This window comes from Schistocerca americana, chromosome 1, assembly GCF_021461395.2.
Source record: "Schistocerca americana isolate TAMUIC-IGC-003095 chromosome 1, iqSchAmer2.1, whole genome shotgun sequence".
Lineage (NCBI taxonomy): Eukaryota > Metazoa > Arthropoda > Insecta > Orthoptera > Acrididae > Schistocerca > Schistocerca americana.
Window position 1 is genome coordinate 680,471,123 of NC_060119.1, and position 576,716 is coordinate 681,047,838.

Consider the following 576,716-nt stretch of genomic DNA (forward strand, 5'->3'; position numbering starts at 1 on the left):
GAATTTTTAGATATAAATTAAGAAAAAAAGGAAAAAAAACAAAAAATATTAAGAAAATAAAAAAATAAAAAAATAAAAAACACAAAAAAATAAAAAAGTTGTTATATTAACTTAAGTGTGTTGTTAAATTAACTTAATTATGTCATGTACTGGAAAATTTGACTCGTTCCACATAATTATGAAATATCGTATTCATGATCCATGGAGCTGGTATTAATCTAATCTAATCTAATCTAATCTAATCTGGACAGTCACTTGGCATTACAAACAGGGAAGACAGTCATGTTTGACATGTGGCTCTGGTCCATCATAATGTATCTACAGCAACAATTTGACCAGTGGTTGGCACCACAGTGGCACAACGAACAATTACAAATTGGTTACTTCAAGGACATCTCCGAGCCAACTTCAGTGGTGTCAAGCAAGAGGGCAGAGTGGAGGTCCGCTGTGTTTTCTGATGAAAGCTGGTTCTGCCTCGGTGCCAGTGATGGTCATGTCTTGGTTAGGAGGAGATCAGTTGAGGCTCTGCAACCAACCTGCCTGCATGCTAGATGCGCTTGGACCTACACCTGGAGTTATGGTCTGGGATGCAATTTTGTATGACAGCAGGAGCACTCTCATGGTTATCCCACACATCCTGAGTGTAAATTTGTATGTCAGTCTGCCATTCTACATCTCTACATCCATGGTCCACAAGCCACCTGATAGTGTGGGGTGGAGGGTACATTGAGTATCTCTATCGGTTTTCCCTTATATTCCAGTCTCTTATTGTTCGTGGAAAGAAAAATTGTCAGTATGCCTCCGTGTGGGCTCTAATCTCTCTGATTTTATCCTCGTGGTCTCTTCACTAGATATGCATAGGTGGGAGCAATATACCGTTTGACTCCTCAGTGAAGGTATGTTCTCGAGACTTCAACAAAAGCCCGTACCAAGCTACTGAGTGTCTCTCTTGCAGAGTCTTCCACTGGAGTTTATCTATCATATCCATAACACTTTTGTGATTACTAAATGATCCTGTAATGAAGCGTGCTGCTCTTTGTTGGATCTTCTCTTACTCTTCTATCAACCTTATGTGGTACGGAACCCACACCGGTGAGCAGCATTCAAGCAGTGGGCAAACAGGTGTACTGTAACCTACTTCCTTTGTTTTCAGACTGTATTTCCTTACGATTCTTCCAATGAATCTTAGTCTGGCATCTGCTTTACCGACAATTAATTGTATATGGTCATTCCATTTAAATCACTCCTAATGCCTACTCCCAGATAATTTATGGAATTAACTGCTTCCAGTTTCTGACCTGCTGTATTGTAGCTAAATGATAAAGGATCTTTCTTTCTGTGTATTCACAACACATTACATTTGCCAACATTGAGATTCAATTGCCATCCCTGTATCATGTGTCAATTTGTTGGAGATCCTCCTGCATTTCAGTACTATTTTCCATTGTTACAACCTCCCGATATACTACAGCATCATCTGCAAAAAGCCTCAGTGAACTTCCGATGTTATCCACAAGGTCAATTATATATACTGTGAATAGCAATGGTCCTATGACATTCCCCTGCTGCACACCTGAAATCATTCTTACTTCAGAAGACTTCTCTCCATTGAGAATGACATGCTGTGTTCTGTTATCTAGGAACTCTTCAGTCCAACCACACAATTGGCTGATAGTCCATATGCTCTTTCTTTGTTCATTAAACGACTGTGGGGAACTGTATCAAACACCTTGCAGAAGTCAAGAAACACCGCATCTACTTGCGAACCTGTCTCTACAGCCCTCTGAGTCTCGTGGACAAATAGCACGAGCTGGGTTTCACACGATCGTCCTTTTCGAAACCCATGCTAATTCCTACAGAGTAGATTTCTAGTCTTCAGAGAAGTCATTGTACTCAAACATAATCTGTGTTTCAATATTCTACAGCTGATCGACATTAGAGATGTAGAACATCATTCCAGGGAGCACCTTACGACAGGATAACATTCACCCACATACTGCCATTGTAGCCCAACATGCTCTACAGAGCATCAGCATGTTGCTTTGGCCTGCTCGATTACCAGACCTGTCTCCAGCTGAGATGACAATTCCAGCGTCATGTATGAACAGCGTTAACTGACCCTGTATCGACCAACAAAGTGCAACAGACATGGAACTTAATCCCACAAACTGACATCCAGCATCCGTACAACATAATGTATGCATGTTTGCAGGCTTGCATTCAACATTCTGGCAGTTCCACCGGTTATTAATATACTAGCATTTCACATTTGCAATGGCTTATCTCACACTTACATTAATATTTGATCTTGCAATGTTAATCACTAACATATGTTACCTTGACGATTGTATTTCTGAAATTTTGTTACTCTACAGTAATTATTTTTTGGTTGTGTGATTTTTTTTGATCAGTGTATATACGTAACTCAGTATGCTTCTACGCCACCATTATTGTGATATTTTGCAATGGGAACATGTTTATGCTTGACATTGTATTGTATTCTTGTGTTGTATTTGTGTACATTTTATGTCAGTTTGTACTGAACCATCATGTGAAGTTCTAGTGAGTTACCTGAGAAACATGTGGTACCACAAATAATCAAACATTAAGACAAAATATGTGGAATGCTTTCCTTTGTTTTCTTGTCTTGGTATTGTATAATCTGGTGGCATAACATGTGTACTTTTGTGTGTTACCTGTGTGTCTTTGATAATTTAATGAAGTGTGTAGTGTTAATATCACTTAAATTTAATCATGGATCATCGTTCCCACAAGTGGTGACTGCAACTACACATGGCGCGTGATAAACACATCAAAAGTGAGGTTTCTTCACTGTTTATTACCGATACTGCCTCTTCGGGACAGTTTTGCACATCTCAGTTCCACAGTTGGTGCTAAATTTTGGGAAGTGCCAGCTTCCTGCAATATACAGCCTGTGGACAATTGGCTAACAAGCTGCATCACATCTTCTGCACCATGCAGAAAGGTTGTCACCCTGCTGTACATGCCACAACAACTATATCTATGGCTCTGGCTTATAGAACTTTCTTTTAAAGCCTACAATATTACAGATGACAACCCGTAATTCATCCTAATCATCAATGTGTTAGACTCTCCATCACTGATATTATTGTCTGACATTGTGCACAACATGGTGAAAGTGAACAAATATGCACACCTTAATGGCAATGTGCTTCACTGGGTGCATAAATCAACAGACTTTTGCATACAACAGGTTTTACAAGGTGAAACTATTTGCAATAAGTCACCTTCTGTATTCTGGCATCACCTCCAGTCAATGGTTTCCAAACATGAAGTGTCCAAGGTCACTATGAAGCTAGTGTAGATTCATCAGTTGCCTTTTGAGGTTGAGAGTATTGTGATTGCAGGTAACACATAAAATCTAGGATCACAGTTACTCATTGCTGACCAAATATATGATTTGAAGTTATGCAGAGGCCCAGCATCCTGGACATGTCAACATGAGTGTAATTACAGAAGACGTCATTATATGGGAGCAAATTCCACTTCCAGAACTACGTACTTCACTACAGTGTGACTTGTCACCCTCAAATGACAGTACAGCAAGATCCTGCAAATTCCAGCAATCCCCTGTCTGCCAAGTAATACAGCACTCGCCATGACATCAGCCATCACCTCAGATGGTGTTGGTGTCTTTCCTGCTTTGGGCAACTGCTCAAAAATGCTCATCTCCATGCAGTTTCCCAAATAAGGACAGTGATTGGGGCTAAACATGACTGCCTGCTCCAAAGTAAAGTGCCTACACTTTACTGTGATAATTTCCTCATCATATGGCTTGATGTCTGCCGTGAACACTCAATTGCAAAATTTAAATTACAATGAAATCCAGACCATTAGCTGCTTACAGGCATTGATAAATATCAACAGAGACAGTTGAAAATGTGTGCCCGACCTGGGATCTCCTGCTTATATAGCAGATGCTCTATCCGATGGGGATTTTTTTTTTTTTTTTTTTTTTAAAAAGAACTGTGTGCCAGACTGAGACTCAAACTCGGGACTGTTGCCTTTTTTTTTTTTTTTCAATCTCATTTTGTTTGTTGATGTTCATTGCATTTGTCCAGAGCAGACCCCCTATGGAACTTGTTCGAGTTCATTGTTGATCCTTTCACTCAGTGTTTTATTACAGAGGGCAACCACCCCTCTGACTGAACGCACTGAGCTACCATGCCGGCATATGTATTTGGCAATATTTGAACCAACAACCTTCTGCATGGGAGGTCAGTACCTTCATCATTACTCTACACCACCCTACAACCATTGAGGACACAGAGGATAGTGTGACTGCAGGGACTTAACTCTGGCATGCTCCCTGTGAGACCCACATTTCCAACATACTGTCCCCACACTACATTTGTAATGCCCCTGCCTACTATATTCATTACTCGCAGCAGTCAATCTCCCAATTCCCATGAGTTTGAGCAATGTGAGTGCATCCACACTGAAGAAGATCATTGGCCAGTAAGCATTATCTATATGAATATGGTATCTATTCTTTAGGACTTTTCCAAGACAACTGAAATGCACAGTTTCCATTTAACTGAATCAGGATCAGATATTAGCGTCCTAAGGTGAAGTCGCAGATTTATTTTCTGTTGCATCCTGTCTCACATCTACAAAAAACTTCCAATACCTGCGTTTGTACAACACAGTGAGGTACTGGGTTAGGTTATCACAAAGAACTTCCAGTGGACCTCCCCAGTCACGGATATCACTGAGCCCATTCAGTATCATTACTAGAGTGACATGAACATACAACTGACTCAACTCTGAATGAACAGTGAGATTGATTATGGGAATACTGCATGTTCATGTGATGCTCACAAACATGGCAATGTTGCACACCACAGCACCCACACATACTTCTACAGACACAAAATTGTCTTTATTTAAAGAACTTCTTATCATAATTCAAATTCAATTCACTGATGAATTCCTAGACATCAGCTATATTTGGTATAGAACTAGCACAAAATAGTGACATATAAAGATTTGTACCAGACCAGGACTCAGGCTACAAATTTTCTTGTGTCACCGTTTCCTGCTAGACCTATACGTAATACAGCTGATGTGAAGGAATTGGCAGTCAGCCGATTAATTTTGAAATATTTAATGCAGTTGTGGATTTTCAACAGTGCCTGTTCTCGCACATACATGTAAGTTTGCAGCAAAAGGAACACTGTAATTGAACCCACTGGGAAAGTGACAACTGTGGAAGAAGAGGAAACATGCATTATTGCACACAACAATGTGTTCTGTGCTCACTTTACTGACCACACTGTTGCACTTGAAATGTTTCAGATTCAAATATGTAGCTACAGGGTGATACTGCTCCTAAAGCAACATCGGATAATATGAAACAGCGGTCTGCATCACTGTTTGTAACATGGCATAACCCTACCCATCACATGACTTCTATGTCGAGACATCTGGTTGCTTCTGAAGCTCATCAGTTGGTGCCTGCAAAGTATGCCACATCGAAGAAGAAAGACATTTCCTGGCATCCTTGTGGAGACTATCATGCCTTATACACATGAACTATGCCTGACTGTTACACTGTTCCACATATCTAGGGTTTTACAGATGCATTTGCAGGTAACCATCTGTTCAGCATTATCAGTTTTCAAAAGCATATCAGCAGATACCAGCAAATATGAAAAATATGGTAGTGATCATCACTTTTGGCCTCTTTGAATATGTTTTAATGACAGTCAGCCTAAAGAACAGGCTCAAATATGGCAGTGATACATCGATGAAGTCCTTCATGGCCTACCTTTCTGCTTAGCATATATTGGTGATGTTGCATTTCTCAACCTCTGATGTAGAACAAGACAAACATCTGCAGATTATTTTTGATAGACTTTCCCAAAAACAAACATGTGCTTTGAAAATAAGAAGTGGACTTTTTGGAATATCAGGTTGTCTCCTCAGGCATTCGGCCTTTACAGGCTAAGGTTGACTTGATTCAATCAACTTCCAACAGTGTTTAGGTTTTTTAAATGGCATACACGTATAAATAAATATTTACACCATATCTGTATGACAAGGATATAGTAGGGATGTATGATTACATCTACGCTGACAGAAAATTGAAGAACAAAATAACAATTATTTTATGTACCTCTTCTTTTTTTCTCTTTTTTTGTTTTTGTTTTTGTTTTTCACTGATCTTTGCTTCCTCAACTGGTACAAGAAAGACACACATAAATAAGTTGTCTCAGTAGTATGTTAAGTAATCTAATAAGCAGAAGTTGGATGTTTTCATTCTACCACTGAGCTACATCACAATCTCCTTCACCAATGCGATGAGGACTAGCATTTTAAAATTCAGCTCTTTGGAGAGGAAGTCAGCAGGAAGAGGGAATAGCTGCCGCTGCCATGATGGCATTGTTGCACATCATTTTGGAGAAAAGGTAAATTATTAAGCCACACGCTAAACTAAAACATATTTTAGAACTGCCACCACGTTCTTAACATGCGGCCTGCATCTCGTGGTCGTGCGGTAGCGTTCTCGCTTCCCACGCCCGGGTTCCCGGGTTCGATTCCCGGTGGGGTCAGGGATTTTCTCTGCCTTGTGATGGCTGGGTGTTGTGTGCTGTCCTTAGGTTAGTTAGGTTTAATTAGTTCTAAGTTCTAGGGGACTGATGACCATAGATGTTAAGTCCCATAGTGCTCAGAGCCATTTGAACCATTTGAACCATCTTAACATGCACACACCTATGTCTGCATACATTTCTGGGGAGAGAATTTTTGGTGTGGGTTTTTGGTAATTACTGCATATACACCTCTCTCCCCAACCAATATAACAGTTACACCTACAGGCACCATCTGACTCATGTCAGTGCCATACAGGGACCACTCACTGCCATGCTGTTTGCCCCAACTTCACAAGGACAAAGCTCTGTAATGTGGACCTCAGTAATGTTAAGAGACACAGTGCTCCTAGTACACCTTTCTCCTTCTGTATCCTTAGCTAATGTTGTTGATGCTAGCAAGACCATGGCAGAAGTGGAACTACAACAGCAAGTGAATGGTATGAGGCTGCTGCTCAGGTTCTTTTCCTGTAAATTGTTAGACGCACAAACAAAATGGACTGCCTATGACAGACAATTTTTGGCAGTCGACAAAGCCATTAAGCATTTTAGACTAAATGTAGAAGTACACCGTTTCACAGTCACGAGTCACAAACTAGTTTTCTTGGCTTTCAACACTCCCATCCGACTCTTTATTATCAAGACTTTTCTGTCATTTAGTATTTATTGGCAAGTTTACAACTCATTTGTGATTTGTGGGATGCTGATAATGCTATGGTCAATTATTTCTCTTGAATAAATGCAGTCTTTGTGGGGGTGGGATTCACATAACTGGCTGTGGCACAACATTTGTGTCATTGAAGATACTGGTACACCCTAAGACTGTTCTTTGATTATTCCCTGTCAAAAATATTTTAGTGTTTTTCTCTTTATCATGGGAGAAAATAATTAAATTAATTCTCAGTAACACAATCATTAATGTTCTTTTGATAACTACTTTAACTTTGTAAATAAGATATGTGTGTTATCTGAATACACATAAAAGCTTCACACAAAACTTCTGTCTACAATTATTTTGTCCACTGTGAACAAAAATAATTTATATGGCACATATAAAAGATAATACTACAGTCACTATTAGCAGCTGATCTGTATGCTTTAGGTAGGGGTAGCTGTCAGCTATTGATTATCTAATTTTATTGAGTGATGGTTGTGTATCTTGTGCAAAATTTAAACACTTGTATTTCTTTGGAACTCATATGTTATATTTTAACAACTTAGTTTACAGCTCAATATATATATTTTTTACAAAATTACATATCATTAATTACTTTTGTACAAAAGCATTACAAGTTAAAGAAATAGCAACAGACAACCACAGAGAATATGAATTAAAATCTTACAGAGAACATAGCCATTTTTCTGAACTAAACATGTAAGCCTACAGATGTTCATGCAGTATATACATGTAATTTGAACAATATACACTAATTTATACCTTCAAATCACTAACACCTTGTTAATCAGTTTTTCATAGCAAGCATTAATATGTCATACTGAGAAGTAAGTAAGAATTTACATCATCTGCATTATCAGTTTGTGATCATAATGAAGATAATGAAAAAGAAAATTCTGTGCTTTGGATAAGAGGTTCATTGAAGCAGGGTGGCAAAAGGTAACTCATATAGTTTAAAAACTAATCCATTGAATGCAGAACTCCTTGTTTTTATTTAAGACACTGGAAAATATAAAAGTTTAAGTTAATAGGATATTTCTTTGGTTACCAGCACAAGTTGGGGGCTTGTACCAACAATTCTCTGCAATTAAATAATTTTAATGTTTGCTATGACTTCCTGATGGCACAAACTACTTCCTTTTCTTACAAAAATACTAAGCAATTTTTTTATATATGTTTTTGGAAGCTCTATTTCCATCAGCTTTGTACAGAAATTTTCTCTTTTTTTCTTCAAAATATCTTCCAAGGTTGCTCAGTAACTATTACATGTTTATCAAAACAGAATGGAAAATTATCTAAATTGTAAAAGTATACACCCAAATACCTTGAGACTGCAAAAGGAATCTTTTACAAAACAATGTATATCAGGTTTCTATCTAATAGAGCACCAGCACATAGATTAGCTCTGAAAGGCATTGTCAGAATATATTGTTTGATGTAGACATATTGCTACAGAATGGCTTGCATGAGGAATAGTTTGCTCAAATGGGTAGATCTTTTCATCCTACGAAGGGATTCTATTGCAGAAAGCAGTTACTGGCCATCAATGCATGTTAGTCTTCTTAATACTGAAATTAATGCTTTTATTGTTGGTTACCTTATTGTCATACAATACCCATGAGAATAATTTGTCAATTTCATTAACTTGTTAAGTTTTTCAAGAGAAATTACATTTTATCTTTGTCTCTTCTTCTGAAATAAAATTTTCATTGCTATAAAGGAAGTAGCTGCAAAACTTGTCATTAATGTATTTGTTCATGCGGAGGTTATGTTTTTGGCATTATACTGAAAGATAAAGTTGGCAGGTATTGTCTCAAAAATTATGTTTTATTTCACACAATGAATTAATTAATTTCACTTTTTTAGGCAAGAAATTTCTATAGAAAATTAATTTGAAGCAGGGCATGCTATCAGTACTGCCTTCCATTCATACAGCTCTTGTTCCTGTAACACACTATTGTGTTCTAATGTGTAATGCACTTTACATTTGGAAAGGAGACAACATATTTTTGAGGATTTGTGCACTCCATTCATACGGTTCTTGTTCCTGTAACACATTATTATGTTCTAGTGTCTAACACAATGTTTTGAAAGGAAACGACATATTTGTGAGGATTTGTGCATAGTTTCTTAATATGCTATAAAAGGCAATAAGTTCCATTAAATCTGTAGTGTCTTGTTGTTACTAATGATTGAATCAGTCCTAACTAAATCATAATGTTTTGAACATCAATTCTCTCTTGAAGTAGAAGATTCATGAGTAAGGGTACACTATCATTGTGAGGTCTCCATTGTTATGATAAACACATATTAATGTTAATTTTGCAAAATCTTTAAATATTTTGCTGAAATGCTGAAATGATATTTTTTACATCCGCATTTAATCAAAAATTGTTAAATGATCACTGGTTCTTGGCTTTACACTTTGAAAATTTAATCTTTTTGTAAAATCTTCATTAAAACAATCATGTGAAATATTTATAATTCATGATTAGACTGTTTTAATGTTATTGTTAGGAGATTGTCATAAAAATATTAGGGTTGGAAATATTAACTTCATTACTGTAGATATACACTGTTTGCTGCAATGGGTAAAGACTGTAAATGAAAATAGGAGGTATCATTATTACAGTCTTTAAATCCAGTCTGCAGTTATTACAGCACAGAATACCATTTTTAAGACTGTTAAAGACACATAGTTAACCAAGAACATTCTGGATAGGCAGATATAATACTTCAGAGTGTCTTTAAAGCTTCTTGTATGATAAAGTTGATCTACTCAAAACACACCTATCACAAGACCAGAAATCAGTTCTAAGCCATAACAGTTTTAGAGCTGAGAAAGGAAAATTGTTACAGTGTTTGTGTAAGATCTATTTATTGAAATAATTAGCTTGACTTTCATGTAAATGTGTACTTCCACTTAATTATCATAAGACCAATGACTGAATTCACTGGTAGTGGTTACATTCAATGAATGTGATTTCAAAGTACATAATTTTGGTCAGGTATATTTCAGTTCTATTTCAGTGTTAATCGTGCATAAATACAAGCAGTGAATGGGAAATTTCATTTAAAAATAAAAAAAAAAAACTATAATTTACTTACTTGTTTTATGGTATTGCACACTTATGCTAAAAGTGTACCTACGCAGTTAATGAAATAAACCATTTATAACAAGATATTAAGACAAAGGCAATATGATCGTGCATTGTGTAAGAAAGTAACATAACAATAACTACTGCATGAAACTCCAGTGACATTTTAAAGTAATAAGAAATGACCAATATTTGTGTCATGCTTACATATTTTGGGGTTGCTAAGCTGAATGGTGATAATTCAAATGACATGTCACACTTAGAAGTTTGGTAGTGATTTGGGTGGGACGGAATTATTATTTTCTAAAGGACAGTTGCAGAGTTCAAAATGCAGTCAAATTAAACTGGATAATGACAGTGATCACAGTGTATTACCTAACTGAAATATGCCTTGACATAATAAAGTTACTGGTACAGCACCTAAAGAGTTTCTGTTTCCCAATTTCATCAAGTACATGAACTTTTTTACTGCATTTTGTATTTGGTGAATGATTTATCAACCAACAGAACAACATCAATTTTTTGCTACTGGTATCACCGATAATTGCTGTATTATCATCAGAGTACAAAGATACAGTGACATGAATGTCAGCACAGTTTCTGTGTAGCAGCAAGTATCTAGTCCAAGATATGCAGTTTTTTAGGCAACATCCTATCAAAACAGTTTATTGTTCCTTGGTTTCCTGGTCCTTAATATGAAACAGAACTGGACATATGTATCGACAATTGCAAACCTCTAAGATCAAACAGTATTGTAACACAGTAGCAGAAACATTGTATAGGTGGGCCTCTCTTTAATACCATAGCTTTACAAGGATTGATATTTAAATTGTACCAACATATACTATATGTATACCTGTATTTTTTCAGCGGTTCTAGCTCTGATCATATGAAACATTAAAGCATTCATCTACTTGTTGTGTCACTCTTACCCTTGCATGTGGTTTCCATGAAGCACTAAATGTAGGATACATATATCTTTGTGAGAGTGTAAGCTGAATAAGCTTAACTTTACACCCTCTTTTCTGATAGACTTTCTGTTACACCATTAGTGTAGAAATGTGTTTTTTCTTTTTGTTAACGTTTGCTAAAGGAAAAAAACTGTACACCATAATAATTGCACAATGAATTCTTGCCACTGTGAAGGTACCTCTACACATAACTTTTGTGTGTTACCAACTTATCTCATATATGATAACTGCAGTCATGCTTCTCTTTTCTGAAAATATGGAATAGAGATATGTTGAATAAATGATAATTTTTAATTTTGTCAAAAGCTTAATGATCGTGGAGTATGATAGTACTGAACAAGTATGATCATTTATAGGGGACATAAATTAATATATGAATAAATTAGCTATTTTTTGAGTTGTTTGCTAATGGTGAATGAATGTATATAGAAGTTAGTGTGTTAAGTGATTTTTTACAACCCAATAAAGCATACATAAATGAATGCAAAACAAATGACTATTTTAAAATAACTCATGGGAGGAACAGTGGCAAAGGGCTGAACACGATCAAAAACCAACACTGAAACTCACCACACATCCTAAAAATGAAATAAAAACATTAAACCAATAACTGGCTGCAGTAACTGTCATTTTATTTGAATATTAGTAGATTTTATGGAATGTACCTGAAGTCTGGATACCCATAAGAAATGGCAAATGTAACTTAAAGAGCATGATTGTGAGTCACAAGGAGATCCAGGAAAAGTGAATATTGCAATTGAAGGCAGTGACTGTATGGTAACATACTGTAACATGAGAATATAAGTAGACTATTGTTATAAAGAAGACAGTGGCACAGAAGGTATAAAAGGAAGAGAAGTGTACTTGAAAGCTGCTTTGCAAAGAAAGTAGCAAAAATCTCTAAGTTCATTCTGCAATAGTTTCTCTGAGGCTTTCTTATGAAAGTCTTTGGTTTCAGAGATGATCTGCTCAGTTGGCCAATTTTCAAACATTTACAAAGATATTCTTTCCCTCTAATACTTAAAACATCTCCATCATTTCAAAACATCTCTGAATTTTCCCAGTAGGAATGAATGATGCAGTCTGTCACAATGGTATTTCTCTGGAAAATTTCTGATGATTAAGTGTGTTGCTAGACCAATGAAGCGCTGCTGTGCCATTTTCCAGTGATAATAACTAGTCATTAACTAGATGTAAGAAAAATTCTCTGCCAGTGTGTATAATCAGAGGGTGCAAGGAGTGAAATGGGGTATGATGTTGGGGAGGACAGATGGGCAGGGTATGTAATGGATACACATTGGACTAACTGAGCTAGAGGAATGGAGTATAACAGAACATGTTTTCATCAAATTAATGTGTTAATAATTTGCTTGGGTGTGTTTGTTCTTTACAGATTCTTCTTTTAGAAATAAATCCTTTCAAGGATGATAGTGTATCACAAACCGATATTTGATTCCTTTCAGTCTTGTCATAACATACACTTGAAGATGACAGTTGTAATTTCATGTAACCTTTTTTCCAACATTTTCTCATGAAAGTTCACAATTAAAAAGCTTGTCCCACCAATGTCTTCTATTCTGTTGTGACCATATAATTTAATCTATACCATCACTTACTGCCATACTGTAACAAGTCAGTCCCTTTGCTGTTCTTATTGTAGAAAGAGGTGGGTTGAATTCAAAATCATGAATATGAAAGTGAAATGGAGTTAGAAAAAGAACAGAACATGCTTCATGTAGTTGTTTAGTATAACGCCACCCTGTTAACCTAAATGAAATTTCACTGTTCAACTCCTGTTGCGGATATGGAATACTCTAAAATAGTAATTCCATGTTTAAAATTCTGGAAGAATTATTTGCCTTTGCTGAAAGCAGCGAGTACTGCATTATTCTACTGTCCTTTTCTGTAGAAAGTTTGTAGGCACTGGTAACTCAGAAATGGTTACTGTAATGTTCTGGATATCCACAACCCCAATATTAATCTTAGGGAGTGTGATACCAATGATGCCAATTGCATTTACAGAGTTGGAAAATGCACTTGACCATGTGCCACATCATTATTCAGATACACAGACAGTGTTTATATTGTGGCTGAACAGTTCATCATCGGAGTCGGACTGATGGAATGCAATGGTTGGGAGAGAGAGAGAGAGAGAGAGAGAGAGAGAGAGAGAGAGAGAGTATGTGTGTTAGCATTTAACAATGATTTCTGAAAGTAAAGCAATTTATAATCCTTTTTCCTTCTTATGTGTGAGACTTGTAGCTGAAACTCATCTAATTAGTTAGTAGCAACGTTATAATATATTAAAACTTGACTCTGGGAATATGTCAGTTATTGCAGTGCACAAATGCAAATTCACATTAATGTCAAGATCTGAACAAGGTCTTTTGCCAGTGGACTTCAGAACACAAGGTTCTAAGCAGTTCTGTGAGAAATTAAAACATGATAATGATATGGAAATGATTATGCTCTATCAGACAAAGTTTTTCTTACTTATTACCAGGAAACATATCCCAAAGAGATTTGAAATGCTTTTTGTAACAGAAAAAAATGAGAGAAAACCAGTTTCATTAATATACACGTCTTCAAAGCAGAACATTTGACTATTTCCAGACAAACATATAATCTTAAAACCAATGGTTAGTGATGACATGGGTGAGATAAGTAGAGATAGAACATTCTGTTCAGAAGACCTTGAATTATTGTTCACATTAAATTTATTCATTTTATATGGATGCTGTTTGAGGTCTGTGACTGTGTACTGCTGCAAGGTGTGGTTTACTTGTTACTGTTCTCTGTGTGCCAGAAAATGAAACTGCCAACAGAAATGTTTATTTTTGGATTCTTAACCCCACCATCACACACAGCTAATGTACATAGCATATCAACTGATGTATAAGTAACTGTATAATGCACCTGATGATGGCAACACACTGTCAAAATGCATTCTGCTAATAAAATATTATTAAAAAGTGACTGCAGCAGTATAAATTATTCCACATAATATCATTGTTGACCTCAATACAAAAGATGCAGTAGGTTGAGTAAAGATGTTTTTTGAAGATTTGAACAGATGGACTCTGCTATTCATAAAGAATAATATTTTGGTGAATAAAAATAATCATAGGTACATAGTCTACTAAAATCTAGAGAACAAGTTTGTTGGAAAAAATAAATATAGAAATTATGAATTGTAAAAGTCAATAGACAACATGTGTTCAATAATATCTTAAAATAATCTTGTTTGTATACTAAATACTAAAATGGATAGTAAGTATATCAATGTTTTGACTGTGCCATTCTCATAATCTTTGAATTTTACCTTGATGTGAGGTACAGGTTATTTCTAAAAATGCCTCAGATTATCAGTTCTACAGCTCAGTTTGCAATGTAAGGTATCTCAATTGTTTATGTCCAAAAATTCCATTAACTCTGTCATACAAGAGTATAAACTTTTAAAGTAAATTTGGCATTCAGTGTAGGTGTTGTTCCAAATGCTCACATTTACTGAAGTATTTAGCTGAAAGTATTACTTTCAGAAAGTTATCGGTTTCCTGGGAGCTGGTATTTAGGTACATATTCATTTCCATTAAGAAAGGGAAGAGTTTGTAACGTAGAAATATAACATGTCTTGCAATCAGTGGAAGAATCACACAGTTATGAGTTCTAGATATTGTTAGGGACAATCACCCACTTGTCACTGTTGCCACCATACTACTATACACAAATATATCGAAGCAACACAAGTCTTCTCAGTCCACTATTAGTTGTTGCAATAAGCACATACCTACAAAATAAATGTAATTAACATAATAGTTGTAAGTGTATGCTTATCACAGAATTCCTTTATAGATTAACAGAATGAAGGAAATACACACTTTTTTCCTATTTGCTTTACTAGTTAGTTATTTATTGATGGGAGTTAGTTATTTATTGATGGGACCTGCATTTTGGGTTAAAAGCCTGAAAACTAGCCCACAAAAATAAACAGCCAAGTGACAAGTGTGTTTTTCCCCCATTATCATGTTTCACCAAGTAATCACAGTGAAGTCAACTGAGATCAACAAAATATTTCTAATATGCCATTAAGAACACCTATAATGATAAAAAATTGTCACATTCTTTTTAACACCATTAAAATGTCCTTTCCATTTGTCAGCAACATGTAATGTTTTACATTTCATAAAATCTTTATGGAGGAAAATCTCCACTATTCATTTAGTATCAGTTTAGCATTAAAGCTTATATTGAAAAGGAATATGTTACCAATGATTGTTACATGTTACAGTGCTGTCCAGCAACATCACTCCCTTTGAACATATCATATGTTTTAATGAATGTTGGGATGAGGTATTTCTGCTTATGATTCAATTAGCCACTTATTTTTCTAATATACAGATATATTGTACCAGTTGGTGTGCTACAGAGGAGTTGACTAAAAATACACAAAACACATCAATATAGCAATTAGTGTTGCCTCATACATACATACTAAAACCAGAATTTATGAAGAAATGTTTTTAAGCACATTTTTATCTCCTGAAATTAATGGGGAAAGAATTCATACTGACTGATGTTAAGAGCAAATTCACATCCTGATGAAAACTTTAGCAATGTTCATAGCACAATCACACTGTATTAACATAGTTATATTCAAGTGAGTCATATTTTGATATATTAACACATATTTTTCCCATTAAAAAAATATTGCATTTCTATACAACTATTTCTATGCTTATTTTGTCCATTTTGATTTCTACTTTTGTTATCACAATACACATTTAGCAAAAACATTGAAAATTCTATTTTGTAGAAAGAAATCTTTACAACATATAATTTTTTCACAAAAGTAATAATTTAATGAAGAGGGGCATAATAACATGGAGTACAAGATTACTTGGACAGCTGACTTAATGAGTGGAAGCACCACTTTTTGTGACACATTATGTAGTTCACAAAAGTAATAGTCACCATAAAAAAATGATAAGGACATTATTCAACAATAGATGTATTTATGTATATTTTTTGTTTTTTATATTAGCTTGTTACTAAATGCACATAAATACTTTCCACAAGACTTTTCAGATAAGTTCAGTTTTGTTTTTATTGTGAGAACACATTAACATATTTTACCACCAAACATTACACATTCGATATATGTATACACACAGGACATTCAGAAACAAAATCAAGTATGAAATCATCCTTTCATTTTTGGTGGTTTACCATATTATTTTGTGCCAGGAGCACACAAATATTGTCATACAGCTTTAAATATGATGTAGATTCTTGTATTGTGCGTAAAAAGAAACATATTTTAATGTATTGGAAGAACAGTTTGATAAATATAAGTATGCATGAAAATATATAGTCCATTTATGATATGAAAATTATCTACATGAGTGTTATTTTTGATAAATACAGGTTTCATTTAATTTCTATAAATATACATCTAATTTTTATTGTTTCCATTATATTGTCTTTTGGTTAAAATATATTAATAAAGTCAAACATGCAATATGTACATATATATATATGTTTGATGAAATGTTGGAGAATCACTGACTCATGTTTAAAGAAAGATGCAACAGGGATATAGAATGACAAATAATTTTGCTTTTAGACTGTCATGCACTATTTTTTGTTACTGGTAACTGAATATAATATTGAATATAATATAAGTAGTCATTATTTTACTGAAAAACTGAACATTTTTATTAAAAGTTATTATGGGGAATGTAGGTGAGGAAACTGAAATTACAAGTACAGCTATATTTCTCTTAAGGTGAATGCCCATTGGGAGGCATGGTCACTATCTGAAAATTAATACAATTGTCCATTGGAACCATTAAGAAATGAATACCAATATCAGTTTGTATACTTAGTTATTGTCTGTATGCAGCAGGCCAAGGACAAATTCCTCACCATCAGAACAATATCAAAATGACACACACATATTGTGTGCTTAATGTGGGACTCTTTCCTATAAAATGTTAAGTTTTCTATGTGGAAGGACACCAACACTGAAACAAATCTTTGCTATTTGCTAATAATAAGTATGAAGCAAGTTGTCTCCAGTAAAATATGTCCCAGTATATCTTTAAAATTATTTCCATTCTCATCTGTTGATGTTTGTACTTATGTCATTATTCATACATCTGTATTTATTTTTCTTTTCTTTATTTAGAATATTAAACATTATCACATACCTTTTTCTTCAAATGCCTAAAATAATGTGATCTATTCCAGCCTATAGACTGGTGACATACAGATGCTAACAAAATGTTCCTCCAAAATACTACACAGATTCTGTTACAAGATATTTGTGTTTTGCATGTACTGACTAAAATGCTCTTGCTTACTTACAGCACATAACTGCTTGATGTACAAACACAAACAGTACATGATGTTAAATGCACTGGAAGAAACAAAATAAAATAAAACCTTTTCTGAAGATATGATGCAAAATGCGCAAGGTTTGATTTATAAATGTACAGACAAGGAATCAGTAAAGGGAAACTATTGACAATAGGATGATACAGACAATAACAACCAGAGTGATTATATAGACATAAGAATTTGTAGTAACATCCAATATATTTGACAGCTGCGTAAATGCTGATTATCCATCACAATTAACTCATGGGTTAGAAGCATTATCTGTACCAACTAACCAACCATTGCAAATGTGATATTTCATAGAAATGTTATCTGGTTCCAGTTGTGTGACTAATGACTCCTATATATTCAAAGTTATTCTTATTAATTGTGCCAGGGATCAAAACCAGTTCTCCTGTCCTGTAACTGTTAATTTCTGCAAGTGTAGGACCTATCACCAGAGTTCACACTAAATAGGAAAACAGCAATTCTATTTTGAAAAGGCAGTGACAGAAAAATGACTGAAGAAGGAAGAAAGTCTTGTCTAAATGAATAAGACAGAGAGAAAGAATGAAAATAAAAGAAAGAAAGCTGGAGAGTAGTAAGAAAGACAATAATAATTACTTCAAGTCTGCAACCCTGTATAATGTTTGAGATGGGTACGCATTGGATATGGATGTAAATTTACGGTAGCAACACATCAGAACCTCATACACTAATATATCGAGCTACTCAAATCGCAAAGTTGTGGTTGTTCAGACCCACAGGCCCACATTGAAAACTAATTCATATAACTATGCATTATGAAGAAACGTATGGTCTGTTATCAAAAGTCAGTCAGTAACCGGGTTATCTTCTGTATGATGATATCTAAAACAATGAAGTCTCAGTCTGCAAAGTGTTAATGTTGAGAAAATATAAAATATTAATGTCCTTTGGGCAGATTTGACAATAATACAAAATTTCTGAAATGACAACATTTCTACTATTGACTGTAATTCTTTATTTTGCACTTTTGGCCAATTTCTGCTATTATGCTATTGTCAATGATAGTAGACATGGAAGAAGATATGCCACAAAATTGTCCAGCCAGCAGCATGTTATGGGCCAATGTGTAATATATGATAAATGAGTAAAACTGGTACAAAAACAATTTAGCCCATTTCATGGTTTCTGGTGCTATGATTATTTTATTATAACTGACTCACACTAGTCACTTCTCTTTTTCTGATACTGTCTTGAAACTGTTTTTATACCAGTTCTGTGCATGACAGCTTGTCACAAATTTTGTGTTGCCTCCCATATGCTAGTGGCGGGACAACCTGCCCCTACATCAACTACCAGCTAATAATAGCATAATAGCAGAAACTGGCCAACAGAAATAAATAAATAATCATTATGGCCAAAGGTGGAAATATAAGCATTTCATAAACAAAAATATCATTTCTACTTTTATTATAAGTCATTAATGTTATGGCTCTTCCTCTAACTTCCCTACCTGCTGAGATGTTAACAATTTTATAATTTATATGACATTAGGTCCTCATAACTACAACCATTATGGGTGTTCTTTTATTTTCATTGTTATTTTGATTTTGTACTTATAAGTGCTCTAGCTATCTTGTACTGTTACTAATCTACGGGTTTTGAATTTCATGTTTCGATTCTATTTTCTTTTTCTTCCAACAACATTAAGTTTAGATGGATTACCCACAATAATAGATTGCTGAGACTATTGTTTCTTGTTTCTCAGACGTAATACAGGGTATCTCAAAGAACTATACCCTCCTTGAAACTGGATCTCTAGCTAGTTAAAGCAGATAGAAATAATATTTCATGTGTAATAATTTAGAAGAAACTGAAAAACTTTGCAGTGCTTGTATTTATCATGGTGTTAGAAATAAACATGGTGTTATCATCTGAGGAATGGAAGTGGATGCTACTGTGTTACTCAAAAACAGAGAATGTGAATGAGATTTAACACAGTTGGAGAGTTGAATTTAGAACACCAGCACCCATATGGTGCACAGGTACAAGAATTGGAGACAACTTTGAAGTTTGTACATGATGTGAGGAAGAGATGTAGTGGGAGAAAGAGACATTCAAGAGAAAAAGTGTTGATGCAGTGATTCAGGTGGACACACTATCCCAAAAAAAGTATGCGAGGCACTGTTCTTGTGAGAATGGGATCAAAAAATCCGGTGTTAACAGAATTTGCAGACTCAGATTCTGAAACTTGTCTATTCTCTGAATGAGGATGGTCACAATAGGACAACTGAATTTTGTGAGTGCTCCATCAACACATTTAAAAAAAATGAATGTCTCCAAGGTTTAGTTCTTTTGTCATATGAACTAATCTTCAAACTGAACGGAACAACTGATCTCCATTACTGGATGTACAATGCTGATGAAAATCCATATGTAACTCAAGAAACACATGTTAATCTATTAGGAGTATTAGTTCTGTTGTACACAGAGTTAATTGGGACATACTGCTTTGAAGAGACTGCCACAGGTAACTCCTACCTGAAAATGTTGCACATTATACTCCACGTATTAATGATGTTCTAGACGAAAAAGATCATTGCTAATCAACAGGATTGTGCCACCTCACATTCATCTCAATGGGAGGGAATTCTGCAGTCTCACATTCCCTTTTGAGACAGACATCAAAAAGAGGAAATGCCATGAAGTATCTAGCTTGATCACTAGGTTTGACCTCTTTAGATTTATTTCTTTAGGGTACTGCCAACAATACAGTGTGTGCTGCAAAACAATGAACACTGCCTGATCTAAAGCAGAAATTGAGTACATCTATGACACTGTCCCAGTAGAAACAACAAAACGTTATGTCACTCTGCACTAAGTTGTTGTCAACAAAACTCTGTAGTGAAAATGGTCATTTTGAGCATAAAAAACCTCAAGCTACACTTCAATATATATATGGTGCTATAAATTTTTTGTTTTTATCTGTTTTTATCAAAGAGATATTAAGTTTTAAAGAGTATATACATTACTTTGGGACACCCTGTATTTTTAATTGTTCATTGCACATGTCTTCTTTGAACTGTTCCCAATATTCAGCTACTATTATATTGGGAGTGTCACCATCTTTTCTATGGCACAGTAGTTGAAGACTATACTTCTGGGTAAAGTACATGTGTAACTCTGAATAAAAAATTTCTCAAACAATTTGTGTGGCTTAAGCAATGCAGATTTGTTGAAGATTAGAGAAAACATAAAATTATTTACATTTTATGGTTTGCAAGGCTAAATATATCTGAATAATCATGGAAAGAATGAATCAGCTAGGGAAAGAGTATTGCAAAAAGAAAAAAAAATGTCTATCTAGTAAACTGATGTGTAATCACATTGAAACTATTAATTTACATACATATTTTCTGGTGGTTGTGTAAACTTCATGTTATGAGTCATCAGCCTCCCAAATGAAATCATTTGTTTTTGTATACAGGTAAACATTGTTTAACAACAATAAAGTTTAGAATATTTTTATTAATTGACAAGTGATAACCATCAACTATACGGAAGGTGTATCTGAGCACTTGTGATGAGGTCTCCTAACAACTGATTGTCAAAAGTAACTTCCTAATACCACACATTTTGCTTTACATATAACAGTCAATAATTCAGTGAGTTTTCTGTTGGCTACAGTTGCAGTTAACACTATCAGTTTTTGTTGGGAGAGCTTTATGCCAATAATGATTCACTATCTAAGCCTAGTGATGTGAAACAGAGAAGTTATGGTTTACTGAGTTGCTGAAAATTTGTTTGATAAATTTGTTCAGACAGTAAAGACCTATATTTCCAATGAAGTGTTATCAACAGAAATCTGAGGCTAAATACTGAACTAATACAAAATTTATGTTTATGAAATCATTTTGTGGCACTTCTCTTCAGGTATTGAAGGCATTAACAAGTATCTGAAGTTATTTTATAACATAAAATTCAGCTATGTTTAAGATTAATTTTGTACTGGAACATCTGCACTCAAAGTCATTGTTGACCAAGATTAATTTGTGGACTGGACATTCTTGTGAAGTATACCAATTTTTTTACCATATTACTGTAAACAGGCTCTCAGATCATGTACTGTTTGTGTTTGCATACTTCTTAACACAAATCTCTATTCCTGTTATACTGATATATCAAAGAGCAATGTTAACACAACTGTAACTAAAGCAAATCTGGGAACCTTTTGCACCAATCAGTGTGAACCATCTCTAATAATACAAAAGCCTAAAAATATAGATTAGACACTGATTATATACATTGTTCTGTCCTTATTATTAAAAACTCATTGCAAAAATCTGCCAAATCTTTGCAAATGTTACAGTTGTGTCAAAAGTCACAGTTTGCTCTATATTGTGCTTATGTTGTATCAGTAAATATTCAGTCAGAATATAAAGCCATCTGTTGTTTGATCCATGGAACATACCGTGGTACATATGCATATACTCCAGGAAGATGAGGATGAGCACATTTAATCCCCCAACTAACAATACCACCAACAAACCATCGATCAGGATTTTTTTCGTCTTGGCACAGTAGAGGCCCACCAGAATCTCCCTGAAATACAAATAGTCTAATGAGATATATTCCCCATAGCAGGTATTTAAAATTTAATGTTCAAATATCTGAGAATATATGAATAGTACACAGAAAGATAAAATCTTGTTACATATACAATCTGTTATGAGCAGAATAAAGTATGAATCTTACAGAAACTTTTAATTTAGTCTGTTTGATACCCCATCTCTTCCTGCCTCCAGATTTGTCATGCAACATCTTCAGTAATCTGATTTGTGTACACTATGTTATCTTTATTTACAGTGCCACATCATTTGCCACTCATAACTGTGTCATTACAGACTCTGTCGAGATTGTAATTTTAAACACTAAATTATTGTAATATGTGCTTCATAATATAGTGACAATAGGTGTTCTAATTGCTTGTGGCACTTCATGTAAAACATTCCTTTTTCTACAAAGAAAAAACTGAAATTATAAAATGGTCAATTTCGCAGAAAGAGATATACACTGTCTAGTAGGGAGACCTGATTATCTACAAGAGGCACAATGACCGATACAACTGATACAAACACGTAATGACAGATCATTCATCTTGGAGGAACTCACATTGCATTAGAAGACAGAGTTGAATAGGTGGTACATTATTAAGTACGATACCAGTTGCAATTCAGAAATTTTAGAAGGAAGAGATAGAGAAAGATGTAAAGACTGATTAGACAATGAAGAGGAAATTGAAAGTGGAAGGAAAAATACAAATAATATAGGGGTGAGTCAAAAATGAGGAAAAATGTTGCCTACATCACCAGATTGCAATGCCACTTAATCACATGAAATTGAGAAACATGAAGGAGACTTTTGTGTGTTCCCATGCCCTTGCATGAGTTAACATGTTGCCAAGGTTGTTTCAACCATCCTGCAAAAGTTTCACTCAGAATCTCTTAAATATCGCCCATGCATTCCTGATCTCTCCACATGTGATTGTCATATTTTTGGAGCCCAGCACAAAGACATTCATGATTGCTGATTTGCTTTAGATGAAGAGGTGCATGCTTGGGTACAATCACAACCACAAACATTTTTCAATGAAGGTATTGACCATCTTGTTTCACAGTGGGATAAATATATTAACAGTTATGTCAATTACTTTTGAAATAATAAACAGTTTACTTATATCCATCTGTCTCATTTTCATTTAACTGTCCCTCACAGTTTCTGCTTATTTTAAAGTGCAGGTGCAAAAATTTCCAGTATAGAATACAAATATTGTGTTACATATCAGTCAACCAAAACACATACAATGCAAGTGTAAAAACTGAAATGGACACAGTAACACAAGATCTTTTGCTGCATTTGTATTTCATAACCTTTATTTGAAACGGCATAGTCTCAGAGGCACGTTACGAGGGTTGTCCAGAAAGTAAGTTCCGATTGGTCACGAAATGGAGACCATAGTGAAAACGAGAAATGTTTTATTTGCAACAGTTAGGTACACATTCCACCTACTTCTCTACATAGTCACTGCTCCAACTTTGAGTTTTGTTGTAGTGTTGTATCAACTTTCCAATATCCTCATCATAGAAAGCAGCTGCCTGTGCTTTCGGCCAGTTGTCTGTAGAAAAACTTTGTCTTCATAGCCAGTTGTTCCTGTGAGCAGAGATGAGACTCAGGGGGAGCCAATTACAGACTGTATTGTGGGTGATCAGACACTTCTCATAGGAAATACTGCAGGAGCATCTTCATTGACTCTGCAATGTGTGGCCGAGAATTGGCATGAAGAAGGAACTGCTTGACAGTTGCGTTATGTGGGCTGCATGGCACAGGCAAAATCTCTAACCAGGCCTCATACTAGGTGGGAGACGCTATTCTCTATGCATCTTTACGTGCTCACTGTTTACTCACAACTGAAAAGAGTGATGCATACTGGGGACACTGCCCAATGCACCTGTACAAAGCTTTACCAGATTTTCCCAGAGGTTTCCACTTTGTGACTGATCAGAACTTACTTTCTGGACAACCCTCATATATTCTAAATTGCAGCGTGATGAATGTGATAAAATCTTACCTTCATAATTTACGGATTTCAGATGGCCTTGTAAAAAGAAATCAAGTGGCTGAAGGTCTGACAATCTAGCTGGCCATGCTGCAGGACCTCCGAGACCATTTTATTTTCAAGGAAAGCAACTGATCAAGTAATATGTTGTGGGATAGAAATGAGCTGCAGGCTCATCATCCATGATTTTTATATTATTATTGAATATGTGGCCTAAGGGTAGTGTCTTGGAGTAATAGTCAAAACATCCTCAGGTTTGAACCTAGCCACTGGTTAAATTTTGAATAAAAATCATCAGCAATGGCAACTGAAGACTTCTGGCATAAGTTGCCACCCTTGCTCTGCCAACAGCCTTGTCAAAGATGTGGAGGAGGGAACAGAGGTTCAGGGCATTCCCTTGCCCTTGGCTGGGAAACTGCCTCTAAAAGGAGGGAGAATCAGCTATCATCAACAGCATGAGTATACGGAAGGTAACAGACCACTGCATTAAAAATACAAAGCATATTGACAAAACATGTAGCCTGCTATTGAAAATAAATGGTGTGATCTCTCCATTGGCAAAATATTCAACATTAGGCATTTTTCAGATTCTCAGGAGGTGTCTACCAAGGGGAAGGTGATCATGAGAAAGAAAAGTTGTTCAACCAATGAAAGGTTAGGTTAACATTATATGAGTTGAGGTGTGGATTGTGAAAATTTTGAGCAAGGTAGGAGAACTTTAAAAAATATGAAGGGAAATGCTAAGGCTTAATCTAAGTGTAGTGGGACCAGTGAAGTGAAATGGAAGGAAGACAAGGATTTCTGGCCAGATGAAATAGGGTAATATCAACTGCAGCAGAAAATGGTATGAAAGGATAAGGATTAGTTATAAATGGAAAGGTAGGGCAGAAAGTCAGTTACTGTGAACAGTTCAGTAATAGGCTTGTTCATCAGAATCAACAATAAACCAGTGCCGACAATGATAGTTCATGTATATATGCCAATTCACAAGCAGAAGATGAAAAGAGAGAGACTGTATATGAGGATATTGAACTGGTAATTCAGTGTGCGAAGGGAGATGAAAATCTAACAGTCATGGGGGATCTGAATGCAGTTGTAGGAGCAGGAGGAGAAGAAAGTGTTATGAGATAATCTAAGATTGGCGGTAGGAAAGAGAGAGGAGAAAGAATAATTGAGTTCTGCAATAAATTTCGGATGGTAATTGCAGTTACTCTGTTCAAGAATCACAATAGGAGGAGGTTTATTTGGAAAAGACCAGGAAACATGAGAAGGTTCCACCTGGATTACATCATGATCAGACAGATTTCAGAATCAGATATTGTATTGTAGGTGTATGCATGTGCAGTTGTAGACTCAGACCACAATTTAGTAATAATGAAGAGTAGACTGAAGTTTAAAAGAATCATCCAAAAGAATCAATGTGGAGGGAAGTGGGATACTGAAGTACTGAGGAATGATACGATGCATTTGAAGTTTGCTACAGACATGGATACTGTTCTGGACACCACAATGGGCAGTCCAGTTGAAGAGGAGTGAACACCTCTAAAATGTGCAACCACAGAGGTTGGAAAGACAATGTGCAACCACAGATGTTGGAAAGACAAACATAGGTAGGCTACTACAAAACTAGCTGTAAAGAAACCTTGAGTACCAGAGGAAATACTTAACTAATCAATGAAAGAAGCAAGTATAAAACTATTTAAAAAAGGAATATACCAACATGATTCCCTTAAGAATGAAGCAAATGGGAAGTGCCGGGAAGCCAAGGAAAGATAACTGCCGGAAAAATGTGAGAAAATTGAAAATGAAATGAATGTAGGAAGGACTGACTCAGAAAATAGAAAAATCAAAACAGACTTTAGTGAAATTAAAAGCAGGTTGGCAATATTAAGAGCGCTACTATGGGAATTCCACTGTTAAATGCAGAGGAGACTGTGCATGGGGGGAGGGGGGAAGAGTACAGCAAAGGTCTCTATGAGGGGCAAGAATTGTCTAGTGATGAGGTAAAATAAGAAATTGGAGTTGATATTGAAGAGATAAGGGATGAGTATCACAGACATAATTTAAAAGAGCTCTGGAAGACTTGAGATAAAATAAGGTAGAAGGGATAGATAACATTCCATTGGAGTTTCTAAAACCATCGTGGGAAGTGGCAGCAAGGTGACTATTTAAATTGTGTGCACAAATCTCTGAGACTGGTAACATACCACCAGACTTTTGGAAAAAATATATATCACACAATTCCAGAGATAGCAAGGAGTGATAGGTGTGACAACTGTTGCATAATCAGCTCAACAACATATGCATCCAAGTCACTGACAAGAACAATATACAGAAAAATGGAAAATTGAGAATCTGTTAAATGCTGATCAGTTTGGCTTTAGTGCAGTTAAAGGCACCACAGGGGCAGCCTACATGTTGTGCTTATTAACAGAAGCAACACTGAAGAAAAATCGACACCTTCATGGTATTTGTCAACCTGGAAAAAGCATTTGAGAATGTCATATGGTGAATGCAATTTTAAAATCTGAGAAAAATACGAGTAACCTATAGGAAAAGACAGGACATATACAGTACAGGTAGATGCAAAAAACCAAGATGGAACAATAAGATTGGGGACCAAAAATGAAGAACTCAGATACAAAAACGATTTCCATTTTCATGACAGGTAAAACTGTTTTGACATTAACAAAACTTGGTTCATTTGCAAATATCACATATCCCATGGTAGAAGAGATTCTTTTCTTTCATGGTACAAGGTGGTGTACAAACTGTGAAGTAGAACTTAAGCACCATGACTAATTTGAAAAGTACGTGTAACAACAATGGAAATTTCTGGATGGATAATGTGTGTGGTGCATCGAAACATGAAACAAACAGTATTTAACAACTTTCCAGCTTTTGCTTTCTGTCAAAGAAGTAAACACATTCACACACATACAGCTACACAGATGCCCAAAGGCAAAGGTCTGTGCCCAAAGTGAGACTAACTGTTGATTATCGATAGCAGTTTCCTGGGCAGATGGGAGGGGGAGCAGGTGGAGAAGAGGTGCATGTGGTGAGGAGGAGGAGGTAGTGCAATGGTAGTGCAGGTCTTTCAACAGATGACTCAGTGCCTGCACAAGAAGATGAAGGGAGTTCAGAGGGTAGAGCATATAAGCAGTAGAGAGAGGGAGAGGTTCGAGGAAGGGAAGGCAGGAAAGAAGAGGGAGATGGAGATGAAGAGGGAGACAGAGAGAGAGGGAGAAAGGAGGCAGAGAGAGAGAGAGAGAGAGGGGGGGGAGAAGCCAGTACATGAACTATATGAGGAAGGGGTGGAGTGGACGATAAAGAGAGGGGCAAAGTTAATGTGAGGCAGTGGGGAAGAGGTTGGTGGAGTTTTAGGTCAGGGCAATTGTGAGGGCACAGGATATCAGGATATGTTGGTGGGACAGTTCCCACCTGGATGGTTCAGAGAAACTGTTACTGGAAGGGAGCATCCAAATTGCTTATGTAGTGAAGTAGTTGTTGAAGTTCTTTGTGTTGTGGAGCACTGCGTGTTCTGCAACTGGATGGACAAGTTTGCAGTTTGCCACAAGTGGGTGTGAGTAGACAACTGATCACTTACCATGCTCACACAAAATGCTATACAGTAATTACAGAATTTTTTGAGACATCTGACTGGTTTGATGCAGCCAGCCACAAATTCCTGTTATATGTTAAACTTTTCATCTCAGAGTAGCACTTGCAATCTACATCCTCAATTATTTGCTTGATGTATTCCAATCTCTGTCTTCCTCTACAGTTTTTACACTCTTCAGCTCCATCTAGTACCATGGTGTTATTCTCTGCTGTCTTACAGAGTATCCTATCATCATGTCCCTTGTTCTTATCAGTGTTCTCCATACATTCCTTCCCCTGTCGATTCTGCAGAAAACCTCCTCAATCCTTACTTTATCAGTCCACCTAATTTACAATATTCTTTTGTACCACCACATCTCAAATGCTTTGATTCTCTTCCATTCCAATTTTCCAAAAGTCCATATTTCACTACCATACAATGCTCTGCCCAAAACGTACATTCTCAGAATGTAAGTTTTTGGCCAGGAACACTCTTTTTGCCAGTGCTAGTCTGCTTCTCATATCTTCCTTGCTCCGTCCATCATGGGTTATTTTATTGTCTGGGTAGTAAAATTCCTTAACTTCACCTACTTTGAAATCATCAATTTTGATGTTAAGTTTCTCACTGTTCTCCTTTCTGCTACTTTTCATTACTTCCGTCTTTCTTTGCTGTACTCTCAAGCCATATTCTGTGCTCTTTAGACTGTTCATCCCATTCAACATATCATTTAATTCTTCTTCATTTTCAATTAGGATAGCAGTGTTATCAGTGAAACTTATAATTGATATCCTTCACCTTGAATTTTAATCCCACTCTTCAACCTTTCTTTTACTTTCATCATTGCTTCTTCAGTGTATTGACCAAAGAGTACGGGCGAAAGACCACATCCATGTCTTACAGCCTTTTTAATCCAAGCATTTGGTTCTTGGTCCTCCACTCTTATTGCTCCCACTTGGTTCTTATACATATACATCTCCTGTCTTTCTCTACAGCTTACCCCTATTTTTTCAGAATTTTGAACATCTTGCACAATTTTACATTTCTGACAGCTTTTTCCAGGTCAGCAAAGCCTATGAACATGTCTTGATTTTTCTTCAGTCTTGCTTACATTATCAGTCACAAGTCTGAAGGTATATCACCAGTCTCATACATTCTACACACGAACATGAATAGTCATTTTGTTGCCACTTCCCTCAATGACTAGAAATTCTGATGGAATGTTATCTGTCACTTCCACCTTATTTGATCTTAAATCTTCCAAAGCTCTTTTAAATTCTGATTCTAGCACTGGAGCCCCTATCACTTCCCTAATGACTACTTCTTCTTTCACGTCAACAGACAAGTCATCCCCATCATAGTATTTTCTCTCTACTGTGTATTTATCAGAGGAATTCACACTGCAGATTTGATGTTACCGCCCTTGCTTTTAATTTCACCAAAGGTTGTTTTGACTGTTCTGTATGCAGAGTTAGTCCTTCCAACTATCAACATAATTAAATATGTAATATGGCTGCTTTCAGACATGGCCTTGCTTTTTAGAGGCTTGGAAATACCTGTGACTGGATTGCACTAGGAGGGGGTGTGTGGATGTATGGACAGGGTCACAGGTGAACGACCCATGGAGTGCAGGATTCAGAGCAGGATTGGAATGGGTATGGAAAAAGATGTTCTGTTGGTTGGGTGGGTGGTGAAACACAAATTTGGATGATGGCAGATTTTGAGTAGGATACTCCTTATCTCAAAATTTCAAGAGAGGCAGTTGAAGCCTGGTGATTGAGCTTATCTTGACCAGGGTGATATTGGATGATCAGTGGAGTGCTGTTTGGTTCCTGGTTAGCAAGCATGGGAGATCATTTTATGGATGAGCTGGATAGGATACTCTTGGCCAACAAAGGCTCTGATCTGGCTATTGGTATATTTTGACAACTGATTTCCACTACAGATCTATCATGCATAGGTGGTGAGGCTGTAATAAAGAAACTTTCTGACACAGAGTAGGTGGCGGCTATAAAAACAGAGGCACTGTTGGTGGTTGGTGCACTTGATATTAATTATTTATGACCAATCTGAGGGGTCAAGATCAACATTTAGGAAGGTGGCTCATTGAAATGAGAAGAACCAAGTTAAATGGATTTGGGAGTAGGTGTCAAGGTTATGGAGGAAAGAGCAAAAGTTGTCCTGGCATGAGCCCAGATTATAAAAATGTCATCAGTGAATGTGAACCAGACAAGGGGACTTTAATGTTGACTGGATACAGAGAATTCCTCCAGATGGGCCATACAGGAATTAGCACAGGATAGTGCCATGTGAGTACCCATGGCGGTACCACAGAGTTTTGTTTACAGATTTCGCTTTGAAAGTGAAGCAATTGTGTGTCAGTATTAAGTTGGCTAGGAGGATAAGAAAAGACGTGGTGGCTTGGTATCAGAAGGACATTGGGAAAGGTAGTGGGGGATATTTGTGTATAAGGACATCACATACATAGTGACCAACAAGGAATTTGGTGATAATGTGAAATGAACTGTGGAAAGGCATTGAAGGAAGATAGTGGCATCTTCAATTAGGATGGCAGGCTACAAACAATAGTTTGGAATTGGTGGTCAGCAAAGACAAACATTCTTTCTGTGGGAGGCCAGCGACAATTGTATGACTGTTAGGGGATCTGTGGGTTTGGGTCTGGGCATTCAGGGAGTAGGTAAAAGGTAAGAGTGCAGGGAGTTGCTATTGTGTGGAGAGAGATGGATTCAGGCATCATGGACCTACACCTAGACAATTTGCTAGATTTTCTGTTGGACTTTTGGGAAGGGTTCATGGTTGTTAGGTGTGTATGTAGAGGTGCCAGAAAGTTGGCAGAAACCCTCAGCTACAGTCATTGTGATTCATGACCACTGTTGTGGAGCCTTGCTGTGGAAGACGGATGATAAGATCTGGACTGATTTTCAGGTATGGATAGCTGTGTGTTCTGTAGCAGCGGTGTTGGACTCACAGGGGACGTATTTAGGAAAGGAAGATGAAGCCAGGCTAGAAATAAGGAATTCCTTAAAGGTTAACATGGGATGACTGGGTGGAATGGGAGGATCACAGTTCAGGGGAAGCTGGAACTATTTTAAACAAGGTTCTTGGTCGGGCTTTTGGTTGGCTGCAATAAATAGCATGTGTGGCGAAAAAAATTTTTCACTGTAAAGAACAAATAAAGGAAAGAATGTGCTTCAGAAGTCCAGAATTATTGACCTTAAGCTTAGGGCTAAAGATGAGGCTTTAGAAAGTATTGAGGCTCCTGCAGGGGTCAGAATTTTTGCAGAAAGGTTAACAACAGTGTTACAGGATGGATGTTCAGGAGCAGTGTTTCTCATAGAGTATGGAGAAAGATTTTGTTGATGTGAAAGGCAGAATAAATCAGCAAGGCATGTTTTATTAGCAATGAGTGGGGGGGGGGGGGGGGGTGTTGACATGTTGTGGGATCAGACTGACACTATCTTTTTTTACTACAAGGAAACCCATGTCGGCATAGGACAGGAGTAACCAGTTTAGCTGCCTCAAATAGTGCTGGAAATGGTGTTCCAGCTGTTGAAGGGAAAGAATTTCTATTACAGAAATGTCATTTAGGAAGTTGTGATCACAGAGTAAAAGAACATTGCAAAAGGAGTAGAGGCTGTCAAGTACAGTTTGAACTTGGATTGCATGATTATGAAGGAACAGACTGAACTTGGCAATGTGAAGGTTCTTGTAGTAGGATGGGCGACAGCCTAAGATGCCAGTGTTAATGGTAAGCCCATTGGGTGGGATACTGTGTGCCAGACAAGCTTTCAGAAAGAGGATATGCTAGGTCAAAGGAGAGTTTTGGGATTGGTTGAGGTTGAATGAGCAGGGATTCATGGCTGCATGATTGAGATGTTGCTACTCTTATCCAACCCCATGTCAACACCACAAAGCACCCCAACCATACCTTACTGACTTATTTTGCTTTCCATATCATGAAACACTTCATCCACCCTCCATGAAACACACTGCATCTTAGCATCCATCCTGCAACACTGTTCTCAACCTCCATGCCAAAACTCTGATCCCTACAGAAGTCTCACTACTTTCTAAATGCGTCATCTTTAGCCCTAAACCTAAGTTCAACCATGCAAGATGTATAAAGGAATTTCTTTATTGAACTCATTCTATATAGTGGAAATATTTGTTCACTACACACACCACTGACAACAGCCAACCAAAAGCGTACATAGAACCCAGTATTTATATAGCAGAAAAATTGTCAGTAGGTTGGAAAGGAGGATATATTTGAGGTCTCTTTTCTGGGATTTCATTATAAAATACTGAAACATTACAGTACTGAGTATTTTTTAACACCGTAAACAAAAGTATACTTAAATTTTGGAGAGATGGTGAGACTGTGGCACTGAAGTTTGAGTGAAAAGTGAAACAACACATAAATTCCAGGAAGAACAGTGAATATCTGACAAAGTGAACTACTGACAAAAAAAGATACATCATTTTCAATCAAAATTTGTATGGTTTGTTTTGTTTGAATTCTTAGATGTCAGTCACATTTTTCAAAATGACCACTGCTGAGGGAAATGTTGAACAAGTGAACAGTAAACTAGAATGAGATATGGATATATGATTTGGATCAATCTCATAGTAGTTTAAGGTGAGAAGACAATACACAAGGTTTGGTAGAAATGGTGAGAATATTTTCAATTCAATTGCATCAAGAATTTTTGAAGTTCAAAGTAGGAAATAGTGAAGAGCTAAAATTAGAGTTGTAGGGAAACAGAAACAGTTAAAACCACTGTCACAAGCAAACAGTGAACAGTTGAAATCAGAACTGCTGGCAAACAGTGAATGATTAAAATCAGACTTACATTCAGAAACACAGCAATTAGTAAACCACTACAGTCAAAAACTGAAGAAAACAGGGTCTTTTAAAAATTGAACATAAGACAGAAATCAAGAATGAGCAGAGGAAGGTGGAATTTGAGTCAAGACTGGTTTAAGTGAGTTGGGGGCTTCAGAGTGGATGAAGCTGAAAATAGAGTGGATAGTTTACAAAATGAGTTAGTCAAGGACACATGTGGGGACAAAAAGAATTTTAGTGATTTCACAAATTCAATTAAAGATGAGATTGATAAGATTAATGTAGAACTTTGTAGTGCAAAAAGTAATCTGTAAAAAATTTCTGTTAGATACTAATAATACAATGAGGAAATTAACTGTATTAGACTCAAAGATGAATGAAGTTGACAAATGTCAGTGATGATGATCATTGATGATGATCATCTTCGGAAAACTGATGTGTCTGCATTAAAAGGTGGATTGGCCAATGTAGAAAAAATATTGGGAGATACTGAAGAAAGTCTCATAGTATAAATATTTGTTTAATAGCAGTGGTATCATGTGGGCAAACCTTCTAACAAAATTCAAACCAGAACATGATATTTATGGAGTATGAAAAAAGTTTTCTACAGAAATTTTCATCAGAACAAGAGCAAGCCAGGGTTAAAATTATACTTCTGAATGGGACAAATTGTAGGGAAGGAAATGAAATTATGAGAGAGGTTTGTAAAAAGCAGTTAAAAAGATTAGTGTTTTTGGACAAACCTTCTGAAGAATTGACTCAAACCGATACTTTAAATAGTAGATTACCTGAAAGGTTGGACTGAGGATTATTGTATGGTCCTGAACATCCAGCAGAACAGTTTTTGAAAGACACGGATACACTGATCAGGTCATTGGAAAGATGTGATAAGCAAAATTTTTATTTGGGAAATTACAAATCAGAAATTTTAATGGGAGAAATCATAAGAGCAGAGAATATGGAACCTATAGCAATTGTTACTGGTATTATGATTGTGGAACGAGAAGGAATTTTAGTGGAAATGGGAGAGGTAGAAACAGAGGTAGATGATCTGAAAACAGAAACAGGACATGGAAAGGGTGTAGTGGTATGCAAAACAATGAAACATAGCACAAGTGAAGTAGTTTGGAAAACTGATGATCACTCCACTGAGGTTCCATAAGTTAGGGGCAAGAAATATGTACAAAAATCAGACCAACAAATCTAACAAATGTTTCAGAGATGGAAGGAATCACAGGCTTCATGTTCAAACGATTGGAAGAATACACCAGGAGAACAGGTTGGTTTTTGATAAAAACATTTGGGAAAATTTTAGAGAAAGTGAACAACAGGAAAACGATTTTCATGAAAGCTTTGACCTGGATGCTGGGGTGCTTACAAATTTTTAGTCTGACTGGAAGTTTGGTGCAACAGGAAGATACAATGGGAAATGATGATTACAGTGAATCAGATATTGTTTAAGATAATGAAATAGTGGCAGAAGAAGGATGTGGCTCTTTGGATACTGAAAGGACTGATGTTATGGATTGGGGGTGAAAAGACTGTAGTTAATGTTGATGCAGATAGGGATAATGTAATTATTGATAGTTTATATGCTGAGTTAGAAGGACGAGCTGACAAACTTAGATAATGTGAAAAGGATTACTGATGATGAAGGTGAGAAGGATTTTGGTGTTGATGGGAAAGTACATGAAAGTCAAGTTTTATCTATTACTGCCAAAAAACCATTGGTCACTTGGGGTACGTAATGGGATACACAGTTATACTGATACATCACATTTAAACATTGGTTCATGGAGGAGGGAGGGGGTGGGGGCGGGGGGGCAGAGGAAAGGTTTCTCAGAACTGTTTGGGATTGGTATGATGATGAATAAAAAATGAGCAGTTCCAGACTGATATTGTACAGTTTTGTAAAAACTGGCATCCAGATTGATCAGAGAAGAAGAAATGTGTGCTAAGACGAACACAGATTACAACTGAAACATCAGTAACCATTCTTTATCAGACTCTTTAGTGTTATTTGCAAAGAGACTTGCTGTTGAGAGAGAGCTCCTCAAGATGGAAAGGTGAGGATAGAAAGAAATCGTAATGAGTAAAATAACCCATCAGCTGCTGTCTCCAAAAATTTGGTGGCGAAAATCTTGTTCAAACTATAAACATTTAAATAAATTTTTACATGAGGAAGCTCACCATCCTAAGAGAGTATTGAGTAGTTGTTACACAAATCTGAGTCTGAAATTTATGACCAGCTTGGACCACACATCATGTTTTCATACATGGTGATAAATGTTACCAATACTTTGTTGTATGATTTGGACCAAATATTTCTGTAACTGAATTCATTAGAGATTTAAAATTTGTTTGTGTCTGCAATTTACTCAGAAATTAACTATCTATGTTGATGACATTTTAATCACTGTTAAAATCTGGGAAGAATATTTTGACTTATTAAGGGAAGTTTTAAAAAATTGAGGGACAGTGGATGATAGTGAAATTAGTAAATGTAAGTTTGCTGTGAGAGACCTAAATGTTTTGTGACTTACCTTTTCTTGGTATGGCATTTTATCAGATAATGTAGATGTAAAGGGTATTACAAAACTCCCCTTTTCCAGAAATGAGAAAAAATTAAAATCTTTTTTTTTTTTTTTTTTTTTGGCTTACATGGGCTTAATAGGAAATTGGTTTGTAATGAGATTTTGAATGCATTTTGTTTGATTAATTTTTTAGCCCATAACTTACTGATTTTTTCAATTTATGTTCTAAAAAATAATATTTTCTATTAATGAAAAACATCCTATAATGAATAACATTACAGACAGACATATAAAGATGGCTTTTCAAGCTCAAAGCAACACGTTACAAAAGCCTGAAAATCACCAATAATAAAACCCCCAGTATACCTGTGCACTGGACTTTGACTAAAATATCCTGAAACTTGAAGTCTTTTTTAGTTTCTTTGTAGCTATGAAGTCTAACCATATATTTCACAATGGTGTCCTGTGAACACAAATCTTGGAGGAGTTGACTGAAGAACTGTGGCTGTATTTATCTCATACCAGTGGTGACCACTTGTTGCTCAACTGATGAACTGTTGTCACTTTCAGTCTCTAATGAAGTAACGTCGCATTCTACTTCACTTTTTGAGTCACTAAATTCAATGTCTATACAAGGGCGATGAACTTGAGGACAATATTATGGAAATGGAAGAGGATGTAGATGAAGATGAAACGGGAGATATGATACTGCGTGAAGAGTTTGACAGAGCACTGAAAGACCTGAGTCGAAACATGGCCCCCGGAGTAGACAACATTCCATTTGAACTAATGACGGCCTTGGGAGAGCCAGTCCTGACAAAACTCTACCATCTGGTGAGCAAGATGTATGAAACCGGCGAAATACCCTCAGACTTCAAGAAGAATATAATAATTCCAATCCCAAAGAAAGCAGGTGTTGACACATGTGAAAATTACCAAACTATCAGTTTAATAAGTCACAGCTGCAAAATACTAACACGAATTCTTTACAGACGAATGGAAAAACTAGTTGAAGCCAACCTTGGGGAAAATCAGTTTGGATTCCGTAGAAACACTGGAACACGTGACCCAATACTGACCTTACGACTTATCTTAGAAGAAAGATTAAGGAAAGGCAAACCTACATTTCTAGCATTTGTAGACTTAGAGAAAGCTTTTGACAATGTAGATTGGAATGCTCTCTTTCAAATTCTAAAGGTGGCAGGGGTAAAATACAGGGAGGGAAAGGCTATTTACAATTTATACAGAAACCAGATGGCAGTTATAAGAGTCGAGGGACATGAAAGGGAAGCAGTGGTTGGGAAGGGTGTAAGACAGGGCTGTAGCCTCTCCCCGACGTTGTTCAATCTGTATATTGAGCAAGCAGTAAAGGAAACAAAAGAAAAATTCAGAGTAGGTATTAAAATTCGTGGAGAAGAAATAAAAACTTTGAGGTTCGCCGATGACATTGTAATTCTGTCAGAGACAGCAAAGGACTTAGAAGAGCAGTTGAATGGAATGGACAGTGTCTTGAAAGGAGGATATAAGATGAACATCAACAAAAGCAAAACAAGGATAATGGAATGTAGTCTAATTAAGTTGGGTGATGCTGAGGGAATTAGATTAGGAAATGAGACACTTAAAGTAGTAAAGGAGTTTTGCTATTTGGGGAGCAAAATAACTGATGATGGTCGAAGTAGAGAGGATATAAAATGTAGACTGGCAACGGCAAGGAAAGCGTTTCTGAAGAAGAGAAATTTGTTAACATTGAGTATAGATTTAAGTGTCAGGAAGTCATTTCTGAAAGTATTTGTATGGAGTGTAGCCATGTATGGAAGTGAAACATGCACAATAAATAGTTTGGACAAGAAGAGAATAGAAGATTTTGAAATGTGGTGCTACAGAAGAATGCTGAAGATTAGATGGGTAGATCACATAACTAATGAGGAAGTGTTGAATAGGATTGGGGAGAAGAGAAGTTTGTGGCACAACTTGACCAGAAGAAGGGATTAGTTGGTAGGACATGTTCTGAGGCATCAAGGGATCACCAATTTAGTGGCTCTGAGCACTATGGGACTCAACTGCTGTGGTCATAAGTCCCCTAGAACTTAGAACTACTTAAACCTAACTAACCTAAGGACAGCACACAACACCCAGCCATCACGAGGAAGAGAAAATCCCTGACCCCGCCGGGAATCGAACCCGGGAACCCGGGCGTGGGAAGCGAGAACGCTACCGCACGACCACGAGATGCGGGCTCACCAATTTAGTATTGGAGGGCAGCGTGGAGGGTAAAAATCGTAGAGGGAGACCAAGAGATGAATACACTATGCAGATTCAGAAGGATGTAGGTTGCAGTAGGTACTGGGAGATGAAGAAGCTTGCACAGGATAGAGTAGCATGGAGAGCTGCATCAAACCAGTCTCAGGACTGAAGACCACAACAACAACAAATTCAATGTCAAATTCAGGATCACTATGGTAACCCCTTTTTGAAAGAAATACTTAAACAAAAATATAGGAGAGAGTCTGAAAGCACACATTTTGTTGTTGAGTATCCAAAGCTGCACACAGCAAAGATGACATAGTGGCAACTATCTCAATTGAAACATGACAGCCAGTCTACAAATATAGTTCAGATGCTCTCTAAAACATAACTATTTGAGCTGAAACTGAATAAGCAGAGCTATTTTTTTGAAGGTCTCTTCTTAAGTTGCCCGAGTATATGTGGGGTTTTAAGTTTCTGACAAAATAATAAAAATGAGATAATTTGTGCTTTTTTCTTGCAGGTCTAAAGAAAAATGCACTATGGGTTTAGGCACTTGATGAAATTAGCATCCAATTTTTTTTAGAGTAAGATGTTATGTGGACTAGGTTTATCAGTTTCTTTTTTTGGAGAGCACTGTTCTGGAAAAAGAGATAGAGGGGAAAACTGAATACAAGTCCATTGCTTTCGCTAGCAATGTGCTACAAAAACATGAAAAGATATATATTGTTTTGAAAAGGGACATTGGACTTTTAACATGTTTAAAAGTTACCTAGTTAAATACCAAGTATTTGTTTATTCTGACCATTACAAGAGTGTTTGTTTCGCTGTAGTACATTAAGCAGATGAGCTATATTTCTGCAACAATTTGATTATGAAATTAAGTGCATCAAAGGCAAAAAAACAAAATTGCAAACACAGTATCTGCATTGCCACTGGGTGTAATTGAAAAGAAGTAATGAGAGGTATAAAATGGAATTTAAAATTATGTATTTGAAAGGTATCACAGTAAAGGAGATCTTGAACATTTGTAAGGATATAAGGAAAAATCAAAATTATGGTGAAAAGTTAATTGAAATACAGGGGACATGAAAAAGTAGTGTTCATAAAGGAACACTAATTAGAATAACTGTCCAGGACACTCTTTAGAATAACTACCCTGGATACTGATGCATAGAAATCATGTAGGCCTCAACAGCACACTGACATTCTAGTCAAAATGTATGTGAAAGTTTTGGACATTGTGGTCCATCTAAATTATCCCAGTACAATCAGGAAAATATTTACTTTTACATCATGACCAGGGGAGCAATGAAGAAGCTTATAAGAGATGATAGATGACATGTGGTAAAAGTCATAGCCAGATCTGCAGGGGATAAATGCAAAATATATTTACTACCTGATAAGGAATTGTATCTATTGGCTGCAAACTTATTGGAACCATTACCTAGAGCACAAGACAGACTTTTCTACATTTTTGAAACAGCTGATTTGTTTTCTAAAATTATAAAAGTGTATTCCATTAAGAAAGCTAGAAGTAAGAATACGATTTCAAGGATTGTGAGAGATTGCATTTTAAGTATTAGTACTCAAAGTCGCTTCTGTCAGATGATGGACCACAATTTACATTTAAAACATAGAAGACCTTCATTGACATGGAAGATATTGAACACATCTTGATTTCAGTTTATTACCCTTCTAGCAGTCCAGTTGCTATTGCTTGAGGGAGACTTGGAGGCTGTGCAGGATATACTGCAGTGAGAAACATTTGAACTTGATTGAATTCATTAATGGCTTTGAAGACATCATGAATTGTCTACAGCATTCAGCTTCTGTATTTAACCTGTTTGACATTATGTATGATAGAAAACTCACCAATGCTGTTTCTGAAAAAGTAGAGTATCTCTGCCAAGAAAGAGAAACAATTATCAGAGAGATTACGGAAAGATTGGGAGATGCAAGTGAAAACGTGTCAAAGTGGGGGAGGGATGTGGTGCAGGGATAGGGTGGGGGGAGGGGGGGGGGGGGGAAGAAGGAGACGACATTCGACATTTAAAGATAAGTATGTTATTTCATTAATCCCACATGTCAAGTCATGTGTGCATACACACACGCACACACGCACACAAGTGCACTCTGCAAGGAACACCCGTGCTGGCCACAAGGTTGGTAAAGAGTTCTTATGGTAAGGCATTTCGTTTGTACACCAACACAGTTGGTAACTGCTAGATGGTCGTTGGTGCACAGGGACATGCTGCAATATGCGTCCTTAATTCACCTCACATGAGATTGATGGAATTTAAGCCATGAGAATGAGTGGTCTAATCCATTCCCTGAATATTGTCTCATACAAAGAGCTCCTCTAGCCATATTGTTTGATGCAGTCGCACATTATCATCCATAAAACTGGAGTCAGGACTGAATGCTCAGTCTCCAAGGATTTGGAGGTAAGCAAGTCCATGTTACATGAATGTTTATTATAAATGAGTCTTTCTTTCCATTCATACAGTTATATATGAGTATGTTACTAATAAGTTTTGTGAAGAAATTAAGCCACTCTGTAACTAATTTGCCCCTTGTGGTGTCACCGCCAGACACCACACTTGCTAGGTGGTAGCTTTAAATCAGCCGCGGTCCATTAGTACATGTCGGACCTGCGTGTCGCCACTGTGTGATCACAGACCGAGCGCCACCACAAGGCAGGTCTCGAGATACGGGATAGCACTCGCCCCAGTTGTACGGACGACGTAGCTAGCGACTACACTGACAAAGCCTCGCTCCTTTGCAGAGCAGATAGTTAGAATAGCCTTCACTTAAGTCAATGGCTACGACCTAGCAAGGCGCCATTAGTAACATTGCATGCATCTAAAGAGTCTCACTTGTATCGCCACAATCTCCAGATGTACCAAAAGGATGGATTAAAGTTAAGTATTCCAGAAGCTACGTACTTTTCTTTATAGCATTCATTACGTATCCTGTTTCAGACCTCACGCCATCCTGCTTTAACTTAGCACGTGCCTTTCGGATTCCTCTCATTGTGTCTAGGCTGTCTTGTCTAGACACAACACCCCTAATGGTTGGGAGACTTACTATAATTGTATTTGTTGGTTAAAGAACAAGTACTCAACACAAAAGGAAATATGAGCTGTATCGGACCTGACAAAAAGATCATATAGATGTAAGATTAGATTTCTGTTGCCACAAAGAACCAGTCAACAAGATGGTGAAGAAATGAAAACAAACCAAATAGAGTACAATAAATCAGAAATACAGAAGGATGCACAGCAAAAGATGTTTTTACTAACAATTGCAATTTGATGTAATTTGTGTTTCATGTTTATTAGTGTAAAAAATCAAAAGCTTGTAAAGCTTGTAGAAGCATGTGAATCGATCAGTGTACACAGACAGCAGTAATATGTTCCAGTGCATTTTATCTGTATGTTTATTCTTCTTTGTTCTACCTTTTTTTTTTTTTTTTTTTTTTTTTTTTTTTTTTGCAACAAATTGCCATGTTTGTAATTTGTGCTTTGGTGTAAACATATTAAGTTATCTTGCAAGTGTAGAGCTTATTATTTCTCACCATCAGTTCTATTCACTTACGGTAGATAACCAAAGTGGTGGCCCCACCAAAGAACTACAATAATATTAACATTAATGACAGTGCTACAATCAAGTTGGAGCCACAGCAGCAGCCTCAAAATGCAGCTACACAGGAAACCACAGATGAGGCACACTCTTCAAAGTAACATACAGTCTTTACAGTTCAAGGTAGGAATTTTGGAAATTTTAAACTTCCCACACTGTCGATGAAATAACTGCACCTATGGTTCAGGCAGATAGATCGGACTGGATTGATTTGGTGGAAGAGACCAAACAGTGATGTCATTGGCCTCATCGGATTAGGGAAGGATGGGGAAGGAAGTCGGCCATGACCTTCGAAAGGAACCATCCCAGCATGTGCCTGAAGTGATTTAGGGAAATCATGGAAAATCCAAATCAGGATGGCCAGACATGGGACTGAACCATCATCCTCCCAAATGCGAGTCCAGTGTGCTAACCACTGCGCCTCCTCGCTCTGTCAGGCAGGTAGAGAGCATACTTTTGCAGCAAAGCGTCCTAGCTTCACTTGAAAAGCTTAATTGCGTAGTGGCACATTTGAATGAGGCACAAATTATGCAAGAAGAGGCCTATGTTAAGTTCACAGAGTTATGAGATTCTAAATGCAGGTTTAATCAAAGAGTATTTCTTAACCTCAGAGAGCAGATTGCATAAACTGTTACAGAAGGCACTGCCTAGTGGCATGCTGCTGAAACAAATGTTGGCACAACTAAAATCACTAGCTGGCAATGATTTGTTACCTGAGGCTTCCCTTTGGTCATTATGGCTTAGGCAGCTACCGCCAGCAATCAGTACTGTCTCAACAGGATAAACAGAATTACTCTTGGCAATCTTGTCTGAAAAAGCTGTGATGATAACTGCATGTTCAGAGCATAAAGATTGAAACACTGTGAAACAGACCAGCATGGCTAAAGGCCCCAAACCAAGCATTACCAGTAAAGGTGGACAAAGCAGCCCCAACTCAAGTATAGTGCCAGCTACGCCCCTACACAAAGTAGAACAACTGAAAAAGTGTGTGAGGGAATTAAAATCCATGGTGGTGGCTCTGAAACATGAGCAAATAGCCACTCCAGAAACAAAAATAAACACAGCTAAACAAAAAACATAAGTTCAAGCTTCATAGTGTTTGTTGATAGACATTTCAGTGTAAATGCATGCCAGTGCATCACTCTGCGCAATTTCCTAAACTAGTTCAGTGACACCAGGAAGGTGTACATGTATGTTGGCAAAAATATCACCCCCTATTTCTTTTCCCATGTGTCTGCTGTATGAGAATTGCAGGAGTCAGTCACTACCATATGTATGTAATGCAGAATATACACAAGTATGTCACACTATCACACTAGAAGATTTCTGCAGGCTCATGTGAGGAGTATTGTCAGTTAACAGGTCAAATACCTCTGAGGTGTAACAGGATACACAGGATTGTTTTTACGCCACTGGAAGGCATAGACTATTGTGCAACCCAGAGGCCTATGAGAAGACAGCACACAGCATTTATGTAGGGACTCAAAAACTATAGTTTTAATGAGCAGCAGCTGTCAGGTAGGAGGCAACTGACGCAACAGACTTGCCTTGTGCATGCAACTGAGAAGCAGTCTTGCTGGTTATTTGTGAGGGACAACACTTCTGAAACAACATTTTAGTTAGACACAGGTTCTGATTGCAGTGTGTTGCCAGCTAGAAGTTTCACAGGTGATGGTACCAAGGTTCTGATAACTCTAATGGTGGCAAATAATTCCACAACTGAGATCACAGGAAGAAAATTTTGACACTCGATCTTGGCCTACATCATACATTCACATGGCCATTCCTCATGGCACATGTGATGGAACCAGTTTTGGAAGCTGATTTCTGCTGACTGGCTCCAGACTTTTCTTCTAACCAAGTCCTAGAAGTGGTGCAATTGGCACAAGTTTCTAGTAAATGTGGTACTGCAAGAATTTCTGGAGAGTACAGGTATCAGGAAACTGGAAATGGCGTACAACCATGGCACTCAGCATGACATTCAGATTGCACTTGGCCCTCCAGTGATGCCCCACCCATAGAGGCTTATGCCAGAAAAGTTTACTGCAGCTAAGAATGACATAGACAGGCAGATTACTGAACACATTTGTCTCCATCAGGTAGTCAAGGGCGTATGCACAGATCCGAGTTACAAAGGGCATTAGGAAGAAGGCCACTATCACTACTCTTGTCTGTTCCATTTCATCTTCATGTCCTTTGGTTGAAAGATGTCACACAATCATGGAAGAGGTATATTCACCAGGTTCTTTGAGGGATTCCATTTCTGGTTTGTTACATGGACAATGATCTTGTCTTATCCAACAATATGGAACAACATAAGGAGCACCTATGAACCCTTTTACAGAGTATTGAGGACTTTAATGTGACAATCAACAAAGACAAGAGCACTTTTTGGAAAGAGAGTGTACACTTTCTCAGGTTCATCATTTCCACAAAAGGTCTATCTCCAAATCCTAAAAGAGTACAACTCATCCATGACTTCCTGTTTCTGAGGACTTTCATGGAATTACAAAGATTCTTGGGAACAATTACTTTCTACTGATGCCATTTTCCACAAGCAGCTGCAGCAAAATAGGTTCCTTTGACTGCACTTCCAAAGGGAAAGATCACCTCAGGGAACAAGAGTGTACCATAGAATGAGAACCTACTGAAGGTCTTTGAGGATGTTCAGGATGTTACAGCAGAGGCTGTGCTAGTACAGCATCCTATTAAGAACCAAAGTTGATGCCAGCCAGGAGGCAGGCAGCGTGACATTACAACAGAGGATCAATGGTGACTGGCAACTCTTGTCATTTTTTACCTGCCTCTAGAAAGAAGCACAGCACAATTGGAACACTATAGATTGTGAATTACTAGCCATTCATGCAGTGGTTAAATTCTCCAAAGAATACCTGGAAGGCATGCACTTTAGAATTCATACAGATCATGCACTGCTTACAGCATTCTTTTACAAGATGACAGACAGTGTCACACAGTCAATGTCACATGTCAGACTCACAGAACAATACTCCGCAGACATTAGACACATACATAGCATGAGTAATGTGGCAGCTGATTATTTATCACAAAGCTGTGCCAGTATCAAGGCAGTCTGTTGGGAGAAAAAAATTGTTGATCAAAAGAAAGACTCTGAGTTGGCTTAGTTGTTGGTTAATCAATCACATTGTTCTGTGTTTTATAAAATGGAGATGAAAGAGCTGGGATATACCTTATGGTGTGATACATCACAGGGTAGATTACATGCTTACTTTTCATTGAGACACAGGAAAGAGATTTTCTGCACCTTTCATAATTTAGCATACCTGGTAGTCTGGGCTTCAACTAAACTGCTGGCAAAACATGTCATGTGGGACAGAATTAGAAAGAATTCCTGCCACTGGGCTCAATGTTGTTTACAGTTTCAGAAGAGTAAGGTGGGCAGGCATGTGCATGTGCCTATGGGGCATTTGCTGAATTTATAGCCTATTTTATGGACCTACATAGTGATTTGGTGGAACCTCTTCCATGTTCGGAAAATTACAGGCATGTGTTGGTGGTGGTGGATCATTTTATCCATTATCCAGAAGCACTCCCAGTTTCCAATATTTCAGCAGCCACTGTGGCTATGACACTGTTGGCAGGCTGGTTTGCTCACCATGGCATACTGCAAGTGATCATGTCTGACCATAGAAGGCAATTTGAGGCTTGTCTGTTTCAAGAGGTGCTACAGATCTGTGGCTGTAGTCACATTCAAACAACTCGTTACCACCCAGCAAGCAATGAGTAAGTTGAAAGATTTCACCGGTCTCTGAATACTGCAATAATGGTGCCTGGTTCTAAATGGACAGAAGCTTTGCCTCTGGTGTTAGGCCTTAGATCAGCAGTGGAGGATATAGTTTGTTTACCAGCAGAGTTTGTGTTTGGTGAGTAAGTATGCTTAGCTGCTGATCTACTGACCAATAAACCTACAGTTCTACCATCTGAAGAACACAGGTCCACTTTCAGCAGATGATTAGAATAGAGAATGTTGTGGGTCAATATGCATCCTCAGCAACATCATGGCAACAATGGCATTTTCATACTTAAGCATCTGGTCACATCAGTGCATGTCTGTCTATGGGATGACACTGCCTGACATTTGTTTACCAATTGACATGCCTACACTGTGAAGCCTTTTATGTGGGAATTACCAGCAACAAACTGTCCATTTGCATGAACGGACACAGGCAGACAGTGTTTGTTGGTAATTAGGAAGGTGGCTGTGGCTAAACATGCCTTGGTGCACAGCCAACACATCTTGGCACAGTGTTACACCATCTGGGTTATCTCGATACTTCCCACTGACACCAACCTATCAGAACTCCAGAGATGGGAACTTGCCCTTCAGTATATTCTCTCTTTTCGTTACCGACCAGGCCTCAACCTCCGCTAATTTCAAGTTGCTGCCCCTCGTACATCACCTGTATTCACCAACATCTTTGCCTCTGTACTTCTGCCTTGACTGACATCCCTGGCCAATCTCTTTGCATTTACATATGTCTGCCTGTGGTATATGTGTGGATGGATATGTGTGTGTGTGTGTGTGTGTGTGTGTGTGTGTGTGTGTGTGTGTGTGTGTGTGTGCGCGCGAGTCTTTCCGCTCCCAGGATTGGAATGACTCCTTACCCTCTCCCTTAAAACCCACATCCTTTTGTCTTTCCCTCTCCTTCCCTCTTTCCTGATGAAGAAACCTTGGGTTGTGAAAGCTTGAAATTTATGTGTGTGTTTGTGTGTTTTTTATTGTGTCTATCTACCAGTGCTTTCTTGTTTGGTAAGTCACAGCATATTTATTCATATTTAGAATAATTTTATTCTGGAATAATTGAACTTTAAATTGTAATCCTGTCAAAATTCCATTTTTGTAGTTAAGAGTTCAATTTTTCTGATTGCAAAAATATATAACTTGTTGATATGTGAAAAATCTAAATTAGAAAATGTAACTTACCATAAAATTCTTCTGGGCTTTTTTAGATCCAAATGTGCACCAAAAACATCTGCCTTATAAAACAGATCTACAGTATGTATTGATTTATGACATTCAGCGACTTGTTACTACCATAACATATGTGCCTAATCTGTATCTATATTCTATATTCTTTCTGATTTTTATATTATTATTGAAGATTTCACAATTCTATCATTTGAGTCCTATGGTAGCACACGGAGCAGCAGTCATTATGCAGCCTCTCTCCTACTACCCCCTCCCACCATGACACCAACAGGATATATGTATATATAGCAATATCTGTCTGTGTGTGTGTGTGTGTGTGTGTGTGTGTGTGTGTACAAGATGATTCTCAATAAATGTTTGAATATCCCAACACCAACTTAAATGCATTTGTGCAAGGGCACCCATTTGATAATCTGGTAGGGAGGAGGGCGGAGGGGGCTAGACCAGGAAGTATGGAGTGTTTTTAATATTCTGGAAGACAAATGGTGATTCATAACTAATCATAAAAGACTTTCAGTTCCGACCTTTTTAGAAACCTGCATAATACTGAATTTTAAATAATTTTCTTGGAAGAAAACACTGCCTAAAACATATTTTCTCCTTTCCCTGTGAGCTAATGCTAATGTGGGAGTGGTTGGTGCCCCCCACCCCCCTCCTTGCATTTGTGCATTCTTGGGAGAGTATGTTGTGTTGCTTCTCCAAGGGCCTGTGCATGGCTGCTAATAAGGGCAGCAGCATCCATGACATGAGCAAACAGTTCATCCTGCATATTCACTATTCATTTGTACACCTCAGACTTCATTCAACCTGGTAAACAAAAATCTAATGGCATGAGGTCTGGCAATCTTGGTGGCCAGTTTATAGTACTACTACAACCAATTCAGTGATTAGGGTACATGGTATTGAGAGGTCCCCTCACACATCTGGTAGATTGTGGAAGGGCTCTGTCATGCTGGAAGTGTATTGCAGATTGCATGGCCAAAGGAACCTCCTCAAGGTGTTCAACAAATGAATTTCCTAGAAAATGCAAGTAATTCTATCCCATCATTTGCTCTTCTAAAATGACTGGACTTATCAACATGTTACCAATCATGCCACACCAAAAATTGATTGAAAAATGAACATGGAAAATGATTTCCACTGTAGCATGCGGATTTTACCATGACAGTTGATGTTTATTACTTGTGTTGTTGGTCCAGTTCCGTGTAAATGTGGCTTCATCAGTGAATAGTGGTAATGGCAGTAAATGACAATTGTCATTTAGTTAGTGCCAAAATTCAAGCTGTATGGCACTGTTGCCAATGTGAAGATTCCATACCTGCTGTATGTGAAATGGGTATAAGTTTTCTGCATGTAATGTTAACCATACATGTGCGCATGGGACATTGATACATGCAGAAAGTCATCATCTGCTGGCGGCACCATTTCAGCAATGTGTTGCTGTCCCTGTATATTTTATTGAAACACGTATTCAGAAAAAAATGGGAATTGAAAGAAAATCTGTTTCTTGCAGTGTGCTAAAATCACTGGTAAGCACATTATGATCAGGAATCTCATGTGTCAGAAAGTGCTGACAGTTTTATTTGACAGCAGCAGGAGCACTACCATTGCAGAGGCTGTAAATATACACCATATCTGTAAATTCTTCATTAGTGTAGGTGCATGACATTTTAACCAGTGCAAGAGTAAACATAGTTAACCAATGCTCCTCTTGGATACACTCTCAATCCCTCACACTACTTCAGAAATACGTCTTGAGTGAAGGGGTTGAAGGCAATGAGATAGGTTAGGCTAGAATAAAATGTCAAAGAGTTAGGGTGGGTAAGATGTGTGTGTACCACTAGCCCAAAAACAAATATATGCTGAATGTGCTGTATTTAGGAAACCATTTGAAATAGGGCATATGCCCATATGAAGTTTTTTGCTTTAAATAGGTATTAATGCTATGTCTCTGAATATTGACCATAAGGGGAATGGAAAGTGTCGGATGTTGAGTGATCACTGTGATGGTCAGTGAGATATCATGTATGTATGTGATAATGCATTATCAGCACCTGAATGAGTTTGAAAGGGACCTCATTGTGGGTCTCCATTTGGCCAGCTGGTCAAACTGTGCAATATCCATATTTATGGGGCATTTGTATAATAGTGGTCCAGTGTTGGACTGCGTGGGAATATGAGGGTACACATACTCTTCATCAATGTGCTGGTCAAACACATCTGACCATCAAAAAAGAGATTGTGCACGAACCTCACTTGCCATCCAAGAACAAGTAATGGGCTCCCTGCAACATTCAGTTTAATTCTGTGCCATTGTTCAGAGACTAGCCACAAATGTACTAGGGAATTATTGTACCACACACAGACTGCCAATGACAGTACAACATGAATGGCTGTGTTCAGAGCTGTGCCATGACAGGGAAACATTGATTGCTGATGAATGGTGTCACATTGTTTTCCTAGTGATGAATCACAATTGTGCACTACCCCAGATGACCATCATCTGTGAGTATAGTGGCAGTATGGGGAGAGGTCTCATTCTTCCAATATTCTGGAGAGACACAGTGATGTTACTTCAGGCATCATTTTGTGGGGAGCTATTTGCTATGACTTGAGGTCATGGATAGTAGTGACTGAGGGAATTCTGACAGCATGACAAGTACATAATTGGCATCTTAGGTCTTCACGTGTTATGTCTCATTTGACAATATTGCAGCGCTGTTATTCAACAAACCTGTGCTCATCCACATATGGCATTTGTCTCTAGGAAATGTCTGCATGACACTGAGGTACTCTCATGGCCAGCAGGATCCCCAAATGAGTCCCTCATGCAACATATAGTGCCAGATTGGACATCAATTCCATCTCATTGCCTGTATCTAGGATATCAAGGACCTGTTATAACAGTTATGGAACACCTTGCCTCAGGAGAGGATGACAATAGTTTTATGATACCTTAGCTGACTGAATCAGTGCATGCTCTGAAGCCAGAGGTGGCACAATGTCTTACTGATAACTGGGCTAATACTGCCAATTTCTTTGTAAATTTGACTATCTTGTAGTCACTGAAATAACATCACATGCCCTCTCAATTCATGAAATTCATTTTTGTTTTCTACTCCCCTTCTAGGTGTTTCATTTTTTTTGTCTGATAGTATTAAAATTTTTTGTGTTCTACAATATCCCAATACATATAATATCAACATAAAAGAAGAGACTAAACTGTGCCATGAACCAGAAAAATAAAATGATTTAGGTCAATACGTTACCTGACATGCATCTTTCCCACCCTCCGCATAACCTGCACATATCATGCCTTCAGTCACATTCAGATCTTTGTGCACTAACCACATATTGCACAGATTTCGATTCAGGACAGGAACAACAACTTCATTCACAGCTGGTTCATATTCCGATGCTGGAACAAAATACGTATATACAATTGGATTTACAGAATACACGCCTGAAACTTAAAATTACTACATAATGTACATTCCTACAACTCTGTTTACTCATTTATAATTAACACTAATAGATACATTCATTTTGTTATAAATTCTGTACTGAGATTTTTTGTTGACAATCAAGATTTTAAAATATTATCAAATGAAGGTATAGTTGAATCACTTGGTCTGGTAGATATGCACTTCAAAATTTTACATCTCACTAGTCAAAAACTTTTCACTGTTAATCTCAATTATCTGTATGCACTATCAATGTACATTACACATTTTTTGACACATTTGAAAATGCCACTTTTGACTTTGTTATGTTGATTTGAAAATGGGTCTCGCCCGAGACTAATCATTAAATGAAAAATAAAATATCTCCAACTAGGACTTGCTTTTCATTCTATTGATTAAGAGAAGTTGCTGACCCAAGTTACTCTAGCTTGTTCAAAGTTAGTAAATAATAGTTATTGTATTATAATGGGTGACAGTTGAGAAAATAGTACAGAATCATATGATAAGAATTTCATTATAAAATAAAATAATTCTCTTAACAGCAGTTGGATTTTTGAAGGAACAGGACTTCAACAATCATGCATTTTTCTATTTCACTGACCATATACTTAAATCCTCCAGGCAAAATAAATTTTCACTATTCTAAATAAGCATCTTGATTTCCTTTTATTACTCCCTCCCTATTGCTTCAGCAGCTAGAATCATATATGGCCTTAGGGGTACAGCAGTCATTGGTTTAAAATCTTATCACAACAATCATAAGCAAACAATAGAAAAGCCAAACATGTAAGAGAGAGAGAGAGAGAGAGAGAGAGAGAGAGAGAGAGAGAGAGAGAGAGAGAGAGAGAGAGAGAGAGAGAGAGAAATACTACTCCTCTGCTGGCTCCACAACAAGACAGCTTGCATGGTTTCTAACAATCCAGAAAATGTCTTGCCTGCAGGGAACAATAAAAAATTCATGACAATGAAGTGGGTTAATAGTATGTAACACAACGAAGTGGAGCTATCCTATGTGTTCTTACACCACTCCTGAAGCAATGTTTTTTTTTCTTGTTTGATTTTGTTTTGTTAATAGTACACATACAACAGATACTGTTGTTAAGAAAATTCAATTTCTTACTCAAGCAGAGATTCAAAACTTCAGTACTCAATGAGCAGTTTTATAATTAATAATAACAGTAATATAATTAATTCATGTGGGAAAATTTTCTTTAGGGGAATATTAGCAATATTAATGTAAACTACATGAATGTGAAATTTTCAGTGAGCAAATAGTTGTTTATTTCTAGTTTGGAGTATCTTATGAGAAAGACCTTATTCCCCTTTCTTCAACAAATATTTCAATTTTCCAAAAAATTCATAGTTTAAAAAGTTACTGGAATTCAAAATGTTTGGTAAAGTTGCCATGTCTGGCAATATTGACTGATCCTGAGTTGTGTTGATATACATTAACTTGCTTAAGAAATCTAGATTTAATTTAATCTCACAGTCTGAGCTGCTGGAGATGGTGGACTTGTGTGTGTGTGTGTGTGTGTGTGTGTGTGTGTGTGTGTGTGTGTGTGTGTGTGTGTGTGTGTGTGTGTTTGGAGGGGGAGGGGTTAATGTGTGTATGTGTTTTTTTTTCTTTTCTGAAGAAGGCTTTTGTCATCTTTTTCCTAATATTACTGATATTTCAACCTGAAGTTTACATTGTTTAACAAAATGAATGAAGAGAATATCACAATGATCAGCCACCACTCCTGTTTTCAAGAAACATAATATTTCCTGCATTTACAGTCTAGAAACAGTCTCTTTTATTCTCTCTTTTTTTTTAAAAAAAAATAAGAAACTGATTTGTTTTCAGTAAGTGGAGGAATCCATTGCATGACTCACAGATCAATCCAGTAATTCATCTGGTAAGCCAAAGATTGAGCATGTCCAGATAGAGTGAAAAAATGGGCAGCTTGCTCTTCAACAAACTATGTCTGTGAATTGGATAATTTCAAGTTAGCAATATATGCAGATTTAGCAGAAAATGGTTCTGTAAATAGTGAGCATTTACTACCTATAAGGTGCAAAATCATATCAAGTGCTATTAGAATATGCTGATTGATGCGTAAGTGGTATCAGTTGCATTGCTTTGTGAAAGAAGATCAAGAAAACATATCATGTGCTTGAGGAACAAAGTGTAATGGTTGTTTAGTTGTGACCAAGAAGTGTCATGCTAATCATGAATCTCAGATACCAGAAACATTGCATAAAGAACTGAAAGCCACATGTTCTGATGCAGGGAAATCTGATTACAAGCTTATCTGAACTACGACACGAAAAATTCAGGCAATTTCTGACATAGAGTGAACAAAGAAATGTCCAAAATCTGAACTTGTCTTACATGCATATGAGGTTGCTTTAAGAAATCGGGTGAAAATAAAATGGATGAGTTTGTCAGTTCACACCAAGTGTATCAATTTGAATTGCCAGAAATAAAAAGAACAATGCAAAATACATCAGTGAAATCTGACTGTCATGACAACATAAACAAACTGTCACAAAAATATATTAGTACAGTCAAGCCTGCTGACAGCCACAGAACAGGTACTGTGGGAATTCTTCATTTCCAAGAAGATCTCAATATTACAAGTGTTGTGAAATCTGTGTGAGGCTTACAAGATAACAGTAATTGTGTGCCATGAAATCAATGTGTCATAATATTAAGCCACTTTAACGATATGTATAAAAAAAGAATTAAAAGTAGCAAACGGAGTCTTCAGAGATGCACTATGTACATTAAGAGTTCAAAAGCAACTGTGATAGGCATACAGGACAGGCATGACATTATTGAATTTTCTTGAGTAAGTAAAGAGATCCGAAACGCAAACATGTCTTAAAAGAAAGATCTCCAAGACCACTTCAAATGTTTTTTTTTTCCTCACTATTGATGATCTGGAAAGAAAGCAAGGCATCTAAATAAATCACTATTCAGCCAGAATCTCAAAGCGCTAGTGAAAAGTATTTTTTTCTAGAAGTCAGAAATGTGGCACAATTTCATTGCTAACTGTAAAAAGTTGCAAAGTACCTTCCTTAGCAATTATCTCAGCTGCAGTATAAATAGACCATAAAGAAACATTAAGTACAGAAGTAAATGTGGAGAGGGAAGTAGCTATGATAGCAGTGGCAGCAGGTGGAACAACACAACCAGGAAAAGAGAAAAAATAAATACCAAAAGTGGCAGCATATTCAGCTGCAGAAACAACTGCACCATCAGATGATGCAGTTGTCCCTCATGCCAAACATTTAAACTACCCACAACATGAACACAACCTGTTAGAGGAAGGTATCCATTAATAAGATGTAAGAATTTTTACTGACCACAGATAAAGATAGTGTCTCCATAGTGTAGCGCAAAACTGCTCCTCGGATTATAGTGAAAAGAATACAGACACAAAAAAAGATAAGTGATGGATGAAACATGCTAAGCAGAAGCCCGAAGTTTATAGCGGTCCATTAAAATATACAATCACTACAAAACAAAGTCAATGAGCTACAAATATTATTGTCATACCATCCGATTAATTAAAAGAAGTATCTTTTGTTCTTTAGTGAACATTGGCTAACTAATGAGAGGTCAGCAATTATAATTATACAGGGTGCTGTTATGGCATTTCATTTCTACAGAAGAATGTGTACTCATGAATGAACAAGTATGTTTGTGAAAGATGTATCAAGTATTGCCACTTAACATCTTTAGAAAATTTAGGAAAAGAATGCAGTTTTGAAATTTCTGTTGTAGAATTAACCTCAATAAAAAACAGTTACAGTATGTGGAGATTTTAACAATGACTTCAACCAAGTTTCAAAAGACAGGAGAGATCTTATGGCTTACTTTGCAACATACGACTTACTTCTATTTACAAATTCCCCCATCAGAGTCAGTATCCAGTATTGTTATTGATGTGGTATTGATAAAGAAAGTCATGAATACACAGCTAGAAACGTCAACACAGGTTTCAGTGACCACTGTGCACAGCTTCTTTAAATATCTTATATACTGAACATAAATATGTGAACAAAACCAATGAAAACAACAAGAACCTTCAGACACTGATGTGTATAAAGCATGTGTGCAAAAGCAAGGATGTTTGTAAAAGCAAGGATGAAAAATTCAGCATATTTATGGATGTCTTTTTGTATTGATTTAATACATCATTTCCAATTAAAAAACAGAAGATAAAATCTTTTAGTCTTAACAGAAAAAAACTGCTGGTTGACAACAAGTATATGTAAGTCATGTGCTGAAAAAAAAAAAGATTATATGAGATATTCCAGTCTTCCACAGTGTCAAGAATAAAGAATTAATGAATTCCATGCATATTTCAAAAAATATATAAAATGATACTTAAAAAAGTGATAAAAGAAGCCAAAATAATGGAAAATGACTGCTATATAAATAATTTGAATAACAAAACGAAAGCTGTATGGATAATAATGAAACAGCAAATTGATGATAATTTTCCCCAATATTATAGTATTTATCCGAAGTGTAAAAGTAAAGAAATTACTAATCCTGAGGAAATCGCAAATGTGTTCAGTACTTATTTTAACAATGTAAGTGAGCAGGTGGTTACTGAAATAAAACTATGCTTTAAAAACAGTCCAATATCATCTAAAAATACCAACATAAATCCTGCTCCACTTTATCTCTTCCTAATAACCCAAAAATAAGTCCTTTCAGTTATCAGAGCTTTAAAAATTAGCCACTCCACTGGAATAGATGGATCTTACAGCAGTGTTATTGAAAAATTAGGAGCATCATTGCTGAACCATTAGCTCACCTTTGTAACAGTTCCTTTAAAACTGGAACTTTCCCATTATTCCTAAAAAGTGTCGAGTTCAAATCACTATGCAGAAAAGATAAAAAGCTTGAAGTGGCTCCCTACAGGCCCATTGCTTTACTGTCTATATTCTCAAAATATGCAAGAAAAATTTTTCAAAGGAAAATGGTAGATTTCCTGGAAAAGCACAAAGTAGCATCTACAGCACAAGATAGTTTCAGCAAGGACTGATCGCCTGATACAACAATTTTTGAACTTTTAAGTGAAGTACTTAAAAAACTAGATAATGGTGAAAATTTCATTGGAATAAGTCTCGATCTATCCATGGCTTTTGATATCATACATTACACTGTACTACTGCCAAAGCATGCATTGCCATGGGCATCAGATGAACATACAACAACTGGATAAAATCATACTTCTGTAGATGAAAGCAAGTGGAGGGAGTACAACACCGAAGTTTCAACAAATTAACTCAACTTTATTCAAAATATGAAACCATTAAAAATAAAATGCCACAAGTTTCAGTGCTCAGTCCTCTTCTATTTTTACTATATTTGAATGACCTGAACAACTTCTGTGAGAACACCATTCAGTTTGCTGATGATACTGGTGTGCTAGTTAGTGGGAAAGAAATGGAAATGCTTCAGAAGTCTACAACAGAGATAATGAAGAATATTGGAAACTGGTTAAGCCACAATAAGTTATCACAATAAGTTAGTAATAAATCCAAGTAAGACAGTAGCACTAAATTTTTACAGTGTGAAAAAAGGTGAACAAATCGTTCAGATTCAGGTGTCTGATAAGAAGCAGCATAGTGTAAACAACCTAAAGTTCAGTTTATGGCACCAAAATCATTTTAAATGGGAGATGCACATTGAAGAAGTGTTAAGTACTGCGTGTTATTTAATGAAAACATTAGAAGTATGCTGCAACAAAGATTATCTAAGAACTGTATACATTGCCTATACAAATTCATAAGTGAAATGTGGAATTATTTTTTAGGGTGACTTGTTTCTCACCCAAAAGCCCAGACTGAAAAAAAGGACTAAGAATAATAGAAGGAGTAAAGTAAAACAAAACCCAAAGATCACTCTTTAAAAAGCTGGAAATCCTCCTACTTCCATGTATTTATGTGTATAAGATAGCTGTTTTGTGAAAAAAATATGCAATGGAAAATACCTACTCTCTTCCAAAAAATGAAAATATTCATTCTTGTGGCAATAAGGCAAAACAGGAACTTTCATACAGAGCCATCAATACCAGCTATGCATTACCCATTTGGGAAAGTTATTTACAACAAGGTTCCCCAGAAATTAAATCAATAAATGATGCAACAAAGTTCAAGTCAGCTGCTAAGACATTTTCAATTCATCACTGCTTCTGCAACCTGCACAGCTTCCTTCGGGAAGTTCACTAAGTATTTGTGTCTGCACTAAAGTGATGTATTATATAACTGTTACTAGTCCCAAGAATCTCAATGATCTACCATGATGATGTCAGTTGAATAGAAATATCAATTTACCTGTACAATACATGCTCTTCCTGGTTTTACAATATACTCTCTTTCCTCTTTGATGGTACATGCTCCCAACCTTATAATTTAATGCACACTGAATGTAAAAAGACTGCAAGCAATGTAAATTTATTTTCATGTCATCTTATTTGTTGTTATACACTGACTTATTCTGCATTAGAAAATAACATTAGCGTACTACATGATTGCCGGGACAAATAAAGAGTGTACCAATAGAGATAATTAGGAATAAAATCAATACCTTTCAAACCAATGTAAAGGAAGTAATAATGCAACATACTTGCTATTCTGTTGATGATTACCTGAATGCAAACTTGAATTAACTATATGACCTTAAGTTTTCCTCTGTATAATTGAAATCTTAACCGTCTCCTAAATGTAATGTGTATGCAGTGATCAACAGTGCATGAAATTTCTTTTTATTTTTGAATCTTGTTCTAGGCATAATATTCTACTTATTCTGTATTGTTCTAAGATGCAGAGATCATGTAAAGAAATAATATGTAGGCATTTTTATGACTCATAATATATGTATGTATTTGCACATAATGTTTATAGTTTTGAATACTGGTAGTAAAATAGACACTATGTTTTGCCATTTGTATATGTGATGGTTGCTTTCATTTCTGGTAGAATTTTGATTCCTATTTTCATTATTTAACTGTTTAAGGTAAATGTTTTTTAATCAATGTGAATACAATACATTTTTTGTTGTTATAAATGCCCTATCTTTTTGAACTTTTTTATTGTGTATTTAATATTTTGCTGTCATCAGCCACACATTTTTATGGAAACACAATGTAAGATTTCTGGGCTTCAGCAAATTAAATGTAACAATTATAGCATACCATCTTTATCCTCCTTTTTGCCCCATCCAATGACAGTGCAGCGTGTACCAGGGTGAAGCTCATGATTGGCAGGGGGTAAGCAGACGGGTAGCAAATGTTCATGGAATCGGACCCTTGTCTTCAACTGAAAAAAAGGGAATGTTAATACTATGCATAGATGGTACAGAATCAAAATTCAGAAACTGTGGCTAATCCGTTGGAATGAGAAACACTCTTTATTGACTATAACAAAATACTTCCTATGTCAATTTTCTACATAATCACCATTTAATTCAATATGATATATATGTCTTACATTATCAGTATCAAAATGATTTACTTAAAATTATGCACTCTAAGCTCTCACCTACTTATTAAATAATTCAGCTGCTCCTTAAATAAATAAGTTCAATGTACTGCTTTAGGTGGAGGAAAAGAGTGTATCTCGACGAGATCAGGACTGAAAGATGGTTGATCCAAAATTTAATTTTGAGACTGTACATTCAGAGGTTAGGCTTATCATAAGCATTTAAAATAAACTAGTCCATATCATAATGACAGGAGATGAAATAGAAAAGTTGTAGCTTTTCTTCAAATTTGTGTTGTCTAATGATTAAACTCATTTTTGTCCTTCGTAAGCAGACTCGTAACATTATGTTGCTATTATCATTTACTTCTTTTATCATCACTGTGTATTTGAATGTCCCATGCATTTGTTCAATTATTTTACGATCTGAGCTATCTTCATGCATAATACTGAAACCACATAGGCTTTGGTAATGTAATGCTTATGAGAAATGTCGTGCAGTGCCCTAGGAACTGTAAATTACACATTGTGGGGGTATTGTTTTAATAATGTGGATTATGCTCATTAGCAAATAATTAAGTGTGTGACTGTATATTACACATTTTGTATAATCACAGAATTAAAATTAATCATCTGCATATGTGATTAATAACCAAAATAAAATAAAATGCACTAGACTATATTTATATGAAATGTTTATTATGTAGCTTACTTGAAAAAGAGCAACATCATTGTCATGAGCAACACCCATGTTATACATAGGATGTGGAACAACACGCCGAACTTTCATTTTCTGACCATAAAATGAGTGAGAGTGGCGTCTTGTGATACCAAGCTGGATTGTCCAACCAGAAGGTTCAGAATGGCTGAAACTAGAAATAAGTCACTTAAATATAATGATAATGGAAATTCATAGATGGAAACAGATTGACATGTTCACATGACACGTGTAAAAAAATAGTAACTTTCAATAGCCTCAAAGATACTACTCTTTCCCAGAGTAAGAATGCTTAACTGAACATACATTTCTCTGTGGTAACATCTTATCAAATACAGCTGATATTGAGTTATTCAACATTCCTTAAATTTTGTAAGTTAACAAATACTATATTCTCATATTCAGGTTACCAAGATATTAATTCAGATATGAAACGGTAAGACATTTAGCACGTTCAAGTGATCTATAATGAACTAAATGGACCATGTTTCATTTATAGTGTCATTGATTTAAAATTCTGTTGGGAGCAATGTGTTTCCTTATTTAATATGCCACACATTATATTTCACAACTTTCAGCAAAATTCTACTAGGCAGAAATGGCATTCATACATGGATGATGCCAAGTGTTGAACCTTCGTTTTTTGAACTACTACTAAATTTTGAGGTAATGGTATGTACACTCCTGGAAATTGAAATAAGAACACCGTGAATTCATTGTCCCAGGAAGGGGAAACTTTATTGACACATTCCTGGGGTCAGATACATCACATGATCACACTGACAGAACCACAGGCACATAGACACAGGCAACAGAGCATGCACAATGTCGGCACTAGTACAGTGTATATCCACCTTTCGCAGCAATGCAGGCTGCTATTCTCCCATGGAGACGATCGTAGAGATGCTGGATGTAGTCCTGTGGAACGGCTTGCCATGCCATTTCCACCTGGCGCCTCAGTTGGACCAGCGTTCGTGCTGGACGTGCAGACCGCGTGAGACGACGCTTCATCCAGTCCCAAACATGCTCAATGGGGGACAGATCCGGAGATCTTGCTGGCCAGGGTAGTTGACTTACACCTTCTAGAGCACGTTGGGTGGCACGGGATACATGCAGACGTGCATTGTCCTGTTGGAACAGCAAGTTCCCTTGCCGGTCTAGGAATGGTAGAACGATGGGTTCGATGACGGTTTGGATGTACCGTGCACTATTCAGTGTCCCCTCGACGATCACCAGTGGTGTACGGCCAGTGTAGGAGATCGCTCCCCACACCATGATGCCGGGTGTTGGCCCTGTGTGCCTCGGTCATATGCAGTCCCGATTGTGGCGCTCACCTGCACGGCGCCAAACACGCATACGACCATCATTGGCACCAAGGCAGAAGCGACTCTCATCGCTGAAGACGACACGTCTCCATTCGTCCCTCCATTCACGCCTGTCGCGACACCACTGGAGGCGGGCTGCACGATGTTGGGGCGTGAGCGGAAGACGGCCTAACGGTGTGCGGGACCGTAGCCCAGCTTCATGGAGACGGTTGCGAATGGTCCTCGCCGATACCCCAGGAGCAACAGTGTCCCTAATTTGCTGGGAAGTGGCGGTGCGGTCCCCTACGGCATTGCGTAGGATCCTACGGTCTTGGCGTGCATCCGTGCGTCGCTGCGGTCCGGTCCCAGGTCGACGGGCACGTGCACCTTCCGCCGACCACTGGCGACAACATCGATGTACTGTGGAGACCTCACGCCCCACGTGTTAAGCAATTCGGTGGTACGTCCACCCGGCCTCCCGCATGCCCACTATACGCCCTCGCTCAAAGTCCGTCAACTGCACATACGGTTCACGTCCACGCTGTCGCGGCATGCTACCAGTGTTAAAGACTGCGATGGAGCTCCGTATGCCACGGCAAACTGGCTGACACTGACGGCGGCGGTGCACGAATGCTGCGCAGCTAGCGCCATTCGACGGCCAACACCGCGGTTCCTGGTGTGTCCGCTGTGCCGTGCGTGTGATTATTGCTTGTACAGCCCTCTCGCAGTGTCCGGAGCAAGTATGGTGGGTCTGACACACCGGTGTCAATGTGTTCTTTTTTCCATTTCCAGGAGTGTATTTTTCATGTTGTATGAAGTGAGGCCACTCTACTATAGAACCATCTCTAATGATATTGTTTTGAAGGGCTTTTAAACACTAATTTTCCTTCCTTTCTTTTAGTCTCCAATGAAAATGTCACCTTTCATTTATCACTTTTTAATGAGTTATGTTCATGTCATGTTTCCTATCGTATATTGTTTCGTGATGAGCCATTGACAACCTCAGTGATTTAATAAATGTGCAGCTGTACTACACTGAGGTGACAAAAAGTCATGAAATACAGATGGAATTGGTATTGCATACACAAGGTATAAAAGGGCAGTGCATTGGTGACTCTGTCATTTGTATGCAGATGATACACGTGAAAAGGCTTCCAAAGTGGTTATGGTCATATGACAGGAATTAACAGATTTGAATGCAGAATTACAGGCCCATATCATTAACATTGATATGCAGCAGGGTTTTTGAACATATATTGTGTTCGAACATTATGAATTATCTCGAAGAAAACAGTCTATTGACACACAGTCAACATGGGTTTAGAAAACATCATTCCTGTGAAACACAACTAGCTCTTTATTCACATGAAGTGTTGAGTGCTATTGACAAGGTATTTCAGATTGATTTCATATTTCTGGATTTCCAGAAGGCTTTTGACACTGTACCACATGAGCGGCTCATAGTGAAATTGCTTGCTTATGGAATATCATCTCAGTTATGTGACTGGATCTGTGATTTCCTGTCAGAGAGGTCACAATTGGTAGTAATTGATGGAAAGTCACTGAGTAAAACAGAAGTGATTTCTGGCGTTCCCCAAGGTAGTGCTATAGGCCCTTTGCTGTTCCTTATCTATACAAACAATTTTGGAGACAATCTGAGCCACCATCTGGGGTTGTTTGCAGATGATGCTGTCGTTTGTCGACTAATAAAGTCATCAGAAGATCAAAACAAACTGCAAAACGATTTAGAAAATATATCTGAATGGTGCGAAAAATGGCAGCTGACCCTAAATAACGAAAAATGTGAGGTCATCCACATGAGTGCTAAAAGGAACTCATTAAACTTCAGTTACATGATAAAGTAGTATAATCTAAAAGCCATAAATTCAACTAAATACCTAGGTACTACAATTACAAACAACTTAAATTGGAAACAACACATAGAAAATGTTGTGGGCAAGGCTAACCAAAGAATGCGTTTTATTGGCAGGACACTTAGAAAATGTAACAGACCTACTAAGGAGACTGCGTACATTACTCTTACCCATCCTCTTTTAGAATACTGCTACATGGTGTGGGATCCTTACCAGATGGGACTGACGGAGTACATCGAAAAAGTTCAAAGAAAGGCAGCACGTTTTGTATTATTGCAAAATATGGGAGAGAGTGTCACAGAAATGATACAGGATTTGGGCTGGACATTGTTAAAAGAAAGGCTTTTTTCATTGCAACAGAATCTTCTCATGAAGTTCCAACCACCAAATGTCTCCTCTGAAAGCGAAAATATTTTGTTGACACCAACCTACATAGTGAGGAACAATTACCACGATAAAATAAGGGAAATCAGAGCTCGTACAGAAAGATACAGGTGTTCATTCTTTCTGCATGCTATACCAGATTGGAATAATAAAGAATTGTGAAGGTGGTCTAATGAGCCTCTGCCAGGCACTTAAATGTGATTTGCAGAGTATCCATGTAGATGTACCGGTAAATGTAGATGAATGGTAATTGGACCTAGACACCTGGGATATTCCATTTTCGAAATCATGAGGGAAATCACTATTTTGAGAGACACAGTCAAAAGTGTACCAAGAATTTCAAGCATTACTTCTCACCATGGACAACGCAGTGGCCAACAGCCTTCACATAATGACCGAAAGCAGTGGCGTTTTCGTAGAGTTGTTCTTGCAACAGAGAAGAAACACTGTATGAAATAACCACATAAATTAATGTGGGACATATTATGAACATATCCACTAGGACAGTGTTGTGAAAATTTGGCATTAATGGGCTATGGCAGCAGACGACTGACTGACTTGGTTGGATCTTAGATGACTAAAAAACTGTGATGTGGTCAGATGAGCCCCAATTTCAGCTGGAGAGAGCTAAAGGTAGGGTTTGAGTGTTATGCAGACCCAAGCTTTGGAACCAAATTGTCAACAAGGCACTGTACAAGCTGGTGGTGGCTCCATAATGGTGTGAGCTGTGTTTACATGAAATGGACTGGGTCATCTACTCCAGCTGAACCAGTCATTCACTGGAAAGGGTTATTTTCTGCTAGTTGGATATCATTTGCAACCATTCATGGACTTCAATTTTTGTGGATGACAATGTACCTTGTCACTGGTGCACAATTGTTCTCAATTAGTTTGGAGAACATTCTGGACAGTCCAAGTGAATGATGTGGCCACCTAGGTCACTAAAAATGAATCACATCTAACTTTTCTGGGACATATTTGAGATGTCAGTTTGTGTACACAATCCTTCACCAGCACACTTTTGCAATTATGGATGGCTATAGAGACAGCATGGCTCAATATTTCTCCAGAAGAGTTCCAACAATTTGTTGAGTCCATGCCACATCAAGTTGCTACAGTATGCATAGCAAAAGAAAATCCAACATGATATTAGCAGGTACCCCTGACTTTTGTCACCTCAGTGTATAGTAGCTACTGTTTAATGCCATTGAATCCAAGGGAAAGGGGCAGGTGTCATTCAGGTCATTACTCACTTAGGAAAAAAAGAAAAAAACAAAAACAAAAGTGCTTAATATTTTTATGTACTACTATAGTGTTTACCCAATTCCACAATTAGCTTTCTGACAATAAACTTGCATGAAAATTGTCACAAAAATGGCAAGGGATTATAAAATTTCAAGGTATTTTTAACACAGTATACTTTCCAGTTGCTTGCATGTGCATTTACTCATCTGGATGAGCTTGTTGCCTCACCAGTAAGATTCCAGCAATGGAGTTGGGCCCATTCCAGATATACATATTTGTTGTTTACAAGAAATCTGACACTATTAGTGAATCCACAGGCAGAACCACCAAACCACAGGAAGTCAACTTATTTTTTGTTGTTATTTATTTATATATTCAGACACCCATTTGAAGTATTTCAGTTGATGCATGTTGTGTCATTCCATATACATCTTGGAACTTTGATTATAGGATGACATTTACGTAGTGTATTCTACAATTTAGTTTAGGCCCTAAATATAGAAAAGATGACAGCATAACAAATAGATGACATTTTACAGTGTACTGTGTCGTTCTTCACAGTTTTTACTAATTCTGTATGTTCAAAGTTTGCATAATTACATATAAATTATCAAAATTTCATGACAGTTACTTTTATTTTCTTACTGTTCCACGCATGATTCTTTTGTATGGCATATTTCTTTTGCACACTGGTGAACCATTAATTACATAGTCTAGATGCTTGTTTAGTTCATATGTCTTTTTCTTCAGTTTGCATATTCACAAAGCCTTCTGGCTGTTGCATATATTTCTCGGCAGTGGCAGCTTATTATCAAGTGTTAATGTGCAACAGCACACTGTTAAATACTGCACTAAAATTATGCCATTTCTCTTTGAATCTGCGCTGGAAATTCCACTAAAATTATACCATTTCACTCCAAATGCACGTGGATATTCAAATAGAATGGACAAAAATATATTTTGTAGTGCTCTTACACAATAACTAGAACCCAGTGTTGAGTGCTGAAATTATGGTCAGCCGCACTACGGTCAACTTGGGGAAGGTATGCAGCTATTTGTTTTCAACTATGCATGCTCTGACATCATGTCACCCCTTCTAACACTACAAGTGGTACATTGCTCACAGCACCAGGTCACTATTTTTCTTTGAAACTGCACTTAGCACATTGTGTAAGCATATAGTATGAGGGATCTTTGAGGAGCTATTGCTGTAACGGCACCTTGCTGAGTAGTCTAGTGTATGACTGGCAATTCATCAACTCGGATTTGATTCCTGCCAGTACCAACTTCCCGTTTTTAATTTTATTTTATTCCTCACAATGTTGAGCTGTCAATTATAAAATTTAAATGCATTTAAACAGTTCAATTTATATATATACATAAAATTAATATATTTAATTTTGTTATGATTACTACCCTTGTAAAGAAAAAAGCTACTGTACGACTTTGAGTCACTTTTGTGGAAGGGCAATTTATGAAATTTGCCCACAATGCAACTAGCAAGAATATGAGAAAATTTAGTATGAAAGTGTTTTCTGTAGGTGATCTGGTAAAGAAGCCCTTCTCAATAGATCTTTGGAGGAGAAAGTGATTGTTAAAGGGTTGAACTAAAATTAATCTTTGAGAAAGCCCAGAAAACAGAAAAACTCTCATGGAAGTGGTAGGTAGCCTTCATAGATCAAATACATAATAAAGCAATTAATGGGATGTTGACAACTACTGAGGGATTCATTGGCCACCTGTTGCATGTAACATATTTTTCAAGATTATATTAGAGTAGAAAAAACACTGGAGAGTAATTTAGGTGAATATAGAGGCGGTTTTAGGAAGGGGCATAAACTGAACAGTTTTCTCAGATTGACAGTCCTTGTATAATATGCCCGTGAAAACATCATGATGTATTTAACATATTATTTATGAAAAAACAAAACAGGATATTGTTTTAACTGTGTGTCATATCCAGTCAAAAACCTTTTTCATTTTTAAATCCTGTTTCTGTCATCTCTCCTTTGGGATGAGTGTGTAAACCATCTGTCGAAGTTTACTGAGTTTGGCCACAGCACAGTCTAGAACTGTCCACAATTTGTGAGGCAGTTTTCCATAAACACTGCTTGTGACTGTTATGTTGCCATGTCTATGGATTCAGCCCATAATTGTATCAGCAGATCCCTTGCATGAAACATTGTCCTTGTAGTCTCTATGAAAGTTCTGTTCTCATGTTCAGCTGCACCATTCTGTTGGGGACAGAAGGTTACTGATTTTTTCTGTATTATCCCATGATCTGCATTATTAATACCTCTTGACTAATGAATTCTAGACAATTATCAGGCCTTACCACTTATATTCCATGCTCAGTTTGCTTTTTACTGATTTTTAATGAAATATTTCATGTGTTTGGCGACTTCAGGCTTATTTTTTAAGAAATACACAGTTTGCCAATGAGAATAGTCATCTTTTAACAAAGTACTATGATCTGTCAACTGAATTAATTTGTGTAGGGCTACAGAAATCACTGTGAGCAAATCACCTGTCTTTGTTTACTTTGAGTCACTTTTGTGGAAGGGCAATTTATGAAATTTGCCCACAATGCAATGATCACATAAGCCTCTGTCTCTTTTTTTAAATTAATCTTTTTCACATGGGGAAAGTTTTGGTGTGCCACAAATGGTACATTCTAAGATCTACCTTAGTAGACATATTACCCTGCTGAATAATGTCATTTTTACTCAGTGAAACCTTAAACTTCATCCTAGGGTTGGTTGGTGTAATCTGGATATAAAGAAACAGTATTTTTAAGTTCAACAGTTTACAGCTTATTGACATGATACAATTTTCCTGTCATTTCTTCATAAGTTAGCAATGGGACCCTCTAGAATGATTCCATTTCGTTTTCAAGTATTATGACCCTTTCTTGTCATATAGTAATGCTGAATTGAACTATACTCAATTTACCCCATGAATGGAGGAATTTGTGGATAAAGAGTACTATTCAAGTAAAACATATTTTAATGTCCTTTCATGCTACAATTCCCTTGACCATAGGTGAAATAGGCCAATGAAACCCACGATAAGGTGTAAAGTTTCCAAAAAAATTAATGAGAAATCAGTAAGGTTAGTTACACGACAAGATAAATGTATAATTCTACTTTATGCCATTCAAACGAATTTGGAGTATCTCCCATTAAAATCAGGTACAGAAAAAACTTCAACTGTTTTTCCTAAATCCATTCTATGTTTCCAGAATGAGATTTTCACTCTGCAGTGGAGTGTGTGCCGATATGAAACTTCCTGGCACATTAAAACTGTGTGCTGGACCGAGACTCAAACTCGGGACCTTTGCCTTTCGCAAGCAAGTGCTCTACCAACTGAGCTACCCAAGCATGACTCACGCCCCATCCCCACAGCTTTACTTCTGCCAGTACCTCGTCTCCTACCTTCCAAACTTTACAGAAGCTCTCCTGTGAACCTTGCAGAACTAGCACTCCTGAAAGAAAGGATATTGCAGAGACATGGCTAAGCCACAGCCTGGGGGATGTTTCCAGAATGAGATTTTCACTCTGCAGCAGAGTGTGTGCTGATATGAAACTTCCTGGCAGATTAAAACTGTGTGCCAGACTGAGACTCAAACTCGGGACCTTTGCCTAGCCATGTCTCCACAATATCCTTTCTTTCAGGAGTGCTAGTTCTGCAAGGTTCACAGGAGAGCTTCTGTAAAGTTTGGAAGGTAGGAGACGAGGTACTGGCAGAAGTAAAGCTGTGGGGACAGGGCATGAGTCATGCTTGGGTAGCTCAGTTGGTAGAGCACTTGCTCGTGAAAGGCAAAGGTCCCGAGTTCAAGTCTCGATCCAGCACACAGTTTTAATCTGCCAGGAAGTTCCATTCTATGTTGTCTGTCTCTAGGAAAATGTAATGATGACCTTCCTCACAGCATTTGGATAAAAACTTTACTTAATATTGATTTCTCTTGTGTGGATCTTGTGCTGTTACCTGTCCCATATACTCATTCACTATCTTACTACTTTCACTTTGGTAATGTACTGAAAAACAGGATGCTATTATTATTTCTGAATTTGGATTAATTCTTGTGGTACAACCAAGGCTTTTTTCTTTGCCTTTAGTTCCATCACTTTTGCCACTAGGCCTAGAAAAGGCTGCCTTAGTGTTTTGTATGAAATGTTGAATTTTTCAGCAGCAGCATACACTGACACCTTTTTTGGCCTTCTCAGGATCAGTTAAGTCATATGTGGATGTTCTATTCTTAACATATGTATAGGACATGATCAGGATAGGAAAACTAAGTTCATTGACCACCCTAACCTACAGTTACTTCACATTCATAAACTGTAATTTACTAACAAACTGTTACAGATATATTACTAAGTTTATTATAATTATGATAAAAATGCATGTGATGTATACATATTTGAGTTTGGTTACTGTATCACAGCTGTTTCTCAACATCACTTCTTCAACTACAATTGTATATTTTCATTGTATTGTTAAGACAAAAACAAATATTTATTTCAAAATGGCACTATCACTATGGCCAACACAAATTATCAGCTCAACATTACAACCACATGTGAAATGTACAGGGTGGGTGAGAAGTCCACATACTCCTGTAACCCCTGTTTAGTATCAAATGTTATTATGCAGATTGGTAGCCCTGTTACTTCTTTTCTGTTGTTGGAATTCAAGTTCCCATGTGTTCAGAGTCACAGTCACAGTCGAGTTTTAACTTGTAGCCAAATCTAGTAATTCATGACAGTGGATTTCAGTTTACTGCAGCATGGGATTCCTCAGCTAAGAAAATATGTCAGGAACACTCTGTAATGAAAGCGGTGGTGTCCACAGATGGATTAGACAGCAACTGGGACTCGATACCCATGCCAGGGTTGCAGCACAATACCCCACTACTGGTTACCTCGTGTTCCCCCACTAATGACGCGGCATTCCTTTCCGGAGGCACGATTGGTCCACCATATAGGCAGATGGAACACACCATACCAACACTTTGCTTGAAGATGTTTGGTACAAAACTCATTAAAACATTGCGATAAGGCGATACCACCACTGGGCTGATCACCCGAGAAGATTTCATCGACACACCAATTCATTCAGGAGTATGACCCCCTTGTGATACCAATGGTGACTTCCTTGTAAACACACAGAGTCAGGGACAGTCATTACTGCCTTATGAAAACAACAATGAACATATAAAGAGATTTACAAGCATCTGGTATACAGGTCTATAAATGGAAATGGGTGCATTGCAGTGAGAGAGTATTGATGACTCTTTCCCAACTGACGGGTTCCACACCACCAAACATTTGGACATTTGCATTGCCTGCTATGTGAAGGAGGCACTTTCAGTGTAAGTATACATGTTCAAATGTTCAAATGTGTGTGAATTCCTAAGGGACCAAACTGCTGAGGTCATCGGTCCCTAGACTTACACACTACTTTAACTTATGCTAAGAACAACACACACACACCCATGCCTGAGGGAGGACACGAACCTCCAGTGGGAGGGGCCATGCAGAGTATACATGCTACAGACCAGAATCAAACAGTGTGAACTCCAGAAATGGATGACAAGATCCTGAAACACGTTGAAGACACTTCATCTACAGTTACACGATGTATTGCACACATCCTTGGTGTGAGAGACAGCCTTGTGTGGAATGTGTTATGTAACCAGAAGCTTCATTCTTTTCATCATTGAGACTGACAGGATTAGCACCTGATGATTTTCCTCAATGCCTGCAGTTCACACAGAGGATTTTACAACAGACTTTACTCATGAAAAATGTTTCAATATTCACAATTCATATTTTTGGGCCCATGCGAATTCAAAAAGTAAGAGACCTCATGCTCATCAACAGCAACTTGGTGTTGATGTGATAGGTTGAGTGAATTGTACATTCTTCCATTCTGCCTGAACAGATGGAGACATTGCATCTTTGTGCTGCCAGAAATGCTGGAGAATATACCTCTGATGGTTATACATAGGATATACTTCCAGCACGATGGGGCGCTAGCACATTTCAGCCCTGCTGTGATCTTTTGAATTGATGGTGGCCATGTAGTCTTGTCACCTGGGTCACCTGATCTCATGTGTCTGGATTTATTTCTCAGAGGGCATATGAAGCAGCTGATGCATGAAACTGTTGTGGAAACAGAAGAAGACCTCATTGCTAGAATTGCCATTACTGCTGGTACCATCACAGATGTCCCAGTAATCTTCAAGTGAACATAACATCTGATGATGTACTGCATGGATACAGGCCAGTGATCATGCATTCAAGCATTTCCTGTGAACTCCACTACCATAATTAGCATGCTTATATATATATATATATATATATATATATATATATATATTTTTTTTTTCTGCACGTCCAGGGCCTCGCTGCGATGGAGCACTTCCTTTCACGCCGATCACCTGCCACCATACCTAAAACGTCTTCCTCATTACCTTAGCCAGCTTCATCCTGACCCACAACTTCTTCACTTTTGAAGGCCAGACATACCAACAATTAAAGGGAACAGCCATGGGTACCAGGATGGCCCCCTCGTACGCCAACCTATTCATGGGTCGCCTAGAGGAAGCCTTCTTGGTTACCCAGGCCTGCCAACCCAAAATTTGGTACAGATTTATTGATGACATCTTCATGATCTGGACTCACAGTGAAGAAGAACTCCAGAATTTCCTCTCCAACCTCAACTCCTTTGGTTCCATCAGATTCACCTGGTCCTACTCCAGATCCCACGCCACTTTCCTTGACGTTGACCTCCATCTGTCCAATGGCCAGCTTCACACATCCGTCCATATCAAACCCACCAACAAGCAACAGTACCTGCATTATGACAGCTGCCACCCATTCCACATCAAACGGTCCCTTCCCTACAGCCTAGGTCTTCGTGGCAAACGAATCTGCTCCAGTCCGGAATCCCTGAACCATTACACCAACAACCTGACAACAGCTTTCGCATCCCGTAACTACCCTCCCGACCTGGTACAGAAGCAAATAACGAGAGCCACTTCCTCATCCCCTCAAACCCAGAACCTCCCACAGAAGAACCACAAAAGTGCCCCACTTGTGACAGGATACTTTCCGAGACTGGACCAGACTCTGAATGTGGCTCTCCAGCAGGGATACGACTTCCTCAAATCCTGCCCTGAAATGAGATCCATCCTTCATGAAATCCTCCCCACTCCACCAAGAGTGTCTTTCTGCCGTCCACCTAACCTTCGTAACCTGTTAGTTCATCCCTATTAAATCCCCAAACGACCTTCCCTACTCTCTGGCTCCTATCCTTGTAACCGCCCCCGGTGTAAAACCTGTCCCATGCACCCTCCCACCACCACCTACTCCAGTCCTGTAACCCGGGAGGTGTACACGATCAAAGGCAGAGCCATGCGTGAAAGCACCCACGTGATTTACCAACTGACCTGCCTACACTGTGATGCATTCTATGTGGGAATGACCAGCAACAAACTATCCATTCGCATGAATGGACACAGGCAGACAGTGTTTGTTGGTAATGAGGATCACCCTGTGGCTAAACATGCCTTGGTGCACGGCCAGCACATCTTGGCACAGCGTTACACCATCCGGGTTATCTGGATACTTCCCACCAACACCAACCTATCCGAACTCCGGAGATGGGAACTTGCTCTTCAATATATCCTCTCTTCCCGTTACCCACCAGGCCTCAATCTCCGCTAATTTCAAGTTACTGCCACTCATACCTGTCATTCAACAACATCTTTGCCTCTGCACTTCCGCCTCGACTGATATCTCTGCCCAAACTCTTTGTCTTTAAATGTGTCTGCTTGTGTCTGTATATGTGTGGATGGATATGTGTGTGCGAGTGTATACCTGTCCTTTTTTCTCCCTAAGGTAAGTCTTTCCGCTCCCGGGATTGGAATGACTCCTTACCCTCTCCCTTAAAACCCGCATCCTTACATCTTTCCCTCTTTTCCGATGAGGCAACAGTTTGTTGCGAAAGCTTGAATTTTGTGTGTATGTTTGTGTTTGTTTGTGTGTCTGTCGACCTGCCAGCACTTTCATTTGGTAAGTCACATCATCTTTGTATATATATATATATATATATATATAATGGAAGGAAACATTCCACGTGGGAAAAATTATATATAAAAACAAAGATGAGGTGACTTACCGAACAAAAGCGCTGGCAGGTCGATAGACACACAAACAAACACAAACATACACACAAAATTCAAGCTTTCGCAACAAACTGTTGCCTCATCAGGAAAGAGGGAAGGAGAGGGGAAGACGAAAGGAAGTGGGTTTTAAGGGAGAGGGTAAGGAGTCACTCCAATCCCGGGAGCGGAAAGACTTACCTTAGGGAGAAAAAAGGACAGGTATACACTCGCACACACGCACATATCCATCCACACATACAGACACAAGCAGACATATGAAAAATATGTCTGCTTGTGTCTGTATGTGTGGATGGATATGTGCGTGTGTGCGAGTGTATACCTGTCCTTTTCTCTCCCTAAGGTAAGTCTTTCCGCTCCCGGGATTGGAGTGACTCCTTACCCTCTCCCTTAAAACCCACTTCCTTTCGTCTTCCCCTCTCCTTCCCTCTTTCCTGATGAGGCAACAGTTTGTTGCGAAAGCTTGAATTTTGTGTGTATGTTTGTGTTTGTTTGTGTGTCTATCGACCTGCCAGCGCTTTTGTTCGGTAAGTCACCTCATCTTTGTTTTTATATATATATATATATATATATATATATATATATATATATATATACAGGGCGTTTCAAAAAGAAAGAGCAGATTTCAAACATTTATTTCTCAAAAACTACAAATGATAGAAACACAATTCAAACGTTTCTTGTCAGAGAAAGGTTCAAAGTTTTTCAATGGTCCGCGCAGAAGTTCCATGCAAATCCGCAGTGGCGCTGGCGTTTGTTTGTAGGAAAATGGCGACGACACCACAGGAACGATCATTTTGTGTGCTGCAATTTGCAAAGTTAGAGTCCATTGTTGGTGTGCAACGTGCATTCCGCCGTCAATTCAACAAACAGCCGCCTCGTCATAAGCAAATTTATGAGTGGCATCACAGATTCGTAGAAGATGGTTGCATCTGCAAGCGAAAAAGCACGGGTCGTCCACGCACATCGGATGAAAATGTCGAGCGTGTCCGTGCAGCTTACGAAAGGAGCCCTAGAAAATCCACGGCACGGGCAAGTCACGAACTAAACATGTCTAAAACAACGGTATGGCGCGTTCTGAGTAACCGTCTGCACATGAAGCCGTACAAACTGCAGTTATTGCAAGCATTGCGTCCTGACGACCACAACAAAAGGTTCGAATTTTCAACTGCAATTCTACAGGACATGGAAGAGGACAATTTTGCCGAACGATTAATTTTTTCAGATGAATCAACGTTTCACATTTCTGGTAAAGTTAATCGGCATAACGTACGAATTTGGGCGAGTGAAACTCCGAGGGACGTTATTCAATATGAAAGAGACTCACCAAAGGTTAACGTCTTTTGTGCAATTTCGGTAAACAAAGTTTATGGACCGTTCTTTTTCATGGAGAAAACTATCACAGGAACCATTTACCTGGACATGTTAGAAAACTGGCTATTTCCTCAACTTCAGGAAGATTCAAATCACTTCATCTTCATGCAAGATGGCGCCCCACCACACTTCTCTGAACCTGTACGACGGTACCTAAATAACACCATTCCAGGACGGTGGATTGGAAGAGCAGGAGCACAAGATCAATGTCATCGTCTGTGGCCTCCCAGGTCACCAGACCTTACTCCCTGCGATTTTTATTTGTGGGGGTACATAAAGGACTGTGTTTATGTCCCACCTATGCCCGCTACTCTTCAAGAGGTACGACATCGAATTGTTGCGGCCGTGAATTCGGTAACTAAAGACCAGTTGCGTCGTGTGTGGCAAGAAATGAGATACCGGTTTGATATTTGTCGTGTAACAAATGGTGCTCATATTGAGGTACAGTTTTGATATTTGTTGTGTAACATTTGGTACTCATATTGAGTGAAGGACCGTTGGAATTGTGTTTCTATCATTTGTAGTTTTTGAGAAATAAATGTTTGAAATCTGCTCTTTCTTTTTGAAACGCCCTGTATATATATATTTGTTCTGTTCTTCCTGTATTAATTTGAATGAATAGTTTTGGAACTCCCAGAACAGCTTCCTAGGCTTCCAGTTTTGTTCCACTGAGATTACATGTTCTTTGTGATCAGACAGGTAATTTCCAATTACCATTACTGTATAATCATCTGACTATATTTGAGTAACAATGTAACTTACAGCAGGAGCTCTGTTAGCTGTATTTCAAGTATAGTCATTGACTGTTATGCAATTGTTTGAGATCAGTGGTGAGAAAATATCCTCTTTCAGTTTGGATACCTTACTATAATCAGCATTAAAGTCACTACAGAATGTTATTTTCTTATTACTTCTGCAACTGCTAACCTTATCTAGCACACTATTTGTATCTTTTTCAAAAATGTTCTTCTGCAAGATGAATGGCTAATATTAATGGTGATATATTTTGTATCATTAAAAACAATTTCAACCAATGAACACTCAAAATATTTTTCAATACCAGTACTGGTAGTGAATTTTACTAGGTCAGCTCTATTCTTTACCACGTTTGTAAACCATCTTTGCATGTTTATGCAGCTGACACCATTTTCATAATTTCACCCAAAACAGTTTGATGCTATTGAAATGTTTTGTTTGTTACATGGAGGTATTTTCTATTCACAAAGCCAGTGTTCAGTAAAACACACCCTTGTTGGGCTGTCCCCAGTACTCAGTAGTGAGTCTACACTTAGAAGCTTACACCTTAAGGCCTGAATATTTTTGTGGGTGGCTGACAGTTCCTCTTTGGTGGTACTGACTTTAGCGTGTTTGCCCTTAAAAGATCATCAGTCTGGTTACTCACTTAAGGGAAGACAGAGTAGGAAAGACCCTCCATTACAAGAAAAGAACAATAGAATAACCGATCTCAAACGTAAGCAGAAACGCCTGTAAGAAACAGCGTTCACTCATTTACATGCTCGTGTAGTCATAGTTGAGGGACCAGTGTTCACAGTCGCACTGCTTGCTGAAATACTGGTGTACACTTTGATTTTATATTCTTCAAATTATGATGTTATCAAAGTAGTGAAAGTTTGTTGCCTATATTAGTACTTAAATTAATTGTGTGACACACTTAGTTCTCAAATTTTTGAACATGTGCTTTAAAAGACTATATTTTTCTGAATTACAGTTCTTGAATCTTATGCTAAAGCAATATACTATTCATTGATCCAAGCAAATTGGTGTTATCACATTAAGTATTTTATGATAATTAAACAATTTATCATTATGTTGTAAAATTACACACCATTTATTGTTATTATGATTACAATCATACACATCTGTGGCTCATTAAAACTGGGGTTGACCGAAAGTTGTATTCGGAGGTGGGGGGTGGGGGTAGGAAGGAGGAGACAGGGACAGTAACAAACTGTGAGACCCTGACCCCTTCTACTCGTCCCCCAGAATCGAACCATTGACCATGTCTGGAAGAGAACACTGAATTACCACTGCCCAATGATACAAATATATATATATGCCTAATATGAAAGAGGAGAGGGGTAGCAGCACTCAAAGAAAGGAAAAATGAGAGTGCAAGGCACACACCATTACTAGCGACAGACAATGAGATGACCTTATCTCCTTCACACGCTATAGTTATAAGTTCTTTTGGGGTCCCTTGTTTAGGTCATGTGTCATATCTTCCCGTCACAAATGTAAAGTCACAATGGCAGGGTAGACTACAGTGCCGCTATTTTATAGTCTGTAATATTTTAGTGGTATGGGCTCTTGTTCTTGGGGGTGTTTAAGATGTATTATTCTGCATTGTATTTGTCGCATTAGTATTATAAATCACCAGGTGAACTTCTGATCTGGGTAATACACACTTGTATCTTAATATATTTTCTGTCACGAGTGTAAAATCACAAGAGCATGGGAGACAGTAAATGCCAACAGTGTATGGCCATCCTAATCTACAATATTTTTGTGAATATGGGTTATCTGTTCTTGATCTTGTATTAGTATCTATGAGGATATGTATAGAGGCTGGACAAAAGTATGGAAACACCAAAACCACAAAACATTACCCGGCCCAATATGGTGTTGGAAAACTGTTGGCATTCAAAACAGCTTCCAGTCGTCTCAGAATAGATAAATACAAGTCCGGTACGGTTTTCAACAGAATCTTATGCCATTATTCCTGCAAAATTGTGACCAGTTGAGGTAACGATTTTGGAAGTGCACAGCACCTCTCTAAAGTAGACCACAAAGGCTGGGGAGTTATGACCATTCACCCTTGTGTTCACGAAATCAGTCCTGGAGGATGCGAGTTGTGTGAGCAGGGGCTCTGTTATCTTGGAACACAGCATGAGCATTGGAGAAGAAACGTTGTATCACGGAATGGACCCAATCAGTCAAAATGCTAACATGAGGAGTAGCCGTGAAGCCCATGGAATACCACAACATGGCTGCCAAAATCATCACCAAAATCCCGTTATGATTCCCTTGCGACTTATAGTCGTCAAGAAGCTGGAAACGGTGTGAAACAAGGCTCATCTGACCAGACGACGTTCTTCCATTGGTCCATAGTCCAAGTTTCATGGCTTCGGTACCATGTTTTCCTGTTGCGAGCATTTGCGTCACTGATGAATGGTCTTAGAATTCCATCTTGCCCTACAATTTACTTATGGAGCTCCTTTCGTGTTGTTTTGGTACTGACAGGGCCCACGAGTGCGACATTCAGTTCTGTAATGATTTTTGCAGCTGTCGCCCCCTTATTTTTCGTCACAATTCTCTTCAATGACCGTCTGTCACAATCACTCAACACACACTTTTGTGCCTTTAGCGGGCACTGTACACGGTATAAATATTCGCTATGGTGCTTCTTGAAACACCAAACACTTCGCACTGACCATAAAAGCACCAACAATTTGCCCACTTTCAAATGCACTGAGGTCCGACACAGTGCACTCACAACAACACGTAACCCTCTTCTGATCACGAATGAAAACATTACATAGGTGACTTTCATGGTCAAACACAAGAGCGCTACGTGCAGCATCTGCATATAAGTTCAAGCATGAATTTGCTGTGGCGTTTCCTTATTTTTATACACCTCCTGTACTAGTTAACTGCTGGGTTACTCATTTATGTATTACGTAAAAAATTGTAACTCCAAATCGGGCAAGTGTAACAAATTAATGCCAATGATTGTATGGCGACACCAAGTTAGACATGGTATTCCTGGCATTGAAACCACATAGTGGGGGAATATTAACGCTCCACTTGCGCGGTTTTATTGTTTTGTTTTGTGTATTAACAGCAGTCGAGATTTTTTTGTTTTGCTTTATATGTTAAAAGCAGTCAAGCTGCCAAGAAAAAAACACAACAAACTATGTCAGAAGCATAGCCTTTGGGCTAATACTCCACAACATTCAGGCATAGAGACTTACTTTCCGACGCAGTGTGACGCGGTCAGCACCCACTGGTCTGCGATGAGCACTCCAGCACAGTAAAACACTTCTTCCGGGCCTCCTAGTAGCGCTGCTAGAAACGGCCAGTCCCCAGGAGTTGATTCAAATCCTCCAACAATTCTCGTAGAGGCTCGCGGGTAATTTGGATGTCTCCTTTGACCACAAGCTTGCAAAACGAAAACCACCTCGTTAAAAAGGTTACACGTGAAGACATGCATTGCCAGTCTATATTGTAACCTACATCAAACGACAAATAGGAGGTTTAAAATTGCGTAAAAAGATGTTATATTGTAAATCTGTAACTATTTCAGTTGATTAGAACTCAGAATGTGCCTTTGTAGAAAAAACTCTATTCCGACTATCGGTGACCTTAGCTGCATTGGCTCTGTTACATAGAGTGACTTAAAAACCAGAGAATTGGGAAATAGAATATGTTTTTAGTAATAATGATTGAATGCGTTTTATGTTCACGACGGAAGTGGCTTACTGAGAAGTAATCAGTACGGATCGCACAACTGTGACTGCCTGTTACTGACGGTTTGGTGATGTAAACGTTGCAGTCAGTTTGTTTTCATGAAGTTATTAAAAACAGAGAAGACTTTTGCCTTAAAACGAGTTACACATGTGGCAAAAGTCCTGCTCCACTTGTACGAGAAGTTCGCGCCAATTTAACCTTAGCGTACTGCTGTTCATGTCTTCATAAAAAATTTTGAGCAACAAAAGTGTTATCGTTGAAGCCCGTCGAGGGCATCTGAGGAACGTGAACTTCTGCATCTGTCTCGCTGCCTCAGTCTCTTATTTATTCACAGTATTATTACTTGCAGGACATGCCAAGACTGTGTGTCGATCTACCCAAAGAATTTGGTACATTAGCAAAATAAACAAAATATAACGGTAATTGAACGTGTGTATTCCGCATGTGTTTTGTAGCGTTGTAGAGATTCAAACAGGCGGTTGCAAGTCTATGAGATAATGCTTGATTAGTACACGAATGAGCTCTGCTTATATAATAGAATGGTGTGATCAGTTGTATTCACATTCAAGCTATCGGTGCAGATAAACTAGCATAATTCCACCTCAATTTGAAAAATCGTCTTCTTTTGAATCAAATTCTGATAAAACAAAATATTAATGAATGAAAAGTGGTACCATAATTTTGGGTATTCGAAATGTCCTTTACTGACGTGAACGTCACAGGAGATGCGTACTAGAATGTACTTCACGAAGTGATTCTAGAAAATTTGACGAATTGCAATATCTACTGACAACATTTAACAACTCCACTAACATTATGATGGAGCTATTGGTCATTATGCAAGAGATTTCACGTTATTCAGGGTGTTATGCAGCAATGTTTTTAGAATTTGGGAAATTGTAGAGGCTGAAATATTTTAATATGAGAAACTTATACTGGTAATGTGAAATAAAGTTCCTACAGCCATCACTGGGCTGTGGAAATTCGTGTACTACCTGTACGAAAAGTTGCCTGATGAGAGTCTCAGTGAAAATCTGGTCTGGAATTCTCGGAGATCTCCTTATTGGACTACACATCTCACCGTCATTTGAATAGTGTATGGTATTTGAACTTTTTGAGCAATACCTTGCCTGAAGTTCTCACGGATGTTCCCTTGTAACTGCACACTAGTTCGGTGCTTCAGAGTGAAAGTGCTCTAGCGCAATTTGATCGACGGGTCGGAGCGTATGTCAGATATCAAGCAGAGAATAACTGGAAGGAGATGTCCAGTCCCTTGGCCTGCGTGGTTACTTATCTTACCCCTGTTTACTTCTTCCTCTTGGGTTATGTGAAGACCTTGGTGTACTCAGCACCGGTAGGAACAGTACCTGAGCTTCGTGAGCGCATCTTTACAACGTTGGATATCATCAAAGGAAAGAGAAGAATCTTATGGAGAACCAGATAGAACAAGGTCCATCGTTATACATTATGTAACGAAGCTGATGGTCATCACGTTGAAATTTACAGCACTCAGTAGTCAAGGCACAGATTCAGTTCACAGTATTTGATTGTACTCTAGTGTCAATAAACATTTCCCGAATACAGTATTCCGGTGTTCCATTTAACCGACCGAAAGTGTAGAAAGTGCGTGGTGCTGTAGAAACTTTACTTCACCTTTCCTGCTATAGGTTCCTTATGTCAAAACGTTCAGAATTTCACCCTGTACAAACTTTCAAAGTCAGTCTGTAACACTCTGTATATCTTGAAGCAAAGAGTAATTTGATTAATGTGAAGTGGCTGTTCTCATTATTTAGCATGGTGTCAAAAATAGTCATCTTTCAGTAGTCTCACTTGAAAACAAGCAGAAGAATAAAACTTTTGTAGTACTTGGTTTTCGTGTCGTTTTCATGAAGTAGCGCTTGAGTAGAAACGCGAAAGTGACATATATGCTTTTAAAACTGTCAGTACAACGAGTAATTGGGTACATAAGGTATGTGCTCATTTTTCTTCCACAATTATTAGATTCCACATTTGAAATGAAGTACTGGTGTCTTATAGCTGCCATGAAAGTTTTGGTAGCATAATAATACAAATGAAGCCGTTGAAAACCAGTTGAATAATATATAGTGTATCTGAGGATTCGCAACTTGAACCCATACTGCTCCATCGAGCGAAAGAGGTTGCGAGCAGGACAAGGTGGAGGCTCTTCGTAGAACTCGGTAGTAGAGAGAAAAATGAAGTTATGATTACGATAACCACATTGTAGCTTATCTCAAAACATAACAACTATTATCTAACTTGGGAAAAAACCCACACACAGCATACACACTACTCTAATACTATTCTCATATAAAATAGCATTTTTAAGATTGAAAAACAAGTTGCGTTTATGAACTTAAATATGAAATTTTTCTAATAATATGTTACAGAAGAATCTGTAAATAACCGAGCATTGCTATGTGCAACTGGGTGTTGGCACTGTGGTGTAGCTATGTGGCATCTGTCAGTACTGATTTTGATGGAGAACACATTTGGTGGTGTGAGGCACTTTACCTACGGTAAGCGAAGTAAATTCGTCTTACTGAAAATCGTTTGACTGATGCCGCCTTACAGCGTCTGCAGATAATGTTGTAACAGGATAATCATATTATTATCAGTGCTGTTGTTATTAAACATTTTACCAAATCCCAGGCCAAGTAGTTCTGAATTTTCTTGCTGACTCCTCCCGTATCTTTTACTGTTCTTTTTCACTACATGATACTGTTTTCATTTTCTGAAATCATCATATCCAGAAGTTTCTTACAAATGTCCCTGAGTCGTGTCATGTGCCGTACACTGTGGACCGGTGTAGATTGTGCTTCTTCTTTAGAGTTATTGTAGAGCTACAGATCATAAACACAATGTTCATAAAATAACTGTGTAAATGCGGGGTACTGTGCTGATAGCATACCAAAGTTGGAGCAGGTGAGCTTCACCGTAGCATAGTCCTTCCCCGTGCAGGAGCGCAGCTCCTTCAGCACGTTGCGTTGCTTGGTCGTCCTCCACATAGTGTCGCCAGTGTAGGCGCCGCTGCTGCTGTTTGAGCTGACTGTGCGTACTTTGCTGATACCGCTGAGCATCGTCAGTTCACTAGAATTGGCAACCCTGAAAATATGTATATGGCACTGGTGAGTATGTGACTCATTTATCTGTTATTTGGTATCATTAGAAATTAAAACTGTCTTTGATGTAACTGATATTTAGATGGAATTACATTTTGCTATGAGTCTCAACTTTATGTTCGATAGGGATAGAAGCAGAAGTAATGAATCAAAATTTGTACCACAGCTCGGATTTGAACACAGGTCTCCAATTTACTAGACGGCTGTGCCAAATACTGCATCACTGTAAAACTGTGGCTATCATACCTGCACGGACTACCCTAGCCTAATGCATCCCTAACACAAACTTCAGTTCAAAACTTAAGTCCATTTTCCCTTTCTTAAATCGTCAGTATTGCCAAGGCTCTCTGACACTGAAATAGCGCCTCACATTTGTACATAATGGGGAAATACTGCCTGTATCTCTATTGATCTGATGAAATTACATTTTCATGGAGACATATTAGTCTCAACTTTACCTTCAGTTAGGATAGTAGGGTAAAATGGGCTGAAGTTGTGAACTGACGTTGTGTTAGGGAGGGCAGTGGGCTACGGTAGTCTGTGCAGTTGTGATGTAGTAGTTAGCAAAAAAACTCTGAGCACTATGGGACTCAACTGCTGAGGTCATTAGTCCCCGAGAACTTAGAACCAGTTCAACCTAACTAACCTAAGGACATCACAAACATCCATGCCCGAGGCAGAATTCGAACCTGCGACCGTAGCGGTCTTGCGGTTCCAGACTGCAGCGCCTTTAACCGCACGGCCACTTCGGCCGGCAGTAGTTAGCACATTTGCCTAGTAAACAGGAGGGGTTAGGATGGGTTCAAGTCATGGCTGTGGCACAAGTTTTAATTCATTGCTTCTGCTTCTACCCCTATCGAAGAAAACTGCTATTTGCTCACAAGGAATGAGGAGCATAATTAATGACTAAGGTACACAACAAAGGGGAAAATATTTATGACATTGAGAAGAAACCAGCAGAGCAATAGAATTTGTATGAGAGATGATACACGTTGTCGTAGTAATGAACGCTGTTTCAGGTTGGTAAATTAAAGCTGCCAGAAACCACGAGGTTTGTCTCAATATCACGGTGCCTTATTTTGTAAGATCCAATTGGAAGCAGTTTTTCCTTGCCTTCCATAGATCTAAGAATCCTCCCACCCACTGAAATATTCCTTTTTATGGGAAGAATGTAATGTCATTAATGTTTGTAAAGAGCCAGTCTCCTGTGCATATGTTTTTTTTCTTCTGTAGCCTCTGTGAAAGGAAGAGGAGAAACCTTACACAGTGTCTGGTCGTTCAATGAAATGCAATCACAACTGTATTCTGCATCATCGTAGCAGAAATTTATCGATGGCCAACGATGTTGAAATGGCCTATCATTTTAGACGACAAAAATATAAAGAGTTTACACTTGTTTTGTGTGAGATCGCACATTCACACACTCTTGTTTTGTTTTTCTTTGGTAGTCTCTCGTAACGAACAGACATGCTACGTAAGTTGTGTTTAAAATTCATTGCTTTCTGGCTTAAAGTAATTAAATATGACACCTATTTAGAACTCTGAAACTGTTTTAAATCTACCTACCTCTAGTGCGTATAAATACATGACTTCTCCTAGTGTGTAAACTGTTTCAGACTGGAACCAGTGAAGTCGTCGGTCCTTTGTTATCCAGAGTGGATGTATCAATAAACTCCTACGGTTCTTAAGAAAAGAGAAAGTAAAAACTAGTGTCGAAATAATCCAAAAACAAATTATTGTTTTTCTATAGATCAAAGTTCGAATAAAGGGGACAAAGAAAAAATGATAAAATGTTTCTCGTATTTAGATACGATATACTTAGATCAAGTGTTAGTTTTATTAGAAAAAATCGCAGTCAGATATTAAACTTTAGTCTTCAAAGACAAAAAGACTTGCCGGCCGAAGTGGCCGTGCGGTTAAAGGCGCTGCAGTCTGGAACCGCAAGACCGCTACGGTCGCAGGTTCGAATCCTGCCTCGGGCATGGATGTTTGTGATGTCCTTAGGTTGGTTAGGTTTAACTAGTTCTAAGTTCTAGGGGACTAATGACCTCAGAAGTTGAGTCCCATAGTGCTCAGAGCCATTTGAACCATTTGAACAAAAAGACTTACGAAAAATAAGTAATATAATTTTAAGACATTTCAGCGCTATATCTATACCTGAAATTGACCATTCTCTGGTGAACAGTATCTCTGACTTACTATTCAATCTATCTTTGCTATTTCAATTCGTACGCTACAAAATATGAGTCGAATGAACATATATCGGAAACTTTGAGACAGAAGTTAATTCATAACCGAGGTCTGGTATAATGTTTTAGGAAGAAAAAGGGTAAGTGCATGTAAATGCTGTTTATGCATTAGTATGTTGAACAGAATAGAGATATTAGTTGTTTACGTTGTGTGTGAATTTCAATCCGCGATCTTTACGCGTCTAACAGTCATCTACATTTCTTTTTATTCAAAATACTGAAATAGAATAATTACGCTCAAGAGAGCTAGGTCAATTTCCATTCTTAATCGTATAGGCCTTCTGAACTACAGAGACGACAGAGTTACCGAGTGGTACATTACATTGCCGCTCATTTTGGTTTTCCTGTATGCAGGGAGTTTCAAAAATACTTCCACAAACTCCGGAGACAAGTTCCTTACACCAAAACAATAAAAAAATTTCAATAAATATCTGTCCGAAAATCGTTCGTTTTAAAGTTGTTGATGTACAACGGCTTTCCAATTGACACCCAACAGCTTCACTTATCTACACACCCGTTTGACTCATTGTATCCTAGATGGCGTTGTGTTGCCAGGGAGACTTGTTTACAGTCGTCGTTTGTCTGTCTGCGACGTGTCCATTGTGTACATGTACGACAGGTAGTTGCTTAACTGAAACCGTTCCGTTCAGACATAGCAGAATATTCATTTTGTGAGCAGGCAGACATAATTTTTATGTACAGCCAGGTGAATGGTAATGGACACGAGGCTGAACGGCTGTATCAGACGGCGTTTCCAGATCGAAGACTGCGATTCACCCAACCTTTGGCGTTAGGTATCGTCGCGTTGCCGAGATTCCCGTAGCACCACAGAATATCGACCGACGAAAGTCACTTGTTACTCGCACGCCTGACAAGGAAGAGCACGTTCTAAGGCATGTCGAAGAAGAGCCAGTTGTCAACGCGCGACGAGTAGCACTGGCATGTGGTACTTCTCCAAGTTCAGCGTGGAGGATACTTCACGAGCAACTCCTGTTTCCGTATCATCTTCAGCACGTGTAGTGCTTCACGCCTGCCCCCAGGAGAGAATCTTTGCGTATGGTTTGTTGCTCAAATTGCCAGTCTGTTGTTTGTCTCTTCAGTTTTGGTTACAGATGAGGCAACATTTGGAAGAGATGGAATAACAAATTTTTACATCCAACACATGTGAACCGAGCGCAATCCTTATGCTACACTACAGGTTAGGCATCAGCATCAGTTTATGATTAATGTATGGTATAGAATTGTCGGTGATTATCTGGTAGGAGCACACTTTCTCCCAGCACGTCTTACAGGTGCTGTCTACAGAAACTTCCCGCAGAACACCCTCCAAGATCTACTAGAAGATGTGCCCTTGCAAATAAGAAGAAACATGTGGCTTATACATGCTGGAGCTCCAGCACATTTCAGTCTCAGTGTTCGTGATGAAGTGGGTGTTATCTACCATGACAGATGGATGAGTAGACGAGGATCAGGTCTGTGACTTGCACTTTTCACCAGCCTCAGTCCTTTGGACTGGTATCTCTGCGGGCACTTTAACCAATTGGCCTACACAGCAGACCACCCGGATGCGGGAACCCTTTATCGATGGTTCATGGACGCTTGCGAAACTATTCGAAATGGTCAGGGAGTATTTGAAAGGGGGCGACAATCTGTGATTCAAGGAATGAATGCTTCTTTAGAAGCAAGAAGAGGACATTTAGAACATTATACTTATATGGATATGGTGTCTGTTCTTTAGCACACGTCCGAAAGAACAGACACCACATCCATATAAGAATACAGTTCTGGCAACACCGGCCATGACCTTCTTCTGTGCAGATGCACACATATTCCCCGAACTCTTATGGGACTTGGTAAGAATGTCTTCCACGAGTAATGCGTGTGTTGGGGTGGGACACTACGAATGTAGTGTGTGGGCATACAAAGTGAGAATGTGGGTCTCGTGGGAGGCGTGCGCGAGGTAGTCCCTGCAGTCGCGCTATGCTCTGTGCCCTCGGTGTCTCAGATGGATTGCCGGCACGGTAGCTCAGCGTGTTCGGTCAGAGAGCTGGTTGGCCTCTGTAATAAAAAACTGAGTGGAAGGATCAACAAAACGAATTGGAACAGATGTCATGCGACGTCCGCAACAACCAAACACAAGGATCAAAATAAATAAATAAATAAATGGATAGAGCGTCTGCCAAGTAAGGAGGAGATCCCGGGTTCGAGTCCCGGTCGGGGCACAAATTTTCACCTGCCCCCGTTGATACATATCAACGCCCGTTAGCGGCTGAAGGTATTAATATAATTCTAATTTAGATTTAGAACATTTGTTATGAGTTATGTTGATGAGGTCCAACGGCCTAAACTGCAAATTTCATTAATAACTCGAAACCGAAGAATTTTCGAACAAATATTTGTTGTTGTGGTCTTCAGTCCTGAGACCGGTTTGATGCAGCTCTCCATGCTACTCTATCCTGTGCAAGCTTTTTCATCTCCCAGTGCCTACTGCAACCTACATCCTTCTGAATCTGCTTAGTGTATTCATCTCTTGGTCTCCCTCTACGATTTTTACCCTCCACGCTGCCCTCCAATACTAAATTGGTGATCCCTTGATGCCTCAGAACATGTCCTACCAACCGATCCCTTCTTCTGGTCAAGTTGTGCCACAAACTTCTCTTCTCCCCAATCCTATTCCATACTTCCTCATTAGTTATGTGATCTACCCATATAATCTTCAGCATTCTTCTGTAGCACCACATTTCGAAAGCTTCTATTCTCTTCTTGTCCAAACTATTTATCGTCCATGTTTCACTTCCATACATGGCTACACTCCATACAAATGCTTTCAGAAAGGACTTCCTGACACTTAAATCTATACTCGATGTTAACAAATTTCTCTTCTTCAGAAACGCTTTCCTTGCCAATGCCAGTCTACATTTTATATCCTCTCTACTTCGACCATCATCAGTTATTTTGCTCCCCAAATAGCAAAACTCCTTTACTACTTTAACAAATATTTATATGAACATATTTCTTATTTTGGTCTAATGAACCTGTCCCCGAAACTTGTAAAATTATTTTGATACATCCTATGTAGAACATGTGCTGTTTCGTAGGTTACATTAGCAATTTGCGCCAGTGTAAATGGACGACACAGAATATGGTTCAGTTTTTCCTCGGATTTCCTCTATTGTGGCGACGGCTGCTGCTGTAGTGCTGTCGACCTCTGCTTTAGCGACACTCACGTGTATCCGAGCATGGCGCAGAGGTCCCGCGCCGAGGCGCCGGAGCCCCAGTGGCTGATGCAGGCGGGCCGCCACGCCTGCTGCTCCGGCTGGAACACCTCCAGCACGCCGCTGCCCTCGTCCCCCATGCGCTCGCTTAGCCGCACTGCAACACACATACAAACACTCCATCTGTGCAGCCTAGGGACACACACCACAAAGGGGCTGACAACATAACAAACACATTTGTTTTGACATCGTGCTGCGTGCGCTCTATGAGACATTGTTATTTTGTATGGACTTATTTTTCTGAAATTTTCAGTAAGCAGGCCAATGGTTAACGGAATTTTAGTAACTTGAAGCGAGTTCAGTTTCGCAGAAAAAGATTTCTGCTATATTTAATTTCATTTCATCATTCGTTATATTCCTTTCGTTATCTGGCATTGCGTAAGAGATATGTTTCCTTATAGCTACAATATGCCCTTTTTTAAAAAACTGAAATAGTGATTTTTACTGTTCATAGTGATGTTCATAAATCGTGTTGAACACCATTATGATTTAAATTCTTTCCAATTTCATTTCGTTACCTCATTAAGTCGTAAATTATATAATAAAATTTCATACAGTTAAATGACGATCCCTGAATGCTGCGATCATCGTCTTAGGGAATATGGAGCATTTATACCTGATACTTGCGACCCGGGGAAGGTCTAGAAGGACGAGGACACCTCAACGAGAGGCGGCAATTTTCATGCACAAGGTTTGTAGCTGCAACGCCGAATGTTTACCAGTGACTGTCTGGCGAGCAGGTTGACGCATGTATCAACGCCCACGGAGGGCGTATTGAACATCTCCTGTGAGAAAGAGTAGCATATGGTGTGCTAGTGCATGCTGTTCGTGTGTGTTTCCCATCATTAATTAGTTGGAGAAAATGAGTTGTAACAAGGAAACAAGGCGCTTGCAGACCCATGTTCATATAACAATTTCTTCGTCTACGTGTGAGGAATGTGTACTACAATTTGTACCGTACATTTTTGTTACACCCTGTATATACAGTTCACATGATATTGCTATTGTGCGATAGGAGCTTCATTCAATGAGAGGTTCATTATCAACAACGGTGTCCCCAACGATTGTATTCACATCAGTTAGACTCAGAGTTATTTTAGTTTTGTTTGGAAGACGCCCATTTATGGCCCTGGCATTACAATTAATGTGGTTTATATGTGTTTAAAAATTCCATTCATCGATGGACGTAAGGCTTTGTTGAACTGTACAGCCATCTGCAATATATAACTTGAAAAATAAATCAAGGAAATTAGCTGCACAAGATGTAAACAAATGAAACGCAAATCGTGATGTTTCATATTTTGTAGCATATGATCGTGAGCATTGTCTTAGTTGACGTGTTATACATGTGAGTTTTCATTTCGGGAGAAGTCAGACATTCTTGGGAGAGTGGAAAAGATGTACACCAAAAGCGCGCAAAGCACTCACTGACACAACTGAAGTTCAGCGCAGGTGAAAAAAGTGCACAGAAGTGGATGTCAGTGTTTAAATCCGTGCTCGTGCAGACCAGGACAGTAAAGCAGCGATTTATTATAAAGGAGCAAGACACGGTCTTCTGTTCAACTTGAAAGTAAGCTTGGCGAACCTTTATTTGTCCACTACAGCCTGATACTACAGGTAGCAGATGGAACAGTAAAATGTGATAAGAATCTTGACGTTTGTAGGAGTGTAACACAAACAGGGAGCAAAGCAGATTTGTGTCTTCTTGTCACTGACTCGACTCGTTTCCGCGGCCATTATTGTGGTTGTCTCCTATGCCTGTCGCCAGGGAAATCTCAGTGAAAAGATTTACTACGTGAAAGTGAGGACTTAAAATTAAGAACGAATAAGGCGATGAAGAGAGTGTTACGCAGTCCAAATTATAATGTTGGACATTACAGACATAAAGGGTTGTTGACGTAGACACGGAATAGGAATAGATAGGAAACAGTGTCAAACAGTGCCGTTGTAAAAAGAAAATTTTTTCCATCTGATCAGTTCTGTTTATCAATGGAGGCGATACGGTAGTTTCTTACTTTATCTCCAAGCAGTAATGTTGTGGAGCGGTATCTTCAGTACGAGTGAACAGATGTCATACAGTTCGCAGCACTGGTGAAGGAGTATTTTCATTCCTCTCTATTTATTATTTCACTAATTAAATTTTGTTTCATGCTGTCTGCGCGAAAATTTATAGCGATTTCTTTGTATGAAATGAACACTTGTAGCATAATGGCTACTAAAAGGTTTGTAACTTTATTTCTAAAGAGAAACACCAAATGACATCTGACTTTAAACTGTCCGCACGTGTCTAGCTGTTCGAAACTCGTAAGTGAGTGAAATCGAACACAGTGAAAGATATAATGGAACGTGAGTTTGACTTACGGCAGTTGCGTTCGTCTTGTCCCCAGGGGCAGTCGACGATCCCATCACACACATGGCTCTGCGACATGCATCGTTTCTCCCCACAGTGGATCAGGCCTGCAGCAGTCAACAATTCACACTCACAAGGAGTTCCTACAGAAAAGACAACATTATAAACATGCAATAACTGGGTAAAAAAGATGTAACGTTTCCACAAGCTGAAATACGCATTAAACGACACTCAGATGAACATACACCAGAGTAACAGCAACATATACAGACCTAGTCTATCACTCGCAAAGGTGTGAGCACTACCTTTGCGCTCCTAGCTGGGGTTGTAGTTAGGCAGACTAGCTAATTCAGTCTGAGTATTCAAAAATTTATTGGAATATTATATAACAATGCCCGAATTTTTATGGACCTGATGGTCATCTGTTTGATCGAAACTCATAGCCAATAAAATTTTTTGTTGAAACGGTAGCTTATCCTAATGATGAAGTTGTCGTGCCCCAGATTCTCAACAATCAGGTAGAATATCAGCAAACGAGAAGCACTGATAGAGCAGCTGCAATCAAGGAAGCGACTGGAACATCCTGGAAGAGCTGAGCACTCAAGTAAGCAAACATAGCAAACTGTCATGACAACAGCGGGAAAATGTAACTGCGCAAAGTGTTACGAGAAAGCTCCGATTCAATGCAAGAGTAACTATTCAGTTGCGGGCATAGCAGAAAAGAGCATCTGAAAGGCGAAGCTGTGACATCGTGACACGATGAAGAGCGCTGATGAGCTCAGGAAAGTAGTGCACAAAAAATAACGTCATCGTCATAGCCCAGCAAGTACTTGTACCCTGACTCTCATAGCTTAGCCCTCAGTTGTTCTCAGTTATATATCAGCTTTGAAACAACTAGCACTGAAGTGAAACCTGTGATGCTCCCTTCGATGCCTTCCAAGATGACTGCAGTCTACAGTGCCATCGCTGACTAGATCTGAAGAGCTCTGTTGCTGGGAGCTACCGCTGCCTCATCCTCACCATCACTGATAGGAAACTTCGGCGCCTTTCAACACCGATGGTGTCTGCAGGCCTCACTCATTGACCTTGGGCATCTGATCAACCACCATTGTACCAGGGAAGCGCAGTAATTGCTGCCCCCATGTGTGGGCTGATCCCAACGTCGCAGTCCAGTCTCTTTCGGAGAGGCCTTGTTACAATTCTTCCTGACTATGGCCGCCTTGTGCAGATCTGATACCAGCTTTTCCAGAGCGCAGTCTTCGACTCAATGAGAGTGCCCTATGAATCCAGTGAGAAGAACTGCAGGCTACTGAGCAGTGCTGCTTATGTTTTTGGTGGCACTGAATAGGCTTCTGTCCCTAACATAGTGGCTGCTACGTAAGCTGCTCAACTGCCATACTAACAGAGGGGTGCATCTGCACCAGCACATACCGGCTGTCAAGCACCTGGCTGCCAGTCATGTGGAAAAGGCAACACGGTACTTGTTATTAATAAATGTATAAACTGACAGTAATACTTTGTTAATGCTTTTCAGCATTCGACAGATCCTCACTACCGCATTCTGCATGACACTAACCTGACGACTGTGGAGGCCAAGGCCATGGCTGTGTAATTGGTGTCCGCAAGTGTCTGTCAGCATTAGAGGCATGTATGGCTGGTGCCACACCCACATGGCTACAGCGTCAGGAAGTGATGTCGGCTGTCTGGCTCTTTCACGAGTTTAACTGCTGCAGCTAGCAATTCGCCACAAAGTCGTAAGGTCAGTGACTGGATTTTGCTGGCCATTTTGTGTTTTTTTTTTTGTTTATAGCCATTGGAGCCTGCAGAACTGCCTCAGTTTTCCTTGAAATTGTATAGTAGTTTAGTTGTGGCCAGTGAGGTGCCGATATTGTAATTCGTTTGGAACTAAGTTTCTGTTTATTCGGGCAGTGTCAGCTCTACACCAAATCCTGTTCGGTTATGATGCAATGTAAGAATTAATGTAGTTCGTCTTTTGTTTGTGTATTTTGCATACAGGTTTCCTTACTGTTTTTTGTGGAACGGTAGATGGAGGTGACACAAATGCCAGAAACACGTGTGGCGACCACACAATGTGGTGGAAGGCTTTCAGGGGCAGATAGGCACGTTGTTGAGAAGTATAGCCGAACCGAAGACACGACAGTAGCAGCGTTGCAAGCCGTTTGTGGGCAACCACAGTCTGATTCGCGAGAGACGAAAGTCTTGTTAAATAAACCCGTTCTCTCCATTGATCCAGCAGCAGCTAATCTCACAGCTCCTTTTTCAGAGCAACTAATCATCGAGGATGTGCCTGTTTTTGTCAGTGATGTGAAGGCTAGAGCTAAACTGGGAAACTGGTCTGATGATACTTCTTTAAATATGGCTACGTTATTGTTAGTGACGACAGATGTGCCTTATGTACCATAATACAGTGGGTAAGGCACAAGTGAGCTAACAGACTAAACCAATACTATTGTAAACAAAACGGGCGTTTTAGGGAGAAATTCAGTGGGTTGTGGCAAAAACAATCGGTGGAGTCCTTCTCGGTCAGGATTAGATAAAGTAACGCACAAACTTGTGAACTGATGCAGAATACAGAGACTGATATGCACTCTGGCTGGCTCTGAGCACTATGGGACTCAACATCTGAGGTCATCAGTCCCCTCGAACGTAGAACTACTTAAACCTAACTAAGGACATCACACACATCCATGCCGAAGGTAGGATTCGAACCTGCGACCGTAGCGGTCGCGTGGTTCCAGACTAAGCGCCTAGAACCGCTCGGCCACTCCGGCCGGCGACATGCACTCTGCGTGAGTTGAAGAGTAGGGCTTTGGAAGTATTTGTGAGGAGAATTTCTGCTGAAATGTCAAGAAAACGCTTGATGGAGAATCCAAATGAACTGTCCGCTGCTATTAGGATTTCCAAACAGCTGTAAGGAATCGACATTATTGCTCGGAGGCACAGTGCTGTGGCGTTTTCTCCTTCAAGATAAAGTGTTATGGGTGTGGGCATACGAGTGACGCCAGAAAGCAGTTCCATTAACCCGAATGTTGTGAGTGTGGAGATGTAGGGAAGAAGTTGCGTGCCTGCTGGAGCAAAATGTGGGTTAGCACCGTCCATAGAAGCGTCCTTTAAATGGCAACGGGGATGCTTCATCCATCACACGGCATTCCCTATAGAAGAAAGGACTGCTAAAATAAATGCAGAGATGGATGCAGCTTGCTAGACGCAGTAAACGGTAGGGAACATAAATTTTTGGCGGACACAGGCGTTCACGTGTCGGTCGGCAGTCAGAATCAGGATCTCTTAGGTGGAAAGAGACTGACGTCTCCACGTGGGGTAGGTGACACTGACGTGGCGTCAATGGGGATAACACTGCTCAGGTTTAGCATAGGAACTGTGAGTTTTTGGAAGCATATGGAAGATGGTTCAAATGGCTCTGAGCACTATGGGACTTAACATCTATGGTCATCAGTCCCCTAGAACTTAGAACTACTTAAACCTAACTAACCTAAGGACATCACACAATACCCAGCCATCACGAGGCAGAGAAAATCCCCGACCCCGCCGGGAATCGTACCCGGGAACCCGGGCGTGGGAAGCGAGAACGCTACCGCACGACCACGAGATGCTGGCAACTCATATGGAAGAGTTGCCACATGTTTTTGAGGGCTGCTGCAATATCCTAGGACTCGACTTCTTTGATAAACATCACGCAAAAATTAACGTCTTGGAGTACAAAATTGAGCTCGGTGGGACATTGTTTCCTCTAGGGGCAGCAACGGCAATCTGACAATGTCAGAAGGTTCACTTGTCGTGAAGATGGCACCAAATACACTGTGGACACACGCACTAAAGATGAATTCGCCTGGTAGCATACCACAAAGTACAGGGAAGTTGATCTGGGTTAATGTAGGTATGGACTTTTCAAAGGAAATATTGTGCGTTATAGAGCTACTGGAAAGCAATGATGAGTTGATTAAGTCACATTATTTTGTAAACAGAAACATAATTCGCGTCGGTGAAATGGAAGGAGATTTTTATGGATCTGGTACGTCTTGATTATTGTAAAAGGATTTACTGACTGCTACTGTAAATGTCTCAGAGGAAGATGAAATAGAGAGGGCCTTTTCCCCAGACAAGCCATTGATGCATCTGTATTACATACGAAAGTAAAGCACTTACACAAAAACGATAGAAAAGCAGTAGAAGCCTTGTTATTGCAGTTTATAGTTTTATTTAATCCTAGAGGTCCTTTACCAGCGATTGCAGTTGCGCAGTGTGTTTACTAACAGGGAACAATGCTCCAGTACTCAGGAAATAATACGGAGCCCCGATGTGCGCAACCACTGATGGAAGGATTTGTTGGTCAACAACTGGCTGATTCCAGAATGAGATTTTCACTCTGCAGCGGAGTGTGCGCTGATATGAAACTTCCTGGCAGATTAAAACTGTGTGCCGGACCGAGAGTCGAACTCGGTACCTTTGCCTTTAAACTGGCTGACTGTCTGTATCGGCAGTTCGGAACTCCTTGCTACTAAAGACAGCTAAACAACTGCCACCATTTTTAAACCTTTGTTACTATTATAGAAAATTTGGAAAAAATTTTGCTGAGATTGACGAGGCTCTGAACCGGTTCTTGAAGAAAGTAACAGAATTCGAATGGTCTACTCACTGTCAAACAGTGATTGATACCTAGAAACAGGCTCTGACATCAAATCCAGCATTGGAATTACCAGCTTCAAAAAGGAATTAATTGTTTTCCTGTAAAGCGAGCAACGTGACGATGGGATGCTTTCTCAGCTCGTATATCATAGCAAAGAACATCTAGTAACATGTGCATCCAGACAACTGAACAAAGCAGAATGAAATTGTTTCACTACAGAGAAGGAAATGTTACCAGTTATCTACGTCATTTCATACTGCTATTGCTATTTGTATTGCCTAAAGTTTAAAGTGGTGATGGATCACGCTTCGTTAAAGTGATTCTCAATATTGAAGGACTCTTCAGGTAGATGAACAAGATAGACGCCAAGGCCAAGCGAGTTCGATTTCGAGGTGGTGCACAAACCAGGGAAAAAGCATACTAATGGCGATAGATTAAGCAGGAAACTTGCAATTCTGCAAGCAATGGCCAAGAACATTGCTGACTGGCAAAGAGTCAAAGACGCTGACCGACAGACATTCAGGTCACAACAGCCACATGCTGCGATGCCTGGTAGTTTGCTGTGCAGAATGACAAAATGTATTGGTCCCTGCAGTATTCTAGGACGAAGTTTTGAAACGAGCACATGACCATACATTGGCAGGTTGCGGTGGTCATAGAGAAACTGACTGATGGGTGGCAGAAAAACTTTGGTGGAAGACTAGGAAGCAGGGTGCCAAGCAAAAAGTTATTGGCCATAAAAGACCATTTCTTATGGTTTATAATGGCGATCGCAGTTTTTGAGCAGCAGGCAAGTACAGTAGCGCAAGCAGTGGTAAATAAATGGTTGGTCATATTTGACATTTTCGATACTTTAATCATAGATCAGAGTACTAATTTTATGTCCAGTCTGATGAAACAGTGAGCCAATTGCTTCTCACTTGCAAACTTAGAACAAGCCCTTACCTCCCTCAAGTCAATGGGAGAATGGAAAAAGTTCGTGACAAAATTTTTTAACATTTTAAGCTGTTATGTAAACAGTAATGAAAACAACAGGTATACTCGTATGTATCTTCGTACATAATTGCCATGTGCAACTCCAAAATGCACACAGCTACTGGCCTCTCGCCGTATGAGGTAATATATGGCAGGAAGGTGGCTCCGTGATTCGAAGTGGTAAAACCGAAGCTTGGAACCGACAGTGAATCAATAAAGAAATTTGTGAAAAGATTGTGAGACGTATGGCAAAAAGTGAAGCACGCAAACATGTCATCTGTGAGGAATGGATGGGCAATGTGTGGGGAAGTTGGCACAATACGGGTTTGGTCAATGGGTTTTGATAACAAATCCGTACACATCTAAGAGTAAAACGAAAAAGTTCCTAGTCTGATACCATGGACCGCACGAAGTGTTGGAAATGATATCACCTGTCAATATAAAGATACAGATGGCGACAAAAACTTCACGTGAGGTGTGTTAAGCGATTTAAAGGAGCTTTGCCACAAGTGCTTTGCCACAAGTACCGCCATCATCTGCAGTATGGAACGCTGAATCTAGAAAGGTAAAGAGCTGATCAACCGATATGATCAAAGAGAACTTACGATATATAGTGCACTGAGACCGCATTGATAACTAGGCTTATGACCGAACTTTTAGATTATTTATGATGTTGTACACCGATTGTCTTTCATTAATTTATTAAGGGGTGGTACAAGCTTATTTTTGTACTATGTATCGTATGTTTTAGGGATTTGTTTTCTTTGTTGATGAATTATGTCAGGAGGTAGAACGAGAGCTCTTTTTTGGCGTTCTGTCTTTTATTCCTTGTAGTCTCGCCTTTCGAAAGAGAAAGGGAGGGTGATAAAGGTTCCTTTCTCTCAGGTAGTGCACTAACATGGGCGTTTCGGATAAATGTTATAACCCTGCTGATCCTACAACTAGCCAGAAGGGAAGTGGCAACTGCTTTGCAGATCCAGTTCCTCGAGTGTGGGGTATTTTTCTCCAGACAAGAGGAAAAGCAAACATTTTATTCACCTACCACCAGTGGACATACAGACTGACCCTCAATGAATGGGAAGTGAGAAATAAGGTGCATAGATTGCAGGATGCAGTTTTGGAGGTCCATACGGAGGTGCAAAAAGAAGGGGTCTTGACGAAAGTGCAAGTGGAATACTACAGGTTATAACTCTTATACAAAAAAAATGGAGGGACAGCTTAAGTAACTGATGGATCTCCGATACGCAACAAGAAGAGGTGGAAAACTGTTGAGAATAGTATCTGGCAGGGCTGACAGTGAGGATATCCAGATCTTTGACAACACGGTAGGACAGAGACAAGCAGTAGCGGATAGTACTAGAACTACAGTAGAATGATGTACCATTCAGTTGTCCAACTTAGTGCACATGTGCTGAACAACACCCACATTTACGGGAATTAACCACCGAGTTACAGCAATATGCGCGAAACACTGTGCGAGCCATAAGCAACGACTTATAATGTGACTAGATAATTGCGAGCATTGACGGATAGTCTGAACGACGCGACGGTGGGAGTGACTACGGTACAAGAAGCAGTATATCATGCCGTTCATGGGTAACTAAGTTCTGCGTTGTTGCCACCACAGCAATTCGTAGAGGGATTTCTCAGAGCACAGAAAGAGTTCGCAACATAGTTTCAGTACAAAGTGGAAAAAAACCAGCGAAGCTTAGCAGTGCTCTACCATACCAAACGCTGAAATGAGTATTGATGAGCAAGGTTACGCGAGTTATTTCAATTCTTAGTAAAAGGCATGAATATCACTGTTTTGCGGTACTCCCCTACCCGGTGAAGTGAAAAACTGCACGATCAGCCCAAGCAGAGCAGTACAGACTGGTCCACAGGCATGCGAGGTCCAAATTGTTCTAGTGAAAAGGAAAAGTAACTGAATGTCACTTCTCAGGAACATATTGTTCCAAAAGATATGAAATAGTGATCATAAATTGTTACGAAAATTGGAAACGGAAGGGCATGACCAGAATGTAATTGTGGGACAGAGGAATATTAATAAACGGTACGACTTGTGACGAAGCAGGCACGACGTTCCGTCTTCCAGCTACGATCACCGGTATGATTAAACTCAGTGGACACAGGCCTTAGTGTATTGGTCGGAGAGGCCACTGGAGATGCTGCCAACCATAGACCTAAGCTTCCTGAACAATACCCTAGAACCTTATATCCTATACTCGCTGGATGAACTTGTAGCGATACAAAAACGAAGGAATCACAGCAAAGCAAATGTTCCATTCATATTAAGATGACGAGAAGGAAAGTTGACGAAACGTTGCACCAGAATGACTCAGGTGATAAGACTACATCATCAAGTAGTTATCATATTGTACATGGCTACGACCACAACGTAATGGAGTTGATCAGTTTGTTGTGTATCAATGTGCAATGTCCAACGTGTCTACAAGGAATGGTGTAGCAGTCGCAGCCATGTACGAGGGTCACTCCAAAAGAAAGGCACATTATTTTTGTAAAAATACAGTTTTCATTCTGCATATGTGAAAGTTTTACAGTGTATAGATACATCCTTCTAGCTTGTTTTCAAACTTAGTTCAACCTGTTCCCGTGACTGGCGCCGTCACAGCATGTCTTCAAGATGGCTGCTACACTTGACGTTCGTCAAAAGAAACGCGCTGTCATAGAATTCCTGTGCTGTGAAAACGAGACAGTGGGGAACATCCACAAGAGGTTGAAAAAGGTGTATGGAGATGCTGCTGTCGATCGCAGTACAGTTAGTCGGTAGGCAAGCAGGTTACGTGATGAAAGCGGACACGGCAATATTGAGGATTGTCTTCGCAGCGGCAGGCCTCGTATTGCACACACTCCAGACAATGTGCAGAGAGTTAACGAATTGGTGACTGCTGACAGACGCATATGTGACTGAAGAAACTTCAAGCTTGACTGAGTCGTGTTCGACTAAATCAGCAAAAGCAGGATGTTTTGCTGTTGCACGACAATACACGGCCACACGTCAGTCAAAAAACCATGGAAGTGATCACAAAACTCGGATGGACAACACTGAAACACCCGCCTTACAGTCCTTATCTGGCTCCATGTGACTATCATCTCTTTGGGAAACTTAAAGACTGTCTTCGTGGAACAAGGTTTGAAGATGATGACTCCCTTGTGCACGCTGCCAAACAGTGGCTCTAACAGTTTGGTTCAGAATTTTACCGTGCGGGTATACAGGCGCTGGTTCCAAGATGGCGTAAGGCAGTTGAGAGGGATGGAAACTATGTGGAGAAATGAAAATATTGTTCCTAAAGGATGTATCTACACACTGCAAAACTTTCAAACATGTAGAATAAAAGATGGATTTAAAAAAAAAGATAGTATGCATTTCTTTTGGAGTGGCCCATGTAATACGGCATAAGGACAATGATCGAAAGATGATCCTAATCCTCCGGGACAAGAGACAAGGGTCGAGCCTTGTCGATGACAACTTTTTTCAAACCTGACAGGAATTGTTGCTGTCAGTGAACGCATATCCATCTCAACCAATTTGCGAACGAATATTGCGAGGGGAACTGCAAGGAATAGAAATTTGGATTCACGCGCCTTCCAGACGGCCACTGGTCACAGCGACGCACAAAGCTGCTTGTCTTCGAGTACCATACATCACAGAAACTATAACATGTAATGTTGTCTGACGAGTCGCGACTGAGCATCTTTTCAAATCGTGCGAGGTGTCGAGTGCATTCGACGGCCCAATAAGGGTTTAACTTGCAGTGTGTGGAGAGTGTAGTTCGAGCGAGGTGGATCGGTTATGTTTTGGGGTTGTGTTTCATGAAAGTATTTGGCCCATTCATTCAGGTTTCTGTGAACATGAATCAGAATGTTTATTTCAGTATTCTCGGTGAAGAAGCTTTTCTCTTTCTACTACATCCCCTTGATGAGTCTGCTGTGAATATTCCTGTCTTCCAAGATGACAACAACAGTGTTCGCAGGGTTGCAGTCAGGCACCTTGTCGCACCTCAACTGTCTCGCTAAATCACTCGAACTTAATCCCACATAAAATATGTGGGACTATTTGGAACGCCTTTTGAAACGTAGCAGTCAACATCCTTGTGACCTATTAGCTCCAGCTGTATATGGCAGACATATGTATTAGCTTGGTGCATAAGTTTGTAGCGTTTTTGTTTCGTATTTTGGTGTGAGTTTATTTATCGATTGTCACTTTTATTTGTAATTCACTGTTACTGTCTGAGTTTATGTATTGTCATTTTGTCATTTGGAGACAGTGAGTGAAGGTGTGGACGCTAGATAATGGAATGCCAAGTGGCGAAATCTGAACATTGCCGGCACATTGTTCCGTTTCGGCTCAATAGGGGATCAAAGCAGCGGAGGCAGCCAGACACATTTTCGCCATGTTTGTGGATAATACTACTGGACAGATCATGGCAAGAAAGTGGTTACTTTCATTTTAAGGAGGATCGTTTGATGTTAGTGACTCTCAGCGTTAAGGAAGACCTTCGGGGTTTGATGGAGATAGTTCAAAGGCATTAATCCACAATGATCCACGTTACTTTACTCAAGAACTGAGAAAGGTGATAAACTGTGATCATTCCACCATCGCGTGACATTTGTATGAAAAGGGAAAGGTTGAAAAATCTAGTGTTCGTGTACCGCATGCTCTAAGCCAAAATAACAAAAATTATCGGGTTGCCATATGCGCATCTCTCTTTGCCCGTCATCAATCGGTTCGTGAACAACGCCGACCATCCCTATCCTGTATCACTACGGGTGACGAGAAATGGTGTCTGTATGCTAATATAGGGAAACGAAAGGAATGGTTGAGCCCAAACAAAGGAGCAACTCCCCTACAAATACCTGCGCGCATGCACAAAAGATAATGTTGTGCATCTGGTGCAACAGCGACGGTGTGGTGTAATGCGAATTGCTGCCCCGAGGTGTAACAATCACTGCTGACTTTTGTTGTCAACAACTGAGACGTCTTGCAGACTCAGTCCAAGAACAACGACCAGGAAGACTGCGTGATGTGATGGTACTCCACGATAACGCCAGTCCGCAGTTTACTAGACTGAAAAAAAAAAAAAAAAAGATAGTGGAGCTGTGTTGGGAAGGCATTTTTCACACACCTTATTTCCTTGACCTTGCGCCCACAGATTTTCACCGTTTCTGCTCTCTATCAAACAACCTTCAAGGAACTCCCTTTTGCGGATGAAAATGCGCTTCGAACATGACTCAAACATTTCTTCGCCTCAAAACCGTGTGATTTCTAGAGTCACGGAATCGAAATGTTGGTCTATTATTGGCACCCTGTTATAAATAATGAAGGATAATATGTTACTGATGACTAATGTCTCTGTTACATGTGTCTGCTGTATTTATTAAACGCATAAAAAAACGCTACTATATTGTACACCAACCCAACAACAATAGCTTGCCAAACTCAGGTGAATTTCAGAGCTGGAGTTGGTGTTACACGGTGTTACAGTGATGTCTCCTGAGGTAACATTTTTAGTCCGGTATGCTTACTATCAGCCTGTCACTTCAACAAAAACTCTATGATTCCTGCAACTTTCTCTTGTTACACAGTGTAGAACATTTTCTGTGAAGGCAACTTGATTACCTGTTTGCTCACCCTGCTTGGAGCAGGGTTTGTTGTTGGCATGGCACTGTGCACATGGGCACTCACCTTGCTTGGAGCACGTCTCGCAGTGCAGTTCGTCGGTGCGGTCCTGGCAGTCGACGTGGCCGTCACAGCGCCAGTCCTTGGGGATGCAACGTTTCACGTCGCACTGGAATCCCGCTGTGCACACTGCAAACAGAAAGATACTCTCTGCTGTCTTTCTCACTGTGACTTAGAGGTAACAAGTCTGTGTTTTAGTTTCGTATCGCACTTTTTGATATCCACTTTAACCAAGAGATAACTACCGTCATATGCCCATTTATAATCATCGTAAGAGAAGAAAAAGACGCCAGAGGATGTGGGGCCGTAATTACCAGAATAATTTTTCCCATGTGCACAAAGAAAATGTCCCTCAAACATGTACTTAGAGCATACAGTTTGTCGGGAAGCTGCAGTAACCATGCATTCAGGATATCTGAACTCTGCACCATGTAGTCAACAATGTGCTTATAGTTACTTCAGTATCACAACAGAGACGCTATGGGCGGAATCATGTCCTTAGAAAATGGACCATGAAATATCGATTGAGCTGACTCAGTTTACAAACGATTTAAGTTCCCTTTTTGTTGCATGAAGAACCAGACTGCTTCTTCATTATCGAACATAGTAGAATTGCATTAATTTGGTAGTGGTAGCCTGTGATGTGTGCAAAAAAAAAAAAAAAAAAAAAAATCCACAGAACGAAAGGAGCTGCAGGTCTTCGAAGGAAGGAGGCTAGGAAGGAAGACTGAGATTTAACGCTCGTCGACAACGAGGTCATTAGAGATGGGGCAAAAGCTCGGATTAGAGAAGGATGGGTAAGGGAATCAGCTGTGCCCTTTCAAAGAAGCCGTCATACGGTTTCCTGCAAGTGATGTGAGGAAATCATGGGAAACCTACGGCTGGACGGCCGGATGGGGATTTAAATCATCATCCTCCAGAGTGCGAGTCCAATGCGCTAACCATTGCACCATCTCCGCTACAACAGACGAGTACAAGTCCTGGGTACATCAGAAACATCCGTGGCTTATCAGAGGCGCTCTCCGTCGACGCTACGCCTTTAAGGTTACTAATTCTCGTGCACTTTGCAGCAGTCTGGTGGATGATTGCCCATCGGCAACATTTGGAGCGGCCAGAAAGGTTTTTACACAGAAATCAGTGACGTGTATAAAAAGAATTGTGGAGACTGAATACATCATGAGCCTAATCAATCACAATGTCTGTTTCTGCGCTGAACTTTATTATGAACGAGGAGACGATTGGATTTTCATGTTTCCTATTTATCGACATCGTTAAAGATGGAGTGCAGGCTTAGTTGGGGAGCGAATTCGCTCGTAGCACTATTAAACAGATGTTATGCGCATTTGTCTGAAGGGAATGAAGGAACCAAACACGAAGATCACTCTCGAAGACGGGAAGAGAATTTGACCATGCTTTTCTGGAATTTGATATCACTGTCTTAAGCGTGAGGAGTAGCATCATTTCGCGTTAGGACTACCCCGTGGACAGCTTTTTTTACTTTGCCTTTATCCTGAACTTACACGGGGTCGACATACCTGTTAACGTATTTAGCATTGTTAATGCTGGAGGATGCCAGGATGCCCTTTCTGTCGCCATCCCTTTACCGCCGGGATGGAATTTGTGTACCGCTAGATATCTGGGTCTAGTGCTATCCACGTGGGAGTGTGCGAGCTTTTTCTAAATGTTTGCCAATCGTATTGCTGAAGCGGGACGTAGGTACCAACCCAGTATTCACCTAGACAGATGTGGAAAACCGCCTAAAACCCAATCCAGGTTGTCCGGCACACCGGCCCTCGCCGTTAACCCTCTGGGAGGGTTCTATCTGGGGCCGGCACACCTGTCCGAATCCCAGAAGGGACTTACTATCACGCACGGCTATCAAAGCAGGTGCTGTCATGTCGTTTATTGATAAATACTATTTTTTTGAGGTCTTGGCACAAAAACTGATTGTTGATTTCGTGTGTATTACTCGTACGAACGTTAGATAATTTTTATATACTACTTGAAATGCATTGCACAATTTTGACATTTTGTTAATGAAATATGTTCTACGAGGTACCGCTTCATGAGCACAGTATTTTTTTAATTGTCGAATGATTTGATACTACAGCTCAAGAAACGAAACGTAAATTAAAATGACAAGGTATAGGGAAAGTAAAAACGTCATTGATGCTAAGATATTAGAAACATTATATTCATTTTAAGTGTCAGACTGACGTGATTGCTAAGAAAAGTGCTTGCCCTCAATTTGGTATCCGTCGATAGGTATGTCTGTGGTGACCATCAAAGGGAAGAATGAAATGCTTTAACAAAGACACTGAACGGGACTGGAAAAAAATAAAAAACAGCGAGACGAATCGATACCCCCTTGTAGAAGAGGCTTGTCGGGATTATCGGCAGAAACAGTAGTGAAATGTAATGCGAAGAAGCTCTTCAACGGAAAATTAAAACTTGTCAATCGTGCGTATTCAGGAAATTTAATTAAAAATCGCAGACGGCCGAGAAGATCGATTATCGCGTAGTTTTGCCAGTATCTCTGCTCCGACCGCCCCACCAGCGCCGACGCGCGACTTGGTCCGCTGTAATGGAGTAAACTCCGAATAACTTTGCCTAACTCGCGCCACGCCACACGAAAGAGAGTTATACTTGCGGCCGACGTCCCGTCTTTGTTGCGATGCCCGCGGTATCTGTGATTAAAGGGGCACGTCTCTACTGCCTGTCAGGCAGAGCGCATAAACCTCGCTAATGATGGATACTGGACTGCGGAAACGTAGCATCTGAGTGGCGGCTTTCGTAAAAGATTTATACAGATTTGACTTCTTCGTATTGAAATTATTAAAGTTTCTATTTTGCTACTTATTTACTTAAAAATTGCTCAGTGTGCTGAGAGTCTGAAGGTCTTCTCTTACAATGGGACAGAGTTTACGCAAAGCGATCTCTTTATCGTAAATTTTCTTAAATAATAATAACCAATTTTACATTTTAAATGAAAGTAAAAAGTGGTAACAGAAATGAAGAAAATTAGTATGTCAATGTACTACCTGTTGCATTTCTCACTCAACTAGCATCTGGGAGGGGTCATGCCGGTTGCTTACATGCAAAAATAATGGTGTCACAATCCAAAATGACAGCAAGACTCGTCCTCCTTATCAAATACTTGAGCAACACATGACAAGTAATACCTTCTCTTCCCCCCTCAGTCTCCCCTACTTTACACCACTTCCCAGGACTGTAGCTTTCATTTTAGTATGTCAAACCCATAGTGCTTGTAAGTTAGTAGCCCCTCATCTTGTTCGCAGTTGATGGCACCTGAAGACGATGCTTTAAGTTTCGAAACAGGCCGTGGAATAATTTAAGAAAATTACTGGCAACTGAAGCGGATTTTTATTATGTAAATACGTTCCTCTGTTGCGAATGTTCCCTTAATCAAATATTTTAATACGGAAGCACCCTACATCTACATTTACATCTTCATGGATACTCTGCCTGGCATCGAACCACCTTCACAATAATTCTCTATTATTCCAATCTCGAATAGCGCGTGGAAGAAACGAAAACCTATATCTTTCCTTGCGAGCTCTGATTTTCGTTACTTTATTATAATGATTGTTTCTCCCTATGTGGGTCGGCGTCAACAAAACATTTTCGCATTCGGAGGAGAAAGCTGCTGACTGATATTTCCTGAGATGATTCCGCCGCAACGAAAAACTCCTTTGTTTTGATGTCCACCCCAAATCACGTTTCATGGCCATGACACTCTCTCCACTATTTCACGATGATACAAAAATATGCTGCTTTTCTCTGAACTTTCTCGATGTACTCCGTTGATCCTATCTGGTAAGGATCCCAGACTGCGCAGCAGTACTCCATAAGTGGACGGAAAAAGGTAGTGTAGGCAGTCTCTTTAGTAGATCTGTTACATGTTCTAAGTGTTCTGCCAGTAAAACGCAGTCTTCGGTTTGCCTTCCCCACAATATTTTCTATGGGGTCTTTCCAATTTAAGCTATCCGTAATTGTAATTCCTAGGTATTTAGTTGATTTTACGGGCTTTAGATTTGACTGATTTACCGTGTGGCGAAAGTTTAACGGAATTATTTTAGCTCTCTTGTCGATGACCTCACACTTTTCATTATTTAGGGTCAACTGCCCATTTTAGCACCATTGAAATATATTTTCTAAATCGTTTTGCAATTTGTTTTAATTTTCTGATGACTTTACTAGACGACAAATGACAGTATCATTTGCAAGCAACCTAAGACGGCTGCTCAGATTGTCTCCTAAATCGTTTATATAGATAAGGAACAGCAGAGGGCATATAGCACTACCTTGGGGAACGCCAGAAATCACCTCTGTTTTACTCGGTGGCGGACTAAAATCGTATACTGAAATAGGACTGTATTACTATAGGTGTCTTCTACGGGAATAATTCTTGCAGTTGAGTCATCTAAGGACGTTGAATAAGAGAGTGTCGTCCTAAACCCGTCATTCGCTCTTTCTTGCAAACTCCATACGGAGCGAGGTGACGCAGTGATTAAGATGCTGGTCTGCATTCAGAAGGAAAGAGGTTCAAATCCTCTTCCGGCTACCACGGTATAGGTTTCTTGTGGTTCTTTGGAGGCGTTTAAGGCAAAAACCGGTCAATTTCCACTTCCAATTCCAAACGAAGCCCCAGAACTCGAGGAAGGCACTGCATAAGTTTTGGTACCTGCGCTGCAGAAGTGACAGAAGAGATTCTTTGGAATTATCGTTCAAAGTGTAACACAGTCAACGGCGGCCCCCATCTCCGAGAACTCAGTTCGCTATATAGACACGAATGACGGGACGATGATTGTGTAAATACCACTCTCCGTTCAGCTAATAATAGTAGCAAAAATTTTAAACAAAGTATTACAGCTTGTATTACAAGCCGGGAGAAAATACACGATACAGTTTGAGTTACTGATAGCGTTCTCGTAGTAAGAAATGGATACTGACTTCCAAGGGCCGGCCGCGGTGGTCTCGCGGTTCTAGGAGCGCAGTCCGGAACTGCGCCACTGCTACGGTCGCAGGTTCGAATCCTGCCTCGGGCATGGATGTGTGTGATGTCCTTAGGTTAGTTAGGTTTAAGTAGTTCTAAGTTCTAGGGGACTGATGACCACAGCTGTTAAGTCCCATAGTGCTCAGAGCCATTTCAACCATTGAACTTACAAGGAACTCTTTGAGTGCAAGTTCGCAAACGTCAATGATGTTTATGGCATTCGACGTCCCACATATTGTCTACGAGGCGACCACAATGTTGGCTTCTAATGGAAGCAATGGGTGGGACTGAAGGTATCCAGTGGTGAGCACAGCATGAGGCTACGGAGAGTAGTTGAAATATATAGTTGATGAGTGATCACAACAGTGCTTCAGTGCTCATAATGTTGTTTAGAGTGTTTCTGTGTTGTTGTCTTGCCGTTTTTACCACCTCAGTTCTTGCCTGCTTGCCTAGTGTTGTGTCCTGGTCGGTCGTATTGTCTGTTGTTCCCTACTTGTTCGTCTGTACTGTCTGTTCGTTGTTAGGGCTACCTCCAGTGGCTCCATGCCTGGCGACTTCGTGTCTCCATTCTCTGCCGTGCACCGCTTGCTAGTCGCTCGCTGCTATAGCACTCTTGAAAGGGTTTCGAGTTCTGTTGATATGGCTAAGGCAACTCACGTTAGTTTTCGAGATGACGACGTGAGCTGCACTCAGGTGAAACCTGAATTCATCCTTTGATGTGCTATAACAGACGTGCCTGGTTGTGATTTTCAGCCAGTATCCCACGTTGTTCGAGGCAAGTAATAGTCTGGTCCCCACCTCGCTGTGGGAGGCATTACAAAGACTTTCCAAATACGAAATTCCACAAAGCCAAAAAATTTTTCTCATTTTCTCTTACATAATCTTTCAGCCATCTTAAATAACAATGCATCAAAAGAAATCCAGTCTGCTCCCAGATAAAAGAACCATAATCCGTAATTTATTTTACCGTTGTAGGGCTAAAACAGTTACGAGTGACAAGAGGAAGAAGAAGAAAAGGAGTTTGTATTCTTTAGTAAATAATCTTGATCCATAACAGAGGTGGTGGTGTTATACGCGCCTTTATTAAGCTACGACATGTTTCACCCCATAAGAACATCCTCAGGTGACCAGCACTCAACAAGACCAAAAAATCGGGCTAAAAGCTACTAAAACATTACACAATGCAGTCATTATCAAAGTAAAAATGATGCAAAAATACAAAGTGACAGAAATGTACTGGTGCCATATTTAAAATACTTAATCAGCCAATAAGATTCTGAAAGGTGTATGTTGGAATGCGATTAGTACAATGTTTCACTTTGGTGGCTTTGCCTGGTGTAGGCACAGCCAGCAATATGTATTGGGTGCAGGGCAAAGTGCAGCACTACACTGGGTTGGTCAGGCTTGGCTACTCAGCAAAAGAAGTAAACATGTAAACATCGCGCTTGTCATCCATCAAGAGCAACATATCGACTGTAAGACGCCATAATTGTTTCAGACGGAAGTGATGACTGAGTGCCAGAGCGCAAACTAAGAATACATATACATACAAGCTGAGCTTAAAAACAGAATATAAAATTGCATAACATACTAAATGCGTAAAATAAAGTTTTAGATGAACGAATCACAGAGCTGAGAGTCAACTGTAAAAGACCTCCACAGTTGGTTTAACATTTTGCAAAAACTGCTTACAAACGAATGTAAAACAAAATGACTACGTACAATATAAGAGAAAAAGAGAATTCCGCTTTCACATTGTCAAGAAAAAACGATCTCCCAAAAAAGTCAGCGAAAAGAGCGTCAGTTAAGGCTTACAAGATACTGAAGTACTACTAGGGATGTCACTCTCTACGATTCCTCACAGTTCTCATCGCTGTGCATACTGCATCCTGCAGTGTATTGATAAGTGCATCTGAACCCACGTACAGGTCCAGTGCTGGAGATCATAGTGTGGAGGCCATAATCTACAACGTCCATACACCTCTGTGTATGTTAAGGCGCAGTTATAAAATAAGAAGCAGAGCGATAAAAGATACGTAAGAAGAAACAGTCTGAGTGTTCATTTGGAGGACATGTGAGATGTAGTACCAGAGTCAAAGTTTGACAGAGCTTTGGAACATTCGCAGTCAAACAGGGCAGAAGGAATATATAACGTTCTCTCGGGATTTGTAAAATCAGGCAGAAGGAATAGATAAAATATTTGGGAAAGCGACAATCTAACGATTAGGGAAAGACGGTTGGTGTACGGTACGAACTAGAACGAAGAGATAACATCAAGAATGGAAAAGAAAGAACCGAACGGATTAAAAAGAGCTCAAGACAATGATGCAGTCTGCCACCTCTACTGTTCAACGTCTAAATCAAAGAAGCACCGAAGGAAATAAGATGAAGTTTCACAATTGGCATTAAAATTGAGGGTGAAATGATACCAATGATAAGATTTACTAATGACATTGTTACCTCCTGTAAAAGTGGAGAAGAGTTACAGGATCTGCTGATCAGAACGAACACTGGCATTTGCATGCAATACAGATTAAAGCGTACCAAAGACAGAAGAAATTGCTGAGGAGCAGTAGAAATGGGATTGGCGGAAATCACCATTTCACCATAACAGTGAGTTGGGATTAGGTATTTCACTATCCAACCATGAACAGAACATCAAAGACTAACAGCAGGTTGACAAAGAGCCATTAGTACGTAAGTCCTGTTTACGCAAAAATGAAGTGAATCCAAGAGATAGTCTTCCTTTGATTGTGAATACAAAAATGTTACGAGTAACACGACGTAATTTAAAAAAGTCATGGTTTACGATTTTTAGTGTTGGTTTCGCACAACGCTATTTATAAGAAACCGAAACAATTTATCGTGGTTATGAATCAGTGCGGTATCAGTGATGTGTTTAGCCTTCAAATTCTTATGAACGGCGCACAGAAGGTATATACGGGGTGATACCTATCATCGTTTGAAAATCCCCGAAGCCACGTAGATGACGCCGAGACAAGTAAATTAATATAACACGAGACAAGTAAATTAATATAACACACATGCGGCGGCAAGTGTCGGGAACACTTCAAAAATGGATGAGTATTGTTGAATACATGACGTCACCAGGTGACGTCCTCGTCGTACGTGCAGCGGTTGGGCTTGGGCGTGAAGGGATGATTGAGCGATGCAAAGGGTACAAATTTCGAACACCTTATGTAAGTGTTACTGTAAGCATAGAAGTTACAAAATTATTGTTCTCACTGTATACAAGCAAAATCTATTCTTATTTTGTGTTTTTTCCCATTTTATCCCTTCTTTTTTGTGTGCAGTTATTATTTAGTAAAGAAAACGTAGGTCATTTACTGGCAACAACGCAAGTCATAAGTTTACAAGTATACTCATTTACCTCTGAACTAATACTGCAAGTTTTTATTATACTGTACCGTGCAATAAACCAGCGGAGACCGCGAAGCGTGTAAATAAAGTAATAAAAAATGGTTCAAATGGCTCTGAGCACTATGGGACTTAACATCTCAGGTCATCAGTCCCCTAGAAATTAGAACTACTTAAACCTAACTAACTTAAGGACATCTCACACATCCATGCCCGAGGCAGGATTCGAACCTGCGACTGTAGCGGTCACGCGGTTCCAGACTGTAGCACCTAGAACCGCTCGGCCACTCCGACCTGCTTAAAGTAATAAATCTTACCTTAATGTACAACCTAAGTGTGTAACGCAATGAGAAATATATTGCCGGCCAGGCTCAAAACTCGAACCTTGACGGACGTAGGCCCGGAGCCACATCGACGTAGCCGGCCGGAGTGGCCGAGCGGGTCTAGGAGCTACAGTTTGGAACCGCGCGACCGCTACGGTTGCAGGTTCGAATCCTGCCTCGGGCATGGATGTGTGTGATGTCCTTAGGTTAGTTAGGTTAAGTAGTTCTAAGTTCTAGGGGACCGATGACCTCAGCAGTTAAGTCCCATAGTGCTCAGAGCCATTTGAACCATTTTTTGAACATCGACCTAAATATTTGAATTTGGTTGGGATAATCGGGTGCGAAAGACCGATAGGCTCAACCGCTGCACTTGCGTCATCTGGTGACATCACATGTTCAACATTTTTTTTTTCCTCACTTTTGAGGTATTTCCCAACATTTGCTGCCCCGTGTGCGTTGTAAACTTGTTACAGACGTTGCTTCGGAGGTTTCTGAACGTTACTAAGAATCACCCTGTATAGTAAGAATTTCGAAAAATTTTTGTTCTTTTCTTTTATAACAGGTTTGTCTTTGCAAAAAATTAATTGTTAAGCTCCCATTACAATGAAGACATCCTGCAATAAGCAACTAGCCATAAGCGTTTTATCAGTTCCGAGTTCTAGATAGCTCGTTGGAGGTGAATAAACATCTCAAAAGGAGAAGAAAAATATCGGTGAGAAGTGCTGTCTCCCTTCCGTCCCACAGACGCGGTTACCCTTTGTCGAGCAGCGGTTGTTTACTGCACCAACCGGGAGATCGGCGCGCAGCGGCTTTCACTAGCCGGCGGCACGTGCGGCTCGCTAGTCGTACGGCGGGGCTTGTTGACAGCGGCAGAGGCGTCGGGGTGGCGAGCCGGCGCGGATCGAGTGGTGCTAAATGTCAAGGGCGCGCCCGCGGGCGCGGACACGGCGCGTGCGACCCGCAGCAATTTCTTAAAGAGCCCCGGCGCGGTTTGTCTGCGTAATGGGGCTTAGCAGGCGAGGGCGCACGCACGGCCGAGGCGCGCGCACAATGGCCGGCGCCGGCGCCTGGCCCGGCGGCCACCGCAGCGCGGCCGCCAAGTGGCGGTGTGGTGTTCCCTGCTCGTCTTGCGCCCGGCACGCGATACTCGTAGAAAGGTCGAGCAGGGCTAACTATCTAACCTATCGCTCCTCTATGCGATTCTCCTTTTGGCGGTAGGTGTATTTGTCCAATCGGCAGCTTCAAAGACGGCAAGTCCTCACTATTACTTTTATTAATGTTATGACGTTTAGTGAAATGGGTTAAGAGTGAGTGCATAATGAATGCCTCGGCACCTAGTTCCATTGGGTAACTAGAGGTGATGGGTTGTTAACTAAGAGTTTGTGAACTGTTTGTGCTACCGGTATGTAGGGATAGATACGGTGCTCTGAGTGTTGCCGCAGGGCCGCCTGGATGGGTTGGAATTCTGGGAAGGCGTAAGCAGAGTCGTGAGCGGGGGCTAGTGGCTGCTTCTAAGCTGTCCATTCACAGGCCAATGAGTCCTCCCCCCCCCCCCCCCCCTCCTCTCATTCTTCGCTGAGTGGGTCGTCAACCCGTCTGAGGCCGGTATTACACTATCAAATTTCTTTGTCAAATGTCTTTGTCAAAAATCTTTGTCAAAGATATTTGATGGTGTAACAGGGAACTTTGTCAAATGTCGTCTAATATTTGATCAAATCTAGGGCCTGGTTGTAGATTTGATCAAAGAAGCTGCTTGTCTTCTGCACACTGCAATGTGACATGTTACCACATGGAGCGTTCTGTCGTCTGTAGTGTTTTTATAAACATTGCCGGTAAATATAATTGGTGTGTGCCGACAACTACAAAATTAATAGATATGTGTGAAGCTGATGAGGAGCTTAACAACGTGAGGCACTCTGAATACAAAAATAGATTAAGGAGATTGGAGACCTGACCTGACCTAACCTAACCTAAACTGACCTAACCTAACCCTCTCCTGTAGCAAGGAATCGGAGTGTTACAGTGAGCCTGTCTTCTGCAGATGTAGCAGTTCTTAAATGAATATTGTGCTTTGTTATATGAGGATACACTTCACTGAGCACATACAGAAATGTATGCTCATCCATTCTTAAGTAATTGACGTACGACTTGACGTCCCCCACTATAAGCTCAAGTAACAAGTTTTGTTGAATGCTTTTATCGTGTGGTCGTAAAACCCACACCTTCACCCACGTATGTTTCCTTTCTTTCCCCCGCTTCTCATCCGCATGTGCATACAGTGCAATTGTGGTACATGCAACTGCTGCGGTTAGTAACAAGTTGTTGTTGTCTTCCATTTTGAAATTTGACGAAAAATATGATGACAGTGTAATACCCCCTCTAGCGCTACATCAAAGATCTTTGTCAAATATATTTGACGGAATATTTCATCACATCTTTGATCAAATCTTTGACAAAGAAATTTGATAATGTAATACCAGCCTGACGGTATGTGGGCACACTGTAACTGCATGACGGACCCTACCTGCTGCGCCCTGTTGCGTGATAGTTTTCACCATGCCAAGACAGAAGGAAAACAATGGAATGTGCAGTGGCAGGTACAGGCTGCTGCTAACACATAGCGGTGCGCCGGTGGAGCTGACCCACCCAAACCCTCGACCTAATCATTATAAAATAGTACACCACAAAGGCGAACGTGTCGATGCAGAGAAGCTCAGCAGGGGAGGTGGGAGAGAGGAGGGGGGGGAGGTTGGACGACTAGTCGACCTGTGAATGAGCAAATTTACTCACAGGGCGAGGCTTGCAAAAGGCCTGAGATGGCTAGCAGCCCCAGCGACCAGTTGTGTCCTGCTGTTGACACATGACGGCACAGTCGTCCTAATGCTAGCTGGAATACTTTCTATAGCTTTTAGGCCCTCTCGCATGATGGCCCCTCGAAATTTTGCCCTGTTGGAACAAATAACTTTTTCATAATCTGCAGTATTTTCAGGCTGGATGACCGAAGACCTTTTTCAATGATTCTTAATTGCTAGCTTTGTAAAATGTTTCTGCTCAGAGCTGCTGGTGCCCGACAGGTGCCACACATGATGAAAATAACTATTATGGTTGTTATGACTGGAAATTAGGTGATGACGTCAGAAAGGCACCTAGGCCATGAGCAGCTTTTGGTCGTAAGCTAGACCTTCGGGGGAAGGACTTCTGGCCATCTCCTGGAGGGAGACAGTGTGCGGAATTTTGATTACGTGACTGTCGTGGGTAAATCCTGTCATGTGCAATTGGTAGTTGCTGTTTTCTTTTATTTTTTAAGGTTCTCCATGTGAAGTGTTTTCGGGAGTTCATGTGGGAGGTACCGATCTACAGAAAATTCGCTCAGGTACGGTGTGGTGTAAGCGTTACAGAGTTCACCCGCTTTAGGTCATGGCAGAGTCCAAAGTTCGAGTCTGAGGGCTGGCGGCCTGGTTGCGAATTTGCAGATTTTTGTCGTTTAGTAATTCAGTCACTGTCACGCACGACAGAATCAGTCAGACGGCATTACTGTTCATACAAACAGATGGAGATGTTGCATAGATAATTCCAATCCTTCATGCCGACTTTGCCAAGCGACAATAATTGTTGACATAACTATAAATTATATGTGTTTTATTGGGGGTGTGTGTTTCTGGATCATTATTTTAGAACGCCATACTCTGCAAACTTTTCTTTTCCAATAAATAAATAGTTTCAAAGAATAATCTTCCTCATTCCAATAGAGAAGATTTCTTGTTCATTTAATAATGTTGGTTCTGTTTGTAGGATATTTTGTGTTGTTTATTATTTTACCACAAACTTCGGGTTCACTGTTAGGGCCACAAAGCGTTAATAAACGTTCAGATAGCCCATTGGGTACAGATTTAAGTCGTATCAGCATGGTGGTTTTGTCATTCCAGTACAGAAATTAACCACAGGTAATTCCCAATTTACCATACCACAGGGGCACCTTCTAAGCTCAAGGGTTGGTATTTCCCGAATACACTGAAAGTGCTTTTTAGGCAGAGCTTGATACAGTTCACATCAATGGAAAGCATTCTGCTCTCCCTCCACCAAATGCCGGCAGCCAATGAGATTTTCTGTTCCCCTGGGCGCTTTGCCCTCGAGTAACACTGAAGGATGATAACTGTTCTTCTCCAGACAGCAACAGATCATACTTTAAGGAAAGCCCATTTTCCTGCATTATTGTCTGCAGCAAAACCATTTAAGACACGGGGAATTGTAGGGAATTGGAAGGTGTCTGCTTCCATTACCAGCATGTGTAAGCGTACCTTATGCCCTCTTCCATTTCTTATCGCTGTCAGATGAAGAGAATCTGAAATAAACCTAAAATTTACCACATATCTCTGCTTTAATCTCATCAAAATGTTTCAAATTGATTGAAAAAAAAACTTTTTAACGTAATACTTTTTATACCAATCTAGAAAATATAAAATAATTTCTCCTGGGTCCATACAAATACCTAAACCCATACAGATAGTCCTGAAACCTTCTGATTGTGAATTCTCGATACTTATGAAAATAATACATAATTGCTACATGAATAGTTCACGTCGTGTTATCTATTGCATGCAGACCATGTCTTTCGTTACAAATCTTACAGTTATTTTCATAGCTATTAAAAACTGACAATCACAAATTTCGAGAGCTATGTGTATGGGGTTAGGAATCCTTACCGGGCTATGATAAATTACGAGGGCGGTTCAGAAAGTAACCTCCGATTGGTCACAGTGCGGGTTGTGGGGGGAGTAGCGACGCCATCTGTGCGTTCATGCACTCAACAGGTCAGTCGGCATCAAGCCGTGGTCGAGTGAACGTCGTACCTGAGCTAGTTTAGTTTTTGTCGCAGTTTAAAATGTGTGCTGCAATAGAAAACCCCGCCAAATGTGAAGTGCGTGCTGTCATAAGGTTTTTTACAGCCAAAGGATATTCTGCAGCAGCTATTCATCGTGAGCTTTGTGCCGTGTACGGACCAAGAGTTATGAGTGAAGGAGTTGTCCGTGAATGGGTACGTTTATTTAAAAGTGGAAGAGAAAACGTTCATGATGAAGAGAGGAGTGGTAGACCATCATTGGTGACTGACGAACTCGTTCAGACAGTTGATGCAAAAGTTCGTGAAAATCGACGTTTCTCAATATCGGAGTTGTCTACTGGTTTTCCACAGATTTCTAAGACTCTCTTGTACGAGATAGTGACAGCAAGATTGGGTTACCGTAAGTTCTGTGCACGATGGGTGCCCAAAATTCTTACCGACCACCACAAAACTCAAAGAATGGCCTCTGCATTAGACTTTCTGTCACGTTATGAGGACGAAGGAGAACCATTGTTAAACAGAATCGTGACCGGTGACGAAACCTGGATTAAGTACGTGAACCCTGAGACAAAAGAACAATCAAAGATGCGGGCACATTCAAATTCGCCTACCAAACCAAGAAAAGCCTCGCAAGATTTTTCTGCCAGAAAACTGATGGCAACGGTGTTTTGGGATGCCAAAGGGGTGTTGTTGGTTGAATTCATGGAACGTGGTGCGACCATTAATCAAGACGTGTACTGTGAAACAATAAAAAAGTTACGGCGGGCTATACAGAACAAACGCCGTGGTATGCTGACTTCCGGTATCGTTTTTTTGCACGATAACGCCCGTCCTCACTCTGCTCGCAGAACAACGGGCCTTCTTGAGTCCTTCAAGTGGGACGTTATCAACCATCCACCTTACAGCCCACACCTGGCGCCAAGTGATTATCACCTCTTCATGCATTTGAAGAAATGGCTCGGGTCACAGCGGTTTGATGACGACGAAGAGCTCAAAGATGCGGTCACAGGCTGGCTCCAGGCACAAGCGGGTGATTTTTATGCAGAAGGAATTTCAAAGCTTGTGAAGAGATACGATAAGTGCCTCAATCGCTATGGAGATTATGTAGAAAAATAGTGCAAAGATGTAGTTGTAAGATGTATATATTAAAATATTTTTATTTAACTTGGTGTATCTTTTTAAATCAACCAGAGGATACTTTCTGAACGGCCCTCGTATTTTCATCTTTATACTCTGATATAAAAACGAGTAATATTAAAACTTTATTTTTATTCCAATAATTATTTATTTAATGGATTCCTCGTATCACCATAGGCGCATACTACTGTCGAGTCGCAGCATAATGACCACATCCTAGAAATCATGTCTACCTCAAATAACTTGTGACGTAAGTCACACGGCGTGCAGTGCTACTGCAGCTGTGTAACTGGATTTCAACCGCTCCTGTGGGCGGAAGAACTCGTCTACCCGCGTTGCAAACGTTGTCGATCCTCAGCTCTCATTCCGAGCGGTAAGGGTGTTCCTGAAACCTCTGTCTGTTTGAACTTTCGATGTACCTCATTGACAAACGTGTGCCGCGAAAAGATTAATGGCGTTACTGTGAAGTACAGTAGTGGAAAATGCGAAAGGTGTTGAAGGGAAGCGTCAACTGCGATAGCGCGCGACGGCTAACAACTATGCTGTACCTCAACGACCTAATGTATAAACAAACAAGGGAGCAACAAGACTGCAATAGTTCAGCCAATCCTGCTGTTTGTGTTTCCGCAAGATACGTATTGTATCTGAACTCATGCCGACGTTGCTGTATCACAAGAACGTCTGATGCATCACAAATTAATAATTTGTTTCACAATATCAATCCGCGGCTCGTGGTCTTGCGGTAGCGTTCTCGCTTCCCGCGCACCGGGTACCGGGTTCGATTCCCGGCGGGGTCTGGGATTTTCTCTGGGTGTTGCGTGTCTTTCATCATCATTTCATCCTCATTCACTCACCGTAGTGGCGTTAAAGAACTTGTGGAGCGGCGGCCGAACCGCCCCGCGAGGGGTCTCCCGGCCACCAATGCCATACGCTCATTACAATGCCGATATGCTGCTGAATGGGCGACTGGTAGCCTTATATGGGTGACTGATATTCTTAGGTGGGGTCGATGAAGGCGTGTCCAGCAATAAAAATAAAAGGAAGCCACCCTGCGTCTACTGCTGGAACAATGTGATATCGTCTGACACAATTCATGGAGGTGGAAAGCATTCTTACTTGATTTTGCTACAAATACATTATCACAGAGAAGGTTCAGTCGCACGTAATCACTTTCTTATACTGGGATGGGGATTAAAATTTTTGTTGAAGCCTGTTGAGCCCCTTTCTCAGCCACTGACAGTTTTAATACTGAATAATAAAGGAACTTTTATCTGCTATTGACGTAGGCATAGATAACGCTGGTCTTCTCAATCTGTTGTGGATTATTTATGAAGAATTTCACTACCGGATATATTTGTTGTAAAGATGCAAATAAAATGCATAACTCCATCGAAAGATTCCTACAAGAGGACTGCAGGTGAACATCACAGCCGACCACTGTGGTCGAACGGTTCTAGGCGCTTCAGCCTGGAACCGCGCGACCGCTACGGTCGCAGGTTCGAATCCTGCCTCGGGCATGGATGCGTGTGATGTCCTTAGGTTAGTTAGGTTTAAGTAGTTCTAAGTTCTAGGGGACTGATCACCTCAGATGTTAAGTCCCATAGTTCTCAGAGCCATTTGAACCATTTGAACATCACATATTACTCTTATTGCCCTGCTTTTTGCACGCAATACTTCCTAGTTGAAGTTTTCATCAACACATGTACCCAATAAACTGAAATATTCTATCCTGTCTAATGACTGCTGTTCGCATGCTACATCAGCTGTTGATATGACACTGTCGCACGGAAATAAATGTAATGTGTTTTATCAGTATGAAGACAGTCGATTTTCAGAGAACGATTTCTAAATGTTTGGAAAATACGATCAAAGTAATTCCGTACGTCTTCTAGTACCTAAATGTCAGTTAAATTTATATTGGGCTACATCGTTCGTCGTATTGGCTGTAAGGCTCCAGATATCTGCGGCGACGTATCTACAGAAGGCCATGACTTCCAGCTAGACCAGCTGCTATACATACTAAATCTGGCGGTTCCTCTGGATGTTAACAGATGGTCGTAATTGCGCGAATAGACAAACTGATTGCAATCGGTAGGCATATGTTCCAAAACGCCGCGCATAAAAGTCGTATTTTAAGGGGCTCATACCTCGGGCTCTATTGGTGATAACGAGATGGGGTCAAATGTTTTGAATAGCATTTGGGCTAGGAACCATGTGTATACCAAACGGAAGGATCGCTTTGCTTTAACTATCCTACGGAACAGAGTCAAAATTTGGAATTACTCAATTCCTCCAGATTAGGTTCAAATGGTTCAAATGGCTCTGAGTACTATGGGACTTAACATCTGAGGTCATAAGTCCCCTAGAACTTAGAACTACTTAAACCTAACTAACCTAAGGACATCACACACATCCATGCCCGAGGCAGGATTCGAACCTGCGACCGTATCGGTCGCGCGGATCCAGACTGTAGCGCCTAGAACCGCTCGGCCACTCCGGCCGGCTCCAGCTTAGGCAAATGGAGTAAATCGGTTGGTTCTTTTTGCAGTGAAAGTGATCTTTGGTGCGCCTATGGGGTTTGTGAAGACACTGTTTAATCCATGGGCAGTTCCTGCGAAAACCCGAAACACGTGGCTTTTAGGATAGTAAAACCGAGCTTCGGATTCCAAGAGGGCTGTGCAAATAGGTAAAATTATTACAGTCTATTCCTAAGATCCCTATGGGGAACAATTTTGAAAATTATCTTGCTATATTTATCAATTTTCGATATACCGAGGTGGGAAAGAGACGGAAAAGTAATAAATATTGGAAGATAGTAGTCAGTGGTTGTAGTGTAGAAAGAGAGAGACAATGGCAGTACGAAAGCAGGAGAGGGACCCAGTGGAAGCTGCACGTAATTCGCAGTGACAGAACAGTGCTACCAGAACAGTGAGGGAGAGAGTGCCGGGGAGGATGGTGGTGGGGGTGGGAATAAAGAAAAAGTGGAAGTTTTGAGAGCCAGTGATAATGACAGACAGAGTATGTGACAATGACGATGAGGAAGAGAGTGTTAGTGACAGTGAGAGAGACACTTGCAGTAGGAATGAATGAGTGATTGAATATGATAGTAACAATAAGAGAGAGCAAGAGGGAGACAGAGTGAGGGAGATAGTAGTAGTAGGACAAAACGAAGGAGAGTGTGACTGTGAGACAGGAGACACAAGACTGTGAGACAGTAGAGAAACACAAAGAGTTAATGATGATGAACCGGGCTGAATAAATGAGAATGGGATGGATATGAGTGACATAGGCGATGGTCAAGAGGGTGTGTGCAAGTTACAGCAAGGGAAGCTTATGTGAGTGAGTTGTGAGATGCACGTTAAGAATATGGTTTCGTGCCAAAATATTTTTAAAGGTGCTGAGAAAGTTAGAATGAGATAGCTGATACCCAACTTTTCAGTCAGAGGATTTTAAAACAGAAAGATATTCGCATCTTTTGCGCTCCGGCAGGAGCTTATTCTCCGGTGGTTCACTCTTTCCTGACTGAAATACTCAGAAGCAGTTTTAGAATGCAGTAGCTGTGTAACGGGCAAAAGAACTAGTGTAACGTTGGCTGCGAGTAGCTCTGAGAAGGGAGGAAAAATCCCCGCAAGAGTCGACGAAGTGTGAAGGGTCGCTGTGTTTTCTGAGAAGCGAGGCGAGATGGGCAGCCGGCCGGTTGTGGCGGAGGTCACAGCAACGGCAGGCGCTGGCCGAGAATTAGCGCGCTAGCATTGTGAGCGCGGCCTGGCTGCGCTAAGCTCTTTACCGGCCGCTTACGACCTGATCGCCGCAGCCGCAAACACGTCTTGACGCCGCGCAGCGTAAGCCGAATTGTCTGCCAGCCATTAGCGCTACTTGCGGAACTGCCAGTCGCCACAGACGTCTCTCCCCTCCTCCCCCCCACCGACATTCTATCCCTCATCTCGCTCTCTGTCTCTATCCGCAAGCACCAGTCTAACATCTGCACACCCGTTGTCGCGGATTTTTCCTCCTCCTGACTTGCTGCTTGCTCTTGGTGGATGATTCTAACAAACAAGCTGTTTCTGTTTCTCATCACAGAATTCGTGCGTTCTTTGTTAACTGCCATTCCACAAGTACGTTCACTATTAGCTACAATGGCGAATTTTCGAAATTTTGTTCGCTGAACTAACCAAGAGCTTGAATATACACGGCATCAACAGAAACGCATGCAACGTATATCAAACAAATGGGTCCAGGAATGAAATTTCTCGGTAACTGACAAAAAAAAGGACAAAACGGAGAATCTAGAGTTGGACTTGTGCTCCGAGGGTTCCGTTAAAAACTTTTTATGTACATGTATGTAGCTGGCTCGTGCATCCTGGGTCTTGAGAATGGGTCAAATTCCTCTGAGCACTATGGGACTTAACTCCTGAGGTCATCAGTCCCCTAGAACTTAGAACTACTTAAACCTCACTAACCTAAGGATATCACACACGTCCATGCCCGAGGCAGGATTCGAACCTACGACCGTAGCGGTCTCGCGGCTCCATACTGTAGCGCCTAGAACCCCGGCCGGCGTCTTGAGAATCTCGATGATTTTTGCGTGTTAGCGCTATCGACAGTGGCACGATATCGATTCCACGAATTCCAAGACGTTCGAGACTGTTTTAAGTTTGAATTCTTTTGTATAATTTTTCATTCCCTATTGCAATTTTTCATTTATTTCATTAATTTTGGAGTTATATTATCATGATCTGGCGGTTGCAGATAGGTTGCTTCGTCTTCTCTCATCCCGTTAGCGAATACCGGTAATATTTGACAGAAGTGTCCAGAGGAGACAGCCAGCCACAGCGCTATTACTTTAACACGAATGTTGAATGTTCTGTAGAAAACTTCAGCGGGTATTTGATGGGGTATCAAATCATCGCCACAAACAATGGAAGTGCAATCGTGAATCAGCTAGCAGTATTACTTTGAAACATTACAGATTCTATACGCGCCGTTGCCATAGATCTTCAAGGTATATTTGTATGAAAAATGAACAGTTCGTAAAGGACCTGCGATTCTAACGATGGCGTGGTGGGGTAGTCGGGCGGCCTTACGCGTACCGCCGCTAGGATGGCAAAGCCATCGTTTTCACCGCAGCAGGCGACTTAATCGTAAATGAGACAATTAACATGCAATGATTGCAAACTATGCACACAAACCGTCTTCGTGAATCACTCTACCTGTTACTGAGAACAAGGTCAAAATCCCTACGTTAGTTTCTGAGACTGACAGATTGCGATTGCAATATAAGTTTGTAACAGCGAAAAATATTTTTATGTGATTTAATTACAAATTAACTATTTTCTGATTTTTTCCCTTACTTGTACTGCAAAATCTTCTTTCTGCCGGATTTCATGATGCTAGGTGAACGAGAATTATCCTTTAAGTTTTAATGAGTGAGTTTGTGTGTATCAAAAAATGGCAATACTTTTTGATTGCATTGATTTAGAAGGTTACATTTTTACATCGCCAGTGGACCATGGAACTTAGTATGTGACATAAATATGAAACTGTTACCTCTACTCATTGCTTAGGATAGGGTATCCTAAAGATATAAGAGATGGACAGACAGACAAACGGATTCAGGTGCGTTACCCTAAATAGGGCACGATGTTGGTCAGTACTTGTAACTCTTTTATCAGGCTATATTTTGCAGTGTCCATTGTTCATAAAAATAGGATGATGTCCATTATGATTATGCAGGAGGTACGAAGAGATTCATGAATGTAATCAATGTTCTTTACGTCTGTAGCGACCCCGTTGTCGACGGAACGCAACGTGAATTTTTCTTTCCTCCTTCTTTCCGACAAGTGAGGGAACACATAGAGGCAGTGACGTTGTTTAAACGATTCTCGGTTTCTAGAATGAAATGTTCACTCTACAGCGAAGTGAGCCGTACTTGGGTAGCTCAGTTGGTAGAGCATTTGCCCGCGAAAGGAAAAGGTCCCGAGTTCGAGTCTCGGCCCGGCACACTTTTTTAATCTGCCAGGAAGTTTGATTCTCGGTTTACTTGAACTGTGCGATTGATCAATGGAACACGCAACCCCAATATATATATATATATATATATATATATATATATATATATATATATATATATATATATATGGTGTTACAAAAAGGTACGGCCAAACTTTCAGGAAACATTTCTCACACACAAAGAAAGAAAATATGTTATATGGACATGTGTCCGGAAACGCTTACTTTCCATGTTGGAGCTCATTTTATTACTTCTCTTCAAATCACATTAATCATGGAATGGAAACACACAGCAACAGAACGTACCAGCGTTACTTCAAACACTTTGTTACAGGAAATGTTCAAAATATCCTGCGTTAGCGAGGATACATGCATCCACCCTCCGTCGCATGGAATCCCTGATGCGCTGATACAGCCCTGGAGAATGGCGTATTGTATCACAGCCGTCCACAATACGAGAACGAAGAGTCTCTACATTTGGTATCGGGATTGCGTAGACAAGAGCTTTCAAATGCCCCCATAAATGAAAGTCAAGAGGGTTGAGGTCAGGAGAGCGTGGAGGCCATAGAATTGGTCCGCCTCTACCAATCCATCGGTCACCGAATCTGTTGTTGAGAAGCGTACGAACACTTCGACTGAAATGTACAGGAGCTCCATCGCGCGTGAACCACATGTTGTGTCGTACTTGTAAAGGCACATGTTCTAGCAGCACAGGTAGAGTATCCCGTATGAAATCATGATAACGTGCTCCATTGAGCGTAGGTGGACGAAACTAAAATGAGCTCTAACATGGAAATTAAGCGTTTCCGGACACATGTCCACATAACATCTTTTCTTTATTTCTGTGTGAGGAATGTTCCCTGAAAGTTTGGCCGTACCTTTTTGTAACACCCTGTATATATATATATATATATATATATATATATATATATATATATATATATATATGTGTGTGTGTGTGTGTGTTACAAGTAAGCCAAGAATATTTTATACAAGCGTGTCATCGCGAGAAACTTCTATCGCAGGTGACACTGAAAGAACTATATCTTTTCTACAATGTAGACAATCACACAGAAAAAAAATCGTCCCCAGGAGTCATGACGCTAATACTGTGTAACACGGACTACCCTCCACCGTTCATCTAATGTCCAGTTTCTATGCTGTATGGCCAGATGAAGGTGTGAAGCTCTGTTTGCCACTCTGGGCGGTGAACTTCTGCGAGGTTGCCAAGACCAGATGTTCACTGTATGCAGTTCCCTTCCCTTGGAACTGGATAAGATCGATTTGCATTCATGGACGCAACATTACCTATTGGGTATGAAACCGATTGCTATTAACAAGGGGTGAGACTAATCTCCTGCCCCTGTACGTACTACTACCGTTGCTACGACCTGTTACAGCCCTGTGAGTAGTACACCATTACTTCTAGACATGCTGAATAGTCCGCCTTGAAAAACAACTGGGGCAACTTCATTCACGATGTAGTCACGAGCTCATCGAAGCACGATAGCTCTTTTCTCCTGTTCAGTCAAGTCCCCACGACGGGCCACCTTACTGCAGCTCATGGTGTACAGCAAGTTGACTTTTATCGCATACACAACACTCCACTACCATGACTTAGGCCAGCAGTAGGAGGTCACGTTGCCGCTTGGTAGCAGCTTTACACCGCCAAAACCACTATAAAACGACCAGTGTGCTCTTTTATGGGCTGACTAACATCTGATCTTATGTAAAACTCTTTCTTGATAGGCAATAATATGACACTTGTTAACGCCGCTTATGGAAACCCTTGCTTGTTATTCGCATGAAAATGGAACTGAAAGTGACTAAGCCGAAAGTTCATGATCTTGAATTTCTACATTTCACTGTACACACACTATATTCTTATGGTATGTGTATAATGTAACGTGGATGGTACTAAAAATTCGACATGGCGAAACGAAGCTACCGACAAGTGGCAATAAGTAAAGCAGGAAATACTGAACTGCGTGATGTGTATTCGTATGTTTTTTATCTACTAATGTATTTTAAAGAACTGTAAAATTTGAGCGCTGCTAGGAGGAGGAAAATAGTGACATAATGTTTTCAAGTTTTTACAGCAGAAAGTTTTGAATAAAAAATTGCCTGGTACCTTTTGAGATGTTTACGAGTCATTAAATGTGAAACTGCATCGTGATGGCATCCTTTGAACACAAATTTAGTTTGTGTGGATAAAAATCCTAAGTCTAGATCACAAAACTACCTTTATTGATAATTAGTTTCAGGTTAGTGACAAGTCATCTTTAGATCAATGTAAATTATCATTTAATTAAGTGTGTATCAGCCACAAGACAATACCCATAGTCATGATCTATTGAGAAGAATCGCCCTTGTTTATTGGTGTGAAGATGGCTCATCAATGAGCAGAAATTGGTCATCAATAAAGGAATTTTTGCGATCTTCACTTACGATTTTCATCCACACATTTTAACATAATGCATTTCAGAATGAGATTTTCACTCTGCAGCGGAGTGTGCCCTGATATGAAACTTTCTGGCAGATTAAAACTGTGTCGTGGACCGTGACTCGAACATGGGACCTCGTGACTCGAACATGGGACCTCTGCCTTTCGCGGGCAAGTGCTCTACCACCTGAGCTACCCAAGCACGACTCACATCCCGTCCTCACAGCTTTACTTCCGCCAGTACCTCGTCTTCTGCTTTCCAAACTTCGCAGAAGCTCTCCTGCGAAGCTTGCAGAACTAGCACTCCTGGAAGAAAGGATATTGCGGAGACATGGCATAACATAATACAATGCCTATCTCCGTATTTGCCAATGTCAAATAAGAACTTCAAATTTAGTTCATTTTCAGCTAGTTTTCTACTTCGTTTCTTTGTACACATTAAAAACATTTGTCAACATATTTTCCACTCTCTAATACTAAAAAGACATACATAGCTCTATTTAAGAAATGTATTTATTTATAGTTCTCGGTAGGTAAAAGTGTTATCAGTGCTGCAAATGTCTTATTACGACTTTTAGTATCTTATAAATAAGACATCATTGGCAATGGTTTGGTTCTATTGTCTGTTAACTGTGGTGGGATACTAAAGTCGACTGAACTGCAGCCGTCGGTATCATACTAAGTTGGCGATTCCACAGCTGTGTAACATTTTCTTTTTACTGAAGTACAATTAAGACTCTGATGAAGATTTTGAGCAGATAGTGGTCCCAGTCACAGTGCGGCGATGTCAGTTTATGTTTTTCTGTTTTACTGCGTCGCTCGAGGGGAAATGCCGAGATGGTTCCTTTGAAATGAGTATAGCCTGTTTGCTTCCCCTACTGTTCTCTGACGTGAGCTTGAGCTCGTTGGCGGGATACTAAGTAATAAACTTTCTTCCGTTTTCAGATGGAGACTTCGTGTTTGAGACTGCCAATCGATACTTTGCAAGTATCTTTTACAGGAGAATGAAAGAAAACTTTTGCTCACAATTTAATTACGGCACACTTCTAATGTTTACCACAATGGAACTTAAAACTGAAGCCTATATCTTCAGATGATGATTGTTATTTTCTATGGGATTGAAAATCATATTTTTGTAAGTAGTAGGGAGTTAGGGTTACAAGGACACTTTTGATATCGAATTGATATGCAAATTAATTAAATTGATCAATTAATCACCCCCGCACCCACCCAGGCAAAGTGTACCCTCCTAACACAATGAAACCACCAGAGGTGCTTGGAATTGACGGGAAATTAAAATTGGCAGTACCCTTTCCATGACTCGAATCCTGGTGCTCCTGGATGGATAGCCCAAGTGCACCCCCTAACACACAGAAACTGTCCAGATGCGGGAGAGGAAGGTTAGGTTAGTGTACTTTATTCATTCTGGTCGGAAAACTGAAGCAAAGATCGATCCTAATTACCCCATCAATGGCCGGCCGCAGTGGCCGAGCGGTTCTAGGCGCTTCAGTCCGGAACCGCGCTGCTGCTACGGTAACAGGTTCGAATCCTGCCTCGGTCATGGATGTATGTGATATCCTTAGGTTAGTTAGGTAGTTCTAAGTCTAGGGGACTGATGACCTCACATGTTAAGTCCCATAGTGCTTAGAGCCATTTGAGCCATTTGAACGTAATCAATCACAAAAAAATGGTTCAAATGGCTCAGAGCACTATAGGACTTAACATGTGAGGTCATCAGTCCCCTAGACTTAGAACTACACTCCTGGAAATTGAAATAAGAACACCGTGAATTCATTGTCCCAGGAAGGGGAAACTTTATTGACACATTCCTGGGGTCAGATACATCACATGATCACACTGACAGAACCACAGGCACATAGACACAGGCAACAGAGCATGCACAATGTTGGCACTAGTACAGCGTATATCCACCTTTCGCAGCAATGCAGGCTGCTATTCTCCCATGGAGACGATCGTAGAGATGCTGGATGTAGTCCTGTGGAACGGCTTGCCATGCCATTTCCACCTGGCGCCTCAGTTGGACCAGCGTTCGTGTTGGACGTGCAGACCGCGTGAGACGACGCTTCATCCAGTCCCAAACATGCTCAATGGGGGACAGATCCGGAGATCTTGCTGGCCAGGGTAGTTGACTTACACCTTCTAGAGCACGTTTTGTGGCACGGGATACATGCGGACGTGCATTGTCCTGTTGGAACAGCAAGTTCCCTTGCCGGTCTAGGAATGGTAGAACGATGGGTTCGATGACGGTTTGGATGTACCGTGCACTATTCAGTGTCCCCTCGACGATCACCAGTGGTGTACGGCCAGTGTAGGAGATCGCTCCCCACACCATGATGCCGGGTGTTGGCCCTGTGTGCCTCGGTCGTATGCAGTCCTGATTGTGGCGCTCACCTGCACGGCGCCAAACACGCATACGACCATCATTGGCACCAAGGCAGAAGCGACTCTCATCGCTGAAGACGACACGTCTCCATTCGTCCCTCCATTCACGCCTGTCGCGACACCATTGGAGGCGGGCTGCACGATGTTGGGGCGTGAGCGGAAGACGGCCTAACGGTGTGCGGGACCGTAGCCCAGCTTCATGGAGACGGTTGCGTATGGTCCTCGCCGATACCCCAGGAGCAACAGTGTCCCTAATTTGCTGGGAAGTGGCGGTGCGGTCCACTACGGCACTGCGTAGGATCCTACGGTCTTGGCGTGCATCCGTGCGTCGCTACGGTCCGGTCCCAGGTCGACGGGCACGTGCACCTACCGCCGACTGCTGGCGACAACATCGATGTACTGTGGAGACCTCACGCCCCACGTGTTGAGCAATTCGGCGGTACGTCCACCCGGCCTCCCGCATGCCCACTATACGCCCTCGCTCAAAGTCCGTCAACTGCACATACGGTTCACGTCCACGCTGTCGCGGGATGCTACCAGTGTTAAAGACTGCGATGGAGCTCCGTATGCCACGGCAAACTGGCTGACACTGACGGCGGTGGTGCACAAATGCTGCGCAGCTAGCGCCATTCGACGGCCAACACCGCGGTTCCTGGTGTGTCCGCTGTGCCATGCGTGTGATCATTGCTTGTACAGCCCTCTCGCAGTGTCCGGAGCAAGTATGGTGGGTCTGACACACCGGTGTCAATGTGTTCTTTTTTCCATTTCCAGGAGTGTATTTAAACCTAACTAACCTAAGGACATCACACACATCCATGCCCGAATCAGGATTCGAACCTGCGACCGTAGCAGCAGCGCGGTTCCGGACTGAAGCGCCTAGTACCGCTCGGTCACAACGGCTGGCTAAATCAACCACAAATATCGGTCCTAATTATACAACTACATGCACTGGGCTACACGAGGACGGTATAAGATCGCACTACAACTGAAAAACTGACGATATCATACAACTGGTGTTATCCTACTGGGAAAAAATTTCGTACCACCTCTCGAAACTGACGCAAATATCGTTCCTAATTACTTAATTAATCACAAAGATTGGGGATAATTACACAACTATATGCATAGCGCCACACAAGGACGGCACAAAAGCTCAATACGCCAAACAAACTGACGATACCATACAACTGGTGTTGTTCTGCTCGGAAAGAATTTCGCAGTATCACTCGAAACTAGCGACAGACACAGTCAATCTCCACCCTACACCTACAGGATGGCGGGAAAAGGTTGGGGGATAAGGTAATATCTTTATTCTTTTTGGTGGGAAATACGTTCAACTGACGATATGCTGGTGTTGGACAGAGAGGAGTTTAAAAAGTGTATTATCTGTAAGCGTACAGTATCTATTTCTGTTTGATGTCAGAGTTCGCTACAGATGCCTGCACAAAAACCACCTGCATCCCAAGTAACCAATACCAATCCGTGCTACCACAACTGGTGGAAAAAACAATGCGTCACAGCTCTAACTACACTTCGAAATTGCCATGAAAAAACCAGCACCCATAATGAACGGTTCATAATGCATCACATGTAGTGGGGAAAATCGTCATCCTAAAAGAATGCAGAGAGCATAGGGCGTGGTAGTTGAATGTGCATTTTTCTCAATCTACAATCACACACTGCCGAAAACAAGGGCCTTCTCACTTCCCCTCTACAATGCTCCGCAGAGCACCTCGCGCCCCTGCTACCATCCTCTAAAGCCGTCGGCACACGGACCGTGAATCCGAACGTTGAGCGTTGAGCGCGCCGAGTGTCTGACGTCATAGCGTGGAATAGCACGCTCGGGAGTCTTTCCGAACGTGCAGGGCAATATCTGGCATGTCAGATATTCTGAGCGTGCGTCTGAGCGTTGACCAATGAGATGGCACAATGCTACCTACGTCACACGCACGTCGTCTCCCTTCAGTACAGAGTTATGAGGCGCCATATTGGCATACATTTCAAGCCTATATGTACATATCCTGTTTCTGAGCATCAGCAAATTGAGAATCACTGGAAAACCCGTTGTTAGTTGTGTGATTCGTTCCAATAAAATAATGAGAAACGTCGTATTCGTGGCAAAAGAATTATTGTAACTTGTGTATCATGAGAGTAGGCTATTTGAGGGCAGTGAAACACTGAAGATCCACCCAAAACGCAATGTTCTTGGTACAATTTGTTATAATTAAATCTCAAGTAGTAACGTATCTACGATTAAGGTTTTCAGCAAGCGGTAACATAATATGATTACATGCGAGGAGTGTGATCTTGATTTAGCGTAATGAGTAGCCTCACTGTCCAGTATTGGGTTGTTTGTTGGGGGCAGTGGTTTGCGTCTTGAAACTTCCAAGCTTTTTTTCCTAACATTCGCGTTTTTATTAGGTTCTGATACTTTATTATTAGTTTAATATAGGTATATAATATACTGATGTTATGTATATATAAGTTCACCTTATTTTGAGGGGTGACTTTGTTCGATTGGCTTAATCTACAGGACAGCTTGCACTACTTCTATAAAGATATTTTGCTCCTTTTTCTTTTACGCTTCGTAATTCACATGTTACAAAGATTCTGCTACTCGGTAGGAACAGTGATGAAGTAAGTCTGACCTTGGGGTTTTTCTAAAATGTGGGAATGATGAAATAACGTTTATCTTATGCGGAGAAGTATTCCAAATTTGTAACACACTGTTTGTAATGGAACTTTTATAAGCCTGTGTCCTTATTGATTGGACATGATACTTTCCTTTTCGTGGACGATGGAGGAAATGTGCGTTTTAATACAGCTAACGTGGGAATTTTACGCGCGCCCGTTGAGTAAACAGTGTGATTTACGAACTAGAAACATCCCTCAACTGCCGCTGGAGTGCGTTGCGATCGCGTATAGCACGTTTGGGCCCACGTACCGTATGCACAAGTCGCATCGTTTCTGAGCGTTCAGCAGCACGTTGATCTTCGCACGCTCAACGTTAACGTTCGACTGCATGGTCCGTGTGCCGACGGCTTAAGGCCCCTGCCCGCATTCGGCTTTCCACCATCTGGCCGCCGCCTTAAGGCAACGCTCCTACGGCTGTATAGTCAACTAAACAATAGGAGATGAAAGGACGGCCGCCTCAAGTGCAATTTTCTCGTCTAAAATATAGCGACAGAGCCCCCATGCACCGCCCCTACTGGGCTTAGAGCGGTTGTGTCTGGCGCTCTTTAGTGTTTTTCTGCCGACCCTCGTACAGCTGCAGGCCCTCTGCGGCACTAGCGATGCAAGCCATGCCTTCAGGCGGCGGTCATAGACGACACAAAAGGGAAATTAAGAAGCATAACCCTGCCCTTCCGGAGAATGCTCCAGATGACTATTTCAAAAGTCGTCTGTTTGTGAAACAGAAAGCCCCCTCCCTCCCCCCGCAGTGCCTTCAGTAGAAAGCGCGGCCCCGGCATCACTCAAAACAGTGATAAATGACTGCTATACCGACCAAGGGAGAGCCACGGCCTCGTGGGGAAATCGCCCGCCATTCTGCACTGGACTATTTCACATCATCTGACTTCTATAATAAAGCGACTATTAAAAAAGGAAAAAAAACATTCACGACTATAATAAACGTCCTCTTTCCACGAAAATAGGCGTTTTCTTTTAGTTTTATGAGCAAAATCGGTATAGTTTTTTGTTCTACTGCAGTCGCATCCCACTATTTTGTGATGTACAGCGAAGTGTGCCGCTACCGATCACAAATGATTAGCAGAGACGTACCCACCCTGCGTAAAATTAGAAAAAAAGCTTCAACTGTTTTGATGTGAAAATTACCGATCATCGCAGAACGTCCTCGTTATTTCGAAACTGTCGTCGGACTAAAGAAAAAGCGAGAATTTAAACTCCATTAGAGAAAAAAAATCTGTGTTAGGTAACTTCTTCCAGCTTGTTGAACAAATTACACGACCTGAGAGCATCTCTCGCGTTCAGTGTCTGTAAATAAACTGTCACGCACGTGCGTATTACAAACATTTCAGACAATCTTTCACGCAATTGGGGCACATATCGGGGGGAAAACCACATTCATTTTACGTTTGACTACAAGAAGCTATAATTCGAGAGAACGTAGCTGTTTTGTACACTATGGCAGGGTTCCTTTTACCAGTGCGATGCTATATCATACTAGCATCTACGAAACAAATCGTGAGAGCCTGTTTCGCCCTGTGTAGATGGGAGATTGAAATTTCTTTAAAAGATATCGCCAAAACGAAGAAAAAGAAACGCTTGTCAAGAATCATGTCGTGGTGCCTTCCATCCACCAGGCGGTAAGTCATTGATATCAGTTTCATAGGTTAATTAATTAAATTAATCATGAGAGTCACTTTACATGGCGAATGATTTGTTTTTTTCAGCAGTCGGATTACACTCACTTGCTAGGACAACTGGGAGTCCATGGAGGGAACATGATGTTCCTTTCTAAGAACTCTATTGATAAACGACATTTTAAGCTGGCCACAGAGGGCTCCTACAGCCCACAACATACATTTCGCATAAGAACTGCGCTATTAAAACACGATCATAACGCCTATGTTACCGTCACTCTGCATAAAAAGCGATCTTGAGTCTACAGGCACACACACACACACACACACACACACACACGCACACACACACACACACACACACACACACACACGAGTCGCTGATAGTGTTACGCTTTCAGGTAGAAATGCTGTATGCGATTTAGAATCACGTCTACCATGTACGCAAGTTGTATCTTGTAGAGACGTCTTTTATGGTTACAGCCACTGGTGAATCATATTCGTGCCACTCTCATATCTCGAAACGAGTCAAACTTTTTTTTTTTTTTTTCGAACCTATCTGCTAAGGATCCAATACACCAAGAACTCCAGCACTGTTTTTAGACAGTCCCTCTGCATCTTTTAACTGCTCCCAAGTCTCTGCTCCGCCCTCCCTGCAGCTTAGTCCATTCCATGTGATCGTCCCAATTTAAGTCCGACCTGTACGGAAGTCAGAGAGCGCTATATCTAAGACCTTGTGCATCCTCTGGGGGAACAGGATGAGCTGAGTTAATGCGACAGGGGTGCGTTTTGACCATTCAGTGGAAATGGAAACATGGTGTCATAGCTCCGCCAATCATGTACAGTGCGTAAGGCCAGCGCCAAACGAAGCTTTTACCTGCAAAATGAGGTAGTAGAGGAATTAGGGAAAATTAGGAAGACTACACATCATGCTTGGCATGGAGGAAGGACGAAGATTTTGCGACACATCTCCAAACTACATACAGGCAGTCCGAAGGAGATCTGTGTCTCTCAGGATGAATTCATGTCTATCACCCAAACGTATGTGGCGATCCTATTAAATATACAGGTATTTATCCATTGGAGCAGGTGGTTCGTGATAAAAATCGCTTCCACAGACTGGTGTAAAGTTTCATCACCTGTACTCTAGGACGACCATATCCAACAGACTATCAACCACACGAGAGGGTGCGAGTATTGCTCCTTCATAAGCAGTTTAATACATTGTTTTTTTTTCGATTGTAACACACCCAATCAGTGTACACCACCATACATTTTGTTTTTTCTACCATGGCAAATCCGTGTCAGCTACTGCTAAACCGACATTAACACGTTTCGATCCTCTGGCTCTCACAGAAAACCGAATGTCGCATGATAACACTATACAGCTACCACACCACAGACTGGTAGAAATAAAAGACGCTATCTTTCTCATTGACGCCGGCCAGGGTGGCCGAGCGGTTCTAGGCGCTACAGTCTGGAACCGCGCCTGCCTCGGGCATGGATGTGTGTGATGTCCTTAGGTTAGTTAGGTTTAAGTAGTTCTAAGTTCTAGGGGACTGATGACCTCAGAAGTTAAGTCCCATAGTGCTCAGAGCCATTTGAACCATTTCTCATTGACAAAAATGTGGGAGACATCGCAACATATGAAAACTGGAAGAGTTTGCGGTATTATAGAGCGCTTCCAACAGCTCTTCGAAGGTGATTACCTGTACAGTTAATCTCATCTTCCCATCGAGAGGGTAGCGGATGTCTCGGTGCTCCATTTCGAAAAGCATTGTTCCTTCATTTTTGCAGTCATATACATGATTACTACTCTGGTGTTGGCCATCGCTGGAAGGTGCTGTTCACAACACGCGTGGGGTAGCACAAATAAAAAGAGGTACTGATATCTTACTGGTGACAAAAATAAATAAATGAAAAAGAAATATGGAAAAAATGAAAAAAAGCATAAGGAAATTGAAGGAGTCTGTAGCAATGAGGAACGCTTCCAAGCAACTGTATTAAGGTGATGACCTCTAAATTTAATCCCATGTTCCACAGCGACAAGTAGCAGATATCCAGTGTTCCGCCAAGGTTCCCTCCATCTCAACGGAGTGGTGTCAGTCAATCATTATGCGGTAATCAACAGCATACCGAATGGATGGTCGGGATGGGAAAGACGCCATTGATACGAGCGGGAGAGGGGGTGATTAATTGATGAATTTAATTAATTTGCATATCAATGTGATATCAAAAGTATCCTCGTAACCCCAACTCCCTATTACTTTTTATACTTGTATCTATCTAGGAAATTTAGATCTCCTCACTGGAAGCAAACGAAGAGCAAAGGTCGGTTTAAGGCTGTTAGTAACACGAATACTACTAAAATTTAACAGATTTACGTGTTTTGGACGAATTTGGTCGGCAAGTAACCAAATGACTCCAAAATGTAAATGCCTCCAAGTTCTTTTTTAAAAAATTCTCATTGATAAAGTACCATTACAACGCACCATTTTCTCTGTTGATGCGGGAGACAACTTTTTTTGCTGTAGCATCTCGTTAAATTAATTTCTGTGGGAAAAGATAGAAAGAATTTTTACTAATTATTCTTAAAAGTACTTCAGACATATAGACTGAAGCATTCTGTAGGTTCATATTTTACTTTTTCTTCTAAGCGATGGTTTTTAAAATAAAAGAAGATCTGGGTCCTGGTCGATGAGGAGTTAATCAGGGACAGAGCTCAGGCTCTTATCGGGCATGGATGGCGCAGTAACTGAGCTGCGTCCTTCGCTAAAAAGCCGTCCCACCATTTTAGGGACACCACGGGAATGCCAAATCTAGATAGCCGTACGTGGATTTGGATTCTAAGGGCACGAACGTGATCCCAGTACATTCAGCACCACATCACCTCACGTAAATAGTCTCTAAATAAAGGAAGATCAAATAGAAAAAATCCCATGTCTTCACACAAATTCATTACTTGTCCCTTTATGATTTTGTGCAGTACTTTAAGTTCTCTTTTTACATTTACGTCCTTTTGTGCGCCGGATTTTAACAAACAGTACATGTAACTGTTGTGTAGACAACGCGTCGTGTGTTTGCTCTGGCTCTGAGCATTATGGGACTTAACATCTGAGGTCATCAGTCCCCTATAACTTAGAACTACTTAAACCTAACTAACCTAAGGACATCACACACATCCATGCCCGCGGCAGGATTCGAACCTGCGACAGTAGCGGTCGAGCGGTTCCAGACTGAAGCGCCTAGAACCGCTCGGCCACGCTGGCCGCCCGTGTGTTTGCTTTATTTTGTTGCGGTATCCAAGTTTCTACCCTTCTGAAACCAGGAACTTGCATCATTCTTCCTACCATCACTGGAAACTCTCACGTAATGAATATCTCACGCGCAAACATCGAAACGCGTCGAGTGATTTACTTCTTAACGAACAGATGAAAGGTGCATCAGAGGGCAGAACGTATCTGCGAAGTCATCCTCCACTCCAGTTTCACCGTCGTTATGAGACTCGATTAAATATATTCTTTCTCTAACTTCGCATTTCTGCCAGACGAAGTCAGTCATTCAGACAGAGAATTAATTTTGTGAAAGGGTTTCAAACCTGAGAAGTTGGAGCGACGCCTCGCCGCGTCGCCCGCCTGTTGCCATTTCCGCAAGGCAACGGGATGCAAACGGCGGAGAAAGTTTTCCTTGTTTCGAAATGAGACAGTCCGTCGAACGGAGCTACAGCTGGCCGGAATTGAGCCGGTGATACTATTTATTCGGCAACTTGAACAATCTGCGCTCGAAAAAATTGGGAGTTTGGCCGCGGGCATGCCGTACAAAGAGAGTGCAGCCGCCAGCTACCGCAATCAGCGTCGGTGGCGGAGGCGGCGGCGGCGGCGGCGGCGTCGGTCCGTGTGATGAGCGCAGCGGAGGGGGCGCCGCGCCTCAAAGGCAGGGCGTCGGCCGCGGCGTCGCCACGTAATCAGTTGCCGACCCGTCACAAGGACGTCATCCGAGCCGTCCCGCGGGCTCCAGCCGGCTTCCTCGCACTAGGTTTCCGCCATAAAGCACAAACGTCACGACGCTGAGCAGTCGCTTCTTAAGCCGTCTACACACGAGACGTGAAGACGCACGTGGACAAGGAGCTGGTGACGTCACAGTAAGGAATTCCACGTCCCACTACACTGCGGTGGGTGAAGATAGGGAATCTGGCCTGTGAGATGCAGAACATAGGGACCTCCGTATCGTATGGCGTTAAACATCGTATTTGGAAACATTTCTTTCTGTTACAGTACGTGGTGAGAATAGAAGCTGTTTGAAAGCATCAGCAAACTGAGGACCTCTCGACGACACGTCGTTTTAGCTACATTTGTTATAATAAAGTGAGAGGAAACCACATATCGGCAAATAAATGCTTCCTGTGCTTGATGCTTTTAGTGTTATAACTTGTGTGGTACGAAAGTATATCGTTTCAGTGCTACGGCACAATGATGATCTGTCAAAAGCCCATTTTTTTACAATTTGAATATTAATTATCAAATGATGCCATTTGGAGATACAGTTTCTAGACAGTGCATGATTATACGGCTGTTATGTCGAAGCTGTAAAGTAGTTGATTTCGTCGTGAGCTCACGAGTGGAAGGTAATGCGTTTGCGGCCACCCCACTTTCAAATTGTTTTCTTCATCTTTTGTTTTCTGAATATTCTGGGGATTTATTATTCATTTAATAGAAGTACAGTATCCCAAAAGCGATGTTATTTATTACAAATAATGCATTTGCTGCAATGGCCAGAAGGCTTGACGTGACTGCCAGTCTACGTCTGCAATTAAGCTCAAGTTACACATCGTAAGTTTTTGCTATTACGGAACTTTCTGTAACATACGTACACTTTCCTGTCGGTTTGTGGACGGCTTCAAGTTTGAATCTTGCCGATAAATATAATTTCAAATGATGGTGGGCAGCTTCGAAAAAAAATTTCTCCTCTTCCATGCGAATGAAATTACCGAACGAATCTTCGACTTGAAATTTATGTGATGAAGTGCGTTATTTCAGAGCATTGGTAGTCAATGCAACATCAAAAATATGGATTTACGCAAACGCAAACCGACGCTAGACACAACACCTCAACAATTTTTAGTTTCAAATGTAAAATGGCCTGAAAATTCAATTGACTACCGGTAACGAGTAACTTCTGCTGGTACGTACCTCAGATATTTGTGCAGTGTTATATAGCGTTTATCTACTAGCAATCCCTGTTCAAGTCATCACCGAGTCCAGAATCTTCTTCACAGTTTTCTCCGCTCTTCTTCGACGATCACTGACAGAGTTGACGCAGCTCTTTTAGGGCGTCCATTTTTGTAGAGAAGCTTGTGAGCCAAATAAAGCCGGTAATTGCCGCTGGAGAGCGCTGAGGGCGCATATCACGTTAACCAGCTCGTCCCTTATGCCAATGGTGCTTTCTGTCGTGAGGTCGAATACCTCGTCCGCGTCCATGTCAACGTTAGCTACCTTGTCCCCTGTGAGGATTGCTTTTTTATATGTAGTTGGTGCACTGCACGTATCGCTTAAGTCTTCGTCATAGAGGGTGCTTATAATTAAACTTCAGCTGCCTGACACGGCCCGCACGAAAATCAGGTAATCGTGTGACAACGAAACTTTGTGGAAACATTAGTAAGGGCACGAGGAACAGACATAACGAATAAACTATTGTAGGAAACACGTTTTCGTTTATACATGACAGGTTAACATGTTTAAGTTCAACTGTTCAACTGTGTGTGAAATCTTATGGGACTTAACTGCTGAGGCCATCAGTCCCTCAGCTTACACACTACTTAACCTAAATTATCCTAAGGACAAGCACACACACCCAAGCCCGAGGGAGGACTCGAACCTCCGCCGGGACCGGCCGCGCGGTCCATGACTGCAGCGGCATAGAGCGCTCGGCTCACCCCCGCGGCTAACATGTTTCAGTTCCAGATTAGAAAGTTAGGTCAATGTGATGACCATCTGCATCCACGATAGCCTGGAACACCACTATAGATACCATTTCAAAATTATTCGCAGCACTTTCCGAACGGTGCACCATGGGACGTTCAGCTGTCGTGACACAGCTCGTCTCCTGCTTGAAGATCGCACATTGTTTCCAAAATTCTCAGCCATGGCGACAGTAAGTTCTTCAACAGTTAATTGCGTAATTGGCCGTCCGCCTCCCGCAGCATAAATTCCCATTTTTAACTTACGAATCATATTCTTCAACTCCGGTGCGGAAAGAGGACGTCCGTACTCTTTTAATGCATCGATACTCGCGAAGAGCATCAGCACTAGTGCTGTTGTTTCGATAAAACAGCTACATTTCTGTTCACCTGCTCTAGACCAAGCTCATCAAAGAACTGCGACGGCCGGGCGCGGCCGCGCTCCGCGGGCGCAAGGCAGTGTAGTTCAACGCCCGGTACGCGACCGTGTGTCGCTAGTGTCGGCATAGGAGCGAGAGCGACAGAGAGAGAGAGAGAGCTGCGGACCGAGTGAGTACGCACAGCACTGCTGTGCGCTGGATGTCCCGCGGTCAGATCCAAAGTAAACGAAATAACAGAGGAAGCGCACCTCCGTAAAAGTGGTCGATGAGCGGTAAAACAAGCAAACCATTTACTGTTTAGGTAACAGTTAGTGAACGTGTGGCAGAATTACTACGCAAAGCTTTAGAAACGGGTATCTAAACCAAGAATCGAAGAACTACTTAGTAGTTTTCTTACCCACAGGTTGATTCTATTACTATTGCAAGTGCACACTCGTCATATGTACAGTAGGCGACTTTTGAAATATATATCAATTTCTTAAATGAAGTAATGTCGTCAATATTCTATTTTAGAAATAATTCTACGTAAGGGATATAGTAGTTACAAGTAAATATCTTTTTGTACTTCGTACTACAGCTTTTTGTATCTCTGCCCAGAGTTTAGACATGGGATCCTTAGTTTGCTCTTTTGTACGCAATAATTTTAATTGACCAAGTCTGAAAACTTATTAAAAAATAGACTCAAGGCTATAAAGACCTTTAATCCTTACTGTCAACATTGTTAAAGAAGACAGTTAACATTTTATACGTTTTTCTTTTTCGAAGAAATGATTTTGTGTAGGTTTGGTACAATATTCCGGGAGACTGCTAACCTCAAAGAATTAGTCAAATTTTTGTCGCTAAACGGTTCTTAGTCTTAGCAAGCTTTAAAAGGGAGAAAAAGCGCTCACAAATATACCTGGAACCAAACGTTGAGAGAACTCTGGCCACGTGCTTGTGCAAAAGAGGATACTTGACTCCTGGAAAACAGCTGTAAAAGTCATCCAAAGTTCTACACATAAGAAAGCTGTCCTTCAGATGGATATCGCACTGCAGGTCAATCAGCTCTAGTTGAAGTACTTGTGAGACGTCCTCTGCCCGAAGGGAAAACGGGCGAACAAATATATCTAAGGCCGGTTGAAGCTCACTTATCTCCAAAAATCTGTTTTTAAACTCTTCTTGTAATTCGCAAATGATTTGGACATAACCTGAAAAATCCACATCTTCTTTAACGCTGTCTAACGCAGGGTAGTGTCCACAATTCTCCCCGCGCAACTCTTTTTCCCCACTTTTTTTATATCCACGAATCGTCTGCTCTAAATCAACAACAGAGTGATTTTGATTTTCGTCTCAGAGTGAAATGTTCAAAGTATTTAAATGATCAGTTACGTCACTCAAAAAAGCCAAATTCGCCACCCGCTTAGGTTCACGAAGTAATTCTTCTGGACGCCCTTTCATTTCCAAAAAGGTATTGATTTCGTCCCTCAAGGAGAAAAACCGATGTAGCACCTCCCCTCAGCTCAGCAACCTTGCCTCAGCGTGGTAAGGGATGTCCGGGTATTCCGCTTCGATATCAGCCAGAAATTCTTTAAATTGGCGATGTGTCAGTCCATGCGAGGGAAGATAATTAACCGTTCGAACAACCGTGTCCATAACATTTTCTATGTTGACATTCTTCACACAAAGTGCCTCCTGGTGTATCAGGCAATGGACCGCCGCGAATAAGGAACAGCCGACTTCAGCCATTTTTGACTTTATGTAAGCCAGGAATCCAGTGCGTATCCCTCGTAGATCAGGGGCTTCGTCCGTTATTACACTGGTCAGGCGTCCCTATTTTAAACCCGTTGACTCGTACACGATTTGCACGGCTAGTAAAATATCCAATCCCGCGGTTGTGCCTATTAGTGGTATAAGGTCGAGAAATTCCTCGGTGATTGTCATCGACACCCCGATTGAATATGACTAGCTGAGATATGTCCGCAACGTCCGTCGACTCGTCAAGAGCGATTTAAAATGAAACGGAGTTTGCCGCTCTCCCCATTACTTGCTGCTCCATATCTGAGGCCATATCGTCGACTCGGCGAGCAACAGTTTGAGGCGAAAGAGCTGTTTTTTCTAATTTTCCCGTGTGGTGTGCTGGACAAATACAAGCTGCCGAGTCGACCAGGCAATCCTTGAGGAGATTCCCAGCCGCAAAGGGTTTCCCTGCTTTCGCAATTCTCAGCGAGCATTTGTAACTTGGGCGCAAACTTTGTCCACCTGTTTCCTGCTCCTACCACGGCAAAAAAAAAAAAAAAAAAAAAAAAAAAAACCCTTACAGTTAATTTTGTACAATCCTGTTTTAAAAACACTCTTATCATTTTAAAAATTAATTGTTTCAGTCATTGAAACCCAAATAAAAAAATATTGGTTTTGCTTGCATTTTCCCCTAGTTCCTCTGAAAAGCGGCCATAGACGCTTGCAAGGACAGAAAAATGTCGTCACAAAATAAATTTTTATCTATTGAAATATTTGCGTTTTAATTAATTGAAAACATAGATCAAAGTACAACATATGTGTTCGCATCCATCAAAACACAAATACACGCACAAAAAAAGAATGAGTCTTAATGACACTTTGCTGTACGAGAGCGCGTTTGTAACGTTTTTACAGAAAGTGGCAAAAAATAACGCGCTGAAAAAAAAAGTTTCAAGTGCGTTATTTATTGCCACTTTCTGAAAAGCGTCTGGGCTACGCGTTTTAATATAAAAATTAACCTTAAAGAAACTTGTTCCTTGTTGCTGACAATATGATATTCGATAGCTGGCACATTGCTAAGTGACATGTTAGATTATAAAATACAGTTTTAGTTATCATTTTTATAAATAATACAGAGTCATACGATAGGAAGCTCTTACTTCATTGTAATGCTGCATGAAATTTTCTTTCAGTTCTTCAAGCTTTGACTGGCGTTCCTCTTGCGACAAATTTTCGAACTGATCGTCGTGGCAGGTATTAAAGTGCTGTTCAGTCGAGTACTTTTTTAAATACATGAGGTCCCGATAACACACTGAGCATTTGGCATGATTTTTCGACAGCGGTACAAAAGAAATTAATTTCCCACTCCGGATTAAATAGTGCGGACGCGCCGCTCCTCCTTGTTTTTTGTCTGCTGCTGTTGACCACCCATCTCGATCCCTTGTAGCCTCACGTCTATTGACTAACGGCTTTGTGTCGTTTCAATGCTTTTGACCGCTGCTGGCACTGCTGTCTTCCGTACGAAGTGCGCGTACAGCGGCATAGCGTGACATGGCGGGCGGACAGCACGGTCAGCTAAGCGATACGGCTCGGCCACAGCAACTACATACGAATTCGCTCGGGACGCTGGCCTTTTTTAAAATTATTTTTTGCGTTTTGTTCGTTGTTGATTCTTGTGTTTGGTCGTTGTGGACGTCACATGACGCCCGTTAAAGTTCGTTTGTTGATCCTTCCACTCAGTTTTTTTTTATTACAGAGGCCAACCAGCTCTCTGATCGAACACGCTGAGCTATCGTGCCGGCATTCCCCAGCGATCGCGGGCGCCTGCGCCCCAGGGGCATAGTTTGGACGAGCGTGATCTAGACGTTGTTGACTGTCTGTGACTGTAAAACACACAGAGGCTTTTGTTTCAATTCCACGTCGCCGTATCAGTATCAGCGCCTGACGGCAAGTCATGGCACTAATACCACTAACAACGCAAACCCTGCACCGCACATTTTGAGCGTCATTCCTGTAAAGGCGGGTATCTACACGATAAATAGTTTGCCGTTTACGCTGCATGAAGTAGCGAAAATTTAATTGTAAATACCCTGTATATCTAGTGAAATGGCCACGAATGTAGAAATAGAGCCGGCAGCTATGACGGAGCGGTTCTAGGCGCTTCAGTTCGGAACCGCGCTGCTGCTACAGTCGCAGGTTCGAATCCTGCCTCGGGCATGAATGTATGTGATGTCCTTAGGCTAGTTAGGTTTAAGTAGTTCTAAGTCTAGGGGCTGATGACCTCAGATCTTAAGTCCCATGGTGCTTAGAGCCATTTGAACCATTCTTTTTGTAAAAATAGAGAAATTCGAGGTTACACGGAGGCATACCAGCAGTCCTTCTTCCCGCGAACCATTAGCGGCTGGAACAGGGAAGGAGTGGAATGAAAATGGTACTTAAAGTACACTCCCACACACTTTAAGGTAGCGGAGTACTGTCATAGATGTAGACTGTGGTCTCTTATACGCACAAAAACTTGACGACTTTTTTACACATCTGTCATTCTCATCCCAGAAGGGACAGATTGCACTGATGAGGGAGTCTATGTTCTCTTCAGCCCTAGGTTTAGTTTTTTTATTTTGTTTGGCACCATTAATATATAGATGGGGCCAAAGGAGAATTTTTGCTGTATCCTCTTTTTGACAGTAGTTTAAAAAGGAAAGAGGAAGTAGATGAATAGGTCGGCATATAATACTGCGAGAAGAATTTGACGGAGCACCGAAAGATCTGGGTCGAAACAAAGCACCTGCAGTAGATCACTTTGCCTCGAAATTATTGATATACTTGGGAGAATATACCGTAGAAAAAATGGTACGCACGATATATGAGACAGTAGAAATACTCTCAGACTTCCGGAAGATAGTAATAACTTCAGTTTCAAAGAAAATAGGTGCTCGCTGGCGTGGATATTACAGAAGCATTAGTTTGTTAAGTCATGTCAGAAAAATACTGACACAAATTATTTACAGTGTAAGGTGCCTATAATTTCGCACCTTACAAGCACTCATCTGCATACTTTGTCATGATTTACAACTGCAATTATGTATCATTTGATAGGTTGTATATCGCATATATGAATATTTAAAGAAGACTGACATTGTCACGTACACCTTGTAAATAGTTGTTAACGCTTATTGCATGAAAGGTGACGGAGTGTCTTTATTATCAAATCGGCGTAATGAATGATTGCCTATACTAGTAAAGTTGGAGCGTCAGTGGAAATGAAACGGCAAGCGTAACTCAAGCCCTGTGTGGAAAAGCGCGCACAGGTGTGTTGGTGCTGCTTCACACAGGAAGTAGCCAAGACGGACGGTATGGGCACATGAGCGCAGAAGCACAATACATTGGTGCCCGGCCGGTATTGTAGTGGGGCCGGAAGGATAACCGGACAGTACTTCGGAAACTCTGAAAATCTTGGATGCAGCAGAGAGGAGCGAGGAAGAGTTACGTCGGAAATCGCAGGCTGGGTTGTTTCCGAGGAGTTTTACTCTGAGAAGCGTACCATTGTATGAGTATAGGTATTTCCTCGCAAACTTTCCGCGCTGGACGACAAAAGAAAAAAATACGGTTGGTCGGCGTTCAGAAGAAACCGTAGAGAGGGAGAATATTCCGTGGTTTCGAGATATGATTCGCCTTCTGAGCTTTTTCTGCGAAGCCAGTGGTGGTGAGAAGAGGTGTTCCGTTTTGAGCGCACGGGTTTGACAGTCGCTCAGTATCAGCTTTGTTGGTACAGACGGACTTGCTGTCTTTGCTCTCAGGAGATATTAGTTAGAACGGTTAGGCACTGTACCGTTGCGAACATATACGATTCCGGACTTCGCCTCCGGGTTGGGAGTCGTCTTTGAGTAAGCAGTGTTCAGTGATTGAGAGCACTTCTTCTGCCTATACTCACGTTGAGATGTTATCTGAACTCAGTCCTTGTGGCTGGGAGTTCACGTTTCTTGTCTGTAGAACACAGAGAAGAGAAGACAGTATTAGATCATACTAGTCAAAGGGCCGCCTTCTGCCGTCCTAGTGTTTGAAAGAGTTTTTATTTTGTGGCTGGAGTTCTTCCATCATCGCAGACGTGTACGAGAACCATCACTCCGAGGCACCGGACGCAGTATATACGGTGATATTGTTAATTGCTTCTGCTTATTAGGGCTATAAAGCTAAACAGCTGTGATCACGTAAATTTTATTTCCACTGAGGTTGCACACCACTGTAGATCATCTTTAAAAGCAGTGTCTTCTAGTGTTTGGTACATAAGTGGTGTCAGTCATTTCGTGTTATTTATGTTACATCATGTAGCCATAAAAAGGGGCAGATTTGGGTTCAAATGGTTCAAGTGGTTCTAAGCACTATGGGACTTAACATCTGAGGTCATCAGTCCCCTAGACTTAGAACTTCTTAAACCTAACTAACCTAAGGACATCACACACATCCATGCCCGAGGCAGGATTCGAACCTGCGACCTTAGCAGCAGCGCGGTCCCGGACTGGAGGGCCTAGAACCGCTCAGCCACAGTGGCCGGCGCAGATTTGGGGCAATTGATTAATAATATTAGTTAGGAAATCCATTTGTATTTCTTTATGTCCATTGGACACTGATACATAAACATTCGTAATATATAGAGGGGTTTTAATCTACAATAAATGTAAAAGCAGAAACGGCATTTATCGTTTGGTAGTTACTAGTTCCCTTAATCATTCATTTATGTTTATGTACCATTAAGAGATCCTAAGATCTACTTCAGGAGGTAGTCAAACAGGGCCAAATCTTCATTTTAGCGTTCAGTATTTTCTTCTGCGCACATTCATTCTACACCCGCCTGGAGCAGCATCTTGGAATAGGACAATGGAAAGACTGGTAGGACACGACCTCGGGGAGGAAATATTTAGGTTTCGGAAAAATGTAGCAACACATGACGCAATATTTTTTTATTTTAGAAGATACGATAGAAAAAAGAAAACCAAAGTATATAGTACAGCAGGAGAAAGCTCTTGACAATGTTGACTGGAATCTTCTCTTTGGAATTCTAAAGGTAACAGAGATAAAGTTCAGGGCACGAAAGCTTATCTACATCTTGTACAGATACCAGACTGCGATTATAAGAGTCGAAGGTCAGGGAAGGCAAACAGTAATTGAGAAGGGAGTGAGACAGGGTCGCAGCCATACCCCGATGTCATCCAATCTGTACACTTAGCAAGAAGCAAAAGAAAGGAAAGAGAAATTTGGAAAGGGAATTAAAAACTTTGAGATTTGCCAGTGATATTGTAATTCTGTCAGAGAAGGCAACGGACTTGGAACATCAGTGAAAAGGAATGGATATGTTTTGAAAAGAATGTATGATACGAATATCAAGGGAAGTAAAACATGGGTAATGGAACACTGTCGAATTATGTACGTTGAAGATGAGAATGTAAATATTAGGAATTGTTGTATTAAAACGTTATAGGAGTTATGTTATTTCGGCAGCAAAATACGTGAGGATGGGCTAAATGGAGAGGATATACAATGTGGAATGGTAATAGCAAGAAACGTTTCTAAAAACGTAACTCTTTTAACATCGAATATAAATATAAATATGGAAAGTATTTTGTTGACAATTGTGTGACGGGGCAAAGTGGAGTGTTCCCGTTGATAGGAAATATGATAGTCACAAGTATAATGGCATCGCACGATATCCAGTATTGACTAATAGGAGAAGATCAGTTCATAACTTCTTAGCGACGAGGTTTTAAGTAAATATTTGTTTTGTCTTGTAGAGAAGTAAGAGAAAATGGAACTGGAGCCAATGCAGACTTGAGAGACGTAGAAAGGCTGAAAATTCTTGGCTGACTGTTATCAATAAAAGCCAAGAAGGTGCCCCCATTGAAGAGCTGCGATAGCCAGTTGCAAAAGGCCAAAGCTGTAGTCACGTAGTGCCTAAAAAGGCGTAGTTCTTTGGTTGTTTAACGAGGTTGACGTTTTGTTTCTTACACTTCCTCTGGATTGTAGAAATCTAATAGATGTGACCTAGTTTATGTAGAACGGGAACGTGTTGCAATGTCAGAAGTGGGTCTGATCTGAATAAAGAATCTGGCCCCTAAACCGTGAGTCACTATTTCTAGATTTAGACAGTATCAGCGATAATATTCGATCTGCAGTAGACTTCTAGTATTGCAGACAACGTAGTCTTGGTCGGCGGACATTCAAATTTTTAGTCTGAAAGCTTAAAGAAATCACTTGATTTAAATGGTGAAGTGGATGAGAGAAGGCTTCCGAATGAAGCTGACATGTCGAAAGTACATATATAGCTTCATGAAGATATGTGGTTATTGAACAATCAGAAGTAGCGCTTGTCAAAACTGAGATCTGTTTTCCACATTATTTATATAGAAAAGCCGATGGGAGAATCTAGGTTAGACAGGAGTCAACTCCTGAAGAGATAAGAATTTAACGGACAGGGAGAAAGTGGCGTTACCAGCACGGATATATATTTGTCGGTTTTCTGACTAGCCTAGACTGAGTGGTAGATTGAAAGGGGTACTGAGAAAATCTATTTCAGCCAGATACAAACGAGAAGATAATAAACGACAGCATTGAGGTGTTGTGGACCAACGGGTGTATCTCTGTATGGGCTTTGGAGTTTTCACAATATGAAGTTGAAATAAAAGTAATTGCTCTGTAGGTAATCTCTGGTATATGTAAATGCTGAATGAAATATATACAGGGTCGTCCATTGGTGGTGACCGGGCCAAATATCTCACGAAATAAGCATCAAACGGAAAAAACTACAAAGAACGAAACTCGTCTTGCTTGAAGGGGGAAACCAGATGGCGCTATGGTTGGCCCGCTAGATGGCGCTGCCATAGGTCAAACGGATATCAACTGGGTTTTTTAAAAATAGGAACCCCCATTTTTTATTACATATTCCTGTAGTACGTAAAGAAATATGAATGTTTTAGTTGGACCACTTTTTTCGTTTTGTGATAGATGGCGGTGTAATAGTCACAAACATCTGGCTCACAATTTTAGACGAACAATTGGTAACAGGTAGGTTTTTTAAATTAAAATGCAGAACGTAGGTACGCTCGAACGTTTTACTTCAGTTGTTCCAATGTGATACATGTACCTTTGTGAACTTATCATTTCTGAGAACGCCTGCTGTTACAGCGTGATTACCTGTAAATACCACATTAATGCAATAAATGCTCAAAATGATGTCCGCCAACCTCAGTGCATTTGTCAATACGTGTAACGACAGTCCCGTCAACAGCGAGTAGTTCGCCTTCCGTAATGTTCGCACATGCATTGACAATGCGCTGACGCATGTTGTCAGGCGTGGTCGGTGGATCACGATAGCAAATATCCTTCAACTTTCCTCACAGAAAGAAATCCGGGGACGTCGTCGGATCCGGTCAACGTGCGGGCCATGGTATGGTGCTTCGCCGGCCAATCCACCTGTCATGAAATATGCTATTCAATACCGCTTCAACCGCACGTGAGTCATGTGCCGGACGTCCATCATGTTGGAAGTACATCGCCATTCTGTCATGCAGTGAAACCTCTTGTAGTAACATCGATAGAACATTACGTAGGAAATCAGCATACATTGCACCGTTTAGATTGCCATCGATAAAATGGGGGCCAATTATCCTTCTTACTATAATGCCGCACCATACATTAGCCCACCAATATCGCTGATGTTCCACTTGTCGCAGCCATCGTGGATTTTCGGTTGCCCAATAGTGCATGTTATGCCGGTTTACGTTACCGCTGTTGGTGAATGATGCTTCGTCGCTAAATAGAACGCGTGCAAAAAAATCTGTTATCGACCCGTAAATTCTCTTGTGGCCAGTGGCAGAACTGTACACGACGTTCAAAGTCGTCACCATGCAATTCCTGGTGCATAGAAATATGGTACGGGTGCAATCGATGTTGATGTAGCATTCTCAACACCAACGTTTTTGAGATTCCCGATTCTCGGGCAATTTGTCTGCTACTGACATGCGGATTAGCCGCGACAGCAACTAAAACACTTACTTCGGCATCATCATTTGTTGCAGGTCGTGGTTGACGTTTCACATGTGACTGAAGACTTCCTGTTTCCTTAAATAACGTAACTATCCGGCGAACGGTCCGGACAATTGGATGATGTCGACCAGGATACCGAGCAGCATACATAGCACACGCCCGTTAGGTATTTTGATCACAATATCCATACATCAACACGATATCGACCTTTTCCGCAATTGGTAAACGGACCATTTTAACACGGGTAATGTATCACGAAGCAAATACTATCCGCACTGGCGGAATGTTACGTGATACCACGTACTTATACTTTTGTGACAATGACAGCGCCATCTATCACAAAGCGGAAAAATTGGTCCAACTAAAACATTCATATTTCTTTACGCACTACACGAATATGTAATAAAAATGGGTGTTCCTATTTAAAAGAACGCAGTTGATATCCGTTTGACCTATGGCAGCGCCATCTGCGGGCCAACCATAGCGCTACCTGGTTTCCCCCTTCAAGCTAGACGAGTTTCGTTCTTTGTGATTTTTTCGTTTGATGCTTATTCCGTGAGATATTTGGCCCGGTTACTATCAATGAACCACCCTGTATATATATGTTATTATACTAGGAAAACTAAAGAAAAAAAGCTCATAAATATTTAGTTACGGAGTTACGGTTAATAAAAGATTTTGCCTGAAATTTTAGCAACTCTGCTAATAGGGAGCCATCGCAAAACTGTACGAGATTAAAGTAAAGCACAATTTCCATTTATTTTGTTGTTATTGGTCTGGTGAATCTAATAAAACATGTCAAACAAGTGTATCTGCAGTAGTTTTACAGAAAATTCAGAGAAGCAAAGTTTATCATACAAATAAATTTGTTTTCTTTCCATTAAGAATGTAGAAACGTTTGTGTCATTGTTGGCGACCGTCCGTGAGGTGCTTCAGTCGTCTCCTAACCTTGAAACGAGTTAGTTTTCTGCATTGTTCAGTGTACTGTTTACTGAGCATTGTTTTTTCCGGCTTTACATGAATTCACGTGTGCTATGGTATTAATAAAAGCAGATTATCTGACATATTCATACAGTTTCAGTTAATTTTATTCCCATCATTTTTCCAAAATTAAATTCTCTCCAATTTCTGTTGAAACCTTTGTTGCAATTGTCTGGAATTTAAAAACCAAACTGGGCCAAGTAGTTAATAAATTACAAGTTTTATGAATTGATTTCTTTGCTGCTCTGGATGTTCTGGAAAACTACTGCAGATACACTTCTTTGACATGTTTTATTAGATTCACCGGATCAATAACAACAAAATAAATGGAAATCGTGCTTTACTTTAATCTCGTACAGTTTTGCGATGGCTTCATATTAGCAGAGTTGCTAAAATTTCAGGCAAAATCTTTTATTAGTCGTAACTCCGTAACTGAATATTTGCGGACCTACGTTTATATGAACTTTTTCCTTTAGTTTTACTTGTAGAATAACGTATTAAAATATTTACATATCTTGGTGAATCACCCTGTACATATATGTGTGTATGTGCTTGTGTTCATTACAATGCAATATGTCATGGCAACTAAAAGCTATTGGGAATAAAGTGCTTGACACAGTAGGGCAGACGACGTTATATCACTGACTTTTGAGCTGTGAATGTCTTTGCATTTCAGCTGTGAGTACGTAACAACGAACGAACTTGTCAGCGCTTTGTTAATGTCTTAATCATAAATAAACTCAATGAAATGGCAAGAAGGATGACGGTTGACGCTGTTGAAAGGTAAATGTTTGAAAAAATTTCATGACAAAGGATAAGAGTGGAGATTTCACGTGCCCGTACACGTAATGGTTCCAAAGGTTGAAATATCATAGGGCTATCGCGCAGGGTGACATTGGCCCATTGGAAATTTTCTTGAGACTGAAGCTCACTGATAGACTATCCAGGTTACTGAGCACTAGTCAGACGAAAGATCTTCCAACCAAATAAGAGGTTAGGCTGGCGAGGCATTAACAGAGTGCATGGCAAGTGGAAATTAGCAACTGATCTCTCTTACACAAGAGCTACGTGCACACAGATTATAGAGTGACGTTACATTAGCTTTGCACGGAAGTGAAAAGTGGACGATAAACTGTTCAGACAACAGTTCAAGAGTATAGAAGCTTTCGAAATGTGGTGTTATAGAAAAACGCTTAAGACTAAATGCGTAGATAGCGTAACTAATGAAGAGACATTAAATCGATTTCGGGGGAAGAAAACTTTATGGCACAATCGAAAAGAAGGGATCAGTTTATAGAGCACATCCTGAAATATCAAGAATTAGTCAAACTGATAATGGAGGGAAGTGTGGAAGATAAAAATGGTAGATGTGGTCCAAGGCTTGTCTGTAGTAGGCAAGTTCAAATTTTTGTTGGTTATAGTACTTATGCAGAGAGGTAAAGTCTATCAGAGGATAAGCTAATGTGGAGGGTTGCATCGAGCCAGCCTTTCGATTGACAACCTTATCAATAACACGCCGCAACTTATTCAAACATGTACTAGGCCCTTAGATTTTCGACTGGTATCATCTCGTCCCAGAAATAAATTAGGAATAGCTTTGATACTATGTTACGACCACGTTTTTGTGATGTTTTTCTTGGCTGTAAGGTGAATGCTGGAAGTGGAATTTCCTTCCAAAATATTCGTTATTGGGCCCAGAGTGCTCGACTACGCTCTCTGTCCTTCTGAGTAGGGGCTGAACGCCGTAAAGAAAAAATGAAGAAAAGTTGCAAGAGCACAACTGGAGATGCAGGGTCAGGAAAAGTATGTCGGAGAAGTTGTGTGAGTAAACCGACATCTACTTGCGTATCCGCACATGCGAATGGAGAGGCATGTCGAGCACACCGAGCTGCGGAAATTGTGTCTGCTGCGAGAAGCTGGATGCAGTTCGCTTCAAGGATAATCTCATGGATCGGGAGCATAAAATTTTGGTACAAATTGCAGAAAACAGTGACGAAGCCGCGCGTAATATCAGTCTAACTTTATGGAAGAGAAACTGCGTGCAGAAAGTGTAGTTACTTTTGGTCCAAATGTTTTGTGAGCGAAGAGGAAAAGGCTGACGTTGCGCTCCTGTGGACTGTCGACGAGCTTAATGACAGAAAACGTAAGGCGAGTGCGGCGTGTCTGGCACAAGATCGACGACCATCAGATTTATACTGGAAGAACTGGGCAACGACAGTATAAAAGCTATCGTTCACAAAGTATTGATGTTGATGGTATGTAATTCCGTAGGATGCTTACAATAAGTTTCCTGACTGATTATGATCAATAATTGTGTACCGCAGAACACACCTGAGATGCTCTAGGTAGACATAGGTTATGCGACAGAACTAAACAGTCTCATAAGGAAGAGTGCCAAATAAATGAATTCCATGTACCGGTATCTGTTGTACGATCCCTGTTAAACTGTGATTAATAGGATAATGCAGCTGTCAGCATTACACAATAATGATCCAAGTGTAGCCGCCTCTTTTGCGTTCTCTTACGTCTGCCCACGAACATGGATTCGTAGTTTGTCATGTCAGTAAAGTTCGCATACTAACTTTATTTGATTACATGAATGTACAATTAACAGAAATACAGATGTGTTCTTTAACGATCTAGATGCAATTTATTTTCCAACTGGTCAGTTAATGTTTTGTTCTGCTACATAGCAGTACAATGACTTTACCTCAAGGCAAACAATTAAGTAAATAACAGTGACTTTTGACGAGACTCTGAGTCATTACCTGGCAAACAGTTTCCGTATGAGTTTTCCATACGCGGAAACTGTAGTTCGGAGGACAATGATGGTGCAGTAGCCATATCGGTGACGAGTTTGGCCCAAAGGCAAGCTGAAATAAAGAAAAAAACTTCGCGATCGGGCCATGAAGCTCACAGAGGTGATATTTGATGTCAAACGAAAAAAGTTCTGAAGCTCTGGCCGTATTGAAACATAGGGCCAAGCACCTTTGAAGTCAGTGAATCCCCCATGTGGGACCTCAAAACTGATGGCGTGAAATGTCACGTCATATAAAACTCTTTGGCAGCGATATGAGTTTGTCCTTCCAGCAGAGACGAATATATATACTTAATGTAGCCTTCCTCAGTTCGGTATGGAAGACTGTATTGAGCGCATACTATCTCTCTGTACGCCCCGTTGTCAGCAATAAAATTCCTATTAACCTCATTCAGTACCATCCTGTTTCATTCCACAAGACTCCTGCAACGGGATTCCAAACAGTGGTGACGCCACAAAGAACAGCAGCTTCAATTTCGAAATAAAAAGTGCACTTTATGATACGGTGTTATATTGAACTCTTGAGTCGTTCTGTTATCAACATCTTTTCGAACGACTTGGACATAATCTTGATTAGCCTACGATTAGTGTGAAATGTGAAAATGTCCACGAAGAATGTGTAACGCATTTCGATTACCTCGGTGATTTTGGAAATGAGACAAATCTTGCCTGCCATCAACAGGACAGTATGTACTTTTGCCGATCCATCCACATCCGGAATGATCTAGACGAATCCATTTGTAATTCAAAGTGGGCCCCAGGCCGCTGGGCCACCTGAGATGACTCTCGGTTTTTCTCCAGCGCTGCGTTGCGCATAGTCCACTGGATCTCGTCCGTTATTGATCTAGGACCAAACATTCCAGCACATTCCAACAGGACTTCCGCGGAGCTCTTATAGGATGCAGTTCTCAACAGAAACTACCAACCTTCCAACCGGAGTACCCGGCAACATGGTTCACGATCATCGGATCCCTACTATACAGATATGAAATCGTCGATGATGCTTACAAGTTAGTGGCCATACTAAGCGACATAAGGGATCATGTCCACATTTTAGTGACATCATACAAGCATCTCCGGCTGAAGGAAAATTCGTCACTGGGAAGGCAGCAATCTTCCACCGATTCGCCAAGATACCAGAGGAACAGCAATGACAACCAATTTACGAGGGAAGATAGGGTAGCGGGACACCAGCTCAACTGTTGAGACATCTGCGACTGTTATGACATTCAACAATGAACGCTGCCAGTAGATTTCTGGCTCGGCGACGCGACAGCAGCCACGAGGAGACGCCGAGATCCGAACGATTAGGCGCACTCACGAGAGTGATATCGTTCGTGACCGGTCCGGCAGTCGGCTGGGTGCGACTGCCACACCACGGCCGACAATAAACTACATCGCGGCAGCGAGGCAGCATGGTCGCGGCTATGTTGATTTCACTCATGGTCTGGCGACCGGGTATGCAAATGCACCATGCCGTGCAAACACCCAAACGCAAGACGTGGTCCCCAACAAGGGCTCCGGATCGCATTGAACAACAAACTCGTCTACAGCTCAAGCAAGAGGGCCAAACTAGTTTAGCCCCATCTAAATGCGACAATGGTAGACTGTACGTGTTAGACAACACAACAGATCAATACTTACTTTCAGACACTAGCTATGAAGTGTGCACCTTTCTAGGGAGCTACCACGAATGTACCGTAAGACGCTTGTCATCCAACTCTGCCCCACAAATGACACTCGCATCAGCCTCTATGGAACTGTCACTCACACTGTGGTTCTCAGTTTGGACGAGAAATTGACGTGGCAGTTTGCGATTGCAGATGTGAGCGAACCAATCTTGAGTGCACATTTTCAATGTTGATTACATCTTTCCACTGACATAACACTAAGGAGCCTCAGGCAAACTAATAGTGGAGAGTCAGCGTCCGATATCACTGACAGTCCGTTAGCACATTCATAAACAGCTTCAGAAGAAACTATTCCGGTGGAACCCGCTTCAAACTTTGTATCTGATATCCACATGCAACTGCTGAACGATCGTCGGTATTTGGAGTCTGAACTACACGCAGTGAAAGAATTATGAATCAGACAATGAGAACTCTGAACTGAAATCTCGGGCATGTTCATTAAGTAGGAACTAAATTCTATGCAATGTTATCTACGACAGTTAAAATGGGAACGGCCCACTGTCTGTAAGTTACTTGTGTGAATGAGACAGCTTCCGCCATTATGTCAATAAATTGCACACATTGACAGTTGGTGCACACAGCAACATACAACTCGTCAAAAGTATAGGTCAATACGGTGAACTTTTCTAACAGTGTTGGGGCGGATTACCTATCTCAGATCAATGAACTGTCGATTAACATCAGCTATGACGATCTCGCCAAAACGCAACTGTGGATTTCTACAAGATACTGTGACCAGATAGATTGGAACGGCGCACCGCCCCTGGTTCCTCCAAGGTGGTGTGACGAATCGTAACACCGGGTCAACCCACAAGTTCAACCGACAATGAGGAAGGCTATCTTCGATAGCTTTCACTAACTGTGGCACCTTGAGTACGCCCTCCTACTAATATTGTTACGAACTGATTTGTCTGGCCTGACGAAAAGCGAGACTGCAAACTGTGGACTGAAACCTGCACGGCTTGCCAGCGCTGCTAGACCAGTCAACACGCGCGTCCAAAGCAAGGGCCATACGAAGTACGGAAAGGCTAGTTGCAGCAAGTCCATCTCGATCCGGTTGGCCCCACCAGTCAGGAGGTTACCGGTCTATTCTTTCTGCCATCGATTGCGTCACTCTCTGGGTGGAGGCGACACCCTTGCAGGACATAACGGCCGGAACGATGGTGAGGGCGTTCGTACAATTGCGGGTATCGCGTCTCGGCCGCCCAGCATCCATCACTACCGACCGGGGCCTCCATTTCAAGTTTGTATTGTTATACGAGCTGTGCAACCATAGCGGCGTCCAGGAATACTTACCGCAGCTTATGATATGCACATCAACGAACTTGCGGAACGCTGAGGCAGCACTTATGTGCCACTGTGGCCAGCGGACAGAATCCTTACCCTGGGTCCAATTGGGCATCCATTCTGCATTCAAAGACGACCTTTAATGTTCCATTAGCAGAGCTTTTATATGGCGAGTCACTCAAAATTCGTCTCTTCAAGAAACTAGACAGTATTCAGCTCCAGCCTCGAGGGTGAAACAACATACAGCACGAATGAAAACAACGCCGTCCAAGCACCCGTGGGTCACCAAAAAATTTCGTGCGCAAGGCTCCAGCAGACTGCGAGTACATTATGTTACGAGACGATACAACCCTACCAGCACAGCAGCCACCGTATTCTGGACTGTATGGGGTACTGAAAAGGGGTGCCAGTACATTCGACATGTTACTACATGAAAAGACGGCCACCATCTCCATGCATCGCCTCAAACCCACCTGGATTTTGAGAGGTACTCCTAACACAAACGACGCAAGCGTTACTCGAACAGAAGGCAACACACATGTTGCAACGTGTCACAGCGGAGCATAAAAAATTTCGAACACTAAAAGTAATTTCAAGGTTAGTCTTGGTGTGAAACACTTCAAGCCAGAAGAATTAAATGTAAAAATGGTAGACAATATTGTCATTGTCGAAGGGAAGCACGACTAATGAATGGATGAGCACGTTTTTATTTCCAAGTAGTTTACTCGCCGCTACAAGCTACCAGATGATGTTAAATCAGAGACAGTGACAACAAAGGTATCATCTGATCTTGCACTTGCCACTACATCTCCTAAGAAGCAACTGCTTCCAGCAAACACACAAAATGAGAAGGACGACAACGCATCATCTCATTCGTCATCGCCACAAGCGACCCTTCCGTCTCCGCAACCCAAGAATTGCGAGACCGACCATAATTCTCGCTACGGCCGTATTCGACGATCTGCTCCTCTTTTAGTAAGCATCACCTAGACTAAAGAGGAGAGAGGGGGGGGGGGGGGCGGGGAGGGAGTGGCACCATCGCTGCACTTCTTCGTCGAGAAACGGTCCAGTTGTGTCTTGACTTGCAGCTGGCCACAGCGCAACTGCACGAAGAACACACGAGTGATTGGGAACTTCGCTGACATCCCCCCGTCAGTGGTACACACTGAAATGGAGTGGGTGGGAGGGGGCGACTCTATGGGGACGTCACCATAGGTATCGTAAAAATATCTTTGTTCACTCTAGCCGTCCTCAATGCGTTTTGAAGGATGGTACCACCCGCACGCGATCGTTCTGCACGTCCCATTGTGAACCATGAAGTTCATGTTAACTTCACTCACTGACATTCTGCTTTATTCTGCAGGCATCCCGCTCCGTAGTTCTTCTTACATGCACACTAAACAACTGATGTTAAAAAATCATCAGTTCCAAATGGCAGAGACTGGAGAAATCCCAACCACAAAGCAAGTTAAATGTACCGTTTGTGTGATACTATTCTCGAAAGTTTGGACTGAAAAACATCCAGTCATTGGATCTGAGATCTTTGACCAGTTGTAACTGGTGTTCATGGATTATCTTAAATACTTAAGTTTCATCTCTCTCTCTTGCTCTAAGTTTGTTTCTGTGACGAGCAAATGAAGAGCTTTGTCTTCAGAAAAGTCATTTGTCTACGGCCCATGGACAATGGAAAGGATGCCAGTGGCTTGTACATGTGAGTTACTCTCTACGGCGTGATTAATACATATTACTATTATGTCTGGAACGAAAGACAAATTAAAAAGAAGTATTGAAATGATTGAAACAATTTTCTGTTGCCATCTTGTTTATACTGGCGCGTGTCGGTGGGTTAGTGCTTTTGCGTTCACTCCAAAAAATATCTTTGATGAAGTATTTCTCATTGGTTCCTAGCTCTGTCATTAGAACCTGTTCTGAATTGTGAATTGTTAATGAATTACGGTCTGTTCGAGAACTCTAAGTAACTGAATTTATCCTGTGATATACGTAAGAATTCCATGCATGATTGTGGCCGCTTTTCTAAAACAAAGTAGCACATACTTAAATTCTGGTATCCTCGTAATCCGTATTTTACTTTCCAATCAAAAAGTTTCGTAGAGCTAGAGAGAGAATCCTATGCATCAGGTGCAACAGCGTTCATCGGATACGCCAGGCAGATTCGTTGCAAGAGATATTTTATAATAGTTTTCTATCAGCTTATCGACTAGATTACGAAAGAGATTAATGGTATTTTCTATCGATGAAGAGCTAAATGCCTAAGGTCTTAGGTCAAAGCTTGCTTTGAAATACGACACTGAAATAATCCAGTCTCTGATCTTACGATAAAAGCCAATAAGCGGAGGAACGTCGAACAGATGGGATTTGACTTTTGATTTTATTTGCACATAAACCACGTTTGAAGCTTGTATCCTATTCAAAAGAATATCGTTTGATGTTCGCACAACAACGTCGCGGGGAACGTCCATTTTCAAACGCTTGCAAAGTTAAAAGACTAGTGGTAATGGAGCGCGATGCAGAAATAGAATCGCCACAGTGTTTTATTTTGGCGTACGTGACTCCAGCCCGCGAGGCACACCGACAGATATCTGTAGCAGAGCGATGTGGGAGCACGCGTGATTGGTGGCAGTCAGTGCCGCTTTGCCTTCGCAACTTCAGCACTGCTAGGACTGTAGGGCACATGATGCCTCACGCCACGACGGCCGCCGCAGTGGTGTGTAGAAACGCTGTAGCTGATGACTAATGGAGACAGTGCTGAACGCACGAGAGTGCTACCCATGTTTTTAGGCACAAGCGTCAAGGCCCCGAGCCCATGATGGCGAATTCTTTCGGAAGGAAATTTTTGGTAAAATAACTAAATAATCGTGGTTTCAGAAAAGACAGACTGACATCTTTTCAGCAACTCTATATCTGGCGTAATGTTCAACTGTCACAAAGAGTGAATGAGTCTGCTTTTTCATGGAAACTGGTTGTTCGAACCTGTGACTTAAACATTACGTTTACTTCAACTTTGCTGTCTTCGTGAGCTGGTGCATTGCTATATCTGTTTTATCATACTGAAGTCACATATTCTATTGCAGCGTTGTTTTTTTTCCTGCTTTATATACCACTGTAGCTAGTGCAAAATCCCAACCGCACATACCTTGTGGTATGCTCCAGCTACCTTATGAAATTTGGTTGATTGAAATCCTTTTAAAGATTGCTATTAATATCAATGTGGGCAGTAGGAAGCGATTAACAGGTTCTGATACCATAATATTAGTGAAATAGATAAGTTAAAAAAATACTAAAAGAGACGTCAAAGCCTGATATGTATTGTCTGATATAAACGGAGAAGTTGTACAACTTCCGTCATTCGAAACAATTGGTAACTCAGCAAATTTTGGCCCTAAATCTATGCCAGTGATCTCAACAGATGAAAATATTCCTTTTGAACAAGAAGTGATCTTTGTTTTGTCGTCGAAACTATGCCTTTTTGCATACAGTTAACACTGATGAAAAGCATATGAATAATCAGTCAATGAGTTAATCGCACCATCTTTAGTGTTCGTTACATTTTGGGAAAAGTGAATATCCACCTTTTTGTAATAGGAATGAAAACAATTTGTGGACCAAATAGAACGGAATCAACCAGCATGGAATTAAAATAAGACTGATACTAAAATGTAGACTTTCACGGGCGGAAATATCATGTCCATTATAATTATCCGGACTGTTATGCCGTGGTCGGTTGATGACTGTGGTGATTCCCAACGTTTCGTCTCCGACTGCGGGAGACATCTTCAAGGGGGTCCGTAGCTCGATGGAAGGTCCAACACACACACTGGCTCGCTACTGACTGCCGCTAAATTCCGTGTCCGCGCGCCCCCGCGCCGCGGCGTTACGTCACGTGTTTTGAAAACGTCAGTGCAATTGGCCGCTGCCCGTCGCCTTCGATCGCCGTTGCCATCACCCAGTAGTGGACGGGTGGTACACATCTTCTTTAGCCTTTCGGTTGAAATTGTTTGGGTGTTTAGCGATTTCGATTGCCTCCCTGTATAGCCTTTCGTAATATCCGCTCGTGGCCGCTAGTACTTGCGTCTCCTCGAAACGAATATTGTGGTTCCCTGGCTGGAAATCATGCTCCGCAACAGCTGATCGTTCCGTTTCTCCTCGTCTACAATTTCCCTTGTGGTCTTCCAAACGTTTAGAAACAGTTCTTTTAGTGGTACCCACATAAACATCACCACAGCTGCATGGGATCCTATACACTCCAGATTTTTCCAATGGTTTGCGAGCGTCCTTGGCAGGCTTAAGGTATTCCTGTATCTTCCTGGTAGGTTGTACATTATGGTAATATTCCGCTTCGTCAAGATCCTCCCTATTCTTTCCGTTACATTTTTAACAAACGGCAGGAAAACCTTAGAATTTGCAGTAGCCTGTACGTCAGTATGATTTCTGCGTGGCTGCCTCAACGCACGTTTTATTTTGGCGGACGAATATCCGTTCTTCGTTAGTGCATTGTGGAGATGTTCCATCTCAGCGTCGAGCAACTCAGGTTCACAAATATTTCTAGCTCTGTCCGCTAACGTCTTGAACGTCAGCCACGCAGAAATCATACTGACGTACGGGCTACTGCAAAATCTAAGGTTTTCCTGCCGTTTGTTAAAAATGTAACGGAAAGAATAGGGAGGATCTTGACGAAGCGGAATATTACCATAATTTACAAGCCTACCAGGAAGATACAGGAATACCTTAAGCCTGCCAAGGACGCTCGCAAACCATTGGAAAAATCTGGAGTGTATAGGATCCCATGCAGCTTTGCTGATGTTTATGCGGGTACCACTAAAAGAACTGTTTCTAAACGTTTGGAAGAGCACAAGGGAAATTGTAGAAGAGGAGAAACGGAACGATCAGCTGTTGCGGAGCATGATTTCCAGCCAGGGAACCACAATATTCGTTTCGAGGAGACGCAAGTACTAACGGCCACGAGCGGATATTACGAAAGGCTCTACAGGGAGACAATCGAAATCGCTAAACACCCAAATAATTTCAACCGAAAGGAGGAGGGCGTCAAATTAAACGGTATATGGATGCCGGTGTTAAGGAAGATGTGTACCACCCGTCCACTACTGGGTGATGGCAACGGCGGTCGACGGCGACGGACAGCGGCCAATTGCACTGACGTTTTCAAAACACGTGACGTCACGCCGCGGCGCAGGGGCGCGCGAACACGGAATTTAGCGGCAGTCAGTAGCGAGCCAGTGTGCGTGTTGGACCTTCCATCGAGCTACGGACCCCCTTGAAGATGTCTCCCGCAGTCGGAGAATCACCACAGAATTCATCAACCAACCACGCCATAACAGCCCGGATAATTATAATGGACATAAAATAAGACTGCAAGAAATTCGAGTTACTGCATCGATATGAAGATTCACTTGAGGGAAATTTGTAAACATAATTAGTCGAACGAATTATCTTATTTTTTTATCAGTCTTCTGGTGGGTTTATTGATCCCTGCCACGACTTCCTCGATTACTTGTTAGAACTGTTCCAATCTTGGTCTCTCCCTACAGGATTTTACCCTCTATGACTCGCTCTAGTACCATGGAAATTGTAGCCACACGCCTTGACAAATGTCCTATCTTCCTGAACCTTGTGCTAGTCAGGCTTTTTCACACATTCCATTCCTCGTCGCCGCGCGGGGTAGCCGCACGGTCTACGGCGCTTTCCTAGGGTTCGCGCGGTTCCTCGAGTCCTCCCTCGGGCGTGTGTGTGTGTGTGTGTGTGTGTGTGTGTGTGTGTGTGTGTGTGTGTGTGTGTGTGTTGTCCTTAGTTTAAGTTAGATTAAGTAGTGTGTAAGCCAAGGGACCGATGACCTTAGCAGTTTGGTCCCATAGGAACTTACCACCACCGCCACCACCATTCCTCGTCATCTTGCGCGAAACTTCTTCATTTATAATCCTTTCAGTTCCTGTGAACAGTTAAATTTTCTCAAAGTGATCATAGAATGAAGGCTTTCACGACCAGATGACATAGCTGCTGGTAAACGTTTAAGGATGTGAGGTCGTGGCCCAAGAAACTCTTCTGTTACCGATGTTTCGTCCGAGACTGCGCTGGACATCCTCCGAGACTGTCCTCCGCTGAGTCTCAAAGTGACAAGTTAATGGTATACCTTCGAAGATTCGCCCGGATTAATTATTGCACTTTTTTGCGCAATACTGCAACTGCCAGCCCAGTACGCCTCCTGCAGGAGCGGTGTGCTGTATTAGTGTGTGTACTCGCTTCCTGTACTCCAGCCAGACGCATCTGAACAAAACGACTGGGCCAGTCGTCGGAATATTTTGCAGAAAAATGGAATCAGCAACTTAACTCATCATTAATAACTTATTCAAATGGTTCAAATGGCTCTGAGCACTATGGGATTTAACATCTGAGGTCATCAGTCCCCTAGAACTTAGAACTACTTAAACGTAACTAACCTAAGGACATCACACACATCCATGCCCGAGGCAGAATTCGAACCTGCGACCGTAGCGGTCGCGCGGTTTCACACTGAAGAATAACTTATTGGTTCACTCAGTATTCTATATCTTTTTATTGGAAGACATGTCAGACGCTTCGATTCCCTTCTTTTTCCGCTTTCCCGTAGTCCATAATCCCTGAAACTAAGGGCTGCTTCATTGAAAGTTGACCGCTTAGCGCTTCATATGTCCTACTTTTCCGCTGTCAGGCGTTATTTCGCTTTTGCTTCCATAATTGCTTGTTCGATGCGTGGGTTAAACAGTTGGGAGAATCATTACATACTTTCCTCACTCCTTTTTTCATCCTATAACTTATCTATTGGCCATGGATTTTACACGGCCGAATCACATTAATTTAATCGCCATCTTCGACGCCAACGTGCAATAACCACTCATAGGCGGCAGATGAATGCAGTAGCGGTGGAACGTATATAAAGTGTGTCGTTGGAAACAGAAAACTGTGCAGCCGTTGTCGTAATGTGGTTGAAGTACACTGTACATGGCAGTACGGCGGTATCCAAAACCGGAGCCGAGATAACTGTGCTGCACCATGGGCCGTAGATGACAGTGGTGAACGATGACTGAGGAGACCCGCCAGATTAGCCGAGGGCGCTAACGCGCTGCTTCCTGGACTCGGGTGGGCGCGCCGGCCCCGGATCGAACCCACCCGGCGGATTAACGACGAGGGCCGGCGTGCCGGCCAGCCTGGATGTGGTTTTTAGGCGGTTTTCCACATCCCCCTAGCTGAATACCGGGCTGGTCCGCACGTCCCGGTTTGCAGAAATCTGACCACTTTCGCACTATTGCATGGATTCCACTAGTCACAGACAGTTGGGGTACACTAATTCCTTCCCGGGGGGTATGGGGTGGTGGCAGGAAGGGCATCCGGCCACCCCTTCAACTAACATAGCCACATCCGATTAACCATGGCAGCCCTGTGTCCCCGCGGGAAAAACGGCACAAGCAAAAGAAAAGAAAGAAAGAAAGAACGATGACTGAGGAGATTTGTATGGGCGAACAATGGTGCAACTGTTGAGTTCTACCGGAAAGATGGGTGCGTGAAAGCACACAGTTGTCCAGGGCGGAGGATGCGGGCCTTATGGTCTGGTGTAGGGGGGGGGGGGGGTGTTCTCGGGCATTCCCTGAATGATCACCTCATTCTGGAAGCCACAGTGGATCAACAGAACTATGCGTCTATCCTTCGTGTCCACCACTAGGTGTCATATTAGACAGTAACAGTTCATGTAAAGAAATTTTATTTTATCCATATTAACTTGAAAGGACCACAAGTAAGATTTAATTTCTACTGTATTATGGTAAAATATTGTATATCTGGAATTTTTGAATATAATTAAGCGGAATATGTATACACCAACTCGCATTAGTTAATGTTTTACAAACACTTTATTCTGTTCTCTACTGACTGGTTTGTCCTCCACTAAGTATATAACGAAGAATGAGTAGCGAGGCAGAGACGGTTGTCAGACTGCAACGTTTGTGATTAGGAAGTTTTCTGGAATGTTGGCAGTACTGTACTACCTTCATAACACTATTGAGTCATCAGTTGTCAAGTCTCTTATAAAACAGTGATCGTTCGTCCGACAGTAAATTTGTACGTGTTATTTACAAGAACGCTCCAGCCGTCCTGCTCTTGTGGCTTATCGTATTGCTTGCGAGACTGGAAGGAGAGCAATATCTACGTCGGATTCGCGTTGCGCATTAATTACCCTTCGTCTGACACACCGATCGGCCTGCGTGTGGTTTTTAAGCGGTTTTCCATGCTCGTTTAAGTAGATTCTGTGCTAACCCTTCATTACAGGATGCGATACATAGAGCAAAATTTGCAAATGACGTAAATGACTTCCCACAGTTAAGTTACATGACGACTTGTGGCGAAACGTAGGACACCTGGCTACAACGTTAGAATAATATAACATTTTACAAATCATGAAAACAGCCGAGCCTGCGTGACAAGATGCCCAATACGAAACAGAGTCTGACAAGAACCGTCTGAAAGCCAAGAAGAGTGAGCAGCTGAGAACGAATATTAGTGTAACCAAGAGTATCACGGTGCATGAAGAATTGACCGGAACTCGCTATCGTGTCGAAAGGAAACACATTCAGAAACGTGCCTGTACTACAGTTACAACGTTTATAATTTAAAGAGCAACTAGTCACAAGTACGTTTTAAAAAAGTTTATTGAAACGAAACCATTACCGGTTTCTGATTAATTACAAATTCATCTTCAAATGGCTCTTGCAGTTTTCCTTAATACGAGGCTCCAGGAGGAAAGCAAGGAGATATAGGTAAGAGCTCTCTGAAGATGGATCTATAATTAATCCAGAACTGATAACAGTTTTTTTGAAACATTATTTGTAGCTGGTGTTGTTTAAATTATGAACCTTACACATCACTTGAACTTGTGGAGTCCTGTGAAATTCATTGACGTATGTAGACTGTACAGCTAAGTCACAATTCAAAATTAAAATAGCGGTTAAAAACGGCTATAAGCATAAAGTGGATAGCGATACATCGATAAGAAGTACAGAGAACGCAAAACACAAAATGCAGATCGTTGCGCAAACCAGCGAAACGGAAGCCGACGCTGTTGCCACAGTTTCATACGGATTATACATCTCAGCAACGTGGAGTTCCCTCACATTGCATGTTTTTAAATCTGCATCTTCTTAAATAGTTGGAACCGTCTTGCTGAAGATGACGTTGTACTCTGTTCTCAACCACCTACATCTCCGGACCTGACACCAATAGATTTCTTTCAATGGGGCTTTGTGAAAGACCTTGTGTATGTGCTTCATTTGGAGAAAACAATTCCAGAATTCAAAATGTACATTTCTGATGTGATCACATCGGTGATTCTACATATGCTTCAAAGTGTATGGCGTGATACGGATTATCGCTAGGTGTTGTCTGTGTGACGAGGGTCGTCGTACATGTAAAGTATATAAAAAACTGAACTTTATTACATTCTTTGCGGCTCTTATTGAGGTAGCACTATACATTAAATTATAATTATAGCCGTCTGCACAGTCTACTAGAGAACCCCAGCAGCCTGGCACTGCCGGTTTTCACTGTGTTACCACTTCCACTATCTGCCAATTTGCTGGCGAGCGTTTTCAGTAGCAGATTAGTGTAACGTTTAGTTTCGTTTGTCTTACGAAGTGCGATGAAAATAATCTAAAGAGGGGCATAAGGAAGATGCTATGGAGATCTATACCATACGTCAGTTTCAGAATTTTAAGTGATTTTTGTAGGAGAAAGAGACTTTAAACTACACACTTATTGCGAGTTAAATATTTCTAAAATGTTTGAAAAATCCGTTTTTGGAACTCAATGCGATGTCTTCCTTTGGAAAGAGTCTTTGCAGCACAAGATACTTTGATAATCGATAAAAGCCAAAATATTTCGCTTAGCTCAAAGGTTTTCGAGATATGACGTTATAATTTTGAAACTGTTTATTCAATGTAAAAATTTCACCCAATAAAAAAAAATCTAGCTGTAGACCTAATAAAACTTAAGAAAAGGTGTTACACAATATAGAGATATATAACCGATGTGAATTTCGGAATTTTCACGTGAGTTTTGTAGGAGACAGAGATTTAAAGGCATTTTCCGTCTCTTTAGTGGGTGCCTGCAGACAGTGCTTGCCGCGACAGCATCGGAACTTTGGACCTTCACCGTCAGATGCCAACCAATTTAAATCAGATTGCATATGGGTACCATTGCAGTTAGGCAAGTATGGGTACTTGTCACATTTAGGACAAATGACAAAATTTGTGTAATATAGTGCTACCTGATTTGCAAATCTGGGTTAGGTAACGCCAGTAGCTAAGGATTTTTTTGTTGCAATACACATTCATAAGCAGTAGTCGCTTAGCCAGCAAAACCACCGGCGATCCGTCAGACGCTTGGCACAATAGGCCTTCTCCCGAGCAGCCGCCGCTGAGGCGGGTGCCGTGGATCACGTCTCGCCGCGCTGAATACGGCTAATGACTCCCAGATTGAGTTAGCGGCATCGCCTCCCGCCCCCCGCCAGAGGCTTACCGCCTCACGCTGTCCGCCTTCCGCCGCCTCCAATTGCACCCGGCAGGCAGTGTCTCGTCCTTGCTGTGAGAAAAAGTTGACCGGCAGGCGCTTCACACCGTGTACTCGAGTTGTTTCGGTGACACCCAAAAACGGCAAAGTAGGAGCGAAAACTTGCCACACAGCTGGGCACCAGCCAGAGCGCTAATTTCTCTCGTGTTTCTGCTCTGGGTGCTCGGTCTGGGCGCCTGTGCTGGTCCCATGTTTCACTGCAACCATCACGACAGAACACTAACATTACGTTTATGTCTATGTGGGTAGGTTCTCTTTTTTGTGTGCGTATTTTTTTTGAATGAATATTCAGCTGAAAAATACGGCCCAGTACAACTGTTTTTGTAGTCAAAGACAGACTCTAAATAGCGTCTATGTACGAGTAGAAATGTTTTGAACAATACGAGATTAGTCAGAGGCGAATATACAGATAATACGTGTCAGTATAAACAGAATAGTATCGTAACAGAGTCAAAGAATAATACTGAAGAAAATGTAATGCAAAACGAACTACGCAGATTTATAATAAGTGATGAGTAACAATGTGTGTAGCTGGCGTGATTTCGGGCATGTAGCATGTAACTTCACGAGTATGTGGGCGAGTTATTCGTCCACTCAGGCCTGGTATTGAAGAACGATGAATTTGTTGCACGGCCGAACGTTCGCAGGCGCAGGGAAGAGTGTGTGCTGCGGCCAGCCAGCCCGGCTGGCGACCGGTCCAGGCGTGTTCAGGTGCAGACACAAGGAGCACACGGCCGGGAACGGGAAAAATCCCCGTACCGGGCATTTTGACACTTAAGAGGACAGACAGTGCTCCAGGAAATGGAGGAGTGTCAGACAAGCTGAAAGATCTTGCAGCTCTTTCAGGGGTCTATAAAAATTTGCTATCAAACGTTAATGCAAATCTGAAAACATCTGCGATCTCCGAAAAATTAAGCGCGTCCAACGACACAACAATATCTTTAAAACTACAGAAGCTAATACCGCGCAGCGAATAAACATTTTTCACAATGATCCTTGGAATTAACAAATTTTAATCTCTTCATGTGATTTCAACAAACGATATCTTTGATGATAGCACTGTACTATAGCTATCATCAGTGAAAGCTATGTATCTGTATCAAATGGTTCAAATGGCTCTAAGCACTATGGGACTTAACTTCTGAGGTCATCAGTCCCCTACAACTTAGAACTACTTAAACCTAACTAACCCAAGGACATCACACACATCCATGCCCGAGGCAGGATTCGAACCTGCGACCGTAGCGGTCGCGCAGTTCCAGACTGTAGCGCCTAGAACCGCTCGGCCACGTCGGCCGGCTATCAGTATCAATTTTATTTCTTAATTTATTACGTTTTTTGTCCTTTTTCATTATGCAAATGTATGTCAGTACATCGTATCCTCCACATTTACACAGCAAATGAACGCAGCATCAATACTTCATATTTTGTGGTACTGGTGTATTTATTTAATGAACACTTTACTATTTTTGCCCGTAACTTTATTCAAATGTTGATTGCAAATGCTATTAAAAAACTACTAATTTAAAAATTGTCAATCGCTTGTGTTAGCGGACATCACAATTAAAAAGAGTACCAAAAGGCACCTCTGTCAAGAAGGTATAAATAATTGCTTAAATAATATTTAATGACGATCTGTTCTCATTTATAGTGAGCACATTTGCGCGAGAATACTAGCTTATTTATGTATGAGCCAACTATTACTTATATTCAGTGTAAATGATCTGTCTGTAACCAAATGTTTACGACATGTCTCCGTTTAAATATTGTTGTAACATATTAGTTTAGTCCGGGATGGGGTCATTTTGAGTCAAATCATGTCTTTAGAGTTGAAGAACGATATATTTTTGATGGGGAAAGTGGCAGAGAACTACGGGAGTCAAATGGAGACAGGGACTTTTCGAGTGGAGACCTCAAGGGAATGATTCTGGACACTTTATGACGAATTCTTGAAGAAGACAAACCTGCCTGAGGTAACATGCCTGATTCGGTTGTATAGGCGATTGATTCTTGGCGTTGAACGGCCGCTGCAGCACTCTAACTTTTGAAAGGACTCTATTCATTAGAGGTCTGAATGGGCTGCGCTTCATTTACGTAACTGAGAATAGACGGAGTATGAGTTACTATTCATTGTATCGCACGTGATAATTTCTAAATCATCATTTTGAACTCTGAACTATTTTCAGCTGGTGAATATTTCAGTGTATTGTGATTACGGAACGGACTTAGTTTTCGCACATCTTTAATGACAATTTAGTTTGGGGATTTTTCGACCTTAAACGTAACGCTCTCAACGTTAACTCTACTGCATTTGATAAGAGTATTTTCCGTTTGTATTTTAAATGAATACCGTAGTCCACTTCCCTTTATTTGAGATATCCTTTCTTGAATCAACATCATTCAACATAATTCACTGTCATCTACATCAATTACAGACGTTAGAATAAAACCCTTGTTGTTAAATCATACCTTTAAGTTTTATTTTGAATTTCGGTGTATTTGATTAACTCGCAATTCTAGCCAACGCACAGACAATTTGACTGCAGGATAACAGCTACAGGTTATTATTTCCAGAGAATTATCTGCGTGACATGAAAGCACACTTGCGTGGTTCGACCTTACGACTACATCTAGCTATTCTTTTTAGACAGAGCCGTACATAGCTCAAGTACCTAAGGTGCGAGCAGTATCGGGCAAAGTAGCAACTGATTTGTTCATATGGGACGGTTTTTGGAGCAGCAACTACTCAACTGTAACCGTTAGGTACTGTCGCAAGTTGGGATGACGATTGGACAAACTGAAATGTGGCGCCTGTCAATAACGTAGGGAACAGATATTCAGAAATCACAAAAATACACTTGATAACAGTGACAATCTTGATGCTAGAGTGTGCTACGATTAACTATTGTGTAAAAGATGTTTCAAAGAAACTGAAAACAAGTAGAATACATGCAAATGACTGGCAGATGTTTTATATGCAATATGTCAGCAAACAATCGAAAAAATGGTTGCAAGAATGGGTTTGTTTACGTGTGTATCGAGTGTATTTTGCTAAGTTTAAGAGCGAATGAATGTTTTGCCTCAAATTGTGGTAGACAAAAAGAGCTGTGGTTTTCCTGATCGCGTTTCCGTGAACTTAATTAATTGTAACTCCAGCTTGTAATAATTATCTCTGGGTTGTGGTTCCATGATGATTTGTGAGAATGGCATACGAACTTGCCGGCATTCCGACAACATACTGATCGCTTTCGACTCTAGAGTCGCCATGGGTCACCAATGCAGCCGTTCATCAAATCACGCAGGTACTTTATAGCGCTGCGCTTTGTTTTCACTAACGCTCATGTGTATCCACATTTATACAACAGGATATCATCTCTCACGTGCGACTGCTTCGCTATTTCAGAACGGAAAGCCCTGTGTCAATGTTGAAAATCATAATGATGGAGCTTTCATCCGTAAACACGTATCAGAAATAAAAAAATCTACAAATCGAAATTCTGACGTTCGACGACGGGCTTTTGTTCACAAGATACAGATATTCCTTTCATTAGCTTAGGATCCTGCCTGTAATATGCTGAGTTTTGTTTATATGAGCACGAAAAAACTGTAGACATGATATTCACTGTAGACAAGGTATTCAGTAAGACTCAAAAATTATCGCGTAACGCGGAGAGAAAACGATGGCTTTTGCATGTAGAAAACAGCAGGAGTCATTTATAAGTTAAAAATGAATAAGAACAGTCACAACCGCAAGAAACTTCTTTTTTTATGAGGTTAAAGGTCTCGTTCTGTTTTAGACCATCTGCAGACCTCACACCATGCTGGTGGACGGTGGCAGTGGACGGAGCAGGCGCTACAACTCCACGAACTCCAACTGCTGAAATTCGTAGCACCTACTCCGTTCACTGCCTACCATTATGGTGTGAGGTCTGAAGATGGTCTAAAAGAGACCGACACCGGTAACCTTGTAAAAAGAAGGAGTTTCTTGCGATTGTGACTGTTCATATTAATTTTTAAGTAATAAAAAGAACCTCTGTTCTCCAAGAGAAATGTTCTCATTTATAATTACCTACAGCTGAGTATGCCATAGGTAAATTATGAGCTAATTATAGCACGGAATTACGATTATCACTTCATCTATAGGTTTTGACGGAGCTTTAGAGTCGGTAAAAGAAACCTGTACTAGCAGGCTGTAATAGACCTGAGGATAGAGGCGTGGTCACCTGGCCCCCAGCCACTGAAATCCCAGGTGGCGCCGATGGGCCGAAGAGAGACAGACCCTCCCCCCTCCACCCCTCCCCCTTCTTCGTGACATTCACGCTATCGTACGCTAGAATGTTTTCCTGTGGCTCTGAATAGAAGGGATACTTCGTTAGATCAAGGGGCGGAGGGGCAATTGGATGCGAGTACAGGACCTAAGATGCCAATGCGAAAGGCAAGATGCAATTTGTCAATTGCTGTGAATGTTCTTTAGCGTTTGCGTGCGCTCTTTTGCCGAGAGAAGTGTGGGAAATACGTGAAAGGAGATTTTAGCAGAGGAGGAAAGACTGGCTGACAAATGAGCAGAACACAGGATATCTATACCTAACTGGCGACACGGAGCTTATCTAGTGAAGGAATTCCACCCACAATAAGATTTGCGTGTGGTCGTCCAGCCGTGGGAATTGTACGTGGCACAGAAATTTAATAAAGATGGTAAATAATAATTTAATTGTCTGATGAAGGTTATGAGCCAGCCAAGCGTGTGTATGGTGATACTTAGGGTCATATCTCGGAAGAACAAAAAGAGCCTTATGGATACTTGTGATAGAGCCGAGGAAGAAGATACTTGTCGTCCAGAAGGAAAATGGGAGATATCCCTTCGAGGAGCGAGAGGTGACACTCCAGCGCCTTCCGTCACGGTGCCAGAGCGGGTCACCCAGCTCAAACCGGCAACTACATACCTCCACTGAGGCGCTGCCAGCCGTCTGCAGCGCGCCTCCCTCCTCCCTTCCGCCGATACCAGCCTCACCACTGTCCGGTGAAACACGCTACAGCTTTCATCTAACTCCACCTGCTAGTTTCGTTTTTCTCATAGGAACAACGACATAAGGAGGCTGTAATGGATTTTGGTCCAAAAATCGATTATTCAGAAATATTATTTTATTGATCTACGCAGTTTAATCTATGTTGTATGTGAATTTTATCGTGATAGCAGCCTTAGAAATGCCTTTAAATCGTTAAACTGATTAACTCTGCACTGGCGGCCGGGCCCACCTTTTTCGACATTTGGGAAACTGCTTGCTTCAGTGGAATTTTTGTCAGTGTGAAGGCTATTTTCTTTCGATATCTTTGGCTGGCATCTGTCTCTGGCTGACATCTACAGCTCTGCCTGAAAACTTTCTTGCATGTGGCTTATTTACGTTTTGACATACTAACACATATTAGCAGGTGGAAGGTTGAATTCGCAAACCTTTACATGGAAGTCAAGGTTTATGCATAATGGGTGGTGGAAAAACTGTGTTTAGGAAACGGAGGTTTAATGGAAATCGGTTTACCAACAAAAAAGAGGAAGCAGCTCGAAATGAAGAACATAAACACTCAGCTTCACCATCTAAACTTGGGACAGGAGCATTTTACAGGTGCGTGAATGATGCTGACATGGATTCCACTGGATTCAGACATTGATTTAGAGCTTCTCTGCCAGGCTATAAAGTTTTCATGTTCATGTGTTAGCTGTAAAAATACGGAATGCACGATTGTTTCTGAAGAAAGAAGAGTGGGAATAGCATCTGGTTTCAAATTAATTGTAATTTGTGAGGCTATGAGTTTTCATTTTCCTCCTCCAAAAAAACTGACACTTGCGACTGATACTCCTTATCCTTTGATATAATTTGCAGTTTCCGCAATAAAGTGCAATTTAAGATATTGCGATTCATTTTCATTTAACATGCATATGCCATCCTCAAGTGCAACTCGTGACACTGTGATTCCATTTTATTTAGCACGCAAATGCTGCACTGAAGTGCAGTTTAATAATATATTATAAAATTCCGACCACTGCAATGTTAGTACACGAAGGACTATTGTCGTTAGTGGTACAGCATCCATTACACTTCATCAGGATAGTGGAAAATCAAACTTGATAGACGAGTCACCCGAAGAGATTTCATAACAGCAAAACTGTTCTCAGCAGTCACAGGACTTGTAGCAAATTTTTCACATCTTTGAACTGGGAGAACGAAGCAACACATTTTAGTAAATTCATGACCCACCTTCGCTATTCTGATGACATAGTGGATTTTTCCCAGTACGGGTAGGCTTCAAAAACAATTGGATTAACATAAAAGAGAAGTAGACGTTCGAAATCGTTGTAATTAGACTTTGAAAGTCATTTGAACTAAGACTGAAAAAGAATGTAGAAAAAAATTACTACCATTTACAGTAAGGTTGTAGTACTCCTTCCAACCAGATCATCCTCATTTCCCAGTATTCTTAGCTGGTGTAGTCTCCTTAAATTTCGTTTCCCCAGAACTCGTTATATCAGAAAACATCTATTGCGTACATCTATAAATTCTTTTTATAGCTGCCACTGTCATTACTGTTGTTATTGTCAATATTATGATTATTATTATTGTTATTATTATTATTACTATCACTATTACCATTATTAGTGGCAGCACAAGCAGTAGGAGTAGTAGACTCTGTAGACACTCAAATAGTTTTAATAATATTTGTCGTATTAAACATGGTAGCTGTGATGTAAAAAATGTGCTGCATGTGTGAAACGCTGGTCCGCTGTAGGAGAAGGCCTGACGGCCGTAATCGGATCAGGTTAAATAAGTAAATAAATAAATAAATAAATAAGCAGTAGAATAAATCGATGTATTTTTAGATTTAGAGCACTCGAAAACAACGACTGGGTGTACCGAGAAAAGATAAACAGAAGACAAAGTAGGAAAAAAGACGAAGTGCTTTTAGTTACATAGATAGAGATTTCAAAACTAAATTTATAATGCTTTTGAAATGGACAGTTTAAAATTATTTATGTTTTACTAGGGACTGTAAAGTGAAAAACTTCAGAAATTGATTGTTACTCAGCGGTTACTGAGGGAAAATGTCCTGAATTATTAGTAGAGTGAAATATGTGTGCTGCCTGACAGAAAAAGTGAAGCACCCGAAAGACGTGGCTGGATGTCAGTGTAACTTCATACTAGTACACTCCATCGGCGGACGTGTAAATTGTTATAGTTGCACCACTCGGTGACAGATGCAACGACCACCAGAGTGCATTAGTGTGGTTCCTGTTTAGTGTTGTGAACACAGTGAATGAGATGGACACGCATTCGTTTGAGACAGCGTTATCAGCACCTGACAGAGATTAAAAGGGACCTCACTGTGTGTCTTCGGTTGGCCGGCTGGTCGAATCCAGTTTTGTGGAGCATTCGGATGTGACAGGGTTCCATGCTGGACTGCATGGGAATGTGAAGGTAAGCATACTCGTTGTCAAGGTTCAGTCGATCATGTCCGACCACCACAAGGGAAGAATGCCATAGTATGCACATGACAGGGTGCATCTTTCGACTGCAGGAGTAACGAATCAAAAGCTATATCATACAAATCTAAAATGGTTCCTACTTTTAGTTAGAGGCGGAAAAATGACAGACAAATTCATTGGCTGGGTACTGTGAAACTGTTGTATGTCTACAAAAGAGACTACGTGAGTAACACTTTTATGGACCATACTCGAATACCATTCCAGTGCATGGGACTTGTATTAGGTGGTGTACCAGGAATAATCCGAGAATTCAAAGAAGGGCGGCGTCGCAGGTCACAGCTTGCTGGACTGGCCTAGTGTGTTATAGAAACGTTGAAAACTCGTAAATAACAGACACTCGAAGTAAGAAGCCGTAAACGTCGTAAGAACCTGCTAAGAAAACTTGAAGAACTGACTCTCAGGACAGAAAATAACAACAATTTTTCAGCCGCCTGTGTATCCATCCCATGGAGATCTTACAGACAAAATCAGATAAAAAACTGCTGCAAAGAAGCATAAGGCAGTCATTCCACCCATCCGCATCCCTGAATGGAAGAGGATGGACCCTCCGTGTGTGATAGAATCAAATGTACCCTCTGCGAAACCACTCCATAATGATTCGTAAAGTAAAAAAGTAGATTTAGACGTACACCTTGGCGACGGGACGTCAAATGATTGTCACAATCCATCCATCTAGCACACACTCCCGTTAAAACCACAACAGATACGGCTGCATTTGGAGTAGTGCAGTGGACTGCTGAAGAATGGCGTCGTATTGTGTTCAGCGATGAACAGCGGTTCTTTAGTACCTCGGATGACCGTCGTTGGCGAATGACCTGGGCAGAGGTTCCATTCTTCCAATGGTTTGGAGTGACACAGCGGTGTTACTCATGGTGTCAAGGTGTGGACAGCTATTGGGAGTGACTTGAGGTCATCCCTGGTAGTGATTCAGGGAATTCTAACGGCACGGACTTCCTGTGGCCTCTTGTGTTACTTCCCATGTGACAATATTGTGTGCCGGCCGCTGTGGCCGAGCGGTTCTAGGCGCTTCAGTCCGGAACCACGCTGCTGCTACGGTCCCAGGTTCGAATCCTGCCTCGGGCATGGATATGTGTGATGTCTTCGGCTAGTTAGGTTTAAGTAGTTATAAGTCTAGGGGACTGATGACCTCAGATATTAATTCCCATAGTGCTTAGAGCCATTTGAACCAATTTTTGGCAATATTTGGTGCCACTTTTCAACAAGATTAAGGTCGTCCATGCATGGCACGTGTCTTTATGAACTATGTGTGTAATGTTGAGGTTTTCCGGTGGAGGGCGAGATTCCCATTTTTATCCAAAATAGATTATATGTGGGGCCAGCTCGAACATCAACTCCTTCCCATTTCCCGTATCGAGGATACCAAGGACGAGTTACAACAGTCATGGAGCAGCTTGATGTAGGAGAGTATATAACGGCTTTATGACAAACCTCCCAAACGAATCAGAGCATGCATTCAGACCAGAAGCTGTGTTGGACATGAATGGGAACGTAACCAAGCGCATGGAACGTAGACGAGTCCAGAAGCTTCTTTACGGGATTAGAAGATGGAAGAGTATTATACAGCATTAGAAAACTAGCAATAGTAACTTATATAGCTGATGACTCTAATGCACGGAAAAGCAACAGGAGGCTTTATTCTAGCAGTAAATGTCGAATTCCTGTTGCTGCTGTTGTTCATACTGCTTGCACGCTGTGATGAACTTCCTCTTCATGGCTTTTTTTTTTTTAAACAGTTTTCTGTGATGGCTCTTTTCTGCGCATATACTTTCCTCTCGGTTGATGTTTAGGATCTTGAAAATATAAATAAAATACCGAAGACCGACTAGTATTACCACATACTGCGGATACACGGAGACAGTTGCGTGCACATATACCCTGATTAAAATAAGTTTGTGATTGGCACGTTTCGGCTAGTCGTGTGGTGGGAGCCAGTAATCTGCCAATCGAAGTTCTTTCTCAAGCGACGTGTATTAATTTTGCAGGCGCATGCAGCGCCTCGTCCATAGTCTCTGGCTGCCCTCAGTGCAGTCTGTCCGTTACAGAGCTACTTTCTTCGAACTGTAGTTAATAAAGTTTGGTTTGTAGCTCATTTATAAAAGTCCTGTTGGTTTTGCCGCAATGTGCTTCCGTTTTCTCTTTGTGCAGGTTATATTTTTGTCCCAGTTTTCACTGCAGTAATGGTTAGTTACATAAAATCTTTCATCATCATACTTCTTCCACTACTAAATTTTAAAATTCCTATACAAATCAAAATTATTGTAGCTGAGTATTCGTATATCATGTCTAATGTCAGCCTTTCCTCTTGAAAGACATAGTTCATATAAGAATATCAGTGAAATAAGGCAACTCACTACACTTCTTTACTGTCACATGAGATTTGAATGTAATTGTTTTGAGACTATAAATTGAAACAATTACTGCATTCATTTACATTTATTATGTTGTATTTTACAATATATCGCCTGTTATCAGATAGATTTAAGTTAATTAATAATTTTGGGGAACCTGTGGCATTCTTTTTCCGAAGTCGCAGGCTCCTTAGTACGCTATAATGTAGTATGTTACGTAACTGCGACTGAATAAGGGGCCTGTGGGCACTGCAAGATGGCATCACAGGTTATGTAACTATATCGATATTCTGTTTAGTTTAGTTCACTCCTAATGTTTTCCTGCTACTTTATCTGTGTGGCAAAATAGCATTCCCAATGCACAAATAAGATTTATGCATATACACAACACCAGTAGACTTTACGAAATGTTACAGTTTCTCCCAACTAATATTAGAATATTACATCCTGCTACTTAGTTTAGTACGAATTCCAGAATATTTGGTCTCTTTGCGTACAGCTACCTCCAAGGTATCGTGCCTGTTATTAAATACAACGGTTGTTTTTTAAATGCTTCCGCTTCAGCACAGCACAATAAATATATAAACTGTGAATTTAATGTCACCTGTGAAGTTGCTGCTAAATAAATAGTTTTGTTTACGACGTAAGAGAAGGCAGTCTTTAAACTGTGTTTTGGTTTTTGTTGCATACTCGTGATTCTATTTATTTTGACCACTTTTATTGTCAATTTTCTTCGATGGTGAAATAAATGTATCCTGTCGTATGACCTGTGGAGACGTCATAGCTTGCCTTCGTTGACTTTACTACGATGGCGTGGCACCTTTTATGATTTTACGCGAATGTATATTAAATGGTTACTGACGCTGTCGGGCAACAAACTGAATTGAATGAAACAGTTTTTCTGAGCAGTACAAGTAAACTTGGAGAAATATATGAGGGAATGTCCACGTAGGACTAATATTTTCAGTTTACTCACCAGACATTATTTTGAGTCGATTGCTACGCTCGATATATATTTGTTTGGGTGCTGTCCTTAATTAAGCATAAAAGGCTCATAAAGCAGTTAGATTTGCTACGCTATCACAAGAGAATGATTAAATGACCAGTCATTCCTCACCGTAGGTCAGTAAATAGCTACATTCTTGGGTTATTTATAGGTCACATATCAGCTCCTCTGTCGCTCATAAATCAGTTGCAGGATCGCAACAATTATAATCATTTGAAATCAGACGCCCTTTACGCCATTTTCATACTCCTCTTTCACAAACTGTTATTCCTTGTGTAATTCAAATTATTTTCATACGTTGGGTGTTTCTTAAAAACTCGCACCGTTATTCTCGCTCCACTCACTGTACTTCAACTTGCATCTTCTTTCCACTATCTGTTCAAATGGTTCAAATGGCTCTGAGCACTATGGGACTTAACATCTGTGGTCATCAGTCCCCTAGAACTTAGAACTACTTAAACCTAACTAACCTAAGGACATCACACAAATCCACGTCCGAGGCAGGACTCGAACCTGCGACCGTAGCAGTCGCGCGGTTCCGGACTGAGCGCCAAAACTATCTGTTCCTCCGGTTTTACCCAGATGTTAGTCTCTTATCCAACAGAAAATATAGAGATACAGTATAAATACATACAGTTTCAGACAAGATAGATAATATCAGTTACATAAAAAAGTAAATACTGCAGGAAGATTTCGTCACAGTTACCGAAATATTGTACGTGCAGTATAGCCAAGCTTTATTAAAGGACATAAATCCATAAGATAATGGATGTGTAGACCCTCGAAAATCATATTGGAAAAAATGACGTACTGATTGCAGCAATTTTCATTTTCAGTTGAAATTCATAGCCTAGCATTTTCACGTTTAATGTTTGTGATTACTCGAACTCTACCGCTTTAGTCGCGTTAGTCGGAATGGTGATGTTTGGGCGCTAGTACAGGACGAGTGGGAAATGAAGATGAGTCGCGGGACGGCGATCCGCGCAGATAGCATTTTCCGATTTTCCGGCGGGCGGTCCTTGAAGAGGATGTGCCAGGCGCGCCGGCGGCTGACCCCGGCCGCCCGCTTCTTTACGGCGCCGTATATTTTATTCCGCGGCTCGCGTTCGCCGCTCCGACGCTACTGATTGGCCCCTAACGCTGTCTCCCCCCTCCCCGCCGTCTTCTCATTACCACCTCCTAAATCTCCAAGATTACCGGCTATAAATTCCGTTTTGTAACACGGAAAGTCAGCCTGATAAATCATTTATACCGGTAATGTGACTACTTAACGCGTTTCTCCGTTACCCTTTTCGCCTGTAATGAAGCGATGGAGCCGATTAAGTGAGAGAAAGAGAATAGGAGAAAGAGAATTTTGCCGATCGGTGGGAGGAGGGGTCGTTGCTTCCGGAACACGATTGAATAAGCCCCTTCTCTGGTATTTTACGCGTTTAGAATGAAGCACCCTTTACGGTACGAATGGAGAGCGTTTGAGCAGAATTTGCTACCTAAAACTTGTACCGTAAATATTGCAGAAATGGAATGTGCTATTGAGGTGTGGTTTTCACAGAATGGATTGGTAGTCAGGAGCTCATATTGTTAGCCGCTAAACAGACTGTAATAATACTTAGAAAGTGAATTTTTTGTGCACACGAACACTTCTCTAAATGAAACAATGCCTATTGACATTAACAAATTGAAAGTAGGGTAGATTAGAATGTTAGTGGTGTTTGTTGCAGGATTCCAGTGCGAGTCGCTTACGACATACCGTATTATGAAAAGTTTTCACACTGACACTTGTTAGTGCCATTCAAACTGCGTAGTTGCTAGGTAAAATGTTGTTCTGTGTTCTTACAGTGTGCTTTTGTGGTCCTTGAGTGCCTGGCGACTAGAGGACTGGATCCGCGTGGAGAATCTGCTTGAGCAGTGCTCATCTACAACACTCGTTACGCATGCGCAAGCGCACGCGGAAGCACGCGGATAGCAGTTCACTCACTCGGTATCACGCGGCGCTCACTCACGAAGTGAGGGGCAACACCCACAAGATCTTACCATGGGGGTTAGGAAACATAATTCTACCTACACAGCTTCGACACAACGCAGCGGCACTAATGGGCTCGGCAATTGTTCAAATGCATTTAGAATCAAAATTTATTCTTAGCTGTCGATTTTCCATGTTTTCTGTGGAGGAGGTGTGTACTGCATCCCTGAGATTCACGATGCGTTACCATAGTATAACGAAAATTAAAGTGATTTCTGAATATTGAATGTTATTGAAGCTCACTGTTTCAGTTGTCCAACTGTATATTTCCGTGAAATAATAACTGACGACACGGCTACACGGTAAATCAGTCTAATCTAAAAGTCGTAAATTCAACTAAATACCTAGGCATTACAATTACGAACAACTTAAATCGGAAAGAACACATAGAAAATGTTGTGGGGAAGGCTAACCAAAGGCTGCGTTTCATTGGCAGGACACTAAGAAAATGTAACAGACCTACTAAGGAGACTGCCTACACTACACTTGTCTGTCCTTTTTTAGAATACTACTGCACGGTGTGGGATCCTTACCAGGTATGACTGACGGAGTACATTGAAAAACTTCAAAGAAAGGCAGCACGTTTTGTATTATCGTGAAATATGGGAGAGAGTGTCACAGAAATGATACAGGATTTGGGCTGGAAATCTTTAAAAGAAAGGCGTTTTTCGTTGCGACGGAACCATCTCACGAAATTCTAATCACCAACTTTCTCCTCCGAATGCGAAAATACTTTGTTGACACCGACCTACATAGGGTGGAGCGATCACCAAGATAAAATAAGGGAAATCAGAGCTCGTACGGAAAGATATAGGTGTTCATTCTTTCCTCGCGCTATACGAGATTGGAATAATAGAGAATTGTGAAGGTGGTTCGATGAATCCTCTGCCAGGCAGTTAAAGGTGATTTGCAGAGTATCCAAGTAGATGTAGAATGCTCGCTTTCAGTCAGTTGCTAAAATCGCGCTGACATTTAGACATATTTTGAACAGAAGACAGTAAAAAGATTTTCTTTGAGGAGTGTGACAACAGACTGTAACTGTAAACTTTGTGTATAATTAACAAAAAATTCGATCCAGGTACACTGTCGGATTTCATGAGTAAATCGATTAAATAAACCATCAGGACCTGTTACATTTGATAATATGGACAATAAGAGAAAGGAAGTGTAAGATGTAGTGGTGAAAAGCCATGGGTATTATTCGACTAGATTTCTATCTGGATAATTATTTGAATAAGTAGATCGTTCAAACAAATTTATTCGCCAATAAATTATCTGTAAATTAAGTAACGAATAATACGTAATGTCATTCTATTTTTCTGTTTGCTTCTTGCACAGAATTACTATTTGTTCCCTTGCATCTGTGCAGTTTCTGTCTGATAAATAACTTATTAATGATTTGTCCAGACGTTTGCCTTTGTGGCTCAGTGGCTTAAGTTCCAGACTAAAAAACTTAGGCTTTGGGTTCGTTCCCGCATTGGTCCTACGATTTCCTCTGTTACTTATCGGTTGTTTCACCTATAACAATGACACTAATGCCAAGACAAGTTGCACCATATTTCAGAGTGCATGTTGAAATGCAGCTCCTCCTCTAACTGGCTGTATAAGGCTGTTCACCATACCTAGTAAAGCACTGCAGTGCTGAAATCGTCTTTCAAGTTGAGCACAGGTTTGCTTGATTTACAGTAAAAGAAATGAAACATAAGAATGCTTAAAAGCCGACGGCCTCAGCAGTTGTGGCTATAAAGCACTGGGCTGCCGCAATGTTAAGCAACTAATTTAGTGAGCCAGCTGACGGTCAGTCGTGACTGATCAGCCGAGTGAGATGGACGTTGAATATGTTACATTTTTTTTTCTTTGAACAAAGTACTTTACTGTAAATATAACAATTATTTCTCCGTCCTTTTGGTTGTTTTAAGCTCTGCGAATTATAAGTTCACTTGAATAGGTGTTGCAGCACACAGAAAATGTGGTGACTCAGCTTCTTTTATGCAATCAATTTTGCATGAAAATCTTGTTAGTAAAAATTTACGAATATCGGAGAAAATCCCTATATCAGTGGAGTACCGATGCCGTACGTCATTGTCGGAGATGAGACATTAGGTACCGCTTTATTTGAAAATTTAAAAACCGAGTGTCTCTTAGTAGGCGGCTTAAAGAATGCATTTTTGGCACTCTGAAAAATAAAAGGAGACAGGAGAATTTTTCATCATCCAGTGGATGTTCGAGAAGAATTTGCAATTGCCATAATAAATGCATGCTGTGCTTTACAAAACAATGAGCCAGAAACAGATGGCTATAAATTTGAAGACGTATTGTACGTCCCTCCAGAACTGGAAATTCCACCAGGTCCTACACGCTGTCGAAAGTCATCGTGAAATTTGTTTTAGGACGCAAGGAAGGTCTGGCTGCTTCGACAAGTGCACGGAGACTGAAGGTAGCAACATACGTTCTCCGCGAGACAGCCTGCTCACAAATGGCAGCGCGAAGTCAGCTGGCTGTCGTAGCAGCCCAGTACGTGGGCAGCCACCAAAAACTCTGTCTTCAGCTCCTTTCTTAGACTGCAAACACTATCGAATAGGCATGTCTCCTTCATTCAACTACGCAATTTGTGATTGTAGTGCTACAAAATGGATGAACCAAGCGATAATTCAGTGGTTCCTAACGGTTAACGTCACAATACTTCTAATCTACTCTCTCCTATAACGTTTAGGGAATGTTGCCGGACGCCCAAAGCTACCCATAGTGTTTTAGGATTAACTCTGAGCGAGCTTGCCTTTAGAATATGGAATAGCTTTTTGATCATACATCCGTCTATGCAACTACGTATAGCTTTGAGATGGGCGATGGGTTAGAGTATATAAAAGAGTTTGTAATTCCTGAGTTCATGTGTGTACAAAATGATCTGTGTCGACTGTCTTCAGTTTTACTTAGGTCAGAAGGTAATATTGTTTAAAACACGTTTTAAAGAGTACACTTGTTCCCACAACAAAACAGTTTTTGGTGCACACATTGTCGAAAATAATCACTCTGCAACAAACATAACTAACACAGAAAGTAACTTCAATGTGTCACATACAGCAACTAAAGTAAAGTTGCTATAGCGAAAATGAAATAATGAAATATTTAGTTTAAAAAAAATGTAATAGAGAGAGAGAGAGAGAGAGAGAGATTCCTGTAACACATTTTATATGAACAGCACTGGATTATTCAGAACGATTAATCTAATATTTCTGAGCAACTTCTCTAATGATCTGATACTCTGACGTCAGTGTTAAAACATGATACGATGAGATGTAGAGCGACACTGATTATGATACTTGCTGCCTCGTGTGCAAGGTTTCCTCCTGAAATTGTCCACGGTACATAGGGGGCTGGGGACAACGACAAGACAGCGACAGAAGGAAGGGACCACTGGTTCTTACAATGAACTCATCGATGGTGCGACGTGCTCTCTCTTCCCTTCTTCTTTTTGGATGTTATTTGTTAATTTATTTCATAATCTTAATGATGTGAAATGAACTATTTGATGGTACAACATACCTTTTATGTGCCTTACATTTCATATGTTAAATTACTTCGTAAATTACTAAGGAACACCTTCCATTATCAATTAACAACCTGCTCATTATAATTGTGTTATTCTCCGTATACTCCCACCAAGTTTTACTATTTTCTGTTGTTGAACACTTTTACTACCACAAATTAACCCGTCAACATTCCTTTGTAAATTGTTTCACTTTGTTTTAATATGATTGTATTATTTAATATTATGCAATTGAGCATACAGTGTGCCCTCTGGCAAATGCATACATATTTTTATCTTAAATAGCAGCATTACAAAAACAGTAATTTTTGTGACTCAGTACTTTATTGTGCAGCATGTGACGTCTTGCACTCTGTAACGGTATTTTATGGTGTGGTCTTTTTCACTTACTTTTCTTTTCATTTTGTACATGACGTAAATAGATATAACTCCTTACGAACAATATTTTTTTTGTCGATTTTAGAGATACGATCGCTACCGGTCATATCACTTTATAAACTGGCGATCTGTAATGAAAATTAAGGTCACATTTCCACATTCCTGATCATGTCAAACCTTATATAAGAATAGAAGACTAAAAATGAAGTGCTCGTATTAGTAAGGGTATAGAACAGAGATGTAGTCGTCCATTTGTACTGCTGAAGCTATGAATCGAAGAAGGAATGATGAAAATAAAAGGTCCATAGTGGATTAAAATTCAGGATGAGTTGCTATCAGCTTTAAGATTCGATGATGACATTGATATCCACAGTGAACGTGAAGAAGGATCGCAGAGCCTGTTCAGTGGAATGATCCGTCTCATAAGCATAAACTATGAGTTGGGAATGAACCGATTAGTCATAAACGTAACATCAGAATTGGGGATAAGGAGGTAGGGGAAGTGAAGGACTTCTGCTGTCTTGGAAGCAAAATAACACATGAAGGACGAAACAGGAAGGATATAAAAAAAATACTAGCACGGGCAAAGAGGGCATCCCTAGCCAAATATTGCACTTAATTCGAGGAGGAAATTTGCAGAAAAGAAGAGAATCAAAGCGTTTGAAATGTGGTGCTATAGATGGCTGTTGAATTTAAGTGGACTTGTAAGATAAGGAATGTAGAGATTCTCTGGAGAATTGGTGACAGGAGGAACGTCTGGAAAACACTGGCATAAGAAAAGAGAATTATGAGACATGTGTATGACTTAGATGATACCTGAGGGAGCTGTAGAGGCCAAAAATTGTAGTAACAGAGATTGGAACATAACCAGTAAGTAACTGAGGACCTGAGGTCTAATAAACTACTCTGTGGTGATAAGATAGACACAGGAATTGGTGACAGATCATATCAAATCAAACACAGATTTTTTTTTATAAAAAAAAAAAAACGAACAATTGCGTGTAGGCTTCACGCTTTTGGGTTCCATTCGTACTTAATTATGAGTGTCGAATAAATTCTGATCAGTGAGTTTGCGAGTTTCAACATATGTGACATAAATGGCTGTATCTTATGGCTACATTGGCTTAGAAGCTTACGTCTTTTACAAATCCAAGGGACCGTAGAACTTACTATTTAACATAAATCCCGAGTTGGTATCTCTACCCTTCCCTGGGAAAAATAGGTGTTAAACGGACGGATAGACAGACGGAAAACAATGTGACTCTGTAAGGATTCGGTTTTCACTAACTGAAGCAGAGAACCCTTAAAATGAATCTACTGTTTTCAAATTCATAAGTTTTGAAAAACTATTTTTTATTGAATAAAATACACTTTGACCGCCAGTCACAGAAGTCAGCTGTTAGCGAACTATGAATATGGGTAGCGGAAACCCATTCTGTGTTGGCAGTGCATTTCAATTTTTTTCTGATGCAAAGATCCTGCGATTTCAGTTTTAATAGTGTCTGATGGGTAGTAAATACAGTGTTTATCTTTTACTGTAGGCTACAGCATTTGACTCAAGCATTATCTTATACTGCACAACATCAGAACTATGGTTTACCGACTGTACCTCAACTATTCAATAAAATGAGATTACCATCTGTTGTTCGATAACAGAAGAAATTTCGTAAAAAATAGATACAAAAAAAAACCATCCAGATGCTGAACCTAGATGTTGGAAGTAGTATCACAGTCCAGCATGTACGTATTTTATCATTAAGTAGTATTTCGTCTGGTTTGTGAAAGAAGTCGTATGGTGAAATCTTCCCACACACACCATGTCTAATCACTTCGCCGCAAAGTTATAGTTGCTAACGCGAAACCGTAACGTTTAAAGAATCCTCAGTGCGTTATCGGCACTTGGGAGGGTGCATTCGGCCCTAGCATCATGAGCACGATTCTCTTGGGAGAACAGGTGTGTGTTTGTGTGTTTGTGTGTGTGTGTGTGTGTGTGTGTGTGTGTGGGTGGGTGGGTTTTTATTTGTGTCACTGGTTAACATAATCAGATGCTTGTAGATGTAATTAGAAATAAAATATACCTTGGATGATAGTTGTTCACAGTTCTTACGCATTTGTAAGTTCCACATGCCATGGAACCAGTTTTTATGCTTCTTTATAAGATAACGTGTCTGATAACACGAGAAATCTATCCAAAGACAAGTAACTACTAGTAGTAACAGTTAAAGTGTAGAAAACATTGCCTACAAAGCAACAATATTATTACATTAAGAAATTTCTAAACCCATCAGCTGATTCGCAGCGATCTCCATATCTTATATTCGGTTGCCATGCGCCAACATTTATTGATGTTATTGTTCCCTAGCGACGCATCGTACAGGAAGGCCATTAATCACACACGCCACCACTGACTGCCGGCATATGACACGTATCGCACATCAGTGCGTTAGGCTTTGGTTGCTCACTGCCTGTTTACTTGGCGCGTACGCGTTGCATTGCAGCGTCGATCACACAGTAAGGAAACTTCCTTGGGATTATGGAGAAAGTCTTCTGAAACACGCACAACGGAAAACAATGTTGTAACAGTTCGGAAAATGGAATATAGAAGCTTCATCAACCCGCCTGATAAGATGCATTTTGTTTTACAGAGGTGCAATAAACGAGCTATATGTAAAGAACATAATTGCTTCACTCGTTACACTTCTACTTTCAGAATGCCCTCCTGTGGTTACTTTGATATGAACCAATGCAGTTACATAAGAGATAACAGAGAGATGAAATACGTTAGCACTACTGGATTTCTCGGCGTGTTGTGCCAAATACGTCAAATTGAGGAAGCACTTCAAATGTACAGCTTTTACATGCTAGATAGCGTGTTTGTAATTGACACAACGATGCCCTGAAGAAATCAGAAGGACCTAGCAAATTGTATCTTCGAGAAGTAAGCTTTAAAAACTGTCACATTATCTTTGGCAGTTGCAATATCTATTTTGTTGCGATATATTCCTATTTGTTGCAAGTAGCATTTTACGTATTGTTACTGCTGTGTTCTTTAAAAGCGTAGTCTGTCAATAGGTACAGAAAGGAATATGTTTTAAAATGAGAAAAGGTTAATACCTATGGGTACAATTTAACGATATTTTCAAGACATTATTATTGTCTGTAGAATACGACAACTTATATGTTATTGGATGAAACCTCCTGGCAAACTGTACTCAATAGGACGTCATTAAAGACGAAACAGCAACGAAGGAAATTTGGTCATTAGTGTCCGAGACGCAGAAGTCTGCAGAGGGGTCTGATCATTTGAAAACTGCAGGTGATGCAATTCCTGGCTGCTGGTACTCAAAAACAAAGCTTACTATAATGTAGGTGTACTTGATCTTACTATCGTAATAGATAAAAAGACCACAGGATTCCCAGTTAGTCACGGGAATCTCTTACAACCGTTAAGTATCTAGGAGTACCTGTTCTGCAATTTGAGGTAAAATAGCCCTATAAATCTAACTGAACACATGTCACAAGACAGACTGAGATTTACGAAAAGGATCCAAAGTGAGCGTAACTCATCGACAAAAGATGTCATATGCAAAAGTAATCATATCAGGTCATGAATATTGTTCATCCTTTCGGGATCCTAACCAGCCTGGATATTACGCTTTAACGGGCAGAAAGACCAGTTATTGTATGACCACATGATTGCCGAACAGTCACTGGAAGAAAACACGTCCATAACACATTTAAGAGCGTGCGTGCGTAGCGATTGAATTAACACATGAAGGTAATCGCAAGTAAAGCAGAAACCACACTGAGGTTCCCTGGAAGAGCTGCAGGAAAAGTAGTCCGTCAACAAAGGAGGTAGCTCACAAAACACTCGTTCGATCAGTACTTGAATATTGCGTGCCAGTCTGGGATATGAATCAGATAGGAATTATAGAGAAATAAAGAAAATACAAAGAAGAGCAGCCCATTTCGTTACAGGTTAATTTAGTAAGTGGGGAAGCTTCGTGGAGATGTTCAGCTAGCTTCAGCGGCAGAAGTTGCAAGGGAGGCATTGTGGATCATGATGTGGTTTACTGTCAAGATTCAGAGAGAGTACGTTCACAGAAGAGTCAATCAATAAATTGATTCCTCCTGCCGACGTCTCTAAAAACGACCGTGAACATAAAATCAGAGAGATTAGAGTTGACGCTGAGTCTTAGCAACAATCGTTGTTCTTGCGAACCATTCGATACTGGAACAGGAAAAGAGCGGAGAGACATTGCTACACGAAGTACCCTCCGCCACACACCATAGCATGGCTTGCGGAGTAGAGATGTAGATAGGATTAACGGAACAAGAAACAAAAACTGTTAGAGAAACTGCGCGATTCGCAATGGGGTTGTTTAGTCTACTCGAGAGCGTAACATGTATACCCAAAAAACACTTCATTGGAAGCCTCCTCAAGAAAGCCACGGGGCCGTACTCCGTTTGCGTTTTAATGGGGTCATTACTGAAGTTTCGTTTACAAAATATTATAAAGTATTTTACGCTTACTATCAATACCTAACTGGTCGTGATTATTAACGTAAACATTCAATTGCTGGTACCGCGTTAAAATTTTTTTGTCATTGTTAGGGTAAATAACTTAAAGGTAGTTGGATCTCAAAAATGGTTCAAATGGCTCTGAGCACTATGGGACTCAACTGCTGAGGTCATAAGTCCCCTAGAACTTAGAACTAGTGAAACCTAACTAACCTAAGGACAACACAAACATCCATGCCCGAGGCAGGATTCGAACCTGCGACCGTAGCGGTCGCGCGGTTCCAGACTGTAGCGCCAGAACCGCTCGGCCACCAGCGGCCGGCGAGTTGGATCTATAAGCAAGTTTACAACAGGTGTTGCACCAAGCACAACGTTGCCTAGTTGAGGCAGAGATCATAAGAGATCTGTCCAGGGACAGATGGTATCAGTAACTGCTACTCAAAATAAAGTAGTCATTACAATAAGTGCAATGAGTTGACCTCCAGTTGAGTCTGTATCTGACTACTTGATGAAGTGTAAACCATTTCTTTTTACTGTATCTAAACTTACACAAAATCGGTTAGTATTGGTATAGCGATATTTCTTCGATTACTGTGATTTTTCAAGCTACGTTCTGCCAAGCATAACGCGTCTGATTAAATTAAATTGGTCCTATGACGTTACTGTCCATCTTCTTAATTTCGGTAGCACCATGTATGTCAACGATATATACCGGTAGTTTTTTTTTCTTTTTTTTGTCTGACGGCAATAATTTTGTACAGCTTTGTATCGAGGAATAGCAAACATGAAGAAAGTATGTAGCGCTCGTGACACCTGAAGGCGGCCCAGTTTTAAACCGTTCAGCGCACTCGCCTCTTCTAAACGCCAGCAGCTTTAGAGCTTGTCATGAATGACACTGGACGGGGATAACTGCTGTCACCCAGCCTGTGACGTAGCCGTGCCTTAATGACAATATGATTTTATTTATTGTTGTCATTAGCAGCACTTTGAAATGATTTGGCAACGTGGAAGGAAACTGACCCATGTCTGTTCAAATGGTTCAAATGGCTCTGAATACTATGGGACTTAACATCTATGGTCATCAGTCCCCTAGAATTCAGAACTACTTAAAACTAACTAACCTAAGGACATCACACAACACCCAGTCATCACGAGGCAGAGAAAATCCCTGACCCCACCGGGAATCGAACCCGGGAAGCCGGGCGTGGGAAGCGAGAACGCTACCGCACGACCACGAGCTGCGGACCCCATGTCTGTCACAACGCTTGTGCAGCCCTCATATCTTCCATGTTTGCCTATCGCTCTCTCCCCTCTTTGCTGAGGGTCCCCGTCTTATGTGATCGCAGTACATTGAAAATAACAAAAACTAAAGATTTACGCTTTATAGTGCTTTGATCAGACTGACTGTTCCTGGCAGCTAGGCTACTACCACACCTCATCAGGAAAAGTCGGTGTGGCATCTTAACTGTCTTAACAAAATTCTGTTTCTTTGCAATTAATAGTTGTTGGAGTTGTGTCTCCAAAAAATAATCCTGAACAAAATATTTATATTATTCCGTAGTAGCTACACGTATTTTTCTGTAAATGTATAATTCAGTGAGGTGTGGCTGTCGATATTTGTACATACACTACTGGCCATTAAAATTGCTACATCACGAAGATGACGTGCTACAGACGCGAAATTTAACCGACAGGAAGAAGATGCTGTGATATGCAAATGATTAGCTTTTCAGGCATTCACACAAGGTTGGCGCCGGTGGCGACACCTACAACGTGCTGACATGAGGAAAATTTCCAACCGATTTCTCATACACAAACAGCAGTTGACCGGCGTTGCCTGGTGAAACGTTGTTGTGATGCCTCGTGTAAGGAGGAGAAATGCGTACCATCACATTCCCGACTTTGATAAAGGTCGGATTGAAGCCTATCGCGATTGCGGTTTATCGTATCGCGACATTGCTGCTCGCGTTGGTCGAGATCCAATGACTGTTAAATGACTGTTAGCAGAATACGGAATCGGTGGGTTGAGGAGGGTAATACGGAACGCCATGCTGGATGGCAACGGCCTCGTATCACTAGCAATAGAGATGACAGGTATCTTATCCACATGGCTGTAACGGATCGTGCAGCCACGTCTCGATTCCTGAGTCAACAGATAGGGACGTTTGCAAGACAACAACCATCTGCACGAACAGTTTGACGACGTTTGCAGCAGCATGGATTATCAGCCCGGAGACCATGGCTGCGGTTACCCCTGACGCTGCATCACAGACAGGAGCGTCTGCGATGGTGTACTCAACGACGAACCTGGGTGCACGAATGGCAAAACGTCACTTTTTCGGATGAATCCAGGTTCTGTTTACCGCATCATGATGGTCGCATCCGTGTTTGCGACATCGCGGTGAACGCACATTGGAAGCGTGTATTCGTCATCGCCATACTGGCGTATCACCCGGCGTGATGGTATGTGGAGTGCCATTGGTTACACGTCTCGGTCACCTCTTATTCGCATTGACAGCACTTTGAACAGTGGACGTTACATTTCAGATGTGTCACGACCCGTGGCTCTACCCTTCATTCGATCCCTGTGAAACGCTACATTTCAGCAGGATAATGCACGACCGTATGTTGCAGGTTCTGTACGGGCCTTTCTGGATACAGAAAATGTTCGACTGCTGCCCTGGCCAGCACATTCTCCAGATCTCTGACCAATTGAATATGTCTGGTCAATGGTGGCCGAGCAACTGGCTCGTCACAATACGCGTCACAACTCTTGATGATCTGCGGTATCGTGTTGAAGCTGCATGGGCAGCTTTACCTGTACACGCCATCCAAGCTCTGTTTGACTCAATGCCCAGGCGTATCAAGGCCGTTATTACGGCCAGAGGTGGTTGTTCTGGGTACTGATATCTCAGGACCTATGCACCCAAATTGCGTGAAAATGTAATCACATGTCAGTTCTAGTATAATATATTTGTCGATTGAATACTCGTTTACCATCTGCATTTTTTCTTGGTGTAGCAATTTTAATGGCTAGTAGTGTATATGTGGTGGATGTGCTAAGTAGTGCTAAGATATTGCTTGCTGCGAATGTATCAAGAGAAAAGTGAGGAGTGGAGAGGTACGCACCCGGCTTCTGCGCGCGCAGCTTGGCCTCGGCGACCTCGCGGTGTCCCACGCAGACGTTGGTGTCGGGGTCCTCTGGGAAGAGGTCACACTCCAGGTAGTCGGGCAGCGCCAGCCCGAACACCTCCAGGAAGAAGCCGCAGCGCCGCTTCGTTTCTGCAACACCACAAGTCGTCGTTACCTGCCAGTGTTGGCTGCTGTAATTTGTACGCATTTAGTAGTTTTCCTTTCATCACAAGGGTGCAGTCGACAAAGTCCTCAAAAACAAATAATGTACTATCGAGGATTTCTGTAGTCAAAGGCTTGCCTACAATTTTGGTTACAGATATTGGCATTCAATTTAGATCTCAATATTTTGAGCAATATTTAAATGAAAATGGCGTCAAACATGTTGGATCAGCATCATTTCATCCCAGATGAAGTGGCCTGGGCAGAAACAGTGCGAATCGTTTGGTCTATATCTTGGCAGTCTTGGCAGAGGACACCGTATGCACGGAACACTCAAAGACCTGCGTCTTCCTTAACGGCGCGGGAGCACGCGTCTTATCTTGCTGGTTGTTGCCCCACATTACGGAAGGAATGCAGCCGGCTTGGCCTTTTACGCCAATTCACGAGACGTCCTTCGTCGGTGACACCTGAAAGTGCTTGCAAAGTTTCCTCGCTGTAATCATTTTCTCTGAACACACGACGCGAATGATGAAATGGAAACTGGAGACTATAGGTGGTGGTCATCAGAAACAATCTTTGTTCTGTGCGCCAACATGTCCAGAACCTCTTTTTTGTGTACTGTGTGATGAAAAGTGGTTGCGTTTAAGTATCGGCCGGTGCGAGGCTTCCTGCACACTGAGTGACCAGAACAGCCTCCTGCCTTCTGCTCAACTGAAACAAGCAAGAACGGTGGCTTGAGATCCCTCTCCATCTCGACGGAAAATTTAATATCGTGATGGGCACCGTTTATGCGGTAGACGAACTGCTGCAGTGATTTTTCAGAGAGAGGCTGTATCAGCGAGGTGTCGTCAACGTACCGTAGACAGGAAGACGGTTGCAACGTTGCAGAGTCAGAACTAGTTCTTCTAAATGCTCCACGAAGAAGTTCGCGTCATTCGTAGATAGTGAGAATCCCATTCCTGTGCCTTTGTATTATTCGCCACGGTACAGGAAGCACGTCGTCGTTAGGGCATGGTGTAACAACTTGGCGGTGCCGGATTTAAACTGTTGAGCCTATAAGACGCCGCTTTTCTGAAACTGGTTTCACAGACATTTCATTCTTTTAGCAGCTATGATAATATGTTGAATGTCGTTTCTAAGCTTTGTAATAGCTGTGGGGTGTACCAAAAGAAAGGCTGATAAAAATTGAAGAACAGGAAAGCGTTAAGGTGCGTTAGTGATTGCGCCTACGGACACCGGCGAAGCTAGAATATGTACAGTGTACTTTTAATTCAACAAGACATCTCCTGATGGGAAAAATATATGTCAAATAAGGATGCATTTTCTTACACTTTTCAGTATATTTATAGTTATGTAATAAAAAATGGAATCCTTGCGGGATTGGGTATTAATAGATTACTTTTCGAAAATAGTATGTCGTTTATCCGAATAAAAACCATTTGAGACAGTTGGCAACCTACAACAAGCAGGTTATTATTGTTAACATGTACTATGCAGTTACCAGAGTGTAATAAAAATTATAAATTTAATGGCAGCTTTAGCTTGGACCAGCCGGAAGAGCAGCGGTGCAGATGAAGCATCAGGGTCGGATTCGGTGCTGAAAAGTCACACCTAAGCCACGGACCCTGGCCAAATAAAGCCAGGTATCAGAAACCGGTGGCAAGCTTTCTGTGGCATTATTACCCTTTGCGATCCAGTCGATAGGCTCTAATGAATTAAATATCGTCTAGGGTACATGGGGTACGTTGAAATGAACAACCCGCCTTGCATAGTGTAATAGGTGTTCAGCGAACAGTGTGGAATTTTTTGTGGCGGCGTTCGTAGCGACAAGCAATTCGCTGTAGAAACGGCTTACGAAGTCACCGCCACACTTTTAATAGCGGGCCGACCGGTCCGCTGGAACAGTGAACAGAAAGATGAAAACCCAAACACTCTGATTAAATAAAAGTCGGTACTTATCTTTATTAACGAAGATACAGCAACACAGTAGTGAACTCCGTGTCTACAGAAATCTGTCTAGTTCGAGTCGGAGCAGCTAGGTCAACGTCGGCTGACGACAAACAACAACTCTGCTGCGATGAACACACGACTGACTAGCAAGTACACAATTCGGTGACGAGTATACAACTGAGCGGCGAATACAGAACTGTCCTAGCGCTCGCGACTCCAGCGCTTAAGAAACCAGAAGCCAGCGGTGGCGCGCGCAGACTTGCGGCGATTTCCTGTCTCGCTGGCGCTGCTTATGCGGACGGCGTCCGGACTTTGATGCTGCCAACCTTTTGGCAGCGGGCTCGGGTGGCATTACTGGCTAGGATATAACAGAATTTATTCCGCTTTCACGTTCACGAGCTTTGTAATCGAGAAAATGCGTGAAGCATGTTTCGCGAATCTAGAGTTTATCAACCCCTTATGAAGACCGCAAAGCTCGACAAATCTTGCAGCCCAGCCCACCATCCGACCTGAAGAATATACAAGCACACGAAACCACTGCTGTTTCGTTAACAAACGGACGTTCCCGACGCATCGAAAATGCTGCTAACAAGTCTGTGGATAGGTTTTCTGTTCACCATATTTCTATTTTATTGCACTTCAGAAAAACAAAACAAACTAGTGGCGACAGATAAACTACATAGCCATTAGAATGTCGATCTGCTGCTGCATCGCCGGCCGATGTGGCAGAGCGGTTTTAGGCGCTTCAGTCTGGAACCGCGCGACCGCTACGGTCGCAGGTTCGAATCCTGCCTCGGGCATGGACGTGTGTGATGTCCTTAGGTTTGTTAGGTTTAACTAGTTCTAAGTTCTAGGGGACTGATGACCTCAGATGTTGAGTCCCATAGTGCTCAGAGCCATTTGAACCATTTTTGCTGCTGCATCAATAATTGTCAGCCATTAACGAAGACCATACCATAATTTGATTACTAAATATTTACAGAAGTAAAACTGCTTTGAGACAAGTCGCACGAGGGCTTTAAATTTGGTTTAGCAATTCTATTTGTGGTACACCATAACAATCGTTTAATAAATGGTACTCTGTTATTGTCTTTGAGATATCTTTATTGATATAATGAGAAAGCACGTAGTTCAAGAATACCCAATTAGATATTGACAAAATATCAGCCCAGAATATAGGGTACCACTTTACTCTTAATGCAGAGAAATCCTAAGTAAGCATTTCACGAACAGTAGAACCGTAGTATCTTTTGCCAACAAGATTATTGCATCACAACTAGTGTTACTCAGGTGATTCAAATATTTGGGAGTTACATTGTGTGGCTATATGAAATTATAAGACCGCATATTCTCAATTGCAGGCAAAGCAAATGGTATGCCACGATTCAGTGGTATCATACTGAAAGACTGCACTTTTTCTACGGAAGAAATTGCGTACAAGACCCCTGTACGGTTCATATTTGAACATTGTTCAAACGAATGATATTTATATTAGATTGGACTAACAGGGTACATCGAGAGCATAAAAAGAAGGGTGTTGCGTGTTTGATTAGCGAGTGTAACAGGATTGTAGAGGAAAATTGAGTGATAAGTCCCCGAAGAAAGTTCCGTACATCTCATTACAAATTGCTTAGAAAACATTCTATAAGCGCCATTCAGGAGAAGCACCTATCCCGCACAGATGTAATTAATCAAATAACAGCTTACACTAGGCGTACTCGGGAATTATTAATGCTAACTAAACTTAAACGTGAAAGGAACAGGAAGAAACAATATATACTCTAATAAAAAGTACTCTCACCTACATACTTTACCAGAGCGTTTCCTGTCGGTTCATGGTAGATAGCTGATTTTCCTAACTTCTTTCTATCAGTCACGTTAGTCAAGTAGCAGGCACTTTATAATTTTATGGTATTTATATAATACACAAAACGTGATTCTTTTAACTATCACCTGGATCACTGTGATAGCTAAAACTCAATATAGCGCTCACTATCGAACTAAATAATTAGTCTGGTCGCCAAGATCGGAAAAAACGGAATTTTCTATTAGTTTCCGCAGTCTACTTAAGAATTAGGTGAAAACTGAACAGCGCTTACCAGCGATCTCTGAATGAGACTGCCATCAATGCATTTACATCTGTAGTCTATCAATCACTATGAAAATGTGGCATGCATATACACAGTGCCCCATTCCGGAAGCATTATATGCATTAAATGCAGTGATGACTATAATGCTTCCGGAATGGGGCAATGTGTATACGCATACCACATTTTCATACTGATTGATAGACTACAGATGTAAATGCAGATATTTATTTGATAATTCTTCATTCTTTTGAGGCAATGATTATAGAAAATTACGTCACTTTAAGAAATAATAGCATCACATGTAATTACACATGGAGTTCATTATAGGAGCCAGATAAGTCAAAATTTACATTCGAACAGCGTAATGTCTCGCATATATGTACAGACTGTTACAGCACTTATGGTGATAATTTCAATTAGAAAAATTTGTTATAAAGTGGACTGAGAAATAACACGTTCCCACATACTATATTGATCCCTATGTAGGACTGAAATAAATTTGAGACAAAACGGATATAAGGTATTTCACATATTCCGGAAGAAATTTCAGAAAGTACGTAAACAGGCACTTAATGTGTTCATAGTGTACTGCAAGTAATATCATGAGCACGGGGTCTAATGCGAACGTTAACGACGTCTGCGTTTACGCCTCTCGGCGTCAGGTGGGTGGTAAACCACTGCGAAAGAAGCAAGTTTTCTTAATAAGCCTCCCCTGAAATTTACAATGTCCTACACTTCATGATGAGTTATTCTCTTGCACGTAGACAATATTACGGCAAGGGCTCTGGCAGATAATTTGAGTGTTGCTTATCCGTAAACTTTGCCCGGCACTGGTGAAATTTATTACCAAACAAGGGAAAAAGATTACAGTCGCAAACCCCACAATATGGTTCAACAACGTAGAGAGTGCATTTTATGTATTTTAGGCTGCTTTTATTAACATGTCTTTTATGAATGTTGTATTAATTTGTAATTGAAAATGAATTTAGTAAATTTTGACTAGTTCCTCATCCTCAGGGTAGGTACTATTTCACTAAAGAAATGGTGAATGAAGGTTAAATATAAAGATGTTGGTTGTTGTTAAAATATGCACTTCACATTAAGTTTTTTAGTCCGTTTCACGTTCACAAGTATCTCCTCATTATGGACTTATGGAGCGAACAAAATATCTAATCTGAGCTAACATTTTATTACAAAAATGGTTTTCGTCATATTTTTCTGCAGGATCTTAATAAGGAAACTGAATATACCTGAGACTGGACTTGTTTCCGAAAATAGAAGTAACGTTTTCTGCACAGCTGGTTTAAGTTAATATACAGCAACACACTTAATGTTAACTACTATTTTCTGGGATTCAAAATCATGAAAAAAGTTTGTGACAGACAGCATAGTCGCTTTTGACAGTAAAAATCTTTATTTGAACCACACACAGTTTCGACCATATGGTATGAAGTACAAATACTACAAAAAGCAAAACAAAGGTCGTATGCAGAAAGTGGCATTAACTTCATGTCAGGAAATTACCAAAAAGAAAAATGGTAAAAATAATAATGTGTTACTTTCATTTGGTTTCAGCACAGTCAAAACCTAAACATCATCTGACACTTAATGCAAGTCATCGTCACATTCGCGTGTTGTATTTCTAAATATAACATCGCGTCTACACAAGAAGAGACTGAAGCTACGTAAATCGTGAATTTACGCGATTTTCAGAGTGTACCTAGCTTCAATCTCGTCTAAATGTAGACGCGATCTTACATTTAAACACGTAATACAAGAATGTGACGATAACATGCACGTGTGTCACATGGTTTTTAGGTTTTGTCATGTGCTGGTGCACAACTTTTTTACTTGATGATGGTCATACGGGCGAAATTACAATAGTTGGCTGTTTAAACAAGGAATTTTACAGTCAAAGAGGATCATGATATTTTTTTACAAAAAACGTAAATATAGTTTACTTTTTTCTTAAAGCGTTATACGTATTTAACCAAAGATTTCTGCAAGATGCTCGTAAGGAGAACTTCACGATAAGATAAAGTACGCTGTAACATTATTATCTGCGACCAATGGAAAAGTAATCGACAAGAAAAACGGAAATGAAGGTCACACAAAGTATCCGTCGGCATATACTACAGTTGATTTAGAACTAAGAAAACGTGATTTGTTAACTTATGTGCTCTTTTAAATTCTGATTCTAATACTGATCTCCTATCTCTACCCTGACGACTCATGTTTTTTCTTCCATCACGTCAACAGACAGGTCCTGCCCCTCATAGAGGCCTCCAATGAACTCGTGTCACATATCCCCTCTCTTCTCTGCACTTAAAAGCGGAATTCCCATTGCACTCTTAATGTTACCATCCTCGCTTTTAATTTAATCGAAGGTGGCTTTGACTTTTCTGCATGCTGAGTCAGTACCTCCTACAATCATTTCTTTTTCTATTTCATTACATTTTTCATGCAGCCATTTCATTTAACTTCCCTGCACTTTCTGTTTATTTCATTTCTAAGTGACTTTTATTTCTGTATTCCTGATTTTCCTGAATTTTTTTGTTTTCTTCGTAGTTCCCTTCCTTGTACCTATGTTTTTCTCTCCAACTTCCGTGATTACCCTTTTTACAGATATCCATTCCTCTTCAATTGAACTACCACGTGAGCTATTCTTTGTCGCTGTATATATACCCTCAGAGAACTTCAAGAGTATTTCTTCATCCCTTAATATTTCCGTGTCCCACTTGTTTGAGCTTTGATTGTATTTGACTAATCTCTTCAGCTTCAGCCTACCCTTCATCATTACTAAACTTTGATCAGGATCTGTATCGGTTCCTGGGAACGTCATACAATCCAGTTTCTGATTTTGGAATCTCTACCTAACCATGATGTAATCTAACTGAAGTCTTCTGGTGTACCTGCTCCCCATGTGATTCTCGAACAGAGTAATCCCTGATCTTCTTCTTCTTCTTTTGCTAGTACCTCCGTCCCACATTTTGCGCAGGTTAGACATCGTTCAGGCCGGATTTGGCATATTTAATATTAAGGGGTGGCCGGATGCTCTTCCTGTGGCGACCCCATACCCCCCGGAACGGAATTAGTGCACTCGAGCTGTCTGCGTCCAGTGTAAACCATGAAATAGTGCGAAAGTTTTTCAAATGTCTGCGAAGCGTGTAACTGAGGCGGGACGTGGGGAACAGCTCGATATTCACCTAGGGGTATGTGGAAAACCGTCTAAAAGCCACATTGAGACTGGCGGCACACCGGCCCTCGTGTTAATCCGCCGGGCGGGTTCCATCTGGGGCCCGCGCCTACCCGAGTCCAGGAAACAGCGCATTAGCGCTCTCTGTTAGCCTGGCAGATACAGCAGAGTAATCTTTGATAGTAGCCGAAATTTATTGCAGAACTCAGTTAGTCTTTTTCCTCTCTCATTCCTACTATCAATCCCGTACTCTCCCGTAAACCTTTCTTCTGCTTCTTCCTCTACAACCTGTCTCCCATGACTGTTAGATTTTCATCTCCCTTTCTGTACTGAATTACCCATTCAATATCCTCATATATTTGCTCTCTCTCTTCATCTTCTGCTTGCGACGTCAGGATGTATACCTGAACTATTGTTATCTTAGTTGGCTTGCTGTCGATTCTCATGATGAACAATCCTGTCACTGAACTGTTCACAGTAACCCACTCTTTGCCCTGCCCTCCTATTCATAACGAATCCTAAACCCGTTATCTCTTTTTCTGCTTTTGCTGATATTACCCTAAATTACTTATCTTCTTTCCATTTCGTTTCACTGACCCATACTACAGCTACACTGAGCTCTAAAATTTCCGTTTTCAGATTTTCTAGCAATAGTATAAGGGGAGCAGGATTCGTCATGAATACGAAGGTAGGGTAGAGACTGAGCTACTGTGAACAGCTCAGCGATAGGGTCGTTCTCATCATGAGAATCAACAAAAAAACCAACATTGACAACAACTGTTATCTTTTGCATCCTCATGCCGTTGATCAGTGCTGATCCTTCCACCTTTTAGGGGCATTTTCCTGCTTCAAGGGTAAGAGAGTGCCCTGAACCTCTGTCCGCTTCCCTGCCCTCTTTGACAGGGCCTTTGGCAGAACGAGGAAGCCTTAGGATGCTATTGTCGATGTTTCTTATTCGAAATTTAAGGAGTCACTTATTTAGGATTCGGGACCCAGGACGTTTCGAGTAGTAGTCAAAGACGCTACTCCTAGACCATGGGTGCTTCCTAGACCTCTCAAATCGTGATATTGGCACAGCTGGGCAACCAGATGATGAGCGAAACGGCTCTGACACATTAAATGTCTGTAAGTTCAGACGCGGAGGTTCATTAATATTACCATCATGATCAAGAATATTTATTTTTGTTCCAGGAAGGTCATAATGTTTGAACTCTGACCATATAGTATGATACTGTTACAAACAGTTTTGTGTGATATCGGACTATAGTATCTTTGGTCAATTCTGCTTCCATTTTTGTGGAAGCCGCTATAAGGAATCTAATGGAAGAATAGAGAAGCAGCTGTCAGTGAAAACACGACACAGACAGAAAGACAATACTAAACGAATGACAGAAGGCTGAAAGGTGAAACTGATATATGAAGGATTACATAAAGAAAAGACGCGTGGTCTAGCAGTGAAAAAAAAAAAAAGAAAAAAGAGAAGAAAGGGGTAGCGTCTTTGATTTGTAGTTATAACGTCCTCTGTCCCTTGTTCGAACTCCGCCACCACTTACATTTTGAATAAAAATCATCAGCACTGGAAGACCTCCCGCATAAGAAGTCATCCTTATTCTGCCAAAGGCCTTGTCAAACAGGGCGGAGGCGAGGACAGACGTTCAGGATACTCTCCTGCCCCTAAAGGCGGAAGAATCAGCAATGAGTATGGAAGTGAATATATTCCTGCTGAATGAATCACCGGCAATTTATGGTCAAACGTGGACCATATTCACAGAAAAATTCTTTGTAGGGCTTGACGACATCGGACCGGGGGCGTCATAGTTTCACCTTAGTTCTTTCACTGAATTCCAGTGGCAATGGAAGTGGTGCGCTACTCGCCCTAGAGGTCGCTGACACTCGCGAGCGTGGTGACACCTGCGATGTACGTAACTGGTTCACGTTTCATCATTACAATTTCGCCAGGAGAGGAAGAATAGATGTTGACGTACAGTATGGTTACCTTGGCTTACGAGAAAGTCATGCGTTAAATTTTATTCCTTCTCTCAGTCTATAAACTGCAAAGTGGACATGTGACACTCGTGACTGATGGCGTTCGTCAGAAGGATAAGTTCGCCTGTGTGTCCAATTTATTACTATTTAAAGTAGGATATGTTATTGTAAGCTTCAATTAGTTCCTATTGTTGACAAAGAAATGCCAATAATTGTACTACTGTAGCATAGTGGGCAGCGACACGAGATCTGTTTAACGGCAGAAACATAGGCTTTCTGATCTGTGGGTGACTTTCGAGTGGAGTGGAAAGAACAAACGTGTTTAGTGACTTGAACATGCTGGTTTTTGTACTCGGAAAACAGGATTTGTGGGAAGTGTTACCCTTCCGAGTTCATCTCAAGAATTCTGCTGCGAAAACAACGTGCTCAGGTTGGTTTCGACTATTCAGAGAAAAGAGTTTTGAGATGAGAGACAAAAGCATGCTTATCGGTGTGGTGTACCCCATGCTGCGAGTGGGTCAAACGGCGAATGCTGAACGGTAGGAAGCACAATTACTCAGTTTCAATCGCATACTTAAAGACATCCATGCAATATGGCTTTTCTGAACAACGCGTGATATCTTTCAGCGATTTCGAAAACTTACTCCAAGACCGGATATCTTCAAAAGAAACTGATTTTTTTTAAAATTGTGGAGTCTACTTGTCACCCGAAAAGTGGGACGGTGTGTAGCTGCCAAAGGACACTATTTTCAGTAAATTACTTTATACCTTTCTATTAAAATAAATATGCGTTCCCTGTTCAATAAATTGTGATAATTAACTCAAATAGCCATCTTCCTGTATAGCTGGTCTCTTATTTGTGTGTTACCGTCAGCATAATATTGAACTCTCTATTGTATGTAAAAATTTTCTTAGGCGCTAACAGAACGGTGAGTCAGCTCTGCACAGCCTAGATCCCACAAAAGTTGGTGAAGGATGGAAGAGAGCGCAGGGGTCGAAGTCTCGCCTTGGGCTCATAGTGAAGAGTGCTTTGTGCCTCAAGCTGAGCATTCTCAGAAGATTATCTTCTTTTTTTTCTTGGTCGCATTGGGAATGGTGACATACTTTTGTGAGAGTGACCATAATGAACCAGAAACAATAGGCTGTTTAAAAAGACATGCATGGAGATAGAAAATCACGGTGCATTTTTACTTACACGTAGGACTACAAATCAAGACACGTTTTTAGGAATGATAGACCAGGAAAAACCATTTGTCACTGTAAAATGGTGCAAGATGTTCGAAATTATGACAAAAATAGGAGTATGCTATATGGAGAGACGGGTAACATACAATATGTACAAGAGCCAATAGAGAACATATAAGAGTGGACGACCAAGAACGAAGTGCTCGGATTAAAAACAATGTAAGACAGGGATATAGTCTTTCGTCTCTACTGTTGAATCTGTACATCGAAGAAACAATCATGGAAATAAAAGAATGATTTAGGAGTCGAATTAAAATTCAAGGTGAAAGAATATCAATGATTCGATTCGCTGATGACATTGCTATCGTGAGTGAAAGTGAGAAAGAATTACACAATCTGCTGAACCGAATGAACAACCTAGTGAGTACGGAGTATGGACTGCCGGCCGGAGTGGCCGTGCGGCTCTAGGCGCTACAGTCTGGAACTGGGCGACCGCTACGGTCGCAAGTTTGAATCCTGCCTCGGGCATGGATGTGTGTGATGTCCTTAGGTTAGTTCTAGGCGATTGATGACCTCAGAATTTAAGTCGCATAGTGCTCAGAACCATTTGAACCATTTTGAACAGAATATGGACTGAGAGTAAACCGAAGAAAGACGAAAGTAATGAGAAGTGGCAGAAATGAGAACAGCGAGAAACTTAACATTAGGATTGATGGTCACGAAGTAGATGAAGTTAAGGAATTCTGCTACCTAGGCAGCAAATAACCAGTGACGAACGGAGCAAGGAGGGCATCAAAAGCAAACGAGCACTGGCAAGAAGAGCATTCCTGGCCAACGGAAGTGTTATAGTATCAAACATTGGCCTTAATTTGAGGAAGAAATTTCTGAGAATGTACTTTTGGAGAACAGTATTATATGGCAGTGAAATGTTAACTGTGGGAAAATAGAAGAAAATAGAAGCATTTGAGGTGTTGTGTCAGATGGATATTGAAAATTAGGTGGTAAGGAATGAGGAGGTTCTGCGCAGAATCCGAGAGGAAAGGAATATTTGGAAAACACTGAAAAGGAGAAGGGACAGGATGATAGGACATCTGTTAAGACGTCAAGGAATGACTTCTATGGTACTGGAGCAGCTGTAGAGGGCAAAAACTGTAGAGGAAGACAGAGATTGTAATATATCAAGCAAATAATTGACGGCGCAGGTTGCAAGTGCTACTATGAGATGAAGAGGTTGGCACAGAAGAGGAATTCGTGGTGGGTCGCATCAAACGAGTCAGTAGACTGATGACTCAAAAAGCAACCGTTTTTACGAGGATGTATCTTTCACATGTATGCAGATACAACTTTGTCGTACTTCTTACAATTACGCTTAGGATCATAGATTTCATCTGCTTTTCACAAATGCCCGCTGTCACTTTCGCTGTACGAACGACATAGAGCGAGGTGACAGTCAAACTCGTAGCGTACTTTTGCGAGCGTGTCTGAAGTTAACGCATTCATTGCCGCCGCTATGCAGCGTCACAGGACACCCAAAGCTGTTGGAAGGGAAGCACACAGGTGGACGCTTTCACAGCTCTCATCAATAAAATACCACACATCGTGAGATCAGACGACTGCGGAGGCTAGCGCTGCAGTGCGACATCCGTTAACTTCCTTACGCCGATCCATTGTTGGTGCAGTGAGCAGCACTGCCGTACTCTGTACGAAAATTATGTCGCAAAGTTGCAACTGAACTGTTACTGGTGAAAAGCAGAGCCCGAAACGCCGTCTGTTCCTGTGATACTGCCATTTAGACTCCACGCGCAGTGTGTAATGAAAGAGCGAGCTGCCTGCATCAAGGAGACCCCCAGCGGCAGTGGCGTGAACCAACGACCTACAACTGGAGCCACCGTAAAATTTTAGTTCCAATGCGTAAGTAAAAATTTACTACGAATTTATATCTGTATTCAAGTAGAAAACATATTCTTCTGAGACTGGGTTGATCTTTTTGTAACGCCCTGCACTTACACGCTCATTCAAAATGAAGAAACAGACAGTAAAGCGCTAGTGACGAGTACAGTGCCGGCGAGAGCACAGTATTATGTGATCTCCGTGCTTTTCAGAGACAGGAGACAAAGACTAGGGATGCGATATTTTGGATTTTACTTATCCAGCTTTAGGCGGTTTAAAAACAGCAAACTCTGCACGCACACATCTCAGTCGTCGACGCTAAAACTATTGCGCTTAAGTTACGACCATAACATTTAACTAAAGCATCGTGTCACTGAATGCGAGGTAAGGATTCGATAGCAGCCAGGCTATTAAGTGCTGTTTACGGCAGTGGACTCACCTTTACAGAGACCGCGGCACGGCCGCACCAGATCGCCGTTGGGGCCGCACTTGGGGACGAAGACAGAGCAGAGGAAGAGCGCCGCCAGCTCGTAGCAGCGCACGTCCACCACCACGTCGTACACCTCCAGCTCCTGAAGCACACAGCATAACCACACTGCCGTTGCAGCAAGTGAACACACGAAGGCAGTGGCTACTTACAGCACTCGCTGTCTAACCCATCTTTTCCTCAAAATTTAGAAGCTACGCATGCCCATTCTCGTGTGAAACCTAGGTTAATCCGTTAGTCCACGTGACCGTGAAGCCTGTTTACCTGTGCCCAGCTTTATTTAGTTTCGTTGGCTTCCGGAAAGCTTTACATACTTTCCCGGACTGTCAGCTAATGGACAAAATATGAGCGTACGGAATATCTGACTAGTGATGTGATTTGATTTAAGACTTTCTAGAAAATAAAAAAACAGCATGACATTCTTAACGGAGAAAAATTTTCATACATAAAAGTAACTTCTTCCATGCCCCAAGGGAGGAAAGAAGACTAGAGTTTAAAGCCCCGTCGACATCCAGTTCATTAGAGACGCATCATAAGCTCGAAATATTTCGAGGATTGTGAAGGAAGTTGGCCGTGTCTTTCCGAGGACATCACCCCAACATTTTCCTGGATGGCCGGACAGAGATTTCAGTTATCGTCTTGTCAAATGACAATCCAGTGTGGTAAGCACTATGTCACCTCGCTCGGTCCCAAGAGAGTGATACTGGTCAGTTACTGTTGTTGCAAACTCCGCTATGCTGTTCGCGTATGATACTATTATGCTTACAGAAATCTCATATCAGACGATTGTAGCGAAATGCAGAAGACCTTCAGAGGACCCAAGTTTAGTGGAGGGCCCTGCACTTGGCCGTCAACATAAATACCGGTAAAGTACTTCAGATAAATAGGCGAAAAGACCCGTTATTCTATGATTATACAACTGCTAAATATTCATTACCAGTTATCACATCTGTTATGTATATGGGAGCATGCACACGGAGTGATTTAAAGGGAAACGAACACGCTAATGTAACTGTACAAAAGGCAAATGGCAATCTGAAATTCACTGGAAGACTCTTCAGGAAATGTCCAGCGACGACAGTGGTTGCTTAAAACAGCCTCGTTCGATCAAGTCTCCAGCATTACTCGTGAATCTCGGACCTTTAGCAGATAGGACCGACAGAGAAAATAGAGAAGGTTCAAAAATGAGCAGCGTGTTTCATTACAGGGGTACTTCAGAAAGCTAAAAGCGACACACAGATTCTCTTCAGCAAGACAGAGGTTTTACAACTGGAAACGAATGAGTTCTTATACGAAATGAGTCACCAACCAAATCGAACAGCGTCTGGAACCGCGTTGTTAGGGCCTTGGCTCGACCTACGCGCCGCCGTTAATAGTGTTCGAGTCGGTCTCTCATGAGACGCGGGCACAGCCGCAGCCACTGGAGCGTCCACTTACGGTGACGGGTCTCCGTCCCAGACTGCCCACTGGTCCCGGATTTTTCCCCACTACAGGTCCTCCGCACACTTGTGTATTTGATCGCGTGTTTTGCAAGTGCGCCTCATCCTGATTAAAAGATACTGAAGATGTGTATGAAAATCCAGCCGGAAATTAGAGACATCGCACCATCCATGTCGCCCTTAGTCCTTTTGATCTCAGGAATAAATGAGAGCTATCAGCTGCTGAGATTCGTTTGATACTTTCATCCAATTGGGTAAAAATATTTCGCTTTACATTTATGATTGAACTGATGATAAGTTCAGAAAGTTACGATCAAAAGGCGTATTATTAATCTGGTGAAATGACATTAGACTCTGAGTTTTGCTTTATGCTTAGAGAGATTCTGTGTGTCAACATCGACTAAACATACAAGCAGATGTGGTCCTAGGACCGTCTGGGTCATGTAATAAATTGTTTGCCCTTACTAAGGCGAGAATAAAGATGCACATCAGACCTGTAAGATTCTTCTTTTTGTAATTTAATTTTCTGAACGTGATTAATTTGTATATTGGACTTTAAGTCTAGATGAACTCATCAAAAACTTAGTGAAGATTAACGAATATTTGATTTGAAGCACGAATACTATTTATGCTGAATCGGTTTGTATTTCTAAGCCACAGAAATTGTTAAAACAGGTACTAATACTTACAGTTTGTGCGTCTCGCTGGGTGAAGTGTCCCATGTAGTTAGGGAACATAGTGTAGTTGTACGGGATCTTGTGATAGTGGCAGAATGTGACTATCACTGGCAGACAAATCCCTGTAAACATACCGAAACAATGGATAAATGTTAAGTATAGACAAGTGACAGGCACATGGTGACAGCATCACTTAAAAAGAAATCTTGAGCATGCATATCCATGTGACTGTGACATACGTTCGAACAACAAATTAAACTCCTAGATGTTTCTCCCATAGACTCTAAGTTTTCCTATTCAACAGAGTATTTTACTATGTTAAATTTATGAAATTAGTTAAAAAATTCCTCAAGTTAAAGTTCGCCTGTTCTTTTGGCGGTGGATTCCGAAAGCTAGTGCGAAATTCTTAATAGCCTAGTAGGTCTTTTCTTTTTTTGTTCGTTGAAAGAAATGTGGTCTCTCTTTCTAAAATAGGCAGGAATTCGTCCTGGATTTTTCCAATAAATGAGACATTCTGGAAAAGCCGATTAGTACTTTGCAAATATTGTGTCCCGTGAAGGCTTAAATATGAGTCAGTTCTTCCGAAACACGTAGTCTTCGGTAAGACCACCGACCATACTTTTGCTTGATGATGTCAGTGATATGTTACTTCTTTTATTCTTTGCGATTATATCTATGAGCCATTATGACGTTTGTCAATGGCTACGTTTGTTTATTTTATTATTTTTTTAAATTGATTGATGATGACCAAAACAGCTGCGGAATTTTTCGTCTTTTGCCCACTTTCTGAACAGCCTGAAAGTCCTTCTTATCCTGGTGTTGAGGGCAGCACTTGTGATGGTAAGCTACTGGAATTTAATTAGCACCCTTTACATTATTTTCTTAGTAAGACTATTTTCTACAAATAAGTGGTTCAACTTATGTTGAATTACTCAATCCCAGGATTTCTACAAAAAACTGAAAGCCCTTCTTATCCTGGTGTTGAGCAGCACTTGTGATGGAAAGCTACTGGCATTTAATTAGCACCCTTTACATTATTTTCTTAATAAGACTTTTTTCTACAAATAAGTGGTTCCACTTGTGCTGAATTACTCAATCCCAGGATTTCTACAAAAAACTGAAAGCCCTTCTTATCTTGGTGTTGAGCAGCACTTGTGATGGAAAGCTACTGGCGTTTAATTATCACCTTTTACATTATTTTCTTAATAAGAGTATTTTCTACAAATAAGTTCAAATGGTTCAAATGGCTCTGAGCACTAGGGGACTAAACTGCTGTGGTCATCAGTCCCCTAGAACTTAGAACTACTTAAACCTAACTAACCTAAGGACATCACACACATCCATGCCCGAGGCAGGATTCGAACCTGCGACCGTAGCAGTCGCGCGGTTCCGGACTGAGCGCCTTAACCGCGAGACCACCGCGGCCGGCTACAAATAAGTGGTTCAACGTATGTTGAATTACTCAATCCCTGGGTTTCTACAAAAAACTTGTCAGTCTTAAGCTTTTGAAATAAGCTGTGATATTTCGTTTACAATGAGTGCTGGTTTATAGTACAGTCAGAAGAAAAAATATCAGACACAAATATACACCGCCTAAGTAAGAACAAAATAAAGGAGTATAAATATTAGACAACAGTTAATTAAAGAGCGCAACCACAGGGTCTATGATGGTAACTTTTGTTAAAGTATGCGCAGTGCCTGAAGTGGAATGTGCAAGTGACACTAAGAAGTTACCTGATGTCTGCTCTGCTCCACTTCCAGAAAACAGACTCCAAACCGATACCCTATCTCTGAATATGAGTTTTTCCTCATGTGAAAGTCGATCAGGTGATTTTTAGTGCAGTTCACCCTTCGATGTGCTTGGGACTAGTCACGTATCATCCGCTTTTCAAGAGCCTGGGCACTTTTGCATTCAAGATTAACATGGTGGTGCTGTGAGTGCCTGAATTATTTGAAGGAAAGTTTTTGTCGCCTTCTGTAGCGATTTTATTGGTTGGATATCAACAGGGGTTGAGCTTCAGCTCTTTACTTTTCTCGCTTTTACTTCTCTTCAAATTTCAGGAGGAATTATTCCAGCTAGGAGACGTAATTTACGCAGAGAGATGTTAGCTAGTCCTTCTGCTACGATATGGCTCAAGCCACGACGTACAGAACATGTACACAAATCTGTAGAGTTGCACAAAGCTAGTTCAAATATCGTCAAGTTGTTCCTTTCAATTTACACACAACACTATTCCTGCAGAAGCTTTAGCCTCAAGCAACCAAATATAAAATTATAAAAATTTTAAAAAAATATTTAATATTTTTTTCTTAATGTTCAAAAATTTTCTTTATATTGTCTCAGTGTCAGATGTGTTTAGCCTCACATACGGATAGTTCTGATTAAAGGACAAGATGCATTACAGTTAACCCCTGGGTATTTTGGAATGTTTTTGTGTTCGGCTGTCTTACCAGAAGATATTTAAACTCCATTCCATCCCTCGTTACGTATCTGGCACTCGCGAGATCTAATAGTAACGCTACCATTATTTTTTTGGGCATTACCTCAATTCAGCCACAGCAGTGGAAGACACCTGAATGGAGTTAATATACAGGCACGCCGTTTGCAGCATTGGGGCTGTTTATACAGCACGAGGCGGCCCAGGCCAAGCACCTCAATACTGCAACCGCAGCGGAAAAACAGCGCTTTTGCAGGTAGACGGAAGCCGTTTCCACTCTCCCAGGCAGCGGATTTGTTTTATACGTTAGTTAAACTAATGGGCCGCGAATGAATATAAATAATCATTAACTTCAGCACAGCCATAAACAGTCCAGCAACGCCTACGGGGACGAGAGGCCCACGCCGGACGAACGAACGACGTGGGACAGCAAGCAGCCGTTACAAGTTCGGGTGTACATCACCCCCCCCCCCCCCCCCCCGCAACTTCTGGCAGTGCCAAGTCCTTCCCCTTGGACTTGGTACTTCAACACCAGCGGTCTGCCTCCTGGCCTTCTCCAGACTCGTGCCCGGACAGTTCAGACCCGTGCAGTTCAGCCGTTTACCCTTCCGTACGGCAGCGGGTGCCAAGGCAGCCCGCCCCGTCACTCGCTGCTGCGAGTTCCACCACCGAACTCTGACATCCCCTGCAGGCAGCTTGTCAGTCTTGAGCGCTGCTACCTCTGTCCGCGAGCGGTCGTGTTCCGCTAACTGTGCCGCACATCATAGCTTGACATTGTGGAGTCAGCAATGTTCGGCGCTAAGGAACTGTGTGGTAGCCGTCAGCTCGCCGTCGCCACGAGCCGCCTTCACCGAGACACTACCAGTTTAATCAAATGAGTGATAATAAAGCGTTTTGCCTTTTTATGCTGTTTGACTAAGCTATCAACGGCCTGTTTCCGTGACCTCACCTCACTACCACTAAGCAAGTCTGCACAGAAGTACATGAAGTGTATTCGCAGTTGTGAATACGAACAACCGCCTCAGCTGTATAATAGAGTGACGACATACATGCATGCATGCAATATTGCATCGTTCTTCTTAACAACGCAGACACTGCAATATCGTACTTATCCACCAATAACAGAAATTCCTTCAGTTAAAATGTCCTCTACTTGTCGTTAATCACATAATTTGTGTACGATTACAAGTTGTGGTGCAGGAATAACGAGATATGGAAGTTTCTGTCTGGTCTTGAGTCGTGCACGGATAGCCGAGGAGGTTAAGGCGACCGCTCGCGTAAACCGGGAAACCAGCTCTCGTGTCCCAGTCCGCCACAAATTTCATCTGTTAATCATTAGCAACTGCGAATACATTTCATGTATTTCATAGCGGCTGTAGTCGCCGCAGTGCCTGATCCTTCGGACTTACATGCATATCCGAAGGAACATTACATCTTCCTTCTTAACAACACAGGCACTACAACATCGTACTGTGCAGGAGTCGTCCAACACACTGTGGCTGCCTTGAAGTATGTGTGTTTGTCGCTATGAAGACTCGCCTGTAGAGCCTAATACATATTTCTGATATACATTGATCGGCTACAACATTATGACCATCGACCTACTGTCGATATAAACCCGTATAGGCGACAGCATCATCACCTGGCGAGGAATGACTGCTGGTCAGACACACGCATGGTGCGTGTAGTATCAGTGAGTGTGCCGTCCGTGTGTAGAATGGGGAAGGCGCGCGACCTATCTGAGTTTGACGGAGAGCATATTGTGATGGCCCGGAGGTTCGGCACGAGCATTTCGGAAACTGCACGACTTTTCGGGTCTCCGAGGAGTGCTATGATGAGTGTCTTCAACACGTGGCGAAAACAATGTGAAACCACGTCCAGAAGTCGTGTGGCTGGGCGCCAACCCCTCACTACAAATGTCGGACGTCGTAGGCCGGGCAGACTGGTAAAACGTGACAGACGGCGAGCATTAGATTTTATTGCTGGGGAGAGTACAAGTATGTCTGAACACACAGTGCACCGAACACACCCAACAATGAGCCTCCGCAGCCGACGACCCACGCATGTGCCAAAGTTAACACCACGGCATCGGCAACTACGACTGGAATGGGCACGTCACCATCGGCACCGGACGTTGGCGCAGTGGCAGAGCGTTGCATGGTCTGATGAATACTGATGGGCGGGCGCGAATCCGAGCAGCTTCTCGACATCTGTACTGCGGGACGAAGACCATTATGCTCTGGGGAACATCCACGTGGGCATCTATGGGTCCGGTGGAGCTTGTGTGAGGCATCATGTCGGCCAAGGAGTATCATACACTGTATGCAGACCATGTGTACCCTTCATGATGATCGTGTGGAATTATTCAGCGGCAGTGGAATTATTCAGCAAGATAATGCGCCATGTCACAAGGCCAGGTGTGTGATGGAGTGGTTCGAGGAACACAGTAGCAAGTTTCAGTTGACGCGTTGCCCCCCTCCCCCCAACTCGCCAGGTTAGAACGATCGAACACAGCTGGGATGTGACCGAACGTGGAATCAGAGCTCATTATCCCGCTACCCGGAATTTATGAGAATCAGGTGACTTGTGTGTCCAAATGTGGTTCCGACTCCTTCCAGCGACATACCAAAGCCTCGTTGTTCCATGCCACGACGCGTCGCCGCTGTTATTAGTGCCGAAGGTGGACATACCGGCAATTAGGTAGGTGGTCATAATGCTCTGGTTGATCAGTGTATGTGAGAGCAAACATTTACATGGCAAGGAGTATTAAGATTACATGTTGCATATATTAGCTGCCTATAGGTTCGGGTAATGCATTGGTTAATGCTATAAAATATGCAGAAAGATATACATTTGTGCCAGTAGTTGTTGTACATACAGTTTTAGGCTGACAAGGAGCACAAGCTGATGGTGTGATGAATTATCTGTGAATGAGGTCAATCTCTTGTACTCTTGGGGCTGTCAATATTTATGGTAAATATTAGGATGTGTGCACGTGTGTGTGTGTGTGTGTGTGTGTGTGTGTGTGTGTGTGTGTGTGTGTTGTGTGTGTATGTGTGTGTGTACTTTTAAGAGTGTAGGCAGTTGCTGAAAACAGAGATGATACTATTGTAAATATTGTCATTTTTGTTATTTAAGATGGTTTCTGGTTGCTTCATTTGGTGTTTGTATATTTGGAGTGTTTCAAGGAAGTCTAGTTTTCTGCCTTTTGGTTGGATGTGTAGAATGCTAATACTTGTGATCTTCCATACAATCCCATTTCTGGGTAACATTTCATACCAGATTGCCAATGTCTTCAAACGGAAAGGCATAAGCATATCCTTTACAACAGACAACAAGATTGGACAGAAGTTACCCCACAACTTCGGCACACGAAACCCACTTCATCACACAGGTGTGTACAAAATTGAATGTTTGGACTGTGACTGCTTCTACATAGGCCAGACAGGCAGATCATTTGAGATTAGGTTCAAGGAACACATGACAGCACTAAAAAAACAAAAAATACCACACATCAGCAATAGCTACCCACGTGCATGAAACAAAACCCATGTTAACAAAACAAGTATTAGCATCCTACACATCCAAACAAAAGGCAGAAAACTAGACATCCTTGAAACACTCTAAATACACAAACACCAAATGAAACAACCAGAATCCATCTTAAATGACAATATTTACAATAGTATCATCTCTGTTTTCAGCAACTGCCTACACTCTTAAAAGTACACACACCCACCCACCCACACCCACACCCACACACACACACACACACACACACACACACACACACACACACACGTGCACACATCCCAATATTTACCGTAAATATTGACAGCCGCCAAGAGTGCAAGAGATTGACCTCATTCACAGATAATTCATCACACCATCAGCTTGTGCTCCTTGTCAGCTTAAAACTGTATGTACAACAACTACTGGCACAAATGTATATCTTTCTGCATATTTTGTAGCATTAATCAATGTATTACCAGAACCTATAGGCAGCTAATATATGCAACATGTAATCTTAATACTCCTTGCCATGTAAATGTTTGCTCTCACATAATCACTCTTTCCTCTCTCTCCCTCTCTCTCTCTCTCTCTCTTCAAAGAGTGTCATCTATGTATGATTTTACTACTGTAGCCAATATGATCATTGTAATTCAAGTCTGTAACATTTCACCTAATTGTTATTATTAAGTATGAAGTTTAAGCCATTTTAACATTTCACCTGATTGCATAAACGGGTACGAATGTTTAGCCGTTTTAACTTTTCAAAATTGGATTTATATACCACCTGAAGTACACACATATATTCGACACCTCAAAACAAACACCTCCAAATGCTTTAAACAATTATTCTGTAATAATGTTGTTACGATGTATATTCTTCGCACTTTGCGATTATGTCTTCTCTTCTGCTATACGAACCTTGCACCCAGCTGATTCCAGACGCCATATTTGTTTACAAATGTGACAGTATACATGTGATGTGTTACGACAGCAAAAGGAACCTGTGACCACCGGAGGTACTCTAGTTTACTTACTAAAGTTTACCATTAGATACCAGTTTAAATTTTTGTCAAAAGTAATACAACACCATATTCTGTAATAGTATCTTGTTTCTCCACTAGGCAGTGCCACAAGTTCCTCCAAAATCGTAACACAACACAAACACATATGTAATACTAACTAATGTAAAGCCACCCGATGATGGAGGTTTAAACCTTCGAAACGCGTCGTGGAAAAAATAAAAATAAAACGGTGACTGGTAACAGTAAACTTGTTGTCTCATTTAATGTCAGTAACAGTCACGGTAAAGCCTAACCTAAATATGTTCGCATTTAAAGTTAAGAACTGTTTTTTTAAGATCCTGTTTCTCTACGTTTAATTTGTGGTCAGCAGCAGTAACGGATTTTCTACGTTCAACAAACCTAATATACAACAGTAGTGGAGATAGATTGCATCCTTGCCTTACGCCCGTTTCAGGCAGAGAACTTTTCTCTTGGTCCTTCATTCTCACAGTTTCTTGTACGCAACGTATATTATGTGTACTTCCCTACAGCAGATACCTTTCCGTCTGAGGATGTTGCACCACTTTATGTTGCAGACATTTTTTCTAGTTTGACGGATCTTTCGAAGGTTTCTTGGTTTTTTTACCAAGCTTTACAGTAGATTTGCCTCTTTGGTGCCTTTATATTTCCTAAAGGAAAGTTAGGGGGGGTTAAAAGTAACGGGATCGACTGGTCGAGCAGCTAATCATAGGTCGTGCATTTCTGTAGTCAGTGCTAAGCAACGCCTAAAGTGAGTAAAGAGCGACACTACTGGACGGTGGATGACTGAAAACAGCTGATTTAGAATGATGGATTACGCTATACCTCGTGGCAGTTCGATGAAAGGGCATCGTTTTGACGAAAGCCTGGAAAATTTGATTTGTGATCATGTCTACTGCCGACAGTGAAGTACAGAGCAGGTGGTGTTACGATTTGGCGGTGCTTAGCGATGTTGTTGTGTGGACTTCCTTAACGCGCTTAAGAAAAAATGTGGAAGGTTATGAACATACTTCACAGCATTGTGTATTGCGTAGAATAGAGAAACAGTTTCACTTTTTATTGGCTTTCGGTTCATTCCCATATAGCCATCTCAATAGTGGAAAGACGATGCGACAGTGTGTTTGAGGCAATTTTCTTGTCCGTAACGACGATGCGAATGTAAGGACAACACAACACCCAGTACCCTAGTGCAAAAAATCTCCGACCCGGCTGGAATCGAACGCAGGCTCCTTCACTAAAGCTATCTGCCGCGCTGACTCTGCATGTACCGAGGCGGAAAAAGAGGTTGTTTGGAGACTGTGACTGTTTCTATCTGCATGACAGCGCACCTATCATGAAGCAGCATGTTTGAGGCATTGATTTGTCGACAATAATATCGGTTCAAATGGGTCTGAGCACTATGGGACTTTCATCTGAGATCATCAGTCCCCTAGAACTTAGAACTACTTAAACCTAACTAATCTAAGGACATCACACACATCCATCCCCGAGGCAGGATTCGAACCTGCGACCGTAGCGGTCGCGCGGTTCCAGACTGTAGCGCCTAGAACCGGAAATACCTCAAAAGTGGAGGAAAAAAAAAGAAGTTGAACATGTGATGTCACCAGATGACGCACGTGCAGCGGCTGAGCCTATAGGTCTGTCGCACCTAATCACCCCAACCAAATTCAAATATTTACATTGATGTGGCTTCGGGCCTACGTTGCTCAAGGTTCGAGTTTTGAGCCTGGCAGGCAGCATTCTTCTCATTGCGTTACACAATTATGTTATACATTAAGATAATAAAATGGTTCAAATGGCTCTGAGCACTAAGGGACTTAACATCTGAGGTCATCATTCCCCTAGAACTTAGAACTACTTAAACCTAACTAACCTAAGGACATCACACACATCCATCCCCGAGGCAGGATTCGAACCTGCGACCGTAGCGGTCGCGCGGTTCCAGACTGTAGCGCCTAGAACCGGAAATATCTCAAAAGTGGAGGAAAAAAAAATGTTGAACATGTGATGTCACCAGATGACGCACGTGCAGCGGTTGAGCCCAGAGGTCTGTCGCACCTTATTACCCCAACCAAATTCAAATATTTATGGCGATGTGGCTCCGGGTCTACGTCGCTCAAGGTTCGACTTTTGAGCCTGGCAGGCAGTATTTTTCTCATTGTGCTACACAATTAGGTTATACATTAAGGTAAGATTTGTTACTTTATTTACCAGTCTCACGGTCTCCGCTGGTCTATTGCACAGTACAGTATAACAAATTCTTGCAGTATTGGGTCAGGGGTAAATGACCGTAGCGGTCGCGCGGTTCCAGACTGAAGCGCCTAGTACCGCTCGGCCACACTGGCCGGCGACAATAATATTCCTCAAAGGACTGTCCTGTGCAGAGCTCAGATCTGCACCCAATGGAACACTTATGAAATTAGTTAGAACGCCGACTTCGCTCGAGACCCCAGCGTCCAACATTACTACCTTCTCCGGTTTCGGCTCCTGAGCAACGAATGGCCTGCCATTCATCCACAACAAGTGTCTGCAGCCGAATTCAATTTGTCATAAAGGCGAAGCAAACTTGTGCAAATTTATTAACGGATTAAGAAAATGGCTGCGGTAGCGAGTTTGTACCCTTCGTCATAAACAAGAAGTGTACAGTGGAACACGCGCAGTTCAGCTGTAGCAGTGAGATTACACTTTCTGGGTAGTGCCCGCCCAGTGTGGACGTCCTCGGGTGCAAGGCCTGCTGCGGGCCACCTGCCAGCGAGCGGCTGCCGCCCTCAAAGGGCTGGGACTGGGCGGGGTGGGCGGCCTGCGGGGGTGGGGGCAGCGGTGGGGGTGGGGTTGGGGCGCTGGGCCGGCTCTCATTATGGCGCCACCCGGCAGGCTGCTGTTTGAGTTCCGGAACACGCCCCACTATTTGCCAACTGGCCGCCGAGCGGAGCCGGAGCGAGGAATGCCGGCATCGCCATCGCCTCTGGCGTTATGCCGGCAGCCGGCGGCGGCGAGCGGCGGGGGTGGTGGCGGAGGCGGGAGGAAGCGGGAAGGAGGCGAGGCGGCCGGCGCTGCGAGATTTGAATGGCGCGCGCCGCTAAGTGCCAATGTAAACGGCAGTCACTTGTTTCCGGAGCGCCACCTTCCGAGTGGCCGCGCTGCGCCTCCCCCTCCGCTCCCCGCCACCACTCACGGGACGCCTCGCGTAATTTCCAGACTTAGCGCCAGAGCCAGCTCGCCCTCCTCCTCCGTTTGCAACTGTTTCCCCAGACGTTTCTTCCGTTATCGGCGATCCTTCGACGTTTGCAGGAAGGCGAACTCTGCCTCCGTCATCTCGGTTGAAAGGAAAAAGAGACTTCTTGGAAGGCTACCTTCCAAGTCTTTGCTTTCAGACGCAAATGGAATATAAATATCTTCGGCTTTAATAATATACCCCATTCGGTCTGGGTAGTTACCTTCCGAGTCTCTTCATTTTGATTAATGTTTTCTCGGATTTTATACCAGGTGATTAAATGCCAGGTGATTTAACTGTTCAAAGGAGAGGGAGTTATGAGCAAGTAGCGGGCCAAAGAAATAACTAATTAAATCTGCACCGCTTGTAAATTTCTTTTACAAGAGATGGTTTTCCTGCATTATAATCCCTACTGTCGCCCTCAATAGATGGCTGTGATTTATAAGTAAAGGGAAGCCCGTAGACCATAAATCATTTGGATTTACTATGATTCATTACGCTTCATTCGAATTGTTTACCCCCTCCCGAGACTCACATACTTAAAACTGAAGTTTAGTTATATTAAAACCACGCACACTCGATCATTCAGAATGTTACTTTAGTAACAATTACGCTTGAAGAATTTATAACTACAGACGACACAATGTGTTTGACTGAAAATACTGAAACTTGTTAAAAATTTTTATTGATGAGTTTGTCTATTGCTGTAATATACTATTTAATATTCAATTTAGAATATTGTATATACAACCCGTGGTACATGGGAAAGAGCACCGAAATAAAGCACAACGGATGTTTTGATAGAACAAATTGCACTAAGACCTAGATTTCATTTAAAGAGCTGGTCGTGAAATGCTGACCATTGATCTAAATACTTCTGCAGAATATATGATAAACATCATTCTTCATTACCTTTCACTAAACTATATTAAGTCAGAGTAATTCTCAAGCATTAAATCTTTGTAGCTTACCCAAACTGCACGAACATTACGGGCTTACAAATGAACCTGCCGTATACTTGTCAACAAGAATATTCAACAGAATTTTAATGAAAACGCTTTAATCCAAAATTTATTTTTCGAATCAAACATTTCACTGTAAATGCTGCTAAGCTAAAATAATTTACAAATGTGAAGGTGGTCTGCCTCTATGGGAATTTTCTCTGACGGAACAGCGAAAAAATCTGCAGACACACTGTGTACAAGTAACGATTTCTCCCTTTCGCACACATTAATATTCACACACAGATACATACCCAACGGTTCTTCCACATCTAGGGGCATCCTAGCAATTAAAAATTACTGAACACAGTACTCTACCTAAGATTCTGCATTAATATTCATCAGATGTTTCAGTTCTCCAAGCAAGGTACTTTTGATGTTACAAAATGTTGAAGTTACGTTTTCCAGAACACATGGAAAACCACGTTTGTCTACCCCACGCAGATATACATACGTAAAGTTATACAAACAAAGACGCTTGCAGAATTACTGTGCTGTATAATAATTGCTACTGGTTTTTTGCATATTATTTTATATCTGATCAGAAGAAATGCTGTGAAGTGCAGTAATTGGTAGACAGTGTCTACTAAATGCGAGTACTGTAATGATACCGTTACTGTGTAACTTGTCGCTGCTGTCCGGCCTCATATTTTTCGCGAAGCGATGATCAGTTGCAAAACTGCAGGTTTCTGCCACTGAGCCCTCCAGCACGCGTACTACTGGCCCAAATGCAGCCACGGCGTGCAGACACCTCACTGAGATGAGCTCTGCAGCTGTCTTGTCTGTCTGACTTGACTTTACTACACAACTTCTACGTCACATTCAGAAACACTGTTGGATTACGCAGAGTACACATCTGGCAACAATAGCTTAGTTCTTGGTGTAAAAGTCATATTTTTTCTTATGAAACCGTAACACATACAGAGAGACTTGGATAAGATAACAACGCTTCAGAGTATTTGCTTCTGTCATTCTCGTTGCTAGTATGTAAACACTGCAGCTGCAACATACTGCACATAAAGTTGCAACAAGCTTCCACAAAGCGATGGAAGTCATCTGGAGCTGTAGGTACGGTACCATGAACACGATTCTATAGATATTCCCAAAAAAAAAAAAAAAAAGAAATCTACTGGTGTTAAATCGGATGATCGTGCGGGCCACTCCAGAGGATCTTTCAGGAAATCTGCTGTTCAGTTCTTGAACGACATTGCGCACATAACGCACTGGGTGACCATCGTGCTGCGCTGACTTACGGCCTCTACTGTCAAGACGGTCAACGATGAAAGACCGAGACATATCAACCGTCAGAGAATCTACAAAGTAGTGTGGAACGATGATTTTATCTCAAAGTACTCCACACCTCACATTAATGGACCACCATTTATGATAATCCACATGATGTACGCAACCTGGATTTTGTGTGGCCCAGTAATGCATATTATGACCTCTCATTACACCATAATTAGTGATCGTTGATTTATCAGAGAACGTAACACATTTTTAAGGCGTCCACAGTGAAATTATTCACGGTCGGTCAACAAAGAGTAACTGTACTATTGAAATCGTTTCGATGCAGCTTCTGGGTCAGTGAAAAGTGGTACTTGGCGTAATGTTCACGACACAGACGTAAGGGTGATAGCAGTTACTGCAGAAACTTGTAGTAACCTGACATGCGGAACGCGTTTTATTGAAGTTAAACACTTACACAGCCTTTCTCCTTCCATTTATTTTACACCAGTTCTATTAACTTCTCGATGCGTTCTGAGCCGATAGCTGGTCTGTGGTATTTGCGGTGTTGAATTGCCCTATAGTCGTGTCAAATTTTAATACAATGTATCGACAAGGCAGGATAATGCCCAGTCATATAAAGCTAGTAATTTCTAAGACTTCTTCGAACAAATACGGATGCTACAGAATCCCTGGCCTGCAGCTTGTTAGTTGCTGGCATCCAGCAATATGTGGGCTGGCATACACAGGGTGATTCCGCTGTCTTTACTGCTGGGTTTTCTACAACCTACAACGCCTTCAAATATCACACGCAAGATTTTCACATGCTCTTTCTCAGTAAGCGCGAACTACACTGATCGGCTAAAATGTAAAGACCAGTGCCCACTGCGAAATTGGATGCTGCCTGGTGGCGTTGCGAGCACGCGACGCGGTAACAAACATTTGTAAGCAGAGCAAACACGGACGGCGGATCACCCTACCGAAGTTACGGGCTGCAAATGGAGAAATCCATTGAGACAAACGACTTTGACAAAGGGCACATTATTATTAAGCAGAGCCTGTGAACGAGCATCTCAAAAACGGCGAAGCTGGTCGAATGTTCCGTGCCACAGTCGTGAGCATCTGTGGAAAGAGGTACAAGGACAATTAAATTACCACTAGGCGCTAAATGGTTGGACGTCCGTGACTCTTCGCAGAACGTGAGATTCGGAGGCTTGTCTTCTCGGTAAAGTCGGACAGATGGTGATCTTTAACATCTCTGCCGAAAGAGAACAATGCTGGCGCATGGACAAATGTTTCGGAGGACACCGTTATATTACTTTGTTGAACATGGAGCTCCCCAGCAGACCACCCCTACGTGTTCACACGTTGACCCGACGTCATAGTCAGTTACGACTGCAGTGGGCACGGGGCTATCGGAATTCGATCAGAGATCAAGGGAAACGTGTCAGCTCTTCGGGTAAATCACATTTTTGTAACAATAGCTCTATAGTGTCTCCACAAACGCCGTCATCGACGTGAACGGCGGCTCGCAACGCGCAGCGCGCCGCTGATGCAGGCTGGTGGGAGCTGTTTATGCTGTAGGAGGCAGTCTCCTGCGCTTGCATGGGACCTGTGCTAATAACCGAAGACACGCTGACAGTTGCGAACCACATGTTTCCCTTCATGCAAGATGTCTTCCCCGACGGCAGTGTCACCTTTCAGCAGTATAGTTGTCCGTGTCTCGGAACCAGAACCATGCAACAGTGATTTTAGAAACATTATAGTGAGCTCACGCTGATGTCTCGGTGACCAAATCTGCATGATGTGAATCCTATGGAACCCATCTGGGTCGCTATCGGGCGCCATCACCGCGTACGAAAATCAGCGGCCCGTTATTGACACGAATTACATGACCTGTGCGTAGACATTTAATGCCGCATACCTCCACAAACATATTAACAAACTGTCGGATTCCTGATACTCAGATCCGGTGATGTATTGGCTTACAAAGAGGGACAAACAAGCTATTAAGCAGGTGGTCATAATGTTTTGGCTCATCAGTGTGTAAGTCCTGCAGAAGATACGAACGGGACCTTTTTGTAGGATATTTAATCTAGTTACATTTTGTACTGGGATCCGCTTTTGCTAGACGTCGCAGTTTTCGAATTATCCAAGAAAAACGTACAAAAGTTACCTTCAAACACATTTTTCTTGAAAAACTCAACATCCGTGCCCTCCAAGAAGAACTAGATTAAATTTCTTACACAAAATTTCTGTTCATTTTTTATCTAATAGTTTGCTCGAAGCGAGCGAGAGCATATGAAAATACTGCACATGGTATCTGAAGGTGTTGTAGGCTGCATAAAGCCCAGTGCTAGGGGCGGACTAATCATCCTGTGTACACCACATGGGGGGACAGCGCCAGGGTAAATGGTCGGTTTCTGATTGCATTTCACGACGTTTTGAGTCTCTTATGGAGAACACACGTTACTGAATTGAAATTTATGCAGAAGCTTAGGCGCTTGTGAATACACAAAACATTGCGACTGCACACTTTTACATTATCTCTGCCTTTCTAAACTGATTTCGTGCAAAGCCACGACATTCTATAACAGACCTAACATCGAGTTTGAACGAGCATATAGGCTAATGGTGATTGTTCGAAGCCTCGCTAATACCTCATCACAGGTGGACGAGCATTGTCCTACTGAAAAGAGGTGTGATTGATGCCTAAAGGAGATACGATACTTCGAACTCTAAATTCCGTTTTATGAATCAGCTTCTTTCCTGGTCGTTCTTAATCACAAATTAACACCATTGACGCCCAAAACCATTGCACTTGGCGTTCCCTTGCCGCTCAGCGAAGCAGCCATCCGTAGTGCTTTCACTATGGTAGCGTTTAACATGTTTTGCGGCAATCACTCTAGGGCAGGTTGAAGCGAAACTCGTCTCTAACACCGCATTTTGCAACTCAGTGCACGGGCGAGGGGATTCGCATGCCTCGTCAGGTGTTTATGATTTCTGGACATTGGAAACTGCCGATTATGTAATAACAGTGTAGTCTGAGCATATGGCTTCGAACTCATGACATAGACTTGTTCATATCCATTGGAATACTCCGAGCCAGACTGCCGAAGAATCTGCGTGGACTGTTATCGCCTTATGAATAAACTGCAGATGGCCCCATGATACGGACACATGGCAGGGCTGAGTAACAGCTTATTATTGCGCGCCGTTCTGTTATATCAGTTTCCAGTTCATATATTTTTCACGAATATATTCATATATTTTTCACGATTTTTCAAAATCGGTCAAACCATCTCTTCATTGGTCTTCCTAAAGATCTTCTGTTTCGTGGCTTAGTTTCATCGTTTTAGTGATTCTTACATCTGGCAGACGCTTTATATTTTCTTTCCGACTTGTCTGACATTGTTTTGCTGATTCATTCTTAAGGGTCTAGTTTTCGCATCTGTAGAGCAGTGCAGGTATAAACGTATCCTCATAGAACTTCAGTAGAATTTCTGTGGGATTCCATTCTCAACGTTCTGCTTTAAATTTCACAGAAATAGTTAAATAGGTCTTACTGATCTTGTATTTCATTATTTGTCACATATGTAATATTACCTGTAAATGTTTAAATGTATTAACTTGCTCTGTCTTAACTTGTTTGGCCTAGTGTCCTAAAGGTGCCTTCGATTTTGTCTTCGTAGTGGAGATGCTCAGATTACGTCCTGTGGCTCGTTTACATAGATGACATACAGCTTCCTGTAGGTAATTCTCATTCTGCTTAATAGTTATTCAGTCATCAGGCAAAAGCAGTGTACTATGATCAACGTTATTAATTTTAAAATGCTTTATTGTCTGTACTCATGTTTAGTAGCATCATCGATATACAGGGATCTACACTCCTGGAAATGGAAAAAAGAACACATTGACACCGGTGTGTCAGACCCACCATACTTGCTCCGGACACTGCGAGAGGGCTGTACAAGCAATGATCACACGCACGGCACAGCGGACACACCAGGAACCGCTGTGTTGGCCGTCGAATGGCGCTGGCTGCGCAGCATTTGTGCACCGCCGCCGTCAGTGTCAGCCAGTTTGCCGTGGCATACGGAGCTCCATCGCAGTCTTTAACACTGGTAGCATGCCGCGACAGCGTGGACGTGAACCGTATGTGCAGTTGACGGACTTTGAGCGAGGGCGCATGCGGGAGGCCGGGTGGACGTACCGCCGAGTTGCTCAACACGTGGGGCGTGAGGTCTCCACAGTACATCGATGTTGTCGCCAGTGGTCGGCGGAAGGTGCACGTGCCCGTCGACCTGGGACCGGACCGCAGCGACGCACGGATGCACGCCAAGACCGTAGTATCCTACGCAGTGCCGTAGGGGACCGCACCGCCACTTCCCAGCAAATTAGGGACACTGTTGCTCCTGGGGTATCGGCGAGGACCATTCGCAACCGTCTCCATGAAGCTGGGCTACGGTCCCGCACACCGTTAGGCCGTCTTCTGCTCACGCCCCAACATCGTGCAGCCCGCCTCCAGTGGTGTCGCGACAGGCGTGAATGGAGGGACGAATGGAGACGCGTCGTCTTCAGCGATGAGAGTCGCTTCTGCCTTGGTGCCAATGATGGTCGTATGCGTGTTTGGCGCCGTGCAGGTGAGCGCCACAATCAGGACTGCATACGACCGAGGCAAACAGGGCCAACACCCGGCATCATGGTGTGGGGAGCGATCTCCTACACTGGCCGTACACCACTAGTGATCGCCGAGGGGACACTGAATAGTGCACGGTACATCCAAACCGTCACGAACCCATCGTTCTACCATTCCTAGACCGGCAAGGGAACTTGCTGTTCCAACAGGACAATGCACGTCCGCATGTATCCCGTGCCACCCAACGTGCTCTAGAAGGTGTAAGTCAAGTACCCTGGCCAGCAAGATCTCCGGATCTGTCCCCCATTGAGCATGTTTGGGACTGGATGAAGCGTCGTCTCACGCGGTCTGCACGTCCAGCACGAACGCTGGTCCAACTGAGGCGCCAGGTGGAAATGGCATGGCAAGCCGTTCCACAGGACTACATCCAGCATCTCTACGATCGTCTCCATGGGAGAATAGCAGCCTGCATTGCTGCGAAAGGTGGATATACACTGTACTAGTGCCGACATTGTGCATGCTCTGTTGCCTGTGTCTATGTGCCTGTGGTTCTGTCAGTGTGATCATGTGATGTATCTGACCCCAGGAATGTGTCAATAAAGTTTCCCCTTCCTGGGACAATGAATTCACGGTGTTCTTATTTCAATTTCCAGGAGTGTACATTAAAAAGTGTGGGTCTAACCGCTTTGTTTATTTCAGTCATATTATGCCTGTTGTCCGCTATTTCTATTTGTATTTTATGATATAAACCTTTCCCCCCTTTATGAGATGAGATGGAATCCCTCTGTTTCTTAAAGTGTAACACAATTTATTTCAGTTTATTTTATCAGAGGATTTTGTGGTCAATGAAGACAAGAAAAGTTGCTAAACTTAATGTACGCAAATACCTTTTACACTCTACTTACATGTAAGGCAACCACAGCCGATATATTCCATGATTTGAATAAACGAAAGCGCTGTCACCGTTACAATTCTTTATTGGTGAACGCGACCAGTTTCGCAAATTAAATTTGCGTCTTTTGGTGCTTAACTGTATACAGAGGGGGTGAAGAACTTATCATACATTCAGCCATGCCAAGAAACGCACAAAAAAGGCGATAGGCCTGTGTCCACTTACAGTTAAAAGATTAAAGGTTGTATTTAAACTGGATCAAGCCATTTCCAACGCTTATATCCACGTATTTAAAACTTTTGACTTAGAAATATGTAAGCGTCTATGATAAAACGTTTTGGGGGCTAAGGCCATTCCAACCTAAAAAAATAAATAAATAAAAAACAGAAAAAAACGTTAGAGTAAGAACTTAGTAGCTATTAAAAATAATTTATGGTAAAAATAATTAAAATAGTTAGCAGAAACGCCGCCTTAGTAACAGTAAAAGAGAAAGAGCTGTTAATAGTGTCAGTTTTAGTTGTGTCATAGCGAATATATTGTCTGAAAAAGATGTACCCTTGTGAAGACCATATTGGGTATCTGCTGATAAAGTTTCAGCGATTGGCAACAGTCGTTCTGTTAAAACTACAGTATAGAATTTATAGGATGTATTTAGAAGGTTAATAACTTTGTATTTCTAACATTCACGTACATTTCCTCTCTGATAAATTGGGCATATCTGTGCTATATTTCACTCTTCAGGTATGTAACCTCCTTGCAAGCATATATTCGTAAATTCGATTATTCTTATTTACAGTATTTAGTGTATATTTAATCAGTTCTGTATTGATTTTATGACATCTTGAAATCTTCTGATTCTTACTCGATGTTATTGTACCCCATAATTCTTCCAAGATTATTAACTCTACATTTCTATCTGCTTCATCCTGAACCATCTGTGCATCTTGAACATCCAGCCACAATATTTTGTAGTACTGTAACCAATTATTTTAAGATAATGTTTTGATTTATGGATTGTCAGTATCTTCTTTGTTTAGAAATTTTATTACTTTATATGATTTGTCTTGTTTTCCTCTTGCATCATGTTCAATAACTGCAACATGTTTTTTTCTACTGTCGTTTTAAGCTTGTCTGACTTTTCTTCTCACTAGAGCTGATTTTCTCTTATTATCTAGTCTCAGATCTTTGTTATCTCTCGTAATTAATGCTTTTAAACAGGCTTATTTCTTATCTCCAATTAGTCTACATATTTCATTATCCGAATATTGCAGACCTTTTTCGAAAAATATTTCCCTTCTTATACAAAATGCTTCTGTTGCTGCTTTAATTAGTGATTTCTTTGCACTATTCCATTCCTGGTTCATGTTATCCGCTTTTAAATTTAATCTTTTGTACTCTTCAAGCCTTATTTGATGTGGTAACCGGAGGCTCTCTTCCTGAGGTGAATATACTTTAAAGGTTGTACCAGCATTATTGTTATACGTTTAAGCCCAAGCTCTGTCGCCATAGTGGCAGTTGGTGGCAAGGCGGAGGGCAGGTTGTGGCGCGCTGTGGCACAGGGCGGCGGAAACGCTGGCAACCTCGCCTCGCCCCGGCCCGGGGCGCCGAGCGGCAGCCAGGAATGCGGCTGCGGTGGCCGGGCTAGTATACGCGGCCCCTGCCACAGGCACCGCGGCTGCGTCCACTTAGCGGCGCGACTCGCAGTCTATCAGTCGGCACCGCGCCGCTCTCAAAGGGCGAACAAAATCACCATGTTCGCTTGTTCCAAAGTTTTCTGAACGAGCAGCTCTGTCATTCTTGTCAAAGGCCTGATTCTATTACCTGTTGAGCTGACTGTGTTTATAGTTCTCGCGATTACTTGCCCTTGTTATGTTCGTGATTGTGCGGGTGATATTCTTTCGAAATTCTGTTGGCGTGACTGCTACGTGCCAGTTTGTAATCTATTTTTTTAATGTAATATGCAGTTCCCAATTTTTTGACGGTGCATGAAAACCGCAGATAGTATTCCATACTGCCAATGACTGCACTACTGATCACTTCTTCTTCTCTTTTCCTCTTAACACTGTGAGGGAGACTTGTTATTTCTACAGCCTTGGGAGCTTTCTTTAACTGGCTCACGACGGAGAAGTTAAGGATCAGGGTGTCGTAAAGTTTTTTGGTTCTGAAAGCCATCTCTCGGTAGGCATGGAACAGGGAAAAGGTAGTTTCCCACGTCCACATAGCCGCAGCGTAGGAGAGGCAGGACTGAATCCCAAAAAAATTGCGTTGTATGAGGCACTAAAAGGTATCCTTTTAAACTAGATAAGATATGAAGGCCAAGTGAAAACGTAGGGCGTCAGACTGTGGGGCCAGCGTTTGGATGCTGCCGTGACATACCAGAAGATTTAAATCATAATAATGAGTTCTGTGATTGACTTACAATAATTATTTCCATAGAAAGGGTGATTTCCTGTGTTTGCATAGGCGAATGGGTTTTGGTTGGCCATGACTGGAAAGCTGTCATGTAGTAGTAGAGATTTTCAGCCTTCTTTCCTATGCCATAATTACTTGCTAACTCTTTACAACATTATTATTGGTCAGAACTGGCAAGGTCTGCCCCAATTGGCCAGTGAGATTGTGACACTGCCAGAACCAGCTAAGTTTCATCAAAATCAGAGGACGCTTGCGGTAGTCACATCGAAGAGAACACTTACTTCTGGTACACTGTCGAGAACACACACCATAGGCAGCCATTGGAGATATTTGTAGACGGAGGTGTCTCTGGAGCAAAGTACAATGGCAAAGCTGCAGCTGTCTTTCGCACTCACACTGTTCAGCAGTGGTAATCATGTACTACCAACGCAACCGCCGACACAAGGAGGACGCAGAGCTAGTTAATTTCCATCAGCGTTTCAGTGCGCAGATTTCACAGCCAGATAACAGCACCCATCTTGCGCTATGGCCAAGGTACTGGTGTTCACTCTTCACTCCTGGACCTCTTTCTTTAAATCACTAAGCATTTTTGCAGTCATTGGCTGTATGTACTATGTAGTTTCATATTATGCTTTCATGTGTCCACTAACCCGCGCCAAGGTCTGTTTATTAAATGTTTGTATGCTTGTTTTAGTGGGAAAATAATTTTGTTTAATGTATTGTGGCAGTGAACCAAATTGTTATAGAGTAGTTTTCTTTTAATAACACGTTATCCATTGCAAGACCTCTCCAGTAGGTCACCAGGGATCAGATCTGTAGTATCTTAGAACAATGCTAAACTGCTTGACACACACCTCACAACTCAAGTCTCATAGAGTCTACATTATAATTTGGTGAATCGTTTAGTTCCCACTTTCCTCCCCAAGCGTTTTAAAAATCGGAAGGAATGATATCTGTGCCTTCTTCCTCGTTAATTTGCAAGTCTTCCAAAGCTGTGTCAGAATTCGATTCTAACAGTGGATCTTTTATGTCTTCCAAATAGATACTATTACTTCTTCTATCACATCAGCAGATAGTTCATAACCTTCTTAGAGAACCTTGATGCAGTCTTTCCATCTATCCGGTCTTTCCTGTGCATTTAACAGTGAAATAGTCGTTTCACTTTTAATCTTCATACTCTTACTTACTCTTTTTTTCTTTGCAATATGCTGAATCTGTCATACTGTTCGATTTCTGTACGTTTTTCTGATATCATTTCGCTTTAGCTTTCCTGTAAGGAATAATATGTAGATGAATGAAAACGGAACTGAGGATTTCTCAGATGACAATCGGTTTGGCTTTAGGAAAGGTAAAGGCACGAGAGAGGCTGTTTTGACGTTGCGCTTGAGATCTTCATGGGATACATCCACCTGGAAAAAGCGTCCGACAACATAGCATATGCATGATGATTGAGGTTAACAGAAAATAGCTATAAGCTATAGGGAGAGATGCAATATATACAAGAAGTATGAAGGAAAAATAAGAGTGGAAGATGAAGGACGAAGCACTCGGGTTAAAAGGGTGTAAGTGTGCAGCCTTTATCCTCTACTGTTCAATTCGTATACAGAATAAGTAATGACGGAAACAAAAGTTCAGGTGTGGGATTAAAAGACAGGGTGAGAATATATTAATAATAATATTCGCTGGCTGGTAGCATCAGTGAAGAGAGATAAGTTACTGGACCTGTTGAGTGGAACGAAGAGTCTAGTGATCACTAAACATCGACCCAGAGCAAACTAAAGAAAGACGGAATTAATAATGAGCCGCAGAAAGGAGACAAGCTATAAATTTAAAATCGAAACTGTGTACTACGTACCATATAAATTGAAGGAAACCTACTACTAGTGTGAAACGTAAACATTAATTTGAAAAAGAAGTATGTGAGAATGTATGTCTGGAGCACAGAAATGGCAAGAGTGAGTGTAGTTTTTAGGTTTTTTCACACACTAATTTCGGCAAATTCTGGGTTGGTTCCCGAATTGCTCCTCAGGTGCCTGTGGCGTTTTTTATTTTCTTATTTACACGTCACGATCCGTAGGACCAAATTGAGGAGCAAATCTCCAAGGACATGGAACGTGTCAGTACATGAAATTACAACACAAAAGTAATTACAGATAAAAATGAATGTTTAGGAACCCGAAAAATATCAGTCCATAAGTTTAAGTAAACGCAACCAACAATACAATAAGAATCAGCCTAATTCAGTTTCGATTTGAAAGTGTGTGGATTACTGCTAAGATTTTTGAATTCGAGTGGTAGCTCATTGAAAATGGATGCAGCAGTATACTGCACACCTTACTGCACAAGAGTTAAGGAAGTCCGATCCAAATGCCGGTTTGATTTCTGCCGAGAATCAACCGAGTGAAAGCTGCTTATTCTTGGGAATAAGCTAATATTGTTAACAAGAAATGACAGTAAGGAATATATATATATATATATATATATATATATATATATATATATATATATATATATATATATATATATATTGAAAGACCAATGCCAAAATACCCAGACTAGTGAACAGTGGTCGACAAGAGGTTCGTGAACTTACACCACTTATTGCCCAAACCGCCCGTTTCTGAGCCAAAAATGTCCTTTTAGAATGGGAAGCGTTACCCCAAAATATAATACCATACGACATGAGCGAATGAAAATAAGCAAAGTAGACTAATTTTCGTGTCGAACGATCACTCACTTCTGGTAGTGAAAATAGCAGTATTAAGTATCTGAACAAGATCCTGAACGTGGGCTTTAAACGACAGCTTACTATCTATCTGAACACATAGAAATTTGAATTGTTCAGGTTCACTAATCATATGTCAATTCTGTGAAATCAAAACGTCAGGTTTTGTTGAATCGTTTGTTAGAAACTGTAAAAACTGTGATTTAGCGTTAGTTTATTTACTACAAGCCATGAACTTAGGTCATGTACTGCACTATTTGAAACCGAGCCAATGTTGCACACAACATCCTTTACTACCAAGCTAGTGTCAACAGCAAACTGAAATATTTTAGAGTTACCCGTAATACTAGAGGGCATATCATTTATATAAATAAGGAAGAGGAGTCGCCCCGACACTGATCCCTGGGACGCCCCCCACTTGACAGTACCCCACCCAGACCCCATATTACAGCCGTTATCAACATTGTGAATAATGACCTTTTTCTGCCTGTTGCTAAAGTAAGAGGTGAACCAATTGTGAGCTACTCCCCGAATTCCGTAATGGTCCAACTTCTGGAGCAATATTTTGTGGCCATCACAATCAAATGCCTTAGTTAAATCAAAAAATATGCCAAGCGTTCTAAACCTTTTGTTTAGCCCATCCAGTACCTCACAGAGATAAGAGAATTAGCATTTTCAGTTGTTAAACGACTTCTAAAGCCGAACTGTGCATTTGATAGCAAATCGTGTGATATAAAATAGTCAATTATCCTTACATACACAGCCTTTACAATAACTTTTGCAAATACTGATGGCATAGAAATAGGTCTATAATTATCTACATTATCCCCTTCTCCCTTTTTATAAAGCGGCCTTACTACTGAGTATTTTAACCGCTAAAGGAAAAATTACAATACGGCTAAATACAGGGCTAACATGAGCAGCACAGTACTTATAATATTCTGCTAGACACTCCATCATAGCTATGAGAATCCTTAGACTTCAGTGATTTAATTATTGACTCAATCTCCATCTTGTGTGTATCACAGAGGAGTATTCCAGACATCAATCTCGGAAAGGCATTTCCCAAGAAAGTTATACGATTTCCTGTAGAAACTAAAATTTTATTTAATTCACCAGCAATGCTCAGAAAATGATTGTGAAATACTGTACATATATCTGATTTATCAGTAACAGAAATATTTTTACTGTGAACTGACTTTATATCGTCGACCTTGTGCTGCTGACAAGACACTTCCATCACAACTGACAATATGGTTTTAATTTTATTCTGTGAATTGGCTATTCTATTTGCATACCACATACTCTTTGCCTTCCTAATAACTTTACCTTACAGTACTGTTTGTAATGGGCTACTGTAACTTGATTGTGACTACTTTTAACATTTTGATATAATTCCCACTTTGTTCTACAAGATATCCTTATTCCACTAGTCAGCCACCTGGGCTGCCTATTACTGATGGTACCCCGTTTAGAACGGTCTAATGGAAAGCAACTCTCAAAGAGCATGAGAAATGTGTTGAGGAAAGCGTTGTATTTATCGTCTATGTTATCGGCACTATACACACCATGCCACTCTTGTTCCTTGTCAAGGTTTAAAAAACTCTTTATTGCTGTTGGATTAACTTTCCTACATAGTTTGTAATTAAATATGACATTGGTTTGAGTACAAAAGCCTTTTAGTGTTAAAATTTGTGCATCATGGTCTGAAAGGCCATTCACGCTTTTACTAACAGATTGTCCATCTAGTAATGAAGAATGAATAAAAATATTGTCTATGGCTGTGCTACTGTTCCCCTCCACCCTAGTGGGAAAAAACGCAGTCTGCATAAGATCATGTAAATTTAGGAGATCTACCATCCTTTTTCTTGCACCATCATATGCAAAATTAATATTGATGTCACGACATATAACTAATTTTTGGTACTTCCTACAAAGTGAATCAAGAACCCTCTCTAGCTTGACCAGAAATGCTCTGAAGTCGGAGTTAGGGGACCTATAAACAACAACAATTAGAAGTTTAGTTTCACTAAATTCAACTGCCCCTGCACAACATTCAAATATCTGTTCAGTGCAGTGTCGTAATACGTCTATGGACTCAAATGGAATACCGTTTTTTACGTACATAGCCACTCCCCCACCCCTCAAGGAACTCCTTGAGAAACAGCCAGATAATCTGTATCGTGGTAAAGGAAGCCTCTGAATTGTCAAATTACTTAAGTGATGCTCCGATATACCAATAATTTCAGAGTCAACATCTGTAAGCAGTTCAATAACTTTATCTCTTATATTTTGATGAAATATGCTAATTCCTTCTCTACTTGGAAACTTTACATCCTCGGAAGGTGAGCCCTTAGAGGGACTTTCCTTAAGCAGGTATACCTATCAGCTGACTTCAATCTAAAAAAGGTGCAGCTCTAACACCAACTACTACACAAAGTTAATAGCGAAACAGAATTTGCCAAATCTTGAAAAAGCGGACCCTATAACAGACGGCATAAAAGCTAGAGAGAACAAAGGTACAACAGAACTAATTTCATTACAAATTACTTACGTAATTAACGTTTACATGAAATTCATGCACTGACAACGGGAAAAATGGCGTCTCTTGGCTTGATAGTCTGCCATAACAAATTACATCGAGTTGAAAGATGAAATCTTATACCGGAGGTCTTGAAAGGTAGTCAACTGATAAGTCTATTCGACAATTTCTTTCGGTTTAAGGATGGACGCATTCCATTTTATATGTGACAACAAACATTCTTTCAAACCTACCTGATCCTTTGTTTCTTTTAGCGTGCCTAAAGTGGAAAATAATGAAGAAAGAAGTCTTTGATGTTCGCGGTTCATGATTCGTGATATAAGGCGCAGAAATTTCTTAACACGCGAGGATATTAGTTAATAATGGAATTCTTTTCCGGCGAATCGAGGCAGCTACTAAGATAACAACGCCCCCTCGGCCAGCTGACTTTATATCAATGACAACGTCGCTACCGCTGTTTCAAATTTTGTATTTGCAAGTGGGAAGTTCAAACTTTGAATCTTCGCTGTCCTTAAAACCTCCGTTTCAGAAATGTGGTGCCATGGTCGGAATTGGAGATGTTATTTCAATTGGAAATTTCGAATTTTCGGAACAGTAGGTGAAGCTCCGATAGGCTGCTAATGCAATGATGTAAAATGTTCTTACTCTTAGACCACTATTGCAAATGACTTTATTATGGTAAAGAGACTGAAATCGTTCATAGGGAGAGTCACAGCGCTTTCACTGTATGACATTTTTCGTTTATCATACTAGTCCTTTCTGAGAGAAGAGGGATCCAAATCACCGTCAATCATTCGTGATGTAGGTTTCGCTTCCGGAGCTTGTGTGATTGGCATCTTCCACAAGCCCAGCTAAGAATGGTCTCTATTTGGTCTCACTAAACTGAGTGGATCTACACTGCGTCTTTCCGTCCAGTAGAATCATAGTTAGTCACCGGTATCTAAGCTGGGCATTATTCTTCCCTAACCGACAGTGCCAATAATTAAAGTTAGTGTCACAAAGAAGGGTTATACAAAGGTGCCAAGTTGTTGACATACTGGTTGTCATTAGGTGCAGCTGCGCCTAGTACAAGGAATTTACGCCCTACTGCATCTTACCTGGTGACATCTATAACAGGACGGGGTTTACTTCACGCTCGCAGAAAGCATTTATTCTGCAAGCCCTGTCTTTCGGTTGTTAATGTAGTATTTGTCATTTGTCAAGATTAGAGATAGTTACTAAACACTACTCGCTACAAATAATTTGCTAAATAGGTTTGTGAAATCACACTTAAAATTCGTACTGAGTCCAATTTCTAAGGCATAGTGCTCATAAAACAAGTAAGGTCTCATATGTGGCCGGAGAGTGAGTACATTCAGAGTTACACTCGTATTCCTTCCTTCATGTATTCGACTATACGTGCAACAATGGTAGTAACCAGAAATGTAGGACACTAACAATAGCCCTGTAAACGAGAAATTTCACATAAGTGAAGGTCGTGAATCCCAGATCTTGTTTTTTATTAGTGTTACCCCCCCAACTGCTGCTGAGTAACCGTGCCAATAGTAGTCGGGAGATGACACTCGACCTTCTTTAATGAGCCATCCGTTGTGTGTAAATTTTAAATTAGTATGAGTTGGTACTGAATGATTATGAATGTGCTGATATACGTGACTGCTGTCCAGTGTGTTACTTCACAGCTGGTCAATTCCTCCCCTCTTCCACAAGCGCTTTCCTGCCACGCCTCACACCGACAGAGGAAACTAATTTTCTCCCCAAATTCTGTGCTCAAAGTGACAACTGTATATAGCAAACCGTAAGAATACAGCAGAAATTTTAATTGCTGGGTTTCTCCATATTTTCTCTCGTCTATTCCGTTGTAATACTTAATCTGAAAAGATGTTTTGTATGTGGCAAGTTACGTACAGTTCGGAGAAAACTATCGCTTTTAAATGTGGGATTAAAATATGTAGGAACAAAATTTGAGATAAAGTCAGCGATTACAGCTGATGTTTAGTCTTGACAGGATATTTATCTCAGCACCGACGTAGACATCATTAGAATCCTAATAAATTGAATAGATGTAGGATATCACTGCATAAGTAGTACTTCTTTGTACTATCAGTAAATGAAAATTGATAAACAGGTAGGTAATAATAGAAATTTTTATTAAAATGAGCGATTGGTACAGAGATCTGCCGAAATACGAAGAAACATGTCAATCAGAATGATAGAATTTCATATCACGCAAATTTCAATGCACAGACGCGAATTTAGTGTACGTGAGACAGATGAAGACTAGCAGTTAAACCCTTTTTTTCAAATGTCACTTGCAGTTGCATGATGTACCGAAATTTGCATTTCCTCTAGCAATGTAAGACTGGTTAAATTTTGTAACTATTCATAGCAGGTACCACACTGGTTTCCGCATTTAGTTTTTCCGTAATGGGCGGAGTCCTCAAGTCATTGAAATAGTCTTAGTATTTTTTTATCGTATGTGATTTTAACATATGTATTTTTAGCTAACGAATGGTTCACATAAAGAATGTTAATGGCTAAATACTTGATGATTCCAAAGTTATTTGTATTTTGAGAGATGAATCGACTGCAGATTTACCAGTGATCCTGTGGTGCATCGTCCACACTCTGAGAATATTTGGACAATGAATAATAAATACAGTAATGTGAACGATCGGTTTTGTTTCGACATGTGGTGTTTATTTCTGAAAGTGCTTCTGTTACAATACAGCCGATGGTAATTTTCCAATGACTTGAAATCAGCAGTATGTTTTGTCACGTGGGAATGCGAGGCCCATGGGCTTTCAAAACGTCTGTAACCCTTGGCAGCAGACTAATTTCCAGTCGGACGCCAGTCCCTCGTAATTGAAGTACACGAAAAGCCTGTCAGCGGTACGCTGCGATACGTAATCTTAATCCCATTGGGGATAGCAGCTGTCAAAGGACGACATTCATTCGTATGCTGTGAACACAGCTACCTCAGCCGGTCGTGGATTTGTGGCAGAAACACTGGATTCGTATATTGAAGAACTGGGATTCGAGAGGTTGGCCTGAAGTAGACATTATACCTGTGTCAAAAACAACGAATATCATTAGCTGTCTGTTTGTTGTGTAATACCGTTGGAAGCGAAGCCTTCGTAGACGGAATACTACTTCAACTGGGGAACAGCAGTATACAATAATCTCAGCTTTACTTAAGTCCTTTCTCGAACATTTGTACAGAGTAAATGAGGCATGTATGACAATGTTTTTGCTATAACGTGTCGACGAACACTAATTTGTTTATTATTTACATTGTTTAGACTCATAGAAGATCACATAAAGCAAATTATGACCTGTGGCTGTTATTTCCCTTGTTCTTCCAGAATTGTTTCATCTGATCACTTTCTTTTGGGTATCTCGAGTTTGTGTTCTGATGAAATTTCCCAACTGTAGACCTTATGTCTGGAGACGTTTCGATCTTCGACGTCTGTCGTTGAGATTTTGGCATTTTTTGATCTATTTGGGCCTCTATTATCCAGACTGTTGTCGTTTTCAGTTTCTGTAAGTACGTCAAAATTTTCTTTGTTAGTCGGTTGTCGTCTAGTCTCATGATGTGTCCGTAGAATTTCAGTCGTCGTTTGCGGAAATCGGTTTCGATGTTGGAATATTTTTTTGTGATGGTGTGTGATTGTGGACGGTATACCTCGTCTGTGAGTTTTCTGCCAAGGGTTTTTAGGATGATTTTTCTTTCAGCATTTTTGATATTTTCGATGCTTTCTTGCAATTAAGGCTTCAGGTTTGATACCAGCCGTTTAGTGTTGACCTTTTGTGTTGATGTTTACGCATTTTTTATTGTAGATGCTCGCCACTTTCTATATGCTTTCCGCATTCTGAGTTCCTGTGATTTTTGTGTTTATCTCTCTGTAACTTTAGGCTCAATAAATTCTTCTAAGTACTTGAGGTGGTTAACCTTGTTTACTGTGCCATATTCTGTGATTAAATTTTGTGTTTTGATGTGTTCAGTAGCCATGAATTCGGTTTCAGAGGACTTCAGTCTGATGGATTGTTCATCACCAGAAAGAATGGCGAGGTCATCAGCGAAGGCTAGGCATGTGACGTCGATGTTATCGTTTCTTTTCCTAGCCTGATCGGTCTCCAGATTCTTCGATTTTTCTGTTCTTGTTCCCATTCTTGGATGACTTCGTCTAAAACGATGTTGAAAAGTAGTGGGGAGAGGCCATCGCCCTGCCGGACGCGTCTTGATGGAAAAAGGCTGTGAGATTTCTCCGTTGAATTTGACTAAGGAAGTTGTGTCTGTTAGGGTTTGTTGGATGAGCCGTTGTGTTTTTGGATCCAGATTGTTTTCTTTGAGTATATTAAAAAGGGATTGTCAGTCAATGGAGCCGAATCTTCCTTGAAGTCGACAAATGTGCAGATGGTTGGGAGATTTTGTGTAGATCGAATTTTCAGTGCAGACTTCAGATTAAAAATTTGTTCGGTGCCTGATCTGCGTGGTCTGAACCCTACTTGATATACTTTTATTAGGGTTTCGAGTTGTTCTTGTGCCCGTTGTAAGAGGCAAGCGAAGAGGACTTTGTAAGGAACGGAAAGGAAGCAGATACGTCTGTAGTTATTCGCATCAGATTTGTCTCCTTTTTTGTGAAGTGGGTGGATGAGTGCCCGTTTCCAGTTGTCTGAGAGTTCTTCACTTCGACATATGTCCTCAATGATCTGTGTGATATCCTGTAATGACCGCGTTCCGAGATTTTTCAGCAGCTATGCGGTGATTCCATATTCTCCTGATATCTTTCCGTTATTCAGTTTTGTGATGTGGTGTCTGATTTCATCTTGTGTCGGTGGATAGACGTAGGGTTTCGTGTGACGTGGAAATTGGTGTGGGAATCGTTCGGATGATTCAGGGCAATTAATAAGGTCGGGAAAGTAGTGTGACAGTTCTTTTCAGTTTTCTCGGTTGATGAGTGAGAGTTTCCAACTTTTTCTTGAAGGTTAAATTTTGTGGTGAGTAACCATTAATTTTAATCTGCCAAGAAGTTTCAACCTTTAATTCAGTTAGCAAAAGCTCTATTGAATTTTCTGCTGTTGTAATTTCTGAGGTTGTCCTGAACTGATTTGAGACGTTCGGTGATGTAGTTGCGCTTGGTTTTCCTTATGGTTCTGTTTGTCTCTTTGCGGATATCGAGAAAATGTTGTAGGACTTCCTGCGATTTGTTCCTGTTTTTGAAGGGCGATTCAGCGATTGATGTGGCTTGGTCGCAACTGGAATCCCACCATGGGCGTTTTGCCTTTTTCTTAAGTGGTTAGTCCTTCATCTGTTACTCGCTTTGAATATAAGCCCACACACATTGGCAGATATGCAGGTAGTGCGGAACTTTTACTCTGTCTGGGATACACCGTATAATGGCTAACTGTTTTCAACAAAGAATGCATTTTAGAAATGAGACGGCATAATTAAGTTCGATCATAAAACAATAAATTAGTGTCAGCAGAAGGCAAGCTGAAGTCCCGTCAGCCGAGAATTTCGTCTTCATTTTCGTCTCCAAAATCCGCCATCATGTCTACGGCCTTCAAAATCTCATAAATAATGAAATACATTTTTCCTTTGTCTCACATGTGTTTAATCCAATGTTCACTCATTAAGAGTAACCTTAAAATTCCGAATCACCTTTGGTTTTTAATGCGATTTTCTTTGTATTAGATGATGCGCAAGTTCGCAGCGTTTTCGTTTTGCATGTTGGTATTGATAAATAATAAGTATTGGCGGCCGAAGACTTCCGGTATAAGAAGTCACCATCATTCTGCCAGTGGCCTTGTCATAGAGGGCGGAGGAGCGTACAGAGGTTCAGGGCACTCTCTTGTCTTAGGGGTGGGAAACTGCCCCTAAGGGCGGAGGAATCAGCGATGATCAACGGCGTGAGGATGCAGAAGACAATGGAAACCACTGCATTAAATACACATAACGTGCATCCACAGGACATGTGGCCTTTAATTGAAAAAGTGTCATGATGATATCTCCATTGGCAAAAGATTCCGGAATAGTCCCCCATTCGGATCTCCGGGAGGGGACCACCAAGGGGGAGGTTTCCATGAGAAAAAGATTGAATAATCAACAGAAGGATAACGTTCTACGAGTCGGTCACAGAAGCTTGAACGTGGTGGAGAAACTAGAAAATCTGAAAAGGGAAGTGCAAATGCTCAATGTAGATATAGTAGGGGTTAGTGAAGTGAAGTGGAAAGAAGACAAGGAATTCCGGTCAGATGAGTATACGGTAAGCCGGCCAGAGTGGCCGAGCGGTTCTAGGCGCTACAGTCTGGAACCGCGAGACCGCTAGGTTTGCAGGTTCGAATCCTGCCTCGGGCATGGATGTGTGTGATGTCCTTAGGTTAAGTTTAAGTAGTTCTAAGTTTTAGGGGACTGATGACCTGAGAAGTTAAGTCCTATAGTGCTCAGAGCCATTTGAACCATTTGAGTATACGGTAATATCAACAGCAGCAGAAAATGGTATAACAGGAGTAGGATTCGTTATGAATAGGAATGCAAGGCAGAGAGTGTGTTACCGTGAACAATTCAGCGACAGGGTAGTTATTTTCAGAATCTACAGTAAACCAACACCGGCAACGATAGTTCAGGTATACATGCCGACGTTGCAAGCTGAAGATGAGGATATTAAAAGGGTAATTCAGAATGTAAACGGGGATGAAAATCTAATAGTCGTGGGGGGGCTGGAATGCAGTTGTGGGGAAGGAGTAGAAGAAAAGGTTACAGGAGAATATTGGCTTTGGACAAGTAATGAGACAGGAGAAAGACTACCTGAGTTCTGTAACAAGTTTCGGCTAGTAATAGCGAATACCCTGTTCAAGAATCTCAAGAGGAAGAGATATGCTTGGAAAAGGCCGAAAGATATGGGAATATTTCAGTTAGATTATATCATGGTCAGACAGAGATTACGAAATCAGATACTGGATTGTAAGGCGTACCCAGGAGCAGATATAGACTCATATCACAATACAATAGTGATGAAGAGTAGCCTGAAGTTTAAGACATAAGTCAGGAAGAATCAATACGCAAAGAAGTGGGATACGGAAGTACTAAGGAATGACGAGGTATGCTTTAAGCAGATACAGCCATAAGGAATAGATCAGTAGGCAGTACAGTTGAAGAGGAATGGACATCTCTAAAAAGGGCCGTCACGGAAGTTGGGAAAGAAAGCATAGGTACGAAGAAGGTAACTGCGTGGAAACCAAGTGTAACAGAAGAAATACTTCAGTTGATTGATTAAAGGAGGAAGTACAAAAATGTTCCGGGAAACTCAGGAATACAGAAATACAAGTCGCTGAGGAATGAAATAAATGGGGAGTGCAGGGAAGCTAAGACAAAATGGCTGCAGGAAAATATTAAGACATCGAAAAAGAAATGATTGTTGGAAGAACAGACTCAGCATATAGGAAAGTCGAAACAACCTTCGGTGACATTAAAAGCAAGAGTGGTAACATTAAGAGTGCAACGGGAATTGCACTATTAAATGCAGAGGAGAGAGTGGATAGGTGGAAAGAATATATTGAAAGCCTCTATGAGGGGGAAGATTGGCCTGATGTGATAGAAGAAGAAACAGGAGTCAATTTAGAAGAGATGGGGGATCCAGTATTAGAATCAGAATTTAAAAGAACTTTGGAGGACTTAAGGTCAAATAAGGCAGAAGGGATAGATAAAATTCCATCAGAATCTCTAAAATCATTGGGGAAGTGGCAACAAAACGACTATTCACGTTGCTGTGTAGAATATGCGAGTCTGGCGACATACCATCTCACTTTCGGAAAAGCATCATCCACACAATTCCAAACACTGCATGAGTTGACAAGTGGGAGAATTATCGCATAATCAGCATAAATGCTCATGAAATCAAGTTGTTTACAAGAATAATACACAGAAGAATGGACAGGAAAATTGAGGATGCGTTAGATGACGATCTGTTTGGCTTTAGGAAAAGTAAAGGCACGAGAGAGGCAATTCTGATGATGCGGTTAATAATGGAAACAAGACTAAAGAAAAATCAAGACACGTTCATACGATTTGTCAGCCTGGTGAAAGCATTCGACAATATAAAATGGTGCAAGATGTTCGAAATCCTGGAAAAAAGTAGGAGTAAAGTACAGGGAGAGGCGGGCCATATACAATATGTACAACAACCAAGAGGGAATAGCAAGAGTGGAGGACCAAGAAGGAAGTGCTCGTATTAAAAAGGGTGTAAGACAAGGATGTAGTCTTTCACCCCTACTGTTCAATCTGTACATCGAAGAAGCAATGATGGAAATAAAAGAAAGGTTCAGGAGTGGAATTGAAATTCAATATGAAAGGATATCAATGATACGATTCGCTGATGACATTGCTATACTGAGTGGAAGCGAAGAAGAATTACGTGATTTGCTGAATGGAATGAACCGTCTAATCTGTACACAGTATGGATTGAGAGTAAATCGAAGAAAGACGAAGGTAATCAGAAGTAGTAGAAATGAGAACACGAGAAACTTAACATACGGATTGATGGTCGCGAAGTCGATGAGGGTAAGGAATTCTTCTACCTAGGCAGTAAAATAACCAATGACGGACGGAGCAAGGAGGACCTCAAAAGCAGACTATTTATGACAAAAAAGGTATTCCTGCCAAGAGAAGTCCACTAATATCAAATATCGGCCTTAATACGAGGAAGAAATTTCTGAGAATGTACGTCTGGAATACAGCACTGTATGGTAGTGAAACATGGACTGTGGGAAAACCGGAACAAAAGAGAAACGAAGCATTTGAGATGTGATGCTACAGACGAATGTTGAAAATTAGTTGGACTGATAAGGTAAGGAATGAGGAGGTTCTGCCCAGAATCGGAGAGGAAAGGAATATGTGGAAAACACTGCGAACTCCGAGAAGGGACAGGATGATAGGACATCTGTTAAGACATGAGGGAATTACTTCCATAGTAGTAGAGGGAGTTTGTAGACGGCAAAAGCTGTAGAGGAAGACAGAGATTGGAATACATCCAGCAAATAATTGAGGACGTAGGTTGCAAGTGTTACTCTGAGACGAGGAGATTGGCACGAGAATGGAGTTCGGGGCGGGCCGCATCCAACCAGTCAGAAGATTGATGCCCAAGAAAAAGGAAATGTTGGTAATCCGTTTGCTATGGATTTATTTATCGCTTGTCACTTTTTATTTGTAGTTCACTATCGCTATCTGAGTTTCCGTATTGTCGTTTTGCCATTTGGAGATAGGAAGTGGAGCAGTGGACGCTAGAAGATGGAGTGTAAAGTGTAGGAGTCGGAACATATCCGATATTTTTTTCTGGTTCAGTTCAGTAGAGTGGCAACAGCAGCGTAGGCAGCCTGGCGGAGCACGACAATAAAATTGTTTTCTCGTTTAAAGGAGGATCCTTTGAACATTAGGTACTACCCATGTACGAGAAGACCTTCGGGGTTTAATAAAGATGGTTTAAATGCATTGATCCACAACAATCCACATTTGTGTACTCGAGAATTCGCAGATGTTATGAACTGAAATCATTTCACCATCGTGCGACTTTTGGATGTAATGGGGAAGGTTCAAAAATCGGTGCGTGGGTACTGCATGCACTAAGTCAAAATCACAAAAATGAGCGGGTATCTCTGTTTGCTCATCTTCAATTGGCTCTGAACAACACCTACCATATCTATCCGGTGTCGTTACTGGTGACGAGAAATAATGTCTTTATGCTAACATAGGGAAAAGAAAGGAATGGTTGAGCCGAAACAAAGCAGAAATCCCTCGAACATAAATCTGCGCGCATGCACAAAAGATAATGAGCATCTAATGGAACAGCGACAATGTGTTGTACTACGAATTGCTTCTCCAAGGCGTAACCATCACTGCTGACATTTATTGTCAACAAGTGGGACGTCTTGCAGATGCAATCCCACAACAACGACCAGGAAGGCTGCGTGAAGTGATGACACTCACAATAACGCCCTCCTGATTTCTGCAAAACTGACAAAAAACGCTAAACATGAGTTGTGTTGGGAATTCGTTCCACATCCACGTTATTCATCTGATCTTGTGCCCTCAGATTTTCACCTTTTCCGTTCTCTTTCGAACAACCTTCCAGGAACTTCCCTTCCGGATGAAAATCCGCTCCTAACATGGTTCAACGATTTCTTCATCTCAAAACCACGTGATTTACAAGTCACGAAATCGAAAAGCTACTCCAAAGTTGGCAGACTGTTGTCAGTAGTAAAGGAGAATATATTATTAATGACCAGAACCTCCGTGTGTTTGTTAAGCTTTTGGAAAAACGCTACGAATTTACGCAACAATCGAGCATTTTGTTAATTTCAACTAACCACATTAGTAAAAGAAAGGAATAGTTTACCAACCAGAGCTATAGATACAAGTTTACCGCCACTGTTTTGATTTCACGTGTGAAGTTTCCGTATTGTAACAGAGTGAATTCTTCGGCACCATAGCGAGGAGTTTCGTGCGAAACGTGAAGGATCGACCGCGTCTTGCGGGCCCGCCCGCCCGGCTCCGATATCGATTTTCGCGATGCTCCAGCGGCAGGCAGTATCCAGCGCCGCGCGGACATTCCAGCCGCCACGCCGAGCGAGCTGGCAGGTGCTGGCTGCCGGCTGCCGGCCGCTGCCTGCCCCACCCTGCCTCCCACCACCCCCAGCCACCAGTCTCCAGCCTCCAGCCTCCGGCTTGCGCTCGGCGCCCACCAAGGGATGCTGTTGATGACGGCGACTGCTGGCAACTTGTCACTAATTCCATGTTTCTAGCCGTCACCTATCTGCGCTTGATAAGTTGTTCAAAGGGAACGGAACTGTTCTGCCCGCTTAAAATGAGCCTCAGCATTATATATATGGTGTCGGTTCTTCCAGGCGTGCCCGGAAAAAGAATTACAGCAATGACCGCCAATGATCCATTCAGTGCAGATGCACATCACGCTCGAACTCTTACGGGAATCGGGGAGGTGGCATGAATTATGAGGTGGGGACACTACATGTATAGTGCGTGGTATAGGTTGAGAATTTGGGCTTGACGGGAGGAGTGCTATAGTTCAATTCTTTTATCTTGGCGGTTCGCGCATGCCCGCCCAGACGCGGGAGATGCTTCGTTGCCAGTTGTACGCGCCAAGAGAAGCAGCGCCATAGTATAGTTCGCAAACTTACGTTTAGGGGGGAGCGCGCAGTTTATGAAGTAAAGCCACCACGGCCGCATTAGCCCTTTCGCTGCTGCAGAGACGTGCTCCCCGCATTCCGCGATGTGCGCGATTTTGTCATCATTGCACTGCTCGCCTGTGCAGACACATGGTGTTTCGACTGGTTTGACACACTTTATCGTTCGATTTCACAAAAACTATTTGGCCCAAAAATTTTATTTTTACGCATCTTCTTGACTGATACCTCCCCCCCCCCCCCCAAATGACTTAATTTTGTTCCGATGTTCAACGCAGTTATTGTGCAACATTAGATGTAGTAAACCATTGCACGAAATTTTGAAGAGTTTGCAGAAGTAAAAGTCCATAGCGTATACTTTCCGTATGGTCGATTTTAGTTGCCACTAGAAATTTCAAAAAATTACATTCAAACGAATAAAATTCATGAAGTAAGACACTTCGATATTGTTTTTAAATAAAGAAAATATTAGGCACCGGTCAAGGTTTGAACTCAGAACCTTTCGTTTACCAGCTACACACTTTAACCATTACGCTAACGCAGCTCGTCGTTCAATATATTCCCGGAGGGCTTTAAAATATCACGCAAAATACCGACAAACACTGTTAGTATGACTATGAATTACTCACGTTTCGTCGTAGTACAATAGGAAATAAACAATTACCGCTGTTCTTTATTGCGAAAAAGCGGTTAGTGAGAATGATACAAACACCTTTCCTTGCTATCGCCTGAAATAGGAGGCTTATTTCTTGTTTGGTTTAATTAATTAATAGAATATGAAGCAACTGGTATAAATAATGCTTTTTCCAAACTTTCTATAAAAGAAAGTCTGCCATTAAGACATTGCTTTTGTTCAATTACTTTATTTATGACTCAACGTTTCTAAAACTGAAGACACTCGTCCGTGCTCTGCACTGCAGTCGAGCTCTGGCAACGTCGTTTTCTGTTCATTGGCTCACTGTGTTTTGTGACGTCATATGCGCAGAACGAACCTAAACTCGGCCGCGCACTTTAGGATATTCCGTGCGGTTGCGGTGACCAGTGTGTCCGGATGGCACAGTGGTAAGAGAATCTGCTTCATAAGCAGGACACGCGGTTTCGAGTTTGTCCCATTGATGTAAATCAATGCCCACTGGCAGCTAACGTCTTTAATCCCTTTATCTTATACATGGAATGTTTGCAAATACACCAGAGAAAGGGTAGCAGTAACGTCAAGTGTGTGACTATCTCCGCAAGTAGACGAAGCAATGCTTGCTAGATATAATCTTGTAACCGTAAAACGTAAACTTGCGCGATCGGAAATGTTACACTTATCAAAATATTCGAGCTATTATGCAGTGAATAAACGAGTTTTTCGGACAAACTCAACATTTCGCCCCCATGTGTGGAGAGGCAGTTTCGGCTGTGACGGGGGGAGGGGGTGGCGGCGAGGGGGCAGGAAATATCTTCTATGAAGGTCCGATGCACAACTTCCTACGCTGCTTAAATGGAAGGTAATGCAGAGATGCAGTATTTCAGACTTACTGTCCGATCTACAAATGGAAGAACCTTTGACGGAAATAAAAGAGAATTTCAAGAACGGGATTAAAATTCAGCGTGGAATATTTGGTGATAACATTGATGTCCTAAGTAAAAGTGAGGAAGGACTATGGAAACCAATTGCAAAACGACATGTGTGTGGTACCAAAATTGCCAGTTGACTCTAAATAATGAAAAGTTTCAGGTCATCGACACGAATAGTAAAAGGTATCCGTTGAACTTGAGTTACATCATAAATCTCACAAATCTAAGGGCTGTCAATTCAATTAAATTCCCTGGGCTTACAATTACGAACAACTGAAACTGGAAACGATCATAAAGATAACGTGGGGAAGGCTAACTAAAGACTGCGTTTTATTGGCAGAACTCGTATAAGATGTAACACATCCATTAAAGAGGCTGACTACATTACTCGTATTCGTTCTCTGCTGCCAAACAGGCAGCTCGTTTATTATTATCACGAAGTAGGGGGGAAGTGTAACTGACATGATACGCAGATTGGGTGACAGTCATTAAAACAAAGACTTTTTCGCCATGTGAAAAAATTCTGTTGACGGCCACTTATATAAGGAGAAACGATCATCGTAACAAAATAAGAGAGGCCAGAGCTCGCACAGGAAGACTGAAGCGTTTGTTCTTCCGGCGCGCTTTCCGAGAATGAGACAGTAGAGAAATAGTGCAAGATTGCTACTGCAGATTACTGATGTAGAGAAATAGTGCAAGATTGCTACTGCAGAGTACTGATGTAGTTGTCAATGATTTTGTGGCAGAGAGCAACCTCCACGGTTAGCACACAACCATCTGAGGAGAAACGTGCTTGCAAGCTGAAGCTCAGAATAAGGGTTGGATCTGGACTAGGCTTTCGCAGTTGGTGGAGCATAGTCCAAGGAGTCTACAAGTTCCATTGAGAGAGCTGCGACAACGTACAGCCGGCGCACACATCACTGCAGATAAATGTTTAGTACTTCTTTCTGAATTTTAGCATCTGGATACGCGAGTACCTGAAGGTCAAACTGTACCTAATTAGCGTTATTGACCGAACATTATATTGTGAAAACTGAGACTCAAAAATAGGTCTAAAATGCTTCTAATTTAAATATTTGGTTCTGAGTAGCCGAGTACGTATTTACTGCACGCAGCTTGCGTTGCATTTGAGTCTACTACCCATGCTCAAATAACGAGACACAAAGCCTCCAACAAACAAGAAAGAAAAGAACCGAGGCGCACTAATTTGTCGCTGTTTCAGTAAAGTGAGACGAAAGATAAAAGGGACGACGAAACCCATTTAGCTTACTCCGGCAGTGACAGCAGCAGTTAAATGAACGTCCAGCTGCAGTTTGTCGCATCGGATGTAGCGGCGCCGAGCGAGAGGCACGCCTCCTGCGTCTGTAGGCAACCCGCAGAACATGCCGCTGGAGACGGAGGAGCCCGGTGTGGGGACGGACAACCTATTAGTCACAGCCAAGGTCACCTCTTCAGTTTCAACTGCTGGCAGCCACAAAGCTGACCCTATGTTTGATAATATGCTCAGCAATACATTACGGAGAAATTGTGCAAGGTCCTTACAAAAATTGCGACCCAAAAGTGGTCATTTGGAAAACTAATGGCTGTCCTACTTCCGCCCACTACTTGTATCACTGCGAATTTTGCTGAAAGAACACGTCAACGCCTTCCAACACAACACACTGCGCAAATCTGCAAAAGCCTCACATATAAATGATACGGGAGATCCATCTGATAATGTAGAATGCAACCTTGAAATACTACATACACTGAACAAAGGAAACAAAACGTCTATATAAGAAGATCTAGAAATCTATACACACAGAAAGAAACTTGGGGAACATCTACTCAAGGACAAGAGCAAAACACAACCAACTTTTTCAAAGCCTTTCACATAGTACATATAGCATTCTCATAACTTACAGTTTCAATGCACGGTAATCAATGTGACCATTCCCATTCATACCTCAATATGTTCAACTTACAATGCACATGAGTGATCTGTTGTAATCTTTTTATACATAAGAAGTTAATATAATACTTGAAGTGTGCACATATCTATATTCAGGTGCAGCCCATTCATATTTTTTAAAACAAAAGGAAAACACATTTATGTGCATAACCATTTAATCATTGTTCTTGTATCCAAAGCTGCAGCTCATTCATATCAGAAAAAGTAATAAAAATATTTGTGTATATGTACCTACCTAATTGTGCACGTGTCAATATCCTGCTGCAGACAATCTGTGTATTTTTTTTAAAGAGAAAGTTATTTATGTAGGAAACATTTAATGTTTTACGTTTGTATCCAGTATAAACAAACTTATCTGTAACATGTACAACGTCATTGAAGTGACTGTGTAAACGTAATGTGCAATGAAGAGGACATGCATCAGGCAGCAGTTTGCAGACTTTTTACAACTCTATTGTCCCTGTAAGTAAAATTCACTGTCAGAAATTCATGTTTTTTAACGTTAGAAGTGCCTTTTATAAATAAAGAAGTTTTATTATTAGCAAAAGACACAAAATAATCTATACTGGACTTGGTCAGCTACTGTGAGAAGACGTCTGTACTCTTCACAAACCCCAGCTGTGTAAGTAAACAATTCTCGAGCAGAAGATGAAGCTTCGAAACGCGGAGTAGCAAAATATACAAACGACTGACGGAGAAACTGTTTTATTTGTTCATATATTCTTCTGCAGTCTTTAAGTGTTTCAGTTCAATTTCACAAACTGCAGATAAAAGTGCACAATAATTTCCAGAGATGCTTGTTTCTGGCATGTTGACATCGTAATGGAGATCCTTACATGACAACTGATATCCTGTTGATGAAGATGCAAAAATGCTACTGAAAAGACAGTAGAAGTTAAGTTTTCCACTCAGATCACTGTCTCGGTTCCGCTAACAAGAACCACTGTGGTTGCTACGAAAAGAAATTTTGTAGTCCATTCACTTAACTACTAACCACACTTCCAGTATTGAAGCAGCTTAATTTCTCCTCTTCTATATAATTCTGCTTGTCAGCTCTGCGGGAGTGTAAAAAATCTCCAATTACTCTTCGATCCATCTTTTGAAACCCTTTACATACATAGATTCTTTACTGTACCCTATTCCGCCATTTCAGTCACGTATACTCATACAATGTTAATTTATGGCTGATTATGTACGTAAAATTTTATCCCTGTTAGATTTCAGAGACTTCAGTCCTGAGAACACGACGAGAGAAACACTAACCTATTAATTCAGCATTGATTGTCAAACACAAAAAATATGTTTTCGTGATAATGTCGTCTAAGTGACACCTTTCAATCAGTACCTTAGAATTATAAGTGAAGCATCTTTTCACTCGATCGTACCTTACACGACATCATATCGTTGTGGAAAAAAAAAAAAAAATTACACGAAGAATGGTTTCTCTGCGACTCAGACATCGCACCCTCTGTGGTTTCATTCACCAAGTTTCCCAAAGGAAAGGAAAGTGCCTTTCGATTTGAGCAAAAAAGCCTTTTATAAGGAAATGGGTATGAGGTGCTGTATTCCAATTTATTCGATTCTTATACCTTTTTGGTACGAATTAAAGGGGACTGCTTTAATGCCATATATACTTATATAAGCGCTGTCTCAGTTTTTTCCCGAGTCGTAATTGTTTCTCTGTTGCTGAGGCTTTGCTCATTACGTTCAAGCGATAGTGACTATCGTTGGATGGTGTTGACAGAATCTTAACTGTCCTCACAAAACATAGTGTGTATGGAACAAACGTCTTTAGCTCAGCAAGATAATAACGCCTCTTGTGATCTGGTGGCGATAATAACAGATGGGGGAGGGGGGAATACCATATCTGAAGTCGCAAATGGGTAGCATGTTCTCTTGCCACATCGTGCTCTTAGTAGACTTGATTGTAGGATGACCACTGTTGTATGTCTTGCCTTGCTGCACATATAGATAATCTCTTTGATGACACGTTTCCTAGAAAAGTTGTCAGTGATGAGGATCTCTCACGTTACAGCAACCTATTCCTAGTTCACTACGGGACAGTGCTCGACAGTGTAAGGGGTCGTATTGGTAGTTCTTATTTATCCATCACATTATTAAAAATACATTTCGTGTCCATTTCAAATAAAACGCTCATGAGCTAATTTATATCTGAATATCTTTAGTCGTCTCTTCTAACTTGCCCTTATATATTGCGGAAATGGAAAGTCTATTGATGTGCTATTTTCACAGAGTTGATTGGTAGTCGGAGGCTCTTATTGTTAACCAATAAACAGTGTATGTCTGCACAGAAATATACTTCCTAAGTATTATTACAATCTGTTTACTGCCTGGCAAAACGAGCTCTGACTATCAGTCCATTCGTTGAAAACCGCACACAAATAGCACTTCCCATTTTCGCAATATTTGCGATGCAAAGCGAATTATGTTTTCCTATAATGTGAAATGGTACGGGTGTGGACGAACAGGGTCTGTCCAGATGCAATGTAGGAAGCCTCAATGTGGCAAAAATGCTATGAGTGGATACCAACAATGATATTGTAGAAGCAATGGTAAGGCTGGAAAAGGTGGAAGTGGGCAGGTGATAAACACAAGTTGGAACCTCCAGTCTGCTGAGTGGCGTCCCCATTAAGTTTTGATGCTACAGATATGTTTGAAGACACAAAGGCACATATATCACTAGCAAGTCAGAGTCTTACAGGTTGGAAGGTACTGAACCCACCGCACTATAGGATTTGTGAGTGTGTGTGTGTGGGGTGGGGGGGGGTGCGCAGTGACGAGAAGAGGTATTAAATTTTCACGTTAAAACAGGCCAGTCTGAACTATGTGTGGAAATAGTGCTTTATGTAAGCGAAGGTTACCGAGGTTACCGTGTGAGTCTGGGGTTCGACATCATGGCAAAACTGATAGTTTGTTACGTTTGGTGGGACTTAGAGTGATGACATTCCAGCTACAGGAAACTGTCACCAATGATGAACTGCCGTAAGGTTCATTTAACTTAGCGGACAAACCGACTGAGCTGCATACAAAAACACTAAGGCTTGATTCACATGATACTGCGCTGGAGGACACTCGAATGTTGTTTTGAGTGAATGTAGAACCTGAACGTGTTGATATGTTGTGTATTATAGAGCCATTAGAGGAGAACGATGTGTTGGATACATCACGATGTTTTATAAGAAGGAGCGTTGTATGTGTACGAGAAGGAGATGGCAGGAAAATGGAACCTCTGAATTTTGATAATTTTGACGCCTGTGAAATAAAGTCAACAAAGAAACCGTTAGTAGCGAATCTAGAAATCGGAGAAGATGACTGGGGCACATTAGATATAAACCGCGGTGAGATATAGGCCGCAGCTAAACCTGCACTAAGTAAGAAAGTGTAGCATTTGGAAGGAATGGAAAAGGCAGAGCAACTACTGGAATTTGAGGATTTATTTTATCCTCAAAGTCACTTGCCATCATTGCCCATGATGCAACATCGCAACAGAAAATGAAGTACCATCATAGCAGAAACAGTATCACATACCTCAGAATTTACAGCCAATTAGGAAAGATTCCGTAAACAAACACCTACCAGGTTGAATAATAAAGGAGTGGACTAGTCCATGGAGGCCCCCCGTCATGATCATGCCCAATAAGTCAACAGATGGTTCAAAAAATTGATATTTTTGCTGTAGGTATCGATATCTTAACAGTGAAGCTGTAACAGACACATGCTGGATACCCAAGTCACGAACACCGTTGGTAACTTGGGACAGTGTTTGTACTTCTCTATCATACATTTAAGAAATGGGTATGATCAGTTAGTGGTAGTTCCAGAGGGCCGGCCAAAGACGGGATTTTCGGTTTCCTGGGGTCATTTTCAATACTGGAGGATGCCATTTAGGTTACACAATGCATTGGCAACATTTCAGTGGTTGCTGGATACGAAGCTTGGAGGATTGAAATATTAGCAATGTTCTGTGTAACTCAGTGATATAATTGTTTTCTCTAGGACAAGGTACAACATATACAACGACAGAGGTTTTTAACAGGTTACATGCCGCAGATGCCATAAGAACAGAGAAGTTTCATTTTGCCTTAAGGGACGTTAGTGAGTTATAGGGTGCAGTTAGTAAAGTATGATGGTTCAAATGGCTCTGAGCTCTATGGAACTTAACAGCTAAGGTCATCAGTCCCCTAGAACTTAGAACTACTTAAACTTAACCAACCTAAGGACATCACACACATCCATGCCCGAGGCAGGATTCGAACCTGCGACCGTAGCGGTCGCGCGGTTCCAGACTGAAGCGCCTAGAACCGCTCGGCCACACTGGCCGGCAGTAAAGTAGGAGTAAAGAGAGACCAGAGATTGGTACAAGCAGTACAAGATTTTCCAGTTATTAAGACCAATAAAAATCTACAATTGTTTTTGGAACTCTCCAATTATTATGGGACATTCGTGAAGGGGTTCACAAATGCTGCATGTCTACTCACGCAAATTTTGAAGAAATGTGTGAAATTGTAGTCATTAAAAGAGTGCCAAGCTGCATTCAGCGGGTTGAAAAAAGCTATGACAATGATTTTGGTTTTGATTTTCCCAGAACATCAGACGGAGTTTATACTGACATATGACACTTCCAGTCGTGCATTGATGTGTGTTTTAAGTCAGGTGAAAAATGATGAAGAACATCTTGTGGCTTACACTTATTGATAACTGAATAAAGTGGAAAAGATTCCAAAACAGAAAAAGAAATGGTCAGTTGAATATATGGAATTATACACTCCTGGAAATTGAAATAAGAACACCGTGAATTCATTGTCCCAGGAAGGGGAAACTTTATTGACACATTCCTGGGGTCAGATACATCACATGATCACACTGACAGAACCACAGGCACATAGACACAGGCAACAGAGCATGCACAATGTCGGCACTAGTACAGTGTGTATCCACCTTTCGCAGCAATGCAGGCTGCTATTCTCCCATGGAGACGATCGTAGAGATACTGGATGTAGTCCTGTGGAACGGCTTGCCATGCCATTTCCACCTGGCGCCTCAGTTGGACCAGCGTTCGTGCTGGACGTGCAGACCGCGTGAGACGACGCTTCATCCAGTCCCAAACATGCTCAATGGGGGACAGATCCGGAGATCTTGCTGGCCAGGGTAGTTGACTTACACCTTCTAGAGCACGTTGGGTGGCACGGGATACATGCGGACGTGCATTGTCCTGTTGGAACAGCAAGTTCCCTTGCCGGTCTAGGAATGGTAGAACGATGGGTTCGATGACGGTTTGGATGTACCGTGCACTATTCAGTGTCCCCTCGACGATCACCAGTGGTGTACGGCCAGTGTAGGAGATCGCTCCCCACACCATGATGCTGGGTGTTGGCCCTGTGTGCCTCGGTCGTATGCAGTCCTGATTGTGGCGCTCACCTGCACGGCGCCAAACACGCATAGGACCATCATTGGCACCAAGGCAGAAGCGACTCTCATCGCTGAAGACGACACGTCTCCATTCGTCCCTCCATTCACGCCTGTCGCGACACCACTGGAGGCGAGCTGCACGATGTTGGGGCGTGAGCGGAAGACGGCCTAACGGTGTGCGGGACCGTAGCCCAGCTTCATGGAGACGGTTGCGAATGGTCCTCGCCGATACCCCAGGAGCAACAGTGTCCCTAATTTGCTGGGAAGTGGCGGTGCGGTCCCCTACGGCACTGCGTAGGATCCTACGGTCTTGGCGTGCATCCGTGCGTCGCTGCGGTCCGGTCCCAGGTCGACGGGCACGTGCACCTTCCGCCGACCACTGGCGACAACATCGATGTACTGTGGAGACCTCACGCCCCACGTGTTGAGCAATTCGGCGGTACGTCCACCCGGCCTCCCGCATGCCCACTATACGCCCTCGCTCAAAGTCCGTCAACTGCACATACGGTTCACGTCCACGCTGTCGCGGCATGCTACCAGTGTTAAAGACTGCGATGGAGCTCCGTATGCCACGGCAAACTGGCTGACACTGACGGCGGCGGTGCACAAATGCTGCGCAGCTAGCGCCATTCGACGGCCAACACCGCGGTTCCTGGTGTGTCCGCTGTGCCGTGCGTGTGATCATTGCTTGTACAGCCCTCTCGCAGTGTCCGGAGCAAGTATGGTGGGTCTGACACACCGGTGTCAATGTGTTCTTTTTTCCATTTCCAGGAGTGTATATTTTCGGTGCTTTGTGTATGTGAAGAAATGCAAGTTGGTAACCAATCATGCATCTCTAATATGCTTATTAGAGTGAGTTGGACACATCTAGCAGGCTTCAAGAGGTGGATGTTGAGGTTTAGCGAATCTGATTGAGAAGTGCATAAGCTAGGCAAGAAGCATGGAAAAGTAGATGGTTTGAGCCAGAAGATAGCAGTAACACAGGCTCTGGGCTACTGCCTTGCTGAATGGCAATTGCTGCAAGCCATGGTCACCAACTGGGTGCTCAGCTTTGATGTACCTGAGACGGTAATCACAAATCAAGGGAAAAATTGGTTGTCAGACTTAATGGAACTGTTGTGGCATTAGCTGAAATTTCGGAATGTGAGAACAAGTCCATAAAACCTCCAAACTAATGGTGGAATGGAGAGCGTTCATCATACTGTTGCTAGAAAGTTGAGTTACAATGTTCATTCTCACCATAATGATTGGAATACTTCCTTGTCGCCGGCTGCGGTGGTCTAGCGGTTCTAGGCGCTCAGTCCGGAACCGCGCGACTGCTACGGTCGCAGGTTCGAATCCTGCCTCGGGCATGGATGTCCTTAGGTTAGTTAGGTTTAAGTAGTTCTAAGTTCTAGGGGACTGATGACCACAGATGTAAAATCCCATAGTGCTCAGAGCCATTTGAACCATTTTTGAACTTCCTTGTCCTTTGTCGTAGCAGCTTACAACTCGAAGACCGACACTAGTAGTAGAATATTGCCTGATGGGGTGATGTATGGACAGAAGATACCATAAGTGGAGCGCTCCCTTCCGAAGTTACCGACCCGCTAGTTCAGATGCCGTAACACCGGATCACCAGTCGTACATGAGGTGCAGCGAATGAAAATTTTTGTGTACGAGAACATTCCATTGTGAGTAGTGTTGAGAAATATGTCTCCTAGAATTTAAGATTTAAAAATTATTGAGCAGGAAATGGGGGCCTTGAGAGATATTGTGGCGTGTTTAGCGACATGTGGAGAGATTCCATGATGGCATGTCTTGCGGGTGGTGATGAAAGTTGTGTTGTAAGATTTTATGTGGAGCTGTGTAACCTACTAGCTGCAATAGGAGATTTCACTAAAAGTTGTAGCGAAAATACTGTTTATTGCCACCTAGTACTTAAAACGATACATAGTAACTATTGAACAACTTTGTCCATGTATGCTGAGTTGTTTTGTAGCAGAACGGCCGAGAGTAAAAATCAGTGGCCAGGGGGTGGGGAGGGGAGGGGGGGAGGTGATGAGGCGTGAGAGGGCGCAGGTCTCCCAGAGGTATTGCTGCGGCGCCACTATTTTTTGGGAGTTTACTGAGAAAACCAGCAGTACAACCACAGCAGTTGAACGCGTCATAAGCAGCCTGCAGGCGATAAGTTGTTAGCATAGTGCTTGCAAAAATAAGCAAGTTTGTGTACTGTGAGACAGGCCAGGTCAACAATGTAGTTACGTGACTGGGAGGATTGCTCAGCGCAAGTGAGCTCCCAAGCAGTATAAATAACCGTCAATTTTAGCCGAAGTATAAGTAGTCCGGCAGTGCCTATGAAACGCGAGTGCCATGCCAGCCATTGGAGTGATATGGGGCAACAAACAGTCGCCATAAGTTTGGAATTCCACTGCCGCACCTTGGCCGGCCGAAGTGGCCGTGCGGTTAAAGGCGCTGCAGTCTGGAACCGCAAGACCGCTACGGTCGCAGGTTCGAATCCTGCCTCGGGCATGGATGTTTGTGATGTCCTTAGGTTAGTTAGGTTTAACTAGTTCTAAGTTCTAGGGGACTAATGACCTCAGCAGTTGAGTCCCATAGTGCTCAGAGCCATTTTTGAACCACTGCCGCACCATCTTATAGAACCAAGCTCCCTTTCCTCGACTTAGTGCCTCTCCACTGGTGGACCGCCTCCAGGCTCACTCCAGCTGTAGCCAGAGACTCCTGACCTGGAGGGCAGCTTATCAAAACTGGGGGTATAGCTGGTCATCCTTCTGCGCTGGTACGGCGCCCCGTCTTCCACACCGCTGACAATTCTGGCGGGCAGTCGTGTAGCGTCAAACTGAGCGAAGACGTCACGGCCTTCTGGCTGACATCTGGCTGCACACCATGTGCTGAGAGAGAGCGTGGCCGCCACACAGCGATGTTTAGAGCTCAGTCCATGAGTTTTAATAAAATATTTGACTTTTGATGTTGTTTATCCGAGCTGCTATCGGCCTGCACTCTCGACGCAACTCATCGCCGCAACTGAACACTGCACGAAAGGGCACTTCATCCCTGGTCCAGTTCACTGTCGACGCCCCATCGTATCACATCTCTGCTAGCATTTGGGAGCAGCAAAGATCAATTCGTCCTGGTTGAAGCATTCCGCGGTTATCCTAAATCAACTGAGGTGAATTCTGGAATGCTTTCCTTAAAAAGAACAGTTTTCTTCGTCATCATCGTTTGTTCCGGTTTTGACGTCCCTCTCTAATGAAATCGTCGGCGTTAACTTGAAATGTCATTTTATTTCCTCCCTTAATCTCACATTTAATAAAAGTGACACAATGCTATTTTGCAATAGTGTCGTCATGACTTACTAAATTCTTTTCATGTGGGTTTTCGAAGTAGTTAACCTAAGCAATGAAACCGCTTATAGCATTATTGTTTTCTTACATGCGAAATGTTAATGACCTCAGAGAACCAGGTATAAATCGAGCCATCTCTTCGGACGAAAACACCATCATTCTTCTGCTGGCCTTGTCGGAAAGGCTTAAAACAACAAGCCCGCTAAGCAGATTATAAATTCATTTCCCGAATTAATCTCCCTATCAATTTAGCGAATGAAAAATAAGAGCTCAAGTAATAACTGCTTACGAGGAGCTTAGCTTATTTATCGGAAACGGGAGCCAAACATACTCCTGTACCTATGCTTCCGGAAAATGAGCTTCCAGTCAATGGCCCTCCCTACACGAATGAAAATTTACTACCTTATTTTGCAGGCCTTACTCTAAATGTGATAATAATAACAAGGTTACATGTCCATGAACTAGGGATGTGCGATGGCCGTAGATGTTTACAAAATATTAGTATGTAAGTTTAAAAAAAAAAAAAAAAAAAAAAAAAAAAAAAAAAAAAAAAAAAAAAAAGATGCCCCATTTTACTTGTTACTACTGTAGATAGTTTATTCATCTAAACAATTCTTTTTACAAACACTTGTCATAACAACAAAAGTGATGTGGATAAATAAGCAGAAACAGCATTTGTAAGGGAAAGACATACATCGTGTTTTTTGCATATTCTAAATTAGGTAGGCAAAAATATATTCAAAAATTCTGTTGAAAGTCTGAATTTCTCACCGGTGTGAAAGATATGTAACGTGTTTTCAATAAAATTCACAGGAAGTGAGAATCTCAGAAATGAATGAGACCTCAAACTAACTCAAGAAATATTTGCTAGACGGAATTGAACGTTCTGTATGACTGATAAATTTTTGCAGCGCTATTCATTTTTAATAATATCATTAATTGTCGGGTCTGATGACCCCGTAGTTTGGTCCCTTTCCTCCCCAAACTAACCAAACATTAATTGTCACGCTAGTCCTCCAACCATTCTATCACCTGTAGACAATGAGGTTTTGGCAGATGGTTCTGACTTCATGCGGTTCAAATGGTTCAAATGGCTCTGAGCACTATGGGACTTAACTTCTGAGGTCATCAGTCCCCTATAACTTAAACCTAACTAACCTAAGGACATCACACACATCCATGCCCGAGGCAGGATTCGAACCTGCGACCGTAGCGGTCGCGCGGTTCCAGACTGTAGAGCCTAGAACCGCTCGGCCACACTAGCCGGCACTTCATGCGGCCTATAGAAACAATTGAAAGTGAAATTTGCGTAGAAAAATCCTTTTTAAGCAGTAATGTATATCGTATATCGAGTATCAAAACATCTGGCAAGCAACTAACACAGACTGTTGGAATGATTCTGAAGAGTAACATCGTAACAAAAATAAAAACGCTATTGCTTTCAACAGGACACGTTAACATATTAGCCATATAACGGCGCTCGAACCCAGATTCCAGGTGGTGCACTTCCATGATGCTTGAGCACGTATGAAGGCAATCAAAACATCTAGATTTTGCTTTAAGCTGCTGAAACGACTGTCAGTGACGATGAGCAGCACGTTGATACTTCACAGGAAAAAAAGAGAAACCAAAATTATAAACAGGATAAGAAAATGGTAATTTGCAAACTAAAACAGGAAAGGATCTACCATCAAAGTTCAATTATTATCTGGAAGAGCGTCTCCTATATCTTAAAAAGATGCATTAGTTATCGGTACTACCTATTCGAAGCCACGAAAAACTGCACTTACATACGTGAGAAAACTTTTCTCAACACCGTGATACGCTTTCTGTTAACAATGCAGTAGACTCAAGCGAAAAACTGCATCAATAATTTATAGGCAAACACTTTTCGGGTATGTAATGCTAATTATTATTGTACTTATTGATGAACAAATATAATATTAGATGTGTTTATATGCTGCATTTTACGCTATTCCATAAAATCATCAATTCACGTCGATATTAAAACCAACTACGTTCGGGATCCATTATCCGATATCGATGCTTAGACAATGATTACCCATCGCTAATATGATTACGCAGGTATTACAGCTGGTAGACAAAAAAAAAAAAAAAAAAGGAAACATGCACGCTTGACTTTAAATGCAGATGCCAGCCAAGCTTGCAGGATGGCAACGAACGACACCTGCAAAATGTCCTCAATTCATTGTAAGTGTGACTCGTGGGCAAAACAGTGTTCTCAGTAGTTACGGTGCATTGTGTCGGACCTCAGTGAATTCGAACGTGGACAAATTGTTGGTACTCGTGTGGTGGGTGCATCCGTAATCAAGGTAACTGAAATGTTCAATATTTCAAGAGGCACCGTATCGAAGATTTGTGGCGCATACAGGGAAAGTGGAAAAATGTAATCCGCTAAGTCACAAAGCAGACGAAATTGGTGTTGAGAGATCGACACGTACTGTCACTGAAGGAGACCGTGACGAAAAATAAGAGGACGACAGCTGCGAAAGTCACTGCAGAACTGACTGTCGTTCTCGCGAACCCCGTCAGCACCAAAACAACACTATGTGAGCTCCATAAGCAGAGGATTTCAAGACGAGCTGGAATTCCAGAACCAGTCATCAGTAACGCAGACGCTAGTAACCGGAAACGCGGCGACGGATCCACGAAACCTGAACTATGGAGCAGTGGAAGAATGTCATTAGATCGTCTGTACTTTTTTCACACTGTTCCAGAATTCTGGGCGAGTTTCTGTTCCAAAGTGAAACATGGCAGGGGTTCAGTCATGATTTCGGTAGTCATATCACGGTCTTCCACGGGCTCCATGATTACTCAATACATTCCTGTTACTGCCAAGGATTATGTGATCACTTTGGCTGATCAGATCCATTACGTGCTACAATGTTTATGCGCCAACCGCGATGCTCTGTTCCTGGACGGCAAGACCCTTCTTCACGCAGCACGCATCGACCATGACTTGTTTTGAGAGCTTGAGGATGAATTGTTGCATCTGCCCTGGCCACCAAGGTCACCAAATCTCAACATTATTCAGCCTTTGTGGTCTATTTTTGAGAGAAGGGTGGATGATCTCAATCCACTTCCATCATCGTTGCTGAACTTGCCACTATTTTTCAGGGAGAGTGGCATAAGGTTCCCTTGAATACAGTACAGGACCTATATTTATCGATTACAAGACGCCTGGGAGCTGTTTTGAATGTCACCTGATTTCGTAGACCGAATTATGAAACATAATGGGTTGTGTTTTTCATGTTTCCATATTTGTGTGTCACTCTTGTACATTGCAGTTACGTGTGTTGCTTTCTCCGCCGCACTGAGCCTGTGGTACTGGATGGACAGGTTGCGCAACCATGCATATAATCATAGGGGTCAAATATTGAAGAGGCGTTGGACGGCAGTACTGTGCACTCGTTTCATCTGTTGTCAAAACCGGCCAAGGGCTGCAGCTGAGAGACAGAAAGCGACGCCGTCCCATCACAACCATCCTCATAAAGTCGCGATACCTGGCTAGTATCTTATGGGGCATGCTGGATGAGGCGTCAAGTGTGTGGTGTGACGTTGCCTGCTGGAAGGAGCGCATTTCACTGACGTTTAAGATGCAAATACTATGCTGATTGGTATTTAGATGTCTCTTTTACTCTTCAGTTTTCCCTTGGCAAGCACTAGAGCTCTATGGTCATTAGAAACTGCGCCTCTCCGTACCACGACACTCGTGCAAGCCCTGTACGAACCGCCTGATGCGTTCCTGCTGTTCACGGTCTTCGCTTTGACACCACAACCGCAAACGACCGCCATCATCTGTGTGACAGCCTCCGTTCTCACCGCTAAACACAACTTGGTGTGAGGCACACGTCAAATCGCAAGTTTCGCTTCACCAACTGCGATATTTTGCACCGTGATGAAGGTAGAAGTGGCTCTCGCTGCTGCTTGGATCTCAGCTTCCGGAGAACGGTGCTAGGCGGTCGCAGCTGACGCTCTCATGTAATAATGATTCAAGTTTACATGTCGTGGGATAGCGTAATGCACAATACAGATGATATTATCGGGTACACAAGGCATAAAAGGGCAGTGCATTGGCGGAGCTGTCATTTGTACTCAAGTGATTCGTGACGTTGACGCTATGGTGTCGAAAAGAAGACCGTAAATTGCAGGAACACATCAGGCGGTTCGCACGGGGCTGGTACGGACAGGCTCTGTTTCTAATGGCAATAGCGTTCTAGTGCTTGCCGAGGGAACACTGATTATGGCCGCACGACGGGACGTAATGCATGGGAAATTCCGTGTCGGAAATCGTTAGTTAGTTCAATATTTCGAGATCCAGAGCAACAAGGCATTTCAGGCATTACATTTCACCACGGACAATGCAGTGGCAGACGGCCTTCACTTAACGACCGAGAGCAGTGGTGTCTGCGTAGAGTTGTATGTGCTAACAGGCACGCAGCACTTCGTGAAAGAATCGCAGAAATTAACGTGGGAGGTACGAAAACGTATCCTGTAGGACAAGGTGGCAAAATTTGGCGTTAATGGGCTGTGGCTATGGAAGCAGACGACTGAGGCACGTGCCTTTTCTAACAGCACGACGTCGCCTGCAGCTCTCTTCTCGGCTCGTGATCGTAGATGACTGCAAAACCGTGACATGGTCAGATGAGTCCAGATTTCAGTTGGAAAGAGTGATGGTAAGGTTGGAGTTGGCGCAAACCCCACGAAACCATGGTCCCAACTTGTCAACAAGGCACTGTGCAAGCTGGTGGTGGCCTGTATAATGGTGTGGGTTGTGTTTGCATGCAATGGTGGTCCAACTGAACCGATCATTGAATGGAGGTGGTTATGTTCGGCTGTTTGGAGACGATTTGCAGCCATTCACGAACTTCATACTCCCAAACGACCACGGAATTTAGATGGATTGCAATGTGCTGTCTCACCGGACCACAATTTCGCGAGATTGATTGAAGAACATTCTGAACAATTCGAGCGACAGATCGCCCTACATGAATCCTGTGGTGTCACCGCCAGACACCACACTTGCTGGGTGATAGCCTTTAAATCGGCCGCGGTCCGGTAGTATACGTCGGACCCGCGTGTCGCCACTATCAGTGATTGCAGTCCGAGCGCCGCCACACGGCAGGTCTAGAGAGACTTCCTAGCACCAGCCCCAGTTGTACAGCCGACTTTGCTAGCGATGGTTCGCTGACAAATTACGCTCTCAATTGCCGAGACGATAGCATAGCCTTCAGCTACGTCATTTGCTACGACCTAGCAAGGCGCCATTATCATTTGCTATTTATCTTGTGATGCATGTACCGTCAGACCGATGTTCACCAATTATGGATTAAAGTTAAGCATTCCAGAAGCTACGTACTATTTTTGCTACTATAAGACCTTGACCGGTTCCAGACCTCACGCCAGCCTGCATGAGCTTAAACGCGTGCCCTTCGGCCTCCCGTCCTCGTGGATTGGCTGTCTTGCCAGTCCACAAAAAATCCCATCGAACATTTATGGGACATAAGCGAGACATCAGTTCGTGCACAAAATCCTGTACCTCAACACCTTCGGAATTAAGGACGGCCTTAGAAACAGCACGGTTCAATATTTCTGCAGGGGCTTCCAGCTACATATTAAGTAATGGCACGTCGAGTTTCTCCACTACTCCGTAAAAAAGATGGTCCGACACGACATTAGGAGCTATCCCATGACTTTTGTCACTTAAGAGTATGTTGCATTCGCCGCAGTATCAGCAACTGCTGACTGGTGTTTTTTCAGAAACAATAAAATGGTTCAAATGGCTCTGAGCACTATGGGACTTAACTACTGAGGTCATCAGTCCCCTAGAACTTAGAACTACTTAAACCTAACTAACCTAAGGACATCACACACATCCATGCCCGAGGCAGGATTCGAACCTGCGACCGTAGCGGTCACGCGGTTCCAAACTGACGCGCTTAGAACCGCACGGCCACACCGGTCGGCTCAGAAACAGTACTAGACTGGAGTGTAATCATTCGAAGCTATGAAAGTATTCTGCTACAGAACGATTTTCCTTGGCGTGCGTTCTTCGTATAGTGATAAAATTATTGTCTTTCAATTAACGTGATGTACTTATTTCCTTTTTTTTACATATATTCTTTTGCTCACAATTAATTTCATTTAAAAGCCTGGAGAAACGCCAAAACAAAGAAAAATATGGCACTCAATGGAGTTTGATTACGGGCAACTAGTTTTAATACGACAGAGAACGAGATTTCTTGTTTTCTGTATGCTGTTATCAATAGAGACACGACGTATACAAGAACCAAAGGCGAACAACAAGAATGGAAGATGAGAGAATTAAAATAGTGTAATACAGGGATGTAGTCTTTCTCCTCTACTGTTTGACCTGAACGTTGAAAAAGTAATGAAGAAAGTAAAGGGAAGGTTTTACATCTACATACATACTCTGTAAGCGACCATACGATGCGTGGCGGAGGGTACCCTGCGCCACTACTAGTCATATCTTTTCCTGTTCCACTCGCAAATACAGCGAGGAAAAAATGACTGCATGTATTCCGCCATATGGACCCCAATTTCTGTTATGTTATCTTCGTGGTTCTTATGCGAAATTTATGTTGGCTGCAGTACAATCACTATGCAGTCAGCTCCAAATTATCTCAATAATGTTTCTCGGAAAGAAAGTCGTCTGCCTAACAGTGATTCCCATCGAGTTTCTAAAGCACCTTCCTAATACTTCTGATTTCATAGAACCTATTTAGCAGGTTGCCTTTTAATTGTTTCAAAAAATGGTTCAAATGGCTCTGAGCACTATGGGACTCAACTGCTGAGGTCATTAGTCCCCTAGAACTTAGAACTAGTCAAACCTAACTAACCTAAGGACATCACAAACATCCATGCCCGAGGCAGGATTCGAACCTGCGACCGTAGCGGTCTTGCGGTTCCAGACTGCAGCGCCTTTAACCGCACGGCCACTTCGGCCGGCCTTTAATTGTTTCGATGTCTACTTTTAACAGGAGCTCATGTGGATCCAAAATACTCGAGTAGCACTCCATAAAACGTCGGCTAGCGTCCTATATGCGCTTTCCGTTACAGTTGAAGCACTCTTTCCCAAAATTCTCCCAATAAACCGAAGTCGACCATTAGCCTTCCCTACCACAATCGTCACACGCTCGTTCCATTTCATATCGCTTTGCAACGTTACTCGCAGATATTTAAAGGACGTGACTCTCTCAAGCAGGACACTTAATAATGCTGTATCCGAAAATTACGCCTTTGTTCTTCCTCCTCTTGCCCATTAACTTACATTTTTCTACATTTGGAACCAGCTAAATTATATTCCAGGGTTAAATGGTACTAAAGATAAGATTCGATGATGTCGTCAGGCCCTGTTTAATTGGGTATACAGCCTTCTGGACACAAAATGTAAATTGACGGTAAACGAAAGAAAGAGGAAACTGTTGATCAGCATTGGAAGTGAGTTTCTAACAAACTTAACACCAAAATTAGGCAGCTCGAAGCAGAAAAGGTGGAGGAATTATGCTACTTTGGAACCAATATACGGTTAATAGAAGGACTGTAGTGTTACTTTTACAGCATATTTCAGGATCAGTGATGTCTGACAGCTGAAGCGACGCCTATACAGTAAACACGTTAAATGGAAGCTGGTAAACAAAGGTGGAACTTGTGATAGGAATAAGGATTGTAAAAAAAGAAATGAAGAATCAGACGATACCGAATCCCAAAGCATCTCAGAAATGAAGCTTCAGAAATCGATTAATGATTTGTCTAGCACACGTGTACAAAACAACTCGGAAACTCCTCTAAAACCAACTACAAGCTCACTGAATATTTACGTTAGCTGTACGTGATGCCATTCTCTCCGGTTATAAAACGTGGTGTGTTTAAGTACGCTCATTCAAGCACGTACCTGCGGCGGTAATATCCGTGCGCTTTTCATAGCGGGTGGCCAGCTTGACGGCTGAGCCGAGCAAATATTATAGGATGGAGGTGCGGGTTCATTACACAGGCTGGCCTCAGCAGATTTCCCGCTGCTGCCTGCAGAAAGTCGCACTTGAACTCTGACGAACTGACATCCGTGCAGCTCTTTAAAGCGGCTTCATTTAAGACCCAGGCTGCTACTCCTTCCTCTGGCCGGCCGTAATGAAAACCACGCGAAGTATTCAAGAGAACAAATTTCACAATTCCGCAGAAGATGGTGTAAAGTCAACGGTGCCGGGGCGGGTAGGGGGGGGGGCAACTATATATCTAAACCATTTAATGATTAATAAAAACTACCTCAGCTGTATTATTGCACATTTATTGTGGTTCGACCGGTTTCGTTAGTTGATCATCTTCAGGTTGCCGAGTTGTGCTAAAGTCATGACATGAAAGACACGACATAAAGTCACGATTTTAGTACAACCCAATTATGTTCAACTAACGAAACCGCACAGTAAATGTGTAGTAACACACCTGAGGTAGCCTTATTATTAACCATTGACATTGTGCTTAACATGGTCAAGATTATAACTTAATAAAATCATCTTTTAGCAAACTTAGTTGCAGGCAGAGAATTTGAAGAGGTAAAAATATCCTTTGGTACACTGATAGACGTTAGTTTTCTTGTACGCGTTGGTGCGATGGGTGTTTCATCCATTTTGCTTCACGAGTTCTACGATTTTAATCTGGTGATGGGAGTAAGAAACACGTCACTAATGTAATAAACGAGCGATCTAGACGGAATTGTTCGCAATGAAAATGTTCTAACAGACACTTGAAATGCGGCCAATGGTTTGAGAATTAACGTTGACGTTCGAAACTAGCCACGACTAAGAAACTGTACGCAACAGGAACAGAAACCTCGAGTAAATAATAAAGAAATGTTTGATAACGTACCGGCGAAACATTACGCGCTAGTAATTATACTAACACTAAAGGAAAACTAGCTTCGCTGTCCACCGTCAACAGTGCCTCCCCCCCCCCCCCCCCCCGCCCTCCGTTACTCCCACCTACCCCCCCCCCCCCCTCCATCCCTCCGCCAACGGTTGAATGCCGTGCCGAATCTGCGGGGAGATCTCTTATGACGAAGTTATTGAAATACCGAAAAATGCAAGAATAAGTCTGCACCCAAAAATTTACCGTTGGCAACTCTTCATCTTACTACTACTTTTTGTGTTTCCGTTCGAAGTTCTGAACTTGGGATCGTTTTCTCCACTTAGTAACTTCCATGTAATGAAAGGTTTAATAGTCTCTTTGTATTGAAGACACCACACTTTTTGCAATTCATTGTACTCTATGTTTAACCCGATCATAATTTCATTTTTGTCTTGAAAACTTTATCTCCTGGTGAAACTTCCTGGCAGATTAAAACTGTGTGCCGGATCGAGACTCGAACTCAGGACCTTTGCCTTTCGCGGGCAAGTGCTCTACCAACTGAGCTACCCAAGCACTTGCCCGCGAAAGGCAAAGGTCCCGATTTCGAGTCTCGGTCCGGCACACAGTTCTAATCTGCCAGGAAGTTTCATATCAGCGTACACTCCGCTGCAGAGTGAAAATCTCATTCTGGTTTATCTCCTGGTGCTGCGTGCGGTAGCCTTCCATCAATGCTAACAAAACCTCAGAGAATACTCAGGCAGATGTAAGGAATAACCAGCCGAGCATTTCGTTGCAGAGACCTTTATATGACAATTCACCACTAATCCACGTAACTGAAACACTAAAATATTTTGGACTAACTATCATAAGCTAATATGGAATCCTTACTACAAATCGTTCAACAGAAAGCCTACAACACACTAAATCTGCTAACCGATAGAACATGTGGAGTAAATAGCACGCCAATAATCCACGCAAAAAAAACCTTTATCCGCCCGATCCTATCTATGTCACACTGTCACGGAAATCCGCTCCTCTCTTCAAATCCTGGATCGATATGCACTCCACATGGCTATCGATATTAGTCATCTTGGTATGTCCTACATTTCTTAAATCTCAACACCTTAAAGTCTCCCCCGCTCTTGAGAACTTAGTCCTATTGTCGCGTCAATTTCGGCACGTACTACCTTCCCTGCATCACCAAACACTCCATTTCATTTCTCGGCGTAATTTATATCGCCTTACCCTCCCGCATTGTTGTTTTTGTTGTTGTGGTCTTCAGTCCTGAGACTGGTTTGATGCAGCTCTCCATGCTATTCTATCCTGTGCAAGCTTCTTCATCTCCCAGTACCTACTGCAACCTACATCCTTCTGAATCTGCTTGGTGTATTCATCTCTTGGTCTCCCTCTACGATTTTTACCCTCTACGGTGCCCTCCAATACTAAATTGGTGATCCCTTGATGCCTCAGAACGTGTCCTACCAACCGATCCCTTCTTCTAGTCAAGTTGTGCCACAAACTTCTCCCTAATCCTATTCAACACCTCCTCATTAGTTATGTGATCTACCCATCTAATCTTCAGCATTCTTCTGTAGCACCACATTTCGAAAGCTTCTATTCTCTTCTTGTCTAACCTCCCGCATTATGAAATGTCTTCGGAAACCTACAATTTCTTCCAGCCTTAAAGTATCCTACTCAAACCAAAGGAAGGCCCCAGTCCATCCTTTCCTTGTCCTTGTCCAGTTGGAATACCACCTACATTCCATCACACACAAAGAACCTTCTGTATTATTCTGCTTGTAACGTCGCCTCCAATACTTTTAACATCCAAGGCCCTACCCATAGTTACCACGTGCCTACATCACAATCTTCGTATCATAAGTATCACTTATTTTACTTTCTTAATTTTTTATATTAAAATTGTAAATTATATAATACAGTGGCTGAAGTGTGGCAGTTAAGATGCTGCTAGTCCCCCCTCCCCCACTCAGTAAGTAGAACGCAGATAACTGTAAAATTATATAATAAATCCTGATGTTTATCGGTTGTTTAACGTGTATTTGACACAAAGGAGAACGCACGTACTTTTTCCGAGAAAAAGCGCCTGCACAGCAAGTCTGACCAGTGATTTTGTGTGTGTGTGTGTGTGTGTGTGTGTGTGTGTTTGTATGTGTATGTGTTAGGTGACTGCAAACGTGGAGAAAACGCAGAAGAGTGCATTAACTATAAATGATTGAGATTACTGATTGGTGTTAACTGAATGGTACAAGCTAGTAACATTAAGGATACTCGGTGTAAAAGACCACAATATGAACACAGGGATACTGGAACAAGATTGGAAGACCAAGAACAAAGTGCTCGGATCAAAAAAGGTGCGAGACAGGCAGTCTTTCACCCTTATTATTCAATCTATACATAGAAGAAGCAGTCACAGTAATAAAAGGAAGTTTCAAGAGTGCGACTGAAGTTCTGAGTGAAGGAATATCAATGACAAGATTGGCTGATGACATTGATATCCTCAGTGAAGTGAAGAAGAATTACAGAATCCATTGAATGGAATGAAAAGTCTAATGAGTACATAATATGGATAAAGATTAAAACGAAGGAAGATGAAATATATTAGAAGTAGCAGAAACGAGAAACTTAACATTAACATTTGTGATCTCGAAGTAGACGGAGTTACGGAATTCTGCTGCCTTGCAAGCAAAATAACGCGTCGAGCACTTGCCCGCGAAAGGCAAAGGTCCTGAGTTCGAGTCTCGGTCCGGCACACAGTTTTAATCTGCCAGGAAGTTTCAAAATAACTGATGGCGAACAAAGCATTGATGATATAACAAGCAGACTAGCACAGGAAAAGAGGGAATCCCTGGCCAAGAAAATTCTACTCTCATGGAACATAGACCTCACTTTGAGAAAGAAATTTCAGAGAAAGTACGTTTGGAATACAGCATTCTATAGTAGTGAATCACTGACTGTGAGAAAGTAGGAACAGTAGAGAATCGTATGGTTTGACATATGAAAAGTACTGACAAGAAGAAGGGACTGAATAATGAGACGCATGTTCAGACGTATGTACACCATTGCCTCAGATGCTGGGGATGAGAAACCCCAACTACATCAGACAACAAGACAGCAAGAATTTCGTAATCGGGCAAATTTAATCCATGGTACTAGAGGGAGCTGTAGAGAGTAAAAAACTGTAGGGGAAGACAGAGATTGAAATACATCCAACAAATAATTGAGGACGTTGAGTGCAAGGGCTCTGCATCAAACCAGTCAGAAGACAATTGACAAAATTATGAACGAATGAGATAGTTTGACTGAGAAAGAATGCTGTTTTTGAAATGAGCATGTCACACAAACACATTTCAACTAGTAAGGGCCTTGTAATAGACCAAGAAATTTGACTATAGAGCGCATTACCATTTCCCTGATATTATGGTAACGCACCATCACCTTTGTGCGAACTCGACGACGAAATTCCACAAAATATGCTGAACTTTCGCTTATGTCGATGCGCTCGATGTTATCTGTATTGGTTTAGTCCGGTGATATGTACGTCATTGCATCAGATGCTTGGGATAACAAACCCGAACTGCATCAGACAACAAGACAATACGAATTTCGTAATCGAGAAAATTTAATGAATTCTGACGACTCTCACTTGAGACTTTCCTGTGGTTTTAGGCGTCGCTGAGGTATCCACAATCCGGTTCCTACAACGATGAGTGACGTGTGGAAAAATAGACTCTAAGGTGAAAATAAACGAACCACTATGAATGAATCACCCGAATGAGGCCGAAATGGGTGGATGTGATGTTCATGTACAAATGAGTGATGAAAATGTTAGAAAAAATCGATGATATATTGAAGAGAAAGAGATTCACGAACTGAGCACGTCAATAACGCGTTGGTCCATCTTCAGCAAATATAAAAAAAAGTTTTTCGCCTTGGTATTAGTTAAATGTCCACCTGAGGGTAATGGTGTCAAATTCTTTCGCACTGGCGCCTTAGATAATCAAAATCCCGTATGTTTCGAAGGTCCTGCCCCTAACGTTCTGAACTTGTGAGAGATGCGAGACCTTGCTGGCCAAGATTGTGTCTGGTAAGGACGAAGACATGCAGCATAAACTCTCGCAGTGAGCGGGCTGCCATTATCCTACTGAAAGGAAAGGCCAGGATTGCTTACCATGAAGGTCAACAAAACGGGGCGTAGAATATCGTCGATGTATCGTTGTTCTGCAGGGGTGCCGTGGATGAAAACAAAAGGGTCCTGCTATGAAAGAAATGGCGTCCTAGACCATCACTACTTATTGTCAAACTGTATAGTGGGCGACAGTGATTTTGATATTCCACCTCTATCAGGGGCATCTACAGACACTTTTCGTTGGTCATCTGGGCTCAGTTCGTAGCCGGGCTCATGACTGCAGACAATTCTACTCCACTAAAAGAGATTACAGCTCGAAGACGTGTCTGGAGACGCCCCAGAGAGCAGTGTGATACCAACCGGACTGTTGGCTGCCACAGGGCCCTACAACCAGGAATGATGGTCTGGGATGCCACTTCATTTCATAGCAGGATCCCTTTGGTTGTCATACGCGGCACCATTACAGTACGGCCATAAGTCGACGATATTCCCCGCCCAGTTTCGTTGCCCTTCATGGCAAGCTGTCCTGATCTCACGGTTCAGTCAGATAACGCCCGCCGGAACACGGCCAGCGAGGACGATGGATCTCGCTCTAATAGAGAACATTTTGTACATTGTGGGCATCCCGGGATTTTGAAGATATAACGTGCCAGATGGACAGAATTTGGCATGACATTCCTTGGGTGGACATCCTACAACTCTATCGATCAATGCTAAGCCAAATAACGGCTTGTATAGGGCCCGGAGGTGGACCAAGGTGTTACTGACTTGCTCAATTTGTGGAATTCCTTGTCTTGAGTAAATCATCAGGTTTTTCTGTGATTTTAACCATTTTTTTGTCTGTAATTTTACGTCACATCCGCTGATTTTATATCTGTCGAACAAATCCTTCGTGGTGCGTAGTTTTTTTTATCTGAGATTTACAGCGCATTTGTATAAAACGTTTAGCTTGATACCTTCGTAGTGTGAGCTATGTGAACATTAAAATTTCTACAGGCATTTGAATAGCATGCGAATGTCAAGCATTAGAGACAGAGGTATGGCTCCTCTTGCTCAAATCTCCGAATACCATATAGCAGCAGAATTAGGACCCGTTACATGTTGTAAGTAACCTAATGAGTGAGGACAGCCTCAATAATAATGACTTTATGGGGGAGTTGGTGGAGATCGAGACATTACTCCTCTTTCAGGTTATTTACTGTGTCAGTTCGAGAATGCGCGTCAAATGTGGACTGACTGATTTGAAGAAAGATGACTGCCACGACTTTCTTGGCCTGACATGTGACCCATTGAACATGTGTGTAATATTTTCACGGTTCGCCAGAAACCACTGCTAATGCTTAGTGTACCGCATATGAGGTGCTGTTCCGCAGGAACTTCTCCAGTACCTCATTGAGCCCTTGGTTCGGCGTCTAGAAGCTCGAATTATAGGACGTGGAAGAGAACATGTTCAGTTCTGTAATCATAATCGTTTGCGAACTGTCACGTTCCTAATGTGTAGCATAAACGGTCACCCATCCCTGCTGATGTTGCAAATTCCACGACCGGTAGCGTACAGCAACAATACGTACTCGAACGCGAGTAAAGTGAACACATCGCCGGGTGAGGAGCGATCGCCTGTGGCGGGTGCGCTCTACGCCCCTGGGCCGCATTGGTTAATGGACCGGAAGGGAGCGCCTCTCACGTGGCCGGCATTTTAAGGACCTGTGCGAGTCTGCCCAGCGAGGAATTTTCCGCCGAAGTCGCCAGCCTCACTTCATTGCGCTGACCGGAGCAGAAAATACTTACTGCACTACGAATGCTGCTATGGCGTTGTTGAAATTTTCTAAAACTTGGTCTTGAAGCAAAAGTTTTTCTCTCAAGCACTCCAAACTTTTTCAACTCAGTTGACAACAGGGAATATACAGTAAACACATTTAATGCATATTTGATAGTATAATTTATAAAGTACACAAATGTTTCCGTGAATTCGAGGTTACTGACTATGACAATGGTACAGTCGGGAGACACAGCAAAGAGACACAAAGCAATTGCTACAAAATCTCAGTGGTGAATGCAATATTGATGTCCTTTGATATGCGTCACATGCCAATAAGATACTGCCTTTGGAAACACAGTGATCATCTTTTAAATAATTTCTTTGAAACGTATGTATCATTTACTGGTGACACAAGTGAACAAGTGGTATCGTTACAGGTTTCGAGTTAACAGAGTCATCTGTCCTACTTCTAGTGCACGCCTAGAGTAGTCACACCAGAAGTTGTGTTTTTTTTCCAGTTTTCACATTTAATTTTACATTGTGAATATTCTTAATCTTAAACTGTCTGTTTAAGAGTTATCAACTTTATATTAACTTGTCTTTTTACCTCGTTCCACATACGCCTAGAAGTGTAAATGTTATATCGATATCTGTTTTTTAACATTCTTTTTAATTTGCTAAAACATGGATATATCGAAAATATCGATATTTTGGACTTTCATTATATCGCCTTCGTCGTTATCTGTCAGGTGGTTTTTCAACAGTCAGTGTACTGATATCAGTTATCGTACATCCCAGTATGTTTCAGTCGGCATCAGCGACCAAGACTAAGGTCCTCGTTATTAAGTGTGCCTTATCAATAAAAGCACGAGCACAGCTTTTGAGGACCTTCATAAAAAAAAACGATTACTCATTTAGGGGAATCCAATGAAAGGTTGCGCAAGTTCAATATTTAGATGAGCCTCTCTAATCTTGTTGTGTTTATCGTAAGTGCTGCCTGGTGTGCGGTAAGCTATAGTATCTGAAGCGTCGCAATCGTCTTACACTTAGCGATTTTTAAGATGCAAAACCGCATTTCCATTTCACCGTCGTCGTCATGTTTTTGCTCCGATGTCTCGCAGTGGCTTGGAAGGATTTGGAATCGAACGATATACGTAGATTTGTAATCAATTTGTAACTGATGGACAGATGTATTCCAAAACTCCGAAAGTATTTATGATTCGCGCTTTATCTACACAATATTGCACTATAATGGAGTTTTTGTAAAAATTGGAACGCTGGTTCTATAGCTGAAGAGAAAGTCTGGAGGCTTCCTATTTGTTACCAGTTTGACTTGCAGGTAACTATAGAAAAGTATTATACAGAGATAATATGAGAAATGAAATCTGATGTTGTTGTAGATTGTAGTATATCGAAGACTCTGTGGAGAACTAACGTGTAACTCTGAGTCTGCAAGCGAAAGCGTAAGAAAAATACCTAATGGAGTAAGAAGTACTCTGTTTTTATCTTATCGATGTGCACATATTTAAATACCGTTAAAAGTTGGAATGCGTGATGAAATTTGGTAAAAACAGGGAACGTAAATCACAAAGCTCTCATTGGAAAACTTGGTCCATAGGCGCAGGTTCTCACTGTAAGCATAAAAAAATGTTAACCCTATTAAGACACAGTATATCGGAAAGACACATCAGCAATACCCAACTTCAGTTCCATCTCCTTATGCTAATTTTTTCCTTTTTCATTTTGAATTTTCGTAAACTATCAAAGCCGTAATCACTCAACTAAAAACACAAAGTAGAGTTCAACAGAAAAATGATTTACTATAGCATTCATTCACAAATCAAACAATATAGCGTCGTGAGATGATTTTAAGTTTATGTTGCGTTCTAGAAAATGTGTATTGAGATGTCAATATAAGGCGCTACTACTAAGTGTGCTACGAACTATTAATGAATATCAGACGGCATACTATAAAGAGAATGATTTTACTAGACTACTTTTTGCAAATAAAGAAGCTAATACAACTGATACTCTTATCAATGAGTGAAACAAGAAACTGTATCACTAATATTTGAAAGTAACAAACACTAGGCGTACTGTTAATAAACGAACATTAATAAAAAAAAATTTAAATAATGATTTGTGCCTCTAAAGAGCTCAGAGACACAAGGTAGGCTGTATTATTAAAGTCCGGTGGATTTTTATTGAAGAAATTAGATATAACCATGGCTACCCCGATTAAATTTCCTTGTTATAGTTATTCTGTAGTGCTCCATAGGTCACTACTCCGATACCAATTTGTATGTGCAATTCGTTTGGCTTCTCGTGAGATTTTATGAGAAAGACTCTTGATGCTTCTGTTTCTTTATTTCGGATGCTTTCCGGGGTAGACCATATTACGCATATATTACTACAATTACCTGTCAACGGAGGCAAACTGACCTAACAGAGACATTTTTATTCGGATGGATGCAGACACAAGGCTGCATTATTTGAAAACTGCCTATGCCGGGAGAAACTCAGACCTAACTTTACTAATAGTCGTTACTGTCACTGTTGCATAACCTGATACCTTTTAATGTGTCTGCAGCGCTAGAGCGAAGCAGTTTAGTTCATTGCATATATCAACTAACAATAATAAACTTCTTCGAGAATATTATTTTGTGTTCTACCAGAATTTTCAATTAACTATTTCAGCTGTTCTGTTCCAGTATTCATGTATCTTCTCTAGCTGTTACTGAATTTATATTTGGTACTAGGTGAAAATTCTGACGGTGTATCGCATTGTATTAGAACTATGACATACAAGAAGAGCGTCTGACGTTTGTCAAGAAAAAGTACTTCCAAAAACTAGAACCTTTTTTATGTATTCCTCAATCATGCCGTGAGTAGTAATCGGAATGATTTTCCTTATATTACGTACGCATTATTTTGATCAAAACAAGTGATTAAGACAGCGAGAAGGACAACACGTGAAAATTTTATCAGCAGTGATGTATTCATCGACAATAGCTGTTTATGTTTTGACCAGCGAAAGCAGGTCAGCCATCACTTCACTATTACAGTCGCTCATGTAATTTAACTCGGACTGATTTCGAATTCATTCAGTGCGGAGTTCCTGTTTACAGCTGCAAATTGCGTTCTTCCTAAGGCATCCAATTTGTTCTGTAGATTGGGCTACGGATCTTTCATTAGGTGCGTAACTGCTGTTTACGTCAGCTTGCGATCAATTTCCAGGACTCTCTCTTCGTTGGGTAGACTTTATTTCGATTCAGCAATTATGTGGTCCCCTAATGCGGGGTCTTTAGCTTGCTCCAGTTTGAAAGGAGAAAATCAGTTGTAGCGATTCTGATATTGTCATGGAAATATTTTGGCGACAAACGCAAATCAGTGTTTCGGTACCAAATTATCACTTCCTACAGTTTTGTATGAAAACGTCAACAGAGACGTCAATCTGAATGTTTACTTCCAAGCTGCGAGACCCTTGAAGCCCTGGATTATTGGTAGAAAACTCTGCTACATGTATTTCCCTTCAACGAAATCCACGTATCCTTAGCAAAGGGCGTAATTACGACTGCGCTTTGAGTTGTCGCGGTGTCACTAACAACTTCGACATCGACGACGTGAATCCTCCAAAGCAAGTCGTCCGCAAGGCGAGAACTAGAGTTCGCTGCACCCAGTCGTGTACCATACGAATATATCAAACTAAAATATGTTTTCTAACTGTCTATTTCGCTACTCAGAACGCAACAGTGCACATGCATCATGCAGCATTGCATGGCATTCCACTTAAATTAAGAAGCAAAATATTTGCTCGTGTCTGAAAGCACTTTGAAATGAATATCGAATATATGTGGCTCTGCGCCTCACTGAGGTCTTCTAAAGTAAATATATTTCTGTGAGATATCTTGCCGTATTTAGAGCTAACTCGGAGTTAACTGGGAGCTAGCAGACAGCATGTTATCAGGACGTAGAGTACCCCAAAGAGACTGAAATAATTTCCTTTTTTCCAAAGGAGTGTAGTACGACCATTACTGCCCATGTTACATGTTAACGACTTAATAGTCATTGTCGAAAGCTCAGATCAGACGAACCCAAACTGCCGTGTGAGTTAGCTCACTGTTTCCGAGATTCAGGGAGATGCGTCGGCCGCGATTCCAATCCGCGCGACGGTCTGACGACGCGGATCAGTTTGCCGGCCAGTTTGGATGTAGGTTTTCGGGAGTTTCTCACTCCGATTAGGTGAACACCGGGGCACTACCCACGTATTATTTGCAGAGTATTCTCTCTACTTGGCAGTCTCCGTCTTCCAACCATTCCCACATTTAAAGCAACCAGTATTCGGAAAATGTTTTCCATTTAAAACGTTTCAGTACCTTTGGATAATCTTGCAAGATCGTATTTTAAGCTTATAATCTCCTCACCTGGAAACTACCATAACGGAACGTGTTTACCTTGCACATATGTGACATTAAATGCTTCGCGGTTCTACTCATTCCAGATCGGGACCACACAGTGACAGAAATGTGGATACGTAACTGAGAGTGGCTTTGAATGCTTCCTAGGCTGTCTTTCTCACTTAACCCGCCTTTGCTTTCCGTAACCTACGCCACTTGCCTTGCTCCAGCTATCGAAGTTCTCATCTCTCGACTTCTTGGGTTCAGCAATCAGAAGTCTGTTTCATTTCGTTCCAACTGATCATTAGAGGTGAACAAAGTATAATGTGTGTCCTTTCTGAAAATACGTTGGATAAGAAATAGGTTCTCTTGAGATTGTGTTGAATTTCCATAGTAGCGAAGAAAAGTACTTTCATTAAGTTCATTCTCTCTTCATAGCAACCGGCATAACGCTATCACAAAAGACAATGCTTAGTTCCGTTTATTCACTATAAGCAATGCGCTGATATTATGAATTCTGGCTTGTCGGTATTTAGTAGCGTATTGAAACAGCACGATAACTAATGAGGAAGTATTGAATAGGATTGGGGAGAAGAGACGTTTGTGGCACAACTTGACCAGGAGAAGGGATCGGTTGGTAGGACATGTTCTGAGGCATCAAGGGATCACCAATTTAGTATTGGAGGGCAGCGTGGAGGGTAAAAATCGTAGAGGGAGACCAAGAGATGAATACACTAAGCAGATTCAGTAGGATGTAGGTTGCAGTAGGTACTGGGAGATGAAAAAGCTTGCACAGGATAGAGTAGCATGGAGAGCTGCATCAAACCAGTCTCAGGACTGAAGACCACAACAACAACAACAATAAGTATATTAAGGAATAAAAACTTAAAAGCAGATATAGATAGAGTGTATGACAGTAGCCTACTATAGACGTATAGTAACTGTGTAGTATAAGAGTGATGCATTTAATTTGTTCAAAATGTAAAACCTTTTGCCTCTGGCTTGCGTATTTCGTGTGCATAAGGAGGAAAAGCAGTAATTACAGTAAAAAATTGAAAACGTGTAAAGAATTACGTCACTTCCATTAACTAGTACAGATCAACACACCTCAAAAGTATGTTTGCAAAACGGATAAATTTTAATGCAAGCAATTGCGTGCTTCAGTTGATTTCGAACAATTTGAGTGTCAAAAACAGGTGTCCAGCGATTACCAGAACAAAAGCATCGAAAATAACAGCCTACAAACGAAAATTGGACTGATAAAAATATTGAATTAATCGCTAATACGTGCCTTTGACACCAAAGGGAAGAGATCCCTCTGAGATTAAAGCTACTTTTACGGCAACGTGATACTGAATTTGGCGTTCTAGATATCGTCCTCACTGAATTTAAATGATTACTTTTCCTGATTTTATCTTGGTACGGCGTAACGCCATAGTAATGACTGACGAATTGTATGAATACTACTTATTGTATTTGTCATTAGACAGTATCTGAAGGAGTCTATTATTTCCTGCTAATGCTTCATCTGTAGTTTTATGTTCCGAGTGAGTGGTGTAATTACATCGAGAAAGATGAAACAAATTTTGCTTGTAAGTAGGTACTTTTTTGAACGTTCAGTTTACAGAAACATCGTTGTATGACACTGTGTGGAAGATGAACTCAGAGCAAAACGGTATTTTTCTGGTGTGTTGTTGTTGTTACGTAAGGCTCGTTAGCAAATAATCGCTTCCCTAGACCATAAGCATTCGCCAAAGCTCTGCACACTTAGATCGTAATTTGTTTTGAGTTGTTACTGTGATCTTAGTGTAATCCATTCGATTTCCCATCACAGGCTATTATTCTCCACCTTTTGATCTCACATAAGCGCATTTAAAAACTCACTCGCTGAACATCTACTGATAGCGTTCATCAAGTCCCTCAGTAGCGTGTAATGAGTCATCTGTACCGTGTTTCATTCTTAAAAAGAATTATAACAAATCATTCACCGCTAGTACACCCGAATACGTTCCTAACCTATCATAAAGTAGTAACCTCGTGAACACCGGTAGTGCAAAGTAGTCTCACCTACTTCTACTGCTTACTACAGAAGCTGGTCCATTGACTGCCACCAAACCAAGTGGTATAGTGGAAAAGACCGTAAAAGCCCGTCTCGCCATTCTAGATTACATTTAGTTTTGATTTCACTAAATACATTCAGGCGGGTGCGTGGAACACTTACTTCACTGAGAAGTGCCTAGGCCCGCCCCATACATGTCGGATTTGGCTAAAACTATAATGAACTTGCTGTTGGGTGTATTTTAAACTTTGACCTTCAGTAATGCAGTGAATTTTTGTCGCTCGACTGTAAACAATTGAAACGTAATAAAACTGTTCCGAGTACGGCATGGAAACTTGTTCCACCTGTGCAGCATCTCATTCAAGATCAATAGCTGGAGAATTACGGTCCAATTCTATAAAAGCTTGTAATTTTAAAAGTGCTTTTAACGTAATTCCTTTTGTACTGACATCAAACGTTTCCGGTTCTTAATGCGATTTACCTTATCTGCGCTACTTATACCCCATGCAAAAGGTTCATGCGTCACAGAGACTAAGTTCACAAACACAGAAAGCAAGCATATGTTACAAAAGTGAGAGATCAGTGTAAAGGATTTAAGTGACTCAGAAAACACAGTTTCAAAGGAGTCAGGATTTCAAGCTTTCGTTCCTCATACATTTTCAGATTTACTGTAGGGTGGTACTCATAACGCTTTATTTTCTGACTCAGTTATTGAAATATAAGGAACATGTAAAAATTGACGAAAATTAAGTATCCGGAAGAAATCTCTTACTTACCTTGCTGCACTCTCCTGCGTGGAAACTATGAGCGTATTTTTTTAGGGAAGTGTACTGATTAGAGGTCCTGAGGAATATTCTCCTAGCTATCATCCTCCCATCCTCCCCCCCCCCCCCCCGCACCAACTGTTTTCATTATTTGTGGCTTGATATTGCCAAGTAACGTAGTGATGACCACAGAGAATCATCCACAATGAATGGTCCGTCGTGACTGAAAGCGACCTGAGCTATTCAATACAAGAATAAACTTACTTTAAAGATACGTATTTCATATGTCCGCAGTCCGACCAAAACATTAGGAGACTGATTTTGTTCCTGGGGTACAAGCGACTTCAGAGCAGTAGCTACGCTGGCAGTCTGAACTAACAACTGCAAACAAAGGACTCGCATTCGACCAGTCGTGAGCAGGCAGTGTGAAGTTGTGGACGTGGTACCGTAGTGTGGCAATGTTGTGTAGCAACATGACTTATTCGCTTGATACGGTTGTGGAATAAAACAGACGACCAAATCACAGGTTTAAACCCCGCTACACTGTATCTAAGCATCCACTGGCATAAACATAAGTGAAACGATCGTCAAAGACCATCATAAAGACATCCCAGTTTGCATCATGTAATCTGTGGTATGTCATGGGAGCAGGTAGTGGGACTCTTTATTACACGAGCTGGTTACGTTATCTTTGAAGTAGGCATTATATGGTGTGAAGCGCCAAATATGAAACTTTACCCGAAAAGTGAAGATTGTACTGTAATGTACTTTTAAAAAAATGGAACAACTGGTGTTGTGTACCACATTTTTATATTTATGGTGAAGAACTGTCCTGTTCTTTTTAAACACCTGTGTAAATAAAACTGGAGTGTAGTTGTATATATGGGTAACACTGTAAACATTGTGCACATTGGCTGTTGGCTCTTCTCTTCCTCTCCACCCCCCGCCCCCCTCCCAACCGCCCCTCTCCCTTCAACTCATCTGACCAAGCGGTTCTAGGCGCTGCAGTTTGGAACCGCGTGACCACTACGGTCGCAGGTTCGAATCCTGTCTCGGGCATGGATGTGTGTGATGTCCTTAGGTTAGTTACGTTTAAGTAGTTCTAAGTTCTATGGGACTGATGACCTCAGATGTTGAGTCCCATAGCGCTCAGAGCCATTTGAACCATTTGAATCACCTCATCTACTTAATCTGACTACCTCATCTTTCCTCCCCGCCTATATACATCAATATCTCTCCATCCTTTACTTGTTTAATACCTTTGATCCATACTTGTTAATCCTAATGTGCACCATTGCCTAAATCACTACGCTCTCCTCCACTCCCCCCCCCCCCCCCCTCTCCCACTTTTTACATCACTTGTGTAGCATTGACGCTTTTATGTAAAGTGTTTTAATCTCCAGTGATGTTTGTGACCATTTATTTTACGCAACTGACCGATTTTTAAACATGATTGTAGTTCATAACAATGTATAACTGCTTATTTTATAACTGACCATGTATCAAATATTTCACTCTCTTGCAACATGTACTGCCATGTATCTTTAATTACAATGGTGTAAGTCGCATTTTTACATGCTCTCTTGGATGTTGGCACTTCACGCCATGTAAAGTAAACAATGGCATCTTCTGCCCACTTCAAAAATAATGTAACCAGCTTCTATAATAATGCGTCCCACTACCTACTCCTATAACATCCACAGATTACATTGTGCCAACTGGGATGTCTTTATGATGGTCTTTGACGATAGTTTCTCTTATGTTTATGCCAGTGGCTGCTTAGACACAGTATAGCGAAGTTTAAACCTGTGATTTGGTCTTCTATTTTATTCCACTACCGTATCAAGTGAATAAGTCATGCTAACTGTCAGTACATTAGCCTATTACAGAAGTGTTCTCTCATTTAATTTCGACAAAATTGGTTTATGTAAGCGAAGATACAAATTTTGACGACGATTTTTGTTTTAGTCAAATCTAACGATTGTGATACGTAAGTCAGAGAAGGAATCATGCCGCCCATACATTAATTTAACTGTCTGCCCTGGTATTTTTCTGATAATTGTACTTTTATTGTGTTTTAAGCTGTTACAATTGTAGCACTTGAAAATTGTTGAAAGTGACCTAAGGCCAAAATTTTAATTGTGGGATAAAACATTCTGTACAGTTATATCGTGGTTATATCTTTGAAATGTATTGTATGAGTGTGGCCTCACACCTAAGTAAAACCGCAGTTATTTCTGTTTTCGTTGCGCATTAGGCCCATACAGCGAGAATATATGTGCGCCGCTCTGGCAGGGAACAAGTATAAATCGTTTACTTTTTACACCATATCCCTTCTTCTGTGTTTCTGATACGACGGACAGATGGGAGAGCCTCCCTTTGGGTATTACGTGAAGGCGCGACGTCCCTGTCTGAAACTGTTCTCCCCGCCACGCAGCCCGCGTCGAGCCGGCGAAAGCCGTGCTCGGTTCGTAGACTGGGAGGCGAGAAATCGTGAGGCGCTCACCAGGGTGTGTCAGCGGTCAGACTTACTCTCCTAACACAACTTACTGTTCATCTTGCGGCTACGTGTTCGCCAGTAAATCAACGAAGTGGAGCTCTCTTTTGCTCTACTTCTTATTTAATAACACACAACATCACTATTCCGAAAACGTGCCTACGTGGAAATCCCAGTGTGAGTACGTTGCTAGGAATTCCTCTTCTCAGGACCTGCCGTGCTTGTGAGATTTGTCTAGTGGCACAAGGACGTCGCGATGTTTTCAGTTTAGCCATTCTCATCCCAAGGGCACTTCTAGGGGCATCAAAGTACGTCTTGTTTCACTTGCTCATCCACCCCCGTGAAAGAGTTGTCACTTGAACTGAAGGGGTCTCATCCCTGGAGGTAGAAGTCAGAAACCATCAGACGCTCCTTAAGACTGTTTACGGATAATGAGGTTGTCTATAGGAAAGTATGAACGCTAGAAGACAGGATCGATCTGCAGTTGTCCGTGAACGTAAAAAAAAGGTAGCATATTGCGTATATATAGCAAAAGAAAACCACTACTGTACAACTGCACTATTGATGATAAACTGCTGGAAACAGTAAATACCGTAAAACAGCTAGGAGTAACTGTCCGGAGTGACCTTAAGTGGAATGGCCACATAAAACGAATAGTAGGAAAAGGAGATGCCAGACTGAGCTTCACAGGGAAAATCTTAAGGAAATGTAATCATCCACGAAGGAAGTGGCGTCTTGTAGGTGCTAGTTGGACCGATTCTAGAGAGCACTGATAGACAGGATAGGAAAGATGCAAAGAAGAGCGGTGTGTTTCGCCGCGGGATCGTTTATGATGCTGCAGGTGATGATGCTTGGGTTTTGGGGCGCTCAACTGCGCGGGTATCAGCGCCCGTACAAATTCCCAACCTTTGCTCAGTCCAATCTCGCCACTTCCATGAATGGTGATGAAATGATGAGGAAAACACAAACTCCCAGTCATCTCGAGTCGGGATCGTTCAGTCGGCGCGAGAGCGTCAGAAGAACTGTTCAACAAAGTCCAGTGCCAGACGCTACAAGAGAGGCGTTGTGCACCACAGCGAGGTTTACTACTGAAATTTCGAGAGAATACATTCCAGGAAGAGTCGGGAAACATGTTACTTCCTCCCACATACATCTCCGAAATGACCAGGTCAAGAAAATTCGAGAATTAGAGCCAATACAGAGGCTTACCGACAACCATTCTTTTCTCGCGCCATTCGCTAATAGAACAGGGAAGGGGTGTTTAGTTATTGGTACCAGAAGTACCCTCCGCCACACGCCGTTAAGTGGCTCTCGGTGTATGACGTAGTCAACCTTTTACACCTATCTTCCACTTTTGCATCTCTGATAACAGTAAAATTTTCTAACCGTCCACCAGTTCCACAGTAGTGGTGATTTACAAAGTAGAGAAGTAACTTTTAAAATTTATGGGTCAGAGTTATAAGTTAAATGCGATGTCTGTACAGACGTTGCTTTCACTGTACGATGAGTGGTGAAGTCAGGATTTTTCCTTCCGCGAGTCTAGAAACACGTGAGATTTTCTAGACTCACCAGTACTCTCAGGTAGGTACAAAACCAAAGATGAGGCTCAGAAAGCTATTCCTGCAGCCTTTCTCATGAAGAGTCACAGGATTTGTGATTGATGTAAAGAATGGCAGCTAAATATAGATAAATGTAAATTAATGCAGATGAATAGGAAAAAGAATCCCGTAATGTTTGAATACTCCATTAGTAGTGTAGCGCTTGACACAGTCACGTCGATTAAACATTTGGGCATAACATTGCAGAGCGATATGAAGTGGGACAAGCATGTAATGGCAGTTGTGGGGAAGGTGGGTAGTCGTCTTCGGTTCATTGGTAGAATTTTGGGAAGATGTGGTTCATCTGTAATGGAGACCGCTTATAAACCACTAATATGACCTATTCTTGAGAACTGCTCGAGCGTTTGGGATCCCTATCAGGTGGGATTGAGGGAGGACATAGAAGCAATTCAGAGGCGGGCTGCTAGATTTGTTACTGGTAGGTTTGATCATCACGCGAGTGATACGGAAATGCTTCAGGAACTCGGGTGGGAGTGTCTGGAGGAAAGGAGGCGTTCTTTTCGTGAATCACTACTGAAGAAATTTAGAGAACCAGCGTCTGAGGCTGACTGCAGTACAATTTTACTGCCGCCAACTTACATTTCGCGAAAAGACCACAAAGATAAGATAAGTGAGATTAGGGCTCGTACAGAGGCATGTAGGCAGTCACTTTGCCCTCGTTCTCTTTGGGAGTGGAACAGGGAGAGAAGATGCTAGTTGTGGTACGAGGTACCCTCCACCACGCACCGTATGGTGGATTGCGGACTATGTATGTAGATGTAGAAATACGAAAGCTGGCGTTTTCAATCCTACTCGAACGAAAATCTGTAATTATGTACCACGTAACAGTCACTACTTTCCTCCATCTCTCCGAGAGACGCTTGAAGATTGGACAGAAGCAGCTACTGGCTTTAATGAATGTATTATAGTGAATGAGCGATGTGAGGATTGTTCTCCGTGAGTGTGATAGACGTAGTTTCATTGAGAGAGGCTGGAGACGCAACGGCTGGCGGTACTCACCGGGCATGGGGTTGTCCTGCGTGGGCTTGGTGAGCGCCACCGTCGTCGTCGTCACCGTCTTGTTCACGTAGCGCACCGTCGACGGGTAGGCTGCAACACAAACAAAACAACCACTCAGGACGGGCCGCTCTCTGCTCTCCGCCGTCTGCTGTCTGCGTTCTCGTGGCGCTCGGCGCTTTGAGGCTTTTGCCTCGAGAGTGCCACCACTTTGCACTTGGCAAATAGTCTTGTGGAAGAGCACACGGAAATGTGTGTGTATACATGTAAGGAAGTGAGGTAAACTTGCACTAAACAAGCCTGGAGAAGAAGTAACGGCAGAGAGGTTTAGCATCTGTTCTGTCACAGAGAACCTCCCATTTAATGAGCTGCCAGAGAGCGATGATGTAGGAGGACCGCGAAGACGTCTTGGCTGCCCTGTGGCGAGATGGTGCTTGCAGGCAGAAGAGCGTACCTTATTACAAAATACGACATTGGCGGAGAGAAAAGCGAGAAGTGTCTCACATTACCGTCCTGCGCCAGCTTAGGCTCAGTATAGCAGCGGTCGCCAGGGATTTCACGTACCCTGGACTTCCCTTACGTAACTACTTAAAAAAATGATGAGCTGTTTGTAGGACTTGAAATTCACAAATATTATGTTGTTAGTTACGATTCTGACATGAAAAACCTCCGTATAGGCTCTTCCTATTCAGAAAGCCTGGAAACTCGACTTTGGTGAAATTAGCCACAATTTATGTAAAATTTTCCTTGAGATTTGTATGACAGCACATATCGCAATCAATATTTTTTATTGACCAGTTTTACTCAAAGTCACAAGAGAAACAGGAAATTACAAAATATTGCAATATGAAATCTTAAATAAACATAAAAGAATATGTTCAATTTACATTATGATAACTTACGTTCAAAGTAATTGGCTGATTACGTTCCCGATCTCAGAGATTATGTTGCTCGTATAAAAGTATTTCTAACGTGTGTGGATATTTGCATCCAAAGAAAACGAAGTATTTTTGTTTTGAGTGAGTCAAAGTCTCAAAAAATACTCACTAAAACATACTACTTATTTGAATACTTGGTATCTGTTCTTTTGGTCATGTCCGAAACAACAGACACAATGCATTTGTGTAATTGATTCGCCTCGATGAGCAATGAATCTATAACCTTCACTGCAGATGAACATTTATGTTCGACATCTTGTGGAATTTAAAATTAGCGAGCTTGGAGGACGTAGAAGGGGACTGCAGATAGGTAGCGTTGGGTGGGAGTGTAAGTCAACCAGGGAGCTTGCCGAAATAGTCCGGCACTGGCGATAAACTCTGTGTCCCGGTGGTGCAGTGGTTATCGCAACTGCCTCGTAAGCGCGAATTCATGGGTTCGAGACCTACTCCAGCACACATTTTCTTTCGTCACTGCTGATTCCAGGTAAAGTCCCGATGTTGCTCGTATCATTAGTTCCTTCTCTTTCCTTTCGTTTCTTTCCCTCTCTCTACAATTAATTTACACAAAATAGAGTGTCATATTTGGATGCACATGACAGTGGGAGTTACAAATACTACTACACAATCAACTTAATCTCTGACATCGGTAATGTAATCAGCCAACTATATGAACGTATGTTATCGTAATGTAAACTGAATATGTTCTTTCATGTCAATTTAAAATTGCATACTGTAATACACTGTAAACTCCACAGTGTAAATTCCACAGTTTCGGACGCTGCTCTAGTCAACTGAGCGAAATCGATCAATGAAAAATACTGAGTGCGACTTGTGGCTCTCGTAGAAACTTAATTTCAACAGTAGTTGCTTTCCCTGCAGGCAATGCCTGCTCTTGCTGAATATGTTTTTTCTTTGTTTGGAATAAGAATTTCTTGAAATGTAACCGCAGTTGCGAATACGAAACACCGTCAACTGTCTAATGGAATGACGACAACAAAAATCTGTCCCAGAGCGGGACTGGAACGTCAATATTGCCCTAAACGCGCGCGGTCGCCTTAACTGCTTTGGCTATCCGTGCACCACTCGCGGTCATGCCCAAACTTCCATTAGCCATAGTTCATGCGTAATACCCATACCGGAGGGGCATTTTAATTGAAAATCGCTGCCGTGTGTCGGCGGATGTACACGATACGCCAGTGCCTGTGTTACTAATAAGTACGATGCAATATTCCTTCGAACATGCATATTTCCGAAGGAAAATTGCGTCGTACATCTTAACAACACAGAGCAAGGTTCTGTGCAATAGGTCTCGAGAGGTTATGTTTACTTTGGCATGCCAGTGTGGTAGCAGTGTTATTGAAATGTGTTATTTGAATCGTTGGCGACTAGAGGCCGTTGTTCCCGTTCGATCCTACTAAGTCAGTGGTTATATATTTAAATAACAGGCGAACATAACATACACGCACACAGGAAGACTGTATAAAATGACGAGGGTATGAGTAAGCACTTAAAAACTGCTCATCACCGAAATCAGCTGATTAAAATTTATTTATTTATCATATGATGACAACACAAAATGCTAGACAACTATTAGCAACAAATATATACAGTTCTACACAGATACATAAAATCTCAAGATCATGAATTCGTAGTCCAAAGTTCAGGTTTGCAATTTAGCTAAAAGCTTCTGTAGACAAATTGTGAAGGTCTCCCACTGACGCTCTGAACACTGTGAGGGATCATTAAAATGTTTTATGATGCACAGTTTGCTTCTTTTCACGGCAGTCACAACCGAGGAGCGGCTTCCATCAGCACTGGTGCAGCAGTGCTCTATATCTGGCCCTGCCAGTTCTGACCAGATTCAGTATGCACCAGTCGTCAGGGTAGATGAAAACTTTATGGGCTCTCCCTGTAGCTTTTAAGTAGATGATAATGTTTTATGTAAGATTACTGCTGCCGTTGATTGTGTGAAGTAAAGAACTGCTATCATAACAGACTTAAGGTGAAAAATGGAATTGTCTTTTAACACATTTGTGGCTGAGGCAGCCGATATGCGAAAAACTTACGTACACGAATTTATTAGAGTCAGCTGTGTGCTAAGCTCCCTTCTTTCCACTATACTCGCTTTGTTAAGTCGTTTATGAAGTTAATCATGGACTATATGTGAACATTACTTCCGCAAAACCATTGTAATAACTATCGAAGAATGCTAAAGACATTGCAGTTTGTTGATGTCTGAATCTTCAAGGAACCGATTAATTGGAAAAGTCACAGTAATAATCTTTTTTGAATATTTTTCATTTTCTACCCGTAAAAGTAATTCAAGTTCTCACCGATCGTAGAGTCAGGGTCCTTTCACCCAAAAACCACGTTTGCTGGGACTGGGGCCAAGGCAGTCGCATTTGGGAATGTCTGGGAGGGGATTTTCAGTTTCGGCATTTGTCTTACAACCAAGGGAAGCATCCCGGACACAATGGTCAGAACCGATGGGAAGGAGGGTGTAGGGCGGGGGGAGATCTTTATTTCTTATGCAATTCTGAGACGATATCTCCCAGCCAAAAAATGCGAAAGTCTAGTGCCTGTTTGTTTGTGTGTATGCTATGAGAAGTCGATGAGGTCCTCGCCGTGTGCGGTGTGACGATGTATATCACTGCAGACGATGGCGATTGCTGGTGAGCGGGAACGACCTTTAATACAGTTTCGTATTTGTTCGCTACACTAATTTATAGAACCAGCAGGAAACTGCGAGGTTTAACGGCATACGTTGAACACGCAGTTATACTTTAGTATTAAACAACAAAATATCTCTGTCATTACTCTTGGTGACATCCATGTCTTCAGTATATATCTGCAGGTTATCCAAGTTTTCTTAACTCTCCCCTCTAGTTGCTAATGCGATATTTGCTTTCCTACTATTTCCAAGGCATTTGAAAGTCTATGTCTTCTTTCAAACTGGTGTGCGCAGTTACTGGTAGTTCGGGTCATAACTGAGGTGGATGTAGCTGCTTCTAAAAGGTTTCCATGTACTTTGGTGTGAGAAATATAAATTAGTTTCATACTTGGTGTATATCAAGAAAAAATACAGTGTAAACGAAAATTTAATGAAATTAAAAATACCAAAATTTCTTCGATTTGTTCGGGAATTGGAGTGCTTGAAATAAATTTCATTTCTTACAATATGCTTTCCCACTGATCTTTCTTAACATCTACGAAGGTAGAGCTTTTTAGGCTGTCTTATACAAGCCGAGTCATACGAAGAATTGTCTTTCTGTCACTCCATACAAGAAGAACACGTGACAGAAAGTCACTAGTATTATAACGAAATACCCTCTGCACTGCAGTATGTAACAGAGATTGACGTAGACCGTGATCCATCAGTCACATGCCGACCTCAAGCTCAGCAGCGGCCAGAAGCGCATCCATAGGCCGACGTGCTGTTTCGTGCTGCGTATCTATGTTTTCATCTCGAAAAACCCACGAACACGACCTTACACTTGAGATACGTTCACCACAGTTTCTCACCTAAGCACACTCACTTCGCTAAAGTAATGTGCCAAAGGGTGACCTATGCGTGTACACTATCTTGTTTTACTTCTTCGACTGTACAATCGTACTGCGACAGGGCAAATATGTTACCGGATATAAAGTGGTGAACTGTAAGATATATATTTTCGGCACACGCCCACCCCAAAAGAGCGTCGCCATCTCGAGAGAGTACTTTGTCGCTAGGACAGCACGAGGGCTGAGCCGATGTCTAGTTCAGCGTTCCCAAATTGTGGTCCGCAAAACGCTGGTGTTCCGCCAGAGGTGAATAAGTACTCGGTGAAAAACAATTAATATCATGGTGTTTCGTTCCCGACATTTTGATGATAGTGACCATTTAAAAAAAAATTATTATGATTTCTGTGCTCTTAGTTATGATGTAAAATCGAATTAATCACGGACTAAGACAAGTTTTTCTATTTTTAAAAATATTAACCTTTGAAAAAGACGAAGTGTTCCATCAAAGTAGCAAGATTCTGAGACTGATCCGTCAAAGGAAAAGTTTAGGAAACCCTTCTTCGTGTAATACTGAGTGTAAGTTCCGGGCCACGGCTGTGCGCTCGTCAGGTGGCTATTGTGTTCGTCAGAGACAACATCAAGGGAGAGGGGGAGGGTGGGATGGGGGAGAAAGAGTGTTTTCCAGCCCGCAGGGTGCGGGACGATGTTTCCATAATACTCCTAAACGTGTTGCGGTCTACGCAGTCGGCTTAAAGGGTTGTGTCTTCCCGTGTAGGCCGGTGCTTTTCAATGCACGCTGCAGAATAATTACTAAAGATCCTACCAGTAGGCAGCTCCTTGCAGAAGCTCTGTTAATGAGAGGAGAAAATGGTCAGTGAACATGCCGACATTATGCTTCTCGTTCTGAATGTCTGAAAGGCGTAAATGTTGAATTATTTCGTGGAGCAGTTTGGAGCATTGGATGAAACATTCTTATGCCTATAAGTTTCTCAGTTGCGACTCGACAACCTGACATTGAGGGAATGCATGGCCTAAGACTTAATTATTGATCGCTGATATCCGCCGTAATCTTGAAATCTTTTATTAGCAGGGAGACAAGTAAAAATACATAAAGTATGTATTAAATAGCAAACTGAATAAGGATGCAATATTTAAATTATATCTAGTTGGATAATAATGTAAACTAAATTATGTTGTTTTCAAGCTGAGCTAGAAATTTATTTCAGCAATATGCAAATGTACATGTGAATGATGGTCTTATATAGTTAAATTTCATAAATCATCTGAATAATAGCTACATCAGGAGCAAAAAATGTAATTACATAGTGCAAGCAGAGCCTTTACACACAGCAGCAAGGGCGAACATTCCTTACAGCCGCCCACTAATTCATGAATAAAGCAGTAGCAAAAACTCAGTGCTATATTGGGGCTCATAGCCCACCAGCATAACAGCACTGCATCGCGGGTGGTCTACGCCACAAGTCGCAGGGGCTAGTCGCCGAATGCCACTGCTGCAATTCCGAACGCATGCCTAGCCGCCAAGTAGCAATGATGTGGTTGCAGGAGAGTGCAGTCAGTGCGGACGAGGGAAACGTGCCCAAAAATGGGTCTCACCATATGCTGGCCCCTCAATTGTATTTATTCCAGCACACGACTCCACAGACAAGCCCTCTGGGCAATAACAGTCATCCAGCGGCTTGTCGGCCGGCGCCAGCCCACCTAGCGGGTATCATCTCCTCCGTTGCTACGTTGAGCTACCAACTGCTGTACTCGAGCTACGTCGAGACTGGGCCTGTACCGTGGGGACATGGTGTTTTGAGCCGACAGAACGCTTGTTGTGTTATTAGACAATCAGTTCCTGATTCACCGACGTATTGACCTAAGATATTGTGATTCACTTCCTCGCAGCTAACAGCCCACAAGACGTACATTTATTTTTACTTCAAAGGCAGAGAGTCCGTTGTTGACCAGTCTGATGTGACACTAGAAGATAGAAAAACGACAGCCTAAGCGTTAAATTTCGCGTTCAAGAAATCTCTCACACAGGACAATCGTTACAAATATAACATTTGACCGTCGAACAGACTGTCGTCTTAACGGCATAGTAATAAGCATACCAGGTGTAGAGAAATAGCTGAAAGATTTGAAAGCAAATAAATCAGCAGTTCCGGCTGGAGTGCCAACTCTATTTTACAAAAAGTACTCTACGGTACTGGCCCCTTACCAAGCTTGCATTTATCGTGAATCTCTCACCCAGCACGAAGTCCCAAGTGACTGGAAAAAGGCGCAGTTGACTCTAGTATATAAGAAGAGTAAAAGAACGGACCCAAAGAACTACAGACAGATATGGCTAAGTTCTGTTCGCTTTAGAATCCTCGAAAATAGTCTCAGTTCGAATATAGTAAACAATTTTGAGACTGACGAATTCGCATGGTTTTAGAAAGCATCGCTTACGCGAAACTCAGCTTGACCTTTTCTCAAATGATGTACTGAGAACTATGGATGAAAGGGCAACATGTAGATTCCATATTTCTGGATTTCCGGAAAGTATTTCGCACGGCGCCCCATTGCAGGCTGTTAACGAAGGTACGAGCACATAGGATAAGTTGACAGATATGTTAATGGCTCGAAGACTTCTTAAATCATAGAACCCAGTATGTTGTCCTCGACGGCGAGAGTTCATAAGAGGCAAGAGTACTGTCAGGAGTGCCCCAGGGAAGTGTGACAGGACTGCTGTTGTTCTCTATACACATAAATAATTTGGCGGACAGTGTGGGCAGCAATCTGCGGTTGTTTGCTGATGATGCCGTGGTGTACGATAAGGTATCGAAGTTGAGTGACTGTGGGACGATACTAGACGACTTAGACAAAATTCCCAGTTGGTGTGATGAATGGCAGCTAGCCCTAAACGTAGAAAAATTTAATGCGGACCAGTATGAAGATCAAACTTGTAATGTACGGATACAGTATTAGTAGTGTCCAGCTTGACACAGCCGAGTCGTTTAAATATCTGGGCATAACGTTGCAAAGCGATATGAGGTGGAACGAGAATGTGAGAAATGTAGGGAAAGCGAATGGTCGACTTCGGTTTATTTGGAGAATTTTAGGAAAGAGTGGTTCACCTGTCAAGGAGACAGGATATAGGACGCTGGTGTGATTTATTCTTGAGTACTGCTCGAGTGTTTGGTATCCGTAATAGGTCGAATTGAAGGAGGACATCGAAGCAACTCAGAGGTGGGCTGCTGCATTTGCTATCGATAGGTTCGAGCAACTCTTAAGTGTTACGGAGATAATTCGAGAACTCAAATCGGAATACCTGGAGGGAAGGCAAAGTTCTTATCGAGAAACACTTGAGAAAGTTTAGGGAACCGGCATTTTAGCTGACTACCGAACGATTCTACTTCTTCCAACATACGTTGAGTGTAAGGACCACGAAGATAAAATAAGAAAAATTGGGGTTTATATGGAGGAATACAGGCACGTACCGTACGGTTTATCTCTGTTGATGTAGATGTAGATGTAGACTTTATAAATATTGAGCCTACAGACTTGGTATAATTTGCAATGAGCTCGTCTCAATACAGCAATTCATAAGCTGCATGTAGTTCTATCGTAAGACGAGTGTAAGGCATTTTATGTGTTTTAAGTAAATATTATACATCTGTTTCCGCATTCCAAGTTGCCGTGGCCACCGTCGTAGCTCACTGAGTAAGCACACCGTTTACTGTCCCACACTGCCCCGTCCAGCTGGGAAATTCCCACCGCTTCTTACCTAAGCTTGTACCCAGCCGGTGGCTTGCGCTTCTCCCAAGAAGAAGAAACAGCTGGCCCAGTGGTGGCCAGCTGTCTCGTGGGGTAAAGCTTAGCGCTACCAGAGTTTTTAGGGAGCTAGCCGCTCATAATGTCACAAGCATTCAAAGTCGATCAGTCAGCCAACAGCTTTTCCGAGGCTAGGTAGGAAGTCGTGTGCCCTCTGGGTTCGTGGTAGTGTTTTCTTGGTATATTTCAGAAGTCATGGATTTTCTCTGCCTCGTGATGACTGGGTGTTGTGTGATGTCCTTAGGTTAGTTAGGTTTAAGTAGTTCTAAGTTTAGGGGACTGATGACCATAGGTGTTAAGTCCCATAGTGCTCAGAGCCATTTGAACCAAGAAGTCATGAGATGGTTATCTTTAATGAACAACCGAGTTATTCCCTACAGTTCACGTGCACGAGGGTGGACTTGGGATTGAACTTCCCCGTGTTCTCGGCGAATTTTGCCATTAAGAGAGTGTGTACGTGTTATGCGGATAGAGCCCTGGCATGAGATAGCGGACCCGGTAACCAGCTGGGCTACAGTGTTTGAGTGAAAGAGACAGACTTTTAGAGGACAACAAATTCCATTAGTTCCAGTGGAAACTTTTGAAGTTCTTATGTGTGTCCGTCTCGCATTTAGATTGTTCTCCAGTGTTCTTTGCGGAGGAGATATTATACACCAGATGCAGATGGTGCGATATCGATTTTCGGTTTTCGGTTACCGGATGTGAGATTCTTTTTAGGTAAATGAATTGGTAGAAGGCATTGATTACTGGAGTATGAGTAGTGTCAATTTTAACATTGTCCCACGTGTCTAGGCAAAGCTGTCAATCCTTAATAAGCATGGCAGTGTATGTGTAGCAGTGCATACAAATATTTGATTACGCCAACAAACGTTTCGGATGAAGTCTTCGGAGCAATATGTCGCGCGTCTCGCCTCGCGCATCACACAGGGCTGAGAGTGTGGTCTTTGGCTGCAGTCATGGGTGGGTCTTCACCCAATGCTACGGAAGCTGCGAACTACGGAGGAAATTTACGTTTCACTAGTTATCGTCAAGATTTACTGCTGCTACATACCTTCCGCTGCGGGAGTGTCATCACCCCAAGCCACACAAGTAATGCGTCGTTCCGCACCCTCCCCCCCCCCCCCCCCGCCCCATCCCACTCCTCTCCTCTCTTCCTCCCCTCCCCCCCCTCCCCTCCCACCTATGGAATAAAAAACCTACAGGATACATTGAAAGCATGTCGGAGTTCTGTGGAAGTACCTCAGAAGTGTACGTCAGCCCTAAGGTTTTTCTTTTCTAAAAAGGTGACAGAAAAATTTCTTATTTTTTCATCCAATTATATACAACCCCGGCTGCCTATAGAATCACAAAACACTTTTAATATATGGTCGAACACCACGAATTATGGACGACTGACGGCCGCTGGCGTTGACATTTATGCAGACCCAGATCAGCTATTCGCCGTTTCAGCTGAACCAAATAAGTTTCATTGCACAGTTTACAGCCGACATCTGGCATATCATGGCGACGTAAATTTGACCCTGATGGCCTGTGTAGCCTCGGAGCCATTTTCCAAAAATAATTTTCCCTGTATCTACGTTTAGTTTATTCCAGCTCTGAATACAACAAAATGTCAAGTCCAGTCAGTTACAAAGTAACTGTATTGCACATAAAGCATTGATAAAGCATTGTAGGTGTGTTTTATCAGATAATTATCATTTCAAAGAGCTTGGAACTTGGCTTGTTCTGTGTTATTAAGCTCTCCCAGTTATTACCTCTCAATCTACATAGATTAGTCTTTAGTAGATAGCCTCTTTGCAGCGACAAGGTGTTATTTATACATCAGGTGAGAGAGTTTCTCTTAACTTTTTTAGCAGCTCCTAAAAGTGACTTCTTAATATTTTTCCTTACTCTTATGGTTTTTCCTACTCATGAAAGTCTTAACTGTTAATCGTTTACGTTAGAGGCTGAGAAACAGACTTCCGGAATCAAAACTCGGGCGGTCCGTTATCCATAACGTACTGCTAAGTAATTTTCCCCAAAGTATGCAGCTCTGACGCAGAATTTCAAAATTGTGCTTAGGACACAAAGACAGAAAGTAATCGCTGAATTACTTCGACAAAGCAGCAGTGAAACCGTAAACAAGGACGTCCTGCTATCAGGAGGAAATGTTTTTAACGCTCTCATGAAAATTTTCTTATTAATTTAATAAAAATTAATACAAAGAATTTAATAAAAAATAAGAACAAGCAGATGCCGTTGTTATGTGTGATTTTTGAGTATTTGGCTGTCACTGTGTAATTCACAGGGTATTGCTATCAGGTTTCTCTATGAGGAAAATTTTTTCTTACTGTTTTGCAACCGACTGAAGCAGTTCGATATTCAACGGTATCATTAAATCGATAACAATCCTTCCAGTTTTGATCGATGTCTCAAAACAGATATGAGATATATATCTAAAGAAAAAGAAAAAAAATAGTGCACACTTATTGGAACAGAACTTACTACAAAGATATTTGTGCGTGTATGGCTGGCTCTGAGCACTATGGGACTCAACTGCTGAGGTCATTAGTCCCCTAGAACTTAGAACTAGTTAAACCTAACTAACCTAAGGACATCACAAACATCCATGCCCGAGGCAGGATTCGAACCTGCGACCGTAGCGGTCTTGCGGTTCCAGACTGCAGCGCCTTTAACCGCACGGCCACTTCGGCCGGCTTTGTGCGTGTATGCTGCGACGTTACTCGTTTTATTTTTATGACTCTAGCGAGATTATTATGATGAGAACATGAGGTAATTTACGTGTGAAATATCTCGAAAACTACACATCGGATCCAAACAATTTATAATTAAAATTTGTTCGTCTCGGAGGCGGACATCCAATGATGCCAAACCCGAAACCCTACTCCACCCCGTGTGTATGTGTGTGTGTGTGTGTGTGTGTGTGTGTGTGTGTGTGTGTGTGTGTGTGGAGATGGGGGCAACTTTGACATATTCAATGGGAGCCGTCATTTTTTGTTGCAGATTTGGAAATAAATATGTAAGTTTTGTCCGAAAATTTTTTTTCGTTTCGTGACGAATGACGCTGTATCCGGAAAAATAAAAATGGTTAGAAAATCGCATGTGTCAAAGTGTTACTCAATGACACTTGAATTAATTCCGCGAGGGTGGGACAGAAAATTATTTCATACCTTTTACTGGGTAGCCTCATTCTCAAATTCGTGTTCCGGCCATGTAGTGAACCACGACTTGTCATAACATGAAGTGCAGAGTGATCAGAGCTCACCTTTATTGCCGGCCGCTGGTGGCCGAGCGGTTCTAGGCGCTTCAGACTGAAACCGCGCGACCGATACGGCCGCAGGTCCGAATCCTGCCTCGGGCATGGATGTGTGTGATGTCCTTAGGTGAGTTAGGTTTAAGTAGTTCTAAGTTCTAGGGGACTGATGACCTGAGATTTTAAGTCCCATAGTGCTCAGAGCCATTTGAACCATTTTTCACCTTTATTTCAGAGGCAGAATTGAAAGCATGTCTAAACATTTTAATATGCGAGGGCTTCTTATTCTCTGCACACTAACATTTCTAGAACAGAACTTCAAGTGGACAAAGAATGTGGCAACCGCAGAAGAAAAAAATGGAAATGATTATAATTTATGGTGAATGAAGGAGAAATGTTGACGATGCTGTGGCATTTTATGCTAGGTGTGAGCGTTTTCCAGATAATATTCGCTCTCGTTTCTTTTTTTTCTTTCCTCCTGCAATTTGTGTGTGGAGGAGGAGGAGGATGTTAGTGTTTAACGTCCCGTCGACAACGAGGTCATTAGAGACGGAGCGCAAGCTCGGGTGAGGGAAGGATGAGGAAGGAAATCGGCCGTGCCCTTTCAAAGGAACCATCCCGGCATTTGCCTGAAGCGATTTAGGGAAATCACGGAAAACCTAAATCAGGATGGCCTGAGACGGGATTGAACCGTCGTCTTCCCGAATGCGAGTCCAGTGTGCTAACCACTGCGCCACCTCGCTCGGTAGTTGTGTATGCTCTCACGTCTGGTGGCAGAGTAAACATCGAAGAAAGGAAACGAAATGAAAAAAACACAGACCGTTGCAGGAGAAGGTAATGAAATAGCTGTATGAACAGCTGTTCACCAGAACCCACAGATAAGCACTCGGCAATTACAATGCGATTCCGGAATTTTCCTAGGTAGTTCCTAGGTAGTCACTATATTGCATCGTTACAAGTATCATCCATACTACATTTCACTACATCAAGAACTTCGTGGCAATGGTTTTCATAATCGAGTAGTATTTTGTGAATTGGCACTTCAACAAATTTAAACTAAACTCAATTTATTTGCTAATGTTCTGCATTCAGATGAGTCTACATTAACAAACCATGGTAGCATTAATCGGTATAACATACATTTCTGGAATATAGTAAATCTCAACTGGTTACTGCATTTGAGCAGCAACGTTCTTGGTCAGTTAACGGTTGGTGTGGAATCACAGAGAACAAGTTCACTGGCCCTTATTTTATTGAAGGCTGTTTGAATGGAATCAAGTGTCGATATTTTTTGGTCCAGGAACTATCAACACTACTTGAGGATGTTGCCTCGGATGTTTGACAAAGTATGTGGTTTCAGCATGACGGTTTCCTAGCGCAGTAATCAATTCTAGCACGGAAGTATTGAACCGTGTTTAAAGTGGTCGATGGACGGTCATAGATGCCCTGTTTATCGGCCTGCTAGGTCACCTGGTTTGATTTCCCTGGATTTATTTCTGTGCGGTCATCTAAAATATAAGGTTTATTAAAAAGTGCAACAGACCGTGAAAACATGGTATAGCACATAACAAACGTTTGTGCTGAAATTCCCACAAGTATGATTCTGTTACGTGCCTAGCCATTTGGAGAAAGAATAAATAAGCGTACTGAAGTTGAACACTCAATCTGATTATAAAAAAATACCCCACTATTTGAGAGGGAAGGGACTCACATTGATAAAGCACCCCTAAGTGAACAGGAAATTCCTAATCCACTTCGTTGTTCATGGGTAACGCTAAACGTAGTTTTTGATTCAACGTTAAACGAATCAATGAACCTTTCTCTGATCGCGCTGCACTGCCTTTTATCAAAAGTCGTAGTTCGTCACAAAGCCACAGTGGCACGCCGAACAGTCCTCTTTTCGTTTTGTTGGAAGAATGCATGTATGGCGTTTATCGTAAAAGGTATGAAATAGCTACCTATGATACCCTCTCAGCGTGGAGGTGGGGTGTTAATTCAAGAGCTATTTGACAGTATTTTGAAACATACGATTTTTACCCATTTTGAAATTTACGACTACGGCGCCGTCTGTCCCGAAACGAAAAAAGTGTATCAGATTAAACTCAGGTATTTTTTCCGTACAATCTGAATCTACAATCAAACATGGGGATTCCCATCTAAGATTTCGAAGTTGCCTCCCCCCACCCCGCCGTCCTTTGTGAACGAGCGGTTCTAGGCGCTGCAGTCCGGAACCACGCGGCTGCTACGGACGCTGGTTCGAATCCTGCCTCGGGCATGAATGTGTGTGATGTCCTTAGGTTAATTAGGTTTAAGTAGTTCTAAGTCTAGGGGACTGATGACCTCAGATGTTTAGTTCCATAGTGCTTAGAGTCATTTGAACCATTTGAACCTCCCCCTCCCACACACACACAGACACACACACACACACACACACACACACACACACACACACACACACACACACACACACACGCGCGCGCGCACACACACACATACCCATGCGGTGGAGTGGGGTTCGAGTGGTACCATTGGGTGTTCCCGTACGAGACGAACAAATTTTATTATAAACTGTTAGGATCCGATGAGTAGTTTATATCCATGCCCAGACAGACATGTATTACGACGGAGCCACAGCGAACAAAAATCATTTTCCGCTAAGTAATCAGGTGTCGGAAACGCATACTGAGTGAGTACGCAGCCTGTGTAAGTGTGTCATCTTTTGTTTCCACATTCTGTCGATTGGTGACTGAAGTTGATAGCAGCGCTAGCCGCGGCAGTGGAAAGAACAGTGGATCCGCCACCAAAGGAAAGGTCGCATGATGTGACGCTTGATTAAAGCGCAGCCACGGCGGTGACCAGCCTCGGTTAATTCCGAGCCGACTGTGGGCTGCGAGCAAGAGCAATATCTTCGGGCTCGCAGTTGGCTGGGCAACGGCTACACTTGAAACATCAGTCTGTGATGTTCCAATGTGCCGGTTGCTGCAGTTTCGCCAGTGAATAGTGTCCGGTGGGAAATTTTATTCCGACGTGACGATTGTATCTTGACTTGTGCTCAGCAATTATTTGAAGGAACCCTGTGTCAGCTGTGGAGGCGGGTTTGCTTCCAATCCGTCAGTTTCTATCAATGGTCATATGGGCTGCCTATGGATTAAGTCTGTTGGTTCCTGAAATACAGCTGTACGGCGAAAACACCCGCTGGCTAGCAGTCTTGGTTATTTGGGGCCGGTGTTGACTTCCTCATCAAAATGGTTCAAATGGTTCTGAGCACTATGGGACTTAACATCTGTGGTCATCAGTCCCCTAGAACTTAGAACTACTTAAACCTAACTAACCTAAGGACATCACATACATCCATGCCCGAGGCAGTATTCGAACCTGCGACCGTAGCAGTCGCGCGGTTCCGGACTGCGCGCCTAGAACCGCAAGACCACCGCGGCCGGCGACTTCCTCATCGATCCTCAGAAACTAAGGTGAGCATTTTGTTTTTTACGACTGCTACGTCGTCATGTTATTTGACCGCCTGTGTGCTTGCCATCCTGGTTACCCAAAAACTCGTCAGAAGCACAATAAAATCAATGAACTACACTCATAAAAAAAAGTTCGTATTTCCAAATTACCTACGAATAGTCGCAATGGAAGTTCTTTTTGTGTTTATGTACGAAGGTGGTTGTGTACATTAAGCGAACTCAAGCGTCGTCGGCACTCTGCCTCATCAGAGGCCGTGCAATCGCGGCTTGTAAACAAACGCAGTACACGAGAGCTGAAAATGTGTGTGTATGAGTTCTTAAGGGACCAAACTGCTGAGGTCATCGGTCCCTAGACTTACACACTACTTAAACTAACTTACACTAAGGACAACACACACACACATGCCCGAGGGAGGACTCGAACCTCCGGTAGGCGGGGGCCGCGCGATTCCTGATACGGCGCCTATAACCGCGCTGCCATTCCGCGTGGCACACCAGAGCTGAGTTCTTGTGACTGCACAGTTGTCCGTGTGCCTCGTAGTGCAACACAATGCCTCTGAACAGGCTCCCCATTGCAGACCATATCAAAATTACCACGCTGATGGGACAAAACATGAGACAAGTTGATTTTGCGAGTATTGTTGACATTAATCAAAGTGTTGCTCCAGGCTGTGGAAAAAATTCCAGGAAACGCATTCAATATCGGATCGACATCGCGAAGGCCGTCCATGAAAAAGTACAACAGCTCAGGACCGGTGTGTAACGATATCTGCACGAAGACACCCTACAGAGTCAGCGACTAATCCGCGCCGCAAGCTTATAGAAGCCACAGTGTTTACCGTAAATACACAAACTGTGCGCATCAGATTTCAAGGTGGGGGGTTGTACAGCCGAAGACCTTCTAAGACTCCATCACAGAATCCACATCACAGAGATCCTCCTGTAAGATGGGCTATGGCAAATGACCATTGGACACGAGACTAATGGCCCAAAACGCTATTCACAGACGAAGTGCGAATAGGCTTGCACCCTGATGAGAGCTCTGTTCGCCTATGGAGGCGAACAGAGGGTCGCGATCATCCCTCAACGACTGTGGAGCGTCACCAACGATGTGGTAGCTCAGTCGTAATCTGGGCAGCTATCATGTATGGCCGTCGTACGTCACTCGCTCCAATTGAAGGCGACATGGCTGCGGCATTGTATGAAAGCAACGTGCTCCAACCAATAGTCATTGGTTTTGCAAGGACTGTAGGTGAAGGGTTCATGACAACGCCTGACCACATCGTTCCCGCAGTGTGTGTGTCAGTATCCGGTAGGATGTGGGAGCCGAAGAATGGATTGGCCAGCATGCTCACCAGTTATGCATTGCATAAAGCATGGATGGAGCTTGCTGGAATGGGCGATTTTTAAACGTCAACATCCTCCTTTAATGATTGAAGTTCTCAGAAATGACCATTCAGGAGTGCGACAATATGTCTCAATATGTGTTGGTACTGAGCGTGCTCCGTCGCATTCAACGATGCCTGAAAATTCGTGGAGGGCCTACAAGTTATTGAACACTACACTGAACGCATCATTTTATGTTTTTTCATATTGTGAGACATTGGAACATTTCTCTTTTTACGTATAAAGTTCCTCCTTCATTTCATAATAGGTTAGAAGAGAACATATACTGTAATTTTCCTTTGTGTAATGTTCTATCTTATCAAAAAATACTGTGTAAGACATTTGTCTCATTTCAAGGTACGAGAACCAGTTATATGCTTAATTTCTATTGACGGGTGTAGTTATATCAGGATTCCCTACCGCTTGTTTGTTATTAATTTTACGGCATCAATGGATCCTCTAGACCAAGTTGGATCGTGTTAAGTGTGGACCCTGTTCAAAATGACAAAAAAAAAAAAAAAATAAAGTTTCAAATGGCTCTGAGCACTATGGGACTTAACATCTGAGGTCATAAGTCCCCTAGAACTTAGAACTACTTAAACCTAAGTATCCTAAGGACACCACACACATCCATGCCCGAGGCAGGATTCGAACCTGCGACCGTAGCAGTCGCGCGGCTGCGGACTGAAGCGCCTAGAACCGCTCAAAATGACAACTCCGCATGAAATTTAAGTCACCTCTGTGACGTGGTAGTTAAAGCCTCGTTTATTGTTCTTTATTGTACCTTGTGTGCATGAGCGGTCTCTTGATCTCAAGGTCATCTGTTCCGTGTGTGTATAGTTAATAAATTTATTTTGATTGTTCATTCGTGGCTCTGCGCTAATGGAGCTAATCAGGCTAGCCACCTGATTAGTCCAGTGCTCCATTTTGATTTTGCTTCCGTGCCATCTAACTGTCCCATATTACAATCGGAATTCGGTACTACTTCAGTTCAAATTCTGCCAACAGCTTCCTTTCTTTAGCTGTAATAGTAAAATGGAATACTAGTTGACAGGTGCTGTTGTGCCAGTTGATAATTTTATTTGATTTTGCCAACTGTTGCCTTTCTTCAGTTGTAACAGTAATAGTGAAGCTAGTTGGCATATGCTGTTTTGCTCCTTCATCATTTTATTAAATTGTTCTAGCAGCAATTTTGGTAAATCATTGTAGTAAATGCTGTGGACAAGCGTTGCTCAGAACTTTAGTGCGAATGGCTGCTACTCTTAAGTGTAATAATGAATCTGGTTGGAAGTGCTACTTAGTGTTCAAGTCATTAAATTGTACTGGGTTATTTTAAGCAAATTACGCCACCAGTATCTTTTTCGTGATAGTCATATTAATAAATTCTGGTGGTTATTATCCAGTAAATTTTCTATTTGTTTAAATAAAGTGTTTTTATATGTGAATAAACGTAATCTGGTAGAGCAATTTCCGACTGAACATCAGGTCCCTGCCGATTTCAATAAGCACACCTGTGGCGACGGAGATAGAATGTGCCTTCTTCCGACATTGTTACAGCAAAGTTGATTTGAGGTTCATAAAACTGTGACGTTCTGACGTTCATATTGTGCCAGTAAAGCGCGAGTACCGCTGAAGTGCTTGCATGACGGTCACACTACATAACACGGTACACTTTTATATTTATTTTCGGTTTAATGACAAGCTAGGAATGGTAATTTATCACCATCATTACATATAGATGCGAATCGGCAAATTATCGGGAAATAAAAAAAAAATCAGGATGACTGTAATGTAAATGGGTGGAAAAGAACACCAAGTCGTAGGGTGGTGAGGTTTACCGACCGCTGTGATAGTTTCAGTTTCGGAACCACTTCTGTCAGACAAATTACCCGCGCTATTGAAAAACGTTACTCGTGTAATGGGCATGGTTTACGCTTGACAGGGAACCACGTCCTTTCTACGACTCGTGTAACGCTAATGAAAATGTTTAACGAGGAACCGGACGAGGAGTTCTAGAAGTATAACTTTTCTGTACAGCTGACCTTGGATTTATGACTATGGGGACCTTTAAAGGAATTGACGTATTCTCAATTCATCGGAAAGTGAACAATTTACAGAACACGCGACAGTGAATATGACCAAATCAGTAGGTAGCCAGAGCTGTTCAACGGGCGGAAGGAGGGGACAGCAAAGTAACTAAATGTGGGCGTAACACTTCCTGTAATATCAACAGACAGATGGGGACCATAGCCTTTCGTGACGGAGGCTTATAATAATGCATTTGGCCTAGTTTTAACATGTAGTATACTTGTTGCAGTGACTTATCGTTGCGTTTTCGATTATTGTGTGTCTTCTACAGTTCGCTGAACTACCGGATGCTCACTCTTCAAATTTAGGTACTCTGATTTTTAAATGAGTGCGGAATTTTTGGGTTCATGTCAGAGGTGAAAGTGATTAATAGTCAGCCAGAATGAGTTTTTCACTCTGTAACGGAGTGTGCGCTGATATGAAGCTTCCTGGCAGATTAAAACTGTGTGCCGGACCGAGACTCGAAATCGGGACCTTTGCCTTTCGCGGGCAAGTGCTCTACCATCTGAGCTACCCAAGCACGACTCACGCCCCGTCCTCACAGCCTTACTTCTGCCAGTACCTCGTCTCCTACCTTCCAAACTTTACAGAAGCTCCCCTGCGACCCTTGGCGAACTAGCACTCCTGAAAGAACGGATAAGTTTCAATTAATAGTCAGTTGGAATGCATTTGTGCCGTTCTTCGGCTTACAGTCAATCAGAAACTCTGCAGCTGACGATGCTGTGGTTGCTAATTTATCCCCTTAAACATGAGATGCCGCTGCGGTGCATGTTTTCTCGTCCTAGCCGTGAGTCCAGCGCAGAACTGTTCGCCCTCCTGCGCTTCATTCGTACTTCTTGCATTTCGCCGAGAGGTTGTTTGCAGATGCGGTGGCAGAGCGCTGATGATTGACGATCCATCACCCGGTAACTAATTATAAAGTCGTTGAGTGCGATCCCGCCGAGGTTCTTGATTCCGGCTCTGTAATTACGAAAGTTTGCGGCGCGGAGCGTCAGGTCGCACACACTCGGCGCTGGCGGCGTCGTTTAATCGCAGGGCCGCCGTGTCGATGCGTCGAGGGCCCGCCGGCTGCGGTTGCGCCTGCTCACATTGCCTCTTAACGCCAGAGCTCTTACAATCTATGACAGGCATTTTTGTACACAGGGCTAGCTACCGATAGATAGCTTGGGCGAACACTTTGAAATACCGGTACGGGGAACGTATTTTAATTCGAATTCAGGAAAGACGCCATTTTACGATCGTGTATCAAGTATCAGTACTTATTCGAATCTTGTTGTATGTAAGTACATAAGAAAAATTGTTACCGTATATTATGTGCCCGGTTTTGACAGTTCTGTAATAACCAGAATGGCGTAGATAACATCCGCAATTCGTTGCGTCATAGGAAAGACAAGGCTGCAGCAGATATCGACATTGAACCACTTGCGCAACGTATAAGTTCGTAGAGGTTCTAGAACAGTGTTGCATGTTGCATACGACACAAAGAGTGAAACGACGTATAGGATACAAAAAGCAGGTGAAGCAATGGGCCAAGCCTGTTGACCTACACAAAGAATGACTATCAGTGTATGTTGCGATTTTTGCTTACAGGAGGAAGGCTGGTTTGATGCAATTTTCACGCTACTCTATCAGTGCATGCCTCTTCGTCTCCTCATATGTACTCATTTGAACCTGTACTCTAATGTTGAGCCTTGATCTCCCTCTACATTTTTTGTTACCACCTTCACTTCCCTCCATTACCAGCCTGACAATTGCTTGATGCGCTAGGATATCCTGTCGACCGGTCCTTTCTTCTTGTGAACTTTTGCAATAAACTTTTCTTTTCCTGCATTCGATTGAAGACATCTTCTTTAGTTATCTGGCAACAGAAAAAGACAAACACTGTGAGAACGAGCCTTGAAGGCCTAATGGTACCGACCGGCCGCCTTGTCATCCTAAGTACGTAGGCATCACCGGATGCGGATACGGAGGGCATCCGGTCAGCACACCGCTCTCCCAGCAGTTGTCAGTTTTGATGACCGGTGCCGCTACTTCTCAGTCAAGTAGACCCTCAACTAGCCTCTCAAGGGTTGAGTGTACCCCGCTTGTCAACAGCATTCGGCAGACCCGGACGGTGACCCATCCACGTGTTAGCAAAGCCCGACAGCGATTAACTACAGTGATCTGAGGGGAACCAGTGTTACCACTGCGGCGAGGTCGTTGACTTAGTTGTCCGACCCACCCACTCAATACTCAGCATTCTTCTGTAGCAGCACATTTCAGAAGCTTCTATTCTCTTCTCGTCTGGTCCATGCAAACACCTTCAGAAAATAGTTCCTAATGCTTGAATGTATATTCGATGCTGATAAATTTCTCTTTTTCAGAAATAGTCTTCTTGGTATTGTCGGTCGACATTTTGTATCCACTCAGCTTTAACAACCGTCACTCATTTTTCTGTCCAGATAGCAAACTCGTTTACTACTTTTAGTGTCTCATTTCCAAATCTAATCCCCTCAGCTTTTCCCACCTTAATTTTCCAACATTCCATTGTATCAGTTTATTCAGCGAGGAATGTGTACAGTGCAGAAGTGAATCAGCAGGTACAAGGAAAATAACGACTTTTAACACGAATCTGGAGAATGCCCTAGCGTTTGCCTTGCATGATCAAAAACTGAAGACTTCTGCAAAAGATCATGTTCTAACTGTAAGACCACATTACTAAACTCTGTTTCTGGAGGGAGAAAACCATTCCAAAGCGGTGTTGCGCCAGGGCTCTGCTGAACATAATGGAAGGAACCCATAGTAACTTAGCAGACAGATGTTGGGGCAGGATAGCGGTAGCTGTTCCTGTGCAAGAAGCCATATTCAGGCTATGTCGCGGAAGTCATCACAGGGGCTCCTGGAAACTGAAGGCGCGATTCCATCACAGCACACCGAGGGTGCAGTATTGCTGACGTTGCGGACGGACAGGCCCACCGATGTATTGATATCGTTGTTCCCCAGTGAGTACGGCTCATGGAAAAACTCTGGGAGAGGGCAAGTGCTGCCGTTTCAGTAAAAGTAGTAGGTCCAACTCATATAAATACTGCGTACTTTACACAAACAGTACCAGACAGCGACGCGGTCGCTTGCTGCAGCACGATTTCCTGTCCCAGACCAGCCAGCACCTTGGGGCGCTGACCGCATATTAGCCCCACCACGACTTATGTATGCTGATGCGAAATGACGGAACATTTTGAAACACTGTTTTTATGACTGTTGGTCGGATATCTACCTGGTGCCCACCCAACACGTTACTTCAGCCATGCCCTGGGTGGAGAGTTGAAGGCCGTCCTGACCACAAGCATCCCAGTTCCACTACCCACCACCCGGCACGGATATCATTCACCCTCGGTCTCTACAATATATACTACACTCTTCACCCTCCGGCATTTATTCTGGGATACATGCGGTGGCTCAAACTAGACTTGAGGCTCAGTGTAACAGCAACAAATGTCTACATGGTCGGCTTTACTCATGGCTTCAGTCTGCTCTCCTCACCACAAAGGATATCTTCCGTAACATGTTACATTACAACGTTCATTGTACGACCTGTTGATATATTATTTGCAGTAAAATTTTTTGACTTTCGGTATTGTAACAAAAAACAAGGGTTACGCGATGATTGTCAGCCGCATTGTTATCCTGTACCAAACTGCCATTTCCACTTTCCGGAACTTGGAGCCGTATTCAATCTTTAAATATCTTCCCAACTACTTTCATGAGAGCCTCCACCAAGGATAATCTCTACCAATACGAGAAATTGGATCCAGATCCGCCGCATGATCCAGAAGTCAGATATTTGATTGTAAGGCGTACCAAAATGTAAATATAGACCATGATTACAATTTATTAATGACGAAGAATACACTGAAGTTTAAAAGATTCGTCCGGGAGAATCAATGTAGAAAGAAGTGGGGTATTGAAGTAATGAGGAATGACGACATGTGTTTGTAGTTCTCTAAGGCTGGAGAGACTTCGATGATAAACACCACAGTGGCAGTTTTAACTGCGAAGAAACCTTGTGTTTACTTCAATTGATCGACGACAGAAGCATGTACAAAAATGGTCAGTAAAAGGGAGGAATACAGAGCTATAAGTTACTTAAGAATCAAATAAACAGAAAGCGCAGGGAAGAAAAGTCGAAATGGCTGAAAGACAAACATGAGCAAATCGAGAAGGAAATGGTCGTCGGAAGACTTCATTCGGCGTTACTATCGATATGAATTTGATGACGTCATAGGTCATGAAATGGGAGTCCATATGGACGACATATGGGATCCAGTATGAGAGTTCAACGCAGCTTTGGAAGATTTGGGATAAAATAAGGCAGAAGAGATAGAGAACATTTATTCAGAATTCCTAAAATCATTGGGGAAGTGGTCATCAAACGACTATTCAAGTTAGCGTGTGGAATATATCGGACTGAAGACATACCACCAAACTTATGGTTAAATATCGTCTACACAATCCATAAGATAAAAAAGACAGATAAATGAGGAAACTGTCGTACAATCAGTCTAACTGCTCATGCATCCAAGTTGCTGAGAAGAATAACATACAGGAGAATGGAAAAGAAAATTGAGGATCCGTTAGGACCAGTTTGGTTATTGGACTTGTAATGGCAGAAGAGAGTAATCCTTTCGTCTCGACATATATTGAAAACGAAACATAAACAATGGAAGACACGTTCACAGGATTTTTCGACTCTTTCGAGAATGTAGAATCGCGCAAGACTGAAATTCTGAGAAACATAGAAGTAACATATGTTTTCTTGGTAAGACGGATAATATACGATATATACAAGAACGAAGGAAGCAATAAGAAAGGAGTATCAAGAATGAGTGTCGGCCTTAACCGGAGGAAAATGTTCGTTTGGAGTACAAAACTGTACGGTAGTTAATCATGGGCTGTGGAAAAATCGGAAAAGAAGAGAAACGAAGCATTTGAGATATGGTGCTACAGAAGGATGTTGAAGATTAGATGGACTAAAAAGATAAGGAATGAGAAAGTTCTTCGCAGAATCGGCGAAGGAAGAAACGTATGGTAAACACTGACAATAAGAAGGGACGCAATGCTAGGAGTAACTTCCACAGTACTAGAGGGAGCTGTAGAGATTTAATGTGAAGACATTTAAGAAATAACGGAGGGCTTACAGTATCAGTAATACTCTGAGATGAAGAGTTTGGCACAAGAAAGTAATTCGTGGAAGATCGTATCAAACTAGTCTGAAGACTGGCGACCAAAAAAAACTATTGCGTAGCTTGTTGCCTACAAAATCTAAGAATATGAAATTTACACTACGTTTGCGAGTTACTCTTTCGGGTACGGAGGTCTATAATCTAAATAAATTCACCGTAGCATAATATATAGAATGAAGGTAAAATCGTCTGATTTATTGTAGTCCTGTAGTCATATATTTACTAGAAGCTATACGTGCTGGCCGTAAACTTGTTTTTGGAGCAGATTTTATTCCATAAAGTCGTTTTTGGAGTAGATTTTATGCCAGGTCTGCCATATTTACGTTTGACACTTTACCCCTTCGCTTATTTATTTCTTGACTTTGGGTTCATGTTGCTGATTATGGCTTTGCGCGTACGCTGCTCTGTAGCTGTCTATTTTTAAGCACCCTTTTGCTATATACCTTTATTTATTTAATTAGTGGTATGCCAATGTACATTTTAACGCATTGGTTTTATTGTCGCATGGTATGTATGTATATTTTTGGCAATATGACTTTTAGTTGTGCTTGACATTGGTGCAATTTTTTCGTAGTACCTTTGTCACAGCTGTACTACACACGATAAAAAATTATATTTACCATGTTTGTACTGCTGGTGCATTTTTACGTTTCTTTGCTTGTTTTATGGTTTGTTTGTAATGCTGTCTCCATTTGTGCATTAGTACTATGTATACTGGTATCATTTATATGAAATAATTCTTGTATTGACTGTATGCTTTTCCGTTTCTGTGCCTGCTGAGTAATTCTTACTCAGTGCTGTCTTGACGTCAGCATTTGTACTGTACAGACTATCAACATTTACATGATAAAAATTTATTGTCAATTTATTCTCTTTGTGACTGTTAATGCCAGCTGCCATCTGTGATGTTTTCTTCACCCGTACGTTGCCGGTTTGGCATTTGACTTCACAGATATGAGAGTTTTATTTACAGTGACATTTGTGCTTGCTTTCCTGAGATTTGCTTTGTATTTTATTGTAAGTATGAGTAGAAGTTGCTGCATTATGTATGCAAAATTTTACCCGTTTGCATTTCTTATATAGCATTCCTTGTTCTCGGCACAACTGTGTTCAGATGGTGATGTATCGAAACGTGTATCGGTAAATAAACTAATTTGCGGCCAAGGCACTCGAAAATTGTATCCTATGCCAAATCTGAATGGTTGCTTGCCTCAAATAAGAAAGAATTTCTTAATCAAGTGACAAATAAACGAAGGGTCTGCTAGTGCTCTGAAATCGTGGAGTTTTGTTACTGATTGCTTTGGGAAATCGTGAGATAGTGGACTGAGATCTAGTTGTGGCACAGGCTAACCAATTCAAGTAGCATCCTAAAATAGTGCAGGGTCTTTCACACATGACGCAAGCCGTGTGGCAGGCTGTCGCCCTATGACAGCGCGTTCCTTTGCTCGAAATGCGGGAGGTAGCGTATAGGTGCTATCCGAGACGCGTGGGTGCATGCGTGCTTTAGGAAGATGTGGGTGAAAACCATTTTTTCTGTTTATTACTCGGACTGGCGTGTCACACTACCCATCCGCTCGTAGACTGTACACAAAATCAGAACAGAACATTCCGAAGTAAACGATAGGGCAGTGACTGACCAGTTCGCTTACTGTTGCACGATGTTATTATTACAATTGGCTGTTGCAGCCCGCGCAGTAAGGGCAGACTGATTACGAAATAATATTTTTTTGTGCCGAAGCACGGCTGTATTTATCGGGTGCGTGAATTCACAGAACAATCAACATACATCAAGACCCTCTGCATGAGGAGAAAAGAAGAGGATAGTATGTGTTAGTGCTACAAGAATTATTGAGCTAATCTTCTTCCACCAAAGTATTCTGTCATCAGAAACGCTCCTTAACACTGTCATAGAGACACTGACGATGTGTGCTCGTTCACCGTCCAGCACGAAATAGCAGTAGGTTTTTCCGTCAGTTGTTAGTTCCGTCAAAAACTGCTGCAACACAAAGTTCACGTTTCTATTAGAAGTTTTGATTTGATGTGGACATGCCTGTTCTATAATTCCTGTTTCGCTTGCTGTATCCATTAAGATTTCAGAATGTTTGATTCAGAAAACTTTTACATTGGCGGCAGAAGTTGTACAGCTTGTCACTGTTTCGTGGAGGTCTCTTCGGAAGGTCGCGGTAGCGAATTCGCGGAGACGAGAAGAAGAAATACTCAGAAAACGACCCGCTCTTCAAAGCGCCCTGTGTGTATGTGTGTGTGTGTGTGTGTGTGTGGCGTGTGCCCCAAGTGTGTGCGCAGCCATTTGCGAGAGGTGAGAGTGCCGCCCTGCTCCCTGCGCTGTACACGGCTGGCAGTCCGTGTCGAGAGGCGGCTCGATGGCGGCTCAGGTGACGCGGCCTCCGCCAGCGCTCACCCTGGTCTAAAAATTAATACGGCTCACCATTGCTTCTCTTTGTCACTGGCATCATCGGCGATAAAAAGCAGCAGGTTACCGAGCATGCATTTCTTTAATAGTTTCGGCTTCTCTAAAAGATAAACCAGCGAAATTTTTAAGAGGCATGTCTGATGTTTTAGGAATTGTCATGTCACAACAAAACGTCCCACAAGTGGCTGCCACCTTGTCGCGCCACACGTACGCACACGCACACACACACACACACACACACACATACACACACACACAGAGCTACGAGAGGAAGTACACAATGGAGTAATAAACGAGTAAGAATCGTCGAATATAAATGAAAACACTAAGTAACCAGTAAGAAAATTTTTAACTTTTTTAATATTTCAGGTGCGTTTCGGAGGCTTTGTTGCATCATCAGGTGGCAGTTCCGATGTTTAGCTCAGATGTATTGCTCCTGGGACTCCAACGACATCGAAATATCTAGATATTTCAGAGTTTATCCCTTCCATTCCACAGCACTTTTCGTGGCTTAGTAAGAAGTAATATTTCGGAACTGCTGTGGTACACCCGACATATTTTATTTTCCGGGAGCTACACACTTGAGCTAAGCACGGAAATTTCCAGCTAGTGATAGATCAAGCATCCGAAACGCGTGAGCCGGCCTCAGTGGCCGTGCGGTTCTAGGCGCTGCAGTCCGGAACCGCGGGACTGCTACGGTCGTAGGTTCGAATCCTGCCTCGGGCATGGATGTGTGTGATGTCCTTAGGTTAGTTAGATTTAAGTAGTTCTACGTTCTAGGGGACTGATGACCTAAGATGTTAAGTCGCATGGTGCTCAGAGCCATTTTGAACCGAAACGCGTGATGTATATACCGGGTGATCAAAAAGTCAGTATAAATTTGAAAACTTAATAAACCACGGAATAATGTAGATAGAGAGGTGAAAATTGACACACATGCTTGGAATGACAGTGGTTTTTATTAGAACAAAAAAAAAAAAAAACACCCCATATTGCTAGACGCGTGAAAGATCTCTTGCGCGCGTCGTTTGGTGATGATCGTGTGCTCAGCCGCCACTTTCGTCGTGCTTGCCCTCCCAGGTCACCAGACCTCAGTCCGTGCGATTATTGGTTTTAGGGTTACCTGAAGTAGCAAGTGTATCGTGATCGACCGACATCCCTAGGGATGCTGAAAGACAACATCCGACGCCAATGCCTCACCGTAACTCCGGACATGCTTTACAGTGCTGTTCACAACATCATTCCTCGACTACAGCTATTGTTGAGGAATGATGGTGGACATATTGAGCATTTCCTGTAAAGACCATCATTTTTGCTTTGTCTTACTTTTTTATGCTAATTATTGCTATCCTGACCAGATGAAGCGCCATCTGTCGGACATATTTTGAACGTTTGTATTTTTTTGGTTCTAATTAAACTCCATGTCATTCCAAGCATGAGTGTCAATTTGTAGCTCTCTGTCTACATTATTCTATGATTTATTCAGTTTTCAAATTTATACTGACTTTTTGATCACCTGGTACATTGATGTGACCACCTGTAAACATACTTAATAAACAACTTTTGCAGCGCGGGCGAGCAAGAAGAGAGTAACTGAGGTTCTGGAGGGCTCAGATAGGGATGGGAAACCACGTCGACTCCTGTAAAGTGGCCAGATGCGCTAGGTTTCACGGTTTAGGATACATGGCGCAAAGATCCGAATTGAGGTAGTCTTACAGATTTTAGATTAGTTTTAGATCCAAGGTCCAATGGGTCGGAGGGGGGGTTGGCACTGCGGTTAATGGCCAGGCCAGTACGACAAACTCATCCTGGTGCTCTTCGAACAGAATACGTACACTGCGAACTGTGTGACATCGTGATGAAGAAACACAAACAGTGTAGTATGGACACGATCCCCATGGATAGATGCATACCTGGGTTGATCCACTATGCCTTTCAGAATGACGAGACCACCAAAGGAATGCCACGAAAACACTCGTTAGACCATAACGCTCGCTATCCTGGCCTGGACCATTCCGACGATTGTTGTTGGGTCTTACACGACAATTGCCATCTGTCTGACGGAGAATAAAAAGTGATTCATCTGAAAAGACCGCCAGTCGCCACTCAGTGACGTCCAGTTGCGGTACTGGTGTGCAAATTCCAGAGCTTCGTCGCTGATGAGCAGCAGTCAGCATGGGTGCATCAACCACACGCGTGCTGCACAAGCCCATACGTAGCAATGTTCGCTGAAAGGTCGTTGGTTCATCTGGGGGTCAGATGCTCAACAGTTGCACGTCTCTTCGCCCATACACTTCTCCGCAGGCGTCGTTCCCCACTGTCATCTATGGACCTTGGTTCGCCATAGTTGTTTCGGCGCCGGTTTTGGATAGCGTTATTTTGTCATGCACGTTGTACTTCAACCACTGCGGCACGCGAACAGTTTACGAACTTAACCGTTTCGGAAATGCTTCCACTCTTGATCCGAAACACAATTTGGACGCTCCGTTTCTGACTTACGACAACGATTGCACTGTGTACCGCGCCCCCCAGACACGCTTTACATACCCTCCATTGCTACTTCTGCTACCTGCCTTCTGTTTATTGCCCGTCGGCATAGAACGTAGGAGGTGATCACGTTAACATGAGTGCTTATATTGTGTTTCCAAAAGTATTTTGAAAAAGCAGGCTACTAACATTTCTATAAGTGAATGCACTGAGAGGAGAAATGTTTTGATAGGATTATTGCGCATCCTGTAAGCACGAGTTAGGTAGCGACCTCAACACTATTCTTAACCTAAACAAATGTCAAGCATAGCATTGGGTGGCGCCAGTACGAGGACACTATAGAACAGACCAGATCACCTGACCTGACCGCAGATGACTTTCTCCAGAGGGAAAACAGCTGTGTCACATTAGGGAAACAACGAACATGACGAGGAGATTGATTTCCCATTCCCACTAGGAAACGCGACCAGCACCGCAGAAACAATAAGGATAGCTTACGGCGAGCTCTGAGTGGAGATGCCAACAGCACAGCATCGGACATATTCAAGAAGCTATCCACTCTCTTTTGGGAACAAAAGGGATTATCACGTACCCGACAGGGACGCTATACATTTACGGATACGTAAATTTTGAAAATTTGTGTGCTTGCCGGAAGACATCTTTCTCGCGGACCAGTTGTAGTTCAGAAAAGCTGGAAAGCGGAAACATCCTTCGAATTACATTTATCTAAAGATATGTCACAGTGCTTAGCGTACTGGACTCGTATTCGGGAGGACGACGGTTCAAGTCCCCGTTCGATCATACGGGCGTAGGTTTTCCCTGGTTTCCTAACTCACTCCAGGATATGCCAGGGTGGTTTCTTTGAAAAGGGCACGGGCGATTTCCTTCCCAATCCGTTCGTAACACGAGCATGTACTCCGTCTCTAATGACCGCGCTGTAGACGGGACGATAAACTGTAATCTTCCTCACTTTCTGTTTTCACTTAATTATGGTTGGAAATTTTTTGCGCGTAAGTGTTAAGTGACAGAGAATTATCTGAGTATCTGAAACGTTTCTTCAACGATGTCACTTAGCTTTAATTGAACCAGCGCGGTTCCACAGTACGTTACCCGGAGGGAAGATTAATATTTAATTTCCCGTAGACAACAAGGTTATTAGAGATGCAGCAAAAACTAGAACTGAGCTTCGGGAAGGAAATCGGCCGTACTCTTCTCAAAGGAACTGTTCCGAATTTGCCTTAACCGATATAGTCACATCGGAAAACTAGATCTTTATGGCTGAACGCAGCTTTGAACCGCTCTCCTACTGTTTTTCCTTTTTTCCATTTCGGCATCTTCTCATGTTAACAGGCTTCTGAAGAGCGAAGTATGTCTAGATACGTCGTAATGTAAAGATACAAAAGAAAAGTCTTGAGCGTAAGGACTATTTTTTGCTTCCCTCTAGTGAATAGATTTAAAGGAATAGTACGTAATAGTATTTACATTGCTATTTTGTCTAAAACTGACATGCTGAGACCGTGGCTGTGTACAATTAATGTAGGTTAATTCTTACAAAGAAGAAAATAGCAACCAGCCACTATTAACACTGCTATTTATTTAGGTAAATAGCGCCGTTACCGGTTTCGAACTGGCAAGTTCATCATCAGACGGCTGTTCACATGATTTTCAAGATACATTTTACATTATCGTCCATTACTCCACTGTGGCGAAGTATTTTTGGTGTGTTGTTGCCGTCGAAAATTCCGCGCGATTTTGTTGCGAAGTTGCAGGATCTCTGTGATAAGTTCACATGTGGCAAATTCTTTTTGGTGTGTGTGGATGTGTGGTGCTTTGCACAATATGGTGGTATACAAGTTACGTAAGTGCTGGATATATTTAGGAATATACGGAAAATGCAATCCTGCAACTTCGCAACAAAATCGCCCGGAATTTTCGACAGCAACAGCACACCAAAAATACTTCGGCACAGTGGAATAATAAAAATCGGAAACGGACGATAATGTAAAGTGTATCTTGAAAATCATGTGAACAGCCGTCTGATGATGAACTTGCAGGTTCGAAACCGGTAACGGCGCTATTTACCTAAATAAATAGCAGTGTTAATAGTGGCTTGTTGCTGTTTTCTTCTTTGTAAGAATTTACCTACATTATTAGTATTTACATTGGCAGACATAATAACTTAAACATTTATTTCTAAAAGCAGTTGCAATTGTTGCAGGAAACTGATTTCATTTGAATATGCTTTCTCGAATATATGTCAAGAAACAGTAAAATGGAAAAAAAGTGCACTGGTCGACGGACAAAAAATATCGCTAGACAAGAGATCTAAAACCGTTTACGGAAATAGAAGATATCGCTACGCTCAAGTCATGGTAAGTGATAACTATATTGTTCAGTTCGTCTCTCTACAGAAATTTCGTTTTTGTGATGCTCTTAGTTTGCGATGGAATTTTCATGAATCTTCTACTGCATCATATGAATTTCTTTTCTGGGAGGCTCCTAGTCTCCGATGGAATTGGTATGAAACTTCTACTGAATTACAAGAATTTTAAGAACATTACCCTAGACTAACTGTGTCTACCCTAATTATGATTTTGCTGTCTGAAACGTTTTCCCGGACACACTCCGTGTCAGTAGATACTCATTAGAAGAGAGAGCGAAATGAGAGTAACATACACGCTGACAAGACGTAGCGGCTTGTACAAGTTAACTGGTTATCCCCCGCAACTTAGTTAAGTTTTGCAATAGAAATAAAAAAAGCTTTCAGCTGAGACGCACAGAAGCTTGACAACTCTCGATATAGTATTAGCAACCAATATAAGGCTAATGTGTGGTTTAAAGTGAATTAGAATATAAGGTATCTGATAAAAAGTATCCGGACATACCTATGTAATGCGGAATCGATCACTAAATGTCGCAAAAAGCGGACTCACCAGTGGAAAAGGAAGAGGGGACTACTGTGTTATCAGCAGAAAAGCAATAACACAGAATGGGTCGGGTAGGAGACCTCAGTGGCTTCGAACGTGGACTGGATATCACCTACATAAAAAAAAAAAACATTAGCGGCGTTTCAGCCTTTCCAGAGCTACCCTGTCGACTGCTGGTGATGTGGTTGTGAATTTGAAAAGCGAAGGAACAACCACACCTAGAACCAAGATCTGGAAGACCTCATGTAGTGACCATCCCCAGCATTGCGGAGGGTGGTTCTAACATATTGCATGAAATCTTCAGAAGGAATCACTTGTGAGTTCCAAATTGCTGCCAGCGGTTCAGGTAACACAGTGACTGTGTTTAAGAAGTTAACGGGCTACAGTGAAACAGAACGTGGGTTACAATGAAACAGAACATGCGATAAAGCAGGGGGACAGACTGTTCTACATATAAACGGCTCTACGAAAGACAAACGGAGAGCACCGAGTACAGTTACAAATAACCTAAATTGAATGATCACATAGATAATATTGTGGATAGAGCAAACCAAAGACTGCGATTCATTGGCAGAACACTTAGAAGGTGCAACAGGTCTACCAAAGAGACTGCTTACACTACGCTTGTCCGCCCTATTCTGGAGTACTTCTGTGCGGTGTGGGATCCGCATCAGGTGGGACTGACGGATGGCATCGAAAAAGTACAAAGAAGGGCAGCTAGTTTTGTATTATTGCGAAATAGGGGAGATAGTGTCACAGACGTGATACGTGAATTGGAGTGGCAATCATTAAAACACAGGCGTTTTTCGTTGCGACGGGATCTTCTCATGAAATTTCAATCACTAGTTTCCTCCTCCGATTGCAAAAACATTCTGTTGGCACCCACCTGCATAGGGAGGAATGATCGTAACGATAAAATAAGAGAAATCAGGGCTCACACCGAAAAATTTAAGTGCTCGTTTTCCCCGCATGCCGTTCGAGAGTGGAACGGTAGAGAGACAGCATGAAGGTGGTTCATTGAACTCCCTGCCAGGCACTTTTTTGTTAATAGCAGAGTAATCACGTAGATGTAGATGAGTACGATATTCTGGACAACGTCCATTAATAAAGAGTGCAACCATAACTGTCAGAAACCCACCCTCCCAACACACACAGGAACAAACTAATAACGCAAACTGACAAAGGTACAAATCGCCGTCGACTAGGACGAGAGGCTGGCTGCCAGCCGTTACCTGGAGGCAACGCATGGGGTTATTACAACCCCCAAACGCAGATATTCATACAAACGTTATGCCTCAGTTCTGGGAGACAATACAATTTAGGAACTTCAGCACTGCCCACTATATAGATGATATGTGGCTATACAGTACAGCTGAATATGAATTGACTAGGCACCTGAAACATCACATGTTTGATTGGGCCATGTTCCTGGCTCGTCTCCTTGGCGAACTGGGAGACGAAATACTACGAGATAGTACAGACAAATGCAACGACATCCTTCAACATCCTGAGAATGTAGATGTCACAGAGTTCACAAGAAATGCAACACCAGGGGCGACACATACAGAGACAACAGCACACTACCCGCACAAGTAGAATATGATACAGCCAAATGTAGATCCTATATTACACCAGTTAGCTTTGTCTACGGGGGTGGCTCACACAGTTACCATGAAAAACAAAGCAGTAAGGAAGCTGAACGGAAAGACACGTCCTGCACCGGCACAATACCAGACACAATCACCCCAGAAACAGATATAAAACAGTCAACTTTCATGAACAAGTACCAGCTAGAGATCAAAACAACGAGTCTCTATCAAGGGGCCGGCCAGTGTGGCAGAGCGGTTCTAGGCGCTTCAGCCTGGAACCGCGCGACCGCTACGGTCGCAGGTTCGAATCCTGCCTCGGGCATGGATGTGTGTGATGTCCTTAGGTTAGTTAGGTTTAAGTAGTTCTAAGTTCTAGGGGAGTGATGACCTCAGATGTTAAGTCCCATAGTGCTCAGAGCCATTTGAACCATTTTTTTTTCTATCAGGGGAAACGCTCAGCGAAAACACATGAAACTCTACACTACCAGAAACCATAAAGCAGGGAAAACATGCTACACTACAAAATTACTCGAAATCGGAGCAACAAACGAATAGTAAAGAACACCAACCCCTAGATAAACACAATTAACCAAGTAAACTACGGCAACTTAGAAGCTAACCTCTGGCTTAGCAGACTAGAAAAAAGGATATATTTCAAACTGCTCTTCACTATGTAACACGAATAAGTATGAAAACTGAGATAAAATCTGCTTCCCAACTACAGAACAGACTGACAGAGTGATCCTAATAGTTGAAAATCTCCCAAAGAAACCCAAAGAATTGGTTCAAATGGCTCTGAGCACTATGGGACTCAACTGCTGAGGTCATTAGTCCCCTAGAACTTAGAACTAGTTAAACCTAACTAACCTAAGGACATCACACACATCCATGCCCGAGGCAGGATTCGAACCTGCGACCGTAGCGGTCTCGCGGTTCCAGACTGCAGCGCCAGAACCGCGCGGCCACTTCGGCCGGCGACAAACCCAAAGAATTATGTAAGCTTTTAGGGGAGGTGCGGGCGCCAAGGCGAGAGGGCCTAAACCTAGGGAAGGTATACAAGGAGTTCGTGAGGACACATGGACGTATGTTTCTGAGTTTTAAACAAACCACACCCAAGTGTTTTCCCTTTACTAGATACCCCTTCTGAAGGTAATACATCTGAATTGCCAGGGTAGTACCCTCGTAAATATGGAACTATGCAGACTCTTAGATGAAACAAAAGCAGACATCGCCTGCATTCAGGAGCCATTTCTGAGAGGCTTGAAGAATCCTGGGCACTCCTTACATTACATCATAATAGCAGGAACACCAAACGCAAAAGCCGGGGTAGTATCAGTTGATAAAAACCTCATAGTAACACAGTTCAACCAGATTTGCTCTGAACACATCGCCACAGCAGAAATAACAGACGGACAGGATGTATGGCTCATGTGGTCCACATACGGTCAGTACTTGTGTGATATAGAAGCTTTCTTAGGTAAAATAAAAGACATTGCACGACACTCAGAAAGAGAAAGGCTCCTCATTCAAACAGATATCAACGCAGAATCCCCGTTGACGAACTCAGATGGTACTGACGAGAGAGAATAATTAGTGCATGACGTGGTAAATGTAAATGAGTGCAACCTCTTTATACTCAATAGGGAGGGACAGCCACCTATCAACCGCGGAGACGTCGGTGGCGTAAGTAGCATAGATCTTTCTCTAGGGAACGCAAAACCTCTTCCACTAGTCAACACACGGTAGGTATCAGATAGCGCCACACACAGTGACCACAACGTAATCGCCATAACCAGATACAGATATGTCAATACACATTATGTGGACCCTGAACAGCATTCATAGCAAGAGCCGACTGGCAAATAGTTCTACACATTGTTGAGGCGTTGTCGCCACACATTGTTCAAGGCAGTATAGATTATAAAACGCAAGAGCACACGAAGCAGCTATGCCGCAGGCAAATCTGGATGGGACAGAAACAACTGTGGTCGACAGAATGGGTAAGATTAAGAAAGGATTCACGGGACTGAGACTCGACCTGTATCGTGATGCTAAACAGAAATACCAAAAAACAACAGAAGACAACAGGGGAAGAATACTGGACCAATTTCGTCAAAACCCAGCTACATAACATCTTGGGGCAATCATTCAAGACAGAAACAGTGACTTAAGACACCGACAATTCTGTCAACACTAAAACAAGCTGACGGCACAATGACCAGAGGATGGAGAAGCACCGCAGAATATCTCCTGAACAGGCTCCTCCCTAATGACGACCCCACTCAAGACGAGTGACACCACGCTGACTTAAGGGAGAGCATGAGGCAACGATACATCACTGACAGTGAAATCATACCATTCTCACAAGAAGTAGCGACGGTAGTCATCAGGCTTCAAAATCGAAAAACACCCCGCCTGGGTAAAATGATTTCAGAAATGTTAAAACGAACAATAACACAAGTCACACCTTTTCTTTCTAACATGTTCAACGAAGCACTACCAACAGGCACAATTCCAAACATCTGGAAAACTGCTAAATGTACTAATAATCAGAAAATGAAAAGACAAAGAACCAACAGACCCCAAAACGTACCGAGCAATCTGCCTTTTAAACACTCTCGCCAATATACAGGAAAGGCTCTGTTTGACCGCTTACAATCGCGTAGACGTCTCCTCGGCCTAACGCCCCATCAATTTGGCTTTAGGGAAGGTAGGTCAGTAGAAGACGCCGTCAACCAAGCACTAACAGAAACAGATAGTATCAGCGACAAATATGTGGCCGCCATACTAATCGACATAGCCGAGGCTTTTGACAACCAACGGTGGTCGTCCCTCTTCGCCAAGTTAAGAGAAATGCGGCTATGAGCTTCCAATAGCCTCCTCGACTACTTTAGAGGCAGAGTGACGGGGTGGAGGGCTGCTACACGCAATTTTGTCAAGAGAATAACAAAGGGATGTTCACAGACTACCTGCTCGTAGTGGTATCAGCACTAGAGACAGAAGGCACGAAACTGTTTCAGGAAATGAACAATTGGTGCAAAGAAAATAAATTAAAATAGCTCTGAGAAATACTGTATATTTACTGCTCAGTGGAACACTAAAGAGGGACCCAATTCTAAAAGTAAAAAATACTAGCCCACAGAGGAAGCAAGTCACGCGTTATCTAGGACTGTATCTTTAAAAACAGATTTTCAACGGTCGTGACAAAGCCTTCAAAATTATGCACGAACTACCAAGACTCAACTGAACTCAGTACAAGTAACCTATTAAGACGATAAGGACCTACCACATTGCGATATTTGAATCCATCGCATGTTTGCACAAGTGTTTGGGCTTACAGGCTCAATATGCAGACTAACAAGACAAATGCAAGACGGGGTGAACGTAGTGCGCTCCGGAGAATGAGCAGAGCCTTCAGCACCACAGCGCTGGAGGCACTTTGCGTTGTGACGGGGACCTAACAATAGGTTATTGAGCTGCTCTTTACTGGCTTAAGAGGGACAGTCTCTATAAAGTCAATGAAATTACAGATACCAGCAGTATAAACAAAATACAAATGAAACAATGGTGGATTCAAACAAGGCAGAGAGGGTTGGAGGCATCCGACAAGGGTCGCCGAGTACACTCTTTCTTTCCTGACGAGCGCGAAAGATTACAACTAAAACGTGTCGACTCAAGCCGGGGGATGGTCCATTTGCTGACAAGCCATGGGAGGTGCCCGGTACACTTAAACCGCATGGAACTAACTAACAATGAAATATGAATTTGCAGAAAAACTGAGACAGTGCTATGCAACACACTAGCACGCGCGAGACTATACAGAACGACAGTGGCATTGCCAGAATAATGCGTAATCCCGTTGACTGGAACACAATAAATAGTGTAGCCGATATTTCATCGAACTCATGACACAAAAGCACATGCTCCAAAACCCACATGGAAGGAGGCGTAGACAAGCGCAAGCACGACCACACATTCCGAAACCGAGGAAGGAACCAGCACACTAAGTGAAAATGACTCAGAAGGGATCAAGACGTAAGAGACCCAAACCAACAACAGATGGTACTGCACGCCACAACAGAGTTAAAATCAACACAACAGGCAGTAACAATCACAAAACAAACAACCACCGACACCCCCTACTAAGTCTCTAGTAATATGGTAACGTCGCTTGGGAGAAGAAGGCTCAAAAAACTTTTATTCCGAGGCTCCTCCTACCCAAGGATACATTCCGTACACAGGCAGTAATGTATTATTCGTCCTATTACGTGTAGACAGAAGTATATTCTCTTCTTTATGTAAAGCTACAATCAATGAATTGTATAAACTATTTATAAAGCCACAAATGTAATGTATTAAGTTATTAAAGGATTACTGCATCCAAGTAGCTATGAACTACATTCTGTATCTAGTAACAAATTTACAACCATAAGTGTATTCTTCACGTAAAGCTAAAATTAATGTATTCCGTGTATCAAATGCTCAACAGTACTTAATCTTTATAATACCGGGTGTATATACGTAAGGTATCACACAGACTACACCACAACTACCAACAACAAGACAAACAAACTACTGAATATCATTTTATGTCCTGACATGGAACGCTCCAAGTAATATATCAATACACACAAACACAGTAAACATACATAAGCACAAACCATTTCATATGAGAATAGCTCGAGGTACTACCGAGATATTCTCACCTGAAATAGGTAGAAGTAGGCTACTATCAGTCAACAAGCTACTTGGACTGTATTACACATCCAAATATAGGACACAACTTCCCTCTACATATTGTATCTTACTTTCACCACACTTATTGTATTATATTTTTTATTTTTCTATTTTCTTATCTTAGATATTTGCATTATATAATTTATATTCTCCTCAACTAGGTAGAAATAAATTATATAGAATCATTTTAACAATTGTTAAGCATTTAATTTTCTGTAACCTTAGAAATTTTTTTGTATATTATGTTCTTAATATTATTTAAAAAGCATTAACAACCTATGTCAATAAAACTGTAATAATAAGAAGTCTTTGCTGCTAGTTTTAGATGCATCCGACCCACTTTACATATCAAGGCTATGGGTTACTCTCTACTGTTAATGAGATAAATGAAAAATAAAATACGATGATCACAAGCCACAGATTTCTGTAGTCAATTCTTAGTGACGCTTGAGGCAGTGTAAAGAGCGACGACATAGGACAATGGATGACTGGAAACGGGAGATTCTGTGCGCTATGTTCTATGGCAGTAGAAGGGAAGGTTTTGCGCTTGCCGAATGTGTGGATAACACTACCTGCCACTCTGTATAGCACCAACAGTGAAGTACGAAGCAGATGATGTCGCGGTATGGTGATGTTTTTCGTGGTTAGGGTGTGGTCTCATTACTGCCCTAAAAGCGGAAGGATACGAGCCACTGTACAGCGCTTTCTACTGCGTACAGTAAAGGAAACGTTCGGAGACGATGATTGTATCAGAATGAGAATGCAACTGTCACACAACAGTATGTGTGGGACAGTAGTTTGTGGCCAATAACATTCTTGAATGGACTAGCTTGCCCCGAGTACCAACCTGGAACACTTTTGGGACGAGTTAGGACTTCGCTCCGGACTCTAGCGTCCAACATCATTACTTCGTCTGGTTTATACTGCTGAGGAAGAAAATACATCCACTCCCCCCCCCCCCCCCCCCGGACATTCAGAGCTAGTAATTAATATCCAAAAACAGATGTCCAGACGCAAGTTTAGTTTACATAACGACTTTTATCTCTGAAGAAGTCTCCCGCAGATGGCCTCCCAGCGGGAGATCGTTAGATGTCGATCGATACGTTCGTTCTTTTTCTATTTTAATTTGACAATATGGTGCTGCTTTATTTGGATATACATGTTGCGAAAATAATTATAGGAACATTTAAATATGTAGCTGCAATATAAGTAGCTGATGGCAGTGGCGGTAATGTTTGCACTTGCTCGGGCGGTCTCACCTTTGAAGTAGGCGGCGAGTCCCCCGGCGATGGCGAGCAGCGCGATGGCGTTGACCAGCACCTGCGCGAACCGGAAGCGCAGCCGCCCCTGTGTGATGTAGTGCGTCGACGGCCGCCGCATGTCTCGGATTATCTGCAGCACACACCGACACTCTGCTACACCAGCTACGAACAGCCAAGCACAGGAGAAGGAGGAGCATTCGTCATCTAACAGCTTACTGCTCTCTAGCCCATTCGAACCCAAACTGCGTGACCCATGTTAGTACCTGTTCGGATATTCTGAGTGATTCAAAATTCCTTAGTATCTGTTCGGATATTCTGAGTGATTCAAAAGTCCTATACAGGCTCTTAGAAGATGAACTTTTGATAAGGAACGCATGTCCGAAAATGTACCGTTTTGATATAAAATAAGTTTGAAGATTGGGTCATTTACAAATCTCCCACTTCAAGTACGCACTCAAGTTGAGAAGAGGACGCCCCGCCACTCTTGTAGTTACGACATCACATAACGCCTTCATCCGACTACAACAACGGCTGCGAGAAATTGGTAGGTTCGAAACTAGAAGAGTTGGCTGTGGTGTTCCACGGACGTGCTGCACTCTCGAGGCTGAAGAGGACGTCCTTCATCACGTACTAGAGGAAAGCACTTGAAACATTGATCATACCATGTGTCCCTACAACATGCAGGTCAGAGCTCATTGTTTCCGCTGTGTGCATTGTAAGAAGTGGGAGATTTGAAAATGATCTGACCCTCAAACTGATTTTGCGTCCAAACGATACATTTATGGACATGGGTTCTTTGTCAAAACTTCATCCACCAATTTCCCTTTACAGTTCCTAGAAACCTGTAATAGTAATGTGTTCTCTCGGAATGCTTGATTTTGGCGAGTCCCCTTGTCTCTCACAACCGTTTCAGTGCAGCAAATATTAGAAATTTCGACAATCCGACATGTATTAATTAATGTCTATGCGCTAATGTTTGCACATTCATTGGGAATTCACTGGCGCATATCTTCGGGGGTTGTTGGTACTTCTATGTAAACTCTCTCTTTTAGCCATCCCCACAGGAAAACATCTACATAAGTCAAGTCGGGTGAACGTGCGGGCCACATTTAAGGACCTCCTCGTCCAATCAATCGACCCGCATAGTTTCGATTCAAAACTACTCGAGCTAGTCATTAATTATGCTCTGGGCATCTATCATGTTGAAACCACATATCCAGTCTTATTTGAAGTGGAACATCGTCTATTAGTATGGCTAAAACATTATCCACACGTCGTTGTTCATTTGACCAGTCATTTTATCTTCTATGAAGTATGGATCGATTACCTGTGCTCCTAAAATACCGCACCAAACGTTGACACATGGCCGTTGATGTTCAACTTGCCTTACCAGATGGGGATTCTCCACTGACCAATAATGCATTTTATGTCGATTCACTTGACTACGATTCGTAAAATTTGATTTATCAGAGAAAAGTGTCTGTGAAATTAAATTATCATTGACTGCCAGTTATTCCTGTACCCAGTTGCAGAAATTCAGGTGCTTGTGAAAATCGTCACCATGCAGTTCTTGATGCAGCGATAAATGAAATGGATGCCATTTTTGTGCATGCGGTATGCGTAGAGGACTACTCTGTGAAATTTCTGAACATCGCACAATTTGCTGAGAACTAATGTGAGGATTTGCAGCAATCACAGCTAAAATATTCACCATGTTATTTTCTGTTGTCACAGGCCGCGGTCGGAGTCTTTCTTTAGGTTTAACGCTTCCCGTTTCAGTAAAAAGGTGGACGATACGGCGAAATGTCATTGCAGAGGTAACATTCCTATCGGGCAACAGATTAGCATAACTTTGACGAACTTCGTCAACATTTCTAATAGCCTCAAAGTACCCGGCAATGATACCAACTCCCTCTGCAATCGTTAACGTCGTGGAACAATTGTGACGAGATTTGGATAGTCCGAATCATTGAAATACACTCCTGGAAATGGAAAAAAGAACACATTGACACCGGTGTGTCAGACCCACCATGCTTGCTCCGGACACTGCGAGAGGGCTGTACAAGCAATGATCACACGCACGGCACAGCGGACACACCAGGAACCGCGGTGTTGGCCGTCGAATGGCGCTAGCTGCGCAGCATTTGTGCACCGCCGCCGTCAGTGTCAGCCAGTTTGCCGTGGCATACGGAGCTCCATCGCAGTCTTTAACACTGGTAGCATGCCGCGACAGCGTGGACGTGAACCGTATGTGCAGTTGACGGACTTTGAGCGAGGGCGTATAGTGGGCATGCGGGAGGCCGGGTGGACGTACCGCCGAATTGCTCAACACGTGGGGCGTGAGGTCTCCACAGTACATCGATGTTGTCGCCAGTGGTCGGCGGAAGGTGCACGTACCCGTCGACCTGGGACCGGACCGCAGCGACGCACGGATGCACGCCAAGACCGTAGGATCCTACGCAGTGCCGTAGGGGACCGCACCGCCACTTCCCAGCAAATTAGGGACACTGTTGCTCCTGGGGTATCGGCGAGGACCATTCGCAACCGTCTCCATGAAGCTGGGCTACGGTCCCGCACACCGTTAGGCCGTCTTCCGCTCACGACCCAACATCGTGCAGCCCGCCTCCAGTGGAGTCGCGACAGGCGTGAATGGAGGGACGAATGAAGACGTGTCGTCTTCAGGGATGAGAGTCGCTTCTGCCTTGGTGCCAATGATGGTCGTATGCGTGTTTGGCGCCGTGCAGGTGAGCGCCACAATCAGGACTGCATACGACCGAGGCACACAGGGCCAACACCCGGCATCATGGTGTGGGGAGCGATCTCCTACACTGGCCGTACACCACTGGTGATCGTCGAGGGGACACTGAATAGTGCGCGGTACATCCAAACCGTCATCGAACCCATCGTTCTACCATTCCTAGACCGGCAAGGGAACTTGCTGTTCCAACAGGACAATTCACGTCCGCATGTATCCCGTGCCACCCAATGTGCTCTAGAAGGTGTAAGTCAACTACCCTGGCCAGCAAGATCTCCGGATCTGTCCCCCATTGAGCATGTTTGGGACTGGATGAAGCGTCGTCTCACGCGGTCTGCACGTCCAGCACGAACGCTGGTCCAACTGAGGCGCCAGGTGGAAATGGCATGGCAAGCCGTTCCACAGGACTACATCCAGCATCTCTACGATCGTCTCCATGGGAGAATAGCAGCCTGCATTGCTGCGAAAGGTGGATATACACTGTACTAGTGCCGACATTGTGCATGCTCTGTTGCCTGTGTCTATGTGCCTGTGGTTCTGTCAGTGTGATTATGTGATGTATCTGACCCCAGGAATGTGTCAATAAAGTTTCCCCTTCCTGGGACAATGAATTCACGGTGTTCTTATTTCAATTTCCAGGAGTGTATTATGCACAGTCTGACCGCAGTCTGAGCGCATGATCAGAGTCTGTGCTTCATTCGATTGTGGGAGGTGTCACATGATAGCATTATCAAAAATATCAAAAAAAGTACTTCGATTGTACTAATCGGAAGTGCATTTGTTTGAGATAGTACAGTTTTGCAACAACTGTCACCTCATTTCCATGTTTGCCGATTACAGCGCCATCTATCATTAAACGAAAGAAATGCTTCATACAAAAGGTACATATTTTTTCACGGGGAATCCAAATCTGCAATAAAAAATCGGGGTTCCCATATAAGATTTCCAAGTCACCAAACACCACTCCCGCCTACCCGCCCTCGGGGGGTGGTGCAAGGGGGGTCGAGTAAAGTCCCACTTCGAGTTGAACAGCATTTATTACAACTTTTTTTTTAAAATCCGATATGTATTTCACCAAATATTCCGACGAACAGTTTTAAAGGCCTCACCCTGTATATGTGGTGGTCAAAAAATATCTGAAACGATTGTAGGGATGATGATGATGATGGCTGGTTTATGGGGCGCTCAACTGCTCGGTCATCAGCGCGTACAAAGTCCCAATTTTTACCTAGTGCAATTTTTTCAACCGATCTAGCTACTGTCACGAATGATGATGATTATGATGAAATGATGAGGCCAACACAAACACCCAGTGCCCGGGCAGAGAAAATTCCCAACCCGGCCGGGAATCGAACCCGAGACCCTGTGCTTCAGAGGCAGAAACGCTAGCCTCTAGACCACGACCTGCGGACAAAAAGCATGTGGAGATGTTGCAGGGTGCAGGACAGATCGTATTGAGACGCAAATGTTAAGAAACAAATTCGATACACTGCGCCATTTACGAGATATTTAGCACTGAAATTAGTCAATCGGGGCGTCGCGCGGTCACATGCAAGCGGCCTGCCACGGACGGTGTTGCCCATTCCCAACTAGTGCTGCGTTTGGTTACCTGAAACTTCAATTTGCATGTGTTGACCTGATTGGACAACTTAAATGCTAAATAACTCGGAAACGGCGCAATGAAATGAATTTTTTTATTAACACTTATGTCCTAGTACATCCTGCCCTGCAACATCCGTACAAGCGACTCAAACATTTTCTGACCACGCTACACACACACACACACACACACACACACACACACACACACACATATATATATATATATATATATATATACGTACAACGCTGAGAAAAGTACTGCCTCACTCTCAGTTGACAGATCGTAGAGAAACGATGCGGGAGACCGCACCGCCATTCTACGCAAGGTCCTAATGGAGGGGGTTTGCCGTTGCCTTCCTCCGAGCGTAATGGGGGTGAACGATGATGAGGAATGTGACACAACAACGCCCAGTCATCGCGAGAATCGCGGGGTAGGTGAAAATCCCTGACCCCGCTGGGAATCGAACTCGTGCTCGGGAAGCGAGAACGCTACCCCGAAACCACGAGCTGCGGGTATAGCGGGAGTGCCACACTCTGGAATGTGCCGAGATTTCAGGGCTCTATTAGAGAGTAACTGCAATTTTTATTGTGACTTACGAACAGATCGCTGGCCGCGACTTTGCATATTTCGCGCCCGCGATAAGGAATTATAGGCGCCGCACACAGTGCTCTGCAGACGCTTGATCCATGACTATCACCTGAGACAGTACCACACATCAAGAAAAGGGGTACCATATTGCTGCTCTGGCTTGTTCCCATTTGCATCAACGTAGTATAATTTCTGTGTGGAACAAATCCATCGAGATCTATTCAGCGTCAGATAATTTCACATTGCATTACCCATACGTAGTTCAAACAGACAAATCTTAGCCTTTGCCAACCAGCCACCACATAGGGTTGTCAACTGCTCGTTGCATGTTTGTGTTACCATCAGATCAAGTTTATTTTTGTCATCATTGTTAACATTTATTTTGGCCCAATTAAACTTGTGCCATAACTTTTATAAATGATCAAGCCCATGCTGATATGTTATTCACCCATCAACAATTGACAAAAATAAGGTCAGTGCCACCATTTGATTACCACTGTCTCCGCATTCAGGTTCATTTAGATTCTGATAACTGTAGTAACCTCTAATGCATGCTATAAACAACAAATACAGTTAAAGGGCAAAATCAGTTTAGCAGATGCATGGGACAGGTATTCGAGTGGAGAGTTTACTAGCTAAAGTGATTGATGTCAGCGCATAAACTCATAGTCGCCTGCCGCCTTCCAATACATACCGGAAGAGTAAAGTGTAGCCTTGCAAGGTTTCCTTTTGGCGTGTACCTTCCATATGTATCGGCGTTCCTGAAAATAGTTTCACCGTGTTGTGTTATTTACTCATAGTCGATGAAAGATGGCTGCTTCGTTGGCTGCATAAACTACAAAAACATTGACCTCACTAACTTTCAATACTGTCATAGTACTCTGTCAACCTTCACCAGACCAAGTACTTGCTGAAGTAAAGGCACAGTGTCAGTATCAACATTCCTAAAGCAGGAAACTCTTTGGACAGCAAAATACTTGCGTTTCTGTTAGATTGTTTAGAGGAGATTATGTTGACTTTGTGATTAGACACTCACTGAGCAACCGTAAGATCAAGATGAACTAATCCCGACCACCTGCGCTGAGAACTGTGGAGATGAAAATCTCCATTATGTTTATCATCTTTCTCGAGAGGCTTTTGATCATTTCGTCTACTTGTTCTAGGATTGAAGTCACATTGTAGACGTGTTAATGTTGCAGTATTTAGATTAGATGATTTTCGCAAATTGTAGAGTGGTTAGCGACTGATCAGTACGTCAAGAAGGGTCCCAGCCTACATGGACGTTCTCGTCGCGGCTGTTCGTTCTTTCCATTTTAAGGTATCCATTCTCAATATGGTTTTCAATTACTTTTCGTAGTTGTAGGATTTCGCAAGATTTTCATTTTGGTGACACGTGGTTACGCATTTTCTGTCTTTAATTTTCGACCTTGTAGTATGCTTATCTTTTGGTTGGCACCATCCTTGCATTTGTATTCGTATCAATAAAGATCCCTTTGAAATATTGGTAACTGACTGTGCACAAGTCGTATGCTTATCTTTTGGTAGACACCACCCTTGCATTTACATTGTCTCAATAAAGATCACTTCCAAATACTGGTTATTGATTGTGAACATGTATTTCATAATTCCGTAATTCGCGGACTATCTTTACCTATGGCCACGGTTTAGCCGCTCCGGCGTGGATTCAGCTACTTGTATGTACCATTGTACGCCCCTGGTGCACGAATTATTTTGTTTCATTATAAGAGTTATCTTTGTCACTGTCTGAGTCCACAAGATGGGGAACGGGTGCACAGGGGATTCATTTGCAGAAATTAACTGTTTATTCAGTTTATGACTTTGATTTCAGTGCTATAAGAAGAATTGTTAATGCTTAATGCTGGGCCTCACCCAGAAATAAATGTGGTGTCAATTCTCAATATCAAGATTCATTCAGAAAATAAAAGCACGAAAGTTTAGACTGCCTCAAAATTTTTAAATATTCATTAGCTCTTTACCTCCTTTCCTTTACAAGTGGATCCTATTAAGAAAGAAGTTTAAAGGTTCGTTTACTGTGACTAGACAAGTCACTTCACTTATAGACATGATGTATCATTTTTTACCATATGTACATGTATTTACGTATACAACTTTATACAGTAACTATTTTTGATTTGAATGTATAGTTTTACCTATGTTTATCCTTTGACTTTCCTATACATACATTGTGCACATTCTTCCATTGAGGATAACCATCCGAAAAGCCATATGATAGCCTCTCCCGGTTAACCTGTGTGTATACGGACTTATCACATGTGTAAATTATCAAAATATGAGGCGGTATCTGTTTTTATAAGGGGTCGTGGAATTTGTATAAAGTTAAAATTAGATGTTAATGCGAATTTGTGTTATAGCATTTAAGAATAGTACAGTACATCGAGTGCCTGTAGTAGTTAGAGATGTAACAATTCATTAAATAAAATACACATTCGTCTCATCAAAAACTGAGAAGCGATTTTTAGTGTTTTTCGTAGGTCCCCTTGGCCTCACCTGTATCTCTTTCTACTGTCAAGCTCACACTCCTTGCCCTGATCTTATTTTAAGGATGTTGTAATCCAGCAATCACGTTGGCTGCTCAAGCTGTTTTTTTATTATGGATAAAGTTTGTTTCTGTGTTATTGCATTGTTATTTTTGTATTCTCCACATGGCTTCTGCTCACATAGTGTGTGGAAGTGCAACTAATATATTCCAACAGACTGCTGGAGCCGGCCGCTGGTGGCCGAGCGGTTCTGGCGCTACAGTCTGGAACAGCGCGACCACTACGGTCGCAGGTTCGAATCCTGCCTCGGGCATGGATGTGTGTGTTGTCCTTAGGTTAGTTAGGTGTAAGTAGTTCTAAGTTCTAGGGGACTTATGACCTCAGCAGTTGAGTCCCATAGTGCTCAGAGCCATTTGAACCATTTAGACTGCTGGAAACTATGTTGCAGCATGTCACGACTTAACGTTACATAGTAGTCTTTATCAGTCCACGTGAGTACTACTTATATTTCAGTTTTAACACTGTGTAACCTTATTTTTAATGCCAGCGTGTTTCATATTGAAACAATGTTCACTTTCAACATGCTTGAAATTTGGAAATTTGTGATAAGGTCTTATGGGATCAAACAGCTGAGATCATCGGTCCCAAAGCTTACCCACTACTTAATCTAACTTAAACTAACTTACGCTAAGGACAGCACACACACCCGTGCCTGAGGGAGGACTCGAACTTCCGACGGGGGAAGCTGCGCGGACCGTGACAAAGCGCCTTAGTCCACGCGGATACCCCGCGCGGCCCAATATAATTGAAAATGACGAAATGTAGAAATAGCAATCGTAGTTATTAATATTTTCAACAGCCATAAGCGAAATGATTGCATTCAGTAGTTACATAAATGTTGTGGACCCAGTCACAAAGCCGGGGTGGCCGAGTGGTTCTAGGCACTATAGTCTGGAACCGCGCGACCGCTACGTTCGCAGGTTCGAATCCTGCCTCGGGCATGAATGTGTGTGTGTGTTAGTTAGGTTTAAGTAGTTCTATGTTCTAGGGGACTGATGACCTCAGAAGTTAAGTCCCATAGTGCTCAGAGCCATTTTGAACCCAGTCACAAAAATAATTTTTTGGGCAACTGAATTCTAAATTTTTAGTTCTCATTTTATTTTCACAGCGCTAATGCGCCAAAAAAATCAGTTAGTAATTTTGTGGCAAAACGGAAATGACAGTTACTTAAAAGAACAGTAACTCAAGATCGTACTTGTACGTGTTACAAAAAGACGCATGCAGACTGCAATAATTTGATGCAGGAGAAGAAGAAGGCAGCCGAGCAACATTACCAATTTTAGAAACATAAAAATTTTAGTGAACCTTTATCATTGAATACTTTTGGTTGAGGTGCAGCTCACGACAAAGAGGAGGATGGCTTACAATAGATTTTCGTGTATAACGGATTTTATTGTGAAAAACTGATAATATAGGTGCATCTGATAGTAATTTAATTTAGCTGATTTGACTGACATTACACGTGAAGTGTGTATACATCACCCGTCACTCTTCTTGTTTATTATTCTACTTAAAGGTTTTTGATAAGGTAGTTTTAAGTTACTTAAATTGTAACATAGTAGATGTACTGGAGCTTAAAGATATAATTTATTAGTGAAGTATTTCAGTTACACTGATAACTGTTCTTTGCAAATTACGTTATATTGGTTATAAATTATAATATATTAATTTTTTGTTTCGTTATTATTTAATAGGTGTAATTTTAATAGATTTTTGTTTTATTATATTTTGTAGAATTAATTTTTTATACCATGGCTTATTAGCAATGTATTTATTAAAATATTTTGGTTTAGCGTGCTTTTTATAACAGCATGTATCGAAATTTTAGTATTTATTTACTTATCTCGATTTAGGTTGATTTACAATGAAATTCATAATTAATTTATCATAATTATTATTAACTTAACTGTAGAACAGAAATATTAATTGTTTTGTTAGAGATCTAGCTAATTAAGAAAAAATTTATTCTTAAAGTTCATTAGTTTTTATTTAAATTTTTTAAGTGGAAATACTGGCTTCTTTATTCTTTAGGGGATAAGGCTGAAGTTTATAACCTACAATTTGTTTAATTTAAAATAAAATAGTCAGCATTAAACCAGCTATCTTTAAAATTACATTTTAGTTACTTATTTTAAAGTTCGATTTTAGAGTTATTTTAGCTTCTTCAAAATATAGTGGAGTTAAGAAAATGCAGGGATAAAATTAATCATTTGAAAAGTAATGCTGGAAAGAAGCTCGATGAACAAGAGTATGAATAGATCTTGTGTCAGATAAATTAATATTTTATTTTCTGTATTTTTATTAGCTAGGTATAGTGTGTTCGTAACATTATTAACTGGCGCTCGAACAGCTGCTGTAGACGCGGCTACGTGACCGTGACCGGGCGTTGGAAAAACTGCCCCGCGGCGTGCGCACCTGTTGCGGCAGCTGCGGCTGTACCACTGTGGATGCCCACGCGAAATGCAGTGTCCTACCGGATACTATGGATAAATCCTCACACGCTAGAACGCAGACAGAACAGGTGCGGAACCGTGTGCTCCCAAACCTACAAACTTTCGTACTCCACAACTCCAAGTACGTTTCGTTTCCCAGCGAGATTTACCGAGCAGGTACGCGGACATTGCAAACTGAAAGGTGTTACACCGTGTTTGAAATGTGAAACCTCAGGGACAGGTTATTCCAAAGTGGTTCTGAGCTGCCCTATTATTGTCGACCACTGCAATGAATGCTTCTTGTCGGTGCGCAAGGTAATCAGCCTAGGGGTAGAAAATCAGATAGTCACGTGACATCAGATTTCGTTGTTTAGTGGGGTGTCTTTCTATATAGTGTGTGTGGGTACCATCTACTTGTGACCCATACACCACAGTAAACAGTCGAAACATAGAGATGTTAGTATTGTTCCTGAATAGCATCGTTCAAATCAAGTCCAATCAGTAGCTTGAGAAATGATTTCTGTTACGAAAATAAGGAGGGAACGTAGCTAAAAGTGGGTTTACTTCCCATCGACAACTAAGTCAAGAATGTTATGGATGAGGAAAGGAATTGGCTGTGGTGTTTCCAATGAAATCATAGCATTGTTTATCTGGAAGGAGAGAAAATCAAAGTAAGGAGAATTGAGACTGCAATCGCTGACGACGGCCCGAACTGAAGCAACGACCTTCATCAATCCGAGCACTTTCAGAAATTTACCGAGACGTGTCAGCTGCGCCAGAATACGTGCATCGCTTGGGATTTGTACACCGCTTCCCACTCATCGTAATGCTTTCCACCGACAGTATCCACATAATAATAGAGGAATACACTTGACTTCAATAAGCGAAAAAGTTAAACAAAAACATGAACCTCAGTTTTCCAATGAAACAAATATAGCTTACTGAGTTCAATGAAAATATTGCCAAGTTCATTTCGCTCGCTGAATACCAGTCTCCAGCTAGGTACTCGGCTCCATGACCTAATTTATTTCCGTCTACTAAGCAGCTGCACACTCGCTGAAAGGCAACACTCGCCTAGAAGACCAGAAGAACTCCAAATCCGTGAACGCGCTTCAGGATTCTCTCATTGTTCTGTACTGTGAGATATAACTGGGTTGATCAAGAAGGATCAGTTTCTCTCGACTCCTAAAACACACTAAGGAAACACCACCTCCGCCGCAGAGCGAATGCGACTTTTAGACCTTATAATCCGCTGTGTTCCGGCCAAAACCCATTTAGGAGGGCTAGGAAAGTTTTGCCTACGATCTGTGTGCTGGGGGAAACTTCCCCCCCCCCCTCCCTGCCCCCACCCATCATACTTGCCATGACGTACACAACAGCCACGAAGCGAGCAAACAAGCGCGGCCTACGTCTACATCTATACACCTACATCGCTACTCCGTAAATCACACTTAAGTGCCTGGCAGAGGCTTCATCGAACCACACTAATTTTCTATTATTGCACTCTAGAACAGAGCGCGGAAAAAACGAACACCTATATATTTCCATGTATTTTGATTATCATTTCTATCTATGTAGATCGGCGTCAACAAAATATTTTCGTGTTCGGAGGAGAAAGTTGGTGATTGAAATTTCGTGCGAAGATCCCGCCGCAACGAGAAACGCCTTTGTTTTAATGATATCCACCCCAAATACTGTATCATGTCCATGACACTCTCTCTCCTATTTGTCGATAATACAAAACGTGCTGCTCTACTTTGTACTGTCTCGATGGAATGCTGTGTTACAACTTTATAACGGAATGTGCGGGGAAAAGGGAAACATCTGCACATAGACAAAGGTAGGCTTTAGCAAGACCGACAGCAGGTACTGAACATACAGAGTTGCGAAAAATACGATGTTGACGCTGTGTTGTGATCATAAAAATAAGACCTCAGGCGGTTTCGGGGGAATTTAGCGTAGTTTTGACGCCTAGTGGGCTGTAGAAGTTGGCGGAGACCGGCGCCCCGACGAAGTTTGCAGAAGCAGGCGGCGGCGGCGGGCCTGCGGTATTAGCTGCGAGTCGTTAATCAGCTGCTCCAGAGGCCGCCTCCCGCCTCCCGCTGCGCCGCGACGCGCAAAGTTTTACGCAAAGACGCCGAAGCCAATACGCAGCCAGCTTGCCAGACGTCCATGCGGCTGCCAAGACTCGGAGGCCCGTGCAATTAATATAGTTCACATTTCTTGACTGTGGCTACTTACCACCTTGTAATGCTTCTACAACTGATAGCGATAAAGCCACATCATTTATGTCGTTCTCATTTCTTCTTCAACGAGGCTAAATTTTATCAGAAATATTACTGCACGCGTTACCAGTTTTCTTTTTCATCGTCCAAAAGCGTCTGAAATTTCAGACTATTGACTGAGTTTTTAGTCTTGCAGTCTTCCCTCCGAAATTCTGATTTATGTGGGTTGTATTGTTGAACAATGTTCGCCTTGCTTCAACTATGATTATGTGAGAAATCCAATTGCTACAGGAGAGTCAAAAGCGAAAAAAATGCTTGTCTCTCGACGCACGTACTGCTTACCTGAAGTACAGAAAGTAATCACGAAAAATTGTGTTTTATTGAATCACACAATGCATTTCGGACCCTATAGGCCAATAATGCCGTGCAAATCGTTTCATGCATAGTTTACATCTGCTCTTGAGCGAGGCGTCGAAAATTTACGCCCTTTTTCTGAGAATAAGAGTTGTTCAGTTTCGAAATATGCAAATCAAACAACGGAAAATACGATTCGCGAATTCCAATGCAGGAACGTACATTTCACATCACTTTGCTTAAGCACAGACGTGAATAACGTATGTAACGATTGGGACCTGATTAGGGACCCGCAGCATCCGAAATCATCGTGTGATGTAATAAAACACAAATTCTTTTGTGACTGAAGACATTATTTATTCTTCTTGTGTACTGAAAAGAATCACATTCAAAACTGCAAGATATGGATAAAACTAGGTTTACCTAATATCTGAGATAAATGATATCAGCACCTAACCATTCTTACGATTGTGGTAGAGGACCTTGCTTGAGAAACCTCAACGACATTCAACACTATTAAAGTACGAGACGTATAATTTTAAAATGACATTTGATATATCAATTCTTTTTTAGGCCGTACTTCAGTAGTTACAGATTAAAAGAAACTTAGTTATGAAATCTTTTGCTACTGTTAAAAATCTTTATTTTGAACAAACCATTCACGCTCGATTTCAAAGCAAAAGTTTCCTCTACAACAATCGGTTTACAGAGTGCTTATAAGAGAGAAAGCATCTGAACAACTGTAGAAAACTTTACTTCAGATCATATTTTTTATTTCAGCGGTATCTTATTGAAAATGTCGTATAATTCACTGAAGAGCCAAAGAAACTGGTACACCTGCCTAACATCGTGAAGGCCCCTGCGAGCCGAAGCACGACGTGGCAGCCTCTGAAGTAGTGCGGGAGGGAACTGACAACTTGAATCCTGCAGGGCTGTCAATAAATCCGTAATAGTACGAGGGGTGGAGATATCTTCTGAACAGCACGTTGCAAGGCATCCCAGATATGCTCAATAATGTTCATGTCTCGGGAGTTTGGTGGCCAGCAGAAGTGTTTAAACTCAGAAGAGTGTTCCTGGAGCCACGCTGTAGCAATTCTGAACGTATGGGGTTTCGCATTGTCCTGCTGGAATTCCCCAAGTCCGTCGGAATGCCCAATATACATGAATGGACGCAGGTGATCAGACGGGATGCTTAATTACCTGTCACCTGTCAGAGTCGTATATAGACGTGTCAGTGGTCCCATATCACTCCAACTGCAAACGCCCCACGCCATTACACAGTCACTACCAGTTTGAACAGTCCCCTACTGACATGCAGGGTCCATGGATTCATGTGGTTGTCTCCATACCCGTACACGTCCATACGCTCGATACAATTTGAAAAGAGACTCGTCCGACCACGGAATACGTTTTCAGTCATCAACAGTCGAATGTCGATGTTGACTGGCCCAGACGACGCGTAAGTCTTTGTGTCGTGCAGTCATCAAGGGTACACGAGTGGTCATTCGTCTCCGAAAGCCCATATCGATGATATTCCGTTGAATGGCTCACACGCTGACACTTGTTGATGCGCCAGCACTGAAATCTGCAGCAATTTGCGCAAAAGCTGCACTTCTGTCACGTTGAACGATTCTCTTCGATTCTCTTCAGTCGTCATTGGTTCCGTTTTTGCAGGATATTTTTCTGGCCACAGTGATGTCGGAGATAGATGTTTTACCTGATTCATGATATTAACGGTACACTCGCGAAATGGTAGTACAGGAAAATCCCCACTTCATTGCTATCTCGGAGATGTTGTGTCCCATTGCTCGTACGCCGACTATAGCACCACATTCAAACACACTCCAGTCTTGATAATCTGCCATTGCAGCAGCAGTAACTTTAATGTTGTTATCAGGCCCGGTAGGGTATTTAAGTGGCATGAACTGCTTGAGACGTCACGTCACCACCGAGAAGGATACGGAAATGCCACATACACGTGTGAGACAGCATAAGTAGCACCTGACAGAGTTTGCAAGGCGCCTCATCCTGAGTCTGCAATTTTGCGGTTAGGCGAATCACTTACTATCTAGATTTGTAGGACGTTCGGATGTGACAAGGGGCCGCTGTGGGATTGTATGGGAACGTGAGAGCAGGCATACTAATCGTCAAAGTTCCAGCTGACCACGGGTGTGACCATCACACTGGAGGATCGCAGTGTTGTGCACGAAGTATATCGTAACCACATCCCATTTCCATATGCCTTCTGAGAGCAAGAGGTGGACTCCCTGTCACATTTTGTGTCACACTACCCGAATGGTCAGAGGCTGGCAGCAGCTGGACTAGGAAATTACTGTCCCATTCGTGGGCTGTCGTTAAATCCAAAACACAGGACGACATGTCTGGAGTAGTTCCGTGGCGGGGAACCATGGACTCCCGATGAATAGCGTCTCACTATGTTCATTGGTAGCTCGTTGTTTTGCGCGAACGACCATCATCGGTGAGTAAGGCGGCGTCCTGGGGAGACATTCCATCCTTCCAATGTTTGGAGACGCATATCTTTGCTAGTACTGGCGTCCTGGTGTGAGAGAGAGCGGGTATGGCTTCAGGTCAGGGGTGGTAATGATCGAAGGAACTTTTCCGGCACAACACCACATCTCAGACATCCTTAATCTTCATGGGTTACCTCTCATGCGACAGTTTCGTGGTGCCATTTTTCAACAGAACAATGGTCGTCCGAGTTGTTACTTGTCTCTATGAGCTTGTCTGTGTGATGTTGAAGTAACTCAGTAGCCAGCAAGATCCTTAGATCTGCGCCCGATAGAAACTGCGTGGGACCAGCTCGAATGTCAAATTGATCTCAGTGCCACTTTGCAAGACACCACAGCAGTTGTGGATCAGCCTGCTGCAGGAGGGAATTTTATTGCCTTCCCAACTGAATCACTGCATGTACCTGGGCCAGTGAGTGTGAAACGACTGATAAGGGAGTTTTTATTGCTAAGTTCTTTGTAAATTTGCCCCTATTTTGTAATCCCACAAATAACTTCACATAACCTCTCAAGCTCTTCCTTTCCTCCTCAGCTTCTAGGTGGTTCATTTTGTTTGTCAGAGTTAATCCCCAGACGACCGAAATATGAACGTGGGAGTAGACTGGACAACCTATAATCCAACCAACAATCGACCTAGCGGACATTGGTATGGGTTTTCTTCATAGACGTAGTTAGTGCTATCGTTATTTTTCATTTTGTAGTAAAGATGGAGAAATCCTAGGCAATTGGCTTTGTCTGGTAATTACATATAGGACCTATGAGACTATTAAACAATATCGAATATGTTGTTGTTGTGGTCCTGAGACTGGTTTGATGCAGCTCTCCTTGCTATTCTATCCTGTATAAGCTTCTTCATCTCCCAGTACTTACTGAAACCTACATCCTTCTGAATCTGCTTAGTGTATTCATCTCTTGCTCTCCCTACACGATTTTTACCCTCCACGTTGCCCTCCAATGCTAAATTTGTCATCCCTTGATGCCCCAGGACATGTCCTACCAACCGGTCCCTTCTTTTTGCAAGTTGTGCCACAAAATCCTCTTCTCCCCAATTCTATTCAGTACCTCCTCATTAGATATGTGATCTACCCATCTAATCTTCGCCGTTCTTCGGCAGCACCACATTTCGAAAGCTTCGATTCTCTATTACCGTCCATGTTTCACTTCCATACATGGCTACACACCATACAAATACTTTCAGAAACGACTTCCCTACTCTTAAATCTATACTCGATGTTAACAAATTTCTCTTCATCAAAAACGCTTTCCTTGCCATTGCCAGTCTACATTTTATATCCTCTCTACTTCGACCATCATCAGTTATTTTGCTCCCCAAATAGCAAAATTCCTTTACTACTTTAAGTGTCTCATTTCCTAATCTAATTCCCTCAGCATCACCCGACTTAATTCGACTACATTCCGTTATCCTCGTTTTGTTCATCTTATATCCTCCTTTCAAGACACTGTCCATTCCGTTCAACTGCTCTTCCAAGTCCTTTGCTGTCTCTGACAGAATCACAATGTCATCGGCGAACCTCAAAGTTTTTATTTCTTCTCCATGGATTTTAATACCTACTCCGAATTTTTCTTTTGTTTCCTTCACTACTTGCTCAATATACAGATTGAATAACATCTGGGAGAGGCTACAACCCTGTCTCACTCCCTTCCCAATGACTGCTTTCCTTTATTGCCCCTCGAATCTTATAACTGCCATCTGGTTTCTGTACAAATTGTAAATAGCCTTTCGCTCCCTGTATTTTACCCCTGCCACCTTTAGAATTTGAAAGAGGGTATTCTAGTCAACATTGTCAAAAGATTTCTCTAAGTCTTCAAATACTAGAAACGTAGGTTTGCCTTTCCTTAATCTTTCTTCTAAGATAAGTCGTAAGGTCAGTATTGCCTCACGTGTTCCAACATTTCTACGGAATCCAAACTGATGTTTCCCGAGGTCGGCTTCTACCAGTTTTTCCATTCTTCTGTAAAGAATTCGCGTTAGTATTTTGCAGCTGTGACTTATTAAACTGATATTTCGGTAATTTTCACATCTGTCAACACCTGCTTTCTTTGGGATTAGAATTATTATATTCTTCTTGAAGTCTGGGGGTATTTCACCTGTCTCATACGTCTTGCTCACCAGATGGTAGAGTTTTGTCAGGACTGGGTCTTCAAAGGCTGTCAGTAGTTCTAATGGAATGTTGTCTACTCCCGGGGCCTTGTTTCGACTCAGGTCTTTCAGTGCTCTGTCAAACTCTTCACGTAGTATCATATCTCCCATTTCATCTTCATCTACATCCTCTTCCATTTCCATAATATTGTCCTCAAGTACATCGCCCTTGTATAGACCCTCTATATACTCCTTCCACCTTTCTGCTTTCCTTTCTTTGCTTAGAACTGGGTTTCCATCTGAGCTCTTGATATTCATACAAGTGGCTCTCTTTTCTCCAAAGGTCTCTTTAATTTTCCTGTAGGCAGTATCTATCTTACCCCTAGTGAGATAAGCCTCTACATCCTTACATTTGTCCTCTAGCCATCCCTGCTTAGCCAATTTGCACTTCCTGTCGATCTCTTTTTGAGAAGTTTGTATTCCTTTTTGCCTGCTTCATTTACTGCATTTTTATATTTTCTCCTTTCATCAATTAAATTCAATATTTCTTCTGTTACCCAAGGATTTCTACTAGCCCTCGTCTTTTTACCTACTTGATCCTCTGCTGCCTTCACTTCTTCATCCCTCAAAGCTACCCATTCTTCTTCTACTGCATTTCTTTCCCCCATTCCTGTCAATTGTTCCCTTATGCTCTCCCTGAAACTCTGTACAACCTCTGGTTTAGTCAGTTGATCAAGGTCCCATCTCCTTAAATTCCCACCTTTTTGCAGTTTCTTCAGTTTTAATCTACAGTTTATATCCAATAGACTGTGGTCAGAGTCCACATCTGCCCCTGGAAATGTCTTACAATTTAAAACCTGGTTCCTAAATCTCTGTCTTACCATTATATAGTCTATCTGATACCTTCTAGTATCTCCAGGATTCTTCCATGTATTCAACATGTCGAATATAGGTAGCTAAATAACTTCGTGAGAGGGAGTTCAGGAAACACTGCAATACCTATGAAAGTCTTAAATAAACATGCTGTTGTATGCCTAGGGAGTTTATAGAGTTGGTTTTCAGTAAAATATTAGAAAAAATGCAACACGCCTCTAAGTGAGAGTGGATGTGTAAATAAGATGTACGAAGGTAAGAGAATGTCCCAGGAAGAACGTGTTTTTGAGTAAAAGGCGTTCTTAGTTTCATCTTAGTTCCGTTTCAACGCACTTTGCCCAGAGTACGCCATGTGAGCAAATTCAATATTTGAGTCAAAGCGTTTCAAGGCTAAAATACAAGAAACGAAACACTTTCTAAACATGGCTTGAAGGCCCAACGGTACCGGCCACCCGCTATGTCATCCTCAGACCTTAGGCGTCACTGGAAGTGGATACGGAGAGGCATGCGGTCTGCAGACCGCTCTCCGACCGTTATCAGTTTTCGTGATCAGTGGCGCTATTTTTCAGTCAGGTAGCTCCTCAATTTGCCTTACAAGGGCTGCGTTACAAGGGCTGAGTGCACTCTGTATGCCAACAGCACTCGGCAGACCCAGACGGTGTCCCATCCAAGTGATCACCAAGCCCAACAGTGCTTAACTACGGTGATCTAGCGGGAACCGGTGGTACTGCAGTGGGAAGGCATTTGGCAGCCTCAAATACACTGACTGAATAAAACTGCAATTAAAAAATTAATGTAGAGTAATGAAATTTCAGGAATACTTTTGCCTATGTAATGTATTTCAGCGATTAACAATTTCAGTGATTAACAGCGCAGGATCACAGGTTAATGTGTGAGATAAGCCATTGCAAATGTGAATTGCTGGTATATTAATAACCGGTGAACCGCCAGAATGTTGAATGCGAGCACACAAACGTGCATGCATTGTGTTGTACAGGTGCCGGATGTCAGTTTGTGGGATGGAGTTCCATGTGTGTTGCGCTTAGTCGGTCAGTAGAGGAATGGTTGGTTAATGCTGGTTGTGGATGACGCTGGAGCTGTCGTCCGACGATGAATTCGACTGGGGGAGCTGAAGACAGAACAGATGATGATGTTTGGTTTGTGGGGCGCTCAAGTGCGCGGTTATCAGTGCCCGTACAAATTCCCAACCTTTTCTCAGTCCAATCTCGCCACATGCATGACTGATGATGAAATGATGAGGACAACACAAACACCTTGTCATCTCAAGGCAGGTGACGATAGAACAGCCCAAGGCAACATATCAACACTCTGCAGAGCATTTGGGGTTACAACAGCGATATGTGGGTGAGCGTTATCCTGTTGAAAACGTCTCCTGAAAAGCTGTTCATGAATGGCAAGAGACCAGGACGATCCACCAGATTGACGCACAAATTTGCAGTCAGGGTGCATGGGATAACCACGAGAATGCTCCTGCTTTTATACAAAATCGCACCCCACACCATAATTCCAGGTTAGGTCCAGTGTGTCTCACACGCAGGCAGGTTGGTTGCAGGCTCTCAATTGGCCCCTTTCTAACTAACACACGGCATTCACTGGCAACGAGGTAGATCCAGATTTCATCAGAAAACACAATAGATGTCCACTCTGCCCTCCAATGAGTCCTCGCTTGACACCACTGAAGTTGCAAATAGCGGTGGATAAGTGTCAGCGGAATGAACGCTAAAGGGCATCGGGCTTGAAGCTGTCCTTGAAGTAACCGATTTGTAACAGTTCGCTGTGGCACTGTGATGATAATTCCTGCTCAGTTTGTTGCTACAGATGCAGTTTTATGCACCAGAATCACACACCGAACATGATAGTGTTCCCTCTCGGTAGTGCCACGTGGCCGTCCGGAGCCTGGTTTTCTTGCGGCCGCACATTCTCGTGATCACCTCTGCCAGCAATCAAATATTTCTGCGGTATCTTAGAAGAAATATCCAACTTCTCGTAGCCCTTTTTTCAAGACCTCGTTCAGACCCAGTATTCTTGACTAACATCAACTTATGACGTACAATCTCAAAGGGTAACTATCGCCCACGACCGTTACAGCGTGTATTTGAAGCAAACCTGGTTTGCATCGTCATAGTTGCGCTGCTAGCGCCACTTATGCGACTGGCGCGACATTTGAATAGATGTCATATTTCGGATGTAACATTTCAGATTTAGAAATATGCCTACAAGCTTTCTCTTACATCACAAAACTTCTTCTTGGCGTTGCAATTTTTTACCGTCTGTGTATCTTCCGTTCTGGCAACAGAGGACACTAGCGTTTGCCAGAGTTGGTGAGCAGCTTTGACTGTCCAATTAACTCAGCTTTTGACTCGGCTAAAATCGTTAGCCAGAAAGTACACTAACGTGAACAGATGTGAATTTCATCGAGTCTCTCCAGATGAATTGCATAATATGTGTCAGGTTTCTTTTTATCCTCTGCAATGTAACTGACAGGAGAAATGTCTTCTGTATAGCCTTTAACTCATCTTTTTTGGTGTATAGCCACCAGATTCTGAATATTGTCTTGATTACTGTTTTGTCAATGGAATAAAGCGAAGCGCTAAAAATCTCATCAATAGGCTCATATCGTCAACAGTATCCCGTTTCAACATCCAATCCTAATTAATAAATTCGTTCCTGCCCTTGCCCTTGTTTTTCGTTGGCATTCACCAAATACGAAACGTAGTTTCTGCATAGTTTCCTTATAGTTATACGTTCATTTAAAATTTACCATTGCATCTGGTACATCGATGGCATCAAGTGTTTCATACACCTTTATTCTCTCATCGTCTATTATTGTACTGAGCACTTCTCAATGTTTTGAGCAGTGCCTGCAGTTTCGGCATATTCCTTATGTACATCATATACACGAGACATATGGCCAAGAGTGAACTGAGACCCCCATTTATTAACTGTTGGAAATATATGATGAGACTTTATAAAGCTTCACCAACTTTCACGAATCCCTGTTGATGATAAAACGTCCAAAACAATTTTATGACGACAAACTGTTCGATGTTATCACTTGAATGAAATATATACAGACCGACTACTCTAAGAAAGCCGTGCAAACAAAAGTATTATATAAAGCAAGTGGACGGTTGTTTCGTAGATATGTGGATATAAAATTAATGCATAAATGTGTCAACTCTGGACCAGAAAAAAAGGTTTTCCACCTGTGCATTGTACACTGTCTGGTCACTTATTTACGACAATTTCATTTTCCTCACTATCGGAAGATCTTGGTTTGTTTCGGAATACATTTAAAACTAAAGAGTTTTTAGTAAAAAGCTTACACATAATTTTCTGCCTGGACCACGCTTTATTTATCCATACTGATTTCGTCAGATTTCCTGGATGAGACAGAAACGCAAGGGAAAAAACAATAGTGTCACGTCAAACAGTAATCAAACGTACCATCTTGTGTGCAGACATCGACGATGGTAGTCTGCTGAAACGAGTAATAAATGTGAAAAAATTAAAAGCGAAGTAGACAGTTAATTTTGTACATTGCTTCTTCGTGGTCACTAACCATATAACCACTTTCCGCCTTCCAGTATCAAAACGTAGTCAGGAAGTGGCTTCTGACTGTGGTCGATCAGTCAGTTTGGCTGTGCTCAGATCTGAGGATACACCACCCCAGAAACTATCGATGAAGGATTTGATTCTCCATAGATCCTCCACGATCACCGACCAGTGCTCAAACACCAATGAAGCACACGCACTGTGACTGTGGATGTAACGTACAGATTGACCATACCTACTCACTGATGAACTCTCGTTATCCCCTGAATCCAATCCAGTTCCTATAGAACCCATTTCTCTTATTGTGTTTTACGAATCACCGCCCAGCTTACATTGCATTAGCTCGAAGTCACATTTTTGCTGCCAGTGTTTGCCCTTTACCTTCATCAGGAAATGCAAAATAAAACTGCGCGGAAAAAAAATATTACATGCACCTTAAGATACGCAACCCAATTTACATCCTCCTTAAGGACGCCAGTTAAGTACGTGAGGGTTCTCTCTCTCTCTCTCTCTCTCTCTTTTACATTGGTTCTCTCTGGCCCCTTGATGAAACGTAGTGGGAAACCCTCTTTCACGTAAGGTTTACCCCATGATTACGTTTTGCTTCAGACAGCTAAAAACACCTATTATGTTGCTCGGAATTTAGTCTATGAAACTAAACGTTCTTCGTTATAATGATAAATATTCTCCGAATTAAAAATTTGAAGGGAGATTTTACATTGGCTGTCGTGCCCTTAAATGAGATTCGGTGAGATTTTGCAGCACCCCTGTCAGCATATTGAGCTCACGTAATTAATGGACATCTCCTTACCTGGGGTGGATGTTGTAAGCGGTATAACCCATCTGAAGCTGTATTAAGTGTTTTCTGGACCAATGTTGTCTTGATAAGTAGTACAGAAACCCACATATCAATTTTGGGGTAATCATCTTGTTGTCTGACCAGGAGTTATCTGTGGGCCTGAAGGAGTCTCAGATACTGTAGTCAGTTCAACGAGTGAACAGCCATAACATACAAAGTGGGCTCGGCTTAGCTCGGCTACTTCGTGCGTGTAGCTCACTCAGTCACTTGAAACGATTTTGTACACGTGGCTGTTTCAACGCAGATCGTTAAAACTCCAGTTTCCCAGTCACATGACTTCGGTACTGCAGGCAGCCTTGCGCTTTGCAGTTACAAGCTGGCAACAGCCTTGCTGGCTGTCAGAACTCTTCTTTAGCCGTGCGGAGGACAGCGAATCCCACAATGCGGTGACTGGCCCAGCGTATGCCTGTCATAATTATGACCAGTTGCTGGAACCCAGAGTATACGCCGGCCGGAGTGGCCGAGCTGTTCTAGGCGCTACAGTCTGGAACCGCGCGACCGCTATGGTCGCAGGTTCGAATCCTGCCTTGGGCATCGATGTGTGTGATGTCCTTCGGTTAGTTAGGTTTAAGTAGTTCTAAGTTCTAGGGGACTGATGACCTCATAAGTTAAGTCCCATAGTGCTCAGAGCCATTTGAACCAGAGTATATGCTGTTTGTTACACATACTCCTTGTTTACAAAAGTCGTAGGATAGCGATAAGCAGATATATAGAGATGACGGTACTATCGCTTACACAAGCTATCAAAAGGTATTTCATTGACCGTGCTGTCATTTGTGCTTATGTCATTCATGTGCAGAGGTTTCCGACGTGATTATGGCCGCACGTTGTCAATTACCAGACTTCGAACGCAGAATGTTGGTTGGAGGTATACGAATAGTACATTCGATTTCGGAAATCGTTAGGGAATTCAGTATTCCGAGATCCTCGGTATTAAGAGTGTGTGGGGAATACCAAATTTCAGGTATTACCTCTCAGCAAGGACAACGCAGTGACCGACGGGCTTTACTTAATGATCGAGAGCAGTGTCGTTTGCGTAGAATTGTCGATGCCAACAGACGAGCAACACTCAGTGAAATAACCGTATAAATCAATGTGGGACGTACGACGAACGTATCCGTTAGGACAGAGCGGCGAAATGTGGCACTAATAGGCTATGGCAGCAGACCACCAACACGAGTGCCTTTGATAACAGCATAACATCGCCAGCAACATCTCTCCTGGACTCGTGACCATACCGGTTGGACCCTAGACGACTGGAAAACCGTGGCACGGCCAAATAAGTCTCCATTTCACCTGGTAAGAGCTGGTAGTAGGGTTCGAGTGTGGCGCAGACCACACAAAGCCATGAATCCAAAATGTGAACAAGGACTGTGCAAGCTGGTGGTGACTCCGTAATTGCGAGAGCTGTGTTTACACGGAATGGTCTGGGTCCTCTGGTCCAACTATACCGATCATTGACTTAGCGACCATTTGAAGCGATTCAAGGACTTCATGTTCCCAAACAACGATGGAATTTTTACGGCTGTCAATGGGCCATGTCACCGGCCCACAATTATTCGTGATTGATTTAAAGATCATTCTGGATAACTCGAGCGAATGACTTGCCGACCAACCCATCGAACATTTGTGGGACATAACTGAGAGGTAGGTCATTTCGTGCACAAAACCCTGCACCGACAACAATTTCGCAGTTATGGACAGCTATAGAGGTTGCATGGTTCAGTAATTCTGCAAGGGACTTCCAATGACGTGTTCAGTCCATGCCACGTCGAGTTGCTGCAGTAAGCCGGGCAAAAGGACGTCCGACACGTATTAGGAGCTATCCCATGACTTTCGTCAACTCAGAGTAATAGCAAACGTGTTGTAAATAGGACGGACCCTGATACAACTCGCCGCGTGTCTGGAAGAGGCGATCGAATTGGTGCCCCACTTATTCATCTCGGTCAATATTTTCTCTCTTTCCTTGGGTTTATCGCATCGCAGAGGGTAGGCAGTTCTGATGATTCATGAAATTAATTTTTTTAAAACTTTTGTAGCTGTGTCCTCTATCTGGCGCCACAATCGTCAGTTGAAGTAAGGGAGGGAAGTCGCTTGTGTCCTCTGTCTTTGAATCATGTAGATTCTATTCTATGCCTTATGGTACTTCAGCTGCCCGTGTACTGTATTTTCTGAGGCGGGCTTTGAGAACCAGCCCAGCTTTTTCCTGAACAGGTGTGGAAAACCACCTAAATCCACACTCACTCTAGTCGATCTAACAGACTAACGGTCACAATTTCCCAGCTAGTACGTATCGCACTGCCAAGAACGTGGCTACAAGTAATATCCTTCATCATCCTTAGGGAAGCAATCACCATGTAATGGAGACACGATTTACACAGATGGATTCGTAAAAAAAATCTCTCGGAAGTGTTTCACACGTGTGGTACATTCCCTGGAGATTGTTACAGAAACTTTCCCCATATCATAAAGCGCCCACAGTACTTCTGAGTACGGTCGCATGCTGCGCACTGGTCGAGTTTAGCGGCAGTACCGAGTGGGCTGAGGCGTGTATGGGAATTTGGATTGAGAAGGGAGGCGTGGGCGGGTAGTCCGTGCAGTTGTGCAAAGTCGCGATGCTAGGATGGCGTGGTGGCTACAGCATCTGCGTAGTGAGCGGGATACCCGCGTCAGAATCCCGCCCTCGGCACTGATTTTAATACGTCGCTTCAGTCCGCGTATGCATAAAATGACTCGTCGGTGTAAGTTTGGAACGACATACAGTGGCGCCAGCGGGGCCGCGCTCGTCCACCTGCTCGCTTGTAACAGCCAGGAGCACCCAGCACTCTGCCCGGTAACTCTTTGGTTGTGTCCGGAAGGCCGTTTTGAAGCGTCAGCGGCGCGTTCAGCAGTTCGCCAAATTCCTGGGTGGCAGCTGCGCTACCGTGAAAAATTGAGAGCTTACACGGAGTGAGAGGCGAGCTGGCTAGGGCAGCTAAACAAGTCGGCAGCCCCACCTGGCAGCCGTACTCGTACTGCGCCGCGGCACTACAAACAGCCGCTGCGTGCGACGTGCCGACAGCTGCCGCTGGTAATGGCGTGCCACTCCATTTCACAACTAAGCTCTTACTCTCTTCATACGGTACTACCTGACTGTGAGCGTGTCGGGTGCCTTTACGGTAACACAAACCGTGCTCGCGACAACGTCGTTACTGCCAGAAAAGACCTGCTCCTGCTGTACGGTGATGCGTCGGCGTCGCGCTTTATAAAAGTAGCGGAAAGAAGTGAAAGCCAATAATCTGAAAATCTGAAGTAGCGCAACGCAATTTGCACAATAATGGACGTATGGAGAGATAACTTTCTTGAAATAATGAAGTTAGTTACAGAATTATTGTTAAAGAGATAGGGATTAACGACAGCTTGGCTAGCGAGCCAGGGTGTGAATCGGACGTTCAAAAAACCTTCGATCCCCCCCCCCCCCCCCCTGAAAATGTCCACCACAGAAGGGGTCGGAACGCTGGGCTTTAATGGAAAATCCATCCGGCCACGGCCCGATATACACTACCGACCATTAAAATTGCTACACCAAGAAGAAATGCAGATGATAAACGGGTATTCATTGGACAAATATATTATACTAGAACTGAGATGTGTGTACATTTTCACGCAATTTGGGTGCATAGATCCAGAGAAATCAGTACCCAGAATAACCTCCTCTGGCCGTAACAATGGCCTTGATTCGCCGCGGCATTGAATCAAACAGAGCTTGGATGGCGTGTACAGGTACAGCTGCCCATGCAGCTTCAACAGGATATCACAGTTCATCAAGAGTAGTGACTGGTGTATTGTGACGAGCCAGTTACTCGGACACCATTGACCAGACGTTTTCAATTGGGGAGAGATCTGGAGAATGTGCTGGCCAGGGCAACAGTCGAACATTTTCTGTATCCAGAAAGGCCCGTACAGGACCTGCAACATGCGGTCGTGCATTATCTTGCTGAAATGTAGGGTTTCGCAGGGATCGAATGAAGGGTAGAACCACGGGTCGTAACACATCTGAAATGTAACTTCCACTGTTCAAAGTGCCGTCAATGCGAACAAGAGGTGACCGAGACGTGTAGCCAATGGCACACCATACCATCACGCCGGGTGATACGCCAGTATGGCGATGGCGAATACACGCTTCCAATGTGCGTTCACCGCGATGTCGCCAAACACGGATGCGACCACCATGATGCTGTAAACTGGATTCATCCGAAAAAATGACGTTTTGCCATTCGTGCACCCAGATTCGTCGTTGAGTACACCATCGCAGGCGCTCCTGTCTGTGATGCAGCGTCAAGGGTAACCGCAGCCATTGTCTCCGAGATGATAGTCCATGCTGCTGCAAACGTCGTCGAACTGTTCATGCAGATGCTTGTTGTCTTTCAAACGTCCCAAACTGTTGACTGAGGGATCGAGACGTGACTGCAAGATCCGTTACAGCCATGCGGATAAGGTGCCTGTTATCTCGACTACTAGTGATACTAAAAAAGGGCGGATGTAGGGCTATAGTATTTTAATAGTATTTTAGCCGAACATCGGTAACGTATGTCTCTTGAAGGATTCTGTCATAAGCGATAGTAGATGCAGGTGAACATGTAAATCCTAACTTCCTAGTATTCGTTCGGCATTGGTGACATCGTTGGCTATTCACTAACATTGAACACTGGAATACTTCATAAGTGAGTAATAGGTTCGAAGAAGACTTGACTATTAGAACCAAGTGTGTAGTATCGGACGCCGAATGTTAAGAACAAACGAAACTAACAGCTGTGTGTCCTATGAAAGTGTAATAGGACCGGCGATGATTTCAGCAGCACTAAAAAATTTATCAGTTAGTTTAAGCAGCACTATCTTTTCCTCACGATGCCATCTACAAGCAAGTATCGTAGCTGGATGGTCATAAGAAAATGCTGAGCGACTTGGTCAGAATTCCCATTTGCTGTAATGAGTGGTACCTCTCTTTAAATGAGTATCAGTACAAGGTAACGTATACAAGGAAACGTACATAAGGAGCGCGACAATATCTCCTTACAAGATTAGTAGCTACCTTCTGGAGCCCACGATGAAATATGATAATGCTAAGAAGCGATACAAAGTGGGAGGAGGACGGTAAATCAATAGTAGGGAAGGCGTACCAAAAATCCGAATTAGTTGGAAAAGAAGAGGGAAAGCGCAGGAAATCAGATATGGGACGTTAGCAGAAGCAGTGTTCCAGTATTTCAAGTCGTTATTAAGTATGGTAGCCATGACTCATCATCTTCGTCATCATAATGAGAGGGGGGTACTTAGTGTTATTCGGTAAACGCGTCTAATTCTATTACTCATTACTGTATTTTATTTTCTCTCATTTTCTGCTCCTCTTTTTTTAGATCTTGTTTACCTGATTATTAAAAACTACTATGGAAAACATGAAATAGAAGCAGAGCTTCCCTTGTTTATGTAGTGTTCGTGGGAAATTTCGAGAAAGTGAACACGACGACAAGTAGTCTATTGCAGCATAGCAAACTGTTACTTCACCAATACTGTAAATAAAGGTGTAAGTCGGCTTTACCTACTCGTAATTCACTACGTTTTACGTAAATATTTGAAAACAGAATAGGCATTAGAATTTATTAAACATTTCCGAACTGTAGGCTAATTCCTTGCCTATTGGTAATGCAAGAAACACGTAAGGGAAACCATTTAGAAAACATGACTGTCTGTAAAAATATTTCTCCGTCAGGATACTGTAAAGTGTGATAGTAAGTATGCATTACGCCTTCTCAGAGTTCAGATGTCGACTGAATATTATTATTACTTTCCTTGTGGACCGAACCGAAGGCAGCACTGTATCACCAAGAGACACTACGTTAAAAATAATGGCCGTTGTTCCACTTGAAAATAAAGGCACATTATACTCACAGAAAGCAATATAATTTTGGTTATCACTGTTAGTATTCAACCGCGATTCTTATACATATGTTTTAATAACGCGTTTCAAGAGACAATACTCTCATCATCAGGTTGTAAAGTCTAGACGAGGACCCACAGTCCAATATACTTTTAATTCTGTTTTACTCTATGGACTTCCCAACTATTTGTGATGGTATTTTGTCTTTTTAGTCCGTTTAATTTCATGACATAGACTTTACAACCTGATGATGAGAGCATTGTCACTTGAAACGCGTTTTTAAAATATATGTATAAGAATTGCGGTTGAATGCTAACAGTGATAACCAGTATAACGACAACTGCTACCTCGACTCCGTAATGGATTATATTAAATCAATATAATTTTGCAACAGTATGAATCCTTGAAAGTGCACACTTCATAATACTGGGCACATAGAGCTCACAGGAGTGAATAAGATCAAGAAGAATGCAATATCCATGTCTCTCCGAGTAATATATTTCTGGATTTTTTTCACAGGTATGTGAGATACGTCTTCGACAGTATAAAGCGGGATAAGCGTTCTCTGTTCTCAGAAGAATGGGAGAGCTGAAGATACAGTCAAGCGATTTCTATAAGAATGTAAAATAATGTAAGAGATAGGGAGACACATGAAGGAGGACGCGAAAATAATTAGGAAATGAAGAAAGACATGTTAGAGTTAGCAATGTGTAATGTACTGAGTCATCAGTTTGACAGCGCCATGTTTTTATGGCCTCCTATAAAGAGGACATTCTATCTACAAGACAGGATATTTTGTTCGGCCAGTGACTTAGCCACTATGTAGATATATGTAAGACGACTTGTAAAACTCACATGATATGCTTTAAGTCGCGGTAGTAAGACAACTTCGCAATAACGGATGGAAATATAAATGTTTCCTTAGACGAAATTTAAAACATTTTTTTGAAAAACTGAGGTATAGTAAAGCGAAACAAACTGTTAATTAATGAAAATTTGTGTGTAATACGGTGAATCATCAATGATGTGTAAGTATCTGCTGACATCGACGTTACAATATTTACGAAAACCCAGGTGCTGATCAAAGGGAAGGACAACGTTGTACGAGCAAAGAAAACATTAGTCGGTGCGATTGACGCGTAAAATCGTAAAATCTGTCTGTAGCAGATGGAATCCTACTGTTATTCTGGCTTGGCTTTAGCGAAATGCTATGCCTAACTTGACAGATTAAATTGCTTTGTTACAAATGTGATTTGCTATCAGCCTGTACTTCGTGGTACAGCGATTGCAAAAGCGGCGTAACTCATGTGGAGCCGTAAAGAACGACTGCTGCGTCTAGATGCTGGCTCAGGTGCGCAGCTATGCGGAATATGGAAACACAGGAAAGATACGTCTGTAGAGGATTTATAATTAACGAAGAGAGATCGTTGTGACAAGATTCATTGTCACGAAGGTAGAGAATCTCTTGTAAATGGTTCCGTAGACTGTGTAAAAGTCAAGAATACAACATTCATACTTTTACTGTGCCAGATTTGCAGCCGCGTGTCGCCATTGGCCACAATGAAAGAAAGTCTGGAAATGAAGGTTAGTGGGAAACGATCCAAGAACTGTGCAGTATAGTATTCTTCCCTGAAAACGACAGTGTCTGTGCGGTCTGTGTATATATTGTAAAAGTTTCGACTCACAGAAACCACGCGAAGTTCCCTTTCAGTAGTACTGTTTGCCACGTAACTGCTACAGTATTACCGCTCTCGTTCCAAGAAAATGTTGCAAGTTTTACTTCTCGAACCTCAGTCTATTGTAGCTTCTGCTAAGTCGCATACCTGTCCACAGAACGTTAATAATGGAAAACGTGATATTTTATCAATAATACACAATACTATAGCGGTTTGACTGAACATAACGATAGTGGTCGTAGCTTTAACTTTGTGTACTCCAGAACATGCTTCGAGTTTAGGTTTTAACATCCCGTCTGAAGTGCGGTCCTTAGAGAGAAAATGACTCGAAACGGAGCAAATCGATGATTAATAGTTACTGAGGATTCTATCACGCACCTCAAACAATGATTTCTATGTTAAGTATTGCATTCTGTTCTGAACAGTGTGCAACATTTGGTTAGAATAGTATTTCGAATTTATGCTTGGGGCAGCAAAACTATTTACATATTACTATCCCGTACAAGTGACTTGATGGTGACTGTCCTATACTATATCTGAAGCGCTTACCTGAATCTCCAGAAGACAGTAAAACTCTACATTATGCAATAACATCCACTAATTTATTGCTTTAACATTGAGTATTGATACCATATCCAAGTACAAAAATAAGTTTATAAAAGACTGAGACGTCAGTAACACAAACGTACTCTGTAGTCGAAGTATTTCATTATTTTACTATTGAATGTAGTGCTTACAAAAGGTCGTGATATTATGCCAATGTATTTGATAAAGCGGAAGCTAAAGGTGAAACATCGTCACGATATTTTGCTATATTTTTCAGCCTCGGCTCACACAGTCGGTATCATATCTAGTATCGACTTCTTAGCAAGTCTACATAAGATGACGTATTTAAAAAAAAAGCTAAAGCACATGAATTCAGAAAACGATTTGGACAGATAGCTGAAACGCTGTATGATGCTAGTCCAGAAGACTCATACGACTATTTGATTAAAAAAATGTTCAAATGTGTGTGAAATCCTATGGGACTTAACTGTTAAGGTCATCAGTCCCTAAGCTTACACACTACTTAACCTAAACTATCCTAAGGACAAACACACACACCCATGCCCGAGAGAGGATTCGAACCTCCACCGGGACCGCTATTTGATCACCATGGACAAGTGCTCACTGTCCGCGAGACTATGAAGCAAAGGAAGCAGTGGAAAAATGTGGCTCCACCACCATCGAAAATGGCGAAGACGCAACCATCGTCATCGTACGAAATGATGCTGAGTGTTTCCTCGAACTACCATTGCCGGCCGTGGTGACCGAGCGATTCTAGGTTCTTCAGTCCGGAACCTCGCGTCTGCTACGGTATCAGGTTCGAATCCTACCTCGGGCATGGATGAGTGTGATGTCCTTAGGTTAAATGGTTCAAATGGCTCTGAGCACTATGGGACTTAATGTCTGAGGTCATCAGTCCCCTAACTAACCTAAGGACATCACATACATCCTGCGACCGTAGCGGTCTTGCGGCTTCAGACTGTAGCGCCTAGAACCGCTCGGCCACTCCGGCCGGCTGTCCTTAGGTTAGTTAGATTTAAGTAGCTCTAAACTCTAGGGGACTGATGACCTCAGATGTTAAGTCCCATAGTGCTCAGAGCCATTTGAACCATTTTGAACTACCATTGTGTGATGCTAGCAGATAAGAGGCAAGCCGTCACAGGAGAATACAATCGAAATCTCCAGATAAGGGTATGGGACACTGTGAACGTCCATGATAACGCACCTGCTCATTTTGAACAGGACACACCCAAACGTGCTGCTATCAAATTTTGCCTCATCCCACGTACCTCTTGATATGACTTAATTGACTTCTGCCTCTTTTCTCGTATGAAGAAACCATTGTATGGCAGGCATTTTCGAAAATATGAGTGTTCCTAAACAGCCCAGATGCAGACTTCTACAACCAAGGTCTCCGAAAAATCAGCTACCGTTGGGGAGAATGTGTCGCATTGAAGGATGAAAATGAGGACAACGCTTAACACCAACATCAGGATTTCTGGCCGAGACTTGATTTTTTGGGAAGTGATAATTAAAATCATGACTACTCTTCGTCTACGCAACTACAGGTGATTGGATAATTTATATAACAGTGGTGTGCAGAAAGTAATACGATTTTGCAGTTTCCTTTCCAAGTATTTTTCGGTACTCATCTTACTTTTAAGCTCGTCTATGTAGCTAAGTGATCAGTGTGGATAACTGCCATGTAGAGGACCCAGGTTTGTTTCCTTGTACTGTCAAATATTTGGTGGGAGCGCTAGAATGAGGTGCACTGAGTGTTGTATTGGCAACTGAGCAGCTACTTGTCCGAATAGTATCGGCTCCAGATCACGAAAAGTCACAACGGGGAGAATGGTTTGCTGACCCCGTGCCCTCCATGCAGTATCCAATGACGCCACTGGAAGAGAAAGACATTGTGGATTGTCGGAACCGCAAGTGCCTGTGGATGGAGTTTACGTTTATTTTTCCTTAAATGCCATGATGGCTTGCTAAGAAGTTGCAACCAGTATCCTACTTGTTGTCTGACCTAAGGCTGAGAAACGCAGTAGAAGGATGTCGCTTAGAGGATGGAAGTGTGTAATATCTAGACATCCTGGGATATGACAGCAGAGACTATAGACTAAGAAATCCTTTTCATGGCTACTTCAGGACTGTCACTATCAAAGTTGACTCACTCTGTGATGCAAAGACATGTTGGAGCCGTGGTGGAACCGGACGATGGTCTGGAGCGAGGCAGGAGTGGAGATGCTCTTGGTGAGAGCAGCGCTGCCGTTGGCGATGGCGGGGCTGGCCGACGCTCCGGAGGCGTCAGCGGCGGCTGCCGCCTCCCCCAGTCCGGCCCCGCCGACGCCCCCGCCCTTGGACGCCCCAAAGCCACGAGGCACTCCGGCGCTCGAAGAGTGCGCCTGGTACGACCGCGGCAGCAGTGGAGTCTCCATGGACTTGGTCGTGTAGCTCGGCGACGAATTCTGGCTGAAGCTGTCGCTCGACACATTCGAATCTTGGCGCACAGATACCTTGCCGCCATTCGGCGTCGAGCTGGAGGTACCAGTCCCTGCCGCCGGCGTCGTCGGCGTCTGTTGCTGAGCTACTTGTGGCTGCTGTTGAGTTTTATGCTGTTGCTGTTCCTGTTGATGCTGTGAGGAAACTTGTGCCATCTGCTGGTTCGGTTTGCTCTGTGGCCTTTGTTGTCCCTGTTGTTGCTGTGGTACATTCTGAGGTGGTTGTTGTTGTTGTTGTTGTGGGTGTGGTTGCTGATTAACCTGGGACTGGCTCTGTTTGATGTACTGTGCGTGATTCTGTTGTTGTTGTTGGATTTGTGCTTGGATCTGGGCCTTTTGTTGGGTCTGTCGTTGTTGATCTTGCTTGTAAAGCTGTTGCTGTTGGCTTTCTGTTTGCTGATCCTGCCTTCCGGACAAATGCTGTACATCAGTACGGGCTGGATGGGCTCGCTGAGGGGACTCGTGCAGTTGTTGTTGCTGCTGTTGCTGCAGTTTCTGCGCTTGTTGGTACTGCTGCTGCGCTTTTTGCTTTTGCTGTTGTTGTTTGAAAAGCTGGTAGCGCTGCTGGAGTTCCTGGCACTGCAGCTGGTGAGGCTGTTGTGGGAACTCTGGTCGTTCCGGTGGCTGCTGGAGTCGGTGCTGTTGCTGCATCCTGGACTGGTGAAGCGACTGCTGGTCATTTGGGTGCATCTGCTGAGTCTGGAGGTCCACTAGTTTATGTTCTTGCTGTTGCTGTCGCTCCATCTGCTGCTGACGCTCCATCTGCTGCTGCTGCTGCTGCTGCTGTGAGAGGTCCTGGTTAAACTGCAGCTGTTGCTTTTCTTGTTCCTGCCTCGTCTGCCGATAGTTTCCCATGTGGTCTTGCTTAACAGACTGCACCTGCTGCTGTTGTGTCTTGTGCTGGAAGTACACGTCAATATTGTTCTGTTTGGGCTGGTACTGCTGGACCTGTTGCTGCTTGTAGCCGTTCTGCTGAAGTGCATCCTGGTGGTGTCGCACCTGTTGATACTGTTCCGCGTAGTCCGGTCTGCCGTGGCCTTGCTGGAAGGCTGAGGGGCGGTGCTGGTCGATGGCGATGTGCTGCTGCTGCTGCTGCCTGGCCTGCTGGTAGAGGTGATAGTCCTGCTGGGTGCCGGGCTGCGAGTACTTGAGCTGGTGTTCCTGCTTGTGCTGCTGCTGCAGCTTGAGCAGCTCGGCCTGCTGCTGCTGGCGCAGCTGGCGGTACTGCTCCAGCTGGTCGTGCTCCTGCGGCTGCGCCTTGTGCTGGCTCGCCGCCTTGTCCTGCTGCTGCTGCTGCTTGGAGGCGGCGTGCTGCGCCAGCGCCTGCGAGAAGTGCTTGCTGAGCGGCGACACGGGCGGCGACCCCTTGCGGCCGAGCGCCTGCGTGCCGCCGCCGGCCAGCACGGGCGGCAGCTTGGGATGCTTGCCGGCGAACGGCGGCGGCAGCGGAGGCGGCGCCTGCTGCTGCAGCCCGTGGAAGCCGTAGCGAAGCGCCGCCGCCGCCGCGGCAGCTGCGGCCGCCGTGGTCGTTGGCGTGACCGCCCCCGCTGCCGCCCCCGCTCCCCCTGCCGCCTGCTTGCCGCTGCGCTCGGGCACCGCCGGCGGCCTCAGCGGCAGCGGCGGCACCTGCTGCCCGCCGTCCACCTGCACACACGTCCACCCGTCAGTTTGACAGCTTGCTGCGCTAACAGTAGTATTGTCGGACATGAAACCTTTTTAAACCCGTTTTGTAAGCAGAGCTGAACAAAAAATATAACCTCTGAAGAAATATCGTATATTTAAACTACAAAATGGCTCTGAGCACTATGGGACTTAACTTCTCAGGTCATCAGTCCCCTAGAACTTAGAACTACTTAAACCTAACTAACCTAAGGACATCACACACATCCATGCCCGAGACAGGATTCGAACCTGCGACCGTAGCGGTCGCGTGGTTCCAGACTGTAGCGCCTAGAACCGCTTCGCCAATCCGGCCGGCTATTTAAACTACAGGACAAAAGTTTTCGATCACCAATGATGAAAATCGTGTAGGGTAAGTCCAAGATATTTGGACTATTTCTTTTCTTCAGCGTAAAATTTTTGGGTTTTTCAACTTTTTTCTCTTATGGCGCCATATTCATATAGAGTGTCATATAAACTTAATTACAATTTATTATTGCCCGTAAAGGCTGAAGAATCAGCATTGATCAACGGCATGAGGATGCAGAAGACAATGGACACCATTGCATTAAAGACACATAACGTATATCCACAGGACATGTGGCTTGTACTTGAAAAAGTGTCATGATGATCTCTCCATTGGAAAGAGATTCCGGAATAGGCTCCGCCGTCCGGGAGGGGACTGATAAGAAGGAGGTGACCATGATAAAAGGACTGAATAACCAACGAAAGGATAACGTTCTACAAATCGGTGCGTGGAATGTCAGAAGCTTGAACATGATACCGGGAGCTAGAAATCTGAAAACCGAAACGCAAATGCTGAGTCTAGACAAGTAGGGGTCAGTGAAGTGAAATGGAAAGAAGACGTGGATTTCTGGTCAGATGAGTATAGGGTAATATCAACAGCAGCAGAAAAAGATAGAAAGGAAGTAGGTAGGATTCGTTATGAGCAGAGAGGGAGGGCAGAGAGTGTACGACTGTAAACAGTTCAGTGATAGGGTTGTTCTTATCAGAACAGACAACAAACCAACAAAGACAACGATAGTTCACGTATACATGCCGACGTCGAAAGCTCAAGATGAAGAGATAGAGAAAATATATGAAGATACCAAAAGGGTAATTCAGTACTTAAAGGGAGATGAAAATCTAATAGCCATGGGGGACTTGAATGCAGTTCTAGGGGAAAGAGTAAAGAAAAGGTTACAGGAGAATATTACCTTGAGACAAGGATTGAGACAGGAGTAAGACTAATTGACCTATGTAATAAATTTCAGCTTGTAATAGATAATACTCTGTTCAAGAATCACAAGAGGAGGAGGTATACTTGGAAAAGGTCGGGTGTACGGAAAAGTTAGATTACATCATGGTCAGACAGAGATTCCGAAATCAGATACTGGATTGTAAGGCGTTCCCAGGAGCAGACCTAGACTTAGATCACAATATAGTAGTGATGAAGAGTAGGCTCAGGGTCAATACGGAAAGAAGTGGGATACGGAAGTATTAAGGAATGACGATATACGGTTGAAGTTCTCTAAGGCTATAGACACAGCAATAAGGAATAGCTCAGCAGGCAGTACAGTTGAAGAGTAATGGACATACGAGGTGCGGCTAGAAAAAAACCGGACTGATGCTGGAAAAAACATTTATTTACAATTATTTACAATTTCATGTTATCTCCTTCAATGTACTCTCGTCCTCGGTCTCTACACCGTTCCATACGAATTTTCCACTGTTCATAGCAATGCTGCAGATCATTTTCGGTAAGTCCATACATTACTTCCGTCGCTTTTTCTTTTACTGCTTCAACAGTCTCAAATCTAGTTCCTTTCAAAGCTGACTTGACTTTAGGGAAAAGAAAAAAGTCACAGGGGGCCAAATCAGGTGAGTAGGGTGGATGATCTAAGATGGGAATGTTGTGTTTTGCCAAAAACGTCTTCACTGACAACGCACTGTGAGCTGGGGCATTGTCTTAGTGAAGGATCCATGACTTTTTTCTCCACAGATCGTTCCGTTTTCTCCGTACTCGCTCACGTAGGGTAGCCAGGACGCTAATGTAGTAATGCCGATTCACTGTTTGTCCCTCTGGTACCCAATCAATGTGCACAATCCCTTTGATGTCAAAAAAAACAATCATCATTGCCTTGAATTTCGATTTTGACATTCGTGCTTTTTTTTGTCGTGGAGAACAAGGAGTTTTCCAATGCATCGATTGGCGTTTAGTTTCGGGATCGTAAGTAAAAAACCACGATTCATCGCAAGTAATAACATTTTGTAAGAAGGTGGGATCACTTTCAATGTTTTCCAGGATGTCAGAACAAATCATTCTTCGGCGTTCCTTCTGTTCAATTGCGAGGCACTTTGGAACCATTTTTGAACACACTTTGTTCATGTTGAAACTTTCATGAAGAATCTGCCTAACACTTTCCTTGTCAACTCCTGTTAACTCAGACACTGCTCTGATTGTTAAACGGCGATCTTGTCGAACAAGTTTACCGATTTTTTCAATGTTTGCATCAGTTTTTGCTGACAATGGTCTGCCAGTGCGAGTGTCATCACTGGTGTCTTCGCGGCCATCTTTAAATCGTTTAAACCACTCAAACACTTGTGTTCGCGATAAACAATCATCGTCGTACACTTGTTGTAACATTACAAACGTTTCACTTGCAGGTTTTCCTAGTTTGAAACAAAATTTGATGTTAACACGCTGTTCTTTCTGTACACTCAACATTTTCCGACGCACAGACAAAACGTCAACTACTTAAAACAGACGCCATGGACAGACTGAGTGCAGGAGGCAGATGAAACTCGAGCAGTAGGCGGAGCAAGAGTCACGTGACAGGCCACGCGACTTTCAGCCTTATTGCATTCGTTTTATTGTTTCACCACTACTAGTCCGGTTTTTTTCTAGCCACACCTCGTATCTAAAAAGGGCCATCACAGAAGTTGGGAAGGGAAACATAGGTACAAAGGAGGTAGCTACGAAGGAACCATGGGTAACAGAAAAAAACACTTCATTTGATCGATGAAAGGAATAAGTTCAATAACGTTCAGGGAAATTCAGGAACAACAAATTACAAGTCACTGAAAAATGAAATATATAGGAAGTGCAGGGAAGCTAAGACAAAATGGCTGCATGAACAATGCGAAGAAATCGAAAAAGAAGCGATTGTCGGAAGAACTGTTCAGCATATAGGAATGTCAAAACAACCTTCAATGAAAACAAAAGCAACGGTTGTAATATAATTGCGCAGGCTTCCGCGCCTAGAGTCAGTTGACATAAAAGTTTCTGGGTATGGTACTTCGTCATATTGTATAAAACTACTGCTAGAGAAAACCAACTTTTTGGACTTAGCAACAAAACGACTGTTCACGTTGGTGTTTAGGATGTATGAGTCTGGCGAAATACCATCTGACTTTCGTAAAAATATCATCCACACAATTCCAAAGACTGTAAGAACTGACAAATGCGAGAATTATTGCACAATCAGCTCATGCGTCCAATTTGCTGACAAGAATAGTACACAAAAGAATGGAAAAGAAAATTGAGGATGTGTCAAATGACGATCAGTTTGGCTTTAAGAAAGGTGAAGCCACCAGAAAGGAGATCCTAACGTTGCGGTTGATAATGGACAAGACTAAAGAAAAATCAAGACACGTTTATAGGATTTGTCGACCTGGGAAAAGCGTTCGACAATGTAAAATGGTGCAAGATGTTTGAAATTCTGAGAAAATTAGCGGTAAGCTACAGGGAGAAACGGGTAATATGTACAAGAGCCAGGAGGGAATAATAAGTGGACGACCAAGAACGAAGTGCTCGGATTAAAAAGTGTGTAAGGCAGAGGTGTACTCTTCCACCCCTACTGTTCAATTTGTACATCGTAGAAGCAATGATGGAAATAAAAAAGTAGTTTAGGAGTGGAATTAAAACTGAACGTGAAAGGATATCAGTGATACGATTCCCTGATGAGATTACTATCCTAAGTGAAAGTGAAGAAGAATTACGCGATCTGTTCAACCGAATGAACAGCCTAATGAGTACAGGATATGGACTGAGAGTAAATAGAAAGACGAAAGCAGTGAGAAGTAACGGAAATGAGAAAAGCGATAAAAGTAAACGTGAGGATTGATGGTCACAATGTAGATGAAGTTAAGGAATTCTACTACCTAGGCAGCAAAATAACAAATAATGGACAAGCAAGGAGGACATCAAAAGCAGACTAGCACTGGCAGAGACGACAGTCCTGCCCATGAGAAGTCTCCTAGTATCAAACTTAGGCCTTAATTTGAGGAAGAAATTTCTGATAATGTACCTGTGGAGCCCACTGTTGTATGGTAATGGTACATGGACTGTGGGAAAACCGGATACATTTGAGATGTGGTGCTACAGACGAATATTGATAAGGTAAGGAATGAGGAGTTTCTGCACAGAATCTGACAGGAAAGGGATATAAGGATAACACTGACAAGGAGAAGGGCAGGATGAGAGGACACCTGTTAAGACATCAGGGTATGACTTCCATGGTACTATAAGGAGCTGTAGAGGGCAAAAACTGTAGAGGAATTCAGAGATTGGAATACATCCAGCAGATAACTGAGGACGTAGGTTGCAAGTGCTACTCTGAGATGAAGAAGCTGGCACAGGAGGGGAATTGGTGGCGGGTTGTATTAAACCAGTCAGAATCCTGATGAGTCAAAGAAAAATTGTTGTGTAACTGACAAAATAAATACAAGAGATATGATAAAACGAAAATATACATGAGTAGTCCATCTCACCCATAGGTGATGGTTGAGATGGGCCAGTCTACTAAGAGAGATGGACCATATCAAAAAAGCAATACACCCCTGAAGAAAAGAGTCAATTCAAATTTCATATTTTTCTTTGGAATATGTTGTAATGAATACAGAAGTAGAATGTTAAATATTTTTGTTCACGACAGTTTTATCAGTTTATTATGAATCTTGACTGAACATTGGCTTTTCCAGTCAGCTGTTGGTTTTGTTCAAGTATTAGGCTGTCTTTCTCTCACCACAACAATTACACTTATTACCAAATGTTGACCATAGTGAACAGGAAACACAAAATCCAATCGTAATTTCTATTAGTTTCGCCATAGATTTCACCACAGTTAATACATTCATCCTCATCTCATTTATCAAAGTTTTTTCGTGTTCTTCCTCAATGTTTGCATCTGTTGAACACAGTAGATATTTAGTTTCTTTTTCTTATGAGATTCTTCAGTTTGTTTTTTTCTTCACTAGTATTTCCCTTCGGTGATATTTTTGTGACCTTTTTCTAGTTTCTTTCTTTAATTATCTCTCTTTTTTTTCTTTACAGTTTCAATATTTTCAGCACATGTTAGTTCTTAGCACACAGTTCCTGCCTTCTCCTTAAAACTGACTGTTTTATCAATAGAAGGAACAGGTGACATTTATTCCAAAAGTTTTGTCTGTGGTCGGCTTAGGAATAGTCAGTTATGAGGTGGTCATCTTGAAAGTCTTAGGTTTAGTAGGAGTGGAGGCCAGAGTTATGTCAGTGAAGGAATTTGCCTTCTACAGATAAATAAGTTATTTTGATGTACTTGGGCTCAGCAGGTCATCTGATGGCCCTGAAGTGGTTTGTTGGTCTGCTTGTGAGATTCCGCTCTTCCACTTGTTGTCACAGACATATCTTCATATATACGAGTAAGTGTAGTGTGAGACTGCGGCCATCTTCAGGGCCATTATTGCACCTGGCTTGAAGCTAAATGTAATTGTGCTCCATCTCTTTTACATTAAAACAAGAGGTTAATCTCTCACAAGTAAAACTGATCCATCTCTCCAGTTTGTCTGGGAGAGATGGACCTCCACGACTTCTGCCTCTAGGCAGCGATGCCGGTGGTCATATTAGTTTAGTTTCATGTCTACATATGTGTCAAGCTCGCAACAAAAATAACTGGATCAATATTGGGCAAACTATGCCATAATACTACAATTATGTAGCCACACGATAGCACCTTTCAGCTTCCCAGAACAAAGAATGTGATTTTTTCCGGAACTAACACGACAGTGACAGCAACACTTTGGCATCACATGTGGTCACAAAAATGTTTCCCCACGAGTGGCGGGAGGTGCTCTCTAGTTGCCCATTGCTGAAATACGCCACTGGCCCTCTCACCCATGACCCAGCTCTCCTGGACTTACCCTACTTTATTTCAATGTACAAACACATTGAATAAACTGAATAGTAAAATAATTCAAATAATCTGCCAAGAATCACTACTGATCTCCTATCTGAATATGTATGATTAAGTCATTTTCTGTAAATTTTAAACAGCATATGATGCCTGGCGTGAATATGCAAAACAATTCTGGTAAACACAAATAAAACATGCATTTGCAAAAGATAAAAGGTTTTTCTCATCCGCATGTTAAAATATAATTGAAACAGCAACTGAGGAAAAGTTGCTGCACATATTAACAATAGTAAAGTCTAAATTTTGTGCACGCCATTTCCTCACGTGGGCCACCACAGACAAACAAAGGAATTATGTCGTGTGGCGGACAGCCTACCCAATAACAAGGCATGGAGACACGCAGTTGCTGGTTGCCAATAGTTGTGGGCTGGCGACTTGTCAAAGCGTGTAATAAACCCCATTTAATGCTGAGGCCTATCAAAAGAGCAAGTAATTTCCCATACTGTGGAAATCATTGCAAATAAGGTAGAAGGAACTGAGGCTTAAAGAAGTAGGTATATGTGGGACAAATTTATGCAAATAGTGGCGAGGGGTCAAACACCCGACATGACCCTTCACTGGCCTCCACTTGGATCCACTGCATTAGGCAGACATCATCTTGCTGTGCTGGTTCCGTCTGTGATCCCTGCTCCTCTGTACCAGAGATCCGCCATCTTGCTCTGCTAGTTCGATCTCTGACCTGCAAAGTTGTTGCAATGGTAGTTCGAACTCTGACCCCCTTCCCCACGAGTTTTGTTCTCTTCGTTTGATCTCTGACTTCCAAAAATGTTACAGTGTTTGTTCGACTTCTAACTCCCTTCTCCACCATCTTTGTTCTTTTAGTTCGATATTTCATCTCTTGTTCTACCTTTGTTATAATACTTCGTTCTATGTACCCAATGAACCTTCATCGTCATCTTGAACAGTCTGCAGCCGCAGGTCTGGCCCGTTTGGAACATAAAGCTCATCATCTTGCCCTGTTTTCCCTTCATCTTTCTGTGTTCACTCTAAACCAGTCCTCAATTCTTTTTTCAACACATTCCTCCACACCTTTCCGCCATCGATTCTTTGGTCTTCCTTTTGGTCGTTTCATACTCATGTCCATTTAATGTATCTTCTTGAGAATCCTCTTGTTTACCATTCTCTTCGAGTGCTCACACCATCTTAGCCTTCAAGTTTCTATCCTGCTCTGCAAGGGTTCCTCTTTCACTACTTTCCTTACGCTTTCATATCTTATCCTATCTCTCCTTATTACTCCTACTTCTGAGGAACTCCATTATACATACCTTTAATCTGCTTGCACTTCGTTTCATCATTACTCATGCTTCAGACGAATAGGTCAATACTGGGATATAGTAACCTTTATATATCACTTCTTTCCTTCTTGGTGAGACGTATTTGTTACAAACCAGTCTCCTAACACTTCCCAGATATGCCTCTGACCGTCTGCCAAGTTCACTGATTTCTTATTTCATTTCTTCAATTTTTTCTATCACACTTTCCAAGTACTTACACTTACCATATTCTTCAGCTGTTCACCTCTAAACTTTATTCCGCTAGCTGGTCTAGCTTCATTTCTAGTTGTAACCAGGATCCCGCATTTGTTTACATTAAATTTCACCCCATACTGTCTGACAGCATCTTGCCAAACATTAAGCTGTTCCTGAATCTTCTCCTGTCCGTTTCTCCAGATCGTGAAGTCATCCGCGAACACCATTGCTTTCATCTAGTCTTCTCCAGTTATTTCTACCACCTTAGACCCACCGAATCTACATACAACAAACTGGTGGGCAGCTGTTGTCTAGCTTTAGAGACTGATGCAGGTTCCCCTCCGCACGGTATAGATCATCCCAGTGTTTCGAGTGCTGTTGAATACTCGTTATTCATAAACGTGTGCGTGTGGAATACACTAGCACTTGTGATACGGAAGTTTAGCGCTGTCTACAGACCGATTTCACTTTTTCCAGCATTCTCAAAAATTTTAGAAAAAGTAATGTACAGGCAACTTCTTAAACATCTGACCACAAATAACATATTATCAAGAACACAGTTTGGATTTCTGAAGGGTTCTGATACCGAGAAGGCTATTTACACCTACAGTGAAAATGTAATTAATTCATTAAATAACAAATTACAAGCAGCAGGTATTTTCTGTGATTTGTCAAAGGCATTTGATTGTGTGAACCACAACATCCTTTTAAATAAATTAGAATTCTATGGTGACACAGGCAGCGCTGCAAAATGGTTCAAGTCATACCTCACTAACAGGAAACAAAGGGTTTCAGTGGAAGGGACTAGTGAATTAAGTCATCAGTGATCATCAGAATGGGAAGAAATTACATGTGGTGTCCCACAAGGATCCATTTTAGGGCCATTGCTTTTTCTTGTGTACATTAATGATCTCCCATCAGTTACACTGCCAGAAGCAGAATTCGTTTTGTTTGCAGATGACACAAGTATTGCAATAAATAGTATGTCGAGTGTAGTTCTAGAAAGATCTGCTAATGGTATTTTCATGGATATTAATAAATGGTTTAAAGCCAAGTCAATGACATTAAACTTCGAAAAGACTCACTATATGCAATTCAGAACCTGTAAGAGGTTTCCACCCAGTATATGCATAAAGTACGAAGAAGAGCAAATAGAAGAAGTTGATAATCTTAAATTCCTGGGATTACAACTTTATAATAAATTCAGTTGGCAGGAGCACACTAGAGAACTGCAGAAACGCCTTAACAAATCTGTATTTGCAATTCGAATGTTAGCAGACATATGCGATATAAAAATGAAAAAGCTTGCATACTTTGCTTACTTTCATTCCATAATGTCATATGGTATAATATTTTGGGGTAACTCTTCAAGTCATACAAAAGTTTCCAGAGTCCAAAAGCGTGTAACACGTATTATTTGTGGAGTAAATTCACAGACGTCCTGTAGAAACCTCTTCAAAGAACTGGGTATACTAACTACTGCCTCTCAGTATATTTACTCCTTAATGAAATTTGTCCTAAATAATATATCTCTTTTTCCAACAAACAGCTCAGTTCGTACATACAATACCAGGAACAAAAATGATCTGCACAAGGGCTATAAAGCACTTACTTTAGTTCAAAAAGGGGTGCACTACTCTGGAACACTCATCATCAATAATTTGCTAGCAAACATAAAAAATTTAGTTTCAAATAAAGGGCAGTTTAAAAGAAGCCTGAAAGACTTACTAATGACTAACTCCTTCTACTCCATTGACGAATTTTGTAATAGAAACCAATGTTGTATTGTATATACTCATGCTATTAGTATTGTTATTTCAGCTTAAAAAATGTGGTATTGTATATACTCATACTATTAGTATTGCTATTTCAGCTTTAAAAAAAAAGTGACATGTTCCACATCCACGAGGATCTCCTCAGTACGGATCTATGGAACGAAAAACTAATCTAATCTAGTCTGTGCACAGAAGAAGGCGTGAGAACGGTAGTTACCATGGAGAGGTGCGCGTCGTCTTCGGTGGGGTAGCAGTGCGCGGAGTGCCTCCTGGGGAAGGCGTGGTGCTGGTGCTGGTGCTGCAGCTGGTGCTGGTGCTGGAGGGGGTCGCGCTCCCTGGCCAGCAGCAGCTCGAGCAGCGCCAGCTCGGCGCTGCCGCCCGCCACCACGGACACGCTGCCCGACCGGCTGCACCTGCCACAGCTTTCCTCTCAGCTACACTGCAGAAAACGCGCTGGCGCTGTGCTTTTCCTACTACTTCTCTTATGTGGCTAGTCCACTTTAGTTCGTTCGAGAGTAACTATTAAGATCGACCTAAAGTCGACAAATACACTACTCGCCATTAAAATTGCTACACCAAGAACAAATGCGGATGATAAAAGGGTATTCATTGGACAAATATATTATACTAGAACTGACATGTGATTACATTTTCACGAAATTTGGGTGCATAGATCCAGAAAATCAGTACCCAGAACAACCGCCTCTGGCCGTAATAACGGCCTTGATACGCCTGGACAGTGAGTCAAACAGAGCTTGGATGGCGTGTACAGGTACAGCTGCCCAAGCAGCTCCAACACGATGCCACAGTTCATCAACAGTAGTGACTGGTGTATTGTGACGAGTCAGATGCTCGGCCACCATTGACCAGACGTTTTCAGTTGGTGAGAGATCTGGAGAACGTGCTGACCAGGGCAGCAGTCGAACATTTTCTATATCCAGAAAGGCCCGTACAGGACCTGCAACATGCGGTCGTGCATTATCCTGCTGAAATGTAGGGTTTCGCAGGGAATGAAGGGTAGAGCCACGGGTAGTAACACATATGAAATGTAACGGCCATTGTTCAAAGTGCATACACGCTTCCAATGTGCGTTCACCGCGATGTCGCCATACACGGATGTGACCATCATGATGCTGTAAACAGAACCTGGAGTCATCCGAAAAAATGACGTTCTGCCACTCGTGCACCCATGTTCGTCGCTGAGTACACATTCGCAGGCGCTCTTGTCTGTGATGCAGCGTCAAGGGTAACCGCAGCCATGGTCTCCGAGCTGACAGTTTATGCTGCTGCAAACGTCGTCGAACTGTTCGTGCAGATGGTTGTTGTCTTGCAAACGTCCCCATTTGTTGACTCAGGGATCGAGACGTGGCTGCACGATCCGTTACAGCCATCCAGATAAGATGCCTGTCATCTCGACTGCTAGTGATACGGGGCCGTTGGGATCCAGCACGGCGTTCCGTATTACCCTTCTCAACCCACCGACTCCATATTCTGCTAACAGTCACTGGGTCTCGACCAACGCGAGCAGCAATGTCGCGATACGATAAACCGCAATCGCGATAGGCTACACTCCGACCTTTATCAAAATCGGAAACTTGATGGTACGCATTTCTCCTCCTTGCACGAGGCATCACAACAACGTTTCACCAGGCAGCGCCGGTCAACTGTTGATTGTGTATGAGAAATTGGTTGTAAACTTTCCTCATGTCAACACGTTGTAGGTGTCGCCACCGGAGCCAACCTTGTGTGAATGCTTTGAAAAGCTAATCATTTGCATATCACAACATCTTCTTCCTGTCGGTTAAATATCTCGTCTGTGGCACGTCATCTTCGTGGTGTAGCAATTTTAATGGCCAGTAGTGTAGTATAAAAACAAGACGCCCGACTGAGATCAATTTTGAGAATGTAAGGAAATGTAATTCATCCATAAGCGAGATGGTCTACAAAACACTACTTCAACCAATTCCTGAGTACTGTTCGTCAGTCTGGGACCATTACGAAGTATGTTCGCCAGAGTTAAGTAGATCAAATCCGAGGAAGAGTGGTACGTTTCGTTATGGGATACATTCCGCATTAGATAGGAATTTTCGGATACTTTTGATCAAATAGTGTGTCCAGAGCTTTAAGAAGGTGCTCAATAAAATTCAAAGCTTGAAAAAAGGTGACCTGCAGCACTGGGTGCCTCCAGACGTATTTTAATTTGATCTCTCACACTAAGCCCAGTATCGGAATTCTTGGGATATCTCGAACTCACGATTCAGCAGTTGGTGGACAACTTAAATTGGAAAGAAGGCATAGAAAATGTTGTGTGAATGGCAAAATTAAGACTATATTTCATTGGTAGAAGACATAGAAAACGTAACAGATCTGCTAAAGAGACTGCGTACACTACGCTTGTCCGTCCTTTTTTGCAGTACAGTTGCGCGGTTGGATTCCTTACCAGATAGGATTAAAGAAGTACATCGAGAAACTCCAAAGAAGAGCAGCACGTATTATAATAGGGCTACGAAATGGTTCAAGTGGCTCTGAGCGCTATGGGACGTAACATCTGAGGTCATCAGTCCCCTAGACTTAGAACTACTTATTTAACCTAAGGACATCACACACATCAATGCTCGAGGCAGGATTCAAACCTGCGACCGCAGCAGCAGCGCGGTTCGGGACTGCAGTGCCTAGAACCGCGCGGTCACAACGGCCGGCTCAGCACGTTTTGTATTGCCGCAAAATAGGACAGACAGTGTCACTGACATGATGCAGTATTTGAGGAGGACATAAGCAAAACAAAGGTGTTTTTCGGTGCCACACAATCTTCTCACGTAATTTCAATCACCAACTTTTCCTCCGAATGCGAAAATATTTTGTTGACGCTAACCTATATACGAAGAAACTATCTTCATAATAAAACAAGGGGGACGGAGCTCGCACGGAAAGATATAGGTGTTCACTGTTTCCGCGCGCTGTTCAAGAGTGGGATGATAGAGAATGACTGCGAAGGTGTCAGGCACATAAGTGTGATTTGCAGAGTATCCATGTAGAGATGTGGATGGCTACTAGTACCATGAATATTGATTCCAGATCTTTTAGTGCCACCAAGGGCGCCAGGAGAATGCGAAAGACAATTAAGGACCTGTTAGATGACGATTAGTTTGGATTCAGGGAAGTTAAAGGCATCTGAAAGGCATTTCTGACTTTTAGCTTGATAACGGAAGTAAAATTCTAAAAAAAAATCTCTACATATTCATTGTATTTGAAGACCTAGAAAGAGCATATGACAATGTAAAATGTACAAGAAGTTTGAAATTCTCAGGATGTAGGTATAACCAATAGTGAAAAATAGTATACAATACGTACAACCAACAAATGGAAAATTAAGATCGGGAGAGCAATGGCTAAGTTTTAGGATTAGAAATGGTGTAAGCAGGAATGTAGACTTTTCCACTTTCTGTTCAATCTATACATCGAAGAAGTACTGGCAGAAAAAAAAGAAAAGTGCAAAATTCCTGAAGACATTGCTGTCTTCAGTGAGGAATAATTACAGGACATGTGGGGAAACCGAAGAACTACGAATTTAATGACGAGAAGCAAAAATGAGTTTTCGGATAAGCTTTATATCAAACTAGGCACCATGGTGTAGATAAAGCGAAGGAATTCTGCTAAATGGGAAGCAAATTTATACTTGGCAGGCGAAAGGAGGAGGAACTGAAAACAAGAAAACAATAAAAATGAAATTTGTAAGAATGTACGTTTGGAGCACAGCACTGACTGGAAGTGAATAATGGATTGTCGGAAAAACGGAAAGAAGTGTCTGAGATGTGGTTGTATAGAAGGATGATGAAAATTAGATTCTCTGATAGGAAATGAAGTAATTCTCACCAGAATAGAGAGGAAGATGTGGAAACCATTAACAATAAGAATGGAGAGGGTGGTAAGATATGTGTGAAGACATCAGACATTGACAATAACGCCGGGAAGCAGCGTTTGTGGTATGGATCGCTCCCCATACACGTGAAACAATGCTGCGAGCTACACCAAACTCCTACGCTACATTCGTCACACTTCTTCCTTCTTCCAGTTTTCCGATGATTCTTCCCGTGTGAAGTCAAACAGACGTAATCTCCTAGCTATGCTGTAATGAAGAACACCCAGCACAGTACACTTTAAGTGCCTCGTGTTCAGGAGCCAGCGCTATTTGGTGCTTTAGTCACGCTGACCTCACGCCATCTGACTTCCGTCTTCCTGTGCACGACTTAGAGACCTGTGGCAACATGCTCCCATTCTTTCATTTCCAACGAGTACATAACATGCTATGTTACTTTACCTATCTCATCCTTAAGATTTGCAGAGCAGTGCACGAGTTTCAGAGTAATAAAAGTACTACTGTTTTAGATCCAGTTGTTTACGTGTTAAATCGTGTAAGCGTGCTTATGACGGTAGTGTAGAGACTCATTAACGTTAAGAATTGGAAATTTTAAAGACATGTGATAGCCGGCCGCGGTGGTCTAGCGGTTCTAGGCGCGCAGTCCGGAACCGCGCGACTGCTACGGTCGCAGGTTCGAATCCTGCCTCGGGCATGGATGTGTGTGATGTCCGTAGGTTAGATAGGTTTAAGTAGTTCTAAGTTCTAGGGGATTGATGACCACAGATGTTAAGTCCCATAGTGCTCAGAGCCATTTGAACCAAAGACATGTGATATATCATTTCCCAGCCACGAATGTTTGTTTATGTTGTGCACTAATGCGTTCATCAGATCCACTTTCCGATTATTAGCGGGAAGAGGAATTTTGCCTGGCGTGAAGCAGATGGGCTATTTCCCTAATTCTCTTAAGTGAGTGGTACTTGGAGCCAACTTAGCCAATTTCAAAGGCAAGTAATTTTTCCTTAGTGACCGGTATTTTCCAAGACTCTCTACAGAGAAATTTCTGAACACTCAGGCAGAAAGCAGCACCTTACAAAAGGTGTATTAGTGGGAACAGGAAACGGCCAATGATCGCTGAAAGGGCTAAATTCCAAATAACATCGTAGAGCTTTTTTTGAGCGTGCGAAATCGCGGTGAAGTTGACCTGGAGTGAAGGGTCACTTCTGTGCAAGTTTGGCTTGCAGCAGTGAATCGTGGCGAAGGTTCAGGGGAGTGTCAGCACACATAAACAACATTAAAAATCAAATACATCATTAAAACTCGTCCGACTACACATGACGCACTGCGGCGCGGCAGCCATGTCCGCTCTCATCAGTTGGCAAGGACAGCGTGTGGTGCGAGGCCACCAATCGCCCGCTAGGCCGCGACTGCGTCCAGGAACGCTGACGCAAGGAGTTCGCTCAGCAGCACACTGCACGGCTGACCACAAGAGGTACCAGCGATGCAGAAGATTCCAGAATACTTGCATCAGGTGACAGACTCCGGTGATGGGACCCACTTCTGCCAATGACAGCACGCGGCACGAGGGGGCCCGTAAGATCAGAGAAAGGCGAGCAGTTGTACCACCTCAGACTAGATCTGCTGCCCTCCAGGGCAACAGTTTCGCTTTTGCTAGTGTGAGCCTGGAGGAAACCCACCAATGGGAAGGTATCAAGTTCAGGAAGGAGGAATTGGTGCTAGAAGATGGTGTGACGGCGGAGGTCTAAACTGGTGGTGACTGCTAGTTGTTACGTATCAGAACAGTATAATACATGGACATTTATTTAGATTAAGAGCTCACTTGTCATTCTCACATGCTGCTTTCAGTCATGTTCAGAACAACAAATCTTTCACCTTGCAACCTAGAAAGTGCTCGACCAATCCTGCAAGAGCCCCATCTTGTTGCTGTGTTGGCAGGAATATAGTGCTGGGCTTTATCAGCCTTACAACGCACAACCAGCTGTCTTGCTGCAAATGGTATGCTACACCTTAGTGCCTTCTGGCTACTTAACGCTCTTTCAGTTGCTGGTACTGAGTGTTTAGTTTCTGAAGTAACGCCCTAAAAGTAAAGGTACACTACAATAGCTCACTCCTTCGGGAGCCCCGCTCCCAGGCCTCTTCTCTGGACTAGTCTGCAACAAAAACTATCATACATGCCCAACAATGTACAAAATTTACAATTTTTCCTCTTAAGTACAAGGCAGCGTGAGCCACTAGGTACAGAATTTGTGAATTTATAGATTTTACCTCTTTGTCTCCAAGCTCAAATACGCTCCACAATTCCCTGACGTCTTCTCTTACAATGAGTAATTCCTCATAAACTATTACAACACGACGTACAACTGCTGTTGTCACCTCTTACTAGCCATGATACTGTGGAATTCTCCATATGTTGCTTAACACCTCACAACATATCTCAAGGGCACCACGCCCTGCTCTACTGTTTTCTAACTTGTTAAAAAACAGGAAACGTATTTCTTAACACTACTTTCACAATAAATCTCACTCTCAATTTTCATTCTCTGAGCCTCATACAGGATTGGGGATCCGCTACGAGTGGTGGGGGTCACATGGTGGTCAGCTGTCTATCTATCGTAGATGAGGGTTGTACAGAACAGAGTCAGGGCTACTACGGTGCCACATATTGTGACACTCAAGATCACGACCGTCCGTTGTTGTTTCTCCCGATACTGCCACACGTAACAAATTATTCCATACATTCTTTTCATAACACCAAATTGCTTCCCTATAATTGCACTTTCTACACCTTAATACTACATAATGTCATAACCACATTACAACACAGTACAAAATACGCACAATATTACTCCTTACTTCCTCAATATTAATCCATATAGCATTTCTCACGTGAGAGGCACAAAATCTTCACACGTACTCTTTTCTTACTTCCTTTCTCCTTTCTCTTTGCTTCAGATGTTGATATTAGTGCTAATGAAGTGGACGCAGGGTTCCACTATGGACTATCGTTGTTCTATTTGCAAATGCAGCTTGATGTTGATTGGAGACATTGTCTCCAATCACTAGGTATGCTCCTTGACACCTTCTCACCAACTTTTGTGTTTTACCCTTCAGGGTTTAATGCCTTAATAACATTACCTATTGCCCTACCATATACTGCGGTAATCTCACTGTGCATTCCACCATTACCTCTTGCTATTACAGGTATTGCACATGCCTCGATAGCCCCTTAGTGTATTGGCAAAATTGCAAACTAATTCTCCATACTTTCCGATTTTCGGTCTAACCACAATAAATGGTGAAGGTTTCTTCTCCCCGTAAACCGCCTGATAGGGGATAGCCCAGTACTAGTGTGAAGCTTCGAGCTGTAGGCTGCCACAGAAATTCATAAATACCTATCCCAATCATGCCTGCCCGGTTAGCCGTGCAGTCTAATGCACGGCTTTCCGGATTGGGAAGAAGCGCCTGGTCCCAGGCACGAATCCGCCCTGAGCCGGCCAGTCTGTGTATGGTTTTTAGGCAGTTTTCCACCTGCTTCGGCGAATGCGAGCTGGTCCCCCTTATTCCGCCTCAGCTACACTATGTCGGCGATTGCTTCGCAAACAAGTTCTCCACGTACGCGTACACCACCATTACTCTACCACGCAAAAATAATGGTTACACTCGTCTGGTGTCAGACGTTACCTGGGGGCGTCCACCGGGGGCCGAACCGCACAATAACCCTGAAAGAGTGGGCGGAGGGTGAAGTGGACTGCGGTAGTCGTCGTGGGGTTGTGGACCACTGCGGCTGCGGCGGGGCCGGCCGGAGTGCCCGAGCGGTTCTAGGCGTTTCAGTCTGGAACCGCGCGACTGCTACAGCCTCGGGCATGGATGTGTGTGATGTCCTTAGGGTAGTTAGTTTTAAGTAGTTCTAAGTTATAGAGGACTGATGACCTCAGAAATTAAGTCCCATAGTGCTCAGAGCCGTTTGAACCATCTTGAGCTGCGGCGGGGACGGAGCCTCTCCATCGTTTCTAGGACCCGGTTAACATACAATACAATACAGTCCCAATTATTATGGTGAGAGTTTACGTAGAAATTCAACATTCTATCAATAGTGCGATGCACAAGCTCCATTCTACCATTAGTTTACAGGTGCAGCAGTCTAGGTCTTAATTTGCAAACCCATAGCAAATGACACTGTTGTTTCATAAAATCTGACATGACGCTGGTCCCTCGATCTGTGATTACCATCTCAGTTACACAGACCGGAGCAACCAGTTGTTGACCATGACCTGCAACATCACCATAGTTGCTTGCTGATTCACGATGTGGATCAATTCCGTACACCGTGACAGATAGTAATCATTAAAACGGAATACTTTCCAACTGAGTCTGGTTAAATGTACATAGAACTTCCATCCCTGTCATTTTGAATGGTTTACTTGCCTCTGGTACGTTGTGTCACTGTAGAGAATTCAGTGTCTATTGGTCCACATCTTTCTTCCTCCCACCAGTACCAAGCCTCCACCCTTTTGTTCATTGTCCTCCGACCTCCATGCCAGGTAGCACGTGTTTGTGTTTCCCTTAACACTTCTTCCTTGAGCTTTGCAGTGAACTTAAGTTTTGTTGTGTCTAACTACTGTCGAGTTCAACCATGTCTAACATTACTATTACATCTCCCATCCCATTGTTGTTATCCAGCCACACCATTTCAACCCCACTGATGCTACCTACGATGCTTTTGGAGATGTCCCTATCGTCCACACGTATAACATTTAGTGGAAAACGCCAGTCGGGTGTCACATACCCATGTTGCTTGTCAATTTATTCAAACTCCATAGCCAGCTTGAGAGCAGTGAAGTTTTGGAGTACCCGTCTAAACGGTTTTAGAGGTATCAAGTGGCAATTTCCCCCTCCCCCCCCCCCCCCCAGAAAGGTGGAATGTATCTAGTGCCCAATGTTTCGCTTCGTGGAGTAAAATCTTATTAGCCTAATCACTGCTCCTCAACTAGTGTGTTTGATCATTATTGTGAGTCCTATCTGTGAATCCTTTGAGTGTTTCACCGTACTTCTTCGCTCACGGGAAAAACACACGCTGTTTGCTTCTTGTACCTCTGTAGGAGGTTTTCCTTTAACTGATTAAACGACTGTGCCTTCCTCAATACCTACATACACTGAACAAACGTTTTTGCATTCCCTACCAACCATAATTTCGTTACCCGCAATAACTGAGCATCTGGCCAACCTCTCATCTTCACTGATGGTACGAGGTCATCCGAGTAAGACATTACATCCGCAGCTGACTTACCAGGAAAGGGAGTAATTAAGTTGGCGGTGGCCGGTACTTTCTGAGGACCAGGCTGTTTGGTTAACGTTAACTGCTCATCTTTAACCGCTATATGCCCTGGCAACTCCACCTTACTTCCTCTGCACTATGCTACTTGTTAAGTAAAAACTGTAATGTGTCCTACCGGATAACAGCCCTGTGTCCTGGATTCTGTCGTTGTGATTCCTTTATTCCCAATACACAAGAAAATGTAACAGAATATGAATCAATATTAGCCCAAACATCCACAATTTCAATACAACTACTTAGGATTTATGCCTCATAATGACCCATTTCGATACCATGCATTACTTAGACATATGGCTGTTCTAAAGACAACTATTGCCGCTGACTCAGCAGGAGTATGAAATGTGCCCAAGGGATCACATTGGGACATCTTATGCTTTTTAAGTACTGCTCTCTGGCATTATCTCGAAATTACAGCACATCAGCCAGTTTTACTAACTTAATCTTTAAATTCAAACGATTCTCCAACCTGTACGCCATCTCTTCTGCACACAGAAGCAGAATACGTCTGTATGAGAACATGCTAGACTCCAACTGAAGTGGACCAATGGTCAAGGACCACTTCTGTGCTGGGTTGGGTTGCAGAAATGAGTCGTAGCGATGGTGCAGGCTGGTGTCAGCTTAGGAGCTACTGTACTTTCAGCATCGCGGTGTGTCAGCCTCGCCTCCTCTCATCATGTGGTGAGAAGTGCGGCCAGCTGTCAGCTAGTAGGCCGTGACGCCTGCGCCCAAGAATTCTGGTGCCAGGAGGTTGCAGAACGCTGTACAGCTGCTCACTAGAGGTGCAATGCACCGCGGAAGACTGCTGGAATACCTGCAGTTGAAGGCGGTCATCGAAGGCGTATCTCGCCCCTGCGAGTGATAGTGCGTAGCTCTAGGGCACCCCTGTTTGTGTAGAATGGTGAGTGGATGTGCTGCCCTGGTCTCGATCTGCTGTCTTCCAGGCAGGAGTCTGGTTGCTGCTGCAGTGAGCATGGAAATGGCCAACCAGTGGATGGCACCAAGTTCAGCAATGGTGCGGCGGTGGAGGTCCGAACTCGTGACGACTGCCTGCCGTCTCATGTTGCTCCGATGCCTGGCGTTCCCCTCTCATTGTAATAGACGCTGCCACACAGTTCATTCCTCTGCTAGAGCTGACAATTATTTATACGGGTTAGGACATCACCTGTCGTACTAGTGCGCTGCTTCCAAACATATTCGGAACAGCAAGTATAAACACCATGTCCCCTCCTGCAATGGCTCTGTGTTACGACTGCATTGTCAGGGTTGTGGTGCTTGGCCTGGCTTGTATTGCAATGGATAAACAGTCTTGTTCTGCAGGCAGCATGCCGACACCTTAGCAGGCACCGGCTGCTTGTGGCTCCACCTACTGCTGTGGCTGAGCTGCCAGTTTCCGCAGTAACGCCCAAACAACCATGATGGCGCTGCAGGGGAGTCGACTAGCAGCCCTCATGAGATTTTTGTGGCAAGTCGATTGCACGTGACTGAGTGCACTGAGTCATCGAGTCTGTGGATTCGACAGCATTACTGATTTCTGTGTTCGAGGACTTGGTGATCTGTAAAGTATTTCTTCCAGATCATAAAGCGAAGAGAACTGGAAAGAGCGTTACATTTCCATTGCATTGCGTGGAAGTGCTCAATGGTTTTACAGTTTTAAGTAGGAAATCGTTGCTGTTTAGCGAGTGTGCACACGCTTAGAAAGCAGAATCCTCCCCCCCCCCCCCCCCCATAAGAAACAGTAACCTAGTTGAACGGTAGTGTGTTAGTGAACAAGACGGTCTGGGTTTAGTAGAAAACAATAAATTCCATTCTTTCCGTGAAAATCTGCGATGTTTCCCTATTGGTTTTAAACTATATTCCTGTTGCGTAGATTACTGGCAAGAATTGGTGGGAGTCAGATGGAGAGTTCGCATGACCTGTTGTTAGTGGTATCGAATTCCACTGCAGTGTTTGACTCTCGGGCTCTTCCAGAGAGGGACAGGTACCGGGATTTAATTAATGACTTGATGTAGTCACAAATTTAGTTCTGTCTCGCGGATCAAATAGAATCTGGCGTCCCCTCAATTAGACTGGTTTTACGTGTGTAGCAGTTTAGAGAATAGATCGGGGTCAACCAATAGACGCTTTTCATTAAATCCATTTAGTACATCGCGTAACCTACTTCGCGCATCGCATATCGCCAAGAGTGCGTGATTTACAAGCGCGGCAGTTAGTGTGATTTTGCGTGACGCCAGAAATTCACCGAGAAACGGACGAAAGGAACGTATCGCTGTTAGTATTAAGACACTTGAAGTTCGCAAAAGTAACAATTTTATGAGTTTCTTTCATTGAATGGAGCACAGGTCAAAAACTGTAGCTTCATTTGACCAAACAGCATTTTTGTTTTTGTATATTTGAACGTTATACCTAAAAACCAGAAAACGCCTGGACTCTGGGAGCAAACTCACTGGACAAAGTATTAGTCACACCTGTAATACTTTGAAGTGCTGTAGGTGGTGTAGCACTGGTACTAGATGTCAGCTGACTCTCCATACTTCATGTAAATTAAGTGGTGTGTTTGGAACCAGCGCAGAAGACATGCTGTGTCATAATGGCAGAAAGCGGTATCATGGCTGGAAGTTCCTGTGGTCTCAGGATGAATGAAATATGTCGATTTGTTAATGTACCAATTTGAATAGTTCAATGTGTGTACAAGGTGTGAGGTACCACGTGCAGGCATTTAATACGTCGTAAGAACAGTGGTCATAAAAAGATTCGAACCCACAGGCTCCCGACTGAGATGAGTGTCGTGCCTTGCCAGCGGCGGTCTGTTTCGAACACAGCAGGAATCTCTGCTGTCAGTGAATGCAGGCATATATGGATCCGTTTCAGAGCTAAAACTGCGAAGGGAACGGTATGTGGCCGGCATTAGGAGTAGATTATCTCTCAGAAGGTTCTTTTTTACAACTGCACATAAGCTGCACGTCTTCCATGAGTCACACAGCACAGAAACACGACAGTAGTTGACTGCAGGCGTGTAAAGTAGTACGACGAAGCGTTCGTGCACCTTTTCTAATGATTCAAGACGTTTAGTTAGCCGACGGCCCGAACAGGCTTTTAACCTGCAGTATTTGGATGGTATAGTTTAAAAAGGAGCTCGCTATGTGATGTTTCGGAGACGCTTCTCGTACTACGAATTGGCTCCATTCATTCCGGTTACGGCGAACACGAAGAGGATGTTTATTTCATCATTCTCTACGATCAAGAGCTGCCCTTTTTGCTACACCATCATGCTGAGTATTCTGTGGATACTCCCATTTTCCAGGATGAAAATAACCGCGTTCACAAGGCCTAAATTTTGATTGGCACCCCAAACCATCCGAAACTAATAAATGTAGTCTTGTGTTTACGGCCGTTAGATATATTTATTGTGATGGCAAATTAGACATTTTCTGATTTTACAGCATACTCTGATCATATGTAATCATCAAATGAAATATAGAGGCATAAAAATGAAGTAATATAGTGATAAAACTGAACACATAAGTAGTAATTACGTAGACTACTCTACAACGTAAAGTCACTACACGCCGGAACCTAGTTTCCAGCTGTCTTAATGCAATAACTTATGGCAGAGTAAGTTCACAAGTGGAACCACTCACAATATTGGCATGAGTCATGTGGGGAACACAAAAACAGCATTCCTGATACATAAAAATGAAAACTTCTTCTACAACATACACAGAAATGAATCACTCCTGCAGCCGATGTGGTGGTTGGATTACACAAAGGTGTAAACACACAGAAAGTGTGAGCTTGGAAGTTGGGTTGGGTTATTTGGGGGAAGAGAGCAAACTGCGAGGTCATCTGTCTCATCGGATTAGGGAAGGACGGGGAAGGAAGTCGGCCGTGCCCTTTCATTTGCCTGGAGTGATTTAGGGAAATCACGGAAAACCTAAATCAGGATGTGTTCTACAATGGACGAATGTGATTGATATGTACATAGTTATGTAAGCAGCATACCCATGGTGTCACCAGGCACAGTTTGATCTTCAAGTCTCTGCTTAAGGGTACCACATGCATACATGACATCATCAATGAAAATTGATGTCATCAGTGTGGTGGATGGTGGGAAATTTGAAAATGAAAGATGGCAGGTGGTGGGAAATTTAAAAATTAATGATGGAGGATGCTGGGAAATTTAAACTTTCAAGATGGCGGTGGTGATAAATAAAAAGAAAAACTTAAAACGGCACTCTCAGGAAATATTTTTCAGTCAGTCCAAGTGCAAGCTGTCATAGTCACTATCTATATCTTTGCACTTAATGTTTATGTCAGATTCTAACTCTCTTGCCAGTTAATTTGTTCTCACATCTGACTTATCACTAAATCTCATTTCTCTCTTTATGTCGAATACAGTACCACCTCATTAGTACTATTCATGTTTGTTTTTGTAATATGTTACAGAGTGAAGGAGCAGAAAAAATGCGAAAACGAAATACTCTTGATACAAAATTTATTACAAAACAAATGATTACATTTCTAAGAAAGTTAAATATGCACTTGGTCGAATGCGCATATTTAGATAGATTCTAACTACAAGAGAATTCAGTTTAAATGTTGCAATTTCTTATATTTAATATTTTTACATTTTTCGTACTTTCATCATTTTCACGTATTTCACAATACAAAAATTCTCTGAATGTAAAGGAGATGACATTCCAATCCATCACGTTTTCACATATATTCTAAAATTACCGCGAACTTTGATTTGCAGCACAGATCTTTTGACATTAAATGTTATGATACACAGTGGAAACAAGAATTCCACTTCACCTTCAACATTTTTAGAACGATCTATTATAAACAGTATGTGGTTACAATGTAAGTAAATTGTTAAGTTATCTCCACTACCTAATCAGGTTTCGACAGCTGCATTAATAAAGCCAAAATGACTCTGAATTTCATTTTGTGAGCATAGACTATACAATATGAACAAGGTAAAAGTAAAGTTCTGCGTTCTGGCCTTAGATGGGCTATTCAAGCTCCGACAGCTGCCATGTCATCGTCTATCAATGGCGTCATTGGACGTGGTATGTGAGGTATGTGACCAGCTCACTGCTCTTCCGTCGTTTTCAGGTTTCTTGAGCTTGAGACCTCTACTACCCGGTCGAGTAGCTACGCAGCTGGTCTCACAAGGTTGAATGCACCTCACTCCTCTCCTCCCCGGCAGTAACAGGAATCGAATCAGGGTCTCCTGCACGGCACTCGATTGCACTGAGACAGACGGAGACAGACGTAGGACTAAGTATGAATAATATATCCTTAGTGTAGAAATCAACCAGTTAGGTACATTTGAAACATAGTCACTTCAGTAAAATAACTGTATTTATACTTACCATGCACTTCAATAGCAACGAAGTATTTCGAATCTGTAAAGCACACCCTCTTGAGTGATTGTATTATTTTCACATTCACTTCAGGAATAGCGTTTGGATCATAACCAAAAATAAATTTTATATATAAGAACTAAACACTCTTGAAAATTAAGCACAGAGCACACAGTCTTCTTATAGAAAGCGAACATTAATATCTCTCACAGTTTCATTGCATGAAATCTTTTGAATGGGAACTGACAGTTTTGTGTACATGGTTTTGTACAAGGCACATGAGAAAACACGTCAGTTTGTATTACTGGTTTTTGAAATAAACTGTGTCCACGATGTTCACTCCTCTGTGATATATTACGCACATCCTGCCACTGTTGAGAAAGTCACGTTTACCATCTCTGGCAGCTGAGAATCTTGATGATATATATTCGTGCAGTCCTTCAAATAAACCAGCAATGCCACTATAAATTTGGTGTTGGTCCGTCTTGTGCTCAATACTGGGCGTCTTTCTCCCTTCTCCACTTCTGTCGCACTCGGTACTCACTGTGCTACTGCCATCTACGCAGACTGCATCTACATAAATACTCCGCAATCCACTTTAAGGGTCGTGGCACACGGTACCTCGTACCATTACTAGTAATTTTCTTTCCTCCTCCACTTGCAAATAGAGTGAAGGAGAAACGTCTATCTAAATGCTCCTATGTGAGCCCCAAATTTCTCGTATCTTGTCTTGCAGGTCCTTATGAGTGATGTATGTTGGCGGCAGTAGAATCGTCCTACAGTCAGCTTCAAATGCCAGTTCTCTAATTTTTCTCAAGTGTTCCTCGAAAAGAACGACGCCTTACCTCCACGGATTCGAGTTTAAAATCCCAAAGCATCTCATTTTGCAGTGGGGCACCGTGTCAAATGCTTTTATGAAAACTAGAAATATGGAATCAGCGTGTAGCCCTTCATCCACATTTCACACTATATCTTGTGAGAAAAGGGCCAATTTAGTTTTGCACGAACGTTGCTTTCTAAAGCCGTGCTGATTTGTGGACATAAGCTATTGGGTCTCAAGGAAATTTTTTATATTCGAACTCAGAATATGTTCAAGAATTTTGCTGCAAACCAATGTTGTAAATGTTGGTCTGTAGTTTCCGTTCCTTTACCTTTCTTATAAACAGGAGTCACCTGCCCTTTTTTCCAACCGCTTGGGGCTTTGCTCTGGGCAAGAGATTCGTAATAAATACAAGCTAAGTAAGGGGCCAGTGCAGTAGGCTACACTTCGTACAACCTAATTGAGATTCCATCTGGTCCTGCTGACTTACTTGTTTCCAACTCTTTCAGTTCTTTCTCTACGCCAGGGACGCCTATTACTATGTAGTCCACATGGAAGTCTGCGATAGTCAAACGATTGTGTGTTTGTACTTCTCTCCTGATTGAACGATTTCTTAAACGCGAAATTTAAAACTTCTTTCCTTTTGCTATCTTCTGCTGCCATACCAAACTGGGCAATGAGTGACCGGGTGGAATCTTAGACCCCCTTAGCGATTTTTCCATAGAACCAGAATTTTCTCGGGTCCTTATCCAGGTCTTTTGTTAAGCTATGGTGGTGGTAATTGTTGTATGCTTCGTGCATAGATCTTTTTACACACACACGAATTTCTACTAATTTCCGCCTGTCGTCATTTGCGCGTTCTCTTTTGATCTGAAGGTGCAACAGCCTTTTCTTCCTCGGCATTTTCCAAATTTAGTTGTTAAACGACGGTGGGTATTTACTTTCCTTAATCCACTTACTATTCTCACACTTCTCCAGGGCACGATTTACAATGTATTTAAACTTTGCCCATAATTCCTCTACGCCTACCACACTGGAACTAAATGATGCCAGTTTATTGTCACCGAGCGAGGTGGCGCAGTGGTTAGCACACTGGACTCGCATTCGGGAGGACGACGGTTCAATCCCGCGTCCGGCCATCCAGATTTAGGTTTCCCGTGATTTCTCTAAATCGCTCCAGGCAAATGCCGTGATGGTTCCTTTGAAAGGGCACGGCCGACTACCTTCCCTGTCCTTCCCTAATTCGATGAGACCGATGACCTCGCTGTTTGGTCTCTTCCCCCAAACAACCCAACCCAACCCAGTTTATTGTCCAAGTAAGCTACTAGCAACTGTTTTCTGCTTTTTCTAGCGGAAACACTCTCCTAGTCTTCTAGACTGATTTATTACATTCAGTAACCATAGTCGCTGTGAGGCCATCACCCAACATCAACTATTTGTTCAAGTTCTGTAACATGGAAGGAGAAGAATTCCTGCTTTTTTTGGATTGTAATGAGTAACTGATAAGCAGAATACAAATTACATTAGTACTAGTGCATATGAGACTCACATTTTTTGTAATTCTCTGATTCATGCACAGAGGACAGCATCAGCAACATCAACGACTAGATTCCTGCGGAGGCAGCAATTTCAAAGTTATTCTGACTAATTCCGACTGCTTTGTCGGCAAATCAATAAGTCTCACAACCTCCAGGTGTCTCATATTTCACCGTCTCGAAAAGCCACGATCAGCTGGATTATTTCAACAAGTAAAAACGTTTAATAAATGAGTTCAGGTTTGCCGTTGTATCCCAACGGGTGTCATAATTCACTAGAACGACAGTATAATCATTTGGCGAGACACGTGACTTCATTTATCAGTGAAACTATTGAGTGTTTGGCACACAGCCGTGCATATTTATGACACACGTGCCACCTGTTAGGTTGCCACAGACCCATATCGCTCTACATCACCTTTGAGCAATCGATATTGTGGAGCAGTTGCATAATCTAATTACGCTTTTAATAACGGCATTCATTTTACCGGGCGATCAAAAAGTAAGTATAAATTCGAAAACTTAATAAACCGCGGAATAATGTAGATAGAGAGGTAAAAATTGACACACATGCTTGAAATGACATGGGGTTTTATTAGAACCAAAAAAAAGACAAAGTACTGCTAGACGCATGAAAGATCTCTTGCGCGCGTCGTTTGGTGATGATCGTGTGCTCAGTCGCCACTTTCGTCATGCTTGGCCTCCCAGGACCCCAGACCTCAGTCCGTGCGATTATTGGCTTTGGGGTTACCTGAAGTCGCAAGTGTATCGTGATCGACCGACATCCCTAGGGATGCTGAAAGACAACATCCGACGCCAATGCCTCACCGTAACTCCGGACATGCTTTACAGTGCTGTTCACAACATTATTCCTCGACTACAGCTATTGTTGAGGAATGATGGTGGACATATTGAGCATTTCCTGTAAAGACCATCATCTTTGCTTTGTCTTACTTTGTTATGCTAATTATTGCTATTCTAATCAGATGAAGCGCCATCTGTCGGAAATTTTTTGAACGTTTGTATTTTTTTGGTTCAAATAAAACCCCATGACATTCCAAGCATGTGTGACAATTTGTAACTCTATATCTACATTATTCCGTGATTTTTTAATTCAGTTTTCAAATTTATACTGAATTTTCGATCACCTGGTTTTTTTTAAAAACAGGTGTCATGAACTTCGATGGGATGCTAAAGCACATGCTTCTTGAATCGCATCTTCTCGTGATACTCTTTCTAAACTCTGGATGTCACTATATATATGCTCCCTCCTTGGTCATTTATCAGTAACAGTACATTTTCATGAAGTCACTGTCTGCGGAATTCTTTATTCTTTGTGTAATGTTTGGGTTTCGTTAAAAAAAAGAACAGTTTTATCCAGTTCTTGCTAAGTTTTACACCTTAGAAAGGAGTATCCAACTTGACCTATGTAACTAGTTTGAGGACACTCTACATTAGCGAATCCATTCTTTTGACTCTCCAAAATCAGCTTAACAGAGCTTCATATTCTTCACGCAGTACACAGGCCCGTCTCTCTTTGAACTGGATATTTCCTAGAATTTATGTAAATCAGAGGTTGATGTGGGAACTTGTGACCAAACCCTTACGCTTTCGCCTAAATTCACTTTTTTCCCTTTTGAGTGGAAAGAAATTGCATAATATCGTTTCTAGTTTCTTATTTGACAGTTTTTATAAAACTGATATTTTTTCGACTCTGTGGTCTTATAAGTGCTGTTGCATATGTTGTTGTTCTTGTGTTCTTGTGGTCTTCAGTCCTGAGACTGGTTTGATGCACATCTCCATGCTACTCTATCCCGTGCAAGCTCTTCATCTCTCAGTACCTACCGCAACCTACATCCTTCTGAATCTGCTTAGTGTATTCATCTCTTGATCTCCTTCTACGATTTTTACCCTCTATGCTGCCCTCCAGAACTAAATTGGTGATCTCTTCATGCCTCAGAACATGTCCTACCAACCGATCCCTCCCTCTAGTCAAGTTGTGCCACAAACATCTTTTCACCACAATTCTATTCAATACCTCCTCATTAGTTATGTGATCTACCCATCTATTATTCAGCGTTTTTCTAAAGCGTCTATTCTCTTCTTCTCGAAAATATTTATCGTCCATGTTTCACTTCCATACATGGCTAAATTCCAGACAAATACTTTCAGAAACGACTTCCTGACACTTAAATCTATACTCTATGTTAACAAATTTCTCTTCTTCAGAAACGCTTTCCTTGCCATTGCCAGTCTACATTTTATATCCTCTCTACTTCGACCATGATCAGTTATTTTGCTCCCCAAATAGCAAAACTCCTTTACTACTTAAAGTGTCTCATTTCCTAATCTAATTCCCTCAGCATCATCCGACTTAATTCGACTACATTCCATTATTCTCGTTTTGCTTTTGTTAATGTCCATCTTATATCCTCCTTTCAAGAAACTGTCCATTCCGCTCAACTGCTCTTCCAGGTCCTTTGGTGCGTCTGATAGGATTATCACGTCATCGGCGAACCTTAAAGTTTTTATTTCTTCTCCATGGATTTTAATACCTACTCCGAGCCGGCTGGTGTGGCCGTGCGGTTCTAGGCGCTTCAGTCTGGAACCGCGTGACCACTACGGTCGCAGGTTCGAATCCCGCCTCGGGCATGGATGTGTGTGACGTCCTTAGGTTAGTTTGGTTTAAGTAGTTTTAAGTTCTAGGGGACTGATGACCACAGATGTTAAGTCCCATAATGCTCAGAGCCATTTGAACCAACCCACTCCGAATTTCTGATTTGTTTCTTTTACTGCTTGCTCAATATACAGATTGAATAAGATCTGGGAGAGGTTACAACCCTCTCTCACTCCCTTCCCAACCACTGCTTCCCTTTCATGCCCCTCGACTCTTATAACTGCCATCTGCTTTCTATACAAATTGTAAATAGCCTTTCGCTCCCTGTATTTTACCCCTGCCACCTTCAGAATTTGAAAGAGAGTATTCCGGTCAAGATTGTCAAAAGCCTTCTCTAAGTCTACAAATACTAGAAACGTAGGTTTCCCTTTCCTTAATCTATTTTCTAAGGTAAGTCCTAGGGTCAGTATTGCCTCACATGTTCCAATATTTCTACGGAATCCAAACTGATGTTTCCCGAGGTCGGCTTCTACCAGTTTTTCCATTCGATTGTAAAGAATTCGCGTTAGTATTTTGCAGCTGTGTCTTATTAAACAGATATTTCGGTAATTTTCACATCTGTCAACACCTGCTTTCTTTGGGATTGGAATTATTATATTCTTCCAGAAGTGTGAGGGTATTTCGCCTGCCTCGTACATCTTGCTCACCAGATGGTAGAGTTTTGTCAGGACTGGCTCTCCCAAGGCTGTCAGTAATTCTAATGGAATGTTGTCCTCTCCCGGGACCTTGTTTCGAATCAGGTCTTTCAGTGTTCTGTCAAGCTTTTCACACAGTATCATATCTCCCATTTCATCTTCATCTACATCCTCTTCAATTTCCATAATATTGCCCTAAAGTACATTGACCTTGTGTAGACCCTCTATATATTCCTTCCACCATTCTGCTTTCCCTTCATTGCTTAGAACTGGGTTTCCATCTGAGATCTTGATATTCATGCAAGTGTTTCTCTTTTCTCCAAAGACCTCTTTAATTTTCCTGTAGGCAGTATCTATCTTACTCCTAGCGAGATAAGCCTCTACATCCTTACATTTGTCCTTGCATATGTTAATATCGCTTAGATGTATCCAGAGTGGTCAAAACGTTTATAGTGAATTAGGAAAGTTATTGTTCCGTGTCACCTGCCGTTCCGCCCGAAACCGGTTGTTGGCAGCTACCGTCTGTGTAGGCGTGGCATGTCGATCGTAAAATTCACGCACTATTACAAAACACTGCTTTCATCATAGCACTGCATACCTTCAGTATCATTATGATAGTATGAACACATCCACCCGTTAGACAGCTTATGTTGCAGGCACAGAAAAGAGATGATTGCCTCTTCCCTTATTAAATCTTCTGGAACAAATAATATATCTAGATTATTAGGGTCGTCAAACTCTGAAGCATCTAATTTAATTTTAATTAATTTTGAAATTTATTGTGAATTGATTCTAATGCTAGGTTCTGGCAGCCTCCTTTAAACTGTTTTAGGAAATGAAATATTAAAAATTATTAACTGGATTGTAAATATTCAGTTACCAAAATTTTCGTCAGTAAATGGGAAAGTAAAGGCTACCAATGCCTTGAGCTAACTTTATTCAGTCTGCAATGTTAGCGTTGTTACCTGTAGTACTAAATTCTGATAATGTTATTAAGATTCTAAAAATTGTAGTTTTTAGACACGTTACTATTTGTAGTATATGATAAAGGATTAGGATAGAACAGTGATGGAATGATCAAATAAAAGTTTGATCACTGTTACTAATAAACCATCACGTTCAAATTGTTATTGCACTGTGGCCTCTCGTGACTGTTGCTCCATTTACGATATCACTTTGGTGAACATAATGAAAGTCTCATCGTGGTTAGCGTCGTCGGAAACTTGATCGTGGATGCGTCGTCGGAACAGTGGGGGACAATGATGTCACACAGCTTCTTGACGTCACTGACAAATCAGTACACGCCATTTTTCCATCGGCACCCACGGTTCGGAGACTTTCACAGCGTCATAAGTCCCAAAATTCTTGCATCTGCGACTTGATAATTTCAGAAATGACTTAATATCTTGTAAGTTAAAGGCGACCTCACTTTGCTGAAGATTCTACGCGCTTTTTAATTTCACAACAACCTTGCATACGTGACACTGTCTGTCTTCGCTCTCCTGTTGCTTACGGCACCACGAAGTGCTCTAAGCGCGTCGCCCGATCTGATTACTCGATTCTCGCGTTATTAATTTTACTTTTAGTTAACTCATTATCTAAATCGTAAGAGTAGATCAGTCGCTGACAATGAAAGAAACAGATGTTACATCTTTTCATCACATTTAAAGAGTAATACATTTTATAATTTTACGAAGGTATCCAGATTGTTAACATTCACATACTGTTTTTAAAGATGAAACGATCGATAGTTGTATCGAAAATGATTTGGAAAAAAAATATTATTAATGTGTTCAGGTATAATTGTACCGTTATAAACATTGTGCAGTTTACTACCACTTCCTACATTTTTACTGCTTCTTAACATAAAAGCATTTGATTTCAAATCTTCTTTAACATTTCTTTATCATGTCAACTTAGAGTTGGTAAACTGAATCGGAATAATACGATAAGCTTCGAAATGAAGTTACACGTCTGTACTCGTGACCCTGTGATCGCGTATTTGACTAATAATAAAACATACTGGGTTCCGAGTTCGAACCTAAGCACGGCTTAAATTTTGAATAAAATAATCAGCAATGGTGGCTGGCGACTTCTGGCGTAAGAAGATGCCCCCGTTCTGCCAACGACCTAAGGAAAGAGGGCGGAGGACTGAATAGATATTCAAGGCACTGTCTTGCTCTTAGGGTGTGCAACTACCCGTAAAAGGCGGATGAATCACCAGGACGAACACCATGAGATGCAGAAGGAAATGGAAGTCACTGCATTAAAGACACATAATGTGTATCCACAGGACATGTGGTATGTAACTGGACAAGTATCATGATAGGTGGGAATTTAAGGAGATGGGACCTGGATAAACTGACTAAACCAGACGTTGTACAGAGTTTCAGGGAGAGCATAAGGGAACAATTGACAGGAATGGGGGAAAGAAATACAGTAGAAGAAGAGTGGGTAGCTCTGAGGGATGAAGTAGTGAAGGCAGCAGAGGATGAAGTAGGTAAAAAGACGAGGGCTAGTACAAATCCTTGGGTAACAGAAGAAATATTGAATATAATTGATGAAAGGAGAAAATATAAAAATGCAGTAAATGAAGCAGGCAAAAAGGAATGCAAACGTCTCAAAAATGAGATCGACAGGAAGTGAAAAATGGCTAAACTGGGATTGCTAGAGGACAAATGTAAGGATGTAGATCATTATCTCACTAGGGGAAAGATAGATACTGCCTACAGGAAAATTAGAGAGACCTTTGGAGAAAGGGGAGCCACTTGTATGAACATCAAGAGCTCAGATGGAAACCCAGAATCTGGTATTACATACCTCTATGTTAACAGCCTCTATAACTGGGCAATGATGCAACATCTACCTTTATCGGATATTACGTGGCTCTCTGCAGAAATGCTAGATAGTTTCGTTATATTAGATGATTCAGACATAGGTTACATTTTAGAAGTAGACTTTCAGTATCCATAAGCATATATGAACTTCACTCTGATCTACCATTACGACAAGAGTAAATGGTATCAACGCCTAACATCAACCAGAAAGGAATTTAAAAAAAAACTGATTTGAATATTACATAATAAAACGTCATGTAGGTCGCTATAGAAATTTAAAGCAGTGCGTGGACAATAACCTCATATAAGCAAAATTCTCCGAATACTGTGATTCCATCAAACTCCATGAACGAAATCATAAAGCAATATTTACGACGAGTAACGTATGAATGCAAAAGATAAAAGTGTAAACAAAAATAAAACGATTTCGTAAGACTGTTTCAAACTTATGAATAACAAAATTTGTGGCAAAATAATGAAATATGTGCAAAAATGATTACAGCTAGTAACATGTTGGGACGCTGGATAAGGAGATGCTGTCTAATGGGCAGACCAAATCTGATTGCTACCAGTTTAAGTAGACGTGACATAGTTTCTACGAATGACTGTTTTAGATATTTCTATAACGCTTCTTGTTGAATGGGTTGATGAAATGTGAGGCAAAATATATTAAAATGTGTTACACAGACACGGATAGCTTAATATAATACGAGGGTTGGAAGTTAAATAGTGGCAACTATTTATTCGCAACCGATACATGTTTGCACCTGTTCCTGTCCTTCAAAGTAATCACCAGCGTTGTGTAGAACCCTCTGCCAGCGATGTGGAAGGCGTAGTATACCTTTAGCAGAGCCTGTTCTGTTGATGGTGCGAATGTAGTGGTCTACTGCACTGTCAAATCTCTGGTACAGTTCTGAAGCGAATGCCACGAAGTGGTTTCTTCATCTTCGGAATCAAATCAAAGTCACAAGGACTCAATTCTGGGGAGTATGGTGGATGATACAGTACCTCCCAGTCGCATCGAACCATAGCATGCGCTGTATGCGCCCGCGCATTGTAGTTCAAAATGATGGGTGGGTTGCGCAGAAAGTGTCGCCGCTTCTTTCGCAAAGCTGGTCGCAGTTGACGCTCCAAAAACGACCGTGTCGTTGTTCTATTGGTAGATGCCATGGTGCTGAGGAAAAACAAACTGCATGTGGATCCCCAATGATAGATGCTTTTTTGCGGTGGTCCATTACGCCTTCCAGAATGACGAGATCACCCAGGGAATGCCACGAAAACATTCGCCAGGTCATAACGCGCTCTCCTGCGGCCAGGAACCTTCAACGGATGTAGCACGGCGTTTGATTTCAGACGTTTCACGTGTCCGACGTGACAGAAAGAGTATAAAACGTGATTAATCTGCAAAGGCCACTCAGTGTACGTTTAGCTGCGGTAATGGCCTGCACCTTTCAGCCCAAGTTGCCGATGAACAGCAGTTAGCAAAGGTGCGTGAACCAGGTACCTGCTGTGGAGGTCCGTATGCAGCAACTTTCACTGAACGGTCGTTGAGGAGGTACTGTTGGTAGCCCCTAGGTTCATCTGGACTGTCAGTTGCTCAACAGCTGCATGTCTATTTGCCCGTACTCATCTACATCTACACATATACTCCACTAGCCACCAAGCGGTGTGTGGCGGTGGGCACAATTCGCCCCCCCCCCCCCCCCCCCGTGTTCCACTCGTGGATCGCGCGAGGGAAAAACGATTGTCTGAATGCCTCAGTACGAGCTCTTATCTTTGAATGGCGATCATTGCGCGAATTGAAAGTTGGTGGTAATAAGATATGCTCTACATCCTCGGTGAAGATTGGATTTCGGGATATAGTGAGCAGCCCCTTCTGTTTAGCGCGTCGTCTATCTGCAAGTGTGTCCCACTTCAAACTTTGTATGAGATTTGTAACGCTCTCGCGATTGCTAAATGTACCAGTCACGAATCTTGCCGCTCTTTTTTGGACCTTCTCAATCTCTTGAATCAGACCCAACTGGTAAAGGTCCCATAAAGACGAACAGTACTCTAACACTGGACGACTAACGTATTTTAAGCTATTTCCTTTGTTGAAGGACTGCATCGCTTCAGGATTCTACCAATAAACCGCAATCTAGAGTTCGCCTTAACCGTTACTTGTGTAGTCTGATAATTCCATTTGAGATCATTTCGAATAGTCACACCCAGATACTTGACTGATGTTACCGCTTCCAAAGACTGATCATTTATTTAGTACTCATACATTAATGGGGATTTTCGCCTTGTTATACGCAGTAGGTTACACTTACTAATATTGAGAGATAACTGCCAGTCACTGCACCACACATTTATTTTCTGCAAATCCTCATTGATTTGTTCACAACTTTCGTGTGATACTACATTCCTGTAGACTACAGCATCATCGCCAAACAGTCTAAGGCCGGTGTCAATACCATCAACCAAATCGTTTATGTAAATCGTAAAAAGCAGAGGACCTATTACGCTGCTCTGGGGCACACCTGAAGTTACTCTTGTTTCTGTTGAAGTTACCCCATTCAGGACGACATAGTGCTCCCTGTCTGTTAGAAAACTTTCTATACAACCACAGGTGTCACTGGATAGACCGTAAGCGTGCACTTTTTGAAGCAAGCGACAGTGCGGAACTGAGTCGAACGCCTTTCGAAAGTCGAGAAATATGGCATCAACCTGGGAGCCGGTATCTAGAGCCTGTTGTATATCATGCACAAAGAGAGCCAGCTGTGTCTCGCATTAACACTGTTTCCTAAAACCGTGCTGGTTTCTGCAGATGAGTTCTCAGAGTCTAGAAAGGTCATTATGTCTGAACACAAAATATGTTCCATGATTCTACAACAAATCGATGTCAGTGAAATTGGCCGATAATTATGTGCATCCGATTTTCTACCCTTTTTATAGATTTCTATGACCTGGGCCTTCTTCCGATCCCGTGGAACTTTCCGCCGTTCCAATGATCTCTGATAGATGACGGATAAGAGTGGTGCTATATTTGTAGCATAGTCAACATAAAATCTTACGGGGATACCGTCTGGGCCAGGTGCTTTTCTGGCATCTAAGGATCTTAACTGTTTTACAGTCCCCGATACACTAAACACTATGTCAGCTATCCTTTCGTTTGTTCGATAATTGAAAGGAGGAATGGTGCTGCAGTCCTCTAACGTAAACGAGTTTTTGAAAGCTAGGTTTAGAATTTCGGCCTTCTGTTTATCATCATCAGTTACATTACCCGTACTGTCAGTAAGAGAAGGTATTGAATCATTTTTAGCGTTCATAAATTTTATGTACCACCAAAATATTTTGGGGTTATTTTTAGAATCTGCAGATAAAATATTGCTTTCAAATTCGTTAAAAGAGTCTCTCATTATCCTTCTGACAGCTGCTTTCATTTCGCATAATTTATGTTTGTCAGCGGGGCAGTGACTACACTGCAGCTGTCCTTAATCACTCATCTATGGTCGCAGTTACCACTGCGACAGTTGTGAATAGTGCCATTTTCTGATGCACGGTAGGCATTAACCATGGCTGCAAACAAACGGTTCACAAACTTACCCGTTTCGGAAGTGCTTAAACGCTTGACCCGAAACCGAATGATCACGCCGTTTCGGGTGTCAGATGAATCGCTCAATTTCCTCATTACGAAAACGAATGCACCGTTTTCCGCACCTTTCTCCGCCCTCCGGACGACACCCTTTAGACGCGTTATGTACCGTACACTGTCAGTGCTGACCCGTGCCGTCTGTGAGTAGTTATTGCAAGTTGACGTCGAACATAGGCGGTGGTCACATTAACGTGACTGGACCGTGTAAATTTAAATGTGGGAAAAGTCTACTCTGCTGTTACAGGTACAGAGTATAGTCTTTTACGGAAATGAAATCTAGACGACAAGCATTTCAGCTAAACAGTTCAGATAAGAAGAGAAGAGATGGTTCTGAAATGTAATGGTACAGAAGTGTGCTGCTGATTACATAGGTAGATCAGATAAGAATCGTACTGGAAAGAAAAGATATTTATTACAATAACTTTATTGATTAATTGATAGGACACGTTTTAAGACGTCGAGGGGTGGACAAATTCGTACTAGAGGGAAGCGCTGGGATTAAAAATTGAAGACGGAGAGCAAGCGGGAGCAAAGTTTGACTACAGTAAGCAGGTTCAAATGGATGCAAATTGTAATAGTTATGAAGAGAAGAGGAGACTTGCTCAGGATAGACTAGCGTGGAATGCTGCATTAGATCAGTCTCCGGACAGGAGACCACAGCAATAACAACAATGTGTGTGTGTGTGTGTGTGTGTGTGTGTGTGTGTTTGTGGGTGGGTGTGGCGGCGGGTTGGGGGTGGGGTGGGGGTGGCGTTTGGGTGTTATCGCCGGTGGCTCTCGGAGTGAAGAGCAGTACTTACCTATTGAGGCGACGATCAGGTGAGGAGTCTAGCGATCCGTCGAGGCGAGAGACGCTGGGCCGCCGCCGCAGGTCGCTGAAGTCTAGCGACATGGTGGAGCTGGCCGGGAACTTGCTGGAGGGGGCCGCCGCCACTGCCGCTGCCGCCGCCGCTGCTGCTACCGCCGCGTCTGAAACACAGCGCGTTCAGCGGCGACAACCAGGGCGCTGGCGCACAAACGACCAACCGACGACCATCGCCTGACAGCCCGAGGAAGTCTTCGGAGGTAACCCGTATCTCACTCATCGAGCACCAGTCAGCTGATTTCAAGCACCACGCTCTGCACATGCTCTCTAAGACTGATACTGTACCAAATTCTGTTCAATAGGCGCGTTAGATCGTCAGTATCCCGGGCTGGTTGGAAGGCCCTGTCCATGTGTTGTTGTGGTCTTCAGTCCTGAGACTGGTTTGATGCAGCTCTCCATGCTACTCTATCCTGTGCAAGCTTTTTCATCTCCCAGTACCTACTGCAACCTACATCCTTCTGAATCTGCTTAGTGTATTCATCTCTTGGTCGCCCTCTACGATTTTACCCTCCACGCTGCCCTCCAATACTAAATTGGTGATCCCTTGATGCCTCAGAACATGTCCTACCAACCGATCCCTTCTTCTGGTCAAGTTGCGCCACAAAATTCTCTTCTCCCCAATCCTATTCAATACTTCCTCATTAGTTATGTGATCTACCCATTTAATCTTCAGCATTCTTCTGTAGCACCACATTTCGAAAGCTTCTATTCTCTTCTTGTCCAAACTATTTATCGTCCATGTTTCACTTCCATACATGGCTACACTCCATACGAATACTTTCAGAAATGACTTCCTGACACTTAAATCAATACTGGATGTTAACAAATTTCTCTTCTTCAGAAACGCTTTCCTTGCCATTGCCAGCCTACATTTTATATCCTCTCTACTTCGACCATCATCAGTTATTTTGCTCCCCAAATAGCAAAACTCCTTTACTACTTTAAGTGCTCCATAATGCTCCAAATGTTCTCCACTGGCGAGAGATACGGTGACCTTGCTGGCCGAGGCAGGGTTCGGCAAGCACGAAGGCAAGCTGTAGAAACTCTTGACATGTGCGGGCTGGCATTGTTTTGCTGAAATATAAGCCCAGGGTAACAAAATGGGGCGCAGAATATTGTCGAATTGCCGTTGTGGGGTGTCGCAGATGAACACCAAATGGGTACTGCTAAGAAAAGGAATGACACCTCAGAACTTGTAGGGCGTGTGGGGGGGGGGGGGGGGGGCGGTCAAGTTGGTTTTCCAGCGCCTTCTGAGGAGTATCAAGACACGTTTTCGGCATAGAATCTCATTCACTTGACTAGAATTGTCTTGAGTGCTTAGCCCCGTTTGGAATGGAGCCCCGATGCCCAGCGAAAACCTATCTGGAGACACTCCGGACAGCTGTGGGATGCCCAAACTGACTGTCTCCCACCATACCTGGGATGATCGTTGGGGTAGAATTTATTTTCATAGCAGCTCTCCTTTGGTTCTCATCCACGGCACCCTTACAGCATAGCGGTGCGTCCACGATCTTCTACGGTCCGTTTTACTGTCCTTTATGGCAAGCCATCCTTGGCTCATATTTCAGCAATGTAATGCCCGCGCGCATAGGGCGAGAGTTCCTGCTGTTTGTCCTCGTGTTTGCCAAACCGTACTTTGGTCAGAAAGGTCGCCGAATCTCTCCTCAATTGAGAACCTGTGGGGCAAAGCGGGCAGAGCCCTCCAACCAGCTCAGAATTCGACGATCTAACGCGCCAATTGGACAGAACAACTCTAGTAACCAATGTCAAGCCGAATAACAGGTTGCATAATGGGCAGAAGTGGACGAACGCTTTATTGACTTGTTCAGTTGGTGAAGTTCTTTCTCTTCAATATATCATAAAGTTATTCTGAAATTGCAATCATCTGTTTGTCTGTAGATGTACATCAGATTTACCGATTTTCCGATTTCCATTACATTCGGATAATTCTTTCGTGGTGACGTTGCTCAGAGATGATGTTCGGTCTGGAAAATACAACATTGTTCTTGAGTACCTTCAGGGTTTCAGAGGACGACTTTGTGAAAACTACAAGACGTGCAGAATAATGACATACATCAGTGGGTTGAGCATCTCTCCAAGTTTTGGCTGGTAATATGTACCATGAAGTAGAGGGTAGGCGTGTCAGTACCTCTAGGCAAATCATCAGAACTACATCTCGCCCCTGTAGACAGGCAATCCAATAACAGAGTTGTAAAGTGGGCTGCGCCTTCCTGGACAGCAACAGGGGCGACTTAATGAGTCGCACACAGGTGACATTTGCCACGCAACAACAGTGCTCATATTGAGAGTTTCTTATGTGAGTTAAGAAAGAGCGATGCTCTATCTATTGTTTTGTCGCATTTTTCTGTATATCCTACAATTTTCAAGCTGTCGTTTCCTGAGACGCCTGAGGTACTTATGAATAACCTTTTACGCTGACAGACGTTGAATCTGTAACACCAGGGACACCTTGAACGACTGGTAACAGACTAAAACTCCGATATTTCCACGACTGTGGCATATTTAGGTTGAACTTCCATTCTCCAGTGAATTTATTTTCACTACAGATAAAAGAAAAAACATTGCTGCAGTTGATGACTGGCGTGAGTACCTGATGGCTGTTGGGTGAGTGTAATATTACTGGAACTCTTCAAGAAGCGATCACAATATGTTAAGAGGACAAGTATGTGTAGCTTTATTGTGATTTCTTAGACTCTCAGAAAGCTCAAATCATTGGCGTGAGGAACACTGGAGAACTTTAACTGACAAGTGGCACACAGAGTTGGCTGTAATGCAATTATAGCAGAACGAGTAGTGACGAGACGGGCTTATTACAAAAGTGCGGCAAGAAAGTAGGCGCGAGTCCTTCTAGGAACGCTACACAACGAGATCTTAGGATTGTTCGACTGACTCTGACTAATGGATGGGTGGTTACAATAGAAATCCAGACAGAACTTGCAGGCCGAATGCCACGACTAACTGATAGAAGCAGACTTCTAACGCCTAGGTTTACTGCTGACACCATACGACAGACAACAGAGGCTTGCATGTTGTAAAGCCAAAGTATTCTGTGGCGTTCAGCGATGAAACTCACCTCAGTTTGTGACGGCCAAATCGACCACACGAAGTAGTTGTTTTCGAAACGTATCTTTACATCTTCTTGAATCATGTTTCGGGGTTGTTGGGTATGACGTCACGACTGATTTGGTGACTGCTGTAGGAAGGCTGAGTGTTCTCCTGTCTCTGACAAGAATGGTAAACGCTGTTTCACATCCTTGATGCCCACGACACCAAATGGCATATTCCAACAGGATAATTCGTGACCCCACACAGTTGTTAACCAACGATGCATTGATAAATGTATCAATTCCTTCCAGGAAATTACAGTCGACGACGTCATTGTATGCGGTGAACTGAGTCGATGGATGGAAAAGGAAGCAACAGTGTTAGCTTAAAATCCGATACCGACATCAGCGAGAGGAGATGTGATGGAAGCACTTAAAACAGAAATAAAACTGATGGCACAGGGATTTCGACCCTGATTCTCGGGCTTCACTCCCCTCTCACTCACTGTCCCCCATTCGGTAGATTGGTAAAAGGACGAAAAACGCATAGTAACTTCATTTATTATGTTTAACGTCCCATCGACATGGTGGTCTATAAAGAAATTGAGTTATTTAGGCAGGGACGGGAATAAGGAAAGAATTTTGATTTCATAAAAGATACAACACTACTTCATTGTAAAGGTCTTTTAGAGGATTACAGTGTACACGTTGGAATCTGAATCACTCGTAACAGACGGAATAGTCCATTATAGCTACAAATTGTATGCGATGAGTACCTTAGCCCGTGCAATGCTGTATTCATATTGACTGTGTATGTTTTACGTTATAGGATTTTAATAACAACTTTCCAGAGTCACTCGGTGCGTTTTTAGCACATGACTGGTGTCGGGACACAAATGACGTACGGGGTATTGACGAACGGTGCAGGCTCTGGCATTTGAAGCCGAACGTAAATAAATGTAACATGTTGCACACAGATAAGAAAAGAAATCCGTTAATTACACTCTGGATGACAAACTGCTGGAAACGATATCTACTGTAAAATTTCTAGCAGTAGCTATCGAGAGCGACCTAAAGTGGAACAACCAAATAAAACAAATAGTACGGAACGCAGACGCCAGACTGAGATGGGTAGGAAGAACCTTAAGGAAATCCACGAAAGAAGAGGCTTACAAGGCGCTTGTTCAACCGATTCTTGAGTACAGTTCATCAAACTGTGACCTTCACCAGGTAGGACTGATAGAAGTGGTAGATTCGATCCAACTAAGAGCGGCGCGTTTCGTCAGGGGATCGTACAGTCGGAGCGTTACGGAGATGGTCTACAAACCCCAGTACCAGACGCTACACGAGAGGCGTTGTGCATCACGCAGATGTTTACTACCGACATTTCGAGAGAGTGCCTTCCGGGGAGAGCTGGACAACATATTACTTCCTCGCACTTACATCTCGCGAAACGACCACGAGGAGAAATTTTGAGACATTAGAGCTAATGCAGAGGCTTACCGTCAATCATTCTTTCCATGCGACATTCGCGAGTGGAGGAGGGAAAAGGCACCAAAAATACCATCCGCCACACACCGGCAGGTGGTTTGCGGAGTACTGACGTAGATGTAGAATGCCCAATTCACAAATATCGCCAAACATTCAACTGATAGGAAGAATTAATATTACATGATAAACATAAAGGTGTTCAGTACATCTTTCCATATGCATTCCCTAAATGGTTGCATACTAGAGCACTAAACCAATATAGCTATAAACATAAAATTTCTTATCAAAAATTTTCCGTAAGGAATTTCCCAATAATCCGTCTTATGATGAAAGGGAATTATTCTAGTAAGTAATGAAAAACATTATTTGACGGTCGCAGATAATTATAAAAAAAGGCAGGTATCACCTTAGGGACGAATGTAGAGATAATCACGTGTCAAAGCTTTAAATGTAAAATACCGAATTCGGGGATGTGCGTGATCAGCTGAGAATCATGAACGGATTTACTTGGAGCTAGATGATATATAGCCCGTCTCCTTTACGGACGTTATACGTCTTCTCTGGGCGAATTGCGGCGGTATGCAAACTTCTTATATTCGTGACTCAGTATTTGTCTAATATTATAACTCTGAGGAACAAATCATTTTCTTATATTGAAAATGAAAATCACTAGCTAAGGGAAGATCTTGCAGAAGACTTCCATCTAAGTCAGTCATACATCGGGTGCGGCACATAATCGCTCATTGTTCGTAGTAGGGGAGGCAGAGCCAAATGCTGAAACACAGCCTTAGAAGACGGTGTATCCAGATTAAACATATGATAATATAAAATGTAATAATTTGAGACCTAACTGAGGTATTTATAGGACGTTTGCTTCTACAAGTACGGTAACTCAAAATGTTCTCTGTGTTTACTGGCGGCAGTTGCCACCACCTGCCTATGTGCGTTACTGCTTTATTTCACGTAAACGTGGATCAGTAACCACACAGAAGAAGCTGTTGCGTATGCATTCTCTGTCGGAGTTAAAGTCTGAAAGTCTGTTTCACTGTTACAACCTCGTTTTCAGTGTGAGTATGGACTGCGGTCAACTGACGATGTTCCCACTTCCCTAACAATCAAGAAACGGGACAAGCGGCTTCGGGAAAGTGGGAGTTTGCTTTCGACATCGAGCCGTTATTCCAAGCACACAGGTCCAGAAGCTACTGCTGAATTAATTTATACGTTCTTCCAGCGGAGCCCTCATAAACCAGTCTGACAACCAAGTAGGCAATTACAATTACCTCGTTCGAAAATTCCCAGGTTGCTGGATTGGGAGAGGTACTCCATCGATTGCTAGGCTCCCTAGAAGCCCAATCATTACACTACTTTTTTCCTGTGGCGGGTTTATCAAATGGTTCAAATGGCTCTGAGCACTATGGGACTAAACATCTGTGGTCATCAGTCCCCTAGAACTTAGAACTACTTAAACCTAACTAACCTAAGGACATCACACACACCCATGCCCGAGGCAGGATTCGAACCTGCGACCGTAGCAGTCGCGCGGTTTCGGACTGAGCGCCTTAACCGCAAGACCACCGCGGCCGGCACGGGTTTATCGAGAACCAAATATACCAGACACCAGTTCGTGATCTACCACGTCAGCGCCATTGCATTCGTGCAGCTGTCGCAAATGCTACGCCTGGAAACCGTAGAACTCTTACAGGGAAATGGAATACAGATTAGATGTCTGTGACGTCACTATTGGTGCGCGTATCGAGATGTACTAGCTGTTTAAAAAATAATTTTCAGTCAGAATACCTGTAGAAACATACAGTCAACAAATATCTGTTTTTTATCAAACTTTACATTTTATATCTTTATTTGTTTAACGCGGACACACTACATGTGGAAGATCCAGAGGCTGTCTAATTAGAAACATTCTGTTTGGTGTATGTATTTGGAGGTACTGGTTTCCGTCAGTTGAGAGTAAAGTAAAGATTATGCGAACAATGGGCGTTTTAGCTAAATTCTCTTTGTCGAACGATTTCTAGGCGCAAGATACTTTTTCTTCTTCAATTCAGGCCTTACATTAAACATTTCTAATTGCAGCTGGGTCACAAAATTTTTACAGTGTTCCACAGTTGTTCTTTTACTAATTCGACTGTACTCAGTGACAATAAAAGCTTTTTAAACTAAAGAAAAACTCTGCCTGTAGGAATTCTAGTAGACGATATCGATGCCGTCTTCCTTGATGTTGTTCCTAGACCTTCCATCCGCTGCTACTCTCGCTTGAAATGGCAAATCCACGTGTCATCCGTAGCAACAGATCGGCTCATAAAATCGGATACCTCCTAACACGCTCTTATCATCGTTAAGAAATTCACTTTACGATTTGCTTTCAACATCACATGGCTTTACACATTATAGATCACAATGCGTAAATATCGCTTCGCTACATGGTTTCGGCCTTCGCTTAGCGACATTTAAAATTATCAAATGGAAACAGAAAAACAAAGTTCAGTACATGTTTCAGTGTTCCCCTTCGCGCTGTTTTCACAAACTGTTTTGTATCGAGGTCAACATGTCTCCCGAAATTTCCGTCTTTTACGTCACGAGTAAAAGAACCACTGCGCCTTTTAACACCGGAATTGTAGAGAAGCTTTGCTTGCTCAATCGGAGAATTGCCCGCCTCTCCCTACCCTTTATGTGAATCCAATAGAGTGCGTCGCTGAACGTAATAAACGTCAACAAGCAGATACTGCAGAAACACGCGCTTTCCTCGTGAATAATTATTTCCAAGTGAGTTCTGAAGCACTTGGGTTGCGAAGGCCGGCTCCTGCAGGGGAGGAATTCAATTTCCTATAAAAGGTTTTCTGAAGGCGGCCGTGATAGGCCACGGTTGGGAGGCGGGGTGGGGGGAGAGGTCGGAGTGGCACTGTCTCCGGCGGCGACTGGCAGGTCGGCTGTGTGGGTGAGTGTGAGCGCGGCGTGGGAACAAAGGCGCCGCCCAGCCAGCTGCTGTACGTGCTCCATTGTTTAGAGCGCCCGCAGAAACTGCACGTGAGGTCCATCCCGGCAAAGGCGGGGCTCTTAGGAGACGAGCGTTTCCTACTTGTTGTTTCTTTAGCCAAGAGCAGAAGTTCAACCTCATCTCACTGCAAAGCAAAAGAGCAAAAAAGTGCTCTAATCAGTTATGCTGAATAAAGGTTGTAGCTGAATTCCTCTGTTATTACATGTTTGTACAGCAGACTATTCCATTTGTATACCTCCTAGTAAGGTAACATCACAAACATGACCTCACACTTGCAAGATATCAGCCCCAGAAATCGACCAACACGAAAATTTTGACCATAATTCTGACTGTGAGCAGTTATGACCTTCTGAATGCACAGTTATTAAACTTCACGTCCTCTGATTGTCTCTCACTCCACCCCACTGCACCCACCTAACGCCCCAGCGCAAAGCACGTAGGATGAAGCGACAGCCAGAGCCGTCCTGTTTGGGATATTTACGACAAGGGAAGAGGAGGGGACAGATAGGCACGTCTATGAAACATGTTTTGAAACCTTGTTTGAGAACTCATGTTATTCTACGCGTAAAATAGGTAAGTAATTTGAGTACGTAATGTATCAACCTCACGTCCATATGCATTTAATATTATTTTAACAATATTGGTATGTATTGATATTCTGCAGCTATGTATACTCCTCAATATCAGAATGAATAAACCTGAGCATGGGACTGATGACCTCAGATGTTAAGTCCCATAGTGCACAGAGCCATTTGAACCATTTGAAACCTGAGCAACTGAGAAATTATCATGAAACTAGCTGTAACTGGCAGCCGTGCTCCCATGTCCGTAGTTTTGTTCTGACGGGGCCCTCACGTGTCTACCTCTTTTCGATAAGCGTAGTAGAAGCGTCCACATCTTCCCCCAACCCACCACCCCGACACACGACACGGCAGGGTGAGTAGCGTCGCTGTCGAACGGTTCGTGCAGAGGCATGTGAGCAGGAGCGCTTATCTATAAATGCTGCAACTGAAGTAACTACACGTCATACAAACTGTACATCATACAACACATTTAATAAGTTTTTGCCGCGTGGGATTAGCCGAGCGGTCTAGGGGCTGGAGTCATGTACTGCGTGGCTGGTCCCAGCGGAGGTTCGAGTCCTCCATCGGGCATGGGTGTGTGTGTTTGTCCTTAGGATAATTTAGGTTAAGTAGTGTGTAAGCTTAGGGACTGATGACCTCAGCAGTTAAGTCCCATAAGATAAAAAAATAAGGTTTATAATTTATATAAAGAACAGCTACCAGCCACATGTATGGTTTAAAAAGGTTTATTATCTTCAGACCATGACCGGTTTCGGATTTTTCTTTACAAATCCATCTTCAGATGGCAGATTACAAGCATTCTTAGTTGGACCTAGTTTTGTTTGTGTTATTCGTTTGGTGCACTGGGAAAGGAAAGAAATATTTTTGTTGTCATGTCGGTAATGGTATTTTTACGAAAGATTTACTTCTTTTACAAGATCTGATTGCTCAAGCGATGGTTTTTATAAACATTAGTAAACTTGCAGGTTAGTGTACTTACGAGCTGTGTAGTTCTGCCTGACTAAATATTCGTGCGTTTATTTTTTCGAACGCAAGCTTAATACACTTTTCAATATGCACTATGTGAGTGCTATTCCAGTCAATGGACGTCACTTTCAACCTCATCATCTTAATTACACACGCAGCACACACGAATAACGTTTACAAAACGTGGCCCAGCTTCACATTACAAACGAGAACAATATTTGCAAAGAGCTTACAGTCATAACGATGTTAACTCACAGATGCTGTATAGTCGATATGGGTACAGTAAAATATCTCTTTGCTATTGTATGAAATTAATCTGAAACGGAATAAATAAAATTACATACAAATAAGATTACAAACATTAAATGTAATACAGAATTACTGTATGTTACTAATTAGTTGTTACAATAGTAGGAGATAAATTCTAATATATGATATAAAATGCAATGCACATGTTTTCATTACGCAATTTTTTTTTTCAATGACATATAAGCAGTTTTTGGGGCCTGTATACTAAATGTTTTTGATGGAATATTAGACTTCAGTTATTTTAAAGAAGTGAAAGCTTCTTCAAAGTTATTTAGGAAGGGGGTGTTAACTGACTCTGTCTGTTCATTCAAAATTAGATCAGGGAACCTATTTTTATGTGTATGAATCTCAATCTCCTCTAGGAGATTCAATGTGAAACCTTTGTCTTTGAGGTGTAATATCTGCAGATTGTTTTCTATATTCTCAACTGTATGATTGTTTTCTGCGAGATGGGTGGCAAAGGCAGATTTGTTTCATTCACCACAACACTCCTCGAACGCCCGACAAGTCGTGCAGTTTTCAAAATGCTCGTGAAGAGCCTCCGGCCCATCACAATATGCCCTCGGTCAAACTACGACAGATTTCGCGCCTTCCCAATTCTACACTCGGACAGTCGCTCACTGATATTATATGCAACGTCCATGTGTCTGACTAGCAGTCATTCTTCGGCAGGTGACGCTGGTTTATGTCGATAGCAGGTCTGTGGTCACAATGTTCTGGATGATCAGCGTACATTCAGAAGGTAGCAACTGCATGCTATCATAATTATGCCCGAGATTTTCACACAGAATCAGTAACTGGAACTGATATCTTGCAAACGTGCTTTTATCTCTTTAAGGCACGAGGTCCTATTTGTAATGTTTCCTCATAAGAATTCTACAACTTATAACTTACTTGCCCACATCGGTCAGATTTTCACTAACTAGTTACTGCTGTAGCCCGTAATGTCCATGATATTGTGTTCTCGTCGGGCTGCGACGACGAGCTGGGTGACATATCTATATAATCAACGTCGTGCAGCACTTGTGAGGCAGGCCGTGCTCAGCCCTTGAGCCCACTGCTGACGCCAACTGCGCTGAACAGACACTCCAGTTTTTAACATCAATTGCCCTACAGTAGACATCAGAGAGAAAGCTGTTGGGAACGCACCATACTAATCTACTGATGACGATATTGCTGTGTAAGATTTGGTATTGGATTGCTCTTTGGTGAGCTTACACTCTGCTGTTGACGGTCTCTGCCGTGTGCGCGTAACCGTCGGCTTGCAAAATCTCCCGTGAAGTCACTCCCACCTACTAACTATTACGAACTCTGAACGTAGCCTTTGGATTGTCCAGCCATTGTGAGCTCGAGCCCGAGGACGGCTTTTGGGGATTATCGCTCGGTGTATGTTTAGATCTTGCGGAAAACAATTCGCCAATCTTCCTCCGATCTGTCGATTGCTATGATACTAGATCCGTTCCTTTCTTCACCAGATCTGCTTGAGTGCGCTCACTGCATATTACTTCAACCGGTGTGTTTCTGCCTCTTGTACTACGCCTTACTGGCTCAGTCCAATCCACAGAGCCGGCCGGCGTGACCGAGCGGTTCTAGGCGCTACAGTCTGGAACCGCGCGACCGCTACGGTCGCAGGTTCGAATCCTGCCTCAGTCATGGATGTGTATGATGTCCTTAGGTTTGTTAGGTTTAAGTAGTTCTAAGTTCTAGGGGACTGATGGCGTCAGAAGTTAAGTCCCATAGTGCTCAGAGCCATTTGAGCCACACCGTCCAATCCACAGAATTCATTCCAAACTGATACAAAACTGCTCTTATTCCACGTGGAACCTCTCTATCCATGTACATCTCACTGTATTCTTACTGCAAAATAGTTTCCTTGAAGCTATATCCACCGACAATTTCATTCAGCCTGTTTTACCTGCCCACACGCACTCCGCCCTTTGTTGCTACTTACAGGATGGCATTGAATCTATCCATGTTTGCACTCTCCCACAAACCAGGAAACTCAGTAGTTCCATTCTGAACTATGAAAAAAATTTGATAATTTCCAGTTGGAAAAGAAACGCAATGGCCGTTTAACAACTACTGGATAGTGTTGAGAAATCATATAAATTTTGTCGACTGTTTCTCCAATAATAGTCGTCAAAAGTTTGAGAAAAACGCGTGGTTGAGAGCAGTTACGAAACTTTCAAAGGCAATGGCTTTCCAGTACAAAAAGCCAGTAGAATACTTTTTACACATGGTGTTCGTAAAGTTTTATAGCTTTTATCTTTTTACGCTTGATAATTAATCCATAAAAACGTTCGTCATGATGTATAAACTCTGGTTGTATGCATACTGAACGACATGAAAATCGTATACAATTTGGCAATAATATATGCATCATGCCGTCACACGGAAGAGAAGCTGAGACTAAAATATTGCCGTGTGCTCTTTTTATACAGCTTAGGGCAGAGAGAGAGGTACGGAAAAGGAGACGGGTGGAAATGGGGGGTTGGGGGAAGGTCACTGAGGACAGAGGCGAAGCGGAACAGTCAACAGCGTGTTCCATATCCTATTACTTGTGCTGTATGCAACATTTGTGGTAATACGTTGAAAACATGTGCAGGCGTAAAAAAAAGCTGATGTGTTATGATTTTGTAATATAACAGCCAAGATCTCTGAAGGTGGTAATAATTTGATGAAACCGGGTAAAGTGAATATCTATAGTGTAATATGCGATCCTGACATAGTAATTTGTTATATGAAAAGCTGTGAAATATGAAGCGTTATAATTGCTTTTGAGCAACACGTTTTATATGCTTTTTAGTAACGTGTCTGCCTCATGACCGTAACGTTACATGTTTTGGTTCTGGTAAACAGTGTAAATAGCAGTAAACGCCTTTTGAGATAACAACTCTAAAACTGATTTCCAAAATGACAATTACCGCGGCCACCGGACTGAATTTGTCCCTACTTGGCTCAAGGAATGTTTGCAGCGACTATTAACGTTGATTCACTGCCCATGGTCTGAACCCCGTGAAACTCTTTGGAATCTCCAGCAACAATTCAGGAATCGTAAGAGACTCATCGGCATAGTGTTGCCGAAAGCGCCAGTGGTTTATCTCTTGTACATTCAGAGTTTAGAGTACAGTGTCCTTAGACACTATGCCACTGCAAACTGTAGATGTTAGAGTAGTGTGTTAACACGACGGTCATGAAGTTTTCTTAATTTTATGCTCCCCGTTTTCTATGTGTAAGTGCAGCACATGCGTTTACTAGCATATTGTTCAAAAGGACACACATCCTTGCATCGGTCTCACAGCTGCAAGGCCTCAGATGTATTCAGTTTCAGCGAGGTTCTCTGCTGTTGCAGGTCAAATACCTTTCAGAAGCTAGATCTGTGACGAAATAGAACGCAGACAAATCTGTTTTCAAAGGGTTTTTTTTTGGTCATCAGTCTACTGACTGGTTTGATGCGGCCCGCCACCAATTCCTTTCCTGTGCTAACCTCTTCATCTCAGAGTAGCACTTGCAACTTACGTCCTCAATTATTTGCTTGACGTATTCCAATCTCTGTCTTCCTCTACAGTTTTTGCCCTCTACAGCTCTCTCTAGTACCATGCAAGTCATTCCCTCATGTCTTAGCAGATGTCTTATCATCCTGTACCTTCTCCTTATCAGTGTTTTCCACATATTCCTTTCCTCTCCGATTCTGCGTAGAACCTCCTCGTTCCTTACCTTATCAGTCCACCTAATTTTCAACATTCGTCTATAGCACCACATCTCAAATGCTTCGATTCTCTTCTGTTCCGGTTTTCCCACAGTCCATGTTTCACTACCATACAATGCTGTACTCCAGACGTACATTCTCAGAAATTTCTTCCTCAAGGCCGGTATTTGATATTAGTAGACTTCTCTTGGCCAGAAATGCCTTTTTTGCCATAGCGAGTCTGCTTTTGATATCCTCCTTGCTCCGTTCGTCATTGGTTATTTTACTGCCTAGGTAGCAGAATTCCTTAACTTCATTGACTTCGTGACCATCAATCCTGATGTTAAGTTTCTCGCTGTTCTCATTTCAACTACTTCTCATTACCTTCGTCTTTCTCCGATTTACTCTCAAACCATACTTTGTACTCATTAGACTGTTCATTCCGTTCAGCAGATCATTTAATTCTTCTTCACTTTCACTCAGGATAACAATGTCATCAGCGAGTCGTATCATTGATATCCTTTCACCTTGTATTTTAATTCCACTCCTGAATCTTTCCATCATTGCTTCCTCGATGTACAGAATGAAGAGTAGGGGCGAAAGGCTACAGCCTTGTCTTACACCCTTCTTAATACGAGCACATCGTTCTTGATCGTCCACTCTTATTATTCCCTCTTGGTTGTTGTACATATTGTATATGACCCGTCTCTCCCTATAGCTTACCCCTACTTTTTTCAGACTCTCGAACAGCTTGCACCATTTTATATTGTCGAACGCTTTTTCCAGGTCGACAAATCCTATGAAAGCGTCTTGTTTTTTCTTTAGCCTTGCTTCCATTATTAGCCGTAACGTCAGAATTGCCTCTCTCGTCCCTTTACTTTTCCTAATGCCAAACTGATCGTCACCTAGCGCATTCTCAATTTTCGTTTCCATTCTTCTGTATATTATTCTTGTAAGCAGCTTCGATGCATGAGCTGTTAAGCTGATTGCGCGATAATTCTCGCACTTGTCAGCTCTTGCCGTCTTCGGAATTGTGTGGATGATGCTTTTCCGAAAGTCAGATGGTATATCGCCAGACTCATATATTCTACACACCAATGTGAACAGTCGTTTTGTTGCCACTTCCCCCAATGAGTTTAGAAATTCTGATGGAATGTTATCTATCCCTTCTGCCTTATTTGATCTCAAGTCCTCCAAAGCTCTTTTAAATTCCGATTCTAATACTGGATCCCCTATCTCTTCTAAATCGACTCCTGTTTCTTCTTCTATCACATCAGACAAATCTTCACCCTCATAGAGGCTTTCAATGTATTATTTACACCTATCTGCTCTCTCCTCTGCATTTAACAGTGGAATTCCCGTTGCACTCTTAATGTTACCACCGTTGCTTTTAATGTCACCAAAGGTTGTTTTGACTTTCCTGTATGCTGAGTCTGTCCTTCCGACAATCATATCTTTTTCGATGTCTTCATATTTTTCCTGCAGCCATTTCTTCTTAGCTTCCATGCACTTCCTATTTATTTCATTCTTCAGCGACTTGTATTTCTGTATTCCTGATTTTCCCGGAACATGTTTGTACTTCCTCCTTTCATCAATCAACTGAAGTATTTCTTCTGTTACCCACAGTTTCTTCGCAGCTACCTTCTTTGTACCTATGTTTTCCTTCCCAACTTCTGTGATGGCCCTTTTAGAGATGTCCACTCCTCTTCAACTGTACTGCCTACTGCGCTCTTCCTTATTATTGTATCTATAGCGTTATAGAACTTCAAACGTATCTCGTCATTCCTTAGTACTTCAAAGGGTTATTTTCTACATACCTGTAGAGAAATTTTGTTTGTTTTTAGTTCAGTACTTTAAAAAATCAAACTGAAATCTGACGGGATTAACAAGTATTTCCCAACGTAGGTTTCATTCCTTTTTTCCCCATGTTCATAGAATTTTTATGTTGCATCAGCAATATGCGTTTATCCACAGGTGAATAGCTGTCACCAAATTATTCAAGGGATGCTCATCATATATTCATGTACTGGAATTTTTATTCGCTTTCGTGTTTAAATTATCGCTATTCCGGTATTATTGGCCAGCGCAGGAAGACATCAATAGAGATTACTGTCGTTGACAGCTAAAAAAAGATAAATGCGCAACGAGTCAATAAACGTATTTACCATTTGGTTGTCGAGAAGCGGTCAGTGGTGCATCTTTAATGTACGATTATCGTCACGGGCGGTTCCACCTCCCAGCTCGAAATGGAAAGATGTCCAACATTTTGTAACAAATGACGTTTGGAGGGATGAGTTTTTTGTAACTATTGAGGTTACGGGGTTTTCAACTCCCTGTGGTGTACTTTTAAGGCACTGAATGTAATTTATTTTTTTAAACAAAGTTTTTCGTTATTACATATGCCGAAAATCGTGGAAATGTACGCTCAGTATCATTTTATGGCAGAATGGTATATTCTCGAAACGTCGTCTTGTTTATAAAGCACAGGGCTTCATAATCATTGCAACACTATCACACTTATCGAAAGTATTAATTTTGTAGTACACATTATGCTCTCTGTATTACCGAAGCTACAGAGATGTGGAACGTAGGACATTTGAAGCTGTTAGCACCGTCTGAAGTATTTTGCACAATAGTAATATACTCGTATTCGGAGCTGTTGATACTACACAAACCTCTTCTTCTCTCTAATTCTTTTTTCTGTGGTTAACGTCACATTCGCTAATGTCAAGTAAAGTACACTATCTGATCAAAAGTATACGGGCATGTATTAGAACACATTAACGTGTGGTGTGTCCACCCCTTGCTGTACAAAGTCCATACCTAACTCACCACAAAGGAGTTCCAGGTGTTCAAGTCGGGACTCTGGTGGACCAGTCCGTTTCAGGAATGTTGGTGTGCACAAACCATGCTGCTTCATGACAGGGTGTCATGCTGACACAATTATCGTTTCAGAACAGTCCCTCTACTGTACGTGGTACACAGGTCTATAGAACGTGTCCGTATCCTTCAGTATTTAAAATTTCTTAAGCTCAAGAAGGGGTCTACACCATAACTACGCGAGGCATCCCAATACCACAACACCACTTCCTCTGTACTTCACTGTTGTCACTACACACAATGGCAAGCAACGTTTTCCAGGTATTCGCCAAACCGAAACCCTCCCGGATAACCCTGTGTGCTAATGAGCCGTTTCCGGGACGCGGAAAGGCGATCCAAACCAAATCTAATCCGCCTCGCGGATTAACAACGAGGCCTGGTGAAACCTCCAGCTTGGATGTTGTTTCTAGGTGATTTCGCACATCCCACTAAATGAATACCGGGCTGGTACCAAAGTACGCAAACATATAGAACACGCTCTCACCCTTGTACACAGGATTAACTCTAGACACAGGTACGAAGGGTACACAGATTCCGCCAGAGGGGGGGGGGGGTTTACAAGAGACTGATGACATTAGAGGTTTAGTCCCCTCGAACCCTTAATGATCTTAATCATCAGCAGCAGCAACCAAACAGGAGCCCTTCCAACGTACTGCCACATGATATAGGGTGATTCACAAGTCCAAATCATTCGTTCAGAGTCATCCTCCGTCCAGCAGCGTCGCTTAAGATTGACTACAGAAGTGTATGGCTTATGAGGAGCTGTTGGACAATATTACTCCATCCTTTTCAACTCTCAAAGCACAGCCATTGTCCCAGCTGGACCGCTGGTAGCAGTTTAAAATTCAGGAGTGACACATTCCGCTGATTTCGTGCTGTTTTTTTATAACGCCTGTTCGTCAGTAATGAGATCTGCCTGCTTTTCGTTAGTTCTAGTTGATCCTTCGCATTTCCACTTCACAATCATATCACCAAAAGTCGACATTAGTGTTATTATGAGACTGAAACTTACCTGAATGATTTGGTGCTCAGGTGACATCTAACGTTAGTCCACATTGGAAGTCACTGAGCTGTCCTGCCTAACAAGTTACGTTGTTACTGCTCCTCTACTTACAACTCAGTACCAGCCGCCTCCTTCTATACTGGCTGGCCCTCCTGTCCTGATACCTATTGCTCTATTCCACTTTACATACGAACGTCCATACTTTCGATGAGACAGCGTACATGAAAATATTTTAAATGAGCGTTGTATATTTTAGAAATTTATTCCACTTGAGGCAATAAAATTAGTCATCCCACATGCTTAATTATTTCTCCACATTTAAGTATGAAACTATTAATCCATTTATGACAGGTCACAGCTACGTTGTGTTAGGATGAAAAGTGTTCATTTTCTGGATAATTATCCAGTCATATTGTTTTGTGTTTACAGCAGTTTTTACAATCGACTACGAGTGAATATATCGATAGTTTAGCGCTTAAAGTTACAGACAGTTTTCGCCATACAACAATGCATCGTCGGAAGAAAGTGCTAACCCTTGGTTTAGTACAGAGTAATCTACGACTTAATTTCTTGTGTTTTCGAATACACCATGTGCTGCCAACGGGTAGTTCCTTATATACCACTGCAAATCACTGTCTGATATAAAAATTGCTTTGTCTTATTGTAGTTAAGTTCCTATCCTTAAATTTAACGAAACATGTGAGATGTAGCATCTCGAAATAAGCTCCTGTTTGATAGCACTATTTTACACCCACCCTTGTTAAAAGATATAGCCTATTTTTATCGAAAATACGTAACGCGAATACCGGCAGAAGGAGGCTGATGATAAGTACTACCACAAACTACAACAATATTTGTGATATGTGCCATTTTTGGGAATCTTATGACCTGTAATGACATCTATCTGGAAAGAATGGTGACCTAAAAAGCCAAATGGAATTTGTAGTTTTATTTTTGTAAACAATATGCCTAACCTCAATCAACATGAAGAAGACACAGAGACCAAATAATTACCACTACTGTTCTGTATTTACAAGTGAAAAACAGGCCTGTTTCACCGAATAACAAAAATCTAATAATTAGTACATGCCAAACACAACTAACGTTATTGTTTCTAATAGCACACTGATATTTTCCACTGCAATGTATTCTGTTCACAATAGAAGAAATGTAATGCAGACTGTGGTTCTCCATTGTTGGCAGATAGAAGATGCATTCTCAAAATGCGGATTTTGTAAGCAGTTGAAGAACTGCGTGAGGACATAATAATACATGTGTGAAGAAACGGAGATAATGTGCGGTAAAAACTGGACGCTAAAACGACGAAATAAGCTGTCACATATTATCAGGGCAGTATCTAGTGTCGATCTGGAATAAAAATAACATAAATTCCTTCTCATCTGGTATGGGATAATAATCTTTCAACTGCATGCCATAAACCTAAGGCACCACAGTTTCCAATGAGTGATGGGTGTCATAGAAATTTACTGACTTGCAGACGACACAGCAGCAGTTACGGTTAGGGATAAAAAGACTGAAATGACTGGTGCCAGTAAAACTGCTCCGAATACGGTGCCATGGAGTGGCACAATCAGCGAATAGTCGACGCCGGGTCCAATTAAAATCAACAACATTCATTTGAAAAGAACAGTGGATGTATTTCCAGCGAAGTTTGATGAAGATTGAGTACATAGCAGAATTAGAAGAGACACGCAGGGAGAATGGGGAAACTGTAAAGATGAAGCACAGACTCGAATTCATCTTGAAGGGCCGACATTAAATCTAACAACGTTATTGATGTAGATGGCACAGGTCATCGAATGTTGGTGGCAAATAGCAGGGAAAAAATGCCTCAAAAAGGCAAAATAAGGATTAGTTAAGTGAGACTCTACAACAACTATTATCTGAAGAAACCGGTGAAAATTCATGGAGAGAGTGTGTGTGCGCTAGTTTACTTTTGCAAACAAAATGTTTGCGGTGTCAAAGAAATAATACGTAAATTTTTTAGAAGCAGAAGCATAAATTCTTAGTTTTCTGGTCAACAGTTTTAAGGCAGCAGGTGTCGGAATAGTGCTAATCATTCAGTTAAAAATCCAAGTGCTGTTGGAAGCCGAGGTAGTTCATGGACTTCGCAGAATTGACGCAGTGAAGTTATGAAGTTCTTTTTAATTTACGTTGGAACACAGAGATGGCGAGCTCATTGATGACAAAGCAGTTACTGGGAAGAAGCTGGAGTTGTCCTAACTGTACTGGAGAAACAGTATTCTGTGGCAGGGAAAAGGTGCACAGAGAACACATTTTCTGCTGAAGAGCGCACGCCAGATGAAAATAATCATATTGGGCAAGTTGGAGAGGTTTTGCAGAACGTCTAGAACGTGCGCAATGTGGCACGAGGAGCCGAGACGGAAATGTCACAGTTCGTTTCCCAATATAAAAATATTTTCTCAGATGAGCCTTGAATGATTAAAAACCATATATCGAGATAAAAATAAATTAGTATAAATATAAGTATATATAATAAATATAATAAGTATAAATTAGTATAAATCGTCATGTGTATCATTGTGCTGTGTCGCAACAAAAAAACACAGAAGGATTAGACAAAACCCGAAGGTGGCAGTGTTCGTATTGGATAAAAAAGGAGAGTGGACATCTTAATTCAAAATATTGAGGTCTCATTATATAAATTTTCTGGTTCAGATTGTTTTTGGAGAATTTGAGGGAAATTAAGTAAGTACCCATAATTCAGCCACCCAGGTATGTCTACATCTGCGCGTGAAGATTTAAGCGCTGGTGTAGGCCTATAACAGAAAGGAGATGATGGCTAAATAAAGACCATGTTATTCGCCAGCTATACTTTACTGAAAAGAGGACGAAAATTTATTGTGAACAGGAAGGCAGTATTTGCTGCAGTACTTGGGTTTCGCGTATTACGGTACTACTATCTGCTTGGAAGAAGATCACGTCACTTACAGATACTAAATAAAAGCGCGTTTCTTTTCTATTAAACTGCTGAATTAGAAGTGCAATTCACACGTGGGAGTCACAATGTGGAGCCAGATGTGCCCCAAAGTTTACCTACTAGGGGAGACTGAGCATCACACACTATACGAATGCCTCATTGTATAAATTTTCTGGTTACCCCATATTCAGTTGTTTATCTACATCTACATCTACATCTATACTCCGCGAGCCACCTTACGGTGTGTGGCGGAGGGTACTTATTGTACCACTATCTGATCCCCCCTTCCCTGTTCCATTCACGAATTGTGCGTGGGAAGAACGACTGCTTGTAAGTCTCCGTATTTGCTCTAATTTCTCGGATCTTTTCGTTGTGATCATTACGCGAGATATATGTGGGCGGTAGTAATATGTTGCCCATCTCTTCCCGGAATGTGCTCTCTCGTAATTTCGATAATAAACCTCTCCGTATTGCGTAACGCCTTTCTTGAAGTGTCCGCCACTGGAGCTTGTTCAGCATCTCCGTAACGCTCTCGCGCTGACTAAATGTCCGCATGACGAATCGCGCTGCTTTTCGCTGGATCATGTCTATCTCTTCTATTAATCCAACCTGGTAAGGGTCCCATACTGATGAGCAATACTCAAGAATCGGACGAACAAGCGTTTTGTAAGCTACTTCTTTCGTCGATGAGTCACATTTTCTTAGAATTCTTCCTATGAATCTCAACCTGGCGCCTGCTTTTCCCACTATTTGTTTTATGTGATCATTCCACTTCAGATCGCTCCGGATAGTAACTCCTAAGTATTTTACGGTCGTTACCGCTTCCAATGATTTACCACCTATGGCATAATCGTACTGGAATGGATTTCTGCCCCTATGTATGCGCATTATATTACATTTATCTACGTTTAGGGAAAGCTGCCAGCTGTCGCACCATGCATTAATCCTCTGCAGGTCCTCCTGGAGTACGTACGAGTCTTCTGATGTTGCTACTTTCTTGTAGACAACCGTGTCATCTGCAAATAGCCTCACGGAGCTACCGATGTTGTCAACTAAGTCATTTATGTATATTGTAAACAATAAAGGTCCTATCACGCTTCCCTGCGGTACTCCCGAAATTACCTCTACATCTGCAGATTTTGAACCGTTAAGAATGACATGTTGTGTTCTTTCTTCTAGGAAATCCTGAATCCAATCACAAACCTGGTCCGATATTCCGTAAGCTCGTATTTTTTTCACTAAACGTAAGTGCGGAACCGTATCAAATGCCTTCCTGAAGTCCAGGAATACGGCATCAATCTGCTCGCCAGTGTCTACGGCACTGTGAATTTCTTGGGCAAATAGGGCGAGCTGAGTTTCACATGATCTCTGTTTGCGGAATCCATGTTGGTTATGATGAAGGAGATTTGTATTATCTAAGAACGTCATAATACGAGAACACAAAACATGTTCCATTACTCTACAACAGATTGACGTAAGCGAAATAGGCCTATAATTATTCGCATCTGATTTATGACCCTTCTTGAAAATGGGAACGACCTGCGCTTTCTTCCAGTCGCTAGGTACTTTACGTTCTTCCAGCGATCTACGATAAATTGCTGATAGAAAGGGGGCAAGTTCTTTAGCATAATCACTGTAGAATCTTAAGGGTATCTCGTCTGGTCCGGATGCTTTTCCGCTACTAAGTGATAGCAGTTGTTTTTCAATTCTGATATCGTTTATTTCAATATTTTCCATTTTGGCGTCCGTGCGACGGCTGAAGTCAGGGACCGTGTTACGATTTTCCGCAGTGAAACAGTTTCGGAACAGTGAATTCAGTATTTCTGCCTTTCTTCGGTCGTCCTCTGTTTCGGTGCCATCGTGGTCAACGAGTGACTGAATAGGGGATTTAGATCCGCTTACCGATTTTACATATGACCAAAACTTTTTAGGGTTCTTGTTTAGATTGTTTGCCAATGTTTTATGTTCGAATTCGTTGAATGCTTCTCTCATTGCTCTCTTTACGCTCTTTTTCGCTTCGTTCAGCTTTTCCTTATCAGCTATGATTCGACTACTCTTAAACCTATGATGAAGCTTTCTTTGTTTCCGTAGTACCTTTCGTACATGATTGTTATACCACGGTGGATCTTTCCCCTCGCTTTGGACCTTAGTCGGTACGAACTTATCTAAGGCGTACTGGACGATGTTTCTGAATTTTTTCCATTTTTGTTCCACATCCTCTTCCTCAGAAATGAACGTTTGATGGTGGTCACTCAGATATTCTGCGATTTGTGCCCTATCACTCTTGTTAAGCAAATATATTTTCCTTCCTTTCTTGGCATTTCTTATTACACTTGTAGTCATTGATGCAACCACTGACTTATGATCACTGATACCCTCTTCTGCATTCACGGAGTCGAAAAGTTCCGGTCTATTTGTTGCTATGAGGTCTAAAACGTTAGCTTCACGAGTTGGTTCTCTAACTATCTGCTCGAAGTAATTCTCGGACAAGACAGTCAGGATAATGTCACAAGAGTCTCTGTCCCTGGCTCCGGTTCTGATTGTGTGACTATCCCATTCTATACCTGGTAGATTGAAGTCTCCCCCTATTACAATAGTATGATCACGAAACTTCTTCACGACGTTCTGCAGGTTCTCTCTGAGGCGCTCAACTACTACGGTTGCTGATGCAGGTGGTCTATAGAAGCATCCGACTATCATATCTGACCCACCTTTGATACTTAACTTAACCCAGATTATTTCACATTCGCATTCGCTAATAACTTCACTGGATATTATTGAATTCTTTACTGCTATAAATACTCCTCCACCATTGGTGTTTATCCTATCCTTGCGGTATATATTCCATTCTGTGTCTAGGACTTCGTTACTGTTCACTTCCGGTTTTAACCAACTTTCCGTTCCTAATACTATATGCGCACTATTTCCTTCAATAAGAGATACTAATTCAGGAACCTTGCCCTGGATACTCCTGCAGTTTACCAATATTACGTTAACTTTTCCTGTTTTTGGTCTCTGAGGACGGACGTTCTTTATCAACGATGATAATGTCCTCTCTGGTAAGCCGTCAGGTATTTTATCGTTTCGCCCAAGGGGGGGTCCCTCTAACCTAAAAAACCCCCGTGTGCACGCCACACGTACTCTGCTACCCTAGTAGCTGCTTCCGGTGTGTAGTGCACGCCTGACCTGTCTAGGGGGGCCCTACAGTTCTCCACCCAATAACGGAGGTCGATGAATTTGCAACCATTATAGTCGCAGAGTCGTCTGAGCCTCTGGTTTAGACCCTCCACACGGCTCCAAACCAGAGGACCTTCATGGTGATACAGACGGAAAAGTACAGAATGAAATGTTTTGTTCAAAATATTTTCATGTTTTATGTCTAACGTCGTAACCAAGCACCAAAGTCAAATAACGTTGTATTCTAGAAGAGCAACCGTAATACAAGAAAACCGAAACATTAATTCGTATGAACAACGAAAACTTTTCCTACTTATTTCATTTTTGATGTTGTGTATCAAGGGCAAAGCGACCACACAGGAGCGTCAGCTTCTGGTGGTCTGTGCGGTGGTGGGTGAGGGGCAGACACTGGGCCAGAGCTGCACTGTTGACGTTTCCCACGTCAGGTTATGGCATGCGGGCGACCATGGAAAAGGGCCCTCGTCCATCTTATGTAAGGTTAAGAGAACACAGAGTGCTACACTGAAGTAAACTTTCTTGACAATATATATATTGGCCGTATTTACAAATGACTCAGACTCTGTATGAGTTTATACGGGGAATCACATTTTCCGAATGTGTTAGGTATAGTGCGTTCACTCATAAAAGTTGCATCTCAAGGATGGCCCGGATAAAAAACGTATTCTGTATTGGTTCTTAAATGTGATTTTTCGAGACAGAAGATATTTTGTGCAGTTTGAGGCTGAAGATATTTTGTCTTATCCTTTTGTATCTGTATCAACTTCAGACATTGTGTACTAACTCTAAAATAGCTTTATCTGTTTTTCATATAATTATCTTCATACTGCTGCACAAAAATATGCTGCGGTGACAATTAAGATGGCTAGTAACACAATGCAGGCAATTTAAATCGAAAATGATGTGTTTTGAGCTTCTGATTATGTCATTTAGTTTGAAAGCCGCTAAATACATAACTGAGGAAGTAACCATTACATTCGGTTTTGCTTTATATAAGTAGATTGAGGTTTTCGATTTAAGTAACATTTTTTGAGTTATATTTGGGACAGACAGATTTGTTTTTAATTTAAAAATTCAGTCTGAGAAAGAAACATACTTGGTGAAAAAATTGTTGTTGTCGTTGTTGCGGTCTTCAAAAATGGTTCAAATGGCTCTAAGCACTATGGGACTTAACATCTGAGGTTATCAATCCCCTAGACTTAGAACTACGTAAACCTAGGACATCACACTCATTCATGCTCGAGGCAGGATTTGAACCTGCGACCGTAGCAGCAGCGCGGTTCCGGACTGAAGCGCCTAGAACCGCTCGGCCACAGTGGCCGGCCGGTCTTCAGTCCACAGAATAGTTTGACGCTGCTCTCCATGCTACTCTATCCCGTGCAAGTCTACTCATCTCCGAGTGATTACGGCAACCTACATCCTTCTGAATCTGTTTAGTGTATTCATCTCTTGGTCTCCGTTTACGATTTTTACACTGCCCGCTTTCCTCCAATACTAAATTGTGTCCATTATAATTATCCGGGCTGTTATGCCGTGGTCGGTTGATGAATTCTGTGGTGATTCCCTACGTTTCGTCTCCGACTGCGGGAGACATCATCAAGGGGGTCCGTAGCTTGATGGAAGGTCCAACACACACACTGGCTCGCTACTGACTGCCGCTAAATTCCGTGTCCGCGCGCCCCTGCGCCGCGGCGTGACGTCACGTGTTTTGAAAACGTCAGTGCAATTGGCCGCTGTCCGTCGCCGTCGATCGCCGTTGCCATCACCCAGTAGTGGACGAGTGGTACACATCCTCTTTAGCACCGGCATCCATATACCGTTTAATTTGACGCCCTCCTCCGTTCGGTTGAAATTATTTGGGTGTTTAGCGATTTCGATTGCCTCCCTGTAGAGCCTTTCGTAGTATCCGCTCGTGGCCGCTAGTACTTGCGTCTCCTCGAAACGAATATTGTGGTTCCCTGGCTGGAAAGCATGCTCCGCAACAGCTGATCGTTCCGTTTCTCCTCTTCTACAATTTCCCTTGTGCTCTTCCAAACGTTTAGAAACAGTTCTTTTGGTGGTACCCACATAAACATCACCACAGCTGCATGGGATCCTATACACTCCAGATTTTTCCAATGGTTTGCGAGCGTCCTTGGCAGGCCTAAGGTATTCCTGTATCTTCCTAGTGGGCTTGTAAATTACGGTAATATTCCACTTCGTCAAGATCCTCCCTATTGTGAGTGTATGCTTTCCCGGCGCATACAGCTGGCGAAGAGTTCTCGGGCTTCCAGCCGGGTGGCGGTGTCTTCAAACAGCGACGTTTCGACGAGTGACATACTCATCATCTTCTGGCGAAGTCAGAAGATGATGAGTATGTCACTCGTCGAAACGTCGCTGTTTGAAGACACCGCCACCCGGCTGGAAGCCCGAGAACTCTTCGCCATCCTCCCTATTCTTTCCGTTACGTTTTTAACAAACGGCAGGAAAACCTTAGATTATGCAGTAACCTGTACGTCAGTATGATTTCTGCGTGGCTGCCTCAACGCACGTTTTATTTCGGCGGACGAATATCCGTTCTTCGTTAGTGCATTGTGGAGATGTTTCATCTCAGCGTCGAGCAACTCAGGTTCACAAATATTTCTAGCTCTGTCCGCTAACGTCTTGATAACACCCCGCTTCTGTTGTGGGTGGTGGTTCGAATCCCGGTGCAAATAACGGTCCGTGTGCGTGGGTTTGCGGTACACTGAGTGGCCCAAACTACCATTTTCGTTTCTAAACACAAGCACACCGAGGAAATGTAGTTTGCCGTCTACCTCCTCCTCCGTTGCAAACTGAATTCTTGAGTTTATACTGTTCAGATGTTCAGGAAACCGGCTTAGTTCCTCCCTACCATGTCTCCACAACACAAACGTGTCATCCACGTATCGGAACCATACATTTGGTTTCTTGCTGGCAGTACCTAAGGCCTGTTCTTCGAATTTCTCCATAAAGAAGTTTGCAATTACGGGACTTAGGGGGCTTCCCATAGCCACGCCATCCGTTTGCTCATAAAACTGTTCATTCCACTTGAAGTATGTGGTCGTCAAACAACACTTAAACAGCTCTAAAATATCGGCAGGAAAAATTCGATCCAGCTGTTCCAATACATCATTAAGTGGACTCTAGTTACAGTTGAAGTCACACACAAGGGGGATACTCGGATCATTGCGTCGCTGTACGCCCAATTCTGTCATTGCATCAAACCATACGCAGACCTCATCAGAGATGTTGCGCAATACGCTGGCAACAAAAAACTTCTCATCTGTGCAGACATAAATGCCAGATCAACCCTGTGGCATTCAGACAGAACTGACGACAGAGGTAGAATAATAAATGACATCATCCAAGAAAACAGACTACACGTACTCAGCAAGGAAGGACATCACCCGACTCACATCGGACACAACGGTCATTCATCAAACATAGACATCACCCTCGTTAATAATGACGCCATCAACCACGTACGAGACTGGACCGTACATGACCAGATCACTGCCAGCGAACACAACATCATCACACTAACCTTAAGTGGTACACCAAATGTCAACACAGAAACACTACCAAAAAGACTATTATTTGACAAAACAGACTGGGACAGAGGCAGACAAAAAATACATGAGCACATACCGCAAGACATCACCGGCAGTGTTGATTACAGAGCACACATGCTGACAGATATCATCACACACACACAGAACACCTGCATACCCACACAAAGAATGACAAAACACCAAAATATTCCCTGGACTACACAATTAACACGACTCAAACAAGACTCAAATCGTAAACGTAAGCTTTACCAACGAGCAATTTCAGATAGAGAAAGACAATTACGACTACACGACTACCGGACTGCCAAGGACAAATATAAATGTGAGCTGAATAATACCAGGAAAGACCATTGAAACAGCCATGTAGCAGCACAAACACAACTAAACATTTGGGGGGAACCATACAAAATCGTGACAGAGAAAATTAAGAGCCCACTGGTTCTGGGAACGCTGCGACAGGAGGATGGTGAGATGACTAAGGGCTGAAGACGCACAGCGGAGTTCCTGCTGAGCAAACTCCTGCCCGACGACATCGCAGACACAGACACACCACAACATGCAGCACTGAGACGCGAAGTAGACACAGTATACACCGCACCAACCGTCACCTGTCCATTTGCGCAGGAAGAAGTGGCGACAGCGATCTCAGAACTCAAAAACAAAAAGGCGCCTGGACCGGATGGTATCCACTCTGAGGTACTGAAACAAATTGCACCGAAGATCATCACGTTTCTCACAACGTTGTTAAACGATGCATTAAGGCTGGGCCGTGTGCCTGCAATGTGGAAGACCTCGAAGGCGGTTATCATCAAAAAGGCTCCAGACAAAGACCCATCAGACCCCAAGTCATACAGACCAATTTGCCTTATCAATACACTCGGTAAAGTACAAGAAAAACTACTCTGCAAAAGACTACAAGCACACCTAACACTATGGGGACTGACACCACACCAATACGGCTTCAGGGAAGGGAAATCTATAGACGACGCAATTAACAGAGCACTCCAAATAGTACACGACACACCCTACAAATACACACCTGCAATTATGATAGACATCTCAGGTGCCTTCGACAACTTCTGGTGGCCGGCCTTGTTCAAGAGGCTCAGACACCTGCAGGTAACGGAGTCTCTGAATAACAGTTCCATCGACTACTGCAGAGACAGAACGGTCGTTTGGCAAATGGACAACCAAAAAGTGATTAAACGAATTACAAAAGGCCGTCCACAAGGGTCGATCTGTGGCCCCATCTTCTGGGACATAGTTATAGAACCGCTCCTACAGTTACTAGAGGAGCACATTCTGACAGATGGAGTTGTCGCTTATGCTGATGATCTACTCGTCAGTTTCAGCAAACAACCGTGCCCAGCTAGAAGAAAGAGCCAATGGAACACTTAGGACAATAACCCAATGGTGCACAGATAATAAATTAAAGATAGCAGGAAACAAAACAACTTATACATTGCTAAAGGGTATCCTGCGCAGGAACCCAATGGTCAAAATCGGGGACACAAACATAAAAAGACTAGCAGTCACACGCTATCTAGGAGTATACATTGATGAACGATTGAACTTCCACGAACACATGCGAATATGCACAAACAAAGCAGAAAAGATACTACACAAACTGGCTAGGCTAAATTCGGAACAATTCAGACTACCCCTGTCAGTGACACGAACATACCATTGCGCTCTCTTCGAGTCAGTACTATGCTTTGCTGCCAGAACGTGGGCCCACAGGTTAAATCTCTCAACCAACAGAACCATTGTACGTCAAGGCCAAAGAAGTGTTCTACTTCGACTAACAGGAGCATTCAACACAACATCAAATGACGCACTATGTGTCGTCATGGGAATCTTCCCCATAGATATCACCATCAGGTACCGCGCAGCAATGTACTGGCTTAGGATGGGGAGAATAGACCAGGTTCGGCAGATCACTGGTGTACCGATTGAGACAACACGCCAACTCAGAGCATGGCGAGTGGATGCCTGGCAGAGCGAGTGGGCCAACAGCGATAAGGGCCGCCGTGTATACAACTTCTTCCCTGACATCCGGGAAAGACTAAAACTAAAACATATTGATCCCAGCCGCGGTATGGTACATTTCATCACAGGACATGGCCCTTATCCCACGCACCTGTACCGCATGAGTCTGCAGCGGACTAATAGATGCACATGCGGGGAAGAAGGTTATCCTGAACATACTGTATTCTTCTGCGGACAACGCACGAACATAAGACACACAGTACACATAAATCGCCTGAACACACAGAACGAACTATATGCCATAATACGCGAGCCGGAAAGGTGAACTGAACTCAACAAACTAACGGACGAAATCTCGAAGATCCAACAAATAGAATACTTGCGCAACAGACCCTACCGAAGGCAAGTCGGTCCAAACAGACGTTACGATGCCCAGGGGGACACAGATATGATTAGCACCACGAGTGATGAAGAAGAAACAGATACAGACCAGGGCGCCAACACAGATATTGAAGCGTCCAGCGCGGATGATCCATAGTGTCAATCAAGTCAAATTCAAAGAACAGAGTGGAACAACCGACAAGAGGTGCACAAGTCACACACAATCCTAAAAACAGATTGCACCTTATATGTAAATAGTTAACAGCATCTCCATGTCTAATAAGAGCTTAAAGCTGGGTACCTCTTCAAGGGACCTACGCCTTCCGTTAAGAGGCAGTGCACAGTCTGGATGGAAAGATCTTAATTGTGGTCCCTCTCTTTTGAGCCCAACCCGACGGATACCTATGTTAGATCGGGGAAAACCACCGTTCAGGCTGTGTTGTTGGCGGGGCCGGAAGGTGCTAACTGCCACACCACGTATCATTGTAAGTCTCATTGGCTCAGCGTGAACTGTTTGTACAACCAACCTACACAGCCTATACCTCAACCTCCTTACACTAACAACTTCTGATCTGAAGCTTAAAGTTAGGCACCTCTTCAAGGGACCTACGCCCCCTGGTAAGAGGTGTCGCACGTCCTGGATGGAAGGATCTTAATTGTGGTTCCTCTCTTTTGAGCCCAACCCGACGGATACCTATGGTAGATCGGGGAAAACCACCGTTCAGGTCGCGTTGTCGGTGGGGCCGGGAGGTTCTTGCGCCTGATGTACTCTACTAGGAGCCTTGTAGGCTCAACACAAACCGTTAGCGTCATTACCTTATTACTTTTACCACAAATACCCTTTCATTAGCAACGTTGAGCCAAGCACAAAATGAGTTACCTCTCTATTGTATACCGTAAATAGTTTAGCAGGCTGGACGTGGAGGTCTTAGTCTTAGTTTCTAGCTTTAACGTACTCTAATCTCTTCTAGTTAAGTTAGTTTTTAGGATGGTAGATGTTAAAGGCATGGTGAGCGACGGCCAGCGTCTTGAGGGTCATTCCAAGACCCGGGTCGCCGCCCACAACCAGGTGACGGGCAATATTATACCTATCCCTTCTCTATTCAGTTCTCTCCCTTCCTTCTTTCTAAATATTTAATTTCGTTTTGTTTATTAATATCTTACTTGATTTTGTATTAGTTATAAGTTTTTCTAATGCTGCACACACACAAAAAAAGATATCAAATGGATCTAAACAAATAGAGCCCGCCTCCACGTGGCGGGACACGGGCAACGGTGTGAGTGGGGACGGGAGCCGGGGTGGTGTTACTTTCAGTCACTCCGGACCCCGGACCCAGTCACAGCGGCTAAGTGGCAACGTACGACCCACCATAAGAAATTAGACGGTGGGTCATAAAATATAAGCAGCTAGTGAAAGAAAAAATCTCCCAAAACGCATTATGGTAATTTATAACATTATGAGTGCATCTAAGGCTGTGTGCATAGCGTCATTGCCTTGTCATAAGTGGAGTATCAGATTCAGTTTTATTGAGAAGTTCAAACATTATGTGGATTACTGATAATGAAAGACATAAAGACTGCAGCAATTAAGTGTGTGTGTGTGTGTGTGTGTGTGTGTGTGTGTGTGTGTGTGTGTGTGTAGACTAGGACACACTACCAAGATCAAACCACATTTGCGTCAAATAACGGTTTATGTTTGAAGAAGGCCCATTCGTTATAAATAACAGTTTATCTGACTGGCATGTATGGCGTGTGTTCGTTTGGGCACACTGTCATGTTGCTCAGCGTGACTTGAACCCTGATCTGTGGAATACGGACCAGTATTTGCCACCTAAGCCTTTAGTTGATACAATATAGTCTACCTGATATTTTACTTTGTCTTCTTGTGATCATTTCGACGGAGTGTTTAGTAAAAATAATCGACATACATAGAAAAATTTAATATTTCTTTCTCTTCTTCCGTCACATTCCTCTTTTCAGCACATTCTCTAGCATTTTTCATCCTTTTTCATTTCTTGTGCTAGCCTTTCAATGTTACTATCAGTCATTTTAACATATCTTTCAGTTATTCGGTATCTTCATGTCATTTATTTCATGCTGATCAACTTGCTACTTGCACATGTAAACCTGCAAAAGATAGTTCAACCTCGGTTTCATTTATCACAACAGAACGGTAACTTCGTCGCTGCGTCACTTAACCAAAGGTAGCGTTCCTCGTTCAAGTTGAGTTTGCATTCCCCCACATCGTTCGATATTATAACACTCCATGTTTGGCCTGGTATAATATTAACGTTACTGATTCCTTTTCTGAGCCGGCCGAAGTGGCCGAGCGGTTCTAGGCACTTCAGTCTGGAACCTCGCGACCGCTACGGTCGCAGGTTCGAATCCTGCCTCGGGCATGGATGTGTGTGATGCCCTTAGGTTAGTTAGGTTTAAGTAGTTCTAAGTTCTAGGGAACTGATGACCTCAGATGATAAGTCCCATAGTGCTCAGAGCCACTCCTTTTCTGACAACCATTTCATGTTATAGATTCCATAGCCAGAGATCCGTACAAGAGACTGACTTATCGCCAGGGTTTTGTAAAAGGAGGAACAGTGTGTTGCAGTCACACCTTTAACTTCCATAAAATGTCGTTGGGACAGTGCTGGTGACATATTTTACAAGAGGTACTTTGTTAGTCAGAGCGCTATTTCTGTGTCAAGACTTAGAAATAACTGGAATATAAAGAAATAGATTGTTGAGATTATTCATCAAAGCCTTTAGCCACTACCCCACAGTTTTCGCAAAGAAGATAATTAAGTCCAGAATGAGATTTTCACTCTGCAGCGGAGTGTGCGCTGATATGAAACTTCCTGGCAGATTAAAACTGTGTGCCCGACCGAGACTCGAACTCGGGACCTTTGGCTTTCGCGGGCAAGTGCCCTACCATCTGAGATACCAAAGTACGACTCACGTCCGGTACTCACAGCTTTACTTCTGCCAGTATCTCGTCTCCTACCTCCAAACTTTACAGAAGCTCTCCTGCGAAGCTTGCAGAACTAGCACTCCTGAAAGAAAGGATACTGCGGAGACATGGCTTAGCCACAGCCTGGGGAATGTTTCCAGAATGAGATTTTCACTCTGCAGCGGTGTGTGCGCTGATATGAAACTTCCTGGCAGATTAAAACTGTGTGTCCGACCGAGCTTCTGTAAAGTTTGGAATGTAGGAGACGAGATACTGGCAGAAGTAAAGCTGTGAGTACCGGACGTGAGTCGTGAGCGTGAGTCGTGCTTCGGTAGCTCAGATGGTTGAGCACTTGCCCGCGAAAGGCAAAGGTCCCGAGTTAGAGTCTCGAGCGGGCACACTGTTTTAATCTGCCAGGAAGTTTCAAGATAGTTAAGTAATTATCGCCACAGTCATAAAAAATTGATTAGTATTTTATAGTTGAGTACCGTTTTCTTTTATCCATCCAAGCATCCAGTTGATGCTTGGAGCGAATGGGCGAGTTTGCTCCTGAGCACAGTGAGTGGGCTCAGCTGCACGTGTAGCTCACCTCTGTGCCTCTCGACTCGCCGGCTGCCCACTGTGGAGGAGGCTGTGCAGGTGCGGCGGGCACTGGCCCTCCCGCCTCCCTGCGTTATCGGCCAGTGCAGGAGGCGGCTTCTTGTGGATCGCAAATCCCCGCGCTGGCCACAACGTGAGGGCACCAGGTGCCGTTCCTAAGGGAATTGCTGACTGCACGAGAATCCAGTAGAGCTAAATAATTTAAAGACTTCATTCGAGGATAGAACTGGAGATACGAGACCGTTTCATAGTGTTTAGAATGAAGAAAATCATTTGACTACAAATCGTCAGTGTTTATCCTTTGGTATAGATATTTTACGGTATTTTTCTCTAAAGGGTTTTTAATATGGCGCCTGTATCGAATAACCTTTTTTTGTTTTAGACCAAAGTTGGATAATATTGTCCAATGCAGATCTAAAAAGGCTAGCAGGTTTGGCTGCGTGAAGTTCTTAAATTTCTCCTCCTCGCATTTAAGGGGGAATTCTAGTAACAAAAGGAAAGAAGGGAGCCCTTCCAACTGAGGCTGTCTTTGGTGCTGGGTACAGTGTCATCAGAATCTTGGTAGATTATGTCTGCCCAACAGACCACTGACATTATGTTTGTTTCAGAAGTACCGTATGCTGAAAATACTTTGCTCGACTGAAGTGCACTTTTACATAACATTTTACACTATGTAAACAAATGTGCTGTTTCTTGTGAAAGTTGCAGAGAATGCGAGTAAAATTTCTCCCTTCTCTGTCTTCTGATAACGCACACGAAAATCGGATAGCCATGTACCAATGCACAAATCTCAATAGATCAGATTTTATAAAATGGTTCAAATGGCTCTGAGCACTATGACACTTAAAATCTGAGGTCATCAGTCCTCTAGAACTCAGAACTACTTAAACCTAACTAACCTGAGGACATCACACACATCCATGCCCGAGGCAGGATTCGAACCTGCGACAGTAGCGGTCGCGCGGTTCCAGACTGAAGCGCCTAGAACCGCTGGGCCACACCGGCCGGTCAGATTTTATACTCATCGTAAGTGTGTGAGATGTGTTTGGGAAGCAATAGTAAGTTTTGTGGCACTTCATGGAGCGTGGAATTCAGACGAACAAGCACTGCCTTCTGCACTACGCCTTTCTTGAAACTTCTGGAAGAGGAGCTCACCAAGTGCCTGGCTCGCCAAAATGTCAGCTAGTGAGGCATGGTTGCCACCCGGCCCACCTGGCAGAGCAAACAGACTGCTCATCGATATCGCTTTTTTCCTCGGACAGACACTTCTGTCCTCTTGTTGCGGTTACACAAAAACTGCGTGGGTTTCAGCCCGGGGTATTGCTGGTTAATCGCCATAGAAGCTGCCAGTGGTTTCCTGTATATCTCAAACATGTCTACCACGTCCACAGGGAAGACCACTCAAACTATGTCCTACATTTTTCAGTCGAAGCGTACCCAGAAAACATTTCCTTTACCTGAGACCATCAGTTCAGCTCAGTCTGCTCCACACGTCACATCTGTAGACCTCAATACCCCCAGCCGCTCTGAATGTCAGCAGGGACCCAGCCCCTTGCGGGAATGTGAGATGTGCCTATGGAGTGAGAGGTTGGCGGGGGAATGCTGTGTCAAGGTGTTGCACCTACTAAGCCAGCAACCAAGAACACAGACGGGTTATGTGGTCATGGACATCACAGGGGATGGGCTCACTCTGCCTGGGCACCAGGTGACAGCCCAAGCGCTGCTAGAAGTCACTGCGAACATTTTCTCCTCCACAGGAAAGTGCCTGAAAGTAATACCTGCAGTGTCCCGGCACACAGGCAATATTTAAGCCAGCACCTGGGCTGCGCTCCGCTAATTCGCTCTGACTGAGTTTTGAAGGCCAGGCGCCGATAGCAAAAACGTTCCCACAGTCAAGATCTCACTATGGAACCGTCGCTACAGTGACGCCGTCATCCACATCAGCTTTTGCCCTCATGAGATGCCAGTTACAGATGTACACTGAAGAGGTGTTGTCTCCGATACTGTGCCCAGCAACTGGAATTTGTAATATTTGTCTTTGTTTTTCATTGGGAATATGACCGACTTATTCTTTTGAGCATCCATTTTGGGCTTCAACTTTTGATTTTACTCTTGAGACTAACTTTTGCGTGTCCTGCTTGAACTTTGTATCACATGTAGTGTATGGAAACTGGATTTTGGAACGTTCAGTTTACTGTGACTTTTTAATGGCTTCAGCCTTCAGATGTTATTATTGTTCTTTCTGTATTTAAGAAGTGACTTGTTTTCAATTATTGTTTCCCGGCTATCTTGTACTTGTTATATTGTGTATTTGTGTCACAATAAACTACAAATTCATTTCATACCTGAGTATTTTTCCTGTATTGCCTTCGGCGAGTACATAAGTAGTCATACTTAAGGTCACTTGCTAGTGAATCTGTTCCAAACATTAGAATTTTTTCCGTCTTAAGTCAATATTTAGAGTTTTTGAACAAAATGGTTGTTAAATGAATCGATTCGGACATCGAAAACATCTTTAAAAACAAATTTAAATATATGTCAGTATGCGGTAACGACCGTGTTTCCGCTGCGGTCGGATCTCAAATGCCACCAAAGAGTTTGCAAATGAGTTGGAAAATATGCCTTACGGAAGAACTGTGAAAATTGAAAAGTTAGAGTGTGTTGGTCATGTCCAAAAGAAGATGGGCACACGTTTACGTAAGCTAATAAAAGGTAAGAAGGGGAAAAAGCTCAGTGATGGCAAACCAATTGGTGGTCGGGGTCGTCTTACTAAGGAAGAGGTGGACAAACTGCAGCTCTACTATGGTTTAGCCATAAGAAGGAATCGAGACAATATTGAGGCCATAAAGAAAGCAGTACGGGCTACCTTTTTCCATAAAGCTCCTACGGATGACCATCCACAGCATTTTCTCTGCGACAGTGGCGTAGACACACGGTGTGGTTACAAAAAAGCAACAGCAAATGGTGAGACTTGTGCACACCATCACTCTCTGCCAGTTGAGGTATTGGAAGCAATTAAGCCCATACACAGGGACCTACGCGACACTAAACTATGTCACGTTGCTTACATGGAAAGACACAAAATGTTAATGAATGTTTCAGCCATGTGATATGGGAACGCCTGCCTAAAACTGTGTTTGTTGGTATCAATACCATGAGATTAGGTGTATAAGATGCAGTTATTTGCTTTAATGATGGAACAGTTAGCAGATGTTTCAATATGAGACAAGCACTGATGGCAATTGATTCCTTGAGAGTGTCTGAAGGCGAAAAATGGGTTCTTGAGGCAACTAAAGAGGCCAGAATAGCAAAGAGGAGCAAGAAAAGGAAGAGAGAAGATGAGGAACACACAAACCAAGAATATTATGCAACTGGAGGGTTGTAAGAACAGCAGAGGTGAGTAATAGATGAAATGTACCTTTAAACTGAATTTCCCAAGAATGAAATTATCTGACATGTTTATTTTGTGCAAAGAAAAAAAGCTGTTTGAGCTAGAGGTTTGAAATTTTTGTGGTATTTTAGGTTATCATTTGGTGAAAAGTAGACTACAGACACCAGCTTACTATCACCAGGAGGAAAAATATACCCTTATTAATTATAAAAAAATTACTTTAATTTTCATTGTCTAATTTCTGTGTTTATAGCATAAAAACTATTAATTGAAATCAGTTGATTGTAGTCTACTTTTTAGATAACAATGGCATAAATGTGTGCACAAAGTTTGAAGCATCTAAGAAAAGTAGTTAATAAGTCTATAGACTTCAATCTTGGACTGGGAGGAAACATTTTGAATTACTGACCGACATATATGTTTATATAATAAAGTTTAGATCTAAGCTGTTCTGATTATTCTTATACCAAAATCTTCATCCTTAAAACACTTTCATTGTCCTAGAATTTCTTTGTATTCAGAGTTCACATTATGTAGTTAGACCCTCGTAAACTTTACGAAAATTCTTACTGTTTTTCCAGCCGTTCACTGGCAAGTTACCTTTCTAGTCTTTTAGGGAGTGTCTTAAGAAACGTTGTAGGGCGTATGTAACTGACCTTGCTGTTCAGGTTGCACTCTACTACAAGAGTCCGAAAGTTCTGACACAGGATTAATAAAAGCCGGCCGCTGTGGCAGAGCGGTTCTTGGCGCTTCAGTCCAGAACCACGCTGCTGCTACGGTCGCAGGTTCGAATCCTGCCTCGGGCATGGATGTGTGTGAGGTCTTTAGGTTAGTTAGGTTTAAGTAGTTCTGAGATATAGGGAACTGATGAGCTCAGGTGTTAAGTCCCATAGTGCTTAGAGTCATTTGAACCATTTTGATTCATAAAAACAGCAACATGCTAAGATGATAGCTTTAATGCTTCAGGTGTTCTACTTAGTCTTCCTCACTTGAATTCAAGGCACAGAACATTCATATAACCATGTGAAACTGTCCAAAAGTCCTCTTTTGGGATATTGTACAACTCGTGTGAAAATGACTAGAGTGTTAGTTACGCCGCCAAAGCATTGGCCCTTGTGTGAATTTCTGCACTGTCGTGTTGTTGTATGTTAGTACTGATATCATGAAATCTCACCACCAGTGACGATTTTTTGCGGTAGAGGAATGTGCAGGTTTTGCATTTCAATAAAGCCACGACAGGCTTCCACTCGCCGCTGTTTTAGTTTGGGAACCAGGTGTACATAGCTTTCCTTTCTTCAACACATTCTGGAGAACGTCTTGAACAGTTGTAGAGATGTTACGCCACAGCTATTTGTGATACAACAACGTCGCACCTTGATTACCCGTCGAGACAGTCTGGCCTGGTCACAACTGATTGCTCGAACGCATTTCTATTGCTTAGAGTCGTTAATTCAAGGTGCCAGCGCAGTTGTTGCGTTCACATAGTTTATACGCCTGGAATAGAATCAGTCTTTAAACTCCTTGACATACGGTGCATAAAACGTACAAGAACCAAGAGGGAACCATAAGTATGAAAGACCAATAAAGAAGTGCTCGGATTAAAAATAGTGTAAAACAGCGATGTGTACTGTTGCCCCTACTGTTTAGTCTATACATTGAAGAAGTAATGAAGGAAATAAAAGAAAGATTAAAAGTCAGAGTGAAAGGATATCAGCGATAAATTCGTTGTTGGCATTGCTATCCTCAGTGAACGTGAAGAAGAATTACAGGACATATTGAATGGGATTAACAGTTAATGTTTACAAAGTATGTATTATGAATAAACCGAAAAATATCAACAAATATAGAGTAGCACAAACGAAATTAACGATAAACTTACGATCATAATTGAGTACCACGACGTAGTTGAAGGTAAGGAATTCTGTTGTCGGGGAACCATCAGACTTGGAACTTTAGGACGAATGGCCAATGTGCCATAGTTGGTGGACTGTGTTACCTGCGCGGGAATCACATCACCGTGAAACTATATCAAACTGCAACGCTTCCAGATGACCGGATTTTGATCCAGAAACTCACAGCAGATCGTGAATATGATCCAGTGAAACGTATTGCGGATAAGTGCGTGGATAAGCCAATTTTCAATCAACGTACCGTTGGTGATCGATTAATAGGTAAGCGCACAATCATAGAATATATCAGGACATAAATTCATTTAAAAAATATGTCCCGCCTCAACCTCCTCTCACGCTCCCAGCCTCTTTATCGGACGGTAGCACTTGCAGCCTACATCCTCAATTATATGTAGGATCTATTCAAATATCTATCTTCCTTTACAGTTTTTAGCTCTACAGTTCCCTCTAGTACCACTGAAATTAGTCTCTGTGTCTTAACACATCCTGTCCATTCTGCATTATGTTCATTACTTCACCGGTCCGGTGGAGAACCTCTTCACCTGTCATCTTACAAGTCTACATAATTTTCAGTATCTTTCGACAGTAACACATCTCAAACGCTTTGATTTTCTTATTTTCCGGTTGTCTCACATTCCATAATGCAGTACTTCATAATATTGTGGTCCACACGTACATCCTCTAAAATTTTTTCCTCAGATTAAGGCCGGTGTTTGATATTTGCAGACTTCTCTTTTTTAAATCTTTCTTGCTTCGTCCGTCTTGTGTGATAATGCGTTGTTTTGCTTGCAAAATTGCAAAATTCCGTACCTTTACCTACTTGTGGTCTGCAGTTTTGATGTTAAGATTATCGTTAGTCTCATTTCTTCAGCTCCTCATTACGTTTGCTTTTCTTCGCTTTACTCTCACATATTCTGTGTCCAGTAGACTATCCGTTCCGTTCAATATGTCCTGCAATTCTTCTGCGCTTTCACTGAGCATAGCAATGCAATGCCATCAGCGAATTTATCATTTATATCCTTTTACTCTGAGTTTTAATCTAACTTTTGAATCTTTCTTTTATTTCCTTTATGACTTCTTCGATACACATATTGAACGGCAGGGACGAAAAACTACATCGCTGTCGTACCCCATTTTTAATCTTAAGCACTTAGTTCTTGGTCTACCTTTCTTGTGGTTCCATCTTGGTTATTGAACGTAATGTGCACCGTCTAACAAAACGTTCCTAGACTGATTTCATTCCAGACTTATAGGCAACTTAAGCGCACCACCTATGATGGCAGCTTGAACTAACAACTATAAGCGACAGTCAGTTGTGAACAGGCAGTGTTAAGTGGTGAACGTGCAACCGTAGTGTGTCAACGTTCTTGTATCACAAAGTGCAGGGGAGCAATATTCGTGAACCATATGTTCAAGAAATCCTCCAGAATGTTGTGAAGAAGAGAAAAGTGTGTGGAATGGTTGTCCCGCACACCTTGACTCCCGTGCAAAGACAACGACGTATCGAAGCCTGCTGCTACTTGAGTGAAATTCAAAACGCGAACAATCATCAAGGCTAATGAGACTTGATGTTATCAATGTGAACATAGCACAAAAGACCAAAGGGCAGTAATTCACGAGAAGAGTGAACGCTTTGACGACATAACCGACATTTAAGCCATAGTGATGCGCGAATGGAATAACATCCGAAAGAAGAACTTTTTATGAGCTCCTCATGGTTGTATGAGCGTTCTGTGCGTTGCAGCCTACTCAATTGCAGGGGGAGTATGGAGAACACCTAAAGCGTTAAAACTAGCATCTTAAAGTCTTTCTGTATTTTTGTAAATCCAGTCTCGAAAGATTTTGAACTGACAGGATATATTATCCGCCATTACCCGTAGCTTACACTTATTTTCCACAGAATTTCGAACATCTTGCCCCAACTTACTCTGTCAAACACTTTCTTCAGGTCAACGTATCCTAGAAATGTGTATTGATTATTCTTTCGAAAAGCCAAACTGATACTCATCTTATACAACCACACTTTTTTTTTAACGTCACCTGTATATTATTTTTATGAGTATTTCAGAGCCGGCCGAAGTGGCCGTGCGGTTAAAGGCGCTGCAGTCTGGAACCGCAAGACCGCTACGGTCGCAGGTTCGAATCCTGCCTCGGGCATGGATGTTTGTGATGTCCTTAGGTTAGTTAATAACTAGTTCTAAGTTCTAGGGGACTAATGACCTCAGCAGTTGAGTCCCATAGTGCTCAGAGCCATTTGAGCCAGTATTTCAGATGGTTGAGGCTTTAAACTGACTGTGCGATGGGTTTTGCACTTATCTGTCCTTCCTCTTCCCATAGTCTCATGGTACGTCTCCCGGCTCATAGATTCTGCATTGCACTATTTCTGACCAACTTGGCCACTATCCTTAATGATTTAATAAATTTATCTATCACTTCCTAATATCGTGTCGGACTTCCTTTTCGTCGGCGTAGTGCAGCAACTCGACGTGGCATGGGCTCAACAAAGCCGTTGGAAGTCCACTGCAGGAGTACTGAGCCGCGCTGCCTCTGCAGCCGTCCATAATTTCGAAGGTATTGCCTGTCCAGCATTCTGTGCACGAACTGACCTCTCGATTACTACCAACAAATGTTCGATGGGGCTCATGTCGGGCGACCTGTCATCGAAGTGTCCAGAATGTTTTTCAACCAATCGCGAGCAGTTGTCGTCTGCTGAGGTGGCACGTTGTCATCCATAAGAATTCATCGTTGTGTGTGAACATGAAATCCACGAATGGTTACAAATGGTCTCCAAGCAGCCGAACTTAACCATTTCCAGACAATGATCGTTTCAGCTGAACTAGAGGACCCAGTCCGTACCACGTAAACACAGCGCACACCATAATGGAGCCACCACCAGCCTGCACATTGTTGACAACACGGGTCCATAGCTTCGTAGGATCTGCGTCACACACAGCTCTTACCAACTGAAATCTGGACACATCTGACCAGGCCACGATTTTCCAGTCGTCTAGGCTCGACAGAGGCCAGGAGAGGAGCTGCAGACCCTGTCGTGTTGTCATCCAAAGGCTCTCGCGTCGGTCGCTGCTGCCATAGCCCATTAACGCCAAATTTTGCCACACTGTCCTTACAGATACGTTCGTTGTACATCCCACATTGATTTCTGTGGTTATTTCACGCAGTGTTGCTTGTATGTTAGCACTGACAACTCTACGCAAACGCCGTTCTCTCAGTCGTTAAGTGAAGGCCGTCGGCCACTGCATTGTCCGTGGTGAGAGATAATGCCGCATATTTTGTATTCTCGGCACACTCTTGACACTGTGGATCTCGGAACATTGAATTCCCTAAAGATTTCCGATGTGGAACGTCCGATACGTCTAGCTCCAACTACTGTTCTGCACTGAAGGTCTGTTAATTGCCGTCGTGTGGCCACAAATGCGTCGGGAACCTTTTTATGTGAATCAGCTGATCACAAATGCCAGCTCCACCAATGCACTACCCTTTCGTAACTCGTGTACGCGATACTACCCCCATCTTTATAAATGCAAATCGCTATCTCATGAGCTCTGTCACCTCGGTGTGTTGCCCCGTTCCAGTCACAGACGTTCATGCAATCATTTTGTGTGGCCTTATTCAGCTGAATGTTTCAGTGGAACGCTTATATGAATTCAACCAACACTCAGCTTTCAATCCTCTGGCTCCCTAGCGTCAAATCCACTTGTGACGTCGGATAAAACGCATTGAACTTTAGTTGGCAAAAGAGTAAGCGAACTTTAAAGGAATGCTTAGCAAAATTTTAGTAGAATTGACCTTTTCGTGCAAAGCCATTTCCTTCATCTCTCTTTTCATCCAAAGCACAACCCACTGTCTTCTTTTGTTCCTGCCGCTAGACGCGTATACTGATTTTGAAGCTTGGGAAAACCAGTTTCATATAATGTTATTCGTTTAGGAGATATTATGTCCAACGTTTAAGATGTCGTAAGATCCATAGCGTGAGACAGATAACTTACTGACTCGTGATATCGAAGGAAATCCTGCTTATGCTAAGTGATGTTTTAAGACAACTATGTTATGACGATATTATAAGTAGCTTCATTAAAAGCAAGTATAGATGCAAAGCAATTAGATGAAACTCTCATTTTAAGATGTGTTGTTTGGGAAAGTATTATATGTGAACTAAATATAAGCAAAATTTAATTGGCTGTTTACTCTTGTAATCTTGCATTTTCCCAATGGATATACATGCACATATTTAATATACGCTATTTCTAAAACAGAAATATTATTTTATCAGGGAAATGAATATCGCCATTTAGTAATATTTCTGTATATAAATTTACTTGTTCATGGCAATGTTAGTAAAATTAAATGAGTAGCTTAATGATTTAAGTACTTTTCATTTTTAGAAGTTATCACATTATTAAATTATAAACCCATAATAAACATCAATTAAAAAACAACAATGAAATTCTGCGTAAAAGGCTTTTAGTTCGAAAATTGTTCCAAAATGCCATTTTTGTCTGTTAGTTGTCAGAAAAGTTCCTCTTTATCTACATACTACTCAGCCGCCAAGCGATGTGTGGCAGAGGGTACTTCTGCTACCACTAAACGATCTCCTCTTCCCTGTTACACTCCGAATGGCGCGTGTAAAGAATGGTTGTTGGTAAGGTGAGCCTCTGTATTAGTTCTAATTTCTCGAATTTTCTCGTCATAGTCGTTTCGCGAGATGTGGGTGGAAGGAAATAATACGTTCACCGACTCTTATCGGTAGGTGATTTCTCGAAATTTCAATAGTAATCCTCTCTGTGACGCACAACGCCTCCCTCGTAACATCTGCTACAGGACTCTGATGAGTGTCTCCCGCACCGGCTAAACGATCCTGTGACAAACGCGCAGCTCTTCGTTGGATCCTCTGTATCTCTTCTATCAGTCCTATTTGGTAAGAGTCAAAGATTGATGAACAATACTCCAGAATCGGTCTAACAAGTGCCTTGTAAGGCAATTCCATCGTGGATGAATTAAATTTCCTTAAGGCTCTTACTACGAACCTCAGTCTGGAATCTGCTTTTCATATCATTCGTTTTATGTGGTCACTACACTTAAGATCGCTTTGGATAGCTACTCTAAGATATTATACGGCAGATGCTGTTCCCAGAAATTTGTCATCAATAGTGTAGTTGAACATCAACAAAAGCAAAACGAGGATAATGGAATGAAGTCTGGTGATGCTGAGGGAATTAGATTAGGAAATACGACACTTAAAGTAGTAAAGCAGCTTTGCTATTTGGGGAGCAAAATAACTGATGATGGTCGAAGTAGAGAAGATATAAGATGTAGACTGGCAATGGCAAGGAAAGCGTTTCTGAAGAAGAGGAATTTGTTAACATCGAGTACAGATTTAAGTGTCAGGAAGTCGTTTCTGAAAGTATGTGTATGGAGTGTAGCCACGTACGGAAGTGAAACTTGGACGATAAATAGTTTGGACAAAAAGAGAATAGAAGCTTTCGAAATGTGGTGCTACAGAAGAATGCTGAAGATTAGATGGGTAGATCACATAACTAATGAGGAGGTATTGAATAGGAATGGGGAGGAGTTTGTGGCACAACTTGACTAGAAGAAGGGATCGGTTGGTAGGACATGTTCTGCGGCATCAAGGGATAACCAGTTTACTACTGGAGGGCAGCGTGGAGGGTAAAAATCGCAGAGGGAGACCGAGAGATGAATACACTAAGCAGATTCAGAAGGGTGTATGCTGCAGTAGGTACTGGGAGATGAAGAAGCTTGCACAGGATAGAGTAGCATGGAGAGCCGCATCAAACCAGTCTCAGGACTGAAGACCACAACAACAACAGTGTAGTTGTACACCAGTGGATTTATTTTCCTATGGATGCGCAATATGTTACTTTTGTTTACGTTTCTGGTCAGTTTTACCATTCATGAATCCTTTGCAAGTCACTTTGAAAATCGATACTTTCTTCTGGTGTTGCTACTTTCTTGAATATAACCATATAATTTTGGAACGGTCTTATAGAGCTTCCGATGCTTTGTAATGTATCATTTACATACATTGTAGACAGTAACGGTCCTATCACTAGTCCTTGGTGTACTCTGGAAATTACCTTTACATCTGTCGATTTTGTTATGTTAAGAGCGATGTGTTACGTTCTATCTGCACGGAGGTCTTGAATCCAATCGCAAATCTGGTCCGATACTCGGCAAGCTCGTAATTTTTTATTTATTTTTTTAGTTATTATTACCTAACGGCAGTACGGGACGGTATCAAAAGCCTTCCTGAAGTCAAGGATCACGGCATCAACCTGAGCGACGTTATCTGCCTGTACTGCAGGTTCAGTCTCCTCTGTAGATTCTAAATCTAGCCCTCCACTGCACTGTAGGCCGACTTAAGTGGCCAAACTGTTTAATACGGTAAATGAACAATGTCTGAGACGACTGTACAACGCTAAGCACCAGATCATCATAAAGAGGCGTTCTTCAAAATATGTACATTGCTGTAGTAGTCGAATATGTTTTTTATTCTGTAACAGTGAGCCTTGAAGTGTAGCGGGAATTAAGTGTAATTTGATGATACTTCCCTCTCTGGAGAGACGTTTCGATGAAAGCAGTGCGGCCACGGAGCCGGCGGTGCTGCCAAACACTTACAGTGTGTAGTCGGTAAGCCGACGGTGCCGTGGGTGCGCAGCCTGGTCGGGGATTACCCGGCAATCAGGTGGGGCAGCACGTCGGCCAATGGCGGCTCACCGTACCGCAGCCACGGCACTGCATAATAATGGCCGCGCTCGCTGCCGGCGCTTCCTTCTGAGAGCACACCGCTGCTGCCGCTGCCGCTGCCGCTGCCCGCCGACCTGGCGCAGTTACCGCAAACGCCGGGCCTCGGGCTACTGAGGTGCTCGCACTTTGCAGGAGATAGCGCGGATGTAGGGCTGTTTGTGGTTGGAGTAACGTGCTCAAGTACGTGTAAAGGGTGTGGTTTGTGCGCAGACTGCATACCACCGTCACTCAAAATGGATCAGGGATCTTTTCCAGTCGTTCGAGACCCAAGAAAAAAAGAAAAAAAAAAAGGTTATGAGAAGCCTTTGCTTGTCAGATTAGATTTGGCGGCATCTACTTGTTCAGCTGACCCATAGTTGACAGAAGGGCAAAAGATTATCTCAAGGATATTTACTCGTATTGATGGTGACACAAACAAACGATGAAGAACATGATTTTGTTGACGTGACTGAAAAGGGGGCCATGCGTCTTGTCATCAGGGCTTGGCTAGAAATGAACTGAAGTGTGAGCTCCAGAGGGCGAAGCGTTTAGAAAAAAAAGCATTTTTGGTGCGGGGCGGGCGAGGAATGAGCTACTGTATTTATGTTAACGTCTTTTCCAGCCAGCGGTTGGCACAGTTGGAAAGTATACGTACCGACAATTCGAGGGGCGTGGGGTCGAGACCCCATGTCAAAATTTTGGCTTATTTTATTTTCAGTTTTTACATTAATTACTCTGAAAATAAGCCGAAATTTAATATATTTTGTTTATTATGTTTCATTAATTTAAAAAAAAAAAGAATGCATGAAAAGGAGAGGCATCGCAAATAAACTGCCAATAAGGTATTGTACGCTGTAATTAAATTCCCCTCATGAAAAGTTATTTGGTGTGTCCTCATGGACGCTATAAATACAGTCCTTTGTCGGAAACTTATTTGCAATCTCGGTTTTTCCTTTGCCACTCCTTATCATGCCGTTTGTAGCATTAATAAACGCAATGTAAGTTATTCAGCAGTATTTCGCTTTATTAGCCCTGTAGGTCACATAAAAATTGAAAATAAAAAAGAGAAAACAAACATTTCCAGAGAGGGACTCCACCCTACGACCCTCAGTTTATTATTCTGTACTCTTTCCACTGCGCTGGTAAGCTACGCTAACTTAACAACTCATCTCTCGCTCGATCAGCGCCAAAATGCTATTTTTTTCAAACGCTTTCCCATCGGGACATCCCACTTCCGTCACTTTCATTTCTGGCCAAACTCTGCATGCATCGTAAATCTGGACGAAATCGCTGATGACCAGCAGGTTGCCACCGCTTGTGGAAAGAGCTACTTAAGGAGCGACGCGGCTCAATTCGGCATACTGGTATGTCTTAGGCTCTTTTGGAAACACTGGTTGTACTTTATTTGTTATTGTGTCAATTACTATATCGAATCCAATACATTGTCAGCCTAATACCGAGGGCGCTCTGACGACAGGTCACATAAAATTGTAGGGATTGTTCGGAAATTCCTGTTACAGACTTCTGGGACTTGTAGAGGTGAGTGAATACTTATAACGTTCCCGTTCTAAAACAGTTTCAGTTCAGATGTGTAACGCGTTCATGTCTGCTAAGAGAGGAGAAAAGTCTCAGAATTCTTGCCCTTGTATGTAACAGGGCAGACAGGATGACTAGTACTACGCAAGATTATCACCTGATTTCCTAATTGTTACGTAATAGTACTGCGTCACGCTTTGTTTAATTCCTCAAGTTGGTTCTGAGTACTATGGGACTTGACATCTATGGTCATGAGTCCCCTAGAACTTAGAACTACTTAACCCTAACTAATCTAAGGACAGCACACAACACCCAGTCATCACGAGGCATAGAAAATCCCTGACCCCGCCGGGAATCGAACCCGGGAACCCGGGCGTGGGAAGCGGGAACGCTACCGCACAACCACGAGCTGCGGAAAATTCCTCAAGTAGATGTGGATGAGTTAAACACCAGAAATGAAACTATCTTAGAACGGAAACGGTACACTTTTGTACATTGATTGCTTTTCAGAATATTATGTCCTCACTCTCGTCTACAAGTCCTAGAAGTTTGTAACGCGATGTTCTGAACACTTTGTACCTTAAACAATACGTCTAACATCAACTAATAAACAAAACCGAAGTTTTCCATTAACAATGGTCGCCTTGAGGGACATATCATGGACGTTTCATACTGACTGCATCTACATACCTTCAAGATAAAGTATTCAGGAAAATGGGAGAACGATCTGAATTGGCTTCCTTTATGAATAATAAGACATACGAAATAATATTCAGTGTGTACTTCAACATAATCTGTGGAGACAAAAGTACGATGTACACAGCAAGAAGATGTGACCAAATATTAAAACTAATAGCCCGAAATTCAACGGTAATTACTGCATTTCCTACAATGACTTGCAGGCAGCTTTTAGCGGTAATAACGAAGAAGACAGTTTTTTCTGCTGTTTTATTTGGATTTTGTGTTAGAAACTATATACGAATTTTGTGCGATGTCTAAATATTCTTCAAGTTTTGGTCGATTGCCGTGACTTGTCTGCGAGAAACGTTTTCCTAGAAAATGGAACTTGATGTCAACCATCTCTAATTTTATTTCTGTCTTTCTGTTTTACTGCTTTGGGTTCTGTATGAATTGTCAGTTACATATAGTGGTTGATGTAAAGACCTACAAAGCACTATTAAATCAAAATGGGATGCCTGAGGTTGATACATAGGCAGTGGGAAACAACTGAATCACGAAGAAGCAGCCAAAGAATTTACATGAGCGCTGTAATGCGTGTTGCCTATGCACTGCAATCAACTGTGGCACAAGGACGAAGTGAATCTGTGATATTGGAGATTAAACTAATTATGAGAAGTCCTGTGTATGGGATAATGGAAAAGAATATTTTTGAAGACAAGAAGTGCGTCTATATGCACATCACGACAATACCCAACGTAACTGCAGCCTGCGTACTGGTATGTGACCATCCACAATAATTACTGACGTACATGAATTCAAAAGCTTCCAAATGTATTTAGTGTTATTAAACTGTTTGTGTTAAGAGAATTTTTTATGTAATATTTTTGTTACTCTCAACTGCTAACTTCATATCTACAATTTAATGCAAAAGATACATTCATAGTGTAGTGTTGTAAGTATTGCATATGCTTTTCCCTATAATTTCCTGGACCGTGAAGAAGCCTGGAAATCAGTAATGTTCGTGCCATTGGCAGTTCAGATCAAACCCTCTCGATCTTCTTCGGTAACAGTATCTTGATCCTCAAGAGCAGTTCTAAATCTTTCGAATAGTTTTTCTGTCGCACTTTTGCGAGTTTCATTTTCGAGAATGTTTCGTTCTTCGTGTAACTCTTCCTTCCATTTTTACAATTCATGCTCAGATTTTACGAAACGAAACCGGCTTTGCACACTGCTTATGTGTAAGTATTTTTTCCCTCCTTCATTAGTTAAAAAATTATAGGCTATGCTTTCTCACTGAAAGCTATTACTGTAAATGTTTTTTGGGCATGATAGGTATTCCATTTTTGTTCTAGACTTTAATTGGCACAACAGTCATCGTTGTTAACACACGGCGATGCCTCAAAGGCAACTGCTAATTATTATGGATATTATGTGAGTTGCAAATTCGAGGAAATAGAAAATGCGAACAATTGTGTCACAGAAACAATGAACGGAAACTGAAATTCGCTTTACAAATTGCGTTCGCTTTGTGGCGTGTTGCATCTGTTTACCGATTCGCCGTCAACCAAGTATATGTGCCAGACCTTTTACACACGCACTGTCTGCTACATGTACGGCATGGATACATTTCTCCAGCCATGGCAGGCTACGAGTATGGTAAATTTCATCATTTGAAAAAAATGCTTGCAACGTGTCTTAGCATCAAAAGTTTTGACACGGTGTTTCTTTCAGTGTAGTCTGCCCGTACGAAAAATTTCAGAGCAGATTTCCGTATGTCGAATTGGACAGTTTCCTTGTTAGTTTACCAGTTTCACTTGTCTTCAAAGTTCTACATTTTCCAAAGTACTGCATGTACAAATATGACTGATGTATGAAGAGAACGCACCGGATTTACAATGCACCCACCACTTGGTGGTACAAGTGCAGTTTATTGACAAAATGCAGAAAGCGCTTGAGGATGAAGATTTCGCTTCCAAGTCGATATTCAGTGACAAAGCAAATTTCATTTATCTGGAAAATTTAATAATAATTACATGAAAGTGTGAGGCATAATTTAGTGGCACATGATCGAGATTCCCCAAAGGTTAATGATTTCTGAGCAGTGTCATAAAGAAAGCTACCTAGGTAGTTTTTCTTCAGCGAGAAGACTGTGATCGGTACCTCTTACCTTGATATATTATGGTTGTGTTTTTTTTTTTTTTTTTTCCACGACTGACGGCTGATTTCGAGAATTTCGTCTTTCAACATGGCAGGGTTCCTCATAATTGGAGCATTTATGTTCGTCGTTACCTAAACAACAAACTGCTACATAATGTATGGGACGAACTTGGTTACCGCTTGGAAGTTTGTCATGTGACTGGAGGGCCGATCATAGAACATTACTAGAGTGAAAATGCAACTTTGGTGAGTTTGCTGCTCTATTCATGCTTCACTCATACTTGTTCCAGTAATACTTTGGAAAATATAGAGCTTTAAAAACGCCGAGTCTTATCATGTTTCGTGTGTAAGGTATCAGGATGAACAGTAGCGTATATTAATTACATTACTGTACACGTTGAATATTGCACGAGGGAATAATAAAAATAAAATTACCATTTAACTAGGTGATCTGCTGATAATATAAAGAAATATTAAAATTGGTATAGTAATATTCCGAAGATAATTTGCAGGAAGATGGCATGTTCTCGAAGGAGATGAAACTGACTTTTTGTAATTGTGTACAAACCAATGTAGCTTATTTTTTATTCAACTGTGGGGACCGGATGACGGTCGCTACCATTGGGATTAGGTGCTGTACGTAGTTACAACGATCTGAGGTGAGCCTTATTCTGCCGAAACAGGTTATCACAGTTAAATAATAACGTGATCTAGACTGTTTTTGTTCACATAAATGGAATTTACTTTGAACAGGTTTTGTACATGCACTTGTTCGACAGAACTATGTATTGGGCATTTATATCACTGAGAATTTATAGTGTGTCACACTAACTGTTCATCTAAGTGCCATATATACTATAAATCTGTCTCCTTAGATGCCTTGACAAATGTGTAAGTTGAATGAATTTGCATGACAGGTATTTTCTTGATGGTTTCTAGTATTTCATTATAACTCTGTCTCCTTAGATGCCTTGACAGATGTGTATGTCGAATGAATTTGCATGTCAGGCATTTTCTTGATGGTTCTTAGTATTTCCTTCAGCATGCGTACTAAAATTCTTAAGAGCATCAGATATCTGAGATTTCTCATCACATGTGTGGCACTATCTCATAATGCAAGCCGGTTATGGGAATCAAACAAATGAGCAGTGTTCCAGTATAGATTTAATAAGCAATCCGTATCGCACAGAGATTGTAGTTCCTGAGTGTTGTACTACTGAACCGATTCCTGCTACTTACAATGTTTGTCAACTTATAAGGTCGGTTCGTATTACGTCTACATGTACCTTCTTGCTAGCAGATACTTGACTAAAACTAACTACCTCAGTTGATCTGTCACTAACGCATTTTATTTTCATATCTCTAAATTGACACTTCGCTGCCATGCAATACAGCTATGACATCACTGTTTTCGAAGCCTTACGTACTGATGTAATGTTAGGAAACTATACTAACGTCTTTCATTGGTTTCTTTTTTTGGGGGGGAGGGGGGGGGGGGTGAGTAAAAGAAGAATGGTATATGTATTAACACCAGAGTCAGTGGCTCAGGTGGCACTCAAACTTGTAACGCTACTCAGACGGCACAGAGGTCAGAACTCAGCAGTTCTTTAGCCAAAATGATTCCTATACCGGATCTCTTAGAGCTCTGGGTTCAGCGAGTGAGGTGGTGCAGTGATTAGCACAATGGACCCGCATTCAGGAGGTCAACGGGTCAAACAGGCGTCCGGCCATCCTGTTTTAGGTAGGTTTTCCGTCATTTCCCTAAATCGCTTCAGGCAAATTCCGGGATTATTCTTTTGAAATTGCACGGCTGACTTCCTTTCCCATCCTTCCCTAATCCTGTGGTACCGATGACCTCACTGTTTGGTTCCCTACCCCAAATCAAACAACAAGCCACCCTCTGGTTTCAATATCATGCAGATAATGGACGATCTGGAACAGAATATTTTCAGGTTAGGTACTAAGGACATAATTAAGTTACCCCTACGGCAACATCTTATGCTAATAGCAAGTGCTCAAAGTAACGACCGCTAGTGCTGATTAAAAGACAAGTTCAAGGCAAACTTTACTTTATAAATTAACTCACTGCTAGGGAACTGTTACCTTCTTACTTTTTTAAATATAAGGTGGAAATTCGGTTACAGAACCATTTAATTTTTATCATTCTACTGATCAATACTCAGTATAATTAATATACACTACTGTTCGTGGTAATACATGACCACCAGCCTGAGCAGAGCTGAACATAGGATTTAAAAAAATTTAGTCTTATTACTTGCAGTCAACGAATGAAAATTGGGGGAAAGATTGTGCAGCCGCAATTTTTTGTACATTGATAGGAGGGAGTGTCGTGTTGTCATGAAGAACATACTACAAATTCCAAATCCCCACAAGTGGAGTGTGAGAGTGGGCTGGGATTTGGGTGGGAGGCATTTAAGGGTCATTTTATTGTGTTTTTCTTTAATAGCTTCTAGTGATCCCCAGTGCAAAATTTCCTTCACAAAAGGTGCTATTCGTTTTTTCTGTAGGACTGATAGTTTCCACTTGACGGAGGAAGGAAGAATCACAGATTATTAATAGTATTGTTTTAATGGTGTAAAATGAATATTCAGTGATAAATGAAGAAGAGGTATTAAATGTCTAAGTGAAATAGAACCCTGTTACGGGATAAATTGTGGGTCATGGTGGTGGCTGGGGGCGGGGGGAGAATGGAGGTTAGAAGAGTGAGGGAAGGTAGGTCATCAGAATGTGGACAAGTAGTTCCCTCCATTATAGGTTTGCAAACTGAAGAGGGATCAGATGATTCCCACTCCATCAATCCTACTACCTCACAAGAAACAAGAGCAGGGTGTTTCACAAAGTTACTCTAACCATCCGCAGCGCTCGTTATGAGTCACTGGTGATGGAGTCTACAGACATGCTAAGGGTGAGTTTGTTTTCCACAAAGTGTGTTAACCGTAGGTGCAACCACAACGGAGGGGTATCTGTTGAGAGGCCAGACAAACGTGTGGTTCCTGAAGAGGGGCAGCAGCCTTTTCAGTAGTTGTAGGGGCAACAGTCTGGTTGATTGACTGATCTGGCCTTGCAACACTAACCAAAACGGTCTTGCTGTACTCGTACTGCGAATGGCTGAAAGCAAGGGGAAACTACAGCCGTAATTTTTCCCGAGGGCATGCAGCTTTACTGAATGGTTAATTGATGATGGCGTCGTCTTGGGTAAAATATTCCAGACGTAAAATAGTCCCCCATTCGGATCTCCGGGCGGGGACTACTCAAGAGGACGTCGTTATCAGGAGAAAGAAAACTGGCGTTCTATGGATCGGAGCGTGGAATGTCAGATCCCTTAATCGGGCAGGTAGGTTAGAAAATTTAAAAAGGGGAATGGATAGGTTGAAGTTAGATATAGTGGGAATTAGTGAAGTTCGGTGGCAGGAGGAAAAAGACTTTTGGTCAGGTGAATACTGGGTTATAAATACAAAATCAAATAGGGGTAATGCAGGAGTAGGTTTAATAATGAATAAAAAAATAGGAATGCGGGTAAGCTACTACAAACAGCATAGTGAACGCATTATTGTGGCTAAGATAGATACGAAGCTCACGCCTACCACAGTAGTACAAGTTTATATGCCAATTAGCTCCGCAGATGACGAAGAGATTGATGAAATGTATGATGAGATAAAAGAAATTATTCAGATAGTGAAAGCAGATGAAAATTTAATAGACATGGGTGACTTGAATTCGATAGTGGGAAAAGGAAGAGAATGAAACGGAGTAGGTGAATATGGAATGGGGGTAAGGAATGAAAGAGGAAGCCACCTGGTAGAATTTTGCACAGAGCATAACTTAATCATAGCTAACACTTGGTTCAAGAATCATAAAAGAAGGTTGTATACATGGAAGAATCCTGGAGATAGATTATATAATGGTGAGACAGAGATTTAGAAACCAAGTTTTAAATTGTAAGACATTTCCAGGGGCAGATGTGGACTCTGACCACATCTATTGGTTATGAACTGTAAATTAAAACTAAAGAAACTGCAAAAAGGTGGGAATTTAAAGATATGGGACCTGGATAAACTGACTAAACCAGAGCTTGTACAGAGATTCAGGGAGAGCATAAGGGAACAATTGACAGGAATGGGGGAAAGAAATACAGTAGAAGAAGAGTGGGTAGCTCTGAGGGATTAAGTAGTCAAGGCAGCAGAGGATCAAGTAGGTAAAAAGATGAGGGCTAGTAGAAATCCTTGGGTAACAGAAGAAATATTGAATTTAATTGATGAAAGGAGAAAATATAAAAATGTAACAAATGAAGCAGGCAAAAAGGAATACAAACTTCTCAAAAAAGAGATCGACAGGAAGTGCAAATTGGCTAAGCAGGGATGGCTAGAGGACAAATGGAAGGATGTAGAGGCTTATCTCACTAGGGGTAAGATAGAAACTGCCTACAGGAAAATTAAAGAGACCTTTGGAGAAAAGAGAGCCACTTGTATGAATATCAAGAGCTCAGATGGAAACCCAGTTCTAAGCAAAGAAAGGAAAGCAGAAAGGTGGAAGGAGTACATAGAGGGTCTATACAAGGGCGATGTACTTGAGGACAATATTATGGAAATGGAAGAGGATGTAGATGAAGATGAAATGGGAGATACGATACTGCGTGAAGAGTTTGACAGAGCACTGAAAGACCTGAGTCGAAACAAGGCCCCGGGAGTAGACAACATTCCGTTGGAACTACTGACGGCCTTGGGAGAGCCAGTCCTAACAAAACTCAACCGTCTGGTGAGCAAGATGTATGAGACAGGCGAAATACCCTCAGACTTCAAGAAGAATATAATAATTCCAATCCCAAAGATAACAGGTGTTGACAGATGTGAAAATTACCGAAATATCAGTTTAATAAGTCACAGCTGCAAAATACTAACGCGAATTCTTTACAGACAAATAGAAAAACTGGTAGAAGCTGACCTCGGCGAAGATCAGTTTGGATTCCGCAGAAATGTTGGAACACGTGAGGCAATACTGACCCTACGACTTATCTTAGAAGAAAGATTAAGGAAAGGCAAACCTACGTTTCTAGCATTTGTAGACTTAGAGAAAGCTTTTGACAATGTTGACTGGAATACTCTCTTTCAAATTCTAAAGGTGGCAGGGGTAAAATACAGGGAGTGAATGGCTATTTACAATTTGTACAGAAACCAGATGTCAGTTATAAGAGTCGATGGGCATGAAAGGGAAGCAGCGGTTGGGAAGGGAGTGAGACAGGGTTGTAGCCTGTTCCCGATGTTATTCAATCTGTGTATTGAGCAAGCAGTAAAGGAAACAAAAGAAAAATTCGGATTAGGTATTAAAGTCCATGGAGAAGAAATAAAAACGTTGAGGTTCGCCGATGACATTGTGATTCTGTCAGAGACAGCAAAGGACTTGGAAGAACAGTTGAACGGAATGGATAGTGCCTTGAAAGGAGGATATAAGATGAACAAAACGAGGATAACGGAATGTAGTCGAATTAAGTCGGGTGATGCTGAGGGAATTAGATTAGGAAATGAGACACTTAAAGTAGTAAAGGAGTTTTGATATTTGGGGAGCAAAATAACTGAGAGAGGATATAAAATGTAGACTGGCAATGGCAAGGAAAGCGTTTCTGAAGAAGAGAAATTTGTTAACATCGAGTATAGATTTGTCAGGAAGTCGTTTCTGAAAGTATTTGTATGGAGTGTAGCCGTGTATGGAAGTGAAACGTAGACGATAAATAGTTTGGACAAGAAGAGAATAGAAGCTTTCGAGATGTGGTGTAACAGAAGAATGCTGAAGATTAGATGGGTAGATCACATAACTAATGAGGAGGTATTGAATAGAATTGGGGAGAAGAGGAGTTTGTGGCACAACTTGACAAGAAGAAGGGACCGGTTGGTAGGACATGTTCTGTGGCATCAACGGATCACAAATTTAGCATTGGAGGGCAGCGCGGAGGTGAAAATCGTAGAGGGAGACCAAGAGATGAATACACTAAGCAGATTCAGAAGGATGTAGGTTGCATTAAGTACTGGGAGATGAAGAAGCTTGCACAGGATAGAGTAGCATGGAGAGCTGCATCAAACCAGTCTCAGGACTGAAGACAACAACAACAACAACATGTAAATAACTAATTGTTGACGGTATACGAAATTCGTTTGCAAATTGTGTCACCTCTACGGATGTCCGCTGCGTACACATAAGGACAACACGTGTATGCCAGATCTATTCCCAATATTCCTAAAGTGTGGGAAATCATAATTGCACGATTTAAGAAGTATCTGTGATTTGGAAATTGAGCTTAAACACGTTGCCTATCCGCATGTAAATCTAACTTCGTATAATGCGTGTGAAATCTTATGGGACTTAATTGCTAAGGTCATCAGTCCCTAAGCGTACACACTACTCAACCTAAATTATCCTAAGGACAAACACACACACCCATGCCCGAGGGAGGACTCGAACCTCCGCTGGGTTCGTTTAATGGTTTCACAATTTTGCAAATAATGTACAAAGTTTCTAGTGAGAAGTCACAAAGTGACTGTAATATTTTCTGTATTACTAGTATATTGTGTGTATGTGTAATAGTTTTTATGACACAATGGTGCTCAATTCCTTATTGTTGAAATTGAACTCAGTAGTCATGACTTCACAAAGTGCTTAAGGGCAGGCAAATCTCCACGCAGTGTCTTATGTCGGTGATCGCTCGGAACGCAAGGTTGAAGAGGTACTGTGAGGCCAAAATTATGAGTGTCTTCGCTCAACATTCGCTGGACTTCGATAATTTCTTGAGGGCACGAGCTGAATACTTTGAAATTTTACGGAACTCAGAATAATTTTGTGAGCGTGGCTTCTGGACTCTAAATTCTAACGAAACTTTGAATTATTTGTGAGGTTTTTGGTGACTGCTCTTGTGACCACGAAAACATTAACTTTGTTGAAGCGCTTTGGAGCAGTTGTGAGCTGAATTATTTCGCTGGATTTATTATTTATCGTGCTGTAACAAACTTGTTAAATGTTTCGTTAGGATAATGAGGGAGCTTTACGGACTTTTGCTTCCGTGACTACTGTAAGTGAGGTTTCCACGCTATCTAACTTCACATATTTGCTGCTGCTTTCTGAGATTAATGTGCTGTTGCATGAACTTTATTTGTACATTCTTCTGTGTTTAAATGCTGTGCTCGCACTGCATGCTTAACATCTATTTTCGACCTATTTTGTACCTGTGTCGATATTTCTACGTCAATTTGTAGTGTTGCTTATGTAGAGTATTGTATCTATCATGGAAATTCTTTGACTATGTATACGCATTTTAATTATGTGAACTTTTGAACGGTGATGTTTAAATTAAGCTTCTGGATTTAAATAAATACTGGAATAATTGTTATATAAGGTACTGAAATTAACTTTGTCCATAGTTAGAGAAATTAGGGATGAATGCAAAAGATTTGTGGAGGCCCAGCTGCTACGGAAGTAGTCTGGCGGAGTGGGAAAGGTGTGGTTTGCGCGCAAGTGGCAACTCGCCTTTTGTGATGTCTGAGGAGTCTGGACTGCGCACTGCTGTTGGTAACATCTTGCTAGCTGTAGCGGATCATTGTGGCTCGTATTCATGGAATTCTGAGGCCAGAAAGGCTTAAGAGCAGTATTTATGGGCCTCGGATCCTGCATGTGGTGACAGTATTATCATGGCATGGTTTTTGGCCCTGTAAAAATGCAGAGGGGTCCAAAAAAATGTATCCACTGTTTAAAAGTCCATAACTTGGAAACTAATTGCCGGAGTTGTCTCATTTTTGGTGCAAGTGTAGCGTAAAGTTCAACTTAAAGATATTACTGTAGGTGTTCGAAATGGTCACCATAAACATCCACACACAAACAATGCCGCCGAACTGCAGCACGAACTACTGACTGCAACGTGTTCAGTTGGATATTTGCACATGAATGTATGGATGAATTCTCGAAGTTCATCCAATGTGCATGGATTTTGTCGATAAACGACGTCCTTTAGTGTTCCCCACAGGTAAATGTCCGGAGGAGTTTTGTCTGGGGAACGTGGTGGATACTCCACAGCACCTCTACGGACTATCCATCTTCCTGGTAGATTTTTGTCGAGATACGCCCTAACACGATTTTGGTAGTGGGTTGGGGCACCATCTTGTTGAAAGTAAACTCTTCCGTCTCCATACAAGTCTCGGATGGCAGGTAAAATGGATGTCTGAAGCTTCTGAAGGTACACCTCACCGGTAACTGTGGCCCAGTCAAGCCCCAGTAAGACAATCCACATCACACATTTACTCCTGGCAAATTCACGGCTTTGTCTACATGAACGTTCGGATTTTCGGTGGCCCAGTAGATGCACTTGTGGCGATTTACTGTACCATTAAGTTTCAACTGTGCCTCATCAGACCACACAATCATCTCTGCAAACTCCTCATCGTTGCGCACTATGTTAGTAAACCACTCGCAGTACTCCATTCTACTATTTGGGTCGTCCTCGTTCATTGCGTGTAGCAATCGTGGGATATAGCACTTCCACTTTGCTGTCTTCAGAATTAGCCGAACACTTGAGCGACTCACTCCAGTTTCACGGGAACACTGTCTCACTGACTTCTGTGGTGAGCGAGTGAATTGTTGTAACACACGACGGGAGTTAGCTGGACTTGCTACTGTTACAGGTCGTCCAGATCGTTGTTTGTGTACATCTTTAACACAGCCTTCGGCTTCAGATTTGTCTCGAATGCGACGAATCGTTAAACGTGTCGGTGGCTCTGTTTGATACTCATTTCGCCATTGCCGTTGAACCTCATTAATGTTTTGGTACTTAAAATACCACTTCAAAACTGACTTCCTTTCATCGAATGTAAGACTTGCGCCAGCCATGTTTACTCGAGTAACTAGGTGCAACTAAGAACAAAACACTGATTATCTGGCGACTGTCATCTGACAAAACAAAACAACGCAATACAACGCTTGTGTGGCGTTTGCCGGAACTACGAGCTATTACATTACCAAAGATGAGACAACTCCGTCAGTTAGTTTGCCAGTTATGGACTTTTAAACAGTGGATACATTTTTTTGGACCCCTCTGTATAATTCTGATGCCAAGAAGATCTGTATCAGGGCGGGGCCGGCAATACTCCCACGACTGCACCACCGCCATGTTAACAGCCACTGCAAATTATGCCACTGGTGCCACCAGCCTTCTACCAAATTGTTTTTATTTGGTAATCTGTAAATGAATCAGGTATTAGTGAAATTTGGTTGATTTTAATAATACTCGTTGTGTTGCTAAAAGCTGTGATTATTGCAAATCATAGACCTGGATAGGAATCCTATCCTAGCGAATTTAATTCCGAGTGTCCTAATTAGTTATAGAAAGACTTACTTGGAAATTGTAAAAATAGTTTGTAGCTTTCTAATGTGTGGAGTTATAGTGTTTAAAGTTCTGTTTTACAATTTGAGAAATGCTACACTTCCAGTGCAATTTTAAATCAAGCTGCATCCATTTCCTTAAACAATTTGCCTTACTTGGAAAACTGCCTGAAAATAGTAAAGTTAATCCGAAATGAAAAAAAATATTAATTGTTGCATTTATGCACTTTGATCAGAATTACAAAGTTTTATTAGTGTTCATTTCATGAGAAAGTGGTTGCACGTGACTTTAATGTTATGTTGGCATTTCCACAGCCAATTATATTTTGAGTAAGTTAAAAGACTGCTTATCAAAGCACATTTGTTATTTAAAGAGTTATTATTTGTTTTGCTTTACTTAATTAATGATTATTGATAAGAATACTTACCATGTCTCATACATAGTAGAGTGGTTTTGTTAATGAGCATGGATCTTCAAACCATGAAAGTTTAAGGGCCCTCATGTATTAGGATAGTTAGTTAATAATGAAGCAAAGCAAACGCTTCTGCAAAGCCAGTGCAGTTAGATTTGGATTCTGTGTAATTGCTTCCAACAAAGAAATATTTACGTGTTTGCTATTCTAATGCAAGTTGGTTAATGCACAGGTATAGAGATCCTATTCTAAGCAACGAAGTTATAGAGTACGATCATTAACAGACCCCCTGATTTAAATCAGAATCATTTCACGCTCTTCCCTGTTTAGTATTGCTACTAGTTTCATGTACGTTGGTTCTATAAACTGTTGCATCTAGTTCATTTAAGGTACGTATTGCTGAGGGCGATATTTTACTGTTTGCTTTCTCATTGGGAATTTGTTTGTCTGATTTTCAAGTTAGCGGTACGTTTATCTGCAAGGTTAGGTTACTGTGTTGTAGTGTGAATGGGTATAAAGAAGGAGTTTAGTGTGTGTGTCAAGGAAGGTTAGGTTAGCCTTAGCACTGCCTTCTGATTTATTACATTGCTTGACACAGGAACGCCTAATTAGGCTGGCGACCTATATTAATATGTAATGTGACAACTTTCTTTTGTGCTGGGAGAACGTCTGTTCTTGATCCACTTGTTTACTGTTAGTTATACTCTGTGGGAGTGTTTCCGAACCGAATTCCACCTTGACTGCTCTGTTTCCAATAGGCTATCTGACGGTCACAATTTCTCCGAAATTCCTCGCCGAGGTATAACGTTAGCATCCATTGTCGTTTAAAATGGTCGGTGTTACCGTTACACGTGACTAAATTTTCCAATGCTTAGTTAATTATTGTTCAACTAATTTACTTTTTAAAAATCCGTAAACCAAGTAAGTCCATCATTTGTACGTCTACTTAATAAATATTCTTTGGAATTGAACTTCAAACTATTTGTATGGGTGTATGCTATTATCCTACCGGATTTTATTCATTCATCCCATATAGTTTAGCTACTTTTCTTATTTATAGTTGCTAACCTAGTCTACCTGCTATCTAAAGAATGAGTATCTATACGTTAATTAATGATTTGGGCTTAAAAGCGTCGGTGCACTACAGATCCTGCCTGATTTAACAATAAAATTTGCTCATGTGCATTTGAGCAGGCTAACAGAGGTTTAGTCTAAAATACATACAGTTGTAATCCTATGAACAAAGTCAAACGGTGCAGAAACTACGCTACATCAGCCAAAATAGTAGTCGGGAGATTATCTTGGCAGATAAAAAAGTGACGAATCCAAACGTTACAGAAAATATTGATCCGATTGCTATTGTCAGTTACAGAAAATAAAATATAATATACAGCAAACTAAATCCAACGGCAACAGTTGAGATATACAGAACGAGGTCACAAGTAGAAGATGAGGAGCTAGAGAAAATATTTGAGGATATTGAACGAAAAATTCAGTAAGCAAAGGGAGGTGATATCTAATATGGGAGATTGGAACCTAATCGAACTCGGCAAGAAATACCAGCTGGTAATAGCGAATACAATGTTCGAAAGTCACTCGAGGAGGTGGTTTTATTTAGGCCGCTATCAGTGAGGGTAGTTCATAACTTAACTGGTTTTAAAGTCCATTCATTTCATACAGAATTATCTTTCAAACCATTCTAGTAAGGAAATTTAGCGAATAATATATAAACATGTGAAATGTCTGTGTAAATCTTGTAGGATTAATAATGTTGAAGAAACCAGAGGATTATATCTTAAACAAAATAAATGTTTACTAGATAATGTTCACATACGTGTGAATGGTGACCACGCAATTCATTGTGGATTCCAAAGAAAAAATAATTAGATGATAATTCGTATATGTACTGAGAGCAGAGCATCAGAAACAGAAACATACGTACACGAAATTCATTTAACTGCACATTCAGTCATGAAAAATCAACAGCGAACATTGAGAGGGCTAAAGTGCAGTTTCCCACTACCAACCACAACGTAAAATTAAAGTTCGTTATTCGGAATTCTTACGAATATAAATATCAATTGCAGCAATAATTATAGTTAACGGTTACCTCAAATCTCACAAGCAATGTTAATATAGTCATGTGAAATCAATGTATGAAAATAGAATAAAATAATTAATTCCAATAGAAAGTTAGTCTGTAACTCAAGCTCTCAAAAATTATTCCAAACCCAACAAAAAAGTTGCTGTATGTAACTAATGCTAAAAAAAAAAATTACTTTAAGTCCAATGAAGAGCAGAGTATGTAACTCATGAGGCTGTCTGGCTACACAGCCACTTGACAAAATCACACTCACCAACACCAAAGGAAGACAAAAGACACAAAGACAACTAATAAAAGGCCACCCATACCACACCGCTAAACCTTAAATACTTTCTGTTCGTCACACATTGCTGAATAGAAGTTAGACAAATAGTGACCACCATATAGGTTAAAAGCTAATTATATACATATTCAGTAACATACAAGAAGGCAGCCATTTTGCACCGTCCTTTTAAAATAACAACACAATAATATATAAATCGTTAACGAAGTTCAAAAAGTATGCCTACATCCAGGTGTTCAATATGAGAAAAGTAGCACAAAATTATAAGTCCATATGAACCGAGGGTACAAGTTCAATAGGAGGATTAGACATGGATATGGAAAACTCATGCTACCTTCATATTACGTGTAACTATGGAGGATTTGTGTTATTATAAAATTTGCATACAGTCGTTTGAAAAACTCATCTACTTTGTAAAATTCTTTATACACTTGCCCGATTGGAAAATCAGCTTCCAGTGATCTTTACTGAGGTCTTCATTTTGTAAATACTTCGTATGATCAGATTAATCCACTGGGTTAGTTTTTATTACTTTTATAATCTATAGTGATTAAAAAATTTCGATTTCCTTGGTATTTATCCTAGAATCATGTTTAAAGTTGCAAGCAGTCATCTTAGTGCAGCGATTTTCCTGGTGTTCTTCAACTCTGTACCAAGTTTGAAGGATATGTAACGTATTTTCGTTGAAACAGATATAATTCTTCTTTCGTTTCTGCCATCTTAGCTGCCATCGTGCATATGCTCCGGCTTCAGGAAATTGCTTACCTGCATTCCTCGCTCTGTTGACAGCTGTCACGAGCTGTCAGACCACTCACTACTGCCTCTCAGTCCGTGAGTCGCTCCTTTAATGCCACAAGGAATGTTTGAAAAACGCCTGGAGACATGGGAAGATTCCAGATGGATTACAAAAAATAATAAAAAAATAGAATTCAGGATCAGATATAGACTTCGATCACAGTTTAGGAGTGATGAGAATCGTTTGGTAAAATTATTGTGGGAAGCAGTGGGCTATTGAAGTAAAGAGGAATGATGGGATGCTGAGGAATGATGCAGTCCGTTTGAAGTTTCCAAAGACTAGATACTGCAATGATGAATGCCGCAGTTGACATTTCAGAGGAAGAACAATAAACGTAAAAGGGCAATTCTAGAAATTGTTCACACAAATGTAGGTAGAAGTATGGTAACTGCAAAGAAACCTTACGCAACTGAAGAAATACTTCAACTAATTGACGAGAGGAGGAAGTACAAAAATGTTCACGAAAAAACTGAAATACGCTAATATACGTCACTTAGGGACGAAATGAATAGGAAGTGCAGGGAAGCTAAGGCGAATGGTAGCAGGAGAAACTGTAAGAAATCGAAAAACAAATTTGCCACTAGGTATGATGCAGCATATAAAAAAATCAAAACAACCTACGGTAAAATTAAAAGCAAGGGCGGTGACATAAAGAGTCTGACGTGAATTCCACTTCTAAGGGCAGAGTAGAGAGCGGGTAGGTGAAAAAAGTGCACTGAAGGCCTCACGAGAGTGACAAATTTTCTGATGATGTGGTAGAACGAGAAATGCGAGTCGATAACGGAGATGTAGCGAATGTATTATTACAGTAAGAGTTTAGCAGAGCCTTGGAAGTTTTGCAATGAAATAAGGCAGAAGGGACAGACAACATTCCTTCAGAATGTCTAAAATCGTTTGAGGAATTAGCAGTCAAATGTCTATTCGAGTTAGTGTGTGCAGGTTATGAGACCAGAGACATACCATCACGCTTTCGAAGAAACAGTATCCACACAACTCCAAAGATAGCAAGGGCAGACGAGTTCGAAAACTATCGCTCAATCCAACGGCTCATGCATCCAATTTGCTAAGAAGATTTCTATACAAAAGAATGGAATAGAAAATCGAGGATCTGTATTTTGACGATCAGTTAAGCTTTGGGAAAGATAAAGGCACGATAGAGGCAGCTCTGATGTTACAGTTGATAACAGAAGCACGATCTAACAAATATCAAGACATATTCATAGGATTTATTGACCTACAAAAAGCTCTCGACTATGTAAAATGGTGCAAGATGTCCGATATTTCGAGTAAAGTAGGAGTAATTGCGAGGAAAGGTGTAAAATACGTGCAATAACTAAGAGTGAAGTGTAAGAACGGAAGACCAAGAACAATGTACTACGATTAAAAAGAGGTAAGACAGAGATGTAGTCTTTCGTCTCTACTGTTCAATCTATATATCGAAGAAACTGTGGCAAAATAAAACATTGGTTCAAGAGTGAGATTAAAATTTACAGTCAAAGGATATTAGTGGTAAGCTCCAATGATGAGACTGCTTAGCTGAGTGAAAGTAAGTTAGAGGTTCCAGGCACTCGTTGACTGTGATGAACAGTGCAATGGGCGAACTCTATTGATTGACTGTAAACCGAAGAAAGAAGAAAATAATTATGAGTAGCCGAAATGCATTTGCGATAATCTTAACATCAGAACTTATGGCAACGAAGTAGACGAAGTTAAGGAAGTCTGCCACCCTGGAACTAAAATAACACATGTTGGAGGAAGCAAGAAGGACATAAAAACAGACTACAACATACAAAGTGGACATTACTGACCAAAAGAAGACTACTATTGACAAACAGAGGCCTTAATTTGAGGAAGAAATTTCTGAGAAGGTATGTTTGGAGCACAGCATTGTATGATACTGAATTATGGTCTGTGAGAAAAACGGGAAAGCAGGGACTCGATGCGTTTGAGATGTGTTGCTATGTATGAAATCTGAAAAGTTAGATGGGCTGATAATATAGGGAATGAGGCGGTAATACACTATATCCGCTAAGAAAGAAACATATCCAGAGAGACTGAAATATGCCATTGTTAAACCCCTCTATATGGAAGGTGATAGGAGAGGTGTAAGTAGCTACCGACATGTTTCACTGCTGACATCATTCTCCAACATTTTTGAGAAGATGATGTATTCTAGAATAGTACATGACCTTAACAACACTAGAATCCTTAAAAAATCACAGTTTCGGTTTTACAAGTATTGGTCACTGAGAATGCCATGTGCGTGTTCACTCACAAGATTTTACAAGCATTAACTAATAAAATAGAGCCTGTTGGTACTTCCTGCGACCTCTCTAAGGCATTTGACTGTGTGAATCACAGTATTCTCCTAGATAAATTGACGTTTTATCGGACTGATGGTGTAGCTAACCAATGGATTACGTCATATCTAACCAAAAGAATGCAGAAAGTTGTACTTAGCAAATAAAGCAATATAGTTCAAATGGCTCTAAGCACTATGGGACTTAACATCTGAGGTCATCAATCCCCTAGACTTAGAACTACTTAAACCTAACTAACCTAAGGATATCACACACATCCATGCCCGAGGCAGGATTCAAACCAGCGACCGTAGCAGCAGCGTGGTTCCCGACTGAAGCGCCTAGAACCGCTCGGCCACAGCGGCCTATATAGCGGCCTATACGGTCAAGGGACATAAGTATGACCTGAGAAAAAGTCACATATAGGGTTCCCAAGGTTCAATATTAGTCCGCCGGCCGCTGTGGCCGAGCAGTTCTAGAATTTAAATTGGTAAAAACACACTTTGGAACTCCTAAAAAAACTTAGATCAGCTACATGGCGCTTGAATTATTGCAAATCTTCAGGAGAGACAAATCAGTAAGTTAACATATTTTGCGTATTTTCATTCAATAATGTCACAGAAGAAACCCCTCATTACGCAAAAACATGCTGTAAGAATAGTATGTGTTGCTAACCCACGATCATTTTGTAGAATATGTTCAGGGAGTTAGTTATTCTGAGTACTGCTTCACTGTATATTATTCCCTCATGAAGCTTGTTGTTCTTAAGGAACTATGAGGTACATAATTACAATACCAGAAGGAAAAATACATTCATTACTCTACATTAAGGTTGTCTTTGGCACAAAAAGGGGGGCACGCTGCTACAACAAAAATTTTTGATGGCTTACCCTGTGATATAAAATATCTGATAGACAACAAAGTACGGTTTGACAACAAACTGAGAAAGTTTCTCCTTTACAGCTCGTTCTCTTCTGAAGAATAATTTCTATCACTGTAACGTGTAAAAGGTGGTGGATAGGAATTATTAACTCAGATCTATATATCTCTTTTCTTTTTGAAAAAAAAGGTAGAAATGTTCAGAATGTAACGGTATGTAAAATTAACTGCGATATGACTGTAAAATGACTCGCTCCACATTATTATGAACGATCTGTGGAGGGTGTAACTAACTAGCTATGAAAAACACTGAAAATAAACCCGGATAGGGTGATAGTATATGTATTAAGACATCGGGAAATAACTTACATGGAACCAGATGGAACTTTAGTGGGTAAAAACTGCAGGAGGAGACAAAGATTGGAATACATTCGACGAATAATTCAGGACGTAGAGTGCAAGTGCTACTCCGAGGTGAAGAGACTGACACAGGAGAGGAATTCTTTGCAGCTCGTATCAGACCAAACTGAGGACTCCAAAGATCATCTACCTACATAGCCCGCCCGGGTTCCCGGGTTCGATTCCCGGTGGGGCCAGGGATTTTCTCTGCCTCGTGATGACTGGGTGTTGTGTGATGTCCTTAGGTTAGTTAAGTTTAAGTAGTTCTAAGTTCTAGGGGACTGACGACCATAGATGTTAAGTCCCATAGTGCTCAGAGCCATTTGAACCATTTGAACCTACATATACCTTTTTACCACTCTATGCAGTGCACTGTCACTTAGTCACTGACATATTTGAGATGACTGAATGATCGTGCATTACGTGGAGTGGCACAATGGTCTATGTATGTAGACGATCTGAAGATGTTAGTTTAACTTTCTGGAAATAATAGTCTACATATACATTAATAGCGATCTGGGCAAATAAACTTTTCTAGTAATAAGGTTACATTATTCAAATTCAGAGATCAGTCTCCTGCTGTCACTGTCAGGTAAACCATTAACATATATAAGCTGCCTTCTTCATGATTGTATTAGCCTAATTATTTATGCAAATGGACTTCTGCAGGATTGATTATGTTCCTACTGATTGCAGTAGGGGCGTTGTTACCAATCTCCGGCCTTCCAAAACTACGAAAGACAGTCATTCAATTACAGACAGAGTTTCCTTACTCGTATTAGCTTGTTATTGGTGTGCTTCACTTTCACTCATTAAAAGTTATAAAGACAGCATTGTTGATTTTTTCATTAGGTTTACACTCTGTGGCCTTTAGTTTTATGTAAGAGATCAGCATGTATTCATAGAAGCAAATAAATCTTGTAAACATACCCCAAAAAGTGACATTTTCGCTAAAAATCTTGCATATGTTTCTGGAAAATGTTATTAACATACATCCAGGCAAGAATTTATACAGCTTATCACAATGCGTTTCATACTTAGCAGCCATGAATTACTGAAAAGCAACAGTCTTCCCTCTTTTTTTATGAATATTCTTCTTTTGAGGACTAGAGAAGTGAAATTCTAATGACATCATATCATCCCAGCGACGTCGTGCTTGTTACTGTCTATGAGTTCACAAATAAATTTAAGTAAGTGAGATGGACGCAATATTACAGTATTCAGGGACATCACATTGTTTTGCTTACAACGTTGCTGTGTATATAGTTGATATACTTACCTTTGCCAGAGAAAGCCATTATGAGAATGTTACGATACAAAATTTCATCCTGAAATAACACAGGCCAACAGATGTATTTTCAGGTATTTTTTCTTGGGTAATAGAACACCTCATAGTTCTTTGTGTAATGACTCAGTAACTGACTTTAGTTTTTTCTATCATGTATAGTTTTATGAGAATGTGGCACGTTATAAAACGAAAAATTAGAAAAACACAGGTAACTGGAAAAGACTGGAATACAATTTTTCAATGAGAATAAAGATTTTAATGGAGTACAAGCATAAAAACAATTTATTGTTATATAATAATTATATGTTCAGTGTTCTATGTTTCCTTTCTCTGTCCTCCCTGTAGTTTTTGATAAAACTGTTTCTCCAAATCACTGCCTGTTGTTCTTATCGGTTATTTCCAACAAATGTTCCTCTGATTTTGTTTAATCACAAACTCATCATAAACACAAAAATAGCTGTCAGAATAGTTTTTGAAAACACCACTACCCATTCTACTTTACACATGCACAGTGGCTACGTTGTTTCAAATTGAATAGCTGTAAATTAAGGAGAAGAACTAAAGAGTTTGACATAGTAATTACCATGTATAATAACGAGTGCAACCACTACCGAAATTTCATACTGCCAATTGATGTGGCGTATAGAAAACAAATAATTATCTCAATAAAATGTGTTTAAAATATTGTTATTAGTCAAAGAAATTGAGTACCATGCCTCTTTTATTATAATACGAGGGTTGGAACTTTAACAGTGGTAACTATTTATTCACAACCGATACAGAAGTTACATGTTTGCACCTGTTACTGTCCTTCTAAGTAGTTACCAGCGTTGTGTAGAACGCTAGCGATGTGGAAGGTGCAGTATACCGTTAGCAGAGCCTGTTCTGTTCGTGGTGCGAGTGGAGCGGTCAAAAGTTATGGTGATTCTCGTGTACGACTGTGATGGTGTTATCCTAACTCATTACGTTCCTCCACGGCAGACCGTCAATGCACATTATTACTGTTCGTTTTTGGAGCATCACTTGCGACCAGCTTTGCGAAAGAAGCGCGACACTGTCTGCGCTACCCACCCATCATTTTGCACTACAATGCGCTTGCGCATATAGCACAAGCTGTGGCTGCTCTGTTCGGTCGGTGGGATTGGGAAGTACTGTAATATCTAGCATACTCCCCGGTCTTAAGTCCTTGTGACTTTGATTTGATTCTGAATATGAAGGAACCACTTCGTGGCATTAGCTTCAGAACTGTTCCAGAGATTCGACAGGCAGCAGACCGCTCCATTCGCACCATCAACAGAACAGGCTCTGCTAATGGTGTGCTACACCTCCCACATCGCTGGCAACGGGTTCCACACAACGCTGGTGACTATTTTAAAGGACAGTACAGGTGCAAACATGTAACTCTTTTGCATCGATTGTGGATAAATAGTTGCCACTATTTAAGTTCCAACCCTCGTATTAGGATTCAGAACATTAGAAACAAGATTAAGCCACTCTATTAAAAAATCTTGTTCGTCATTTCACTGCTTCATTAATTTAAAGACTTTCTGATCTCCCGTTGTCATCCAAACAAGCAGCAGTCAAATGGGGTATTCTGTGGATGTGCAATTTATTCATTGCAGAATGGAAGTTCCTTTCAATTTAAAACAGTCGATATCGCGGGGTCAGTCGACCAGAAAGCAGCTTGTTCAAATCCTGGTGGGCGTAGAAGGTTTCATCACTAGTATTTGGCTGAGAAGGGCTGACATAACGGCACGTTCAAAACATTTTTATCACTAGACTATATTCCAGTGTTCTGATGAAATACCCAACATCTTCACGCCCGGGAACTGGGTGTTTGCGTTGTCCTTATCATTTCATCGTAATTCGTGAAAGTGGCGAGATTGGACTGTGTGCAGATTAGGAATTTGTACGGGTGCTGATAACAGCGCAGTTGAGCGCCCCAGAAACCAAACATAATCACCGTCATCATCATCATAAAAGTGCCTAATGGAGGGACGTGTAATACGGATCCGTGACGTTAAAGTCAGTTATCCCCTTATTGTTATTCGAAAAGGTTAAGTGCTGGCAACAGGTTTGCATATTCATTTTACTGCATATTCATCCTAAACAAAATAAACACAAAAAGATACAAAAGAGGCGGTTATCGACACTCGCATATTTCTTCATGATAAAGACGACGAAAGCGCCAAATAACTAGGATCTTACGCAGTAAAACAGTGCTGGAATCCGCAATGTCCTCGACGCTCATTGAACAAAACGGGCCTGACTTTGGATTGATCACATACACGCTTAATATGATGTCGTCCAGAAAAAGTAAAATATTAGAGCTCGCACAAGTCACTGCGTAGTCTACGTGTTGTGCAGAACCCGGATACTTATCGTCTGCGAGGGCCGGGGCTCGAGTTAGGGAGACAGGCCGTATGTGCCCGCCGCTGCCGTCTTCGATCGGCAGCGGGCCTTGTTGTGGCCCGTGGCCCGTGTCTTAGTCCCGCAGCTCGCGATTGGCTGCCCCGATGACAGGCGGCGTTCGATCCGTCATACCGGCCGACGCTGCCACAGCTGCGGCTTGCTGATTACCTGCCGCGCCCTCATTACTTCCGCTGACGAGAACGGTCCACATCCAAACTCTATCTCCGCCACCCAGAGTCCCGCCAAGCGAGCGTCTGCGAGCTTTGTTAGGTTAGTGTTTCCTAGCCATTCCGTCCACACTGCCTAAGGAGTGATTGAACGAAGGTGACCGCCGTGATATTCGCCTCTACAGCCTAGTGCTGCCGGCACGGTAGCTCAGCGTATTCAGTCAGAGGGATAGCTGCCCTTTGTAATAATAATAGTAATAATAATAATATAACGAGAAAACCCAGTACATAGAAAGAGCGCCACAAGACAAATTGGCTATTGTGACAACCCATGGGAAAATCGTACAATTACCAAATTTTAAGTACCTTGGAGAAATCACCCAGCCATCAGGGATCAAGCTAAAGGCCAATGAAGAAAGAATAAAAAAACTACAGAAAGCATATTAACTCACGTGGAACTATTATAACAAAAAGTCCATATCCATTAAGGCAAAATTGAGGCACTACAACACTGTCGTACTTCCAGAGGCACTGTATGCATCTGAAACAATACAAATAGGTGGGCAAACTAAAATCAAAGAAATAGAGAAACAAAATAGGAAAATTCTCAGGAAAATTTTTGGTCCGATACAAGAGCAAGGAATCTGGAAGAAGAGACCAACATCAGAATTATATAAATACACAAACATGACTACGGATACAAAAAGGAAAAAAAGAATGCAGTTCTACGGACATATCCACAGGATGAATGAAAACAGAATTTCAAAGCGAATTCTTAAAGTCATAAACTAAGGCAGGGGAAAAACAAAATGGATGAAAGAAGTTGAAGAGGACCTCAGACAAGAACACATAACAGTAAACGATGCAGAAAATAGAACTGAATTCAGGTACATCATCAAAAAACATAAATGTGACACCACAACACAGAAGAGACCAGGATGCAAATGGACAGCGGAGCGAAAGAAACAACACGGTGAGCACATGAAGAAAATTTGGGCTCAGAAAAAACATAAACAATTATCATAAAGGAATTCAAGTTCAAACGCTCTCTTTAAATGGGATAATCGAAAATAATGATAATAATAATAATATAAAAACTGAGTCAATGGATGAACGAAGAACTTGAGCGGGTGTCATGAGATGTCCGCCCTGAACAAAGAACAGTAACGAATAAAACGGGATAAAAAAAGTGATCAGCACATCTGATTCATACGCGCAGGGCATACATTCAGTTCCTGGCCCGCCAGGAATTTTCACATGGTGTGAAGAATGGAACGGGGTGCACTTAGTGTTATGATGCTATCTAAGGAACTTCTTGAATCGGAAGTAGCGGTCTGGAAAACCGACAAAGGCTAGGAGATCGATGCTCCCTCTTGATTCCCTCCATACCGCATCAGAGGACGACACGGAGACCGGGCGACGTCGTGTGGCCCTCAGCGCCTGATCACGGAGTATTTTATTAGATGTACTTCATATTCCTATATTTGAGACGTGCTTAGTGGTACGAAATGTATCCACGAGTTGAACTTGCGTAGACTACATTGCAGTGCGCACTATTTGGTAACAGACATGGTAGCTATTTTTCATTCCTTATTTTTCACTGTACATTAGTCAGTATGTCGACACGGAAGGAGACTGTTGATCAGAGAAAACGTATTGTCTGGAGTTCCACAGGGAAGTATGGTAGGACCGTTCTTGTTCGCTACATACGTAAACGATATAACGGATACGACGATCGGAAATTTGTGACTGTTTGGTGACGACGCTACAGTATACGGGCAAAGTGCCATCTCTGAGCGACTGTAGGAGCGTACAGGAAGACTTGGACAACTTCTATTTGATAACGTGAAAGTGTGTAATGATGCAAGTTAATTGGGGCAAAAAAGAGAAACAATTGTGTAATATTCGATTACAGTATTAGTCCCGTACTGCGCGAGAAAGAAATTTCTGAGACTGTACGTTTGGAGCACAGCATTGCACTGTAGTGAAATATGGACTGTGAGGAAACCGGAACAGAAGACAATCAAAGCATTTGAGATGTGTTGCTACAGAAGAATGTTGAAAATTAGGTAGACTGGTAGGATAACGAGTGATGAGATTCTACGTAGAATCGCCGAGGAAGGGAAGATATTGAAAACACTGACAAGGGGAAAGAACAGGATAATAGGACATCTGCAAAGACGTCACGGAATAGCTTCCGTTGTATTCGAGGGAGCTGCAGAGGGTGAGAACTGTAGAGGAAAACGGAGATCGGAGAACATCCAGCAAATAACTGAGGACATTACAAGTGCTACTCAGTGATGAAGAGCCTGGCACCGAAGAGGAATTCGTGGCGGGCCGCATCAAACCAGTCAGAAGACTGATGTAAGAAAAGAGCGACAAGAAATGGAACGGGCAGTCATGGTCGGTTATAGGGAAGACGACTTGTCGACTCGGTTTATTGGGAGAACTGTAGGAAAATGTTTGTAAAAAGATGGAGACCGCGTTCAAAAGACTAGTTGGACCCATTTTTAAGAAGACTCTGGTGTATCGCATCCCCATCAGATCAGATTAAAGGAAGACTTCGAGCAATTGCACAGGTATACTGTTAGACTGTTGGCAGTAGCTTTGATCAACATGTGACTACTACGGAAATGCTTCGTGAAATCAAATGGAAATCCGTGGAAAGGGGGAGACGTTGTTTCCGTGAAACACTTTTAGGAGGTTCAGAGAACTGGCAGACTGCAGAAAGTTTCTCTATCACCAACGTACATCTCGACTGGGGTATCTAAGACAAGAGAAAGTATGCTTCGTACGGGAGCACATACGCAAGAAAAAAATTACTGACAGTGGTACAAGATAGCATATGCCATACACCGCACAGTGGCTCGCAGGAGTGGTCAGTGACTTCAAGTTCAACGAAGTGTCATACTCTGTCTAATGAACAATTTACGTGTAGCCATTGTCACCTTTCTGAGCCTTGGAGCCGTTACTTTTCTTCCATACAGCTGCTCAGTTGAATACAGGAGGCTAAGCACACCCTGCGCCAGTCCTCCCTCCAAGGAACAATCCGATTCAGTACGACTGAATCCGAACCTTGTGCATAGCAGTCAACAAACCTACACAGATGGACAACAATAATAATATCCAGAGATTCACGAAAATCTAGAATCTGATGCACACCACATAGTAGTGAAGGCAATGAGAAAGCAATAGAAACTCTATAAAAATAACAAAACAAGAGCCATGTTTCTGAAATGGTCTGCACCAGAAATCATAGCAGATCTACAAATAATCTCTGGAGAAGTTTGGAAAACAGAAAAAATTCCTCAACAACGGAAACTGGTTGTAATACACCCATATCAAAAGAATGGTAACAAGCAAGATATTGACAATTGCTCAACAACATTATTGAAGAGGACACAATCTACGTCCACTGTCAGTTGCCTGAAAATCGAGATCGGTTTTAACAGAGTGGGAAGATCCTGTTACGAACAGATTTTCGAACTGAAAGTCTGTAATTCGCCATAGATCAAAAAACTTCGTAACATGTAGTTGTAAAATTTATTGATTTAAAAAAATCGTTTGACTTCTTAATAGGGAAACCCTGGTTAGAGTAATCCGTGAATTTGGTGTTGAAATTAAGGTGTAAAGTTTAATCTGAGAAACTCTGACGGAAACATTCTCACAAATAAAATTTATGCGTGAGATACCAGGACCTTCGAAAATAAATACGTGTGTTTGGCAAGGTGATGGTTTATCTTCACTTCTTTTTAACTGTGTCATGGAGAAAATTGTAAGAAATTGGAATGACAAACTGAAAGAATCCAAAATATCGCCACTTGTTCTAGGAAGATAGGAAAAAGGCTAGCATTTGCGGATGAGTTTTTCATACTTTCTGAAAACTACACAGATGGAGCAATGCAAGTAAGTCTTCTAGAAGAGACAGTCAGCATGACAGGCTTCAAAATTCCTGCAGAGAAAACAAAATTTATGATAAATATAAAATGTGTTTCAAAACACTTAATAAAAATACCGGGCACATAGAGAAGGGGAAAAAAAAAAATGTTTCGGAGAGACAGTTCAAGAGAATCTGCTTAGAGGCAATGATACACAAGATAGAAAAAGGATATGGCATTAACGAGAGTACCAACAGCAAAAGATGCTAATTTGAAACTTTTAAAATAAAGCACTACAAAAACAGAAGGGAAACCAGAATGCTTTTATGCTAGCGAATGTCTATTATTGAAGTATAATCTTGATAAATTATAAATATTAGAAAGAAGAACTGTACGGAAAATAAAGTCCTAAAAAATGCAGCATTTTGGAAATGAAGTAGTACCGATGAAATTTAGTATACTATAGAAAACATATCAGGGACAGTAAGAAGAGAAGTGGATTGTGTTCTGGATACATTTACAGAATGGATGACAATAGAGTCACCAAACAGATTCCCAAATATCTTAGAGAAAACAAATTAATAACTAAGTGGATTCAAGAAGTTATGATAATTCAGAAAGGAATAACGCATGTAAGTGGAGAAGAAGTACCGGAAAGGGATATTTTCAGGAAAAAAGTTTTAGGACGAGAGTGTTCTAAGCCAGGACGGAAATGAAAATTTGCAGAAAATAGTCTTAAGACACGATAAGGAGGCAAAGGAGGATACGAGAAGAGAATCAAAGAATAACAAAACAATAATAATAATAATAACAGATATCGTTAAAAGCCCAAGAAGAAGACTGGAACCACTAGGACAGAATGAAAAAGGGAGAAACATCGACATACGGTGAAAGCAAAGTGGAAGAAAAGAAAGGAGAAACAGCTGAAATAAACATGTAGGGAATAATAATAATAGTAATTATTAGTATCATTTTTTATTCGATTTCAGCCATCTATGTTCTTGTGATTTTGTCTCCTTTCCTGATTTTCGGTCTAGTCAGTATTTCTTCAGTCTTACACTGCTTTCTGTTCTTCTTGTATCTGTCGTTACGAGTATGTGCTCTTCAAACAACCCCAAACTTCCTAATCTTGCTTCGAAATTTTTGCCTGTCTGGAGTTTCTGCTTCCCTAATGTTAATTTATGAACCATCTTATTTCTTTTTAGGAATTTTTGTCCAAATGGTGAAGCTTTTTTAATGTCATTCGAACCACGCGACACAAGCGACAATTAAACGAAATTCTTCTTTTCCTCAGAGCACCAGATAGTTTTTCAGTTTGTGTGTAGATTTGTTCATTACCTCTTCTAACCCTCTTACTCCAACTTTTTTTCGCAGTATCATCCTTACCTTTCCCCCAAACACTTCAATTTATGTCTTTTTCTTGAAGATTAAAAACTCCGCTGCGCAAAGGTACTATGGTTTTATGACATTATTGTATCGCTGGATTTTTGTTTTCACTGAGAGCGATTTTTTATCGTAAATGACCTTAGTAAGCTGATAAGTCACTTCTATATGTTATTATCGATTCTAATATGCACTGCATAAGGTCTGTAACACCAGACTCCCACTGCAGCTTTTGCTGAAGTTCCTGTAGTGGGAAAAATGACTGCCGTCGACCACTGCCAAATCCAATATAGCGCGCAGTTCACTGTTTTTGGAAACGCCCTACTCCGCTGCCGGTGTCTGAGGCCGAAAAACTCGACTCCGCACCTCTTTTTGAAAAATTCGAGCTGTTTGGTGTTAATCTCCCACTGTGTTCTCAACATCGACAGGAAACTGATTGTAGTCTCATACATTTGCCGCCAGTGTCAAAACTCTAGGCACTTTGCCTGTTCCATACACACTAATTTTGTGAACTCATCTGTGTCTCGGTTCCTCGATATTACTTGCTTTCCGCAGGTGGCACTGCAGCAGAGAATGGTTTGTGGTCATTCTCCTTTGGATAATAGGAAATGCCGATCAGCGACGCGGTTTATTGTCGTTGAAACTGCTTAATGAGGAAATATTTGTTAGAAATTTTTGAGACAGAACACTTCGCACTTCGTTTGGTGGAGGATAGCATTTCACGTGTGTTGTCTCACACTTGGAAACACCAGGTGCAGTACTACTGTGGAACGTGTAGATGTCGGGTATGCAGACGGCAGTGCCCGTGTGGAAACTCTGTGCAGCGCTATTTACAGGGTGTTGAAAATGACCGGTATATTTGAAACGGCAATAAAAACTAAACGAGCAGCGATAGAAACACACCGTTTGTTGCAATATGCTTGGGACAACAGTACATTTTCAGGCAGACCAACTTTCGAAATTACAGTAATTACTATTTTCAACAATGTTCTTATTGCCCTTTCAAATATACCGGTCATTTTTGAAACACCCTGTAGATAACAACATTCGCAGCTTCCGATGCAGTTATCCGCTTACCCCATAAATTTTGGAAAATGATGTGAATGTCTTTAGTACGAAGAAGAGTGAGTGTAATGTCGGGAATTGTGAGCCCCTGCGTTTAACTCGCTCTGAGAGGATTTACACGTGTCGATACAATTTATTAAACTCGACACGCAGTACCATTGAGCACCAATAGACATGGGAGGCAGAAACCATTTACAATAAATGAACGCAGCGGGAGGAGAGGGCGCGCATCTTAAAATAGCTTCGCGTTTGGTGGGGAAAGTGATAGCGTGCGTGTGAAGCGCGCTGCAGCTTTTGTCCGGATGACAGTAATGAGGCAGCCATCGACGCCGCTATTCCGGGCAGCGGGCCTATTTGCGGCCTTCGCAATGACGCCTGCCGGACAAGCACACCTGCCCCCGCTGATGGACTATTATCCGCCCAGGTCTCCGCGCGCATTAACTGCGTAATTTGTGTTCACAACGAACTGTTTTGAAGCAGAATGGCTTTAATGTTCAAAGTTGGTACTTGCAAGATAAATGACTAGACGTGGCACTGAGAGGAGAATTTGTAACGAATGTCACGGAATATGACAGGAGTGGCCACAGCGCGCCTCTTGCCTGAGCCTAGTGCGATTCGTGTCTACATAGCAATGTGATAAGGACGATATCGTCTTGTGGCCTTCACAAAACTGTACATGGTAGCTAACGGATCGCATGAGTCACTCTCGCCCCATCGTATCCCACACATACATGAGTGTAGACAAGTGCAGAGATCGTACTGGCCTGGGAAGTTGAGTTTAACGGGCAGAGTGTGGACAATATTATTCTGTTGGAACAACACATCACCTTCCTGCTACAAGAACGGCAAAAGAACGGATCTAACAACATCCTGCACGTACAGAGCGCTGGTTAACAACTCCTCCAGAAGCCGGCCAGTGTAGCCGAGCTGTTCTAGGCGCTTCAGTCTGGAACCGCACGACCGCTACGGTCGAAGGTTCGAATCCTTCCTCGGGCATGGATGTTTGTGATGTCCTTAAGTTAGTTAGGTTTAAGTAGTTCTAAGTTCTAGGGGACTGATGACCACAGATGTTAAGTCCCATAGTGCTCAGAGCCATTTTTTGAACTCCTCCAGAAACACCAAAGGTGAAAGAGAGTTGTAGATTATCAAAAATGGTTCAAATGGCTCTGAGCACTAGCGCCTAGAACCGCACAGCAACTACGGCTGGCTGTAGATTACCGCACTTCAGACCACAAGGCTTGGGTGTGGCCAGTGTGTCTTGGACGAATATACTCTACGAGACAGAGCTCACTAGGTCTATGCATACTCGCAAACAACCATTACTAGTGTGCAGGCGGACCCTGCTTACCTCGCTTAAAGCCACGACGCGGCATTCCACCTTCCAGATGATTATCTGACTTCACCATTCGAGTCGCGCACGTCGATGCTTGAATGGTAGACGGGCTAGAGGTGTGTGTGCCCGTAGTCCCACTGCTAATAACCGGTTCACAACACTTCGTATTGACACGTCTGGGCACACAAGACCTTTAATCGATGCTGTGATAGCTGTACGATCTGCAATGTGAGGATCCTGGTGAGCGTCTGTGACGCATGGAAGTCCAGAACCTCGTCTACGGATGTGGGAATCTTCACGTGACCACCGGTATCAGCATTGTTGCACAGCTGACGCAGCGCGTCCAACTTGTGTGGCAGTTAGCCGAAAGAATTATCACACCACTCGGAAGGCCACAATTTCAGTCCTTTCAAATTCGTTCAGTTCGCTGTAGGAAGAACGAGAGCGGCTGTGTTGCATGGTTGCCTGCTTGCTTCACACGTTTGCACTACACTGAGCCTTATGGCTTTATTACTATTATTATTATTATTATTATGTGTACTTGTGGTGGAGCCTTATCACCTCTGGCAAATTTGCTGCCTGTGTGACTTCAGACTTTACTTACTGCTCTTTATTTACAGATGTTTGGCACGCAAAGGGTTTCTTTCGCCTATAGGAATGGTGGGCTTACTTTTTTTAATTTTAGTTATTTATTTGTTTTTCAATTATTTATTTATTTATGCTGTGATTAGTATTTGATGTTATTTAGTGTCCTGCAGGTGCAACTCCATCGTCAGACGGGATGGATCGTTGGACTTTATATTTATGCCATAGCTGGGGGAAGAGTGTGACTACTATCGCTAATTGATGAGTGATGTGACGCAGCGTGTCGATCTTGTCAAACAACTTTTGGGCCTTTTCCGTACTTTTTGGCGTAGGTGTTTTTTGTGAAATGCATCGTAGAGTTCCTTTGCTCTTATGCTCCAGTGTGCTCTGAGTGTTCATCGGAGACATTTGTTTTGTATCACTTGGAGCTTCGTGAAGTTGGTGTCGCAGGTCGTGCCCCAGGAAGTCGCTCCATACAGCAAAAAATGTGTGTGAAATGTTATGGGACTTAACTGCTAAGGTCATCAGTCCCTAAGCTTACACACTACTTAACCTAAATTATCCTAATGACAAACACACACACCCATGCCCGAGGGAGGACTCGAACCTCCGCCGGGACCAGCCGCACAGTCCATGACTGCAGCGCCCAAGACCGCTCGGCTAAAACCGCGCGGCTCCATACAGCAGCGGCTCGTTATAGTCTCATCTTCGTGGCAACATTCAGCTCCATATTTTTGAAGAAGTGGATGGAAGGTCTCAACATTCTTAGTCCAGTTTTCCTCTATTCTGCTACATGATGGGTGAAGAGTAGTGTCCAGGAAAACGCCCAATTATTTTACCACGGAGGACGAAGGAGTAGGTTGGTTCACGATGTGGAGCCTGGCACTGATGGCCAGTCGGTGTCTTGTGAAAATAATGGCCACTGTTTTTGCCAGGTTGATGAGTAATTGTGCCGGTCGCTCCACGAGATCCAGTTGTCGTTGCAGTCTCGCAATCCCTTGATCTAATTTTCTGTCTCTTCTTAAAAACGTTCTATCATAAGCATAGACGCTAACTGACACATGTAGGTATGTCGTTGATATAGACGTTGAAAAGTGCTTGCGAGATTACAGATCGAAAATGTTCAAACGTGTGTGAATTCCTAAGGGACCAAACTGCTTACATCACCGGTCCGCAGGCTTACGCACTAATAAAACTAACTTATGCTAAGAAAAACACACACACCCATGCCCGAGGGAGGAATCGAACCTCCGGCGGGAGGGGCCGCGCAGTCCGTGACATGACGCCTTAAACCGCTTGGCCACTCCGCGCGGCAATTACGGATCCCAGTGGGGCACTGGCATTGACTGGCTTGTTTGGTCCCTTAGGAATTCACACACATTTGAACATTTGGACTGGTTTCTAGGCAAAGTTCTTGTCGTCGATATGCACATACAATTTCCTGTCACGAAGGAATTTCTCAAGTAGGTTTACTTAGCAGTCGGTTATGGAGTTGTTCTGGTTCAGCTTGTCGATTAAGTACTGAGACCATACTTTATCGTAAACTTGCTCGAGGCCCAAGAACACTGAAATTGTCGAATATCATTTGGTAAAGTTGCCTTGTATAATTCCGGTAATCCGGAGAAGTTGAAGTTCGCAGAGAGTCTACTTTGGAATCCGAACTGTTCCGGTCAGATGATTTGTCCCATACTATAGATTCTTGTAGTCTTTTCACTAATACCCGTTCGAGGAGCTTCCCCAGCGTTGTTTGAAGACTGAATGTGAAATAATTGTTCGGAAGGCAGAGATCCTTTCCAGATTTCGGCAGTGGCACGACCCGCCTTGTGACTGTGAGCATTTCAAATTAACGGGTAGATGGATGGCGCTCTTGTAGCTATGCCACTATGTTCTTTGTTGATGGACGACGTTGAAAACATTATCAGTACATTTACCATCCCCAGATGGTGTGTGCAATCATCGTATCAAAATCGACATCTTGACAGGTGTACAAATTCTTTTTTATGGCAGAGTACACAGACATGGGCCAAGAGGGGGAATTTCCTTATGTTAACGTGATCAAGTAAGGTACTTGGGTACACGCTATCAAGCACGACCAGAGGATTGAGTACATGGCCAATGACTGCGTATAACCGACCGCCTGTCGATGATGCTAGAGTGACGCCAGAGTGAAAGGTTTTTGATGACATACGCTGAAAATGAATATAAAATACCGAAAAAGTGAGACACAGTAGACTTTCGTCATATTTATGTAACTATCTAACAACGCCGAATTTTATTTATCCGAAGTTTGACTGGTGTTAGCGGATTTTAGAGGTGTTAAAGGATTTGACGGCGTACTTGCACGACTTGCGTGGAGATATACCTGAGTTATTATGACTGCCTCTGAACGTGATTTTCTAGTATACACCATAGCCGGCCGGTGTGGCCGTGCGGTTAAAGGCGCTTCAGTCTGGAACCGCGTGACCGCTACGGTCGCAGGTTCGAATCCTGCCTCGGGCATGGATGTGTGTGATGTCCTTAGGTTAGTTAGGTTTAATTAGTTCTAAGTTCTAGGCGACTGATGACCTCAGAAGTTAAGTCGCATAGTGCTCAGAGCCATTTCTGATTAGTATACACCATAAAAATGTGATTGTGTGAGTAGCGTGATACATTTCATCTGGGTAGTCTAATGAATTGCTACATGGTAAATGAATTATTGATCAATTTATTGCCTATATTAAATTTTTTCTACGAAGCTGAGTTATTCCTTGAATCCTCAGAATGTTTGCTCACGTGTGGTTAAAATAGTAAAGAATTACAATCGACTTTTTCTGATTAGTCAGTTTGTCAGAGCCTGATCACGATTAACAAAAACTCATTATGTGTAAGGGATTAGATTTTTGTAGTTTAGCCACTGGTTATGTGGATTCCCTTAAGGTGATAATTACGACTAGAATACCTCAGATTTCAGACAGAACGGGCGATGTAGTCCTGAAGCAAATACAATGCCAAGTGGTAAAGGAAACCCCACATTCTCCATCACTCGTCTCCCTAGCGACTTAACTTCAGCCTCATCCTATACTCACATTTAAAATTAACGACAATAAAATGTATTTAATATATTTAACGTCCGTGAAGCACTTTATTTCTGGACTACTTACTTCTGAACTGTCAGAAATTGGAAAACTCCAGGCTACCAATGCTTTGTGTATGCCCACTTCAAATAATAATAAGAAGAAGAATAGTAATAACAATTATAATACTGTGTGGGCTCTGCAGAAGTGCGGTAGCCATTATATAGTTACTGTATTGTTGTGTTCTCAATAAGATCGTTTATTTGTTATGAAATGAATAATGAAGTAATTTCCGGTTCTTTTCGGGAACTACCTACAACTCAGAGAAGGCATTTTCATGAGTGATATATACCTCCCAATTTTAGTGTTGTAGTTGGTTGCTGTAAAGTAAATGCATGCTGAGTGAACCGTGTAAGAAAGCTGTAAACTCCACGACAGTGTGTCTCACGTTTATTTTACTATTTAAAAACGCAGATTATTGATAACTTGTGTAAACAGTATTACAGTCTTACGAAGTAATGTGTGTATGGGTGAGGGGCCGGGGGACCACATAGAGAGTAAAGTAATTGCTGTTTTCGGTGTAGCAACATCGAAATTATTCCTGGTGTTCTTACAGCTAAGACGTGTAAGAAATGTAAATATGAAGAAGAGCATTGGATATTCACTGATGGCGTGAACAGGAATTCTTTTCTATAGAGAGAAACGGTAACCTGGCAGTGTCGCAGTTCAAGGCTAGTAATCTGGCACTATCCGCAGAACATTCAATAAAGACTACTCTGTTGTTCCTCCATTAAGAAAAATCAAATGTACGTACTTTAAGGAAAAACTTCAACCTCTTTCTAGAATTACGTCTATGTTTATTAAGCAATAAATTTAACTTTCAGTATCTAAAGAAGGAAAGATTTCTTTGTGTTACACTCTTCTGAGCGGTTTGACGCGCCCTGCCATGAATTCCTCTCCTATTCCAACGTCTTCACCTCTGACTAGCAATCGCACGAATTATTTGTTAGACATTTTACAATCTATCTTTTCCCCTACCATATTTACACTGACAGTTATCTCAACTATAGTGGAAGGTATTCCCTGATGAGTTCACAAATATCCCGTCATCTTGTTCCTTCTTCTTGTCAATGTTTTGCACTTGTTCCTCACCTTGCCGATTCTACGGAGACCGCCTCCTTTATTATAGCATTAGTCCACCCAGTTGTCAACATCCTCATCCGGAACTGAGGTTATTAAGAAAGGATATTGCAAAGTGGATATTATTTTATACTCCGAAACTGTTGATCAAATGCCGCTGCCAGACATATAGAGGACCAGTTTCTTATCAACGGTGAAGTTGTAAGTTATTTGAAAAAGTAATGTGAGATTTCAGCAATGAGGGCGACTAGACGCGTCTGCGTATACATAATATCAACCGCAACATACCTTTTTTGTAAAGTATGTAAAAATGTGGTGGCAGAGTTCTTAGACTTGGTTACATATAGTCCGCAGCTCGTGGTCGTGCGGTAGCGCTCTCGCTTCCCACGCCCGGGTTCCCGGGTTCGATTCCCGGCGGCGTCAGGGATTTTCTCTGCCTCGTGATGACTGGGTGTTGTGTGCTGTCCTTAGGTTAGTTCGGTTTAAGTAGTTCCAAGTTCTAGGGGACTGATGACCATAGATGTTAAGTCCCATAGTGCTCAGAGCCATTTGAACCATTTGGTTACATATAAAGTTATTACCGCAGGATGTGACATCAAAGAAGCCTTAGATTTTGTTACAGTGAAAAATTTAGAGTTGTAAGGAAGACTGTTAGTGTAGCTACCGACGGTGTATGTACTGTCTATGACAGCTAACAAGGGCTTGACAGCTTTTATATGTTCGTACATGTCCTGATTTCGTACCTGTCCACTGCATTTGTTACAGAACATTGAGCATTAAAGTATTTTGAGTGTCCACATGTTGTGCAAGTAGTTGTAAAAATTGTCAACTACATGTTTCTTCATTAATACTAACTATTAGTTTCTAAACTATGCCGCTCTCTTCGGATCAGTTCTCTAATTTTATGGCTCCAAAAGGGAAGGTCAGTGGCCACCCCTGGAATACGGTGCTCTAAACAGAGATACATCTTAGGACTTTAACTTACGGCGGGAATGATTAAGGACGCTGTAAAAGGATCTTTAGTACGACTAAATACCGTACAGATATAGCACGCTATACCATCGTCCGAGGTTTTAAGTGTGAGCAGTGAGCAGAAGAGGGAGTTTCCTTTATCTTATTCATAAAGAACTCGCTTGAAGTTTGACAGTGTAGGTTTCTAAAATTACAGAAAGGAAAGTTTCATCGAAATCGACTTGCGCGACTTAACGCGATTCCGCAGATCCTGAGTATGACGCTACCATCAGTCGAGTACTGGACCAGTTCGCAATATCGGTAACGGGTTTCAGCGAAACAAAATCATTGTATGTCGATTTTGTCCAAAACTAAGTAGTATCAAACTCAAAGCCGAAATTAGTGTCGATTTTTCTTCCAATGACGGTCGTTCCAAATATGTAACCAACTTGTCTTGTAAGGTATAATGATAGTAGAAATGTATTATACTTACGATACTCTACATCTGGAAGTTTCTACATGTATGTGATCGTTTCAAGAAACTTAGTAGCCACGGTGTCAAACACCATCTGGTTATGTAGTGCGACATTTTATGAATATCGAAATAGTAAGGATAATAAGGGCTCAAAATGGCTCACTTTGTACGTAAGTTATACGAAACTTTTAACGAATGATGGTTACTAATTAAAATTTGAGTAACTGTCACAGTCTTTACTTACATTAGCGGAGACTGATGTACTACTAGGTTATAAAATCAATAAGAAAACTATAAAGCCATGTCAGTGTCGCTTCTCCTCAAGTCGTGATGTGTGACAAAAGGAGGTGGAGGACCTTGGTCGATGGAGTAAGAAATGGATTTTACGCACCCTGATTTATGGAACAGTAACTGCGTAGCGTAGGATTTCACGTCGTCCGGACAAAAACATGTTTACCTTGTCTGTCACATCCCCTGATATACTCAAAACTGTAACTTTTTTCTAAAAAGTAAGCTGTAATTGTTATGGAAGAATCTGCAAAACATGTATGTTAATAAACTTAGCAACTTTTAGCTTATTGCGACTTTTGATATACTGAAATCAATATCTTTTTGACAGGATAATCTTGGTTTTCAAGAAGGTCAAAAACGGATTTGATACTTAATTTACTCTGGCAGTGTATACATCATCTACAAATATTGCTCTATATTGTAATACAAAAATAATGTATGTCGTTCCTTATGGGAATTAATAGCCTACAAGTAAGACTGTTATAAGACATGTTAGAACAGTAGTTAATATTACATCTCTGATATGTGTAAAAGAAACCTCAGGCAATTCTTATGATACATAGCTGTGCAACGTAGAATGTGCTCAAATGGTGCGTTCTTTCGTCTCTCAGGCTAACAGTTCGTTGTTTCATTTCCGCCAGTGCGAGCAATAGAATTAACAATTTCGAAACGACTCTTCTTCCGAAGACTTCCTCTGAAAATTAATGCCCAGTTTACAAACAAGGCAGTAATAACATATTTATTCTATTTTGTCTTATTTTCTAATACGTACCTCTTTATCGTAGGGTCGGTGTTCAGCGAATTCACTTCACACTCTGAATTGTCATATGCTATACAACGTCTCCCTGCGTGCAAGGAATTTTATTAGTGTATTGCATAACCAGTTCTATACATTGAACTAGACTGAGTATGTTTCCCTATGAATGAAGCCACACAGACTTTGTTAGTAGAATATGACAATCAGAGTGTAAATGTTTTCACAGTAAGAAAGTGACTCCAATTTAGCTACAGTTACATCGAGACAAATAACACACACTTAGCTACTTCAACATAAAGCAACGACATAAACGATCAAAATAAACTCTTAATTTCACCACTGAATGGAAAACAACAATAAATCAGTAAAGGAATAAAGCACACCACCAAATGCACATCGAAACTTGGAACTCACAATTTGACAGTTGTGATAGTGTCGTGTACCGTTGGCGAAAGTCGTAACGTGCATTCACAATGGAGTCGGGAGAGTAGGGCTACGACTCCATTGGGGATGCACGTCACAACTTCCGTCATAGCTGTGGCCTCTCCCGGGCAGGGGGCATTCGCTAACTGGAGCCTCGAGGTCACTCTCTAAAAGCAACATGTCGAATTTTTCTCAAAACAGCTACAACGAATGAGACGCGGAAGTCGAGCATTTCAGATGTATGTCAAGTTTTGTTAACAGCTTCTACTAAAACATAATTGACTAAAACAAGGAGAAAACAACAAAAATAGGAGAATTGTGTTAAAATTTTACTTGTGGTTTAGAACTCAAAATATACGTTGTTTCATTCACGTTCATCCCGCAGAGTACTTATTCAGACACATGTAATGATATACCAATAATTGTTAGTAAATAAAAATGTCCCCTTTAATTTACTCCTCGATCATTGAAATAGTAAGATTTTTGAAGTTTTTGAAAACATATTCAGCGATGTTAAAAGTGGTTAAAACTAAAATTTAAAACAGTCTTGATCGTAATCTTGTCAAAATATTTTTTATTGGAGTGAGTAACCGATTTCGACTCTATGAAAGAGTCATCTTCAGACTCCGGAGCGGTGGATGGACACTGCTGGATGAGTTCCGTCGACCCTCGACGCTCGTGTAACTGCTCAACTGCGGAACTCATCCAGCAGTGTCCATCCACCGCTCCGGAGTCTGAAGATGACTCTTTCATAGAGTCGAAACCGCTCACTCACTCTAATAAAAATATATTTTAACAAGATTGCGATCAAGGTTGTTTTATATTTTAATATTAAAATAGTACGTTAAGTCTTTTCCGGCCGACCTTTAAGGCCAACGGGTTTTTTAGTGTCATGATGTCACTACTACAGTTTATCATAGAAATCATATAACTTGGTTTTTTAGTGCCACAATGTCACTATTACAGTTTATCATAGAAATCATATGACTTGGCTTTTTAGTGCCACAATGTCACTACTACAGTTTATCATAGAAATCATATGACTTTCTAGTTGTAAAGTGAAATGATTCAAGAGAGAGAAAAATAAAATACCAACTGCAGTTGGACGAAGTTCATTCCAGTTTTGGAAAAGGGACTGAACTTTCGTTTAGCAAAAAAACCAAGATATCAGCTCGGCGTGGTGGTCTCTAGATAAAGTCTCGTACTGTGTAAAGCTGAATAAGTTATTTCAAATTTAAGTTCGTAACACCACGCATTATGAGCCCTCCCAAAAATGCTGCATACCGTAAAGTGTGAGCGGCCGGCTGCACGAGGCTGGAAACAAATAATTAATAAGAGTTGGATTAGGGAGCCTTTGATAATGAGAAATCCTTGGGTATGTTCATAAATTGCATATAAATTTGAGGTCAAATTACATAAAAATTCAACAGTGGATTTAAACAGTAGAGAAATTGCGGAGCGGAAAGAAGCCTGATATTATAATTCCTGGCGTACAGAGGAAATGAATTCTGTGAACCGATTAAGACTGCTGTCATTTTGAGAGGAGTTGATAATGTGTTCAGTATGGCGGCAACCGATAAAAAGATTCAAGTGTGAAGAAGCATCTTCTTGATCGTGAGACGCGCAGAAATAGAGAAAAGCAGTCCGTTCCAGCTCTTGAGACGGCGCTGGGTCAGGTAGCTTCGGGGCACAAAGGGAGTGGTCATTTTCTGTGGCCCAGCAGGCGGGAAGTAGTCGCTTGCCCGCCTACCAGATTTATGACAGTTCTACGTTTTGATCCTGTGTGGCGCCAGTAAGTTTTTGAAAGGACTGACCGCCGCCACTTACGCACATTCTGTGAGAACTTCGTCGAATGAACATCAGCTATTGACTAAGAGCCACCCTCAACCGCGTCTTATACATTCAGCGTCAGGTTACAGGAAAATTTAACTGTTGATCGGTCTGAAAAGATTTAATCATGTCGCTCGATTTCAAATTATGTTTTGTTTGTTTGGTGATCGCGAGAACTTCGCGATCCAGCGACGGAACCCCCCTTTTCTGTTGGCTAAATCAGGTTTCGTGGTTCATTATTTTCTATCCGAGGTGCTCACAGTTCAGTACTTTGTTCTGTTCTGATTTCAGAATACATCTCTGCGTTTTTATTTTCTAGGTTTTTGTTGTTACTGATCTGATCCCTACCACCTTTCGTAAAGCTAGGTATACACGTGAGAGTTTTTCACTCACAGTGATTTTTTGGGAGTAAGATACGTCTTGTAAACAGCGCCGAGGGTTAGCTCACCGGCGGTCCTAGAGTGGGACAAGATCTCAAAGAGACCCCGCAGCCTCCACCTCTCGACAGCTCTCAGACAAGAAAAACTATACCGGCATTGTCGGGAGAGCTGAAGGTATCCGGAAAGTGCTGAGCGCAATATTGCATCCCACGTCAGTGTCGTGTTTCACAGTTTTTACACTACCACACCTTGGTAATTTATTTTCGGTACTCATGCACACATTAAATAGAAGTACCTACGGAACTGAGTATTTTGAGCCATAATATGTGGCATTAGCAAGTTTCAGTGAGAAGAAGTCGCCCGTTTTATCTCCTGGACGAACGACACGGACAGTTAGAAAATTTCGGAAGTTCTACACTTATACAGTTCTATGTATCAAATAATGCACAAAAAGATCAAACATATATTTTATAGAATTAACAAACCAAAATAAAATGAAGTTGTTCACTGGAAGGCACCCTCAATCACAGGCCTATACACACATGTGTGTAGCGGTCGCGCGGTACCAGACTGAAGCGCCTAGAACCGCTCGACCACACCGGCCGGCTGACCGGCATTCTTGCTTCCCATTGAAAGAAGAACGCAGAGTGGACGTCACTGTCGAGGCAAGGAGCACACACCAATCGCCAAATGGCACACCAGTCGACGTGGGGATGCTACCCCTCAACCACATTCGGTGAACTGTGATGCTGAAGGAAACCAATGATCGCCTTCGTGGATGTCGAGCGCGTTGGCATTATCGCAGTAGTGACGTAGCTCGGGTCGAGGAAAAGATGGCGGAAGTAAAAAAGGACGGCGCTAATTCCGGAACCGGGATAGGTGCTGGTAGAGAGTGTGGTGCAAGAACCTCCATCAATAGGCTGGAAAGGCAAGTAAACAAATGCGCCACAACGCCATGTGAGAGCCAATGGAAAGGGCTATCGATCTGCCAGGCAGATGATACATAAGGCAGCGGTCCGAACTAAATACCGCACAGACATCGATGATACTGACGCCTCTGGCATCAGGGAGACAGGCAACTAGATCAGCGAGGATGCCGTCGCTTAAGAGGATCGCCACCCCACTACCGGTAGGGGAAGCATGAGAGACATGTGCCGTAAAACCATGGGAAGCACAGAAGGTTGCAGCTTGCACCTTCTGAAGTATAGCAACGTCAACTTCCGCAGCATATGTCATGTCATAGAGTAAAGCCAGTTTGTGGCATACGTGAATGGTATTGATACTGACCATGGCTACGCGATAATTCTGAAAAGCTGCCATCGCAAGGAGGACGGGCAATTCAAACATGGGGTAAGCACAGGGAACTCCATGTTGCGCCCCTGTGGAAAAGCACATCACTGTGACAGGGAGAAGCCGACACCACCAAGGGTGGTTCATATTTCTGTACACCTCCAGAATGTCCATCCTCACCATTGACGTCGTCCGTCCAGCATACAGACATTTCACTGTGCTGATTCAGTGGAGCACTGTCAGAGGTGCGTCCACAGGTAGCCTCAGACATGGAAAGGGAGGCAACCGCATCAGAACCAGGCGACGGAAAGTCGGTGTCCGGAGGTGGACGTTGACGAGAGGTCGAGGCGGGGAAGAAGATCGCGTTGTCAGGTGCCAGGACGTCAGAGAACAACGCACCATCAATAGCAGGGTCGTCATACTGTGCACACATCCGACGGAGCCAGTCATTAGAACGGGTACGACGTTGTCTCTTCCGTTTCCTCGGCGATTGTTGCTTCCTAACAGGCTGTTCCGTCTCGGATGGCGGGCGGCTATCGTCCAGCATGTGACCAGATGAAAGAAAAGCTGAAGTAGACACAGCTCCATGATCATCAACCATGGGACTGGGACAGATACCTTGCACCTGCTGACAGTCATCGTTCATTTGTATTGCCTCAGGCAGGCATGTGGGAGAGACAGGCAAAACGTCCATGGCGTAGTCGGGAGGAGTCGACTGATTCAGAGGGGACTCAATAGGCAGCACCGCCGCAGACGCATAAGACTGTGGGCGCCGCAGGAAGATCAACATCCCTGATCTACGCCTGGGGCATTCAGAAAAAGCTGAGCAGGTGTGTGGCTGACCAAGTAGGAAGCCACGTGTTTCCGTAGTTGAATTTTTATCTGGCGGACGTAATTGCGGACACGGTATGTTTCGAACATCTTCCACGTTTCAGCAACGTGACTGACGAAGTTACCGTAAGGCTTAAAGGCGGACACCACGACGTCCGACGGTACCTCAAAACTGCAACGTTCGGGGGCCAAAGCCAGCGTGATCAACCACTTCAATCCCTATATGTACGTCAAAGTATCTGAACTTGAGAGCATTAGCGTGGCACAGCACAACGTCGGGTGCTCAGCTCATCATTCGCCAGCTTTACGAACACAGTAGTACTGAGGATCGAAAAATGAATTCAGAGAACATCTTCTGGTGGGAAACGCATTTTATCTGTATAAAACGTTCTACTTCACTGCCTTCGGTCATTCGTGATCCAAAGGATGAGTTAATTTAATTGTGGTTTAGCAGTGAGAAAAAGCCATGATGGTCGATGAAGTCGGAATCTGAGACAAACCGCTAAGCGGAAGTAAACAGACGCGCGCTCGCTCGCAAGCAGCACACCAGGTGAGACTCATACAAGACGTGCGCCCCTCAACACTGCAATGGCTCGCTCTACAAATATTTACCGGCTTTGAAGGGACACTTAAGACTATTGTCACAGTGGATACGTACTGTGAGTGAATGTCAGCAATGCGTTGGCAAAAGAAGTGATGAGGAAAGCTGCCAAGAAATGTACTGAGGACGGAGTTGTGCATTTGCTTAATTTTTGAAGGAAAGGCCAGCGTTATGGAACGCTCAGTTATTGGATTACGGGAACTGAGATAAGGAGAAAAGTTTGTCGGCTGAAGTGGCTACCATTTTTAACACTTGCACAGAAGAAATTTACCAGAATAACCACAATTTAGGTAATCAGGCAAAGCTGTTTTATAACATAAATTAAGTGACATAGAGAAAAAGTGAAGTTATGTCTGAAAGTAATAATTTGAACTCGGAAAATTATAATTCAACTTCAACTAACACAGCTGTATCTATAATTTTCTATGACGTGGTATGTATTGATTGTATTATTATATCGGGTGTTCATGAATAGGTCTTCAGGGATTTGAGAGTAGGTCCTGAAGACAATACAACCAGAAACGTTCAAAGAAAGATATGTCCAGAAAAGCTTCATTTATCAGCTACCCGTCCTATTAGGCTTTTGAATTTCTGTGGGTATCAAATTGGTGTAATGTTATTCCACCGTAATTGTTAGTTAACAAATGTTAGAGAGTGTAAACGTAGCTGATGCTGGAATTATTAGTATCATCAGCAGTCTGTCTTTAAGATTAATGGATATACTTATAACAGTATCCATATTGGGAATTTCAAGTATAAAGAGGGTTTTTCACCTCCATCGCTGTCATTCTCGTAAAATTTCGATGTGGTTGTGGATTTCCCATCACAAGCCTTGCAATGAGATTCTTGCTTGCTACAAAATCATCCCTCCTCTTAATCCGCTCTCTTATCCAACACGAACATGGTAGTTTTCAGTTTTTCTTTGCCATTAAAAGTATTAAAAGTGTAGCTGCAGCCAGACTTCTTCCTTCAAACACAGAACTACGACAGGAAGACCTCAGCTCTCACAGACACTGACCCTGCTGTGTGTAATCGCTTCCGACACCTCCTCTCGCAAAACTTTCAGAAAGATATAGAAAGTACTTGCAAGGAACTATCAGACCGTAACTATCAGTGAAAATTCGACCCTTCTGTAAACAGCTCTGAGATTACCAAACAGTCTGAGAGTAAAAAAGTGTGACGTGTATCCCAGCACTAACAACTCAGAGGTCTGTTTCAAGTAGGGACGTAACCTATGCCTTCCATGGTGCGATACTGGAACGGAAGTAAACCTGAAGTACCAGCGACCAATTAATACAAAGTTATTATAAATGATGGACTCATTTTGAAAACTTCGTACTTCTTCAAGTACAAATCCAAAATGAAGAAGCTTACCAATGAAAAGAAGAAGTTTCAAAGTTTTTTTCATAATGTTTGATATTAATTTAATAAATTTAATAATCTGTCATAAGTATTAATTAATTAGTTTTTAATAATTACTTAATAATTAGGTATGTGCTAAATGTTATAAATGTTCAATGCGGCCACCGTTGGCTGCACGGCAAACATCGAAGCGGTAGCCAAACTCGTCCCACGCACGCGAAAGCGTATCTGCCGTTACTGAGTGCACGGCAGCGGTGATCTGGTTCCGCAGATCATTCAGAGTGGTTGGTGGAGGCAGGAGGTAAACAGCTTCCTTCACATAAACCCATAAGAAATAGTCACAGGGTGTGAATCAGGAGATCTCGGTGGCCAGAAGTGCAGAGCCAGGTCCTCCAGTCCATTGCAAACGATCCAGCGCTGAGGGAGTAATTCAAAAAGCCTCGTACGTCATGGTGCCAATGAGGCGGAGCTCCATCCTGTTGGGAAATGAAATCCTGGGAATCTTCCATAACTTAAGGGAACAGCCATTGATTCAACATGTCCAGGTACGTGATTCCCCTTACAGTTCTTTCCGCAAAGAAAAATGGTCCATAAACCTTTGTACGGGATACGGCACAGAACACGTTGATCTTCGGTGAGTCTCTTTCTGCTGCAATGGTGAACGTGTATTTTCCAAAACCCTATAAGCGAATATTGTGTCTGTTGACTTTTCCACTAAAGTGGAACGCCGCTTCATCGCTAAAAATTACACGCTGTAGAAATACGTCATCCTCCATCTTTGCTAGCACATCACAAAATGCGAGACGCTTCTCTTTGTCATTGGTGTTGAGTGCCTGCAGAAGTTTTAATAGGCAGGGCTTGTACATTAAACGCCGGTCCAGAACTTTCCATACAGTTGGTTGGGGTATTCCAAGTTCTCGACTGGCTCTATTGGTAGACTTACTGGGACTGCGCACAAAATTTTCTTGAATATGTTGGACATCATCCTCTGACACACGGGGTCGGCCTGTGGCTTTTCCTTTGCATACACTCCCAGTCTGTTTAAATTACTTAAACCAACGAATAATGCTTTCGCGAGTTGGTGGTTGAATACTGAAATTGGTACCAAACGCCCGCTGCATTGCAATTTGCGACTTACTTTTCGCATACTCAAGAGCGCAGTAAACCTTGTGCTCCACAGTCGCCATCTTACTCGTGATACTGACAGAGAAACGGAATGGCGGCACTATTGCCGTGCGAACTCTACCGGCCGCTTCTGAAACCTTCACCATCCACCAAAAACTTTGAAACTTCCTCTTTTCATTGGTATAAAGCTTGTTTATTTTGGATTTGTACTTGAATACGTATGAAGTTTTGAAAATGGGTCCATCATTTAGAATAACCCTGTATTTACTTAGTCCTCAAACTGAGTCAGTTTCTTTACATTTACGCCACGTGGGATTGTGAGAACTGTGCCAGACGGTTCAGGAGCGATAGTGCAAACTGGTGTGATGTTCGAGGAACACGAATAACTTGTTTACGTCCGGAAACTGATTGAAAGTGATGTAAATTAAAAAAGACAGGAAACGCAATTATTAAAGAGTATTGAAAGGTGACTGATTTTGGACTTGTATGTTAACCAAGCAATGTAAAAGGCGAATTAAATGTTCAAGAACAGTACTAACACCTAATGGAGCAGGCGCAGTTATGAAATTGGTGAAAGTAAATCTTAAAAGGAACGGATAGGGTAATTCACGTTGTGAATAAATAAAACAAAAAGAAAAAAATTGATCTGCTAAAGGAACAGTTAAGCTTAAAAATACGGAGGACAATAAGAGACGAAATCATTAACTTGATAAGATCAGGTGGATTCAGGCATAAAACGCTCTGCTCCTAATCGAAAAAAAACTGTTATCACCCTCTGACCAACTGAGCACAACGTTTCTGAAGCTGAAAAACTGAAAAAAGGAGATTGTTTGAGAACGGGGTTCCCACGTTGGGATGAGCAAAAGGAAGAAACTACAGATACGTGAAACATGATAATGCAGAGTCTTAGTAAAAAGGAGGTGTGCAGATAAATTACAAGATGAAGTGATACGGAAAGGATTGTCGATAACACAGCCGAGGGAGAAACCTTATCAAAAGAGTTTTTAGTGGGTGGCACATTTCCTACAGGAAGAAATGAAGGTAATAATATTAAACACAAATAACTGTCGTTGCCACGTATAGAGATCTTAGAGGCAAAGAGACTGGCTTCGGATGCTGGAAATTGTAGACCGCCTCAAACAAGTGTAAAATATGATTGCCATCAAGCAATGTTTTTGAAGGACATCGTCTTTACGCCAGTGAGTGTGATTAGTTTTATTACACTATTGCAATTTCGGCCTTAGTCCATGATCAATTGCTGATATTATGGCTTTAAGCCACGTCAGCGTAATGTAAGCTGACACATTTGTTTGTCGTTGTCAACACTGTTAATTACATTCGTGACTTTGTTACACAGTGCGAGCTCACGTATTCAAACATCGTAAAACAACATAATCTGTAAGTGCACATGTTCGTTAATCCATCACTAGTCACAAATGAATTAGACCACAGCTGCAGACTACTGCTTGCACTGAGCACTTGTGGGTACATCGCGACGAATGTGTCCAGTAAGATGCATCATACAATCACTGTTAAAATTCCTGTAGACTTGAGTTACACCTGCTTCAACAACCCACACGGTGCTCCTCCACGAAGAATGATTACTGTTACAGTTTTATTACTAATGATTACCGTTTCAGTAGGAGTTTAGAACCTATACGATACTTTCACTTTCGATAGTAGTTGGTCCATACAGACTTCCAATTATAATGATGAGAAGAAATAACTTTGTCATTTGCCTTTATGTGTGCTATGTATTGCGATCGATAGTCGTTTAATTGTTGGATTATTGAACCGTTGTATGGTTATGTACGTATCCGGAGAATAATGAATGACGTCATTATAGAGTAAATATCAACAAAGATATGAAATGGTCACTTACATTGAAACATCGCAATTCTTTACCATGACTGCAGTAGAGATAAGGGTACACCGTGTGGCCAAAAGTCATTTAAAGGCACTGGACGTGATGCAATGAACTTGTCTTCGTACAGTCCTTGTGAAAATGGGTTTGTGACGCTCCAAATTCAAATCAGCAGCGATCTTATTTACATCAGAACGTCCAACATATCATTCCGTGCGGACCACGTGACGTCCGTTCGTCAAAAACTTCTTGTCGTCCTGTACGGCTGTTTTAAACAGGTGGAAACTGTGCTCTCCGCGATACTAAAAATCCACTGTAGGCACTATTGACCCCTTAAATCCGGATTCTTGTGTGTGGTGTGGCTTATGTGTCTTGCAACGACTGTTATTCCACGTTCTGAGTCGATTAATTGACCACATGCTGCAGTGTTTGCCACACACTTGTCTAAAACCGACTGCTCATATATCGTGGTTACATCCACACCATACGCGGCAGCGTCCGGGTGATACACAGTTCATTTCAAATGTGACAATCCTTCCTATAAGTTAGGTTCACTCAGTTTGTTTCGACGAATAGTTCTGAATATGCCACCATTGAAATGGTGAAGAGTTTGAAAATTTTAGTCACGATTTCGGTATTATTTGTCAATGAATAGCTGGTAATGAGATGAATTTCCTTAACGCTTGGCAGAAAATGTGCTGCGTCCATGAGTGTGGTTGGGCATCTGTTCTTTCCAGTCAGTATCCCGTCCAGTGGCACACTAAAAGTGGCAGCTGAATTGCGCAGAGTGCGGAAGAGACAGGGAAATTGCTTTTTCTTTATGAAAATCTGTTACAGCTGTTATATGCTATTTCTGATATAAAAATAATTTCATTGTCGATATGTGGTACGAGAGGCTTTATCTAAAATTATGGAGCAGCCATCGTTGCTGCGTTATATATACCTGTTGACTGTATAATGCAGTGAGTTCGTACAACCACTGGAAAAGACTTACAGAGAGTGGGAGGGGCGGCAGACAACTGGTAATTACTGAGCAACGACGTAATTTCGTTTGTGCCTATGAGTTTTCTGTTGATGAGTAGTGGCAGGTAATGTCACTATTTATGACATTGTAAATGCAGCTCCTGTGCAGATAGTGACACAGATAGCTGTAATCGAAAGGTGTTAATAAAGGATACGGTATCGTTTTCATTCCCCCAAGAGCGCGACAGCCAAGAAATTAAGCCCTTGATCCGCAACTGCAACGCTCACATTACTATAATACGTTTCCAAGACGGATAACCAATAGTAACTGAACTCACATTACTAATCAGTTTTTATGTAACACATTCTTTTAGCGGATTATGCAAACATTTTGGCCAAAAGATTTCCGATATCCTCTGCTGTTTAGAGTGTGTAGGACTTCATATTGCTATTGTTCGGATAAATGATCATCTGGGAAACGCGGAATTTCCTTCCATTCTTCCTGAAGTACGGTGGATAATTGTTGAGAAGTTATCGAATGAATTGATATGGCTCGTAAAGTAACTTTCAGAAGTGATGGTTGTATTTTAGCCTGCAGTCGACATCGTGATCATTAGTACCTCAATGTTAAGAGGAGCTTAAAGGCATCCGCGGTCTGTTTGAAGGAACCATCACGGCTTTCTTTTTAAGTGATTTAGCAAACCACATCAAAGCATCTGAAAGGCCAAACATCAATTTTGGTGTCGACTATATCGTTCAGCGCAAAGTTGTTCGATAGCCTTTAATTAGATTTTGGTGGGACGCAATCTATCAAGTTTAGCTAACTTGTTTACTAATGAAGATGCAGTCGTCCTCCCTTTTGTCAACAAGAAGATTATCAAGCCGATCCGGCCGGGTAGGTGAGCCCGTTAACGCGTCCATTCCGAGACACGGGGATCGAGCCTGTCCCGGATGGAATCCGCCTCGCGGATTCATGGGTAGGGCTCGTAAGCCGGCCAGCACTGATGTCCTTTTAGGTGGTTTCCCGCGATCCAACTAACAAGGGAACCTCCCCATCGCACCCCCCTCAGATTTAGTTATAAGTTGGCACAGTGGATAGGCCTTGAAAAACTGAACACAGATCAATCGAGAAAACAAGAAGAAGTTGTGTGGAACTGTGAAAAAATAAGCAACATATACAAACTGAGTAGTCCATGGACAAGATACGCAATATCATGGATAGTGTCAGCTCAGGAGCGCCGTGGTCCCATGGTAGCGTGAGCAGCGACAGAACGAAAGGTCCTTGGTTCACGTCTTCCCTCGAGTGAAAAGTTTACTTTCTTTATTTTTGCATAGTTATGACCTGTCCGTTCGTTCATTGACGTCTCTGTTCACTGTCATAAGTTTAGTGTCTGTGTTTTGCGTCCGCATCGCAAAACCGTGCGATTAGTAGACGAAAGGACGTGCCTCTCCAATGGGAACCGAAAAAATTTGATCGCAAGGTCAAAGGTCAACCGATTCCTCCACAGGAAAACTCATATGATATATTCTATACGACACTGGTGACGGCATGTGCATCACATGACAGGAATATGTTGTCGACCCACCTAACTTGTACACTCGGCGAATGGGCAAAAAGATTCTTCTACCTTTCCCGATTTAGGTTTTCTTGTGGATGTGATAATCACTCCCAAAAAAGTGATGAAAACATAAGAGTTTGTCACATAAACTGAAAATAAAAAATTAAACTTTTCACTCGATGGAAGATTTGAACCAAGGACCTTTCGCTCCGCAGCTGCTCACGTTACCACGTGACCATGGAGCTCCTGAGTTCATAGGGTCCTAGATGTTGCTTATCTCCCCCATGGACTACTCAGTTTGTATATTTTGCTTATTTTTCTACAATTCCACACAACTTCTTCCTGTTTTCTCAATTGATCTGTGTTCAGTTTTTCAAGGCATATCCACTGTGCCAACTTATAACGAAATCTGAGGTGGGGGCGATGGGGAGGTTCCCTTGTAAGTAAATTCTGCGCTAATACCCATGTTCCATCTGAGACACGGTAAACCCAGACTGTTATGGTCAACGGGTTCCTTCCTTGGAGGGGGAGTAAGAGACTGATGGCAGTAGATGCTTCGTGTCTTCAAATCCATAACCATCATCATGCCATTACAAGACAGGCCCGACTCGAAATTGTTGCGACTGTGTGAGAAACTAGCTATCGACTAAAATTGAATTGTTCTAAACTAGACCTGCAGACTAGCACCGAATTTTCCCCAAAACAATCTGTCGCCAGAAAGCGTCAAATTCGTGCTCTTATATTTGTTGACACAATGTATAGCGTGATTAACGCTCCGTGAAACTTTCTTCCAATTCTCCACAAACAAATGTCGGTGTAGCAGCACTCTGTATGTATTCACTCGTGTATTGTTATGATAATTAGTGCCTGGGCAGTGTATATAAGAAGCAGTTACTATAGAAATTAACTGTATTTGCGAAAATTCCACTTAAACATTGTTTTACAGGAAACAATACAAAACCTCTTCTCTGAGGAACAAAAGACAATTCATAACTCTGGACAGCTGATGAGAAGATTTCTATGTGTACTAACGTTTGAAAGAAATTTTATTCCTTCCTGTGAGTTCGGAGGACGTAGCAGGTATGTTGGGAAAGAAAGACAAGACTACGCAACATTGCTGGGTGACAGCAAGCCCTTAATTCACATCTGATGTGTTCCTCGAAGTAGACAAGCGGACAGTGAAAACATCATTATAATGACTCTGTCGAAAATCTGTGCTCATATCCAAACCTACCCTGCAACTGATGTGTATACAACAGTAACGAAATCATGATGTGTCACATAACCGTCTTCTGTGATCACTCATCATCTGACACTGTTTATGCTACTTGTATAGCCTACCTGGCCTGGTAGCAACACTAAACACAAACAACTCTAACGCAATCTGCTGGCCGTTCTGACTGTCGCTGAGAATTGCAACTCTGTAATCATTTACATGCCCGCCTATGATCTGTACGTGTACGAAGCTACATTGACATCCGGTCATGTTTCCTAACTATTTCATCTTTTTTTGTCAGGCACTGTATTTATGAAAAATCTGCATATTCAGAGCTTACATCAAATGCAATGTTACGTATTCGCCTTCGTTCCTCAGTGCACTTTTTAACCGAGGACTGAGCTTTCTGATACCTTCTTCTTCTTCTCCCTCTTTCACTTTTCCCACTAGATGTTAGACGTTACTCCATCCAGAAGTCTCGGATATTCCACTTTAAAGCAGTTAACCCCTTCATATACAATGCTCTATCAATATATGAGTCTTATGAGAAGGACTGCCGTCCCCTTTTAGTTTTTGTCGGAAACCGACATTAACACCTGCATAGGCCGCCTGTCACTGCTCATTCTTTTAGCATCCCCAAACCGCTGCTGCTCGTTATGGACTGTGTCACTTCCGTTCCAATATTTCTGAAGTTTTGAGCTTATCATCACAGGTGATCTGCAGGCATCTTCCCATAAAATATAATTCTACTGTCCTTATCTTGTCCCTTGTTTTATTCGTAAGTGCCGTATTTTTGGACCATAAGTAACTATATTCTCAATAATATTAAAAATGTCCCGTTTTGCCTGTTGACCAATATTAGCATTCCAGTTCGATCCGCATAGGAATTTCTCGTTTAGCCATAGCTACTCTAGTCTCGATATCTTTGTCACAGTGCCGTCAGTGGACACGATAGAACCTAATTATTTAAATTTTTCACAATTTTTCTGACACCTTCGTCAAAAATCTCCCGCCGCCTCTTTGAGTCATTTTTTGAAAGCACTTTTGACCTCATCACTGATAGAAAACCTTTTTCCAACGGTAAACTAGATCAGAGAGGTGAAAAGATGAAAATATGAAGGTACCAGACTGACCTGTGAGCGGGGTGGTTGATAATGTTGCAACTGAAGGAATCGAAGAGTTCTTTTGTGGCTTTGACTGTGTGAGGACGTGCATAACTGTACAAAAAGTATGCTCCCCGTATGTTCTGTATCGCCATCCGTATTTTTTAGGGTTTCACAGTACCCCGAAGCAATAATTGTTTTCCCTTGGGCAAAAGTTCAACCAGAAGGTTGCCTTTAAGGACCCAAAAGACTGAGGGCGTAATTCTACAGGCCGAAACAGCGGTTTTGAATTTTTTCACTGTTGGTGAAAGGGGATATTTCCACTGAACTGAATATCTTTTCGTCTCAGGGCTGTGGTTGACCACCCTCGTTTCGCCACAACAGAGTCAAGAAGTTCTTCACCTTCCAGTTCGAGACACTAGAGAAATTCCCGTGAAGACGCGATTTTGTTGACCTATTGTTGATCTGTAAACTGTTTGCGTATCCATCTCGCATCCAGTTATCGAAAGCCAACCTTTGAGTTAGGATTTTATGTAGAAAATATCTGAAGATTTCTGGAAACATTGCATTCATCTCGCCCAATGTCAATCGACAGTTACCACGAATCGATTCTTCGGTCTCGTTCAGTGTCTCATCAATCGCAGTTGAGGGACGCCCACTGCTTTGTTCATTATATTCATATTAGTGTCATTCATCACTCTATCCCCTGAAAATGGTTTCATTTAGTTAAAAATCTGCACAAGATGTTAGCCTTTACATGGTGGAACCAGATTACCCTTATTACCCCTCAGCTGGCGTGATTGGCAGTAGATAGACTCATTTCAGTAAGGCTCTACCACAAGAGTTTTTACCCGACTGTGATAAACGAGCATGTATTCTACTGCTAAGACGCTGTTCTTTAACGCAATGCTTTGTCTGAAAAATCGCTTTGAGCGTCAGAGACTCAGTACTTTTACATTCTGGACACCTCGTATTTTCCTCTTTTGTAGATTAGAATAGAGCAGTCCCTTCGCTCCCTTCGCCACTGCGACGGTCCTATATCTCTTGGATTGGTTAGGATATCGTTTATTCGCAAAATATGCCGTCATTTCTGTAATGTACTCGTTCGGTTTATGCTGAGTCTAATAGACACGGCAGGAACGTACATCGGTCCGCCAATCTTGACACGTTTCTCTCACCCTCTGGAACATCATGACAAGCGTTATGTGCGGCTGCTCCCTCAATCCCCTTGTACATCCTGTGGTATACAGTTCGACGTTTTTCTATATATACTGTTCTCGGACAGACTCTGATTGAATATGAACTAAGTCGGAAGTTCCAACCGTCGCGACATACTTATATACTGATCAGCCACAACATTATGACACCTACCTAACAGCCGGTATGTCCAACTTTGGTACGGAGAACAGTGGCGATGCGTCGTGGCACGGAAGGTAGATCGCTGGATGGAGTTGGCATCACATCTGCACACACATGTCACCTAATTCCCGTAAATTCCGGGACGCGTATTATATCGACAGCATGTCTGTGGTCATGACGTTCTGCCTGATCAGTGTATGCGTTCTGCAATATGAACGAACCCGCACCCAGTGAGAAAGCAGTGTGTGCTTTTTTCCAAAGATATGGTCAAATTTATAAAAGTTATCGAGTAAAGTCGTGCAGGTATAATGTTTTAGTCTCCCACAAAACGTCTTCCAAATATAATTTGAAATTTCAGTTTGAAGTCTCGGCAACAACTGCGTCTTGTTTGTGCAGTATTTTCCTTGCGCCCCAAGCAACACAGTAGGGCGATAACCACAATGCGGGTGTCTTCACCCACAGACGGTAGTTTTCAGTGGCGCGGTATTAAATTTGGGTTGTAATTCTCTGGCTGCGCCGCTCGCAAGTGAGCGTGGCCGGTGGCGCTGAATGAGCCGCCATTGTGGGCCGGTGAATGCACTAGTCCCACTGCTGATAGGATTTCTTCATTTCCTGTGCGCTGCGGCTGCTACGCTCTAATGAAATGGCTTCATTTCATAGCGGCTCGTAAAGGATGGAGCTGCGCGCATTTGGGAACAGATTAACTTGATGACGTAGGCAGCCCTCTGCCGGAAACACACGTGTCTCGTAAACGTGCGTGAGGAGCCTCAAACCTAAGTGCCACGTCCGTTCAAAACTAGCCAAATTTTCTTTGTCTGTTATAGCTCATTTTCCTCGTCGTCCTCCTGCTGAGGATTTTTACGAAAGTAAGTAGTACTTGTTCGTCGTTAGACTGACAGAAAATTTCGCTGAAGGAAATGATTACGGTGGTTAAGTATAGGATAATGGTGTTTTTAGTGTACAAATGTGGTCAACTATCAGTTGATGACGTCACATGGTAAATACGCAGTGTGAGAGCTCTATAACTACAGTATGTGTGCACAAAGCTACTTCTCACTGAAAACAAATAGCGGCTCTAACTAAGCCCTTTGTAATTATCTTTATAGTTATTGTAGTGATAAAGTCTCTGTATGAATTCCTGCAACCCCACGTGACCTAAACTAAAACTTTATATACTCTTTTGTACAACTATGTCGTTTACATACTTTCCAAATGTCAATCCACGTGTCCCTCATTGATGGATAATAGCTCTTTTCCGATAAGATGCTTTTGTTTTTACTATGAAGCTAGTTTTCCAAAGTGTTTGCAAAAAAACGTCGGCCGTAAGGAAAATGGAGAGGATGCTCGAGCCGCTTCTAAACGGTACAGATTGGTTCTGTGTGTGTGCACATTATGTCTATCTGCATGTTGAGCTTATAAGGTGGAGATGAGAAATTAGCCTGGCATATTATTGGACACATGTCATAAAGTGTACGCAGGATAGCCGGTGTGTTAGACCAACGACCTTTAGTCCGTTAATGTTTCGCCTTTATTGATATAGTATCACAGATCAGCTGATGGAACTGTGAACACTTGAAAGTCAGTTACCAAAATCCTTTATAATTGAGGCTATAAGCGATAATTAAGAAGTGACTGGTAACCTAAATGTTTATTCTAAACTATAAATAACCTAGAAAGACTTTATTCTTTGCTTCCAATGCAGTTAAATTATTACAAAAGTATATATGAACGCCATCAATGCGCTCAGAACTATGTAAAAGGTAAGAGGGTTCAGCAGTCAGCAAACGGAACTGAGAGGACGCTTCACATCATTCATTGTGGAAGAGTGTGTAATGTCACCACAGACATGCATTTGCCACCATATTTCACTCCCTACATTTAATAACAAGATTAACTTTGATCCTGAAGCATTCCATATTTACTGACTTCCAGCACAATTAAACTTGAGAACGAGGAAAGGATAACGCAGTGGGACGAAATTCCAGTTTGACAAGAAAACAATTCTAAAATCTGGATGGAAATTATAATTCAACTGCAAAGGGCTCACTGATGCTGCGCACTTAATAGATTAAATCTGAGAGACGAAATATTGATTTTCTTAATGCGATGAACGTTCAGTCATTATCTCACAGCCTCATTAATCCAGTGCTTTTCCCTGGTGGTTTGTTCTTCCACACGGGATATAGGCCGCAGCTCAGTGAAAGTTGTGAGTATATTAGTGCAGTTTCATCATAGCGCCCGTCCTGTAGAGCGTTGTTCCTAGGAGCTAATGTTTCTACTTCGACTCTCGTTTGCGCATATATGTCTAATATAGTATATTATGTATTCACTTTCCAACATCATTCGTAAAAGATGAAAGAAAGTCTTAAATGTTATCACGTGAATAGGTACAAAATCTAGCGCACTTATTTTATAGTCTTCTTAGTCCTACGATTTTCAGTGGAATCAAACAACTAACAAATTTTTAAATGTCTAGTTCTTGAAGTTTGTTGACAGAGAAGGGTGCCTTACAAGAAGTACGTTTCGTGATGTTATCTGTTTCCAGTATCAGAAAGCATAACTGTTTTTCCAGCACTTTTAAGCCTTGCGTTTCTTTGCGTGTACTAGTAACACCATTTGTTAATATTGATATTCTTCTCCACCCCTACCATCGTTACAATTAAGATATGACAACGTAGCTCGGTAATACCAACAAGCAAACCAAAGCTATAAATGTACCAACTCGTCACTAAAGTAAGGAGACTCCCCGGTACACCGATAAAGTGTTTGCTATACAACACTAGCGTGTGACTGTTTTTCGACAGTCTCATTACACATTGCCAGCTGTCGTGAAACTCATTAAGCCCGTAGCCAGCGTGTGAGCCGTTGTGTTGTGCTTTGCCGGAAAAGTGGTTTAGCAAGTGTAAATTTACGAACTAATTTCAAGGTCAATGATCGCACAGAAAATTCGTAACGACACATTACTACACAGTTCTAAAAAAATAATCACCTTTGAAGTTTAGAAAATTCTCAAACGCGTAAAATATAAAATATTTATCATTTTGTGAAACGTTCGCTGGTAGATGACTGAGTAGTGTGACAGACTTTTTATTGGAGGTCACTGGTTCGTATCTGACTAGCAGAAATTTTTTTACTTTTATTTAAATTCTATATTTGTTCTGAAATTGAAATGTTAATAAACACATACTGAAATATATTTTTTAATAGAAAAAATCTTTTTTGTTAGTTATTGGTCGCATAATAATATTTTAAAAATTAATGAAGACACAAAGTGCCACTTCGTTAATATATATATATGTATAATACTGGTCAGAATCTAGAAATGAGAAAGTTTTTTGTTTTCTATTTTTGTAATTTATTGTGAATAATCGCACTTTAACGGAAACAGTAATTTTTCTATCTTGGATTTTTAACCCTGATTTGATCAACATTATGAAATGATGCATTCGTGGAATTACAACCATGTGTTGCGGCGCGGCTCTGCTTAACCTAGCGCAAAAGGGCCGTGGCAAACTCAGCAGGCAAACATCACAGCACGGAAACCTCTGTGGTAGGTGTTCTTGCACAAGAAACCAGACTATTCTGACGCTTCAGAAGTCGTCACTCGGACGTCATGAAAGGCCGTTGCAATACCCTCACAGCAAACCAGGGCTGCAGTATCGCTGACATAGTCGAAGGACTGAGCCGCTATCATTACTGCCCAATAACTATGCCTCATTCATCAGTTCTGCTGCAGGGAAAGTGCTGGCATTTCGACGACAGTGGCAGACTGAGTCCACGTAAATACTGACCATTTTAGACAAGCAGTATCAATCACTGCCAGGAGACATTTACGAGTGGAAGCCTACACTGGTCAACGTCCCGAAATGGATTTTTAATCTGTCTCTGCTAGACGCTGTCCTCAATAGCTATGTGTCCCCTACCTGCGCCTAAGTCTAAATACTACCGACTTGGTGCCTTACAGCTGGCAGACGACCTCCTCGCTAATTTCCATCGACTGCAGGCCGCCTAAAATGGAGGTGGCCTGTTGGTGCCTGGGCAACTTCTCTGCGCATCTCCAGTCGTTGGAAAAATCTGCTGTGTGGGGAACCTCTGCCAATGTATGTCACCGTATATGCTGTTTTTCGTCGCCCTGTGCAGCCAGTTTCTGCTGTTATCCATCGCCTGTCTGGGCACACTGTTTGGCTTTCAGGACTGACGCTGCCGTTCGCACCAGGCTGCATGGTTTGAATTTGTGCACTTCGGCACATCCCAAACTGAGCCGTGCATCTCCACAGCTGATGATGCTCTGATGGCTCTGAGCACTATGGGACTTAACTTCTAAGGTCATCAGCCGCCTAGAACGAATTACTTAAACCTATCTAACCTAAGGACATCACACACATCCATGTTCGAGGCAGGATTCGAACCTGCGACCGTAGCGGTCGCTCGGTTCCAGACTGCAGCGCCTAGAACCGCTCGGCCACCCCGGCCAGCTCTCCACAGCTAATGCGACAGATTTTTGCTGAGTCCATCATAACAAAACACCAGTCGACTGCCAGGGAGATTATGCAGCGCTGCACCGCTGGAGCGCTGAATACAAAATCTCGCTGCCTGCTGGGCTAGAAGACACCGACTGAGAGCCATGATAGAGGCCGTTTGCTGACCTAATCATGCTGCACTAACCAAGACCGGCCTGCACCGCGTGGGCACCTACAGCCATCTAGCACCATCTCGACTAACGTATTCTGACACAAAATTAGGGATTACATGAAATTATTGTTTCTATTTCCCATATCTATTTCTCACATCTACCCGCCACATTACTGCAACCATGCCCAGTTTGGAGAGCTGAAGGCCTTCGTAACCACTAACAGCCCAGCATAGAGGTCATTCATCCTCGAACACAACAAGAAGTGCGGGAAGTCCTCCTCCCCCTGCCAGCTTCATTAAGGACGAAGCTGGCAGCCACAACAGCCAGCATCAAGAACACAGTGGGGTGAGTGGACTCCCTGCTTTTTTTCTCCTTCTTGTGTTTCTAGTGCTAGTTTTATGAATGGACGACGAGACTGCAGTAGAAACATGAGGGTGGAGTTGTTAATCTTGAAGTATCTGCAGACCTTTCTCAGTTTTGAGGTAATACTGGCTTGCAGACATCCAGATAGGTGCTCCCATAGTGACCTGCTAGGTCATAGTATGCCACGTACAGAGTCAGCGTCACATAAATGCTACATATGCTGCAGGTATGGTCATTACGTTAAACAGTTTATTGAGTCACTATGGCCCATGATTAGATGAAAAGCTTGAAGTACTGTTTAAATGTTACAGCTACCTATGCTTTTGTAGATTCAATTTTGTTTCTATACCATGTTTTGGTGTGTTGGCTGGAAGTTTCACAATATCAGAGTCAAGGACAGAATTATTACGTAAGATGTGATATAGTCTTTGCTAGAACAGGTAGCTCAGTTAAGAACTGAAAGTGTGGAACTACATAAATAACTGAATGCTGAATTAGAGAACAGGGCCTCGTGTACTTTGAGTTCCCTCGTTAGATTCAGCTGCCGCTAGTCTAGTTATCGCCATTTTTGGATAAGGAAATTGAGGATGTTTTAAATGTGAATTCGTAGACTTGTAATGGCTCAGTAGGAGATTTTGTGGGCGGCAGAAGAGAGATTAATGCTAATACCTAAATGAGTTGGTAGATAATGGTGAAAAGAGCTCAATTATTTTTTGTGAAGCAGAAAACAGGGCATTAGATGCTTCCCTAAGAGGACTGCGGCTTCATATGTCGAGCAGGGTACGGGCAGAATCCCTGAAGGATCTGGATGGCGCCATTAGAATGTTCGCAAAGCTCGAAAAGACAGAGACAGTAAAAGAAGTAGGGGAAGGAAAGACTGTCTGCTCTACTAAAGCGATGTATTATCAATGTTCACGTTCAGGTCATATTCAGGAGCAGTCTTACCATGCGCAGTGTAAAGAATATGAAGTTGTTTTGCACTATGAATAACATTTTAGAAGTAACAGACAAAATTAAGAAACACCTCCATCTCCGGAAATGTCTTTGTAGCATGGAAATTTACAGGGAATGCTCTACGACGGATTTGGAGTTCCTGTTTGTGGTTAATGATTGATTAGCCATACTCTGTTGTTGCCAATTTTGTCTGTTACTTCTCAAATGTTACTCATAGTGCAAAAAAACTACATATTCTTTACACTGCGCATGGTAAGACTGCTCCTGAATATGACCTGAACGTGATCATTGATAATACCTCGCTTTAGTAGAGAAGACATTCTTTCCTCCCCCTACTTCTTTTACTGTCTCTGTCTCTTCGAGCTTTGCGAACATTCTGATGGCGCCAGCCAGATCCTTTGGGGATTCTGCCCGTACCCTGCTCGACATATGAAGCCGCAGTCCTCTTAGGGAAGCATCTAATGCCCTGTTTTCTGCTTCACGCAGAATAATTGTGCTATTTTCACCATTCTCCACCAACTCATAGGTATTAGCATTAATCTTTCTTCTGCGCCCACAAAATCTCCTACTGAGTCATTACAAGTCTACGAATATTCCGAGGGTAAATAGTCTCCGGGCGGGGACTACTCAGGAGGACGTTGTTATCAGGAGAAAAATACTGGCGTTCTACGAGTCGGAGCGTGGAATGTCAGATCCCTTAATCGGCCAGGTAGGTTAGAAAATGTAAATAGGGAAATGGATAGGTTACAGATAGATATAGAGGGAATTTGTGAAGTTCGGTGGCAGGAGGAACAAGACTTATGGTCAGATGAATTACAGGGTTACAAATACAAAATCAAATAGGGATAATACAGAAGTAGGTTTAATAATGAATGAAAAAATAGGAATGCGGGTAAGCTACTACAAACAGCATAGTGAACGCATTATTGTGGCTAAGATAGATACGAAGCTCACGCCTACCACAGTAGTACAAGTTTATATGCCAACTAGCTCCGCAGATGACGAAGAGATTGATGAAATGTACGATGAGATAAAAGAAATTATTCAGATAGTGAAGGGAGACGAAAATTTAATAGTCATGGGTGACTTGAATTCGATAGTGGGAAACGGAAGAGAATGAAACGGAGTAGGTGAATATGGAATGGGGGTAAGGAATGAAAGAAGAAGCCACCTGGTAGAATTTTGCAGAGAGCATAACATAATTATAGCTAACACTTGGTTCAAGAATCATGAAAGAAGGTTGTATACATGGAAGAAGCCTGGAGATACTGGAAAGTTTCAGACAGATTATACAATGGTAAGACAGAGATTTAGGAACCAGATTTTAAATTGTAAGACATTTGCAGGGGCGGATGTGAACTCTGACCACAATCTATTGGTTATGAACTGTAGATTAAAACTGAAGAAACAGCAAAAATGTGGGAATTTAAGGATATGGGACCTGGAGAAATTGACAGAACCAGAGGTTGTAGAGAGTTTCAGGGAGAGCATTAGGGAACGATTAACAAGAATGGGGGAAAGAAGTACAACATTTGAAGAATGGGTAGCTTTGAGAGATGAAATAGTGAAGGCAGCAGAAGATCAAGTCGGTAAAAAGACGAGGGCTAATAGAAATCCTTGGGTAACAGAAGAGATATTGAATTTAATTGACGAAAGTAGAAAATACAAAAATGCTGTAAGTGAAGCAGGCAAAAAGGAATACAAACGTCTCAAAATGATATCGACAGGAAGTGCAACATGGCTAAGCAGGGATGGCTAGAGGACAAATGTAAGGATGTAGAGGCTTATCTCACTAGGGGTAAGATAGATACTGCCTACAAGAAAATTAAATAGAGACGTTTGCAGAAAAGAGAACCACTCGCATGAAAATCAAGAGTTCAGATGGAAAACCAGTTCTAAGCAAAGCAGGGAAAACAGAAAGATTAAAGGAGTATATAGAGGGTCTATACAAGGGCGATGTTCTTGAGATCAATGTTATGAGAATGGAAGAGGATGAAGCTGAAGATGAAATGGGAGATACGATACTGCATGGAGAGTTTGACAGAGCACTGAAAGACCTAAATCGAAACAAGGCCCCGAGAGTAGACAATATTCCATTAGAACTACTGATAGCCTTGGGAGATCCATCCCTGGCAAAACTCTGACATCTGGTGAGCAAGATGTATAAGACAGGCGAAATACCCTCAGACTTCAAGAAGAATATAATAATTCGAAACCAAAAGAAAGCAGGTGTGGACAGATGCGAACATTACTGAACTATCAGTTTAACAAGCAACGTTGCAAGATACTCGAATTATTTACAGAAGAGTGGAAAAAACTGGTGGAAACCGACCTCAGGGAAGATCAGTTTGGATTCCGTAGAAATGTTGGAACACTTGAGGGAATACTGACCCTACGACATACCTTAGAAAATAGATTAAGGAAAGGCAAACATACGTTTCTAGCATTTGTAGGCTTAGAGAAAGCTTTTGACAATGTTGACTGGAATACTCTCTTTCAAATTCTAAAGGTGGCAAGGGTAAAAATACAGGAAGCGAAAGGCTACTTACAATTTGTACAGAAACCAGATGGCAGTTATGAGAGTCGAGGGGCATGAAAGGGAAGCATTGGTCGGGAAGGGAGTGAGACAGGGTTGTAACCTATCCACGATGTTAGTCAATCAGTATATTGAGCAAGCAGTAAAGGAAACGAAAGAAAAATTCGGAGTAGGAATTAAAATTCATGGAGAAGAAATAAAAACTATGAGGTTCGCCCATGGCATTGTAATTCTGTCAGAGACAGCAAAGGACCTGGAAGACCAACTGGACTGAATGGGCAGTGTCTTGAAAGGAGGATATACGATGAACATCAACAAATGCAAAACGAAGATAATGGAGTGTAGTCGAATTAAATCGGGCGATGCTGAGGGAAATGAGACACTTAAAGTAGTTAATAAGTTTTGCTATTTGGGGAGCAAAGTAACTGATGATGGTCGAAGTAGAGAGGATATAAAACGTAGAATGGCAATGGCAAGGAAAGCGTTTCTGAAGGAGAGGAAGTTGTTAACATCGAGTATAGATTTAAGTGTCAGGAAGTCGTTTCTGAAAGTATTTGTATGGAGTGTGGCCAAGTATGGAAGTGAAACGTGGACGATAAATAGTTTGGACAAGAAGAGAATAGGCGCTTTCGAAATGTGGTGCTGCAGAAGAATGCTTTAGATTAGATGGGTGGATCACATAACTAATGAGGAGAGGTATTGAATACAACTGGGGAGAAGAGAAATTTGTGGCACAACTTGACTAGAAGAAGGGAACAGTTGATAGGACATATTCTGAGGCATCAAAGGATCACCAGTTTGGTATTGGAGGGCAGCGTGGGGGGTAAAAATCGTAGAGGGAGACCAAGAGATGAATACACTAAACAGATTCAGAAGGATGTAGGTTGCAGTAGGTACTGGGAGATGAGGAAGCTTGTGCGGGATGGAGAAACATGGAGAGCTGCATCAAACTACTCTCTGGACTGAAGACCACAGCAACAAAAACTTACATCACAATGTTTTGTATGCAGGAGTATCATGCACAAACAGGAAGTGGACGGAAAATGAATATTTCCTGTCAGTATAGATAATTTTGCCGTCCACGATATAAGTTTGTCAAAAGAAACTGTCAAGTTATAAGTTCTATACATGGAAGATCTTGACAGGTAAAGCTCAGACCGGAGCCAGTTTTAGGTGATCTTGTATCGTGTGTGGGTGTTTAAATTACCGCTGCCTTGGTGTTCAGCATATTTGAACCTGATAATATTTCTTGTGTGGTGTCCACAGCCGCGATATAATTCTTAAAAGAAACCATTGTCGTATAACCGGCAAACGATGCCCACCAACCACTGGAAGAAGCTGGCGTTTATAGTAATCCTTATGGTTTTGGGGAGGTGTACGTGGGTACTACGAAACGAGCTCTCAAAAAACGACTTGATGAGCACAAGGGCAATTGCAGAAGAGGGGAGATTGACAGATCAGCTGTTGCGGAACATGCTTTGCAGGCAGGAGACCACCATTCATTTTGAGAGGACTCAACTACTGGCAGCCACAAGCGGATACCATGAAAGGCTGTACAGAGAGGCCATAGAGATTATAAAACACCCCCGGGAATTTCAACAGGAAAGGGAGTGAACGAAATTGAGTGACATTGTGACTCCGGTGCTGAAGAAGATGTGTACCAGTCATCCATCATGCGATGACAGCAAGAGGGGAAACGGCAATCGACAACGGCAAATTGCGCTCACGTATCCGCAACGAGGCCACCCCACAGTTGTGGTCGAATGGATTTCACCTTAAAATCCGAAGTTTCGTCCCCGTCTGCGGAGGACATTTTCAAGAGAGATCGTGGCTTGTTTGAATGACCGATTCACATCCTGGCTCGCTACTGACTACAGTAAAATTCCTCTCCCGCGAGCTTACGTGCAGTGGCGTGACGTCACATGTTGCGGATCAAGGCCAACGAGAAAGACCAACGCAGGGGCATGCGAAATGCAATTATTCCTATGGGTTAGAAGCGGAAGGGTGTCCATAGGAGTTCCTGGCACAAGAACTCTATTTTCAAAGATCGGGTGTACATGGCATGTATTTAGTGTATGAACCCAAAGCTGATAATTGCTATAAACAAGGTCAACATAGGTGGTGACACAACTAGAGCTGCAAAGCAGTGATCTGCTAATGTAGGGCACAATCTATGACATCTTTGTACCAACTTTAATCTCTTGGCCACCATAGTGGATCTACCAAAGTGAATGTGTCTCAGCCTTTGTCATAGTGGCCACATTAACCACTGCAAATATTCTCAGCCCAGAACACGACCTATCTTAATGACGCCATGGAACTCGACTTTCTTTGCCCATTGTATAAGCTGAGAGCAACTCTAAAAGGACGCATTACTGAGAGCAGCTGCTCCAGTACACGCAACAGTACCATAGTGACTGGCATACACTCAATGATAAGCTTTACGGTTTCGGATACGATTGTATTCTCGACTTTTCTTTGTGCAGTCTGCATCTATTTAAGGCGAAAAACTCCCCACCCACTTAAGCTCCATTTATACCAGTTACCTGTGGACTGCGACAACGTTAGGACAAACTGAACTCCTTCCTAACAGGCCATGAAGCCCAACGGTACCAAACGGCCGCCGTGTCATCCTACGCTCAAATCAGTCACTGGATGCGGATATGGAGAGTCATGTGATCAGCACACCGCTCTCCCGCCCATGTTTCATTTTACGAGACTGGAGCCGCTACTTCTCAATCAAGTAGCTCCTCAGTTTGCCTTACGAGAGTTGAGCGCACCCTGTTTGTCAACAGCGCTCGATAGACCGGACAACGTTAGGAAGTATAGATTAGCTAAGTAAACAATCAATGACCATTGTGTTTCAACTTGAATTAGAATAAGGAAAATTTAAATTTCATGTAGATGTACTCAAGTTCAAATGGTTCAAATGGCTCTGAGCACTATGGGACGCAACTGCTGAGGTCATCAGTCCCCTAGAACTTAGAACTACTTAATCCTAACTAACCTAAGGACATCACACACATCCATGCCCGAGGCAGGATTCAAACCTGCGACCGTAGCAGTCGCGCGGTTCCAGGCTGTAGCGCCTAGAACCGCTTGGCCTGTACTCAAGTAGCCGAGACCTTTTCCAGAAACATAGCCTAAAATGAGGCGGACCAGATATTCCAAAAAGGGGAGGCATGTTGCACAATGTACCCATTTAGTCTAATGGATCAGATCCACAACCGACTCTGCAGACAGACATAAAGACATAGTGGTGCACTAAAACCTCAATGGTAGGTGTTCTTGTACACGAAGTCATATTCAGACTATTCTGACACTGGAGAAGTCGTCACTTGTATCTCATGGAAGAAGAACGTCACAGCCCACCAGGGCTGCAGTAGCAGCAACATAGCGAAAGGACTGGGCCTCTGAGGCGATGATGTCATTATTACCCAAAGACTAGGTATCACACCCCGCGTGTGTGCTGCCATTTCAAAGATAATGATAGACCTAACTCGCATAAACATTGTGCCTATCAGACACCTAGTATCAGTCACTGCCAGAGCCACCAATGACAGGTAGTCTAGGTTGGCCAGCATCCTGACATGGATCATCAAGCAGCCGCTGCTACAAACTGTTTTCATTAGCAGCATGTCTGCTGTCCTTACCTGATTTGGTGCTTCCAGCTGACAGGCCATCTGATGGCAAACTTCCATTCACTGCATCGGGCCAAACTTGGGGGCCTGTGGATCGTGCCTGTGCCACTTATCGCACCAGCCACTATGGCCCTGTGTGGGCAAACGTTGCCGCCGCTTGTCGTTCTGTGCAGACAAACTCTGTTGCTGTTCGGCGTCCTGTGTAGCCGAACTCGGCTGTTGTTCGTCGCTCTGAAAGAGCAAACCCTTCTACTGTTCATCACTCTTCGTGGGCACACCCCTTGGCTACCAGCATTGACGCTGTCATCCACAGTTCGACTCTGCCTGCCTTGTTGCATCCCGCACTGATTGCTGCCTCTGCCAAGCTAACGTGACCGATCTTGCTGAGTTCGTGGTAATGGAGTGTCAACCGACCGCCTAGGAGCTGCTACAGTGCTTTATCATTTAATTTCTGACCACATAACCTCGCTGCCTGCTGTGCGGGAAGATGCCGCACGTCGGGTATGACAGGAGGCCACATATTGGTCTAAGTGCTCTTCACCGACTGAGACCAGACTGCCGCCCTACACCGCCTTCAGTGGTGTATGCTAACACGAAATAAAGAACTATGAAATTATTTTTTATGGCTATATGTCGGTCACCTACGACCATCCCCAGAGCGGAGAGCTGATGACCTTCCAAATCGCTAGCAACCCAGCTCCACCACCTACTATAGAGCTTGTTTACCCCCCGACAACTACACAAGAACAAAATCAATGTAACACACACGAAACCCATTATGGTTAACCAAATTCTCATACAAGGCTGTCCTCTGTTAGTGACTTTATACACTTTGGCCACTGTGTTACTTTTATGGGTACTTTATGACACTCTTTCAGGTCTTTTATTTTATGAACTTAAATTGGTGATGCAGCTTATGCTGATGATGTTAGCATTTTCATCAGCGACGACCAAGGTGCACAAATGCCAAGGGTATTTTGGAACACGTACCAGCAAAATAGCGAGGAACAGTATATGTAAGTCGAAAACTGCCATGAAGGGCACTCAGTAGAGGAGTTTGGACACTTTAGGCTCACCTTCCTGATATAAAACTTCGTGTTAATATCCAGGAATGGGTTTAAGATATGACCCAATGGTCCACTGCACTGCTGAAGTATCGATTCTGCGTTATTCTGGACCAGTGAAAATGCTGCCTGGCTCTTGGTGGAGCTACGATTGTCACTCTGCAACCAGGACCAGGTGTTGAGTTTTGCATTGATTCAAGTGCTAGCCAACTGAAAAAGGATCCACGATCTTGGCGCCACGAGTGGCTGCTCAGGGCGTATTTGGGACTTCTGGTCCACCACTGATGAAGAGTACAACTGTCCGTTTCCCATGTGAGATGTGGATTCTGCACTGTCTGCACCTTGAGGCATGTCCCACTGTCACAATAGGGTCCATTATAACACACTATGGCATCTCACAATGTGAAGCAAAGAAATCCTCTTCGTCCATTTTAATGTCATTTAGATATCAGGTCACTTCCCTGACTCATGTAATGCGGTAGGCGACTGTAATTCCTCCTTTTTTTTATTTTATTTATTTATTTATTTATTTATTTTTTTTTTTTTTTTTTTTTTTTTTAGAAAAGAAGGAATGATCGCACATGCCTGAGTAGTTACCAAGAGTTGCCATCACTAGCTGTGTAGAGAAGACCTTGACATGAATGGTCAACTGCCACGTTGTCTGTATCTTAGGCACTCCATAGTCGCCTTGACTCGTGTATTCAGGTGGTACCCTCCATCTTTGACCACTTGGCCTTCCTGCAGGCGGCTATATTACAGGCTTTTCTGCACTGGTATCACCTTCTGGGTATATTTTTAAAAATCTAGAAGGCCTACGGTATTACTTAGTGGCTTTATATCCTTGGGAAATCCCACAAATCGGGTTTTCGTGGATGTCTTCTAATTTTTATTCTGTCCTTCCTCCCGCAAAGCTATTTGCGACACCGAATCAGTGACGTCCTCTCTGATAGCTTTGTGCAAGAGAACGAAGTCTTTCAAGGTAGTTGTATTTTAACTGTGTCTGTCTTTGCCTTGGCTATTAATAGTATCACATCAGATGTTAAATGTCCTGTCCAGTGTCCCTTGTTTGTGGGTGATTTCTCTGTCCCTTTCTCCCTCTTCAAGCCTTTCAAAGACCACACGTCAGTTGTAGCTAACTCGTCGATGGTTGATGAATGGGCGGAGAAGAGGCGTTTTACGTTATCAGTTTAGAGGTCTGTGTGCATTCTATTTGACTGTTCCCATTCTGTTTTAAACTTTTCTTGAGTTGAGTTAATTTGAAAGACATTTGACTCGAAACTTACTTGGTTTGCCATACCTTAAGGATATGAAAAGACTGCCCTTCAAAACACCGAGTATTTTAAAATGTCTTACCCACATTTAATTGAGGGCTCTGATCTTAGAGAGCCTTCGCAGTGTATGGGTCTTCAAGACCCTGTTATTTAAAGATGTTGGACATGGTGCACCACGAAGTGATTCACATGGCCACTGGGGCATTCCGAATGAGCCCCATATTGAGTCTGAGCCTCTGCACTGAGGTAGCTGAGGCCACCACGTCCCACCGGACGACAACTGCTCACGGTGCGGCAGACCCGCAGTGCACACTCGTATATCATATCACTGCTTCGCCAAGTCCTTATCGTAATCGGCAATGAGAGATGAGGCCATATGGGGTTCAACAAGGGATTGCCTTTTGCAGATGCGTGTAGCTGGTTTTCACGTTTAACATCGGGATTGGAGCAGATTTACACCTAGGCTCCTCCTTATTTTGGACTTGACCTATTTTACGATAGATTACATCCCAGATTTCACATTGAAATCTATGTTTTCTACTACTTTAAATAATCGTGTACACTGATGGCTCCAAACAGGGGGATACCCTTGGCTGTCCTATAGTGTTCCCAGAACGTGTCAACTGGATTTGCGTTCCCCATGCCTATGTCACTTTCTCAGCAGAGCTCCACGCGGTCGTACAGGCGTTGCAGCAATGGCGATTCGTTCAGGACACATGCTTTCTCATCTGTTCCGGTCCCCTTAGTACACTAAAATCGTTGCAGAAGAGAAGTTGACGCATATGGCATATGACCAGCTGTACTTCCTCTGACGGTGATGAAAGCTGTTGTCATTCTGCTGGATGCCAGGCAGGGTACGTGTGGGTTTGGGGAAACCAACAAGCCAGTTGGCCTGACAGGGAAGCCTGCAGCGGACATGACATGACACATTGCACTACTCCCTTGCAGGCTGTCGCTTCTATGTTACATCAGAGGTCCACATAGTGGTGGGAGGAGGTATGGTTGGCAAAGACGAACTACAAACTGTTGCTGGTGAAGTCAAGTGTCCAGTCATGGCGGTTCTGAAGCCAGTTGCTCAGGTGGGATGAAGTGATACTTACGCGCCTCTGAATCATACACTATCCTCTTGCACATTGCTTCTTACTCTGGCGAGAAGACTCACCATTCTGCGTTGCCTGTGTTGTGCAAATCACTACATGGCATGTTTTAACTGAGTACACTCTCTGTCATAATGAGACAGCGCAATTGAATTTATGTAGCAATGTGCTGATGACGAAGGAAATGTGGCCAAACTTTTGAGCGTTTTGTGATATGTCCAGACTGTGACCTCAGCGTTTAGGGTGGAGGTTCTAGTGCGTTGCAGAGTGGTTGGTTCATCCGTTTTCTTCCTGCGACTGGGTAGCCACAGCTGTCTGCTATGTTGTTTTAACTTCTTCTACAACTGTCTCCCGATTTAGTCTTTTTAATCTTGAAATGATACCACCTGTTCGTGTTTCAGTGTGGTTGCACACATGGTTTGCCACAATTTTGTTACTTTTAATTTCCGTTGGTGTTTTCTGTATATTTTTTGTGTATTTTGCCGGCCGGAGTGGCCGAGCGGTTAAAGGCGCTACAGTCTGGAGCCGCACGACCGCTACGGTCGCAGGTTCGAATCCTGCCTCGGGCATGGATGTGAGTGTTAGGATTAAGTAGTTCTAAGTTCTAGGGGACTTATGACCACAGCAGTTGAGTCCCATAGTGCTCAGAGCCATTTGAACCATTTTTTGTGTATTTTGCTCCCACTTGACTCTTAGTATTTTCGTCTGGGTGCTAAAGACATTGTTGTCATGTTTCCAAACCACACTATCCATCCATCTATCCACGCTACAAGTATCCGCTACTAGGTGGGAAGTGGCTGCCCTCTAGTCTCATAACACGGGCTTGATAATGGGCTGAACATTTCTGCAAGTATCCTAATCCACTCTTCATCAACAGGGTGAAGGGCATGACAAGAAAATCTCAGTCTCTAGAAGAAGACTGGACAAAAATTTTATTGTGTGAGTGGAAACTAGTTGAAATGGAGCCATCTACACTGACAGTAGCAGTTCCTCTCCAGTTTGAAACCGACTGTCACTGAGAATGTGTCCACTCGTCTGCTGTCGCTGTTGGTCTTTTTATCAACCATCGTTTTTTCGCGTTTTGTATGACTATGGGAAATACGCCGTTCCCTGTAGGTATGTTGGACAGCTGACGTTGATACATTAACATACCTGGCAACTTAAGTCATGGTGTGCTAATGTACATGTCTCAATACCAACGCATATTACTCCTCTGATTCCTTACAGCTGATTGGCATATGTATATCACTACCACTACTTACGGCAGCGATGGAAGCTCACATGATTGCCTGGTACCAGTTATACACCATCAACATCGCTCTGTAGTGAACATTGTGTAATTTTGACAGTTGACTGATTTCGTGTCTGGAGAGGTGACAAAACTCAGTGGCTGCCTCCTAATATCGAGTCGGACTCATTTTTGTCTAGTGTTGTGCAGAAACTCGACATGGCATGGGCTCAACAAGTCACCGGAAGTCTTCTGCAGAAATAACGAGCCATTCTGCCTCTATAGCTGCATAAATGCTGGTGAAGGACTTGGTGCTCAAACTGACCTCTTGGTTATGTCCCATAAATGTTCGCTGGGATGCATGTCAGGCGATCTGGGTGGCCAGATCATTCGCTCGAATGTCCAGAATTTTCTTCAAGCCAATCGCTAACGATTTTTGCCCAGTGACATAGCACACTGACATCCATACAGAATCCATCATTTTTTGGAAACCTGGAGTCTACGAATGGCAGCAAATGGTCTCCAAGAAGCTAAAAAAAAACAAAAAAGAAAAAAGAAATTTACAATCAGTGATAAGTTCAATGGAACCAGAGGACACAGTCCAGCCCATGCACAGCCCACACCATTATGGAACAACCATTAGCTCGCACAGTGGGGTCCATAGCCTCATGGGGGTCTCTGCCACACTAGAACCATACCATCAGTCCTCAACAACTGAAATCGGGACTCATCTGACCAGGAGACAGATTTCCGGTCGTCTAGAGCCCAATCGGTACGGTCGTGAGGCCAGGAGAGGAGCTGCAGGTGATGTCGTGATGTTAGTAAAAGGTACTCACGTCGGTAGTCTGCTGCTACAGCCCATTAACGACAGATTTTACCGCACTGCCATAACGGATACGTTTATGTTGTTATTTCACGCATTGTTGGTTGTCTGTTAGCACTGACAACTCTAGGCAAATGCCAGTGCTGTCGGTCGTTAAGTGAAGCCCGTCGGCCACTGTGTTGCCCGTGGTGAGAGGTGATGCCTGAAATTTGGTATTTTCAGGACACTGTTGACACTGTGGATCTCAAAATTCAGAATTCCATAACGATTTCCGAAATTGGATGTCCCATGAGTATAGCTCCAGCTGCTATTCCGCGTTCACAATCTGTTAATTCCAGTCTTGTGGCGAAAATCACTTCGGAAACCTTTCCACATAAAGAACCTGAGTAGAAATGAGAGTTCCATCAACGCACTACTCTTTTCTACCTTGTATACGTCATACTAACGCCATCTGTATATGTGCATATACCTGTCCAAAGACATTTGTCTCCTCAGTGTATAATATTAAAAGCAAATGTGGTATAAAAAGTCTGAGAGTTATGTGGAGTCATATAGATGAAGCTGTCCTCAGCAGCTGCAAAGTTGAGGCGGTGAGGCGGCGGTTTGCCGCAGCGGCTGTGGCGGCGGCGGCCTACGGCCTACAGAGCGCAGCCTCCGGCTGTGAGCGGTGGGAGCGGACAGGTGCGCCAGCGCAGACGGCACTGTTGCCGGACCGAGGGCCGCCGTGTACCTTGGGCGCGCCGCGATCGATATGGCGCCACGGCACCATTGTAATTCAAATTTAAGTGCTCCTACCCTCAAAGGTCTCCTGTCGGCCCGGACATGTCTCATTTCTTGGCAGCTGACGCTGCGTCAGCCTTATTCAAATAGTATCCCTTATCAAAACTGTCACTGATCTTGCCATAGCCAACAGATTAAACAGTGTGCGAACAGTCACAGCTCTCTGGGTAGAGCAAATGTGTAGTACAGGCCCGCACCTCGTGGTCGTGTGGTAGCGTTCTCGCTTCCCACGCCCGGGTTCCCGGGTTCGATTCCCGGCGGGGTCAGGGATTTTCTCTGCCTCGTGATAGCTGGGTGTTGTGTGCTGTCCTTAGGTTAGTTAGGTTTAAGTAGTTCTAAGTTCTAGGGGACTGATGACCATAGATGTTAAGTCCCATAGAGCTCAGAGCCATTTGAATCATTTTTTTGTAGTACAGGATCTGTGATTTGTGCATGGTAACTGATCATAACTTACGAACATTTACATAAAGGACAAGGACAGTCAATAAATGTGTGGAAAAATTTTCTTGATTAGTATCATAAATCTAGAATTTACTCCGTTTAAAATAAATCCAGTTAAGCTATTACTTTCATAAATATATATAAAGTTACTGGAAACTCCAAACAAAGATGTGACAATTATTTAGATGTAAATATTACACAGGCAGTTACGTACTGCTACGAGGGTCACTCCAAAAGAAATGCATACTATTTTTGTAAAACTACAGTTTTCATTGTGCATGTGTGAAAGTTTTTCAGTCTGTAGACACATGCTTCCCGCTTGTTTTCAAACTTAGTTCAACCTGTTCCCGTGAGTGGCGCCGTCACAGCATGTCTTCAAGATGGCTGCTACACTTGACGTTCGTCAGAAGCAACGTGCCGTCATAGAATTCCTGTGCTGTGAAAACGAGACAGTGGGAAACATCCACAAGATGTTGAAAAAGGTGTATGGAGATGCTGCTGTCGATCGCAGTACCGTTAGTCGGTGCGCAAGCAGGTTACGTGATGAAAGCGGGCCGGCCGGAGTGGCCGTGCGGTTCTAGGCGCTACAGTCTGGAGCCGAGCGACCGTTACGGTCGCAGGTTCGAATCCTGCTTCTGGCATGGATGTGTGTGATGTCCTTAGGTTAGTTAGGTTTAATTAGTTCTTAGCTCTAGGCGACTGATGACCTCAGAAGTTAAGTCGCATAGTGCTCAGAGCCATTTGAACCATTTTTATGAAAGCGGACACGGCAACATTGAGGATTGTCGTCGCAGCGGCAGGCCTTGTACTGCACACACTCCAGACAATGTGCAGAGAGTTAACGAATTGGTGACTGCTGACAGACACAACACTGTGACGACACTGAAGGAACTTCAAGCTCGACTGAGTCGTGTTCGACCGCATCGGCAAAAGCAGGAGCTTTTGCTGTTGCATGACAATGCACGGCCACATGTCAGTCAAAAAACCATGGAAGCGATCACAAAACTCGGACAACAACACTGAAGCACCCGCCTTACAGTCCTGACCTGGCTCCATGTGACTATCATCTCTTTGGGAAACAGAAAGACTCTCTTCGTAGAACAAGGTTTGAAGATGATGACTCCCTTGTGCACGCTGCCAAACAGTGACTCCAACAGGTTGGTCCAGAATTTTACTGTGCGGTTATACAGGCGCTGGTTCCAAGATGGCGTAAGGCAGTTGAGGGGGATGGAAATTATGTGGAAAAATGAAAACGTTGTTCCTAAAGGATGTATCTACACACTGTAAAACTTTCAAACATGCAGAATGAAAGATGGATTTAAAAGAAAATAGTGTGCATTTCTTTTGGAGTGACCCTCGTACATTGATGGCTGCCTTCTCTACTTTAGACATAACTTGTAGAACTAGGCTGCATCTTTTGTGGTGATACTTTCTAGAGACGTGGATATCATTATAGTTGCCAATGAATTATTGCCCTTTTGGCAATTAATTTGGAGGATAGAAACCCTCCTTAGTGAGATCTCGTTCTTTTGTTAACGTTGCGCTTGCCAATTCCCAATTCTGTTGACATGAATCTGAGAAACAGTCGTCAGTTTTTGCTAACATCTGCTACTGAAATTGGTCAATATTTTTCAACCTTGCTGACTGCTTAGCCGAAAGTGGCCGTTCATCAGCAGTTGCCTTCCAAAATCGAAGTGGTTTCAAGCAGAACATGTACACTGAGGTGATAAAAGTCATGAAATACCTCCTAACATCGTGTCAGATCTCCTTTCCCGGCGTAGTGCAGCATTTCGACTTGGCACGGGCTCAACAAGTCGTCGGAAGTCCACTATAAAAATTGTGAGCCATGCTGCCTCTATAGTCGTCCACAATTGCAAAAGTGTTGCTAGTGCAGGATTTTGTGCACGAACAGACCTCTCGATAATGCCTCATAAATGTTAGATGGGATTCATCTCGGGCGATCTGGATGGCCATATCATTTGCTCGAACTGTCCGATTGTCCAGAATCTTCTTCAAACCAATCGTGAACAATTGTAGTCCATAAAAATTACATCGTTGTTTGGGAACAGGAATTCCATTAATGGATGGAAATGTTCTTCAGGAGTTGCAGTTGGGCTACAGGGCCTAGTCCACTTCACGTAAACACAGCCCACACCATTATGAAAATACTACCAGCTTGCACAGTGCATTGTCGACAACCTAGGTCCATCGCTTCGTGGGGTCTGTACCACACTCGAACCCTGCCAGCAGCTCTTAGCAACTGAAATTTGGACTTATCTGACTACGACACGATTTTCCAGTCGTCTAGAATACAACCGATACGGCCGTGAGCCCAGGACAGGAGCTGCTGGTGATGTCAAGCAGTTATCAGAAGGCACTCGCGTCGGTAGTCGGCTGCTGCAGTCCATTGACGCCAGATCCCGCCGCACTGTCGTAACGGATACATCTACGCGGTTATTTCTCGCAGTGTTGCTTATCTGTTACCACTCTAGGCAAATGCCACTGCTTTAGCTCATTAAGTAAAGGCCGTCGGCCACTGCGTCGGTTCAAATGGCTCCAAGCACTATGGGACTTAACATCTGAGGTCATCAGTCCCGTATACTTAGAACTACTTAAACCTAACTAACCTCAGGATATCACACACATCCATGCCCGAGGCACGATTCGAACCTGCGACTGTGGCAGCAGCGCGGTTCCGGACTGAAGCGCCTAGAAACGCTCGGCCACAGCGGCCGACCCACTGCGTTGTCCTTGGTGAGAGGTAATGCCTAAATGTTGTATTCTCGTCACACTCTCGACATTGTGGATCTCGGAAAACTGAATTCCCTGACGATTTCCGAAAACAAATGTTCTTTGCGTCTAGGTCTAGCTATCATTTCGCGTTCAAAATCTGTTAATTCCCGTCGTGCGGCCGTAATCACGTCGGAAACCTTTCCACATGAATCACCTGCGTACAAGTGACAGGTTCACCAACACACTACCCTTTTTATACCTTGTGTACGCGGTACTATCACCGTCTGCGTATGTCACCTCATTGTACTAAGCTTAGTGTTTTCGGTAGCTGTAAGGCGTTTCTGGACATTGAAGCCATGTCTTAGATGCATTTCACATGAACATATTTGTCTAATTACGGATCGGAAACGTATCACCTGGCCTCCTAAAACCTGAATTGAAGACATCTGGATAAATCAGTTGAAAATCTTAACAAAATAAGGCATATTCGAGACCAAGATGAGCTGAACCATCTATGAGCAACCAACTAAGCACTGAATGTTGCTCTAGCTCAGGAAAATAGAACGGCCTCCGGAAGATGTGATTAGGCAAAACTGATTATTTAAAACGTTTGATGAAAACAGTAGCGTAACACAGAACGAGATAGAAGGCGAGAGGAAGACAATAAAAAGCGTGATATCTTACAAGATGTTAGATAAAAATGTCAGCAGCATGGGAAGTGGTACACCATAAACACCAAGAACAAACGCTATGAAAAGTATGCCCTTGTACTTCCATGCTGATTAAAAGGTATCCTTAGGAGAGTTTATTTTCAGCATTTTTCCCTACAGAAAAGAAAATACACTTGAAGTTTAGTGCTATTGGGTGTACCTAACGTCGTTGAAACTTCTCAGCTGGAGATGGGGCCACAGCTTGCCCACAGGACGCACAGGCGCAGTTTATCGTTGTGTTTCGGACTTTGTGAGAGGTTGAGTAATTGGCACGAGGGATTAGGAAGCATTATACCCCCAGATCACATAGACAGTTGGCTGTAGTCCAAAGAGCAGCCACGGATCCTTCCAGACGTTCTACACAACGAGAAACTCTTAGGATAGACGAATTACACCATCTGATATCCGGGTAGTGGTTACAGGCAGATTGTCACCACGAGTTGTGAGGAAAAAGATTAGTGGAACCCGGACTTCGATTTCGATTTGCCATACAGCGTTTATCGCAGACACCACAGCACAGTCAGCATAGCGTTGCATTTGTAGGGCCACAACGTATATTGATCTTCACCACGGTACTTTCGTGTTTCGTGGTGGCCGTGTTAGTTTTGTATTGAATGAAGACGATGTTTAAGCTGGTCTGTGGTTTGGAGCGTTTAGTTTCGCTGCAATCTGAGGCGGTCAGATCTACACCAGTGTGTTCATAAATGATGTTGTGGGAGGGCACGAGACCCTTACCTCCTCCTCCTTGAATCATGATGTGGTGAGCCATTAAGAGTGACAAGAGGACTGATGTATTTATTGCAGAAAGTATGAATGTTCCCCAGTGTGTGCCAACAATGGAAATTCTTGTCATACACTTTGTGCCCACAGTAACAAGTGACATATTCCAGCGGGACAACGCAGGACCCCGAGACACGGATTCCTTACCGTCCCCCTTACTCTGGTTTGTCGTCCACAGAGTTATGAAACTAAATGCTAGATATAAGACGATATGAAGTTAGCGAACATTGGATTCGGTATTAGAAAAGGTGCTAAGCAAATGTCACATCCTTCTCTGCACTCCTGCAGATGATCAACATGCCGTGACTCTCTGAGTGTGAAAAGAAAATTTCATTACGTTATTTGATGGCCGCGAGAAGTCGTGAATGTTTATTGGAGGTAGGAGGTTTGGTAATCGAGACATGTACACCCAACAACGCACTTGGGATAATTGCTTGTCTATTTTACTACTTGCTTACTGACGCAGCAAGCTCTAAAACTTCCAGAGTAATGTAAGCTACAGCATCGACGAACGTGTCACATTATATTTCTTCCTTGCAGGTTTTAGCATGATTTCTCTTGAACTTTCTACACCAGTAACTATTATTTATCATGAAATTACAGCAGTGTGCACGGAGCATTCTGTTCTGATATTCAGCATTCGTTGTCCGTAGTAGTTAATATTGTGGTGAGAGCATCTCATAGAAGACGTAAGCTTATTTCATGAACGACACAGTAACAGAACATTTCTGTCTGATGACTCCAACTCCCGACATACGAGCAGCAGCTAGTGTCCAAGGGACGTTGCGTCATGTGAGACAGGGGACAGCAAAACATACCGATGTAATTTTCTCTCAGACATAGGGCACAGATGAAAATTTGGCTGCAAAGTTCGTCGAGAAAGGGGTTCTGTGTTTGGAGTGAAAATTTATTCATTAGAGCCTCTATGACTGGATAATGATGATTCGAGGCACAATACAGGGTGAAATTTTGTGTCTGGTTGGAACTACAACATCATCCTTTTGTCGATAATCCCTATACCAACCAATCACCCAAGCACTCATTACAGCATGACTCATTGTTCCATCAGGTCTTCCACTTCACAGTCCGCAGCTCGTGGTCGTGCGGTAGCGTTCTCGCTTCCCACGCCCGGGTTCCCGGGTTCGATTCCCGGCGGGGTCAGGGATTTTCTCTGCCTCGTGATGACTGGGTGTTGTGTGCTGTCCTTAGGTTAGTTAGGTTTAAGTAGTTCTAGGGGACTGATGACCATAGCTGTTAAGTCCCATAGTGCTCAGAGCCATTTTTTTCTTCCACTTCACAGTGAAACTAAGGCGCGCCTGGAACAAGCTGTTCCTAGTTATCCAAACTGGCTCAGGCTACGTGTAGTACCATGGTTTTGGTATCAGTGTGAAATAAAAACAGCTATTGAGTGGAATTTTGTTTAGTTATTACGTGACACTAGCATGTACTGCAAGGTGTCAGACAAATCCAACACCTTCAATGAAAACCCTGACATGATAAGCAAATCTAGTAGTATGTCACATAGCTCCGAATAAATCGTGACATTAAATTAACCAAAGTAATACGAGTAACGAGTGAGCAAATGGAATACCACGGACTAACACAAGAATGCCTAAATGCATGTCATACCTTCCCACCGTGAGACGGACGCAGTTCCGAGGGGAGAAACGAGAACAGAAGCCGAGAGTAGAACCGTGTTAAGATAGAACGCCCTACGATAAGGGACGGACACCCACGTGGCTAGCTAACCGCTAGGACCCCCCCCCCCCCAGCCTATGTTAAAAGATAGAGCCCTCCATAAGAACAGTATAGATCTTACGATAACACTAAAAGGACCACACCAGCTGCAAGTTTTAGCGTGAGACTTTTTCGCGTCTCTGTTACGTTGCAAACTTTAAAAACATTGCCCCAACACGAAAAGTATAACGTTTCTCATTGGATAGACAGAATTTTTATAGGCAGAGCTTAAGGTTAACATTGAGACCCTGATTGGTCGGATGAAAACACAGCCAGATAGTTTTTTTCAACCAACTTCGGTAAATTGTAGTAAGGAGAAGTTAGAAAAGAGTTGCTTCCTAGACGGCGAGGTGAGTGGAGCTGTGCTGTCCGCCGCCCCCTGACGAACACCGACAAGGTAATGAACGCACGCGATGCCGCATAACAGCGCATAAAGCTTCACTCAGAACTGCAGAAGTCTCATCTGTTACACCCCCTTTTTGTGTAATACTAGTGTCGATCGTCAATTAAAGCTCATGGTGTTCACATTTGCCAGTTGAAGTAATAGCCTGAAACGCGATGATTTTTCTGTTATATAGTTATTGAGAAGCCACATCAGCCACTGTAATTTACGACAAGTTAGATAAGTAATTAAAGATAATTGAGGGTCACTGTAGACCATTTTGATAGTTTTCTCTCTTGTGAAACTTAATGTAATCCTAGATTATAGATGTGACATGGCATAGGTCATCCTTGGATCCATTGCAGAACTTGGAAACCCATTCAGGGAATATTCGTTCAGAATTTTGTTGAACACAGTTGGTTTTTACCATCCTGTATTAAAACATTTCCTTTTATCAATAGTGCAATTTATAAACAATGTTTTGTGAGTAGAATAAAACTTCCAATGGTAAACTTAACTGCTTTTTCGACGTCATTTTACCAGCTAACTAAAAATAGGAAAGCCTTGAACCTCTTCCACTAAATTTAGTTAGTATTAAGATTCTTTTACAGGGAGTGCAGTGGAGCTGACGCTGAAATCATTAAGTATTTGGTTATATCATCGCTAGTCTCACTGAACTCTTCTGAACTCTACATGTCATGTGTGGTCTGACGTCTCCTTACCAGCAACAGGCCCCAGGTTCAACCTAGTCAATTCCCTAAAAAACACGCTCAGAGCGTCGTTGCGCGAAAGTGGTAGGGAGACACGATATAGAACAAACAGACACCACACACAATGTTAGAGTACTTACGAACTTCATGTGCCCCACAAATACTGGAATTTTCTATAATGGTAAACTGGCAATTCAATGGGCTTAGACAGTTCACGTTATTTGAAATGTTACGCAGTAATTTTCGAAATTAGATTGGCTGATTGGGTTTCATATGCTACAGAATGATGTACCGAAAAATTCCATCAGAAAGTGTGTTAGTTTGATGGCATACTTGCATGCATCTCTCAAGTACTTTAGTGAGACTTTAAGGATATATCCTATTTCAAGCTGCTGCTGATTAAAAGTTCAACATGGATTAGGCTGGTATAGCGTAAAGTGTAATACTGCATTACAGAGGGTATTCGGAAGTTCTGTTGAGAGTAAGAACGTGAGGTCACTGCAATGCGGCATAGCCATATCCGTCCTGTCTTTGAACGTGATGGTTATTCCTCCCGATTATTTGGTCTTGTGCATATGACAGATCTGATAAACAGATAACGCGAGTCATTTATAGCGTTTCAGTGTATCGCTAGTATTATAGAACATCCTTGCACGTTTCTGTATTAAGAGCATCTGTAATTCACAATTTACAACCTTGTTTAAGATTACTCTTCTTCGTCCGCTTTTCACGGCCTCTTTAAGTGTAATCAGACAAGAAAGCAGTGGAACCGAAAAACGTGCAATCAATACATGCTAATCTTCACAAAATATAGCGATGTAAACTACATCAAGTATAACTGTCGCTTCATTGCATAATTCACAAGATGTCCATGTGGAGTGCTCATCTTTTATTCCCCGAGCAGTCAACGTATTCTTACGCTGACAGCGATTACTTTATTGTGTGACAACATTGTGCTTACGGCCACATTCACATTTCACTTCCCTTCTGTCACTTCCATTGTCCATACAAAATCTTAACCTTCAATTTTTTTAAGTGCATACAGTATGTTTTGGGTAATACTGAGAAGATGAACATCGTTCTGACGGGTTTCAAACGTCACCTTACTGTTTGTAACTTTCTTCTTTAGAATGAGTAAACTCGTAAGTTTCTTTCCCTTCGGAACCGGAGTCTGTAGGATTAGGATTTCTATTCATTGTTATGCTTACCTGCCGCGCCTGTCCTTAATTAGTAAAATCAATGGCGATAATAATTCGAAATACTTGTTTCTTTGTTTCGTTTTCTCTCGTAAATATTACTTTCCGCTGATATTATGCAAAACTAAGCGCTTATGGAGTCTTCTAGAAAGATCTTTAAGAGTAATACTTTCTCATCAACGCCAGGAAGTGACAAGTGACGTTAAAATATTATTTCTTAAAGGAATATAACGTAATGCATGATTCTATCCCACAATTTGGTCTCGTTTCCGTTTACATACCTTAGAATGATTACTATCCTGTGGCGAGAAAATCCATTAGAGGCTTAACCCTTCTTTAGAGGGATAAGTGTTAATTAAGTTTTCAATGAACACTAAAAACTTTGTATACTGTGTATCTTTATTATTGCTATATTTCACTCTAGTAATGATGTTAGTCTTTACTTACTTCTGTTAAGATAATACGCACTTTTTAAATTGCGTCGGCCATCGCTTTCAGTCTTTGCGGATACTTCTATTCTCTTAGATTGCTAACTAAAATTTTCTCGGGTAAAAAATCTTAATCGTTATTGTACTATCTTCTTGTCCCTTTTTCTCTTGTTGTTTTGTTTAAATGGATGTACTTATAAATGAGTTTAGAGAATTAGAATTTCTGAGTCTTATAATTTCAGTCATATATTGACCAACGGTCTCTCATTTTTTGGGGATACATATACAGCTCAAGTAAATAGAAACATTTAAAAGAAACCAGGTGATCAACTGTAAGAAATGTTGCGGCTACAACCACCATCTAAACCTCACAATCCACTTAGAGGCAAGCATGTCAGCTGACTACCGGACGCTAGAATACTGCTGGAACACGTTGAGGAAGACTCCAGTCCATTACAGTGGTGGGCTGAATTTCCACGTGCTTTGGCAGAAGGTTGCGCTGTAGGCTTTGTGACTGGAGGGAGGACCCTATCACAACATATTCAGGACGATTATAAATACTCGCTGTTCACCCCTTAGCCGCACTTGTAACTGTGCTACGACTGGTGTCAGAACCTCCGACTACAGCCGACGACATCTCAGCGACAGACGACGGTCGTATGTGGGGCCAAGAAGGTTCAACGTCTCCTAGCGGGGTCATTAGCTAGCTGCTGGCCTACCAACCGCCGCTAGATCTGATGGTTCCAGGTTGTCGAACCGGTCCCACCAAGGGAAGACCTCCTCTATGCTGTTCTCATTCGGAATTTACGGGCGTCTGTAAAGGTCCTTAATTCGTCTAGTGCCACCAAGGGAAGACGGGCGCTTACCTTGTACGTTAGCAGAGCAGCCGCGCCTGTCACGGAATTCCGCTAAGGCGGCACCACCGCCTTGCGGACTCGCGCTGCCATGAGCCAAGCACACCACCGGGCGTTACGATAAACCAGCAGCCGCCGAGATACTGACACTACAACCTGTACAGACATCGTACAGAGTAAAACATGCTATCTTTAACCTAGCTCTTGTGATTCCGAACTCGCCGTGGTACAGGTAAAACGCAACTCATTCCCTGCGCACGCCATCCTGGAGCAGCAACGACCATCCTGGAGTTTAATGGCGTCCACGCTCTTCACGCTATTAGTCTAGTCCGTTGACTGACTGGATGGCCGACCATTAAAAGACCAATATCGACGAATGAGACTTAATATTTACTTATTTTATTTACAATTTGATCACTATGATTTGATAAAAAATTTCATTCTTCGTCCTTTCTTTCTAATGCACCAATAATCCAGTTGATCAATGGCCTATAGCTGTTTCATACAATTTGATAGTCTTGCTTCTTGTAGCTGTTTATGAACGTTTCCTCAGTTGAACATGTATCCCAAAAATCTCACAGCTTATTTCTAAGTTGTTACCATCTTTTAAGTGATCTCACAGTATATTTTTAGAATTATTATGTTATTTTATTGTTTACGACACCTATTTTACTTTATTTGACCCTGTATAATAAAAGTCATTTTTATTATTTTCCCCTGAGGTACGTTCGAATAGACTGTGTATGAATTATGCCACAATAAGATCTTTCATAATTTATGTCAATAGTGTGAAATCGTCTGTATTTGTTTGAATATGATATTTCTATGAAATGAATTTGCTTTTTCCATCATAACTGACAATGCAAATATTAGATGAAATGTTGTAGTGCATTCGTCAAGTTACAATTTATATCTGGAGAGAGTGTTAACGCTGTAGTACATTTCCTTATGACATCTGTACTCCTGTGATTTGTATCGACAACATCGATGAGATACTTTTCCTTTTGAAACTGACTAGTGAGATAATCGCGTTGAATCGTACAATATTTCGTAGATTTGTACGTATACTGATTTAAGTAATGATGAATTATTGATAGACTTTGAAACAGTTCTATGAACAATCAAGTCGCGTAATTTAATGTGACCATTTTGATATTATGCTGACCTATATACAAATGTTGAGACTATAATGAGGCACGATGTACTTCTCGACGGCAGTGGTATTTCGGAAAAAAATAAGTAAAAAATCAACACTTTTATGATATAGAAAGTATCCAGTTTCCAGTGGATTCAAGATATTGCTATACTGCAGTAGATTTCATTACTTTATGCTTACTCATAGTCTTAACCACTGCTCGTATTTAAGCTTTCTCGGGCAGTTTTACATCATACTGAAAAGGACGTATTTATGAATCTCACCAATCCATCGCTCTCTTTTACCTAACTGGGTGGTGAAGTGATTAGCATATTGGGTTTACATGCGCGAGGACGATGGTTCAAATTCGAGTCCGGCTATCAAGGATTAGTTTTTCCGTGTTCTCCAAAAATCGCTATAGGCAAATGCCAATATGGTTCCTTCGAAAGGGCGCGTCCGATTTCCTTCCCCATCCTTGAAACATTCGGAGCATGTACTCCGTCTGTAATAACCTCAATGTCGAGGGGCCATTAAATGCTAACCTTCCCTTTGCCTTTCTTTCCCTCTTTAATTGGGGTCAGACGTCAGAAGACAGAGTTGCTCAACTTTTTCTCATTATTGATAAGTCCAGTAACAAAAATTGCATATCAAATGAAATTATGTAGTTCCAGACACATTTTCAATTCTTAAGCATTGCATATTTGAAACTGTTTTCAGAATTTTGTCGGCAGTATGCACTTCACGTCGAATCTGTTCATTCTTAATTAATCGATATATATGTTCTTTTGACACAAATGTGTTCTACGAAAACCGTGCCGAGTGTTACTTCATCGAAAATCACAGTTTAGACCTAGAAAACTGCACGAACGTTGTCGAAATGTTACAAAAGAGCGAGTACAATCGAGAAGAGTATCGGAAAAAATGTGAGGGACACATTACATTGAAAAAGAAGCCAGTGTCAAGAGAAAAACAAACTTGGGAATAAACATATTCTCATAAAGCTGCTGTGTTCGGTATACTTTATTTGACATCCATTCGATGCAGTTCAGCAAAATATTTTAATGGTGTTTATAGGCCAATAAATATAAATGGCATATTTCTCTCTCCTGTTAAATCTTTTTAAATACTTCTACGTTTCAACACGATATCTAAAAGTCATTGCGTTACTTCACTATTCCTCTATAGTAACATATTTCGTATTCGTCTTGGGTTCTGAGAACTTAACTGAAATGCGTTGTCTCAGAAATACAGTTTTAGAAATATTTCATCGTGATAAGGCAGTTTTGAAACCATCCGCTTGTCAGGGGATGTAAGCGTGGTAACTGGATCCAGTTACCAATCTTACTACACAAAATTTAAACTTCAACGTTTACGTCAATATTTCACCAGCTCTATAACGTGTATGTTTTATGGAACAGTTGATAGTTTCACAACACGTCATGAAACTTCTTTTACACAGCATGGCACGGCTTTCTATTATTGAGTGAGTTACAACATCCCACAACACTTGAAAATGACATGTCGAAATTGCGATCACAAGAAATTACATTTTAACAGCCAAGAGCGGAACGATTTCATTTAAAAGGTATCTGTTAGAAATCAGTCACCTTTCATTTACCTTAATGTACATGATACTTTGAAATAACGTTCTTTTTATAAACCTTATGAGGATCTGTTTTTTGGGCTCATATCTTATGTCTCTTGAAGACTCCACGGATAGGTTTCCGAACGCTGCGTAAATTGCACATATCCTCTTCCACATGTCATGTACCTTATCGCCATAAGTGCCCCATGGAAGTGTGATAGGATTGGTGTTGTGCTGTATATACACAAATGATTTGGCTGACAGAGTGGGCAGCAATCTACAGTTGTTTGTTGATGATGCCTTGGTGCAGGGTAAGGTGTCGAATCTGAGTGACTGTAGGAATATACAAGACGACTTAGCCAAAATTTTCAGTTGATGTAATAAATCGCAGCTAGCCTTAAACGTGGAAAAATGTAAGTTAATGTGGATGCGTAGGAAGATCAAATCTGTAATGCTTGGTTACAGTACTGCTAAGTGTCCTGCTTGACACAGTCAAGTCGTTTAAATATCTGGGCACAGCGTTGCAAAGCGATGTGAGGTGGAACGAGCATGTGGAGAACTGTGTGGTAGGGAAGGCGAAGAGTCGACTTCGGTTTATTGGGAAAATCTATGAAAGAGTGGTTCACCTGTAAAGGAGAATGCATATAGGATGCTGTTGCGGCCTATTACTGAGTGCTTCTCGAGTGTTTAGGATCTGTATCAGGTCGGACATAGATACAATTCGGAGGCGGGCTGCTAGATTTGTTACCGATATGTTCTAACAACATGTAAGTGTTACGGAGATGTTACGGAAACTCAAATGGGAATCACTGGAGGGAAGGCAAAATTCTTCTCGAGAAACACTATTGAGAAAATTTGTAAAATCGTCATTTGAAGCTGACTGCCGAACGGTTCTACTGCCACCAACATGCGTTGCTCGTAAGGACAACAAAGATAAGGTACGAGAAATTGGGGCTCATACGGAGGCATTCAGACAGTCGTTTTCCTTCGCTTTGTTTGCGAGTGAAACTGGAAAGAATATTACAACTAGTGGTACAGGCTGTCCACCACGCACGGAGGCTTGTGGAGTACGTATGTAGCTGTGGAAGTAGATGTAGAACAGTGCTTAGACACTTCTTAGATACGGCTAGTATTTTATTTGCCTGACCTCTGTGGCCGAAAGTTTGATGTTTCACTACTGAAAGATTTTCCCTGGCTGTGCGAGTACTTTCGCTTAATTTGAGTGATCGTTCGAACCAAAGTCGAGACGGATTCATTTGCTCACTACATTCAAAGTATTTGGGGTTATGAAGATTGAAATTTAATACCAGAGGATGCTCTTGTTCTGTGTGGTTTCATTGTTCATTGTAGCAGTATCTCATGATAGGCTGCACCTCTGTATGCCTGGATATTAAACAAAGACCCTGTAAGAACATTTTGAGGGAAAACTGACAGTTTGTGGGAAACAGGCGAAAACTTACTACACACCAGTTGGGAGTTTCCCGCACTGTGTGCGACGGTGTTTAAGCTGAGTGCCCTACGATTTTAACTGGACTTTACATCATCGCTATTAGTAGGAATTCGATGGGTATTTTTGATCAAATTTGACCTTAACGTTTCATCCTGACCTTATCCCTACCCCCTATCTGTTCCCTTCCTCTTTCCCTTCTCACCATCTCACCTGTCCCACTCTTCCACCACCATGCTCCAAACGTCATTCTGTCCCTCTCATTTCTTTTATTTTATATTAATTGACAGCATTGTAGCTTTGTAGAATTCTTTAGAATTTCTTCATCTTTCTCTTGTGCCTTTTTCCCGTAACGGCGGAGTGTCGGCATGGTTATTTACGGATGTATCATGGTTAACTTCAGGAGTGCCACCGTGTTACCCCCAGGACGAAATACGAATATATGTACGCCGTCCGTCTGCGTGCTATTCATGCGAAAGTGAGCGAGAGTTTTCTAAATGTTAGCTATTCGTGTAAATGGAATAGAACTTGGGCACAAGCCCAATATTCACCTAGTGAGATATGAGAAACTGCCTAAAAGCCACATCCAGGCTGGCTGGTAGACCAACATTCATTGTTAATCTGTTGGGCGGATTTGATCTGGGGCCGGTTCACCTCCCAATCCTGAAAGTGGCACTTTATCACTCTCAGATTTCCAGGTGTATGTAGACATGTTTGGTCAACGGTTTACTGTTGGTCTGGAAAGTAAACTTGTGAGAAATGGAGCAGAGATTTCATAAATACCCTTAGTTTCATGGGAAGAATCAAACTTGCATATTTTTTATTTTTTTTTGTGAATTTCAACCCATAGTTGATAGGTTACATGCATTTTAAAGGAAATCTCAGCTACAGTATTATTTCTTGTTTTGTTTACGGAATTCTACAGTACTGAGGCATTAGATAATTGATATCTAATTCCGCATAGTAAGGGATTAAATATCTTGTATTACGTCATATTTAGGTTCAACTTATTAGCTGTGGCTTTATCTACAAAATACGTTTTTGCTCCATCCCATTTAACTCGTTCCATTACAATGAACAAGTTCAATCTTGATCATTCATTTATCTTCTAGGTCCTTAAAACCAGTGGCTGGTGAACGTTTCCTATCTGTCACCTCTTGTGGTAAGTACACTTTGTGCTTATAGCAAATGATTTACTGTGACGTGTGCTTTTCAACAGCTTTAATTCATTTTCCTTTGCTTAATTAATACTAGGCATTATTAGCCTCTATTAAGAATTAGTTTATCATTTCCGCACCAATTATCTTCTTAATATCTTTCACGCTTTGCCACCTATTGTGTGTACTCAGTCTCACTATCAAAGTATTAAAAACTGTCAGCTTTTAATAGCATGTTATTCCTTTTGCTGTGTGTGTCTACTTACGTCTAAAAGTTCCCCCAGACACTAAAAATGTTTTGTTTTATGGTATTCTGTTTTGTTTCGACTCTCTTATTAAAGTACCTGCTGCACTGTTTATTAGTACTATATCAAAACTGTTCATCATATGCTTTGTGGGGTAATCAAATTTTAGCACTGTTTATCTATTTACATCCAAACCAAAATTCTCCCTCCATTATTATTATCATCCAAAACAATAACTGCTATGAATATCTCTGACTGCATAATCTCTCAGTTAAATCAAAACTTTCTGCTTAATATCACCAAAAATACTGAAGAAAGAGGTCTTATGAATTAATATGTCTGGAAAGGTTTTTCCGTTGTAAATAGTTTCCAAAACTGAAAAAAAATTTTGCCCTTAATCCAACTTTTGTGTTCATCAATTGTATTTTCCGTTATAAAGTGTATCATATTTATACCTTAGAACATAATTCATTATCTTGTTGTGCTATTTGTTTTTCATTGTTACAATCTCTATATACGATTATAAAAATTGTTTGGTATTTCACTTTGCCTGAGAATAATGCTTGCTTTTCATAATTATCATTTGTGTTTCTGAAGCTGTTATTACATTTTTCCAAAACGATCGTTTTCGCTGTCATCATTAATTTTATTTTGTTATTGAAAGTGAATCAGTTTTATTTTTCCCCGTAAATTAAAGCATCATATATCCATTTTATACTTCTGTAATTTTCTACATGCATTTAAGATTTCTGATAATTCAAAGTTTTGTCATTGGAAAATTAGATACACATGTGATCAAAAGTATCCGGACACCGCCAGACACATAAGTTTTACATATTAGGTGCATTGTGCTGCCACCTACTGCCAGATACTCCATGCGACGTCAGTGAGAGAGCAGAATGGGGCGGGCCGCGGAACTCACGAACTTCGAACGTGGTCAGTTGACTGGGTGTCTCATGTGTCATACGTTTGTACGCGAGATTTCCATACTGCTGAACAATCCTAGGTCCGCTGTTTCCAACGTGATAGTGAAGTGGAAGCGTGAAGGGACACGTACAGCACAAAAGCGACCTCGTCTGTTGACCGACAGAGACTGCTGACAGTTGAAGAGGATCGTAATGTGTAATAGGCAGACATCTATCCAGACCATTACACAGGAATTCCAAACTGCATCAGGATCCACTGCAAGTACTATGACAGTTAGGCGGGAGGTGAGAAAACTTGGATCTCATGGTCGAGCAGCTGCTCATAAGCCACACATCACGCCGGTAAATGCCAAACGACGCCTCGCTTGGTGTAAGGAGCGTAAACATTGGACGGTTGAACAGTGGGAAAATGTTGTATGGAGGAACTAATCACGGTACACAATGTGGCGATCCAATGGCAGGGTTTGGGTATGGCGAATGCCCGATGAACGTCATCTGTCAGCGTGTGCAGTGCTAACAGTAAAATTCAGAGGCGGTGGTGTTGTGGTCGTGTTTTTCATGGAGGGGGATTGCACCCCTTGTTGCCCTTGTTGTTGTGCGCGGCACTATCACAACACAGGCCTGCATTGATGATTTAAGCACCTCCTTGCTTCCCACTGCTGAAGACCAATTAGGGGATGCCGACTGCATTTTTCAACACGATCGAGCACCTGTTCATAATGCACGGCCCGTGGGGGAGTGGTTACACGACAATAACATCCCTGTAGTGGACTGTCCTGCTCAGAGTCCTGACTTGAATCCTATAGAACACATCTGGGATGTTTTTGAACGCCGACTCCATGCCAGCCTCGCCAACTGACGTCGATACTTCTCCTGAGTGCAGCACTCTGTGAAAAATGGGCTGCCATTCCCCAAGAAACCTTCCAACACCTGATTGAACTTACGCTTGCGAGAGTGGAAGCCGTCATTAAGGCTAAGGGTGGCCCAACACCATATTGAATTCCAGTATTACCCATGGAGGGCGCCACGAACTTGTAAGTCATTTTCAGCCAGGTGTCTGGATACTTTTGATCACATAGTGTATGTATGTTATTTCTTTTATATCACGCTATAGAATTCCGCTTTCTGAGTGTGATAACTCTTGTGAAAATCCAAACGGTCATTCTACACACTCTTTCCATTGTTTTGGCTTCAGTATCGCTTATAAGAATTTTGGGTAGGTGTCTGAGTAATGTTGTTGACTACCATAGAATTGTGTGCTATTAAAGATGTATTCACCTTCTCAGCTTTCTGTTATGTTCTCAAATCATGTTATCTACTTGTATGTCTCATTTAATTTCCAAATATCCAGAGTCGTACTTTGTGTGTGTATATTCAGAGGCCAGCAGTGCGCTATAAGTTATCACAACATGCGTAATTCATTTGTTACAAAGTCGTACACTGATAATTATTTATGTAGGATTCTTTCGAATCAAAGAAATAAAAAGTTTTATTGATTATTCCACTTATCTAGCCAACATAAAGCTTTTCAGTTGTTTGTAACAATATTCAGCTTTCAGTGCGTCTTGAAACCTTTGTTTGGAAGCCGTCCCTGTGTACGAAAAGTAAATCTTCAGAGCTTTAATGGATGAAAAATTGTTAGTAGTTGGAAGTTGTTTCTTGCAATTTTTTTCCTCCTAAACTGACTTATCGTAAGTGACTTTTGCGCAAAATGGTCATAAAATGAACTATGCTGAGCGTATTTTGTCGTATATTTTCCAGTGTCAGCATTTTTTGCGTCTCTTTTTGTTTTATGGGTGCAGAAAGTATGGAATGAATTTCAGTGCGACACTGAGTACGTCAGAGGCAGTTCGGCAAAGATTCACACTGTACGGATTCTAGTCATTTTGTGTTTGCGTCTTTTTGTTTGTTGTTTGCATTCGAGATTACGGAACGAAAAATGAACGTAGAAAGACCACATGAATGGTTTAGTAGGGAAAGTATTCAGTTACGGATGGCATCTGATTGGCAGTAAATAAAAACAGAAACAAGAAAAACTGATAGAAACCATCAACGAAATTGTTGTATGAGGAATGGAAAGAATCTCAAACGTAAGAAATTACTGTATGGTAGAACGGAATGAGAGAGCAGTTCTAATTTCTGTCTAACCATACAATGAAGACTTTGGTGTCTTATGGTGCTCTGGATGAAGCTTAATAATACCATTAGGAAGGCATGTTTGGAAAAGTGTAGATGAAAATCTGATACCCGTCTTTGTCTCTGATACCTGTATTTTCTCTGTGAAGAAGGAAGAAAGAACTCCTGGTTGACGGTGAGGACTTTACAAAAGGAACAAAGATACATCGTGCTCATGGGGCAGGACATCAGCCCTGGAACCGCCGGTGGAACTTTTCCAAGGTAGACCGACAGCGATTTAGGGAAACCAAACCGTAACAGCAGCAGGATCGATGTTCTCCGATATGAGCCCCAGCCTCCACAACTTGAGCCAGTCGAAAGTTTTGTATAATTTGTTATATCAATAGTTCTCAGCAGAATCGGAGCTGATGAATCTCTACATTTTGTGTTGTTTAATAGGACAGATAAAATACATTTATACTGTACATTTTGGCAGGGACTCTAAATCACTGGCATTCATGCTTTTCTTGAATTGCTCTCCTGAAAAAATGGGCAGTGGCCTCCATCTTAACTGAGAGTTTCAAAAGCTTGTATTTTGTTTCAATCTAGTAATTTGTTCTGTTTACGGTTTTTGTTGTGTTCGTGTATCTTGTATCTAAAAAGATCCAGAAAATTCTCGAGCCAAAAGCAAATGTATGTATGACTTCTTTTATTTCCTTCGTCGATCATCAGTACATATAGATATTTATTGCATTTGCAATAGATAGTTGCTGGAACTTGTAAGCTGTTTGTATTTCTTACATTATTTACCAAATGGCCTTTCACCTCTAAGCGAGAAGTATACGAAAACGTCGTGATGAAATTCATATTTCATAGATATTATTTGCTGACAACAGCTAAGAGAAAATCGTAATAGAGAAAAGTTGAATGACATTGAAATGGGATATTCGGGGAAAAAATGTAACCGTAACCTCTGATGGGAAAAACCTTGCTATAAACAAGATTTGAGGTCGCAGTAAAGAGAGAAAATACAGTCATCTTATCACTATGTCTGCGACGTGTTTCGGAAGAATGGAAGGTCACTAGCTTTCTAGCATAAAATGTAAACCCTTATTTTCTGCTTTCATCTAAAGGTGATAAGTCTAATAACGAATTTTCCACCACAAGTATATCACATGGATAGATCTTTGTATTTGGCTTAGATATTTGTATTTACAGCTTTTTCCGTCGTTATACTTATGTTATATGTTTGGTCTTCAGTGGCGTGGTCCTGCCACGAAACCTGTTTGTAATTTTTTGCATAAATAATATCTTTCTCGTTGAGAGCAACATACAGATTTTGACACTTCACTTCTCTAGATATTACTGGCAAAAAATTTCCTTTATTTATAATTACCTGTGACATCACATATTCTTTTGGTAGCAGCAACACAGTATTTGCATCAAGCTGGTAAGAATACCGTTAGCCCTAAGAACACCTGAATGCTGTCACCAGTTCCACAAGAAAGCATCTGCTATTATCACTAATACTGTATACGTCAACATGAACCGTAAGATTATATGGTATAACACGTTAAGAAAGTATGTGAATGAAAATCGGAATTTAAAGGGAGTTATATTTACACTTTTCTGCAAAACTTAAGGACGGTATAGATACATTACTACCTGGAAATGAGTGAAAGTGCGATAGCATTTTGCCGGAGGTTTCCCAGTCGCGCACAGGAAGTTGGACGTCACATGGCGTGAGATTAATTTAACTGTAGCAGCAAATGGCGCTGGCCCCTCAACACGAGACAGTTAAGGGTACGGGTAAAGATTTTGTGGGTCAATCAGCGAGAAGTTACAGTGCACTTTGGTGATGTTCTTCGTTACAACATGCTCCGGAGACAACATCTGGATGATTTCACACAGGGAAGGATCATCGGGAAAATGGTATGACGATTGTAGCCCAGACCATTTGTATTTCTCACAGCACTGTTCCACGTACATGGGGAGCGTTCCGAACCAAAGTAAAGAAGGCGGTCTATCAGTGTCAACTATAGCAGCAGATGACCGCTACACTGTGCATCAGGCAAGGAAGGACCTACGTCAAGCAGCCGGTACAATGGCAGACACTTTTAAGAGATCAGCAAGTCACGCAATCTCACGGTCCACAGTGGCACTGTGACAGCATGGCATTGGTATCTTTGCCCGAAGACCAACACGTTGTGTTCCGTTGACATCCGCACATGAGAGGCACTGTTGGCGAGCGTGCCAAGAGCTTAGGGACTGGACCAACTAGGAACACGGTCGCTTGTTCTTCTCAGATGAGAGCAGATTCAGTCTGAGTAGTGCTTATGGACGTACCCTCACATGGCGAGAGGTTGGAACACGTAATACACCCAGGAACAGTGTCGAACAAGATCATGAGGGGAGGCATAACTTTACAGGGGCGCACTGATCTCAAAATCTTTGAACACGGTACACTCACATGTCGGCGTTATTGTGACACTGTACTTTTTCTCCTTGTACGTCTTCGCAGAGGTACATTCGGCAATGATGTCTTTTCTATGGATGATAATACCCGACCGCGTCGAACAGTGCAGGTGGAGGAACTCTTCGAAGGAGAGAAATTCGGCGAATGGGCTGACCTGCTCGTTCCCCCGACTTAAATCACGTTTAGCACGTGTGGAATGCTGTGGGAGACATATAGTAGCACGTCCACATGCACCAAAGGTTATCCAGCAGTTGTCAAAAGCGTCGGTGGAGGAATGGAACACCATACCACAAGAACTCCTTCCCAACCTTGTGATCCTCATGAGATCACGCACTATTGTTCGTGGTGATCAGACACCGTAGGAAGAACCATGTCTTAGCTTCAGGGGATCATCATAAGTCGCCATAACTTCAGTGTGATTATTGTCTGTGAACAACAGTGTAATTTAAGTTATCATACTGCGTATTTCTTTAAAATACCATGTGTGCTGTATGGTAGATGTTCTTCCTATGTATGGTCCAAGTGTCATCGAACTATGATACTTGGCAGTTCCATTCGTCTTTTTGTTTTGCACACCAGTATACGTTCGGGTTTTTTTCGTTTTCTATTTTTATAATGATATGCATTGGTGAACATCTTCAGTTCCTCCCCTGTTAATATTTTCATTCCTTTGCTTATTCACTATTAGTGAAACACAAAATTTCTCATACTGGACTCGCATTCGGGAGGACGACGGTTCAATCCCGTCTCCGGCCATCCTAATTTAGGTTTTCCGTGATTTTCCTAAATCGTTTCAGGCAAATGCCGGGATGGTTCCTTTGAAAGGGCACGGCCGATTTCCTTCACAATCCTTCCCTAACCCGAGCTTGCGCTCCGTCTCTAATGACCTCGTTGTCGACGGGACGTTAAACACTAACCACCACCACCACCACAAAATTTCTCTTAAATTTATAGACAAGCAGCTTTTCTTAAATTTCACGTACAGTGTCATTAAGGCCTGTTCTACCTAAACTTCTACCAATGTCACTGTAGACTTCAGGATTTGTGTCACAATAGATCACATGAATACATTACAAAGGGCTAATTGTGGAGAAATGTTTCACCTTTAAGTATGAAAGCAATACTTACTCTCTATTGAGTCGTGGGTAATGGAAACTCTCTTAGGGAGAGGAGTAGAGTCCATTTCTCTCACATCGAATACGTAATCACAAATGACCGAACAGACAATCAGAATAAGGCATGCCAAGTTAGGTACTCGATTTTCACTACACAACAAGAGCATGACCCTTTATCAAACTGAAAAACAAATCGAAATGTGCAACCTAATCTTTTAAAATATATAAACCATTAACACGCTCTCACAGTGTAGGCTTTCGTGGCTGTTACTTTCATTCTTGGTGATTTATGAACTTAAGATCGCAGGAGAAAAGCATTTACACCAGCGTTAAAGAGTACAAGAGCAATTGTCGTCTCTTTAACACGGAAAATCGGCAGTAGCAGGTAATATTCTGGGGTTAGCGAGCCACCAAATTCGTTTTGCACTACAATGGTTTCTTCAAGGCGCAGCCATTAGTCTGGTACGATGAACAGAGAGGTCACTCAAATACAGAAGGACAGAAATACGAGGATTGTAATCAAGCAAGATGCGGTACTTGGTGCTGAATAAAGCAAACAGCGCCAACTATATCTCACTGAAAGTTCCGTAACACAGAGAAACATACCTTTGACCAAGGTCCAATGCCCCTAAGACAAAAATCACCAGTAATTCACACACTCTTTGGGTTCTTTATAAGCTTTTAAAATGTAGTTTGTTTCATTAACTTTTTCATAAAGATAAAGATTAGTCAGGTTGTAGGGACCGCATCTCCACCCTGAGACTGAAAAACCATGTCCAATCGAATCCGTGATGTAGCGCGAAAGCTATAACAAGTGAACATGGCGTACGCAGTGTTCACAGGTGGTAGTACAATGAGTACAATATAGACCATATTAAACATCATAAATTTTTATGAGAGGATGATAAACTTTGTAATTGGGCTCCATAGGTGTAAGGTGGGTCGATGACAAACGCAGAATTTTAAGAAGTGCCTACCTGTCACTCATTTTGATTTGGACAGTGAAGGAGGCTCTTTTTTATAATTCCAAAACAAGCTCGTGCTTCGGGTTACGTGATTACTACTTTTAGAATATTTATGAATTTTATTATATCTTTTGACAGAGTGGTTATCGTCTATGATAAAGTGAATTTTGGAGAGTGGTTTAGCGCCACCTTCAGTACAATATCATTGCCTAATAAAGGCGCGTCGTTTCGTGTTAACATCGTAGCAGTGTACTCAGCCACAGCTGCTAAGTCATGTTTCGAGATACTAGATAATAAACTGTTGCTCCGCATGTCCGACTAAGAAAAATATTTTCTATTCCTTGTTTTCACAAAGCAGTCGTAGTTGTCTAATACAGTGTCTGGTTCCTTAAGTCTGTACAAAGGACAATAGAAATAATTTTAGTGGCTCGACGTAGCACATAATTTTTCCGTTAATGTGGTGATTTAGATATATTATTACGAAAAGAACTTTTATAGTCATTTTTACGTCTTTCGTCTATTTACGGTCGTTTCAGAGCGACCATTGCGAAGAAAATTAAACTAACAGGAATTTAGAAAACTTAATAGAGAACAGAAAGCAATTCAGTTGATTATATCAAATCATTACCTGAAAAGATTTAAGATTAACTGCTTTATAACGGTTTTCGCATTCATTTTATCGTATAATTATATAATAATCTAATGCTCATTTTGACTTTAGTACGCTACATGTTTTCTGGAAACTAACATGAAATAGATGTTTTATCATCTGTAAATAACCGACTGTGAGCGTACCAGCTCTTTGGAGTAGCTCTATAATACCTAACAGTATTAAAATTTCACTTGGAAATATTAAATATCGGTGGAACCAGGGAATATGAAATCTGAAACTCAAGTTATACAATGACCAGATGAAAAGAAACTAGACCATCTTTAAATAAATACTTTTGAAATAATAGAAGTAGAACTACAAAATTACATGATTCAACGTGTTCATAAACACGCTTTGAAAGGAAGTGAGAAAACCAAATACGGCAATCTAATAATAAACTACAGTTATTAAAATAACAAAGATATGTATCAGATTTGAAACTGATTGACAAAATGAAATAATGATGAAATCATACTTTTGAGTTCTTCTGTAACCTTTTGAAGAACAGTTTCAAATTACGGTGGAAAAGCAAACATACTAGGTTTTCTTCCAATTATATTAGTGAAACAGAACGCAATTTTCTTGCTTTTTAATCTAAAAGAATAACAAAATGTTAGTAAATGTTGTAAAAATTGATGTAAGTCGAAATAATGTCAGAAAAATAACAAAAATAAAGAATATTGACAACAGATTGCACAACTCTGCATTGTTCAGACTCTTTCGGAATACAGATATTATTAACATCAACTTTCTTTTGTAACTTTTTCATCTCCAAAATAAAGTTGGAATGTATGAAAAGTTCAAAACTCAGAACACTACTTTGTCGTTTTGGAGGTGGTTAAGAAATAATGAGTGTCAGAAATATCGTTTTCTTCAAACAGCCACAGTATTATAATGTTATACACGGTAGTATAAATCTACATCGATATCTATACTCTGGGAATTACTGTGAAGTGGAAGTAGTAAAGACTGCTTAGGAAGTGTAAATACTGATCATGGTAAACTGAATATCATTGAGAGTTGAATAATTTGGATACAGATAACAGTTACATGAATTTTGTGGTACGGCTATCATGGATTACACAAAATATACCGCACTTGGTTCACTGCAGTGTAAACTGAATATTGTTGTAGGGAACAACAGAAGTAACTGTTGAAGATCTAACTGTTTTTAATGGGTGATAATGATTTATTCCCCTTTATGTGCTCTAGTGTTCATATCCTCTTTCAGACCATATAATCTTCTGCCTGGATTAGGACATTCTGCAAATTAATTTTAGAAGTCGAAAGTCACAGAAATTACTACGTGTCACACTTCACTGAATCTTATATCCTAAAGACATCGTGTCTGAGATGTACCTCAATGTAATACACACTATGGTGGTTTTCCTGTGTAGTCTCCTGGAATGTATCTGCCAGTTATTTAATCAGGAGTTTGAGTTTCTCAGTTAGAACAGGGGGTGTAGTGCACAATTCTGAAATCCTTATGGAATTCATTCTGATTTATGCCTTCCCTACAATCCTAATTTTACTAAGGGTAAATTATGGGACCTATGCAGTTTAGTTGACCAAAGAATGTTTTATTAGAGAATTTGTTTTACAAACGTCAGTAAATGTCTGTAGCTGAAAAATATGCACAATTAATTGTAGTGAACTGGTTTATGATGCAAACACAAAATTCATGGATAAAGAGGTCTTTAGCTGTACATCAAAACTGTAGCTTATAAATCAGCCTTGAATCAAACAAATTTGTCTGATTTATTCTGGCAAAGATAATGTATCAGTACTATGTTTTTATTCTGAAAATATGATGAAAGCAAAAGGAATACAACAGTTGTCACGATTTCAACGACTAACTGTATACTAAACAATTTCAAATGTATTTTAATTTCACCAGTATAATTTCTTTCGCTTTTCCTAAAGATTTCACTAGAGTAGCAAGCTATCTGCAACAAAATGCGTATTGTAATTTAATATTTCAGAACTATGTTCATTAACTGTAAGTTACGAAAATCCTGAAATTTTTAAGTGAAATTTAAATGAACGATTGAATTTCATTTACATAAAATGGTTCTGTTGATCATTAGCGATTTGTTGATCATTACCGATTTTTATAGTCTGCAGTCAGGAATGGTGGCGGCAGTAATAACGTAAAAAGAAAGTCACTATCAGTTCCTTAAAAACAGAATGGACTGGATTTTGACTGCAGAATACTGAGAAATATTATAACACAATTAATGACTATCAACATTGTAACTTACTGTATTCATCTATATTTATTCTATATTTGTTGTACTCTCATCATTAAATACACACTGGCGATGGAAAAACCTTGCCTAAACATTTTTAGTTGAGAGGAATAAAATTGTTTGCTTCGGTACAAAGAATACTTTGTTTTTTGCAAACGCAATCCAATCAAAAGACGACCAAATAGAGTGACGACCTTTATATTTCAAAATGTAAGAAGCGTATTTCCCTTAATTACCACAAAATTAGGAGCATGCTTTCTTAAGTCAGGAGCAGCCGGTACCGAAACTGGAACGTTTCGTTTAGTTGATGCAACACGCTAACAAACAAGGCGACTAGGCTGAAGTGTAATACAGTGCACTGTTCTAACCATGGGTACTATCAATTTCTATTGAGTACGACATTCGCTAAGCTCAGTGCTGCGGACTGGAGTCGATATATACTTATCTTCGACATCGTATTAGTTGCAAAGAAATAAAAAGAGTAGTTAAGGAACAAAGAATAAAGCGAAATGGAATTCATTAATGTCATTTGAAGTTACAGATAAATGTTCTGGTATCGTCAAATGGGCGAAGAAAACCGGAACTACAGAGAGATTAAGGAGAATTTCGAAGGCCATTGAGCAAGCTACAGAAGAAGAGCTCGTCTTAACTGGGGAGATCAGATCTTCCAGTATAATGTCACTGATATCTTCCCTGTATGTTAAGATGGCGAAACGAAATTCGAGACCGAACTTAAATGTAGAAGACGCTACGAATATCACTGGTAGGGGTTGGAGATGTCGATTCTGAGAATGACGACGCCAAAAACCAACTATTAACAATAAAGCAGAAAAATGGAGGAGATAACGTACTGATGCACGTAAGACGCACGTAAGTGGCACAGGTACGCATACAAAAACAGAATTGAAAGTATTGGAAAACGCAACGATTTCTGGTTTACAGTTCGTTTGTCGTAAATCAAAATAAGTTTCATGTACTTATGACTGAATATCTGTCAAATGCACGCGTTATGTCCTACGGTAACGCTTCCATCACTCATAACAGCAAAATCGTAAAGCAGAACACAATCTCGTTGCAGTTGTCTAAACCCAAGGTGATTCCAAGGGAAAGCCGGGTAGAATGAACCTGTGCGATAAAGTAGACCCAGAAATAATGTAAACCAGAAATAATCATTTCCTTTCTTTGATGCTTATGGTCTCCATATATTACTACATGTCATCTCTTTTGTTTCTATTGGCCACTGACCACTTGTATTTTCAAAAACTATTTTTTTTAATAATCTGATTTTTATGGCACTGAAAGCTTATAGTTTTATCAAATTCGTTATTCGTTCTTCTTTACATCGTTCTGTTTACAAGAAGATCGGGTGTTTGGTTAATGTATCGCCTTAGAACTGTTATCACATTTTGATACGGGTCTATCAGGCGCTTGCTAATTTTTTTTTCTAGTTTCTCCTGTAAGATGTATTCACATCGCATCAATTTCATGAAGTTATAAACCAACGAAAAATTTTATTTGTATATTTATGCCGTCGCAACCGTGGGAAAGTGATGGATGCTTACAGAAACTTTGGAGATCTCAACACTGCATGTGACTTAGGTAAGCAGTGAGGTGAGACAACAAGACGACATAAGGAACTGTTAACGATAGAACCATAACGCAAAACGCACCTAAATAATCCAGCGGCACACAGTTACCGTAGTCCAGCCGAGTGCTACACACCACTAAAATATTGCTTTATTTTTAATGCTGCGTAGCTATTTTAGCTGCTTACTGTGAAGTAACAATTAAGAGACGACAGGCAGATTGCAAGTCAACAAAATTTTTAAAAAATATACATGTTTCTGAGCGTCAATGTGCGCCTGGTATTGACGCTCTTCCAGAAACGTTCTTAAATTTATAATTGGACTTCTCACTTGAGGGTACACCCTAAAATTTTATCATTAGCTGTGCTCCCAATGTGTGATAGCTTGAGATACGAATATTAGAGTTCAAAACTGCGGTACATTCGTGTTGTTTAAGTGATGGTGAAGACAGATGGAGGTTACAGAGTTTTAAATGGTTACAGGGTGTGGAAAAATATCTCGTTTTTTTATATTAATGCGAAGTGTATTTGCCTGACGCATTTAAATTCCAGTAATATTTCATCTCGCAGAGCTAACGATAAATATTTGTATGCACGGTATTCTGCACAAGTATTCTTGCAATGTTGTGAATGACGTCGAAATTGGAAATGTTCCAATAATTTGCCTTTATGAACGTTAATTTATTTCCCGTAAAGAAGCTACTGCATTATGCGGGGACGCAAGTTTTAAGTTATGATGGGGATACAGGGATAAAACAGTAGAACATTACTTACTACACTAATCTTAGTATAATACCTTAGTCTCGTTTCTACCGACAGTAGAGATTTATATTTCACTGGTGTTAGCATAGGTAAATTCATTCCAAATCTTGAACCCGTTAACGTTTAACAGCATTCCGTTTCTACCAGACTCCCAAAGCATACGAGGTGTGATCAAAAAGTAACGGAATTTCTTTAATTTTACGGGCTTTATATATCCAATTTTCAAATTTCTGTGTCTTGTTGGTACACATATTCCTTATGTAGTTTTGCATTTTCGGCTGTTTTGAATATTTAGTTTACTGCTCTTTACGTGTTTTCGAGTGCTCGGCGAAGTTTTACTTTCGAAAGAGATGGTTGAAAGAATCTCCATTAAATTTTGCTTGAAAAATGGAATAACCGCATTCGAAATGTTGACTGTAGTTTTGGCGAATCTACTGCAAGAGAAGAGTTTACGCACGGTATAAACGTTTCAAAAAGGGTCGAGAACACCTTGAAGACGACTAACGCCCTGTACGCCCTAGCATATGGGTTACTGACTACAGATGGAAGAAGTAAAGAAAATGGTTGTGGAAAATCGTCAGAACACAGTCACCGAAGTTACTGATGATGCTGTAAAATCCTTTGGCTTTGGCCAAGCAATTTTTTCAGGTGGTTTAGGCATGAAAGATGTAGTAGTCAAGTTTGTTCCAAAATTGTTGAATTTCGACGTCGGCAGTAACTACTGAATAAAATTAATAGCGATCCAGAACTTCTAAAGAAGGATATAAGATGTAATGAAACATGGCTATATGGGTATATGGATATTACGTAGAAACCATGGTCTAGTCGTCCCAATGGAAACTGCCTGAGGAGCTAAGACCGAAAAAAATTCGACAAGTTCGGTCACATATGGAGGTTCTTCTTACCGTTTTCTTCAATTACAATGGATTAGTTCACCATGAGTTCCTGCCTTATGGTCGTACGATGAATAAGGATAATACCTGAAAGTTATGCGCCGTTCGCAAAGAAAACGACCAGAATTGTGGCAAAATCACTCGTGGAAATTCCATCACAATAATGCTTCTGTTCACACCTCAAAACTTGTTCGTGATTTTTTGGCAAGAAACAAAACCTTTATGTTGCCTCAGATACCGTTATGATCCTGACGTGGCCCTCTGCGATTTATTTCTATTCCCGAGGCTGAAGAGAATAACGAACGGACGTCGTTCTGCCTTAATTGATGAGATAAAAACAGAATCACTGAAAGAGTTGGACTCTGCAACGAAAAGTGAGTTCGAGGAGTGCTTTCAAGATTGGAAACAGCTCTGGCACACTTGTATTATATCTGAGGTGGATTACTTTGAAGGTGACGAAGTTGATATTAACGAATAAATTAAGTTCCTTTAAGAAAAACAAGAATTGCGCGTTATTTTTTGCTCACACCTCGTACTATGAAGATTAATCCATAGTATAACCACCAAACCATATACAGTGATTTAAAAGCTTTATTTTTTCATTCCAACTCTTATTTTTACAATGATTTTGTTTACTGTATTGTCATCACTGTACGACTAAGCAGAGTTTGTCATTTTTTTTATCATACTTCTTGCTCTAATGTAATATCGAGTGTATGAAGAGAAGCAATTACTTTCCCGTGTGTAGGCAACTGAAGTGTATGGAAGTAAGAAAATAAGCAACGAGTACAGATGTTTAAAAATACTTTCGACATCACTGGAAGAATTTCTGAAGCGGAACTGCAGCTACTCTCTTGAGCCATTAAGTCTGATATGGCTCTAGTGTTAGAAACAAAGACCTCATACCAGCACGGTGAATGTGGTAGTGTGGCATGCTACGTGGCTGAGCTGCCACAATCCCTTATTTGGCCATCGACTTAACAGGCTAACACCAGACGGGAAACCTCAGCGACTTCGCCGTGATTCAGCTTGTGGGCTCTTACTCACACAAAGTCGGGGGTGTCCTGTGGAAACATCTACTCAGGAACAGTTTCCGATGCTAGAGTTATCATCTGACTACAGCCGACGCCGTTTGTAACAGCAAACAGACGGGCCAAAGCGTAGCAAATCACTGCTGGACAATAATAGCCAGCAAGAAGCCCTACCATCGGAAACCACTTCTTCATTGCGAGGAACAGAAACTACAGCAACGCCCGTGTACATAAGCTCATCGCTATCCACAGGACGTACAGACTAGTCTGGACGCTTTGACTAGCTTCGAAACGTGGAAACAAGTCACTTGTGCTTATGAGTGGTGGTACATGTTAATATACGCTAATGATAGGGTAAGTATGTGTCGAAACTGACGTGATGTGATACACGACATTTACCAACAGAATCAGTTCAGGCAGGTGACAGAAGTATCCTCGTCTGAGGGATATTTGACAGAGAGGAAATGGCCTTCCTGATACGACTTCCTTCTCTCTCACGGGAGAACGATCATGGGCATCATTGTGTTCCGCTAAAACAGTAGTCCTCAACTTTTAACTTCACGCACTCTCGCTTACTTGGGAAGGGGGTTAGCGACCTCTTCCCTCTTACGCCAACCCCGGCATTACTCAACACGACTATTTAAAGTTTTTCTGTTTTAAATGTATTCAAACTTCTCCTTTTACGTAAAACCTCACATATACACATTTCTGATAGTCACAGCTGGAACTGCAGGAAGATTTTTATACATAATAACGTTTTAAGATAAATAAAATGAATTTATATCTAAAAAGATATTATTTCAGTAATATAATGAATAATTAAAACTGGAATTGCTATTAGATATAATCGTGGAATGCTAAGTGAAAATTGAAGGTATACGTTTATCTTGCGAAGTCTCAATATTGACGCTTCACTGTTGCTATGTCGATCACCTGCGCCAAGCTGGTTCGGACAATTCCCTTGTCAGAGCTTTTCTTCAATCTTCTCTTGTCCAATTAGTGACGCGAACTGACACCAAGGCAGTATACGTACTGATAGGAGCTTTTGTAAGTTAACGTCATGATTCTTACAAAATTGTGTTTAAAAGAATTTTCCTACTTCTATGCATTTCTAAAAATTGTTCTGGTCTAATTTTTAAGTCAACTGGTAAGTAAAATGTAATTTTACTGATATGTCGTCCATTACGGTCCGCTCGTTAAGGGCTGCAACTGATAATACACAAACAATTACTGATCCACTGCTTCAGTAACTTTTACTTGTATTTTAACATTACTTCGCATTTCGATATTCATGCTGATATCTTCGGGTAGACACACATGTGTAATCTATTTGGCAAACAGCTCTGTGATCAGCAAATTATGCGTCGTCTTGAATGCTTACAAAATTGTCCACTGAATGCTGAAAGTTGTGTAGTGACAAATGCCTGGAGTTTTCTATGAAAGTATTCGGCAAATATATTCGCCTTGATATACGTGCTGGACGGCATGTAACTTCCCTGCAGCAGTGCTCTCTGCTAAAAAGTCGACAAATGACAATGTCATAAACGAATTCAACAAATTAGCTATGATGCTCGTCTTAATATTATACTAAGTGACTTGCAGGATTACATGTTACAAAAGTCGAAACATCGCTGCTTGACCTGCCAACTCAAGAATCATAGATGACATATTTTTAGATGTTCATCAGCACTGCAAATTCTATTTGTACGCACATCGAAAATTCTATTTGTACCCACAATGAATCAAACACCGACTGCCTGTCTTAGTGGATGCTAAGGCGATGACGTTACTGCTCTCTGCCTGACTTCCAAACGAAACGTGGGCTCCACATCGCCTTTGGTTTCTGTCAAAATGAATACTGTTGGAGTAGACGTAAACAACGGTTGTAAGCCGGGTATAAACAGTGGATCGTTACATTTGCCTCCCTATCTGGTGCTAAAAGGCTACACACATTCAGAAGTAACGGAAAAGATTACGCCGGGAGCTACAGAAGACTTCGCTCCTCTTTCGCTGTTGTACAGTGGCTACTCCCGCGTTTCTTCGACACGACTCACCAAACAACACGTTTTTGAAGCCCTAGTTGGGGACTAACTATAAACGAAAACTTCTGTCAGAAAAATTATGTACTAAAATCATAACGGCATAACTCTGGACGAAAAGAAACTGAAAACTCATGTTTATTATATGGAAGCTCAAGGATTCATAGCTGTACCAATTTACTTTTCAGCGTTCATCTTTGCTTAATTCCACCCAAAATGAAATTTCTTGAAAGTTAGTCTGTAAGAAACACTCCTGAATCATTCATTTGATATTTACGTGTTACTTTATTTTAAGTAGATGCAATGGGTTATGATTAATTCCATTCTAAAAAAGAGGAAAACAAATTGAAGATATATCTTTGATGTCATTTACAATTTTTTTCTGGAGAATATAGGGAAACGTAAGATAATTCTACAGCATTTAGAGACCTAGGGAAATTCACATACAGTAAAACAAAGAATGCCATGTTCCGTATTGGAGTGAACTGCAGTATGGCAACAAGTGTAAGTATCTGAAATGTAAATATAAGACGAAGAACATTGTATGGGCAGTTGTTAGTATCTCTGTTGAGCCTAAATTAATTATTGTAGAAGGTGAAAAAATTCTGGAACAAAGGTTATGTAAGGGAGAAATGTAAGGTAAACGAATTTCTGATAGAAAGTAAATAAATTTCGAAGAAATAGTAAGTGAAATAGTCAGGCATCGTATCACAAAATTCGGTTGGTATGTAGAGGTTGAAGGACAAAACAACGGCCGTTAACATCTGCTATGTTTACAAATTGTAGGAGATATAGTAGATGGGTTCACGCCCCTTTACGGACGAAATCAATAGAAATGAAAGTGTAACTAACCGGTCTACAAGAAGAAAACTATTCTATAGAAAAGGGACTACATTTTAATCGTGGTACACTGTATTTCCTATTTACTTATGAAAATAATATCAGGAATGTTTTAATAGCATAAAATTCGTAGTTTTCTAAATCCGCTGTCACTCACGTCATTTGACAACAAGTAAACATAATGTGATTATGGGCCTTTAAGCCGTAAACTAATTAAGAGAAAGAAGCACAGTATGACATTAACATTAAATTCTGCTGGGTGTGTGACTTGCGTCATCATATAAGGCTAGACAAGAAGATCACTTCAACGGAGAGTTTAAAGTCATTTATTTACAGTCTGTGCGTTTTTAATTCAGAAATGTTATCCCTAGGGAAATTCACATGCAGTAAAACAAAGAACAATTTGAAGTGTTGGGCAAAGTAAATCCGTTTAAAGTGCGGAGTGCACGAATCTTGAAATTAAATGTTATGAGCTAGAAAACTAGAGAAGGAGGAATTGTAACCATTTGCAAGAAGGTTGTAAAAAATAAATATTTAATCTGTGTGGCGGTATCAGCTACGAAATAATGATCAGCGATATAGGAAGGATTAGGAATTTAGTCTACGGAAAATCCATCATAGGCTGCGGGGCAGGAATGTAGCGTTGGTTCGAGGTTGTATAGGTTCACTTGTCGTGCCAATAACGGGTCTAGGGGAATAGCAGACTTCTAGTGTGGGGTGTTCAAGAAGTCTCTCCGCAGTGCCGTATGATTGTTAGCCGCGCGTGCCGTATGCCGCAGTGAATGTACCGAAATAAAACTCAGTGAAATACTAGTTATTATTTTATTGAATATTCACTTTTACTAACAAATTTTTACATTAAATATTGAAAGTGTCCCCTCTGTTGTTGAATACCCAATTCAATTCGTCTAATCATGTTTGCAAACACAAGTTGTAATATTTCTTCTGTAACAGAAGCAGTGAAAGTGGATATTGCAGTTTTCAATGCATCGATGGATTTTGGGCGGTTTTTATAGACAGTTGCTTTCACTGCACCCCAGAAAAAAAAAGTGTTAGGTCAGGCGATCGTGGAGGCCAAAGTCCCTGTGAAATTATGCGATCACCAAAAACATCAGCAAGCAAAGACATTAAAACGCGAGCTGTATGCGCGGTTGCACCTACTTATTGTGTTTCACTTAACACGAGTTCTCCTATGAATTGGTACAGAATCTCACTGCAGTATCGTTGTGCGTTTGTTGTTTCATTGAAAAACATGGGACTCACAATCCAAACTCCTATTTTCACAGAATGAAGTGGTTCCTCTTTAATATACAATGGATTTGCAGTACTCCACATACGATAATTTTGCGAGTTCATGTATCCGGATAAATGAAACCACTCTTCATCTGTGAAAAACGTTGTATTAAGAATATCCTTTCCATTTTGTTGAACGAAATTTTTGAAGCATTGACAATAATGCAGTCTCTTGCCATTATCAGTATTTTTCAGTTCTTGCACGACTGTCACTTGTATGGGAAAAGTTCTAATGTTTTCCTTACAGCTGTGTGGCCCGTTCCGACATTAACAACGATTTCCTGGGCGAGTTTTCTTACTGACTTGCTCGGACTCGTGGACATTTTATCGGAAATATAGAATAGTTTATCCTCAGACAAAACACTAGGACGACCACTTCTCGGTGCATCTGTCACTGAACCCGTACTTCGAAATTTGTTAATCAGACCTCGCACAGTATCGTGATGTTGGAGTGTTGTCTCCGGGAAAACTGAATTAAATGTGTGACGAACTGAAACTGTGTATTTATCGCCAGCTTTGAACACTTGTTCGACTAAAAACACGCGTTCTTCAATGGTTATCATTTTAACAGTGACAAAAACGAAGCAAACGAACAAAGGAGCTGAACTTAAGCTTGCACAATACCTATCGACACGCACCAACGATACTACTGACGCTGGCTGAGATAAACGAAACAGTGGACTGTTGGGAGAGTCCACCTGAAGGGGTGGAACCCAGGCCGGCGAACAATCATACAGAACGCGCGGCTAACAATCATACGGCACTGCGGAGAGAATTTTTGAACACCCCGTAGAAGGCTAGGATGTGCATCTGAAATTTGTTTGTTCACGGTAGAATTAAGTGTATAAAGATTTCAAGCCCTTGGAGAGTCTGATGGCTGTACTGAAATTTGATTCTGTTATTTATTCGTTTTCACTGAATGGATAAAAGTATTAAACACTTTGGCCCTACGCATTCATGAAGGGGTACCTGATATATTTATTGAATTACCATTATCACCAATGATTTGAACACTTTCTAGAGCCATAGACGTCTGCAGAGGTCGGGAGAGATAGGAATGAGGAAGGGGAGAGGGGGGGGGGGAATCTGCGTAAAGATTTTTCTGTGTTACAGAATTCTAACTTGTTTCTAGCAAATAAACCACAGGCTGAGAATTATCAAGTGCAACGGGAAACGCTGTGTAATTGGAAATTGTGTCGTTTTCTTGGCGTGGCTGCGGTTTCAGTATAATCCTGAACTCTAGGCGTTCATTCAGCGAGTTGATGTTAGGAATCTTTTCTACCAGTTAATTTAACGTTGGTTTCGGGAGGTTTCCTGCATTTATCTAATCGATTTCAGACCCCCTGAACTACACTCTATGAAAATCACCACTAAAAAGCAAAAGTCATGAAAATAAGTAATAAATGTAGTAACCTGATCAGATGTGATGTTTATGTGCAAACAAAGATCGCATCAAAGTTGGTTAAGTATTTCTGAAAATTTGTTTGCTATTCTTTACTTCCAGTATTATTAATGTAGCAGGTTTTGCTGGTTATTCTTGTTGATATCCAACAGTTTTTGTCACTGCAATCTGTTCCTTGTTTTTAACGTTACCTCTAAGTTTAACATTGCTGTGACACGAATAAAAATATTTTTGTGGAAGTTTTACTGCCTTGTTTGCTAAATGTTTGAGTACTTCGAATGTAATTACCGTCTAGAAATGAAAATAATGACGAAACTAGTTTTGTGTACTTCTTGTCAAATTTACTTTTTGTGGCATAACACCTAATCAGTTATATAAAAAGGTAAACGCTCTGGGATAAAGTTCTGTGGGTGCCAACGTCTGCCCTTCGGAAGGTAGAAACTTGTTCTGTGGTTTAGTGAGCGCGCGGGCACGCTTGTGGAGCAGACGACTCTCACACACTTTTCGGTGTAAACAAGAGCGGCCCCGGTGTTCCTCACAATCAGCGCTCTGCTCTAACGCGAAAACGATAACATCTCTTTGAAGATCTGCTAGCGGAGACTGCAAAACCCAGCGCTGCATTCCCGCAGGCGTCTCTGCGGAGTACAGCGAGCCGGCTGCGGTTCGCCCCACCTTGGTGCACCTCACAGACTCGCAAGCCGTCGATATACACGCCCCATACTATCTGTTAGCCCCATACATCACTCCCACCCTTAATACCAATACACAAACGTTCGAAGCTTTTGAGGCAAGGAGTAAAATGGTGTACAAAGTTTTTTCCAGGATATGAGTGCTCACAAGTGCAGTGTGGTGTAGACAATGCGTGAGAAGTAGTTTTGAGCCGTACAATGTTACTGCAAAACTATCATTATTAGATATTGGTAGTGTGATTTGAAGGAGACGGAATGTAATCAGAATAGGCATATGACTATTATCTCAAATGAGAGAGGCTATTCCGAGAACATTCACACGAAACACATACTTTCTATTGCCTCTACTATGCTCATACGATTAATACTTTACATCAATTGCGCTTTCTCTTTCAGCCCAAAAAAGACTTACTGGACACCGTGGCACTTTCCACATTTCGATCACAAGTCAAGAATTTCTAATATAACAAGAGCTAAGACAACAACGTACACATAGAACTTCGCCTTATCCTTCGGATAAATCATTTAACCATATTATGTTTTTTTGACATATCTCATTTCGCTCTATATGATGTAGAAGATGTTGGCAGGTATCGGAAAAATTTTTCCCTAATCATAACAGACCACTATCGAAATTATTCCATTTTTTACGTCATGACTTCCGCCACTGATTTACAGTCTCCAGCTAGGTTGCTGCTCCATCTGTGAAGAGCTCAGAGACGAAGAGCCGCTAAGCGCTAACGTTCATATCTGGGAACCTGGCAACATTTAAAACAGACCTCTTGAATATAATGTTGGCTGCTTTAACTTGGCAATGAAAATTTTCTGTGACTTCGATATTACTAATTTAAGAAATGTTACTGTTAGTGTCCTACAAAGCAGGAGGATAAACCCAGTCACATTTGCAGATATTCTGACGTATGTTCAGGAACAGTGTTGTTCTGATTGTACCTGTTTTCGTTACGACGAGGTGATCAATTTAAAATGGTGGATGCGTACAGTGGTGTCTGCATCATTAATTCAATTTTGAGAGATACATGCCACCGTACACATAGCTCTTAAGTCACTGTGCGTTTTTTTTTCGTTTGATTTTCACTTGGCCAAAGTGCAAAACATGCAGTTACTGATGTAGAAACTTACTCTCAACAACAGTAGATTTATTATTCTATCGCGATGATTGTGCAGAAAACATTATTCGAAAAAAGTGTTTACTCGATTTATCAACAACTACTATCAAACAGACTGCAGTGGCATATAATGGACCTGTTGCAGGGCCTTAGAAATGCTACGAGACATTTTAAATGATATTTAAATTTACTGACCATGTATTTCTAAAATTCTCTAACTCTTTATTTATCGAGCCTATTATTGCTGTGGTTTTTTACTATGATGCACTTCGACTCTTAAACTGAAACGGAAGAACTTTCACTAGGAATGATTTATGACCTCAGTTAATCAGTAGTGGCGTATAAATTAGGTGTTTCCATAACGATAAGATATTCTACACGGAACTGTGAACGTAGTTTTGTCAGCTCATATCTAATCCATATAATACATTCAGGGGACCGCTGACGATTTAATTTGTTTTAGATGCTAATCACCTATGTTTGTAGCACAGAGAAGGTTAATTTTCCGCTGTCAGATACAAGGAAGAATACTTTGCAACGTCTCCCAAACAAACGACCAGAGAAGTGAATCTCTAACTTAAATATTGTGAAGGAAAAGAGTTTTTGACAGATGTGATACAGCTGTGCTGCAACACCCGTTTATGGACCGTAATTAGTCCCCCAGTAATAGCTGAATTTTGTAACAGATATTACGAAGTTTATATTTTCAAACCCACATGCATAGCATAATTGAAAAAGAACGCTCAGTAGCAACCAAAGTGAATGTATATAGTATACATATTATTGTGTAGGAGCGCGCACAATTCGGATGCGATCATAGACTTACCGATGGCTGAGAATGTTTCATAATGTACCTAGTGGTATTGTGATCTGGAAAATTGAGAAACTTGGTGATACGCATTATGAATCAGAACTCCACCAATATTTTTCTTGGCATTTTGGTGTACGGAAACAGGGGCCTCGGGCGGGTCGTTGCTGAATAGTAGGATTTGTTCTGTTTGTCGCTGCAGTTAACTTTGCTTCAACGAAAATATCGTCAGGTTAGTGAAATCGTGTGTGATACGGAACTTCCGAAAAGTACAACACAAAAGACAGAGTAATGCAAAACCGTCAGACAATTGTAAAAGTACCGCGATGCGATTGCCGTCGCTGCTGGAAGAGTTCCGCGCAGCGTCATGTTGCCGCTCCTGCACTGTATTTAGTGTTCCCGTATATGAGGTGCATGTCAGGCGAATTCTTCATCAACAAATCTATCCGCGCTCCTATATAGCATAGTTATACAACTAACACCATCGGAAAATAATCCCCAGACAAATCCAAGCTGTACTGAATGATAACTTCAGCGCGAAGCGTAAAGCGAGAAATATCGTTGTCAACAGGAAGAACCGTAAGTGAAAGGGTCAAAATTGTTTACAGACCAGAGACGCAGCGTATACCGGCGACATTTGCGCAGATATTGTCACAGCAATACAAAGAGAAAGGAAATGCAATTACTCTTTAAAGGCACACTGGGTACCATAGTTCCCTCGAAGTAAAATACTTAGAAAGTATCCGTCAACAACTCTCGAAAATTTGTTGGTGGGATTCAGTTATACTCTAATAGTTAATAATATTTTTTCATCATTTCACAACAACGCGGAGTCACAGAGTAAATGGGAAATCTGATAAATAAATGTAACTGATGATGATGACTGAAATTAGGAAAGAAACTGCTCAAAGTTTTGACAATGAAACCTGAATAGTTAATGCTTGCAGTTTCTTTCTGTACTGTAATGTAGTTTCAGAACTAACATAACACGCATGTCCTCATTTGTACAGAAATTTTGACAACATAATACGTATTGGCTGCTGAAAATAGTATTCCATTGCACTGACAATAATTAACAAGCTATTTACACTGCAGTAAAAGTGCGGGTGGATTCACAAGAGCAGAAATACAAAGAAATCTTCATTTTCCATCAATATAATCGTAATGTGTACCGTTGTTGAGTACTTAAATACAATTGATGCCATTTAAAAATATTTTCTGCGAATCAAAAGGAAATATTGAGAAACTGTGTATAATTTGAATGCGAATAATTTAATGTGTTGTTAACACAGTTTCAAAAAGAGAATTAACAGACGGATGTTTGTAATCTAGTAGCTAGCAAAAGCCACTGAAATTATGGCCCCGTGATGTATCACCCGTAGCCTTTCGCTACTTGTCGTCACATATAGCTACAAAAATCTACGTAATGGAACCCATTACGTTCGGTCCCTCCCACGCACGTCAGTGCGAATTGCAGCCTGATTGAAATATGTGTCTGTTTGGCCTGACATTAAAACCCATTCGGCGTCAATAACACGCGGACTAAATACGGCGACGAAGCAGAAGCGGGGACGCGTGTAGCGGGTAGCTGAGCGCGGCTGCGGGGGCGGCTCTGCTGAGCGAACAGGTGCGAGGCGCGAGCGGCCGCTCGGAGCCGCAAACAAGTGCGCGCACGCCTCTGACACACGCGACGCACTTCACTTCGACCAGTTCGGCTATTTCACTTACTGTAAGGCATAAATGAAGTCACTGTAGGGAAATGAAGAAGATGAATGGATACTGAAAAGTGAAAATTTGAGTAAAACAGTTGCTGTATTTACCGAGGTCGCGGAATTTAACTAATTTTTGTTTTAAATACGCTGAAATACATACGTATAAGTAGAGGAAAAATGCAAGCGAGCTTTCTTACCTCTGTGATGTAAATGTGGCTGAGGCTTGCACTGTGGGTGGCGACAGGGGTTGACAGCAACATTTAAGCGACATCTAGTACCATTAATTTTTACGATTAACATCTAGCTTATGTTTAGACGTGGTAGCTGGAAGGATGCAACATGCCGCACAGGGAATGGCAGTCTTCCCTATGTTTGACAGTATTACATGATTACATGCACACTCTTGTAGACATTAATGAGGAGGTAATCAAAACGAACACAAATAATTTCCAACAACAGCTTTATTTACTAAACAAACTTCACAACACAAATGTTCGAAATACACATTTATTTACTCTTTTACGCGTCACACATTCACCACACCTTTCACGTTTACTTACCTTACTGTAGGTATGGACTTGCAGACATTACATTGCAGTTCTGTAATATTTCAAACAATGAACTGAACTTTTTCAGCAATAAATGTTTAAGTGCCATCTCTGTGTCAAAGTGCTGTGAAGTGGTTATGCATTGTTTATAGAGTATGGCAGCATTAATATTTTGGAACTGTATGTAATATGAAGGGTTTAACTGTGTCGATTTCGTGCAACAAATGTAAAATCAAAGTATTTTTCCTAATATTTAATGTGCTGAATTTTGTAAGTTGTCAGTTATATCAGTGTTACGAAAAGGAGCTTTTACGGAGGAAAACAAGTCTCAACCGTCCGATATTAAGCGCGCTAATGCGCATTTACGAGAGCTTTGTTACTCGTTCTGTAACACATTATGGTGAAAGGTTCGATTTGGTTGGACGGTTTCAGTGATTGGAACGTAAAACACTGATGGGTTAATTTTAGAAATATTACAGAAATCCAAATCACGTTACTGACAGAGCACGTCGCTTGATACAATATGGAATTACTTTAAGATAGCGTTCAGCAAAGGGACCTTATACTAACACAGCGTCCGCTACGCCAGCACAGAGAACAAAATCTAACAAGCACACTGCTGGCAAATCTATCGGACAACAGGAGACAGCAAGAAAACATGGCTTTTGCTAATTACCGTGCGCGCTAGTCTCTGAAGCGGTATAGTAACTACGAGACAGTTTCCAGTACAGAGTAGAGTACAGTACAGTAGTAGTATTAGTAGTAGTAGTAGTAGTATTAGTAGCTAGCTGGTCGCAGCTGCTGTGTGTGACTTACATGGTATTGTGTGTGCTTGCCGAGCTGGCGTGGTGTGATGTAGTGCAGTGCAGTGCAGTGCGAGTCTTGGTGCTGTGCAGTGTGGTTACATGGCGCCGCCGCTAGTACCAGTAGCGGAGTACTACTAGTAGTGCAGCCCCGTACGCACTTGTTGGCGCCGCGCCGCGTCGCGTCGCGCTGTCGTGCTCGGCCGCTGCTAGCGCGCCCGCTCGGAGTTTCTGCAAGTAAAAACCGCCGCCCCTCCGCCCCCCCGCCCGACCACCCCTCCGCCACCGTCGTCCCCCGCCCGCCCGCGGAGCCGATCCCCGCTGTCGCCCCCACCCGCCTCGCAGCGCCGGCGCCCGCCCCCGCCACCCCGCCGCCCCCACCACCCGGCCGCCAGCGCCGCCCCCTCCGCCTCCGCCGCCGCCTGGGCCCAGGCCGGCATCCCTGCCAGCTGCACCAGCCGGAGCCTCGCCTGCCTCGTCTCTCCACAAACTATTGTCCGGGCAGTCGGCCCGCCGATTCGCTTACCAGCCTGGTCTTCCCCAGGGCTCCATATTCGGTCCATTTGTGTAACGAGACCTGGACGCGAATATAGAACATATTCACCCCATCTTTTGCGGGTAAGGCAACTAGCTTTAAGTATTCAAAAATGTTAGACTGTGCATTATAAAGAACAAAAAAAATATAACATTCTGTGACTACAAAATCACTGAGTCACAAATTGAGTCAACACCTGAAAGTAACTGGGTGGAAAAATTTGTAGGAAATGTAGTGGAACAATTACATAAGCTCAGGCGGAAAACATCAGGTCCATGGGTAGAATACTAGAAAAATGCTATTATTCTACAGAGGAGATCGCCTCCGCATCACTCGTACGACTATTCTTGAATATTACCAAAATCTCTGCCGGCCGAAGTGGCCATGCGGTTAAAGGCGCTACAGTCTGGAACCGCAAGACCGCTACGGTCGCAGGTTCGAATCCTGCCTCGGGCATGGATGTTTGTGATGTCCTTAGGTTAGTTAGGTTTAACTAGTTCTAAGTTCTAGGGGACTAATGACCTCAGCAGTTGAGTCCCATAGTGCTCAGAGCCATTTGAACCATTTTTGAACCAAAATCTCTTCCGAACCTATTTAAAACTGAACTACACTACTGGCCATTAAAATTGCCACACCACGAAGACGCGAAATTTAACCGACAGTAAGAAGATGCTGTGATACGCAAAAGATTTTAGCTTTTCAGAGCATTCACACAAGGTTGGCGCCGGTGACGACACCTACAACGTGCTGAAATGAGGAAAGTTTCCAACCGATTTCTCATACGCAAACAGCATTTGACCGGTGTCGCCTGGTGAAACGTCTTTGTGATGCCTCGTGTAAGGAGGAGAAATGCGTAACATCACGTTTCCGACTTTGATAAAGGTCGGATTGTAGCCTATCGCGATTGCGGTTTATCAAAAAATGGTTCAAATGGCTCTGAGCACTATGGGACTCAACTTCTGAGGTCATTAGTTCCCTAGAACTTAGAACTAGTTAAACCTAACTAACCTAAGGACATCACAAACATCCATGCCCGAGGCAGGATTCGAACCTGCGACCGTAGCGGTCTTGCGGGTCCAGACTGCAGCGCCTTTAACCGCACGGCCACTTCGGCCGGCTGCGGTTTATCGTATTGCGACATTGCTGCTCGCGTTGGTCGAGATCCAATGATTGTTAGCAGAATATGGAATCGGTGAGTTCAGGAGTGTACTGCGGAACGCCGTGCTGGATCCCAACGGCCTCGTATCACTAGTAGTCGAGATGACAGGCATTTTACCTGCATGGCTGTAACGGATCGTGCAGCCACGTCTCGAACCCTGAGTCAACAGATGGGGACGTTTGCAAGACAACAACTATCTGCACGAACAGTTCGACGACGTTTGCAGCAGCATGGACTACCAGCTCGGAGACCATGGCTGTGGTTACCCTTGACGCTGCACCACAGACAGGAGCGCCTGCGATGGTGTACTCAACAACGAACCTGGGCGCACGAATGGCAAAAACGTAATTTTTTCGGATGAATCCAGGTTCTGTTTACAGTATCATGATGATCGCATCCGTGTTTGGAGACATCGCGGTGAACGCACATTGGAAGCGTGTATTCGTCATCGCCGTACAGACGTATTACCTGGCGTGATGGTATGGGGTGCCATTAGTTACACGTCTCGGTCACCTCTTGTTCGCATTGACGACACTTTGAACAGTGGACGTTACATTTCAGATGTGTTACGACCCGTGGCTCTGCCCTTTATTCGATCCCTGCGAAACCCTACATTTGAGCAGGATAATGCACGACCGCATGTTGCAGGTCCTTGAAACGGTACAGTAGTTTCCGCTCTATAAGCAGCAGGTTTCGCTGCTCGCTCGCACCGGGAAATAGAAAGAGAGGCGGCTCCGCAGCCAATTTTATTACACGATGCGGCCGGCCGCGGGTGCAACAGGACGGGTGGAAAGAATTGTTTCAGGCTTCATAATACGTATTTATATGTGTAGTGTATTATGCGCTTCTTGTACGTGGATGTGAATCTGCACATGAACTTTCCTAATCCTCCTCACACCTTTCCGTAGAGCGAGGCCAAATCTTTGTTGGGAAGAAGTTCTGTAGTATAGTAGTGCCAACCTTACTCCTGGCTAGGGGATCAGAGAGATAGCACAGGCAGGTAAAAGTCAAAGACTTTCCAGTGTCACAAGATTTGGGGTGGAGAGTTAGGTCACGGCCAAGTGGTTCGACCACCCCCTCCACGGGGCCCAGGAAGACCACCGGGTGCCCGCCATATTCTAGGGGTGTTAGAGAAGACGGGTAAGTGAGCAGACGTGCCTTCAGCGCGTCTGCCTCACTGTTTACGCATGGAAGAGAGGTATTTGAATATTTGTACTAATTCCTTTAATTTCCAGCTTAGGATTGTGTAAGGTAATGAATGTGCTCGTTTAATTCCGGAAATTTGACCCCCTGTGTTAAAGTATCTGGTCCCCAATTTGCCCGTTATCATCCTCACATAGTGAATGTCCTATGTAAAATATTGGAAGACTTTTGTGGTATACATTTGGCCAACGCAATTCCGTCCTACCCGTAGAAATGTGCGTGCAGATTAGAATATAATATACCCGAGCTATAAGTTGTAAAATTGTAATATCTGTAAACTGAAACAATTGCTGCTAGCGCTGTAAAGTCGAGAGATTAAGGTAAAAAGTAAATAGGTAATCAACTGTCATCAATCTTTAACATACCTTAAAAATCACAAAGAAGACAAGTTAAAGGAATTTATTTAAAATAAAAGCTATAGAATCCAGGGGCCCACACATCAGCGTGTGAGCCCTCCAGCACCTTGCCTAGTATCGTACAGATAGGACACGCTCTCTAGGTAGCGCTCTCAAGCTCCTCTCCCTAGTTATCCGTTGCGCAATTTTGATTCAGGGCTTGACGACATCAACTTTCATCTGGCGTCCCTAGGCAAGGAGGTCAGACGGTAAACTTTCATCCTGTACGGGCCTTTCTGGATACAGAAAATGCTCGACCGCTGCTCTGGATAGCACATTCTCCAGATCTCTCACCAATTGAAAACGTCTGGTCAATGGTTGCCGAGCAACTGGCTCGTTACAATACGCCAGTCACTGCTCTTGATGAACTGTGGTATCGTGTTGAAGCTGCATGGGCAGCTGTACCTGTACACACCATCCAAGCTCTGTTTGACTCATGCCCAGGCGTATCAAGGCCGTTATTACGGCCAGAGGTGGTTGGCTCAAATGGCTCTGAGCACTATGGGACGTAACTTCTGAGGTCATCAGTCCCCTAGAACCTAGACCTACTTAAACCTAACTAAGGACATCACACACATCCATGCCCGAAGCAGGATTCGAACCTGAGACCGTAGTGGTCGCGTGGTTCCAGACTGTAGTGCATAGAACCGCTCGGCCACCCTGGCCGGCCCAGAGGTGGTTGTTCTGGGAACTGATTTCTCAGGATCTATGCCCCCAAATTGCGTGAAAATGTGATCACATGTCAGTTCTAGTATAATATGTTTGCCCAATGAATACCTGTTTATCATCTGCATTTATTCTTCGTGTAGCCATTTTATTGGCCAGTAGTGTAATATATATTGAACTTAAACAAAAAGAGCGGGTACGAATTGTCTTTCTTTGACCTACGGGAGAGGGTCACTAAACTGCCGAAGAAACTCGACTGAAGATAGAGGCAACCTGTCCCGTGAAAGACCGCTTAAGAAGTTTCATGAACCAGCTTTGAGGCGCATACCACATATCCCTACGTGTGCTCCTTCAGGAATTGCGATGATTAAGACTAATTACTTAGCCGTTTCAGCTATCAGTCTTCCAGCGCTTCCTAAGAGACGAAAAGAAGCCATAAGAACTGGTACAATTTGTTTCACTCCGTGCCATGCACTTCAGTGTTGTTTGTGATGGATGACGTAAATGTAAATGTCGATATAGGGTAGACTACTCTTGACCTATAACAGGAAATTGCTGTTTAATGCCAACAATGAACACCATTAACTGGTAGTAGCAGAAAAAAGTATTTATTTGTCTGTGATGGCATAATTGCTAGAAGAATTTGTCTAGAACATCAATTTTGGGATCAAGTCTGACTTTTGCTTTCATATGCCTAATATCACTGCCATGTGACACGTGTCGCTGAACATATACTGAAATAGGTTATCCCACACATCGGTATTTCTTAGAAAATAACAAAAATTGGTTCAGTTCATCAGAATTTTGATCAAGAGTAATCAGTTATAATACGTAGTATGACCTCATAGCGCATTTCTAGGAATAACTTCTCCCCATATAACAATAAATGATGTCAAAACACAAGGAAACTACACTCATTGCCGAAAAAGTAAGATGTATCACCAGCCCAATCTCTTCCATCACGAGTGAGAATGGCAGATGAACAAAAATGAAAATCTGTATAACGTTATTCAACCACGCTAATTTTCAGAGCCCCTTTGATGATTGAGTTATATTAGTTTGAAGTGTGGACAAGAATCTCTGTCACCTCAAACAAGATTGTGTACTTATTCGTTGCCCAGCACAGCCTAATCAGTGATCGACAGATGCACGGAGAACATTTAACACGACAAATCCGTCGCGGAAAATTTGGTCTATATAACAAAAATGTGTTTCTCCTTATCGTAAGTTGGTAGGAGTACCATAAACAGTGATATTTAATACAGTCACGTCACCACTGTTCTAGGAATTACCAGGGATAAAAAACAGTACCATTATAATCGTAATTTGGGAGGAATTTGGTGAACATAGCTGAAACAAATGCGATAGTGTAAGTGCCTTATGAGCTGAAGAAGTTGTTTCCAGAAAATGAGAAAGGAAAGTTCACTGCAACATTTACATACCATTTCATTCTTACTGTACATTTCAACTTCGTATTCCTGTCTACTAGCCAATTCTCTGTGCGCGGCTGCAGATATTTCGAATCCGGCCATTCGCTGGTATTTCATGATACTCAGGTTCGCTGCCATATTATTCTCTGGCTACATATCTACACTTCCTGTTACTTTGGTTCTATTTATCACGCCGGTAAAGAAACATTTGCTTATACCCAAAACACCTATTCTCAGGACTTCTCAACTAACAAAGAGTTGTTTTCATACATGACTATTATAACTTACATAATCATTTTGCATGTGGCTTTGTAGCCATATACCAAGCAAATTGTAGTTTACAGATCCCTACGTACTATCTTTATTGCCTTAATAACAATCGTAAGCAAGAAACATTTGTGGCTAAAGTTCCTGCCTGTAATGTGTGAGAGCAATTGCAGCACGGCATTAATCAGAAGTGAATCATGGACTTAGGAACATTGTAAAAGAAGAGAATCGAGATGCGTACTTTAGAATAACATAGAAGATTAAGTGGACTGGTAAGAATTGAGGACACTCTCCACAGGATCAGCCGGGAAAAAATGGTTCAAACGGCTCTGAGCACTATGGGACTTGACTTCTGAGGTCATCAGTCCCCTAGAACTTAGAACCGTAGCGATCGCGCGGTTCCAGACTGTAGCGCCTAGAACCGCTCGGCCACTCTGGCCGGCTCATCCGGGAAAGGAAAGTCTTGAAAATATTACAAGAAGAAGGGACAGAAAGATAAGGCATGCGCAAGGACATCAAAGACTAACCCACTGGCATGTTCGCTGCTGAAGACGCTAAAAACAGTAGGGGAAGACAGGTATTAGAATCTAACAAACAATGGAGGACACTGGGTGCAAGAGCTCCTCTGAGAAGGAGAGAATGACACAGGAGAGGGATTCCTGGTGGGCCACATCAAACCAGACAGTAGACTGATGACCCAAAAAAGCATCAGTCATCTTTTGCACCACGAGGTCTGCCATTTTGGACACAGTATTTTCTGTGAGTTCTGCTCTGCAGATATTTTGTGGTACTAAGTTTCCCAGATAGCTTTTCTCATTTTCTGAAAATCACCCAAATTTATTTTAACTGATAGCACGTAATACTGGGAGAAACTGTTTGTCATTATTTGTGAGTTAACTAGATTCCCCTAGAAATTTTTCTCAGTAAACTTCACCCCGTTAAAAGCTTTACATGGTTCCTCCAGAATGGATCCCATTCACTTTTAGACATGTTCTAAGCCCTATAGCTGCTTTATTTTAACGTTGTCACACGGTCAGTCAATGACATTTGCATGACCTTTACATTTGCATCCATATCTACATAAATATTCCGCAGACCATCTTTTGGTCCATGGAGGAAGGTGTCTTGTACCGCTAATAATCATTCCCGTTCCACTCGGAAATGGACTACATACCTCCGTATCAGCCATATTTTCTCTTACCTTGCCCTCCCGGTCCTTATGTGACATATACGTTGGAGACATTACGATAGTTCTGCCGTCAGCTGCAAATGGCGATTCCCTAACTTTCCCAAATAGTGCTCCGCGAGAAGAACGTCGCCTTCCCTCCAGAGATTCCCATTTGAGTTCGCGAAGCATCTCCATAATGTTTGTTGATCGAACCTGCTGGTGACAAATTCAACAAAACGACTCTAAATTGCTTCAGTGTCTTCATTTAATCCGTCGTGGTGCGAATCCCAAACAATCGAGCAGTACTTAAGAACGGGCCGCACAAATGTACTGGACTCAGTCTCCATTACAGATTAGCTACACTTTCCTAAACTTCTCACAACAAACCGAAGTCGACGTCTCGCCTTCCATAGTGCTGTTCTCACGAGCTCGTTCCATGTCGTACCGTTTTGCAACGTTGTGCCTAGACAAAAAAATGGTTCAAATGGCTATGAGCACTATGGGACTCAACTGCTGTGGTCATCAGTCCTCTAGAACTTAGAACTACTTAAACCTAACTAACCTGAGGACATCACACACACCCATACCCGAGGCAGGATTCGAACCTGCGACCGTAGCAGCTGCGCGGCTCCGGACTGGAGCGCCTAGAAACGCACGGCCACCGCGGCCGGCGGTGCCTAGACATTCAAGCGACTGTTTCAGGCAGTACACGACATTGAAGGATTGTTTTTCCTATTCATCTGCATTAACTTACTACTTTTTACATTTAGAGCAAGCTACCATTCACCACACCAAATAGAAATTCTGTCTTAAGTGATCCTGTATCCTACAATCAGCGACGATACTTCTCCGCACATTAATCAGGGAAAAGCAAACAGTCGCAGACTGCTGTCACTCTGTCCGTTATATCATTTACGAATAGACAGAAAAGTATGGTCCTACCAAACTTCCCTGTGGCATTCCCGACTATACCTCTGTCTCTGATGAGCACAGGCAGTCTAGAGAAACGCACTGCGTTCTATTATTTAAGAACGCTTAGAGTGACTCACATATCTGAGAACTATTCTGTACTCTCGGACCTTTAACAGTCTGCAGGGGAGCACCGTGTGAAATGCTTTCTGGGGATCCAGGAACATTACATCGGCCTGTTGTCCTTCATCCATGGCTTGCAGGATATCTTATGAGGAAAAGGTGAGGTGAGTATTGAACGAGCGATGCTTTCCACATCTGTGCTGATTTGAGGTCAGAAGCTTTTCTGTCTCAAAGAAATTTATTATATTCGAATTTAGAGTACGTTCGAGAATTCTGCGGAGTAACGATGTTAAGGTTACTTATTGTAACCATAACGGATACGAGGTTGTAGTTGTTACAACCAATATTAAAATGTCGGCTCAAACATTTTACATATTGTAATGACACCAAAACGTTAGTGTCTTCACACTGTGTAAGGAGACCAAGCCGACATTTTAATATTTAGGGATAGTGGTCTTTAATTTTGAGGGTCCGTTTTTTACCCTTCCTAGAGAAGCATACTAAATATGAACGCCAGTAGGAATTCAGTTAGTGGACCTGAAAGAGTCCGTGTAGCCTATGGTTTTGGTTGCACTGTTCTCTGAACAACGAGGAACCATAAGTATGGCGAAGTTAAATATCAAGGATTATAGCTTATATCATTCCCGTTCAGAGTTAACATGCAAAAAAGGAAGAACAGCAACATTTGTAAAAGTTTGAAGAAAAATCAAAAATATTGAAACAAGTAGTTATTGTGTAGATCAGTGTGAGTTCTTACTGAAGAATACTTCTCTCGGAATTGTAACAGTCACAAATCCTCACTAGGAACCTTTAAAGTATTTTTGAGACATCTAGATGCATTATTGAGCTATCTAACAGACAAGAAGAAACAGTTGGCAATTTGTGGAAATTTCAACGTACATTTCTTCAAAGATTCAGACAGGACAAATGAACTGGAATTATTATTTGGGTGTTTCAATCTAATTTCAGTAGTCAGTTTTCCAATTCGTGTGCAGCAAGACAGTAGGACCCTAACTGATAAAATTTTTATTGACAGTGTTCTAGTTGAAACAATTAATATACACCTAGTTCTTAATGGACTATTTGAACATGATGCACAGTTAATGGAAATAAACTACACAGCACGTTACAACCCCGACGCAGGTTCATACAAAGCAGTGAGCACAGTATACAGTTTTAGGAATAAGTAAGAGGTAGTATCAGATGAGGTATATATGTAAAGAGATGCTAATGTCAGCTGCGATTTATTCTGTAGCACATTTGTGTCAATGTTTGAAAGTCTCTTTCTTAAAATATTATCCACAAAATCCTTTATATAAGCATATCATGGATAAGTAACGGAATTAATTTTTCATGTAAGAGGAAGAGGGAAATTTGTATAAATACCAGAATAAGTCAAGATCATACATTACTTGCATACTAAAAAAGACATGTAATATTTTAAGGAAGGTTATGAAACTGCCAAGAAGTATGTATGTCCTGACAGTAATTAAGAATGCAGATAAGATTACTGTGTGGGAACAGGACAGACTATAAGTGTACAGTACACTACAACACTTAAGCTAAATGACAATGTTGTGACTGATAATTCACAATTCACGAATCATTTTAACACTCACTTTCCAAATGTAGCGCCAGTAAAAGCATTAAATGATTCATTTGAAGAAGCAAGAGGATATATTAAAAAGCATTGCACAAAACTTTATGCAACTAGAAGTATCACCAACTCCTTTCACTGAAGTTAATAAAGTTATAAATACGCGCATTACTGTTAATGGAATTTCAAGCAGAATCCTGAAATGCTTTTATAGCTTACTGAATAATGTTCTTAGTGATGTTTAAAACTCACGACACAGAAATTTTTCCAGACAGATTAAAATATGCAACTGTTAAACCTCTTTATAAGGAAAAGGACAAGAGAGACTTAAGCGACTGTCATCCAGTTTCCTAAGTGTATTTTTCCAAAATACTCGAAAAAGTAATTTGCAATACTAAAGAATATTCTCAGATTTAAGTAGAACCAAATTTACTTAGCATATTGGATTCCAGAAGGTTGCCCGACCGAGAATGCTTTTTGTAAATTCGTTTACCAGATGCTGCAAACCTTAAATAATAAAGTATTGCCAGGTGGTATTTTTTGTGTTCTTTTCGAAGAGTCTGGTTGTGTAGATGGTATTACACTTTCAGAAAAAGTCAAATTATATGGAACTGCTGGTTTTCCACACAATTGGTAAATAATTCAGATAATGATGGAGTGCTACAAAATTTTGTTGACTAAGGTGAAATCGCAAAGGGCGCTCCACAGAGGGCAATTTAGGTCCCAGTCCGCTTCCTTGTGTATGTTAATGACCTTTCACTTAACATACAACAAGCGGAATTGTTGTTTTGGAAACAACACTACTTTTATGATAAATCACGTTAGAGAGAAAGAAACGGAAGAGATCGTTAATGATGTTTTCAAAGGAAATAGATTCTCCCCAAATTTTGAGAAAGCACCTATCTTCAACTCTGTCAACAAATAGTCATACCCAACAACTAATGTTGCACAGGAACAGGAGTCACTAAACAGCATAAAATGCTCTAATTTTCTGGTGTATATCTTGATGCAAACTTGAACAAGAAGAAGCATATTAATGAACTCAAACAAATGAGTTGCTTTCAGTTCCTCGACCTGCCACGTATAACAGCTAGTCTTGGAAGCAAAAAATTAGTCTACTGTCATTTTCTGAATTTTTTCCACTGAGTACTGTCTTGCGTAAAACTTTTCTGGCATATCTCACTGCTTAGAAGCAAAGTATTGATTGCACAAAAGCAAGCAGTCAGAATAATATGTGATGCTCATCTGCGGTCGTCATGTAGTGATGTCTTCAAGGAGTTAGGTATTTTAATTACACCGTCACAATAAAGATATTCACTGGTACAATCCGTTATAAATAATAATTTACAATTTGAGAAGAATAGTGATTTCCATTCCTACAACCTGTTATTAAAGCTATCAGTGGCTCAGAAAGAAGCTAAGTATGCCGCGTGGCATATCATGTTTCACAGGTAGCAAAGCAGGGTTTAAATCTAACCTAAAATTATTTCTCCTAAATAGCTCTTTCTACTACAGGGCAAATTTTTATTTGACACCTTTCTGAATGATATTTTTTTCTTATGGTGAAACAAAAATGTGTTTTGGCTTTTAAGGTTACTTGACCATATTGACAATCAATTCGTAAACCACATTGTGTTTTCAAAAATGCAAGCGAAAAATTGTTTGGCACAATTTTCTTATTCCACAATTTCTAGCATTTCAATGCCTTTCTACTAGTACCTTCTTACGTAACTTAACAGCTCGTTCTGCCCAGTGGCACACGATCTGCATCAATACTCCTTCACTCATGCAGTATGGGACATTTTGAAACAGTTTATGTCCATATTCACACATAAATGAACCAATGTGAGGAGATCGATAGCGATGAAAAGTTCCACAAAACATGGGCAAATTGATTCTGCGTCCAGTACATAAAGTGTTAAGTTCAGCTGTGTGTGAATAAGTACAGAAATCTTGCATACTGCAAGAAACAAATTCATGCAGGAAGTACACAGTGGTTTTCCTGTTTGGCTCATGTACAGATCACTGCGCAGTAAGGACTGAAAGCTGGCAGTCTGCTGAAAAACAAGTTTTTAAGTATATTGCTTGAGAAGGGATAAAAAATGATGAGTTCGTTTATGTCGCCCGCATCTCGTGGTCGTGCGGTAGCGTTCTCGCTTCCCACGCCCGGGTTCCCGGGTTCGATTCCCGGCGGGGTCAGGGATTTTCTCTGCCTCGTGATGGCTGGGTGTTGTGTGCTGTCCTTAGGTTAGTTAGGTTTAAGTAGTTCTAAGTTCTAGGGGACTGATGACCATAGATGTTAAGTCCCATAGTGCTCAGAGCCATTTTTCGTTTATGTCAACACCAGTCATGTATACGCGTCCTGTAAAATGACACGTCCCACATCATTTCGATAAAAGATAGTTCAGATGATCTGTGGAACATACGGTATAAATAAATAACATCTGTGTCTTCAGTGACGAGGGCGTGCTGAAACGAAAAACCGCCGATTTTTTTAATGTGAAAACCGTGAAGGCTTTTAAATAGAAGAAATCTTATTTACATTCTACGTATTTATTATTCAGTCTACGTATTTATTTCCCAGTATAGTCTCCCTGACGACGAACACATTTCTCCCAACGAGTGACCAGTTTGTTGCCACAGTCACTGTTGAATGTTTGACTTTGTTCGCGGAGCAACAACCTCACCTCTGCTTTCACCGCTTTATCACTACCAAAGTGAAGTTTTTGAAGTTTAAGTCTTGAAAACAGATGAAAATCAGATGGGGCCAAGTCGGGACTGTATGGACGATGCTGGATGACAGTGAACCCAAGGCCTCGGATTGTTGCAGGCGTCGCGGGGCTTGGGTGTGGTCTAGTATTGTCGTACTGAAGAAAATAGTACTTCGTGTGTGAATGAACTCTTCGAATTCGAACCTCACTGCAGCACGTTGTTTCTCACGCACCGACATAGCTACATTACACACCGCCATATTCCATCCTACAGTTCGGGCTATTTAGCGGGAGAGGGCTGCAATTGTGTATACGTAAAGAATAAAGATGTAGAATGTTGATAGCGTCTGTTTTGTGAAAAAAAATCTTAAGAATCTTCTCATAAAAAATTGGGAGGCATTGCTTTTCATCACGCCCTCGTAGTCTGCCATAAAGCATTTGTGTTGTAGCGATGCATTTTGGTAAAGTGGACAATTTTAGATAATATTTTGCATAAGACAACGGGCAATTATATGATGATGGTACTTAGTTATTGTTTAATTTACTAATTCTAATATACTTCTACCTGAGTGTGGGATTTGCCAATCAATAACACATAAAGGGATTAAATGTGTCATTTGCAAAAATGTAAATGGTTTATGTGGCAGTCAGTTATCTAGACAAAATGATGTGTTTGGGCCACTATTGTAGCATTAAAATTTACACCTTACGTATTCCATTGGGCTGCTGCAGCAGGCCGCACGTAGTGCGTTTTCTGCGGGCCGCACAGGCACAGACGTCGTACTGACTGCCACTGCGGATTATTTAGCAGCAGCTGGCATGTTTGTTGGGTAAATTCTCTTTAGCTCCTCACTAAAAAGAACAAAACAATCGCCAAACGAATTTTTCTTAGAAGGCATGCATTCGTTATAAGTTGTGTTTCCTCTGATGCGTGCAAATGTCACGTGTCAAGCTCACAACTCCTTTTCTCAGCTCTGTCTTCTAGAAATGCTTGTTACTGTGTGAATCTCTGCCCTGCTGCCGCTGGCCTAAATATGCGTTTAGTGTTCCTCAGTCCCATCTGGTCCGGCAACATATCTTGGGAGGCTCACCTGTGGCGACTCTGTTTGTCTGGCTCCAGGATTCAGCCGGCGCGTGGCACACAAGGCAGCTTGTGTCAGGGTGGTAGGTGTCTCTCATCTGGACCCCGGCGCCCCGCTTTCTGAAACATTACTTTGCCAACGCCAGCGAGATCAGGGGTACATTGTAGGGGCCGGCTTTGGTTTCGGTTGCAAACAAAGATGGATGCGTAGAGAGGCTGGAGCGAAGAGGGTATTATCAACTGACACGACTGTGTTCTGCGGCGGACCGTAACTACCGAAAGGCCGGCAAATCGCCTTCCCGTGCAAGCATAATTTTGGCCCTCGTCTGGGAAGATCCAAACGCTGCTGTCTTGCCTGTGTAACCGTTCTCACACCCTCCGTTAACACTTTATTCCTGATGCCGATGGCGGAAACGTCCGTCTAAACCTCGTAGATGTTTTTCGAAATGACTCGGGCTGAAAATGATAAGATTTTATTAAAGCAGACTGACAAAAAATGATAATCAAAATATCCACGGGTATGCTGCCAGTCTATAGTGTCCAACGGGCACTATAGACCGTGCCCGTTGGACACTATAGACCGGCAGCATACCCGTGGATATTTTGATTATCAAATACGCCGGGAGAAACTCAAGAATGACAAAAAATGGTTCAAATGGCTCTGAGCACTATGGGACTTAACATCTATGGTCATCAGTCCCCTAGAACTTAGAACTACTTAAACCTAACTAACCTAAGGACAGCACACAACACCCAGCCATCACGAGACAGAGAAAATCCCTGACCCCGCCGGGAATCGAACCCGGGAACCCGGGCGTGGGAAGCGAGAACGCTACCGCACGACCACGAGATGCGGGCGCAGACTGACATGCATTGTACTAATAGATAAGTTATCTGATCTAGAATGGGACCATGCTAGGACAAGTATGCCATGTTTCTCCTAGATCTACTGGAACGGCGGACGTCTGTGTCCTGTTCACGTGGTGTAGATGGACCTGTGTTTGTGTTGCAACTGATGGATGTTGGGACTACAACACGCATGGTTGAGTTGGTTGGCAAGTATACGAAGGCGTCACTCCCCTCGAGAGATCACTTCGACTAAATTGAACTGCAACATTCAGGCCGACCGATTTCAAGACTACCAACGATCAGTTTAACAGACACTAAGACAGACGGACACATCAGTCTCTCAAGAACGACTTTTAAGGTAAGTCTAGCTTGGACGAGTGCGCTAGGAAGACTAGTTTACTCAGCAGAGCAAGAGACAAATCATGTGGCAAGTGAGAGACCTCCATTTGTAACATAATTATTGAGGATTTCATGTGTATGACCCACATGGTGGTGAAAAGAGGCTATCAGGACTGCATTGATCTAGGAAGCTATAAACCAGCGAAAAGAGTGATAAAAATAAAGAAAGTAAAGTCTACCATCAAATTTTCACTTAGGAAGTTTTGAATTTCTGTTTAGACATGTTGTACATAATAAAATATAAATTACTTTACCTGATTCCTTACCTGATAACTTCTGTGTCGCTGTGGATACCACCACAAACCATATAGTGATAGAACTGTAGAAGCAGACTCGAGCTCTCCTTATCCTGAAAAACCTGTAATCCATGATGTCGACAAAGCTGTAGTTATTCTTTTGCACCATCTATCTCCTAATACGACATTAGTGACATGAGTCAGCACTTTCAGCTGTTAATTTCAGTGCTTATATTACCACCAGAAAGAGCTATGTCTTAGATGAAACAGTCACTGGCAGAAACAATTTTGTGCAGACGCTGATAACCAACTCTGCACGCAGAATATTATGATTGTACAAAACCAATTCAATACGATTTTTGCAAATATGAGACTCTGTTGTTTGAGATATCACCGACGTAATAACTGTTCCATTGGTTCACAGGCGTCGGGATAATGTTGTGGAAGCTGCATAATACTTCAGTGAGTTAGCTGCTCCTCATCTTCAGGTGCTTAACGGCGTGTTGTTGCAATGGCTCGCAAAACACCTTACAACACGGAAACTAATTACCGCACGAATACCAAACTTGGTAACATTAATGTCCAGAGTATGGTGTACATGACTTCCAAGCTTCACAGCGCCACCGTCCAGTTCCAACTATGGCCATCGGGTACCGTGATCAATCATTGTGATTCAGAGTCTCACACACCTGACCAATCGCAGTCTACTTGTTGACGCGTCAACCTGAGTTTGGACAAAAGGATCATGGCCTTATTAATGAAGCTCTATTATCAAAACAACAGTAATGCTGTAGCTCCACTTCGAGACTATCGCCGGCTGAAAGGATTACGGAAGGGTCCTCTTTCTCCACCTGCTGTGCGGAGCATGATGAGGAAGTTCGAATCAACTGGAGAACTGGGCGTCGCTCCGGGGAGAGGCTGACGACCGGTTGCACCACAGGTGGTTTGATGAAATCGCTGTTCCTATGGCTGCGCTTAATTCCCGATCGTCAGGCAGTGCGCGTGCTGTATCAAGACAGTTGAACATCCCGTAGTCCGCTGTACGGAAGATGCTTCGAACCATTCTCAAATGGTATCGGTACAAGATCCATATAGATCCATACAGCAGCTTGCACAGGACGCACAACATGTTGACTTCGCTCTCCACTTTCTCGCAAGGATTGAAGCTGACGAAGGCTGGCCCTCGACCATTCTATGGAAAGACGGAGCCCATTTTTCTCTGACGGGTGATGTGAACACACGGAGTTGCCGAGTGAGGGGATCTTCATCTCCAGTCACTGTGAATGAAGTTCCTCTATGTGACGAACGTGTCACCGTATAGTGTGGCTTCACGGCTAGGTTCATCGTTGGCCCATTATTTTTTGAACAGGTTGTCGCTCAGAGACCGGAGACGTGCAGTGTGTTTGGCCAGTGTTACTCCGATATGCTACGCCAGCATGTCATACCCGCCCTACTGGAGATAGTAGCATTGAACTCAACAGTTTTCATGCAAAATGGGTCCCTAATGCAAATCGCTCGTGAAGTTCACCTCCTTCTCCGAAACACATTTGGAAACCATCGAATTATCAGCCGATCGTTTCCAAATGCTTGGCACGAACACCTGATCTCACCCTCTGTGGTTTCTGTTTGTGAGGATATTGAAGAACAGTGTTTACCAGATGAACATTCACACATGTGCTGATCTGAAGCACAACATATCAAGAGAGGTGGACAGCATTCCCACGGATATGATTCGTTCTTCTGTGCAGAATGCAATCCTGCACTTTCAGACACCGTTCAACACTGATGGGCGCCATATTGAGCTCCTTCTGTAGCAGTAATGGTGCCGGTATGTAATGGTATGATGTACCGCAGCAGCACGTTAAACTGTTTCAATTGAATTGATTCTGCATTATTTTTCTTCCCCGTGTCCTTGACAATAATTCTACCAAGTTTGGTCCTCGTACGGTAATTAGTTTCCATGTCGTTAGTAAAGAGCAGGCGCAAAGAGGTGGGGCTATAACGTCATCGTAAACGAATCATAGACATCCAGTGACTCCTGCCGGAGAAACGGGCCACGGTCTTCACAATCATGAGGTGGGGATAGCGCTGCCGCCAAACGCTGCCCAACGCGCCAGCGGGCAGAGTGCTGGCTCCCAGTGCGGATTCCGATTCTCCGTCTGTGTGCACTCGGATTCGTTTGTTTGCGGCCGACGGTGCCTTAGTATCGCTGAAGGGTCCCATGCCTTACTGAATTGAAACCTCTATTGATCAGGTCGTTACTGAAAAGTATTTCGACAGCTTCTTTAATGATGGAGTCCCAGTACATGGAAGTGGACGAAAGGGTCTCTGTCCCCATGAAATTCATGCTGCGTCCCGTGTCAAGACAGTGTTCAGCCACAGCAGACTTTTCTGGGTGACCCAGTCTGGAGTGACGTCTGTGTTCAGCCCATCTATGCTTAACAGTGCAACACGTCCAACCAGTGCATGATTTCCTACACTGGGACGGGATTTTATACATTCTTGGTCTCCTTAGAACTAGGTTGTCTTTAATTGAACCCAGCATAGTTTGCACTCACGCTGTAAAGAGGAGTGGGGTGGGGGGGGGGGGGGGCGACCAAGTCATTTAGCGTTTCTTGAACAGCTTGCGAATCTTAAAGGACACGCCACCAACACAGGGAAGAAAAATCATCCTCGTGGAATTCTCCATTTTTTCTGGTTGTTCTTGCAATTCAGTGCGTGCAAGTTGCAATACCTTAGGGATCTGTTTATCAGAGTACAAGTTTTGTACAAACACAGAGCGAAGATAGTTAAGCTCTGCTGATAAGCTCCCTGCATCTGAGATAGCTCGAGCCCTATGAACGAGAGTCCGTGACACATCATTGTGTTGAGATGAGTGATGGCAGCTCGTAGCCCGTAGAATAGGTCAGTGGGAGTTGGTTTACGAAACACACTGTGACCCAAGGAATCATCTTCTTTTCTGCGGACTAAGTCATCTAAGAACCAGAGGTCTCTATTTTTCTCGACTTCCTTAGTGAAGCAAATGTATGAACGGACGGAGTTAAGGTGTTCAAGAAATTCAGGAAGCGTTGCCGCTTCATGTGGTTTACTACAAAGGTTTCGTCCGTAGCTCCAGAAACATTTAGGTTTCAACACCGCTGACTGACGTGCTTTTTCCTCGAAGTCTTCATATATGGCTCTGAGCACTATGGGACTTAACATCTATGGTCATCAGTCCCCTAGAACTTAGAACTACGTAAACCTAACTAACCTAAGGACATTACACAACACCCAGTCATTCGAAGTCTTCCATAAAAGTATTAACTACTATGGAAGACAAAGGACCAGCCATAGCAATACCGTCAGTTTGTCCAAAATATTGTTCATTAAATAAAAAGTAATTCGAAGTAAGCACATGTTTGAACAGATGTAAGATGTCGTCCTCCAACTTAGTTCCTAAACGTTGTAAACTAGTCCACCCGACGTGCGTATGGAACAAGATCACATCGAAACTCACTAACACGTCAGCTGGCTCGAGACGTAAAAGCTTCAGTCGTTATATAAAATCTGCTGAGTTTCGAGTGAGATGTTCACATTTCCCTACCAAAGGGGCTCAGAAGAGAAGCAAAATGTTTTGCTAGGTAATATGTTGGAGCTTCTACACTGCTCACAATGGGCGAAGCCGAACCCCTTCCTTATGGAATTAGAATTATATTAATACCTTCAGCTGCTGATATATATCAAAGGGGACAGGTGAAAATGTGTGCCCCGACAGAGACTCGAACCCGGGATCTCTTGCTTACAAGACAGACGCTCTATCCATCTGAGGTATCGAGGGCACAGAGGATAGTGTGACTGCAGGGACTACCTCGCACTCGCCTCCTGCGAGACCCACATTCTCACCTTGTATGTCCACACACTGCATTCGTAGTGTCCCATGGCTCTGAGCACTATGGGACTCAACTGCTGTGGTCATCAGTCCCCTAGAACTTAGAACTACTTAAACCGAACTAACCTAAGGACATCACACACATCCATGCCCGAGGCAGGATTCGAACCTGCGACCGCAGCAGTCGCACGGTTCCGGACTGCGCGCCTAGAACCGCGAGACCACCGCGGCCGGCTCGTAGTGTCCCACCCCAACAGACTCATTACTCGTGGAAGACATTCGTACTAAGTGTCGTAAGATTTCGGGGAATATGTGTGCATCCGCACAGAAGAAGGTCATGGCTGGTACTGGCAGAATTACTCTACTGGCCATTAAAATTGCTACACCTCGAAGATGACGTGCTACAGACGCGAAATTGATCCGACAGGAAGAAAATGCTGTGATATGCAAATGATTAGCTTTTCAGAGCATTCACACAAGGTTGGCGCCGGTGCCGACACCTACAACGTGCTGACATGAGGAAAGTTTCCAACCGATTTCTCATATGCAAACAGCAGTTGACCAGCGTTGCCTGGTGAATCGTTGTTGTGATGCCTCGTGTAGGGAGGTGAAATGCGTACCATCACGTTTCCGACTTTGATAAACGTCGGATTGTAGCCTATCACGATTGCGGTTTATAGTATCGCGACATTGCTGCTAGCGTTGGTCGAGATCCAATGACTGTTAGCAGAATATGGAATCGGTGGGTTCAGGAGGGTAATACGGAACGCTGTGTTGGATCCCAACGCCCTCGTATCACTAGCAGTCGAGATGACAGGCAGCTTATCCGCATGGCTGTAACGGATCGTGCACCCACGTCTCGATCCCTGAGTCAACAGATGGGGACGTTTGCAAGACAACAACCATCTACACGAACAGTTCGACGACGTTTACAGCAGCATGGACTATCAGCTCGGAGACTACGGCTGCGGTTACCCTTGACGCTGCATCACAGACAGGAGCGCCTGCGATGGTGTTCTCAACGACGAACCTGGGTGCACGAATGACAAAAAGTCATTTCTTCGGATGAATCCAGGTTCTGTTTACAGCATCATGATGGTCCCATCCGTGTTTGGAGACATCGTGGTGAACGCACATTGGAAGCGTGTATTCGTCATCGCCAATACTGGCGTTTCACCCGGCGTGATGCTATGGGGTGCCATTCGTTACACGTCTCGGTCACCTCTTGTTCGCATTGACGGCACTTTAAACAGTGGACGTTACATTTCAGATGTGTTACGACCCGTGGCTCTACCCTTCATTCGATCCCTGCGAAACCTTACATTTGAGCTGGATAATACACGACCGCATGTTGCAGGTCCTGTACGGACCTTTCTGGATACAGAAAATTTTCGGCTGCTGCCCTGGCCAGCACATTCTCCAGATCTCTCACCAATTGAAAACGTCTGGTCAATGGTGGCCGAGCAACTGGCTCGTCACAATACGCCACTCACTACTCTTGATTAACTGTGGTATCGTGTTGAGGCTGCATGGGCAGCTGTACCTTCTTTCGGACTTGTCCGAAAGAACAGATACCGTATCCAGATCACTTTCCTTATGGGTCTTAGGCAGCGCATAAAGTTGTAGAGGAACTAACGACTGTACTTTTAAGCTCTTTTTAAGATGCTCAGGAAAGCGGCTGGATTTGACGAACGCATCAGTTAGATGCTTCTGGAGACGATGATACTCTGAGTCCTATAATAAATCAGTCATCGTGCCGATGTAAGACGCTGCAGGCAAACGGTAGAGTTTCCCTTGTCTGCAGGTAAAATCAATATTTTTGTGTGTCCTCTTAAGGAACGGAGAGCTTTCCTCTCTTTAGTGTTTATGTTCTGCTTGGGTGTGGGCATCCTGGTTATGGCCCTCAAACCTCTCGCCTTATTTCTTCAGCAGTTTCATTCGGAATTTTGAAGACACCTTCAGCAGGGGGCAATGTATGTTGCCGTGCTCAATGATTCGTTACGATGACGTTATAGCACCACTTCTTAGGGTGTCTGCGCATTTCTAGCGAGTCAGTATATATACTGACGAGCCATTGCAACAACACCCCAGTAAGCACATGAAGATGGCAATCAGCTGTTTCTTTGAAATATTGTGCAGTTTCCACAACATTATCCGACGCGACGCCCGTCAACCAATGAAGCAAATGCAGTATAAGACTTTTTAGATGTTAATTTTGGAGGTGGTTTCTGCATTTGTAATTTGTACTGACACTGTATTAATTTTGAGTCCTGTCGACTCCTATCATATTGCACGTGGTTAGACTCGCTCACCGACACTAAACAACGGCACCAAGGGTGGCGCTACAGAGATTATGGGCACCAAGTTCAGAGACCTTTATAGACGCGCCGGGTTCGTAAACTGGAGTCTTGGTCTGGCGGTCAAGAAGCACTTGTGGCGGCCAAGCTGAGCGGCCGCCTTCGGATGAGGGCGTGGCTGAGTCCATGAAGCCAGCGCCGCCTCTGAACGAACGTGCCCACAAGAAGCGACGTGGGCAGCTAGCTCTACTCGTACATCGGGCGAAGAAATAGCCGTGTCGCAAGAGGCGGCCAGAGCATGGCTGGTGTACCGGTGGCCACTTGGGACAGCCCCTGTCCAACCGAAATAACTATACTCGGTGAGCACGTTTCACATCTTTGCCTGTCGCAGCGGGGTTGTGCTTGTGTTTAGCGCTACTTGCCAAACGTTGCTTCTATTAAGTGCAGTCGACTTTTACTTGGTGCTTAACGCTTGCCGCCAGATTTGACATCAGTGAAGTAATTTCTCCTTGTCATCTCAAGTTGGAATTGCGTGTTTTGTCTTCTGGTTTTAACTGTCCATTTATCGGCTTGTGCCCTGGGGTAGACCATGAGAATAGTTTGATACAGATGGTATGACCTCGCTAGTGAGTGCATTTGGTCCTTTATTTTGGCGAAGTGATTTTGGTAACTTGTCTTACCTGAAGCACTGCGTGTCTTAATCATGGTCCCCACATTTACAATGTTCTTTCAAGTTAACTGTGTTACTATCGTACGCAGTTAAGCGGGACTCCCCATTTAACTATTCAAGTGTTTACAACGTTACAACTATTTTTTATGTGTGAGGTTTAAATGATTTAAGGAATTGCCGTGAGATACAGGCACTGTTTCACTTTATTTTGGTTTTTTTTCGTGCTTTTTAAATTATTCAAGCCCTTGTTGTTGCTCCTTGGCTATTCAAGATTTAAACAGCCACTGTTGTAAAATACAGGCATCCTGTTTATTTTATTCGTGGAGTTTAAATTATTTATTAGTACCCTGAATGATTATTCTAAAATGTTTCTGGCTAGAGGCAGTGTAATCTTCAACTTTGGCGATCTTTAAAGTGGTTGATTTGTGAACTGGTTACTGTGTGCTTGTTAACTGTATTTCTATTTAATGTTTTCGAACTACCAGTCACTGTACTGCTTGGCAAGACCCTGCAGTATGGCGCATTCAGTATTGTGAACTGGTGCTGGGTTTGAGTCCTGTTCACGTTTGCATCATTGTAAAATCTGATTTATTGGACACCTGCTGGCACTTAATTTTATTGCCATTTATTGTTTTCCGCAGTCCTGAAAAACTTAAAGTTGAGGGCCCCGTCCTCCCAAACACCTTGCTCTGTGCCTATTTCACATTTTTCTTGAACCATCTTCGCAAGTATTTGAAATACGTTCTAATATCTGTACCATATACTAAAATCACAGGGTAGATTGTCATAGAGAACATCCTAACTTTGTGCTCGCTGCCAGTAGCATTACCTGCTCGTCCGTGGATATGAGAGGGAACGCTGTGCAGCCATGAGCAGTTACGTCCTGCAGCCAGCTGTCTTCTCTGCCGACACTAGCGCTCGTTACAGTCTCCACTGTGACAGGACTTAATCACTTAATCGCACTGCAGCTGACATCATCTTCACGCTAACCTCCACTATCTTTCGTAATAATGGTTAAGCAATTACAAAAACGATAGAGTATATATCATGAAATCAATGTCCAGTGCTGGTTATTGGAGTTCCGACACCAAATGGCGCACTGGAGCAAATGTCCAATTGTCGTGAAATATACGACACGCTTGGATATGCAAATGATTAACCTTTCAACGCAAACGCTGAATTGTGGAGGAATAATGCCTTCTTTATTCTGTACGTAACGAAATATTACGCAGTGGGTCTCTACTATGTAAATCGCATCTGACTGTCGTTTGTTTATGAGAAGATCGTGTTATGTCTCGTGTAAGAAAGAGAAACCTATGCCAGCGCGTGTCGGAATTCGTAAGTGGCAGGGACGTGGCCTGTTAAGGTCGCGGGTTATCGTCCCGCCATGCTGCTGCTGCCGGTGGTTCGGATCCCACGACTGTTACGTGAATATGGTATCGATGGATGAAGGAGGGCCATGCAGGATCTGAAGAGCCCTATGCAGCTAGCTCCTGAGAGAGCTGATATCTTGTTGGATCGGCCCTGCAGGATTTTCATGTTCCTAGAGTCAGGAAATGTGCTCTTTTGTAGCAATACGAGTACCGACACGACAGTGCGACGACGCCCGGGGCACCACGGACTTCTCCCGAAGCGGTAGCAAAGAGGCGCGCACCGACAGTGATGCGCCCGAAGACATCGCTGGATACACGAGTGTCACCACATTGGCTTTTCAGGCGAGTCTCGATTCAGCTTATAGCACAGCGATGGAGGTATCCATGCGTCTAACCTCCGAGGAGAACGAACGTTGCCAGGTTGCATTTGTCATCGGCATAGGGGTGCAGCATCTTGTGTGACGGTATGATGCGCGGTTGCGTACATAACACCTCTGGCATGCCTAGCCATTAATTTTGACAGCAAGCGTTGCGTTTCTAACCTTATAAGAGTGGTGGTTTTGTCCTGTCCTCGAGGTGGTGTGAAATTAATTTTAAACGTGGTAACAGACCACACGTTGGCCATTCTGTCCTGACGTACGTCGATTCTGAGGGCTTTAGACTGTTGCCTTTTCCAGCACGTTCTCCAGATCCCCCACTCACAGTAAAAATAAGGCTATGAGTTGCTGACGGTGTCGCACGCTACCACTCGCCAGCGAATATGATTTTTAAACTCTGGCACACAGTAGAAAAAATGGTTCAAATGGCTCTGAGCATCAGTCCCCTCCACTTAGAACTACTTAAACCTAACTAAACTAAGGACATCACACACATCCATGCCCGAGGCAGGATTCGAACCTGCGACCGTAGCAGGCGCTCGGTTGCGGACTGAAGCGCCTAGAACCGCTCGGTCACTGCCGCCGGCCATAAATTTAAATTTATGGTCTTCCTGCTATACTGTATTGCTGCACACAACAAATAAAAATTCATAATTTGCTATCGTTTCTGGTTTCGCCATTGTAATGGTCGGAAGTGCAGTACCGATATATTTGCAAAAGCTAGTTCAACCATCTATGTTGCTGTGTACTGAAAGCACTGATTGGACTAAATTGTCATAAACGGACAAAGTCATAGAGGGAGCGGCAGAATCGTCACGACTGAGACCCATGAGACTGGAGTTGTGATGATGAAGGGGTGCCACACAGGGGCATGTTAAAGCGAGCCACGTCTATTCTGAAGGCTGAGCTACTTTCGATATGAGAATACTGAATGGATAATTCACTATATGAAAGGAGATGACAATCTAATAACCGTGGGGACTGACACGAAGTAGTAGGGGAAAGACTGCAAGAAAGAGTTGCAGGAGAATGTCGGCTTGGTAGCATAAATGAACGATGGGAAACACTAACTGACTTCTGCAATTATTTAAGACAGTAATAGCGAATATTCTGTTCAGAAATCGTAGGAGAAAGTATACTTGAAAAAGACCTGGAGATACGGTGAGGTGTCAGCTGGATTACATCACAGTCAGACATCCATTCTCAAATCAGATATTGAATTGTAAGGTGTATCCAGGAGCCAGGAGCAGATGTAGACTCCGATCACAATGTAATAACGATAAAGAATAGTCTTAACTCAAAGTGACTCGTCTGCAAGAATGAATGTGCAAAATAAAGAGATACAGAAGTACTGAGGAATGATGAGATGCGTTCAAAGTTGTCTGAGTCTATAGATTCTGCGGTAATGAATACCACAGTTACAGCTCGGATCAAGACGAATAGACATCTCTAAGAAGGATAGTTACAGAAGTTACGGGGATCATAAATGCGAGGAAACTTTGGGTAGCATAAAAAAAAAACTTCAACTGATCGACGAAAGAATCGAAGTACGCAGTGTTCAATGAACTTCAGGAACACAGAAATGTAAGTAGTTAACATAGAAAATAAATACACAGAAAGAACAGGGAAGCCAAGGCGAAACGGCTGGACGAAAAAAAGTGAAGGGATCGATAAAGAAATTGCATTACACGTGTCGTTAAGAAGAGCATGCATTGCAACGCAATATCATTTTTATCCGCCGATACAAGGCAGAGACTTTCAATTAAAATGTCTTTCCCTATAGGGGAATAACATTAATGGGGTATACGATTACGGATATGACACTTGGACGACTATACAGAAATCTGGGTCTGGTCTTGAGTAGTGCTGGGATGGTCGAAGCGGTTAAGGCGACAGCTCATGTAAAACGGGAAATCTGGGGTTCAAGTCCTGCTGTACATTTCATGGGAACTAAATGGTCGTCGGAATAACTTATATCGACGCCGATTTCTTTCTCATGAATGTAAATGTCAAAGCAAGGGCGTCAACAATAAGGCTGCAATGGGGACTGTTAAACGTAGAGAAGAGAGGCAATAGAGGGGAAAGAGTACACTGACGGCCTGTACGAGGAATTTTCGAAAATGCTAATACTGCAACGAAAATGCTTTTTATTGTTGAAGCTCCGTCTAAAGACCTTGAAACAGAATTTAGTGACAATGATGTAGTGGCATTTGCGTCACTGATACAGTGAAATTTTTAAGAATGAGATTAAAACGATATTCAATGAGCGGAGTAGTAAACCTATTGTTAAACACGGGAGCTTATTATGGATCACAGTTTAAATTTTAAAGGACTTCAGGATTTTAAACCAGTTCATGACGCACATCTAGTGATTTCTATCAAATAATTTCGAAATGATTGCCCTAAAACATGTCCAGAAAGACAGATAGTTGACACATATGTCAGCTGTTTGAAAGATGAAGCTCATTAGAGCGTCGGAAAAAATGTGAATCTTTTAAAGAAATTGAAACAGGTTTATTGAACAAATACTGGTAACAAAATTGTCAGTGGTCCACCGAAGTGTCATTATTGTCACTAACAAATTATACACAGAGTGAGGGAGCCATGCGAGAATATTTCCAAAAATATTAGGATAAAAATTCACATTTAGATGATCTAGTGAAAGATCACCAGTTAGTTGCATTTTTAATTTAAAGGCTACCTTCTTTGGTGTGAGAAAAATTGGCTTTGTCTTTGCACCACGAAACTTAAGAGGTATACGTCGTATTTCATCACAGGAAGAATATTGATCAAGAAAGGAGACAGCGTGACGAAGGAAATTTTGGAAGACGAAATCTCGAGGCACTTGTTTCTTCACATGAAGCTAGGTTTTAGAGAAACTATTGGCTACCAAGTCGTTTTGATTAGAGGGAAGGTCGGCCACCCAGAAACACAGATTACACACACCATAGCGAAGATGTTATCGTTATGAAGAGAATTATAAACGAACTCGAGATAGATCGCTGGATCGGGAAAGGAATGATGACGGTCGGTCGGAACTCGGTCCGAAACCGTAATGGCAGCTAACGAGTCCGTACATGCCTTTAAGAGCTGACTTGATGCGAGGGCGAGAAGCGATTACTGAAGATGTGTTGATGACACATTATTACGTTAATGATTGCGGTGTTAATATTGTCGTGCTTCTGGATAGCTGTAGTCAAGTCTGCGCACCGTCAAATAAATTGTATCTACAGTCAAGTGAGGTTGCAGAAGTCGTATCTGTTCCTGTGACCAGTGTCCATACAATCAGTATTGTGGAAAACAGAAGCAGGTTGTTTAAGAATCAGATATTACTGAAGTTTTACACTGATAGCAAAGAATGCTACCAAAGTTTGCAGGTAGTCAATTAATATCTGTTGGGTGTATTTTATGAACAGAAGAGATAACGCCGAATAAATGTAAAGAGGACTTAGTTAGGGGCAAGTTATATATTCAGAAAGATAATGAGGAAAGAAAAGTTACTCTTGAGAGATGTTTCAATAAAGAAGACTTGAGCGCTACATGCGTGAATTTAAGAAGTATTATTAATGTGGATAACGAGGGAACTGCGCTTCAGATAAATGTTATTGATCATTTCCCACTGCGCAATTCAGATTCAGAATCTTCCTCAGGCGATCACAATGCACTACCACTAACTCACCAAGCTTCGTTACAGTGTTGTCTCAAATGTTTTGTACGGCAAACACACTAACGGTATCCAAAGCGGTCCCCAGTCTGTTTCTGTCATGTCTAACAGTCACATTATCAGATAACGTTTCAGTGCATAAAATTCAAATTTCAGTACACCCTGAATCAGGCTACCCACAACAATTGTAAACACATTTGCAAATATTTGAAAAAAAAAAAAACATTTGTCATATGAACAAGGGAGGTTC

The 576,716-nt window shown here is 41.9% G+C and overlaps 1 protein-coding gene across 1 annotated transcript; it reads right to left on the bottom strand.

Annotated features, from left to right (window-relative positions):
- Window positions 1-22,165: 22,165 nt before the first annotated feature.
- Window positions 22,166-351,238, bottom strand: LOC124590966 (atrial natriuretic peptide-converting enzyme-like). The gene is made up of 16 exons (XM_047131693.1): window positions 351,024-351,238; window positions 350,168-350,900; window positions 317,382-317,514; window positions 278,284-278,373; window positions 202,045-202,154; window positions 199,869-200,001; window positions 186,968-187,120; window positions 99,100-99,222; window positions 87,763-87,858; window positions 85,354-85,498; window positions 79,667-79,860; window positions 76,242-76,428; window positions 57,872-58,025; window positions 56,874-56,997; window positions 49,483-49,631; window positions 22,166-22,342 (listed from the first exon to the last, which is right to left on the bottom strand). The coding sequence occupies exons 1-16, from the start codon at window positions 351,236-351,238 to the stop codon at window positions 22,166-22,168; spliced, it is 2,916 nt and encodes a 971-aa protein (XP_046987649.1).
- Between the last annotated feature and the right edge of the window lie 225,478 nt (window positions 351,239-576,716).

Bases quoted from the DNA above. Each gene is read 5' to 3' on its own strand.
- LOC124590966 (XM_047131693.1), bottom strand. From the start codon at position 351,238: ATGGAGCGACAGCAACAGCAAGAACATAAACTAGTGGACCTCCAGACT. The intron at 202,155-278,283 runs GTGAGTACCGCC...GTATGTTTACAG, and splicing joins GCAGGACAACCCCATGCCCG to GGATTTGTCTGCCAGTGATA. The intron at 99,223-186,967 runs GTGCGTACCTCT...TTCTGTTTGCAG, and splicing joins GCTGCGCGCGCAGAAGCCGG to TGTGCACAGCGGGATTCCAG.